Here is a 520,805-nt window from a genome sequence, read left to right on the forward strand (position 1 = left end):
CATAATTTACATACAATTATGGACGGCAGACGCATAAAATAACGACTGTAAGGGTTAATTAACCTATAGAAACATGGCCTGTCATTATATTTTTGATGACCAAAATATACATCATATATATAAAAAATAACAAAGAAATATACAGAGTGTTTCCTTGATTTGAAAATATATCATCTTTTTGTAACAAAACGAAACAAACAAATTGCAAAATTATCATGCTTCTATTTTTTTTTAACCAAAAATTATTCTGCGTCTTCTAATATTATATATTTTTTGTCTGCAGATTTGTTTTTTTTTTTCCGTAGAAATTAAAGGCGACTTAAGAGTTAAATAGTATATCTATACGACGGAGCCTTCGTAGATCGTTGAAAGTTTCAGCCTAAAGGATCGAACCGCCAACTTTGCTCGCTTAGACGTATATCTTCTCAAGTTACGTACCGAACCGGACCGGTTTAAACCACTCGAAGCCTTAAACGGAGCCGTTTTATTCATCGACAACCCTCCTTTCCGAACCGTCGACTCGCTTGCTTTCCCGTTAACAGCTTCAACGGAGTCGTTAGGCTGAGTCAGCATCATGACCGGCGAGATTCTCCCCTTTTTACGCCGGCGAGGTTCTTTCCCGAGTGAGTTTTGGATCGCGACGCTTGCTTTCACGGCGAGAGCCGCCATGTCAGACGCCGTTAGCCGGTTCTGACGCTTAGAGATCGGGAGGACGAAGTAGATCTGCTCCGCCTGAAGAGACGATCCCGATTCTATCGCCGGTATGAAATCGTCGTAGTAGAGAGAATCGGAATCGCAGATGAAATACGAGGAAGGTCTAGAGGAAGAGGAAGATGAAGCAGCCGCCGATTCTGCTTCTAGTACCTGAGATGCTAACACCGGGACATTGTATTCCCGGAGATCGCCGTTAACCGTCACGATCTTCACCGTTGGAGAAGAATTTGAGTCTCTCCGGTTAAACGACACACAGTTACCCATTTTCGAAAATTCCTGAAGAAATTTGAAATCGAGAGAGAGAGAGATAAGTAAAGCACAAAAACGAAGAAAATTGATACGACGCGTCGAAAAGAGTCGGTCATGGTGGGTTTATATATAGAGAAGAAGGATGATGTGAGTAGAGAATTCTAAACCGGGTAAATCGGTTACGGTTCAGCTGTTTCAAACCGGTAGCTGACACGTTGGTGCCGTCGCTTTGTCAGTTGTCTGTCCATTAGTAGATTCTTGTCACGCATAGTAAAAGGACATAAATTTTATTTTATTTTGTGCTAAATGGACAGATAATCTTTCCCTAATCTTAATTATATTCATGACCTACTTAATACTCCCGGTATTTCTTTCTCTTGTTGAGTTATTAGTTACTATAAATACTGAATATTTTATTTTCCGATAAGAATGCTACCAAAAATAAAATCTCTTAATAAGATTATATATATATATATATATATATATTTCGATGTATTTATAATGAAGGAAGATTCAGTTAAAGCAAATTTATACACACGCAACGCATACAAACTTTACCAGCATATATAGGTCATTAAATAAACATAGTTGTGTTGTGGTGCGTCTGCATGGCGATACTCTCTTATCATCAATCTCTATTTCAAATTGGATGAATGCTCTTTATGGTTTTTCTGTACCGTTCCAATTTAATTTGAAGAAAAAGGCTCAAAATCTGAAAGCAAAGTCAGAAATAACGTGGCATGCGCCACGCGACCCCTAGTCGCAAGTCATAAGAAGTGAGCTGATAATATATCATAATTTTACATTTTAATAGTTTCATGCACGTACGGAGTCAACACCACTATTACAATTTTTTTTTTCACTATTACAACCTTTTGACAGCAGTTTATTGTCTTCATACAATTAGCGAGTATTAAGTGGAGTATTAAGTAAATAAAATAATACAAATATGTACCACCAGTATTATTTGTAAAACAGCCATATCAATTTAACAGATGCACGTTAGTCCCTTAATTATATATATTAAACAACTTGCAGTGGAAAGACCAATGAAATTTGGTTTTAGGGTCGAATTCTCAGAGACTTCAAAACTGGCATGTTCTTTAATTTTAAATTCGACTTATGCTTTAAGATGAGACCAAATTTTCACCGATAAGAAAATACACGATTTTTGGTCTATAACTCCTCGATTAACTTTAAAACAATATATAAAATCTGCAGTGGAATCCATATATACTTAACGACTTAGCGTTGCAACATGGTTAACGTATTTCATATCTCCATTGAACCGAGTAATTAACCTCGAACGTGTCGGAGGACATGCAAAATATTAATCAGGCTTCACGTGATTACACGTTGACTTATTTAGTAGGCCGAGCTACGTTTATAAATACACACTCGTGATTCAAACTGAACAACTTTTTATATATATTTTGCAGCAGTTCAACTTCGACATTTAATATTGATCTACATTTCCTGAATATATATGACGACCGAGTATACCATCTCAAACTTTAAAGTTTGGAGTTGAACGTGCATATACGGTCAAACAAATTAAACAGTATTACACACCCTACGTACGCCCTACGCTAACATATTCTTATTTTCTTTTTGGTATATATAACGCGCAAATTTTAGTTAATATTTACCTCATACTACAAATCTACAATCAAGTAATTGCTTGGCATATATGATTATCGTTATTATGAAACCTTTAACCAAAAAATGTATTTTTATTGTTATTCCGTAGTAAGCGAGGATTTAGGGGTTTCTGTCTTTTTTTATTTTTGGATTTGAACCCGAGAGTTAGTTAGAGCAGCTCCATTAGTGTAACTCAATATGAATCTCTTAGGATTTTTTTATTAATTTTGTTGAATAGTTGATTTGGGTTAAAAGACTCCTGTTTTTTGTTCTCCATTAGTGAATTCTTTATTGGATCTCTTTAGAATTTTTTTTTTTTAAATTAATCTCACTTTGAAGACAAAAACATTTATCTTTTATCCCAGCTCATGTCTCTGCGATAATCCTCTTCTTTCCTAAAAGCTTGGCGAGAAGAGCTTGAGACACCGCGTTGTTGATCTTGTGAGCACCGGTGTGGTTCAGGTCTCAGGGACGTACTTCCCGCCAAACTTCCCGAACCGACCGAACGAATCGGGTCGTTGTCACAGGGTCGAATTAGATCCAGCGCCCTTTGTCTTCTCCGCCTCCACCATGCGAACAGTCGAGTCCTTTGCGATTGTGCAGGAGATAGAACGACGAAGACAACTGCGAGACGATGGCAGAGGCGTAAGTTGGGGGAGTTTGAAAGGCGATCTCAACATCATCGTTACAAAAGAGATAAAAAAAGAAAGAAGAGAGTCGAGATTTTTTCCTAATGAATTTCCAAAATAAAAAGTTTATTAAACAATTACAAAATTAAAATTGAAGGACCAATCACCTTCCTCCACGTTGCTAAAGAGACGGTCTCCTGCACCCCTTAGCTAAGGATCAGTCCATCAAATTTTTTGAACTTTTCATTTAAATTTAATCGATTTTGTCTAGGAAACTGGACCGAAAAATGGGTACGAGACCCTGATAGAGGTGGTCTTAGTTTGGTAATAGTAAACCTAGGGAAAATTTGAAATAACATATCTTTACATTATCCTTCACTATCTAGACATAAAACACCAAATTCAACAAAATTAAAAATATTGATGATTTCGTCCGGTTTGGTTGTAGCACAATATATTAAAACTATTTATATTTAATTAGTTTGATTCCGGTTTCCCGTTCAGTTGGGTTATAATGTTCATCCCAATCGAACTTATTTTTAGAAGAGTAAGAAAATACTCACTTGGTCACTTATAACTAATTGTATTTATTTATTTGTTTAGTTTCTTCTTTTTTCTCCATCTTAAATAGTGCCTTCTAATTATTGTTCATGATATTGATATGGATCGATCTTGTGGGACTTTCTTTGGTCTAGTCCAATGTATTGCACAATATTAGACTTTCCATAATGTTCAGAGAAATATTGATTGATGTTAAGTAAAACGTACTTATCGAATTCATTTGTCTTCAAACGCTGTTTAGTTTTCTTTTTTCTTTTCGGTGTTTAGTACATTTCTATAAGTAGCGAATTAGAACATATCAACACAGATGACAGATCTAAATTAAAAAAAATTAGATGCAACTGCGAATAATGACCAATCATCACATATATATTATAAATCGGACATGAAATCTCTAGTTACAAAAACAAAGTTAAAAGTCTCTCATATAACAAATAGCTAAACAATTAAAGATACAAATATATAAAAGCAGCGTGTGCGTAAGAGCAATAGACGTATATTTTAATTTCTTCGATGATTTGATTATTTTAAAATATTAATTGATTGCTTATACATGTAATATAATATGCACATGAATGCATAATTTGATTTTATTCGTTGTGTCAGAGCATCTGCAATGGTACTCTATTTCTGTCTCTAAACTCTATTTTTAGAGTAAAATCATCTACATTGGTACTCTATATTTTACTCTATAAATAGAGAAATGAACAATATATCTCTATATTTAGAGAAATACTGTTCATTTTTCTATTTATAGAGTAGAACTTTTTTATTTACAAAACAATCCTTAAACTTTCATATTTTTTTATTTAACACTTAAACAATAAGATACCACATAATATTATACTTAATTAAATTATTTTAATAATAATTAGTTATATAATCTTTTGAAAGTTTAAAATAAAACAACAAAATATAATAAATAAAAAATTTTAAAGTATAATTATGTTAAATTATTGTTAAAACTAAAATAAATAGAAACTTTTTAAAACATTTAAAAGTAAAAGAACTTATAAGCAATTAATAATAAGATTTACAGTCAAATATAGAGACAACCATTGTAGTAAACCCCTTCTTTATTTATAGAGAACTCTATTTTTAGAGTAAAATATAAAGGCAACCATTGCAGATGCTTTTAGTGTTTATATGCCAATACGGTCACACCTGGCCGATGACGAAACGATCGCGTTCTCACGTCGTTCCAGCAACTTCGTGTGCATAAAATAATCCACAAGAAATCCGCACGAGAAAAGATCTTCACAAGAATCAAATCAAGTATGTAATATTTAAAAATCATAATTACGGACCAGAAAAATTAATGTGGTTCGCGATATGTCGTTTGATTAAGTGACGATGTCACATGTTTACCCCCCAAAAAAACGAATTTATAAGATTAACATCTTATATATCATGCACTTAAAAAAAAACAATAAAAACGGCATAAGCCATTTTGTGTGGACAGAATCTTTGCGTCACACGTCTTGTTCTTTTACCAGAACTATTCCTAATTCTGCCTTATACAAATTCGTGTTGATAACTCACTCTTAATCATATGTTCCGATCTTTCTTCTGAACAAGTTCATATTGGAGACGTTATCAAAAAAAAGAAAAGTTCATATTGGAGGCAAGCAGAACTTGGGCTCATTAGGACCCATTAAAAAATTGGGCCAAATCAGCTCAGTTAATGGCCTGACATAAGTTGTCTTAAACGATGGTAACTTACTCTTCTTGCCCATATACCATTATCTCATTTTCCCGATCGTGGATGTTCTCATGGTTCTTATACTTTTTTTATTTAATAAATATAAATCACTTGTATCTCATACACGTGCGTGTTGAAGACTTGAAGCGTGCTCGTGCATTTTCTTTTCACCCGTTGTATAATGTCTTCTGTGTTTGTATATGTGTACAAAGCGTTCCGGGCAATACGATGCTTAATATGTTTAACTTCCTTACATACTTTTCCCCCAAAAAAAATTTACAAACTCTACATACGAAAATTATCTTACACAATCTTTATTACCCGGTTTAATTTTATAGCCGATTTTTTTAAAATTATATTATATTTATCAGAAACGTCTTTGTAACCCAAAAAGATGATCATAAACATGAAACTTATTTAGTCAAAAAAAAAAAAACATAAAACTTATTTACTTTAAACAATACTTGCAAACCCTCTCGGCCCACAAGCATCACTTTACAGATTTGATGTTCGCAGAACTATACCCAAGTACAAGTCATTCACTGTTGAAACTAGTTTACATATATAGATACGTATTAAACATCTATTATATAAAGAGTGAGTTGTGTCTCACAAATGTGACACATCAGCACCTCTTCTTTTGACACATCAGCTTTGAAAAATAAATAAAATATTTAGCAGGAGAAAAAATTGACGGTGGTGAGAGATTAATCAGAACTTCTCCTCCCAACAATCTCGAAATTTGAATAGGCGAAAGGAGCTGAAGGAGAAAAAGAAGAATAGAGGAGGAAGGAGGTTGAGGAAGAAAGACGAAAAGTATATATAACTAAAATGATTCAGACTCTTCATATGTCTTTAACTTGTTTCTAAGACGTTGTTTAGATTAACGAGTATGACTCTCATTCTCATATTCTCCCATGATTTTTACTTATGTTCTCTTACTACTCTGTTTCTTTCTATGGATAAGATTTTAAGATACTACTCTTACCCTGTAGATCTCCTACAAATACCAGATTCTAGGAATGCAATTGTTTAAATATAAGTTTAAAGGCTTATAAGAAAATAGACTATGATGAGAACAAGAACAACTCCTGTATCTTAAAATATTACTATTGAGCTCCTTAGAGACGTTTTATCATGAAATAGGGGAGCTGTGTATTGTTCCATCTCCACTGTTATAGTGGAGGGTGTTTGTTTTGTCGCTGAAACTTCACCATCATGTCACGGCCCGATTCCTCTTTGAACCAAACCGTGCGGCCTTAGCGCTTTACTGCTCCGCGCACACGCTAAGTCAGCCGTCTAAACTCGGACCCTGGTGCTTAGAGAGAGAAAGTGGCGTGTTTTAGAAAGAGAAAGGGGAAGAGAACTCTTATTAGAGAAAACTTGGATTCTGAGATCTACCTACAACTGAGGGAGCTCCTCTCAACTACCCTAATAAATGTATCTACCCAACTACTACAATTTATTCTACTTCCCAACTACTATCTACTCTCTCTAGACCCAACCAAAACGTTCCACAAGGTTCTAGAGAGTTTCGGAAATACATAAAGGAAAGAAAGCATAGAAATGACTAAGTGTTGGGTCATAACCCCCTGGTTTCGGCCCGTCTCGTCCCAGCATGGCCCATCACGGTCTAAGCAAAATATGGGCGTGACAATCAGCTCCCTTTCTTCCTCCTCCATATCATGAAAGACCAACTTAGTCTTGGGTTGATACCGAGCTTACTTCATCTTCCCTTCAAGCTTCTCTAGGTTCTCATATATTATTTTTTGCATGTGGATGTGACATGAAGTAAAGACATGAAACGTTTCAATGATTTTTATTCAAGTATGTTCAGAAGCTTTGACTAGAAGAAGATTTGAAAATATTTTTTATCCTTGCTGATAGGCTAACATGTTTAGAGAATATTTCTCTTTAAGGTTTCTTAGGAGGATAAAAGATAGAGGGCGTGAACCAGAGACATGATTCAAAATGGTATCCATGGATCCAAGCATAAGCAAAGCCCTCTTTGTCGCTTGAGAAGCAAAGCCCTCTTTGTCACTTGAGAAGCAAAGCGCTTGTCAAGGAGCTCTCTTTGCGGTTCTTAAACTCTGATGTCAAAGTTAAAAATGCAAGATGGGAACAAATTAAGAGTATTTAACCATGTTCTATGTTATATTATTTTATGTGCATGAAATGGAGCTTGTAGCTTGGTTTATCTTCATCAGGTCTTGGAGCTGGGAATATTAGTTCTCACAGCAGAAAGCCACGAGAGCAGCATAAGTCAAATCCAATGATGAAAAATGGAGAAAGACATATTTGGCTACACGTGATGCAAAATATAATCTCTAAGGTATAAAATACCAAAGGCCGCCATGCTATATTCATTTACTAACTTATCTAACTTCAGTGGAGATTATGAAGGTCTTTGTCAATAAGAATAAAAAAATTGCATAGAAGTTTATCCATTTATTTAAAGAATATGTCTATTAGGTTCGTAATCATAATATTTAGTATTTGCTAAATTATCATATCTAGATTTGTTATGATGTTCCACGATTAATTGAAGAAATTAATGGTTTTTAGTAGAGGAAGTGTTTGATAAAATTTCATGAAAACAAAAGAAAAAGTCAATTAAAAAAAACTAACCAAAACAAGATCACTTTAAGAAAACAAGTAAACAATTAATTAATCTCTCTCAACATGTATATGGTCATAAAAAAACCAAAAATCTAAACTAAACCTAAATTTGCTTTCAACATGTATATGGCCATAAAAAAAACCAAAAATCTAAGCAATAGACAATATATTAAAATAAAACCCACGCATGTGCGTAGATATTCATCTAGTTAGTGTAAAAACAAAGTATATATATATATATATATATCCTGTGACCTATATAAGTTGTCGTAATCCGTAGAAGTAGTTGATATAATTTGAAAAATTCGTAGAAGATAGAAATCCACGGACAATAAATGGTTATGGCCTTATATAGGCTATTGCATGTATGGACCCAGTGGAACAAACACTAGGAGGATTGGGATATAATACAACGGAAAATAGACCGCAGGGTTTATATATACTGCGTGTCTCTATGCTGAAAGCTATCCTTGCCTACATTTTGTAGTGTACCAATGTATAAATAGAGAGTGATTAACTAAATAATAATTTATCTGAGAGTAACCTGTTAGACAACAAGGGGAAATATAAGACAATTAGCAACAAGGTTTAACATAATAAATTACGCAATACGTTATTGATGATTCCACTAACCAGAGCCATACGAAAAACGGAACTTATCCATTCTAATTATTTTACCTTTATCTACAAGAGTTTGCGTTGTTTATCAGTCTACTTTCTTGTCTCTTTTTAGGTGTCTTATATATCCAATCAAATTTGAACTATACGTCGTGGCACAACTATATATTATTTATATTTACTGTGGTCTGTCGATATTTCAGCTATCATCATAGTTCACAAACCTTGTTTATTAATTTTTGGGGGGTGATTTATAGGAAGGTTTAAAAATACAGAACGGATTCGGTTTCGACACGACTGGTATTTCATTATGTTCGTGTAATAAACATTTGTAGTATAATATTCATATGAAGCTGTAAAAACAAAACAAAACAAAACCCTTAGCTCTCAGTTGACTGGCATGAAATTTTTTGGGTGGTGATTGTGTATGTGTTAATGAAACTGTTTGATTTTAAGTCCATTTTTTTATGTTTCTTAGTTGCGAGAAGTCCTATATTTTCATGTTTTGTTAACGCGGTTTACATAACTATTTCAGCTCATCAAGAATATAGATTCCGCATTAAGTAAAGTTAACAAAAACAAACAAAATATCACCGTTCTAATAACGACATCAAAAGTATAGAAATAGTTAAATCCAAAAAAGACATCACAAATCGTTATCTGACCACTTGTCGTGTCGCTAGCGATCATATTAATATTACTTAACGTCTTGGGAGACTGAACAAGATAACTCCACCACACAAGGTCTCACATGGTCCCCATTCACACCCTTCATACACACGTGTCATGCAGTAAATGGTATTATTGGACACGTGTCGAATACGTAGTGACGAGGACGGGCAACTAGTAAGCCCGACCTATTGAAAAGTCAGAAATACCACCATCGGTCGTTGCTTCAGCCGGCGGGGCCTGTCTGAAGGATTACGTGGCAGAGCCACCGTTCTTGGCCGCAATATTCTCTTGTATTTATTTTTATTTTTTTGCAACGATAGTTTAAAAATAGTAATAATATTATCCAAAAGAATGAGTTTAGAAGTAAATATTAGATGTTCATATATTTTCTCTGTTCATAGATTTAGACAGCGATCCAATCAACTATGCATATTGCATACATAATGTGGTCGCCTCCACAATTTACAAGTGAGACTCTCAATTCTTTTGAAAATAATTCAAAGACATCATTTTATTTAATTTTTCTTTAATAAATACGAACTAGATCATTAACCAGCAGATCTTACAGTTTTCCTTTTTCAAACTGTTTTTATTAATTTACCAATTATGGACACGGCTTCGATTGCTAAATTGTTGACGTGAATAAAAGTTATGAAAATTTAAAAACTTGATAAATCTATTAATGACAACAGTATATATTAATCAAAACTTAAATTCTTTATGATAACAAAAAGCTAAAAGTTTGTAATTCATGAAAATTGTAGCAAGTAATAAAATCTGCTAATTATTCGATTCCGTGGATAATTAGAGCTAATATGATGTTGAATAAGATACCATAAAAAGTAATGAACACCCGCCTCTTAACGGTGGCAGAGAATCGCAGCCTTTCAGATTCCACACGGCTCTATTTTTTCTCTCTATCCACTTGCTTACTTTTCTATATAAGCATATTGATGGCAAATAATAATAACTAAATTCTTCTTGATATTGTCAAACTATAACAAATCAATTGACATTTCCCTTTTTTTAAAAAAAATATAATATATATTTCAGTGACACTCTTACGGCGTCACCACTTTGGTTACATGTTATCACCAATTAGATAAGGATAAGTAGGTTATATGTATTAAAGTGATGAAGACATTAGTTGCACTGGATCAACTTAAAAGTACATATAATTTCACATAATATTAACACTGTATAAACAAAATTTTGATGTACACATTACCAAAACACAACAGAAAACAACACAGAGCCATGCCCTTTTAGTACAAGCTAAACATCAAACCCTTTACTATTATCCTAATTCTTCTATATTTATAAAAAATGTATTTATGTATGTGTCTAATTATTTTCGCCTTTATCTTTTCAGAAAACTATATTATAAAAAAAGAAAAGAAAAGAAAAAGAAAAAAAGACACTGGCACATTTACAACATTAGGACTACATCCTAAATTTCACCCCCAGAGTTATATGCATTATTATAATATGGATTACGTATTATCCCATCTTCTATTCATATTTGACTAATTATTATTATTATTATTATGGGGTTGAAATTCATCAACATTTTTGTATTTTTGGGTTTAGAACGGAGCACGATGTGGGACCCCTTTTCGCCTGCTTGAATTCCGGTGATTGTAGATCGGAGGTGTTCCCGGAGAGAAATTGAAACCACCTTCGTCGCCAGAGCTTGAAGACCGTTGATCGCCGCCTGGACCGTAGTCATCGAATCTAACGGTGGAGATCGAGAGACCACTCATCAGACGGTTGAAAGCATTCGTCTTACGCATCTTAGTCGGTGTGGTTGCCTCATCAGATTCCGAGCCACCTTGGTACTCTCTCCCGTGCTTCCCTTTGAAAGAGAAGGTTAGACTTTGATCTCCTCTCTTCATTCCTCCAAGCTGAAACAGAACCAAGGACAATATCGTTATTTCCACAAATCACATTCGAAGAACAGAGGACATCCACACAAATCAAAGAACAAAACTAAATTAATACTGAATAAAAATTTGATATATAATTCACTAAGAAGTGAAATGTGTGATCGGTTAAACGAATAATATTCGTTAAACCATCGGAATTTGCATTATTTCAGACAAGAAATGATGAAAACAGAGGGAGAAAACAGAGCACGAAAGTTTTGTTTTTGTTTTGGCTTACCTTGCAACCGAGAGAGCAGAAGCGGAAAGAGTCAAGGAGGCTTCTGCAACAGATTTCACAAGTGTTTGTAACACCTTTTCCGATTCTGGGCTGAGGTCTTTCATTGAGGAACACGATCTTTGCGCTGTTTATTATATATGTCTGAACACAAGAGATGTCTATATACTTCTGTATCTCATTCACTCTCACCACGTTATGGTAAGAAGATCTCCGTATCTGCAATTTTTAAAAAATTACATTTACATTTTCATTTACTAAAATAAAAAAAAACCAATATTTATTTTTCCGAGTGGAAAAAGAAAGAGAAATTGGACCTGAACAACACGATGGTCTTTATGTTTGACCAAACAGTAAGAGCAAAAGGCATTTCCAGCACAATCGAGACAGAAGAGATTGCATTCGTTTTTGTTTGAATCGGCGTGGATCGAACAGGGAACGAAGTAGCTGCCTCGTAGCATTGGCATTAGCCACGGTGGACTCATACAGTCTTCTTCCTCCTCTGTTCTTATCATCGGTCCCTGAAATTCCAAGACAAAATCAGAAGACTGGAGAGGTTTATAAGGCAGACAAACAAAAAGGGTAAAAGAAGATTCACCATGACTTTCTTGTGATTGGCCTTGAAGGCCCCGAAGTTAAGCTTGTGGTTATGGTTTTCGATAGCCAGATTTGCGAGCTTCACAGTGTAGAAAAACCTGCGAGGAGAGGAAGAGGGAGATGAAGAAGTAAGTGAAAGCGGCGGCTGAAGAGAGAAATAAAGGGTTTTTATTTTTATTTCATTTTCCTTAAGGCGGTCACGATAAGTTTATGCGGTTTATATTTCATAGGAAAATCATTTTTAAAAAAATTATATTTGAGTTATTTAATATTCTTGTTAATTGCTAAAGGTATCTTTTTTGTTTGTTCCTTAATAATATTTTTCTGACTCCTTTATTTGGGAAAAAACATTTTGTTTTGGTCTTTATTTAGTTTGGGGGAATCATTATCTCGCTTTTTTTTTTAAGTCCTCCAAAGACGCACGTATCTGTGAATATGCGTGTCTGTTCAGTATGCATCTAGAAGACCCAAAAGGAATTTAAAAAAAAAATTTAAATAATTATGGTTCACAAAAATAGTAAAGATAATTATGTTTTTGATACTTTTTCTGTTTCATAATAACTGTTATTCATGACACATTTCACATTGATTAAGAAATTAATAAAATATACAAAATATTTCTAATTAATATATTTTTATAACATTTAATTACAAAGAAAAGACTATTATTTTTAATGAGGAATAAAACAAAAAATAAAAATAAAAAATTATATTGAAAATATAGAATAACACTCTTTTTAAAACAAAAAATAAATTTAAAACAACATTTATTATGAAATTGAGGAAATATCAGACGTCTAGTATTCAATACATTTAATATCATGTTAATCTTACTGCTTATGAATTGTGTGCTATATATAAATAATAATGATAGATGTATGTATAATATAGCGGACAATTACATATGTGGATGTCAAGTCTAGTTAAGACTTGGGAGTGATACAACAAAAATAAAGGAACTAGGGTTGGGAAAAATATCCATCAAATTTGATTCAATAAGTTATCCATTTCAATCTATCAAAAAAATCTAGATGTCAATAACTTTATAAACAAAGCAAATATACTAAAAACCAAAATTAGTTAAAAACAGACCAAATCAAAAATACTAAAATTTTAAGAGACAGATATCCGATCTTCTTCTACACATATATATGTATATAAATATTCTTATATACTGTATAATTATGTCTATTGGTAAGTTTTATAATCCCATTTATATTCATTATATCAATTATTGAAATATTAACCAATTTAAAAAGAAAATATATTTTATAGTGAAATATTATCATTTTTAAGTTAAGATTTGAATTTTGATATTTGTTATTTTAATTTTATATAGAGTGATTAATCCAGAAAAAAACAGAGCAGATCACGGATATACTAAAATTTAGGATATCTGCTCTGCGTCTATCCCTAAAAAGAACTATCAAACACTTGAATTTGAAAAAGTCAAACAAAAAATTGAAATTAGTAATGGTTAGACAGACATATTATCCTAATTCTTTGTTATATCGACAATTCAAACTGTGACGACATAAAGAAAGCAGAGGTGGCGATAGATGAAAAGCCAGAAAGATCGACGGGTATGAGAAGGACAGAAGAGAGTGGCCTGGTGATATCTGGACCGTTCAATGAGAAGAGCCTTCTCGTATAATTCCTTTTTGGTGGAACGTGGCGGACGCTTTTGCCCTTCCGGTTCACACTCTTTATAGTCGTGGCTAATCCAGAGACGTCGAATTAAATAATTGAGTGGGACCCGTTACGAGTCCATATGTCAGTGTTAAGCTGCCACGTTACGTGCCGTGATCCAAGAAATAATAAAGAGAGTTGGTTTTTTTTGTTGGTCGACAAATAGACTTGGGTTTATCGTTGAAACAAATTAAGAAATTTTAAAAGTGGAAAAGGTAACAATTTTAGACTAGTAAGTTAATTGTAGCTTGTATGAACGGAGTGTCGTTTTAACCGGTTAGATTCTCTGGTAAAGAAGTCAATCCATGTAGGCTTACTGCTTACAGAATCTCTTTGTACTTAGACGTCATTATTGGCAATGATGCTCTTTTTCTTTTTTTAAGGTTGATAGAAAACTTCACTTCAAAAAAATGGTTAAGCGTAACTTATGGATCGAGGTTCAGACATTATTATTTTTTTAATTGGAGACGAAGTCTCTCTCAAACAAAATCCGAATCTATAATGCATTTTGTTACTATGTTGTAAACATAATGTAAGAGTTTTAATTAATTATACATTAAATTTGCATAAGAGAGTAACAAAATTATTTATATTTAGGAGAGATTTTCTATGGTTAAAACAAAACTGTAACCGGTGTTACGAGTTATAGCTATCATGTATTAAACCTATAATTTTTTTTTTTTTTTTGCAAATGCGATGATATTTTCCCTGTTTAAATTAATCAAAGTGCTTTTGATGCCGAGTGAAAATCGTATACCTCAAAAAGGTGATAGGCATGCAAAAGAAAAGTGTGATCCACGTCATAAAAATTAGATATCACCAAATGTGACCACGAATAGTTAAAAATGTAATTGGAAAATCCGACCAAAGAAAGTGAGTAGACACACATTGATGAGGAAAGTGTGTTTTTTGTATTCATATCTCTCCAAATTGGCAAAAGAAAAAGAGAATTTAAAGATATATAGCTGGCTTGAAACAGTAGCTCTTGACACACGTGACCTTTGTGTACCGTTTGACCACGTGAGCCGTTAGGAAAACGCGGGTTATCTTAATACGAGCCAAAAGAAAAAAAACTTGAGAGTCTAAAGAACTAAATCGTGCATGATTTTTGACCCCCCCAATAAAATCGTGCATGAACTCTCAAACCTATTTAAATAATAATAATAAAATAAAAACTCTCAAACTTTTTTTTTTATTCCTATAAAAAACGAACGAGAACTATAATGTATGTAACTTTATAAGAACACTATGCTCTTTTAAAGTTTGGCAAGGCAGACAGATGCAACCTGACCTTATCGGATTGTAAACATTAGCTATTAGCTCGCACTAGGTGTTGTGGGTCCACACTTGTCAAACTTTATATCATTACCCAAATCGTACATAATTGTTTAATGAGATTAATGTGCAATTTGGGCGACCAACAAAAAAGGTGCAATTTGCAGCACACATGAAAAGGATTCAAACCCATTCCCTTTAAGAATTTAAGTTATTTGGGTGCTTCACTCTCTTTTGCCACTTGCTTCTGGTGGTGAAGAAGAGCCAATGGGAAACATGTTTGGCCCATAATTATTTACACTCTTCCAAAAGTATATCCTCGAACTTATAAATTACAATATTCATATCTTTGTGCTTTGATATAAATTAGAGCTGAGCATACGTAATGATACTAGGTTAGATATAATTAGGCAACGCACTTTTACTAAAGAAATAATTTATAGAAATCAATCGATATGTCAGTAAGATCTTATTACATTTATAATTTGTTTTCGTATAGATATTAATTGTTGCACTGCAATTTGTTTTTCTAACTTGAATTTCACTTAATAACAGATTTTGTTTTTTAAACTGCAAAGATTATTCGGAGATTAATTGTGTTTCACTAATATACTAAGTGTTTTGGTATATATTACCAAATAATATGCAGAGTTGAAGTCTTGAAGATGTATATTGGAGTTTTTTTTATAAAAAAAATATATTCCTATGACGAAATTGATTTGGACTTATTGATAAAATCCTTCAAGTTTTGACTTAAAATAAAAGTTCAATAAAATTTTTAAAGGAAATCTAGAATTTTTCTCAAACGAATTAGTTCGAGTAAAATTAATAGTATATTTGAAAATGAAGTAGTATTTCAAATTGAATTCATCTAACGTTCAATTATTCATCTAACTCGGTTACTATTATCCCCCAAACGTAAAGAACTTTGAATAGGAATTAATAAGAAAAGAAAAATTGTCGAATGCAACAAAATTAAACATCCGTATATATATAGTAAACCATGGAGGCGAAGCCACTATAGTAGGAATTACCCTGAAAATGATGAGGAGTTGAGTATAAATGCAAAACTGTCATTCGGAAATTCATTTCATGAAAGGACTCTTGGAATTAGGGTATGGACAAGGAGGTGAATGAGAATGTTATAATCTCAGAGAAATAAAAATTAACTACTACGAGTAATAGGCATATGAAGATACAAAGACGGCATTTATCGCAGGTAGGTCCTCGATATGAAGAATTAGCTTTTCAGAGGAACCAAGTAACTACACGGACAAGGCTAAAAAAATGATAAATACTATACGCCACGTGGTATTATTTAGCCGACAAGAGTCACTATCCCTCTCCTCAACAGTACAAGGTTCATCTCCTCTTTCACGATAACGAACGTAAACTAGTTCGTTTTTACGAAACTGCCACATTCGTATGGGCCGAAAGCCGCCCCCGGTAGTCTAAGAGTTCATGTTCTTGGGCTTTAGAAGCCTAATTAATTGTAAACTTGTAAGCCTTCATCGACTTTGTAATATCAAAGGGCAATATGGCGAGTTAGATTGATCTGGTCTAACATGCACTTGAATAATTGAAGATACAACACGACTTAAAGGTTTATATGTAACAATCACTATTTTAGAAAAATATCGGGTATCAGAATCATTAACAAGAAAAAAAAACAAAAAATAACAATCACTATTTTAGATGAATGGTTAAAATCGATAGATAAATAAAGTCGTCTTGTTAACTATCTATCGATTTTAGCTATTCATCTAACTTAAGTTACCACATCCGGGTGAAAAAACGATATATATATAATTTCATATGGGTAAAATATAAAACACAACTAAACTAAATTCTTCCTATTCTAACCGAAACAAAAGTAATCATCGCAATTAGAGTTTCGTTATAGTTTTAATAAAACGAAGTAACTGAACTAGAAAAAAAACTAATCATAATCTAGAGAATTCCTATGTTCAGGAAAATTATTCATTATCAAGAACATTGTATGAGAATAAAGAAAAACTAATGTTATTACTTATTAGTATGGCTTATTATATTCTTTTATTCGCTTCTCTATCTTAACTTTTTTTTTGTTGGTCACGTCGCTTCTCTATCTTAAATATGTACGTTTTATCATTGTGTAATCGGGAAGCATGATTAACCACCTAAGAATGATTAATCCGGAGATGAGATGACAGTGTGGAATAACTTGTCGAATTGAACAAAGTGAAACAATTGGCTAAAATCAAGACTTATATTCAAGTTTTGATGTGTTTTATTATTGAGTGAGAATCTTAATAATGGTGTCAGTCCTCTGTTGTTCTTTGATGCTCTTCTCCTTCCCTTACAACGCATAAAAAGCAGAAAGTTGTTTGTTTCTTATAATATGTTTCCTCCTTTTTAATTAAAAACTGGTTGGAAATTTATAAATATCAAAATTCTTGAAAAAGGAATGGTGAATCTCTCTTAATTTTAATAGCATGTACTGAGAAGCTGCTCGTGGGGAAGAATATTAGTTATTTCCACGATAGGACCCATGATTTGGTGTGGTGATGAATGTTGCTCATGTTCACGTTTTGAGAATTTTGTTTGAAATATTTTCTTTATTCATGGAAAATGAAATGCTATATAAGTTTATATATTTATACTAAATTTTTATTACCAATGTATGATTCTGAACATTGTATATATTTTACTGTTGGATAACCGAATTATTTCATATCGAAGCCTATACTAATATCGTGATATGTAAAATATTATTTTTTTTCTTTCTATTTTTAACTTTTACAGTGGCCACTCAGATTATATCATAGGTGGCCATATCATGTGTTTTAGCAAAGTTTTAGCAAACACATTTTATCGTAAATCCACCAATACGTAAAAAACTTTGAACCAAAGTCTATGAACGAATGCTACTTTTTGAATTGGTTATTACTTATTAGGAGAGAATGAGAGATTGATTATATTATTTATCTTTTGTGTTTGCTTGGAACATATCTCTATAACTGTTTGCATGATCTCGCGAGGAATCGGAATTAAACCGGGTCCCAAATACATTTCTGCGATATATTCCATTGTTGGATTTGGGAGGGAAGTAAGCATTTCTCAATTCTCTTTAATGTAATTTTCACAAATTGGCCATCATACTTCAAACCTTTGTTTTCCTCTTCCACCTATGCGTATAGGGGTGAACAAACAGAGAATTCAAAGAATTATGTGGTTTTATGAGGATTTTTTTTTTGGATAGGTCGAAGATATGGGCGCGTGATCTTTAGTAAAGTGAACTTGTGTAATTTTGTTGTAAATGAAAAATTAACATCATTTTAGAACTGATTTTAATGGCGGATTGAGCTGGTTCTTTTTATTAAAAAAAAAAAACCCGGTTAAATACACAGGTGCTATCAAAAAGATATACATGTTATAACACATATCATATATGGACTCTTATACCGGCCCATTAGGCCCATCAGAGCATTGTACTTAACCTAGATTCCCTATGTACTCTATATATACATTCCAGTAATTAATAAAGTTTCTAAGTTTTCACAACACGTTATCAGCACGATAAGACTCTCTGAGCGAAAAACCCTAATAAATCCGGCCACCACCAAAACCCTAAAAGCAAGTCGAAACTTAAAAGACGCATATCTTCCAAACCGTGAGGAACCAGAAGACGATCTACATATCAAATCGAAGCCCTCGACGAGACGAATCTACTGGTGAAAACCGTTTGTCGATCCAACGTCGGACGCGCCCTCACGCACACTTACAGTACACGACGATCAACCGAAAAAAAAACCAGATCCGAGTTTTTCCTTCTTCAACCAGCAGCTTCTCCAGTTTTGGTGATCAATCCTTGGAATTTGTAGCGGCTAACTGAGGTCTATTAGCTCCCAGTTTCATTAGCCTGTCAGAAATCTAAAGGTGGAAAAGCTATCTTCTAAAACTGAGAGCCATAGAACCTGTTGTTTAAACACTTCAAAACCCTATAAAAAAAAAAATCGATCTCTAATTGATTGAAAGTGTTTGATACTCTGATGATTGATTGATAACTTGTTGATTGATTGTTTAAATTACAAGTTTATGCATGTTCAAAGGTTTTAAACTCGTTTTATAAAACCCTAATCTACAAAAACCTAACAACCGTTTTTGGCCATGTTCATGGCATAAACCTATTCGATTTTCTTCATGTTTAATAAGCTTGTTGCAGCTTATTTGATTGTTGATTCTCTTGCTTGAAACACTTGATTGAATAAACTAAGAAAATCAACCCTAAATCCTAAGCTTGATTCACGATTTTGTAATCTTCAAAATCGTAAGTCATAATGCTTAAACCCTAGTCCTTTTCACGTGATTTCTTTGTTGTCCTTGTGAAATTATTAAAACCATCGACCACAGATCCTATAGATCTCGAAATCACATCCAAAATATGTTTTCCAAACCGTTAAAACCCTAGATAAAACCCTAATCATATTCGGCTCCCCTAGGGTTCCTCCTAAACCGCCTAAAACCGGCTAAACCTGGTTCTCATTAACCGAAATTATATTCGGCTTTAACCGATTAAATCACAGCTATTAAACCGACATCATGTTCGGGGTAACTAAAACCATACCCTTTAAAATTTACTATTTCCGAGAAAGTTCCCTCTAATAGAAAGTTTCCTCATATAAAAACTTTCCTCATATAGAAATTTTCCCGACATAGAAACTTTCCTCATTTAGAAAATTACCCAAATTAGAAACTTTCCAAATTTAGAAACTTTCCTAAAATAGAAATATTCTCAAAATAGAAAGTTTCATCATCAGCATTCAAAATTTTCTAAAAAAAATCCCTAACAAAATCAATCTCATGTTTCAGATGTCAAACATTCAGAAATGTGAATTCGAGGCCCTTCACGTCTCCGGGGATAACTACCTCGAGTGGGCCCTAGACATGCGCTTGTTCCTTGCATCGAAAGAACTCGATGCGTGTATTACCGACGGTAACACCGCATCCCGTAAGGGACAGTCTCAGGCGATATGTCACATACGCCATCATCTGGCCCCGAGCCTTAAACAGCAATATCTCACTCTTGAGAATCCACTTGAATTGTGGCAAGCACTGAAAAAGCGATATGACCATCAGAAAATGGTCCAGTTGCCTCAGGCAGATTTCGACTGGAAGAACCTTCGGTTCCAGGACTACAAATCCGTAGATGATTACAACAACGAACTCTTTCGTATTGTTGCCATCCGGAAACTCTGTGGCGAGGATGTGACAGATAATGATCTCCTCGAGAAAACATTATCCACATTCAGCACAGAGAATGTTGTGCTCCAACAACAATACCGTGCAATGAAACACACATTGTACGAAGACTTGTTGTCCTGTCTTCTCCTCGCTGAGAAGAATAACCAGCTGCTTATGAGGAACAGCGCTATGAGGCCCCCGGGATCGGCTCCTGTCCCAGCTTCTCGTCAAGAGTCCTACCATGTTCAACCCGATAGATCCTCAGATCACCGCCGTGGACGTGGTAATGGACGTGGTAATGGCCGAGGACATGGACGTGGAAGACGTGGACGCGGACATGGTCGTGGCAACCGACCTAACCTCAGTTATGGTCCTGGTCGTGGTCACATTTTCTGAATTCCTCAATACTGAATTCTATCTTCTATTCATAATAAAGCACACCAGCAAATGGAAATCATAGTCGTAGATAGTGGATCCAGCCACACTATCTTAAGAAACAAAAGTTACTTCATAAACCTAACCTATCAAATCGCAAATATTAGCACCATCGCGGGTCCCTCAAACCTTATCGAAGGATATGGCCATGCCTATGTGTTGCTATCAAATGGCACACAACTTGAAATACCAGATGCTCTATATTCTCCTAGTTCGAAGAGAAATCTTCTGAGCTTCAAGGATATAAGACAGAATGGTTTCCACATAGAAACCCAAGGTCAAGGGAACAAAGAATCCCTCCTAGTCACTAAAACCGTAGACGGCCATAAACAAATCCTCGAAACCATACCCGCGCTCTCTACTGGACTTTACCATGCTAAAGTCAGTATGATTGAAGCTAATACCACTCTCAAAGCCCGGTTTACTGATTATACTATTTGGCACGACCGGCTCGGTCATCCCGGTGCAAATATGATGCGTAAACTAATTCAAAACTCTCAAGGGCATACCCTCAAAGAAAACCGAGCTTATCCTCAACACCTCATGTGCACAGCTTGTTCTCAAGGCAAATTGATCACTCGGCCTTCACCAGTTAAAATCTCTAAACAAACACTTCATTTCCTAGAAAAAATCCAGGGCGATATCTGTGGACCTATACATCCATCTTCCGGACCATTCCGGTACTTCATGGTCCTTATAGACGCATCGACCCGTTGGTCATATGTTTGTCTCTTGTCCTCTCGGAACCAAGCCTTCGCTAGGTTCTTGGCCCAAATCATAAAATTGCGGGCCCATTTCCCTAACTTCCCACTAAAGACTATCCGCCTTGACAATGCTGGTGAATTTACCTCACAAGCGTTTAATGACTACTGTATGGCCATGGGGGTAACCGTGGAACATCCTGTAGCACATGTCCATACTCAAAATGGATTGGCTGAATCATTCATTAAACGCATTCAATGGATAGCCCGACCATTACTCATGAGATCAAAGCTCCCGGCCTCAGCATGGGGACATGAAGTATTACATGCTGCTGAACTCATACGCATCCGGCCATCTAGTGAACACAAATATTCCCCATCCCAACTACTCTCGGGTCATGAGCCAGACATCTCCCATCTCAAAACATTTGGGTGTTCAGTATATGTACCCATTGCTCCACCACATCGAACCAAAATGGGACCTCAATGAAGGATGGGAATATATGTTGGTTTTGACTCTCCCACCATCATAAGATATCTCGAGCCAACCACTGGAAATCTCTTCAAGGCCAGATATGCGGATTGCCAATTCGATGAATCGGTATATCCCTCTTTAGGTGGTGAGACAAACAAGCTGGTCAAAGATCTTTCATGGAATCAAACATCATTAAATTGGCAAGATCCTCGGACTCTAGAATGTGATTCAGAGATCCAAAAGATTATTCATTATCAAAAGCTAGCTAATCAATTGCCAGATTCCTTTGCTGACCCGACCAAAGTAACCAAATCGTACATCCCAGCTTGTAATGCACCAGTACGAATAGCTGTCCCAACGGGACGGACTCAAGTTGCTACAGAGTCTGCACCACGTTTCAAACGGGGCAGACCTCTCGGTTCCAAAGATAAGAATCCCCGGAAATCAAAGAAAGGTGCAATAACCGAAACCGGGATTCCTGCAATATCAGACATAGCCGCGGCTGAGACTCAATCTAATGAACCCTCAATGGAAGTTCGGGACGCCGAATCTCCAGGTTCAGAAGATAACAATGAGATCTCCATCAATTACAATATGTCCGGAATACAATGGAATCGAAAAGAAGTCGACTTAAATGCACTCTTTGCATACAAAGTAGCACTTGATGTTGCGCTCACGCAAGAGGATCTAGAACCCACGTCAATAACACAGTGTACACATCGAACAGATTGGCTAAAATGGAAAGAAGCCATAAACGTGGAGTTAAAGAGTCTCAAACTCAGAAACGTGTTCGGTCCGATCATCCGGACCCCATCACACATCAAGCCAATGGGCCACAAATGGGTCTTTGTGCGCAAAAGGAACGAACTCGGTGAAGTCGTTCGATACAAAGCACGGCTTGTAGCACAAGGATTCTCACAGAGACCCGGAATCGATTATGAGGAGACTTATTCTCCAGTGGTGGATGCAACAACATTCCGATTCCTCATAAGTCTGGCCATAAGAGAAAATCTTGATCTGCGGTTAATGGATGTTGTAACCGCATATCTCTATGGGCCCCTGGACAACGAAATATATATGAGACTCCCAGATGGCATTGAACTAAAAGACAAAAATGCATCTCGAGATCAATACTGCATCAGGCTGAACAAATCCTTGTATGGACTGAAACAAAGTGGGCGTATGTGGTACAACCGCCTCAGCGATTACCTCATCAAAGAAGGCTACAAAAATGACCCCATCAGTCCATGCATCTTCATCAAGAAGTACTCAAACAAAGGATTTGTAATCATAGCAGTATACGTGGATGATCTAAACATCCTCGGAACATCTGGTGAGATCTCCCAAACAGTCGACTGCTTAAAAGCAGAATTCGAAATGAAAGACCTAGGCAAAACAAAGTACTGTTTGGGATTACAACTTGAGTACATCAAAGGAGGAATCCTTGTGCATCAATCGGCTTATATCGAAAAGGTACTCAAGCGATTTAATATGGACCAAGCTCACCCATTGACCAGCCCAATGGTAGTTAGAAGCTTAAGTGATGACCCTCTTGGTCCCAAAAAGGATGATGAAGAAATCCTTGGTCTTGAAAAGCCATACCTCAGTGCTGTAGGAGCGTTAATGTACCTGGCTAGTCACACTAGACCAGACATATGTTTCGCCGTGAACCTCCTCGCTCGATATAGTTCATCTCCAACTCAGAGGCACTGGAACGGTATAAAACATCTCCTAAGATACCTTCGAGGTACTCAAGACTTAGGACTCTTCTATACTAACCAAAATAAAGATGGGTTAGTCGGCTTCGCCGATGCAGGATATCTATCAGATCCGCACACTGCCAAGTCTCAAACTGGCTACGTTTTTACGCATGGAGGAACAGCCATCTCTTGGAGATCAATGAAGCAGACACTCACTGCCACTTCATCAAACCATGCTGAAATCCTAGCCATTCATGAGGCTAGTAGGGAATGCGTCTGGCTGCGCTCCATGACTCAGCACATCCGCAGAGATTGTGGTATGGACGAAGACACACAGCCCACGGTGATGTATGAAGACAACGCGACATGCATAGCTCAGCTCAAGGAAGGATATATCAAAGGAGATCGGACGAAGCACATTCTACCGAAGTTCTTCTCAACCTCAGACTGGCAGAAGGACGGCACTCTCAGCGTTCAGCAGGTCCGATCCAGTGAGAATTCAGCTGACCTCTTCACCAAATCATTGCCTACTTCAACACACCGGAAGCTCGTCAAACAGATATGAATGTATAGACTTAGAGATCTGCAGTGATGCTACAATCAGGGGGAGTAATGCGTGTTGTACTCTTTTTCCTTCACCATGGTTTTGTCCCACTGGGTTTTTCCTGGTAAGGTTTTAATGAGGCAACATTCCCCATCGCATTATCGAGATCCCGATTGAGTAGCTGACCCGGTTCACTCGTCCAAGGGGGAGTGTTATAACACATATCATATATAGACTCTTATACCGGCCCATTAGGCCCATCAGGGCATTGTACTTAACCTAGATTCCCTATGTACTCTATATATACATTCCAGTAATTAATAAAGTTTCTAAGTTTTCACAACAATACATGGATTTTTTTTTGGCGCTTCACAATGATATACATTATACCCTGAGCAATTAAGATAAAATTCAACTAAATCCTTTTTAGATTTTAGTTATAACGTAAACGCACAGGCAATTACCGACAAATAAGTCCACGAAGCATCTTATTTTCTTTCTAGAAACCCTAAAGCAAACTACACTACTTCCTTTCTCTCTCGAAAAACCTGTCTATGTAATTAAAACAGTTTCCAATATTTTTTCCACCATAAATAAACTCTCACCTCCACTTCCTAAATTCACCACCTCAACGTTTCACCTCTGTACCACAAAAGCAAAAACAAACCCTAACCAATCATAACTTCCACCAACAACGCAAAGCTTTCATATTTTCCAAAAGAAGAATGATCAGAAGCAAATCCATAGTCATCAATTCCAATTCCAAGAACAATGCTTCCACTGTGGCCGCAGCAGCGGTAGCAATGAGACGTTCCGCCTCAAACGCTACCGCCGCGGTACACTCTAATGATCTTAACAAAAAACCGACGAGACCACGGTCAGTACATTTTCCCGTATCACCTCAACTGAAACAAGGCGAAGAGATGGTCCATTTTGGACATCCTCAACACGTTCTTGTCAAAGTTGACTTGCCGGATATGTACAACTGTGCTGGGTGCAAAGAAGAAGGAGCAGGGATTAGGTACGTGTGCCAAGAATGCGATTATCAGCTCCATGAGTTTTGTGCTTTGGCTCCTCCTATACTCAAGTCACACCCTTTTCATTACCAGCATCAACTTCTCTTCTTTGCCAAACCTGGTACGCCTCTTTTACCTGTCTCCTCTTCATATAGATTCTATTTCTCTTAATGGTCGGATTTTTATGATAAAACGAGGTGTATTTTTGGTATACATTTCTTTCTAGTGTTGATGCTACCTATAGTGTTATAATTATATACGTTGTTTGTTTTTCAGACTAAGAACTAAACTCACAATATTATATTGAAACCTGAGTAGACTAGTGTCGGCTATAAAAATTGATTGCTTTTCTTATAAATAATATCGCTTTGCTTTAAACATAAAAATTTAGTGGGTATCAAAATACAGAATTAAATCTTTGTTAGGTTGAGAACAGAGAAGACGGCAACTAAAAATATTGTAAATTGATTTCCATATAACAGTTAAAAACAGAAATAAAATGGAGCCTTAATTAAAATACTTAACTTTATTATATACAAAGTACTGGAACGAGTTTCTTTTTTCCCTATCGCGGTAAAATTGTTTGCTCGACAACATGCGGATTTTACATCCGGTTACTATTCATCAATAGAATAATTAGGTGTCACGCTCTTTTTGTTTTTGTTTTTGTTTTTTGTAAACATGCCTTAGGTGTCACGTTAGTACTTCTACCCTAGATTGGATATCTTATCATGAATTATGCCATAATACCTTGGACGAAATATTGTTGATTGGGTTTCTTTTATTTTGACGATGAAACTCAGCAAAAGGAGGAATAATGAAATCGAAATGCGACGTGTGTGGAAGATCACCAAAAGGTTACAACTTTAGATGCAAAGCTTGCAGTTTCCAGATGCATCCTGGCTGCGCCATGTTATCTCCTTCCCTCTCCTCTTCCTCTCTCCACCACCACCCTCTCCAACTCCTCCCCTCCTCCTCCTCCGCCAACAATACCGGCGGAGACTATTCCGGAGGATTCCTCTGCGGACAGTGCAAGAGAGGCAAGCGAGTCGGAAGAGTTTACCGTTGCACTGTCTGCGATTACCACTTGCACGCCGTTTGCGCCAAGGATGCCGCCGTGAACGGCCTCCGGGCAAACGGACACAAAGGGAGGGATAGGTCTCCGGCGGTTTTGGGAACGGCGGCGAGGGTGGCGTCGCAGGTTGTAATTGATTTTCTTGGTGGTATAATAGATGGTCTCGGCGAAGGTGTTGGTGAAGCTATCTTGGACGGTGTTACTAGAGGCGGTGGCGGAGGAAATGGAGGCGTTACTAGGGTAATTCCACGTGTCAGAGGAGGGTAAGTATTGAATTTGGGGATTGTTTGAATAACTAATTAATGAGTGGTTTATGATTGCATTAGTATGTGTTAATGATGCATTTGATAAGTACATAGATTGGGGTATTAATGTGGCGAGGGGGTATATTATTTTGATTAATTTTGGGGACATAATAATAAGAAAATGTGTATTGTTTAATTAGTTTGGATATCTAAGTGATATTATTTCTATAAGGTTTGTATGTTTTGTTCATTAATTTATCTAAGAAGATGATCGTATGTTTCACGTGTAGATGCATAATTGAATACATTGTAACTAATCACCAAAATGCAGATAAACTTTTGGTTTGTTTTGAAATTATCAAAAGTGTACGTTTATAATGATCTGGCTTTTATTGATACGTAACGAGAAATAGAGGTGGAAAAGGCCAAAAAGCTTATACCTGATACTTGTAATAGCATCTTGGAAAAGAGAGGCATGCACATCAAAATTAACTTGGAAAATGAGACCCCACCACTCACATTTTATTTCAATTTTACTAATTGTAACATCCAGTTATCAACTTTTCATTGACTTGGAATGCCCTATATCAAAATTGAATACAGTTAAATAATTTAATTTAGATCAAGAGGTGCCCTGGAATAAACTTTTGAAATGTAATCTTATAATTACAAATTATTCACTTTCTTAGTTTCCTTCCCTCTTTTAAAAATTTCCTTTTGAAAAGTGGCATAATGTCTTCCCTTTTTTTAAAGCTTTTATAAGTCTATCGTTCAGTTTTTTTTTTTTTATATAATTGATAGGGAATTAAGAAATTATTGAAGATTTCAAAAATCACGCTAATTCAAGAATCTTATAGTTGTGACAAAAAAATGAATGAAAGATTTCGTGACTTATTATGTTTCGTAAGCTCGACAATCCATGTGCGAAAGGTAAACCTGTTTTGGCCTTTTGGGCTATATGTGACAAGATTCCTCGATCGTCATTTTCTCAATATCTTCTCTTGGTTTCCACCGACCTTGGTCTATATTTTATTCCCGTTCCAATTTAATCGAGTTTAACAGAACAAGCATTAATCAAATAATTGAAATTGTAATGTTACCCAAATTACAATTAAATTAAGGGGAAAAGGTGAAAGAGAGAGTCAGAAAGAAAAAATAAAGAAATAGTCAGTGAAAAATAAGTTTATCCTTCGATCTTGATAAATACATAACTGAAAAGAAATACTTAAGTAACAGAAAGAAAAAAAACATATATATATATTATATTAGAGTTACAACATGAGAATTTTTTTTTAAAGAACAACATGAGAACTATACTTGTACAATGTACAAAGTACAAATTTACAAAGACAGAACCAAGAAAACAAAACAGTAAAATAACTGCTTCTTATACGAAGCAGCATGTTATTATCTTAGTGAAAATAATAATCATCGAAACTCAAAAGTAAGGAGGAAAATACACAGAAATAGACAAAATAAATTAGCCAACCAAAATATATATAATTAAACTAAGAGAAATAAAAAAAAACTCCCGACGGTGAAACTCCCTTCTGTTTTTGATCCAAGCCATTTTCAAGGGGGGAAAAGGGGTGCCTTGAGGTATACTGTAGTCACAGTCAAAGTCTCTAAGCTTTTCCTTATCATCCGTAGTAAAATCTCTTTTCCTTTTTCATATTTCTCCTTTTTCTTTTATTTGTGAAACCAAAAGAATAAACTTTTTTTAGATGGAGCCATAATCCAAACCTCCCCAACTGAAGTGAGATCCTTGTCGGACGATTGGGAAAGCGTGCATGAAGACGCAGACGCAAACGCAGACCGTCGCAACCGCAAGCATCGAGTGGATGATAGGAGTTGGGAAGAAACGGTGCGAACCTGAGACTTTCCTCTGATACTTTAGAGCCACCGTTGCACACGTGGCACAAGATGACTTGTTCATCTCCGAGCTTAATCTCCTACTCACACCCGTTTGGTCAACAATCTCGTTCTCGATGTTTAGCGAGACTTGCTTGTTTCTTTTGTCTGCAAGTTTACGAGCCACCAAGGAGTTATACGTATGATTGTTCCTCATTGCAGCGTAGCTGAATGGAGTTTGTCCGCTTGCATCGCAAAGAGAGTTCCAGCTCGATAATGCGATCTGCATCAGAAGAAAGAAAGGATTTTTCAGTTTTATTGAATCGAAAAATCGGTTTTTTTTTTCTCTCGCATCAACAGAGAGAGAGACACACACAATACCTCTTGTGGATCATTGGTGAGAAGATCAACGATATCATCAGAACCGGATGTACAAGCAGCTAAATGCAAAGGTGTGATACCCCCAGGTCCGGTTATATTGGGTAAGAACACAAACTTTTTAGAGGAACCGAGCGGCGCAGGATCAACTGAGTAATGAATGAGTAGTTCGACCATCTTTGTGTTTTTCCTCTTAATAGCACGATTCAACAACTGAATCTCGGCGAGCATATCCAAGGCTTCTCTGTTCAGCTCATCATTCACCAAATTTCTCTCTACCAACATGTCGAGGAGTGCTCTTGTGAGAGCACAGTAGTCTCTTTCAACTGAACAGACGAGCAAAAACTTGAACCGGGAAAGGGAAAAGTCAGACTGTTCCCGAGGCTCAGAGGTCTGGTTCTTCTGGAAAAGCCAACCAAGCTCGTTCAAGAAGCACAAAATCTCTTCTCTTGATGTGGGACGGCGATCTGAGGTCTGCGCTTGTTCTCCTGTCATATCTTGAGTTTTGGGGTGAAACTCCTCTTCGAGGCGATTCAACTCCTTGCAGATGGATGCATTGGCAATTATCAATGGAAAACTGTCACCTCTAAATCCATTCTCCACCTGTACACAAACTAGGTGTTTAAATATCTCTGCATTGACTAAGAAAACTAAAACGTTCAGTTTTTATGAAGTCATATACCTCAATGAAACAGCGTCCAATGGAACCACGTTGTGCGTTTTTTACACTGAAACTATTTACATTCAACTCGTCGAATGTGCCTTGTTTACAGGCTGCCCCGGCTACCTCCATTGACATGTAGCTACCCATATGTGTGCAGCGAAAACTGGCAGCACAATGATAATAAAGGTGAGAAAAGGAAGAAGAAAAGATGAGATGAAAAAACTCTCTTTGAAACTTTGATTTTTAGAGTTTACCTGATCCCATTATTAGTCAAGCTTCTACCTCTTAGTACTAAACTTGTTTCTTCACCAGCTACCACCGCTACAGGTGACACTGAGATGAGCTCTGGTGAGTTCCAAGTTCTCCAAGATTTGCTACAACGAATTCTACCTGTAACCAATGCCATGTTATGATCATTCTTGACATAGAATTGCAAATATTAAAGGTGACATGATACAAGTACCAATTCACGAGCACTCACCATTTTTGTGTGATGCGAGCTGTCTGCCTGTGTTGACTAGAAACCTCGCGTTTTTCCAAAAATCTGAATGAGAATTTTGTAACAAAACACCAACCCGTTGCAGCAAGTTTTGCTCGAGCTGAAAAGAAAAACGCGAACCGCTCCTAAGGTGCACAAACCATAGTTTAATTCAATAAACAAACACTTGTATATATCCACTTACTTCTTCCCAGGCCGCAGGTGACATCGCCACATAGACAGATAGAACAACACAACCAGGCCTGATATAACTCTCCATTTCTGATGGAATGCTCGAAAGCCAGTTATAGATCTGTAACAAAAGGGAGAGAGAATCACTATGAGGATTCAACGGAAGCAACCAATAACTTTCTATTTCGTGAAGGCTAGCTAGATTATGCCCAGAAATTATCACCTCAGTTCGTAATGTTCCAGGGAGCTGACTTGGATCTTTATCAAGTAGTTTAAAGACTATCTTTCCAGTGCGGTCCTGTTTGAATGCCATCAAATTTTAAAGTCATAAGCGGCTTGTTTTACTCTACATACACAGAGATGCTAAAGAGGAGTTTACAAGCTGCAAACCTGAGCATCAGAGTTTAAGCTAGGAGGAGAGTAGTCAGAACCAGAAGACGCATAACCAGACTGTTGCCCGAATCCTTTAAAGTTAGGATTTGCAGCTCCTCTATTTGATGCACCAAAGAGCTCAAGAGGCAAGCAACCCCCAGTCCTTGGATTTGTGTTTTTGTGATTCTTGGACCTCATGGTTTCAGGAGACGTTTGCAATGGGAATAACTCCTGCATGACTGGAGATGAAGATGGCGATCTATCCTCGACAGGGTTACTGCTGGCAGAAGAATAATACTTTCTCGAGGATGCCACGGTCGGTCGGCTCTCATCCTCCGGTGAGGAGGTGAATAGTTGTAGAGACAAGCTAGACCTAGTGTCTTGAGCATGCGAATCTGAATCCTGAGAAGGAGATTGGTTACTGCTACTGCTCCTCTCTCCCCCAACAGTTTTCTTTTCCAAATTGGTTGTAGCACCGTGGTCATAAGAAGATAACTTAGTCATGTCACTGTCTTTATTACCAAACCCACCTTGAGACAATATCGCTAGCGCATCAGGTGAAGATGAGCCTAACGTTGCCGAGAGAACAGCAAGCAAATCCATGGTAGAAGGAGAAGCCCCATTCATATCATTTTGGGGGTTCACCATTGGGCGATCCAGATTTTTCCTGGCTAAACTTCCAATATTGTTCAACTTAGAGACGAGATCCATAGGCAAAGGCAACGCATTTATCTTGTTAAGTATCTGAAGAAGCTGCTCTCTGTTAGGCACAGCTGGAGACCCCATTGGCTTTACCTCATTCTTACCTGCAGATGGCAGACCACAAATCTGTTAATAAAACATCCAAAGCAGAATTCTCAGACCAAACAAGTTCTGCATAGTCGCAAACTTGTACCTTGTGCACAAGCTAATGTGGTTAACAAAGCCATAAGATCCATATTGGGGATAGAGGTATTATCGCTGTTCCCGGGAACTCCAACTCCAGATGCAATCTCCTCAGGCTGCGTTGTTTTCCTCCTCCGTCTGTTGTGGCCAGCCAATCTACGCCTACAACTTCTTTTCCCCTCATCAAACTCAGAAAGAAGATGAAACCTGCAAAAAGAAACTCATTTAATGCCACATTCAAACAACAAAGGACAACCATTTCCACAAAGATTAAATTGATTCATTTCTACCTGCTGCACTGTTGGCAGAACCTCTGCATCTGTTTCCCAACAAGAGCTTTAGTAGCTTTACTATGAAGTTCACACACTTTATGCCTTCTATGGTAGTCCTTAGCATGAGACAAATCTTGGGTACAATTGTCCACCTGACACACCGGATAGTTCCCTCCGCTTCCCGGAGATCCAGACCGAACCTTCTTGCTTGGTCTAGTTGCCTGCGTCATGTCTTCCACGGCGTTCAGACAACTTCCCAGATTCAAATCAAGCCCCCTTTCTTCTCCCTCCTTCCGCGAGTTCAAATCAAACTGTGTCTCGTTCCCAAGCCGGAGATGAACCTCCGCGTCCACCGGTTTAGCTTCGAATCTCCGGCTATCCCAATCCCACATCTTAGAGTTCCACTCGTCTCTACGTTGCGGCTGCGGCTGAGATGGAGCCACACGATTCGACATCTGGTAATAAAGATTGCGTTTTCTCCCCATCGGAGATAGCGATTGGTGAATGAAAATCGGAGCAGCCACCTGAGCGCCCACCTCATCCATATCTCCCTCTCTCTCTTTCTCTCTCTTTCTCTGAAAATCGCTCCTCTTTCAAGATTCGACCCTCCAAAAGTAAATTAGATCAGGTGGAAGAAGATTCAGTTGGAGAAGAACATCTTCAGTGAATCTAACGGGAGAACGAACCTATCATTTCTACTGATAGCTAAGAGGTCCAATCAGTGAACCCAGAAATCTGATGCAGAATCGTAGCTTAAAGCTTTCAACTTTTCCTCAACCCAAGAAGAATTCGGTAAAAAAAATCGAATGTAAAAACAACCAGAGAAGTTTCTTCAGATTCGAACTATTTTTCAAAAACGAATCTTCAGCTTGTAGATTTTCCCGATCCAATCCAGGAAGCAAGAAAAAAGATGGATTTTTTCTCCTCACAAGCTTCTCTCTCTCTTCGACCGACCTTATTCAGACAGATTCTCCTTCTTCGTCTTCCACTTCTCGTTAAGCTTTTCCTTGTTCTGCTCATGTCTTCAAGTCCTTACCTTGTACGATAACTTTATTTTCTTATTTGTTTTCTACGGTGTGGTGGCACATTGTGTAATTTCCAACGGTTAAGGAGGGTATTTGTATAATGTTATTCGAGCCGCCCATATGAGAGATAGTAGTTGAAGGATCCAAGACACTTCCTTTTTTTTTTTTCTTTCTTTTTTTTTTTTGCTTTTTATCCATTTGTTAAAAAAATTTCAACATTCTCACCCTTAATTAACGGTAAGGACGGCATTTCACATTTGTATAAGATTGTTTTGTATAGTTGAATTTTGAAATGTAAGTCGATGCAAAATACTAAACACATATCTTATATATGTATTTATGCATACGTTGATGAACGTAAAAACCTTTAATCAGTGTAAAGTTGATATCGTGGAAATTAAACGAGTTTTAGGTTTGTTATGCTTTTTTATATCAGTCGAAACAAAATTCGAACACGTTATAACACAACATGAAGCAGAAAAACTCGAACAAACCAAAACGATCAGCTCTAGTTACATGAATGAAGTTGACTCCAACATGTATAAACTAAAACTGTAAAAGCTATTTAGTTTTACTTAGGGAAAAGAATATATTGATACAAATAATTAAAAGTTTTGAATGGTGATCAACAGATAACAAAAAAACGATGGGAATATTGAATTCCTCTTTGTTCTTATAAAATTACACTATTTTGTAAAAATTTAATATACCTAGATAGAATATTTTTATAATATGGGTCCCACGAACCAACTGCTTAACTCATACAGTCATACCATGTTATATTGCTACGTTTATTTAATTTAAGCACTATAGTTGTAAACATGTAACATGCCTAAGTGATGAGTGATAATGATACTATCGTCGAATTTTCTTTGAGACATGGAGCTCCTAACAAAATTTGCCTAACAAATTGTCTACTTCTTTATGGAATTGAGATGTACATAGTCCTATCTAAGAGGAATAGTCAGTTATTTTTCTTTCATCTCTGATATTTTAATCGAAAATAATAGATCTAATATGAACAAACTAAAATATTAAAAGGTTAAAGATTGCTTATTTAGTATTATTAAGATTAATATACCAAGCTTAATGGAAACTAATTAAATAGATGCATAATGAGATAAATGTGGAGTAAGGCTGGAGAAAATTTTCCAATATGACACCAACAAAAATAATATCAAAATTCATAAAAAAAATTGATCGTATATTACCCATCTTATATTCATAACATTCTGTTCCCGTCCTATATAATCTCAATTCGAAACCTAAATCAAAAGAGACGTAATAAACTCAAATATGAACTTAGAGTATTTTTTCTTCATATTATTACAGTTTACTTACTAAGCTTAAGGCTTCGAATAAGAAGGAATACGTGGAAAATGAAATAGATGTTGAAGAAGATATAGATGTGAGACTAAGGAAAGTTTTGTTTGGATATTATATTATCCATCCTACACTATCAGATCATGCCATTCTGCTCCGTTTTACACTTGGGAAACCTATAAATCTGGAGATTGTGTTACGGGGAAGTCGTCGTCACCACGTAAGGCAAGGATAAAATTAAACAATCCCACCAAAAACCTGTCGATAAATGAAAAAGATCAAACTACCCATACGTTTTCTGAATATTTACAAAAGTATAGCCCTCTTGTAGACATTAGACAGATTGGACAAGACAAGAGATAGAGAGGCCACACCCCACACACACACACGTACGGTTTTATGTTGCAAGTGGCTCGTTGTCCTTCTTCTTCTCTTAATTCCAGAAAACGACGTTGTTATCAGTATCGTTATTAATGAACTTTAGCATTATTATAGTCTATCTCTGTTAATCGTGTCTCATCATACTCATCTCGTGTCACCTTTTTATTCGTTCATCGATTCCCTACCAATGTTAGTGTTAATCCATAGTACGCAAGAACTTCAATTGGTGACTGTTTAAAACGTAATACATATGAAAAAGAATTAAAGAAAATGATTCGTGAAAAAATCAAGAACAGTTGAATCAAGAGAAAGATCATATGTAGTTAGGTATCATTGAATCAAGAGAAAGATCATGTTTATGTAACACTGATTGTATTCTCATGTTTTACTTCTTAATTATGCATCAAATATAATCTTCGAAAACAAAGTTTGGAGAATAGTGTGGGATCATATTGTATATTTTCACTAATATACTGGAACTTTTTTTTTGGTCAACAATACTGTATAATGGAATCAAGCGCAGAAGCGATAAAAAAAATTCTATAAGAATTATTCATTTTTGTAAGCCAAATGTTAACTTTATATATACTGTACATATATTAAAAGTTCAAAAAGTATATGTGTGTGTTTTATGTATAATATAATGGGGAAAGGTGAAAGGGAAATAGCTGTGAAGTTGGTACGGAAAGACGAGTGCAATGGATTGGACCATTATCTCACTAATCAATTCAGTATGTTGTTCCCCATTGTTGATTGTACTATGATATATACTACAACTCTCACTATATTATTTTAATAGTTTTATAGTTTAAGAAACACTATTTATTGGGAAAACCTATAATTCGAGCAACCTAATTTATTTTCAATGTATAACTTTATGGATTCTTTTAGTTTGGAACTTGGAAGTATTAGCCCGAAACGATTACGGTAATCGATCAAGGAAGTAGCCACAGACACCAATACTGGACTGTCAATATTATTAGTAAACACCATTACAAAAATATGATTGACCTATTTCATAAATTTTTGTCGATAGATGCAACACTATTGGAACATGACAGGTTTTAATCATGCGTAAAGAAGCTAGTTCATTATAATAATTGTTGCGCATTTTGCCCAATTTTTTATTGATTACGTTCGACTTTAAACGAAATATGCACTCCGGATAATAGAATGTTATATATTTTTGTTTGCTAGCTGCTTGGTTAACCGCATACTATGAAGTTGTTAATTTGGTTTCAACATTAGGCTTCTATATAATCTTGAACACCCTGTTTAATAATTTTATTGTGGCATTATTTGTTGTACATAATTGATCTGAAACGACTATATTTAGTGTGTCGTCCGACAAATTCTCTTCCCAACATTTTCTGGAACAAAAGGGTTTTTTGTTCACAGATGCCATATATATGTAGCTATATGTCTGTATTATATAATACGATATATTGGGTTAGTTTTTGTATAAAAATATTGGACTCGATTAGGTGTCTTCTATAATTTATAATCTCCTTTCTTATTTATAAAATATTAATATAGTCAGATACTCAGATCTATTCTTGCAATATCATAAAATATCGGGTTTGACTTATATACCGATCTAAACCATTCAAAACTGAAACCAAATAACACTAATTTATAATCTGATATAGTGATATGGATAAATTTTAGTTGAAAACTAATGAACTGAAATGAACAAAACTGATTTCAATCCTACGAATGAATGAAAAATATTTAACAGTACACTATTAAACTTATTATTTGTTTTTATTTGCAGTTAATATTTATATATATAAAAATCAATAAAACAGAGTTTTCTAAGTGAACTGAAATATTCTTATTAATAATTTTTAAGCCAAACTAAAATATTCTGAATCGAAACAAAAAGAATTTAAAAGAATTTTGCCACCAATTCTAATCCTTGAAAAAAGAAGAAGAATTTGCCACCAATTCAGTAAAGAATATACCCATATGTCGTTGGAAAACTGAGAGAGAGAGAGATCTCAAACGTCACATGGTGGTCCAAAGTCCAATCACAGATCAAACGTGCAATGTATTGAGCCTAATCTCTCAACATCCTCATGCAACATGCTTCCTACCACGAACAACGGCGGATTTTTATTTTCCTTTGTCATGTAACAATACTAAATAATATGTTTATATTTGTTCCATCTCCATATATTCTATGTTAAAGATTCATGAAATCATTATTTTTTTTTTCGTGAGAGAAAGTAATATACTCTCGAATCTTTTCATGTTTTATAAAGTAGGAATGTATAATCGGATATAAACTAATGTGAATCATCAATATGTAAAGATTTTAAACCAATTCATTTGATTGGTGGTGATACAACTTTTCTGATGTTACATGTCATGGTCACTAAAATTATTTTGTTAGCTTGAACGAAACTGATCTCTAACTTTAAAACTACTAATATGTATTATTAAAAAAATCTTCGCCAGATACTTATAAGAATACTAAGTTTTGTTTTTTTTTTCCAATATATGGTAGATGAAAATATCGTTTTTCTTTGTTGTTTTACCCGTGGTCACGTTTAATTTTTGTGGAAAAAACATTTGAAATAAGTCAAACGGAACATTTGCGTTTAACAATACACATCCAATAATGCATAAGATGTACGTTAAAAGAAGAAATTCAATGAGTAACTCTTTCGTACAGATATAACCTATTTTGTTTGAACTTTGAGTGTATCACTGTATGGTACTAAGGTTCATTGGACGTGGTCGTGACTTGTATAAGAATAAACAGTATAAGTACAATTATTTTCCATTATTATCTTAACCACTTATTTCAACTCACTGTTTTGTGATGTGAAACTTAGGATATGTCAACTTTAATAAACATATAAATCAATTTTATAATAGAAAGCCCTCGAATTATTGAAAAATGTAATATTAAACCATTCATTTTAAAGATTTGAGAAAATAATTCTTCAAACGCATTTGAAAGCATTGGTGAGTAGCTTTAAGTCTTTGCATTTTAAAATATGTCTAACTTTAATAGAATTTATTTTGTCTTTCAACACTAATTATGATTCTTTACATAGATACTATTTGTTTTATGGTTGACAAAAGATATAAATATTTAGAGAATTGCCCAATATATTTTTTCCCATGTCAAATAATAGAGAGCCCTGAGAGAATGATATGAAAAGGGTAATGCGGCAGCTATATCCCACGTGTCTTGTGAATGTAAAAAAGATTCGGCTGTGTTTGAACGCAACTATTTTTCTATCTTAATTTCCACAAATCTGTCTTACATAGATTAATGGCGAGTCCACGAAGCAATACAAGAAAAACTAACTATTTTATGCGTAGTAATTAGTTTGTGGGTCATGGGAAGGAAATAAATTTAGATGTGGAGTCAAACATTCGGATAATATTGTTGATTTATCGCTTTTAAAAATCTGTATAATATTGAACGTGAAACTGTGAAAACAAAGAGTTTATGTCATTTTCTCAGAAAATGTATACTATTCATGTCTCTTTTCCAACTCGTAGTTCTATTTTTTTGATCATTTGCTTCTAACGACAACTTTCTAAAAGGCACTAGTATAACCACATTTTAAAAGTGATCGATGCTAAGATATACTCCTATGAAAGAGAGCTGGTGTTCTTGCAGGCAATTAAAACAAATGTAAGATATGATGGATTTATCTTTGTGAGATAGTATATGGCCATATCAGTCACTAATGTGAAAGATTTGATCTATAAAGAATGCTACAACGATATGATGACAGTGCCCAACAAAACCAAAAAAGATAACTATCAAAACCAATATAGAACATGAAACGGATTCACTAGCGTTGATGGTATATAAATAAACCCACCACCGGCATCATTGACACCGCGTAATAATTTAAAAAGGGTTTGTGAAATTGGATCATTAATTTGACGAGGTAAAAGGAAGATGTTTAGACGACCACTTGTGTTTCTCTGCATCCTCCAAAACCCACACATCATTTGGAACATCTTTAGATTTCGAACTAACAGAACTACATAATCTACCATCGATCGGGTCGTATTATCCAAAAACTTCCATTTCTTAGAGGACCAAAACCAACTCAAAGTGTGATCTTGGTCCTTATTTTGACTATAATGGGTAAACAATGCGAAATACAGTGGCGGTGCTAATACTTTCTACGACATAATTTTTATACTATCCGATTAAGGATATAGATGAAGTATTTTTTTCCTAAGCAAACCTTATCTGACTTTTGGACAGAGATTTTTGTTGAAGGTTATTTATTTATTTTTTTTAATAATGGTACATAAGTTAAAATTCAAATATAAAAGACGGGAAGATGTATTGCTTTAATAAATATATTATGGTTTTAAAAAAAAAAAGAAATCGTGTTTCTTACACATATACCCACCAAGCAAAACCAATCTAATGTCTGTCGTGTGAAATCAATGAATCAGAGCTTCCACTTTAAGAAAAGAAAAGAAGAGAAAAAAAAACACCAAACACAATCCAAACTAATTAAGATGAGGAGCCAAAAACTTACTATAAAAAGCACAATGGGAAAGTGAGTGTAAGTGTGCCACTCCATTTGTCTCATATAAACCAGAGATTTGCGGGAGAGAAGGAGAGATTGGCGTTACCCAGAAGGAACAATGCGAGAATGACCACAACTATGAGTCCGATCCACATCCATTGTCGCAATTTTCTCTTGCTTCCTCGGTTCCTTAAAGGCAGAGGAACGGATTTTGACTTGTTTTGTTTGAGAAACTGTGATGATGGTTTGTGGGATTTCTTGATTTTTTGACTCTCCTCCGCGGTTTGTTTCTTTGGGATTTCAATCTCCCTTGGAGTTTCGACTACAGTTTCTGATGTCTCAACTGGGTTTTCTGCAGTCTCTTCTGATGTAATAACCCCTTTTCTTCTCTCCTTCTTCCTTAATTTCTTTTCTCGTTCCTACACAATAGAGAATTGTCATCAGATCAATGGCATGCTTAGTGTATTTGAATTATACTTGGGTCATGGCATAAGAAATATGCTTTATTTTCCTGAAAAGTTACCTTCTCTCTTTCTTCAGCTTCCTTCTGAGCCTTAAGAGCGGCTCTTGCTTTTGCCTTTTCTTCTCTCTTCTTCTTCCTCTCCATTGCTTCTTTCGCTTTTGCTATCTCCTCCAACCGTTGCTGCTCCTTCATCTTAGCAGCTTCCTTTTGTTTTCTCTTCTCCTCTTCTTTCTTAATCAACTCCTCTTCCTCTTTGGTTAACTTAGGTGGCTCTTCTTCTTCTTCTTCTTCTTTCTTTGTTGCTGATTTCTCTATCTCCTCTTTTCCAGAAACCAATTCCTTGACAATTGGTGGAGGCTGGTCTGGCTTGACGGCCTTTTTAGATTTAGTAGTGGTCTGATTCTTCTGCTCTGCGGGTTTTGCATCATCCTTTCCACTGTTTTCAGCTTTTGAACCTTCATATTTAACGACCTTCTCTTGTTGTGCTGAAGCTGGTGGAGCTGTCTCATGTTTATCTGCTCTGTCACTTGAAGTTCTAAGTTTGTCTGTTCTTGTGGCATAAGTGATCCGGGGTGGTTCCTCATCAGGGCCAAGAGATCGTCCATCTAGGGTTCCTAGTCTTCTGAAGGTACTCCTTGTGTTGCTTTTTACATAGTAGTTACGGAACTCCTCGTTGTTGTTCCACATATTCATGAAATTCTCCACCTGTTTAAAAGACAATGATGAGTGCAAAACCGACATACATGTATTAAATTAAATAACCTTGCAGAAATTTGGCTTTTGCTTATACCTGGTCAGAACAAAGGCTTTGGAGGGCTGCTCTGTCTTTCTTCAAAGCCATTTCATTTGCTGCCCTTGAATCATCTCTGTACTTGAAGAAATATTTGTTCTGCAATATGAAAAAAAAAAAAGCAAAATTGGAAGATTAATCTAAAACATAGATGCAAGCGTTCGTAAGTTTATGTCCGGTTCCAGGTGCTCTTTGGATACCTTTTCTCGTTGTTGTTTCTTCAGATCCTGTAGGTGCACAAATGCTTCCTGGCGAACAGCATCTGCAGCTCTGAACTGTTCTTGCAGTTTACTCAGCACTTCCCATTCCTCTTCACACTTCTTTTTAGCAGCTTTTGCGACTGCTTCGGCTTTTGAGAGATCGCTTCTGAGCACGTCTAGTTCCTTCCTCAACACCTGTAATCACCAGACATGTCACATTATGCATTGTGTAAATGATATTCGCAAAAAAAGGATGAAGTACCTAAATCTCTCTTTCAAGCGACAATATAGGTTGAATCAATGTATATAGACAAGAACGGGTATCAACTAAAGAAATCCAGATAGGAAATTAAAGATCACTGCTAGACTGTGTAGACTGTAGTGTACCTTCAAACGCTCTTCTGTTTTGTCTTTCTCATCTAATGCTTGCTTAACTTCATCCTTGGTACCCATACTCGAAGATATCTGACCACGGAGTTGCTTCAACTGCTTTATTTCCCGAATGAATCCTTTTTCTTCACTCAGAGATAAAGTTTCGTGTTGTATCATGTGTTCCATATTATGCACCTGGTTGCAGGCAGAGAAGTGAGATAGATTAGCATAATCAAATTTGACAAGCAAAATACTCGAACAAAGACTTAGCCTACAGGGAGCCTCACCCTCAAATCAATATCGTCAACAGACGCAGCATTCTTAACCCGGCTAATCACAGACTGAAGAGCCTCAATTTCCTGCCGTTTTGAATGCATTGCCTTTCTTGCAGATCTTTCTTCTGCCATGGCGGCCTTGTAGCTAATATCATAGTCCTTACATGTTGCCTAGAGATAACCATGTAAAAAAAAAAATCAAGAGCCAAATTTAGAATAAAATACTTTGCCTTATGACAGATCTCAAAAGCATTTCTTACGCGTATCTTTTGGATGTCCGCTCTAAGAGCATCCCGACTCTGTGTTTTCTGATCAACCTGCGCATCAGCATGCTTGAGTAGCTCAGCTAACTTTTCGTCATCATATCTTGGAACTCTAGGCAGAAAGTAAAACGGTCTTTTCTCGATCTCTGCCGCTACAGTTTGTCCTTCAGAAGCATCAAGTGCAGAACCTTCTGCAGACGATGCTGATGCTAGGTCTTTCTGAGTTTCTCCAATCTCACATGTCGAGGCTACTTTATCATCTGTTCTAACAGCATCTCCTGAACACCACAAATTAGATATACAATCAACTCCAGCCTTCTCATCCTCAACAGGAGAAGTACGTAGTCTAATTTCATTTTCAATTAATTTATTACCTCCTTCGTTTTCCGCAGGTTGGCTGTCCACGCAGTCTTTAGCTCCTGTGTGTATGGTATCAGTAGATGTAACCACTTTAGATTCAGGACCATGTGCACCGGTCTTGGTTTCAGATGCAACTGAGGCAGTAGCGCCACTTGTCTCATTTTTTTCCTTTATAGAACCCTCTTCGCTTACCGTTACTATATCATTGTTGACGAGAGGAGATTTTGTGCTGCCAGAGCTCTTAGTATTGGAATCGACTTCTTCATCTGTATTTATCGCAGATCTTTCTTTGATATCCGATTCTTCCATCTCAGAAACTTCTTCAGATGGTGTATCCTCACACACATCAAATGGAGTGGTCTTCGTCACATTCACTTCTGAACCACAATTGACTTCTCTGTTTATTTCACTATCTTCAATAGCGCGTGCAACATGGGTTTCAGTGCTATCTTTAACTGATTGCGCATCTTCAGATGCTATGTGTTGCTTTCCATCTTGATCACAAGCAGGTTCACTGGCATCTTGAGATTCTTGATGGGTATTCATACTCTCATCAGACAAGGAGACATCAACTGCTTCAATTTCAGATTGCACCTTGCTGTTTTCAATAAAATCAAAGTCCTGAATCGCTTCAGATTCGACTTTGCTATCACCATTTTCAACAACACCATCTTTGCCAGAAGTTTGGGAATCCAGGCTGACGGAAGTAAGAGTTTGAGACTCAGCTGGGACATCACTACTTACCTCTGATACAGAAACTTCCACGGTTCCAGAGTCTGGCAACACATCATCATTGGAAGCATTGACCTTTTCTGCCTCTGAAGTGAATGGAACATCACCAATTTTCTCCAACTCTGATTCTAATAGAGGGTGACCGTTTTCAACAGGAACAGATTCCAAAACTGCTACAGATTCAGGTTCAGATCCAGTCAGATCATTGACCGATTCTGATCCAGTGGGATCATTCACAGATTCAGATCCCTTAATGGTATCATCTGGATCTGTTAGCGTAGGTTGTCCTAAACCCATGTCTACATCATTTGGGTCAATAGGAGAAACCTTGGCGCTTACCAACTCAGACTCCCTTCCCTCATCTGAATCAGCTGGGAGCTTGGCTACACCCTCGTTATGTTGTAGATCTTCGGAAGCAACCACGCCAAGATCAGATTTTTCTTGAGCTTCAATCCTGTACCCTTGATGTCCCTCCACATCTGTTTTACTACCAGATTCGATATTCCCTTCAAGCTTTTCCTGCAGATGCGCAGGATCCTCCACGTTATTCTTTGGCAGATCCCCGGGTCCAACTTCGGAATCTTGACCTTGTTCCACTTCCTCTGTAGATTCCAATTCACCATCATGCCCAGTTTCAAGATGCCCATTAACAGGATGCTGTTGTTCGACACCTTTTTCAGGAAGATCCTCAATTTCTGACTTTGGGATCCCAACGACTTCCTCTGGCCCATCAATTGCCCTTTCTTCTTCAGACTTTTCCAGGGTTTGACTATCTTGGGAGACTCCCAAAACATCATTGGGAGTAGCTCTAGCCTCCACCTTCAGATTCTCTCCCTCCTCTAGATCTTTCTCCACATTGGCATCAAATGGCTTAAGTGGATCAGACTCAGCAGAATCATCTCCTACGGTATCGTTTTCCGTTATGAAAACGTAGGAACCATCGGTATCCTCCTTGTCATTTCCGTTGCCATTACTGCCGCCGTGGCTGATCCCATTTCCTACGTGCTCTTTCGTGGTCGGAACTACTATCTCCGGTGTATTCTCAGTCGCATTCTCAATATCAACCTTCACCGACACCTCTCCTTGGTCTCTCTCCACCTCCACCGGCATTTTCACAGCTTCCACCGACGAAATCACGGACGAAAAACTAATCAAACCCGTACGAATAAATCAGATCAAACGAAATTGCAGACAAATCTAGCAAAAATTACCGGAAAAATACGCGACAAAAAAAATCGACTAGAGATCAAACCGACATGAAAGGAGATCAGAGAAAGTTCCGGGAGAGAAAAATCGATTCAACTAACCTCGAGATCAGGCTTGTCGCCGGAGATTTCGAATGCTGAGATAGTCGGATCGGCAGGTAAGACAATGCCGGCGATTGGTAGAGGATGATTTTGAGGAATTTTGGAGCAATAGAGTTCGACGAGGGAGAAGAAAGAGAGAGAGATGAAGAAGAAAACAGCTGGCTCAAGGAAGGAGAATAAAGACGAGAAGCCTCTTCGCTGAACAGAGGCCTTCTTTAATCACATTTGAATTGTTTTTTTAATTTTTTGCTTATATCTTAATTAATTAACACCAATGTCTTTGTGTTTTCATACGGTAAGTATTTGGATTAGCACAAAGTAAGGGACTAAATCAGTTTAATTAGTAGTCATAGTTTCATGATCTTTTAAAAACTAATTGGGTGGTATAAATACGTAACTTTTATTTAGATTTATCCAAATATTGGCTGTTAAGATTTCACTATTATGAAAATGTAGTTTTTACGTCATTAAATAGTAGTTTAGTTGATTATGAAGTTTATCCAAATATACTTATTAGCGAAAAGTAAGATATAATTTTAACCATCTTTTGATAGAAAAAATCTTTAAATATTTATGATCATTTAAAGTTTAGATGTTGTACAAACTTTAGATATTGTATGAGATCGTGGTGTGGTATCTAAAATTACAACTATCTATTCTTATAGGTTTCAGAAATTGTCTTATTTTGCACAATCGGATAATGCAATGATTTTATTATTTTTTAAAGTGAAGAGGGAATTGCTAAAAATAGGTCACAATTTGAATGCAAATGCAAAAATATACCACAAATTCAACCTATTGCAAAAATAGGTTAAAAAGGTAGATAAATTACTATTATCTCCTACATGAGTAAACAAAAAAACGGAGGACTCTATTACAATTTTAACCCTGCGAAGTCTGCAAATATTAATGAAGTCTGCAGAGCAGACTTATAAGAAGTCTGCTATATTATTAAATCTTATATTTAAAATTTAAAATTATATAAAAATAATTTAAACTGAAATTTGTTTCTATAAATCAAATGTCAACAAGTATGATCTATATAAATTATAATTTAATAAAAATAAATTATTTTAAACCATCTTAGATAAACATCAAAAGTGAATAATTTTAAAGTAGGATTGTAGACTTCTTTATAAGTCTGCTCAAACCGTAAACGAAATTAAAATAAAATATTGATTTAAACCGGAAATAATTAACCTAACCAGATATAACCGGATATTTTTGCCCTATTATATAAATGAGATTTTACCCTAAATCAGAAACTCTCCACTTTGATCCCTCTCTCCAAAAACGGCGCTGCATTTTCTTTGTTGCTGTAATCCTCTTTGTTGCTGCTCTCCATTTTTGCTATGTTCTTCGTTCAATTGAGTTCGGATCTGCAATCATCTACAACAAGGACCAAGCTTGGGACGACCACGTAAGAATCTGTCCCATTTAATTATTTTACAAATTTTTGTTGATTTCATCTTCTTCTAATGCTATTTTGGTCGTTTTCTTTGTTATTGCAGTGGATTTTCTGGGTGAGACTATTCGTTGGTGCAGCTCTTGTGGCTCTCTACCAACAGCTTGTCATCAGAGCAATTCCATTCATGACCACAAGCTGATTTCTTTCTTAGATTAGTCCCTTTCTTTTTTAAGTTTTTTGTTTTTTTTTTCACAGAGGCTTTTTCCAGTGTATTGTTCTCATCCTTTTCCTATTTTATTTTCTTTCTCTCGGATCCATTGTCTGTATCCCATGTTCTAAAAAGCGGCCGCCAAGACCAATTAGTCGTTTAAGACTTGAAATTAAATTCTTTGAAAATTCTTTTTTTCTTCGTTTAAGACTTGAAATCAATATATGTATGCCAGATCTATAAGATTTAGGTGTGAATAATAAGAATAATGCAAAAAACTGACTGATTATGTGAAAAAATTGGCTTGCGGCCGCGAAAAAGAGTAGCAGAACTCGAAAACCCTAGATAGAAGACGAAAACAAAATTACAATTATGCCCTTTTTTAAAACAAAAAGAATAACCAAAATAGGAAGCATAATGGTTCGAACCCACGTACTTTGGGCAACAAGTGGGTCTGTTTCCACCAGACCACAAAAGTTTGTTAACGTTGTACGCGTTAGTAAAGTAATTTATATACTATCAAGACCGTTAACAAAAGTGGCCAATAGTTAAAGTTGAGGACAAACCATGACAGATAAATGCAAGAATAACTGATTTTTCAAAATTATACAAATGCAAGAACAATAAAAAATAAAAATAATTGAAAGGAAGTAGACTTCTAAACTTCTTTAGAAGTCTGCAAAAATAGATAAATCAAACAAGAAAACTCATTACTTTGTAATTATAACACATAATAACGTCAAACTCATATAGATGCAACACAAAAAACAAATAAACATGTCAAAACAAGAAAATTATTTTTACAAGTAACAAATATTTCAAAAATGAATTTTTTTAAAAAATAATTAGGCAGACTTCGTATGCAGTCTGCTATGATATGCTAATACGTAACAGTAGACTTCATCTACAGACTTCTTTAGAAGTCTGCTTAGATGTGCTAATTACCTTTCAAACCAAAAAAAATTCATAACTTTATAATTATAACACATAAACACACCAAACTCATACAAGTGCAAGAATCATACATAAAATGCATTTACAATTTAAAATTAAAAAAAAACATTACAAATACTTTATAAAATGCATTTTAAAAATTTAAAAAAATACAGACATCCGTTCAAAATCCGCCGGGGAAATTTCACGTTGAAATCTTCTAAAAAAGGGTTATTTTTGCATTTGACCAAATATTTGACTTTTCGTAGTAGACTTCTTTTTGCAGTCTGCGAGAAGAAAATGTTATTTTTGTAATTGACCAAAAGTTTGACTTTTAGAGCAGACTTCTTTCTTCTTAAGAAGTCTGCTGACGAGTAAAAGAAGTCTGCTATAGTAAAGAAGTCTGCTTATGAAATCTACTCTACAAAAGAAGTTTACTCAAGGTTATTTTTGCAATTGACCAAAATGTTGGCTTTCGAAGCAGACTTCTAAAGTCTGCTATGCGCAGACTTCTTTAACAGTCTGCTTGTAGGTCAGATTTGCATTTGACCGAATCTTAATTAAATAAATAGCAGACTTCTAAAAAAAGTCTGCTATTTATTTTTTTGTAGCAGACTTCAATTGAAGTCTGCTACAAAGTCAAAAGTTGTCAAAATCTTGGTCAATTGCAAAAATAACCTCTCAAGTCAAATTACGAAATAGCTATAAAAGTCAAAGTTCTTCAATTTTTTTGGTCAAATGCAAAAATAACATTTTCTTCTTGCAGACTGCAAAAGAAGTCTACATGATTTTTTTTGTTTACAAAGGACAATTCGCAGACTTCTTTTGAAGTCTGCTTACACAAATATTAAAAAAAAGTCAATTGCAAATCTAACCTCTGCGTTGACTAGCAGACTGAAAAAGAAGTCTGCTTTCGCGAAACAGAGCTAAATGTTAAAGAAAATGAAGTAGATGTTTACCTACTTCCAATTTAAATTCAATTAACTTTGACAAACACCCATAATTTTGTATAGCACCGATAACAAACTAGCTAAGTCGTTGTTATGCAAGAATCTCCAAAAATAGATGATTTATGAAATTGGAATTTATAAAAATGAGCATGAAAGAGTTTTTTAGATGAAATTGGAGAGAAATTTGTAGGTAAAATGAAGTTATAAGCGACATAATAAGCATTTAGAGCTTCAAAATTGGTTGGACAAATATTTAGAGCTTCAAAACTGGTTGGTAATGGTGGTTGGCAAAATTGAAGAAGATGACATTTTCGTGAATAAATGATATATTTTAGGATGGTTGTGTCTTTTTAGTATTTTTAAGAAAAAAAAATTAAAAACATAATGGCATTTTTGTGAATATATATGGTTGTAAGGAGATAGTAGGGAAAAAGTGGCATTTATTAAAGAGGGAGAAAAAAGAGGTTACTTTTGCATTTGACTTCAAATTGTGAGTTATTTGTGCAAGTACCCCTAAAATGAAAAAGGGAATCCAATTAAGAAACGCAAAGAGGATTTTTATTTTCATTACTATAAATAAAAGTGCAATTATCTAACAAAATTCTCTTTAATGTATGAGATACAAACCTAAAATTCGAGTAAAATAGAATAAATAAATCTTCTTTGGCGTTTGCATTGTAGTTTTTAATACATTAGCTATAATTTTGGTTATGTGTTGTTTTAATAGAATAGATTGACTATTGATACTAATTATCTAGTGTATAAAAGCTATTTCGCGAAATTAAAAATTAACATGAGAACAGAACGATAAGAAAAAAAAGTCTTATCAAGTTACAAATTACATCATTATTAGTCATAGACGGGTCGGGTCGGGTCGGGTCGGGTCGGATAAAGTAGCGCGTGAGGAGGATGGGACCCGCTGTTACCAAAACGGATATGCGCTTTCTGTTCCACACGGAAAACGACGTTCTTCTTCTTCTTTGGAGTTTGGGACTCTCTCTCTCGCTCATGAATTATTTGATTGCTGAGGTTTCCTAAGACGAAAATGATTATGTAATATCTAAGCTCCTTTATCGGTGTTAAGCTGAACTATTATAATAAACAAATTATGAAAAAGATAAATCCAACATCGATGGATTAGCTGTGTAACTAAACAAGCTACAGTTTGTTAATGTTAGATTAAATCGAATTTATGATATTACCGACTATTTTTTAGAACAATAAATTTAAATTGTCAACAAATTTAATCATCACTCCTATTTAAATGTAGGTGCCAAACTATTTTTTATAACTTACCTATTGAAAATTAAGCAATTAATGGTCATAAAAATATCAATCATGGTCCATCCTATTTTCAAATAGGTTGAAGATGGGAATTCTTCTTTTTCAACCTCTCGACGGAAAATGACGTGCTTACTAAAATTATATTAAATATATCTCGGATTCGGTGGTAATATACATACAATACAACATATTTAACATAATATTTAACATGATATATATATATATATACAAGCCACATTAGATTATGACACTTTTTCTGCGCCAATATACATATTCATGACAGTAGCTTACTTAATTTTGGCCATATGATGCTCCTTCATAGTTGATGAACAAAAAATCTAATTCGTAAACAGAATTGAAATTTTTTAACAAAAACAAAAAAAAGCATGGAAAACACGTTAATACGGAGACGACTTCGTACTCGCTAGACAATAAAGTGCGTAGCCGGTAAAATTAAGCAATATACCAACTTTCGTTAATTGGTCCCATTGGTCAAAGAGACTGCTATACAAATAAATAATTGGGCATGTACCATAATATACATGATAATATAGGTCGCAACAAGAGCTATATTATAATTCCCTGGGAGATCTAGTGGAAGCTTTTTAATTGTACGATTTAAGTTCTTATATTTTAATAACCAATTGAGAAATCGATCGTATTGTCTCTTCACGTTGTTTAGTTTTCTGAAATTTATGATTTATATAGGTCAATGCGAGAAGTTGTGAGAATGAGTTTAAGGTTGGTAGCATGTCACGTTGGGATTCATCTTTTGACCTTATCAACTCTCTTAACCGTTCTCTATATATAACAACTAATAATTTTGACAAGAAAAATTATTAGAAATTCGGTTCATATATAGCATGGAACAGAAATTCAATTATCAAAAGTGTTCTTAAGATGTTGGCATCATATATGTTTGTATTTCATGCAGGAAACACAGCAAACAATTGTTTGCAGTTATGGACGAACGGTTCAAGTTTCAATTTGATTAGATTTGAATATTGCTAAGAACCTAGATCTACTCGCATAAGACAACTATATGTCGACAAAACTTAACGTAGCAATTACTAACGTAAAATTTCTCTCGCTATAGGGAAGTATATGTTGCTAAATTTATCTAACAAGGATTTTGTCATTACCTTTGATAAAATGATATATGGCAACTTACTAAAATTTTGTGGCAGATTAATGACAATTTTCTAATCGTTATAAAGCACAATCAACAATGACATCAATGGTTTTTTTTAATACTTCTTTTACGCCCATCAATCTTGTAGGGCTGTTGCTGGCAGTAAAAAAAAAACCCACCCATTATTACTATTGTGATAATAAAATCTTGGAATAAAACACAGCTAATTTGCCATAAATATCTCCGGCAAAACTTTAAAGATAGATAATGGAACCACACACCGTCACATGATTGATGCTATTGCGACGTGGATTTTCAACATTCGGCACTTTTTGGGACTTTTTAATTTTTCTACTACGCAATATGTATGTGATGCGTGATAAGTGATGTCTCTGTATTTTATTTTGTTCATCTTTTGTTTGTTTCTCATCATTCTCTGGATTTCGCTCTTATCTAGCTCGTATTTCTCAATCTTACTTTTTGTATACTATAGAATCACTAACCGAAAAATAAATATCGATCTCACTATCTGACAAAATATTGTTACATTTCCACACAAGAGTATATTGATGGAGTGAGCTTGAAAATCATCTCTTAGTATTTTGTTTTGGTTCCAACTTCAATTCACTTTTCAATTATCTTAAACTCTCTGTTTAATGAAAAGGTGAAAACAAAAAAATGAGAACTCAAATACACATGGCTGTTAATATATTTATTTTGATCACAATATAAATTATACGTGTTAATTACTTCTTATTGTTGTTGAAAAAAACATTGTTTAAAAAAATATTATCACTAAGATCTATTGATCTCCTTTGACAAAAACAAAATTAAAGATATTTTTAGATATTTTCTTGGTCCGCCCAGTTTTCACATGATCACACATGAACTTTCGTCTCATATGCATGTGCCACTTTTACTAATCTAAGATTGCATTCAAAGTAATCAGCCACCATGTCATTGTCACTATTGAAAGTCTTCCCATTACTTTTTCATTATTACACACACTCTATATTTGTCAGCGATTTTCACTGTGATGACATTAATATATAGTTTGAGAATTTTATATGATTGTAATGAAGTCTCTTGAGAGAGATACGTTCACGGCTCATTAGCAATGTCTGCACTGATGGTCTCTATGCAGAAAAGGTAATTGCCAATTCTTGCTGAACTTTCATGTTGTCTGAGATAGAAGTCGAGGTCGTAGAGGACGTGGTGGACAAGGACCTTTTAACTATAAATCTCTTTTCTTCTCTATATATTTCTTTACTTTCTCTTTAGTATTGTAAATGTACACTACTATGGTTTAGGTGTATGCTTATTCTTGTCGCTCACATCTTTTTTTTATTTATTAAACTGTATACCTTTGAAGTCATAGACTCATCTATATATTAAAACAGAAGCACATTTAGTATTTGCTTCCAAACACTCCTAATTTTTTTTAAGTGTTTAAAAATAATTTTAAAAATTACTTCTATTTAATTTCGAAAATTAGTTATTAATTTAAATATTTTTAGAGTTCCTTAAATATATGTAATTTAGATTTGATTTGATTTGATTAAAAATAATAAATCAGATATTAATTTAGATTTGATTTAAAGATTCTAATTTAAATAATTTCTATATTATTAAACATTTTTATCAAAAATGTGTAGAATTTTTGAAAAAAAAATAATTCACATATGAAAAATAATGGTCATATTTGGAATATAAAATATTTATAATGATGTAAATGATATGATATTTATGTTTTTTATATAATATATTTACAATTATGATTTATTTACAAATTAATAATAAAATAATGGGTAAAATTCAAATGTATAATTTAAATATTAAAAATATATTTTTTATAATTCATAACTAAAAATATATATAAAAATCTGGTTCAAAATATTTTGGTAACTCAAATCATTAATTTTGAATTATACATGTATATCGAAAATATATTTTTCATACAAAATAAAAACATAAAAAATTAAAAATTATTGCATACACTAAAATGTGGTTTGAAAAACCAGTTGTACACTTTCTTCGTTAATTAAATTTTAGAAAACTATAATGCTAAATAATACTGTTAATACATCTCAAATTTTATATTATACGGTAATATGAACGGAAAAGTTAGAATTATGTTTTTATAATAGTTCATTTTGAATTAATATTAGCAGACAGGTTAAAATTATATTTTTATAATCATAATTAATTTTAATACTATAAAAATATATTTAAACACAAAAATCAATATTTTCACTTATTAAAAAATATATTTATAAAAATAATTATATCTAAACTAAAACACAAATTATATTACAAAATTCGTTAAACAATAAAAAATATTCCCGTGCGGATGCACGGGGTTAGAATCTAGTAGTTTGTAATTTACATTATGCATTTCAGTAATAAATGTTTTATAGAAAAGATAATTAAATTTTAAGCTGCAGTCGATCACTACGCAACTGATCACAAGAGCTAGAAAAAAGTTAGACAAATTTGAATTTCAATGTGGGCAGCTGAAAACGCTAGCGATATAATATTCTAACTCGTTTTATGAAAAGATAACATGTATCTAAATCTAATGTTTACGGAGTTTTATCGCAAACTAATTCTAACGAGTTATAACGTGTCATGTTCCCATCATCCCATGTTGAAGATTTGTGAGTGTTGTCCAATTATGAGTTTCAGTGAAACTTTATAGAATTTAAATTTCAAATTTAATACATAGTTACTTCATTAGTAAAATTTTGAGATTAAAAATATTTATTATCATTAGATATTGTATATATTTTTTTGACATTTTGTTGAATGTAATAACTAAACAATTATTTTGTAATCTAAAGCAAGCTATTAATTTATAATATGTTGAATTTCCATGATGTCACCAAAGACAATTAAAATATTCAATTATATTTCAAAATAGATCAATATTTCATAGATTTTACATCTGCTAAAATTAGAAATTTTTTTTTTGTTTTGTTGTTATAATGCTGAGACTGAGATTGTCCTTCAATGCTAGATTGATTGTTACTTTTGATATAATGGGTAACGATAGGCATCCTGAAGGAAACGTTGTTCACACAGAGAGAGCAATGTGCGTTGGTTTTGCGGTGAATCGAAATCGAACCATCAAGAGATTCAAGACGTCTGCATACTCGAGATGGAAAAGGTGTACAGATTCCAGATCAGCGACAGAGATTCTTGGAAGTTATTGAGAAAGACCATCACTACCACATCGAGAAGTGATCTCACAACGCGAATGAAACCTGTTTACTTGCAAGACACGCTTCATTGGCTGAGAAATCATAGCTTTTAGGTTCAACCACATGTTGGGACAATGATGTCCGAGAATTCTATAAGTTTACGCCCTCTTTCTTCTCTATCGAAGAGTATGAGCAAGAGAGTTGGGGAGTTTTAGGGTCATCAGTCAGATGTTGCTCCAATAGGGTCCGAGACTTGTATAAGTTTATTGCGCTCTCTTTGTTCTATATCGACGTGGACGAGCAGAAGAAGAAGAAGGTGACTATATCTTCTAATGACCAACGCATATCTGATTTAACAGTTATGGGACTCACTGATACAACCAAGTAAAAATGATCTCATGCTCTATTTAGTACTTTTGGGTCAAGAAACTGTTCTGATTTGTAGGAGACCGAATGTTTGTTTCCCATATGCTTTTGTAATTAGCTATCTCGTGGTTTTTATATCATGAGTATCTTATATACATAGCAACATATATTATGAGAGGATCAATATGGAGACATCCTGTTTCTGCTCATCGTCTGATCGCCATATTGGATAAGACAGTGCAAAACCGACTAAGTTCATTGCGCATGGCCGGAGATTATAGCTACATGGACGGAATGAAAATTTTGTTTGGCTCGTGGGTCTAAGCGAATATCAAGAGTGATCTACATGCTCTGTTTACATCTACATGTTCTGTTTTCTGTTTAAGCTTGTAATCTTACCTCCTTCACTACTTTTCTTAAAACGAAAGTAATTGTAAAGAGAACAGCCTTTATTTATGGACATCATTTCTTGTTTTAGATCATTGCAATAACACAATTTATTGTATCATGAAATGCCATCACATGTGGCTCCATTCAGTTTTTATGAAACAATATACTTCTCAGTGAAGTTTTTTTCTTCTTATATTACAATAATAAACTTGCTTAACAAAGATAAACTAAAAATTGTTTACTATAGCACAGAGACAAAATTTGACTTAGTGTTGTATGCAACTTTTGATATGAATCAGTCATCATACAAATTTTAAGACTGTGTATTATTGTGCATAATGAAATATTGTGTTACAACATATTACATATTTTGGTGACATATTGATTTTCTACTAACATGATAAAGTGAAGATGTTAGGAATATTGATTTTCTAATAAAGTAGAGATTAAGATTCATGTCTTTTGCAGATTCATGTCTTTTGCAGATTCAATCAAGATCCTTTTTAGGTGACTAATGAAAACCTGGTTCAACTAAGAACGCGAGGGCTATATCAACTAAGAATGTGAGGGATATATCAACTAAGAATGCAAGGGCTATATCAACTAAGAACGTTAGGGCTATACATGGCTGATTCTGATGTGGTGAAAGATTATAATGAATGGTTGGCTAGAAAATGTGATGCTACACTAAGACATGGTGCATAAAGATTTTGTGTTAAATAAGGTGTACAAAGATGTTTCTAACTAGGAATGAGTGATATATAGTTATTAAACTAGCTATGAAAGATAATAATTTTTAACTTTATTATTATTTTAAATAAAAATTATATATAAAAAGAATGCAATTGATGAAAACAAATGATTTTTTTGACTAATTAATAAGTGATATATAGTATTTTATCTTCATGTTAATACTAATTAAGTATTATTTGATTAGTTTGTACATTTTAGGTTGATTTTGGCATATAAAATGTTAAGTATTCGATAAAATAATATGTTTTTAAAACGGTATATATATAGATTCAAACAAGATCGTTGAAACCTCAAAATTTAATATAAATTCTATGATTAAAACTGAATTATTTTTGATAAATTTTATAAAATCTAAATAAATATAAATATTTAATTATAATTTTTATCAATATGATAGTATTAAAAATTATCTACACTACGCTTAGATGCAAAATTTAGTTGATAAATAATAGTTGGGGTCTAAAATGAAACGACGACACGACGCCGGTTTTGTTATGTAAACTATTTCAAAGAGAAAGCATGAAGTTTTTGATCTTATTGAGCATGTATGCATAGGCCTAGCCCAATAATAAAACCCAATTGATATAGGTCAGGTTTAATTGTTACCGACGTCGTTAGTTATTGAAACCGACGTCGTTAGCAGTTGTCTCTAATCTCCGTAAGGCGGTAGCTCGATAATAGCAAGCATTCGCAGTCGAGTAGCGGAGAGTGTCATATATAGATCGATTTGTAGGAGAAAGAGGACAAGAGAACGGAGAAACTAAACCTAGACGAAGGTTTATCCTAGAAGATTCACTCGCTGCAGAGACTCAAACTACAAAAGAGATTTCGTAGCTGTTTCCGTAAGCTTCTTTCTCTTTGATTTCTCGATTTATTAGGGTTTATCATCAGCGTTTTCGAAGTTTGTTCGTTTCTCCTTTGATTACTTTTTGGTTAAAATCTTCGATTATTGTATATTTAGGGTGAAGATTTGTGGTTAACATTGTTTATCTGTGTGATGTGATTCTAGGTTTTGGTGATGGCGAACTTGGGAGGCGGTGCGGAAGCGCATGCCAGGTTCAAGCAGTATGAGTACAGAGCCAATTCTAGTCTGGTGCTAACCACTGACAATCGTCCTCGCGACACGCATGAACCCACAGGAGAGCCGGAAACTCTATGGGGTAAAATTGATCCCAATTCCTTTGGAGACCGCGTTGCCAAGGGAAGGCCTCAGGAGCTGGAGGATAGGCTTAAAAAGTCGAAGAAGAAGGAACGTGATGTTGTGGATGACACGGTTTCTAATCGGCAGAGCAAGAGGCGTCGCCTTAGAGAAGAGAGTGTGCTCACAGATACGGATGATGTGGTTTATCAGCCCAAGACTAAGGAGACAAGGGCTGCTTACGAGGCCATGCTCAGTCTTATTCAGCAGCAGTTGGGTGGGCAACCTCTGAATATTGTTAGTGGTGCGGCAGATGAGATCTTGGCTGTTCTCAAGAACGAAACAGTAAAAAACATTGAAAAGAAGATCGAGATCGAGAAGTTGCTGAACCCTATTTCTAATCAGGATTTTGATCAGCTTGTTTCCATTGGGAAATTGATCACTGACTTTCAAGAGGGTGGGGATTCTGGTGGTGGTAAAGCGAGTGAGGATGAAGGGCTTGATGATGACCTCGGTGTGGCTGTTGAATTTGAGGAGAATGAAGAAGACGATGAGGAGAGTGATCCCGATATGGTCCAGGAGGAAGACGACGAGGAGGATGAGGAACCTCAGAGAACTGGAAGTATGCAGGTGGGTGCAGGGATAAATGACGAGGATGCAGGAGATGCGAATGAGGGCACGAGTCTGAACGTTCAGGACATTGATGCCTATTGGCTCCAGAGAAAGATATCCCAAGCTTATGAACAGCAGATTGATCCACAACACTGCCAGGTGCTCGCAGAAGAGCTGCTTAAGATACTCGCTGAAGGGGATGATAGGGATGTGGAGAACAAGCTACTTGTGCACCTTCAGTTTGAAAAGTTTAGCCTTGTTAAATTTCTGCTGCGGAACCGCTTTAAAGTTGTGTGGTGCACCCGTTTGGCTAGGGCAGAAGACCAGGAAGAGAAGAATCGAATTGAAGACGAGATGAGGGGTTTGGGCCCAGAGTTGGCGGCAATTGTGGAGCAGTTGCATGCCACAAGAGCGACAGCCAAAGAGAGGGAGGAGAACCTTCAGAAAAGTATTAATGAAGAAGCCCGGCGTTTGAAGGACGAAACTGGTGGAGATGGAGGCAGAGGCAGGAGAGATGTTGCTGATAAAGATTTAGAGAGTGGTTGGTTGAAGGGTCAGCGTCAGATGCTGGACCTGGAGAGCTTGGCCTTTGACCAAGGTGGTCTCCTGATGGCGAATAAGAAGTGTGACCTTCCCCCGGGCTCTTACAGAAGTCATGCCAAGGGATATGATGAAGTTCATGTGCCATGGGTTTCTAAAAAGGTGGATATCAATGAGAAGCTTGTGAAGATCACCGAGATGCCAGTTTGGGCTCAACCGGCTTTTAAGGGAATGCAACAATTGAACAGGGTTCAGAGCAAAGTGTATGACACTGCGCTGTTTAAGGCAGAGAACATTCTTCTTTGTGCTCCAACTGGTGCTGGAAAAACCAATGTTGCTATGCTCACCATTCTGCAGCAACTTGAAATGAACAGGAACCCAGATGGAACATATAATCATGGAGATTACAAAATTGTCTATGTTGCACCCATGAAAGCGCTTGTTGCTGAGGTCGTCAGTAATTTGTCTAATCGTCTGAAGGATTATGGAGTTACTGTGAGGGAACTCAGTGGGGATCAGTCCCTTAGTGGGAAAGAAATTGAGGAGACTCAGATAATTGTTACAACTCCAGAAAAGTGGGATATCATTACTAGGAAGTCTGGGGATCGCACTTATACTCAGCTTGTGAGACTTCTTATAATCGATGAAATTCATCTTCTTCATGATAATCGAGGGCCTGTGCTTGAAAGCATTGTCGCTAGGACTCTTAGGCAGATTGAAACCACGAAGGAAAATATTCGTCTGGTGGGTTTATCGGCTACACTGCCAAATTACGAAGATGTGGCCTTATTTTTGCGGGTTGATCTTAAGAAAGGGTTGTTTAAATTTGACCGCAGCTACAGACCCGTACCTCTCCATCAGCAGTATATTGGAATCAGTGTGAAAAAACCGTTGCAAAGGTTCCAGTTGATGAATGATATATGTTATCAGAAAGTATTGGCTGGTGCTGGAAAGCACCAGGTCCTTATTTTTGTTCATTCGAGGAAGGAAACAGCAAAAACTGCAAACGCAATAAAGGACACCGCAATGGCGAACGATACCCTCAGCAGATTCTTGAAGGAAGATAGTGTAAGTCGTGAAGTACTTCAGAGTCAGATTGACATTATTAAGAACAGTGACCTGAAAAAGCTTCTGCCTTACGGTTTTGCTATTCATCATGCTGGGTTAACAAGGGGTGATCGTGAGATAGTTGAGTCGCTTTTTGCTGAAGGACATGTGCAAGTCTTGGTTTCCACAGCAACCCTTGCATGGGGTGTGAATTTGCCTGCACATACTGTCATTATCAAAGGAACCCAGGTCTATAATCCTGAGAAAGGGGCTTGGATGGAACTGAGTCCTCTGGATGTTATGCAGATGCTTGGTCGTGCTGGAAGACCTCAGTATGATCAAAGTGGGGAGGGTATAATTATCACTGGCTACAGCGAGCTGCAGTATTATCTTTCTTTGATGAATGAGCAACTACCCATTGAAAGCCAGTTTATTTCCAAACTTGCTGATCAGCTTAATGCTGAAATTGTGCTTGGAACCGTTCAGAATGCTAGAGAGGCTTGCCATTGGCTTGGCTATACATATTTATATATCCGTATGGTTCGTAATCCAACGCTCTATGGCTTAGCGCCTGATGCCCTTGCAAAAGACGTAGTATTGGAGGAGAGAAGAGCTGACCTGGTACGTACTTTCATCTGCATTAACCTGGGCTTTTGCTGTATACTATAAAATTTACTTGTTTATCGTTAAGCATTATGCGTATTATCTGGAGCTTTTCCACTGTCTACTATATGCATTCCACGATGAACTGTTGGTATCAACTGTGCGTGCCTTTTATCCTTCAAGTTGATCACGAATTTATTGTTTCAAATTCTCTTTGGGAAATTGAATAATAAGTTTGCATCTGATTATTTGATATCATTTTGGCCATAAATATCATTGCTCTACTGTTACCTTTTTAAAAAAAAAATATTCTTAGTGACGAGCTGTGTATAATATTTGCTTGAATCGTGGTTTTTGCAGATACATTCGGCTGCTACTATCTTGGACAAAAACAACTTGGTTAAGTATGACAGAAAAAGTGGATACTTCCAAGTTACTGATTTGGGACGCATTGCTAGCTACTACTACATAACCCATGGGACCATAGCTACATTCAATGAGCATTTGAAGCCAACGATGGGTGATATAGATCTTTATCGACTATTTTCACTGAGTGAGGAGTTCAAGTATGTGACTGTTCGGCAAGATGAGAAGATGGAACTGGCAAAACTTTTGGATCGTGTACCGATTCCGATCAAGGAAACTCTGGAGGAGCCCAGTGCAAAGATTAATGTTTTGCTACAGGCTTATATTTCACAGCTAAAGCTTGAGGGCCTTTCTTTGACATCAGACATGGTTTATATAACTCAGGTTTGTTCCTTGTTCTCTATGCTTTCTTCTCTCATATCTCCTAGTTTCAATGATAAATTGCTGTTTCTGTTTTCTGGTGCTTACGTCTCATTTATTTCTATCATGTTTAGAGTGCTGGACGTCTTGTACGAGCTCTCTATGAAATTGTATTGAAGCGGGGATGGGCTCAACTGGCTGAGAAAGCTCTGAACTTGTCTAAAATGGTTGGGAAGAGGATGTGGAGTGTCCAGACACCCCTTCGTCAGTTTCATGGAATTCCCAATGATATTCTGATGAAGTTGGAGAAGAAGGATTTGGTGTGGGAGAGGTACTATGATCTATCCTCACAGGAGCTAGGAGAGCTTATTCGTAGTCCTAAGATGGGCAGACCGCTTCACAAGTTCATCCACCAGTTCCCAAAAGTGAATCTTGCAGCACATGTTCAGCCTATCACTCGAACTGTTCTGAAGGTGGAGCTAACAATTACACCTGATTTTCAGTGGGACGAAAAAATTCATAAATATGTTGAGCCGTTTTGGATAATTGTGGAAGACAATGATGGTGAGAAGATCCTTTCATCACGAGTATTTTCTTTTGAAGAAGCAGTATATTAATGAGGATCACACTATAAGCTTCACTGTGTCAATCTTTGAACCGTTGCCACCTCAGTATTTTATCCGAGTGATTTCAGACAAGTGGCTTGGCTCGCAGACTGTGTTGCCTGTATCTTTCAGACATCTTATTCTTCCAGAGAAGTACCCACCACCAACCGAGTTACTTGACTTGCAGCCCCTCCCAGTCACGGCGTTAAGGAATCCAGATTATGAGAGACTCTATCAGGATTTCAAGCATTTCAATCCGGTGCAGACGCAGGTCTTTACTGTTTTGTATAACACGAACGACAATGTGTTGGTTGCTGCTCCAACGGGTAGTGGGAAGACTATATGTGCAGAGTTTGCTATACTGAAAAATCATCAAGAAGGATCTGATGCTACAATGCGTGTTGTCTATATTGCACCGCTTGAGGCTATTGCTAAGGAGCAGTTTCGTATCTGGGAGAGAAAGTTTGGGAAGGGTCTTGGTTTACGGGTTGTTGAGCTAACCGGGGAGACAACGTTGGATCTTAAACTGCTTGAGAAAGGTCAGATAATCATAAGTACTCCAGAGAAATGGGACGCGCTTTCCCGCAGATGGAAGCAGAGAAAATACATTCAACAGGTTAGTCTTTTCATTGTCGACGAGCTCCATCTAATTGGAGGTCACGGTGGTACAGTGTTAGAAGTAATCGTCTCTAGAATGAGATATATTTCAAGTCAGGGAGATAATAAGATCAGGATTGTTGCGCTTTCCACTTCCCTTGCAAATGCGAAAGATCTTGGTGAGTGGATTGGGGCCAGTTCCCACGGCCTTTTCAACTTTCCTCCTGGAGTCCGTCCTGTTCCACTGGAGATCCACATTCAAGGAGTGGATATATCCAGTTTTGAGGCCAGGATGCAGGCGATGACCAAGCCAACCTACACCGCCATAGTCCAGCATGCCAAGAACAATAAGCCGGCTATAGTATTTGTCCCAACCCGTAAACATGTCCGCTTGACTGCTGTGGATCTGATGGCTTACTCTCACATGGACAACTCGCAGAGCCCTGATTTCCTGTTAGGGAAATTGGAAGAGCTGGAGCCTTTTGTTAGCCAAATCCGCGAGGAAACACTGAAGGAGACACTGCGGCATGGTGTTGGGTACTTGCATGAGGGTTTATGCAGTATGGATCAGGAGATCGTGACCCAGCTCTTTGAAGCTGGACGGATTCAGGCTTGTGTGATGAGCAGTTCATTGTGTTGGGGCACTCCATTAACTGCGCATTTGGTGGTCGTAATGGGGACGCAGTATTACGATGGAAGGGAAAATTCACATTCTGATTATCCCGTCTCTGATCTGCTTCAGATGATGGGACGTGCTAGCCGACCTCTACTTGACAATGCCGGGAAGTGTGTGATATTCTGTCATGCACCGCGTAAAGAGTATTACAAGAAATTTTTGTATGAAGCGTTCCCTGTGGAAAGTCATCTCCAGCATTTCTTGCATGATAATTTCAACGCAGAAGTGGTTGCTGGGGTTATAGAGAACAAGCAAGATGCTGTGGATTATCTTACATGGACTTTCATGTACAGGAGGCTTCCCCAGAACCCTAACTACTACAATCTCCAAGGAGTTAGCCACAGGCATTTGTCTGATCACCTATCAGAACTGGTCGAGAACACCTTGTCTGATCTTGAAGCTAGTAAATGCATTGAGATAGAGGATGAGATGGACCTTTCTCCTCTCAACCTTGGTATGATTGCTTCCTATTATTACATCAGCTACACAACCATCGAGCGTTTCAGTTCTCTTCTGTCTTCTAAAACCAAGATGAAGGGACTTGTTGAGATCTTAACATCAGCTTCGGAGTATGACACGATCCCTATACGGCCTGGCGAGGAGGACGCAGTTAGGAGACTCATCAATCACCAGAGGTTCTCTTTTGAGAACCCAAAATGCACAGACCCTCATGTGAAGGCAAACGCGCTTCTTCAGGCGCATTTTTCGAGGCAAAGCATAAGCGGGAACTTGGCAATGGATCAGCGTGAGGTCCTTTTATCTGCAACCAGACTTCTTCAAGCGATCGTGGATGTGATATCGAGCAATGGGTGGCTGAATCTTGCTCTATTAGCTATGGAAGTAAGCCAGATGGTGACTCAAGGCATGTGGGAGCGGGACTCCATGCTTCTGCAGCTCCCTCACTTCACAAAGGACTTAGCCAAAAGATGCCAAGAGAATCCGGGGAAAAGCATTGAAACCGTGTTTGATCTTGTGGAGATGGAGGACGAAGAACGCCAAGAGCTTCTCAAGATGAAAGACTCAGAGCTACTAGACATTGCCAGATTCTGTAACCGCTTCCCAAACATCGACCTTACTTACGAGGTTGTGGGCAGTGAAGAGGTGACCCCGGGAAAAGAGGTGACATTGCAAGTGATGCTCGAGAGAGACATGGAGGGGAGGACAGAAGTGGGACCCGTGGATGCACCCAGGTATCCCAAGACCAAAGAAGAAGGGTGGTGGCTCGTTGTGGGGGACACTGAGACCAACCAGTTGCTGGCAATCAAGCGTGTTTCGTTGCAACGGAAATTGAAGGTGAAGCTGGATTTCGCAGTACCGAGTGAACCAGGAGAGAAGTCTTACACACTATACTTCATGTGCGACTCTTACTTGGGTTGTGACCAGGAGTATTCTTTCTCTGTTGATGTCAAAGAATCCGGCGCTGGAGATCACATGGAAGAGTGATTTTTTTGTTTGTTTGTTTCAGGTTAGTTTTCGCAGTTTCTGGTCAGAATATTTGGATTTAGCTTTTTTTTTTTTGGGTATGTGCATCATCACTGATATGAAAACTGCTATTTGAGTCATAAAACTAGATATTTCTCCGTTGATAGAATCGTGTATAGATTTTGTTTTTGTATTTGAAAAATCAAAGAATGACTTGTGATTTCTATTTTTTTTTTTTTTTTTGCAGGCGTGCTGGATTCTGGAGAAGTGAATCAAACTCGTTGTTCTACGTACCGTTTTCAATTCTGAACTATCTTGTTGTAGATTCTGAAGGTGACATCGTTGTTATGTTTTTTTGTTATCCCGGAGGTCAAACATGATTAGTCCAGTGCTCAAAAACAATTTGAGAAGAACAATTTTAGTGGATCTAACACCCAGTTTTTTTTATAATGTTTCAAAATTTGATAAAAAGAACGCAATTTATAACTTGCAATCGAAATATTTGTCTAGGTAACATGATCGAAGTTGCAATGTATTCATAAAAAGTCAACTCTCGAAATAGCGGGAAACAGGTGGGTATGTTGGTAATCTCGAGGTGAGAAGTAGAGATCCAGTGGCGCTCTCGTAAATAGTCGAGATACCGAAGGTCAATTGAGAGACGGGTAGATTTAGTGTCTAAATCTGAAAGACGAGACCAAGAAATTCAGTAAGATGTGTTTGGTTGGTGGTATATTCCCCGTCCTCCTCCCTTGGGAAATTACACATTTTATTCCTCAATTATTTGCAATTGACATAAATAATCCCTAATTATCATGATTGCAAAAAAATTCCTCAACTCAACGTTGATCATGCAAAATTAAGATTAATATAGTCAACCGTTAACTGAGAAAACAGAAGACGTTACATTAAATCTTGTTAACTTTTTATGAGTCTAATTTCGTAGAGTTAATATAAAGTTGAGGAATTAATTTGCCAAATTAAAAGTTGAGGAATTAATCTGTAAAATTATTAAACTTGAGGAATTAAATGAACTAATATTTAAAAATATACACATAACTGTTAAGAAAAATATTACATAGCACTAAAAACTATTGAATGTGCAAAAAATCAAATAAACTATATATAGCTCTGGTCTAATAAAAATAGTAGTTCAAATTGAGAAAAAAATGTAGCATTTTGCCAAAAAAAAATCATGTGGTAAAAAACAGGTAAATTCTATTTTTTGAAAACAGTTTAGTTCTGATCTATTTTCAAAATAATTAATACAAAAGAAAAGAACAAAATTTAGATAACATAAAAAAGATAAGAAGAATATTAGAAATTAATTTAACAAACGTATATATTTCTATTTTTTTTTTTTAGCTCTTAGATGGTTCTCATGTGCTACAAACCAGATTTTTATAATTATAAAACAATACTTTACAATATAATTTTATAGTCTAAAAACTACTAATCTAAAATAAAAATGTGGCTCACTAGAAATTAAAAAAAAAAAGTAGTTGATCTTAAAGTGAGGACCTATCTCACATTCTCTACAGCTCGAATCTGACTATATAAATCTATAAAAATACGATGGTAAGATCCAAGTAATTTAGGCTTTCATGCATGAACAATAGAGACTCAACTAAGATTACTTTATTAAAAACATCAAATACAAAAAAAAAGTTTCTGTAACTGTAAAAACTTATCGGTTAAGTTCTTATATAATTTTATATAATTGTTTTGATTTTTTCTCTTTTCAAATTTAATAGTTTTTAATGTTAAACGAAAATCATTAAAATTGTTATGAACAAACAATTTAATAGTTTTCTCACATTCAATAGTTCTTAGTGCTACGTAATAATTTTCACCGTTGTTATCAATAAGTTTTAACAATTATGTGTATATTTTTTAAATGTCAGTTCATTTAATTCCTAAGTTTTATAATTTTACAGATTAATTCTTCAACTTTCAATTGGCAAATTAATTCTTCAACTTTATATTAACTCTGCGAAATTAGATTCATAAAAAGTTAACGAGATTTAATGTAACGTCTTCCATTTTCTCAGTTAACGGTTGATTATATTAATCTTAATTTTGCGTGGTCAACGTTGAGTTGAGGAATTTTTTTGCAATCACGATAGTTGAGGATTATTTATGCCAATTGCAAATAGTTGAGGAATAAAATGAGCAATTTCCCCCTCCCTCCTCGCTATATATTTTGAAGTAAATAAGAAAACAAAACCAAAGTCACTCAAAGTCTCTCTCTCTCTCACATTCACCAAACACACTTGCACACAAAACCTGACGCCATGGATTCAGATTTTGGAATTCCCAGAGAACTCTCCCCTCTTCAGCAACTCCGATCTCAGTACCACCCCGAGCTCCCTCCTTGTCTCCAGGTCCTTCCCCATAGATCTTCTGCTTCCTTCCTTCCATTGTTTCTACTTGTTCCAGTCATTGGATCTGTTTTTAGAACTTTGCTTTCTTGCTTGATATAATTATCATGAATTTTTGCAATTATGCGAAGTTTCTGTTGTTTATTAGTAATGATTTCTTAATTCGAGGTAACTTGCAATGTTGGCGTTGCTTCAGCAGATCTGTATTCCATATTGTAATGATCTCCGATCTGTATTATTGGGATCCCTAAGTTTCGTCCGTTTTGGATTCCTTCTCTTTTATTTAGTCTTCAGATTCCATAGTTATTGCTGAGTTTTCACTGTGATTTCTCTTGTTCCGATTCGTGTTTATGGTAGTTTGTGGAATACTGTTCGAACTTGCTCATCTTCTTATCCTGCTTGATGTTCGTTTTCAGGGGACTACTGTCCGTGTGGAGCTGGGTGATGGAACTACTGTTGCAGAAGCTGCTGATTCACATATCATGGCTCGTGCCTTCCCACACACCTTAGGCCAGCCTCTGGCTCATTTCCTCAGGGAAGCTGCCAAAGTTTCTGATGCTCAGATCATTACCGAGCTTCCATCAATTAGGTGCGTATCCATTTCCTCTCTGTATTCCTGTTTCCAGGGTGGCTCTATGTTTTACTTTACCCATCAAAGAAAGTTATATTCAGCTTGAGCTATCTGTTATCTACTGTAGAGTTGGAATCGTGTTTTGTGGAAGGCAAGCTCCGGGTGGACATAATGTAATCTGGGGTCTTTATGAGGCTCTTAAGGTGCACAACGCAAAGAGCACTTTGCTTGGCTTTTTAGGTAAGTTTCTTTATCTCTGATACTCATAGTGGGCAGATTCTACATCATTTTCTTTCTTTTGTTTACAATTCATTAAAATTCATACTTTGTGATAACTAGTACTCCTTCATTTCTGCTAAAATGACCATAGGTGGTTCAGAAGGTCTGTTTGCGCAAAAGACTCTGGAGATCACAGATGATATACTCCAGACTTACAAAAACCAAGGTAGGTTGTTTGATGAAGGCCTTGTCATGATATTGAGAATCTTGTCCATTACCTCATTCTGATAAATTGGCGGTGAAACGTATGTCTTAAGGTGGCTATGATTTGCTCGGAAGAACCAAGGATCAGATCAGAACCACTGAGCAGGTTAACGCTGCTCTCAAAGCTTGCACAGATTTGAAGTTAGATGGCCTTGTTATTATTGGAGGTACCTAGCGTTTTTTTATTAAATCATTGGCACAGTTTATTGTAAATTCCTTCTAAACTCAAGAATTTATATTGGTGTTTTGAAGGTGTAACATCAAACACAGATGCGGCTCATCTTGCTGAATTTTTCTCTGAAGTAAAATGCTCAACAAAGGTCCTAATTTGTTCTTTATCAGCATTTTCTTTTTCAGTAGTTTTATTTTAAATCCCTTTATGAAGCACACTAGTCATTCAGAAAAACCTATTGATACTATAACTTACCCATAAAATTTCAGGTAGTTGGTGTTCCAGTTACTACAAATGGAGATCTCAAGAATCAGTTTGTGGAGGCAAACGTTGGTTTTGACACCATATGCAAGGTAAATCTGAACTTTAACCCTCTGGTTACTTTTTTCTTAGTTATTTTTGTTAGCTATTGCAGCCAGCATGATCCCTTTGTCCTTGTAAGTCTTTACAGAAAAATATTGTGTTTTTGGCTAATAATCTTTTGCTTCGTACAGGTGAATTCTCAGCTCATTAGCAATGCCTGCACTGATGCTCTGTCTGCAGAGAAGGTAAATGCTATTTCTTGCTCAACTTTCTTGTTGTAAGAGATTGCTAGGGCGTTGATAACCATGGAACTGTCTAGTCTAACTGCAGCTTATTGACTTCATATTCTGATGATAAGAAATATTTTGCTCAAGGATGTGGAATCTATTACAAAGTAAACAGTGAAAAGTTGTGCTCTTTATGATTCTGATATCAAATTTTACTTTTTTTTTTATTGGCAGTATTATTATTTCATCCGTCTCATGGGTCGGAAGCACTCTCATGTTGCCCTTGAGTGTACCCTCCAGTCTCATCCAAACATGGTTGGTATTTTTTCGGTTTTTAAACCTAGACACGTGATCTGTTTGCGTGCTTGTACCTCTAGACTCTCATTTGCATGTGATGCGTTGTCTCAGGTGATACTGGGCGAGGAGGTTGCAGCATCTAAGCTTACCATTTTTGACATTTCAAAACAGATCTGTGATGCTGTTCAAGCAAGAGCAGGACAAGGTCTCATAACGAAAACTATCTATGAAAGATTATGCAATCATGTATTTTACTAATCACTAACTCTAGTGTTGTTTGTTTGCAATAGACAAGAATCATGGAGTCATCCTCATTCCCGAAGGGATCATAGAGAGTATTCCTGAAGTCTACGCTCTGCTGAAGGTAATGATTTGATACTTGTAGACATATGTATATATCATTTGAAGCTATTTTCTTTGGTTCTCTAATACCGAGATGTACTTTTTAGTATATATCATGTGTAAGCTGACACTTTGTGATGCAGGAAATTCACGGTCTGCTTAGGCAGGGTGTAGCTGCTGATAAGATTTCTACTCAGCTCTCACCTTGGTCATCTGCTTTGTTTGAATTTCTTCCTCCATTCATTAAGAAACAGGTTCAAATTTTTTGTCTGAGACTTATCTTTGTTATCCCCCAAAGCAAATGAGTATGAGTGCTTACAAGATGGTCATCTTTGTTGCTGCAGCTACTTCTCCACCCCGAGTCTGATGATTCTGCTCAGCTATCCCAGGTAAGAAGAAGAAGAAAATCTTGTTGAGAGATTATGTTATATAAAAAAATTTGGAATCCTAAATGCTTGGTTTGCTTTCTTCACCAGATTGAGACAGAGAAACTTCTTGCCTATCTCGTGGAGACTGAGATGAACAAGCGCTTGGTATGGTCCTTATTTCACTTATCCTATAATTTTCCAATACTGTTTGCCGCATCCAAAAACACTCTTGCCTAAGAAAATTAATCTTTAAACTTGATAGAAAGAAGGCACATACAAGGGAAAGAAATTCAATGCCATATGTCACTTCTTTGGTTACCAAGCACGTGGATCACTTCCATCTAAATTCGATTGTGATTGCGCCTACGTAAGCACTGGCACTCTCACCACAATACCAATGCAACACAATAATTTGGATTGAATATTCACACGATTGAATGGAAAATCTGTCAGGTTCTTGGACATATATGTTACCACATCCTCGCAGCTGGTCTGAACGGTTACATGGCAACTGTCACCAACCTAAAGAGTCCTGTAAACAAGTGGAAATGTGGTGCTGCACCTATTACAGTTGAGTTTTGTCGCATTTCATTAAAAATAAAATTAGCGTTAATACAGTTTCTCACTCGTCTGTTCTCTGGTTTAACCTTTATAGGCAATGATGACGGTGAAGCATTGGTCCCAAAATGGTGGTTCGACTTCAACTTCAACTGGTAGACCTGCAATTCATCCAGCTATGGTGGATTTGAAAGGCAAAGCATACGAGTAAGCAGCAGCTTTTTTCACAGTAAAGAACATAAACCCACTTACTTTTCATAGTATATCTCAATTGTTGGTTTATTTGTTTGAAGCCTATTGAGACAGAACGCACAAAAATTCTTGATGGAAGATCTGTACAGAAACCCAGGACCGCTTCAGTATGATGGTCCTGGTGCTGATGCAAAAGCAGTGAGCCTCTGTGTTGAAGATCAAGATTACATGGGACGTATCAAGAAGCTGCAGGAATATCTAGACCAGGTAAAATCTTGTTGTTGCGTGTTTTTGCTAGTTTTTATAATTATCGAATATTGTCATATAAACATTTTCGGGGGCTCAGGTGAGGACGATAGTGAAGCCAGGGTGCTCTCAAGACGTATTGAAAGCAGCACTGAGTGTGATGGCTTCAGTGACTGATGTTCTCTCGACTATCTCTTTATCTTCAACTGGTGGTCAACAATTTGCTTAAACGCAAGTGTCAACTCTCTTATAAGCTTTCACGATCTTTGCATAAACTTCTTTAATCATCCCACACTTCGTGTTTACTGTTTTATTTTGCTATGTAACATTTGTTGTTGTTTTTATATGTTGTTGAGTTTTGAAAGAGAGAAAAAAAAAAGTTTTCGATTATAGAGGACAGACTTCATTTTCTTCGACTTTAGTCTTTTTGCTCTCTTTTTCCTTGAGGCTGAAACTACCCTCCTATTGGACACGAATATAAAATTTAGCCTAATATATTAGTAATGAAATCGTGAAAACTTTACAATATGGTGTGAATGGGATATAATGAAAAATCACACTCATACAATTCTAAATGATTGCGATTTATACCAAGTTATTCGAAATATTCGAAATGCAGGACTATATGGGTATTTTTGCGTTATTACAGCTAAAAAACAAAAACAAAAAAAAACCTAGTCGTGACGCTCCGGTTTGAATTTTGAAAAAACAAGAACCGTTGTGAAATGAGTCTATGGAAAGAGGGAAATAATAGGGGAATAAACCTTTACAGTCTCTCTATATAACCCGATCACACTTCTTTATTCGCCTCTTCTCTCTTCTTCCCCTTTAACAACAACATCTGAGAATCTGTGATTAGCAAAGAAAGAAGACTTTTCTTGATAGATATAGATTGAGAGGAGGAAAACAAAATAAAGACGATATGGACAATGGAGGCAAACCTGCTGTGTCCGCCATGGAAGCCTTCGAGAAGCTTGAGAAAGTCGGTGAAGGGACTTACGGGAAAGTTTACAGAGCAAGAGAGAAGGCTACTGGGATGATTGTCGCTTTGAAGAAGACGCGTCTCCATGAGGACGAAGAAGGCGTTCCTCCCACCACTCTTCGCGAGATCTCCATCTTACGCATGCTCGCTCGCGATCCCCACATCGTTAGGTTTGATTTCTGATTTGTTTTACGGAATTCACCGATTTTGCCTGTGGTTTTAGGGCTCCGATTATCATTTGTTCTTCCTTCGATTTTCGATTTTCTCTTTCTAGGGTTTAGTCCTCTTCCTGGAATTTCCTTTGATTGATCTCTCAATTGATTTGAGGGCTTCGATTCTTCCTACAAATTGTTATCTGTTGTGTGTTTGTTATCAATTTAGGAAAATCATGTTCATGAATACTAGAAAATGTCAGAGTAGTGGAACCTCTGTCTTCTGGTCTCAGTTTCATCTAGTTATGTAGTGATTGCATTTCTACATTTAACTTGTTGTCATAATGATCATCTTCTTCTCCAGGTTGATGGACGTTAAGCAAGGAGTGAACAAAGAAGGCAAAACCGTACTCTACCTGGTTTTCGAGTACGTTGACACTGATCTCAAGAAGTTCATCAGAAGCTTTAAGCAAGCTGGACAGAACATTCCTCAGAATACCGTCAAGGTTTTTTGAACATTTGGAGCTTTTTGTCCCTGTTTTTACTCTCACTCTATAACCCCCGTCAAGTTTAATGAAACATGTATTTTTAAAATCTTGATTGCAGTGCTTGATGTACCAACTATGCAAAGGCATGGCTTTCTGCCATGGCCATGGAGTGTTGCACAGGTATAAAAACTCGTTTCTGTTTCAAGAGAATAATGCTTTGAGATAACCCATTTTGACACTAGACGGATTGCTAATCTAGCTTCTCTCGGTTTTGTTACAGGGATCTCAAACCTCACAATCTCTTGATGGACCGGAAGACAATGACGCTCAAAATAGCAGATCTTGGATTAGCCAGAGCTTTCACTCTCCCAATGAAAAAGTACACACATGAGGTATAAGTCTATGTTGATGAGACAGTAGTCCTGTTTCATAGTCTTCTTTTAAAACTAAGGTATAAGTCTACCTTAGTTTGTCTGAAGTCTTGATTTCCATTGCAACAGATACTAACGCTGTGGTATAGAGCTCCAGAAGTCCTGCTTGGAGCAACCCATTACTCAACTGCAGTGGATATGTGGTCTGTTGGCTGCATTTTTGGTACAAATTCCTCTCTTTAAAGCGTCATTTGTTTCACTTCAATGTAACTATACCAAGAACTAACAGTTTTGTATCCTTTTGGTTTGTAGCCGAACTAGTGACCAAGCAAGCAATCTTTGCTGGAGACTCTGAGCTCCAACAGCTGCTCCGTATTTTCAGGTAAGTCTTTGTGTTCTTCTTCACCCTTTGTCAAACACACAAACAACTCACATTTGCTTACTCGCTTGCTCTGTTTCTTTCTGTTCTCTGAATTTCAGGTTGCTGGGAACACCAAACGAAGAAGTCTGGCCAGGAGTGAGCACACTCAAGGACTGGCACGAATACCCACAATGGAAACCGTTGAGTCTCTCAACAGCTGTTCCAAACCTCGACGAGGCCGGACTTGATCTCTTATCTGTAAGTACCCAATGTTCCAACACACCTCACACATAATGCTTGATTGGTTGAGATTCACGCAGCTGAAAGTAATTAGCGAGTTTTTCTTTGTGCGTTTTTTGTTCCTAAACAGAAAATGCTGGTGTACGAGCCAGCGAAAAGAATCTCTGCAAAGAAGGCCATGGAGCATCCTTACTTCGATGACCTACCTGACAAGTCCTCTCTCTGAGAAGCTCTCGATATGGCCACAATTATAAAATTGGTTCGTAGCATAGATGGTCAAGTATGAAAACTCTAGTTCGAATGTGTTTAATGCTCATTTTCTCTTGTTTTTCTTTTTTTAAAGACCTCAACATAGTAGAGGAGACTTATCATTTTCTCTTTGATGTAAGAAAAAAAAAAAAAATCTTCCCTTTAGGCATTAACCAAACATTTGTTTTTTGCCCACATAGATTTTAATCATTGATTCGCTCAGAACTTTATCTCTGGATTGTAAAACGTTACTTGTATAACCTCCAACTTAAGAAATTCATCAATTGCTCTAATCAAAACAGAGATTTGCACCCTTTGTGTATGTATGTGTGTGTGTGTGTGTGTTCAGGCTACAAGCCACATGAAAAATGTTGGCCAGACGGTGAGAGAAACCGAAGCCAAAGCATAAGTCCAGAAGAGAATCACAGAGCATTCGCTTTCTCCTGACCCGAATAGTTGAGTGATTGTACCTGCCAAAAAGGTAAAATGCGTCTATGATAAAGAAAGACCATGTAATGTTGTTTTTGTAGTATTGTCTGAGTCTGAAGAGCGAACCAAGATTCATTGCCGGTGGAACAACATACTGAAGTAGAAGAACAAACTGGTAGAGCGGTTCGGATGTAACCAAACCCAAGTGATGCGCTCCTTGCACTATTAAAACACCTGTTATTGGCAGCAACACGTAACGCGCAACCACCACTCCCAATATGACCGACCTTTGTATACCTGATCCCCTCAGACCTGTGGTTATTCAAATATATATATATATATATATATATATATATAGAGAGAGAGAGAGAGAGAGAGAGAGAGAGAGAGCACATGTTCAAGGTTTTGTCTCTTTGGAAAAATGTTTTTTGCAGCTCTTGTTATTTGTTTTATTTACCTCTGAGAAGGTTTCCTCCTACAATCAGAGTCAGAAGAGGAATGGCACCTTCCCTTCAAGAAGTGGATTAAGCTATACTATCAACTAAGCATTTGATAATCATTGACAAGCTATAGTGATACTTTTTTAAGTATATGTATATGTTGTAGAATACCCCAATAGAGATACCGATTCCCCAAGCACTCTTAGTGGAGCTGTGTTGCCGACTAGTAGCTTCCTTAGTGTAGGAACAAGCCCAATCGCAAGCGCAATTAGCTAAATAGAGGAAAAATTCTATCAGTATTATGAACATAGAGAAGCACTCTTTTGGTTCAAGGGAAAGATTGAAACAAACCGCTGCAATAGTCGAAGGAGCAAATATTGTTCGTAGATTGATTTTCTCTGCTGCAGAACATACTCTTTGCTTGATCTTGCTCCAAGTTCCAAACTGCCACATACGCAATCTCAGCAAAAACCCCTTTTTTTAAGCATAAATTGCTTGCAAGAGTATCAAAAGAAATGGTTGGTAACTAAGTGAGACCTGTTCCTCAACGTGTTTGGGAGGAATCAGAGGCATTGTAGAGGAGGTACCGAGTATTGGTGTTTCCCTGTCCGGATTTGCTAGCATTCTCATAAGATTGTATACATAAGTCCATATGTAAATGGCTCCAACCTAATAATACACATGACAAAAACGTTTTGGACTTCTATTAGCATTAGAAGGAGAAGAAGAAGAAGAAGCAATTAAGAAATGGCTGTGACATACCGCCATTGAGAGTGCAATATAACCTAAACCATATTTCTCACAAGTCTCAGGATCTCCAAAAGGACTTCCCTTCTCATTGCATATAGCTGGGATGATGATGAGTGGCATATTTCCCAAATTTCCTGTTGGGTTTTACAATTTGATGATGAATGAAAACAACATATGTATAGGATGATAAAAAGATTTACCAGCAGCACAGCAACCAACTATGATGCCATGGAGATGAGAAGGAGGTTTAGTGATTTTGATAACAATCCAACCTAGAAACGAGCCAATGATGAATGTGAGCAGAACGTTGATTGGCATGAACCACCTGAAAATTTCCCAAACATTCACATATACAACATATCATTTCAAGCAGAATCAGCTCTCCAAAAAAAAAAAAAAAAATAGAAGACTTTACATCTTCACCATGCTTTCATAAGTAATAGTCTCAGATAGACTGCTTCCAACGAGTGAAGGACTAAACACATAGAAAACTATCTGTTTAAAGAAGAAAAAAAACAAAACCAAAACAAGTTACGTAAGAAACACACAAGAACTAGGTCAGAAAATTAATAAAAAAAGAAGCTAGCTCGATTCTTGTGACGAAAAAACGGACGTTGTTGAGGTGTTTTCTAGCATCTTGATTGAGAATGTTAACTCGATCGAGAGCCAAGTAAAATCCGATTGCTGTGATCACCAGAATCTTCACAACTGGTATCGACGAGGTTATGAACAGATCCAAAAGCTTCATCTCACAAATCTGCTATCAATCCAAGCAAATAGATGGGAAGTTTGAGATTAGATTGGTTTATCAACCATCATCTGATCCATCGACGAGCTGGCTTCAGTTATAGATCAAATTACGGATATCATCAAAAATCACGAAACAGAGCACCCTTTCGCGAAAAGAATTCTCCCATGAAATCGGCAGATTATCAATTTTGAGAGATGGTTTCGTCGTGTTGGCTTACCTTATTGAGAATCTTGAGGAAATTAGAGATCAATCGTCTTTCTTGAGCTACGAAACAGAGTACGAGACGTAAAATCTATAAGATGCGAAGAAGATAATGAGAGAAGCTTTTCGAAGTGGCTCTCACTCTCTCCAAACCCAAATTGGTCTTATACTCTTTGCTTTGCATGGCCTCTCTCGGTTCTAGCTACTTTTAGTAGTTAGTAACAACTAACCAAACCAAAATATATATATATATATATATATATATATATATATATATATATTCTCGGAACAATAAATTACACCATATATTAATTTAACATATTATTTTGATTGTATAATATGCTTTAAATCAGTTTCAGTTTCATTTACATATTATTATTGTTGTTCTGTTCATATCGTTGTGGGCTGTGAAGTTGGATAATTGGAAGAATGGATATGAAATTTATCCATATTGGCCATCAAGCTGGCACTGATGGATCCTTGACGCTAAGGTAAGTGATTTGGTTTTCTCAAGTTACTAGAACTGAGGAATCATGTTTTTGATATATATTAGAGTGAAGCAGAATTTCATATTACTGCATTTATTTATCTGAGAGAGAACATAAAGTCAAGTTTATGAATCATTAGAATTTTAGGATCAACCATTGTTTAATCTTTCTTCGGATCCATTTACTTGAGTTCGGATGATATTTTTGATTAATTGTCAAAACTGTTAGGACAATCAATTTAGAGGAATTAATGATTGCGCTACTAGTTGTTTAAAAATGAAATTCGTAGTGCACAAATCTTGTTCTTACAATAACCAACTAATTAATTATATTACAAAGAAAATCACAAGATAATTTTTTTTTTTATTATCTCTCAGCTTTCTGGTTTAAATTTTCAATTTACTTGCTTTCTTTGACAGATATCAGCGATGCAAGCTTTTTGCAATCCATGTTTACTTGGAAATACAAGCATCCAGTCCTAATACAATATTTGTGATAACTGATTCCAACGAGTTTAGACTTCATTATCCTTCTTTTTCGAGTTGCAAAAAGGGCGGGAATGCAACTTTCTTTTGGCATATCTATTCCCTGTAAGCGAGTATTACGTTGAACTGTGCATTTAGCAACATTTCCACGGTCTCGAGAAAATCAGAGTCACCGGTGATTAGCAAGATGTTGGTCGGAGGGTTGTTTTGATTTGCCCATTCGTTTATTTGCGTAATGATCTCTTCATCTGCAACAATTTTTATTTTCGGTAATTGAAAAAAAAAAACTCAAATTAGAAAGATATATTTGTATGTTCTAGCAAACAACAACAAAAAAAAACTTACCATCTTGCAAGTCGTGGAATTGGATTCGGCTATTTGGCTGAGCTAAATTTTTAAATGTTTGCCGGCGAACACGAGGATGCTTAGAGTGAGTTGCGTTGGAAACAACAACAATGATATTCACGGGAATTATTATATTATTATAAGTTGTTTATTCTTTAATATTATTATATATCAAAGTTTTATATTCTCATCACTATACATTTCAAAATTGTGCTAAAAAACGCTATTGTGCATTATTTGTTGGGTTTTCTGCAAAAAAACCCTTCACATGATCTTTTTTTGTATAATAACCCATGACCTCATGCAAGTCAACCCATCACATTAGGGTCAAACCGCAAAATAACCCTCGACGTTGAGTTCCGTTATATCGATTACGGAAAATAAAACGTTGCTTACGGGAAATAAAACGCTGCATAATGAAAGTCGCAAATCATGTTGTTTTGCTAATTTAAAACACGTGCTTAACTGGGTTGTCTTCATAGAAATCGATTTGGGGATAAATCGAAATTAGGGTTTAGCGTCGAATTGGGTAAAAATCAGAGAGCTGAAGATCTGACAAATCTCTTTATGGGAAAATGCCGATAAGCTACAGTGAAAGTTCATCCTCCCGAACCAGTATAGACAGTGGATGTGCAGCAGTTGATGGTCAGTTTGGGCATATGAAACAGCCCGTCGTAACCCTTCATCATCGATGATATCTATCTTCTCTGCAGGAGCTTCGGGTGCAAACCATGCCATTTTCTTCATGTTGTCTTCGTATCCAAGCTCTTGTAGTAAGATTTTTACTGTCTTCATTGAGAATCCTTGAACCACTTCTCTACCCATTTGATGTGGCTCTCCACCCACATATCCATCTTCTTTCGACCAATATCCTCCAACGACAAGAAATAGATCAAAGCTTTCTGGTTGCTCACTGCAAAATAGACCGACAACTCATAAACCTATAATCTAAGATAATTACATAACGAAAACAACTCATTACATGAAGAGAACTCTAACCTCATCGTTGGAATCATCGACAGTCAAAAGGTGGAATCGCAAAGAAAGAAATAAAAACCAAAGAACCTGATTCGAACACACAATAGAACCCAGAATCGAACCCCGAATTAAACCTAAACAATATTCCCCAAAGCCCTCATCATTCCCCTATGAATTAAGAAGAAATCGAACCCAGAATTCCCAAATACAAATAACCCTAATTTTAATTTTTCCCCAAATCGATTTTAGAGAAGTTCAATTTCGTGTATTGTTTTTTGGAGTCTAAAATGGCAACTAAACTCTAAACTGCATACCGTTTTTACACAACAACGCAGTGTTTAATTTCTCGTCTGTTTTTTGGATGCCGTCGTGTTTTGCCACATCATCGATATATAAGAGGGTTGTTTTGCGGTTTGACCCTAATGTGATGGGTTGACTTGCATTAATTTGAGTTCATGGGTTATTATGCAAAAAAAGACCACGTGAAGGTTTTTTTTTGCAGAAAACTCTTATTTGTTCATTATAGTGTTTTTAAATCTGTTAGATTTAAAACATATGTGTTCTTACCAATTCAATACCAATTCAAGAAGAACTGTTAAATGGGAGCAAATGTTTAGAGCTGTTAAATTGGTAATAGATGATTTAGACTTAGAAATATCCTAAAATATCACATTTTAGAAATTATTAAACTTCGAATGAATAACCGATAATGTGATACATTATGATAATGGGAAAAAAACATCTCGTAGAGTACACTACCAAAAAAAATTCATAAAAGCGCATAAAAGGAAATGAGAGAATTATTTTGATTGTTATTTAAGAAAAGTAAAAAATGAGAGATACATTTAAGTTAAATTTGGAGAATTAAAGGATGAAACTTGAGAATGATCGGATGGGGTTGGAGTTGAAACAAAGGGAATTGAGTGTTGAGTTGTAAACGGAAATGACTTTACTTCCCTTGATTATCTATAGTTTCGCAAACTAAGACTCATTTTCTGCTCTTGTAAGCTTGCTTTGATTGAAATGATCTCGAGACTTTGTGGTTGCATCATTGATGAAGGTTGAGAATTTAGTGAGGAAAGAGCTTTGCTTTAACTTAACCTCTCGGTCACTTTCTTCATATCAACCTTTAGGCTTAATGTAATCAACTAGTGAAGGTTTTTTTTCATCATTCTCTCAGACATCTTAATCTATTTTTCGGAATATAACAAATGCTCATTTTCTATTTCAAAACCATGGATTGTTCCATTTAAATCTTTCCTTTTCTAAAATTTGAGAATAAATGTGTTTATTACTAGATACTTGGAACTTTTTTGAATCTTTTGAAAAAGGGACCTTAATTTATTTTGAACCGTCAATGAGAGAGACTCCTGAATTGTAAACAGAAACTTCGTAGTTCAGTAATAATTTATTCTGAAGAGGAAATTACTAAGAAACAAAGTAAATTTGGCTCGAAATATCAAGGGAAGAGGATAGGACAGTGAATGAAGTTGACGAAGAGGGAGTTCCAGTGGTTGACCAATGTCCACCACTCTTTCTTAATTGTGAAATGCATGGTTTACTATTTACCGACAATATCTTAAGCATATAGTCTGAATCTTACCATTTCTTTGAATTTGAATATTCTTTGCAACAACAAATAGTAGCACTCTTTGAATACTACCAAAAAAAAAGAGTAACTATTAAACCGAACAAAACGTAGACGTTGGGATATTTTATGGGTACAGGGAGTGCACTTGAACGTCTTCCTTGCGTTACATTGACATGGTCTTGTTTGTGTAGCTGTATTGGAATGAGAGAGTAAAAACAACATCTCAACACCTAGACTTAGTGATCATTCATCATTATTACCTATAAGTGAGTAAGATGGTTTTCTAACATAGTTTTAGGAAGTTACGTTCTATATGTGAGTTGGTGATTTTGTGTAATCAAAATTCTTTTTCAATTTTTTCTTTAATCTAGAGCAATAATAATAATTTGTGTTGAATTAAGAAATAATGAAAAATATTTTGGAAATTGTAATTTTATTTATAAATTTTTTAAAGAGGTGTTAAGTGGCCCAATAGGAAAAGAATTTAAGATCAACCATTTGGTATCACATTAAGATAATGAAATCATTTTATTTGATTACATGTAACGTATGGTTTCAACTCAACCTTTATTTGGATGTTAAGGGTCGAGCAATTATTTGATTTTAACATGATCGTAATTAAGCCTAGTCAATGTACAAATCAAATGCTAGTAAGTGAGTATGATGGTTTTCTAACATAGTTTAAGGAAGTTACGTTCAATATACGAGTTAGTGATCTTTCTTTTTCAAATTTTCCTTTAATCTAGAGCAATAATAATTTGTGTTGAATTTTGTAAGAATGATAAATATTTAGAAAATTTTAATTTTATTTTTAAATTTTTTAAAAAAGTGTCAAATGAACTAATAGGGAGAGAGTGAAACCTTTTTTTTTCTTTTGTCACCCTTATTTTATATATATGATTTACATTCAATCATTAAATAACAATGAATTGTGGATAAATTTAAACTTTATTAGAAACTATAACTAAATTATACCCCATATTGTTATGTATATGTGACTAAATCAAATATTTTTTTAAATCCAGTTATATAATATTATCAAATAATTATAAAAATAAATTGAATTAATGCATTATTGAGAGAAAATATGTTTTAAATGATTTTAGAATTTCATTTTTTTGTTTGAAATAAGTATTTTCTAATTAAATTTAGTTAAAGATGATTTTTCTGTATGGATAAATAAGTTGTTCTCTTTTAGGAAGAAGTTATATATATATCATAATCGACAAAAAAAATTATATAACATAAAAATTGTTTCTTATTTATCTTATCTATTTGAAAGTCAACAAAAATCATTTAAGGAGGTGCAATGCAAAAACTTAAACATGAATATTAAAAATGTAAAGGGTCTCCGCCTCTGTAAATCACCCTTCAATTCACCATTCGCAAGCCCCATATGAACTCGTTTAAGACACGATCATCTCTCCAAGAGCTTTATGTTTCAAAGATTTTTCCCTGCGGAAAAGGTGCCGAATGCTGTAAAAGGGAAGTTGATACATGAAACTAAAAAGTCTAGTGCTATACGATTTACGAGCAAAGCCAAGCAAATAAATGCATCAAACTTAGATATTACCGATCTTTTTACAGCCACCACGCGGTAATGCGCATTAGCAAATCCATCGATGCCATTGTATAAACATAACACACACAAAAAAAGCAAGGAACAAAATTAAAAGAGGAGAAAGTTGCTGGATGAGAAACAAAAGGCATTATTCAACACAGACCATCTCACTAATAGCACTTTACTATTTGTTGACCAGAAAGAAGTAAGAACTGTCACATCACGTTCAAGTCTATAAAAAAGATTCAGTAAAGCAGAGATTGTATTCCACAATATCAATCAATAATACTTGTTTAAAAAAAAAACGCAGAGTGGTTTTGAATCCTTTAGTCACACAGCTCATCATGCTTTCCTGTTAAAAGACAGAAACTAAGATCCATAAGTTTGAACTTTGAGATTAGAAGATTTATGTAAGAAACAAAATAGTCTGCAAGCAAGGGTAAAGCAAAGCATTTAGCTTAAATTTACCACCAAAGCTTGAAAATTCGATAAGAATTCTCAACTTACATTATAGGACAGAGTATCTGCTTGATTGTGCTCCTCCGGGAAGTGACAGAGCCTGAGTTGTAATGTCTTCAAGAACACGCTTGAGTTCGACTTTCGCCTGCTTAACAGATTTCTCGGTAGGCCCTTCAATGAACAGGTAGAGCTTACGTTCCCCAGGTCCCGGGATACGTCCTGGTGGATAAAACTGACCTCTAGTGGTAATGGCGGCTCCAGTCCAATCTGATATTGGACCCAAAGTTTCTTTGTGGGTCACCTTCCAACGAGCGTTTTGTGGGAAATCATTAATTTCCAGTTCTGCTTCATAGTGCTCAGGCATTGCATCAGCTTGAATCTTTGCCAGGTTATGCTGCAGGTTAATGGCAGCAACCATGGCTGCAGCACGGCCTGGCCCATCAGGAACGCCAGGAACAGTAACCGGAAGGACACCTGGCACAACGGCAAGCCCGCCACCATTTGGCAGCAATTGGTTAGCAGTCACAGGAGCACTCACTGGAGCATTAGCTTTAGCAGCAGCAGCAATGGCGGCTATCTGAGCAACAGCAAGAGTAGCCTGCTGTGAAATATCACCACCACCTGCCTTTCTTACCACATCATTCTCATCTTCTGAGTCAGACTTGTCTTCCTCAAACCCATACTCCTTCGCCTGTGCTTTCTTCGCTGCTTTCCTAACTTCTTCCTCCTCTTCATTGAATTTAAAGCCACTACCTCCGTAGCCAGTTCCATGAGCTTGCTCAATACCCTGTTTCACTTTTGCCATGAAACCATCAGCAATTGCTTTCAGATCATCGGGGACTGGCTGCTCAGAAAGTTCCAGTGCCTTGACTAAATCTGGTGCATATTTTGCATCATCTTCAGAGATAAATGTCACAGCACAGCCTTTCCGCCCTGCCCTTCCTGTCCTGCCAACGCGATGCACATAGTCTTCATAGTGGTTAGGAGCATCATAGTTTACAACCAACTCGAGATCTTTCACATCTAGACCCCTCGCTGCAATACTTGTGGCAATCAACAAACTGCAGACATTGCTCTTAAAATCAGATATAGTTGATTCACGATCGGTCTGATCCTTACCCCCGTGAAGAGATAGGCAAGGGTAACTCCTTTTAATCATATCCTTAAACAAGCTATCACATTTTTCCTGTGACTGAACAAAAATCAGAATTTTTCCTTTCTCATACCATTCCCCAAGAAGTTCCAGAAGTCTAAAGAACCTCTCACCCTCCGGTCTGACTTCAACTAACTGAGCTATATCCTTATTTACAACACTCCTTCCACCAACCTGTATTTCAATAGGCTTGTTCAAGACTTTACGTGCCAAAGTTTCAACTTGACGCGGGAAAGTGGCAGAAAAGAGCACAGTCTGTCGATCAGGTCGAATATTTTGGATAATTCGAGTAATTTGAGGCTCAAAACCCATGTCAAACATACGATCAGCTTCATCCATTACCAAAAATGTGACCCTCCGCAGATTGGTGATTTTTCCACTGCTTGTGCAAAGAATATCAATCATCCTCCCAGGAGTGCACACAACAATCTCAGTCCCTCTCTTTAGCTCACTAATTTGCTGCGCAACTCCTGATCCTCCATACACAGGAACACATCTTATACCCAATGCCTTTGAAAACTTTTTGATATCGCTGTGAATCTGCTGAACAAGCTCCCTAGTAGGCGCCATCACAAGCCCAATCGGCCCCTCACCAGCTTCAACGGGAGGCTGGTCTTTGATATGCCTCAACATTGGCAGAACAAAACCTAGCGTTTTACCTGAGCCGGTTTTAGCAACTCCAATACAATCTCGACCGCTCATGATGATTGGAAGTGCTTGTGTCTGGATAGGCATTGGCTTTTCATACTTGAGCTTATTCATGGTATCCAAAATTTTGCTAGTAAGTCCAGTCTGGTGCCAAGATCTTATGGGTCTTGGTACATCCTTCCCGTGAACTTTCAGCTCCAATTCCTTTCTGTAAGCGGTAACTTCTTCGTCTGTCATCCTCGAAATATCCTTCACTTCAATATAAAAGTTCTTCCGGAAAGATTCATACTCTATTTTTGAGTGGTCAACAAGAGACAATTTTTCTGCCTTCGTCTTCTTCACTCTCTTCATGAACTCCTCATCGTCTTCGTCTAAACTTGGATCATCATCATCCTTTGGTTCTGAATAATCAGAATCCGAGTCCTCACCTTGCATTATCCTACCAAGGGACTTGTTAAACCCTTTCTTTGGCTGGTCACCACGTTCCTTCCCATTCTTCTCAGAATCCAATATACCATCCTTAACTACTGGAGGAGCACTATTGCTAAGCTTCTCAACCTCAGGTAATACCATAGCATTCATAAAAGCATCTAACGGATCAATTTCCTCTTCATCTGCAGCTCCATCACCTCCTTTCTCAGAGACAGTAGTAGACATCGCATTCTCAACGTCTACCATCTTGGCATCTCCACCATTTTCGGGTTTAGTCTCTCCATCAACATCCATCTCTGTTTCTGTTTTTTCTTCCGGATGGCATTCTTCATCATCAGATTCTCCTTCAAGAGTCCAAGCCTTACCGGCCTTGGGCTCTTTATCATCCGCATCACCCTTACTTTCACTTTCAGCTTCCTCTTTTTTCCTCTTCAACTCTTGCCACTCCTGGACTCTTCTTCTCCGTTTTTCCATCTCCTCATCCAACTTCTTCTGCTCATCCTCTAGCTCTTCTTCCCGCGTTTTTTTCTCTTTCTTTTCACCATCCTCCTCGCCAGTCTTTCTCCTTGGACTATCTCCATTTTCATCTACATGCCTGGTAGATCTACCAACGCTCATCTCACGCTCTTTCTCCTTCCGTTCTTCGCCCTCTTTTCTTCTACGCTTCAAATCACGCTTGACATCATCATCACTCTCTCCATTTCCATCCTCTCGTGACCTCCCCCTTTCCCGGTTCCTCCTACCCCTTTCTTTTTCACGTTCTCTCCTATCCCTCTCTCCATCTTCCCTTTCCCGTTCTCGCCTTTCTCTTTCTTTTATTCTCTCCTTCTCCCTCTCCTCTCGCTCCCGTTCTCTCCTCTCCCTTTCTCTTTCTTTCTCCTTTCTCTCCTCCCTCTCTCTATCCCTATCCCTTTTCCGATCTTTGCCCCTATCTCTCTCATGTTCTCGGTGTCCTCTCTCCTTCTCCTTCGCTCTGCGTTTATCCCTCTCGTCGTATTCTTCATCGTCATCCTCAGAACCGCTACTCTTCTTCCTCTCAGACCGTCTCTTCGCCCTCTCTTTATCCCTCCGCCTCCTTTCCTTTTCTTTACGCTTCTCCGTCTCTTCATCATCTTCTCTATCGCAATCATCTTCAGAATCACTGCTCTTAACTCTCTCAGACCGTCTCTTGCGTCTGTCCTTCTCTCGGCGCTTCTCCGAGCTCTTTTCCTTCTTCCGCTCCTTACTCCGATCACGATCTCGCCGATGCTTCTTCGAATCATCTTCCTCCTCCATGTCCAAATCTTCGTTCCTCAACTTAGATTTATCTACCTCCATTCCTAACTTCAGCTCGAACACCCCAATTCCGGATTCAAAAATCCACCACAATTCAATGAAAATCAATCAATGAAATCTTCAGGGATTGCAGAGGATCAAACGAAACGACAATCCACTTACGCGTGAGCGACGGCGAACTGTCTGATTCAGAGCCAATGTACTAGAAAAAATCTCAGATTAATCGAAACAGTACACAAACAACGTTTGAAGCTTACACAAGGTAAATCTTCGGAGGAGAAGACGAAGCTAACAGAAGAATCGAGAGAGCCGGGAACGTCCAAACCCTAACAAATCGTTATTGTCCGAGTGTTTGCTAAAAAATCCGAGATGGCGGTTCTTGATTTTTTTACTTAACAGAAAATTTGCGGCTCCGTTGAAAAAAAAAAGGAAAGGAAAAAATCTGACTTGATTTCGCTCCATAATGAGCCCATCTTTCAGTTGACGGTTTTGGTTATCTGTTCCGACCCGGCCCAATGTCATAACATGGCATAGCGAGATGTCGAAATATTAACTATAGTTGGTAAATTGTTTTACGAAAAATTAGATTAAAGAAACAAATCTATAAAAAATATGTAAACAAATCTCCTAAGATGTAGAAATATTTTGACTATAAAAATATTTCCTCAGTATATGAACTATAGTTGGTAAAATATCTAAATATATTAACTATTAGTCAGCAACCAATGTGGCAATGTATCACCAAACCAATTATTGATATTTTTCAAATCAATTTTAAAACTCTTACAAATAGGGTTCAAAGTAATAAATATTTTTCTGTATTTTATAGATAAAAATGAAATTAAAAAAAAAATCTTACCTTTAATATTTTCGTAAAGGGTTCAATGTTTTATCGCTATTTCTGACCTGTTTTTAACTATTCTGGTATTGCTTACCATTTATTTCTCATTGAAAAACCTTTTTGTGAAATGTTGATTTTGAATAGTTGTCCAGCAACCATAGAAGGAACAAAATCATTGGCTCATTGTTTCCAAAATCTCCAAAAAGTTAACAAACTATAAAATACTATACTAAATAAAACCAAAAATTTGTTTAAACCAAAGTTGGGGAACTCTTGTTAAATGTTAAACTCTTAACTCGCTCAGCGTTTAAAACCCCATCCATCTAATACCTTCCGCCATTGACAAGATTTTTCTCCGCTTCAAATAGTCTCCTTCAGTCTTCTCTTTCTCACTGTATCTTCTTCGGCTTCTTTCAATTTCTCCGCCTGCAAACCCTAGCGCGCCACCGGAATTCCCGCGTTCTACTCCCTTGTTGTCCTCGCCGGCGCCGTCGCTGCAGAACAGGCAAGCATATCTTCTTCTTTTTTTGCTGCTGCTCTCCTTATTTTCTGGAAGCTTCTCGGTTTTCTAGGCTTGTTTTCTGTTTTAGGTTTTGATTAGTCTGAGGCTGTGAATCAGAGCAATAAAGCGAGGGAGTCCGTTCTAATTCTCAATTGCGTTTTCTTCTAAGTAGAGTTAGATAATCTACCATTTCTAGACGGAGAAACACCAAACAGTCGTTTAAATCTTCTTATAGATTTTGGGTTTATCCTAGTTATTCTTTTTTTTTTTTGGTTTTTCTCTTCATTTGCATGACGTTATCTTGCTGTGACTGTTTACTCCAGAACCGGAAAATGGCGGATACCGAAATGCAAGAGCAGTATCTGATTTGTGCTGATGATGGTGTCGTTAAGGAAGAAGAAAAAGATCAAAACCCTAGTGAAGTACCCCTTCTCCTCGGGGATGAGACTCTTACTCTAGACAGTGATGCTCAGTTAACTGACTTTGCCATTCCTAAGGGACCTGGTGCTAATGAAGATGTGGATGCTCAGGCCAATGGTCATGAGAAGAATGGTGATGTTGGAGTCGTTCTTCACTCTGAAAAGAAGACTCTTACTAAGGTGCAGCTTTCGAGTCCTAAGACTGGAGATGAAAATGCCAAAAAGCGGAAGACTTGGTTGCTGAGTGATTCTGAGGTAATCTATTGAATCTGGCTAAAATAAGCCTGTATTTTCAGTAGAAAAGGAGCTTCGTGATAAAGATAATTATGGTGATCTTTCTCTTACAAGTTCACCTTTTCTTTACAGGCACAGGGAACCGATGAAGCGGGGACACCAGAAGAACAAGAGGCGTTTCTAAGAGAATTAGAGACCTTTCACAGAGAGAATTTCCTGGATTACAAACCTCTCAAATTTTATGGGCAGCCTTTAAACACTCTCAAGTGAGTTTTTGGAAAGTATTGTCTTCTATTCTTAAATAAACCCTTGTATCTGGTTAATCAGCGCCTGACTTTTGCATGTTTTACTTTGCAATGTAGGCTATGGCGAGCAGTCATTAAGTTAGGTGGCTATGACGTGGTAAGTATCCACTTTTTTTAGTTTAGTCTTAAACTCCAACATCACCACTTCATGATAACCAAAACCATATCATTTTAGTTCACTCCTATGTTATCACCTACATTTTATTTGTTTGGGTGATGGATAACATATGAACTACATCACGTGGAATATTTAAATTGGTAAGCGAATTGATGAAAAGAATGTCTATAACCATGGGAAAGTCTTTCAGAGAGGAGATTTTTTACTTAACGTGGTTTCATTATGCGGATATATTAAATAGAGTTTGATATGTTGTCGGAAAAGTATTTTGGTTTACTCTTATTAGCTATATTTAAGAATTTATATTCAATGTTTTTCTAATCTTCTGCTGCAATTGAATGTCTATTGGTCTTCAAGATTACTTTTGTTTTTCAATGTGATGTAGGTCACTACCTCTAAGCTATGGCGGCAAGTTGGAGAATCCTTCCATCCTCCGAAGTATGGCTGATGTTGCCCTTATACTCTCCGTTAGTCTTTGCTGATTTTTCATGATTGTTACATATTTGGTCTAACTATCTTTTTTTCAGGACATGCACAACAGTCTCCTACACATTCCGTAATTTCTATGAGAAGGTGAGTTTCGTTGTTGTTGTGCATAAGTGTATTATATATTTATCTTGTCTTCAATTTTTCAATTCCACTTCAGAAATTTCTCCTCGTGCTTCTTTTCTTTGTCGTGCCTACGCAGTCTTATGGCAGACTAATTTGGACTGGTTCTTTTGGCACTTTGATTGACTGATATTTTATTCTTTCTATCTTATCATATAGATATAGGACATTATGATTTGAATCGTTGCTCAATTGCAGGCACTTTTGGAGTTTGAAAAGTATTTAAGGAGAAATGGAGAGCTTGATCTTCCTGGTTCAACACTCATTTTGTCTTCAAACGTCGAGAAACAGGTAATAACTTCCCCCATAAAATGTGGCTTTTGGACTCTGTCGAATTTATTGGAAAGACAGGTAGATATAGAAAGTTCGGATGAAGATATCAGCTAGATCTAGCACCGTGAAAAGAAAAGAAAACTATCTACAATTGGTAACCTCTTAACGTTGCTGTCCTGTACGAATAAAATGTTGTTTAGACTGAGGGAGTGACAGCGAAGAGTTCTTTTCATCATTTGTTTAATGCAGAAAGACAAGATAAATATATAATACGCGACATGGGTATTCCCGTTTTTCCCCTTGTCCATGTCTTTTTTCTTCCCTGATATAAGGACGTTGATGTAGGCAAGTAGCAGCCGTCAAGGCTCAGGATCAGGCAGGGCACGAAGAGATTCTGCAGCTCGTGCTATGCAAGGTTGGCATGCCCAGCGCCTTGTTGGATCTGGAGAAGCTACTGGGAGTCTTGTTAAGGTGTCACTGTTAATCTTACCGCATTTTTTTATTTCACCTGCAGAAATTTTGACTGTAACATGATAATGTTCTCTTTTTGTTTCAGGATAAGAGCTTAACTCCAAAGCATAAGAAGCTCAAAAGCATCGGTAAATTATCTCTCAAGGGTTTGCTGCTATATTTATCAACAAGGATTGCTTAATATTTTGTTTTAAACGGTTATCTCAGGGCTGCAGAAACACAACACACAAACTGGCATTGACCTTGTTGTTTCACATGAAGCAGAAAAACAGTTACGTAAAGCTAATCCTCTCCTGCTTATTTGCAACTCGTAGATAGTTATTTGAATTTTTTGTTTCTTTCTTTTAACCCCTCTTAGCAGTAATGGGATGAAAACAGATCATTCCCAGACCTCACCATGTTAAGGTTTCCTTTTTGTATCTTGTCCCTAAACAATGCAAGATATTAATTGTAATATGATTTTGGCGCCTTAGGTCGGTTGCTGAGGTTGTTGATGATGGACCCGTTGCTGACTGGGTGAAGATAACTGTGAAAGAAACTGTGAGTTACTTCTGCCATTTTTTCCCGTTGTAACTGGTGCACGAGAAAAAGTCTGATCAAACTAGATTGTTTGTTTCCAATCTGAAATCTTACCAAATCTGTTTTTTTCCCTTTTTGAATTCACAGAAGGATTCCTTTGAGATATATGCTTTGGTACCTGGCCTTCTTCGCAAAGAGGTGAGCTCTCCTTTGAAACCCATTTCTGAAAAGCTACTTGGCAAGTCTTTGAATTTTGTATAAATGCATATTACTGTGACAATACACAGCAAGTACAAAGAGATCTATCACCTACCAAAGCAGCTTCATTGACTATCTTTTCTACAATATAGATAGGAAGCAGCGTAGGTTTTTGAAAGCTTTGACCTTCAGTTACATAGAAACTGATTCTAGTCGCAATACACAGTTCTGATGGCGATACGTTATTTCTGGTGAAACCATAACAGAGTTCAAAGTTCTGAACATAATTTGTTTTTATTTTTTTGTCTCAGGTTCGAATTCAATCAGATCCAGCAGGCCGGCTGATTATAACAGGCGAACCTGAGCAGCTTGATAATCCTTGGGGCATTACACCATTCAAAAAGGTAAAGCTTTCTCATATATATCAGAGAGATTGCTATTTAAGCGATACAGAGACATGTTGTATTGTATCTAACCGAGAAACTTTCCTATCATTTTGATATGGTTTCATCAGATTGTTGGCTTCTCAGCAAGAATCGATCCGCTTCGCACATCTGCGGTCATGAGCATGCACGGTCGGGTGTTCATACGAGTTCCGTTTGAGCAGTGACTGATCTCATGAATGAACTCTTCAGTTTGTTTTTAGTTTCTTTTAGGAATCCTTTTTGTATTAGAACCACATTGTTAGGCTGCTGAAGCAGCTTTAACTCTAGAACTATTGGCCTACGGGCCCATTTTCTAATTAAAATTTGCCTTTGAAATTGTGATGGTGCGTTTATTATCAAAATAGTAACAAATACTTATTTGACATTTGCTATCTAAAATTTTCTTCGGGGACATGTGATAAAAAAGAATAAAGTTCAATATTTAAGGTTCAAAATCGTGAAAGTGCAGTCTAATTTTAGGTTTTAGGAAAATATTGCAGGGTATGGATGTATGAGAATGCCTTTCAAAATTGAAAGGATTTTCGACATGAAAATTTGTTTGCCATAATCAATGTTCATTTTACAGATAAAACAACATAATAAATCTCTTGACAAGATTAGAAGATATTGTATACAAAGAAGATTATAATTTCATATATGAATCTAAACTAGAATGTTTATATATATGTTGCGTGTGTGTGTGTCTTTTTATGTCATGCACAAAATTCCCAGAAGATAAATTTAAAATAAAAAAGAAAACCAAGTTGCTTATTCTCAACTTGGTGTAGCTCAATTGTTGCATGTAAGGCAAATGACATGACCACATGGGAATTTGATAATATATACAAACACAGTTACAACGCTTTTTCCCTTACCATGTTCCAAGCCCCAAAAAACCATACGAAATAAGAAAAGTAGATATTGAAATAGATAAGTTCATTCTTGAGATCATTCAAAATAGATATTTTAAACCATACAAAATAGATATTTAATTTATGTATTTTGGGTAAAAAACTTATCTTGGTGAGTGTATACAGTATACATTATCAGTTTATCACTATAGTTAAGTATGTGAAATAAGAACTCTATATTTTGGGATTTATTTGGAATTTTGTTCCATGGGACGTAACCAAAAAGTTTCGGGTTTTAAACTCACAATCGCTTTGATCGGAAACCAAAACTTATTGAATTAGTTTATATCGTCAGTATTTTAAACTCGTAATCTTGAAAACTTTTATCTTTTGGATAGCCATCTATTTACAACAATTGAGATGTCATATTAAAACAAAACTCGTGTGGAGATTTTTTTTTTATATATATAACAACACGTCGAGAATTATTTGGTTGGAGATTATTCTCATGTCACAATAGTTAGAACTAACCCAATCAGTACATATATTCATCAAATCTTAAGTAGCTATGAAAACCCAGTTCACTTTTGGAGTTTATGTTGGTTATCTGAAAGAATATAAGTATATACTCCCTCTGTTTCATAAAAAGTGTCGTTTTAAGATTTTATTTTTGTTTCATAAAGAGTGTCGTTTATATTTTTAATGCAGAATTTTAAACAATAATTTTGACTCTATTGATTTAATGTATTAATTAGAGAAAAAAATTTATTTAATGTATTAATAAAAGGTAAAATAGTATTTTAATAGTTTTTTTAATAAGTGTAAAAAATGTCAGAATAACACTTTTTGTGAAACGGAGGGAGTATGTTTTTTTATCTGTTTATTAGTGTATTGATATCATTTAAAAAAAAAACTCTGCAAAATATATATATTGGTATCATTAAAATAACATTTAAGCTTCCTCTTTTGTTCCTAGTCAATAAATTTGTCCCTAGGGAATTGGAACATTCCTCTTTTTCACATATCTTGGTAATCGAAACCCCATTTTTTGTTATCTTGCAGCAGAGACTAGCTCTTAACTGACACTACAAGTGATTCATTCTAAGTTAATCTTTCCATGTTAATGGTCTCTAATTCATATGTAACCGACGTGAAAATACCATTTAGTTCATGTTTCTAATGTTCGGTAACGGTTGTCTTTAGCCATTACATTGGTCCATGGCTATAATTCCAAAGCAATAATATTCATCATGATCTTATAACCAAAGTCATTATTTATCTGTTTTTTCCTTTTATCGATATATTTGATCGAAAAACCACGAAAGTATTAATGTATAAACCGATACAAAACCTGACTATATTTGAATTGTTGGTTCAGGCACATAGATTCTCCATACCAACCAAAATTAAAGGGTTTTAAATCTGATCACATCCAAACTACGATCACAAAAACTTGAAGCGCATATATGTGACCACAATTTGTTTAAAGCTACTTATCGCTAACCTATCTCTATGGTGTTGCATTTACAAGTCTCTTAGGAAGGATCGAACCGGCCGGTCTCATTAGAGCACTAATGCACATATTTTATGCATGCAAGTAACTCGAGTTATCAAATGAAAAAAAAAACCTCGAGTGTTCGAAGAAATTACACAATTACGTGGCCAGTCCAAACATACATAATGAAGAGTTTGTTGAAAAGCACAGTTTAGAGGGCCATTTAAACGACACCTCCTAAACGCTAAATCACTTTTTTATAGCCATGATCTTTCTCTTCAGTGATAAGACTAATTAGAGATCGCTTGGACAATTGTTTCCTAGGTACTTATAGATAACCAAATTAGACATCCATTGATATCTTAAACGGTATACGCGAGCAAATAGATGCTAAACAGTCAAATGTTAACAACATGATAGTAAAAGTAATTAAATTTTTTTAAAAACTACAAGATATGTAAGTGTTTAGTAAACGACTATCTAAGCGAGAAACGTCTTGATCTATATGTAAGCTAGTGTTTATCCTTAAGATATGATACATTGAATAGTTTATAAGAAGTTGAAATGAATGTGAATAATACTGCAAATAGTTCGGGAGTTATGAGAACTATATGGGGCTTATGCATCAACATAAACATCAAAAACTATATATACAGTACTATGATTGTAGAAAGGTATCGTAGAAAATAGTGCAAGTGTGCAACTCCTGAGATGGACTCCCATATGTATATTTCATTAAGAATATGTCGTGAAGCTCAAAAATTCTTAAAAGAATCGAACTCATTATTAATTAATAGACCTAAATATCTATCAAATCGAGCTAATTATAATAATAACTATAGGGTACAGCACGAAACCCTAGCAATGAATAAAAGAAAGACCTACATGGAGAAGGTTTTTCTAACAGCACGAGAGACAAATATGCATTCCTCTACCATCTAGCATCTATCAACGTTGAGAAGGCAAAAGAACACACGAAAAACTCAAATATGCATATATGTCAACTAAATAATATAAATACCAAAGATCCCAAATGAAAGACGACTCCACAAAATGATTATAAAAAAAAAACACATAAATTTCCGTTGACAAATATGTAAAAATTCAATTAAAAAGGTGGCCTCGAAGGTGTTCCAGCTCCCCAACCAAGCAAATGAGGATCACCGGGAAACCCATAACCACCCACATTACCTCCTAACTGTCCCTGACCGGTCACTCCCGACGGCGGAGATGCTGACGGAGCTTGCTGCATCTGCGGTGGTCCTCCTCCTCCTCTACTGCCACCACCACCGCCTTCTTCCTCCTCATCCTCAATAGGCAATCTCTCGAAAACCGCGTTTGAGAACGAAGCAGCCATTAGTATAACCGGAGCTGATGCTACAAGCGGAGCCACGACGCTTCCTCCAACCACCTGACCTTGCCCTCCGGCTAAAAATATTGACAAACCGCCTGCACCTGGCGGTGCAGGTGGTGGCAAAACAGTTCCCGTTAGCGAAAGAATCTCAAACCTTCCATGTAAAGTCACAACTCCTCCTCCTCCGACTCCTCCAGCCCCAACACCACCACCGCCGTTTCCGGGAGTGACGACTGGCTGACGGAGAGTGACGTTTGAAACGGTGCCGTTTCCTCCTAAAACTGAGACTCCTCTCCCTCTCCTCCTAGCGTAAGTTGAAACGCTCTCAACTATGTCAGCTCCAGGAGATACCTCAAGGACGTGAGATCTAAGCGCGTTGGGGCTATCGCGCGTGACTATGATCGGTGGCTTTGCCTTGTTCTTAGATCCTGGTGGACGTCCACGTGGACGTTTCCCGGGTGCTGAGCTTGATGTAGCCGGGTCTGAATCAGGTCGACCCGACTGATGATGATCCTTGTTTGAGTGGTGATCAGATTCTCTTGAATCATCCGATGGTGGTTGCTGTTGTTGTTGTTGTTGTTGCTGGTGGTGATGTTGATGCTGGTCGATAAGATTGATTCCGCCTTGTGGTTGAAGCTGTTGGTGGTGATGAATCTCCGGTCTGAAGAGGTTATGGAAGTATCTAGAAGCTCCACCGCCTTGCTCGTAGCCGCCTTCCATCGCCGCCGCATCTACTAATTCCCGCTCCCACCACTGCTTATTCGCCAGCTCAAATCAATTTTTATTCTTGATTCTTGATTCTTGATCTTTATCGTTCATGTATTTTGGGGGTGAGGAAGGGCGTGAAGAGAAGAAATAACTCAGATCGAGAAGTCAAGACGCAGGATTTTGAGGAACCAATAGCTCAAGAAATAAGATGTGATCAGTTACACAAGCCGACAAAATTTGAACAGAACTAAAGTAAAGACCAAGCAAAGAGAAAAAAAGGGTAGCTTAAATAAAATGATCTCTCTATACTCTGAGGTGGGGGAAAAGGTAAGAGGAAACCCTAGTTAGGTAGCTTAATTAGGGCAAGAGGACGAAGCAGCATCTTCTTGCATACGAGACGACGTCGTATTTTAGTGTGCTCTGGAAAATGGAGAGAGAAGCTTGAGATTCATGTGCGACTCTGCAATAATTTTTTGGTCCTCTCATTGAACGAGGAAAGTAAAAGCAAAGACATACACCGAGAATTTAGCGGAGAAAGAAACAGTTCCCTTTATTATTATTTTTATCTATCTTAATACTATTATACATATATAATTAATTACTATGAATAGATGTTTTTTTTCAAAAAAAATAGTAATATATATAGTTATGCACACAAGCCGACAACAACATATGTGTGTGTAAGTGGTTATCCTTACATGAGATCCCAAAGAATACTAGGGCTTCGTCGAGGTTTTTCTTTGGCTCCAACCGGATAAAATATAAGAATGAAATATTATTGAGAAGAAGTTTTGTAATTGAAAGTCTGAGATAAATTAGCATGCGATAAAAAAAATAAATAAGTACAAGGGCGATTTGCTTATCGGAAACTATGGACAAAATATTGAAAACGCATTTTTGTTTGCAACACAAAATGTCAAGTGGAAAGTTGGGTACAAAGATGATAAATGAATCCCACGCTCTCTCTAAGGCGCGTGGCAATTACGTTTAAACAAAATATCTAATCAGGTTTATCATGTTACTAATTGTTCTAACTTTTAACTTTCTACGTTTATGTTTTTAATAACATAAGTGTTTGTTCGTAAAATGAACAATCATTTGGTCGTCTTTTATATTTCAGACAAATATTAAAACTGGTAGTCTTGTTAATATTAAAACTGGTAGTCTTGTTAAAATTTTATATTGTTAAGGTTATCTTAATTTCAAAATTTAGTATAAACTTACCTTACTACAAGACATTTGTAAGCTAGTGATTGTCTTAGTGCTGATATTTTGCTCTCATTCATGTGCAAACCGGATTGTTGAATGCGGTATATATAGACAAAACGTATCTATATTATTATTTTATTGTCAATTCATAATTTAAAATGCATAATGGTAAATATAGTATATGTTTTTTTTTTGTTAAACTATAGTATATGGTTAGCAAATACAGTATTCTGAAAAGAACCCACGTTGCTTTAATAAACAGACGGATACGAACAATCTTTACTGAAAAAGAGAGAATTAGTTACTTTTAGGCGTTGCAGAACAATAATTGATTAACCATGCTTTATTGATTAATCAATAATTTCTCTTAAAATATACCCCTTATCTCTCTAAATATATATATATCGATGTGTGTGTGTTTGCAATTACTAAATAATCTTGTTGAACCTGAGCTAATTAGATATCAAAGAATCACGGTCTTACTAAAGTTTCCCACTTGTTACATTTGATATTTATTTATATCCACTTTTATTGACATGGGAGAGGGCATAAGCCGCATAACTAAGAACAATCAATCTAGATAATGGTCCTTTATTATTATGAGGATCTATATTCCTTTAAGTCTCATAAAACATAGTGGAGCTTTTTTAATGATAAGTTTGGAGAAAGTTAATGATCCATTAATGTGAGATAGTAATTAATAATCATCACAATGTCATGATAGTTGATAATTGATATACTTTTATTACCTTACGTCCTGACTGCTTACGTCGAATTTGGTGTAGTACTAATTTGATAAACATTTTCCCTAATAGGGATGTATTGGTAAAGTAATATTGAATTTGGTCTAATACTGATTAAATTGATATGTTAGTTATCATGTATTGTTTAATCCATCAGTTGCTCTATCGAGATAGTGTCACTTTTTAACTTTTAAGTATATTAAAAAGTTTGGTGAATACACTATTCGACAACTATATTGATTTAATAGATTATTCGAACATAAAAACCAAATAACTACTATTTTTCTTAAAAAAAAAAATTTAATTCAATTGTGTAGGTATGAATCTTCCAAAACAATGAAAATCATGTTTCGAGTGATGTTTTGATAGAAATTGCTTGTTTCTACCAAAGAAATACATATATTCTAATGTCAAACTTTTTGAAAAAAGTCAACAAAAAATCACTAAATTACAAAAACAAATTATGAAATAATTTTAAGTGTTTCTTTCCACCAATTAAAGAAAAACTACGTACTCTCCCAACAATAGTATTTGAGAAATACTTGAATGAAGTTTTTTTTGTCAACCGAATGAAAGTTCTTATAAAGTGACAAATTTGGAGTTTTGAAATTCTCAAAGAATTCTTTACGATAATTTGATATATTCCCATACAATAACAAAATGAAAATTCTAATTTTAGCATAAAAAAAGAAAGAACGTTCGCGAACTGCAAAAACACTTACCCATTGTATCAACCCATCCAAATAATTGCAAATTTATTGAAGAAGTGACTAAACTGGATCCGACCCATTAATGCTTGACCTCATCGGACCGTGACTGGTTGTCCTAATTTTTAACTGCACTGCACCCATATAGTAACACCTAAAGGCTAAAGCTCCTCAACGTGGACGCATGTGGGCTGAACCATGTGGGGCCCTCTTTGACAACGGATCAGAACCGTCCATCCTCTTGGCATGCGGGACCCACGAACCATCGTTTTCCATCGGCGCAACCTGGCGAGTCAGGGCTCGGTGCAATGTACTTGAACCGGACACGTTAGCTTGAACCACACGTGCACAGACAAAAGTCACGTGCGGTCAAAAGGTCAGAGCATGAAAGTGAAAGGCAAGCAGTGTGACCACGTGGAGGCGGTCGGAAACATCGGTACTTGGTCAATACCTTATCCAATCACACTCCTCTCGAATCTATCTAACTTTATCAATTACTCTTCCTTAACGTTCGTACTCAGGTTCACTTCTGCCGTTTTCTAAAATTTTCGAAAAAAAAATAATTGAAAATTGTTTCTTTTACCCTGTTTATAATACTGGGAGTGGATGACATTTGACAATGTCATATAATGGAATTTGAAAGAAATGAATGTGTGTTTTAAAAACCGTCCAAGTATCATCGAGAAACTTAGAAAAATGTGGAAGGTGTTTACCACCTAATCTGTTCTATAAAAGGAAGAATAAAGAACTGCTTCTACTTAACTCAGCCGATTCAAATGGGATGAAACTTGCTTTAAAAAACAAAAATTATTGACATTATACCCATAACAAGATAGGTACTTTTTAAGCCCTAGAGCTACGTGCCAAATCAAGTATAACATCTAAGACTATAAGCATGAGTCTATGAGACGGTCCCAAGTTTTTTTTTTTTTTTTTGACAAAAATGAGACGGTCCTAAGTTCTTATTCAGTTATATGATCCTACTGACTACTGCAGTGTTTTAAAACGTGTTATGAGTTCACTAATGACGGATGTATTAACGCTTAATCGTGTACTTAAGTGTCTAAACTTGATTTTGACGGTAGAGTTTTTAAGGTTTATTTATTAGCAAACATGGAATCTATCACTATATCAGTGCAAAATATTCCGACATTAACTAATGAAAAACATCACTAACATGATAAGGATGCAGTTTGGACTTTGGATAAATAATTCAAATATAAATTTGTGAGGTTCGGACAACATTAAAAAAATATCTTGCAACTTTAATAATAGTTAACACCCTACTCGATATGACATCATTTCAATTAAATATATGAAAAATGATAAGACGGCCAAAAACTTTGATTATTATTACGGGACACCCATTAATCAGTACGCTTATTTATATTTGACTTGCTTCTTTTTTATATCAATCAAAGGTACCACGCGCCAAATTATATGGTGTCGTGTAAGTCATCCCTATATATTTATCAATACAAAAATTTACATCTAAATTCACATCTCCATGGAACTTCATAAAGAAATTTCTATTTCTGGAATTTTAAAGCAAACAAGTTCGGTCATTTTTAACACAATATGCTATATATTTATTGGAATCTCAGTTCAGAATATTTCTTGTTAGTCTAAAAGTTCCAAATTTTCTGATGCGTGGTATCTTTGGACCAATAAAAAAAAAAAGAACAGAGACTATTGTGAGTCTCGCACTTAGAATAGACCATGCTTTCTCTACCAAAAAAATCTATATAGTTCAACCCATTATTTAAAAACAAATATTAGAAAAAATTATCTATAGTACTAGAATTGAATTCAGTAGTTTATATTTTAAAGATATTATTTAAATTTATTGACAATTGATTGTTGTGGATGTATAAAATTCTTACGTTCTTAAAACAAAAAGACCAACCAACAAGTCTAATCCAGCTCTTTATATCAAATTATCAAATATCAATCAAATCATACTTTATTTGGTTTGTCGCACGGAATCTAACATGCCCCGCTTCTTTGCAAGTAGAAATGATAAAAAAAATAGAAATGATGGCTTTTACAATATTATTTAGCGGAAAAAAAACTTAAAAAACCCTCAATTATTTAATATTTGCCAGTTTCTTACCTGAACTTTTTGTGTTGCCAAAAATCTACATGAACTAATTGTTTGGATCAAAAAACTATCTAAAATATTTTATAGTTCCAGTTTTCATCCCACGATTTCACGGCCGTTAACGGTCAAACGGAATTAGTAAACTCCGTTATTTTCCAAAACAAGAAAATACTAAAAAAAACCTTCAACTATTTAATCTTTGTCAAAAAAATACCTAAACTTTTAATGTTGCCAAAAACCCACACAACCTAATTTTTCAGTGTCAAAAAAATCTGAAATATTATACGGTTTCAACTTTTACCCCACTACTTCACATCCATTAATGGTTCTCTCCAGATTCATTCGCTGATGGTTATTTATTTGATATTGGTTTGTTTCTCATCATATACAACATTTATTTCGAAAGGCGATTTGAATATAAGTTCCTAACTAATCGACTCTTTCGAAGAATGATTTCAGTGGCTCATAATAGATTAATAAATATAAATTAGTAGGTAATCACCGGAGATAAAGTGTGATAGATATTTTTAATCATTTATGAAGATCATCTTAGTGGAGATTAAATCAGCCCAAAAATAAAATGAAGCACTCATCTACAGAATCTTTAGTCATAAATATATCTGAATTTCAAAAAAATATATCGTAATTTATTTCGAATTCTATTGGTGATAACTTTGTTTTTAGTTGTTGTAAACTCTTTGATATTTTGGTTTTTTAGTGTCATTTAACTCCAAAAACAAAAATAAAAATTAGCTAATGTGGGTTTTTGGCAACAATAAAAGTTCAGGTATTTTTTTGGCAAAGATTAAATAGTTGAGGGATTTTTCAGCTTTTTTTGTTTTAGAAAATAACGGAGTTTACTAATTCCGTTTGACCGTTAACGGCCGTGAAATCGTGGGGTGAAAACTAGAACTATAAAAGATTTTAGGTAGTTTTTTGATCCAAAAAATTAGTTCATGTAAGTTTCTGGCAACGCAAAAAGTTCAAGTAGGAAACTGACAAATATTAAATAGTTAAGGGTTTTTTAAGTTTTTTTCCCATTATTTAGCTATAAAATGAGGGTATAACTATATACATGGGAATAACCACTTGCTAGTTGCTACATACCTCTATATTGACAAATGAAATTGTTAACGATTATTTAACTCATATGACTTTGACTTGACATTTTATTCCATAAAAAACTAATTGGATGAAACTGTATTTTATTGCTCCTATCAATGTGGAGAACTTGGTGTTCTCCCCAAGTATACCTACGTTACTATAAAAATAATTCTACGTTACTATAAAAATAATTTCGTGTACACTATTTTTTTTACTAACGTAATGATGGTCACAACTTAAGATGAGCTAGTAAAATCAATTAAATTAGTGGCTTCCACTAGATTTTATAAATAAATTCAAAATCAGTTGTGATCAATCAGAAATTACGGGTCAACTTTTTCTGATAATGCCCAATCCCATTCTCACATTTTTGGCGACTTGTGATCTGCCACCACCCCATCCACCAAATTTTTAATTATAAAGCCGGAATAGAAAACAAAACCAAATGTCTTTTCATAATTGAATGTCTCTTTCATTATAATTCTTCTACTCATTTGAATTTGAGCAAGCCTTATACTTTATACATATATATATATATTTGCGAAGTGAACTACAAATTGTTTTGAAGGAAACATATTGAGCTATAGAAATGATAACATACATACATATATATATATATATATACGCTTTTTGTGTGATTCTTCAAGATTTACGATTTAAAAAAACAAAATTTTGTTTGGCTTATAGTGAACTTTAAAGGTGATTTATATGTCAAAGGAAAAAAGAAAAGAAAAAAAGAATTAACTATTTAGTATGGAGGAAGCAACATGGGCAAATTGCCAAATTGGTTTAATAACGGCCCCACATGTCTACCTGACCGTTTTGGACTTTCTGAGTTAGTGTCGAAGGCTTTGGGCCCAAAAGAAAGGACCCACACAAGACAGGACAATTTTTTTTTGAAATCGTCCACGTAGACATTACGACGTGGAGATCTAACCACGTGTAAGGACTCAGACCGGATGTTCGTCACACTGACGTGGACGGTCAGGATCAGTTGTTACTTCGTTTTGTCCACGCTTTTATATGGTAACTAAAAGTGGGCCTTAGTTTTGTCCAAATAAGCAATTAGCCCAATAATTACGTAGGCCCAATTTCGAAGCAATCTTACGTAAGCATTTCCATCTCTCGATCGCCGACGACGATTTTTTTGGTTGGTCGTCTTCGGGATCAACCGCCGAAGTCGCCGGGATCGTATCAAGGAGCACCTAGAATCTGTCACCTCCTGCGATAATCTTATTCCGGGTAAGTCGATTCGATTTCGCGCGTGTTCCATTTTCTGATTTGATGTAATCCTATTTTTCTGTTCCTTTGGGGAGAACACAAGTTGCAGAGATTGCTTCAGAAGACGAAGCTGTTACTTTTACTGTTTAATCAATTGATTCTTCGTTCTGGATTACTTCTTGTTATAGGAGGCATCGCTCTTAGGATGCTTGAGTCACGCGATAGAGAATGCTATTTGCTCTCCTGTGTCATCGTCTTCATATTTGCTGTGCCTTGTTACAGCCACGAGAGCCTGTTAGTGTTCCCAAAATCTTCAATTATTTATTGGTATAATAGAGAATGATGTTATCAAGTGATTTTTACTTAGGTTTGATGGAAAAACTTTATATGCTGGGAAGGAACTATTTAAGGAGACACTGCCATTGCAATCTGGATCTCGAGTTTACAAATTAGAGGGGCTTAAATCCAATTCTTGGTATGAAGTCAAGATATCGTACCCAGCTTCTGTATGTCTAAAATTGTTCTCTTTGTTCTTGCTTTTGGAAACTTTTGCTTCCAAGTTTTTTTTGTGCTTGTTGAAAATCTGATCTTTTGTTTCGATAACAGATTCCGGCTCTATTCTCGCTGCAATTGCTGAGGAACGGTGAAATGGGTTTGAAGCTAAACCAGATGAGGAGATTACTAAACACTGAGAAATTGATCTTCAAATCCGAAAGTCTTGAAGAAGTTAATAACAAGGTAGGTATTTGCAATCAGTTTCTACAACATAAGAAATAAGCTTCCTTGAGTCCTTTTTCTAAAAAAAAAACCTGATTTTAGGACGGATTGTATGTTATGGTGACGGTGGAACCTGAAGGAATTGTGGCGATACCAAATTTCAAAGAGAGGTCGTTTATCATTTACAACATAGGCAAGCTTTTTCTTACTTAGTATCTCATCAGTCTTCTTCGTTTCACAGCATAAAACTTGTTAGTGAGTAAAGTGCTTCCTTTAAAGTCTGAAACTCTCATGGTAACAGTTTGTGAAGAACAGCTCTTAGGGATCGCTTACTCATGCTGGTCAGTGGTGGTTTTAGTAGTATTGTGTCTCGTGGTCGCGCTGATTCTTCCTCGGTACTTTCTACCTTCTTATCTTCTAATGAAAGATGAAGATCGTGACCGTTAAAGGTCCCCTGCCAAGTTGATATCATGAGGAAGCATATGGTGAATACCCAGATGTTTTTTTTTCTTCTCTCTCTCTCACATCTCTGTTTTGTTACTCTGCTAGCTTCTTGATGTTTGTTCATCTAATTCGGTTTTGGATTCAGTTGTAGTAGAAAAGATTGGATATGAGTTAGGTATATTGGATACTGTATTTATGTTTCCTGGAAAATTTGACATTTTGGATAGTTAGGCCCTGTTTTCTGTATCTGGATGCTACATCTGGTTGCAAAATGTCCAAATGTTGTTCTTTTTTTCACAAAAAAATTTACGTTCAGATGCAGCATCTGGATCGATGCAAAGTAATTAACATTTCAAAAATCTGGATATTTTAGATGCTGAGAAATAGAGAGTTTACACTGCATCTAGTTTATGTTAAAAACATTAATGATTTTACTAAAATAAAAATCTTGATTTCTACAAACATCACAAATTTCGATTTCTACAAACATTACAAAATTTCGATTTTCCACTAAGACGAAAAATTTTGACTTTTTGCCAAAAAACGAAAAAAATTTGATTTCCCGCCAAAACGTTAATTCTCGGTTTCTCGCCAAAAACGCAAAATCTTGATTTTCCGCCAAAAACGAAAAACTTTCGATTTCCTGTTGAAACACAAAATCTCGATTTCCTGTCCAAAAACACAAAATCTCGATTTCCAGCCAAAAACGAAAAATTTAGGTTTCTCGCCAAAAACGCAAAACTTTGATTTTCCGCCAAAATAATAACTCTAGATTTCTCGCCAAAAACGCAAAATCTTGATTTCTTGCCAAAAAAAAAAATCTCGGTTTCCCGTCAAAAACGAAAAATCCCTGCTTCTCGCCAAAAACGCAAAATCTTGATTTCTCGCCAAAAACGGAAAAATCTCGGTTTCTCGCAAAAACGCAAAATCTCGATTTAAAATCTCGATTTAAAATCTCGATTTTCCACCAAAACAAAAAACTCTTGGTTTCCCGCCAAAAACGCAAAATCTCGATTTCCCGCCAAAAACACAAAATTTTGATTTTCCACCAAAAACAAAAAATCTAGGTTTCTCGCCAAAAACGCAGAATCTCGATTTCCCGCTAAAAACGAAAATTATCGGTTTTTCACCAAAAACGCAAAATTTCGATTTCTCGACAACAACAAAAAATCTCGGTTTCTCGCCGAAAACAAAAACTCTCGGTTTCTCGCCGAAAACGTAAAATCTCAATTTCACGCCAAAAACACAATATCTTGTTTTTCCATCAAAAACTCAAAATTTCAGTAAAAGTTTTTCCCGTCAAATATACAAAATTATGTTTTTCACAAAAAATGCAAAAAAAATTATGTATATCTAAAACTTAATTTGATAAATATATCATTTATTAAAAAATAATATTTAAAAATATGTCTTTTTTAATCATTTGATATATTTTGCATCCAACTATTTTTTTAAATTTAGAAACGAACAATTTAGTATCTAGACGTAGCATCTTGATGCAAAACCTAGTTTCCAAAACAAAAAATATCTAGATGTTGTATCGAGATGCTGCATCTAGATTAACATCTAGATAAAAAAACGAACAGGGATTAAACCTGTGGGTTTTTGAGTAATTTCTGATAATTCTGTTTCTAGAACTTGGCAAAAAATTACCAGAAACTTGATCTATTAGACAATATGTTTATATGTCTCACGAGACTCTTACGACAACTAGATGCCAACACAGCCATCAAAGGATTTAAATTTTTTCAAGGCTACACTATTAAGAATTTAAGATAACATCTATTAAAAATCAGGACATATGTAGAACATAGTAGAATCTTTGGCTGGCCTGGCATGTTATAGATTCGCATCGGATGCCATATTGCCATGACTTTAGGAACAGTTGGAATTCAAGTAATTAAGGGTAACTGGAATTTACTCTAACAAATGCATATGTGAATACGATGCTTATTTCTTGATTTACAATTTCTTGTCAAAAAATATTTCCGTAAAGTCTTGGTTTAGTTTGATTAAACCAGATTAAGTACCGTCATCATTGCGTTAGGATAGAAAAACAAAAAAATAGGCATGCGCCATGCCATTCAAATTTTGTTATATTTTTTCAGACAAGGGGTTGTGGGCCTACGTTATAACATGAGATCCATAAACCTTATGCAAACTGGTTTGGGGGGGTGAAGCTTGATCCACACCATTCAGAACTTATAAATTGGGGAGACGAAATTCATCCACCGTTGATTGCTTTGAGTATTTATCTTTTCACTTCATACGAAATTCTCTCGCATTTTCTTATAGAAAATTTTATATTTTCCTGCACTAAATTCTAATACAGAGAGCTTATTTTTCCGGCATATGATTATCTTATTATATATATATTATATGTAAATACAAACTCAAATCTATTTTTATTTTAAAGGCACATTTTTTTTTCTAGTAAAAGACACATTATTATTGCCCAGGAAATGTCCTTTTAACTTTTATGGTTTTATCGTATATATTTAGTAGGTTGATGCTCTCATAAAGCTTATCCATTTGAATTTCTATCCAACAGTCCCCAAAAATTCGAAAGTAAAACATGCTATTATCGGTGAAAAAATGAAAAAATCAGACCGATATATCCACTTTACACATACATTTCACAATTTGCTTTAACCGATAAATTCACGAGGTAGAAGACACATAATATAATAATTAAGCGTTAATTACATAAATTAGAAGATTTAAGCGGGACCCATTCTTATGAGAGCGAAGAAGAACACTCTCTCTCGAACAATTCATGAATCATAAAAACGCATCATCGTCGTCGTCATCACCAACTTCTTCATCATCATCAATGTAAATTCCCCAAAACAAACCTTTTTTTTTCCCTTTTCCTTTCTATCTAACCTAGTCACACTGATTCGTCCCTCTTTCCCTCTGCCCACTATTTCTTATTTTCATTTACCCCGACGCTTGATTCGAATTCGTCTGCGAATCGTCTCTCTCGTTTCTCTTTTTTTTTTGTTCTCTTCACCATTTTCTTCGCAATCTCGAATTTAGAGACCCTTAAGACCCATCCTTCTACCTAACGGCACCGACTGTCTGTTCTCCCTGGCCCATCCTTCAAAGTTTTAAACCCCTTTTCCCCTAACTTTTTTTCTGTTTTTTTTTTTCCCGGGAAAATTTTATCTCTTTTTTTTTTCTCTGTCATGATCATTTACTTGTTAGTATGATCCTTTATTAGGTTTCGTTGGGGCCGATCTCGCTTTTTCCTTTTTCTCTCCCTCTTCTCCTCGAAGACCCGAGTGAACCCTAGAATCTCCACTTTCAATTCGATTGGTTCTGTATCTTCATCTTTACTCTCCATGTCTAGGGTTTACTGGGTCAAGTTTTAGTATCACTTAGAATTGGTCTTTCTCTATGACTCTATACTTCCTCTTTCTTTCAATTTCTTCCTCGTGAAAAAAAAGTTCCCCGTCTCTGGCTCTAATCATGGCGTATCATTCGATTCCGGGCTCTGGGTTTCATTACTCCAATTCTCCTTTTGGTGATACGACCTTTACCAAGGTCTTTGTGGGTGGCCTTGCTTGGGAGACTCAAAGCGAGGCTCTTCATCGGCATTTCGAACCGTATGGTGAAATCCTTGAGGCGGTCGTTATTACCGATAAGAACACTGGTCGATCCAAAGGTTACGGCTTTGTGAGTTTCCTATCTTTTGCTGATGTTATTCATGCTTTTCTTTTCGCCTCTATATCTGAAGTTGGTTTATTGCTGCTTGTAAATGAACAATATCCTCTGCTTATATGGTATACTTAGAGATTATTGGGTTCTAAATTTCGCTTAAGAGTTGTACTTACAGTGTGACAGTTTTGGTGATACCATCTTAGGGGCTCGCAGATACATAATGATTCTTGTTAGGCTTAGGATCTTAGCTCCCTGGATAAACAAAACAACAAAATTGAAAATGCTGGTTTTGCTTAAACTTCTCTGGTTATCTTCGCCACTTGTGTATTCTAAGCAAATACGTCTCTTTCATTTGTTTTTACTTATTATATATCGGGTAGTTTATTTTCACGATTCTTGAATGACTCAGCGCTCTGTTATTGATTTTTATGGAGGATTCAGGTGACTTTCCGAGATCCAGAGGCTGCTAGGAGAGCCTGTGTCGACCCAACGCCTATAATAGATGGCAGACGTGCGAATTGTAATCTCGCTTCTCTTGGGAGACCTCGGCTTCCAATGCAATATGCAGTGATACCCAATATTCCTGGTCAGTCTTGCTTCAATATTCATCTATTCCTTTCTCTCGCATTACTTGATGAGACCTTCACATGTTGGTCAAATATTCAAATTTGGTGGATCACTACTGCGTAACCTTGTAATTTATTCCGTTTTTTATTTGGGTGGTTAGGACGGATAAGACCTGCTTCGCCATATGTTGGAAGTGTGCAGGGTCCTCGCGGTCCACTATTTGGAAGCCATCCGTATCAGCAACCACCTGCTTATGGCTACCAGCAAGGAGTGATGTACCCTTACGGGTGAGTGATGCAAATTGAAGTTTACATAATCGCGTTGCTATTGTAAATCATCTGTTTTGACATGCTGTGAAGAGCTAATCAGTTGAGAGGTCTACCTGCTAGTCCATTTTACAAAGGGGGAACGTTTTCTGTCACTTTGATCAAGTGGCATTTACCAATCACAGCATGGACAATCACTTAGAGACTCTAAAAAGCTAGGGGTTGATAGTTAGCTTCTGCCACGTAGGGTTCTTGAGTGTAGCACTGGGATGTGACATGTCGTGATTGGTAATGTTGCAGGGCTACAAAAATAATTGCAGAGGATATATGGCCGAGCTCAATTTGTTTTTGTCAGGCAAGGTCATGAAATGTTTTCGGACTTTGACAAGGCCAAAGTGGATCTAAATTTTAGGACTGGACTTTTTAGGCTCCTTTCTTCTAGTTTAATATCTTCTTTTTTTTATAAAAATGTATGTTAGCAATTTCTGTATAATTGCTGCTCTTGTTCTTTACATTCTCTTAGAAGTGTCTAATTTAAACTATACTCATATGTCTTTAATAATAGTTGTTCTTTTTGGTGATCTCTCAGGGTTACACCTTATGGACCTGAATATATGTACTCACAGTCTCAGGTAGGTGTCTCAGAATGTTGCAGTTCTTTTTTGGTTTCTTTGTACATTAAAAACTTTTGTGATTTTTGTTATAAATTTTTGTTCATGGTGTTGTAGGGATTATATGGTCCTTACATGGGTCAACAATACCTTCAGGTATATGGAGTACCTGGGGCACTTAACTCACCCGGCTATCAATTCGGGCAATTGAGTCAGACTATTCCCGGTGGTCACGGTTATACACCGGTTCAGGGTTATTCGGTTCCAGGAAGTCATGTTCTGCAGCTTGGTGGGCACAGTGCCACTTCACCTATGCCTGCTATTCAATCTCCATACCCTTCGGCTTCAGCTCCAATGCAGCCACGTATCATTGTGCAGACTCCTCAGTATATGCAGAGTAGCGGTTCTGATCAAACAACAGGGTGAAAATTTTATCAATGTAAGTAATTTCTTGGATCATTTGTTCTGGGGTTAATGTTAGATTGGAGATGACACACAGTTACATCACCTCAATGTTATTCATTGGGTTTTCAGGTAATAATCCTTGAGGACTGCAGAAAAGGGAAAGACGTTAAAGGACAGCGGAAATGCTACTCTGAGTAGTGGCAAGCTTCCTGTTTAAGCTTTGCGCATTATTTTTTTTTGCATTCTAGAGGTAAAGCTTGTTACTTATAAATGCCCTTTTAGTTTCATGACTTGCAAATATTTTCGATCTCATCAAATTGCCGCTGTTACAGGTCATAAGTAGTCTTGCTCACTGAAGAAGTAAAAAAGGGTTGTTCTTGGGAAAGCGGATTTTAAGGCAAAGGGCAATGGAAGTTACAGGGTTTGTGCTTCTGTTATCTTAGCGCCTCTCATCATGTGTATAGCCACTACAAGCTCGCTGGCTGAAACTATATATTCTTAATGGTTTTACCCGGAAACAGGGGTTTTTGCGGTAAATCGTTAGGAATAAGTTTGGTGTACAAAGAAAGTGCATGTATATAAAACAACACATACAGATGCATATAGAATGGTGGAATCAAAATATGATTCTTTTGGTAGTTTTAGTAGTCTTCTTACTAAACACTTTCTTAAGGCATAGGAGTGGTTGTAAGAAAATTGTTAGGTAGCTTTTTATGTCCTCTTGAGTCAAGTCTTCTGCATTGTAAGCAAAAAATAATCTCTATTGACACTTAGCTTCTTCTCTGTCCATATATCTTAGTTCCATGGTTCGTTTCCATGTCTGTACAGTTTCTAGACCGGTAAATTGTTCTTCAGAATCTTTCTTAGTTATTTCTTTCTATGACTCCCATCTTCTGCAGAAATTTCCTTTGTTTTCAACTCGATTGTTTTTATTAGAAGCCATTCGTCTACTACTTGTTTAGTTGATATGAATTAACATATCATCATCATATAAAGTTTTGTTATACTTGCTTTTTATTTTTTTCCATTTTTCATGAGAAGCCATTTGTTTGAGGCGATTTTTGTTGTGTCAACTGTCAAGGTTTTCACATTTCCTCCTTTCACCCATCAAATATTTTTTTTAGTCAAGATATAACACAAAATTGAATCGATCGTAACGGACGGGTTTAGACTATAGAACATTATGTCAATAAGGAAATACTATTTAATGGTCAAATATCGAGGTGATGGCAAAGTAATGATGTTTGGTTAATCTGCATAAAACAATGAATCAAAAATTTGTAGAACCATCGCGGTAATGTTTTTTGTTCCCATTATCATACCACTTCCACTTTTTTCTTTTTTTTTTTTTTCAACAACTTCTTTATTGCTTATTCCTTTTCCACCGGCAGATTTTAGGAAACATCAAAAATTGACCTTCGTTTACTAACAATTTTGGAATTTGGAGCAAAATTTCTGTTAGAAAAATCCCTAACATGGCTATAATTATCTCTATTATCTTAAATTAGAATTATTTAGTTTTGAAAAATATTATGTATGTATTCCTCAAAAATATTTAGTTGTATCATAGATTTCATGAAAATAAATTAGTTATTTAGTTTTTAAAATAGAGTAACTAAATTTATTCCTTTTTTTGTCGGCAAAATTTATTCCTATTTAAAATAGTATTTTCATATATATATTTTTTTTTTGTCGTCCAAAGTTTTAATTAAAAGAGATATTTACGCTTAAAAACACTTTTTACAACTAATATTTCACTCAAAGGCACTTCTTGCTATTATGTGACTTTTTTATTTTTCATTCCGAAATTGTCCTTCGTGTTCACGATAATGGTGGATATGAACTGGTGGATACCGAATTAAACCCAGATTTTAAAAACATTAATTATTTTTCCCTTTTTGTTTTGTTTCGTATTTTTCTGTATTGTGAAAGATTTAAAATACTTTTTTTTGTTAGAATAAATTCTAATTTTATTTTGTCATTGTTTTAAGATCCATTATGCTATACTTTATTTATCAAACAAGAAACTTTTCAAATAACCTTTATAAAAAATTTTTAAAAAATCAGAAATCTACTTAGATATCCATTCACAAAATACGATGTGGATGATGCATGATGAACATATAACATGGACACGGTTGCGTGGATATATTTTTATTGATATATTCGACGTGGATATACATTTTATATTGTCCATAACATGGACAGATTATGGATAGATTATGGATAATATAAAATATATATATATACCGAATATATCAATGAAAACATATCCATGTAATCATGTCCACATTGTGGACAATGTAAAATGTATATATCCACGTCGAATATTTGAATGAAAACATATCCACGCAATCATGTCCATGTTATATGTCCATAATGTATCATCCACATCGTATTTTGTGAATGAATATCTAAGTAGATTTCTGATTTTGTTTTTAATTTTTTATAAAGGTTAATTGAAAATTTTCTTGTTTGATAAATAAAGTATAGCATAATGGGTCTTAAAACAAAGACAAAATAAAATTAGAATTCACTAATAAAAAAAATTGTTTTATATATTTACAATACAGAAAAATACAATACAAAACAGAAAAGGAAAAATAATTACTGTTTTTAAAATCTGGGTTTAATTCGGTATCCACGAGTTTACATCCACCGTTTTCGTGAACACGGGGGGCAATTTCGGATTATTTTGGTGTGAACAGTGTTTAAAGTACAGAAAAAGTCATCTAATAGCTGAAAGTGTCTTTTTGTAAGAATAAGTTGTGAAAGTGCCTTTCAGTGTAAATCACTCTAATTAAAAACCATCAATGGGCTAAGTACAGTACAACATCGGGCCCAAAGAGCCCACTACAAGCATAAGCGATAAGATCAAACAAAGAAAGGCCACATGTTTTGCTACATGGGCATCGTAGAGAAGAAGTAGCGTTTCACCTTTTACGTCAAATATCGACGTTCTTCACCGCCGGTCACCGGAATATGCAGAAATTTCAATCGCCGCCATGAAAATCTTACTCCTACCAGCCTTCAGATGTACTGATTAAACTCCTTCCACAGAGACAGAGAAATGGTTTAAAATCTTCTCGCCTCCGATAAATTACCTCTGATCGGCTCTAACTCATGACCCATCACCCTTTGCCTCTATTAAGGCAATTCATTAGGGTATTTATGGAGATACAACTCCCAGCCAGGAGAGGTCGATACCGATTTGCGAAGTAGAGGATTCCACCATCATCACCACCACATATAAGAGGAGGAATAACCTGTGGAAGAAGAACAACTCCGAAAAACGAAAACATTAAGCTTTTTTAAATTAAAACCAATAATTCTTCAATATTAGAGAGCCTTCGCTAGCGAAGATTAATACTCTAAAAGAAGGAAGTTTCCTTCGAAATTTGAAGAATCAGTTAAAGATTGCCAAAGAAAATTCGAAAAACGGAGAGAAAAAATCCGGTCAAGCCGGAAAACTAAAATCCGTCAAGCGGAACTATTATTAATCCGACGATAATATAGAATAGGTCGGAATTATTAAAGATCCGATATTAATCGAAACAAAAGTGGAGAAAAAGCTCTCTCTTCGTGAAAGATAAAGATGAGAGAACGAAAAGAGAGAAAAAAACTCCGATGTAAACGTACTTTTTTATTTAATTTAATTCCATATATTTAATAATTTATTAAATTGCTTTCACTAATAAACTTTGTAATGAGATCCTAATTGTAAATAGGGTAATATGTGTAATCATTTTGAGAATGAGACAAGAACAATATTTTGGGTTTTAAAAAAAGGGAAAAAAGCTTAAAAAACCCTCAAGTATTTAATATTTGCCAGTTTACTACACGACCTTTTTGCGTTGCCATAAAAATACATGACTTAATTTCCTGGTCCTAATAAAAACACGACATGTTTGTTGATTCCATTTTACCTCCCCCGATTTAACAGACCTAAACGGGATTAACGTTGTCGTTAAACTGCGTTAATAATCCGTCACACGTGCTTATTAATTGACTGGAAATTACGTTTTTATCCTCACAGAAGTCTTCAAAATCGATTTGGGATATTTCCACTGTTGCCCTAACAAAATTCCCAAATCGATTTGGGAAAACAGCAAACCCTAAAAAAAAAAAATCCTCAGTCGATTTTGGCATCGAGCGTGTGGAAGATGCTTTTGGGTATCTGAATCAAAGTGAAAACAGTTCATCTCATGTTATAGAAGACAGTTCAGAGTAATTCGAGAAGATGAGGTTTGTTTTCTAAAATCCGAATTCGAATTTTGTTGGGGAGTTGATATTGGGGTCAAATTCGAATAGGAATTCGATATTTCCTGGGGAAATCGAGCTGGGGTTTGATAATAAGTTGTTACTACGATGAAATGGTGAAGATAGTTTCGATTTTTTCTGTGTTGAAATGGGTTTGACTGTTAACATTTTTTATCTTCGTGCAGCGACACTTTCAAAGTCGATATACATTATAGAGGACAAGTTTCTATCAAGGACGACCTGTTCAGCTACAATGGAGGTTTAGTGGAGAGAGGCATGGTCCTGGATCCTGATTACGTAACTTGGTCGATTTTTGATGAATTCTGCGAAGAAAATGGAGCTTCTGGGGTTGTTGAAAAAGTGTGGTACAAGCTAAGGCACGAAGATATAGGTGCAGCAAGAATGATTTATGCCGACAAGGATGCTCAGATTAGGCAGATGTGTAGTGAAGCTATGACTACAAGTGAGGTTGATGTGTACATTCTTCAAGGAGCAACTGAAGAAGCTAAAGAGAACGAGTCTGATAGTGAAGATTCTGATGGTGGTGATAAACCAGATGAACTCGCTGATAAGGGTGAAGATCCGATAGAAGAAAGAGCTGGTGATCCTAGAGTACAGTCTTTTTTTCAGGAAGTCCTCAATGTTGAAACTGGTTCAGGAACTGGTGCTGATAACGAAAGTGGAACAGACGTCAATCCTGCTGGTATTCAAAGCAATAATGGGGAAGCTGTGGAAGGTGATGAAGCATATGAGCTTGAATTTGAGAGGCAATGCGTGGATCCTGAGCATCCTAAACCTGCATTAGATAGTGATGAAGAATGGGAAGCTTTCCACCGTGAGGAGACGTTTATATCCAGGAAGACATATTCCAAAGATAAGCCTCCGTACCTGTGGTTAAAGCAAACATTTAAAAGCGGAGAAGAGTTCAAAGATCAGGTTTTGAGGTATGTGTTGAAAACCAACTATGATGTCATTTTGGATCGATGGGAGAATCATAAGCTTGCAGCTGTTTGCACGAGAGAGGATTGTGATTGGAGAATTTACTGCTCATATGAAAAGCGTACGCATAACTGGATGGTGAAGACTTATTTTGGTAAGCATAGTCACACAAAGAATTCAAAAGCAAGGATGCTGAAACAAGGTGTTGTAGGAAGATTATTCAAAGATGAAGCTCGAAGACGTCCTGGGTTGAAATGGAATGATATTAAGGATGAGATAATGATGCGGTATAGTCTTTCAGTATCGAAATGGATATGCCAGAAAGCTCGAAGAATTGCTTTGAATTTTGTGATAGAAACTCAGCAGGAACAGTTTGCAAAGCTTTAGGATTATGAGAAAGAACTCCAGCGGTCGAATGAGAGAATACATACAGAGATTGTTACCATTCCTCAGCATGATGGTAAACAAAGGTTTGATAAGTTCTATATCTGTTTTCAGCCACTTAAGGAGACCTGGAAAAAGTGTTGTCGGCCTATTATTGGTCTCGATGGAGCCTTTTTAAAATGGGAGTTGAAAGGTGAAATATTGGCAGCTGTTGGAAGGGATGCGGATAATAGAATTTATCCCATAGCATGGGCTATAGTTAGAGTGGAGGATACCGAAGCTTGGGGATGGTTTGTTGATAAGTTGAAGTTTGATCTGGATTTAGGATTAGGCAATAGGTTTACAATCATTTCTGACAAGCAAAAAGGGCTGATTAATGCTGTGGCAGATGTGCTACCTAATGCAGAGCATCGACACTGTGCAAGACATATATTTGCAAACTGGAAGAAGGTATACGGTCAGTACGAGTATGAAGCTTTTTTTTGGGCCATCGCTTTCAGTGGTTGTGAGGGAGATTACCGTTATAACATGAGTGCTTTGGAGAAGTATGATCCAATAGCACATGAGGACTTGAAGAAAACAGAACCAACAACTTGGTGTAGAGCTTTCTTCCGTAGTGATGCTGCTTGTGAGGATGTTTGCAACAACTTGTCTGAGTCCTTCAATAGGACAATAAAAGATTCAAGAAAGATGCCAGTCATTGACATGCTGGAGGACATTAGGAGGCAGGCCATGAAGCGTATAACACGGAGGTTGGAGAAGACAAAAAAGTGTAAGACTAAGTTCTCACCATATGCTATGGAGATTTTTGAGGCAAACCGAAAGCTAAGTACGCTATGCTCGGTGATAAAAAGCGGTGAGAAATTGTATGAGGTTGTTGAGGGCCGCGGGAGCTTCACCGTCAATCTGTTGTACCGGCATTGTGCTTGTAACCAGTGGAACATCACAGGCATACCTTGTCCTCATGCAATCTATGTGTTAACTGAAAATAACCGTGATCCAGAGGAGTAAGTATCTTTCAAGCTCGTTTTCCTTTTGTTGATTTCATTCCCTTTTTTTTAAACTAAATCTCTTCTATGGTGCTGCAGCTATGTGGATAAATATTTCTTGACAACAACATGGATAGCAAACTATGCAGACAACATTGCACCGGTAAATGGAGAGAGGTTGTGGGAGAAGACAGGCAAAGAAGCTATCCAGATACCAGAAAAAAGGAAATCAAGAGGGCGTCCAAAAAAGTATGCGAGGATTAAAGAACCACATGAATCATCATCTCAGCCAAATAAACTCACTAGAGATGGACGAACGGTGACATGTTCGAATTGTCAGAGAACTGGTCATAATAAAAGTACTTGTACCTCAGGAGGTGTCCAAATATGTCCTAAACGAAAGAGAGGGAGACCTAGAAAGGCTGAGGTAAATTTCTAATTAAGCTTGTTGCTTTAGTATGTTGCTTGATTGATTTCGATTGTTGGTTTGAGTTTATTGCTTGGTTGATTTTGACTGTTGGTTTGAGTTTGTTGCTTGTTTGATTATGTTTGTTGGTTTAAGTATGTTGCTTGGTTGATTTTGTTGCAGAATGATGATCCATGGAGCATACAAAATGCACCTAAAAGGTACATGGCAGCTCAAAGCCAGTCCACGCCACCTGTTTCTGCAAGCCAGTCGACCCCAAATGATCCACCTGCTTCTGCTCCACCTGAACGTCCAGCTGGTCGAGCTCGTGGTCGACCTCGTGGCAGTCGTGGCAGAGGTCGTGGCAGGGGTGCTGGCAGAGGTCGCGGATCCGAGCCTCCTGCTCCTAGACCACCTATATGTTTCATGTCTCCCTGGACTAACCAGGTCTTCGACGTTTGGCGACCTAAAAACCCCTAGGAGCATTCTGAATTCTTATGTCAACTTTGATGGATTGCTGGATTGCTGTTTTGGTTTAATATAACTTATCGGATGTCTTTTGGTTGACTTTATTTTCATGTAATCATCTTTAGGGATGTATTGTCAACTTTGATGGATTGTTGTTTTCTTCGGATATTTGTGTTGACTCTCTTTGGAATGTAACCCTATTTGAACTAGTTTTTGGTACTCTCCACCTTGTTTGTTTGTTATTTTGGTTAAACTTGCTAAACTTGGCTGATTAACAAAGAGAAAATTGATGATAATCAATACTCTGCCTCAAATCGATTTTGAAGACTTCTGTGAGGATAAAAACGTAATTTCCAGTCAATTAATAAGCATGTGTGACGAATTATTAACGCAGTTTAACGACAACGTTAATCCCGTTTAGGTCTATTAAATCGGGGGAGGTAAAATGGAATCAACAAACATGTCGTGATTTTATTAGGACCAGAAAATTAAGTCATGTATTTTTATGGCAACGCAAAAATATTATATAGTAAACTAGCAAATATTAAATACTTGAGGGTTTTTTAAGCTTTTTTGGTTTAATATAATTTATCGGATGTCTTTTGGTTAACTTTATTTTCATGTAATCATCTTTAGGGATGTATTGTCAACTTTGATGGATTGCTGTTTTCTTCGCATATTTGTGTTGACCAAAAAATATCACATAAGACACGTGGTGACAAGTGAAGCCTCCAGCTGCGGTTATTTCCGGGTCCCAGGTAGCCACGTGTAACGAGCAAAGAAGCCATCCTCTTTGCATTTTGCCCCTACCCAAATATTTATCGTCTCCTCTTGCAGAGCAGAATCTCTTCTTCTCCCTAAGTAACCCAATCACTGCAAAACAACAAGGTATAATCCATTACTGATAAAATTTTCTTTTCGGATTTCTTCTCGTTTTCTCCATGAATGTTGTGATGATTCAATTTCAATGCTGCTTAATTTCTGAAATCGATGGACTTGTAAGGTTTAAGTTGCAAAATCCCTAGTTATCTGTGAGTATTGTGGGCAAATGTGGGATCGATTCTTGCAATAGATAGTAGGTATAGTTTCTTCTTCAAGCGTAACGGCCTTTTGATCGAATATGTTTTCTCCTTAGCGATGATATTACAAAACATGATAGAGATTGTTGAAAAGAGGTAAAACATAGGGACCCAGATGGTGGAACATAGAATGCTAGAGAACTAAATTTGGCAACTTTGAGACTCTCAGTTTATACCCTGTAGCTACAGTTTTTGGTATGTCCTTATGCTTCCCATATGTGACATTGTGCCCACATTCATTTGTAATGCAGGTTCGTTTATAGTCATTTTTTGGAATCCAAGAAAGCAAAAGGTAACATGAGTCTGTGTAGCTACGGATTGTTATCGAACGATCAGTATTTCTTGCTTAATTTCGTCATGAGCAATTATTTGGGTCCTGATGTGTTTTCTGATGAGCCAAGATGTTCAGCATTTCAGAGATTAGCCAGAGGTCTGCCTCCTTACACATTGAAGCAGATGGGATCTTCCTCTCTAACTGTTGCGCAGCTACAGAACTTGTACTATTATGTACTGAGAAACGCCAAGTCCACTCTAGTTCTTCATCCAGACATGATTTATAAGTATCTGAAGGGATCTCTACCGTTGAAACCAATCGGAAAGTTTCATCAGTTCACATCTTTTTTCCCGACGAATCTTCACCCACAGAAAAGCTATTCCCCGAGCCACGAGGTTGTGAAGGGCATCGTTGTTATCGATGATCCTGCAGTGGAGTTCATTAGCAAGGAAGATTTCCAAAGATTCAGATGCTTGTCGAGTTTGAACGACCTGAAAATCGACAGGGTCGTGTCTTTATCTCATCGACCTGTGCAGCTGGATGAAAGCCGGGGAACCGAGCAGGACTGTTCAAGAAATGGGGAAGTGACACCCAATGGACTTGTCACTAAGCAAGACTTCAATTCATATGGAGAGATTCGAGAAACATTCAAAGGAAAGAAAGAGGATGAACCAGCTTGTGTAAGCTTGGGAAAGAAGCAGGAGTGTTCAAGAAACAAGGAAGCGACATCCAATGGTATTGTCTCTGACCAAAAGTGCAATTCACCTCGAGAAACATGCAAGCGAAAGAAAGATGAAGAAGAAGCAGTTGCTGTTCATGCTGCTTGTGAAATCAGTAAAACCCCAGAACGATTTCGGGAGGTGTACAGGAGAAAACGGCTCAAGAACTCATCAACGAAAGCAACAAACAAAATTGGAGCTCTTATGGAAAGAAACAAAACAGATAAACCCACCAAATGTGATGAAGAACCGGCGGTTGTAATCACGGGAACAGCCAGTAAAGGAGCTTCAGGACCATCTATTGGTGCTGTGGACATTGGTGTCAACGAAGTTGCTTACTTTTTTCAGGTTGCTTTGCCCGGTGTCAGCCAAGATAACGGTATTATATTCATGTTTTGCTACCCATCTAACTATTTCCAGATGCCTCCTCGGTTCTAAGTGATGAACACATGAATTGGTTTGGTCTTTTTTTGTTTGCAGGTGAATTCAGCTGTGAGATTGAATCAGATGGAAAGGTGATACTGGAGGGATCGACAACGACAGGAGTGAAAACAGTCAATAGGTTTTCTCGGGTTTTCGAGATGAAAGTCAAGAAGCTGTGTCCACCTGGACCATTCAAGCTATGCTTTAGCCTCCCAGGTCCTGTTGATCCACGGCTAGTCTCTCCCATCTTCCGATCAGACGGTATCTTCGAGGCTGTCATCATCAGGAAAAAAAACTCTTAACTAAACCAGAGGTCCCTTCAAGTAAACACTAGGATCTCTGTAAATCTTTTGATGTTAATGGATATAGAAGCTAGGCCCTAATCAAACCGCATGCACGGGCAGATCTCTCACTTTTTGGACATGACTCGGTCGTTTTTTGCGTATTATGCTAACTTGTTTGTAATGTTGATTCTCAGAACTAATGTTGTTACTAGTTACTTCTTCATCAGTGAACTAAACCGAAACTAAACGGATTAATAGAAAGCCCGGTTTAACCTGCTGGACATTTTCAAACAAAAGAATGTTGTGCCCATCGTGACAACATAAATAAATAGTGACCAAGTCTTCCTCGGAGTCAAATCATCATAAAAGCATATTCCATGCTCATAGAGATTTGTTGTTATAAATTTTACTTTTTATTGTGCCTACTAAAATCACAAAACTTGGATAAAACAAACCAAAAGGAAAAGTTGGAAAAAGAAAGAAAAAGCTCTGGATTCGGAGTCGCAGATCAAGAAAAAGACGATGCCAATAAAGGTATTGTCGTCGCTGGACGCAGCTCGGATACAATGGTACCATTTCAAAGCGATAATAGTCGCAGGAATGGGTTTATTCACCGACGCTTACGATCTCTTCTGCATCGCACCGGTCATGAAAATGATTAGCCATGTCTATTACCACGGAGACTCCATCAACACAGCCGTCCTCTCTACCTCTTTCGCCATAGCTCTGCTCGGCACAGCAACGGGTCAACTCGTCTTCGGTTATCTCGGTGACCGAGTCGGCCGTCGCCGAGTCTACGGTCTTTGCCTGATCATCATGATCCTAAGCTCCTTTGGCTGTGGCTTTTCTGTATGCACGACTCGTCGGTCTTGCGTTATGGTTAGCCTCGGTTTCTTTCGGTTTATTCTCGGTTTGGGTATCGGTGGTGATTACCCGCTCTCGGCTACCATTATGTCCGAGTTCGCGAACAAGAGGACACGTGGCGCGTTTATAGCGGCCGTGTTCTCGATGCAAGGGTTTGGGATTCTTGTGAGCTCCGCCGTGACGATGGCTGTTTGCGTGGCGTTTAAAAGAGGTGGCGGCGGCGGTTTGGAGGAGGAGGATGTTCCGGCGGAAGCTGACGTGGCGTGGAGGCTTATACTTATGATCGGTGCTCTTCCCGCTGCTTTGACGTTTTACTGGCGAATGTTGATGCCTGAAACCGCAAGGTCCGTCCAAAGACTTTCTCATCTTTTTTTAAAACTATCACTAATATATTTTCATAATGTATCCAATCACAAATCAGAGAGGACGTGATGCAAAACGTTCTTATCTCACTATTTAGTGGCTATACTTGTCCCACATATAATAAAATCTTGGAAGCTTAACTATTTGCTGATATCGTTCTGTAGACTTAGTATTACACTATTTTTTTTTTCCTTTATAAGTTTTATTGATGTTTTGATGAGTGAAGGAACGCATTTTTCAGTTGTCACCATACATACATGAAAGAACCCAATTTTTTTTTTTGTAAATGTGAACATTTCTCTACATAAGTACATTGTAAGTTATTAACTAATTTTCCTCTAGTAACTGACTATTCTTTTGATATCCAACTGTGCCGATCACACCCACACATATATCTAATATTAGCTAGATTCCTTAAACAAAATTAATATAATTTGTATATTTTAATAGCTAGGTTTTATAAGATATTTAGATATCAATTATTTAGAGCGTTACAAATTAGTGGTTCGTTTCATGAGAGTCAGTTGACTTTGTGAGAGATACTCCGGATAGATACCAAACACTGTGGTATATACCTTATCATCCAACTTATCCTTACGTATTCAACATTTAGCCATTACAAGTCTCCACCAATCATAACAAAAAAAAAGTCTTCACCAATCATACATTCACTTATTTGTTTATCTTTATTTTTATATTCTTTCTTCAAATATTTATATCTAGCTCAGGTATCAGCTCCAGCTAATCTACTCATATTTTTTTTCTTTCATTAGAACTAATTTAAATTATCCCCACACGTACTCTAGCTACTTCAATTCTTCCAACAGTCTATTGCATTCATTAGAGAAAAATTAGAAAAAGTCAATATAACATTTAATACTCCATTTTGTAAAATGGTATACAAAAACGGCACTTATATTAATTAAAAGTAGTACTGATGCATGCAGATACACAGCACTTGTGGAAAACAACATCGTCCAAGCAGCAAAAGACATGGAAAGAGTCATGTCGATATCTCATATCTCCGAAGAAACCACGACGGAGCCACCACCTCCTCCACTGCCACCTTCCTACAAACTCTTCTCCCGTCGCTTCCTCCGCCTCCACGGCCGCGACCTCTTTGCCGCCTCCGTTAATTGGTTCCTAGTAGACGTCGTCTTCTACACAAGCAACCTCCTCCTCTCCCAAATTTTCAGTCACTACTCCGATAAACCTTCTTCCTCCACCACCGAAAACGTCTACGACGCAGCCTTTGAGGTGGCGGAATTAGGAGCCATTATCGCCGCTTGCTCCACCATTCCAGGTTACTGGTTCACAGTTTACTTCATCGACAAGGTAGGTCGTGTCAAAATCCAAATTATGGGATTTTTCTTCATGGCCATTGTTTATTTAGTCGCTGGGATTCCGTACACTTGGTATTGGTCAAAGCATGAGCAGACTAATAAAGGCTTTATGGTTCTCTACGGTTTGGTTTTCTTCTTTTGTAACTTTGGTCCCAACACTACAACTTTTATCATTCCCGCGGAGCTTTTTCCGGCTAGGTTTAGGTCGACTTGCCATGGCATATCCGGCGCCGCCGGTAAGCTTGGAGCTATTGTGGGCACTGTTGGGTTCTTGTGGGCTACGAAGAAAGTGGACAGCAATGATACAGACCAGGTTTATCCCAAAGTGAACCGTATGAGAGTTGCTTTCTTGATTCTTGGTGGCGTTTGCATCGCCGGAATCTTTGTGACGTATTTCTTCACGAGGGAAACCATGGGAAGATCGTTGGAGGAAAATGAGCATGAACAAGATAACAATGATGAGAGTGAAGATGAGCCACAGATTGTTGACGGGTAATCCTCCCCGAGCACTTTGCTTCAGACACAATGATGATAAGTTCAAGTTCAAACAACGGAGACCACATTATTGCTTATTGATCTGTTAACTCTTTAATATTTTTGTCTTTGAGGTTCCTTTTTTTTTTTTTAACAATTGCTTCTTACCCAAGAAATTTCTTGATAGGTGCTTACTCTGTTTACTTTAATTCTAGCTGTTCAGTGTAGTTTTCATTTTTTTTCTTAAATCATCATTTTATACTCAGCTCCTTAAGCTCTGGCTTCATTCTTAGAAATTTCTTATTGCTCATAGTTGTTACATCAAGTTCTATTCAAATAATCAAAAGCGAAAACAATTGAGATTAGAAATTCATGATAACATTCATATCGATATGAAGATAATGATCAAATTTCAGATAAGAGAGAATGATCTCATCACTTAGTTTTGGTAGGGAAAGAAGCCATCTTGTTGATACCACAAAGACCCTCTGGTTTCCCAGTGTTCCTCTTCATCCTGATGTAACCTTTCTCTCCCCATGTTGGTCCCCAAGAATTCTTCACAATGATGTAATCTGAACCCTTGCTTGATCCGTAACCAACCGCAGCCACACCGTGGTCTAGCTCGTCTCCGCACCTCCCATCAAACACGCCCTTCATATACCAAAAACACAATGATTCAAACATCAAGAAGATTGATCAATCATTTTCTTGCTTCATAGGTTTAAATAATATATATGTACTTACGCCGCTGTAGAACTGGAACTCTCTACCAGAGGCATCAATGGCGACACTGAGAGGCTGATGGGCCAATGCCTTCAAGAGACTCTTCTCGTCGTTCTTAGGTACATCTTGGTGTCCATTGATAGTCACCATTTCAGATTCATCCTGTATAAAAAACAGAGAGTATTAGTGTGATTACTATTATGTTTTCTTTTATTCTTGTTTTTTTTTTTTCAGTTACGCATAAACCTTTTGCGTCTCGCAAGTTCCTTCTTCCATGGCGTAAGGATAATCCTCTTCCTTGCGAAGACCTCCATTCTTGACAATGTACTCAAAAGCATAGTCCATGAGACCACCGTTGCAGCCATTGTTGTAGGTTGTGTCACAGTCTATGAGTTCTTGTTCAGACAATGTTGTCATGTTTCCTGTCACAATCTTGTTTATACCTTCCACTGCAGCTACTGTGGAAAACGCCCAGCAACTTCCTGCGAACCAATTGAAGAACGAAAAATTTAATGAAAAAATCGAGACTTTAACACATCAGAGTCCAAGATTTGAGATTACCACAAGAGCCCTGGTTCTTGACATAGCTCACGGCTCCTTTCTTTCTCCAGTCAACAGATTTAGGCAAAGCTTCAACGTCCTTATAAGCGAATTCTTCGTAAGATCTTTCATCATTGCGTCTCGCTATATCAGTCTTGAGCCCCAAATACTTATTCTTGAATTCTTCGTGGCTCAAATCCGCGAACTCGTTGAGACCAAGCCAGTAGCTTTTCACTTTCTTGTTAGTTTCATCGATGTGCTTCAGATTGTCCTTGAAAACTTCGAATCTAAGCAACTTCTCTTCAACGGTTTCGTACGCTTTCTCGAAATTGGAGATCCAGTTCTCGAAGAGTTCGATGAGTTTGTCATGAGACTCCAAATCCTCGGGTGAATATCCGAAAATGGAGTAATCGTGGGAAGCAGCAAAAGAGAGGGAGAGAGATGCAGAGGATAAGACAAGAACAAAACAGAGGATTCTTGTAGGCGAAGAGACAGCCATTTGGGTAATTCTCAAATTGTACTTTTTTTTGTTAGTTGATAGAGTAATTGGAAGAGAAGGGTTTGTTTATATAAGCCGAAGATTTTGATAGACGTTGATCTTTTTTCTTTAGAGTAAAGTTGTCTGAATCTGAATCTTGTATAAAGTCTGTGTCTTTAAGCTTAGTTTTCTTTCTTCCCTGGGGTTACTTTGACGCCAAGTAATAAACATATGTTTGATGAGTAAGTTCTCTGCGGCATCAGAACCCTCTGTTTCAGCCAGAAGTCCAATCATCCAAGAGAGGCCCCCGGAATGATATATGTCATACTCATCATCAAGCCCATACTCATTTAGAGGAGGTGAATTTTGAAAATCAGCTTCCACAAGGTTATATGGATTGTACATTTGTACTAACTCAGTATCTCAGCATTAAAAAAATAAAAATAATGAAAAGAGGAAAGAAAAAGCCATTTCTTATTTAAGAAGTTTTAGATACTAAGTAGCATCGTCGTGTCATCACAGAGTTCAAGTCTATGTAATGTGTTGTTTACAAAACAAAACAAATAGATAATTCTTTCTCAATCTATTCACACCTATTAATAAATTAGATTATATAAAAACACAAACATGCAACTATCTTTTATACAATATCAAATGATAAAATGCAACCTTAATAATAAGGAAGCCCAAAAAGTCCCCCCAATAAGACAACTATGTAGTTTAACTGATGATATGTTTTGATCAACGCTAATGCAACTTTAGTCTAGAAATCACCAAATCCTAATCCATTAAAGGTTTTAGTAGCAATAGGTAAATTATGGATCTTGCGGCCCTTAAATTACTAACCCTCTTTCGTAATGCAAAATTATTCTGAAGCTATAGCTTTCCGGGTTTATTCATCAGCGTCTGGTTGCCGTTTATGCAAAAACGACCGTTTATGAGAGTGGTTCAAGTAGGAAAAAAATTTTAGTGCAATTTGTTTAGTAGGCTTCAATTTTTGTCAAACCATATATGTATAATGGTGGGAACGAGTATATGTTAAACTTTAATCGATGTTATAAACTTTCTAATTTGTTTTTACCATAATTCTTAAACAGGCTAATCTAAAAAAATTACGAAAACATGAGATTACAGTGTAAGTGTTTTTCTTTTGTCTTTTTATAATATATTGTTCTGTAAAGAACAAAGTTTGACCTGTCAATCCACCAAGATATCTGATAACAAAGTTAGGAGGATCAGATCTTCATACTTACAGCTTATTTATCTTTTGATGAGTGATGACCACCAACCACTATGAAGTAAAAGTTCAATGGAAAACTCACTGGTTCTATCTTTACAGGACATCTACTTGTGTTAATTAAATCAATAGTTGCCTAGTTGGTATTTCGTTTGTAGAGATAAAATCAACAAAATATATGAAAATGAAAAAGAAAAAAAAAACATATCATAAGATCCGTTTGAGGTGGAGACACGTGGTCGGAGATGCTCGAATGATTTGGGAGCACGAACTCTACCAAGAATTGAAGAAAAAGACCGTTGTCTAATTTTCTTAGGTCATGTATCTATTAGAGTATCTATAACTTCAGACTTAATAAATATAGAAAGTGGAACGTTGGATATTATTTCTCAAATTGCCTGGCGCAAAGAGAACAAAAAATTCATTAACTCGTAGCATAAATAAAAAAATATACATATATTCTTTCACTGTTGAATTTTGTTGAGATTTATCATGATGTATCTTGTTGTCGACTAAATATTTCATTTTTGATTATTCCTTATACATTAAATACAAGTAGAGGAGAAGTAATTGGTAGGGCATAAAAAGGTACGTGAGGAAGTGACAAAGCACTAATATTATAAAATCACATGCCCTCTCATTGACGCCATGTTCGTCTCCCAATGCACTTACCCTTTTTTTTTACTAGTAGTTTTATAGGAGTATGTGATTGTTTAGTAATCTTTGTCTTTTTTTTTTTTTCCAAAATTCCAACTCTTTTTTTTTTCTCCGCAAATTTGCCGTACGTCCAACGGTTGTGTGTGTGTGTGTGTTATATGTCTAAAGTATGAGCTATTACACTTAAGCCACATGATCACTTGTGAATTCCTGTAAACTGAATCATGATTTGCACGAATTGTAAGCTCCCCACCAATGTACGACTCAAAGTTGAAATATATATCTTTGATTTGGTGTTTTTATTACGTATTGATTTGTTATCTAGACTATGCTCGGTTTTCGTATATATATATATGATATATCTGGAAGTCTGGCCAGTTTGTAAGTCTACATATAGTTATAAACTATTTTGAAGATTTAAATGACTAATTTGACTAAAGAATATTAATGAATGAAAGATTATGGGAAAAAGACCAGTGAGCACGTTATTAACTTGCAACATCGGTTGGGATGTTGATTTATAACGTGGATCCTCTGTATTTGCATGTTCCATTTTGATCCGGTCCTGATTTATTCAAACGTTTTCACCTTCATTGCTGTTTCTTTTTGTCCTCTTCTGCTATTTGGATTTCATAAAATATTACTTAACTTCTTTAGATTTTAACTCGTGATATAGAAAGGAAAAAAAAGAGATTCCGATTACTGATTGTCAATCTTTAAAGTGCTCTAACTATTGTTTCTACTGGAATAAATAAAATAGCAATGAACTTATCGATTTATTCGTCACCAACATGTAAATATGAAATGTATGGATTTGGATTCATATAGCGGAAAACTGACGATAATAATTATAACAAACCGATATGCTACATGTGTTGGTAAATACTATAGTTAAAAGATAACAAATTAATATTGAGACAACAAAATTAATATTTATAACTTTTTGGGGGTTGTAATATGAAATATATTCAATAATATATTTTGTACCTTTGAAAAATATATTTACAAGCTATAATAAAATTTATATTTTTGTAATAAGTGATTGTGCTTAGTAAAATGTTGTTAGTAATGTGTATGAATTTAGAAATTAGTAAGCAAATAAAATGACCAAAATTTTAAGTTATTGGTTTTAGATTTTTAAAAAGAAAAATTGATTTATTAATAATGTTTGTTGAAATACACCATAAATAAGGAGTTAAGAAGAATATAAAACCAAAAGTAATTGGGTAATCAAGACTCAACAATTATGGTTTGTTACTTACTTATGAGAGGACACGTGAAGCTAGGATGAAAACATTTCTGTAAAACTAGCTTAGTCAATGAATCTCTAAAGTCAATAGAGTAAAGCCATGGACTTGCCAAGTTAGTAGAGTACAATTGTTGCAAAACTAAAAGAGCTAACGAGCATGTCAAGTTATAGTGTAACTTTTCAAAAAATAACGTAGTCAATAGATCTGCCAAACCAGAGGAATACAATCTCTATACAAAATATCAAAATTAATGGTATTTTGCAAGTAAGGAGAGACCATTTTTACGAATAAAACATACAAATTGACTAGAATTTATATTTTCCTTATTGACCACAGCTATTTCTAGTCAGGAAGATGCACAATAATAATTCATTCCAATCACATAAAAAAATATCATTTGAAACTTTTAAATTTGGATTTGGATAACTGGATTTGAAGATTATTGTTTTGAATATCTGTTACAAATATGTTCCAAAAGTGTTTGTAAAGAATTATTTGAATTGTCAATAAGATATTTTTTAATATTTATTAATTTATAATATTATTTTAATTATGTTTAGTTATTTTTGAAAAATCCAAATAATAATTTTTTCTATATCTGACTGATCTGGATCCGTATATTTTGAAAATTTTAAATATCTAATTCATTCCCGCTCTAATTGTAGTTTCAAAACTAATTGTACCGTTTTAAATTAATTATACTTTTAATATTGCTAATTTTTATCATTTTAACGGATAATATTTTTTTTTTTAGTGATATTATTTTTTAATCTTTTTTGGTTTTGAGTTTATAACTTTTGTTAATAATAACAAGTCATTAAATCTAATTTATGTTTTAACTTGTCCACATTCGAGTTTGATTTATTTATTTTTGTCGATATCTGATTTATTTATTTTGTCGACATACAGATCTGATCAAAACTAAATGTGCTTTACTAAGTTTTTATATATCCATTATGATTATATTTAAATCTAAATTTCAAAATTAATCTTTACAATATCATTAATAATAATCTTTTTGTCAACATAATTGATAGTACTCGTATACATATCACATCATTTAATACATTTCAAATATTTTGTACTAATTTAAAACAATTTAGTCAATTATAAAATCTAGCAATCTACTTTTTAGATATATAATTTTTAACAGTTTTTTCCATGCAAAATATAAATAATTTTTTCATTTCCCGTAATATTTGAAAAGAAAACGTCCACAAAAAAGTTCAGCCTTTACACGAAAGTGACAGACGACCGGACCACTCTAAAGATAGATTTGGGAATGTAACTTTCAATCATATAAAATAAACTTATCTTGACGAAAAACGAACGAACGGACCCCCTAAATCATATATTACCCATATCTACTCATAAATGAGTCATGACAATGATTTTTATTTGCATTCAGATATTGTTTTCCCCAGAAATTTGATGTTATAAAGATGTCTAGATCTTAAGATATGTCTTTAGTCAATTTTTTTATCCTTAATGACTTTCTATATAAAACATTACAACCCTCGAAAACATTAGAATCCTCGTAAATCGCTCTCCACCAAAGATTTTTAGCCGTCAGAAGAACTGATGTAAATGCAATTTTTTTTTCTTTTTTTTTCTACTTTCCCGAGAAAATAAGTTATCCCGGCGGTGAGAATTTTCTCGGCAGATTCTCGAGCATATTTCTCTCTTGGGAACTTGCTCCAAATCTCCTTAAAATAAAAAGACCAAAACATCTTTTGCAGCAATAATGTGTTTTCGACTTCATTTGTAGCAATAATTTTTAAAAAACCGTTTCTTGTCCTTATTGTAGATTCCATCACCGGAGCCTGTTTGTAATAAAATTTATATCTCTAAACTTGGCAAAGATCAAGCGAGTCCAAATCAATCATCCCTATTTCAACGCCTCCTTTTCTTTCTTGATTTATAAATCGGAGACGGAAAGGCAAATAATAAAAGAGCTCCATTTCTCGTAATTGCCGGAGAATTGTACTTTGAGAAGAAAAAGAAAAGGTGAGACCTTTTTTCCTAGAAAGTGAAGCAATCTTTTGGGTTTTATCTCTTTGCTTTCACATAAGCTTCCTTACTGAGGAATGTGGATACTAAAAAGCAATTCTTTTCCTTCTTAGGTTTCTGCATTTTTCACTTCTATTCATCAACTTTATGTTTAGGATTTTTTTTCTTTAATCTAATGGAGGAAATTTCTTCTGGGTTTATCAAAGTTATCATTTTGATTGGGATTTAGATCTGGATTGTTTTCAAAGGTCTAAAAGTTTTTTTTTTTTTTTGGAATGGTTGACTAAAACTTTGATGAAATGAAGAATCACTGAGTCGAGCTGATTTGAATTTTGGTGGTGTTTAGGGTTGGTTGAACAATGAAGGGAGCGACTCTCGTTGCTCTCGCCGCCACAATCGGTAATTTCTTGCAAGGATGGGACAATGCCACCATTGCTGGTTTGTATTTTCTTTCTCACTCTTTTGCTGGAATAGAACTTTGTTTTTTGGATCAGATCAGATCAATTTATCATTTTGAGATTTTGTAAAAAAAATGTTGCAATGTTGTTAAAAACTGAATTGATTGCAGGAGCTATGGTTTATATCAACAAAGACATGAATCTGCCAACCTCTGTTCAAGGTCTCGTGGTAGCCATGTCACTGATCGGTGCCACGGTCATCACCACTTGCTCAGGACCGATCTCTGATTGGCTCGGGAGACGCCCGATGCTGATTTTATCATCGATAATGTATTTCCTCAGCGGTTTGATAATGCTGTGGTCACCAAATGTCTATGTTCTGTGCTTAGCTAGGCTTCTTGATGGGTTTGGTGCTGGACTCGCTGTCACGCTTGTCCCTGTTTACATCTCTGAGACCGCTCCTCCTGAGATCAGAGGACAGCTCAACACTCTTCCTCAGTTTCTTGGTTCCGGTGGAATGTTTTTGTCTTACTGTATGGTTTTCGCTATGTCACTGAGCGATGCGCCTAGCTGGAGAGGGATGCTCGGTGTCCTCTCTATCCCTTCTCTCGTTTATTTGTTTTTCACGGTGTTTTATTTGCCTGAGTCTCCTCGTTGGCTGGTTAGTAAAGGAAGAATGGACGAGGCTAAGCGCGTTCTTCAACAGTTATGTGGCAGAGAAGATGTTACAGATGAGATGGCTTTGCTTGTTGAAGGTCTAGAAATCGGAGGAGAGAAAACATTAGAGGATCTCTTCGTAGCTTTGGAGGATCATGAAGCAGAAGATACGCTTGAAACCGTTGATGAGGACGGACAAATGCGGCTTTACGGTACACACGAGAACCAATCTTACATTGCTCGACCTGTCCCTGAACAACAGAGTTCACTAGCCCTACGCTCTCGCCACGGAAGCTTAGCAAACCAAAGTAGCATGATCCTCAAAGACCCGCTTGTGGATCTCTTCGGCAGTCTCCACGGGGAAATGCATGAACCAGCAGCAAACACGAGGAGTGGAGTTTTCCCTCATTTCGGAAGCATGTTCAGCACTAATGGTGATGCCCCACCACATGGTAAACCAGCTCATTGGGAAAAAGACGTTGAGAGCAACTACAACAAAGACCATGATGACTACGCTACTGATGATGGTGCAGCAGATGATGACTCGGATAACGATCTTCACAGCCCGTTGATGTCTCGCCAGACCACGAGCATGGACAAGGACATGATCCCGAATCCTACAAGAGGAAGCGCGCTTAGCATGAGACGGCACAGCACGCTTATGCAAGGCAACGGCGAGAGCAGCATGGGGATTGGTGGTGGTTGGCATATGGGATATAGATATGACAACGGTGAATACAAAAGGTATTACCTTAGAGAAGACGGTACAGAATCTCGACGTGGCTCGATCATTTCTCTTCCTGGTGGTCCTGATGGAGGAGGCAGCTACATTCACGCTTCTGCCCTTGTGAGCAAATCCGTTCTTGGTCCTAAATCGATCCATGGATCCGCCATGATTCCCTCGGAGAAAACCGCTCCGGCTGGACCACTCTGGTCTGCCCTTCTTGAACCTGGTGTCAAGCGTGCGTTGGTTGTTGGTGTAGGAATACAGATACTACAGCAGGTTAATGAATCTTTTTTGATTGTTTCACACACTAATATAGAGTTCTTGATCGTTTTTAACATTTGTTAAACCTTCTATGCAGTTTTCGGGTATCAATGGAGTTCTCTACTACACTCCTCAGATTCTTGAACGTGCTGGCGTAGACATTCTTCTTTCAAGCTTCGGATTAAGTACCATCTCTGCGTCATTCCTCATCAGCGGTTTAACAAGTTTACTCATGCTTCCAGCCATTGTTGTTGCCATGAGACTCATGGATGTCTCCGGAAGAAGGTCATTAATAAGCTCTTTTACTCAATTCCTTGGTTTTCTCATGATCTTCTTGTTTCTGAAACCATCTTTTTATCTTTTTCTTTTGCAGAGCATTACTTCTCTGGACAATCCCAGTTCTTATCATCTCACTCATCGTCCTCGTCTTTAGCGAGCTCGTCCACATCAGCAAAGTCATAAACGCAGCGCTCTCCACTGCCTGTGTTGTGCTCTACTTCTGTTTCTTCGTGATGGGTTACGGTCCGATTCCAAACATCCTCTGTTCTGAAATCTTCCCAACAAGAGTCCGTGGTCTCTGCATTGCCATTTGCGCTATGGTTTTCTGGATCGGAGACATTATTGTCACTTACTCACTTCCCGTGCTCCTCAGCTCCATCGGACTCGTTGGTGTTTTCAGCATTTACGCCGCCGTTTGCGTTATCTCGTGGATCTTTGTTTACTTGAAAGTCCCCGAGACGAAAGGCATGCCTTTGGAGGTTATCACAGACTACTTTGCCTTTGGAGCTCAAGCTTCTGCTCCTTCCAAGGATACATAAGTTGTATAACCTTGACTCTTCTTCATTTGCTCTGTGTACTTAAAGATTCTCTTCATCCCCTTTTTTTATTCTTGTTTTTTGTTTCTGAGATAACTTCATTTCGTTTTTGTTTCTTTATCTTTTTTTTTTTTTCCTTTGTTTGTTATCAAAATCAGTCTAATAATTACTCATTTTCTATCTTCTTCAACACTTTCCAGATATATTTGGTGGAAAGCATCTAACTAATACCGATACTTTCGAAGAATTGCGATTCAAGCTCTTTCGATGGAAAAGCAAATTAAAGAAAAAAACATAGAATTAGGGTTTTTGAAGGTTTAATACAAAAAATATCTCCAGTTACTTGGAACGCAAGTGTAATTCTCAAGGCTATATTTACAATTAACTTAGCGCGCCTCAGGACTTGTGCGTCTCCTCAGAGGATGAATTGCCAGTATGATTCTCCTGAGAATTCTTCTGGATATTCTCGTCTTCGAGCTTGGTTGAGAACTTGTATGGCCTCTGAAAATCTCTGGCATTTTGACTGTCAATTGCCAGATTATTTAATTTCTCCTCCTGTAAAGAAACAACCCAACAATCATTATTCCTCGGAACTTGTCGACTACCTACTAAAGACAAGAGAAAAAGAAGAGCTTACATTTTGTAAAGCTTCAAGCTTTTTCTGCATAGCTTCATGCTCAGCTCGAATCCGGAAAGGAACACCTTGCTTTTGGTAGACATTGTTCTGGGCAAGGTCTTGATCGATATCACTAACCGTGGTTGCAAACGGATGATTGGCCGGGATCCATCTGACTGTATCGGGATCAACATCAGGCGGTATTGAGTCTCCTTCTTTCAGGAAAACCGTTGGTCTCTTCCATTGGTAAGCTCTTGACCTTCTTCTCTGATGAATAGTTTGTTCTTTCTCTGTAAGTGTGACTGGAGCTAGCCTATAAACTTTCCCGCACATCTCTACCGTCGAGCTTCCTTTACCAACTTTGACAAACGGGTTGTTGAACGGGTCCTCGTAATTAAGAGCCTTTGAGCTGATACAAAAATAAAATAAAAATACGACGAAAAGTTAGACCAAAAGTAGCACACATCCACCTACACGAACCATATAAATGTTTGAGTAATGACACTAACTTGATAGTTTTGGCTTTTAGACTATGAATTATAAACAAAGATATAAGAGTGTTTTGAGTTTCATACATGCCTCTTATATGCATGAGATTTAAAGCTTTAGAGAAGTTAGACCAAAAGTAACACACATCGACCTACATGTCTCCACTTATGTGTTTAATTAATGACACCAATTTGTAAGTTTTGGTTACTCAGAATTAATAACAAAGATAAAAGAGTGAGTGAGTTTCATACATGCCTCTTCTATCACCAGATCTCAGCTGGCCACGTCTCACAAGATCAGCAACAGAGCCAGCAGGACGGTTATCGCTCGACTTTCTTATTACATAAGCCCGGATAGCAGCGACCAAAACAGTAGCTGCGATGCAGATCCCGATCCAAATGCTGTTCCCTGAGCACTTTTTCATCTGAAGAGAGAAGATTTCGAAACACCCAAATCAAAATCCAAATCCATGTGCAGTACCAATCAAATCAACAGAAGAATCACCACAAGGTTTATCTAAATCTGCCATTTCCCCTTGAAACCTCACAATCATAAACCAGTGCTTAAGGAAACTAGGAAAGAAACAGGATCTCGTAATACTGACTTATCATTGTTATCAGCAACCCACCCAGCAAAGTCAGGAAAAATTGAAAATTTAGGCAGCATCAACAAATTGAATATCATAAGTAAAGAGAAATCCAGCAAACTCAAGAAATGAGAGAGAATCATACCACGAAGATGACAGGAGGAAGTGTGGTAATCATACTCCGGAATCTCAAAACTGAATCCTCGGAATCACGGGCGACCTTGGTAACCATACTCCGGAATCTCGAAATTGAAGTTTCGGAGTCACAGGAAGTGTTACTCGGAGTCGTAGCAACAACATCATCATCCTGACTATTCTGAATTTCTTCATCTGGAGTCGAGGAATCACCAATCGACTTGCACACGAACCTTTTGCTGGTTTCCACTTGAACCCAGCTCAGATTTACGGCTCTCCTTTTAAACACAACCAAATTTGAAGGAATCCGGAGCTTGTCTCTTCCAATCGACGACTAGGGTACCAACGATAACGGCAACAACACAACAAAAAACGCGAGATTCAATATTTCAATCACCGGAAGAAAAAAGAGGATTAGAGGAGAACGCAGTATCAGTAAGTGTGATTGGACAAGAAATGGATCGATTTTACCTGGAGATTGCAAAGACAATGGAATTGGAGAGAATCAATGGTGGATGCCATTTCATGCTGAGGGAAGACCAACACACACACACACCAGGCACTCTTAACAATATATTCGACCTGTATATTATGATTTATATAGTTATAATGTACAAACCTTGACGTGGGGATCCGTGGCGCAATGGTAGCGCGTCTGACTCCAGATCAGAAGGTTGCGTGTTCGATTCACGTCGGGTTCAAACTCCCGAAAATTTCGGAAGTCCCCAACTTTTTTTTAATTAATCTTTTAGACGTAAACAGCACGAAGAAGAGTGCAAATACACAGAAACGGCAACATGTCGTGGCCGTTAAAAGAATTCGCCACTTCGAGGTTGGGCCGTTAAGAGAATCCAACAAAGACCCAAATATATTCCTTTGTCAAAATATGCTGACACTTCAAATTCTCAGTGATGCTTTTTTCTTCACCACTATCAATATTCCCAAAAAGTTTTTTTATGACCATTTAAGGGATCAATTAAACTGTATATTTAAAAGGCGAAATCATCGAACCACCCACTCAAAATGGAACTTTCTAGTTGTGCAGAAAGGTCGACAGTGAGTACACAAACTACAGAGTTAGTTGGATTCTTTACCTTTGCTATTTTGGAGTTATTTTTATTTTATTTGTCTGTTTATATTCATATATATATATATATACACACACACGTTTTCAAATTGCGTTTACATGCAAAAAAAAAAAAAGAATTCGATAAAGCAAAATAAATGTGTTGTTTTTGAACATACGCACTTAAACATGTTAACGTTAATATTGTGTTTGAAACAATTAACACTGTTTATGTTCAAACTGCGCATAGAAATCATATTGAGATCAAAATTTAGAGCATTTGAAGTATTTTTAAAGGGGTTCTCACAACAGAATATTAATATACAACTAGATTTTAACCCGTGCGTCCGCACGAGAATGTTTTATTTTTTATTTCTAATATAAATTGTATTATTTTTTTGTTTAGATATAATTTGTTTTTGTTATTTATTTTTTTAAATCAAAAAATTGTTATCATATTTTTATTTTAAACAGTAAAATTTGTATATTAGTAGAATAAGAGTATGCGTTAATTAAGTATACATTGATCTAATGTTAATTATAAACTTTTTTATTATGTGAATTTAGATTTACACATAAAAAATCTATATATCTATGAATTTGCTAATCCATCCGTTTAGTTGTCTTAAATCATTTTTAATATCTTACATGTTTTGACAAACTAACCCGTATAAGACTATAATTAATTGTATAACCCTATAAATATTTACTAATATAAAATATTTAGACCAATTGATTATGAAAAAATATAATAATATATTTATTTATTATTTGTGCTATTAAAAAAATGTATATATATATATATATAAACTGGCTAACCTGTTCGTTTAATTGTCTCAAATAATCTTAATATCTTACATGTTTTAATGAATTAACTCATGGACCTTATATATATATATATATAACTCTAATCAGCTCGATCATATTATTGTATAGTATAAATTTTTTTTTTGGTCGGATAATATAAATATTTATTAATCTCAAATATTTGATATTTTAACCCAATTGATTATGATAAAACACGATAAAATATTTATTTACTATGTATTTTTATAAAAATACTATTTAAATTTAAAATTTTAAATTAAATCTCTCTTGTATTTAAAAAATTTTAAAGTATTAAAATTATTATTTAAATTTTCGTAATGAAATTTAATTATAATTTTTTTTTGAATTTTTTGAATTTAAATTAAATTGAATGCAAATTTTTGTAACTAAATTTAATTAAATTTCTAATAATTTGAAATTTAAATTAAAGATGACATAAGGAAATCTAAAAATATTTAAATTAATAACTAATTTTCGGAAATTAAATATAAAAATAAAAAAAATTATAAAAAAAACTTTAAGAGTGTTTGGATGCAAGCACTAAATGTGCTTCTGTTTTAATAGAATAGATTAAAAATCACATATATTTATTTATTATTGGTTTATTTTTTCTATTTTAAAAGTAATTATATAATAAATGTTAATATTATATTAGTCAAGTATTTCACCAATGAAAATGGTCTTAGACCCTGCATAACTTTTTTTGCCAAATATCTAGACGTCTAAATCCATATATAAGCAATATGGTGTAAGAAACTAAGCATATAAGCTAGACATGAAATATTGTTTAATTAGCAGTATTTATTTCAGAACATCCATTTGAAAAAGAGGTATTAATTATTCACGTAACAAACAGAACAATCAGTAATGCACAAAATAGTGCAGAACATAAATATGGGAATCTCCAGCCTCATTGGTAAACTTCTTTACATCTCTCATCATTTTAGTCTGCGAATTTATAGTCGTTGAGCAAGACGTAAAGCATTATATTCCTCTTCGTTTTTTGGTTTCTAGTTCTCTTTGTTTGTCATACATATTATTTTTGCTGGGACTCTTTATCGCTGCAGCGGAGAGCTTGATCAAAACAATTAGAATACACTTAATCATGCCATTACTAACAAATAAATTATACTTTATAATGATATCTAATCCCCAACACCTCCACAAAAATTGCCTTATAAAAAAAAATTGTTTCTTTTACTGGGATGTATCTACTAGAGTTTTTGAGATAAATTATGATTTCAGTAAATATAGTTATTGCTAACCTGGTTTGCATAAATATTCAATATAATATATTTTCTCTAACAATCCACTATAAATTGAACTTTAGGTTAATAGTCGCAAGTTTTGGTGGTCTTCAGGTTGATGGTCATAGATTTTTGTTGAATTAAAAAGGAAATAAATTAAAATATAAATATGCATATAGTAATAATATGGTTAGCAGCACTAAGCACAAGGACGCACTTTCCATAGTGGGAATGCTTGTGATGGGACTATTATAATCCGATGACTTGGTGGACCATCCGCCGTATTTAAATCAACGGCTCCCCTAAGAAACGAATAAATAATACACATTCTAAATAACTAAATCACTCATTTGCTGACAAAAAACAAACTAAATATTATAAATCTAGAATTCCCATCTTAAAACATTAACTTAAACATTAAATTTATACGTGATATCGCCATCTATTTGTTAGGTCATAACTCAAAAGGTAGACAATACAAAAGGAAAGTCTTGCAGTCATCTTGACTCTTTCAGTTATATACTACTCACTATTTAATTTTAGTTATAAATATTTATTTTCGGATATTCCCACAGTCATTTTGACTAATTATAAATTATGATTACTATTTATACATATAATTAAGGAGAGGTGAAGTATCCGATGGTTGAGAATTTATGTAATGTATAATTTAAATTAATTTGATTTTTCTTTGGTTTGCATTTCCATTTTTAACGTTTTCTCTTTCAGAAGTCACTAACAATATTTAAAAATTCATTCGAATTTAGTGGATTATATATCTTGTGCTCCCAAAATTCTTCTATAAACCCGAAAACTGTAAAAAAAGGTTGAAGAAACACAATAATTATAAATGTTAAAAAAATTGGAAAGTGATAACTCAGCCAATACGTTTCATACCATTTGTAACACACACACTGGCCACATTTGCTTTCCCATTTATTAGGGAATATTCCATAGTTAGCTAGCAATTAAAAAATCAAGTAATCAACTGATCAAATAGTCTTTTGGTGCTTTTTTCTTAATAGAGAATTCAGTAGCATTCAAATCATTTAATAATGTTGCATTCAGAAATTATAAATTGAAAATCCATCACTCCAATTTTGTTTATATTAATGATTTTTGGTGAATATTTATATATTATCAACCAAGTTAAATAACAATAGTGGTTAAAGCGAGTGACAAATTGTTGGATAAAAGAATATCACTTGACTAGTTAACTTGAGTTTCCTAGAACAGGCTATCGATCGATAGTGTGACTAGTGAATGATAATTATCATTTTTGTGTGTAATATGAACTTATATTTCAAAATCTAGAATTTTAGAATTTCATTAGTTATGAATGATACTATGTTGTTTTATTTGGCAAATGTTTAAACCGTCTTATATCGCATAGGTCTCGATTAAGTGTATATATCATAAGTATCCGCTTAACGCCTAATAGTTTCTTGAAACTGAGTTTTCTTTTTCTTAACAATTGAAAATACTCGTCTCTTATCGTACGAATACTGATTACCAGTCAAATATTCAAACATATTATTTTTTTTAAAAAAAATATGAATCGAGTAGGTCCATTATTGTTCAGCAAATACACGAGTTTTTTTTTTCTGAACCTTTGCAAATACACGAGTTGATTTTGGTAAGGGTTCAATGCAAATCGTTAAATTTCCATTTCATACAACATTTACAAATTACAATAAATATGTACATTAAGAAGGATAAACATTATCCACTAAAAATGATCTGCATTAAAACATAGAGATATCTAAAAGGCGAAGGAAACAAATAATAATGGGAAAGTAAATTGAGGAAGAAAAAAAAGAAAAGAAATCAGGGCAAGAAGGAATTGGGATCATCTTCGCCTTGCTTGATTCGGATCTCGATTTCAGGTTCGGATTCAGGTCCGGAGCTAGAGCTACCGGGCAAACCGCCACACTTGTGACATCTGGCAACCACCAAGATCTGACGGCAAGAAGGGCAAGACGAGTGAGACCCGAGCCACGTGTCAATGCAAGACACGTGGAACCCGTGACCACACTGCGGTAAAACCCGAAGCTCATCGCCGGCGGAGAATTCCGTCAGACAGATCGCGCACTCGGAGAATTTCTCCGAAGACGGTGATTCCGGCGAGAAAGTCAGCTTCGGGAGAGACTGGAGTACTTTCTTCTTCAGCCCTTTGTTCGCCGCTGCGACCGTCGGTGGAGGAGATTGACCGGAAACGCCTTGAGAGCTCGGAGCAGTTCTGTTTCCGGCTGCGAGACGACGGAGCCAGACGCATCGAGAGACCGCGATAAGGCCGAGAACGCAAATCAAGGCGCAGAGGAGAGCAGCGAGGATGACAACGAGATCGGAATTCAAAGCGGCGGTGGAGGTATCAGTCGCCGGCAACGGAGAGTTGGATTCTCCGAGAAGACGGAAGAGAAGGCGAGCCATTTTCGAGCTTAGTAAAAGAGGAGTGAGAGAGAAAGAGAGAGTTATATTTGGTTTCGGTTGTTTGAGAAATTTGAAAAATGGAAGGATTGATTTGAGTCTGAGAGGTTTTTGGAGAGGCCAAGAGGAGCAGAGATTTATAGAGCAGAGTTCTCCTGGTCTCGCCTTAACAATATCCCTGTCGGTTAAGGATATTTTGGTAATTTTCCGACACGGTGTTTTATCTTTAAAATAATATTATTCTTTGATAGCTGATTATTACACTTGTTGCATTCTGTCAAAGACGAATAAGAAAAAAAAAGTTTATTTATTTATGCTTAACATTAATGTCTTTTTCACAATCTACTTATTACTATGGTCAATTGTTATCTTTTAAGATTTTTTGTTGAATTAAATTCAAAATTTATTAGTTTTAGAATTTATGATTGGTAAATTTTGTAGTGTTTGTGAAAATTGGTTTTAAGAATAAAAAAATGGGATTCTTTAGAAAGCAGAAAAACCAACCTAGACAACTTTTTTAAGAGATCGGAATAAATACTAAACAGTTTGACATATTATATCTTTAGATTGTGTTTTTTTTTTTTTTAAATCCCAAAAATGTTATATCTACGACTAAAATTATAGGTATGTGAGAAATGGTATGCGATGCGTGTGGTGTGACCATGTTTATTGTGTTGGCATTTCATATGTAAGTATGTAACAAATGTGGGCGTACGTGTTCTTGGAATATTGGAACAATAACCGAAAGATTCTTTGGTCAGTTTCGCAATAATTGCCTTTGACCCATAGACACACTCACATAATCACAGAAACGTAACAAACTTATTGTTGTTACGTTCGTAAAACAAATAAACATTAAACAATGGAATAACTTAGCTAATATCGCTATAAGAAAGAAAATTCAGCTAGTTTTTTCTTGTTATGACGGAATGTGGGATTTTTTTTTGGTTTCACATGGCCCATCCAAAGAGCAAAGGTAATTGTTCTCTTGACCAAGAAAAGGTAAAAAAATAATATTAAAGATCCATGGATGGTTGTAAATTGCAAAGGCTATGAAAAAATAAATAAACGAATAAGAAAGTTTAATAAAAAGGTAGAGTCTTAGTGAAGATCAAAGATGCCCTGGTAAAGAAAGAGCATTGCAATATGTTATTAGATGCTAATTTAACTCCAACCGTCCATAGTAAGATCCTACGATTTGCACTCAAAAAACTTTTGCATTTTTATTGGTTTATAATTTAATCAAGGTCTTAATATGTACTTTAAGTAGGTCAAACTACTTATTCGAGGTTTAAGTATTTGCCCAATTGATGATTTTGGCAGGAGAGAACTTAGTTAATGACGATTGCCCTTGTGAAGAAATAGTATGATTCTTAATTGTTGATGCTAGGTGATTTATATTCACAAACCACAAAAATATAGATATTTTGTTACTGAAACTACATCAGGTGCTTTTATAAAACAGCTTTTTATGTAGTTAATTTAGTTTATTGTAACCTGACGTTTTTTGTAAGCGATTTCTTACGCGTATCTACTAGCTTAGTATCCAGAGGAGAATAAAGTATGGAAGATTTTTTTTCGAGATACATTTCTTTGTAGGGCAAACACAGGAAAATGGGCCAAAACCAACCCAAACTAAATTTGATGTGCCAAAAAAAATCCGAACTAAAATACAGTATCAAAAACTATCTGAATTTCAAAATAATTTAAATTTCCTATTCGAATTTTAATATAAGTGTCAAAATCTACTTTGACTAACTTTGATGTTAGTCAACTGTTAAAAAACGCTGACGTGGCATGACAGAATATGACTTGGCATGACACGTTATTATCTTACCAAAACGACGTCGTTTTACTAAAACAAAAAATTTTAAAATTTTCCTCTTTCCTAGATTCGAACCCAAAACTCTCTATACCATATTCAAGTGCGCAGACCAGTTGAACCACGAGACATTATTACTACGTTTAACAAATACATTTATATATTATTAATACGCCTGTCTAAATTCGAAAAAAAATGATGTATTTAATTAGGAGTAAATTAAACTCCCAAAATCAAATAAGGGTTAGACAGTTTAAATTAGAAAAAAAACAAAACAACAACGTATTCAATTCCTATCTAAATTCGGAAAAAAAACAAAACAACGAAGTATTTAATTTCTTCTAAATTCGAAAAAAACAAAACAACGACGCATTTAATTCCTATCTAAATTCAAAAAAAAAACAAAACAACGATGTATTCAACTCGTCAAAGACGTGAAGCGAGCGGTTGGTGATGGCACGCGCTCGCATCAGTCATTTCATGGAGGCTCAGTTTTTTGGAATCTCTTGCCGTCGATTATTTGACGAGAGCGAGATCATCTCGGTCGCGGACGAAGACGAAGCAGATGGAAAGGGTTCCGGTGGTGCAGTTCGCATCAGGTGGAAACACGTTGTCGTTTTATTTATTTTTTTGGATTTAAACAGACGTATTAATAATATATAAATGTATCTGTAAAACATAACAATAATGTCTCGTGGTTCAACTGGTCTGCGCGTTTGGATATGGTATATAGTGTCTTGGGTTCGAATCTAGGAAAGAGGAAAATTTTTCAATTTTTTGTTTTAGTAAAACGTAAAGTTTGGATAGGAAATTTAAATTATTTTGGAATTCATATAATTTTTGGCACCATATTTTAGTTCGAATTTTTTTCGGCACATCAAATTTAGTTCGGGTTGGTTTTGGCCCTTTTCCTAGGCAAATACATTTCGCCACCAGAATGATACCACGTGCACACTAACTGGACGCACACTAACTGGGCGCACACTAACTGGACATGTGTCAGTCGAGCTAAGAAAATGAATTAGATCGTTTGCGCTTTGTGCAAACTGTAACTGCAATACAGCACTATTTTTACAATATTTCGACAATTCCGAATCCATCATCAGAATTAAACATTGATTCGTACAATCGAAGTTCAAACTCTAAATCCATATTGTACGATCAGAACTTCAAAAGTGTCAAGTATTTAACCACGAAAATCATTTATTTGTTACAAAAAAAAAAGAAAATAATTTCTATTAGTTTTACTTTTATGTATTACAATTTTTACTTTTTTTTTGTAACGGCATTTATCAATGATCACGGTGTATATCCGTATATTACAAATTATTGTGTGTTCATATATGGTTACTAGACCAGAAGCAAATAAAATAATGCCCAGGAGATCATTTTCATACTTAATATATGATAAAGAAAAATGTATATTATCTTTGTTGTCATCAAATAACCTAATTACGCATCTCATGGCCGTACAGACTACAGAGTCTCTAGTATCGGGATTTTAGTACATTATAAATGTGGGATGTTTTTCTCTAAATATGAATATGTATGTAGACATGTATAGTACGTTGTTCCAAGTTTTGTATAATTTGAGCTGACTTATGTTTTAGATAGACTATGAATAATAATAAATTATGTGGAGAATTGGTAACCAGACAGACTCGGCCGAATATATGGTCGTCCATGTTACTTGTCAATGGTCTTAAAAACTTTGTCCCAACGATGATGATACTTAACTAACTTCAAAACAACAGGTGTAAGACGCAACGGTTTGGTGAAGAAAGTGGAGAGACACTTGTCAGATGCTCTTTCAAAAAAAAGTTTTAATTTAGATATCATTTATATAGTTCTTAGTTGTTTTTCATTGTGTAAAACATTATGACTTTCTGTTTTTTTTTTATTTATTTTAATAATCTTGTTATAGAAGACAAACAAGGGAACAACCTTTCTTTCATTTACGCGAGGGTTATCTCAAAATCCATAGATTAAAAAACGAAGAGATGCTTTTGCGAAGTAATCGGTCGATACGTTTGCCGTTTTCAGAATAAAACAAAAGAAATTTATGAGAAATTAGGAGAGGGATTGGCGATGTCCTAATGAAAATCCACAGATCGCTGTCACTTGGAGACCCAAATTAATAGCTCCGGTTAGTTTATGTGAATTGGAGGCTGCGCAGATAATCTCAAACACAAAAGAAACATTTAAAATGCCCTAAAGTTTTCATTTTGTATAACAATACAATATACATTGAAACTTGAAAGTTACAACTTACAACTAATTATCTGATGACAAGTATTACTAATGAATAAGTATAAGGTTTAGTCTACAGAAACTAGCTAGTTACCGAAATATATAACTTTCCCATAAAAGACTTTTTCATTTTTGTTCTAATGTTAAGACCTTTTAAAAAGTTTTGAAAAAAGAAGGAATACTAATGCTTAAGATTATGCATGCTAAGGAGGTATAGGAGGAGGGAACGTGTGAAAATAGGACTTTCTAAATATAGTAAATCGATCATTTTTGTTAAAAATGAGTATTAATTTTCTGGTTGACTCTTTCTCTTCTCAGTGCACGCTCCACTTCCTGTTTTCTCACCGCCCACTTCTTCTTTCTCCACACATGGTCAATTTCTTTTTTACTCGTTAAATTTTAAAAGTTTGGATAATTAATAGGAAGATCACATCTAAACATGTCACTATACAAAAACCTTTTTTCAGACCATATATTAAATGATTATGGGCAAGTCTATAATCATCTCCCATTACTAGTGTATAGTCAAACCGAGGAGGAAACTTCATTCCTCCATTAATTAATCAATTGCGAGTTTGAAAATAATGCAGCTTCGAGGAAAACGCATTAAATTTGACCAAAATCAATCAATTGTGGGCACGAGATTCCTCTATGCCACATCTTCGGTTTAAGACAATGACTTTAGCATTTTCCCACGTTGTCTGAAGGCCAATCTAATACCTTCAACTTTTCAAAATGGCCTCGAGTATTTCATCAGAAAAGTCAAATTATTTATGTTAATGAATTATCTAAACATAAATTATAGTATAAACTATAAACAAGATACTTCCTCCGTTTCATGTAGAGTGTCATTTTGACATTTTTCATACAAATTAAGAAAATTTATAAAAATTCTATTCTATCCCTAATTAATATATTAAACAAAATTTTTCTCTCTAATTAATATTTTAAAACAATAAGGTTAAAATTGGATTAAAAAAAACTACATTGAAAACACAAAGTGATACTTTTTATCAAACAAAAATAAAATGTTAGAATGACATTTTTTATGAAACAAAGGGAGTAATAGACCATGTTGGGAGTTGGAAGTGGAACTTGGAACATAACCGTTGTTTAGGACTTAACATGCATAGATTTTTACGTGGTGTTTACTGTTTATTAAAAACCACCAAGAAAAACTAATCCAATAATATGTGAAATTTGTCAATGTTTATTCTATGTACTATTGATATTGGGAAACTATGGTTTTTGATTCTTTGGTCGTTGTGGTTGTTATGTTTTACACGATCTTTGATTGATGACCATCAGAAGCAAATCTTTAAAGATCGAAACCTTCTTTACCTTTGTGTGTGGGGACTCTGTTGTCGATTTGATACTGATGGTGATGTTCAAGGCTCATAATAGCCGCATCCCGATCTCGAAGTCAACCAAAACCGCGATGAAATTTCCGCATTATACCGATCTAGAGAACCGGATTTCTGATGTCGGTTTGTTAACTATAAAAGCGTCCTTAGATTTTTTGGTTAAGGTTGGATTCGGAGTGGTTTGGATTGGTCTTTGATTTGTACTTTCCGGTTAACTACAACTTTATCTCAAAGTAAAGATGATCGGTAAGTGAACCAAGTGGGTTTTAAGACCACACATAAAGTCAAACTCAAATAGATACGGATTCCATGTAAATAGCTATACGAGCAGAGGAGACGAGAGCTATATTTCCAGATGGTTGCAAGAGTGAAAAGTGATTGATAACAAACATAGATCTTTGGATTTGCTCTCAAATTAGTTGGTTGAATCAAAGTGAGTCTTTCTACAAGTAATACATTTCTCAAAAAGATCAAATACAAAATGTAATCTTACTTTTCTGAGGGTTCTATTCTTGTTTTCTCCTTACAGATCAAACCTCACATTCCATTTTCCTTTCAAGTTCGTGTTGAGAGTCCAATTGTTTTCTCTAATCTGCATATAAGGCACCTGTAAGAAAGGGAGAGAGAGAGAGGCAACACATTCTCTTCAGTAATATGATGAGAGCAATAGCATTGTGAGGCAAAAGCTCGGAACAGTGAGCTCAAGAGTAAAATTTTAGAAGTAACTACATATAATTCAGATTTCAGTACCTTCTCAAACATTTCGTAGCCAACTCTGAGGCGTAAATCTTGATCTTTCTGAAACTTCCATATGTTCCAATCAAATTCAGCAGCTCCTTTTGGGTTCCTCTGTCTCAAAAAATCATAAAATCCCGGTCCGTTTTAGTTTCAAAACCCATGAAGAAACATAAACTGATGAAGAAAGTTCCTGAAGCATGAAGAGATAACCTGAACGAAGTCCTGGTCAAAGTCACATCGTCCTTTAATATTGAAGGTTACAAGCTCATCAGTTATCACAGGAAACTTCTTTTTGCCACGTACAAGACACCGAAGCTTATCGCGTTTATTATAGTGCAAGCCTACTCCAACGCTAGTCGAAGCCTATATGCGGAATTCGTGGCATTAAAATGGTTGTAAAAAGGTTCAAAGAGCTCAAGCCAAGAAACACAAAATTTGAGATGTAAAACCTCATGAAAAAAGTGTCTTATCATCGCACAGAAGTAACTTGGCGCTCCAGCTCCTGTATCTAGCTCTCCATGAAGCTATTACAAATGAAAACCAACCAAGAAATATAAACAACCTTAGCCAAACTAACAAAGCCAAACATCACTCTTATTTGAGAATCAACTAATCGAAGTTTGAACCTTTCTTGTTGACATTAACCTTAACCATGAAAATGGTCAGTAATCCAAAACTTAACTAAGGATCTGGCCAAATTTTGAAAAAGCTAAATACAGGCTAAGAACAAATCTTCCTAAAAGAGACATCATCTATTCCTATTTCAGCCTAAACAGCTAACGACACTGAGGCAAATCAGATAAAGATTCTAAAGCCTATCTGTTTAGTTGTCCGCGTCTCATCTCCATATCTGAATAGAAAATAAGCCTTCTACATATATAAAACCCTTAGGTTGCAATTTCTACGACGCAGACCATAAACCCTCAAAATCTTAACTTATAAATATCAAGTAAGAGGGCTTTTGACCCGGAAAGAAATGAAGAAAGTAGTCAAAGAAGAAATTGCAGAGCGAAGCAATAAAGATTTGAAAAGAATGGAGCTGAATCCGAAGAACTAATTCGAAGGAGACAGAAAAAGCTGGAGCTACCTGCAAACGAATCTGGGAGTTCACCGGGAGCTTCTCCTTGGCATGGATTTTCAGAGACCTGGAATTTGTAGAATACCTCAGAGAAGTCTCCATTTTTTTCAGTTAATTTTTCTCGGGAAAAACACTTACCAAAAGCACAAGTAGAGCCAGCGACCAAATCCTAGTACATGTGGACATATCGGTTTATTATCAGGTTCAATTCGGTTTACAAAATCTTACCAAATTAACTACGCTTTACAACATTTGGTTTGGTTTTTTAAGGTGTGCTATTTGAGCATTTAAAAAAATTTAATTTAATTTGGTTTGGTTTCTATGCCCACACCCAATAACAAGTCGCCACGTAAGAGTCAGATATTTTTAAAAATTATAGACCAACAAATACGGGTTATTTAGTGTACCAGAACCGGTCCAAATGTTACATCTTTTTCTCTATCCTCCTTTGTACTGTAATATACTTTAGACAAATTATGGGACAACAATGCTTGAAGCTTCAAACTTTTCTTATCAGTGTTCTAAAAAAGTCTTCTTCACTTCTCTTCAGGGGGCGTCACCTTAAGCAGCTCTATGTTTAACTCAAACGTAGCTCCAGGCTGCAACAAAATATACATGGTTGTTTTCTCTTAAACCCGAAACACAAACTACATTTTGTAAACAGATTCTACAAAAGACGGAGCTTTCCTCATATACAATTTGTAGGTTCTCACCGGTATCTCGTTCATTCCTTTCTGACCATAACCAGCTTCAGGAGTAACAATCACAGTTCTCTGCAAGAGTAAAAAAGAGGTTAAGAAACTCCTGATATGCCTAAACTTGAAAGTAAAAGCTGTAAGTAGTAGGAAGCAAAAATGGGCGTGCTGGTTTTTTAACCTTGCCTCCAACTTTCATTCCTTCAGTTATGTAATACATTGCTGGAGGAGGTTTTGGTGAAGCCTGTGCAGAGAACAACCCATTTGGGTTGTCTACGAATTCACGTTTCCTTTCTTTCCCTGGCGTAGATCCGACCTTGAACTCGTAAGGCTGTTGCATAAGAAAATAGCAACCATCAATGGGAACTATGCACGATCTTAAAGATTAAAAGAAAGGGATATGGTTAAGTAACCTGAGAAATACTACGGTTTCCAGCCAAAAGCTTGGATTCTCGTGTAGAAATTGCAGTGATGCTTCTGTATCGGCAATCGAAATGCACCTAAATCATTACAATGTAAAGGCGAGAACTCGATTTCGATATAGAGTAATCAAAAGGGGGTTTTCTGCAGTTGAATCATTAGAGAGACCTGAGCAGTTGATCCTTTAGTGGCTACTGGACCTTTTCCTTCCTCAATGTCATAGAATTTCAATCCTTCAGCTGCCAAGAACAGAGCAACAGAAATTTGTAACAAGCTTCAGTATAGTTGCTCACACAAGTAAAGCAACTCCCTTTTACCAACTCACAATCTCAACTCTAGAAACCCAATTCACAAAGAGAATCATCATAGCGAAAACAAAGAACCCTAATTTCTCTGAAATTTTTGATTTTTAAGAATCAGAATCGAGAAGAACACATTACAAGCCCTAACAGCGAAAATTGTGCGGAATACGAACCGATAGTTAAGAAGAGAGCGAGGGACTTAACGGCTAGTGGAATACTCCTCGAGAGGGATAGCTTTTCTGCCTCGTCTCTCTCTGGCATCCGAAGAGCTCGGAGGTAGAACGAAGAAGCTCGTCAATGGAAGCGAGCCGAGAAGAATCATATTCGCGTCTCTTCTAGATATGGGAACCGAAAAGGTTACGGATTGAGTAAAGGGTCGAGATTGATCTGCCTCAGAAATCGACGAGATTCGAGGAAGACGAGAGTGATGATCAGATGCCCATCTGTGTAAGCTACTAATGGCAGCCATTGATGAAGAAGCAGAGAGAAAGAGTGAGAGTGAGAAAGCTGTCATAAAACCCAGCTTCAGAGCCCCATATCCATATCCCAATTTTCTTCCTGCTTAAAATGACCTTTGTACCCCCAACAGCTGGTTAGTGAAAACAAAACAATACGTTCGCAAAACGCAGTCAATAAATTGGAATCTTTCCTTTTTTAACGTGCAAACCAAGTTTCCTTATTGGAATGATTAAGTTACGTCTATATATACACAGTATATGAGATGCACAATAACATACTACAACCTAGAGAAAAAAATCACATCAAACGAAGTAAGCCAAAAAATAATCTTAACTTCTTCCTCTTTTTTCTTTTCTTTATATTTGATCATAAATAGCTTATCTTTTCATATCCTCGACGAGATTCTTTTCAAATTGGATCCCAAATCTCTGGTAATAATGCAATGCACAGAGAGATCTATCAGATCACACATATCCAACGATTCGTATTTCAAATCACTTGATTGGGAATTTTATCGGTTTAATCAGTCTTTGTTGCCCTCTCCGATGGAATTAAATGAGAAGGTGGACGTCATGACGATGGTTCATGATGATGAACGCTTCTCCTTTCCAAGTGTTACAATGGAAATGATTGATAAAATCTCACCATATGCTCAGAATCTGTTGAAGAAGAAAAATGAAACAGAACTTAGAAAAAGATTCTTAGTTGAAGAAGAAACAAAACTGGAGGTGCTTTCTTCTTCTAAGTTCCTGAACGTGGTGAGAATCAACAAAAGAAGAAGAGTGAAGTAGACAAATCCATATCATGTGACTAATTTTGATTAATTGAATACAAGTTTATTAGTTAAGCCAAGCGGATTGTTGTTCAAATGTTACATATTTTTTTTTTCTTTTTTTTTGTACACACCATATGTTTTCTTCTATTATCTACCAGAAGATGATATTATCAAAATTAAAGTGACGAAATGAACTATGACATTGGACATAGTTAATAGTTTTAAGTTATTAGACAGTTTGCGCTAAAATCTTCCAAACATATGAAGGTTATTTTAGTCAACGTTGTGCAAAGAGCAAATGCGACTTCACCTTAACAAATAACAAAAGAGAACAAAAAAAAAAAACTCCAACACAACGATAGCCAATAAAGCATACTGAACAATAAATGAAAAACTCACCAGTTAATCTTTTTTATATGTATCATCGTACACCAAAGTTTAATAGATTGACAAGAAAAAACAAGGTTTTTTCTTTATTTTCCACGTAAAGACTGAATTAGCAAGCAAAAGTCTAATAGTTTGTTTCAGAAAAAGGATTTTTTTTTTCAAAATGACCCTTTTTGGTATGTCATGCATGCTGTGAGACCAAACTAATCGACATTGTCTTGTGTATGTATGGTCTTCTTTCAGTAATGTTATGTATGTATGGTCTTCTTTTCAGTAATGTCTCAAACAAGCGATTGAGAGGTCATGGGTACAAACAGATTGGGATACGGATATGGTTTTGAATTTTGAACTATGTTGTAAAAGTTCTCTTCTTCTTCACTCTTGTTTTTCTCAACCTCTTCGATTTCCGATGCAGTTCAATCTTATATACAGTTTAACTAATCACATATGCACATATTTCATGACAAAACAGGAAAATATATCTTTATAAATGTACACCGAAGTTACGGGATCGAAACCCCAATGGCCAATATGTTAAACTTAAAATGTTAAACTTAAAATGTATACGTTGATATGTTTTGTCAAAACTAATGTTTGTCAAAACTTAAAATGTATACGTAGTCTAATAAATTAAAGTATATTATTTTCAGTGTAATTTTGATTGAATTTGTTGATATGTTTTGTCAAAACTAATGTTTGACCCCAATAGTTTTTTGTTCAAACTTTTAAATTATGGTAATATAAATCAAATTTGTTTATTACGACTAGATAAAAATTATTGCTAACTCCACCATTGATTTTAGTTCAACGATATTCACTTTTTTACCATTATTTTGCTGAGATTTCTTTAATTAATGACATATATAAACTTATTTATTTTCAAATTATGGTATTATATGTCAAATTTGTTTATTACGAGTCTGATGAAATTTATTGTTAGTTTCGCCGCTGGTTTTGAGTAATTTTTTTAGTGTTCAACGGTATCCACATTGACCCATTTTCTTTTCTTGTTTTGCATGAAATTTCCTTAATTAGTTTAATGCATTAAATTATTTACTTTGTTGATTCAATATGTTTAAAATCGTACTTTGACCCATACTATTATCGTATCAGATATTGAAACGTGTCACAATCGCACTTAGTTGTAATTTAATTATTGTACTACATCTGAACTTTTTTACGCTTTATATAATAGGCTAAGATACAATTACCAAACAACTAAAGTAAAAAATAATCATAGAAAAAAACTAAAAAAAAATTCTTAATGTCTCCGACTCCAACCATGAATAGTTTACCTTTACATATCCTTGACGAGATTTTCTTCAAAATGAATCCCAAATCTTTGGCGCTGATGCGGTGCACCAACAGATTTATGGAATCTCATATATCCAACGACATAAAATTCAAATCTGAATACCTGTCTCAGTTTGAATCCAGTCTGCTTCATATCTCCAGTGGTGGCTCCACATTGCTATGCTTCCACCCTTTGGGTGATTCTAGGCTATTTCTAAACGATAAAATCTTAGAGAAGCCGTGTCGTATCCTTGGTTACTGTTCTGGCCTTCTCTTACTCTTGATTGATGGATGTTTTTGCATCACCAATCCCCTCACAAAAAAGTTTCGATTCTTGAATTACTCCGAGTGGGAAAGACCAAAATGCATTGGGTTCACGGTTGATCAAATCAATCAAACTACTCAGGAATTCAAAATTGTCCGCATAATCGCACACCACACTTCAAATCCAAATGAAACAATGTATAAATTCGAGATCTACACTGTAGATTTTTGGAGATCGTCAAGAACAACAATTACGTGCCTCTCAAGCGACCTCATGACAAAAAAGAAACCCGTTTATCTGGACGGCACACTTCACTGGTTGAGAGAAGACAGAAGTATCGTAGCTTTCAATCCTGAAACCGAGCAAGCACGATTGATCATTCCAAGCCAACCCCACCTGGAATCGAGCATGAGAGTCTTGCTTGGTGCCAGTGATAATCACCTGACATTGATATCAGCGACCATGGAAATGATTTATGTTTTTACCCTCGAGAGTATCCTCACTGATCCTAAATGGATCCTCGCGAAACGGATCATGAACGAGGCAGTGCAGAAAAATATTACGTTGTCTTGGGACGTGGAGGCATACGACGGCAAATGTATAGTGGTAAGGACAATGACTAATCTTACAGATTACCAAATGGTTAATGGCTATGACTTGAGAGTGAACAAGTGGGACATCGTGGGTTCGTTGCCAAGCTGGTGCGATGGACTTCGAGACTTTTATCAGTATAAGCCATCATGGTCTTCTGTTATTGGACTAACTGATCAGGAGGATGAGCTTTATCATAATCTCTTCATAGTTAAATATGCCCGCGTCTTGGCCGTGGAGGGTATTATAAGATTCATTAATCATAATATATGCATCTAAATCCGTTTACTTTATAAAAATAAGAACTGTGTTTTTTTTTTCCTTTCAATTCTGAATTTGTTTGCTGGTGTTTTTAATCATATCTTTTTAATAAATAAAACTCCTTATTTTGTTGTCTAACAAAACATAATTCGGCAAGTTTATACATTGGACTTTCAAAAGATAATGTAATGTGACTGATGACATTGGAAGAAGCTCGCATTAATCATATATTCAGATCTTCAATTTCACGGTGACAAATATGATGTTCAATTCGACGATTATAGGAAAACAATATTCTGAAGAACAATGTGAAAATAGTTTAATAAAAATGAGAGTAAAAAATATGATTCTGATTGATCTCATGGCTTTGGGCTTTGAGGTCCTAAACACAATAATCAATTATACTAAGCCCAAAGAAGAACAAAGTAATTGGAAATTAGTACAGTAAAACCTCTATAAATTAATAATGTTGGACCATGATATTTTATTAATTTATTATGATATTAATTTATAGAGAAAATTTGCTTTCCGCATATAATTTTCTAAAAATTTGTTTAGAATAATGTTATATTTTAACAAATTTTATAATATAAATTATGATTAACAATTATAACTATCACAATAAAATAGTTTTTAAACATCATATTGGATTGTTCATGTAAAAATATACATGTTTATATGTTTAAAATTTATAAAAAAAAACATAGCTACTATCAGTATTATTGATGATAAAATTGAAAATAACACTACAATACATTTAAAAACATTTACAAGTAAGAAAATTAATTATCACATCAAAATATCATCATAAATTTTTGATGTATATAGTAAAACAGCATTAAGAGCTACTGATATAATAATTAGAGAGATGAGAACCAATAAATTTTTTAAGTAAAAACAAACACATTAGTCATCTTTTAGAATATTAGATTTACATATTTTACATAAATTGATATAATTATTAATTTATGTTTTTGTTAGGACCATATATTTACATAAAAATTTTTTTAAAAAATATTATCTTATTATCGGATTTTTACATTGATCCGACTTGAGACCAATAAAATTTATAATAATTATTAATTAATTGAGTATTAATTTATAGAGGTGCTACCATAATTGAATAGCATTCCTTTGATTCGTGAACCTACACCCTAATTTTCTCCCTTTCCAAAAGAAAAACGCTCACCGATCATGATCAATCGCTTACCTTCCCATCTATTAGACCAAATGCTCGGCAGATTGGAACCCAAATCTCTGGCACTACTTCGATGCACGAATAGAGATCTCCGATCGTATATCTCCGATCCGAATACTTCAACCGGGTCGTCGGATCCAGTTTGCTCCACACATCCGGCGCCTACAGTGCTCTCTCCAGCATCCCCTTCGGATCGAGTTTACCGGGAACCAAACATGAAGTCCCGAGCTCGTGTCGGATCCTCGGCTCCTGCTCCGGTTATGTCCTTTTCGCGATCTGTCATAAGCTCTGCGTCGCGAATCCCATCACCAAGAGGTTTCTGTTTTTGGATCCTCCCGATGTTGGCCTTGGAAGAATAATACGTAGCGAGCCAGGCCTGGTGGGAAGAAATCACATCGGATTCGCCGTAGAGAAAATCGATCGAACCACACAGAGATTCAGAATCGTTCTTGTAACTTATCTCAAAATGATATCCGCAACCAAAGAATCGATTTTTGAGTTGGTGGTTTACTCGGGAGATTCATGGAGAGCATCGAGAAGGACCGTTGCTAACAGTCAAGCAAACTTAAAAAGCGTACCAAGCCTGTTCTCTTGGATTGCAATCTTTACTGCCTGTTAGAAGACGGAAACATCATTGCTTTCAATCTCGAGATGGAGCATGCTCGGCTGATTCCTGGACGGGATCATCAGGGATCGAAGAAACTGTTTCTCGGAGCCGTGGAGAAACGCCTGACCTTAATCTCTCCTAGTGAGCAAGTAATATCCGTTTATACACTCGAGAAAATAATTATTCAAAGTTTTAGTTGCTACGTTTTAAGGTTAAAATTATTCAAAGTTCGATCTTTTTTTTCCCTTCAATCATGTGCAATCTTAGAAAATAATCAAAGATTTCCTCCACAAACATCTGCCTTTTATTCTGAGGCCGACCAAATGATTCCAATTTCCAGCGTACAATATAATAAACAAACAAATCAAATACCTTAAAGCACACGCGATCAAGAATCGAAATTTACACCATATATATATATACGGAAAAAAACTCTCTGGACAGATTACAAAAGATCACCCTATGCCATTGTTGGGAATATACCTGAGAAGTTTGGAATCTTATCAATGTGTTTCAACGCGTTCTCAGCGACCTGCCGCGTTCTAAAATCAGCGTTTTGGAAAGCGTCTACAAGCGCAGCGCTCACGTTCGGTTCTTCTGCGACTTCTCTTGCTATCTCTTCAATCCGCAAGATCCTTTCCACCATCCAAACCGCTCTCCTCGTCAGCTTCTCTGTTCGGTTCTTTGTCAGAACGTTTAGTATATGCCGTATCCCGTCCGCATCGTCAAGTATCTTGACCCCTTTCTCTACATCTAACCCGTCTCCTAACAAGCTCGAAAGAGCTGCAAGCGAGGCCTCGACCACTTTCTCATTCTCATGGTCCAAAGAGAGCCACTAGTTTCTCCACAGCTTCGCCTTCGACAAGGCAAAACGTTTCTCTCAAGGAACATATTCCCCGGTGGATCTTGCACAGCCCTGTCACAACGTGCGGTTTGCTCATACATGAGAAGATGGAGCCACAGTAGTTGGGAGGAGGCAGATCGGGCATCCGTGACAGGTTTATAGACTCTAGTGAAAGATTCTCTAAAGCCATGGCAGAGACCATCTGTATGTTATCTTGACCGTTGGACTGAAGCAGATGGATGAAGAGCGAGGCAACGTTGTACTCACGGCAAAAGTTAACGGCCCGAGGCTCGTTGTTGAACGCAAAAGTGATCCGAGCAAGTATACGCACAAGCCCTTCAAGAAAATTCCTCTCAAACCGCATCCCCTTGATCTCCCCTTGGCGGATTCCAATCACTTTGGAGATGATTTTCTCAAAAGCACCAACTCCTAACATTTCTCGAGTAAGACCCAAATCCCTCTCAGGCAATTCCGCTAAGAGACCAGCAGCTGCAGCCTGTTCTTCAGAGATTGGTGTCTTCTCTGAAATGATCGCAACAAGGCTACCTAGTTGTCCAGCAGTGCCACGCAAGGCGTTGGCTAGCTCTTCACTCATTAATGGAGAAAGGTTATGAAGAAGCTTTATGCAAGCCAAACGCAGATCATCATTCTCTCGTACCTCTACAAACTGAACCAAACTGATGATTGCACCGGAGGTTTTGATTGCAGACACCACATGTATAATTGTCTTCGGGCAACCGGTGAGTCCAACAAGAACCTCCAAGAGCTTGCACTGGATCGCTGGACCCGTGTTGCTGATTAGATACAGCAGGTTCTCCACTCTGTTCTCTGAAACAAGAGTGGCTTTGTCAAAGTCATATCCAATGTTCACTATGTTAGCGAGGATAGTGGCAGAGACTTCTTTCAACCGAATCGGAAGGTTGTTTGGCCCTATGTAAAACAGATCTTTGATAAGTGGCGAGAGAATTCCAATGCTGATCAAAACCTTTGCACTCCCTTCAAACGACGAGATTTTGTTGAGAGCTCTCAGGGCAGCTTCACGTTGGGGCATGTCACCACTTCTCATAAGATCGACAAGAGACGAACCCACAGTCTGAGCCACATGAACCTTCATATCATTATTCAAGGCTAGCTCCCCAAGAAAGGAAGCCATGGAGAGCTTCGTTTCAGGTGAACCTGAACATAATTGACAAGAAAATCAAGACTTGACCATATCTTAAGCAATTCTGTCAGAGCTAGTTCGATTAAAAAGAAAGTAGGGATTTATCATTCACCTTCAAGGAGTTTTTCTAGAAGAGGTTGGAGTCTACCATAGGAAGCCATCTGCTTAACAATTTCCTCTGACCTCTCCATGTTTTCCAATGTTTTATCAGCTTTCTCAACAACTGAGACGTTTACTGAGTTGCTGCTTGTCAGACCAACCAATAAAATAAGTGCTCCGTTAATCGAACCAATCTTCTCGCACAAAGCTTCTGATTTGGAGAGCTCACACAACAAGGAAACAGCTGCTTCTCTCCCCTTTGACGGCTCGTGTGACAAGAACTTAACTAGAGTACGCACAGTATCCCCTTCAGCTAGTATTAACTGCAAGATGCTGAAAAACTTTAATTAGAATCTACCATAACAAAATGCAATAGCAGAGATTATAAACAAGAAAACGAGAGACAACCTTGCTCTCCTCATCTTCTTCAACGACAACTTGAAGAGTCTGTAAAGCCTTATACCGCACTTTATGGCTGTTACTCTTCAACATGTCGATGATCATACGAATAAGCTGAGAGTTGCGTACACCCTGTCTATTCGATCGGATGCTCCTGCAGATTTGTCGCACGTGCATCAATGCTTGCAAGATATCTGTCTCGGCATTTCCAAGAAACAGCGACTGACGAGCAATGTCAAGCTTTGCGGCATCATTCCTGGATCTCCACTCTTGGATTGTGTTACGCAGAGCTATGCTGGGGCTCACGTCAAGGCTACTCAGCTCCTGAGAGGTTATAGGGCAAGATGGAGGTCTCCCACTGTCTCGGCATTCCATGAACCATTTTTCAATGGCTTCACGCTCGAATGTTCGGCCATTCTCTAAAGTGACAGGATCGTGCATAACCTGCTTTGTCAACGGACAGATGAATGCTTCATAGATATGGTCTACTCCTCGCTCGAAATGAGAGCTATCATCTGACTCGTTTCCATCCCAGCTTCCATCCATCTTATTAATGCACAACTCACTGCAAATTAGCAAAATAAACTCTTGATTATGAAACAGAATGCTTTGATCCTGAAGGAGAGTCCAACAAGAGTCAAGAAATTGAATTCTCAAATGCAGTAGTTTGGTAAGAAAGTGTCCAAATTTGATAGTTAATGAAGCCGAAAGTTTTGGAAATACAAAAGGGGATAATACCAGATTTGGCTAAGTTCTTTCACAGTTAGGTTCTCCCGGATTCTTTCATAGCAAAGGAAACAAAACTCAGTATTTCAACTATAACATTAAATTACGAAAAGCAAGAGTCTCCCACAATCATCATTCCCATCAACCTAAATATAGCATGATTACCAAATTTAGCAATACTCGTGGGAAAATAAAAGAGAGAGAGACAAACATTTCAGGTAAGCGTTTTCAAAAACACAAAAGAGAAACAGCATACCAAGCAGTTCCGATCTGAGAAGCGCCTCAAAGCTACAGAGAGGGGCTAATACAAAACCTTAGTTTCTTCTTCTAATTTGAAAATTCGAAAAATGACCACTTCTTAATCTCTTTGAGCAAAAAACGCGCCAGAAAGTGTGACTTCTTCTTCGTCCATGGATCCAACTGTAAGCAATTGAGCAGCTTGCTCCTACTCTCTTCTCGAGCTTCAATTCAACAGGGTTCTTTATTCGCCGTGCGAGGGCGAGAGAGACAGGGAAGGAAGAGACAAGAAGAAGATGGGTTCGAAGAAAATGGGAAGAAAAAAAAAAAGGCACCAAACGCTGACTAAAATCGAAAAGTCATGAGAGAGAGAGAGAGACGTGGAGCCACCAAACGCCAACTTGACAAACAGCCTGGCTGTTTACACACAATAGGCTCGATAACATTGGGTCGGGTTATTATTACCCACCCAGAATCATACCAGGGGTGACCCGGAAAGCTTTAGACTTGGGCTAATGGGCTTATTATAAACGATTATTACGAATGGAAAAGGGCCAAAATCAACCCGAACTAAATTTAATGTGCTAAAAAAAATCTAAACTAAAGTACGGTGTCAATTGCTATCTATACTATATAAAAATTCAAATTTACGATCTGAACTTTAATATATGGGTCAAAATCTATCTTGACGTTAGTCAACTGTTAAAAAATGCTGACGAGGCATGACGGAGTATGACATGGCAAGAGACACGTCAGCTTACTAAAAACGACATCGTTTTGGTTGGATGAAAAATTAAAAAAATTGTTGTTCCCTGGATTCGAACCTAAGAAGCAGAGCACCGTAGACAAGCACGTGAACCAACTGAACCATGAGAGATTTTTGTTATTTAGTATACACATATCTATATATACAGATATATTTCTCTTTTGTCGATGGAATATATATATAAAAGCCTTCACCAACTCGGATAACTTGTTTTTATTTATTTAATGACAATGTTGTTTTTGTTTATAAACGAAAAAAAAAATTGATTTTAGAGGAAAAACAGATTTTTACCGTCACCTTCAGATATTGATTTTCAGAAAGGAAAATATATTGTTTGCGTGATTTTAGAGAAAAAAAATAAATCAGAGAGTGAATGTCGAATATAGTTATGATATATCTATATTTTAATAGATATTAAGTTGCTACTAAGTACACATGTCATCATTTACAATATAAATGTTACACATTTCTTATATTTTAATATTATTTTTTACAAACTAATTTCTTATTTAAAATATATACTTTTATATTAAACATATAATAAATAGTCTTAAGATACACACGTGTTGATTTTGAAAATAATTAAAGGATAAAATTAAAAAAAATCAAGTTATCCAAGTCGGTGACGGCTTTTATATATATTTTTGCCATCGACAAAAGAGAAATACATCTGTATATATAGATATGCGTGTACTAAATAACAAAAATCTCTCATGGCTCAGTTGGTTCACGTGCTTGTTTATGGTGCTCTGCTTCTCAGGTTCGAATTCAGGGAACAACAATTTTTTTGATTTTTCATCCAACCAAAACGGTGTCGTTTTTAGTAAGCTGACGTGTTGACTAAGGTCAAGATAGATTTTGACCCATATATTAAAGTTCAGATCGTAAATTTTGAATTTTTATATAGTACAGATAGCAATTGGCACCGTATTTTAGTTTAGATTTTTTTTGACACATCAAATTTAGTTCGGGTTGATTTTGGCCGTTTTCCCTATAGCCTCGTTTAGTCGAGCATCGTTCTCTCGATCTCTGGGCAGAAAACTTCGGTTGAGCTCTGGATCACTTGTACCCGTTTCTGGTGTAACCTTTGATTTGTTCATTTTTGTGTTTGGAGCTAAATTTGCGATGTCGGGAGATGAAGGGATTGAGATTTACGAGGAAGGAGAGGAAATCATGGATGTGAGTAACGAGGCAGAAGCGAAAACCGAGTTTGAGAAAGGGAAAGGAGATGAGAACGTCTTGCAGTTCCTAGACTCGTTGGATGAGTATTTAACGCTTATGGATTCTGTGAATTCAAAGCTTCGAGAGGTAATGGGAATACTTTCTTTTTGGTTATGAAACTAAAATTGGATCTTATGGGTTCTTCTGACTTTCTGATCGATTTGATTCTACAGCATTTTGGTATATACCATGACTTTAGATGAGTTTGTTTTAAAATCGAAGCTGATTGTTTATTCTTGATGGAATAGTAGATGTTCTCTATCTAAACAAGATGTTACTTAGCCTGTGTTTGTAAAACTTAGTGGTTCAATTTGGTCTCTATATCATTTCAAAGTTAGATTATGTATGAGCTGGATACAGTTTCTGTTTTCAGATGATGTGATTTCTCGTTTTGACATCACGAAACTCTGTGTAGAATCGATCTGGGGTAAAAAGGTAGCAAATGGTCATGTGGAAGACGTTTTATGGATTAGCTAGCTAAGGAAGCCATGAGAAGAAATCCTTTTTTTTTTCTTCACTGATATGATGAGACTCTGCCTTAGTTAACTCACTGGGTATATAAACTTTCTGAAATATGTGTTCTTTTGCAGGGATGGTTTGATCTAGCTAGTGCTCGACACTCAATGGGAACTTTGCGTATCAACAGCACTCTCTTAGACCTAAAGTATCATCCCGCTGCTTCAACTTTGCAAGTGACAGAGCAAGAGGGTAAGATTGGCTTCAAATAATCTGAAAAATGTATGCTCCGAGCGTTTGATAGCTCAGTGGTTCACATTTATATGCTATGAATATTTGTAATCTTACCTCACTTATATAACTCTTGTAATTGAATCTTTGGGATCAGTACCTCGTTTTGCTTTATCCAAGTGGGCTTCCAAGGGCGGTAGCGGGAAAGAAAAACATTTCTCTACTGATGCAGATTCGGAGATGGGCTCACCTCGTAGCCCACAGCTACGGCATCGAGGCGTTTTTGGTAAAGGACTTATCTTTTGGTTATTCTGTGCCCTTTGGCTAGTTGTGTCTCATCTCTTGCATATATAATTTGATAGAAGAGAAATCATCAGCCAAGGATGAAACCGTGTTAGCAGCTGATGAAGAGGTGAGCAAACATTTTATCTTATGCACAAAGTCTATTGAAGTGTAGAACGCAGGCTTTACTAATTCGGTTGTGTTAATCTCCAGATTAAGAAAGAACGAGCGAAATCTCTGTCTGTATTTGGAGGTCTAGTCTCGCCTAAGCTGCGTGGCGCTCAACTATCATTTGAGACAGGTAACATTTATCAAGGCAAATATCTATTTCAGATAAAAATTGCAGCTTCCAGCTAAATTTATTTTGTTGTTCGTTTGCCTTGGAACAGCTCTTGAAACTCTAGTGGAAATAGCCAACATGCGATCATCAATGCTATCTGCCTTTGAGGGGATCACAAAGAAGTAAAGTTCATAGGTAACAACTGATCCTGAAATGTGCTCAATGGATTCAGCGGAAGCAGATTATAGCCAACCTCAAGTTTCCCAAAACTTTACCCAAAATGTTTCCCGAAAGAAAAAAACGAACAGAAAATTCAGTTAACGGGTAAATTCGGGTAGTTTAAAATCACAAATCACATTTTCAATCATAGGAGACTTGGAGTAATGGTCAACTTGAGGACTGGTTTTTTTCCTGTCATCGGTGAAATTTTTTTATGGATTCACCTCTGATTAGTTGTATGGAGCATCGGAGTAAAATAGGCAATACTTTGTTTTCATGTTAAACGCTTGCCTTTTTGATTATTTATCACTTTCTCTTCATTTTGTTGCTAAAAAATAGGCAATAATGTTTATCTTTATCACTAACATCCTTCGAACTTACACCAATCTGGTATATCAAGTGAACAGAAGTTAACATTCTTGATCAAGAATTTTTAATTTTGGTGGGGAGAAGAGAGTGTGAAGCTGGTGTTTAATTGTTCTTCGCTGTATGTACATGTCTACAACTATTGAAAAAAATCTACTAAAATATTCTCTAAAAAAAATTCTTTCTGTTCATACAGCTTTATACAAAAATTAAAGTTAGTGTAGTGGAAATTTTAAATAGTATTTTATCTGATTTACAAAAAGTTACAAAAATGTAAGAAGCTTAATTTTGTTAGAGAGTAAAACCATAAGAATCTAGACGTAAGAAAATAATAATTGAGCTTCGAGAGTTTTGTGTTGATAAATAAATGGGGCGGGTAGTTTCTCTTCATTATACGACCGTCAAGATAAAACCTTAAAACGACGTACATGTTCTGGTAGTTTCAAAGAAAACGGCAATACTTTCATATTGTTTGTTACAATGGACCTTAACTGGGCTAATAAAGAAGCCCATTTACTAGCCAAGCGAAAAAAAAAACAACGAATGACTTTCTTGAACATCGTGATTACGATTCGATCTTTTGCTGTGTCAGTCATTTTTACGGTTTTTTCTTCTTTTTTTTTTAAAACTTTTTATTAATGGCATTTCTTCTTAATTGTTGCATCTGTTCGAATCGGGCAATTTTCGTCTGGACAAGGAGAATTCTGGAGATAGGATTTTGATCGATTTCGTAGCTCTGATCTAAGTTCGGGTAGCTCCGGTGATCCCTCAAATGGCGGGGCAGAATCCTAACATGGATCAATTCGAGGCGTACTTCAAGAGAGCAGATTTGGACGGAGATGGTCGGATCAGTGGAGCTGAAGCTGTAGGATTTTTTCAAGGATCTGGTTTGCCTAAGCAAGTTCTCGCCCAGGTGAAAATTCTTCTTGGATCTCCGCTTTTCTGATTGTGCCTAGCGAGATTTCTGAGTTATACAGAGAAAGATCTGATTTGGTTTTCTACGCAGCTGATTTTGGTTTCTAGCCGTAGTTTTTGATTCTTCCATTTGAATTCTATGATATAGTCTGACATTCTGAATAGCCTATGAACTGATAAGAAGTCACGGGGGCAGATTTGTGGCGCTGTTGTTTTTTATTTCCTGGTTTAGGATCTTGCTTTTTAAGAGCAGCCTTTGGTAGGATCTTTAGTGAAGAGTTATAAGTGTATGAGAGTAGGATTTATAGGTTTTCCTTTGATATTTTACGTTGGACGTCGGAATGCTGAAATCTCATTGCAGTCACGGAGGAAACTTAGTGGCATTTAGGTCGGCTAGTGTTCTTTCCGTGACGCTATCCTTGGTAAAAGCTTTTTCCATTTGGTTTTAGAATAGTCACTGGTTTAGGAAGGCCATTGGTTTCGGTTTGCTCGAACTTGACAGCCTCTACATGAGATTTTTTATCGTTGCATAGCCTTAAGAAATTGGATAATCGATTTTTTGAGATATCAGTTACCTTGTGGCCATATTTCGTTAATCCTCTTGCTGGGAGAGTTCCTTTAGCATATTAAGAGTATCATAGTACATGTGTGTGGAGGTGTACCAGTAATTATGTATTTGAATCTGGATTCTTTCTGGTACATGATTTTCCTGAATGGGTTTTATTAAGCGACGTTTGCTATATAAAATTTTCTACTGATCAGCTGTGTTCTGCATTTGTAGATATGGTCGCTTTCTGATCGGTCACGCAGTGGTTTCCTTGGTCGGCAAGACTTTTATAATTCTCTGAGACTTGTAACAGTAGCACAGAGCAAGAGAGACCTGACTCCTGAGATTGTTAATGCAGCACTGAATACTCCTGCTGCAGCCAAAATACCAGCGCCCAAAATCAATCTGTCAGCTGTTCCTGCACCCCAACCTAATCCTGCTGCTACTACAGCCGGACCAGTTTCCTCAACAGTTACTCAAAATGTGGGTTTTAGAGGACCAGGGGCTCCAAATGCGAATGTCAATCAAAATTATTTTCCATCTCAACCAAACCAGTTAGTGAGACCAAATCAAGGAATATCTGGGCTGACCTCACCTAGACCAACTGCGGGTCCAGAACATAGACCAAGTGCCTTACCAGGTCAATTTCAATCAGTTCCTGCTGGTAGTGTCAGTCGTCCTCCTCAGGCTGTTCCCACTAGTGCATCTGGTCCTGGTAGCTCAACGTTCAATCTTAATAATTTGTACGCTGGAAACACCAGCGGATACTCGTCCGGCTTTGGAGGGGGCAGCTTGGCAGCACCTTCTCCTGGCTTAAAATCAGAGTCACAAATTGATCCAAAAGCGCTGGTTGTATCTGGAAATGGAGGTGACATGTTTTCCTCCTTCCAGCAAAAACAAGAACCAACTCTGAGTAATTCTTCTATCAGTTCAGCCATTGTTCCTGCGTCTGCGGGAACCCAACCGCCGCCAAAGCCTAATGCTCTCGACTCCCTACAGAGTACCCTCTCAATGCGACCTGCAGGAATTCAGCCTCAGCAGCCAAGGCCAGCACTGTCTTCACAAGGTCCATCCTCCGGTTTGCCACCTGGAAGTGCAGTTGGATCTGGCCATTCAACTCCTGCTGGAAATAATCAGCCTCCCTGGCCAAAAATGAAACCATCCGATGTCCAGAAATACACAAAGGTATTTATGGAAGTTGATAGTGACAAGGATGGGAAAATCACTGGTGAGCAGGCAAGAAATCTGTTTTTAAGCTGGAGGTTACCCAGGGGTAAGGATATTCGATCTTTCAGTCCACTTTACATATTGTTCTATGATTTCGTATATGAAATGAACTGTCGCCCCTGTTGAAATTAGAGGCTATACTGGATTTTCGAAACTTTTTTTCTCGTAATTTTTCTTCATGGGACAGACCATGTTTTGTTATGTTAAGTATATTTGCTACGCTCCTGAGACTTATGTTCCTTTTATAATATCTTCAAATGATTACGCTATGAAATGTTTATGCTAACATTTTCTTTTTGCTCTGTTCCAGAGGTATTGAAGCATGTGTGGGAATTATCTGATCAGGATAATGATACTATGCTTTCTCTGAGGGAGTTCTGCATTTCATTGTATTTGATGGAGCGGTATAGAGAAGGCCGTCCTCTCCCGACAGCACTTCCTAGCAGCATCATGTTTGATGAAACATTGTTATCTATCTCAGGTGCTCCTACACAGGGTTATGCAAATGCTGGATGGGGATCGGGTCAAGGTATTGCTCAGATTTTCATGCATTCTAGTGATCTTCTCCCTTTCCCTGATACTTTGCTCTAAGTCAAATTTCTCTACTGCAAGGTTTTGTACAGCAGCCAGTGATGGGTGCGCGGCCAATCACTCCACCGACTGGCATGAGACCTCCAGTTCCTGCACCAGTCCCTCACCCTGGAGCATCTAATCAGCAAAGGAATCAAGCGCCAGCTTTGGATGATCCTTTTGCCAGTCACCTAGGTAACGGATATTCTGCGAGCTCAAATCTTCAAGAAACAACAACTAATGAGGAAAAGGTAATCATTTACATTTTCAGTTTAATTTTAAAGAAAACAATTATCCTCAAGCTTATATAAGTTACAATTCCATGTGCATTTTCTTGGATGCTTGTAAAATATTTTTTTTGTAATCTCTGTAGGTTGATGAAAAGAAGAATGTCTATATGGACTCTAGGGAGAAACTTGAATACTACCGGACGAAGATGCAGGATATTGTGAGTACTCCATTATAAGTAACTCATGTTATTTGGTTAGAAGTAACGGTGATATCTCACGATGCCAATTTTTTTAGAGTAGGTTCCTGTAAGATCCAGTTCTTATGATGCCATTTTTTTCGTATTTTTCCTCTCGCTGTCAGGTCTTGTACAAAAGCAGGTGTGACAATAGATTAAATGAGATCTCCGAAAGGGCTTCCGCTGACAAGCGTGAGGTGTGTTTTTTAATTTTCTCATTTCTTAAGAGGCTATTTCTGTCTTATCCAGAATAATTTCCGCTGCAGGCTGAAACATTGGCAAAGAAGTACGAGGAGAAGTATAAGCAAGTTGCAGAAATAGGGTCAAAATTAACTATTGAAGAGGCCAGGTTCCGGGAGATTGAGGTATGACGAATTCCTTTGACTGGCACATAAAGTGGCAACACCTTACATATATTCCAGCAGTATATTCTTTCTTCATTTCTTCTGTGTGCTCTTCCGATACTAGGCTTCTCGTTTATTCCAAACTTCATCATTTGTTATTTCCTTTCTCTTTCTCTGGGTAATGTTGTGCGTCTTGTCCTGTCCCCTCATTTTATGGCCCAATTCTCACTTTTTCCACCTTTTCTGGTGAAGGGGCTTTGAAAAATTTAGTAACAGATCTTCACAGAAATTTGTTACTTATTGAAGTTTTGCTAACAAATTCCAGGGCCGGAAGATGGAGTTGAGTCAAGCAATCGTGAACATGGAGCAAGGTGGTAGTGCTGATGGTCTCCTTCAGGTACATGCTATTCTTTATGTATATGTGATGCCTAAACTATACAGTATCTGTTTCACACACCTGATTTGATGCTTTACTGGGCATGTTTAGGTCCGGGCTGACAGAATTCAATCAGATCTAGAGGAGCTGATGAAGGCTTTAACTGAACGTTGCAAGAAACATGGGTTGGAGGTTAAGTCGAAGGCCCTTGTAGACCTTCCAGCTGGTAATACATATAATTCTGTCGTCTTGTGAGTTCACTGTAGATAAATGCAAATTCCATGTATTTCGTAAACAAAACAATTCATTTGGAACTGGTTAATGTTTTGACTTAAAGGCTGGCAACCTGGAATTCAAGAAGGGGCAGCTCTTTGGGATGAAGAATGGGATAAGTTTGAAGATGAAGGTACAACGTTTTTTACTAGCTTTCTATTACTAATACATTTATATATCTATAGCAAGGACATTGACTGATAATCCTCCCATTATTAGGATTTGGCAATGAGATTACATTTGACAAATCAAAAGAGCAAAACTCGTCTGGCGAAAAGGGAAATGGTACGGTGGATGATGGTAGTGGACCACCTGATTCGCCGACTCATTTAGATGAGAATTATGGACCTTTTTCAGAAACCTCAGACCGCCACCATGAGAGTGAATATGGGCATACTCATAGTGAAGACGAATCAGGCAGAAGTCCTAGAGACAGTCCTGCTTCTCATGGAAAGAGTTCTGAATTCTTTGATGACTCGAATTGGGCAAGTGCGTTTGACACTAATGATGATGTGGATTCAGTCTGGGGATTTGATGCGTCAAAAAGCCAGGTTAATATAGAATCCATTGTTGTCTCTCGTTTTGACAAATCGAAATATTTAATCGAGCTTTCAGTTGTGATTATTTGATTGTCATTGATTTCAAAAACCGTTCCCTCTTGATTAAGTTCATGTTTTTCAGATTTGATATGGTACAACTGCCTTTGTGTATGCTAAATTGCTTAGTTACCTTTCCAGTCTTAACCAAGCTTAGCATTACACAGGATGGAGATTATTTTGGATCTGGTGGGGATTTTGGTGGAAACTCAGGAAGAGCAGATTCTCCAAGTTCAAGAAGCTTCGCGGGTCAGAGAAAGAGCCCATTTGCGTTTGATGATTCAGTCCCAAGCACTCCACTCTCGAGATTCGGGAACTCTCCACCTCGGTTCAGCGATGCGTCAACCAGAGATAATAATTTCGATAGCTTCTCCAGGTTCGACTCCTTCAACACCAGTGAAGCTGGCGCCGGTTTTTCCTCCTCTCAGCCCGAGAGACTGTCTCGTTTTGATTCGATCAACAGCTCCAAAGACTTTGGTGGAGCCGCCTTCTCCAGGTTCGACTCAATCAACAGTTCCAGAGACTTCGGGGGAGCTGAGAAACTGTCGAGGTTCGATTCCATCAACAGTAGCAGAGACTTTGGTGGTCCCTCGCTTTCAAGATTCGACTCCATGAATAGTACAAAGGATTTCAGTGGCAGCCATGGATACTCGTTTGATGATGCAGACCCGTTTGGTTCCACAGGTCCCTTCAAAGTCTCTTCTGATGATAAAAGCCCCAAGAAAGATAACTGGAATTCCTTCTAGTCTCGGTTGATTATCATTCCTTTTCTAAATCCTTGTTTTTTTTTTTTCCTCGCTTGATCAACTTGTGATTGTTTCATAAAAATCTTATAATTTTTTTCCCCAAATTCTGGTTTTGGATGAGACAATAGCTGTAGACTATTTGTAATTTGTAAAGTTTTTCGTTGTACTGTATCTCTGTTCCATTCTTGTGAGTTCATTTGCTTTATATGAAAGAAATATTTGTTGCTTTCTTCTTGGAGAACGAGTAACATGGACAAAATTTTAATTTTCTACACTTTTCTTAGTCTCTTCTCCAAAATGTTTTTGATTATTTTTATATTTCTTTAGCTCAATGTCTGTAAGACATTCGTGTAAAATTAACCAGATTGAAACTTATACTATGTTTACACGGAATGTGGTAGCTACAAATTGAAAGATCGAGCTAATGCATTGTCACATACTAATACTATCTCTCTGACTTGATGAAACGCATCACCAAGTTTTATTTATTAATTTATTCTTTTTCTTTGCGTTGTTAATAGATGCGCTTTTACAACGACCAAAAATAAAAAATGGGCTGCGATAAGCCCACTTATGGTCCATCGTCACATATCACCGTTCTCTATTAACCGACTAGAACTGCACGTCGTTTTAAAACCTTAACTTTGCCAGTAATAGCGACGAGCGCCAAAATAAGAAAGACTCGGGTGAAATTTTCCCGCCCATTTATTACCAACGCGACATTCACGAAACTCAGCTCTCAGTTTCTTCCGTCACCGGACTCCGAAAGATCTCAACGAAGATGGTTTCCACAACCAGCAAATCGGATTCGAAGCAAGACGTGAAACAAACCCTAAATTCCAAAACCCCTAAAAATGTCTACCAAATCGGAGGCCTTCAAGTGGAGTTCCCTTATCAACCGTACGGAACGCAGCTCGCGTTCATGAGCCGGGTCATATCTACGCTTGACCGTGCCCAGAGAGACGGTCACTGCCACGCGCTGCTTGAGTCGCCCACCGGTACGGGCAAATCTCTCTCCTTGCTCTGCTCGGTTCTCGCTTGGCAACAGAACTATAAATCGCGGCTTCTGAAAGGGAATTTGTCGCATTCGAAACCTGCGCCGGAGGCAGCCACCGATCCATTGAATCATGGAGGCGGATTCATACCTGAAACGCAGCCCTCAGGTTCGTGATTTCTCGCCAATCGCATCTATTGATTGGGTTTTAAAATTGGGAAGATTGATTTTCAATTTCTGGTTAATGCCTGAATAGATACTCCTTTACCTAGCAATGTGGAGCCAGCCGAAACTGCAATTAAGAAGAGAACCAAAATTCCTACCATATACTATGCTTCGTAAGCGTTACTGCATCAACAATTTTGGAAATGTTGCTGATAAAATTATGCTTTTCTTATTATTATTGATTGTTTGTTTTTTGTTTTCTAGACGAACTCATTCTCAGATTACTCAAGTCATTCGTGAGTACCGGAAAACTGGTTACAGGGTGCCCATGGCTGTATTGGTACATGTCAAAACTTGATTTTGCTCTCTTTGAGGATTTGTTTGTTTATGGTTAGTCAAGATTATTTGTGTTTTGTACACTCATAAAAGTGGTTTTTTTTGTTCTTTCCTGGATCCATCTTCATCATGTAAGGCTTCACGAAAGCATTACTGCACTAACCGTCATGTACATGGGAAAGAGAATGTTGATGAAGAATGGTAAATTTCATCCACATGCATATCGTATCACCATTCTTTTCAGTTACCTCTATGCTAACATGTGTTCTTTTTTTTTTTCAGTCGATTGCTCCTAAAAGATAAGGCTAACATACAATGTCCCGAGTTCAAGTGAGTTTCTCCTGATATTCTAAGTTCTTTGTTTTTCCTCGTCTGTTGTTAGCTCGTCAAATCATGTAACTGTTTTCCTTAACTTTCAGGAACGTTAGTAAAATCACAGCTCACCCATCACTTCAACAAAGAGGTCACAATGAGGTTCACGATATTGAAGATCTTGTGAAAGTTGGAAGAAATGTTAGAGGTTTGATTTGGTTTAATTTTTACCTCTAATTGATTGTATTTTCTATTTCTTAATCTTATATAGTTTCCTTGTAGGTTGTCCATATTATGCTGCCTGGTCAATGGCGGAGAACGCACAGCTGGTTTTTTGCCCTTATTCATATATAGTTAATCCTGTTATCCGAGCAGGAGTTGAAGTTGATCTGAAAGGAGCGATTATAATATTTGATGAAGCACAGTAAGCTTTAGAACCATTCTTAGGTTTAATAAAATTAGATTTGCTCTTAAAATTTGCTGGTATGAAACATTAGTTTGCAAAAAATTTGGCATGGTTGTGATGTTAGCAGTTAAGTCTATGCACTAAACACTTTCCCTGTCCACAGCAATATGGAAGACATTGCTCGAGAAGCAGGAAGCATTAACTTGGAAGAAGAAACTCTTTTCAGTATGTACTATTCAAACTATCTCTGCTGTTATTCACGGTTTTGTTCACTTACATTTACTTTACTCATGTGGCTTTGTCATATACAGAATTGCAGAATGAACTAGAACAGATGAGCGTGGCGCAGCCAATGATATATGAACCTCTGTGTGAAGTAGTAGAGGTAAGTTATTAGCTGCAAAATAATATTCAGAGATACCTTTGCTGACTACTTGTTAATACTGAGTGTTCTATTTACATAGGGATTGATAAGCTGGATTGGAAGAAAAAAGGATTCGCTAGAAAAACGTGATTTTCAGCACTATTTCTCTAGGTGGGTTGAAACTCTTCTTCCGATCATCTCTTTACTTTATAATTTAAAATGGGTTCCAACTGTGTTTATACTTTATACTCGTGTTTTTCTTATTTTTCCATGAGAACTGGTTTTGTTGCAAATGTAATTTGTTGGAGGCAGGCGGATTTATGTGCATCACTCTTCATAAAACTTTTTGCTATTTATTATGTGACAGCTGGACTGGAGACAAAGCTTTAAGAGAGCTTGAGGAATCTAATATTACTCGAGAATGCTTCCCAATATTATTGGAATGCTTTACAAAGGTCAGTCAATTATTCTCTGTTATTTGTCTAGGCACCACAGACCTCTATTACATACTGTAATGTGACATTGTGCTTACTGCTCAAGGCGATCAGAACATCAAAGGAGGCGGAAATGGAACCAGATATGCCTCATTTAAGTGGGATATCTGTCTTGACACTAGAAGGTATTTTGGGTCTCACTAACTTTGTTAGCATTGTTCTCTGTAATATCATTTTGAGAATGGGAGAGCTTATTGCCCAACTTTCATGCAGAATTGTTCGCTTCACTTACATACTTCTTTTCAAGAAATGGAAGTCACATCTTAGATTACCAACTGGGTTTACAACGCTCTGCTAAAAGAGGTAGAAGTGAATTTTGATAGACCCATTTAGCTGAATGTGTGAAATATTTGAACTATCTATAAAACCAAAAGGTGTTCATTCTTGCTCTACTGGGATGCAGGAGACTCTTCTGGAACCTGGACGCATACTTTCAGCTTGTGGTGCCTGAATCCGTCTGTTGTTTTCAAAGACTTAGCTGATGTTTCTTTATCCGTCATTCTAACATCTGGGTAAGCAGCATCCTGTTGATTACTCTTGCTTCTGCAAAGAGTCATCCTTTTTAACGTCACATACACATTTTCATCAGAGTTTTATTGAGTAAGGTCGTTTTAAAAACCACAACGTCATCAATGTACACTTATCATACTCATCTTTTTGAGTTACGTTTGACTACACATTTGGTTGCAGTCCTACTTGTATTGCAACATTATATCCGTGCATATCATTTTACTCTTATCCTTAACCCATTGGCTGATGGTTTGCTAACTTTTCAGTGTTTCTCTTTTAGTAATGATTAAGTTGAATTTTCTTGGTTATGAAATATAGGACTTTATCACCGATGAATTCTTTCTCGTCAGAACTTGGGATGCAGTTTGGTACTTGTTTACAGGCTCCACATGTGATTGATGTTAATATGCAGGTTCTGACTAAAGCCCTCCAAGTAGCATAAGTTTCCAGAACTGAATGTATGATTTAACAGCCTGTTTGTTCCAGGTGTGGGCTGGGGCAATCTCCAATGGTCCTGGTAATTATCCTTTAAATGGAAGTTATAAAACAGCTGATTCATACTCATTCCAGGTACTGAGCATTATATCATTAGTTGAAGCTATTTTCGTCAGTAATTAGTTCTTCTACTGAGATGCATTGATTTCGTGTATTGTAAAACACAATTTTCTACTTTTATTTGAAGGATGCTCTAGGGAAATCTTTGGAAGAAATTTGCACTATTGTACCAGGTGGCTCGCTTGTATTCTTTCCAAGCTATAAGTTGATGGAAAAACTTTGCACGCGTTGGCGTGAAACTGGGCAATGGTCACGGCTCTGCCTGAAAAAGGATGTTTTTGTTGGTGAGTAACATCTAATCTTCTATGATCCTGTAGAAGCTGCTGCAACAAATCATATAGTGATTCATTTTTTTTTCTTGTAAAAAACTGTCCTTGGTCCAGAGCCAAGAGGAGGAGCCCAGGATGAATTCGATTCTGTTCTGAAGGGTTATTATGATTCTATACGCGGAAAGCACAGAATGATTGGAAGAAATAGACGAGCTAAGAAAGCAGGGCTTGTTAAAACTGAGAGTCAAGATGATTTCAAGAAAGGAGCTGCATTTTTTGCAGTATGTAGAGGAAAGGTTTGTTCTTTAAGGGAGCTATCCAATCTATGAGCATGACATGGGTACCTTTTACCGTTCATAGAATATAACAAAACCTTGATGACTAGAGAGTTTAAAGTCTACATGTTTCTCACGAATCTCACAGGTTTCAGAAGGAATTGACTTTGCCGACGACAACGCCAGGGCAGTGGTATCCTTTTCACTTCATTGCCTGGGAATACTGTTTCGTCATTTACTGTAGTCTTTTGCTGCAATAGAAGCTGTAGGATAAATAAGATTTACACTGCTCAATTTGGCTAATGAATAGGCTGTTAAACCTTGATGATTACACAGATAATTGTTGGCATTCCATTTCCAAACTTGTAAGAATCTACTTCCCTTTAATTTTTGTTTTCAGCTTCGTTCCAAATCATCTTAGGGGGACCAGTTTTCTAACGAGTAACTTTATTGCCAGGCATGATATTCAAGTCGGACTGAAGAAAAAATATAATGATACATACAAATCATCTAAAAACCTTCTTGGAGGGAGTGACTGGTATTGCCAACAAGCCTATCGTGCTTTAAATCAAGCAGCAGGTTCGATGCGATAACTTGTAGTCTGTCACTTGGTGGTTCCAGTCAATTTTAATAGCGTAACAGGTTAGTCTTCATGGTGTTTTTCTTTACAGGGCGATGTATCCGGCATAGGTTTGATTATGGTGCCATCATATTTTTGGGTACTTATCAGATTTTAATATTTGTGGATAGTCAGTGCTCAACTCTATTATAACGTTGTGTTTTCAGTTCAGTTATGATTGCTCTGAGGTTGCCTTGTTTTGATGTCCAGATGAGCGATACAAAGAACAAAGGAACAGAACGTCTATTTCAAAGTGGCTAAGGCAGTCTATTAAACTGTATGATAACTTTGAAGAATCTATGGAAGGGTTAAGATCTTTTTTCAACAGTGCCAAGGTTCATTCCCTTCCATGAAACTTTATTACATGGTGGTCCCTGGAAAGTGTTAGTATAAGTAGAATCATCAAATTCTTTGAGAATTGCATGCAGGAACGTGTTGACAGTAAGATGTTAGGGTCCCAGGATTATATGGTTGAGCATAACTTTTCCTTGGAAAACCAAAGCAAGGAATGCAAAAAGAAGGAAAGACAGATTCAGAGGAAATCGAGTCATGTAGAACCAAAAGTAAATTCTAAAAGCAAATACGTTTCCTGTTTTTTGGTGTATTCCTGAATTCATTTTGTTATTGATCATGAATTTGTGTGCAGGATATCACAGGTAGGAAGGTGGTGGACGTGGAGGACTATACAAGTTTGAATCCAAAATATTCTTCAATGAACGAAAGCAAGGGATTTTTGGATCACAAAGACTGGAAACCAAAAATAACTGAAGGTTCGAGATCAATGTGGCATTCTGGTGTGAACTATGGAGCCTCCATTCCACAATTATCATCTGGTGTACTACCTGCTCAGACATTCATTCAAGTTAAAGAGGAAGCTGAATGCCACAAAGAAATCATTGACCTTGAGTGCGGTGTCCAACCTGAGCCTGGGTAAATAAAATATCAATCAAGTTTTGTTTAATACTTACCTATAGTGACATGTTTGCTAGAGGTAGTTTCAACTACAGGAACTATCATCTCATGTGAAAATTGAATTGAAATACTGAAGAGTGTAAGGTTTATATTATACAGATCTTTCCGGAAGCTTAAAAAACTTTCATGTGCAGGTATTGTGAAGTGTCGTCGGTGACCAACTGTGATGAAGATCCCGAAACATCTTTTGTTAAGGGAACCTCTGGTATGATCAATAGTATTACTGAAGCCAGTCCATGTTCTTGCTCGAAGAATGAAAGCACTAGCCCAGCAACAGGTCTGAGATCTCCGAGGTCTCCTGATCAATTCTTGAAGGAGCATACATCTACTGGAAGTTTCAGAAGATCTCCTCTTGAAGCAGAGTCACCGTTGAATATGAGTGTTAATTCCCATGCTTTGAAGAGAAGAAAGTTTACTAGCTCTCCAGTCATTGACCTTGAAGAAGAAAACAGTAATGCTCCTAGTACTAAACCCACTGATCACACGAATTTCACAAGAAGATTTGAATTTGCGAATGGGAGTACTGAACCAAGATCCCAAAACGACAATATAGATGCTTTTCCGGAAGTGAATCAGAGAGAATTGAGGATATCTTGTTCACTCTGCAGAAATTCTTTAGGTCAACCTGAGAACCACTCATATCTCAAATGCATGTTGACTTCGTCGTCCAAGACATATTTGCTGTCTCTTCTGAAAGATATATTAGGAACTGGTTCTGCAGAAATGCCAACAAGTGTCTCAGTTGTCATGACAGATTGCTCAATGGTTAATCAGAGACTCTGCAGAAGTTTTGAAAGCTCAAGAGGTCAGGGTATTTGGTGTGAGCAAGATGGATGTGTTTTCCATAAAATCTTATGCCCTTTTTGCAGTATCTCAAATACGTGTCTCGGCGTGCAAGTCATGGCTACTGATCCATCAAATGTCCAGTTTCTAAGCAAAGTAAGCTGACTTTGGTGGTGATTTTCCAGAGTGCGAAGTATCCCTCATTTATGATTTGGTTCTTTGTCATGAATCTTGCTAATATCAAGACGTATGTTTTTCCTTGTTGGTAGATTTTGTTCTTTGCTGATCAAGTAGATGTCACCGAAGATGCTGCAAGCAAGGAAACAGCGTTACAGCATAAGGTATAATTGCATACCATACCGTTATATAGGATAAGCTTTTTGATGTTTCAGTTGGGAATAAATAGAGATGCAAATTTTAAACTGAACTAAAATGATTTTAATGCTTTTAGGACAAAAGCTTGACAGGAAATTCCACAAACGTAGCATCTAAAATGATGTGTCTAAAGATAGTTTTAGATCAATTTCCTTGTAGGAATAAACAACAATCTTTCTATTGGTGTTGTAGGAATCTCTTGATGTCACTAATACAGCTTTGGTGTTGTAGGAATCTCTTGATGTCACTAATACAGCTTTGGTGTTGTAGGAATCTCTTGATGTCACTAATACAGCTGTGGACAAGAGTGATGTGTTAAAGTCAATAGAGAGATTTGCGTACTCCCCAAAGCAACAGCAAGACTCAGGAGGCTGGAGGACTACAAAATCGAAGGTCCGTATAGACAATAACACACATTCCGGTTTCGAACCTCAATCTTGATTATCTTCATTTGTGCAGTTGAGACTACCAAAACGGAGTTTGCCAACAAGCAAGAAGTCCTAGAAAAAGGGTGTTTTCATGCATCAACAAGCTGAACCGGGATCAAGTTGTCGTAAACCAATGTGAACCAAGGAACTTTGCTCCTGTGGCTGAAGAAATTTTGGCTTTTGGATCTGAAAAGATGGCCAGCTTTGTCCGGAACTTGAACTTGTGTTCATGTCATGGCGATCCCCTAGCTCATGGTGAATTGGTCATGATACATATGTATATGTAAGACCAAAAATTTCCGTCAATCGAATTTTTCTACCGAGTAACTAGTGAGTTATTGGTAGCAAAAATAAAAGAGAGAAAAAATTTCGAAAATGTTTTCACTAGCTAGTAGCTACCAATTGAAAAGGTTTAATTAACTAACTGATTGAAAATGTTTAATTAACTATAGATCAAGTGTATATATGTATACTCTCTTGTCCCTTTGAAAATGCATTCTGGGTTATTGCCATGGAAATCCAAATTGCACTGTTTGATCATATCGTTGCTCAAATGCTCACTTGCTCTTCTTAGTATATTTGGAGAGCTTGGTTTTAGAAGTAAAAACAAAAACAAAACAAAAAAAAACAAAGGGATTGCTTTGTGTAATTGTGTGAACTGGTATCAGACTAACAAAAGATCAAGTGTTTCCTCCTTGAAATCACACTGAATTATAGAGTAGAAAGGGTTTTTATAAATGGCGAATTTGCTTCCGAAATGGGTTTTGATTAGCCCACTTCTGTCCATCGTCAGGGATGTGAAAGTGTTGCCGTTCCTTTTTAACAGATCAGAACTGTACGTCGTTTTTGAGATCTAAGCTTGCCACTGAAGCTAGATTTTGATTTTTCCCGCCCCCTTTTTCACCCATGGCAAAATTCTCAAAGGAGATTCTCGTACTTCATCATTTTTACTTCGTCACCGACCCCTACGGATCTCGACGGCGAAGATATGGTTTCCACAACCATCAAATCGGATTCGAAGCACGAAGAGAAACAAACCCTAAATTCCAAAAACCCTAAAAATGTCTACCAGATCGGAGGCCTTCAAGTGGAATTCCCTTATCAGCCGTACGGGACACAGCTCGCGTTCATGAGCCGGGTCATCTCTACGCTTGAACGTGCCCAGAGAGACGGTCACTGCCACGCGCTGCTCGAGTCGCCCACCGGTACGGGCAAATCTCTTTCCTTGCTCTGCTCTGTTCTCGCCTGGCAACAGAACTATAAAAAGCGGTTTCCAAAAGGAAACTTGTCTCGTCGGAATCATGGAGGTGAAAGTGAAACGCAACCCTCAGGTTCGTGTAAGATCCTAATGAAAATGCATCTATTTATATATATAGAGATATAGTTTTAGGTTTAGACTGGGGAAATGTTTAATTTTTCAGTTTTGGTGGTTATTTTTTGTCTGAACAGATACTCCTTTCCCTAGCAACGAGAAGCCAGATGATGAACCGTGTAGTTCCTACCATATTCTATGCTTCGTAAGCATTATTAACTTGTGAATAAAGTTATGTTTTTTTTTTTTCTTCTTCTTCTTATTGTTCTTGATTGTTTTTTTTTTTTTTTTTGGTTTGTTAGACGAACTCATGCTCAGATCGCTCAAGTCATTCGTGAGTATCGGAAAACTGGTTACAGAGTTCCCATGGCTGTATTGGTATGTCAAAAACTTGATCTTGCTCTCTTTTGTTGGAACTTGTTTTGTTTGTGATTTAACCGAAGATATATAATATCTATGTTTTTTTCTTTTTCATTTGTGTGTCCACCTTCATTGCATGTGTTAGGGTTCACGGAAACGTTACTGCACCAATCCTCATGTACAGGGGAAAGAGAATGTTGACGAAAAATGGTAAATTTTGCATCCACATTCATATTCAATCTCATTATCCGTTCCAGCAACGTCATATATAGCCTCTATACTAATAACATCTATTATTTTTCTAGTCGGTTGCTCCTAAAAGATAAGAAAAACAAAAACATAAAATGTCCTGAGTATAGGTGAGTTTTTCTTGATTATCTATGTTTCTTTGTTTTTTCAAATCATGTAATTGTGTTCCTTAACTTCCAGAGGCGTCGTTGCTGTCTTAGCATCACTTCAACAAAAAAGTCACGATGGGGTTCATGATATTGAAGATCTTGTAAAAATTGGAAATGATGTTAGAGGTTAGTTTTGGTTTCATTTTTTTTTTTAAAACTTCTAATCGATTGTACTTTTTCAGTCTCTTAATCTCTTCTAATATATTTTTTAAGGCTGTCCATATTTTGCTTCCTGGAGAATGTTGGAGGTCGCGCAATTGGTTTTCTGCCCTTATTCTTATATAATTGATATTGTCATTCGAGGAGGAATAAAACTTCATGGAGCGTATCTTTGACGAAGCACAGTAAGCTTCAGAACCTTCTTACTTTTGATTTGTCATGTTGCTGGTTAAGGCCGTCTACTAAACAATTTCACTGTTAACAGCAATATGGAAGACATTGCTCGTGAAGCAGGAAGCATTAACTTGGAAGAAGGGACTCTTTTTAGTATGTATTACTCAAACTATCACTTCAGCTATCTAATTAATGGTTTTGTTCACTGACATTTACTTTACTAACGTGGCATGAGTGTTATGCAGAATTGCGGAATGAACTAGAACAGATGAGTGTGGATGATCCAGAGACATGTCAACCCTTGTGTGACTTAGTAGAGGTAAGTCACAATCACGTTATCTACAACATAATATTCAGAGGCATCTTTGCTGATTACTTTTTTTTTCATATTGAGTAATTAAATGTATCTAGGGATTGATAAGCTGGATTCGAAGAAGAAAGGATTCGCTAGCAAAACGTGATTCTGAGCACTTTTTCTCTAGGTAAATTGACACTTTTTATTCCGTTCCTCTTTTATTAAACAGTACGTAGTCAAGAATCTTTAAATTTAAAATCCACAATGAAATGGTAGAGGCTACATTCTTCTTGCTTTTTCATACTTTGACTGTGACAACAGCATAAAACTTATAGCTATTTACCATGTGATAGTTGGACTGGAGACGAGGCTTTATGAGAGCTCGAGGAATCTAATATCACTCGAGGATGCGTGGAATGCTTAAATAAGGTAAGTCATTTCTTATGTTATATGGTTTAGGCCCAGAGGCCTCTATACGAAGCTTGAATGTGACATTGTGCGTATTGGTCAAGGCGATCACAAAATTAGACGAAACAGAAATAGAACCAGATATGCCTTATTTGAGTGGAATATCTGTCTCGACACTAAAAGGTTTAATTTTTTCTGCGTCTCCCTATCTTTACTATGCATTGATCTATCTGTAACAAAACTTTGAGGATGAGAGCTAATTGCACAATTTTCATGCAGAGTTGTTCACTACATTCACATACTTCTTTTCGAGAAATGGAAGTCACATCATAGATTACGAACTGGGTTTACAACGCTCTATTAAAAGAGGTACAAGTGAATTTTGTTTTTTATATAGCCGAATGTGTCAAAGCTTTACAGTGTTCATCGTTGCTCTCTCTTGGGATGCAGGAGATCCTTCTTCTGGTAAATGGACGCATACATTCAGTTTGTGGTGCATGAATCCGTCTGCTGTTTTCAAAGACTTAGCTGATCTTTCTTTATCCATCATTTTAACATCTGGGTAAGCAATACTCTATTGCTTCTGCAAAGAATTATGTCATCCTTTTGTTACTTCACTATATAAGGTCTTGTTAAACACCACTATATCATATTGATGATTACTTATATTTTGTCAGTTAAGTTTGACCACACTTTTGCTTGCAGTCCTATTTGTACTTTAACATTAAAACTGTGCATATATAGCATTCTACTCTTAACCCTTTATGGCTAGTGGTTTGCTAAAATTAAGTTTATGTTTCTTGGTTTTGAATTATAGGACTTTGTCACCGATGAATTCTTTCTCATCTGAACTTGGGATGCAGTTCGGCACTTGTTTAGAGGCTACGCATGTGATTGATGCTAATCTTCAGGTTCTGACATAAAGCTCTCCACTTATCAACAGTTTCCAGAACTGAATGTATGAATTTAACAGCCTCTTTAATTTTTTTTTCCAGGTGTGGGCTGGTGCACTCTCTAAGGGTCCTGGTAGTTTTCCTCTAAACGCAAGTTATAAAACAGCTGATACATATTCATTTCAGGTACTGGTTCTTTTTTCCTGTAAACGTGTTAACTTCTTGTACTGTGTGATGCAATATCCCAATGCTCTACTGTTGCTATGAAGGATACTCTAGGGAAATCGTTGGAAGAAATTTGCACTATCGTACCAGACGGCTCTCTCATATTCTTTCCAAGCTATAAGCTGATGGAAAAACTCAGCACACGTTGGCGTGAAACTGGACAATGGTCTCGGCTCTGCCTTAGAAAGGAGCTTTTTATTGGTGAGTAACATCTATCTTCTGTGATCATGTACAAACTGTTGCTAATTTGCTTCTTGTTGATCAAATAATTGTCCTTGGTTGCAGAACCAAGAGGAGAAGCCAAGGATGACTTCGATTCTGTCCTGAAGGGATATTATGATTGTCTAAGCGGAAAGAATAGATTGGTTGGAAGAAATGGAATAGTTAATAAATCAGGGACTGTTATAACTGAGGATCAAGATGATTCCAAGAAAGGAGCTGCCTTTCTTGCAGTATGTAGAGAAAAGGTTTGTTTTTTTTCTTTTCTTTTTTCTTGGTTTCTATTGTTGACGTTCATTGAAGGGAGCAATCCGAAAAAAACTGACGTTTGAGTTTAAATTCTACCGGTTTCTCACAGGTTTCAGAAGGTCTTGATTTTTCTGATGACAATGCCAGGGCAGTGGTATCCTTTTCAACGTCAATTACTTTAGTCATTTGCTCCAATAGAATAGTATTATACTGCTTAAATTGGCTTATGAGTAGGCTGTTTAACCTTGATGATTACTAACAGATAATTGTTGGCATTCCATTTCCAAACTTGTAAGAATTTCAATTCCCTTTTAAAATATTTCAGCTTCGCTCCAAATCTTCTTGTGTGGGGGAACAGTTTTCTTACGAATCACGTTTTTGCCAGGCATGATGTTCTTGTTGAACTAAAGAGAAAATATAATGATACATACAAATCATCTAAAAACCTTCTTGGAGGGAGTGAGTGGTATTGCCAACAAGCCTACCGTGCTTTAAACCAAGCAGCAGGTGCGATGTGATGATAACTTGCATTCTGTCACTTTAGTTCATGTCAAATATTAATACTGTCATGGTGTTTTAATTTTACAGGGCGATGTATCCGGCATCGGTTTGATTATGGTGCCATCATATTTTTAGGTAATAAACTATATATGTGGACTGTCACTACTAAACTCTATTAACAATGTAATTGTTTTGTTCGATTCAGTTATGATATCTCTGAGGTCGCCTTGTTTTGATGTTCCAGATGAGCGATACAGACAACCAAGGAACAGAGTGTCTATTTCAAAGTGGCTAAGGCAGTCTATCAAACTGTATGATAACTTTGAAGAATCTATGCAAGGGTTAAGATCTTTTTTCAACAGTGTCAAGGTTCTAACCACATCTCAATCTCTTTAATGAAACTTTGTTATATATATATCATTAAGTTTCATTGAGAATTTCCTGCAGGAGCGAGTTGACAGTAAGATGTTAGAGTCCCAGGAAAACCAAATCAAAGAATGCAAAAGGAAGGAAAATCAGGTTCAGAACAAATTTAGTCATGTGGAACCAAATGTACATTCTAAAAGCAAACACTCTTTTTTTGGTGGTGTTTTCTCATGAATTCATTTTGTTATTGGTCATGACTTTGTATGCAGGAAATGGCAAGAAGGAAGGTGGTGAACTTGGAGGACTATACAAGTCCGAATCCAAAGTATTATTTTATGAACGAAAGCAAGCCCTTGTTGGATCACAAAGACAGGAAATCAAAAATAGCTGAAGGTTCGAGATCCATGCGGCTTTCTGGTGTGAACTATGGAACTTCCACTCCACAGTTATCATCTCCATTCATCCAAGTTAAAGAAGAAGATAAATGCTACAAAGAAGTCATTGACCTTGAGTGCAGTGTCAAAACTGAGCCTGGGTAAAAATACTTACCGGGAATATATAAGATTCAAACTCTGAATTAAAATACTGCAGAATCATAATATACAGATCTTTTAACAAACCTAAGATTTGTCATGTGCAGGTATTGTGAGGGGTCGTCGGTGACCAACTGTGATGAAGATCCAGAAACATCTTCTGTTAAGAAAACCTTTGGTATGATCAAAGGTACTTCTGCAGCCAGTCCATGTTCTTGCTCAAAGAATGAAAGCTCTAACCCAGCAAGAGGTCTGAGATCTCTGAGGTCTCCTGATAAGTTCTTGAAGCGGCATATATCTACTGAAAATTCAGAAGATCTCCTCTTGGATCTGAGTCGTCTGTAATAGTAACTCCAGAGAGATACTCCATTGGTTATAGCCGTAATTCAACTCTAGAAGCAGAGTCACCTTTGAACAAAAGTGTTAATTCCCATGCTTTGAAGAGAAGAAAGTTTACTAGCCCTCAAGTCATTGACCTTGAAGAAGAAGAAGACAGTAATGCTCCTAGTACTAGTTTCACAAGAAGAATCGAATTTGGGTTTGAGAGTTCCGAATCAAGATCCCAAAACGACAATGTATATGCTTTTCCAGAAGTGGATCAGAGAGTGATGAGGATATCTTGTTCACTCTGCAGAAGCCCTTTAGGTCACCCGGAGAGCCACTCATATCTTAGTTGCTCGTTGACTTCGTTGTCCAAAACGTATTTGCTGTCTCTTCTGACATCAGGAACTGGTTCTGCGCTAATCCCAACAAGTGTCTCAGTTGTCATGACATATTGCTCGTTAGTTAATCAGAGACTCTGCAGAAGTTCTCAAGGCTCAAAAGGTATTTGGTGCGAGCAAGATGGATGTGTTTTCAATACTATCTTTTGCCCGTTCTGCAGTGTACCAAACACGTGTCTTGGAGTGCAAGTCATGGCTACCGATTCATCGAATGTCCAGTTTCTGAGAAAAGTAAGCTGGCTTTAATGGTGATCTGATTCTCTAGAGTGCGAAGTGTCTCTCATTTATTTATGATTTGCTTCATTGTCTTGAGCTCTGCTAATATCAAGATATGTATGTATTTACTTGTTGACAGATTTTGTTCTTTGCTGATCAAGTAGATGTCACAGAGGATGCCTCAAGCAAAGAAACGGCGCCAGAGCAAAATGTATTAATTCGTGCACGTCACATATATACCGTTAAATATTAGAAGCAATTTGACGGTTTATAAAGAGAATAACACACATTCCGGTTACATTCTGTTTACTGGTAGTTTAGTTTCCTAACCTCAATCTTAATTATGTTCATCTGTGCAGTTGCGAGTACCAAAACGCCGTTTGACAACACACAAAAATGCCTAGTAAACGGATGATTCCAGGGATCAACAAGCTGAGCCGGTCTGATTTATAATGAGGGATGGGCAAGGCAGCCAAACCGGCATCAAGCTGTCCGTAAACCAATGTGAACAGAGGAACTTTGCTCCTGTGGTTGAAGAACAATTTTGGCTTTTGCATCTGAACATGGCCAGCTCATGGTGAATTAATTATATAGACATACATAATTTATTGGATTATATGTTTATTTTTTCTCATCACTATTGGATACAAGTTTTTCCATATAAACCTTAACCTAAGTAAAAATATGAGTAAATTTAGTATTTGAAAACTCTCTAACTATGAAATCCACAATTTAAACAGTGATTTCTTAATACTATGAAAGCGTAGAGTAGACAGTTGAACAAACTATTATCTCCAGTTATTCCCTGTCATTCTATGAAGCACATTTCTATGCATATGATGTCTCTTTATATATTCAGTTCATTTCCTTCTCCTTTTTTTTTTTTCTTTCTGGGATTTGAATCTCTCCACTACAAGAATAATTGAAATTCTACTACAAAAATCAAGAATTCCACATTAGGCTTTTACTCAATTTTTTTTTTTTTGGTTGCCACACGCACACCATAATATATCCTCATATTGAGACAACCAAATATTGGTTAAGGTTAGTGAAAACAGAGAGAAGAAGAGAACAGAGTTCTTCACCGTTCTTTCACGTACTAATTTGGCTCTCTAGATTCTTCCCCCACTCAACAAATCCTCAATCCCTGAAACCACGCAAAAACAATTCACCACAGATTTTCATCTCTGTATTATACAATCATGATAAATACGCCATCTAGGCTTAAAAAAACCAAACAGAACCAAATTAAGATTCAAACGTGAATCAAAACAAAAACTTTCAAAATTAGTGTATGAAGATATTACCCAAATCAGGAGTCGGGAAGAGTATATGGTCGTAAGACTCAAACCCTCCAGAAACTTCACAACTCCTCCTCTCCTCCTCATCCTCAGTCGCCACCGCCGCATCATCCGCCTGGCCAGCCATGGTCGTCGTCGTTTGAGGCTGCTTTCGTTTGGACCGAGCTCTTCGGTTTTGAAACCAATTGTACACATTTTTCTCCGTGATCTGTCCATGTTCAGACAGCTCTTTCGCAATCTCTCGAACTCTCCGTGGATCTGGTGTTCCCCTTCTTTCCTCGTAAATCCTCTCAAGAATCTTTAGCTGCGTCGATGTCGGATTCCATCGTTGCCGTGTCGACATTCTATGACCACTTGACGATGCCACCATCTGATCAAAGTTTCCGAGCCCGGTTTGATTCATTCCTGTTATGTTTTCTCAGATCATTATCAGAAAAAAAATCTACTTACGTGAGCCTTAGGTTTCTTCGTTGTATATATATATATGTATTACCCTAATCGCAACCGCCACTATCGTTTAACAATTGATCGAGGTCTAATTAGCGTGTAGCTAGACGAAGGTTTATTAACGCCTAAAGGACATGCATGTTGAACCTTGAGTCAAGATTATGCAGCGAACATCTAGAAAAACGTTCAAGTTCGTCTGGCATATTCCAACCGCAAACGCAGTTTTCTTTCACTTTCTTAAACAAAACTAGCATCTCAATAAGTTTGGTCACAAAGAATGCATCTCATTCTTCTTAAAGAGTAAAGACGTCTTTTTACTATTACTGTTTACCCGTCTTTCGCTAAAGACTAAAGTAATTGTTTGTACAATCAGAAGAAACACAACAAAATATGAAGAAAGAGAGAGAGAGAGAGAGAGAGAGTTGAGAGAGTTTGTAACCTGATGAGAGAGGATTGAAAGAAGAGAGAGAATGGTGGAGGAGACGGAGGTTGTTAGAGATAACGACGTAAATGGCGATCTGCTTACGTAGAATCTCCATTTGCTCCTCCGTCATGACGCTACCATCATACTCACCGTTTTGGCTCTCTCTCTCCATCTCTTCCAACACTATGTGTTTGCTTTCTCCTCTTGCTTAGCCAATATGAGAATGAATGTGAATGATCGTAAGAGACAAATCTTTTGATTTGTTTATGATCGTAAACAACTTTTTTTTGGAAAGATGTCTTGACTAAAGATCAATTTGTCCGATTTGATATTTCTCAGTTAAGTTACCAGCTTTTTATAGGTTATTGGGGGATATAATTGGATTATAATTGATAATATATTAAATACTAATTATGTGATCATATAACCATCCGATTCGATGTACACTTTATGTTAACTAGTAATCAGTATTGAAGAGTCCATGTGTAGTAATTAAAAACAATAAAAATGAAAAGCTTAATTAGAAGCAAATTTGAGGTTTCAGTTGGGAATAAGCGAAGATGCAGATTTCGAAATTGAGCTGAAATGGTTTTAATGCTTTCAGGACAAAGCTTGACAAGAAATTCAACAAGGTGACTAAATGGAATATTAGCTATTAAAGTGGGGAGAAGATAATTGACAAAGTAACCAGATGTTGTTTAAATGAAAACGGTGAAATCTTAAATTATGATAATCCGCACAAGTATGTCATCGATTCATGGATCCTACACAAAGGCGGCTCCAAAATTTTCACGCGGGATTTAGTCTTTGTTCAGATGCATGATTGTGGAACACGTATCGTGTATAATTTTTTTTTTTTTTTTGAATTGATATCGTGTATTCAAGCCAAGTCAACTAAATTGCCTGTGCGTGTGTGTTGTTCACATCATTTTCATTCTAATCCAGAAGATGATGTGGGCACATCAATTTTTGAAACACAAAATCTACAACAATTAAAAGACTTGTTAAAGTCACACACATACACAATAACGTCTTTTTAATCGAGTCAACTAAATATTGCTTAGTTTAAATGGAAAAAGAGAGCAGAGAAAATAAGAAATGAGATTAGAGATCTTCATAGTTTTTTATGCTAAAGATCATCATATATACGAATTTTGCTCTCCAGAAATCTCTCCTTTACTCAGCAAATGCTCAATCCCTGAAATCACAAAAACACAAAAAGCCCACCACATGTCTTTACCTCTTTTACTTAATCATTAGGGGGTAAACATCAGAATAAAACCAGAAAAAAACCGAAATTCATCAGCCCAAAATCCAACCACATTTCATCATATTATGTTAGAGTTTTTTTTAATATACCAACCATAGAAAACGAAATTTATTTAAAATCAACATTTTTAGTTTGAATAAATTATATTAAATACGCTAAGAGAATATAATATGTTTAATTTGTAATTATATATGTTTTTAACCAAATCCAAACCGAACACAAACCAGATTTGAATTCTAGAAAAAAAAAAAAAAAAAATCGAACCGACCGAACTTAAAAACCAAATGCATAGGAATAAAAATCATATGAAAAAATCGCTACAAAGTACAAAGGTAACAAAACTAATATCAAAATTTCAAAAAAAAGAAATAAACAATTTACCTAAATCAGGACTCGGGAAGAGTATATGCTTATAAGACTCAAATCCTCCAGAATCTCCACAAAGCGTCCTCTCCTCCGTCGTCACCGCCGCATCTTCGGCCACATCAGTCGTAGTCGTCGTCTGAGGTTGCTTTCGTTTGGACCGAGCCCGCCGATTCTGAAACCAATTGTAAACATTTGTCTCCGAGATCTGTCCGTGTTCAGACAAATCGGTAGCGATCTCTCTAATCCTCCGCCGATTGGGTGTTCCGCTTCCTTCCTCGTAAATGCTCTCAAGAATCTGAAGCTGCGTCGATGTCGGAGTCCATCGATGCCGACTTGATATCTTATGAGCGCTTGATGATGCCCTCATCGGATCAAAGTATCCACCGCTCATTGAATTTGTTCCTATACGTGAGCCATAAGTTTTCTTCCAAGCAAGCCAAAAAAAAAAAAAAAACTGATAGAATTGTTCCGTCAAAGAGATCATTAAATGTAATCGCAAAAGTTTTTATTAGCAATTATCCTATGTCAAACCCGTAGCTAAACTATCTTGTAAGAACATTTTTGAACCTTGATTAATTCATGCTCATGCAGCTAACATTGAGAAAAGCGTTTGTGTTCGTGTATTGTATACCAAACGCAAACGCACTGTACACTCTCTTGCACTAAAGTAGCAGCTCAATATTTCAGGTGTGTGATTGGACAAAACGTTTGCAGCTCAAAACGCTGCGTTTCAACCACTTGTTTTTACTGTTTACAAAGAAACTCATATGGTCTAATGGAAAAATCGAAGACATGTAAAGTAAAGTGGTTGTCACTTGTCAGTATATCTGAAGAACACACAACTATACACACATGTATATGTGTTTGTACAGAGGATGAGAAAACAGTACCTGATGAAAAAGAAGAGAGGGAATTGTGGAGGGAAACGAGCTGGTCACAAATAACGGCGTAAACGGCGATCTGTTTACGGAGAAGCTCCATTTGCTCCTCCGTCATAACTCTTACATCATACGCACCGTTTTGGCTTCCTCTCTCCATCTCTTTCACCACTTTGCTTTCTCCTCTTCCCTTTTAATGTAGAAGACAACATGAGAAAGTGAATGGTTTATATATCTTTTTTTTATTAATGAAATAAAGGATCTTTAGTTTATTTGTTACCGTTATATTAAACACTTTTTGGGAAAGATCTCTTGACCAAAGATCAACTGGCCTGATTTGTTTTCGTTTTTTTTTATAATTACCGGTTTATTAGGGTGTTTAGTGATATAAGTGACAAGTGACACCCATCCAATATAACATTTTCTTAGAATGGTTAGAAATTAAAAACATTAGAACATTGTGGTCATAACTACGAAGTACTAACTAGGATCGATTTTGGTCAACCGTGTTCACTATATAGTTGGAAAATTTCAACATTTCATTCGAGTTTTACGGGTCAATCCCCTATTTGAATAAGGAACAAAAAAAACGTTAATCCAAAAATATTCAAGTTGATCTTAATCCTATGTGTTGATGACATAATAACTCACCACGCTTATATATACTCCGGGTACTATTAAATCAGTAGTTTTGCTTGTATTCGTAGAGAAACGCAATTGTGTATTTTACTTTATATATAGTGGTTAGGTAAAGCCGGAAGCAAGGCTTAATCACAGCATAATATAGAATATTATCCTTGTGACTACGAATTATTAAAATTAATAAAAGAAAAGAGAGCATGCTTATGTTTTCTTTACTTTGTTGTGATTAAGAAGAAAATTTATGATTTTACCACCGAAAAGGTACTTTGATATAAATATCTTTTATTTTTGTCAAGAGTTTTGATATAAATATCTACTTTTAAAAATAGTGTGTTGTTGTTACGCGGATTCCGCTCTCAATCTTCACTTTTGTCAACAATGATCAAAATATAACATAGTTCTTATATAAAAAATAAGGCTTTGATATCTTTTCTTAGAAAAATGTGAGAAGAGAACAAAATCATCATGGCGTTGGTCATTCAAAAGAAGGCCCTGAAACAATTTAACTAAAGTCAATTTAACCAAACAAAAAGTATAGGCATGGATTACACTTTTTGGAACACCTTGATTAAGAGCGTTTCAATGGTCAACGCCAATACGATCACGATTCACGAAAGGAAAACTGTGTGTAGCATAGACACATACATGAATTGTATTGAGAATTCATTAAAGATTAATACTACTATTCTCTAGGTTATAAGCAACCATACCAACATTCAACTACAAAAATAGGCATAAACTAAAAAGAGCATTAACGATTATAACATACTTAGGGATAAAAAGTTATATAGAGCTGCAAGTCTCTCATTCTACATTCACTTTTCCATTACCCGTAGAACCAGTGGGAGAGAGTGGTAGTTTAATAAAAACATCAGAAAGGATAAAAGAAGAAAAAAAAAAGACACATTTTAACCAGCCTCGTTAACATTTTAAGATTAAAAAAAAAGAGAGATAAAACATCCGAGAGATCCCTGCAGCGTCCTCCTATATTATGCTACCAACTTCTTAGTCATCGTCTTCCTCCTACATATGAAACAGAGTTAATACAGAGCTTATATATGATAGTGTGCAGATAAACTAAAGAAACAACCATTTACAGAGCTACATGCAAAGGCAATATACAAACAATGATGTAAAAGCACTTTACCTCATCACTCCCATCCTCGGCGTCATCCTCATCATGAACCTCAGACACTGACTTGTCAGATTCCTCATCCTCCTTGGGACCTTCCTCCTGAAAAACACCAACACATCATTTGTTGGTCATTCTTGGATAAACCAGAACATGCTCTGCTGATTAATAGAACGAGTTATGTTGTATACTATTATTACTATTTACCTGTTTCTTATTGTAGGCGTTCATATTCTTCTCATACTCAACCTTGCGCTTGTCAGCCTTAGCTTGGTAGGGAGCCTTCTCCTATATTATCGAGAAAAAAAAAAAAAAACAAAGCTTTAGAAATACTCAAGCATTTAGCATTTGAGATAATACAAAACTATCATCTACAAGATTAAAGAACGTACAGAGTCTGACAAGGATTTCCATTTCTGTCCACCAGCTTTTCCAACCTATTAACCATTGAAGATCATCGTCAATATAGCTTTAAATAATCAAGCTTACAGTACAACACATCAAATAGATAGCAAGATATAACACTCACAGCAGCAACAGATTTGTTGTTTGGGTGTTCCTTCTTGTAAGTCTCACGGAACTCCTCCCTTCACATCATAAAATCAGCAAAAGTATTACCACAAAGAATCAAATTAATTTATGGTTTACTAACTGGAATTATACAGTCAACGCAAGTATAACATCTATAACAAGTTATGAACAATTACTAACATAAATTTGATCAAAGGTTCCGACTCAAAGCTAGCAAACTAAGGTTTCTACTAATCTCACTTTCAATGGATTCTTAGAACGCAGGAAAGTAATTCCATGGAAATCAGAGGCGGACGACTAAACCGGGAAAATAGAGGGATCAGAGACGATGATTACATGAAAACGAAGAAGGCACTGGCTGGCCTCTTTGGTTTGTTTGGATCCTTAGCAGCACCTTTGCCTCCCTTAGTAGGCTTCTTGTTCACAGAGAGCCTATCAACACCGCAAAATCAAGTAAGAAACGCTTCCAAAAAAAATTACGATGACGATATGAACAGGATCTGGAATATAGAGATCTAGGAACTAACTAGAAGACAAAGAAAAAGAGAATGAATCGATCTATCTACTTCATACTTACTTGGAGCTCCTGGTTTCAGTCTTTGATTTACCTCCTTTCATGAATGATTCTGCAGGCAAATCACAAAGATCAGCGAACACAGTACAAAATAGGAAACGAAATCAAACAGAGAAAACCTTAGCAGAGGAATAGAAAATGAAATAACCGAAGATAGTATCCTATTCGATTCTAATCGCAAAACAAAATATGGAGAAATTTTTTGACCTAGAGAGATCGATACGCAAACAATCGAAAGGAAATTGAGATATAAAATGGAAAATCAACAGGAGTATCGAAAGAAACAAAGGAGGAAATTACCTTGACGAAGATCGTAGGGTTTGAAAATGGGAGAGAGAGTGAGTAAAGGATTACTAAGTGTTCGTGATTTTACGCTTTGTGAACGATTCGAGTGAGAGGCTAAGAGAAGAGAGGGCTAGTGGGGGGTTGTAAATATCTTGTGAAAAAGAACTGAATTTCAATTTCGCACGAAATTAAAAAATCCGAGGGGTTTAGGCGGGATTTCAAATATATTTTGCCAGGTCATCGATCCGAGTGATTTGTATTCATTGGCTTTCTCACTTTCTCACGCTTATAGCCCTTAAACTCTGCCTGTGTGTTTTCTTGTGTGCTTGCTTGTATTTTTGTAAATAAACGCATATTATATCATTATTAATGGAAAACGGTATATATGAAAGCGATATAATAGATTTGTTAGGTCAAATTCGAAAGCGAGGCATAATGACAGAATAATATTCGAATCTTCACTTCCCCAAGCAGATTGATTAAATCAAATATCCACGTATCTTATGTTGTTTGATATCCTTTTGAGCATTATGAAAAGAACACTCTACATGAGGATTCTTGGAGAAAATTAACTCATCATGCCGTTGTTTCAATTTACAAAGTTGCTTAACTCAAAAGTCGATTCAACCAAACAAAACAAAATAGAGATAGATTACAGTATTACACTTTGCTAAACACCTTGATCAAGAGCGAGTTAATGGTTAACTCAGATCGACCAAACTAACCAATATTACTCAAGGAAAGCATTCTGTGAGAAAGATTGAACATGATTTATGGCGAGAGCATCTAAGAACCATTAACACCATACTAGAATGATAGATTTAACATCATACATAAAATTGGAAAAATGAGAAAAGGTATAAAAAGTGAATCGTTATATAGAGCATAAGAGTACAGAGCTGCAAGTCTCTCTTTCCACCATCTAAACATTCTACAATTCACTTTCTCCATACAGTGGGGAGGTTGTGTGGAAATACCAAAACGAAAAGAAAAGATTATAAAAACAAAGACCCATTATAATCAGCCTCATTAACATTTTAAGAAAAGATAAAAACCAGAGAGATCTTGCAGCCATCTATACTAATGCTACCAAACTTGAACTTCTTAGTCATCGTCCTCCTCCTACATTTGATTATACCTCCAAAGTAACAGAGTTAGAACAAAGATACTTATATATGCAATGATGTGAAATAACTAGAAAAGAATCAACTACTCACCTCATCACTACCATCCTCAGCATCATCCTCATCATTGACCTCTGACACTGACTTGTCAGATTCCTCATCTTCCTTTGGACCTTCCTCCTGAAAAATGAAACATATCATGATTGGTCAACAACGCAAATAACTATCAATCTCAAAAACTGACATTCAATTGACACTTAATTACCAGTTTCTTGTTGTATGCTTTCATGTTCTTCTCGTAATCAACCTTGCGCTTCTCAGCCTTAGCAACATAAGGAGCCTTCTCCTGAAATATTTATAAAAACCCAGGTATTAGACTTACTTAAGAATCGTGACATTTGTGATCATTAACACAATTTAACTAAGCTAATTTATAGAACGTACAGCGTCTGACAAGGATTTCCACTTGTCTCCAGCAGCTTTTCCAACCTGTTTGTTCATTCAAAACTCATCATCAGTACACATTTGACAATCAAGGTAAGGTGATGGAAGAATTTTTAAAGATGAAAATAAATTACTCACAGCAGCAACAGATTTGTTCTTGGGGTGTTCCTTCTTGAAAGTCTCACGGAAATCTTCCCTTCAGATCACAAAAGTCAACGCCAGTGTTAACACACAGAATTGAAGTAGAAACAATAACAGCAATAACAAACAAAAAGATAAACGATCATAACCAAATCAAATATCGGAATAATAACAGCAATAACAAGATGTTCGATGAACCATGATTGGATACTTTTGAATCGACCATATCAGACAAAGGACTCTACTAATCTCACCTTGAAAAGACTCGGGGTAGCCAGATGAAAAAACTTTTGTACGGCAAAAAAGTTTTTATCCATAGAAACTAGAGAACACAGAAAAGGGAAGAATCGATAGGCGATGATTACATGAAAACGAAGAAGGCACTGGCTGGCCTCTTTGGTTTGTTTGGATCCTTCGCAGCCGCTTTGCTACGGCCTGCTCCTTTAGCCGGCTTCTTGGTCACAGAGAGCCTAGATTACAGCAAAATACAAGTTAATAAGGCTTCAAAAAAAAAAAAAAAACGATCGCGATATGAAAACGGATCTACAAATTCCAGAGATCTAGCTGAAACTTACTTGGAGCTCCTGGTTTCAGTCTTTGATTTACCTCCTTTCATAATTGATTCTGCGAGCGTATCATAAGATCAGCGAAGAAACTAGTCAATAACTATAGAAACCACAAACATCCAGAACAAACAAAAAAAACAAAACTAGAGAATATTCGTTTTTATACACAAGCGCGATCATAGAAGCTTATCAATACGCATGATCGAGAGGACTTCTAGATGATAGAGAAAACTATACAAGTACTTCTAATATCGCAAACATACGAACACAGAGCTAGCAGGAAATTGAATTTATGAAACATCCGATTCAAAACACGAAAGCAGTATGTGTAAAATAATTGTAATCAGAACTGATCGCGGAATACACAATCGAGACGAATTCGATATAGAAACTGGGAAAAACGAAAATCAAAATACGAAACGAAGAAGATCGGAGGAGCTTTACCTTGACGAAGAACGTAGAGTTTGAAGAGAGAGAGAGCGAAGAGGAGAACAAAAGGAATTGTACGTGTTTGTGATTTGTACGCCTTGTGGAGAGATTCAAGTGAGAGGCCAAGAGATGAGAGGGAGGGGGTGCTAGTGGGGGCTTGTAAAATATCTTCGGTCAATAAAGGATATTGAAAAATTGAATTTCGCACGAAATGTAAAAAACTGAGGGGTTTAGGCGGGATTTCAAAGATATATTGCCACGTAATCGATCCTAGTGGTTTCTCCTCATTGGCTGTGATACATTCAAGGTTTAATCCCTGGCCTCGCTTATGTGTTTTCTCATGTGCTTCTCCTCTGCGTGAGTATTCAGCGGCAAGTGTTATGACTCATTGCCCTTTCCTTATTCCAGTCCTTATGTAATTAATTTTAAAATCATAGCAATATAATTTTACGATGTATATATTTATTCGCAATTAATATCTCCTTAAAGTATTCGGTTCGGTTTTCTGCGTCGGTCATCCGGTTAATTTAATAACAAACTCGGCTCGAATTGATTCGGTTCGGTTCGGGCCACCTTTTGATTTCTATTTTTCTAGGGCTTCTGTATGAAAGTGTGTATATAGGAGCTCCTTCGTCGCCGTCATAGTTATGGCGGACTTTGAGCCTTGAAATCTTCCATGGATTTCTTACCGCTTTTAGATATCATCTTCGAAATTAGGTTTTCATTAAGTTGCAGTTTCTAATTGTTCAATTAGGAAAGGCTTTTTTGGTGAATGGTGCAGTAAATAGCAAATGATTAGATTTTTTTTGGTGGCATTAAGATTTAGAACTTAATGGTGCAAGAGAAGAGAGCAAATGATGGGATACACTTGATCTCTGAATTTTACAGGTAAGTTCGCTTGTTGAAAACTATCGATCTGCTGATGCTCTCTCACTCTGCACCGGATTAAGTTTTTATCACTGAGATTGATGTCCGCCGTTGCTGCTGATGAAAACATGATATGAAAACCAGGACTAACATATCTTTCTCATCCACTATTTTACAGTTAAATTCAAAACGTTTTATGTTTTTGATATGTCTCAAAAGCATAACAACATCAAAACACTTTGCTTTAGTAAAATTCAATCTCTGTTTGGTTTCACGATTGATGATGCTTACATACACAAACTGGGAAAAGGGCTAAAATCAACCCGAAAAATCAACCCGAACTAAATTTGATGTGAAAAAAAAATCTAAACTAAAATACGGTGCTAATTGCTATCTGTACTATATAAAAATTCAAATTTACAATGGGTCAAAATCTATCTTGACTTTAGTCAACTGTTAAAAAATGCTGACAAGGTTTGACGGAGTATGACATGGCAAGAGATACGTCAGCTTACTAAAAACGACACCGTTTTGGTTGGATGAAAAATCAAAAAAATTGTTGTTCCATGAGAGATTTTTGTTATTTAATACACGCATATCTATATATACGGATGTATTTCTCTTTTGTCGATGGTAAAAATATATATAAAAGCCGTCACCGATTTGGATAATTTGATTTTTTTTTAATTTGTATCCTTTAGTTATTTTCAAAATCAATACGTGTGTATCTTAAGACTATTTATTATATGTTTAATATAAAAGTATATTTTAAATAAGAAATTAGTTTGTAAAAAATAATATTAAAATATAATAAATGTGTAACATTTATATTGTAAATGATGATATGTGTACTTAGTAGTAACTTAATATCTATTAAAATATAGACATATCATAACTATATTCGACATTCACTCTCTCTTTTTTTTTTTTTCTCTAAAATCACACAAACAATATATTTTTCTTTCTGAAAATCAATATCTGAAGTTGACAGTAAAAATCTGTTTTTCCTCTAAAATCAATTTTTTTTTTCGTTTATAAACAAAAATAACATTGTCATTAAATAAATAAAAACAAGTTATCCGAGTTGGTGAAAGCTTTTATATATATATATTCCATCGACAAAAGAGAAAATATCTGTATATATAGATATGTGTATACTAAATAACAAAAATCTCTCATGGCTCAGTTGGTTCACGTGCTTGTCTATGGTGCTCTGCTTTTCAGGTTCAAATCCAGTAAGCTGACGTGTCTCTTGCCATGTCATACTCCGTTATACCTCGTCCTAAATTTGAATTTTTATATAGTATAGATAGCAATTGACACTGTATTTTAGTTTAGATTTTTTTGGGCACATCAAATTTTAGTTCGGGTTGATTTTGGCCCTTTCAAATCTACACAAACTACCCAAAAAAAATAAAATAATAATAATAACCTATGAGTCTAAAGTGTTGGTGATGACAGAAGCAAAATAGTATTCTTCACTAAATACAGATGCAGTCAAGCATCAACGATGTAAATGACTCGGCTAAATGCAAAGCTTCCTTCACTTGAGAAGCATTCGTCCCCTGAAACCAGTTGAAGAACGATCAGACTAGACCAGAGACCAGATTTTTGTCAAACGAAGACTTAAAAGAAGAAAGAACAAGATCATGAACATACATACCGGTCCTGATGCGAGACCACCTTTCGCTATCCCGCATTTCCCTTTGAGAGGACCCGAGAGAACTGTACACCATTCAATCACATCTAATTTCTTGAACCGATCCGGAACTCCTGCACAGAACACCGCCTTGTTTGTGGTTTCATCTGTGCTAAACATCATTACCGGCATTTCCTACAACCAAAAGATACACAAACAAAACCTTACTTCAACAACAAGTTTCTTTTAGCTTCTCTGGAGCAAAACATGGATACATAATATTATTAATACCTTCTTTTCCATGATTTGTGAAACGGCCTCTTAGGGCTGCTGAATCAAGACCCACGTCAAGCTGGACAATGCAAAAGGTCTTCTCATCTGCTGCTGCTGCTGACTCGGCTGCCTCTGTTGCTTCTTTGACTGCTTTCCGGAGGTTTTGCTCTGCTCCCTCCTTGTGAGCTTTTCTCATTTTATCCTGAAGTAGAGCCATTTTGGCTATGAGATGTGCCATGTTTCCTGCTGGGATAACTTCGGTAACAACCCGTCTTTTCAAAGACGTAACTTTCTCATCCAATCCAGCCCCTTCCGCTTTGAATGCATGCATCCTCTACTTCTTTTTCGAGCAAGGACGCAAGATTGATCGCGTTTAAAGCAGGTTCACCAGTGAAAGCGGTTATGCTGTGAATACCTCCACTCCCTCCTCTGATACTATAGCAAACGCTTTGGCTTCGCGCGTGTTTCTTATGTGGGTTCCTGGAACATTGTTTAAAAATAGTCAATACTTCGAAGAATAAGAAAATATGATTTACTGGATCAAAAATAATCAAAAACTGACCTCCACAAAACTCAGAGGAAAGTGATGACCATTCATCATTTTCAGGATCAGCCAATAGATCTCCAACTTGTCTCCGAATTGCCACTACTCTGACAGGATCATAGGAGGCCTAAAAAAAAGTGGAAACAGAGAAGAAGAAGCAACAAAAAAAAAGCTTTAATATTTCGTAGAAACTAAACTGGAAAAAAAGAAGCTAGCAATAGAATTTGATTTTAACATCTTACTTCCCCTAATGCTTCTCTTAGACCCTTGATGCGTTTAGCTTCAGAAAGCGGTTCTTTCTTCGAAAATACATCAAGTTCTTCATCGATCTTTTTATTCACCATAGAGTCAATCTTTCTCAAATCTTCAGGATCAACAGGTTTACCGCTGGAAAAATCAAACCGCAGTTTTTCAGGAAGAACTATTGACCCCTTCTGTTAAATATGATCCCCAAGCACTTTCTGGATTCATGAGAAACACATACTTTTTACTACTATTTGAAAACTAATTTTTAAGATTTTTGATAACAGAAGCAAAAAGGCAAGCATACATACACACCTTCAGGGCGAAATTCAACATATGTGTACAAGTATGATTGTTAGCGATGAGTTTACGTCACTGGTAGTCAACCTGCACGCATTAGACAAGATTAAAAAAGAAAATAATTTAGATGAGAGTAACAACACGTAATAGTCAAATGAGACAAATTACCATATAAGGGAAAATGATTTACCTTGCAGGTCACTCTATCTCCCACCGATACTCTTCCAGTTTTACTAGAGAGATTACCACTATGAAGAAAAACCCCTTAACTGTTTTCACACTGCATACTTTGAATGTACCAAATGATCCTTCCATAAGCCCTATGTCAAAAATCTGACCACCACCCTGCTCAGCATGAAAAGTTGTAGATGCTAATACCAGACCTACTTCGCCGTCACCGGTAAAACTTTCCAGTAAAGCAGAGACATTGTAGATAGCTTTGACTTCAGTCTCGTGATCCTGCACCAAAATCCGGCAGGATGATTGCGCATTAGAAGAACTATATAACACTATATGTCCTAGCTTCGTTCTTTCAAATTAGATGTCTGGATAAATAAAACAAACCTGGAATCAATTGTATTTAAAAGAATCATCTGTTGCTGGGAGGCCAGCTTTTGAGCAACGTTGATGTAGAGTCAACATCCATAACAATGGCAACACCAGCTTGCTGCAAAAAAAAAATACATGAGACATTAGCAGATTCGAACCTTAGTAGTGACATTAACATGGGCTGAGACTCGGTTCAAATACGGCCCACAAAGGTTGTAAAGACATTTTTCTCAGCCCAATTACGAATCAGCCCAGCCAGGTCTACGTTACACTCTCCGCACGTGCGAGTTCACACATGTAGAGTTTTTTTTTTAATTGTTTTCTTTTAAAAAAAAAACGTAAGAAAACACAAAACCAAACGCCTGTCTAGGAGGAGAAAAGAAAGGGGGAAGAGAGAGAGAAAGAAAGAGAAAGAGAGAGGAGAGAGAGAAAATGGGTGAGGTAGCAGATACAATGACGAAGAAGAAGAAGAAAGGGAGGCCATCTCTTCTAGACCTTCAAAAGCGAGCTATCAAACAGCAGCAATTACAACAGCAGCACAGAAACCACGATGAACCCGTCGATGACCATAGATCCGGTTCCAAAAACCCTAATTCTCTCAATCAAGCTCCCAACTCCGGCAGCCGATCCAGGCGCCGGAACCCTAATCCTAACGGCGTTTCCTCCGATTCCCCCTGGATCAAGGACGATGATGACGGAGAAGAGGAAGACGATGACGAGCGCCGAGAGAAGAAACACCGGCTCTTACACGGATTAAACTCCCACTCCCGTCGACATTCTCCTAATTCCCAATCGGGAGGTTCCGATCTGAACCTCGACGACACTCCCGAGGCCTCCGTCAATAGACGGAAGATCGCCGGCGGCGCTCACGGATCTGGTTATACGGTAGGAGCTGAATTCCTTGTGCATCAATTTCGTTTCCTAATTCGAGCCAGATATTGATTTAATTCTTAAAAAAATGAAAAATTGAGTTTATCTGAGAAATTAGGGTTTATAAATATATAGTTGGGATTTCGCGCGTTTGTTTATTGTGTTCGTCTTCTGCTTGAATATAGAGATGAGTGTGAGTGGATGAGTTTGACTGAGTCGGGTTTTTTTCCCTCCTAATTATTATTGGTGGGAATTCATAATTCAGCTTTTCTGTAAATAATTTTCCCTTTTTTGTCTTCGTCAAGAAAATTCTTGGGTCTTTATTCTCTCGCTTTAATTTGCAGAATTTATGTGATTTTCCCTATGAATATTATATTTTATTCTTTGATCTCTGGTGCTTAACTCGTAGTTTACCTGAATTAATGATACCCTTGCACTGAAACCATCATGTCTGAGACAAGTTTCAATTTTGTCTTTTCCGTAATATCAATGTCTAAGTTTACTTTCAGTTTGTAATTCACAGACTTGTACTGTGTCTTCTTCGATTCTTGCGTAAACATGAACATGAACAGATCTACTTGTTTTCCTTTGATTTGCTGGAGAAAAAAAAAACCCCACCTTTTTTATGGATTCTTGGAGTTGATGATGATGATAATCTGATGATAATCCTCTGCAGGGAGAAAAGGCTTCGAAAGCGACAGACGTTCTTCAAGGTACATATAAAACCCTTTCTTTTTCAATTTCCTTTATTTAATTATCGAAAAGGCAATAAACCGAAATTCGTACGAGGATTAAAAAGCGAGATTTTTCCGCTGATTAAATTAAAAATTTGGTTGTCATTTACATGTGGACAGGTTCTCCCGTGGAGTCTGGCCCCACTACACCTTTGCCAGACAAAAAGTTGTTGGTGTTCATCCTCGATAGACTTCAAAAGTGTGTTCATTTCCTTGCTCTCTGGCATCGTCTCCTTTTTTTGTATCGTGGTTGAAGTGATTCCTACTGGGTAATGGTTTTTTTGATCCATGTGTTGTTTTGCAAACTCTTGTAGGAAGGATACTTATGGCGTTTACTCAGACCCAGTTGATCCTGAGGAGGTGACTGTCCTTTTTGTTGATTGTAAGCTCATTAATGTTACAACAATTCAGCTCGTCTTATCTGTGTTCGGTATGTGTTAACAGCTTCCTGATTATCATGAGATTATCACGAATCCAATGGATTTTAGCACTGTGCGGAAGAAATTAGACTCTGGAGCATATGCCAGTTTAGAACAATTTGAGGTAAGTCTTGTACTTTGACTCCATTGGACTCCTCGATGCTTTCCTTGACATTTTTGATTCGTTCGAGTTGGTTACACGTTTGCTTGGTCCTATGCTAAGTTTATCTGGTAGTTACAGAAAGGTTTGTTACTTGGCATCTTCATTTCTACACTTTCTTGCGGCTGTTTAAGGTTTATGGAAACAATACTTGATGTTGTTTGCGTGCATGCTATGTGTAGTTTAGGGTGCAGACCTAAGGCTGTTTCAAAATTTGTGTTTCGAAGTAACTATTGTCTGCTTAGACTCAAATTTGTCTCCCAGTTTGAATATATGTAAAATCGTGCGGACTTTGGTGTTGGAGCAGGTTTTTTTTCCTCTCTGATAAGTCTCGCTTGCTCATTTTGCAGGGAGATGTGTTTTTAATATGTACAAATGCAATGGAATATAATTCAGCAGACACTGTATATTATCGACAGGTATGTCCTTCAATTTTATTTCTTTTTTCTAGTCTCCTCTTCTTTCGATATTTGAGCAGGTCCTTGCTCGCTCCCTCCAAGTGCGAGATAGCTACAACACAGATAATATACAGATAATTGCAGTGAAGGGAGCGTTTCATGTTTCTGAAAATAGTGTGTCATTTTGGCTTGTAGGCACGGGCTATACAAGAGTTGGCGAAAAAGGATTTTGAGAATTTAAGGCAAGACAGTGATGATGAAGAACCACAAAACCAACTCCAGCAGCAGCAACAGCAGGACAAGCCAAAAGTTGCCAAAAGAGGCCGTCCGGCAAAGAAACAGCCTGAACCATCTTCGATAGACCGTACTGCTTCTGAAATTTCAGCTGATGCGCTCATTCCTGGAGGAGATAGCTCTAATAAGTTTTCTGGTGCTTACAATCTAAGAAAGACTCCTCCTTCATACAAATTTCGTCAAGCAGAAACATCGGTTTGGAACAATCATAACAGCGAAACCCAAAGTGGCTGGTCGATAGATTGGGAGAATGAGTTTCCACGTAAAAGAATCTCTACTTTTGCTGTACCTTCTTTCAGACTTTTTTTTTTTTGTTCCCTTGGCAAATATGAACCATCTTCTTGGTCTCTCTGCAGCTTCGGTTGTGAAGGCGGTTAACAAATATGGGATGAAACATTTCAATGTCGATGATAACAGACGCGATACCTACAACCACCTCTCGACTTCTACCCAAGAGCCGTCGGTTTTGACAACGCTTGAAGAAGAGTTAAAACAGCTGATTCCAGTACGTTATTGCCGATTCTAGTATATCCTTTTGTATGGAGAAACAAGAGTCTGATCATTAGTTTTCCTTATTCATCAGGTTGGGGTGAACACTGAGTATGGTTATGCGAGGAGCCTAGCACGATACGCTGCGAATCTTGGTCCTGTTGCCTGGAAAATTGCATCAAGGAGAATCGAAACCGTGTTGCCCTCTGGAGTCAAATTTGGTCTGGGTTGGGTTGCAGAGAACCCAGCAGGGCCTGGAGAGGACGATCCTCAAAAACAAATCGTATCAATGTCGTCGTTGGGAAAACAGAAGTGTTCTAATGACTTGGCGTCCGATGATCATTCAAACAGGATCCTGTCTCCAACCGCTTCAGTCTCGAGCGCTTTCATAGGAAATAGAAGAAGACATTCTTCTTCTCAAGGAGTCGAAGAAACAACACCTGCTCGTGTCTTGAATCCAGAAACCGAGTACCCATCAGCATCCTCCTCTCGCCAGTCAGGACCGCTGATCAAAACTGAGGTTAGCAACGGCCTTACCCGCGGTTTCAGTGGATTCAGCCATAGTCCAAGTCCGATGCTCGGAGTCACGAGACAGCAACAATCACACTTAACCAGCGAGGCCACACCGAGCTCGCAACAACAGGGGTTGTTGTTTCCTTACAGCAAACAGGAATTCCACCGGTTTCCACCGGACCTTAACGCTCGGCTTGTCTCGCCAAATTCTCCCGGCTCGAATCAGCAGACTGGTTCGTCCTCGTCGCAGCATCCAGATCTGTCATTACAGCTCTGACGATGAGTGGAAGGAGAAGAAGAAGAGGCATTTTCCATTGGCTATCTCAGCCATATATTTTCTGGTATGAAAGTCACTTGTGGAAAGTCATGGCTTATTTGTTGTGACATGAAAATATATGGGACAAGTCTCTCTCTATTGTACAGATTGTTGCAACATCCATATTTTTTTAGGGGTAAAAAGAGAAGAGGAAAGAAAAGAAAAAAACATAGTAGTGTCGCAAGCTGTAGAATATAGTTTACATGGTTAATTTTCCTAGAATTTTTCAAATGTATTTGCGTAATTTTTAAGTTTTTACCTTGGCCATAAGATAAGATGAAACAAAAGGTATTCGGCATTTGACTTTTGGAAGTGTTATCAGTTTCTGTCTTGGAAGACTGTTGCCGGCTCTGATTTTCAAATTCCTTGGTAATTGACTAATAGGCTCTGACCTTCTTTAAACTAAATATTGTTAAATGTTACGATATATCGGCAATTGATTAATGAATCACCTGATACAATTTAAATAACGGTTTATCAACTTTTTGAGTGTATCACTGCGTTACTGATCAGAGCATCAACATCACATATTCTGAATTACATTACAAATTTGAAAATATTTATTTATTTATATGGTGTATATATCATTTTCAAAATTAGTAATATACATAACTCATCAAAATGGTAATAAGTTTTCTATGAAGGTGTTGACTTGCTGTTAAAAAAAACTCAGCCCATGAATCGACTGAAAAGGAGATGAGAGGGTTTGTTCGTCTGCCTTCAAATTGAGTTTTCATTTTTGTGAAAGAGCTCAGCTCAAGGTTCACGAGACTTACATGAACGTGTTTGTTTGGTGGGTCTGGACGTCTCGTGATATTTAATTTCCTCTCAAACCATTGGTTTATTTAAAACTATTAATTATTGTTGTTTGTCTCAAAAAAAAAAATGTCTGAATTATAAACTCGATTATTGGTTGTAAAAATGAGAAGTGGTAGTTTTTACTTCTTACTAGAATGTTGAAAAATAAATGTTAGAAAGTTTGGCGATTTTTGTCGGAAATACTCTATATTTCTTTTTATTCCATTTTCTTAGTGTCGGAAATACTCTCTGTCTTTTTTATTTCATTTTCTTAGTTTGTCACAAATTGCATTTATCAATTACCCAACAAAATTTTGAATATTCGTACCGTACGTCACAGATTCTTCACGAACAGCTCTGCCGTGTTTAAATAGCATCTAGTATATCTGTACTGTATGTATATATACTTATGAGATTATACGATATAAGTACACATTACTCAAGTTTTTGATGAATATTGATGTAACAACAAATCCTAAGAGAATAACTTTATTAGGGTGAATCTATTTGGATCAACCAATGTATGGATGATGTATGCCTCGGAGTGGAGACACGCAATGAACCGATGGAGATCTAACAAGCTGGCCTTCGCTCTCTTTTGTTGAATCGGATCAGGGGAAGTGAGGGTGGATCGATGGCACCACAAAGAGGATGGATGGCTCTCTGATACAGCAACACTAACCTTTGGGTGGAATCACACACACACAAAGGTAAGCAACTCTTCTCAAGCAAAATCTTCAAAGAAAACGGCGTTATTTTATTGATAAGCAAAAAGGTGTCAAACTACAAAGCTGCAAGGGGACTTTATAAACAGTCCATCAGCCTGAACTTTCTAGGGTTCGACTCAAATGAAAAGAAAAGACTCAAAAACCAGAGGACTTGCAAAAGAAACAAAAGAAAACGGCAAAGAAAACAAGTAAACAGCGAGTTGTCTCATTTGGACACAAATAAGGAAAGTTCTACTTAAATGAAATAAAAAGAAAATAAACACTTAAGCCTTGGCCAAGACTTAGATCTCAGGTATCTCTGGATTCTCGTGGCTCTTAGTCACCACTGAGCTGGTCGTCTGTTCCTGCACAAAACTCATAAACAAGGTTTACATGTTGTGCACGCAAAAGAGGCCATGGAAGAAGTGAACTGTTCTTGACGTGTGCTGGGGCAATCTTCAGGTGGTCTTCTGCGGCCTTGGTAGTGTTGATGATGCTTGTTTCAAGTGCATGAATCCTTCCCTTGGCAGCCTCTTCCTCAGCTAGCGTCTCTTGTGCAAGCTCCAGTTGAGCGCTATCGGCTAAGTGGTTGATGTTGCTTGTCTTGGATTCTTGAGTGATGGTCTCCCTGGGCTTTGTGATGGGCTCGGCTCCTGGACCTATTAAGAAAGATTTCATACCTGTTTCCTCATAAGGCTGTGGCCGGTTCGGTTGAGTTTGGGCCGCGTCCTCTACTTGTTCCTCCTCGGACACTTGTATAAAACTTGATACGGCTAAGTTGATCTTTTCACGTAGGCTCCTGGTTCTAGATCGAGTCATGGGACCTAGAAGGAGTGTGGGGATACTGGGATCCTCATTAGAGTGCTCGATGACCTCATCAATGGATAACTTGTCAAGTTGCCATTGGTTATCAATTGTAGTTTTGTGTTTTCCTGCATCAATTTCGAGTAAATTGCTATTTTTCTACGCACAATTTGTTAGTTCTTCCTCCACTTACCATAGATAATGGAACACGTCAAACCCTTACTCATTTTTAAAAAAAAGAAATTGGGATATGTCTTCATAAAATCAAAACAATAATAAAAAGTAACTATCATTAGGAAGATTTTGTATTTTTATAAAAAGTATTTGGTATCTGGCGATTAGTCAAAGAGACGAATAAATTATTCGTTTTCTTCTTTAACATCCAACAATTTGTTAAAAAACAGAGAAATTTAATTATGGTGGTGGATTTCGTTTCGCATCAAACAAAAACCTAATTATTCTCATATCTAAACGGCGTTGAATGGTGGCATACTAAAATATACTAGTAGTTATAGAGTTAATAGTAGTAATGGAAATTGAAAGTAATAGTTAATTACCAATTGATAGAATTACTAGTTGTAATTATAGACGTAACAGTAGTAGGTATACAAAGTTAATAAGGCCATGCAAAAAAATGGAGAGAAAAGGTTTTTTTTTTTGGGTTAATGGATCAAAAATGAGTTTCGAGAGTAGAAGGAATAACGCTCATTAGAGATAATTTCTTGTTAATTTCATTTTTTTAACTAAAATTTAACGCCATTAACATGCGGTAGGTTTTATACGTACGAATGTAAACAAATAACAAACAGCTAGCTGATAAAAAGGCAAACAGATTATAAAAAAAAGGATTGGTAAAATTGCCAAACTTATCAGCTAAATAATTGATAATAAAGTGGCCATTATTACATGATAGAAACATGTATTTTCTGAAAAAACGGTAAGTAAAAGTCAATGCGGGACGAGAGTACAGTGTGACCACTAACTGAGTTAAAGAAAACTAGCGGGACCTACTGTGGATTGTAATAACACGAAAGGTCAATCTTGAAAATCTCGACCGTCCATTTGTTAAGATCTAAACCGCACATCCACTGTCGGCCTCGTGGGTTTCTCTCGCACACTGTACTGTTCATTTAAGTATCGGACAATCCGAGGGGTATGTTACGGAAATTTTCGATCAGCGAAGGGTTACTGTCCGAGAGGGTATAATGGTAAATTAGGGCACGACGGTGGACCTGACCATTTTAAATGTCAGAGAAGAGAGGTCGGAGAATTGAGAGATGATGATGAATGATGAAGAGATTATAATTTTTTTTGGGGGAAATTAATTTAAATTTTGAAACAGGATAAAATGAGAACCAAAAAAGAGTATTTATTTTCCTTTATAAAAAATGGGACCTACTTGGAAAAGAACAAAACGAAACTCGTCGTCTTCTACCACTTAAATAGTTAAATTTAGTAGCTCCCAACTCAAAAAAATTAAAAAAAATAAATAGAGTTTATACAGAAGGAAGAAGAACAACCAAAAGCAGTTGTAAAACTCCGTGATTTCTCTCCCGTTTCCTCGATTTTTTTGTTTCACTGCTGGTTTTCCTCTTTAGCCATTTTTCTTGTTTCAAGAACATTGTCATTTTTTGTCGTGATTAGATGGAATTTGTATAATTTTAGTAATTCTTCGGTTTTGTTTTTATAAAAATAAATATACATTTTAAAACTAAATTCTATCTCTTTCTCTCTCTCTTCCTGCAATCTATCGCCGATTCGGATCTTCTCTGGTTGGAGATTTCCTTTTACTTGGCCAAAAGTTTTGTTCTTTTGATTTCTGGAATTATCGAAATAGAAACAGAGAAGAAATCAAATCTCTTTAAGCCTTTCAGAGCTCCAAAAGTTTTGTTTTCCGTTTCCGTAAGTTATCAGGCGGCTTTGTGTCTGTCTGGTGTGGGATTTCTGGAGCTGGGTTTCTCAAACCAGCTCCATTTCTGAATCATCCCTTCTCCATCGCCACATTGATTTAAAAGAAAAAAAGAAGATGACTTGCTTCTCTTGTTTGAATCCTCGAACCAAGGACGTAAGAGTCGACATTGATACCGCTCGATGCAACTCTCGTTACACAGCCGATTCATCAGGTTCTGTTCATTTCCAATCGAAAACTTTCATTGTTTCACCTTAAAGTTTTCGTCTTTTTTTTTTTTGGTAATAATGTACAAATCTTATGACTTTATGATTTCAGTTCACGGAAGTGATACAACAGGAACAGAGTCGGTTTCGGGTATTTTAGGTGAGTGTGTTTCAAATTCCTTTTAATTGTGTCTTTTTCTTTTTTCATACATTTTGGGTTAATTTGTCGTTGGAATTGGAACAGTAAACGGAAAGGTGAATAGTCCAAAACCTGGTGGTGGAGCTCGGAGTTTCACGTTCAAGGAGTTAGCCGCAGCAACAAGAAACTTCCGTGAAGTGAATTTGATCGGAGAAGGAGGTTTCGGGAGAGTTTACAAGGGACGTCTAGATTCAGGACAAGTCAGATCTCTCTCACTCTCTCTCAATCTTCCTCAAACCCTTTTGAACTCTGTTTTTATTTGATGTCATTGGAATTTTTAATTGGTGAAAGCAGGTGGTGGCTATTAAGCAATTGAATCCAGATGGGCTTCAAGGAAATCGAGAATTCATAGTTGAAGTTCTTATGCTTAGCTTATTGCATCACCCAAACCTCGTTACACTGATCGGTTACTGTACTTCCGGTGATCAAAGACTTCTTGTCTATGAATACATGCCAATGGGAAGCTTAGAAGATCACCTTTTTGGTTAGTTACTTACTTAACTCTCCTTTTTTTCTTTCGTGTTTCAAATTTCAAATTTTTTTAACTCTTTTGTTTGAATTATCAGATCTTGAGGCAAATCAAGAGCCTTTAAGCTGGAACACACGAATGAAAATCGCGGTTGGTGCGGCTCGGGGAATAGAGTATCTTCACTGCACAGCAAACCCGCCGGTGATTTACCGCGACTTGAAATCAGCAAACATATTGTTAGACAAAGAATTCAATCCAAAGCTCTCTGATTTCGGATTGGCGAAACTCGGTCCAGTAGGAGACCGGACTCATGTATCGACCCGTGTCATGGGAACTTACGGTTATTGTGCTCCCGAATACGCAATGAGCGGAAAATTAACCATCAAATCGGATATCTACTGCTTCGGTGTAGTGTTGCTTGAGCTTATTACTGGAAGAAAAGCCATTGATTTCAGTCAAAAGCAAGGCGAGCAGAATCTTGTTGTTTGGGTAAGTAAGTAGTAAAACCGGATTAAACCGGATTCTAATTCCTCGTTTAGCTAACTAAAATTTTGGCTTTGTCTTTGCAGTCACGTCCATACCTCAAGGATCAGAAGAAGTTTGGACAATTAGTGGATCCGTCTCTGCGAGGAAAATACCCGAGACGGTGTTTAAACTATGCGATTGCGATCATCGCAATGTGCCTGAACGAAGAAGCTCATTATCGACCGTTTATAGGTGACATAGTGGTGGCACTTGAGTACTTATCCGCACAGAGTCGCTCACATGAATCTCGAAACGTCTCTTCCACATCGCCGGAGTTCGCCAGAACGCCGCGACGGGACTCGTAACACGAACACATCTTGAGCTCTTAAGAATGAAACAGTTTGGTGTTCTGTAAAAATGGTTTTGTTTTCTCTTTCCCATAAATAATAAGATTATACAATTTGGTAAATGTTTTTGTTTGTTAGTTTCTTATTACTTATTTTTTTTCCTATGATGTATATGAATATGAAAATTATGGAAACAATTAAGTTCTTTTTCATGTGTATACCTACCTTTGAAAACCGCAGTACAAAGGAAAATCAGAAATAATAAGAACAACATTCAATTTCTTAAAAAGAAAGGATCTTTACATGTTCTTCTCTCTGGTGCGTTTAAAAATACAAAACCCAAAGCACCTTCTAGTAATCTTTCCAAAAAAAAAAAAAAAAAAATTATGAACACTTGTTACAGAACACAATGTGGTATATAATCTTTTATGTCATGTCCTAGAAAACCTTTTTTTCATTTTGTTCTTTCCAACACTGATTTGAATTCAGTGCCATAAACTGTAACCTGTAGCTGAAGAGCGTTCAGGGAAATGATGAGAAGAAACATGAAGCAGAAGCTTAATGGTATGGCTCGGTGTGGTTCTGCAGACATCTACACACTCATCTACATCTTCATCACAAGTCAACAAAACCCATTCATTGTCTTCGTCTAAGTACTTTAGATCATACCTGCTCATATCCTCTATGCTAAACCGCTTCCCGATCTCCCACAATAGATCTGTTAACCTGTGTGAATTCCGCATCCGAAATCTGATATTCTCTTCTCCATAGCTAACTTTAATCCTCAGAAAGTCATCATCTTGAGATGATGACAACATGTGTGTGCCTTGAGGGATGTTCTCTAAAGTGGAGAGAGTCAATACTGTCTCGTCAAGACTCGAACTTTGAAGATCGATTTCGCTGCTCCTCTTCTTCATTGCACCTCCTACATCAGCTTGAGAAGGATCGGTGGTTGCACCGCTGTTTAGTTGCGTTTCACTGGAGCAACATTGGCTAGAGTTTGAACTGTGACTGTATGGAGAAACAGGGGACTTTGCAGGCTGCAATGGTGGTTGAGGAGGAGGCGATGTCTTGGCTTGTTGTGATGGTTCCTGTGACTGTGAGGCTAGATTGGGGAAATTTGCGTAGAATGAGCCTATTTGAAGAGGTCCTGAAACACCTTCAACCGAATCAATTACCCGTTGGATTTTCTGCAGAGAATGTCCGACTTTTTTGATCTTTCTTGATGGCCATCTCTGTATCCCATGTTGCCTGCATATTCTCTTCAAGGTCGTTGGACATACTGAAAATTAACAAGAAAGAGACAAAAATTGAGAAAGTGCTGCTTGCCACCGATATATAGAACAGAAAAAGATAGAAAAACGCTGCTTACCACCAATATTCTTGGCTGCATCTTTCAGACTCCCAGCAAAATACTGTCGAAGAACATCTAAAGTGATGGTTTTATCTGCTTTTGTACGCTTTTTCTCGGTCATCCTACTGAAACCGTCAGTAGAGAAAGTGCTGCTCTCATTGACATTAGAATCTCTGGTGTAGTCGAAACCTCTTTTCAAGCCAAATCCATCATTTGGCTTCTCTCCTCCATCAAACACCAATCCAAGATTCTGAGGATTATTACTATTATTACTCTGCTGGATTTCATCGAAAGAGGCGCTCCATGAAGAATTTCCGTGGAGATGATGTAGTTCCGATGTGTTCTCTATCTTTGGCGTTACTGTCTCTTCCCTTTCTATCACTTCACTCTCTTCTTCTAGTTCCTTATCTGTAACAGTCCTTAAGCTTCTAGGCACATGAGCCATGATAGTCGAAAGAGCATTCAGCATTTTCCTCTGTTCCTCCAGATCATCACAGTCTTTAGGCAAAAAGAACTCCAAGACGAAATCAGCAGAGCCCGTGTGGATGCAGCGCAGGCGAATCGCAACCGAGCCATGTAAACCGAACATATTGGCGTGGTGGGAGAGAGGGTACTCGGATTTCTTATAGTTGGAGATATCAGACGAAAAGCAAGGTCCATTAGTCAAGAAGGCTTGTCCTGCAACTCCTTGCCCTTTCAAGAGGTGATGCTCAGAGCAAGCTTCATGGAACTCGCGGACAGTTGGATCACCAACATAGCAAGCATCATCAATGGTTGACACGCAATGGGTATAGTTCTCATCGTTGTGACGACACCCACTTTTGCTTTGCTGGAGACAAGAGACCCATGTCTGAGCTAAAGGTAGTTTATGCGTCTCACAAGCACATCTCAAGAGGTTTCGGATTTCAGGTAATGCAGCTTTGTAGGATAAGTCACATCCCTGAAATGAACAAGAAACAATCTGAACGTTTATACCAAAACCAGAACTTAAAGAACTCGTATAGTTTCTTTGATTACCTTTAGAGAAGGCGGAATCGGAAGCTCAGTGCTCCTAAGATCAACTGCCTGTGTAAAAGAAACACATTCTTCCTTCTCAGAAAAAAAACCAATTCAAAAAGCAAAAGCTGAAAGCTTTTGAAAAGGAGACAAACCTGAAGTGCTCTGCAGATGCTTTCAAGCTCAGGTCTCAATTTAACCATCTCTGTGGTCATTACAACCTCAATAACACCCAAGCAAATCTTACTACCTTGTTCAAACACCGGAATCGCAAGAGTTCCACGGACATCGCAGTCCTGAGCGTGTTGAACTCTCGGATACTCTTCACTCCTAAAAAACCTAACATCAGGAGTCCATTCAGGAAGCTTCCCCAAGAAAACCCTTCCAGGCAAACCAGCTAAGGCCTTGGAATCATCTTGCTCAGCAGAGAAGTGATAATTCACAGAAATCTCTCTATAGTTTGCAAGTCTTTGACACATCGGATCATGGCTAAAAGGTTGTTCCTTTGTGGTCAAAACCCGCTTACCGCCTCTGTTGACCGGAACCCATAGCTGTATAAGTGAGCCTCTCTCTGTTGTGTAATCTTTAATGTGTTCAACTGCTTGAACCAATCTCTCAGTAACTGAAGAACCTCCACCTCCTGGTCCAATCCACCATCTTTTGTTCCATTGAAACTCATCGAGACTCGATCTCTCTGCAGAATCCCGACCGTAAACTATCCCTGATGTGCAGAGTGCTGACGTATCTTGAGTTGGAGACCACATGAGCGAAGATGGATCAAAGGGGCTATCGGAAGAAGTTGAAGGAGGTAAGTTAAGAAACTCAGATCCATCTGTTGTCTCTAACCAGCAACCATCTAGTAGCAATCCATCCATGAACTCAGTGTCCATAACTGCGTTCTCACTTTGAAGAAAACTATCTTCCATGGATGTGCAATTTGCTTTGTTGGTTTAGCTATCGATGAAGCACCATCTGAAAAAACAAAGCATCCATTTCTCAATAAGTTTCACAAACAAACAAAGAAGATGGAGATCGAGATTCTTTTCTACTTCTTATTGCTTACATTTTCAGAAACTGATAGAACTCATGAGTACCGAATTCACCAACCGATAAAGTAGGGAAATTAAAGGGCACACAACATTTTAGGAAACACGGATCAATCACAAATCTTGCATAATCTAATTCATGATGACAGAATAAAGAATCCAAAGTTAAAAATAAAAACCCAACTTTTTGTTTGATTCCTTCAAGCTGGTCAAACTAAACCCAAATTCTTTTATAGCTCAAGAGATACTAATTTCAACCCAATGAAAGTAAGAGAGAAAAAAAACGAACTTCATGCTAATCAGCTTCGTTCTTAACGAAAAATCAAACCTTTAAAGCGTCAGAAAAGAAATTAGAAGAAAGGAACAAAAAAAACTCACGAGATAGAGAGATTCTCGAAGATTCCTTCCTCAAGTGGGTTTTAATTTCCCTTTTATAAACTGAAGTTTCTTGCAATTTGTTGTCTGAGATAGAAGGAACAGATGAGAAGAAACCAAATCTCAAATCAAAAGAAAAGAAAGTTGTAAAGATGTCTGATGGGTGTTATGTCTCCGACTCTCTGGTGAAGATGAAAACAAAAATGAATATTTTAAAAAAAAAGTTAAAATGAAAAATATGAATATCTGTGGATCGTTATCTCCTCTATGCATTGGGACATGGCGAGACCTTATTAAGAAATTTGTTTTGTTTTTGTTTTGGTTACAGAACATCACTCTCTCTCTCTCTCTTCCAGGCTGCTTGGGTTTTATTTTTTACTGAAGGAGAGAGAGAAGATTCTCTCCACTTTCGAGACAGAGGGAATAAACAAAATAGCAATAAAATGAGTTGCGCTGTGAATTTCTTCTATTTATGTAAAAAAGTCAAACTTTTTTTTGGCAGACGTCACGTAGAGAGAATATCGCCACTCATCATTTATTTATGATATAAAAAGAGTAAAGCAAAAAGGATTTCATCTGAGTATCTGTATACTTCCACACCAACAAAAAAAAAATTAAAACTGTAACTACTAATGAAATACTATTCTTTAATGTTTTATATCCGCTGACTAAAGATAGAATATATTGTTTTATAATATGTTTAATTCATTTAGTTTTAGAATAAGATCCTACTAATTTTTGAAATAATCAAATATAATGGCTGTACATATCTTTAATATATACCATATCTGATTCGCCAATTTATTCAAAAGTTATATTTGGAGAATGATTCTTTAACATTTTATCGTGGTGATGACCAAAGCTATCAACTTCCATTTTTAGACCCCAAGTTACTAATTGAGCACTAGTCAACAATTATTAATGTTTTTCGTTTTCTATCGATATAGATCGTTTTGTTATGGGACATATTCCTAACTTGCTCTAACCTATACTTATTATTATAATTATAGAAAATTAAAGAAACTAAAATGCCTTTATTATTTGTATTGGTATAGGCTTATGAAAAGAATTATAATAATAAGGAAAATAAAAAGAAGAAACAAGTGGGGAGTAGGTTCCTCCCTCAACTGCGTTAAAAATATTATTTTTCTTATCAAATTGACAATAAAATATAGCTCAGTAAAACAAAAGTTTCTAATGTAGTGGAGAGTATTGTGTAGGTAAGGTAACCAATACCATTTTCGCCTCGTGAATAGATGCCACTGCTCAAATATAGTACTCCTAGAAAATTATTAACTTTTTGTCAGGCAAAACTGCAAAACCATCGACTAATATTAAATTAAGTGTGGTTTACATATTTTTTTCAACAATCTATATACTCAGAACGGTAACAAATTATTGCTTATTTCAAATTAAGTTAGGTCTCTTTTTGATTTTTCAACATAAATTTTAATAATACTCCATATATACCTAATTTAATTTCAGATATAATTAATTGGTCCAATAGTCAAATTGATTTTATATTGAAAAATATAGTTGATAGTTTTACGAGATAACTTTTAAACCGACGTTCGTTTTAATTTGTTGAGTTAAATCTACTAAGTCATTCATTAATTCCCAATGTGTTACTTTATAAATCGCATGGTGTTATGGGGAAGACTAGAAGTATAATTTTTTTAAAAAATGTGAAATTTATTACAAAAAAAGCATTTAAATATTGTAGAAATTTTTGAAAGTGTTGGAGTTTTATAGAAAAAAAAGACAATAGAGAGAGAGTGAAAAATAATTAACCATTTCTCCACTCGACCAATGTTGGAGAAGTCTTTGCAATGGAGGTGGGTCGTAGTAACGAAGAGAATTAGAGATGTGATATGGTTCTTGAATTTTTTGTTTTTTTGTAATTTTATAGTTATCAGTCATTCAATTCTACAAATATTTGTAATTTTGTAGTTCAACAGAAGACGTTACTATACGTCAAAAGGAAAACCCTGCGTAGATATACACCAATCATCAACAGAACGAAAGTACGTATATACACGCAAGTGTTTCTATCTAATACTCATCATATACGGTAAGCTAAAAAAGGGAAAACAAGTGGTGCATGACTGGCTTTCCTCCACTTGAGCTTTTTGTCTCACATACTCCCCAATTAGGTACAGTCCACATATATAAATTACTCACAATTTTAATTTCTGTAAAATTATTTTCTATACTTCTCGTCAATAGTAAATAAATGTTTCACACTTTACATATTTTTTTATGGGTATTCTACTAAAAAGACGTTGGATTTGAGCATGCATGCATGAAATTTTTAGAATTTGTTATTATTAAACACAATAGTTATTAAAGATATATTTATATATATATAATTACAGGTTACCAAAATATTAGCGACACTTGTTTCTCTATTTGTTTTTAATCCACGACTAGACTTTTATAATAATTCTAATCAATAGTACGTGACGTTTTAGATATTTTTTTTTATAAGTGAAAAAACGTATAGGTTATTCTATTATCTTTTGAAATTTCTGCTAACAACAGGATAAAGCTATAATGAGTCATCACAAACATATTGTCGAATTCAAATTAGAAACATATTGCAGATATGACAAATGGTTAAGATCTAAATATTATCTTTTAGTTTTAAATATAGTCAACTTAGTTCTCTAATTGACTGGATTATTTAGAGCTGTAATCAGAAAAGATATTTATTTGAGAGTGGATCGAACATGATAGGTCGTAAGCATAAAAAAGTTTTAGTTAGGTCGCTCATATGGGCGTTGTGAACTATTTATAATTATTTTAAATAAGAAAAAAAATGCAACACTCCTCCCGTACGTAATATATTCCTTCATTCAGAAGAAATCGGAGACAAAGACACAGTCGTAAAATTATGTTCCTCTCTGCTTCTTCTTCTTTTTCTGTATGGACGAACGCTCTTTAATCCGGTCTAGAATACAGAAATTCCAACCGCGAATATATTAGTAATATAGTTTGATTGGCTTTTATTTTATTTGCGGTTAGGAACTTCTATTATTTCCTTTTTTGTTTTGTTTTGGTTAACCAAATAGTTTCATGTTTTAGGTTCATAGTCATTAGCCATTTAGCATTAGAGAAGGTTTTAATGATACCCTACTCTATGGCGTCAATTCTCCCTCCCAAGTGGATTGAACTTGTGGGGAGACAGCTCATACCTCCCAAAGTTATGCAAAATCTAACTTCTTCTTTTTTGACATCATATTTATATATATATATATATATGCCTTTTAACTTTTATGTGGTTAGTTTGTTTTGTTGAACTTCATGGGATACCAAAACAAAAAAATTTTAAAATAACTATGGATTACAAGATATCGTATATATATATATAAAAATATAATATATATATATGTACATATCGTAATTCTATATTAAATTATGAATAAAAATAGATTCCTCATACCATGATTCATTGATACTTAAGCTTTAATAATTGAATGCATTGGCCGAAATCATATTATGACCACATCCACATGATTCCTTGATTACTTCGTTAGTTCGTTTAAGCTGTTGTGTGTGATTAGTCCCAACGGTTTAATTGGAATCTTGCACTACTTTAAATCGTATATAGTTTATTGCATAAACAGCCAATAATCAGTTTCGCCAGAAAAGAAAAAAAAACAAAAAAAGCAGTCAAATGATCAGAAGGAAAACAATTCTACACAATATAGAATGGGAAAACCAAACTTTTTTGAGGTAACCAATGAAAAGAAAACTTTCCAAATACAAAAGAAGATTCTGATTACACAGTTTTAAATTATTATCTGGGCGAATAGAATCTCTTTTCATAGGGTAATGAAACGTATAAAAAATATGAAAATTCGGGACACTAATTAATACAAAACGAACGAGGTCTGTGCACTGTGCACAAAGAAAAAAGAGGCAATAAGTGCAACAAGACAAATAGAGCGACGAATTATATTATAAGGTTGGCCAAGTCATTAACTCCCACGTCAAATAATTGTGATAATTTTTGCACGTCTTGGTTAGGTATAAAACCTTTATACTTCTTCAATTTTTTTAGTACGGAGATGATATTTTTATGTTGAGTACATTGGTTGGTAGACCGAAGTCCAAGGCCCACGAAAATTATACTTATTATATATTTACATAATTACATTTTATCGTTTTCTATAGGGTATATATAAGTTTCCGTTTACATAATTAAATTTAATACCACAATTTTATTAACTAGGTTCATATATATAGTTAATTAATGAGATAAATATTATTGGGTTTTTTTTTAGAGAGAAGTTCATATACTATTATTATTGTTATTAATATTATTATCATCAATAAAGAGATAAATAAAAAAGGAAATTTAACTAATTGAAACAAACAGAATTAAAAAAGTTATCCCACATTGATATTCTAAAAGAGGAGGTATATAATTTTTCTTCAATAAATAGCAACATCATTAAGAATTTTTTTAACTTAAAACCTACATTCAAAACAAAGTTTAGGTTTGATCGGAACTATCGATTTTAACCATAAATATTTGCAAAATTTTAATTAGTTTTTTTCTGATTTTACCTAGATTTTTAGAAATTCGGTTTTAATAGCTAATCTAGATTGGCTTGTCAATCGATTCTCAGTTACACTTCACAAAGTTGTGGGCTAAATTCATTGATATTTGACCAAAAACGATATTTTTATAGTTTCAATTATTATTATTATTGTGTATGTTTTAGACGATATTTTATACTAATCTTTTATAAGAGTCATATTTTTTTAGTTCGCTTAAAGCTACCATAGCACGCACTGCATGCAAATATGCAAATCAAAGCAAAGTCTTCTTGATTTCGTCATCAAAGAAATTGACTTTTCCTAACATGGATCCGAGATCTTGTTAACGACAACCAAAACACGTTAATTGTATTTTGTTTCTTCCTTTAAACTGCAAAGTTCTTAATTTTAAACATATTAATATTTTTGGACCACTAGCAAACACAGTTCACAATACCATTTCATTGGATGATTAAACAGTCTCTTAAGATGCGCAACTTCGATCTGAAAAATTGTGCACAGTATTACTTACCAAGTTATTTATCTTTCTTATTTTCTTTATTTTTCATGAAACAGAAAACTGTATTTTTTAAACACGAATAGTATTTATATCAATTTTAAGATGGATCACTATACAGTTTACCCGGTTATGGAGTAGTCCAAGCATAATATTACACTCGGACATAGATCTAGCAATACTAAAATAACATCACTAGGTCCCTCATGTTTTACTCAGGCATGGTAGGAAACAGATGTTTTACGCGCCAAATATATTAAAAATTTGATGAGCATGAATTTTGAGAAGTTAGTTATATGGTCATGTCACAGATGGTAGTTTAGTCCACTTTTAGTGTCTTCAAGTTCAAAAATCTAACTCGTTGTTTTCTTTTTGTCGAAAAAATGTTTGTTAATGGCCTAATTTCTTTCTCTTTTTTTGGGCAAACAAATACTACGGACCGAATCTGGTTATACTAGACTATTAGTTATTGGTTAAGCAAATGTGGTGAGTTCGAACATCGAAAGCAAAAGAACGAACAAATTAAATCTGTTAATGGTTTTAAACCCGAAAGTTATGGTTCTTTGTTACAAAAAGGCAAAAGCTATACTGTCGGAAAAAAGTCAGCGGCTAACCTCTATTAGCGACGTTAATCAAGACGATATAGCTTTTGGCCTTTTTTCAACGCAAAGCTGAGAAACTACAATTATACTCCTATGCTCAATACTTCAAAGCATATACACATGAAAATGATATTGGTGATTAAGGTTTTTGTGGCTCCATGTGCCTAATTTCTTATTTGAGCTGAGGTTCTCTTAATAGATTACTGGCCGAGACGTCAGATTAGTCAGACTGTATTAGCTAGTTAAAGTTTAGAGGAACGAGTATTACAAAAAAAAATTTTAATTTGTCAACTCGCATTATTCTTTTTTTTTTTTTTTCATTTCCACTAGCAGCGGACTAATCAAATACCCCACCCTCACTTAAAGTAAATTTATAAATTGTGTATGGAATCTTGCATCATAACAAGGCCTAATTAAAAAGATCTGACGTGACTATACCAATTTAACAATATGGACAAAAAACTTAGTGCGTCTTACATTAGACGACAATAATATTCCAACTATAAGCTCAGGTCATAGATGCAAATCTGCAAAAGGCACACTACAATCGAAAGCAAAAATATATAACAAATAAGACCACTTAGAGTAGAACCAATATAAGCTATATAACTCAGCTTTTTATTATAATTTCCCATAGAAAATATTAGTTAATTTTGTGAATACAAGATTACAAACAGGAACTAGTATTCGTCTTTAGGCGTTTCATTGCACTGTTTATTTTAATAATAATCTACTATTGCCAAAGCGCAAGAGGAGCATATTGGGCTTTTAATGGATTTACTTAGTCTTCAGAGATGGATATCATTCAGAAGTTTGGCTTCACGTTAAGACGAGTCGCTAGTTTCTGTCCCAGAGACTTGTCTGCCTGAGACCAGTAAGAGATCCAGATGCTGCGAATTTCGTGCGTCACACGAGGCTCGGCGAGCGCTTCAACAAAACGCTTCACGAACCGCTCTTGCCTTTTACCGGGAAAACAAAAAAAAAGACGATTAGAGGTTGGTTATGAATTGTGAAGTTGTGGATTTTGAAGTGAGGATTCTGAGTTTTTAGTGTTTACCTGTCTGAATCCCAGGACCGGTATCTTTCCCCTGGCTGCTGGAAGTTGTTCTCCTTCTTGATGATGCACTGTGATATAAAGAAGAAAGTAGAAAAACATTTGAATATCAGAATGTTGAAAGATTTGTGAGACAACTTCGTTATCTACATATGTTAAAGGCATGTAGAGGAATATGACCTTCTCACGGTTTCCAGAGCAGACAATAGGACTTGTAGGGTATTTTTCTGCATGGCGAACCGGATTCAACCTCGAAGGAAAGTAATTGACCTGGAAAGCAACTCAGCAGGTTTCATACCATACTAAAAAATGATTGTGAATAAATATTTTGAAAGAGCTGATTACCTCCTCTTCCCTATGCATGAAGTTCATAAAACCTTCATGGTGATTGTTGTGGTGAGCACATTTCGGGGCATTGACAGGTAGTTGCAGATAGTTTGGTCCAAGACGGTGTCTCTGACTATCGGCATAGGAGAAGATCCGGCTCTGGAGTAATTTATCGTCTGAATAATGGACGCCTGGAACCACAATAGCAGGACAGAAAGCAATCTGTTCATTCTCATTAAAGAAGTTGTCGATGTTTTTGTTCAAGACCAAGCGTCCAACAGGTTGCAGAGGCAAGATATCTTCAGGCCAGATCTTTGTGACATCAAGCGGATCGAAATCGTACTTGTCTTCGTGGGCAGGATCCATCACTTGAACGAACAGATTCCACTCTGGATAGTTCCCGGCTGCGATCGAGTCATAGAGATCCTTAGTGGCATGGCTGTGATTGGAGCCTCCAACTCTGATAGCTTCCTCATCCAACAGGCATTTAACCCCACAAGTCGGCTTCCAGTGGAACTTCACATAGTGAGCTTTTCCAGCTTTGTTGATTAGCATGTAAGTGTTGACCCCGGCGCCTTCCATGTGCCTGTAGTCCTGTGGGATACCAAGATCGTCAAAGAGGAATGAAAACATATGCAAACTCTCTGGGTGGTGAGAGAAGAAGTCAAGTATCCTCCAGTTCTCCTGAATGTGGGATTTGGGATTCGGTTTCAACGCATGGACCATGTCAGGGAATTTCATTCCATCTCGGACGAAGAAGACAGGGAAGTTGTTCCCAACAAGATCAAAGTTCCCCTGAGTTTGAAAACAGAGATATGAATCAGTAGAAGTACCATACTCATTACTTTCACATCTAATTAAAAAGGTGGTGAAATGAAATAGATAAAATAAACGTCCAAATATTAGGCAAACACATCGAGATTAATTCCTTAAAACAGAGAGACAATAGAAGGATCGGACAAAAGCTAACCTCTCGCGTGTAAAACTTCACAGCAAAACCACGAGGATCTCTCAGAGTCTCAGGGCTGCCACGCTCATGGATCACAGTTGAGAAACGAGCAATAACAGGAGTCTGAACACCAGGTCCTCGAAGAAAATCAGCACAAGTAAGGTGTGTAATGTCATGAGTGACTTCAAAGAAACCCTTTGCACTGGCACCTCTAGCATGAACTACCCTCTCAGGGATCCGCTCCCTGTCAAAGTTGGCGATTTTCTCAAGCAGATGGTAGTCCTCCAGAAGAATTGGACCTGACAATATATAAAAATTATACCTTTTTCTAAATTTCCAAACCAGCGCACATAATAAAACATGAAGACTTATATCAGATTTGGCTTATAACTGAAGGAAGAAAGCTGAGTGACTTCACACAAGTCCAAAAAACCACTGGCATTCTCATCTACACGTTTTTGACTTCCATTAATAGCTACAAGGACATTATTTCTGACAACCACTGGTTCACCTGTTCGCAATGATTGTTTATTTGCATTAAAGAGATACAAAATAGAAACGCACCTCTGGTGCCAACAGACAAAGAAGAGTTGTTGTTCCAGACTGGAGCACCCGAGTTTGTAGTGAAGAAGGGCGAATCATGAGCGCTTGAAGGACGATGCTGCACCAAAAAAAGTAAATTAAAAAAAAAAAATGTAACTGGATCAAGTATTTAACCAAATTCCCTTAGATTGGAGAATGTCTTTGAGAAGTGATGATACTTAATAAATAGCAGTAGTAGAAAGTATAAACAAATAACCAGATTCCACAAAAGCCAGATTAACTATAGAAATTTAGGAAGCAATGCTAACATTTTTCGTAGCTGTTATTTGAGCTGCAATGACATTCAAAAATCGAACACGGTGACTAAATAACGAACAAAGGAAGCCACAATCGTAGAGAAACCTTAGAACATGATGATCTCCAACGATATCGACAGATGAGACTTGTTAATTCGAGCATGTGCATATGGAAAAATAAACAATCAATAGACGTAAACATCTACACTCCTAAAAGTTTTAAGTAATCTTTTAATCTTAAACACATGCAAGTTTCTGGCAATTAAAAATCCCTCCACAGAATAAAGAAATCGATTTAAAGACCCCACAAAAAAAAACCTCAAATAATCGAACAATCACCGCAACGCTCCAACACATATTTTGGACCATTTTTTCCCTCGATCAAGTTACGAGAGAAAACGAACCGAGTATCAAATTTCTCACATGATCCGCAAAGAGAAATCGTCAAGGAACCAGAATCATACTCTCCGTATATCAAATCGAAACACCAAATTAACACGAAACGGACTCAGATCCAGAATCAAGCAAGACAAAAAATTAAAGTTTACGAAAGGAGCCTAAGAGAATCGATCCAAGTACCCTGTAAGGATCCATGATGCAGACAACTTTATCCGAATTCTCCTTGCGATTTTAGCTGTGTGAGACTGAATTTTTCCCTCTGTATCTACGCGAATTGGCGTGTGTTCCCCACTATTGCCCGCGTTTTATAGCGAGGTAGATAAATATCTTATTTTAGCTCCTTCCAAAAGCCCACCGCGAGAAAATGAAATCATCTCTGGCAACGTGTGCTTATTTGGGGATTACGTGATTATCCAAATAAATAATTATTCCCAAATTAATCCTCCAATTACGTGTGGATAATATCGTCTTTGTCGTCGCTAGATATATACTATACCATAAAAATAGACAAGTGTTGTTTTCAATCCAGGATTTATCTATCCCTTACAATAATTAAAATACTCGTAGAATTATTTTATACAATAAGATATTTACTGCTTCAAGAAACATTGATTTTATTATGAAGAGATTACAAAGCCAGTGACCAGTAAAACGAAGGAAACATCGGTGTAGAGGATTACAAGCATCAATATTATACAGAAACGAAACAACAACACAGGGATATATCTTTTGAGTTGTATTGATATATCTTTTGAGGGACTTAACGACCAAACGATGATGGATCGATTGAGAGTTTCACGATCATACCTTGCGTAGACAAGCAACTCTGGAGATTGGTCTCTAGATGCTTGGCCTCACGTTGAGACGGCTTGCTAGTTTCTGTCCCAGAGAACGATCAGCCTGAAAGAGGAGAGATTAAGAATGTTAGCCTTGCTGAAAATGTTGCACAACCAATAAAGGAAGCAGAAGATTTCACTTGATTTTTTTTTTTTTTTTCTGACCTGAGACCAGTAAGAGATCCAGATGCTGCGGATTTCGTGAGTGAGACGTGGCTCCGACAGAATCTCAACCCATCTCTTAACAAACCGGTCTTGCCTGTGAACAAAAGTGAAACATGAAAAGATTAGGAATTAAGCTTTGTCCAGTGAGATTTTGTGAGAGTTAAGTTAAGAGAAATGAAACTTCTTCTTTACCTGTCTGGTGCCCATGATCTGTATCTATCTCCAGGCTGTTTGAAGTTGTTCTCCTTCTTGATGATGCACTGCAACATAAGCAATAAAAAAGTTTTTTTTAGCAGACGATTCGAATAAATTGAGATAAAGTTTTAAGGATTTGAAAAAAAAGGCATGGAGTGAATCAAACCTTTGTTCGGATTCCAGTGTAGGATTTGTTAGGAATAGGAACTTTCTCGGCGCAGCGGACGGGATCAAACTTTGAGGGGTAGTAATTAATCTGTAAAAGCAAACACCAGATAAAGACTTTAATACCAAATCAAAAGACCAATAATTGTAGCATGTAACACAAGTTAATACTAATAGTTACCTCCTCATCTCTGTGCATGAAGTTCATAAAACCTTCATGGTGATTGTTGTGGTGAGCACACTTGGGAGCATTGACCGGTAGCTGAAGATAATTCGGTCCAAGACGATGTCTCTGAGTGTCACCATAGGCAAAGATCCTACACTGGAGCAGCTTGTCGTCCGAGTAGTAGATCCCAGGAACCACAAGACCAGGGTTGAATGCGAGCTGCTCAGTTTCATTGAAGAAGTTGTCAATGGTCCTGTTCAGAACCAAGCGACCAACTGGCTGCAGAGGCAAGATATCCTCAGGCCAGATCTTGGTCACATCAAGCGGGTCGAAATCAAACTTGTCCTCATCCGCAGGATCCATGGTCTGGATGAAAAGCTTCCACTCGGGGTAGTTACCAGATGCAATAGCGTCGTGGAGATCCTTGGTTGCGTGGCTGTGATTGGCTCCTCCAACTACCTTTGCCTCTTCATCAGTCAAGTTCTTGATCCCACAAGTGGGTTTCCAATGGAACTTGACGAAGAGAACTTTTCCAGATTTGGAAACAAGAGTGTAGGTGTGGACACCGAAACCTTCCATGTGCCTGTAATCTTGTGGAATACCAACATCATCAAACATCCAGCACCATGTGAGCAAACTCTCCGGTAAATGGGACATGTAGTCCAATATCCTCCAGTACTCCTGGATGTTGGTTTTGGGGTTCGGTTTCAACGCGTGGACCACATCTGGGAATTGAATCCCGTCGCGGATGAAGAACACCGGAGTGTTGTTACCAACAAGATCAAAGTTCCCCTGAGTTTATAACAAAGCAGCAGCAGCAAGACACACGTTCAGTATACTGATTCTCAAGAAGCCAGAGGAGATCAACAATGGAAAAAGGTAATCTTTTAGCACACTATACCTCTCTGGTGTAGAACTTAACGGCGAAACCACGAATATCCCTCATGGTTTCAGGGCTGGCACGCTCGTGAACGACGGTGGAGAAACGGACGATAACGGGAGTTTGAACACCAGGTGCTCGGAGAAAATCAGCACAGGTGAGGTTTGAAATGTCATGGGTGACCTCAAAGAAACCCTTGGCACTGATTCCTCTGGCATGAACCACTCTCTCAGGAATCCTTTCTCTGGTGAAATTCGCAACTTTCTCGATCAGATGGTAGTCTTCGAGAAGAACCGGACCTGCCCAGAACAAAGCAACAAATTTTTTTTAAAGAAGGAAAACAGAAAAAAAAAAAAAAACCCATCACGCTCCATTATCGACAGATTCTTCGAATTCAGATTAGAGTATCATCGATAAGAAGAAGAAGATAGTACCTCTTTCGCCGATGGTGAGGGAAGAGATGTTGTTGGAGACTGGAGCACCACCGTTTGTGGTGTAGAATGGAGCGTTGTACGCGCTCGAAGGACGATACTGCAAGCACCATAATTTGATCGATTTTCAGGAAAAACGCAGGAAAAATAGTTCAAATCTAGCAACAATCGAATGGATTCGACAAGAACACTCCACAGAATTTTACTAGACTAGATCCGTGAGAACCCTAATTTCAATTGGAAGATATCACTTCCACTACTAACCCGCGCCTTTTACTATATCCAATTTTATGACGCGACCCGACCAAAAACAAATCCCGGTTCACCGGGTCGGACCCGGTTAGGAACGGGGACTGATCCGGGTTGGTGGCAAAAATAGTAACATGTCGGAGATAAAGGATTTTTAGATGGATTTTAATTTATCCTAAACCAATAATTTATCTGATTATTGCTTTGCTTATGAGACAAAGAAGGCTTGATGGATCTTTAAACACTTTTTATTGTTCGAATAAAATAATTTACAGACTAATCCTCGTAGGTATGTTTAAAGAAGATATATGGTAAGAGTTACGTATTTTATACGAAAAAAATACTTTTTATTGACCGGTTCTGATTAACTGAATGTTTAAAAGCATGATTAATCATAAGTTTAGATCAAATTTAATTAGATTATTTATATTCTGATTAATCAGGTGTGTGTAAATCTGAGAAATGATTAATTTATCAGATTTGGATAAAATCACTCTACTAATATACGGTCGGACGACTAAACAATCGATTAAACACCCTTTCTTAGAAGACATATGTTTAATAAAAAAAACTCACAAACAACAAAATAACTTCTAATCTAAGGAGAAAAACAAACCACATGTGGCGTTTCTTTTGCATGCACTGGAGGTTTTAAAGATAGCCAGCCAAAAAAAAAATCAACTATCACCAACTTAGCTCAAGCAATCTAGCTCAAGCGCGATCATAGAGTTTAAGCAAATTTTTGAACTAAAAAGCATGTTATCACTAAGACTCAAGAGCATCAATCCAAATTATCTTTTCATTTCCTGGTTAGAAACAGTGAAAAAACGATCATAATTGAAAATGTCCGTTTAAAGATACACACTGACACACACAAAAAGGGTAAGAAGAACATGAAGATACCTTGTAAGGATCCATGGTGATGAAAAAGCGTTGATGATCCCAACAGTGATTTGAGGTTTTGGTTTAGTGAGTGTGTTGAGGATCCTCTGTGTAAATCTATATATAGTGAATCGCGTCTGCTACGCACAATAATGGCGGCCCCAAGTGGAGGGGTACTTTTGTCCTTTCGAGATCAATTTATCGGTACAGTAAAAATGGGCCATTGTGTTTACTTTTCCTTCGGGATAAACAATAATGCCCCCACTTTTTTTTTGTCTTCAATGCCCCCGCTTAGATATTTATTTTTCCTTTGTTAGCTCCAAGCCTCCAACCCCAAAAAAAAAAAAATCATTCGGTGATGAATAATAATAGATGACCCCTACAGGTCAGTATTGCTCGAGAGGAAAATAAAAAATATCTTTCGAAAACAATTATTATTGTGACAAAAACAAATCACCAAATCGTCCAAATCTCAAAACCAAAACTTTAAACAATAATATATCATGTTATAAAATTTATTAATATGTAAACCCGATGGCCGATAGACGACCTGTTTTTATTTTCCTCTTCTTTTTTTTTTTAATTTCGAAATACACAATCTTTCTATATTAGCTTGGTTTGAGACGTGATAAAAAGTGTGCTGTTCTTACGCTTTGGAAGCAGAATAAATAAGATCATAATTTAAAAATGCAAAATTTAACTAAAAGATAATGTATTAGAAATAATTTATCTGTCATAATTTCGTGTATTGTGAGGTAAATTGTTTACTCTATAAATTTGTTGTCCAAAACTTAAGCCATATCAAAGCATAAGTGCTTAATATGGCATGAACAAAAACTCATAGAAGAAATTTCATATAGGACCATGATCGTGTAGTAGTCTGAAACATGAACTAACTAAAACGGGGTAATCCGATTGATTTCCATTTTCCAAACATGTAATTATTTTTAATTTGGATTTTCGGATCTCAGAATATTTATGTACGTTATAGAAAAGTCGCGTGATACATTTCATTTCATCACATGTGTTTGATCTTATCGTATTGAAAGAGGAAGTTCGTGTCAGACACATACTGCATGGATAATGTTTTTTTCTCTTGGGTATAGTAGCCTGAGATTTCTACGTAATAATTTCTTTTCCAAGATTATACGATGTTTCGATCGGTCGACCAAAAGTAGGATTTATTTTGAAAATTTTGGCAACTTTATCTTGCAAAATATTTTATGAAATTCAAGTGGAATTAATGAGCTGAACCGGTTAAGATTGTTTTATTCTTATCCGATTAGATACGGTGTTTTATGTTTGCATAAATAAATCATATTGATGAAATCTAAATTTACGGGTTGAAAATTCAAAACATTTTATTAATAAAAAATGCTAAACTAACTAATGGCATTATTGAGTGGGTATGGTGGGGAGTCTATATGTTTGGGGTCATGTTGCGATTACCAACACGTTATGTCGATAATGAATCGATCGATGTTTTGATTGGGGAGCTTACACTTGGGCCCCTTTAAAGTGAACAAGTTGCTCTTGTTACTTAGTTCAATATTTTTACAACTACGTCAAACTGCTCCAATACTATTCTCGAAAAATTGCAATCATTAGAAGACAATCTACTTCTATCTCCGCCTAATATCAATATTACACATTATTTTGTTTTTGAGTAAAAGAGAATATTAGTTTATCCGGTTAATTCATGTAGGCTTTTTGTTATATAACTAGAAGTTCAGATTTACTAGACGCCTTTTCATATCTCTAAAGAACGATATATGCATGTGACATGTTGTGTTGAGTGCAGTGACTCAAATTAAAGAGTCAGATGTGTGATACTTTTGTATTTACATAAATACATAATCGAGGGTGTTCTCATCATGGGTTAAAACTTATTGTTTCATCGTTGTAGGATGCAAATTCAAATTCAATATTGTATTGAGTTTGATAAGATATACAGATCATAGATTTTATTTTTATAGATATAGTTCGTAAAGTGTTGATCTATTTACAAATCATAGAATATATATACATTATCAAATATTACTCCTGAGCCTAAAAAATCATGAACCCACACGTCCTACAAATTTGGAATTTACAAAAGGGAAAAAATATGAGTTATTATTAGATAAAGTTGTAGAAATCATCTTACCAAAGAAAAGTCTTCGTGTCGTCAAAAAAGCACGAGAAGACTTGGTTTAGTGACGACAAAAAGAGCCACAAACCTAAGCTAAATTGTACTATGTATATAAATTTATAATAAGTTTATAGTAAGTTTCGTCATATCATGCATGCAAACAGCATTACTTGTCAACTGTTTGTAGTGAAGAATTCTAAGTTACTCAGCCTTATATAACCAAATTTCTTTTATGAACTATTAAATATTTGGATTTTGATCCATAAATTTCCTGAGCTACAGAACAAGACTTTAATAACAGCTATTATGAACTAATAAGACGAAACTCGAAAGAAGATAACAATAGAAACGACTAACACGTTTTTACTTTATACAATCACTCTTCAAACCTAAATTTTGTTTTTAGTCGATGTATATATTCAAAGCAAATAAGAGTAGTTTTTGTTCACCATATGAAAAGAGAAATCACAGTTACAAAAAAATTGGTCATTTTTACTACAACAAAACATTTATATAGGAAAAAATCTAAATATCGTATTGGATCATAGACTCATAGTACTTTATCTTGGGTATAATTATGTATTTGCACGTCACTTTAAAACACAGAATATTTTAATTTTTCAGTTTTAAATTGAAAGTAAATAGAAAATTAATGTTGACAGTCATGCAAATTACCTAATCGACTAATACTAATTCTTGGATCATGTACGAGGGCAACTGGGATCCAGTTATAAGCTGCCACGTAACAATCTTACCCTCACTCAGTTACTTTTTTGATGTTACCCAACGAATGAAAATGCGTTTTGTGGATCAACACGACAAGAAACGGGATTACACCTTATCCCTTTTCTTTTTCCTTTTCTAGAAAGGAAATACTTAAAATTTGTCAATGGAATTGAAAAATCAATAAGAAAGTGGGAAAGAATTTTTGCAATCGAATCTTTTGGTACATCCGTTTCTACTCAGATTGGGACTTAACAAACCATTTCTGTATTATAATGATTGTTTCCTTTTCACTTTAGCTCTTTTGGTTATTTTACAGTGAATATTAAAAATGTATAGAACGATGTCACCAACTTCATTTATAAAACTCGTGATATTAAATTAAATATTTACATAAACAAAATTTAGAAGTTATTTTTTTCTTAGTAAAACAAAATTTTACTAGAATGATCCTTTTTATGTAGTTTTCGATAGTTTTTAAACATCTATCAAAATATGTATAACCAATTAAGGACTTTGTGATGTAGAGTTAAGAATTAATGATATTGAATTTTGTACATTACTTAGGGTTTGACGTTTATGAGAACATTTATTCATTGTAGTTTAAATCTATCAATAATATATTTAAATATACATAATGTAATTTATCATTTATGGGCCACATATCATTTACATCTAATACAATGGGCTCTAATGTCTACTCAGATGGTAAATTTTGGGCCGATCTGCAATTTTGATGACACCTTGATCAAGGGAAGACGTAGCCTTATAGTTCTTGGTGAAAATGAAGTAAAAACTGCTATGCTATCTAAATACTAAATACAGGCAACATGGAAGGTAAGACGTTGTAGAGTTTGCCAATCAGACAGATCTGATATGAGTGAAAGTGAAATCTGATGTGTTTTACAACTTATAATCTATTCCCCATGAAAATAATAAGGTGTATGTTTTTTTTTTTTTAAGTATGTTTTTCTTATAGAAATCATATTTCATAGAAATATTTGCTCAAAATCTAATGAACATATACAAAAAGTTTTTAGGAAAAAAAGTAGTTCAAATTAAATTGGGCGATATAGTTAGTTGTTGTGTCATAATGCGGTTAATATACTGTCCAAAAATTAATAGTTTGACAAAACGTGAAGAAAAACAATTCCATTCAATTTGTAATGGAAATTAATTACAAGAGGCTAAAAAGGTAAGAAAATAGAAAATCGAATAAAATCGTTGGCACTCCAGATAGGTTGCATGCAAAGTAAGACGGATGAAAAATGGGAAAGTCCAAAGATATCTGAAGATGACACAGTTCTTGGCGTGCTTCTCTCTCTATTTCTCTCTATTTAAACCCCATTTCTCTCCAACATAAAGCACTTATTAGCTTTTTGTGGTCGTTAATTATGATTCGTTTTCTCTCAATCGCTTAATGTTTTGAATGCCATCACTTTTCGTATTTGGACGACGTTAGAAGCATTTTCAATTCGTTCAAATGAGTAACCGAGTGCGAATCTTATTAGTATCCACCACAGAGAAGAAACACTCAGGAGAGGTTCAAGGGACAAAGCAGCATTGGTACAATGGTTTGTATCATCAAGCCTCTGTGTATGGTGTAGCCACAGGTTATTGCATCTCAGCTTCACTTCTCTCAATCATCAACAAATGGGCAATCATGAGATTCCCTTACCCTGGTGCGTTAACCGCTCTTCAGTACTTCACAAGCACACTTGGTGTCTTACTCTGTGGCCAGTTAAAGCTCATCGACCACGATCCTCTCAATATCTTGACCATGTGGAGGTTTCTTCCCGCAGCGATCATGTTCTACCTCTCACTCTTCACCAACAGTGAGCTTCTCCTTCACTCTAACGTCGACACTTTTATCGTTTTCCGCTCAGCCGTTCCCGTTTTTGTCGCCGTTGGAGAGACCCTTTTCTTGAAACAGCCTTGGCCATCTCTTAAGACATGGATCTCTCTTGCTACCATTCTTGGAGGAAGCTTGCTCTATGTGCTCACTGATTACCAGTTTACAGTCACTGCTTATAGCTGGGCCATTGCGTATCTTGTGAGCATGTCTATAGATCTTGTCTACATTAAGCACGTGGTTACGACCATCGGGTTAAACACTTGGGGTCTTGTGCTTTACAATAACTTCGAGGCTCTTCTCTTGTTCCCACTTGAGCTGCTCGTAATGGGAGAGCTGCAGAAACTGAGGCATGAGATCAGTGATAAGCCTGACTGGTGCAGTTTCTCGGTGGTTTTGCCGGTGGGTTTATCTTGTTTTTTCGGTTTGGCTATCTCTTTCTTCGGTTTTTCGTGTCGCCGGGGAATATCAGCTACCGGGTTTACGGTTCTTGGTGTTGTGAACAAACTGTTAACAGTTGTGATCAATCTGGTTATATGGGATAAACACTCAACTTTCATTGGAACTTTGGGACTCTTGATCTGTATGTTTGGTGGAGTCATGTATCAGCAGTCCACGAGCAAGAAACTGAAAGGTCTACAAGAAGATAATCCGCAAGAACAAGATGATGAACAAAAGAAACTACAATACAACGAGGAAGCTCATAATAAACTATGATCGTACACGAAGCGACGTAGAGACATATACATGCTTTGCAAAGATGCCAATAAACAACAAAATTAGGAAACAAGAAATCGTAGCACTATTTCAAACCTAAGACCAAAAGCATATCAAGTTATTTAATGTACATGCAAATAAAAGCAAGAAGTTATTGATGCGATTTTAGCTAGACACCCAATGATAGTCAGTGGTAGTAATGTAGTCACATAAGTATCTCCTTTTGAAATATACTCGAAGATGCAATTAATCAATGCCATTGTTATGTAAAAGTGTGTATATTCCCATAAAGAATTACTCCACTACTTAATGAACATTTCAAGTTTTTTTTATATAGTTTGGCTAAAAAAAAAGAATGTCATTAATTCATTATCTTGAGGTTAATATTAATTTGTCTTTTGGTCAAAGAAGACTAATTTCATTTCTTTCAAATAATCATTTTAAGGATACTTTTTCATACAAATAGAAGTATTTATATTTCTTTGTTTTTATAGAAATTATTACATAGTATAATTTTAAACTTTTTTCCGAATATAGAAAGAGAAAAACCGAAAATTTTGAAAAAGGTACACGCATGAAAAAGACAAATAACAAATGATAGTCGTTGCGTGAGATTCATTGAAGAAGGTAAGTTATTTTATGGTGGCCAAAAAAAAAGAAGAAGAAGAAGGCAAGTTATGATCTGGGGCATGATCCAACGGCTGAGAGTAACTAGCCGTTAAATCTAAATAAAATTCTCGTCTTCAAATCTGTAATATCACAACCTTTTTTCCTTATTTTTTAATCTCTTCTTCTTTCTTGGTATTGCCCTTATACTGCGAGAGAGAGAGAGAGAGAGAGTGAGTGAGTGAGAGTGAAAGGAATCTTCAAAACGTAGCGATTGGAGAGAAAGAGAGCGATATCGGTTCTGGGTTTTGCTAAAAGATCTCTCTTTCTCTCCGTTGTTTGATCAACTGAATCCAGGGGGAGACACTATAAAGGTTTAGGAGATTTCACTGAGTAGGAATCGTTCCTTGGTTTGATTTTGTGATCAGGCGTTGACTTAATTTCGCGGTGGTTCTTTGAATTGACGGCGGAAGGTGAATCCTTTTTTTGTGGGTTTTAGTCATCTGGGTATTGGGGATTAGGTCTTGTTCTTGATTGGGTCATTGGGTGTTTTGAGATTAGTAAACCGGATCTAAAGGGTTCGATTGTCAAGAGTCAAAGACAGTTTTTTTTTGTTGTTTTCAATTTTAAAAATCCTGCTTTTAAGTTGGGGATGTTTGGATTTTGAATTTGGTTTCGAGAGATTTAACACTCCAATTAAAAACCTCCGCAGATAACGAAGAAAATGGGTAAATCTGATGAGAATAGCCTTGGATTAGTTGGATCAATGAATCTCCAAGGTACCCAAAATCGATTATCTTCCTAATCATAATCAAATCCTCGTATTCATCGTTGTTAATTACTTTTTTTATTCTTTCTCTCTTAAATCCCAAATTGTTTACATGGTGCAGGCGGAGGAGGAAAGACCATGCCGGCGGCGAATACAGGGCCGACCAGGAGAGCTCTCAGTACCATTAACAAGAACATCATTGAAGCTCCGTCTTACCCTTATGCTGTCAACAATAAGAGGTCACTTTCCGAGTAAGTGTTTCCTGAGATGAATCCTCAGATTCGAGATTAGCTTTTTTTTTTCCCTCCCCTTTGAATTTGATTCTTAAGAATCCAACTTTTTTTATCTGATTTTGCAGAAGGAATGCCATCTGTAACAAACCACCTCTGCATCGGCCAATCACTAGGTACATTAGATAGATCTTCACTCTTGTCTACTTTCAATGTCCTCACATTGTCTGATTAATGAGTCCATTAACGACTTTTTACTACTCTCTGCCGGTTTAGGAAGTTTGCTGCTCAATTAGCGGATAATAAGCCACAAATCCAGGAGGAGGTACTCTATAGTGGCACTATTCAATACGTGTTTCAGTTAGAACAGTGACATAGACCAATGTTTTAATTTTCATCCTCTTTTAATTTTAGGAAACTAAGAAATCAGACTCGGTTCCAAGTGAAGAAGTAGAGAGAATTATCATCGATGTGGATGATAAGGAAGAAGTAGACGACTTTAATAAGCCAATGTTTGTGCAACACACTGAAGCAATGATGGAGGAAATTGACCAGATGGTATTTTTATTATTATCTTTTTTTTTTTTTTGAACGCAAAGAACTTTTATTGATGATGATCGGTTACAGCAGAGTATGACTTAGGGGCCATACAGATTTTAAAGAGATCACACAAAGTGTAACTCTTAGAGTTTAAGAACCTGTTATAGATAGCAATCGAATTTTCCGCTTCGAGTAAAAGAAGGATCCATAGAAATGGCAACTAGCCATGACCACCTCTATTACCACGACCACGATTCCCACGTCCACCCCGAACAATTTGCCATTATCTCTTTATTATTATCTTAAGTTCTTGATCCTTATGTTTTATGGAAGCTAACTCACATTGCTTGTTTCTTCCAAAGGAGGAGGAGATTGAAATGGAAGATGCATATGAAAAAGAAGAGCGAGTGATCAATATTGACGCTTGCGATGAGAAGAATCCGCTAGCCGAAGTTGAATATATCGGTGATATACACAACTTTTACAAGAAAGTTGAGGTAACTTGAAATTTTGCTGTTCTTTATCGTCTGTAACTTGGTCGAATAGCTCATACAATATGAGAAGTCCTATTGAAGTGTGTAATTAGGCATCAATCCAAAACTCGACATTAAAAGCATTGATGTTAAGAGTTTGTGTTCTATTCTCTTCTCAGTTTTAAAAATTCAGGATTTTTCAGTAAATAAGAAGGATTCTGTTTGTGTTTACATTTCATGGTTCAAGATCAGTCTAGTATATGATATTAGAGGTATCCTTAAGAATGAAAATGGTTCAACTTTTGAAACTCTAGACCCTTACCTGGAAACATCCCTTCCATGTATTTGTCGAAACTTTTATCATCATTGACATCTCTATCACTCTGTTAACTCCTTCCCAAAACTATAATATTCCGTAAACTTTTCTAAATGAACTGTGATAAATCTACATCTTAGTCTCCTAGCTGCAGTTTAACACATAAGTTGCTGTTCTTTGTCGTCAATGGGCTTCTAGTTTCGAGGTCCTGATTTAATGTTTGATAATTTCTTATGATTCTGTAGGAACATAGTTGCGTGCCTCCTAACTATATGGACAATCAGCAAGATCTTAATGAGAGGATGAGAGGAATCCTCATTGACTGGTTGATTGAGGTAGATAGGTCCAGACCAAAAAGGCGCTTTTATTTTATTGTTGTTGATCTTCAATGTGAGAAATTTAAGTGAAATTTTTGGAGCAGGTGCACTACAAGTTTGAACTGATGGAGGAAACTCTTTATCTCACAATCAATGTCATCGATAGATTCCTTGCCGTTCATCAAATCGTGAGGAAAAAGCTTCAGCTTGTTGGTGTCACTGCTTTGTTACTAGCTTGTAAATACGAAGAGGTCTCAGTTCCAGTGGTAGATGATCTCATCTTGATCTCTGACAAAGCTTATACTAGAAGAGAAGTACTAGATATGGTGAACATTATTTTCTTTTGATCATTAATCTAAATATGGTGAATTTCAGTTTCAGTTGACCTTCTTTTGGCTTCTATTGTAGGAGAAGCTCATTGCCAACACCTTGCAATTCAATTTCTCTTTGCCTACTCCGTACGTGTTCATGAGACGGTTTCTCAAAGCTGCCCAATCTGACAAAAAGGTTTATCTCCATTTTTTTTTTTGAAAAAGCTCTTTTATTCTAGGAACCATGAGGCCTTTATATCTGTATTATCTAAAACTGTGTGATATGCAATTTTGGTTTCAGCTTGAGGTTTTATCGTTTTTTATCATCGAGCTTTGCCTCGTGGAGTACGAGATATTGGAGTATCCTCCGTCCAAGCTAGCAGCCTCGGCAATCTACACTGCTCAGTGTACACTTAATGGATTTGAGCAATGGAGCAAGACCTGTGAGTTTCACACAGGGTACAAGGAAGAACAGCTACTGTAAGAATCACAAAGTCATGAACATATAATTTGAATTTCGTTTTATGATAAGAGATATTCTAATTCTGGAAATTGGCTTTTGTTTTTTTTCTTCTTTGTTTTTCCAGGGAATGCGCAAGAAAGATGGTTGCTTTCCATCACAAGGCAGGAACAGGGAAGCTGACAGGAGTTCACAGGAAGTACAACACATCAAAGTTCTCTTATGCTGCAAGGACTGAACCAGCTGGGTTTTTGCTTTAATGGAGGAAAAAACTGTAATAAGATCAGAAGTGCCGTCCATAAATATTTGGTGGCCTAGAGTTATATGAAAAAAAAGAGCCTTTGGATATTTTCAAAAACTTTAACTTTTGGTTTCATTTTTGCAACACTTTTTTTCTATGAATGTATCTTGTTTCATATAGAAAAAAAAAAAGAATTTGTTGATCAAAAATAAGTTTGTGTTACGTTTTTGAAAAACAAATCTATTTAATTTTGAAGTTGGTGCTGTAATTTTTTTAAGAAAAATGATTTTATAGAAGTGATAAATAGAATCAAGAAAAATTATTTTAAAAGAAGAAAATGGATTACTGTGTTTGACAATTATTTAGTTGATAATAATTGATACTTAAAAATGAAATAAACATGATATTACTCATGAAAAGTTGAAAACATATTAAAATTTTTTTAGAAGAAGAAACTAAGAAGGTATGAAGAAAATACTTCTAAAAAAACTTAGATTATATAAGTCACATGATGTATCAAATAAATACGATGTATATTGTAACTAATTATTTAAAGTTATCTTGACATTTGATGAAATATAGTATTACTTATATTCAATTCTTTAAATACGATGTATATTTATCTCAATCCTGTTATTTGTGTTCATGTTTATCTTCTAATTACGTGTATTTTAAGTGGGCCTCGTGGCCTTTTTATATCGAGACTTACCCATTGGGCCTTCAATGATAACCCAGTCGACAAAAAAAAAAAACATCTTAGTATTCCAAAATACAGAACTACAAGTGCATCTGGACATATCTCTTTGTTCTCTCTTGCTAGAGAAGAACATTGGTTTTACAGTGAACTCTAAAGCAGTAAATAACAGACGCAAGAGAGGCCGGCTTTGTCTCAGAATCGAAGCTTACATGCTGAGCCTAAATTCAATCATCTCCTCACAGGTGGTACCGCTCCCCTTCCTCCAGTTCCACGCCCAGTAGCCGGACGCCCAGTAGCCGGAACCTTTACAATAACATCACAGAGATTCAAGGATCCAACAATTAGTAGTGATAACGAAGAAACAAGCATTAAGGACAAACAAGGATTTCACCAAAACTTCCTAACATTGCTGTATTGAGAGAGAAAGAGCGAGAGATGAACTTACTTTTCCTCGCATTGCCGCCCTACCTCTGCCAACACCAAGGGATGAGCTCTTACCCTGCAACAATGAAGCAAGTAAGGTATTAAGTAAATTGAGGATGGATAGACATAGAGACTCTAATATCTTTCTGCATAAAGGGTTCAGAAATCATATACCTTGATTCTAGCATCTAAACGCTTGAACATAGGAGCATGCTTGAGAATGTCTGGTATGACCATAAACCTGTCAAGATCTCTCCAAAGGTCAATTACCAATACAGGAATAATCCCAACAATTATACATAAAAATAGTAAGTGTTTAATATAGCACCTGACTTTGCTGCCTCGAATAAAGACATGTTCAAGCTGTGATACTTTACCATCCTGTAACACAACATTGGAAAACCCACAACAAAAGGTCAGTGAAAAATTACAGGAGAACCCATTACGTTGTATTTGAAATACACATATGCGGAAAGATTAGTTATGAGAGTCAACACTTGAAGGGTGAATATAGATTCTGAAATTTGGAACTGGAAACTTAAAAAGAGTTCTTTCAAAAACAAAACCACAGGTTTCATTCAAACCTTGAGAATACTTAATATAATCTTAAGGAACCTAAAGCTTTCAGTCCTGCAAACTTTAGATAGTTCACCTTGACACACTATGATCCGAAAGAGCAACTCACGAACTTTCAATGTAACATTACAAGTACAAAAGTAGAACATTCCTTCCAGGACAGATTTTCACATGCCCCATCTGACTAGTACCATTCTCGTAAGATTTTAATTAGCCAGAACTCCAATGATTTTCAATCACCCAGGGAGAATAAACGAATTTTCTAAACTCATATAAGAAAAGCAAGCTAACGCCGTATGAAAAAAAAAATTCCAGGCTCGCCAAATCTAGGGTTTTCACAGCACTAAAATCAACAAATTGAAGAGAAACGAAACCTATCTATGGTTTACAAAACATACTCCAGTCTAATGAATCAATCAATTTTAGGAAGACTGTAGATTACCTTGGCGGTATATGTAATGTCCTCGAGCTGGCAGTTCCAGTTATCCTCACACTCGATCATGCTTCCTCTGTAAAGCTCGCCGCTCTTTAGCTCCACTGTCACGATATGACCAGACGCCTCGTGAAGAAGCTTCACTGGTATCCCCAAACTTCGGCTCATCTCTCTCTCTCTGCAAAACCCTAATTAAGACCTTCCGTTTTACTCTGCAGCCTAGAACAAAAAAAATGGCGGAAGGAAGGTGAGCGATTCAGTTGCTAAGGACGATTTTAGCTGTTTTAAAGCTCTCCTGATTTATTTCGGGCTTATATTGGGCCCTTAATAAACATAAGGCCCAAATTTAAGAAATTGCATTTTCCTTTCTCTATTTTTTAACATTAATGTATTTTATTCCCTGTTTTTTTTTTTTTGTTTTTACAGACGACGGCCGATTTCACAGAGCGGATCGGCTGGTTAAAACGAAGGAAGCCCCATTGCAAAACTCGCCGGGAGATTACTCAAATTTCTTAGCGTTTTGATCGGAGAATTCTCCGGCTGCTATGGCGGAAGAGAAGGAGACGAAAGGAGGGAAAAAGTACAAGTATAGCATAATCGTTCCTACATACAACGAGCGCCTCAATATCGCTCTTATAGTCTACCTCATCTTCAAGCATCTCCGGTAAAGGACATTTTTTTATTTGTTAAATCTCATACTTGCGATGAATATGCCGGTGTTTGATAATTTTTTTATAATCAAATTGGGTTTTCTATATCGAATTCTGGATCCCATTTGACTAAATTGTTAAATTCGAATCTGATCGCCGATTAGTGCTTCAGTATTTCTGATTTTTTTCCTTCCTAAAGGATCAGATGTAATGGATCTCCGCAAATTTCCGATCATGGTTTTACATTGTAACTTGAAGATCCAAATTCGTGATTGTTGTTTTTTTGCGCATGAGCTAGTAACCCAGTGTTATGATCCCTCAAACAGTGTAAAAGTAATTTCATGTTGTTTATAGAACCTCTGATTTAGTGATCGGAGAATGAGCTGAAGCTAGATGTTGTCCTCATCTCAGACTCTGGTTGTGGTTTCTGATAAGAAATTGTTCTGCACTTGTGAAGTAGACTCTTAGCAGTCAAAAGGTTATTAAGAAAATCTATCATTGCAACAACAAAGTAAAAATCGATGAAATGATTTGTTAGCCACTTCTTGTATGGTTTAGGGATGTTGATTTTGAGATAATAGTTGTGGATGATGGGAGCCCTGATGGCACACAAGAAATTGTCAAGCAACTGCAGCAATTGTATGGTGAAGACCGCATAGTGAGTAAAATACGATCTGAGTATGTGTAATTTATATGGGCATTTCTTCTCTTTAGTTGAACTCGTGTTTGTCTTTTCAATGATGCAGCTTTTAAGAGCTAGAGCCAAAAAGCTTGGCTTAGGTATGTAATTTCATACTTTATCATCTTCTAACTTTGCTTAACAAGAAGGGAATTTAATTTTCTTGGCATGATCGTTCTCAGGAACTGCATATATCCATGGTTTGAAGCATGCTACGGGTGATTTCGTTGTAATCATGGATGCTGATCTTTCACATCATGTAAGAGCCACCTACTGAATTTTTTTTTTTTTCTGGTTGTCTTATCTTTTTGTTGAGCTAACTCACTTTTCTCTTGTGCAGCCGAAGTATTTGCCAAGTTTCATCAAGTAAGTAGAGTTTCTTGATCTCTTACAAAATCCATAAGCTTATAATGGTTTTAAGTTGACTCTCTTTTGTTCTCTACATCATGAAGGAAACAGTTAGAGACAAATGCAAGTATAGTAACCGGTACACGGTATGTAAAAGGTGGTGGTGTACACGGGTGGAATCTTATGCGGAAACTCACAAGCAGGGGAGCAAATGTACTAGCTCAAACACTTTTATGGCCTGGTGTTTCTGATTTAACTGGATCATTCCGGTAAAATTCAACGAACTTGTGCATCTTTTTTTTTCTGAATCATTCGATAGTTTCATGACTAACTTCAACACGTCTTTATTGAAAAAAAAAGGCTATACAAGAAATCAGTGCTTGAAGATGTGATTAGCTCATGTGTGAGTAAAGGCTATGTCTTTCAGATGGAGATGATCGTTCGTGCTACCAGAAAAGGATACCATATTGAAGAGGTCTCTCTTCAGATCTCTACTTGTGATTTTGATTCCTTTAGAAACTATATTTCATTTTTTCTCTGATGCTCGTCTTTATCTGCAGGTACCGATCACTTTTGTGGATAGAGTATTTGGAACGTCGAAGCTGGGAGGATCTGAAATAGTGGAATATCTAAAAGGCCTCGTCTATCTTCTGCTCACGACTTAAGAGATAGACACCAACATGAGTCTCATCATACTCTTCTATAGAAACTTCACTTTAGCTTTGACTTTGAGAGAGTTGCATCTTCCAAAGACTGAAAGTTCACTTTATAGACGATGTTCGTTTTCAATGCCGAGTTGAGATATTTTACACTTGATAACAAAAAAAAACAAGAACAGGTTTTATTTTATGTTTTAGACTGTTCGTAATAAGTAAATCTAATCGAGGAGGGCTTATATCGAAAAGAGAATAACTGGGCTGATTTCACAAGAAATGAAGCCAAAAAAAGCCCAAGTGGAAGACGATCATCGTACTCTCCACGAAGCTCGAGCCAAGTGGCTGATGATATTCTGGCCAAACATGCACTTATCTTTTGTCGGACAATGATTGCTGTTAATTCCTTTTTGGTACAGATTCGTGTAGAGCCTTCAGACTCTTATGATCTAATATCATTTAATGAAACGCAGCAGCATCACCACTATTCAAGAGCGACAGAGCAAACAATACTTTCCGGCGAAAACAAAATGGAGGGAACTCTCAAGTCTCCGGCCAACTACGTTCCTCTCACTCCGATCAGTTTCCTGGATCGATCTGCCGTCGTCTACGCTGACAGAATCTCCGTCGTTTATGGCCCCGTCACCTACACGTGGCGCCAGACCCGTGACCGCTGCGTCAGAATCGCCTCCGCTCTCTCCCACCTCGGGATCTCTTCCGGCGATGTGGTTAGAACTTTCTCATCCATCGATTCCTCTTGATTTATTCCTTTTTAGCTTGATTTATAATTTGGTCGCATGCATCTGTCTCGCAGCTTGAAGATCATGTTTGTTCCCAAATCGTTAATAACTAGGATATTTTTTTTTCCCTTTCGCAAGCTTCAAAAATTCATCATTAAAATTATCAAGCTACTCGAATTTGACCATGACACGTTTATCAGGTTTCAGTGTTGGCACCAAACGTTCCAGCTATGGTTGAGTTGCATTTTGGTGTTCCCATGGCTGGAGCTTTGCTCTGTACACTCAACATTCGCCATGATTCCGCACTTGTAGCAGTTTTACTCAGACATTCAGGTACAAAAGTGCTTTTCGCTGATCATCAGTTTCTCCCAATTGCTCAAGGAGCTTGTGAAATCCTCTCAAAGAACCGTGAAAAGGCCCCGCTTTTGGTCTTGATCCAAGAGCCTCTTCTTCAACCTGTTTCGGGGAAGAAGAAGAGCTTGATGGAATACGAAGATGTTGTGGCCATGGGAAACTCGGATTTCAAAGTCAAAAGACCAAAAGATGAGTGTGATGCTATCTCTCTTAATTACACATCAGGCACCACTTCAAGCCCCAAGGGTGTTGTTTACAGTCACAGAGGTGCTTATTTGAATTCTCTGGCTGCGATTATACTCAACGAAATGCAATCCTCGCCTACTTATCTATGGACTAATCCAATGTTTCACTGCAATGGCTGGTGCTTACTTTGGGGTGTTACCGCAATTGGTGGCACTAATATATGCTTGAGGAATGTGACCGCAAAGGGTATATTCGATAACATTTCCAAGCACAAAGTGACTCACATGGGAGGTGCACCGACAATACTGAATATGATCGTCAACGCGTCTGAATCCGAGAAGAAACCGCTTCCCGGGAAGGTGTCGTTTATAACCGGTGCTGCACCACCACCGGCTCACGTGATTTTCAAAATGGAAGAGTTAGGGTTTTCTATGTTTCATTCCTATGGGTTAACCGAGACTTATGGACCAGGCACGATCTGTACATGGAAACCTGAGTGGGACTCTCTGCCTAGAGAAGAACAGGCGAAAATGAAAGCCCGGCAAGGCGTGAATCATTTGGGGATTGAGGAAATAGATGTTAAAGATAGTGTAACCATGAGAAGTTTGCCAGCTGATGGTGAATCTATGGGTGAAGTTGTCTTCAGGGGAAACACAGTGATGAATGGTTACTTAAAGAATCCTGAAGCAACCAAGGAAGCTTTTAAAGGAGGTTGGTTTTGGAGTGGCGACTTGGGCGTTAAACACCCTGATGGTTACATAGAGCTGAAAGATCGGTCCAAAGACATTATCATCTCTGGAGGAGAAAACATCAGCTCGATTGAAGTTGAATCTGTTCTGTTCACTCATCCTTGTGTTCTTGAAGCAGCTGTGGTTGGGAGGCCTGATGAGTATTGGGGTGAGACTGCTTGTGCGTTTGTGAAGCTTAAAGACGGGTCTAAGGCCAGTGCCGAGGAGATTATCAGCTATTGCAGGGACCGGCTTCCGCATTATATGGCTCCGAGGAGTATTGTCTTTGAGGATCTTCCTAAAACATCGACTGGGAAAGTCCAGAAATTTGTTCTGAGGACCAAGGCTAAGGCTATGGGAAGCTTAACAAAGAAAGGCAGAAGCAAGTTGTGAATTGGTAAGCTTTTGTTTACTTCTTTATCATGTTGGTTAAGCTAAACCGGCATTGTTGTATCATTCTGAAATATAAACCAAGTTGTATCATTCTGAAATAAATTATCACGTGGTTTAAGCTACACAGGATTTCTTGTCCTAAAATAGACCAAGTTGTATCTTTCTGGAATAAAACAAAAACGGTGGTGTGAAGTTGTACTTATGCAAAGTTAGATCTGTAGCATTCTGACTTTGAGAAATTATTGTAATTATCATGTTGGTTAAGCAAAACCGGAATTATTGTACTAATATATAAACCAAGTTGTATCATTGTAGAATAAATTATCATGTTGGTTAAGCTCGACAGGAATTGTTGGACTAAAATATACCAACTTGTATCTTTCTACAGTAAACAAAAACATTATGAAGGTATAAAATTAGATCTCTAGCATTCTGACTTGAGTAGTTGAATCTGATGGCAAGTAGGTAGATACTATATATTATCTTAGGGAATCAATCCTTAAACACTGTCTCGTTATAATCGTTTGTTTTTGTTCTTTAACTAAATTTCAATTCTTTTTAAATAACCTAAATAAAATATTACTGTAGTCGTAGGAAGTCGTGCTCAACTCATACAGATATATTTCATATCAATACATTATACAGTATTTTAATCGGTTTTATTCGGGGTCGGATTATGTTTTGTTTTTCTTCCCCAGATCGATGTTGATATCAATTTTTTTAAAATTTATTTTAGCTTTCATATAACCAGAAGATAATTGAAGACTTTTTCTTTTCTTTCTTCTGACTCAAAGATGTAGACCATATAAACGGTAAGACTTGTGTGATTGGAATTTGTTAACATGTATATATAACTAATTGATATTTATAGCGAAATTGAAAAAAAGTATATCTTATATTAAAAAGTTTCTAAGTGCCGCTACGCATGTGATAATGATACATATTCAACTTCTTTTTTAACTAAAGCAAAATTTATAATTGCAAACCAATGATCACTATATCAAAAACGTGTAACGATTAGAGATGAAATTCTTATCACCGTTATGGCGTGATCAAGCTTTTGTAATGGATTGCGACGTGTAACGAAATGACTGAACTTGTCTCAATTCTCCAAGACTCCAATCCCTTGTTGGAAATTCACATGGTGAAACTTGTAAGTTGCAACAAGAAAAAACCATATTATGTAATAATACCTTCAAGGCGTAAAGATAAACAAACGATTCAAACTTAATGATCTATTATATGCATGTGAATAATCTATTTTGCTCAATCAATACGAGCGCTTAACCAACGATACTACTCGGTTAGATTGTACGATCACAAACCGTTGCTAGTTTCCCGGTTTCGGTTTAAAATAAGCATCCATAAACTCTTAAACCGGCTCACACCAATTTTGTTAAGCGATGGTGACAACACCAAGCAAACGGAAACTGGCAGAAAGGCATACAAAAAGGGTAATACTTTCCTTCGTAGTTCACGCTATTGTTCACTTACACTCTTCTGCTAAAGTTAATAACTGAAATAGTAATTTCAAATATTCTTCTTTTTACTGATAAATAAGAAATAACAAAGATGATAAAGCAAAGAGTAATATTTACACTAATTTATATTTCAGAGACACTAATGGCTTTAAATTTCTAAAGTGATTTAAAGAAACAAAGCTTGTTTGGTGGAAAAGAAAAGAAGAAGAAATAAATCTTGTAACTGGCTCTACTGTCAAAAGATGATAAGAGTTTCCAAGAATGCTAACATTATCAATCTTGTAATTATTCGATAAATCAAGTATAATTAAGCAAAACAAGAAGATTAACAATCAAAACAAACTAGAGCAACAAATAGAATAACCTGCAAGACTTAAACAATCCAGCTCATGATATCATCAGTCATCATTATCAAAATCTGACACTAATTTTGTAATTAATTAATTAATTAATTAATATATACAGAGATCATATATGTGTGTATACACATATACACACATTATAAAAAGCTGTTAGAAGAAGTGCTGGAGGCGGTGCCTCATTTCTTTCAGAGCCCAGAAATCTATAAGAACTGTCCCAAACCAAAAACAAAAACCAAAAAAATGACATTTCTTAATTCTTTAATGGAACAAGAAAAAAATCAACCTTTCGCTCTCTCTCTCTCTCTCCATATATAAAAGATGAAGCGAGAGAGAATCTCGAATGATTGTTGTGGTGATGATGTCGTGAAAAGAAAGAGTAAATTGCAATAGACAAATGTGTTTTGATTTCGATTGTGAATCTTCTTAACCACTCTCTCTCTCTCAAAACCCAAAAGAGAAGGACTTTCGTTTGTTCCTCCATTGAAACGGAGTTTTTTTCTCGAATCACTCTCTGGCGTAGAGGCGAAGGTAAAAGCGCTGCACTTATAGCCTTTCCATGGCTTTCCAACGGCGGCGCTACAATTACTATAACCGTCTCCGCCGTCTCCTCCCTCTAATTTGCGCCGTCTCTGGAGCTCTCCTCATCCTCTTCGCTCTTCTCTCCATCTTTTCCCCTCCTCCGGATGATTCCGATCACCGCATCTCCGTACACTCTCTCTCTCTCTCTCTCTCTCTCTCTGTAGACTTATAAGTTTGTGTATGAAATTGTGATATCTCTGTCTTATAACGCCATTGTTAATGTGTAATTGCAGAAGCAGATTAACTATGGAGCCAGTGAAGAGAAGAACATAGCTGTCGTTTTCAGAGTTCCGGTTAGGGTTCTAATTCATTTCTTAGATTTTGCTATTTGATTATCATCTACCCAGATGATTGTTCTGACGTTCTTTTTTGCGAAGTCTAGATTTTTTTGTTGCATCTTCCGTAATTGGGCTCTTTTGGGGTTTGTGTTTGTTTTGAACGAAACAGAGAAGTGGAGGGAGATCAGATCGTGATATCTGGCGTTCATGGAATGCTGAGTTCTTTTACGGTTGCTGCAATGCAAGTATCCAGTTCCCAAGTGCGTAAAGTTGTTTACTTTTTCTGTTATTTTGGTGTTTAGAGATTATGTGAATTAGAGAGAGTGTTAAGCATAGATAGCTTGAATATGGAAGTTAGCTAGAATCAGCCAATACAAGTTTTCTGAATTTCAGGGGGGTTTATAATTTAGTCACATAATTTTTGATTTCTTACTGCAGATGCTAAAGCAATTACTAAAAGTGATCGGTACTTGGCAATCGCTACTAGTGGTGGTTTAAACCAACAGCGAACTGGGGTAAGTTCCTTTAGCTTTTCTCTGATCTTACTTTGTTTCTGAAATCTTGTTTGTTTTGAGTTTGACTATATGCAATGTTTCTTTCAGATTGTAGATGCTGTTGTTGCCGCACGAATTTTAAACGCTACGCTTGTTATTCCAAAGTTGGACCAGAAATCTTACTGGAAAGATGCCAGGTTCTTGCTTAAACTTTATTTCACAATTCGTAAAAATCAAAACTTTGTGCATCTTAGTAACATTTGATTATGTGCTTTTTATGCAGTGACTTCTCGCATATTTTCGATGTTGATTGGTTTATGTCATTTCTCTCAAAAGACGTCAAAATCATAGAGCAACTTCCTCAGAAAGGAGGTCGAACGTGGAGTCCCAGCAGAATGCGTGTACCGAGGAAATGCAATGAGAAATGTTATATTAATCGGGTATTACCTGTTCTTCAGAAAAGGCATGTAAGTTTTCCTGCTTTTCTCTCAATCTGTTTGCTTCTTAGCATTTAAAAAGCTGCATCTTTCTTTTTGATGCTTATGTATATGATTATGATCTTGTAAATGTTTGGTTTCAGGCAGTTCAATTAAACAAATTTGACTACAGACTTTCAAACAAGTTGAGAGATGATTTGCAGAAGCTGAGGTGTAGAGTAAACTACCATGCGCTAAAGTTCACTGATCCCATTCGTCAAATGGGTAACGAATTGGTCCGACGAATGCGGTTAAGGAGCAAACACTACATTGCTTTACACCTTAGGTTTGAACCTGATATGCTAGCCTTCTCGGGATGTTACTATGGCGGTGGTGAGAAGGAGAAAAAAGAGTTGGGGTCAATCAGAAGGAGATGGAAAACTTTACATGTATGGCTACAGATCTTCTTATATGTGCCCCTCTATTTTCTTCCTCTTTTTGTGTGGAATTAACGAGTTGAATATTTTATAATTGCAGGTAACTAACCCGGAAAAGCAGAGGCGGCAAGGAAGATGTCCACTTACACCAGAAGAAGTTGGATTAATGCTTCGAGCTTTGGGATATGGAAGCGATGTTCATATATATGTTGCATCAGGTGAAGTTTATGGAGGAGAGGAGTCTTTAGCTCCATTGAGAGCACTTTTCCCACATTTCTATTCAAAAGACACTATTGCTACAAAAATGGAGTTAGAACCATTTTCTTCTTATTCTTCACGAATGGCTGCACTCGATTTCCTTGTCTGCGATGAAAGCGATGTTTTTGTTACAAACAATAACGGAAACATGGCCAGAATATTAGCCGGTCGAAGGTAATTAATTTAACCAAAGCTTTTCTTTTTTTCTTTCTTCTTCATTATATGTTTGTAAGGTTGTTTAGCTTTTTGTGTTGAAAGGTGTTGTTGGTTGTATGCAGGAGATATTTTGGACATAAACCGACAATCAGACCGAATGCGAAAAAGCTGTACAAGTTGTTTTTAAGCAAAGAGAACACAACTTGGGAGGAGTTTGCTTCAAGAGTCAGAACATTTCAGAGAGGATTCATGGGAGAGCCAAAGGAAGTAAGAGCCGGTAGAGGAGAGTTTCATGAGAATCCATCCACTTGTATATGCGAAGATACCGATGCGCAGACGAAGGCGGGAAATGTGGATTCAAGAAAGCTCGGCAAGAAAAGCAAAAATGATGTTGTAGTAATAACCAATGATGATCAGAAGGAAGATGAAGATGCAGAGTGGTCTCCGGAGACAGATTATGGGGAAGACCAGGCTGATTTGCAGGACAGAGGATTGTATAATGGTACGAGGTTAGATTATGAGGATGTGTCATCGGTTTCTGATGAGCCTGAGCTAGAAGAAATGCTATCAGATTGATTCAGTTTTTTAAAAAGATTCAAAATTGTTTTTTTTTTTCTCAACCTTGTCATCATTTTCTTCTTTCTTTCTGTACATAGAAATCCAATCCATTTTGTTTTCCAATTCATTTTCTTACTTTTGCCGACAAGAATATTTGCTACTTGGAAGAGTTTGAGTGAATGATGGATAGATAGATACATCAAGATCCAAAACAAATTGTATCAAAAGTACATTGTTGTAAATACATTAGTGCCCAACTTTTTCCCGACGAGGATTTCGATGGGTCGTATCTGTGTCAGAACGAAAGAGATGATGAGCTTTTACTATATTCTTGGAAGAAAAGGCTTGACGGATTCGATGACGACCTAACACATATATCCAAGCAAGAAACATTAATCAGATGAATCCCCAAAGTTCTTTAGTGTAGGTATTTATGATTCTCTTGATCTTGTGATTCGATAGGGACATAGGGTAGAAGAAATTTACTTACCCTTCCGTCGTATGATAATGATGCAAAAACCCAAGGCTCACGTGAGCTCCAAGCAAGGCCTGTGTTGTGATTGAACAGTATTTTAAGTAAATGTCAGAGTGTAGTTTTTGTTTCATAAGATAGTGGTAATCACAAGGTCTGAGAGAATTTACCATAGACACTGTCTTCATAATCCGTGTATGAGTTGAGCAACAGGTTTACACGCTGACGGGGTGATTCGACAGAGCTGTGATAGATGGTAATATGGACTCAGAACAATGTTGGGGTAAAAAAAATTCAAATAATGGGTTTGAGGAGGCTAAGGAGATTTGTGATAACCTCTCTGAGGTTTTGTCATCACTGGATGATGCAGAAGCAAACCACAAGTTGACAGCTGAGTCTGTTCCAGCACTCTGTGTTTCAGTAACAACGTTTTTAAATTTAGCTAGCGAGTTGAAGCATAGGCCTCGTTTCCTAAATTAAGCTTTATCATTTACTAAAGAAACAAAAAGGGCGATGCTTTGGACATACAACAAAAGCATCATTCCATCATCGAGTTGTGTTAAGAAGAGCAAAGGAGAAAAGAGAGTACCAGAATCAGCCCATCATACTCAGGGTTACACTTGACAGCCCATGTCCTGCAAAATTGGACAGAAACATACACGACACAATGAAGACTCGAGCACAAAAAAAAATCAAAAATGAAAACGGAAGCAAACATACCAGTGTGTATGACCAGGAAGCTCTTGGACAGGAGCCTTAGCCTTCCGGAGATCCCATACATGTATGCCAGATTCATCCTCTGCAGTTATCTACATAATCCAATATTTAATCCATCACAACAAAGATATGATAAATTTACACAGGATCCAAAGGCTGAGTCCCACATTCCTTTCTACATAAACCATTCATTCCATTTAAAAGAGTATTGTATAGTGCTTCGGAGGTAGTTAAGAGGACAAGAGGAAAGTCTTACAAGTATATGTTCTCTCTTGGGATTGTAATCAACACCTCGTACATGAGCACGTTCAATTGAATTAACCTTCCTGTGTTGCGCAAACAACATGGGAAACCTCAACATATATATACATGGGTTCATAAAACCTCCTAAGTTAATGTTCACTGGAACAGAGGAGACCAACAGCGATACCATACTTCATAGTACGCAGGTCCCAGAACTGGACAGATGATTCACCAGTTGCTGCCACAGCATTTACATCATGTGGATTCCATGCTCCACCAGATAAAGAATGCAACATCCCAGCCGAATCCTTTGATAGAACCTATATAAAAGCTAAAACTGTTAAAACAAATGCCTTGCAAAAGATCTAAATACACAAGAGGCAAAAGCACCCAATATCCTCGTAGCTAAATCACCTCAGTAGACTTTTTCGAACAGTCCAAGCTCCACAAGAAAATATTTTGCTCATCTATGCTGACTAACTTGTCACATCTTCCAGAAGGCCACCAAAGAACACTGTTTGCACAAGAAAGATAGAGACGGAGAGTCAGCTTCGTAAGGTGTGGATAAAAGAAGAAATAAGTTCTAAAACTTCTGCACCACCATAGCAGCAAAAGACTCTGCTGAAACGATAAATTATCAACTCACCAGTTAATCTTATCAACATGTGCATCAAGAGATGCAATACGCTCCAATTGCGGAGAATTCAGTTGACCATATAATTCAGGAATTTGCCATATAGCTGCTCCAAATGATTCACCTTAACCGAAAAAAAAAGCATTATGAGTTTTTTTTTTGACACATTCAAGCTTTAAGCCAATACAACTCTCAATCCGAGAAGTTAAAATAAATAAAAAATCCAGAACTCCAATTTCTTGCAATTGATCAAGATATGCGAATATTTACCAGTGGAAAAGACAGTGGAGAAAATACGTTGATCGAAAGGGCAAGAAGCAAGGTCCCATATCTCATTAGGATGAGAGAACAAACCCTCGCATATCAGCTCAGATCCACCAGATGACAGACGAAGAAGATGAACCTTCAAAGTATCTCAAATGTTTGGGGGAAACAAACTTTCAGTATCTTCCTGAATAAATAGAAGACGGCAACGATCAATAGAAAAAAAAAAACATGGATTCACCTCATTTTCTTCCTTCAAACTTAAGGTTCCAGTGAGAAAGCTGGTGTAATCCGTATCGGCTTTCACATCCGATATACATCTAGCCTGAAAACACAACAAAATTTCGTCTTTTGAAGAAGCTAAGGAAGATTAACGAAGATCCGAGAACAGAGAAGATGATGAATCACCTGATACTTCAATCCGTATCCAATTCCTGACGATCCTCCTTGCATTGTCGCCTGAGCCGATGAACGGATTTAGCTAGACGACCAGTAGGAACCAGAAAGCCGACCAAATTGATTTTTTTTTTGGTTCGTGCTGCTGATGATACTAATGGGCCTTAACTTAAAATATTAAGGCCTAATTTATAATTAAGAGTGTATAGAAGCCCAATTTCTCATCGTTATGATTTTACAACTACTCCCAGTCACACTGTGACAGTGTCACAGTGTGACTCACACTAAACAGGAAAGGCAGTCTCAAGAAAAGAGAAAAAAAAAAGGAAAGTTTAGTCTTGAACGTTTAATATCTAGAATAATTACAAATAACGAATAATCATACTAGTTCATAACCAAATTTCTTTAAACAGATGAAGACAAAAAGTATCACTAGTGAGGTCACTTAGAGCCTTAAGAGGAGCTTTGAATGGAATCAGCCTGCTCGACAAAAGAAAAAAAAAAGGAATCGAATCAGCCCAGTTAGACTCCTATGAATTGTCTGTCTAGTACTCAGTCATAGTTAGACCGTTATAGCGTTGTTTGATCGACGGGAAAAAAAAGAGCATAAAATCATGAATCCATCATCAGAAAATGCTATCATTACGTTTGTTTTGTGTGTTTGTAAATGGTTTAAATCATTACGTTTGTTTTGTGTGCTTGTAAATGGTTAAAATTATCATTACGTTTGTTACAACGTCTTAGCAAAGCCACAGAGACAAGGCACGTGATGATGATTTCATGAGCTTATGACCGTTAATTAAATATGATTTTTATTTGTATGTGATTATTTTCGAAGCCTTAATTGGATAAAACATAGAAACTAGTAAGGTAGGGAGGAATGTTTGCCGACCCTAAAAACCATTGGTAGTTGATAAGTATTATCAAATGTTGTCCGATAATTGTCTTTTTCATTTAGTTTTGCCGAGATGGGTATTCCATAAATATGGATAAATGTATATTGTTTTTTTTTTTGGGTTAAATGATAAATGTATATTGTTGTATTCAATAGTTGAATATTTATACGCATGGGAATTTCCTGATAGGAAAATAAGAAAGTAGTGATAAGATGACAAAATTTGAGGAGGTGGATCTCCACCATCCCCAGAAAAGAAACATTCCTCTGTTTCACTCAAAAATATAAAGAAATTTTCCTTCTTTCGAGAGATGGGCTCGTTTAGGAAAAACTAAAGATCCCTCGTGTACGTTTTCGCTTTTTTGTTTTGTCCTATCTTCTCATCAAAAGCTTCAAACCCACGAAAAAGTTCCAAACTCTCACTCTAAGTCGAAGACGTGCGCACACGCTCGTTCATATCAAACTGATGATACACACACATATATAAATATTCGTTCTTGATCAGGTGGAGAAATAAACCGAGAGCGTTTATCCGAAATTAATTTTCTAGAATCATTTTCGTAAAGGTTTTTTTTCGTTTCTTGTTTGTGATGTGTATATATTAGATGAATGGATAAGGTTAAGAGTAATTGACAAGCATTTCATGGATGATTAGTATTTCATGATTTTGTAGGGTTATATACTTATATTTTAATGTTGCATCAATGTAATTAAGTGTAAAGAACATATCAAGCTGAACAAATTAATTAGGAAGATATTAGAGATTATGTCAAGGCAATCAGTGAGCCAGTGAGCTGTAAAGTACGTATACGTAGGGGTTAATATCTTGACAAAATCTTCATTTTATCTTTGTTAGAAGCCAAAGTCGTGAGTTTTGAGTTCGGACAAAAGAAAGAAATGGATTAAAATATGAGTTTGGCACCTACAACAGGTGCATGTTATTGTGAGGAAGTACTTTTAGAGCATGATTTCACAATAAAATTTTAATAATACTTTGCGTTACTTTGAATCTCTCGAACCTAGCTTGTTTATTTTAACTTTTCACCTTTTTTACGTTAATTTTCCTTATTTTATCTCAAACTTATCACTTTGAATCTCAAACCTTTTGTTTTTCTTTAGCCAAAAAAAAAAAATCACTTTTTTAGCTTTAACTTTTTTGAACCACGTCTTTTTCCACTTTCTATGCTTTAATGATTCTCATAGTTGTTGAATATTGCATGGTTCCATCGCAAAAATCGTTTTAACATTTTGGACCGTGAAAAGGAAAATAAGTAAATGCAATGTTTTATAATCATAGATAGCATAATTATTTTTACTACTTTCCAAATTGAAGTTTGGTTGCATTGCATGTCCCTTCTTCTACAAGGGAAAAACGGCTCTTATATATTAATCATTAATCTTCAATTTATATGTGAAAGTGTCACCCCTATATATATGAGTTTTCCTTTTGAAATTGTAATGCGGTTTAACTATTATAACCAAAATACTTAATTATTTACTGGAACTAGAGACGCCAATGTAGAACAAAAAAATAATTCTGGTGATCTATATTTGAACAATAAATTATAGGAGTTGGGAGAATATTCGAATGTACAATTATTCTTGGTTACTTACACTTACTGTAGTCTGTAGACGTCTTCAATGGTAAAAATATCTGGTTTTTTAGGCTTACTAAATTGATGTAGATTTCAGTTTGGATTTTCCGGTTAAAGAAAAAGACAGTTTGAATTGGTGTGTAGATAGATACTAAAAAAAAAACAATCAATTTTCTTAAAAAAAAAAATATCATAGTGAAATCTTAAAAAGCAACAGAAAGAAAAATGATTATGGTTAAAACCAATGAATTTTAAGGGGAAAAATAATTAAAACCAATAAAAAAATCAGAAAATATAAGTTATTTAGGGGATCCCGCCACAGCATATTGTTTGGCTTAAAACTCAATGCATGTGCTCTCTAATTTTGAAATTCAACTATGGTATTATTGTCTTTAATTATTTACCAGTAGTTAAGCCATTCACAATTGATTACACCTTAAGTACGTAACTGTTGTCGTGATTATATAATCTATGTCCAATCCTAGTTTTTGAAACACACACACTCAAACAACTTCTCCGACGACCGTTATGGGCTGCTCCTGCTCCAAGCTCGACGGTTTGCCGGCCGTCGCTCTATGTCGTGACCGCTGCAACTCACTGGAGGAGACGCTCCGCCGCAGCTACGCCTTAGCCGACGCTCACGCCGCTTATCTGCTCTCTCTTAACACCGTCGGCCCAGCTCTCCGTAGATTCTTCGACCAAGCCGTCGAGTCTCCGCCGGATATTGAATCCGAAGCCGAAGAATCGCCGGATACGTCTTCGCCGGAATCATATTCCTCGCCTCACTCCGTCGTCAGCAGCTCAGATTCCGATTTGCCTCCCAAATTCGACTCGGATTGCGAGGAAGATGGAAACAGAGGTACGGACTGTGCTAAGCTCGAAGCCTTAAATCGCAATCATGACCCGTTCTACTCCCGTAATCACGAATCCGTCACTGTATCTCCGCCGCCTCCGCCGCCGCCCCCGCCTCCGCCGAGCATTTACGCTTGGGATTTTATCAATTTCTTCGAGAGCTACGAGTATCCGTACAATTCGAATCCTAAGGATTTGAAAGATAGAGAGACCATTCGTTGTTTTGATGAAGATACGTTGATGAAGAAGAAGACTCAGAAAAATGCTACTATTCGCCGAAACGAAGGGAAGACTGGAACAGGGGAAGAGAAATGTATCCAAAAAATCTCCGAGAAGAAAAAACTTAAATCGGAGAAAAGCGGAAAGAGTGTTCCGAGGGAATCAAAGGATCAACAAGCTTCGTCCGATTTCTCACAAGTCACAAAGCAATTGGAGAAAATGTTCAAGAAAGCTTCAGGAGCAGGGAATGATGTTTCGAAGATGTTCGACACTTCGAGATTCAGATATTACCAGAAAAACTCAGTTTATCAAGGTAATGTTTGATTTCTTATTGACGTCACTCTCTGTTTGCTTCTGATCATTCTGCTATTTTCGATTTTCAGCTTCTTCAAATGTTCTCTACGTGAAGAAGATGACTCCTTTGCATCCCAAACCAGCGGAAGATTTTGGATCCAATTTAAGTAATCTTTCATCTACTCTGAAGAAACTTTTCATGTGGGAGAAGAAACTGTACCAAGAAGTAAAGGTAAATCAAAAACTATGAATGGTTTAAGACAAAACATTAGTGTTGATTATGTGTTCTTAGATTCTTGAACGTGTTTATAGGCAGAGGAGAAGCTCCGTACATCTCACACGAAGTACTTCAAACAATTGAGGAGATTGGAACAGAATAGTACAGATCCAAGCAAAATCGAAGCCATTCGTTCTTCGATTCAGTGTCTGTCTACGAGAATAAGAGTCTCTATCCATAAGATAGACAGCATATGTCTGATGATAAACAAGTTACGCGACGAAGAACTCTGGTCACAGATGAAAGAACTGATCCACAGGTACTAATTAAGGAACTACCATTACTATAAGTTTTAAGATTTTGTTTAAGAAATCTCTTGAGTTATCTTAGCTTGTTGTGTCGTAATTAATATAGGTTGTTTAAGATGTGGAGCTGTATGCTGGAGTGTCATAGTAGACAATCCCGAGTAATCGCAGAGGCTAAGAAGCTTGATAAGATGACACTAAAAGAAAATCTAGACATATCCCAGCTTGAGCTTGCCATAGAAATGAAACTGGAGTTGAGAAACTGGAGCCAAAGCCTTTCGAACTGGATAGATGCTAAGGCTCAGTACGTTAAGGCCTTGAACAGTTGGCTAATGAGATGTCTGAAGCAAGAACCTCAAGAACCAACGCCAGATCTCTCTGAAGAGCCACCAGTGTTTGGTGCTATCAACAGCTTGTCACAAACCCTTGATGGATCAGATGTAGAGGAGGAGTTTACAGATGCGGTTTACGCTGTCGTGATGCACGTAAACCATCAAGTTGAAAAACAGAGGATGGAATTGGAGGAGCAGAGGAATGTTAATGGCGGTGGTAAGGATAGAGAAAGGAAACTTGTGATGTTAGAGAAGGAAGAGCAGAAGATGCAGAGGAAGATGAAGACAGTGCCATCTGTTGACGTAATAGGGAGTTTTAATCTGAAGTCGAACATGGAACAGATTTTCAAATCTATGGAGAAATTAGCTACAAACTCGAAGCAGACTTATGAGGGACTTGACTTGATATGCACGTAATGTACCGTTTTGTTTTTTAGTTCTTATAATTACTTCTATCTATTTTTCTTTCGTGTTCTTTCAAGAATTTTATCAAGTTTGGGGAAATGTTACAATAAGATTTTTAGCATACAGGACGAAAAATATTTGCACGTACGTATGTATTTAATATTATAGGTGTCCCAGGTGATTTTTAATTTAAAACTTACTCTGCTGAATTTTTTCTCTCGTTCTACCAATAAAGCTGTGAACATCTCAGATATAAATTTCAATTAAAAAATGATATATATATATATAGATATATATATATATATTCTTTCTGGTTTTGATTCCTTACAATTCAGATGATTACAAATTAACACTGGCTGGCTTGGTTCATGTATGATTTCTGACAAAGCTGCTCGTTTATAATGTAAATCAGAAGTTGCAATTCTGTTTTGTTTTGTTGTGTAGACAACAGTATCTGAGCAAATCCACAATGTTGCCAAATACATACACGGAAGGTTCCTTAATACCTCTAACTTCAACTAGTTTGAAATTATAACCTAAATGACCTGTTTCCTCTACATATGTCTTCACGTCCGTACAAAAATAAACAAGAAAAAACACCTCAGGGTTGGTTCCTTCATCGTACTTTCCTCATCATTCTCAGATCTATCATTACTCTAATCTATACATTACCTATATATGGAGTCTCCCTATATACAAGTTCACTAAATCTTAATCACAAACCAATCTAAATTTCTCATTAAAAATCATTATTTTCCTTTGAATTTCTTCACTTTTTCTTCTGAATCAAGGAAAAACCCTTTCGAGGTCTCAATTGAATGGCACAAATGGACTTGGAAGGCTTGAGAGAACTACAAGACTGCGCAAACTATCTTCTCGATCACTGTCCAGAAGCAAGAGAGTCTCTGTGTCAACAAGGGAAAGAGAAATGGATTGAGCAAGTGTCTGAAGCTTCAGTAACAATGTTAGACGTTTGCAATGTGTCCAAGGATGTGATGGCACTGGTGAGACATAGCCTGCAAGAACTTCAACTAACACTACGCTGCAATGAATCAAACATCAATGAGAAGATCGCAGCGTATAATCGGTATAGGAAGAAGCTCAAGAAGGAAACACTCAAGTGCTTAAATAGTCTAAAGGGTATTAAAGGAGGAAGAGGGGCAACGGTGACGCCGAGTATAGAGCAGAACCTTTTGTTTGTCGCAGAGGTTTTGAAAGAAGTGAGAAGAGCCATTATGACTATGGTTGAGTCTCTGTTCTCGCTTGTGTGTATTCCTTGGCTGGAAAGAAGACCGAGCAAAGGTTCATTGTCCTCGATCTTTACTATGCGGTTTTGTTGCTTCGATGATGTGTGGGACGAAATGGCGGTGCAGAGCGCGAGTACAAGGTTGGAAGCAGCACAGATCGCTGTTGAAGAGCTTGAAATCGAATTGGGGTGTATTTTCCGGCGACTGATTCAGACAAGAGTTTCACTTCTTAATATTCTTACAGCTAAGATGTCTCCTGTTTGATACCGCTTTTGGCCGACATAAACTACGTGTACCTGTAAAAATTAGAATTGTGAACATAAATCAATTAAAAAAAGTCACACACACATATTACAAGTCATTTTTTCAAGTTCTATAAGTTGTCAAGTATAAAATGGCGCTAAGTATTTGTTTTGAGAAACCAACAGATAACATGGCGTTAAGTAAATTTCTTTCTTCCATGCAACAGTATTTCATTTTCAAGTGACCGAAATATTCAACTCCGCTCGGTGATAATCTTTTTTTTTTTACAGTCTTAAGTTTGAAAAGCTAAACTAAAACCTAACTTCAGAAAGATCAACCAAAACAGATGCTTAAATGTAAGAAAGAAAGATTAATCAAGTGAAGCTAGCTTATCTTCGTCAACATCAAAAGCTTTACGAACTTGTCTCAGCTTATCAAGCTTAGTCACATATCCAAAGTAGAAGAAATCACCCGGAATCTAGATACGGATTGCTTACAAGCTGATTAACGTAACACTATATGATAAAATCTATAGAGCCAAAGAAATCACCCGGAATCTAGATACGGATTGCTTACAATCTCATTAACGTAACACTATATGATAAGATCTATAGAGCCAATCTGAAATCGGAGAGAGGGAAAGAGATATTTACCGGACCCATACCTTCAATTTAATTTCAGACCAGAAAGCTTCGGCGATGCTTTTCCTCCGGTGACAATTTTATTCAATCGATTCGGATCTTTGTGCGTTTTGGATTCTTTGGGCGTTTTAGATTATTTGGGCTTATCGAAAAACTAAAGCCCAATATAGATTCCATGTAATAAAGTGCTCCACGTCATTGTTAAGCTTATTAAAAACATAATTTTCACGTGGCACCAACAACCGCATAAACAAAGACCAAAGCAATGGTGGTCGGGACGTCGTCGGACGGCAGCTTTACACTTGTTACAAAAGTCAAACTTCTTCTCAGCAACACTTTCTCTTTATAGTCAAACTTACCCGAGAAACAAATCAGTCACACAGAGAATCCAGATAGATTGTGATATATTAACATCGAGAGAGAGAGAGAGAGATAGAGAAATCAGAAATGGCTTCAGTGGATTCTCGAAGTGGTTTCTGCAACTCCAATTCCACATTCTACAGCAAACGGAGACCGATTCCGTTGCCGCCGAATCCGTCGCTCGACGTTACTACTTTCATCTCTTCTCAGGCTCATCGCGGCCGTATCGCCTTCATCGACGCCTCCACCGGTAAGAATCTCACCTTCTCCGAGCTATGGCGTGCCGTCGAATCCGTCGGCGATTGTCTCTCCGAGATGGGGATTCGCAAGGGCCATGTCGTCCTCCTCCTCTCCCCTAATTCCATTTTATTCCCCGTCGTTTGTCTCTCCGTGATGTCACTCGGCGCCGTTATCACCACCACAAACCCTCTCAACACTCCCGGCGAGATCGCCAAACAGATTAACGACTCCAATCCCGTGCTCGCCTTCACCACGTCGCAGCTCCTCCCCAAAATCGTCTCCGCCGCGTCGTCGGGCTCTAAGAAGCTCCCGATCGTGCTCATGGACGAGGAACGAGTTGACTCAGTGGGCGATGTGAGAAGATTGGTGGAGATGATGAAGAAGGTGCCGAGTGGAACCCGAGTTATGGAGCGAGTCGACCAGGATGACACGGCGACTTTGCTTTACTCTTCCGGAACCACCGGGATTAGCAAAGGAGTGATCTCCTCTCACCGTAACCTTATCGCGATGGTACAAACCATCGTGAACCGGTTTGGTTCTGACGACGGATCTCAGGGAGAGCAACGGTTCATCTGCACCGTCCCTATGTTTCACATCTACGGCTTAGCAGCGTTCGCCACTGGTCTACTCGCTTACGGATCGACGATCGTCGTTCTCTCCAAATTCGAGATGCACGAGATGATGTTTTCGATTGGGAAATACCAGGCGACGTATCTTCCTCTCGTGCCGCCGATTCTTGTGGCGATGATCAACGGCGCAGATCAGATCAAGGCCAAGTACGACCTGAGCTCTCTCCACACTGTTTTGTGCGGTGGAGCTCCGTTGAGCAAGGAGGTGACCGAGGGATTCATGGAGAAGTATCCGACGGTCAAGATTTTACAAGGTTATGGTTTGACCGAGTCAACGGGTATAGGAGCCTCCACGGATACTGTTGAGGAAAGCCGGAGATACGGCACCGCAGGGAAATTGTCGGCTAGCATGGAGGGGAGGATCGTGGATTCGGTGACTGGTCAGGTTCTTGGACCGAAACATACCGGTGAGCTCTGGCTCAAGGGTCCGTCCATAATGAAAGGTACTTTAAACTCTCAAGGATTCTGAATTCAGGATTTGAGAATCGTAGTTATGCAGGAACTGCAAGGTGTTTCGGGTGTGTTTTTGTTCTTGTCAGGTTATTTCAGCAATGAGGAAGCTACGAGCTCTACTCTTGATTCTGAAGGATGGTTAAGAACTGGAGATCTCTGCTATATCGATGAAGATGGATTCATATTTGTGGTTGATCGGTTAAAGGAACTGATCAAGTACAAAGGCTACCAGGTAACAAATACAGCACAAAGTCAACCACATTGATTCGATACCAGTGAATCATATCATCTTTTGTTTTAGTAAGGAGTTTCATTCGACTAAATTGCAAGAAACCTGACCTCGTTCCATTGAACCAATATGTTAATTTCTGAGCCTTAATGTTGTGATTGTGTGTGTGATTAGCTGTTTTCAACTCCGGGATGGAGATAGGAGTATACTCAAACATTACCCTTTTTATTTAACAGACCCTTGTGATTTTTCCAGACTATTGATAGAAAGGCATTGATTGAATCATTGGTTCGATCAATGAAATTGTGCTAAACTTCTTATGGTGATCATTGCTCAGGTCCCTCCAGCTGAGCTAGAGGCTTTGTTGCTCACTCATCCTGAAATTGCCGATGCTGCAGTAATACCGTAAGTCCCAAAAACAAGTGCTCATCGCTTCTTTTTTTTACCAAAAACAGTACTCTTTGAGTTTCTAATTTTTTTTGGCGATTAACAGGTTTCCGGACAAAGAAGTTGGGCAATTTCCAATGGCATACGTTGTAAGAAAAACAAAGAGCTTCTTATCAGAGAAGTCGATAATGGAGTTTGTAGCGAAACAAGTAGCACCGTACAAGAGGATACGAAAAGTGGCTTTCGTATCTTCCATACCAAAGAATCCTTCAGGCAAGATTCTGCGCAAGGATCTCATAAAGCTCGCAACTTCCAACTCCAAGCTTTGAATTTGTTACACTACTCTATAACGAGAGTCAATCTCCATGTATTATTAATGTTTGTACTTTGTACTGTAGCAAAAGAAAGCTACCTTCCTGGAAATATGACCCTGAGGCCTCCAACACACAGAAGATTACACATAAAATCATGTGGGCAGCAGTACTGTTCATTTAGATATCGTCAACTTTCAAAATATGTTTATGATCAAGTACTAGATATGGAGTCTACTTTCAAAACTTGATTATGGGATTCTTATACGGTTATACCTCTATAGTAGTATAAAGAATAAAAAACTATAATATACAAGGCTGATGATTTATTTCCAACTTTCATATATTTCATATCTACATAATGTTAAGCTTTTGTTCTAAACCTATTTACACATAAACTGAAAGTTCCAAACCTATGCAGAAATGGTGATATATGATAATGAGAAATATGTCATCAGCCCTGAAGATCTAGTAGAATCTAAGTGAGCATTCAATCTAAGTGTAGTTCTAGTTTATTTATTTTTCAATGTAAAAGAAGTTTCATTGCCGAAGTACATATGTCTAAACCAAAAACGTGAAACTGCCTGTACAAAGTGACAATTAATGAGGTAGATCTTCACATATATGTAGTATAGAACATTGGCTAAATAAACCTGTCTTACAATGTGGCCCTCGTCTAATATTTGAGATGACTCTTGGCGGTATATACGGTCGAGTTGCGAAGATTCGTGATCACCCAATTCACGCATATGGTTTCAACTCTGCGATTTGGCAAGATTTATTCGACTGGCTCGTTGCCCCGGTTAGTTCTTCCTCGGAAGTTTTGTTGATACACACAGGGCCGGATCTGAGAATTTAGGGGCTAAAAAATTCATAAATAACCAAAGAAAAATTTTGGGGGCTATAGGCGGATGTTTCATCAGGCTGTCCCCAGATCCAGCCCTGCATACCTATCAACCTCTCCATCGAAAACCGGTTTGGCAAATCCAGGTTTGCTAATTCAATGACTCTTCAGTTCGTTTTTTTTGTAATTGCATGGATTCCTAAATCAATGAAAATTCTCTAACCAATAAACTCGCTAGACTCCCTAATCAATAAAATCAATGAAAATGTTTTTAGGACGTTTTCAAATGCTTCAGTGATAAATGTATTTTAATTTGTATTATCATGTCTCAACAATCTCAGAGCTTCATTATCCATCAACGGCCGTTTCTGTAAGATCATCATCATCGCTCATCGATTCCCTGGACCTATATTCACATATTGAATTGAGAACCTAACCATTATAAGAAAAAATTATGGAGAATCCGGAAAATAAAGAATGATTTGCTATTTGAATGCGAAAATGGTTCATCGTGGACGTTATTAATAAGAGAAGGAAGCAAACATCCCCTAATGATGAAGTGGCCGAATATCCTCTAAACTTTTAATGATATGATGCCCTTTTGTTGTTTTGTAGACGGACAGTTTATGTGTATCCGTAGAACTAGAACTGCATAGTCCATACTAATAAGCTAGAACAACAAAAATTAAAATAAGACTTCAGTCTTCTGGTCAATTATTGTATTAAAACAAATTAAAAAAATGTGCAAACATACACCAACTCATCAACTACACCTACTAATAAAAAAATAAAATATAAAAGAAAGACTTTCAGTCTTCTGGATATTCCAGAAAATCGTTATTGCATTACATCTACGAATATACAAAGACTTAGAACTTTAGAAGGAATCAATGGAATCGATTCTACGAACATGCACCAACTACACATACTAATTAAATCGTTATTGAATTACGTCTAATAACACGTTATTGATATTTTAAAACCAAAAATTGTATAAAACTGATGTATCATGTGGAATTCATAATGTTATTAGCTTTAATGCACGTAAAAGGAATCTTTTCTACGAATATACACCAACTACAATAATTACTAATCGATACATTTTAAAATATATTTTTCTTGGCAAACAATTTAGAATAGGTTTGTTGTTTTCTTGGCTTCTTGGCTTATATCTATGATGATTTCGCTTGAAGCTTGAAACACATGTTTTTGTAACAAGAACCAACCAAAAACAAAAAATGGATCTGAAGGAGCTTTCGTCCGGCGTAAAAGACGACAAGATCAGCGAAGAAACCAAGAGTTTGATCTCTTCGCTTCCCTCACACACAGATTCCCATGGGCTGAAGATGTGCAAGTATCAAGGATGTTGGTATTACCACAACACTGTCCAAGGCGTTGTTAATTTCCAGAGAGGTTTTCAACCGCAAGACACCGATATAATCCTGGCTTCTAACCCCAAATCAGGTACCACTTGGCTCAAGGCCCTCACAGTGGCCATCCTCGAGAGATCAAGAAACCATTCTTCTTCTAATCATCCTCTACTGTCTGATAATCCTCATGGCATTGTACCATTCTTGGAGTTCGATCTCTATATCGAAAGCTCAAGTCCTGACCTGTCCAAGTACTCATCAGTTCCGAGGGTGTTCTCGACTCACATGCCACTGCACGCGATACACGAGACCCTCAAGGACTCTCCTTGCAAGATTGTGTACGTGGCCAGGAACGTGAAGGACACACTGATCTCGTGGTGGTATTTCAGGTGCGCTGTTCGTAAAATAGAACTAAATAGAAGCATTCTCGAGTCTATGTTCAAATCGTTCTGCGAAGGAACTTTCTTTTATGGACCTTATTGGGAACATCTCTTGAGCTACTGGAGAGGAAGCCTGGAAGACCCCAAGAAGATTCTTTTTATGAAGTATGAGGAGATGAAAGCGGAGCCACGTGCTCAGATCAAGAGACTCGCGGATTTCTTGGGTTATCCTTTTACTAAGGAAGAAGAGGAGAATGGATGTGTGGACGAGGTCTTGAACCTTTGCTCTCTGCGTAATTTGAGCGGTTTGGAGGTAAACAAAACCGGGAAAGTAAACAACATGGAGCACAAGGACTTTTACCGGAAAGGAGAAGTCGGTGACTGGAAGAATTATCTAACTCCTGAAATGGAGAACCAGATTGACATGATCATTCAAGAGAAGCTCCAAGGCTCTGGTTTGAAATTCTAGAGCTACGTACGTACGTGTATGGTTTATGTTTTTCTTTTATGTTGCAAAAATAAGAGTACCTTCCTTTGTTATATCCTTTTAAAAATTTCCTCTTCTTTTCCAAAATGTATTTCAGTTGTTGCTTGGATGTGTTCTAATTAAGGGTTTGTTTAATAAGAGCCAATTAGGTGTGTTATCCGCCCTCATGTGAAGATTAAAACTGGATCTCGATGATTCCTGTAATACATTTAATTGATGCTTTGAAAGTTGGTCTCGCGAAGTCAATATAATATAATCTCGTTAATTTTAAAATGCACTTTTAAATTATTTCAAATATCTAATCGACTACTAATTTTTTATCACAACAAACTAAGACCATCTCTAACAAGGGTCTTTGGCCCAGTTTTTTAGGAGGAAAAGAGTAAAAAAAAAATTAATTGTTTTTTTAAAGAATGACCCTTATATTAGAGATTTTAGGATAGCTCTCCTTATGCAAAGTGGAATATCATGGTTGGCTGAACTCTAAAGACAATCTCTCTCCTCTAATTAAAGTGTTAAATTTTCTTTTTTCACTTTTTTTTAATTTTTATCATATATAATATTCTTAAAGAATTTTTAGTAAACCTCTCTATTGGAGGTGCTCTAAGTAGTAAATTAGTAATGAATGCTGCATATGGTTTGGATTTAGTGTGAGTAATTGAATATTTGTATGTATTATATACGATTTCAAAATGTTAGATAGCTATTGATTATTTAGGACATCTCTAAAGGCAACTTAAGTTGGTGATGTTTGTTTCCAAAGAAAAATCCTCAAATCTATTCTTACAAAACTTAATATATTGCACTATAGTTTTTACTTTTAATCATTATTAATAAAAATTATATAACTTTATAAATAAAAAAATAATATACACTAAAAAATATCATTAACTAAAATTATGTTAGAAATTTTACAATAAAATAAAACATTACATTATAAGATAAAATTACATAAACATAATAATTAAATACACAAACTAAATTATAAATTATTACATTACACTAAATTATTCAACAAAATTATTTCCATAATTGTTCCCAAATATGATCAATTAATGCATATATATGTACTTATGTAGTATAGAACATTGGCTAAATAAACCTGTCTTACAATTTTGCCCTCGTCTAAAATTTGAGATGACTCTGGCGGTATATACGGTCGAGTTGCGAAGATTCGCGATCACCCAATTCACGCATATGGTTTCAACTCTGCGGTTTGGCAAGATTTATTCGACTGGCTCGTTGCCCCGGCTAGTTCTTCCTCGGAAGTTCTGTTCATACACATCAACCTCTCCATCGAAAACCGGTTTGGCAAATCCAGGTTTGCTAATTCAATGACTCTTCAGTTCGTTTTTTTTTTATTGCTTGGATTTCTAAAATCAATGAAAACTCTCTAACCAATAAACTCGCTAATCAATGAAAATGTTTTTAGGACGTTTTCAAATGCTTCAGTGATAAATGTATTTTAATTTGTATTATCATGTCTCAACAATCTCAGAGCTTCATTATCCATCAACGGCCGTTTCTGTAAGATCATCATCATCGCTCATCGATTCTAGAAACGGTTTCTGCAACGCAAATTCAACGTTCTACAGCAAACGAAACCCATTGCCACTTCCTGCGAACACGTCGCTCGACATCACCACTTTCATCTCCTCTCAACCTCACCATGGCACCACCGCCTTCATCGACGCCGCAACAGGCCACCGTATAAGCTTCTCCCATTTCTGGAGAGCCGTCGATCGCGTCGCCGACTGTCTCTATCACGACATCGGAATACGGAGAGGCGACGTCGTACTCATCCTCTCTCCCAACTCCATCTCCATCCCGGTCGTCTGTTTCGCCGTCATGTCACTCGGCGCCGTCGTCACCACCGCGAATCCTCTCAACACCGCCGGGGAAATCTCCAGACAGATCGCAGACAGCAATCCAAAGCTCGCCTTCACAACTCCAGATCTGGCTCCTAAACTCGCCGCCTCCGCCGCTCTCTCCGTTGTCCTCACGGAGGATCGCACGGGATCGTCAGATCTCGGAGTATGTGTCGTTGGGAAGTTGAACGAGATGATGGAAAAGGAACCGAGTCAGAAGCGAGTCAGAGACCGAGTTGATCAAGAAGAAACAGCGATGCTTCTCTACTCGTCGGGAACAACGGGACGAAGCAAAGGAGTGATATCGTCTCACAGGAACTTGATCGCGCACATGGCGAGATACATCGCGGAGCCATTGGAGCCGAATCAGACCTTCCTCTGCACAGTTCCGATGTTCCACACCTTCGGATTACTGAACTACGCCATGGCCACCGTAGCTTTGGGCTCAACGGTGGTGATTCTCCGGAAGTTCGATCTGCACGAGATGATGGCGGCGGTGGAGAAGTACAGAGCCACGACTCTGGTTTTGGTGCCGCCGATTTTGGTTGCTATGATCAACGGCTCAGATTTGATCAAGGCAAAGTACGATTTGACCTCACTCAAAGCGGTTAGATCCGGTGGGGCCCCATTGAGCAAGGAAGTTACGGAGAGTTTTTTAGAAAAATATCCAACGGTTGATATTTTTCAAGGGTACGCTTTGACGGAATCGAACAGCTCAGGAGCTTCGACAGATTCGGTGGAGGAAAGTCAGAGACACGGTACGGTGGGGTTGTTGTCGTCCGGTGTAGAAGCGCGGATAATGGATCCGGATACGGGTCGGGTCATGGGTGTGAACCATATGGGCGAGCTCTGGCTCAAAGGTCCCGCCATTACAAAAGGTAAAGATAGAACGCGGGTACGATACATTACCGTGGCAACCAAGTAATTCAAATCAGAGGTTTTTGATTAATCAGTTTTATACAATATCTTTTTTTTTTTAAAAGGTTATTTTAGTAACGAAGAAGCTACAAACGAAACAATTAATTCAGAAGGATGGTTTAAAACTGGAGATCTCTGCTACATCGACGATGATGGATTTCTTTTTATAGTGGATCGATTGAAAGAGCTAATCAAATACAAAGCTTACCAGGTTAGGAAATACTCTTTTTGTTTATTTCATTTGGATAAACTCGGTTACTGATTGTTTATTAGAACGTACATTACTCTCTTATCCAACATCCTCTTCAGATTTCTAGACCTAAAAGCAGTTAATCATTATTAATGGATAAAAATTTTTAATCTTATTTTTGAAGGTCCCTCCAGCTGAACTAGAAGCTTTGTTGTTCACTCATCCGGAAATCGTTGATGCTGCAGTAATCCCGTAAGTCACAACAACACTGAGATCGCTTTTGTACAAGAAACAGTCTTTGAGTTTTTTTGTTTTTTATATGTTTTGGCGATTTACAGATTTCCGGACAAAGAAGTAGGGGAATTTCCGATGGCGTACGTTGTAAGAAATACAGGAAGCTTCTTATCAGAGAAGTCAGTGATGGAGTTTGTAGCAACACAAGTAGCACCATACAAGAAGATACGAAAAGTGGCTTTCGTATCTTCCATACCAAAGAATCCTTCAGGCAAGATTCTGCGCAAGGATCTCATAAAGCTCGCAACTTCCAACTCCAAGCTTTAATATTGTTACAACTTAGAAGACTTCAATAAAAGCCGGTCTCATTGTCTAGTTATCAGATCTACCACCTTTGTTGGATAACGACAAAGTAAATAAATATTTTCCATTCATATGGAGGATATACCACAAAATTTTAGTTACTCACATCCAATCCTATAATTGTATTACCCAATCTATATGTTTATATGTATGTATTTTTGTGATGTTAGATATCGGAATAATCCATACTGAAGTTTTACATATGTTATAAAGCTGGCAACTTCCAACTCCAAGCTTTGAATTTGTTACACTACGTACTTTATAATCAGAGCCAATCTGATGAAGAAAAAAAAAAAAATTCAGAGCCAATCAATCCATGTACTGTATTATTAATATTTGTAATATAGCTAAAAGGTTACATTCGTGGAAATATGACCTTGAGGCCTCGAACATACAGTAGGTTACACATAAAATAACTTTGGCTCGTTGCCCCGGCTAGTTCTTCCTCGTGGTTATCACTTTATCGGGTTTTCAGCTAAATCCTCGGAAGTCTGTTCATACACATCAACCGCTCTATCGAAAACCGGTTTGGCAATTCCAGGTTTGCTAATTCAGTGACTTTATAATTCAGATCGTTTTTTATTGCTTGGATTCTAAATAAATTAAAACTCACTAACCAATAAACTCGCTAGAACTAAAAATGTTTATAGGTCGCTTTCAAATGCTTCAATGACTATATATACAAGTTAGATAGACTTATACCAAAAAAATAAAAAAATTGGTGATAACATGTCGTACGAACAGATAAAACTTGGAATGTAAACTTGTAAAACTTGTTTATGGCTAAATATTAAAATCATGGTCAAAATTAATTTATTCCTAAAGCTTGGATCCTGTACAACACCTTTTTTTTAGTTCGATACAACACCTAATTTGTTATACCATTTACAGATATCATAAACCTATGATTTAACATATACCTGATTGATTGTCGGGTAAATGGGTTGATATGTTCAAGCAGATTCACGTTTCTTAGCATGAAAACATGACTAAACTGGAACTACACTTAGATCAACTAGGTCTCTTTATATCTTCGTGTATAACACTATCTTCCCGTTTTTATTTAAACAGTCGATATTGTTAAGAGCCTTTTCAACAAGAGTATTTCAATGAGTATCTTATATTTTTTTTTTTTTAAATGCCAAAAATCACTAATGGAAACAAAAATTTGTGATGTATTCTCAAAATAAAATTTTCTTAAAATACTAATGAGATAGTCTATTTAGAAATACTCTATAGGATGTTTCAGAAATACTCTAAACAAGAGACGCTGAGCTGTAAAAGTTCATGGCACTTGTCAACTTTGTTTCCATAGTATAAATACTTTTAGCAAACCTCAGAGTTGTGCATCCATCTAAACTATAAAGATGATATATAATCCCACCTGAAAAAGAAAATGACGAATTCCCAAAAATTATCATCGCTCATCGATTCTAGAAACGGTTTCTGCAATGCAAACTCGACGTTTTACAGTAAACGAAACCCATTGCCACTACCGGCGAACACGTCACTCGACATCACCACTTTCATCTCCTCTCAACCTCACCGTGGCACCACCGCCTTCATCGACGCCGCCACGGGCCACCGCATAAGCTTCTCCGATCTCTGGAGAGCCGTAAATCGCGTCGCAGACTGTCTCCACCACGACGTCGGAATACGGAGAGGCGACGTCGTACTCATCCTCTCTCCCAACTCCATCTCCATCCCCGTCGTCTGCCTCGCCGTCATGTCACTCGGCGCCGTCGTCACAACCTCGAATCCTCTCAACACCGCCGGTGAGATCTCCAGACAGATTTCAGATAGCAACCCGAAGCTCGCCTTCACGACGCCTGAGCTGGCTCCGAAAGTACTCGCCGGAATCCCAATCGTCCTCCTCGAGCGAGTTGGAGCCACTCGCGGAGTCAGAGTCGTCGGAGTTTTGAGCGAGATGATGAAGAAGGAACCGAGTGGGGAACGAGTCAGAGACCGAGTTAGCCAAGACGACACGGCGATGCTTCTCTACTCGTCGGGGACGACAGGACGGAGCAAAGGGGTGAATTCGTCTCACGGGAACTTAATCGCACACGTGGCGAGATACATCGCCGAGCCAACAACGGAGACAAATGAGATCTTTCTCTGCACCGTTCCTATGTTCCATACCTTCGGATTGTTGAACTTCGTTATAGCTTCTGTAGCGTTGGGATCGACGGTTGTGATTCTCCGGAAGTTTGAGCTTGAAGAGATGATGGCGGCGGTGGAGAAATACAGAGCAACGGTTCTGATTTTGGTGCCGCCGGTTTTGGTGGCTATGATCAACGGCTCAGATTTGATCAAGAGGAAGTTTGATCTGAGCTCCCTGAGAACGGTTAGATGCGGTGGAGCGCCGTTGAGCAAGGAGGTTACGGAAGGGTTTTTAGAGAAATATCCAACGGTCGATATTTTTCAAGGATACGCTTTGACTGAATCGAACGGCGCAGGAGCTTCGATTGATTCGGTGGAGGAGAGCCGGAGATTCGGTGCGGTGGGGCTATTGTCGTCCGGTGTGGAAGCTAGGATAGTGGATCGGAATACGGGTCGGGTCATGGGTGTGAATCAAACTGGCGAGCTTTGGCTCAAAGGGCCTTCTATTGCCAAAGGTAAAATATATAGTTGGCGCCAACATATTCAAATATATAAATTATTAAAAGCAGTTGTTGTTTACGATGTATATAATTGTTTGAATAAAAAAGGTTATTATGGGAATGAAGAAGCTACAAAAGCAACATTTGATTCGGAAGGATGGCTTAAAACCGGAGATCTTTGCTATATCGACGATGATGGATTTGTTTTTATTGTGGATCGATTGAAAGAGCTCATTAAGTACAAAGGTTATCAGGTAATTAGCAAAATCTTACTTATGTGTCATTTAGATAAACTTGTTTATATTGATTGACCAAAAAAAAAAATGCATGCAAAATCTTAACGTACGGGCTTTTAATTGTAAAATAGGTACCTCCAGCTGAATTAGAGGCTCTTCTACTGAATCATCCAGATATTCTCGATGCAGCCGTTATTCCGTAAAATCGCTCCTATTTATTTTTAATTTATTTTCTGTTTAGTTCTTAGAACATCAAAATAACCATATCTACTTTGCTCTTCTTTTTTCTTATGTATTGTAAAGGTTTCCAGACAAAGAAGTAGGACAATGTCCAATGGCTTACGTGGCACGCAAGCCTGAGAGCGATCTGTCTGAGAAGCAAGTTATCGACTTCATCTCAAAACAGGTTCTTCTATAATCACAAACATAGCTCACTTTCATAACATAATTATTTTCATTTTATTATTTTGGATGACCAAAATTGATGTAATGAAACAGGTGGCACCGTATAAAAAAATAAGAAAGGTCGCATTTATAGACTCCATACCAAAGACTGCATCCGGCAAAACACTTCGCAAGGATCTAATCAACATGGCTACTTCTAAGCTTTAGAAAAATCGCTATATTTTCTCACTTTTAATTCGTATGCTTTTTTCGACAAGAGACAAGTTGTAATGAATAATTTTTGGATGTTGTATCTGGAATTTGATTACAAATTAACATTTGATACGAAACATGTAATATCGCTAGATACAACCCGCTAATAAACGATGGTATCGCTAGTTGATATCAAAATGTTAATGAGCTTTTCGGTAGAAATGATATATCGTCATAACTGGAACAGCTAGTACACTGAATGCATGAACTATTTTACTCCATACTGACATGTAATGATTTATTGAGTTGGCTTAGTCTCGGACTTATATCTGGTTTAATGTATGTGAATAATACATTTCTGTTTTAGTCTTTGGTTTAGGGAACTGTATATTGTATTACTCTTGTACCAAAGATCATATTTGATCAGTGAGAAAATAACAGAAAAATGTTTTGATTTGCTTCGAATTATTACTGATAATGTATAATGCATAATATATCCTATTTTGTTATCTACCGTCAAAGCTAATTACTTATCACCGGACATTTTTGGTTTTGCAAACCAAACTCAAACCCCATCGCTCTCCTACCAAACACGTTTTTCTATTGCTGGTCAAATAGCCAACACGAGAATCACATCTTTGATCCGCAGCAATCATTACGGGAAATAATAGCTATCAGGATGATAGTGGACTCGTTACCTGTAAAGTACTCCTCCGTTTGCTCTTTAGTAGTAGTAGAGATAGCGTTATCAGAATGGCACATAGAGAAATGGCGGGTCCTCCTCAGAGCTGTCTCGTCGATTCCAGAAGCGGTTTCTGCCGATCAAACTCCACATTCTACAGTAAACGCACTCCACTCACTCTCCCGGCGAATCCTTCCCTCGACGTCACGACTTTCATCTCCTCTCAGCCTCACCGCGGCACCACCGCCTTCATCGACGCCGCCACTGGCCACCGTTTAAGCTTCTCCGATCTCTGGAGAGCCGTCGATCGTGTCGCCGACTATCTCCACCATGAAATCGGAATTCGCAAAGGCGACGTCGTCCTCATCCTCTCTCCCAACTCAATCCACGTTCCCGTCGTCTGCCTCTCCGTCATGTCTCTCGGCGCCGTGCTCACCACCGCGAACACTCTCAACACCGTCGGCGAGATCTCCAAACAGATCTCCGATAGCAACCCGAAGCTCGCCTTCACGACTCCCGATCTGGCTCCCAAACTCGCCGATTCCGCAATCCCACTCGTCCTCGAGCGCGTCGGACCCACTCGCGGAGTCAAGGTCGTGGGGATTTTGAGCGAGATGATGAAGAAGGAACCGAGTGGGAAACGAGTGAGAGAACGAGTCAACCAGGACGACACGGCGGTGATGCTTTACTCGTCGGGGACCACAGGTCCAAGCAAAGGCGTGATCTCGTCTCACGGGAATTTAACGGCTCAGATGGCGAGATTCGTCTCGGATAAATGGAAAGAGGAGGAGATCTTCCTCTGCACCGTTCCCATGTTCCACACCTTTGGATTAATTTGCTTCGCGATGGGCACCGTAGCACTGGGCACGACGGTGGTGATCCTCCGGAGATTCGAGCTACACGACATGATGGCGGCGGTGGAGAAGTACAGAGCCACGATTCTGGCTTTGGCGCCGCCGGTTGTGGTAGCTATGATTAACGGAGCAGATCTGATCAAGGCAAAGTACGATCTGAGCTCCCTGAGAATGGTTAGGTGCGGTGGAGCGCCGTTGAGCAAGGAGGTGACGGAGGGGTTCTTAGAGAAATATCCGACGGTTGATATATTTGCAGGGTACGCGTTGACGGAATCGAACGGCGCAGGAGCTTCGATTGAGTCGGTGGAGGAGAGCCGGAGATACGGTGCGGCGGGGCTGTTGTCGTCCGGTGTGGAAGCGAGGATTGTGGATCCGGAGACGGGTCGGGTCATGGGTGCGAATCAAACGGGAGAGCTCTGGCTCAAAGGGCCTTCTATTGCCAAAGGTAAAACATTACACTAACTAACAAGATTCAACAAGATTTTGATTATTAACATGTACATTGTATTTAATTTATTGATTTTAGGTAGTAATGAATTTAGTACAGTATATGGGTTATGTGATTAGTTTAATGTTTTTTGTATCGCGTATGGTTTCAACATGTTAGGTAGTGGTAGTGGTAGTGTTAGCATATGGTTTTTGTATGTAAAATGTTATTATAAAATGTGGAACAATACACAAACAAAAGTTATTATTTGAGAGCTTATATATCTATTTATTATTTTGCTTATAAGGTTACTTTAGAAATAAAGAAGCTACAGATGAAACCATTAATTCGGAAGGATGGCTAAAAACTGGAGATCTATGTTATATCGACGACGATGGGTTTCTTTTTGTTGTGGATCGACTCAAAGAACTAATCAAATACAAAGGCTACCAGGTTAAATATACTTATCTTTTGTTATGGATCCAAATCCAATATCAGTGGTGTATTTTGAAAGCAAAGGATCTAATAAAATGGTTTGGATTTTGACAAACAGGTGCCTCCAGCTGAACTAGAGGCACTCTTGATGACTCATCCAGACATTCTCGATGCCGCCGTTATTCCGTAAACTCGAAATTATAACTTTTTCCCTTATACCCCTCAATTAAAACGCCATTAATGTATAAAAACATGAGAGCATATTGTAGTCTTCTTATATTCTTTCTCTGGTTTTGTGTATCGCAAAGGTTTCCAGATAAAGAAGCAGGACAATATCCGATGGCTTACGTGGCACGGAAGCTTGAGAGCAATCTCTCTGAGAAACAAGTTATTGACTTCATCTCTAAACAGGTGCTACTAACATCACAAAACAACACCAAATTCTTTTTCTTATTATCTCTACTATTTTTAGTTATTTCTTGGGTTGTAAATATCATTTTTACGTTAAAAATCTGTTAATTTTGATGAGCAGGTGGCACCGTATAAAAAGATAAGAAAAGTCGCTTTTATAAACTCCATACCAAAGTCTGTATCCGGAAAGACACTTCGTAAGGATCTAATCAAACTAGCCACTTCTAAACTCTGAGATGTTCTATTTGCTAGATTCTCACTTTCGCATATGGTATTGTTTTTTTTTTCTTTCAATAAGAGGAAGATGTAATAATACACATATGTATGTATATATAACTGTAATTGAAAATGAGACTTTCTCCAACTCTTTTATACTATCAAAACATTGCATCTTTTTATTGGGATGACAAAAGTCTAGCAAAGTACTCCCTGGACCTATATTCACATATTGAATTGAGAACCTAACCATTATAAGAAAAAATTATGGAGAATCCGGAAAATAAAGAATGATTTGCTATTTGAATGCGAAAATGGTTCATCGTGGATGTTCTTAATAAGAGAAGGAAGCAAACATCCCCTAATGATGAAGTGGCCGAATATCCTCTAAACTTTTAATGATATGATGCCCTTTTGTTGTTTTGTAGACGGACAGTTTATGTATATCCGTAGAACTAGAACTGCATAGTCCATACTAATAAGCTAGAACAACAAAAATTAAAATAAGACTTCAGTCTTCTGGTCAATTATTGTATTAAAACAAATTAAAAAAATGTGCAAACATACACCAACTCATCAACTACACCAACTAATAAAAAAATAAAATATAAAAGAAAGACTTTCAGTCTTCTGGATATTCCAGAAAATCGTTATTGCATTACATCTACGAATATACAAAGACTTAGAACTTTAGAAGGAATCAATGGAATCGATTCTACGAACATGCACCAACTACACATACTAATTAAATCGTTATTGAATTACGTCTAATAACACGTTATTGATATTTTAAAACCAAAAATTGTATAAAACTGATGTATCATGTGGAATTCATAATGTTATTAGCTTTAATGCACGTAAAAGGAATCTTTTCTACGAATATACACCAACTACACTTACTAATCGATACATTTTAAAATATATTTTTCTTGGCAAACAATTTAGAATAGGTTTGTTGTTTTCTTGGCTTCTTGGCTTATATCTATGATGATTTCGCTTGAAGCTTGAACACATCTTTCTGTAACAAGAACCAGCAAAAAAAAAAATGGATCTGAAGGAGCTTTCGTCCGGCGTAAAAGACGACAAGATCAGCGAAGAAACCAAGAGTTTGATCTCTTCGCTTCCCTCACACACAGATTCCCATGGGCTGAAGATGTGTAAGTATCAAGGATGTTGGTATTACCACAACACTGTCCAAGGCGTTGTTAATTTCCAGAGAGGTTTTCAACCGCAAGACACCGATATAATCCTGGCTTCTAACCCCAAATCAGGTACCACTTGGCTCAAGGCCCTCACAGTGGCCATCCTCGAGAGATCAAGAAACCATTCTTCTTCTAATCATCCTCTACTGTCTGATAATCCTCATGGCATTGTACCATTCTTGGAGTTCGATCTCTATATCGAAAGCTCAAGTCCTGACCTGTCCAAGTACTCATCAGTTCCGAGGGTGTTCTCGACTCACATGCCACTGCACGCGATACACGAGACCCTCAAGGACTCTCCTTGCAAGATTGTGTACGTGGCCAGGAACGTGAAGGACACACTGATCTCGTGGTGGTATTTCAGGTGCGCTGTTCGTAAAATAGAACTAAATAGAAGCATTCTCGAGTCTATGTTCAAATCGTTCTGCGAAGGAACTTTCTTTTATGGACCTTATTGGGAACATCTCTTGAGCTACTGGAGAGGAAGCCTGGAAGACCCCAAGAAGATTCTTTTTATGAAGTATGAGGAGATGAAAGCGGAGCCACGTGCTCAGATCAAGAGACTCGCGGATTTCTTGGGTTATCCTTTTACTAAGGAAGAAGAGGAGAATGGATGTGTGGACGAGGTCTTGAACCTTTGCTCTCTGCGTAATCTGAGCGGTTTGGAGGTCAACAAAACCGGGAAAGTAAACAACATGGAGCACAAGGACTTTTACCGGAAAGGAGAAGTCGGTGACTGGAAGAATTATCTAACTCCTGAAATGGAGAACCAGATTGACATGATCATCCAAGAGAAGCTCCAAGGCTCTGGTTTGAAATTCTAGAGTTACGTCCGTATATGATGGTTTCTGTTTTCTTTTATGTTGCAAAAAATAAGAGTACCTTCCTTTGTTATATCCTTTTAAAAATGTCCTTTCCAAAATGTATTTCAGTTGTTGCTTTCATGTGTTTTAATTAATTGTCAATTAATAACCAATAATTGTCCCTCTAAGGCTCTAACCCTAATACATTTAATTAATCCTCTAAAAGTTGGTCTCGCGTAGTCAAATATAACAATCTCGTTCATTTCGTTCATACAGCGCCTAAGGAAAAAAAATGGCGATGCCTCAGAGATATGTCACTGATCCGAGAAGCGGTTTCTGCAGAGCAAACTCCACATTCTTCACTAAACGCAACCCCTTGAATCTCCCGGCGAATCCTTCGCTCGACGTCACAACTTTCATCTCCTCTCAACCCCACCGTGGCACCACCGCCTTCATCGACGCCGCCACTGGCCACCGTTTAAGCTTCTCCGATCTCTGGAGAGCCGTCGATCGTGTCGCCGACTGTCTCCACCATGAAATCGGAATTCGTAGAGGAGACGTCGTACTCATCCTCTCTCCGAACTCCGTGTACATTCCCGTCGTCTACCTCTCCGTCTTGTCTCTCGGCGCCGTCGTCACCACCGCGAACACTCTCAACACCGCCGGTGAGATATCCAGACAGATCTCCGACAGCAACCCGACGCTCGCGTTCACGACGCGCCAGCTCGCACCCAAACTCCCCGCCGGTATCTCCGTCGTCCTCACCGACGACGTGGAGGAGCGCACTCGTGGAGTCGATGTCGTGGGGATTTTGAGCGAGATGATGAAGAAGGAACCGAGTGGGAAACGAGTCAGAGACCGAGTCAACCAGGAAGACACGGCGGCGATGCTTTACTCGTCGGGGACCACAGGACAAAGCAAAGGCGTGATCTCGTCTCACGGGAATTTGATTGCTTACGTGGCGAGAAAGATATCGGAGGTTTCGTTGCCGGACGAGATTTTGATCTGCACCGTCCCGATGTTTCACACCTTCGGGCTGTTGAATTTCGCTCTGGCCACCGTTGCAACTGGTTCGACGGCGGTGATCCTCCGGAGATTCGAGCTAGACGACATGATGGCCGCCGTCGAGAAGTACAAGGCGACGGCTCTGACTTTGGCGCCGCCGGTTTTGGTGGCTATGATCAACGGAGCAGAGAAGATCAAGAGGAAGTACGATCTGAGCTCGCTGAGAACGGTGAGGAGTGGTGGAGCGCCGTTGAGCAAGGAGGCAACGGAGGGGTTTCTGGAGAAATATCCGACGGTCGTTATACTTCAGGCGTATGCGTTGACGGAATCAAATGGTGGAGGAGCTTTCACGGAGACGGTGGAGGAGAGCCGGAGATACGGTGCGGCGGGGAAGTTGACGTGTGATGTGGAGGCCAGGATCATGGATCCGAATTCGGGTCGGGCTTTGGGAATTAACCAAACGGGCGAGCTCTGGCTCAAGGGCCCGACTATTGCTAAAGGTACACAACAATACACTTTAAAAATGCAGTTTTAGATAGTTTCAGATATGTTATATGTATATAAGTCGAATAGACATATTATTGATGTTGGGAAATTTAAAAGATTTAATTATGATCAAATTTCAACTCGTATTTGATTTCGAGCTTTTAAGTAGTAATGGGTGCTGCACATGGTTTGGATTAGTGTGAGTAATGGAATATTTGTATGGTCGTATATGATTTCTAAATGTTAGGTAGCAAACTAGCAATTGATCATTTAGTGTATGATTTTAAAATGTAATATGGATGTTTTATAGAGAAATTGGTAGCAATCAGTCTTAGTTGGAGAACGACAAAATTTGTATTAAAAAAGTTAACGGGGGTCTTAATTAATTGATTAATTTTGTATGTATCCCACTTAACGTATAAGTAGATGCTAAATTTGTTTTTTTTTTGTCGTCAAGTAGAGCTTAACTATTCATATATTAGAAAACAAATGAATGACAGGCTTATATAAACCTTTAAAAATCAAAATATATATATATATATATAATTCTATTTGAAAAAATAGTCAACAAAAAAATCGTAAAATCTTTCTTGGAACAACACAAAACAACTTTTGTTTTACAAGGTTATTTTAAAAACCAAGAAGCTACGAATGAAACCATCAATTCAGAAGGATGGCTAAAAACAGGAGATCTCTGCTATATTGATGAGGATGGGTTTGTTTTCGTCGTGGATCGATTGAAAGAACTAATCAAATACAAAGGCTATCAGGTTAAAGATCTATCTTTGTTATGGATCCAAATGGGTGTAAAAGTATCAAAAGCAACAAAAAAAATAAAAATTAACGGTTTGGACTTGATAAACAGGTGCCTCCAGCTGAGCTAGAAGCTCTCCTAATCATTCATCCAGACATTGTCGATGCCGCAGTTATTCCGTATGTAATAAATCTTTTACAATCACTGAAACGTCATGATTTTTTTTTTTGCCTTTAAAACATCCAAAACAACATGAAGTTCTCTTCTATAAGGTTTCCGGATAAAGAAGCAGGACAATATCCGATGGCTTACGTGGCACGGAAGCTTGAGAGCAATCTCTCTGAGAAACAAGTTATCGACTTCATCTCAAAACAGGTACTTATCTGATCACAAAACTACACCATCTACTTTATCTTATTTGATTTTTGAGAGGTTAATATTAGCTTCAGAGAGTTTTGTTGTTGTGTGGAAGCATCAGAGAGTTTGTAAAAAAATATAAATAACACTGACTTTATGAGCAGGTGGCACCGTATAAAAAGATAAGAAAAGTCGCTTTTATAAACTCCATACCAAAATCTGTATCCGGCAAGACACTTCGTAAGGATCTAATCAAACTAGCCACTTCTAAACTTTGAGTTGTTCTATTTGCTAGATTCTCACTTCCGCATATGCTACTGTTTTTTTCTTTTCAATAAGAGAGAGTTTATAATAATGTTGATTAATGTAAAAGGAGACACATAAAAATATTGAGGCAATTTGCTAATGGGTGTTTTTCTTCTGACTACCTTTTCATGATATATATAGTATATTTGAAATATTCACAGATATAAAGATGATTCAACAAACCCTCTGCACGTTTAGCCATTTTGGCACATTTTGCAACTTGTAACGATTAAGGATACGTTGTGACACATAAAATCAAATGTCTACAGACTACAGTATTATCCAGCCTACTTTTGTTGATTGTTAACCGGGTTTGTTAGGTTCTGAACCAAAAAAAAAGAGAGTAGATTTAGATACGTACTTTTGCTCTTTATAAGATCAAATGATCAATCTTGTCAGTTGTCATTGTTGTCAAGGTCGAGTCACCAGTCGAATACTCAAATGTCTTCATTTGATTTGGTAAATAGAGGCCAACTTTGGAATATTGGAATAGTTCGAAAGACTACTTGAGTCGGATATATACCAAACCACGATTGGACCATCCCATCACAACATCTTTAATCACAATACACTTGCCTAGATCTGATTAAACAAAAATAAAAATTAAGCAAGAAAAATAAACACAAAGCAATTCGTTCTTAAGAGAATAAACACATACCAACTCAATTATTCTCAAGCAATTATTTTGTGTTTATTCAAAATGAAGTACAAAATTAGCTTTTTGTATCCATAACACACAAAATTGACCTTACGAAATGAACAACGGGTGTTTTAGACAAAAACAAAAAAAAACAAGACCCTAATTTTAATCTAAAATCAGAAGACGACAAAATTGCCATTCTCATTTCTCCAACGAGGCAACGACCGACCAATCACTGAAGTGACTTTCGATACAACCAAGACCCCTTGACATGGCGGTTAAGCACGGCGGCGAAATCGGATCCAGAACAGCGACGATAGATCGGAAAAGCGGTTTCTGCGAATCAACATCAGTTTTCTACAGCAAGCGTGAGCCCACGGCTCTCCCGCCAAATCGTTTTCTCGACGTCACGACTTTCATTTCGTCGCAGCCTCATCGAAGCAAGACCGCTTTCGTCGACGCCGTCACCGGTCGTCGTCTCTGCTTCTCTGAGCTGTGGCTCGGCGTCGACAGAGTCACGGCTTGTCTTTCCGCATTAGGTGTGCGCAAGGGCAATGTCGTCATTATAGTTTCTCCAAACTCCATTCTCTTCCCGGTCGTCTCCCTCTCCGTTATGTCACTCGGCGCCATCATCACCACGGCCAATCCGATCAACACTTCCGGCGAAATCGCCAGGCAGATCGGCGATTCGCGCCCTGTTCTCGCCTTCACCACCTGCCAACTCGTCTCCAAACTCGCCACCGCGTCGAATTCGAATCTCCCGGTGGTTCTCATGGACGGAAACCGCGTGACGCCTAACGGAGAACAAACTCACGAGAATCCGGTGAAGATCGTCGGGAGTCTGGAGGTTATGATGGAGACGGAGCCGAGCGAGTCACGAGTGAATCAACGAATCGACCAGGACGACACGGCGGCTCTGCTTTACTCGTCAGGCACGACGGGGACGAGCAAGGGGGTAATGCTGACTCACCGAAACCTAATCGCTTTGGTACAAGCGTACCGAGCCCGGTACGGTTTAGAGCAGCGAACCGTCTGCACAATCCCAATGTGTCACATATTCGGCTTCGGGGGTTTCGCCACTGCCTTCATCGCTTTGGGATGGACGATAGTGGTTCTTCCCAAATTCGAGATGGCTCAGCTTCTCTCGGCGGTGGAGATACACCGATCTTGGTACCTTTCCGTTGTGCCGCCGATGTTGGTAGCCATGGTTAACGGTTCAAACGAGATCAAATCCAAGTACGACCTTAGCTCGTTGCGCACCATCGTAGTTGGAGGAGCTCCTCTGAGCAGAGAGTTAACGGAGAAGTTCGTCGAGATATTTCCGACGGTAGAAATCCGACAAGGCTATGGTTTGACTGAGATGGCTGTTGTTGCTTCTATGTTTACTAAAGAGGAGACGGAGAGGTACGGATCCTCTGGATTGCTGGCTCCAGATGTGGAGGCTAAGATTGTGGATCCGGATACGGATCGGGTCTTAGGGGTGAATCAAACCGGTGAATTCTGGCTCCGGAGTCCCATTGTGATGAAAGGTGTTTGATTCTCTTCTTTAGCTCATCTGCAAAGAAGGTGTTTTTATCCCCTGTTTGTCTGAATCTGCTTACTGTATGTTGTTTTTTCTAAACGTTATTTCAAGAACGAAGAAGCTACTGCGTCTACTATTGACTCAGAAGGATGGTTGAAAACTGGAGATTTGGGTTACATTGACAGTGAAGGTTTTGTCTTTGTTGTTGATAGATTAAAGGAGCTGATCAAATGCAATGGTTATCAGGTAAAAATAAACTACAGATTAACTAACGTCAGTTTAATCTTTCGTAATGCATTGATCATCTGAGATTGTAAATGGTTGTTGGTTTTGGTAATGGTTAAAATGATTGTAAGGTTGCCCCAGCCGAGCTAGAAGCATTGCTGCTTGCTCATCCAGAGATTGCTGATGCAGCAGTTATACCGTAAGAACTGCTTTTATCATGACCCATCACCAAATTCTTCTCCTTTCTTTTTTGATTCGTCTCTTTAAATGATCCTTTTTAAAGAGAAGCTTTTACGTTTCTTTCTTATGGTTTTTGAAGCATTCCTGACATGAAAGCTGGGCAGTATCCAATGGCTTATATCGTAAGAAAAGCTGGAAGTAACATATCCGAAAGTGAAATCATGGGCTTCATCGCAAAACAGGTTTTTCTCAACAGTGCAGATCATGTTTTGTCACTGATCTAACCATCGTTCCTTATAATTAATCTGAGTTTTGTTTGGATTACATAGGTATCACCGTACAAGAAGATTCGAAAAGTCGCATTTTTGGCTTCAATCCCTAAAAGTCCCTCTGGCAAGATTCTAAGAAGAGAACTTGTAAAGCTCACAACCTCAAAGCTCTAGTAGGAAGCTGTTTTCCTCCATCCTTTAGCTCAAAACACCTCATTGTTTGTTAAACTATAATTGATTCTTCTACAGAAATCGCTGTCAAAAACTGAATAATGATATACAAAGTGAAGGATTATATAGAATCTCTGTTTCTCTATTTATATACAAACAGAAAAGACTCTTGTATGTAAAAGCGCTCTCCACAACGCATAAACTGTTAAAAAACTAAAGACTGAAGCTTGTCCTGATCATGAGCTGCGTTGCAACGAAAGAGAGGGAAGAAATATGAAACCGATGAAGCTCCTTTGCACGACATGCTCATGAAGGACACATCATGGTTCTTCTTCTTTATATCAACATCATCATCATCATCATCACCATGGCCAGACAAACTCGGCCTTCTCAACAACATGAGGATGTGATCCATCAAACCTCCATCGCAAGGAACCTGTAAAGGGCCACAAATGGTGGAGCCAAACTCTTCCTCTGCCATCTCCAGTAAGACCTGAAAGATTGGATGTTTCAGATAATCCAACGGCAAAACAAACCTCCTGCCTTCTCTGGTGTACACAGCGAAGTGTCCCTTCTTCCACTTCCTCCACTTCTCCATCAAATCGGTGAGTCTGAGACTCTTACAAGATCCTCTCATCATATCTTTTGACTCTGAACTCTCTGCTCTTTGATCTGTTACCAATATAGTACCGTTGGGTATACTGTTAGTCTGTTGCTGTCTGAAACTATACCTTCCTCTCTCTCCATCTATATATACTAGAAAATGTGATTAGTGTTTGTGGTAGTTGTGATGCGGCCCAAAGAAGGATTAAGAATGTGTGGAAGGAGTAAGGTAGCCGTATGATTTTGTTATCATTTGGGTTAAAAATATTTTGATGAGAATTACAGAAGATCGAAATGTATTATGCGATGAAAATATTTTTTCTTTGTGTATGTATTATTATGGTCATGCATCTCTAGGCATAACCAACAAATTTATTGAATAAAAAATATATAAACGATAAATTTCTGTTTAAAACAAAGTAGTATACAAGTTCGTATTAAAAAAACCAAAGTTTAAGACGTCAAAAAAAAACCAAATTTTAAAATCTAAAAAAAAAAGTGTTACTTGAAAAGCTGTATCAGATACGTAGATAAAGTTATATACTGTATGAATATAAGAAAAAATACTTTTAAGAAATAAGTTTATTAATTGATAGTTGCAATAATACATATAATATGGATTTGGGATTATGTTTTAGAAGTAATAATAATTTAATTGCGAGTATTTAACAAAATAATAATAATTTAATTGCGAGTGGTAAACTACGCTTGCATATAATTTAGACCACATAGTATAGTTTGTGAGACGGTAAATGGAGATGTGGTGGTGACAATAGAGCATGTGAGATGTGACCGTTTAGAGCAAATTGGTGCTACTTTTTCTCTTGGTATTACATTCACGTCCTCAACTTCTCTATTTTGCACTTTCTTGTGTATCTATCTCCCTTGTTTTAATTTCTTCTTGTCTTTTTTCTCTCGTCACATGAAATCCTACAAGAGCTCTCACTTTTCAACTATGTAGTCCCGGGTAGTACACCGTTATAATTTCTATCATTTTTGAACCGTTCTAATTTCTATCAATTTTTCTCAAGTCACATGAAGTCGGTACACCGTTAACAAATTTGAACCGCAAATTGAACCAATAATTTAACCCAAATTTTATACAAAAATTTAGCTGTCTTGTTTCATGATCACTAAACCGAGTGAGTAAGAGCCGGAACCAGACAAACTACAAACTTTCAAACTAATACAAGAACAACTTTCTTTCTTCTTCTTCACTCAACTTCAAAATATCATTGCCTACGTGTTTTTGTGTGTTGTTTATTTCACAGATATATTCAACTTTGGAGTGTTTTCTTTTGGAGATGGTTATCTAAGGCCTGAAGATTCAGAAAGGATCTTGAGTATATAAAAGATTATTATTAGCGCCGGAATCTTGGGAGAGTGATTGACGAGAGGAAGAAGATGGAGGAAAAGAAAGTTCTAAGCAAGCGAGTACTCTTGGAATTATGTATACTAAATAAACCACCACCATTGAAGCAAATCAAGCTGGATCAGAATTATCTAGTTCATTGAGATAGTGTTTACGTTATAGGGTCACTGAAGAAAAAAGCCTTTCTGGTTTATTTTTGGTTTCAACAACAATAGTTAGATGGTATTGTAAGGAGTTTCAAGGACATATTTTCAATAAGTCCAAATTCAAGAATTTGAACAAATATTTTCTTTAATGAAAAAATAAAATTAGACAATGGATAAAATTAAATAATTCTCTATTAAGTCCAGACTCAAAATCTGAACAAATTGCCAGAATAACTGTCGTGTCCAAATCTAAAGCATCAAAATGCTTTCCAAATCCAATACATTTTACTTAATACTCTAATGCACCAAAATACCTGGTTAAAACAATATAATGCAACTAATTACTAGATCATTCAAGTTACTAAATGAATCATTACATGACACATCAAACTTGTGAGATAAACATATCACCGATTTTATGCAAATGCTTCAAGTATAGTTTATATATGTTTTGAAAATATAAGTGTAAAAAAATATTATGAAGTTTCTTACCAAATAGAAAAAAGCATGTCCATTAATTTTCTCAAATAGTGGACTGATATCAGTGAAAGTACTTTTCATTAATTTAACACAGTGTTTTCTTCATCGTATTTGATTTAGCATATAGAAAACTGTAGATTTCATTTACACAGATATTACTAATCCTTTTATATAAAGATAGCCTTACAAAGAAAATAAAAACGAGTACCGTGAGAGAAAAGCTTGTGCTAAGTGTATGATCACTTCAATTTACAACAATTAAAAGAAAAAAGAAATGCGATTCAAATCCGATATTCCGTATTATAAATACACTGGCGAATACAGTTCAAAAAAGTCGCAGTGAGTTTGTTTTAGAGAATCTTGAAGACCGTTACGTTACTCTGCGAAGAGGAAGAAGCTTCTTGCTCGCTCGGTAACTATTCGGGCATCTTCTTCTTCCTTCCGTTTTATCCTATCTCGTTCGTGTCTGACGATTAGGTTATGATTGATTCTTCTGATTCGTTGATCTCAATTCCTTTCTCGATTTCTCGTTTTGATTCTTTTCTTGTTTTCTTTCTATCGAGTTATACGTTCGTTCTCCAGAAAAAACGCGTTTTATGTTTTTTCTCATTGAGTATCGAATTCAGTTGTTTGTTCTTATTTGTTCTTTTGATTAGTTTTCGAATATGATCTTGATTTGTCATGTTCTTGTGGTCTATCGTTCAATGCAAATGTAGTTTCTAGTCTTTTTGTGGAGGAATAATGAGATTCTGTTTCTTCAAGGACTCAAAAAAGTCGAATGATGATGATTGATCTGTTTTAACGATAAACAACCTTCTTCTTTGGGTGAACGAAAGGGCTAGGGCAATTTCAAACCCATTAGTTGGAGGAAGAGTATCACCCAAGCTAACTATGGATAATCCACTTTCATACGTCGCTTCTGTCTACGAAGCATTTCACGATGAACCTGAAAAATTAGATGAGTTTTTCAAGCTCGCGGAGGATGCTACCGCTAATAGGTGTGAATCATCCTCCTCTCTCTGATTTGCTATCAGTTTACACAACAGAACTCAATATGTGAATTGATGATTCTCTTTTTTTGGTAGATTCGATGAAGCTAGTGCCATTGCAATGACTGAACTCATGAAAGGACATCAGAATTTGGTTCAGGGCTTAAGCGTCTTCTTTCCTAATGCCAATATGACCAGCCCTCGTGAGGCTGCGCAAGTTAGAATGCATGATGCAATTAATTTCTTAAAGAACCTTAAGGTATAGAATTGCTAACGGTAAAACTAGTCCTATATATGGAGACGCTATTTTTGATATTTCCTTCTTTGCTAACTTTGTGACTTATATAAACGAATTTGTGGATAAGCAGGAAAGATTCGAGAGCGTTAATAGTCATGTATATAACTCGGTTGTCAGGATACTGAAAAAGTATGAAAATGGGAAGATGTTGGAAAAGGAGATGCGCAAGGAGGTAGGTTCATAATGGGCTATTTTTTCATTTTTGTGTGGCACTGCTCTTATGTTTTTTTATTTTTTTTTTCCCTTGATTTAATTTGGTTACTATATATCTTGCAGGTCCTTGACCTTGTCTATTATCATGAAGATTTGACCGGGGAGTTTTGCAGGATGTTTCCGCCTAAACCTTGATATTGTCGCATCAACATCTCTACTAGCATAAATATACTGTGGCTTCTGTAGGATGTGTGAAACAGAGAATTCATTTTAGAAAGACCATTCTCAAAGGTTTCTTATGTAGAGGTTTAAGTTTAGTTTGATTCTTCTAACATGTACAAATGCTTTTGTTATATGTTTTCTGGTAACCAAAATTTTGTAAAAACGATTTAGATGTATTGATTTCATGAACACAAAACCGAGTGACTAAAAACCGGAACAAGACAAACTTTCAAATTAAAACAAGAACAAAACTGATCTTCTGAGGCCCACTGGAAATAATGCAAGCTTCGATAGTATTCGTCTGCATTTCACAACGACAACTACACACGAAACATAATAACTCTTTCGAACACATTCTTTTCTCTGAACAAAACCATATTGTCAGACTCTAAAAACCCTAAACCCTAAGATTGCCTGGCTTAGCTACCCTGACCCGACTCAATCCTCGAAAAAGCCTTTTTCGTGTGCATACCTGTCATCTTCATTCATTAAACGCGCAACTGGATCAGCGGGGTGGACCAGGAGGCGAGTTTTTGTGGCCTAAGTAAGAGAAAAAAAGCTCCAACTTCTCATATGGTTTGGGTCTTTACATAGATAGTGGAAGAAGCATCCTTCGCTTCTTCTTCCTGGCTAATCTCACTTGCTTTGTGACCTTCATGCACACAAGTAGTAGCAAAGTGACACACACCAAGATGAACGCGAGTTGCAATCGCTTGAAGTACAAGGAAACCGCTGAAAACACTAAAAACGCTAAGATGACTAGCTCCCAGATGACAAAGACTACAACATCCACCCTGTATCAAACCAAATAGCAGGTTATTAATAAAAAATATGTAACTCACTGCGCATGTTAGTGAACTTTAGTAAGTAGAGCTGACACAGCATATGACTCAATCATGATTGTAAGAGATAAGAACGAAAGTATCATCATTACAAAAATGGGATTGAATCCTGAAATAGATATGCATATCGATTTAACTAAAAATGGGATTGAATCCTGAAATAGATATGCAAATCGATTTAACTCTAGTGTGAGCTTGGTGCAGGTAATCTTATGACAGAAAACCGTGTGTTCGTTGATAGGCAAGAACCCCTACATGTCATGTAGATGCTATATTTTGCATCTCTATCTATCTATATATATCACAAACCCCTACAAGCACAGAGTGATCAGCATGAATTGCTGTTGAAATCCTACAACGAAAATAAAACAATAATAGCATAGTATCAAACATAATTATGTCAAGCATCATGACAAGAGCATGTCGATGGAGGCAGAGATTGTATTTTGAATCCAGTTACCCACAAACATAAATAGTAGTGAGGCAGAATACTCTAATAAACATCCTATACTCGAAGACCTATTGCAAGCAAAATCAACTTCATCTTGCCTGAATGACAATGTCAAAGGTCTCGTTAAGGTCACAGTGCAGCTAGCTTGACTTAAACACAAGAAGAAAAAAAATACTGATAGAGCCAGAAAACTCAAATCACAATCCTCTTTACTGTGAATAAGGAAATCCACATGAAATTTCTCGTAAATTTCGAGAATTCCCAACTCCGACTTAACGAATTGCAGGAGTTTATATTTCCCTGGTTAGAACATCACATTCAGATCTTCGAAACCCTAACTTCCAAAATGTAAAATTCACGTAACCGAATCCAATTCTCTAAACATTACGCAACTAGAGCTAATATCAAGCGAAGAACACGGGAAAATGGGAACTTGGGGCTACAGATACGGAAACAGGAAAACCAAAAATGCACAGATCTCGAATCACATTAAAGACGATAATGCTCACCTAGAAGAAGAAAAACTCGAGGTCGACGAGAAGAAAGAGACAGATGCCCAATCATGCTTTGATCGAATCTGGTATTCCCTCAGCTGCTCTGCTAGATTCGACCTTGTTATCATCGCTTCTTATGCAACGTCTCCGGATTTCTCCACCTACAATTTTCTCTCTTCTCAGTCCACTGATAGCAAGAGAATCGTCGAAGAAACACGAGATTTGCGGATCAATTCATGTGGGTAAGATTCGAAATTGATGAATCCAACAACGGAAATATAACTCTGGAGATTCAAATATCGGAGTCAAATCAATTTTCAGAGACGGAAACGATGTTCGATTCGTCTAAGTTCGTTAGCGTAGACAATCCTCCTTCTTTCCCCTCTCTCGGTGTCAAAACCCCGGGTCGGGTTATACCTTTCTGGATCCAAACAAGATGTGACCCGACCCGAATTTAGAAGCCCATGTTAGTGAAATGATGTTTTACGCAAACATACATACATTGGGCCGTTCGAGATCGTAAAACTAAAACAAAACATAGGAACTTGAGTTTTGTTGATGGCGCTAAGTTGCCGTTACGTGTACGGAAATCAGTGGAGTTAGCTCATCTGTGTTTTAGATCTATAAAATTGTTTTATCTTTGGGGTACAATTGTCTCTGTATACTCAAATGAGGATTTTGAAGGGATAATTGTGTGCGACGTTGTATAGTAGATTATGATTACTTTAATCTTTAGATAAAAAAATATGTATGGTGATTCAAGAATTTCACAAATAACTGAGGTTGTTTAATGCTCAGCCACAAAGTTTGGGGGTTCTACAATGTGTTCTACAGTGTGTGCACACATTTGTTTGTGGATTTTGTCGACCGAATTACATGCTAATTCAAATAAAATCTAATTATAAATTTGTATGGAGAATATTTAAAATATCTAAATTTCGTAGCAATAAATTGGTTCTTTATCAAATAATTATGTATTCATGAATAGACTTTCATCTGTTTAGCTTAGCTTTATAGGTGAATCATTGAAGGTGGTTTTTGAAGTGGTTTCAGTTTATTTGATTCGGTTATTTTGTTAGGATATGAAAAGTAAAGAAACTTTGGTGACAAATTATACGATTCAATTTTTGTCTTAATCAAATATATCTCTGATCTAGTTCGATTATGATCTGTTCTATTTGGTTCAGCTTTGTGTTTTCATTTTGGACTAAGGTTTCTGCTAACTAAACATTTCGACTTGAATTATTTGTTTGCGATCAAGAAGCTAGATAACATTTCTTTCCCATATAGCAACGAAAACGATTGCTTAGTTTGGTTTGTGTCGGTACAGTGACCGCCCCAATGCCTAAAATACAAAAAAAATCGGTATGTTACGGGTCGCGTGTTCAAGAACACGTCTCAATTTATTATGTCGCTCGTCGACTTGAATCTTTCAACCGAACACGATTCATCATAATTTAATTAATTTAAGGTAAATCCGAAAATGGTGCGTTATCAATGCCCCCATCTGTTCGATTTTATTTAAATAAAATGATAAAGTTTTTCGTCCGTAATGGATATAACCAGAGAAGCTGAAAATGACACCACAAACTTACAATTTCTTACACTTGGTTAGACGTTTGAAAAGAAAAAATAATTCACACCATCGCCAAAATCATTTTTATTACTCTTTGCTGCATCTGCATGTATTTGTAAGTTTGTAACGTCTTTAAATGGTAATTTATTACAGGAGTAATGTCATGTTAGTAATAATTCAACCAAAAAATATCTGCTTCTGCCGACGTGGCTTAGTAAGTCCAATGGCCCCCACATGACCGACATCCATGCAATAAGCCAATCAAAATCGACCAAAGGTTCCAGGCGTGGGGCCTTTTAACGTTCTTTAGTCACGTGTTTGCCTTGTATTGGCTTAATTCATACTTTCCGCATTATTATTTTTTCTACGTCCTTCTAATGTTCCCATTAGTCTTCCCACTTACTGACCGTCAGTTTTTGATCTCGTCAATACTGATCGACACGAGCCATGATGGTAATGGCTAATAAGAATCTGTTTACAGTTCGGTTATATTTACTCAATTATTTTAGAGGGTATTGTAATTTGAGCCTGTTAGCTAACCTGAAAAGGCCATAATGTACTTGGAAAACTAAGTAAACAACCTTTGAAGTTGATAAGATTCTGCTTAACGTTGGAAACCTGCATTTAATCTTGGTTGAATACATATATCGAATCTAGTATGGAAAATATTAAAAAGACAATAATTTTCAAATACGAACATAAAAAATAAAAGATTAACGATGAAATGTTCCAGTCAATTACTCTTTAGTTATATGTACCTAATTAATTTTAATAATTATGCAACAAAAGGATGTACTTCGACCACGTAACCAAATTGGATACAGCTCCTTGTAGATGATAAAAGTATAACATGACTATGCGATAATGCGATTTTTAAATACTTGTTTAACTCTTCATATAACTTATATTAAATTCATATAATCCAGAAAAATAGTGGTGATTTCACGATTCTCAGCTACCGACTTTTTGGGGTCATTCTACAATTTATTAAGAATAATCTCCATCCTCTGCTATATTATTTTTAATAATAAAAATCTATACAGCGTGGCCTCCGCGTTGGCCTGGACACTTCCCCTCACAGGGCTCACACTATAAAACCCCACTCTCGTCTCTCATCACAATACTCATCTCAGCTTTTTAAAATCACCTCAAAAAAGCAATTAAAATCTCAATTCGAATTTGAAATTTTCTCAGCTTTATTTAATATTCTCGCTAGTCGATCAAGAGTAACAATGGCGGAAGAGTACAAGAACGCTTCGGAGGAGTTCAAGAACGTTCCGGAACACGAGACCACCCCAAAGATCTCCACCACGGAGGAACCATCGGCAGAGGTTAAGGATCGAGGATTTTTCGATTTCTTGGGGAAGAAGAAAGAGGAAGTGAAACCTCAAGAGACGACGACGCCACTCGAGTCTGAGTTCGAGCACAAGGCTCAGATCTCGGAACCGCCGGCGTTTGTGGCGAAGCACGAAGAAGAGCAAGAGACGAAGGAGAATAAGCCTACTCTCGTCGAGCAGCTTCACCAGAAACACGTGGAGGAAGAAGAGAACAAACCCAGTCTCTTTGACAAGCTTCACCGATCCAGCAGCTCTTCTTCCTCTGTAAGTTATTAAAATTCGTCCGTACAGAAGTTTATGAAAAATTTCGATTAGTTCATATTTTTTTGGGTTAAATTTGGAAACCAAACCTATTGTGTATTGATCATGTGAAATTTGAATTTCTAACAGTCAAGCGATGAAGAAGGTGAGGACGGTGAGAAGAGGAAGAAGAAGAAGGAGAAGAAGAAGACTGTCGAAGGAGAGGATAAAACAGAGGAAGAGAATAAAGGAGTAATGGACAAGATCAAGGAGAAGTTTCCACACGCAAAGAAAACAGAGGATGATCATGCACCAGTCGTCACCGGCGTCCCAGAGACGGAGAAGATAGGAATGACCGAGAAGATAAAGGAGAAGCTTCCAGGCCACGGCAAGAAACCTGAGGATTCACCAGTCGTCGACACCGCGCCGGTGGTTGAGACAGCGACGCCAATTACGGCGGAGCATTCGGCAGAGCATCCTGCGGAAAAGAAGGGATTTTTGGAAAAGATCAAAGAAAAGCTTCCAGGTCATCACGCCAAGGGCACTGAAGAGATGGAGAAGAAAGAAAAAGAGTCTGATGCTTAAAGAATGATGAAAGAATATAATGATGATGTTGAAGTGGGACATCAATTTGCTGTGTTTCTGTGATGATATTATTACTTTTCTTTGTTTATCTTTGAAGCTGTTCTGTATGAATTGTGTCTTTCGTTGATTTGCATTTGCACCTTTATATTGTAATCTCATTTTCTCATTTATAAATTTGCCTTTGGTTTCTAAGTAATGTTTCGAGTTATGTTATTATGTGTGTAGATTTTCATTTTGTATTTCCATAAAACTCGTCGTTTACATTTGGTTATTACGGTGTTATGTCCACATGATCACCTCGTATTGACAAAAGTCTCAAATGATGACAAATACAAAAGGAAAAGAACGTGAAAAAGTACTAAATTCTTCCACTTTAGTAGTATTGTACACACGATTATTAAACTATGTCCCCATCGCTTCTAACATTTTGGAATTTGGATATACAAAGCCCACCCACAAAAAAAAAGAAAAGAAAAGAAAAGTAAACAGCTATTTTCTAATTGAATAATTGTCAAAACTCAAAACTGATTAACAAAGATAAACAGTGTAGCGATCGAACTTTAGTTTTTTTTTTCTGATTAATAATTCATGAAAATACTTTAAATTTTTGGTTGAAACATAATTTAGAATAACTGTTGCTTTCAGAAGTTAATATATTAGTTCTAACTATGATCACCCGCATATTTGTGAGAAAAATTGTCTAATATAATTATCAATAAAGGGCCAATTACATACAAGATCAATTTTGTGCATCAAGCGATGATTAAATCTATCGGCGTCTTTGCTTATGGACTCCCTAAGTTTTTGGCGACTGTAATAAAAAGTGATCGGAGTATTATTTTGATTTAAGTCAATGGGATTACTATTCTAGTTCACTCGTACGACGTTGTTGTAGTGCTTAAACACATGTATCCCCCTTATAATGGCTCTGTATTTGGCAGGGATTTTTCTCCTTATTCTCTATATTGGAAGGGTTTAGCTAATGAATGAGTTTAGGGTTTTGCAAGGTGCATGGGATGGGATTCAGACAAATTGGTTAATTACGGGTCGCGTGTTCATTGAAACGTCTCAATTAATTACGTGGCCCGACGTCGTCAGTCTTTCAACCGAACACGATTTGTATAATTTAAAAATAAAAGCAACATCCGAAGTGGTGCGTTCTCAATGCGCCCATCTGTTAAATCTGGTTTAAATATACGACCAAACTTTCGTCCCTAATTATCATGTACAAGCCGAATGACGACATCGGCTACCTATAATTTCAAAAAAAAAAATTTATTTCAATTCCGTTGTTTATCTTAAATAAAATTTTAGTTTGCTGCATGTTTTACCTTTTGTACCGTAATCTGTTGAAGGAGTAATATTTTGTTTTTGTAAACATATAATTTTTTGTTACGTATGAGCAATATCCTTTTTTGTTACGTAATGTCCTGATAATGAGAGTAATTCACTCCAAAAATATCTGCAATTTAGAAAGAAACGTAAAGAAAGAACTAAAAATATCTGTAATCTAGCTTCTGCCCACGTGGCTATACAAGTCTAATGGACCCACATGACCGACATCTCACTCTTGTATACGTGTCAATTATATATAGGCTTAATTCATGCCTTTCCATATTATTTTATTTTATTTTCTTCTACTTCGGTCTTTGTTCTGTCGTTTTTACATATCCATTAATTATTGCCACATGGCGTGATAACTATGGCTAGTTAAACCTGTTAATAGTTTGGGCATATGAGTGTCAGTAACTCCCTATTCATTTTAAATGATCATCTTTTTAAGAAGATATTGCAGTCATACCCCGTTAAGTTTATTTTCTTACAGATATAACCTGAAATCCTATGAGAGTTTGAAACATATGTTTGAAGTTAGAAGTTTCTCTGTAGTTTACAAACTACCATGTGCCTAAGAAACTAATTGATACATATAGAAAAGGTTAAAATTGATTTCACATACTAAATTACGTAATATTATTGACGTTTAAATATATGCAAGAGTTTTACTTCCAGTACAATTAATTTTTTTTCTTTTTCCTTATTCAACATCTAGTTCAAATCCTAAACCACTACATTATATATATTCCTAGTCACTTCACAGTCTTTTATTTAATTATTTTTATTAGATATTATAAGGTATTAGCAAAAAAAAAAAAAAAAATTAGAAGGATGTACTTGGACCACGTACCCAAAAGTTCGATACAGCTCCCGTAGATAACAGTACATGACTGATGACTATGCGATATCTAATATTAGTTAACTCTTCATCTATATAAATATCCTTAAAATTAAGAACAAAAAGGGTGATTTCATCATGATATTCATCTACCGACGTGAAGAAAAAGGGAGAACATTCTGCAATTTACGAAATAATATCTATCCTTTGTATTAATAAAAAATTAATTAAATATTTTACAGCGTGACCTACGCGTTGGCCTGGACCCTCCTCACACTATAAAACCACTCCATTTCTCTCATCACAAACAACACACAACACACAGCTCTTCAAAACAATCTCCAACCAAAGTCAAATTCTGATAATTTTTTCTCTTTACTAAACGTTCAATCTGTTCAGATTAATTATGGCTGAAGAGTACAAGAACAGCGTTCCCGAGCACGAGACCCCAGAGGTCAAGGATCGGGGAGTGTTCGATTTCTTGGGGCAGAAGAAAGAGGAAGTGAAACCTCAAGAAACGACGACAAAGGTCGATGATGAAGCGATGGAGAACAAGCATACTCTCCTCGAGGAGCTTCAAGAGAAAACCGAGGAGGATAAGCAAAACAAGCCCAGTGTAATCGAAAAACTTCACGGATCCAACAGCTCTTCTTCCTCTGTAAGTTTATTCATTTGAGTTTGATCGAAGATATCATGATACGGCTAAAACTAGTTTCCTCTGTTTAGGCTGTTAAATTTTTGTTGGATCTTGGAAACAAAAAAATCAGACAAAGAGTATTATTGTATTTAATATACTCATGGTTTTGAAACTTTGAATTTTGAACAGAGCGATGAAGAAGGTGAGAAGAAGAAGAAGACCTATGAAGGAGAGGAAGAGAAGAAAGGAGTAATGGAGAATATCAAGGAGAAGCTTCCAGGCCACGGCAACAAAGCAGAGGATCATGATGTACCGGTCGTCACCACCATGCCAGCAACTCATTCGTCGGACCATGTTGTGGAGCATCACCAAACCGAGGAAGAGAAGAAAGGAATGACCGAGAAGATCAAGGAGAAGCTTCCAGGCCACAGCAAGAAACCAGAGGATTCACAAGTCGTCAACACCACGCCGATGGTTGAAACAGCGACGCCAATTACGGCGGAGCATACGGCGGAAAAGAAGGGTATTTTGGAAAAGATCAAAGAAAAGCTTCCAGGTCAACAGGCCAAGACCAATGGAGAGGAAGAGATGAAAGAGAAAGAGGCTGTTTAAGCAAAAAAAGTTGAAAGAGTGAATAAAATGATGTGGGAGTGGGACATATTTGCTATGTTTTTGTCATCATTATCTATTTTTTTCTGTTCTGTTCTTTTCTTTAATGTGTTCTCAAGTTTGTGTCGTTGTTATGTAATTTCTGTTTTGTCTTTTGTATAAAATTTGGGTATGGTTTCTACTTTCTACGTAATGTTTTCGAGTTTTTATGTGATTTGTGTGTTGGTTTGCAGATGGTATTACGTAAAACTCCCCGTATATTTCTTTACATTTGTTTATAACTTTACATTTGTTTATTACGTTATTCACATAATCACTTCGAATTGACAAAAGTTTCAAATGTTGACATGTATAAAAGAGGAAAATGATGTGGACAGCTAAAATACTATAATTCTTACACCATTCACCAGATAATCTAACTCTAATAATACGAACATTGATCTAGCTCCAATATTTCGCCATCTGGCTTCTAAATATTTTGGATTTATATAGATCATCTCCAAAAATATGGTCTTCCAAGATGAACCATCATCAATTCATTATCAACATTGAACACTGATAAGGAACAAAGTAGAAATCATTTTAAATAATATAATAAAATAGAAAAGACAAAACAACACACACAGGAAAAAAAATCAATAGGGATGAAACTTAGAGAATTTTTTTTTTTAATTTTAAGTTTCATAACTATATTAGTATTGCTTTGTGAACTTGCAATATATTTCTGTGTCAATATGGTAATTCTATATAATTAATTATATGATTAGTATTGATGCTATATATAAAGACTCCATTTATGAGTTTCATTCATCTCATTATGGTTTGTTTTAATGGTCAACAATCAAAATCAAAGAAGTGATTGAAAATGAATTGTATTGATAGACAACTATTGAGATAAGAATTGTTGTTAATTAAAGCATATCAATTTCCTCCATTGTTACTGAAATGAGCTGCGTTCAACACATTTATCCAATCCATCTTTATTGAGTTTTACAATGTCACGGTTTGCACGTCAGTTTTAGCCTTTTCTACAACAAAAGCATAAAAAAATGATTGGGCTTCATCTAATGGCATAAAAAGCCCAAATCTTTCATAAACCCTTTCTCTCTTAGACGATAGTCTCCTTCCTCTTTTGTTCTCATTTGACACACACAATGGCTTCGTCTGCGCCACAGGGATCTGTTGATCCTCTCACCGGGAAAGATCCGGCGAGGGCGTTAACTGCCGTAGCGTCTGGTTTCATCGAGAATGTGAAGAAAAACAAGCAGAGCTTCTTCCAGTTCTTCGCGATGACTGGAATCTTGCTTCTGAGCTTCCGATCGGTGAGTCAGAAGTACAGAATTCACGATCTGGAAGAAGACACGGATGTTCTCAAGAAGGAGAGAGATAGTTTAACGGATCGTATGAGTAAAATCAAGAGCGATCTTCTGCATCAAGCGTCGATTGACTCTACCGGCGTCTTCGCTTCTCGACTCCGTCTACTTTTTGGCGACGATAAAAAGTGACCAGAGGTTACGAATTTTCTCACTCGTAAGATGTTATTGTTGTTCTAAACAGATGTCTCTTGCCTATATGGTGAATAAATGATTAGGATTTTATGGTTATGTGTGATTCAGAAAATGGTGTATCAGTTTGATTTATCCGAAACTCTACTTCGTGAAGTCAGCTTTTTTAATAAGTTCGGGTTGTTGAACGATTAGGAGCTGTAGGTTTCTTCTGCGGCATTTCGTCGAACACTTAAACTGCGTTTTGAAATTTTCACAATTTTGGCTTTTAAAGGAAGACATTTTACACTATTTGGAACTAGAAACTGGATGTCACGTGATTGCTTGGTGGTTCACCTCATGAACCAATCGATTAAAATTCAATGTGGTGAAAATTGGCGTTGGTGAGTAGTAAAACAGATCATCATTCGTTTTGTCGTTGAGTAGTAAAACAGATTTTTGAATCATCTAACTGGAGTGATGATGTTCTTATCTAGTTTAGTGACTATTATATATGCGATAGTTTGATATTTTTGTTTTCCTTGTGAACGAATTGAAGGGTCTTTAGGAATTTTGTTTTGTAGTATCAATAAACTAATTAAGGTTTGATGGTTACGTACTATTGGCAAACTTTTTTTGGGGGTCTGTAATTTCGGCATTCTACTCGTAAGCAAACAATTCAATGAAATCGATCTTGGATCAGCCGCCTGATGATTCATAATTCATCCAAAGGTGGATTTGGTGGTACTTTCTTAGTAATCGAATGTCCATATTAATCAGATAATCCATTTGATTCAATAAAGTTTTTTTTTTTTTTGGCTATCTATAAAGTAATTGATTACCATAACTGTACAATATATATCTTGACTAAACATACATCTACTTGGTAATAAACTAGGGAGTGGAGGCAAAAAAAAATCGTTTGGATTGGTAAATATAGGTATTTGAAAAGTACATAGGACATTAATCTTGTTGGGCTTGATGAGTAATTACAAGCTGATGGAGAAGACCAATCCTCAAGTCAGAGTTCAACCTATTGCCAAAAACAATCTTTGACCCTTTATTAAACGATTTCCACAAATATATATCCTTATTCCACACAAATATATATATACGTCTCATTTCTGACAAAAAAGGGATACATATATACGTCTCATTTTCTATATCACTTCACACTAAGGTTCGAATTGAAGAAACAGTTCTTCGAACATGAATATGGCGGCCAAAGGCGAATACGGCGGTGTTTTGGTTATTATGGGTTTACTATCGCATATAATTGCCATTGCGGCAGAAGATCCGTACAAATTCTTTGAATGGCACGTAACATATGGTACAATCTCTCCTATGGGCGTTCAACAACAGGTGCTTGCCTAATCTTTATATGGTTACACCAGTAAAATGTCGGACAAATTATTTCTCGTTCGTTTTATTTATGGATTATACATATGGTTTTGTTGACCGGATTATGATGATTCCTTGTTCCGTGTAGGGTATATTGATCAACAAGATGTTTCCGGGACCGGAAATTCGATCTGTTACCAATGATAATCTCATCATTAACGTATTCAACAAACTAGACGAGCCTTTTCTTATCTCATGGTATGTACGTTAACAAATGGTAACTGGTAAAATGTAAACATTAATTTTTGATAAAACCAAAACCATCCGGTCCAAGTCCAACTAATTAAGCATTACATCGATTTTTTTTTTTAACAAATATTTTGACTAACGAGAGCGAGTACGTCGATTCATTTTTTTTTTTTTAACAAAAGGGGCGGGATTCAAAATAGGAAAAACTCATATCAAGATGGAATGTACGCGACTACATGTCCGATCCCGCCGGGGAAGAACTACACTTACGCTCTCCAGGTTAAGGATCAGATCGGAAGCTTCTACTACTTCCCGTCGCTCGGATTTCACAAAGCCGCCGGCGGATTCGGTGGAATTCGTATCTCCACCCGTCCATTGACACCTGTCCCTTTCCCTCCTCCCGCCGATGATTACACTCTTCTTATCGGCGACTGGTTCAAGTCCAATCACAAGGTAACCCTAATTCTCCCCCTACGCTTCGAAATCGCGATCCTAAAACGCAATATATTCTGGTCGCGCTTTCGGCTGCGGTTTCGAATCGTCATCAGAATACTGTTGTAGATTTCTCTGTTATAATAATCGGACATACATGTGCAAATGTGCAATTGTTCATAAATGCTCATGTGTTTACACATTGGGAAAATGAATTGGGGGTAGCTGAAACATTTATTTTGATTCTTCACACAGAATGTTTGTCTTGGCAATGCAGCTTGATGTAGCCAAATGTTGTCACTTGCTTGGATTATTTGAATGATGTTTATTGAATTCTTTTGCGTAGGCCTTGAGAACACAGCTCGATAATGGCGGAAAGCTTCCTTTTCCAGATGGAATTCTCATTAACGGCCGCGGTAGCGGTGCTACACTCAATATTCAACCAGGTTTTTTGCCTTTCTTTGTCTCTGGTCTCGCTCTTATGTTACTTATAACGCCGTTTTCTCGACATTACTGATAAGGTTATGATGTGGATTTTTGACCTTTTACACAGGAAAGACATACAGGCTTAGAATATCAAACGTGGGATTACAAAACTCCCTCAACTTCCGCATCCAGAACCACGTGATGAAGTTGGTTGAAGTCGAAGGGACACACACTGTTCAGAACGTCTTCTCTTCGCTTGATGTTCACGTTGGTCAATCTTACTCGGTCCTCATAACGGCTAATCAGCCTGCAAAAGATTATTACATTGTGGTCTCTTGTAGGTTTACACCGAAGGTCCTCACCACCACCGGTGTTCTCCATTATAGTAACTCTGCTGGACCTGTTTCTGGACCTATTCCAGGTGCACCAACTATGTTGAGCTGGTCTTTTAACCAGGCTCGAGCTATAAGGTACTCTCTGCAGTTATTTGTTTGCCACAAGTTTGAAAGGCAACTTCTTCAGTATCATCTAGATTATAGGCTCCAAAGCGGCTGATTAGCGTAGAGGATATTCATGAAATATCCGCCTTATTTAGTGGTGCGCTCAAAGTCACCTTAAAGGCAAAAAGCTTTGGAGTTACTTGAATTTTACTTGTAGATTTTAGCTGGACTGTGTTGGTGGTGGAAGTAAGACTGATTCTTGGCTTGGTTTTTGAGCGGTTTTCTTTGTGTGTTGTAGGACCAACCTTACAGCGAGCGGACCAAGACCAAACCCCCAAGGTTCATACCACTATGGTATGGTAAAAGTCACGAGAACCATCAAGCTTGTTAACTCTGCTGGACAGATCAAAGGCAAGCAACGATACGGCGTAAACAGCGCATCATTTTACCCAGCAGACACCCCTTTGAAACTCGCAGACTACTTCAAGATTAACGGTGTATACAAGCTTGGAAGCATATCTGAGCAGCCCACAAATAAACCAATATTTCCTGCCACATCTGTCTTGCAGGCTGATTACAGAGACTTTGTGGAGATTGTTTTCGAGAACAGGGAAAGTATAGTCCAAAGCTGGCACTTTAATGGTTACTCGTTCTTCGTTGTTGGGTAAGTATCACTTCTTCTCTAAACTGTTTTCTCATCCCTTCTCTAATATCTCTTAACTATTCGTGTTTGCATTCACAATGACCACACGGTATGCTTAGTGGTAGCATTCTCTAAGACATGAGGAGTCCTTAAAAACGAAATGTCTGAGCATTTTGATCTCGCTATAAGTTATAAGTAATGATTTGTGGACTTGGCCGTCTAACTATCAGAATGGAGCTTGGGAAGTGGAGTCCTGCCAGTAGGAAAGTATATAATCTAAACGATGCAGTCTCACGTTGTACTGTTCAGGTGAGATTTCTCTAAATTTTTTAGATTTTGATCTCAAACAATTGGCTATAAATCGTGAGCCTGAGTTTGTGTCTAATGAGAACTGTTGGATGAATCCGTATAGGTATATCCAAGATCATGGACTGCAATATACGTAGCACTAGATAACGTAGGAATGTGGAACCTGAGATCAGAGTCGTGGGAGAGACAATACTTGGGACAACAGTTGTACATGCGTGTCTACACAACGTCGACGTCTCTTAGAGATGAATATCAAATCCCGACGAACGCTCTTCTCTGTGGTAGGGCCATAAAAGACTGACGTTTGAGACTTGAGAGTTAGATAGAGAGAACCTGAACTCGTTCTCTTCTTCGTTTGTTGCTTCCTTTTCTTCCTAAGGGAGAGTTTTCCATATAATAGTGTGGTTCATCATACATTTTTGAAACAAATCTAATTACAGAGATTTTCTCTTTATGAGTATATATATTTTCATCAGTTCTTTGGTACATGTTGAGCTTCTGGAACACATATACTTTTAACCTCGATAAATCTTTGGACGATAACTTTTGTAGTAAAAAAAATTACTAGAATCATTCAAGCTCCCACTACATTATAGTATAAAAGATTTGTAATCAAATTTGAGAAATTACAAGTTACATTGATGGCGGGTGACATAAGTGAATCTGAAAACTAAAGGAAGAAACAAAAAAAGAAGAAAGAGGGGCGTTCCGAGAATCGAACTCGGGACCTCTCGCACCCAAAGCGAGAATCATACCACTAGACCAAACGCCCTAGTTGCTATGCACCTCAAATAATTATTTATATATATAAATTTAAAACACACGTAAGCTTCCTTCGACACTGCGAGCTCGCAGCTTCGTTTCTAATTGACTCCGCCTTCTCCGATTTTTCGAAAAACAATGGCCGACGAAATGAAACCCGCGTCCGGCGACTCAGCCGGTTTATCCAACGGCCTCGTAAGCCATGGAGACTACAAAACAATGCGAGTGTACGAAACAGCTCGATCTCTGCATCCCGGTGCTGTAAAAGATCTGCTATCTCTTGGGGTCCGTACTCTTTTCTCTTGCTCTCAATGGCTCTTAGGGTTTCTCTTTCTTACCTCTTCTCCGTTCCGCGTCTAATCTGTTATTGAATTAGTTTTTTCTCCCGATTTTTGCTCAAGTCGTTTTATCTGTGCTCTTTTAGGTGTGCGAGAGATGTATTTTCCGATTGGTCGCCGTCGAGTCTTTTGATTCCGATTTTTCGTCAGTCTCGACGTCAACTCTCCGTATTTGGCTAGAATCAGGCGATGATGAAACTGGTTTGCCAGAGTCTAGCTGCTCCAGAATCTGCATTGTTTGTTTGGGTATATTGCAGTTCGTTTTTTCCGATGCCAAACAAACGCTGGTGAAATCTGATTGTAGTAGTGATTACGTCGCGAGGATAACGGACTTGGTGAAGCAGGACGGTCATGAGTTCGATAGCTTTGGTCTCGAAGTCTCTGTGCCGTCAACTATCACGGAGAATGAACGTGCAGTCCTGTAAGCTTCACTTGCATTTATGTTTGGCTTTTGGTACATGAAAACTTTGAATCTCCATATATGACTATTTTGTTTCTGCTCTAATGTTAGATGTTTCTACCTCTATAGGTCATACCTTAAAGGAAAGTATAGCAACGAAGCTTGGCTGCAGAGCGAAAAAAATTCTGTAAAGGATGCCTTAAAAGTTCTAGTCTTGGATCCACTTAAAACGTTGTTGGTGAGTCGGTTATCTGCTTAAATGTGGTTTCTGTTTTGAAAATTGTTGAGTTGCTTATGTTTTCACCTCTGCTTCTATTGTTTAGTATCTTATACAACATGATGTTTTAGCCTGCAAAATCTGCGGCAAGAGGACAGAACCTTAAAGATTGAACTTTTGCATGTCTCTTCCCTGATTTGTGTTTTGCAGGGCGCTAAATCAGATTCAAGCTCTTTTCACATCCGTTTGACATACTCTAAGACATTAGATGAGGCTCAAGGTGTGTCTGAAACAACTCATGAAAGAAAGAAGAGAAAAACAGGTAAGTCGATACTCTACAATTAGTTATTAGTTAGTTGAATTTTTGTTTGAATTCCTGATAAATCATCTATGAGAATTGACTGATCGTGCATACATTAGCACTTGAAATATCACACAGACTTGTGATGTTTAAGGAGTTTGTTGATGAAATAATAGTTGACCTTCATGAATGAAACTAGTCTATGGTGATGTCAGAAGACTCTTTGAGTTTTATGTTGACGTCTTTATCTGCGCTACTTTATTGTCTTCCCTAGATCATAGATGTCATATTTTATCTATATATGCATATATACTTTTTCTTTGATCTTGTCTAGCTTTAATGTTCCATGTCTTCTTATGACCGTGTATACACTTTTCAGACCTTGTAGATGTTCTTTATACACTTCTTATGACGGATTTTCCAAGTGCTATATTTTATGTGTAGATGTTGTTTATGCAGACGAAGAGAATGGATCAAACTCTACGCCCGAGAATTCATTCGAAAAGGTAATTGTTTGCATGTTTGACATTAAATTTATATTTGATTAGAACCCTTTTTCTGTCCACGCTGTCATTATTCGGCTTACATGAACTCATCGTCTCTACTTTTTTTTCTATTTTTTTCTTTTTTATATATTACCAGGTCTATGAACCCTGTATTTTGTCAGTTCATTGCAACAAGATGCCTATCTTTTTTAGTGGAAGATACTTTAAGGTAAGTCAATGTTTTCATGTTCTTAAGACATAGTATATTGTAACCTAGCCATTCATTTGTGTGCAAACAAATGGACTGAGAGATGACCAAGCAGACGCTAACCTCTTGTTGACGATTTATTTCAATTAATGGCTTGATCTTATCAATGCAGTACTCCAGAAATGTAAGTCAAACACGATGGATTATTGATGATGAAAGAATGGGCGAGGCATCTGTTGAGGTAGTCTCTTAGTGGTTATCTGGATTCTGGACATGTTCATATGATTCCAAAATATTATCGTGAATTGAAGAGAATTTTTTTTTTTTTTTCAGGAGATAATAGGTGGAAACATTCTTCCAGCATGCCTTGGGGATTCCTACAAGTTTCATGCTGCTGGCAGAGAAGATATTGATGTGATAAAATTTCCCTTTCTCCGATTTCATGTTTATATTCAACAAGTTTATATTGATGATAATATGAAAGAGCTCTATTCAGGTACGGATGTTGGGTTCAGGTAGACCTTTTTTGATCGAGGTTCAGAATTCTCGTCAATGCCCATCTCAGAAATCATTGACAGAAATTGAAGAAAAAATAAACAACTCAGAGAAAAAACTAGTAAGGCCTAATCAATTGAACGCATATGTTGTATCAGTTGATATGTACTAGTAATTGCAAGCTTACAAGCAGTATTTTGGCTGCAGGTCGGAGTTAAAGACCTTAGATTTATCGGAAGTCAGTGTTGGGCAATGATGCGTGAAGGAGAATCAGAGAAACAGGTCATTTTTTGTTACATCCTATCGAAATATTGTTACAACTTCAACTCAATTTATACTTTAGTTAGAAATGTAATGAAAACTAATCGAATTAACTACTCCAATGTTTTCTATATATTGCAGAAGCAATATGCTGCACTTGTATGGATTTCTCGTTCACTTGAAGAGAAAGACTTCAACTCAATTTCTTCTCTGAAAGAATTGGTAAGTCTCTCATTGCCCTTTATTTATCCTTTTATCGTTGTTTATCAAAGTATAAATCTTGGATCTAGAAGTCAACATAGGAAGAATCCGTTTTCTGTCCTCAGACACCGTTCTTTGTTCCTAATGCAAAGTGACTGTCTTCTTCTTTGTTATTATCGCTGCAGAAAATCTTGCAGAAGACACCAATAAGAGTGCTTCACCGACGAAGTCCATTGGAACGTGAAAGGACTATACATTGGTTAGTGATAATATATTAGTGAATTTAGGATTTTTCCTTACCTTGAAGTTTTCTTCTGTTTAGTAAGAGTTGGTCTTTGTGGTTCCATTACGCAGGATGAAAGTCGAAAAGATAAAAGGAAACTCTCACTACTTTCTATTGCATCTATGCACCCAGGTTGCAACATCTTCTAACTCAGCTTATTATAATGATCTTCATTTAAAAAGGTGGAAAAATTTAAGTTTTTCATTAATGCAGGCTGGAACATACATCAAAGAATTTGTTCATGGAGATCTTGGTCGTACCACTCCCAAGTATAAATAATTTAATTATCGATAATTAAATTATTTAAAGGCAACAACATATTATGAAGAATGCTAAGAAGAAAAAGCATTGAAGCATATTAATTAGAGAGTTTTTAATTTTATTTTTCGACACAATTAATTAAAGAGTTTGTTTCACTTTGATTGCAGCATGGGCTCAATTTTAGGATGCAGGGCAGAGATAATACAACTAGATGTGACTGATGTGAAAATGGGCGATTCTTGAAGTGCCAAGTTACACAATCCACAGGCTCTCTCACTAGGTCATTTTTGTTGTCTTGATTTTTATAAGAAACAAATCATTTTTTCCCCATAATTTATTAGTTTTATATTGTATTTTAATTTTTTACGATAGAAGATTACTTTGAAATAAAATTACAACGTGGATTCAGTCAGTGGTTGGGTAAAATTAGAATACTTGTACGTACTCAAAATCTTTTTCTTAGTGTATCTATATTGGATTGATGTATAAACAACACCAGATTTACCACCAAAAAAACCAGTTAAGATGCATAAACAGTTTTTAAATGTGCGAAAGAATTTTGAGACTTCAAAATTAGAATACTTGTACGTACTCAAAATCTTTTTCTTAGTGTATCTATATTGGATTGATGTATACTTCAGCTAATGGATGTTGTTTATACATCCATTAACGTGGTAGCATATCGTCCCAGCATTAGCTGAACACGGCATATGAAGTATATATATGATCTCTGTCGGTTAACAAAGTTAGACAGTAGCTCCCTCTTAAGACATAACAAGAAACTGATCTCTTCATGTCAACTTTAGTCGATCCATGAAGCATCCACCATCTTCGCCATGAACGCATATCTATCAGCCGCTTCGTCAATCTGTTACAACTCACAAACATTACACGCCACTTTCATCTTTTTATTCAATATATAAATGCTTGACAAAGTGTGACTAAACTTCGTCTAGTATATAATTTTGTATAAGAGCTCAAAGCAATCAAAATTTTATGTTATTTATATTACCATTTTTTGCGTTGGACGTCCTGCTCCATGCCCGGCTTTAACTTCAATTCGAGCAACTATAGGGTTCGTCTGTGGACTATTCTCTAAACTTAAACCTAATTCATATTGCATTGTCTGCAGAAAGCAAAACGGGTTTCAATGGAAGAGGAAGAAGAAAGAAGATGCACAAAGCAAACAAGAGAGAGACAGAGACAAACCGCAAGCAACTTGAATGTATGAAGTGGGACGACTCTATCGTCATGATCAGCAGTTAACAACATTGTTGATGGGTACTGAACAAACCGATCCGTCTTCTGTTCCCATGGCCTCTTCACATTATGCAGAGGCGAATACCTTTTTTATTTATCAAAGACTAAAACAATCAGATATCTCACCAAAAAAGGGAAGCTTTATGTTCGACCTGAACAAAGAAAATAACTTACTTAATCAGCCAATGAAACTCCTCTTCCTTGTCAGAACAACCAAATTCAGAGGTCCAAGCATGTCCTATGGTAAATTTGTGAAACCGGAGCATGTCCATGACCCCAACATGAGCCAAAGCACACCCAAAGAGATCCGGTCTCTGCATTACGGTTTAAGAAAATTTCATTATTTCACTATGTGTTTCTTATTTTCATGAGCTAAAATTTATATTCTGTACCTGATTAATGCAAGCCCCTATTAGAATCCCACCGTTACTACTACCTTCGATACAAAGTTTCCTCGGTTGCGTATAGCCAGCAGAAACCAGATACTCTGCCCCGGAAATGAAATCATCGAAGCATTTCTGCTTATTGGCAAGCGCGCCTGATTTATGCCATTCCTCACCATACTCTCCACCACCACGGATATTTGCAAAACAGAACACAGCACCAAGATGCCTACTAAGCACAATACGAGTTGCACTGAAAAACGGCGTCATGCTTGCACTAAACCCGCCATATGCATAGAGCAAACAAGGGTGTGATCCATCTAGCTCTATATCTTTTCTAGCCACTATAAACATTGGTATCTTTGTTCCGTCCTTACTCGGATAAAAGACCTGTAAAACATATTTATGGAGATATGGATTCAAAACAAAGTAAAGTCGGTTTTGCAGATTCAAAGCTTGTAATGGATAAATCATTTACATTTACCTGAGTGACTTGAAATGCTGTTCTATCGAATCCAGGTACAGCGATTTCACGGAATACCGTAACTTCTGGAGCTTCATTGGATAAGTCACATTTGTAGATCACGCCAGGAGTAAGGAAGCTTGTAAACCTAAAGAAAAAAGTGGTGTCTTTACGCCGAGCAAAAACTCCACCTACCGAACCAATATCTACAGGTAATCTGTGAAGCAATGAACCGGATTTCAAGTCTCTAATCTGCAGGATGTGTTTTACATCGCTCATGTAGCTCACAACAAGCTGATTTCCATTAACTACACAAGCTGTTGAGAGGACATCTTTCTCGTGTTCTGCAATAACATCAGTCCAATTGCTCGGTTCCTTGAGATCAACCCGAACTAACTTGTACTTTGGAGCATCTTTGTTGGTAAAGAAAGTAAACAATGTCTCGTCGTTTGCGATAGCAATGTACTGTGCGTCAAATGTGTCGATAAGCTTAACAAACGGAAGCAGGGCGTTGCTTCCTCGAAAACCTTCTAGACCATGAGGAAGTGATGAGAGATCACAGTGATAAACTTTGTTTACAGGGTCACAGCCTTCTTCAATTGTCATGATTAAGTACTGCATTAAGAAAAACATAACAGTGGGATTCAGAAAAAAACCCAAAAGTTAGACTACTAACTCAGAAATGGTTGGCTTTACCTTCCCATCATCAGTGACTTTAGATCCAAACATATGCTTGGGATTCTCTTGGTCTCTCCAGCATAACACATCTTCGGATTGATCCGTCCCAAGGAAATGGTAGTATAATTCATGGTAAAGGTTAGAATTAGTCTCTGTGCCAGCATCTATCTTCTCTCCCTCTCTGCAGCAACAAAACACAATCAGAAACAGTAATAAAGAACAAAAAAAACTCATCTTTTCAAACCATTTCCTCAAAAGTTTCCTAGTCAAAACACAAGACTCACTGTGGAGCTGGATAACGACTGTAGAAAAACCCTTTCCCATCATGTGTCCACGTAATTCCACTAAACTTAACCTGAATTCCACAAAAACAAAAACAGATTCATAGTCAAAGCTGAAAACTAATTAAAGAGTAATTCAATTTGAAGAAAGCTTACCCAAAATAAAGTATCAAGCTCCACTTTCTTATCTTCAACCTCCATCACTTTAATCGTTACCCAATCACTACCACTCGAGCTAAGCCCATAGGCCAAATACTTGGCATCCTCACTGATACTTAAAGAGCTTAAAGAAACTGTTCCATCATCACTAAGAGTATTGGGATCAAGCAAAATCTCTGCTTCAGAATCCAAATCATCCTGAAAACCCAATTTTAAAATCATGAAGTCGATCAACAAAATTGGAGATTCAAATAGAGTTTAATAAAAAAATATGATTGTATGCTTCAGATTACCTGAATATAAAGCACACTCTGAGCTTGAAGACCTGTATTATGGAAGTAAAAGTAACTGTTCCCTCGCTTAAAGGGCGTATCGTAGCGAGGATGATCAATAAGCTTTGTGATTTTCTCATGAAGCTTCTCCTTGGTTTCGCAAGTTTTCAACACTGAATCCGACAGTTTCACTTGCTTCTCTACAAATTCCTTCACTTCTTCAGCGTCAGGATCTTCCAGCCTAACAGAGAACCAACAAATTAATTTGTTAACCGAAAGTTAACCGAAGCAAATTACGATTGTCCCAAACCAGTACACGGTTGATGTAAAACAAACAACAATTATGAGCAAACAGACAAAAATTGGTCCATAAATGGGCCAACTTTTTAAAATAATTGGTCCAGTGGCCCAAAATATATATAAAGCTGGTCCAAAACAAAGCTCGGTAATCTTAAAAGTTAAAAATCCCATTTCATACAGAAAAAGAAAACAAAAAATAGCTTCGGGCAAAACAGCACAACATTCAAAACTCTCCGGTAAGACGAATATCCGTGAATTTTTTTTTTATTTTTCTTTCTCTGTGATATCAATAGGAGTAAACTCAATAACGTCATGAAGTAATGGAAATGCAAATGCAAACGCTTAATTTATACCAACGGTAAGGATCGGCGACTTTAACGCCGTGATAATCATCAACGATGGACTCATCCCGCCTCGCCGTCGGATACTGTAACCGCTCCACGAACGCCGAGAGAGATCCCATTATACAATTAACTTAAAACAAATCTCCGACGCAGAAATGGAAGAAGAAAAACAGAGTCACTTAATCAAGCCAAGTAGTAATTGGCTTTTAAGTTTCGTGGAGTTGAAGGAAGAAAATAAGAAATAGCGTCGATTAGGTATTTATAAGGAAAGCAGCGCGTGCGATTGAGATGAGATGTTTGGTTGAAGATGAAAGATGAGAATAAGGAAACGTGAGAAAATGGAAATAGCGCGCGCGTGAGAGATGATGCATCGAGTATCCCGTTATGTCGAAATTGTTTCGTGAATCTGTCGACATTTTTGGATGATGTCGCCATTTTTTTTCTAAAAAAAAGAAAATTGTAATTTACACAAACTTTTTGCTCCCTTTAATGCATAATCATGTGTAGAGATGGGTATTGCCAAAAGAAGAAAAATCCATTTGTACAGATTGTATTTACTGTTTTTTTGGGTTTTATTGTTTAGTTTGTTGTATTTTAATATATTATGTAGAAAAACATAAAATGGAAAACTATGTATAAATAAAATTCGATTCGTATAAAATTGATATTTTGAGTCTTACCACCTACAACATCTGTCAACACAGCGGAGTAGTCAATGCATGTGAGTAGAGTAACCAAACTAAATCCATATGATCGTACGTACATTATAATTTATATGTATAGTACACTATTCAATAATATTTTGGCATTTTACTATGTTCAGCCACCCAAATTCAATTATTATAAGAACATCTCCATTAGTGTTATTCTGAGTCTTTTAGAAATAGTTTAATATTTTTTTTGAGAGAGAAAAAAAATTAAAACATTAAAAGCAAAAAAAATATCCAACCAATCACAACCTTCCACCTGGCGTAAAAAACAGTCTCTTTATCTCTTATATAAAGAGTGATCCATCAAAATTTTGGAAAAACACCTAAGTTTTTGTGTCAAAATCTGGGTAAAAGACCTTAATGGAGATGCTCTAAACTTAGGTGTTAAATCTGGGTAAAAGACCCTAATGGAGATGCTCTAAACTTTTCCATTGTTATTCTATCTTAGACATATTCATGACTTATCAACGTCGCAGCCACAGATAAAGTATGACTGTATGAGAATTCAACTTAAAACAAATTGTGTTTTATTTATTTTATATTTTGTTTCCATTTATTTAATCGGTTGTTTTATTAAGATACATTTTATACTCCTATGTGATACATCTTTTTAATCGTTTCAATTTGAAATAATGTTAGATGAGTGCGTGATCGGTTAGCTTAAGTCATGTAAGCTACTTTGTTTGTTTTTTCCAACTTTTTCTTAAGAGTTTTACCAAATTCATCAGAAAAGACAAATATAGTGGCACGGGTAGTAGATTCGCATATCCTTTGAAATCTGCTTTATGTTAACATTTTACTTATTCTATACAAAAATCGAAGCCAAGTGTAGATGCATATCGAATCATGCTGTTATATACATGGCTTCCATTTACACATTAAGGTTGGGACCATTTTTTTAATTCAAAAGTAAGCCCAGCTAATTTTCTAAAAAAAGAAATTGTTATATCTAACCATTCTTTGTGTAAGTCATTTGGTCAAGATATTAAAGGTTTTAAAGGTTTCTATACCACTTCAAATTTGAGGTTCGATTCATGGAAAATACACTCTCTACGGATTCATGGAAAATACACTTTCTAATGATACAATATACAATAAAAAAAAATTAACTATTTTTACTGATAATTAAAAGCCTTTGATATTGATGTAAGTATGTAACACATACAATACAATAAAATCTAACAGTCATTAAAGTAAAGTTGTATTACAATAAGTCGTAACCGGAATGTGTAAGTCGGGTTTAAGGCCCATTTTATTAAAACCCAGTAAATTTTATTCCTGTAACGACGATGTTTGATTGATGGTACAAGTCGATCACCTTCTTCACCATACTTTCATTACTATATATCAACAATCAACTCATAATTATAATGAAAGATTCATTGGATTGTTTTTATTTATTCGATATACGCTGGTTGAGTTTATCGTTTATGCTCTTAAAAGACCTTATGTACGTGTTTGAATGTTTAAGACCCATTTTAAGTTCATATGTTTACAATGCGTTGTAAAAGTCTTTCAAAGCCCATTCTGAGTCGAAGTCACTAAATTTAATGTTCGTTCCAGCTGAAGTAATAATGTTCATATGATTAATTAATTAATTGATGATAACTAGTCCTTTTTTAAGGTAGAAATTCAGATTTCCTTTCGAGATAGATCATCTAGAGTACAAGGAAGTGCTAAAAGTAGGAGTTTTGACTTCGTTTTCATAACTTCACAAAACTTAAAAAAATCTCGAAAAAAGTCGGTTACTAAAATCTTTTACGTGAATCTTATGTATAAGTATAACCCCCCCGATACATATTAAATCCGCAAACTGGTTCTCCCTCACAGATCGAGCGATTGTTGATTACAATAATACCGAAACATTCTTAGAAAACTTTTAACAAAGAGAAAAATATTTATATGTAGGAGAGTGTCATGAATAACCAATGATTTGGAATTTTAAGCTTGATAAGTCGAATCTCTTTTATGATATCATCACCTCATTCTTCACCTCTTCCTTGATCAAGTATTAGAGCAATATCATTGTACAAATTTTTACAGATTTAAAAGATTCACCAACGACCACCGTGTCGTAATTAATGAAAAATTTGTAACCAATAGCCTCTCTCTTATTGGAGCTCCATGCAAACTTACAAAACTCATCGTCGCAAATTTTGTAGTGCTGCATTCACCTTCATTCACCTTGATTAAAAAATAAAACTTAGATATGAGTTTTGAAGCACTTTTTTTTTTCTTGAGAAACCAATATTTATTACTTAGAACATTATATTTCTGTGTTGCAGCTCATCGCTTATAACACTGAGACTCAAAGTGTGGAGGATTTTATGATCTGATAATAACAACCAAAAATACCAAACTAACTAGATCTCTACAAACTTGGTTTCTTTGACCAAATAACTATTTATCATGAGTTAATCAAGAGAAATTATCAAATATAATTTGGCTAACACCCCAAAGCTCGAACCCAAGTAAAAATACACAACCCTAGGAAAATTAAGGCACATAATCAAAATATATCCGTCTACTAACCAGCATTGCAAATATCATCAAAATATGATAGACACGAAACCCCTCATATATACACAAACACGCAAGTCATTTTAATTCGATGTACATTGGATCCCCTCATATGTCATATATACACCTAAAGATTTTAATAAACGTATGAGCTGCGTGTTTTGGCTATATAAGATCTTAAAGAACCATGATCAAGCAACAAATCTTAGCGGAAACGCAAGAAAATCAAGCAAGTTATGTATGATAAAAATAAAGCAAGCAAGTTATAAACTTGAACATATAGGTCAGGTCAAAAATGATACCAAATGAAGGAGTACACGTAATCTCTACTACTGTTTCTTCAACTTCAAATAAAATAAGGGAACATCATAATAACATCGTGGACTTCAAAACAAGATGCTTCTCTTTTCCCCCATTACTATGTTCTCAAAGTAAATCAAAACCTCTGTTACCTTTTTGGAGTTCTGGGTCCTTCTCTTTATCCCAGTGTTTAAACTTTTTTCTAGAAGACATTAAATTTCACTCATTAGTCAACCTTCCCACGATATTGTCCAAAGGTTTTATATCAGGAAAGAGGAAAAAAAACGAAGGTTACATATGGTTTTTGTAAAAGAAAAAAATCATATATACCATAATCAAGAAAGGTATACTATTGATCTAGATCAAAATAAAAGAACTCAGACAAGGATCAATATTAAAACCGACTTTACATATGAACTCAGATAAAAAAGGGAGCAAGAGAATCATAGATGAGAGAATCAATAGAATAGTTATATCTGAAAATTACCCCAGATCGAGCCCTGTCGTTGCCAAGTAACAGACTCACCCTATTCAGGACATTGATAAAGTTATGTATATATATCAAGAAGGTTTTACGAAGAAACCCTAACAGATGTCTATTGGCAGTATGCACACCTCCCTCTTTAAAACACAATACATACATATATACAGGTATACAGGATACACTTATTTACATAGAAGGAGGTGGACAGAATGCCAAAGAAATCTGTAAGAAACTCTTTGTCAAACCCTCATGACAGGAAAAGAATAAAAATTTAAAGATCCAAATGTTTTTTTCCCAGTGTTTCATTCAGGAACCCATATGATGAAATCGTATTCACCACATGGAGAGAGATACACAGATCTCTTTCTCTTGTAGTAGATGGTATAGTTATGTGAGAGAAGAAAGGTGTAGGCATATTTATTGAAGAGAAAATGAGGAAGAGAGAGAAAGGTAGAGGAAGAGGAGGACAGTCTCCGAGAGGCAGATGGGTTGTCTTTATGGTGCTTAGCTTGGCTTGAACTAAAAACCCTAGGTGGGTTGTAATGGAATAAGAAGATCGGTAGGAATTGAAATGACTACAGATCCACCAACATTAACAGAAAATCGTGGAAGAGAGATTAGAAAGAGAAAAAAACAAAATGAGGAAAATAAAATATATGTGGCTATTAACCATATATGTATTATTGGTTTATCTTGGTTAAGCTTCCATTTACTTAACCATATAACCATCTTGTATATATATGTATCAAACACATTTACAGAGAATTAATGAGAATGAGTTTCCCCTTCTCTCTCTAGTTAATAGTGGCTTTCTCGGAAAAATAAACTCATTTCTTTGTTGTAAAAGCGACTTTGAATAGTTTTCATCGTTGTTTCTTCACCAAACAAAAATAGTTAGCAACTTTTCAAACGGGGTTTACCTTTGCGCCTACCGTTTCCGTTTTCTTTTCTTTCTCTAATTTCTTTTTTCACCCTTTAATTTCTTGGATAAAAGAAATGTTGACGTCAGCAAAAGGGTGACCCAAAATTTTAAAATAACAACAGTCAACAGGTATAAAAATATGAGAATTTAAATTATTTATCATTACCGCTTCAACTTTTTACGAATTTTAATAACTTATTCGAGTATGTTTTTTTAAAAAAAAAAAAAAATAGTAATGGACTAATTAATGATGACTTTAAAGCTATCTCATTTTTGGCTGAAATATCAAAACAACTGGTTCAGCAATTTTGTTGTCTCGTTTTTCACCCAACTCATTGTCAAGACCGGAAGAGCATACAAATGAACAAATAGAATGTTGGAATCTAAATTGTATCGAATTTTATCGAATTTTAAAGTCTGATCGTAGTATTCACTACTTCGAGACTGAAAATGGATATTTTCAAATCATAACTAATTTTTTTGAACGTCACTGAAAAATATATACTACCTATACAAACGTTGCAAGACTAACAAAAAAATAATTAATTAGTATACAAACTAAACATGAATATATTGTGTGACTAATATAAATTATCATTCATTATTATATTATCAGATTTTGCGTGAGTACCATGCATGTGATGTCGTCACGTTGTCACGTTGATCAGTGATCACTACAACCGTTACTAACAAATTAATTACTATTAAAATGATCAATAGTAACGTAAATAAATCCGAAGTTACGGAATCGATATGTACCTGACCATGTACACGTTGCAGTTTATTTCAATGCAGAAGAAACGGAGAATAATGTTTTAATATTGTTTAGGGGTTAGCATAATATGGCGAATTATATTAATGTGAATTTCACAAAGTTCTGATCACTTCTGGTTTTTGCGACGGTACGAGACAACTTCCGATTGAGGGGGTCCATTTACAAGTCCACTAGAGGGGAGTGGATTACAGAATCCAAAGCTAAGGGTTAATTGACATAAATTAACTATGTCTAGGGCTCATTAAAGAAGGGTAAATCTTCTAGGATTAAAAAGGATCAATCTCTTCACTCTTTTTATCGAGATGGTCAGTCTCTATTATTATACTATTATAAGAAGAAACAATTGGAACGTCACAGATTAGTAATGGGAATTAAAACATCTTCCCTACCGTCGATTGATATGTCGCACTCATCACTACCACCACGACCTTCTTAATTATCCTTTATTCTTCTAGGGGTCTAGACAATTTTGCTTCGACGAATCCCTACATTTTTTGTTTATAAGTATTTTAACTATTTTCACACAAAACATTTATATGAATACACTCCCATAAAAAATTAATTATCCTTTATTCTTCTAGGGGTCTAGACAATTTTGCTTCGACGAATCCCTACATTTTTTGTTTATAAGTATTTTAACTATTTTCACACAAAACATTTATATGAACACACTCCCATAAAAATGGAGTTATAAATTCGTATGAACAATAATAGATCCATCTTTTAAAGTAATTAATAACAGCACCGACTAATAATACTACTCCCTCACTATTTAATGCCTCAAATCTATCCCCGCTACTATTTTATGCCATCAACCCTCCGATGCAATTTAAATTCACAGTTTTTTTCTTTGTTTTTTGAAAAATTTACTCAAAACATTTACTGTATACTTTTGTTTTCTTCCTGTACTATCAAATTACACCACAGAACCATTGCATTTTTATTTGTGACAGGTAGAAGTAGAACTATATATACGAATCTCCTTAACATAATAACATGTAATCACAGTATTGTAAGATCTAAAACCAACAAGTATGAGAGATATATGTGTAGTGGTTAAGTAGAAATGTATAGCAATGTTTTCTTTTAATAGACTCCTCTCACTGTTGCGTCTGTCTTTGATTTGATTTTTCTTATTATTGAAATAGGGTTTAAACGTTGAATCTGAGAACAACCTATCCCTATGGTGGAATGGGTTTGATATTTATTTGCATTCAATGATAATCAATGTAAATAACTGAAACCTCGGGTTTGTCGGGTTGTGAAGGTGTCAGTGTATGATTGAATCATTTAATAAATGTTTCAAATTTCTGCTTTCCAGACAATTACAGGCTATTGGGTTCGACATATGTATTGTAAGCTTTTAATTTTTACATTCAAGCTTATAAACAAATAGGTTTTTACATTTAAAAAAAAAAAGTAAAACCTATTTGTATCATCCTTTTTTCCCGAATATTTGTATCCCTTTTTAAAAGACTCTTTTCTGTGTGATATATATTCTATACAATAATCCCAATATGCATGGTTCTATCCTTAATTTCCAAGTAGTTTGCAAGGAAAAGTGAACATTGTAAACTCTTTTTCGTCATAGAAATGTGTAACGTTGTAATAAAATGTCAGTTGAGTTCTACAAAATAGTACATAACAAAGAAATATAGTACATCCTGAATGCTCAATCGGTTTGATTCCATGCCACAAACCGGGGAATGGTCGATACATATGCACCTAAAGGTTCAGTTCGTTCGATTCAATAAATATTTGGGTAAAAAGGTTGGTGAAAGTTGATTTAGTGGATCAAGATACTAATAATAAAAAAAACAACATTATAAGTCGCCCGGGCAAATCATAATTATGTTTTGGCGAATTTATTCTCTTCTTTTCACTTTTTCCATTATGCATGCGTAGACACTCTCTCATGCATACCATCATCATTATCGTAATTTACAAGAATTATCAGGTGTATTAATTCCAATCCATGAACCAAAGATTGATGATTACAATTTTATATACTATTTAATTATGTACACTGTATAAGACTTCGCTTATATGTCATACATTGCCTTGCTTAAAGTCCAGTTGGAAAAAAAAAAGTCCAGTTGGAAATTTTCGTACAAAAAGTGAAATCAGAAAATATTATACTCGATTCACATCCTTAAAAAAAGGAATATTTACCCACAAACTATCTGTTTTTGTATGGTTAGATGGATGTGGTTAATCTTATTTTAAAAAGATGAATAAGATGATTTTTTTTTTCAGTTGGAAAGATATTGTGAGATTCCATGATTAAAACTTGGCTTTGATTGGTAACTTTGCGGAATGGCGGAATTGCGGAAAAAATCTTGCGGAATAGATTAAGCGATTTATAAGTCGCTTTTATGCGGAATGACTTTTCCTTTGTATTTTTGTTAAGCAAAAACGTAGTCTGCGTTTTTGTGTGTATTTTTTCATTACGCGAATTTTTGTTGCACAATTCCACCATTCTGCAGGTTACCAATCAGAGCCCTTGTGAGGTTCAATTTCACCTGGTGGAGCCGTGGAGGGGGAGTTTACTGAATAATTTGATTTTGTTCTTACTGACCATTTTAAATCCAAATTAATATTTTTAAAAACAATTCAGAGAAAAACGAAGAAGATAAAGAATGGAAAAGACAGTGTTGGGTTGGGTCGAATGTCAAGTGATAAGATGTCACAAAAGATCGGCTTTTTTTGTTATAAAATTTCAAAATAGGAATCATGAAGTCCCATGACTCTATAGTATTCACATCACTCACTTTTGGGTATGCTTGACTAGTATATTATGTTTTCATTTTCTAAGATTTCAATTGCCCATGGTTTAACAAGAATATCCACCTAGGCCTAATTAGAATTGCTTTTATCTCCGTAACTATACGAAACAAAACAATTAGTAAGACTGAAATATTTACGGCTATTGTTTCAAAAGCATCAAGGATTTGAGGCCCAAATGGGTGGCAAATTAGTTGAAGGCCCAACAACATCAATCAGAATATGTCTGATTGCGAAACGTCGTCGTAAGGAAGGGACTCGTTCGTCTTCTAGTTATAGGGTTCTATGAGGGGACATGACTCAACTTCACTGTAACAAAGAATAGCTAATAGTGGTGAAAATGGAGAATCAGGAGCCCGAAATCGAGAAATTGCCCCAAGATGAGGTTCCTGATCAAGAACCAGAGCAGAAGAAGCTCAAGATTTCCACCTCTGGCGAGGAAACAGATTTGCCGGCTGCTGCAGCTTGCGGCGGAAGTGGCGGAGCTGAGCGTAGACCTCCGAAATACAGGCGCCGGAAAGTCGCAATCGTGTTTGCGTTTTGCGGGGTAGGGTATCAAGGAATGCAGAAGAATCCCGGCGCGAAAACCATTGAAGGAGAGCTCGAAGAGGCGCTGTTCCACGCCGGCGCTGTACCAGAGGCCGATCGGAACAAACCAAGACAATACGAATGGGCACGATCCGCTCGCACCGATAAGGGCGTGAGTGCGGTGGGACAGGTGGTTTCTGGTCGCTTCTACGTCGATCCGCCTGGATTTGTGGAGCGTCTCAACACGAATCTCCCTGATCAGATTCGAGTGTTTGGGTACAAGCGTGTGGCGCCGTCGTTTAGCTCCAAGAAATTCTGCGATCGGAGGAGGTATGTGTATCTAATCCCTGTTTTTGCTCTTGATCCATGCTCACATAGCGAAGCTGAGATGGCTAGATCAGATTCAGGGTACGAATATGTGAAATGTGTAGAGTGTTGTGAGAAAGGCTATAAGATTCCACTTGGTGTGATGGGGAAAGACACTAGTGATGATACAAAATCATTGGAGCTTCAGTCTGAGATTGCGTCGAGCAACTGTGATGCAGTAAAGTGTGAAACTTTGAGCTCTAATGTACCTAACGGAGAAGATATCCGAAACTCAAGATCGAATTTGGATTCTTCGAAAGAATCGGATACTTTGGCTAAGGGAAAGTCGAACGATGAGGAAGGAAAAGACATGGTTAAGACCGAGAGCAAGTTCTGCTATGGTGAGAAGGAGAAGGAGAGGTTTAACAGAATTCTAAGCTATTATGTTGGTTCGCATAACTTCCACAACTTCACCACAAGAACGAAAGCAGCAGACCCAGCTGCAAATCGCTACATTCTCTCCTTCAATGCAAACACAGTGATTAACCTCGACGGAAAGGAGTTTGTCAAGTGTGAAGTTGTTGGACAGAGCTTCATGCTTCATCAGATCCGGAAAATGATCGGACTTGCTGTTGCAGTCATGAGGAACTATGCACCTGAATCAGTGATCCAAGCCGCTTTCAAGAAGTAAGCTTTTTTTATTTATTTCCCGCTATATCCCTGAATATAGAATTGTTAAGAGGCAAGCTGATTTTGGAATTGGCAAACTCTTTACCAGGGATGTGAGAATAGTTGTACCGATGGCGCCAGAAGTTGGACTATACCTTGATGAATGCTTCTTCACGTCTTATAACAAAAGATTTAAAGGCAGTCACGAGGAGGTGTCAATGGAAGAATACATGGAAGTTGCTGAAGAATTCAAATGGAAGCATGTTTACTCTCATATTGGCTCAGCAGAAGAAAAAGATGGAATTGTGGCGATTTGGTTGCATTCATTGAACGAAAGAAACTATCCAGACCTACGTGTTGCTGAACACAAACCGGATGAAGTCATTGTCTATAAGAAGATTGGAGAAGCCTCTGAGGAAAAGATCCATGAGGAGAAAATTTCAGTGAAAGAGAAGACTAATGGCACTGCGGAACTATTTGTTGCTGATAAGGTAAATGATGAAACATCTGAAGAAAAGAGTATGGAAGAGAGTATTACAGTGGAAGAAAATGCAACTGGGTGAAGCTGCTTTTGCATACTGAGGATCACTGGATTCAGGTGGAAGCATCGAGCTTAAACCGCAGCGTTTATCTAATCTAAGAACAATATGCGGTATAAGAAATAAATAGTTTGGTTTTCTCCAACTTTCTCAAACTTTATATTTTCCAACTAATCAATTCAATTGATGGGGGTTTGAGGTCTTTTTTTCATAGTATCTCTCGACTTTACTTTTGCATTAATTCAAAGTATTTCTGTAACGAGAGACAAAAGGAGAAAAATAATAAAACAGAGCACAACTGAGTTTTACCAGTTTGGTAATGATCGGAGTGATCACTACCTACGTCTCGACTCTGTCATAGCCACAAGAATCGGATTACCAAAGCTAGACCAAAGAATAGCCGGGTTCGAGGATTAAACTTGTGTGCCACTTCTATAACTGAAACCACTTTTGTATATTTTTAGAAAAGTACATACATTTTCTAAAGCGTTCTCACATGAACATGACTCCTCGTTACTCAATCGAGGAGGATAATATTAGAGTATGACAATTACACGAAACACAAAAAAGCTGTTACCAAAATTGGATAAATCATCTCTTAAGCGCGTTGGGCAGTTGAAGACAGTAATGGAAAAAGCAGAGCACAAACTTCGACTATAAAACAGAGAGGCTCACAGAGATGAAGAATCACACTACAAAGAACATCAGAACAGAGACCAATAGCAGAAAGAGTATTCTTCATTCAGAAAATGGGGCTAGTCGTATTCAAATGGGGATACAACAAACTGACGCTGCTGCAGAACAGAGAGCAACGTGATACATGGCAAGTTTCAATTATTCAACCTCTTTTTTTAGGATTTAGTTATGTGCATCAATAAATCTATATATATGCATTGGTGAGTGTTTTGATATATGTTTTATGTTCCGAGTGATTAAAAAGGGAAATAGAACCGGCTGCTTGGGATGACGATAACCAGATATTGAGAGGTGTGCCTGAAGACAACTTTGGGACATGGTGTGGAATTTCGAAACGAGGCCGAGTTGCATTTGTTGTGAATTCATCTTGCAGTCTTAGCCCTTCCATGCATCGTCCTATTGATTTCTTGCGGGTTTGATATTATTATTATTATTTTTTGAAAAACTATTTGGATATGGATCACATTCTCACGGGGATTGATTTGATTACAGGGAGAGATGAGTCCAATGGAATTTGCAAGGGCTTGGTCTTCAGATAACGATCACCGTCTCGACAGGATAAGCAGTGGTCTGAACTGTTTCATGATTGTTGCAGATATAAATGCAAACTCAATGGTTTATGCCTCCAAAACATCTCCAAGGGTGTTAGAGGTTGCTTTTGGTGTCCATACCCTTGCTTCTGTCACCGGACTCGATTCCGATGGTGATTATTACCTGGTAATTTAACTTTGTACAACACTCTTGTAAAAGATCGTGTTGTTATGATAATCTTTTTAGAGAGAAATGTTTATGAAAAAGATTAAACACTCTTTCTGGTGGTACTTATGTAGGTGAAGCGTCAGAAAGAACTTTTCTCTGAGATGATTAGTAAATATAAGAAGAGAAAAGTTCCACCATTGAAGGATATGGCTGAGAATTTTATGTATAAAGGAGACAGAAGCGCGCCTCACAACTCATCTGTAAGAGAATTAAAACAATTTGGAGCCTACCCTCTTTTTTTTAATCCTGAGCAATACATATTAATATTCTTTATGTTTCTCTTTGTTTTCTTTCTTTTGTTGGATTTAGAATGAAACATTGAGTACAATAGCATTGGCCGTGAAACCCAACGAGGATGTGAACTTTTATCAGAGGTACTTGAAGAATGGCACATGGAAAGACCACAGCTTCACTTTCAAAATCACTGCCTAGTTACAAATCAACATCGTGCAGCATCCATCCATATCCGAATATCTTATAGTTAACTAAAATAATACTGTTGATGCTGTACTTAATTAAACCTTGTCGTCGATTCAGGGAAACCTATTTCCTTGGCCGCACTTTATCTACTCTAAGAACAATATTATATGCATGCTTAAAATAAATAAACAAATTATAGTTGTTGATGGATTTCCTATGGCGACTTCACTCTATATTTTCCATCTATTCAATTGAATTGATGGGATTAAAGTTATTTTTTCATAATTTCTCTTCTTAGTTTTACTTACGCCTTAATTCATGTATTTCCTGCCCTAAATTTAAATAATGAACAAGTTTAGTTCTCTGCACTAAAATTAAATAATGAACAAGTTTAAGTGTATTGAGAATATTAGCTACAACAAATGGTTAGATAAAAAAATTTTAACAACTACAAAAAAATGGTGTATAAGTGCACGAGTATACCAATTGTGCAGCTAAAGAAAATATACTAATGAATTGAAAAATTTAATCAGCTCTAAATTGGACTGAATATATTTCTGTCTTGTGTTTTGGTCAAAGGACTGAATTTCAAACCATAGCATACTATAAATGGATAAATAGAGATAAGAAACATTACAACACTAAATTAGCAACAAGAAAAGAAAAAAAGGATTTCAAATAATCGGAAGAGAGGAAAATTGGGACTGATGTAGAATCAAAGAAGCGATGGAGCTTAATCTAATCGAAAAATATTACAGAAATTAATAATCAAAGATAAGAGAGATAGAACGAAATGAGGGACAAACAAGAAGAACAAAAAAAAACAGAGTACTCCGGAGTTTTACGAGTTCGGTAATGATCGGAGTGATGCCTACTTGCGTCTCACCTAGCCGCCAGAATTGGATTGGCAAAGCTTAGACCAAAGAATCATCGGATTCGAGTAATAAACTTGTGTGCCACTAGAAACCACTTTTGTATATGTTTAGAATATTACAAATATTTCTAAAGTGTTTCCACATGCACATGACGCATCATTACTGAATCAAGGAGGGTACTCGTAAGAGTATGATAATGACACGAGAAACCAAAAGCTAGTCCAAAACTGGTAAAATCGTCTCTTAAGCGCGTGGGGTAGTTGGAGAAGCAAAGGGAAACAGAGCAGAAAATGCGACTATAAAACAGAGAGGCTCACAACTCCCAGAGAGATGAAGAATCACACTAAAAAAAGATCAGAACAGAGAATTAAACCATCTAAATACAAATATTCGTTCTTTCAGAAAATGGGGATTGTAGCATTCCAATGGGGAGACAAACAACTGACGCTGCTGCAGAACAGAGAGGATTGTGATTCATGGCAAGTTTTATTTATTCAACCTTTTAGGGTTTAATTATGTGTAGTATATGCATTGTTGGTTGATGAGTGTTTTGATTATGGTTTTTTTATATGCGAGTGATTAAAAGGAAAACAGAACCGGTGGCTTGGGACGAAGATAACAAGATATTGAGAGGTCTGCCTGAAAACAGCTTTGGGACGTGGTGTGGTGTTTCTAGACGAGGCCGAGTTGCATTTCTTGTGGATGCATTGCTCCATGACAATCTTAGCCCTTCCATGTTTCGTCCTGTTGATTTCTTGCGGGTTTGATTAATGTTCTTTCTTTCTTTCTTTTGTGTTTGTTTAAACTGTATTTGGATATGGATCTCCTCATGGGATTTGTTTGATTTGATTACAAGGGGGAAATGAGTCCAATGGACTTTGCAAAGGAATGGTCTGCAGATTCCAAATGTGCCTACATCATGAACAGGGGTCTGGCCTATCACATGATTGTGGCAGATGTGAATTCAAACTCAATGGTTTATATCTCCAAAACTTCTCCAGGCGACTCAATTGTCCGTACGGCAAAGGTTGATTTTGGTGTGCATTCCTTTTCTACTTCCGGACTCGATTCCCAATTTGACAAGGTAATATTTTCTTAACAATCTTGTTAACAAATCGATTTGGTAGGATTATTCATTTCACAGAGAAATATATATTCTACTATTGTTTAAAAAAATAATCAAACACTCTGTTTGGGTATTTATGCAGGATTTACACATGAAAACCGCTTTCTGTGAGATAATTGGTAATAAAAGAAACAAAGAAATGCCGCCGCTAAAGGAGATGGCTGAGAAGTTTGTATATGAACCAGTCGAAGCTGGCCAAACGAGCGCATCATCTTCTCTCGACTCTAACAAGAAAAAATCTGCTCTCCACATGTCTTTTGTAAGAGAATTAAAACAATACTGAAGCTACCCTTATTTAATGAGAAAAGGATATTGATAATTTCTTTATATTTTTGTTGGATTCAGCCGGACATAAAAGGGAAGCGCAGTGATGAAACAACGAGTACAACATCATTGGCCGTGAAACCCACCAAGGAAGTGAAACAAAAGGACTCTGAAACAATGAGTACAATAGCATTGGTCGTGAAACCGACCAAGCAGGTAAAGCTCTACGAGAGGTATTTGAAGAATGGCAAATGGAACGACCACGACTTCACGTTCAAGATCGCCCACTAGTTACATTCAACATTCCGCTAGCATCCATCCGAATATTATTATCTATATCCCTAATAAATAAGTAATCTTATCGGTGATGCTGTAATACATCTTATCAATCTTGTCGATTCAGGGAAACCTATTTCCTTGGTCGGTGATACAGTATATCCTAGTCGTCTAAGAACAATATGCTTAATATTAAAACCATATATTAAAATAAAGAAGTAGTTGCTTTTCTCAAACTTTCCTGTGTCGAGTCGACTTAAACCTTGTATGGACACAATAATGCGTCATTTTAATAACTTGTATGGATTAAAGATTGGTAGCAAGTAAAACTGAAAATCGGGAGTATTTAACTATTGATTTTCATGAACTCATCAAACACATTTCATATATTTTTCAATTTCATCCCTACAAATAACATGTTGATTTACAAGACTTATATGTGTTTTGCATATTTTAACCGATCAACATTCTCACAAGAATTTGGTCAAAATAAAAAAAGAGCATTATCACAAGAAGTTAAACCTCGCTAATTATGTTGTAACATTTGCTAATTTTACATATAACCAGACGGAAATTAGGCTCTAAACTTCGAAAGCTTAAAAAAAATGGTTATCAAGCGTTTGCAGAATATAATAATTCTAGAAATTAAGCTCTAGCTTGAAAATTAATAATAATAAATGGATCTAGACCTCGATTAAAAGTATCACTTAAAACTCGTAAGTGGGCACAGGAGGCGCATCAAAGCTCTCCAGAATCTGAGTCTTGCTCCCTGATTTATCCTCAGATTCCTTCTTCTTCCCATTACCAAATAAACCCCCAAACCAAGATCCCGAACCAGCCTCCGAAGTCTCCGGTACAACCTGACCAAAAACCTGACCCATGGGCACACCATACGGCGCCGAAGCTGAAGCAGCATCCTCCATGAAAAGCTGCTCTTTCTGCTGCTGCAAAGCACTAAATTTGTTAATCATGATCCCTGCTCCTTCTATGAGAGCCAAAAGAACGCCTCCGACTATAGCCGAGCGAGCCGTCGCGTTAATTCCTTGACGCATCGAGAGAAGGCCTCCAGTGGCGGCGCCAGATAAGATCGAGTTCCATGGATCTTCCTTCTGTCTTGCGTACACCAAAGCGCAATCGAATGTCGAGAATAGACCACCCCATACCGCGAAGCCTCCTCCGATTCTCGGCGCGTTCATTCGCACGGCCTGAGTGCCGCCGGAGAGATGAGCGCTGTTGGGAGAATTGTAGATTCCCTTTAGGAAGTGAAAGGCTGATCCTCCAACAGCACCCATGCCAAACGCACTTCCCACGTCATCGAGGATCCGATCCGGACATGGCTCTCTCGCACTTTCTGGAGTTCCCATCAATTTCACCTTTTTCGTCTCAGGAAGAAGAAGAAGAGGAAAAAATTAAAAGAGCCCTAAATCCTTAATGGAAATTATTTTTACTCACCTAACTTTTCGAGTTCTTCACGTTTTTTTTAAAATATTAAGGCCCAACTAGGCCCATTCGTAAATAAGCCCATCTTTTGGAGGGAAATAAAAAAAAACATTCCAAGTCGTGTACTCTAATAAGCTTATCTCATTTCTCCACCTCACAATGCCACGTCACGACAGACAAAATCTAAAATCAACCAATCACAACGCGTCTCTACAGATAAAACTTCATTTTAATGGAGTTTGCTTTCAGAGCCATCCATTGCTCTATCTCATTCTCTCTCTCTCTCTCACCACATAAAACGCATAAACCTCACAATATCTCAATCGACCAAAGATAGCAAAAAAAAAAAACCAAACTTTTTTGTTCCAATTCTAAAAGTTATCTTGATCATGGCTTCAGTAACCTCAGCCACCGTCGCAATCCCATCTTTCACCGGTCTCAAATCAACAATCTCCAAACCCTCCGCCGTCGTCAGAATCCCCACCGCGGCGGCAGCATCACCGAAGCTCACAGTGAAGTCATCTCTAAAAGACTTCGGAGTCGCGGCCGTAGCGGCTGCAGCTTCGATTGCTTTGGCCGGAAACGCCATGGCAATAGATATTCTCTTGGGATCAGGAGATGGGGCTTTAGCTTTTGTCCCCAACGATTTCAGTGTAGCGAAAGGAGAGAAGATTGTTTTCAAGAACAATGCTGGATTCCCACACAATGTTGTCTTCGATGAGGACGAGATCCCAAGTGGTGTTGACGCGAGCAAGATCTCCATGGACGAGCAAGATCTACTCAACGGTCCGGGAGAGACGTACGAGGTTGCTTTGACTGAGCCTGGCACCTACAGCTTCTACTGTGCGCCTCATCAGGGTGCTGGTATGGTCGGTAAAGTCACTGTTAACTAAGTAATAAATTGTGAGCGCAAGTGAGAGGCAGAGTCTCTTATTCAAGTAGAGGCTTTTCTTTCTGTGTCTTGCATAAGGTGTTTTGTATTTCTAAAGAGTGTTGAATCGAATGGACCGTGATTTGTTGTAATGTGACTGGTTCCATAAATTATTTTTCTTCGTTTATAATTATAATTATATAGTCATGTAGATATATGTCTCGCCTAAAGTTCTTTTAAGAATATGGTAATTTAACTAGGAACCAAATATGTTAGAATAAGCGTAGACAGATGACCAATCTATAATTAATCATTATGTCTCAAAGACTTAAACAAGATTTGAGTTCAGAACTTCAGATAGATAGTGTAGAAATCCATCTGTGCCCTGCATAAATCAGGAAAAAACAAATATGAAATCGTGAATATACTGTAGAAAGTTTACTGATATTCAGTGTATAAATTCAGTTATAAGTTTATAGCATGTAACATGTAAACCCATCTGCGACATGTATAAATCTAACAAAACATGTGTAAACTAAAACTAGCTACAATAAGTATAAATTCATCTACATTTATAGGTATAAATTCTTTTAGAACATTTTATAAACCAAATCACAATATTTACTATTTAGTATTTACAACTCCAATGACATATTACATAACATGTTATATAATGTAAAAATATCTTAAAATCCAGGATCTCAAGTCTCGTCTTTCGTTCGAATGTTTTTAGCTATTTGCATTTCAGCTCAGATAACTTCAAATTTCGGACTGCCCCAATTTAACCTGTTTGAGTGATTGGGCTGATAAGCCCATCACAACGTGCAAGAAGACATATCAATCCAGAATCGTATTCGGTAAACGTTATTCGATCCATAAAATGTAAACTTTATTAATCGGGCTTATCATTTCTTTTGATCGAAAGATACAAACGATTAACCTAAAGCACAATGATAATATAAACAGACTGATTACTATCCTTTCCACTTTTAGAAGCTCAAAATTAGCAACGCTGCTTTAAAAAAACACTCTTCAGTTTTTCTTTTGGATTTCCAGCTCTTGAGCCAATCCCACTAATACTTTCTACTGATATGAGAGTCATAGTGTTCGGAATAACAAAACATCAGGGTTCCAAAATTTTGTTGATTGTTTGTTCGTCTTGTGCAGGCTATTACTTCCCATTGGTCAGATTGGCTCGTAACAGGTTTATTTCTCGTAACTTTAGATACTGTATATCAGAACTTTCTATTTAAGTGAAAGAAAGAAAATTATTTGAGTGGGAAAATACAAAAAAGGAGACAGTGCAGACTTGAGAGAGATCCAAAGGTTATAGAAAGGGAAAAAGAGCATCTTTGAGGTAATGTGGTCTGATAAGAAGCCAAACAAGAAAGCGACAATAGAAAATAAGGCAGATCAATGAGTCGACTTTTGTAAACAACTCGAAAAAAGCCTCTTTATAAGATAAAAAAAGAAGCTTCCACGTGATTTCTCCTTCTCTGGTCGGTACTCCTCTCCCATGTCCATGTCCATCCATCACTTGTTCCCTTTTCTTTTTGTCAAAAGAAATAGATCTTAGATCGGCTTTACTTTTTTTTTTTTTTCAAAAATGTACTTCAATATTAATTTCCGAAAACTCATGATTTAGTTGGTTGAGCAGGTTTTTCAGAGTTTAGAATTCGAGTGTATTAGGAACCACCTTAAAAATACTACCGATCAAAGCCAAAAACTTCAACACAGCCATTGGATATATTTCCAAAACAAATAAACTATATCAACAAAATTTGATTTATTCAGCTGCATAATCCTTATTATTTGTAATTCTGGAGAAAGGCTACCACACGTGAATCCCTCAAAGACGGCCATTGTTCAAATTTGGCGTTACGCACCTCACGCTGGGGACCTTTCTTTTATTTTGATTATTATTTAATGAATGAAAGATGTATTTCACGGAATAATGTTTTTATTTACTTCGTAGATAAACATAGAAAATATTGCTCGGAGACTTTTCAATAAATTTCTTTTAATGAAATATCATAGTAAAGCGTTTTTTTTTTTCGTGATGTTGCTTGACACAAGAACGTGGATATACTTGTTCACAAGTCACAACACTAGGGAAAATAAAATATCTTAGATTTTTCAAGTCAAAGACCAAATCAGGTCTCTGGTCATTAATTATTTTGAATGTAAAATAAATAGAGACCATAAACTCATGCGCAGAAGAATATATTTTCTTACTGTATTTACTACTCCACCTTTTGGCTCATTACTAAACCAATAATGAAAAACGTAGTTTAGTTCAAAAATTTACATGGAATTTTAAACAAACACCAGCCAAAATTACCATTAGGAGTATATATTTTGTTGTTCCAGTTATCTCAATCGTCAAAACTATCAACGGAAGAAACAAGAACCAAAAAAATTTGGCAGACCCATCGCATTCTCTTTTTCTAATTTAGATTTTAATTAAATTTGTAGTAGTATTAGTTGTATATAATAAGATGATATCAATCTGGACATTTTTTTCCATATTTGTTTTGGCAAACACAGTTTAGATTTATTTTTGAAGACTCTAATATAGATATCAGTATATTTACAGATTAAATACTCTATTTTTAGTCATAAATCAGAGGCAACAAGTAAAACTCAACGCGTCTCTCTCTCTCTCTCCATCTCCTCTCTCTCTCAACCAAATGGACACTGTAGCACTCTTCTTCACCGGCGCTCTCGTCGCCGGCGGTATCTACTGGTTCCTCTGCGTCCTCGGTCCAGCGGAGCGAAAGGGAAAACGAGCCGTGGATCTATCCGGCGGCTCAATCTCCGCCGAGAAAGTCCAGGACAACTACAAACAGTACTGGTCTTTCTTCCGCCGTCCCAAAGAGATCGAAACCGCCGAGAAAGTCCCCGATTTCGTCGACACGTTCTACAACCTCGTCACCGACATCTACGAGTGGGGATGGGGACAATCCTTCCACTTCTCTCCATCGGTCCGAGGCAAATCACACCGCGACGCCACGCGCCTCCACGAGGAGTTAGCCGTAGATCTGATCCAAGTCAAACCGGGTCAAAAGATCCTGGACGTCGGATGCGGCGTGGGCGGTCCGATGCGCGCGATTGCATCTCACTCGCGAGCAAACGTGGTTGGGATCACGATCAACGAGTATCAGGTGAAGAGAGCGCGTGACCACAACAGAAAAGCCGGTCTCGACGCGCTTTGCGAGGTCGTGTGCGGCAACTTCCTCGAGATGCCGTTCGATGATAACAGCTTCGACGGCGCGTACGCGATCGAAGCGACGTGCCACGCGCCGAAGCTCGGAGAAGTGTACGCGGAGATCTACAGGGTGTTGAAACCAGGAGCCTTGTTCGTATCGTACGAGTGGGTCACGACGGATAAATTTAAGCCGGAGGATGATGAACACGTGGCGGTGATCCAAGGGATCGAGAGAGGAAACGCGCTTCCTGGGCTTAGGGCTTACTCGGACATAGCCGTGACGGCGAAGAAAACCGGGTTTGAGGTTGTGAAGGAGAAGGATCTGGCGGCTCCACCGGCTGAGCCGTGGTGGACCCGGCTTAAGATGGGTCGGATCGCGTATTGGAGGAACCACATTGTGGTTCAGATTTTGTCTGCGGTTGGAGTTGCGCCTAAAGGAACCGTTGATGTTCACGAGATGTTGTTTAAAACCGCTGATTTCTTGTCCAGAGGAGGCGAAACCGAGATTTTCTCTCCGATGCATATGATTCTCTGCCGGAAACCGGTTTCTTGAAAAAGAAGACGTAAAGGTCCGTTTGGATAGAATCGTCTTCTTCTGATCTCAATTTGTTTTTTTTTTTTTTTTGGATTTTTCATTCTGAGTTAATCAGCAGCGTGTACTCTTTTGGATTTTAAAACCATGTTTTAATTTTAATTTGGTTATCTGGTTTTAAGGATTTTACTGTTTGCCTAAATAAGAATCTTGGTCTCGAATTATCCGCCGGAAGCGTAGCGCCGACGAGTCACCGGGGGTTATTATCATATCACAATTTTAAGTGTTTTTAGTAAACTAATGTACTTAGGTGTCGACAGCCTGTGAGAGTAGTTGACTAGTGTGTGAGTGTCTGAAATTTGTTTGTGTAAATTCTCAAGTAATTTTGAGTTGATTATAATAAATTAAAGAAAAGCAGTGTGTGAGTGTGGCGACAAGAAATCAAAATGAGCTTTTTAGGTTTTACAGTTTGTCGCAAGGCGTTAGTGGTGGGAACTTGAGACGCGCGTGGTGGTCTCGCACGCTATGATATGTTGAATTATTGGTACGTACTAGAGTTGAAAGTTTATGTTTTATTATATGTTATTTTTTTTAAAATAATTCGTTGATAATTTTTTCTTTATTTTAATAATTTTATTTTTAAGTTTGCATTGTGTTAATAATACTTGTGTTCTATTAGTTATCCTTACGGGTGTGTCTATATAACAATTTATTTTTCTTAATTATGTTATTAACTTCGATAAATTTTATTTCATGTATTTTTAAATTTTATCTGTTACTATTGTGTGATTATAATTATTTAAATTATTTTTATTTTTTTTAATTTATACTCTCTGCAACTCTTTTATTTTTAATTAGTTATTATTATAAATTATTAAACAACTAATTCATCATATTTGTTTTTTCCTTTTTTTTTTCAATTTTTACTCTTTTTTCATCTTCATATTCTCATAATTTTTTAGTTTTATATTTTTTTTCTTTCCTTATCTTTAACATCTTTGTTTTCGTATTTTTTTTCATTAGCTTCGTGATCTTCAATTTTTTTTTTTATTTTTCTCAGATTTTTGACTTTTATTTTCTTTTCTTCTTTTATTTTCAGTTTTTCTTCATTTTCTTATTCTGATATTGTTCATCTGCATCTTTTTATATATTTTGATATTTCTTCTTCCTCCTATTTTTTTCATCATTTTTTTTTAATTATTGTCATTTTTTCTAACTTTTTCAGTTTAAATAATATATTATTTTTAATCTAGTTAGTATTATATTTTTTTCTTAAGTATTAATATCTAACTACCACTTATCTTTTTATTTACACTAAAATTTGTTTTAGTTTTTTTAATGTGTACCAAATATACTAATAATAAATAGAAATATATATGTATTAAATATTTAATTTAAATATGCTTTAATGTTAAAATTTGAGAGTTTGGTGATATGGATAACCTAGATGAAGAGAAAACTCTACTATTATATAATAGATTATATGAATTATCGATATATTATAAAATGTTAGACGTTTTGTTTTTTTTTTTTTTGGTCGAAGGTAGACGTTTTGTTTATTCCTAAAGATTCACGTGATTCTTTCTGAGTTCCGGTTAGATCTATGAAAACATAACAAGACATTACCCTTTTTGTTTTTGCCGAATTTTGGCCAACTCACTGCACTGATCTCGTGTGTCTGACTAAAATTTATACATATAAATATATAAACAGCTTTGTCACGATCGTATTCCAGATCGTGATGATTCACGTTGAAAATGACAGGAAGGATAATATACCATCCTGATATCACTGTCTTATCTACCGGGTCTTTGTGGCAATATGATTTTTTCTAAACAAATTATAAGTCCATAAATTTTTTGATGGAGAAAATAAATAAAAATTAAAAAGGAACAAATATGTCTTCCAAATTCCCAACTAAATACAAATATTTGAGTACCACATGTATAAGGCCGTAAAAAATAAATAAACATGTTATATTTTCTTACCTAGTTCTTTGGTTTTAAGTTTTAACTTAACTTCACCACTTGATTATTGTAACTGCCATTAAATTTGAGCCCATGTTTGGGTGACATTACCTTAATTATCCTTGTACATCTAGTAATATTGCAAGATTTTCTGGGTTAACTTTTTGTAAAATTTCATGGACTTTTTGTTAAAGAGAACGATCTCCCCCCTTAGCTTAACTTGAGGACCCACAGAATCAATTCAGGTCACTTCTCTGCTGTTGCAGATTGATTCCAAATCCAGATTAATAATCTGGTCAAGCTGTTTTCCATAGGTTATTTATGTTGGTGTAGGTACTGGGAACAAACATTCGTGTATTGGGCTAATGGGCCACTTGTAACTTTTTGGTTTTCTTTTTGCTTAGTTTTGTGTTGGAATTTAATACAAAGTCTAAGCCTTTAACAACCAAAATATAATCTTCATTATTACTAATGTAACATACGAAACCAATGATCTGATTATGACCTTGAAGCATAAAACCAAATCGATTGCTAAATTCATTTCTAAAGTCCGATTCAAACCTTAATTTTCACACTTTTCTATAATTTCAATATTTAGACACTATTCTATTATTTCAGTATTTTGACACTATAAGTTGGAAGGTTGATTACCTGTGGGATTGGATAGGCCCTAAGAATGAAAGAGGGACGTTAAAAGGTTTAGGACAAAAACCTACCCAATGTTACAATCTATAGTAGAGACGGAAGTAATATCCCTACTTTGGGCTCTGACTTTCTTAGCTTTGAAGATGTAATGTTTGTTAGTGATTCACATATTTATTGTCAAGGCAGTAATCAAACCGTTTGAGTGTGCAAGGCTTCAAGTGTATACGGCAGAAGTCAGCTAACTTGTTGGTAAACCTGATATCATACAATACTTCTGGATTTCAAATCCGACAAAAACTGCAATTTATCATTTTTCTATAGTCCAGACCGAAAATAAGAAAAACGTTTCGATCCATTCACAAGTCAATTTTTTTGTTGTCTTTTGGTGTATTCACAAAATTCAGACATAGTACGTAGAAACGAAATTCCGATATAAAAAACAAATATACATAGAAATAATTACGGAGAAAATTTCAATAAGTAGTTTTAACTTTAAGTGGTTTTGGTCGATCCATGGTTCTTCTCTTCCACAAATTAACTTCACTCTTCGGTTTAGGACTCAGACGCAGACCCTCTTGGTGAGTCAGAGGAATGCTTACAGAGCTTGGAATCATTATATTCTCTTCTTCTTCATCGGAGAAGTAACCTCGGCGATGATCCGACTGCGATTCGTCACGTTTCATCTCGACCGTCCAATCGAATCCACCAAGAGATTCTCTGCTTGTCGCGAATTTCTTCATTTTACCCAACGAGGGCGCCGCAACCGCTTCCACCGCCGCGACCGGATGTTCGCTCTCGACGGCGAAGTCGATGGAGTTGGATTTTCTCGACGGATTCCTTCCCGTTGAGAAGAAACGCTTTAGTTTCGAAAAGCTTCCTTTGCCTTCTTCTTTAATAAGAGAAGACGACGCCGTTTCGAGATTCTTGAGTGCTGCTCTGTTTTTCTTGTCCGGACATTTGGGCTTTGAGAGTTTGATCTGACCGATGCAAGAGACTTTAGGCGAAGTGGGTTCGGCGTAAACGACCTCGTTTTTGATTCTCCTCTTAACTCTAGCCGCCGTTGGAAGTAACGGTCTTATCGGACTGGAGAAGAATAATCCTCTGTTCGCCGTCGAAGTCGTACGGTAGTGACGGAGATCTCTTGACGGACTAAACGGCGCCGCACTGTGACCAATTGATAACGCTTTTTGAAGCATATTCGAGAGTTTCGTAGAGTTGTTTTTGGAAGCTTTTTCCATTTCGAAAGTATACAAATGCGAAAGATAGATTCTTGGTTTTATATGTTCTGTTGTGTCTGAAATTTCTCAGAAAGGGAGAATCAGAGGATACTAAGAGGACCACAATTGAAATTGTCAACGGTGATGATGTCACGGAGGGGTTTTGCCGCTTTGGTCAAAGCTGAGCTTAACCGGGGAAGACCTTCATGTAAGACAGACATTTATGGCCTAATAGACTTATACGGCCGACTTTGTTCCGGTTTAGAAAAATTAAATGCCCAAGACTATGTTTGGTTTACAGTTTTCCTTGTTGTTTAGGTTGTCTTTTTCTTTCTTCGCGGACTAGTTTAATGGGTTATTTGACTTTTATGGGGTTAATCCCACATGTGTCATTATATTTAGAGGATAACAAGCCACATGATTAATATGCTTGATAGTTAATATGAGTAGTTAATTGTTTGGGATTATTTAAAGCAAGTAATTAGGACACGAACAGCATGTTAACCGATAATTTAATAGATTGAAAGCGACGTACAAAGTGAACACTTGTCCTTTTGGCTTTTGGTCAATAAACGACTGGCAAATGATGTCAATACAATTCTATCTACCAATTTATTACATTTTGTAATTGAACGATGAGAACTACTTCCTAGAACTACTTCCTAGGACTACTTCCTCTCTTTAGTCTTCTCTTGTTAAATGCTGTTTTGCAAAAATTTCCATGAAAGTACTCCCTCTCGAGACTTCTCTTGTTATATGTTTACAATTGAATTAAATGCTGTTCTACATTTTTTTTTCTTATTTTATGAAAAAACTTCACGCATTAAAGCGAAGTATCCAAAATCCTTTTTGTCCTATATTCAAACTAACTTTTGCTGGCATAGCTTTTTATAAATCTAATTGATTTTTAGGGTTGGTGTTTTTTTGGCACGGAAAATAGTATGGGGGTTAAAAACGTTACTCAGGGGAATAGAATATGAAGCACATGAGAAAGTGAGAAAGGCAGAGGCAAATGCAGAGGAATATGATGAAAGGAAAGAGGTTACGAATCAAAAGATTAAAACAGCACCTGCAGGTCGTGACTAAAATGTAATGTTGATGGAGATTGGCCTAAAGAAATGATCCAATGTGGAAACTAATGTTATATCTCTTCTTTGTCCAGAACTGATTTTTAGGTTTGGAGTTGCTCGATTACCTTTCGTCCCTTAGAGCTTAATTTCCTTGGATTGAGTGTCAGTCAAAACTATAAACATAGGCAAATGATTTGGGATTTTATTATCATTGGTGCAAGAAAAAGTTGCATTTCAAGAGAAAACGAAGAGTACATGACTACATGGTACATTAATTATTCTTGATGCAAGTTAAACCAGTGTTGTGCCCAAAACGAAGTTACAAAATCTGATTAGCAATAAAACTGCTTTTAAAATATTCTTATAGTTTCTCGACAAAAAGAAAAAGAAAAAAAGAGTTCTCATTTAATGCTTAGGAAGGTTCCTACAATGGCCGAGCAACGAGTCCCTTGTGAATCATCTTCTCCACCAACTCTTCATGCTTCTTCAATTGCCCAGCTTTTCTCAACTGAGCAAGAACCATCTCATATAAAGACAAGCTCGGTATCAAACACTTCTCTTCAACCATCTCTCTAAAGAACTTATAAGCATTACTCCAATGCCCCATCCCACAATACATCGTAACCAAAAGCCTATAAGTATTCACATTCGGCTCAACTTCTTTCTCATCCATCTCTTTCTTCATCTTCAAAACCATATCAGTAGATTTCGACTCCACAAACATCCTCATCAGTATATTATAAGTCACAGTGTTAGCCTCACACTTTGCTTCCATCATCTTCGAATACATCCTATGCGCGCCATTCACGTCTCTCTTCTTCTCGATGTACCTAAATATCGTGTTGAAAGTCGAAGCATTCACCTCGCATCTCTTCTTGATCATCGAGTTCAAGACCTTAACGGCATTCTCCAAGTTCCCGTCTCTGCAATGAGTCTCAATCAGGAAGTTATAAGTTATCGTGTCGGCTTCGCATCCTAGCTTCTTCATCTGATTATAAACCTGCAAAACCTTCTCTGTTCTTCCTGCTTTCACATGAGCTCTCATCAGGTTATTGAAAGTAATGGCGTTTGGAGCACAACCACAATCTATCATATCCGCAAACACATCGTGCGCGCGGCTGATTTGCCCGCATCTACACAACGCATCGATCACAATGCTGTAAGTATACACGTTTGGTTCAATCCCAGCCACTTTCATCTCCTTGAACACTCTCTCTGCCTCGGAGATTTCACCAGCTCGGCACCAACCACGAACCAAGTTAGTGTAAACTATAACATCCGGTTCGAATTTATCCTTCAAGCTATCGAAAAAAGACTGAGCTTCGCTGGCTCTTCTCTTCCTAGAGAGGATGCTAATGACTATCGAAAACGCGATTTTGTCAGGAACGCATCCGTAATCTTCCATTCGATTAAAGCAATGTACAGCCTCTGAAGCTAACCCAGCTCTAACGTAACGCCTAATCAGAATCGTGAAGGTCTCGATCGAAATCTCTACGTTTCTCGATTTCATTAGGTCAATCAAGTGCCAAGCTAGGTCGAAATGTCTTACCTTTCCGGCGAGATCGATCATTTCGTTGTAAGGGTGAGGCGATTTCTGGTCGTACTCGTCTCGTGAGGTGGCCCAGTTGAAGAAAGCTAGAGACTGTAGGAGAGGGATTCCATGGCGGACGCCGCCGCACTTCTCTATCACGCATCGCACGACGGAGGGGGAGATTCGAGAGGCGTCGATTTGGGAGAAATCGAGGGAGAGAGAAGGGAGGGTGAAGCTAGGGTTTAAGACGGCGTCGTTGGGGTTAGTAGGGTTTTTGCGGTAGTGATCTTTGATGATGGAATGGAACTTTTCTATGGTCTGTGTATCTTCAGGAGTTAACACAGGTGAGACAGAGACGACGGCGGTGGCGGCGGCGGATTCGTCGTTTTCATGGTCATGGTCTAGAGAAGTTGCGGAGGTGGTGAAGGGTTTTGGTAAAAGGGGAGAGATGATGGAAATGGATGGAGAAAGACGGAGTTTTGATCGCATTAACGCCATTAACCGGGAGATTTGGCGACTCTCTATCTATTCTGGTCAGGCAGGACGCAGAGTGGAAATGATGAAGGAGGAAGTTCACTTGTGTAAACGAGTTATTCATAAGGTCAAATTTGCTTTGGGGTTTGCTAAAAAGTCAAAACGCTGATTACCGCGGCGTTTTAGTACAACCCTCTATTGTATATGTAACCTATGGTATATATACCTTACTTGTTAAATATAGCAAATCATAGGAGCCAAACAAAAATTCTTCAATACCATGAAATTTTAACTTTTTCATAAAGACCCTTGTTTTACTAATGTCATCATCGTCTCACTACTCGGATATAATCTATGATTTAAATCATATTTTCTCGAATGATATTCAACTGATTATGTAACCTATTGCCTGCAAACTATAAATATTCAAAGGATCTTAACATATATTCAACGACAAAATCTACTAATTTATTTGCATATAACGGAATCCGACTAATGGTTTGGATATACTCAAACATTAGAACTCATAGTTGTTACACACGTTATATGATGTCTGGCCAATTTTTGGAGTTAAGATCACAAGTGACTCATTTGGATGATGCTAGTTCTTAGCGTTTAGTCATCTGAGGTATGTAATATGCAGCTTGACCATGCCAAGTTTCTGACTCGCGCGCATTGTAAGGAGAGAAAAATATTCTCTTATTATAAAAAAATACGCATAAGAGAATTTCAATCCTAGCTTATTGGATATGACCTAGTATAAATCCTAGTGACATATGGTTTAGATTTTTAATTAGTACTAATTAAATATATAAGAACGACTCTTTCTAAAGCTGTAACTCGTCTCTAATCTCCAGTTCTAATCCGATCTAGCGAAAAATCCTAACAAGACACGCTTATGTTGTCTTCTCCATCTAATTCCTACTCGGACTAGAATTTAAGTCCTAATCCGACCTAGATTCTATATTTTGTCTGATTATAACGACATAACCTTTTTTTTTGTTTATCCTTCCCTAATTATTACTCCAAAACCTCAGAAAAAAGCAGAAAACAATCACTGGGTTCTTATCAAATATTACCATCGGCGCCGGTGCCGGAGAATGAGAGGAAAACGGAGGAGCTCGTGTCGTTAAAGAATCTGATTCCGTTTTATTGTCCAGCTCGGACACAGACGCCTCCGTTCGAGCATATGCCTAAGTCGTTACAACAGCGTTACATCAAGGTTAAAGAGCCTCTCTTTGATCCAGAGACTTCCAAACGTATTTATTGGCGGGAAGTGCCCATTAATGACGACGACGAAGAGCACGATCATGGCTGTTTATTCTTTTTGAAGAGAATCATTCAAAGAACGATCGATAAGTGGTTTGGTCCTCTTTTTGGATTACCCAAGTTTGACGAGTTTCATTATTGAAGTAATTTATAGACTGAAACACAAATGTGAGTTTCTTGTTTGGGATGAAATCGAATTGCGTGAGTACTATCCAATGTTTTTTTTCCTTATAAGAGTCTTTTGATTTTCTTATTTTAAGAGTCATGTATCTGTTACTTCGAAGCACGCACGTCTAATTGTCTAAAGATGATCTAGTGTTCTTGAATCTTGATGATCAACGTTTATCAGGTTTGTGATTCTGGCTTAGATAGGCCCATATATCAATACAAGTAAGCCCATATAATTAGGCTCAGTATGCCTAACCTGTGTTCAGCATTGATGAAAGTTTCCTTTTTGTTGACAAGATTGTGAAACTTAAAATAGTTTTGCTAAAACGCAGTAATGACGTTACATGCAAACGTTGCGTAGACGTATTACGTTTCACGTTCTGTAATCCGCAAAAAGATTTTGGATTAAGCACATTTTTACCATTTTTAAAAGTAAAATTACGAGGTATATTCTTGTTACATTAACATTACATAAGTTTAGTTGAACATTTATCAAACACGTATAATGTACGTTGATGATATTTGAAAAAACCTTGATGATATTTGATCCATCAAATTTTGTAATTAAAAAATATTCTATAATTTTCGAGAATTAAGTTTACAAATTATAGCTAAAATTTTAGAACATTAAGCTACAAATGGAACATATTTTATATTTTTTTTTGAAAATTAACAATTTTGTAAGGAAAATTTTATTTTGATTTATTTTTTTAAAACGAGGATTCCTCGTCGAGAAATGTCTTATGTTAGTCAAAGATGATACTTTATTTTGTAAGGAAATCTATCAATCAACAATAGCCCATTGGTTGATTTGAGGTGTAATAATAATCAGTAAAACATTGTGCTGCAAAACAAAACCAATTTCCCGATGAAATGACAACATCATCCATAATTATCAGCTATCAAAGAATGCGTTACGAAGGGTACAAATGTCATTTACGAAATTTGTAAACAGGTGTTAGAACAGAGAATAGAGAATTGAAGAAAGAGAGAGAAATCCTCCTCACAAAGGAAGAAAATTTATAAGTAGAAAACAAAATTTGATCTCTTTTCTTCTGCAGGGTTTTTGTGATTATCTTATTCGATCGATTTCTACCTCTCTCTTCGTTTACAAATCCTTTTTGTGTTATTATTTGTCGGTCTGGATCTTCTTCGATGGCGAAACTGAGACACTCGCGATTTCAAGGGAGGAAATGGTCGACATTGATGCTGGTTCTGTTCATGCTTTTCATGTTAACGGTGGTTCTCTTGATGCTTTTGGCATTTGGGGTTTTCTCTCTTCCAATTAATAACTACGATGAATCTTCTCCAGTAGATCTCTCTTATTTCAGACGAGCTGCAACTGAGAGGTGCATGAATTGTGTCGTAATTCTTGATCTGGCTGATTTTCTTGATCTGGATTTTTTTTTTTTTGATTCAAGCTTTTTCGTTTTTAAATCTCGAATTCAGAAGTGAGGGACTTGGGAAGAGAGGAGATCAGTGGACTGAAGTGCTTTCTTGGGAACCCAGGGCTTTCGTCTACCACAATTTCTTGGTTAGTGTTCTCATTCCAAAGATTTTATTTCTTTTGATTGATACTTCTTGCAGTGATTTTGTTTGCGGTTCTATTGGGTTCAAAGCTTTACTGTCTGTCAATTAGAAACTGATGCATGTTTGAACCAAAAAAAAATCGAATCTTGAATATTAGTTTATTGTTCATTTGACCAGTCGAAGGAAGAATGTGAATATTTAATCAGTCTTGCCAAACCACATATGGTGAAGTCAACTGTTGTAGATAGCCAAACCGGGAAAAGCAAAGATAGCAGGTTCGGTTTCCTTTCTCCATTGATGATGAGGCTTCATGTCTGTGAATATCATCTTTATTTTGAAAAGAGCTTTTTATTCGGCAAGCATTGTGTACTGTCTTGTTGATTTGTGAAATTACTCACATTCAGGGTGCGAACTAGCTCAGGAACTTTCCTTAGGAGAGGAAGGGACAAAATCATTAAGGCCATTGAGAAAAGAATTGCAGACTACACCTTTATCCCAGCAGGTATGAGAGACTTTAAAAATGATCAATAAGAGTCTGGACTTTTGTTTCTTAACATTTTGAGTCATCTGTAGATGAGAATAAGATAATCAGCTTTTCTTCTGCATGATGAATGATGTCACTTTTCGCCTTATTTCATTTAGTATTGTGCCTAAGATGATTCTTGAATGTGCAGATCATGGTGAAGGACTCCAAGTTCTTCACTACGAAGAAGGGCAAAAGTATGAACCACACTATGATTACTTTGTCGACGAGTTCAACACTAAGAATGGAGGTCAACGGATGGCGACAATGCTTATGTATCTGTAAGATTTTATAACTCTTTTAATCTAAAAGGTTGCAATGTTCTAGTATTTACCTTTGTTCTATACAGGTCGGATGTCGAAGAAGGCGGTGAAACTGTGTTTCCTGCTGCCAATATGAATTTTAGCTCTGTACCATGGTTTAATGAACTCTCCGAGTGTGCGAAGAAGGGACTTTCTGTAAAGCCGAGAATGGGCGATGCATTGCTCTTCTGGAGCATGAGACCCGATGCTACACTAGATCCTTCAAGCTTGCATGGTAAACTATACCGTCTGTTTTCAATAAGCATATAGAACAAACACTTTCGTGATTTTGTGTTTTTTTTTGGATACCATTGAGTGTGTAGTTGATGATATATGTCTGGTTGATTCTAGGTGGATGTCCTGTGATTAGAGGGAACAAGTGGTCATCTACCAAATGGATGCATGTTGGCGAGTACAAAATCTAACGTGTTTGATTGCTGGTAAACAAGAAAATTTATCCATTATGTTAATGTGTTATCTTTGCAATAGAGTGGCTAAGGGATTTGATGAATTACTTAAATCAGCACTGATAGAAATGTTCTCAACATTATCTAATCTCTCTAATTCAACACGTTTTCGTCTCTAGAGCACATGCATTAGCCACACACACACACACACACACACACACACACACAGATAAACACAAACTGTGGGTTGAATATACTTGTTATCGATGTCTACATAAAGTATGGCGTGTTTGTTCTTGGTTCTTACATTATCCGTTTTTATTGGGCAGGACAGTATACTGTTTCCTTGATGATGGATGAGTTGCAATGTCGTAACCAAAAATTGCAGAGAGAGTTGAAGATGTTTGTTCGTTTAACTGCGGCTCAGGGTATTGTTCAGAACCATTCTTTGTTTTGATGGGATTCAGAGGTTTATATATCATTAGAGAATACCAAAAGATAGAATCGTTAGACTGAATTAGGATGGCTTAGAGAGACCATTGGTATACGAGCCATAAAGTTTGTCATTGAACAGAAGAAGATGTGAATTACTTAATTTTGAATTTTGTCGTGTCCTCTATTTTGTGTGTGATTACTGATTAGAACATTATAGTCAAATAAGAAAACTGCCATCTTAATATGAAAGCTGAATTCTTCTGTTCGTATACCTAAATTATCAAAATTGACCGGACCATCGTGTAAGTTACTCATTTTTTTGTTTGTTTGTGATTTTCATCAGCAGATAGCAATATTATTATGGCCATTGTTGAAATTCTCTACTGTATACAACCAGGAAATCTAATTTATCTTATTTTATTATATCCAAAGAACTGTTATACCAAATATAAGAAATATTTAACAGATTGCTCAGACAATGGATCAAATATATCGAAATGTGATGGAAGAGATTATTACAACAACAAAAAGATATAATTCACCAGTTTGGAAGACAGAAACACAAGCTCATAAATAGCGTTTCTCTACACAAACCTTTATTATACAAAGGAAATAAATAAAATAAAAATCCCAAATTCACAAATCTCTGAGTTTTTTTTAAAGCAATCCTGTTTTTTCTTCTCTCGATACGATTCAACTTCCACATAAAATGAGAATGGAGCAATTTAGAGGTTGCTTTACAGGCTTAGCTTGTGGCGTCGCGACTGTAGAATTGATCAAGTGTTTTGGCGGGAATACGGTGAAGAAGCTCACGCGGGAAGATACGGAGCAGTGTCCATGCCAAGTCAAGAGACTGGAAGATGTTTCTTGTATCGTATGCGCCTTGCATCACAAACTTCCTCTCAAATTTATCCAGAAACTCTAGATACAGCTGCAAAACCACAACACATGAAGATATTGTTGTGAGTAATTGTTGTTGTGCGTATTGATATATAAACTTGAACATGATTGAGTAGAGAGAAAGGTACCAGATCCTCAGAAGAAAGAGCTTCTTCTCCAACTACAGCTTTCATGGCTTGAACATCCTTCCCAATTGCATAGTTTGCGTAAAGCTGAAAGTCTCAAGAGAAAATTTTTCAATTGGGTTTGATTATACTAAATGAACATGTGAGATACTTAAGTACAGTAAGATCGTATAAGTAGGGAACCTGGTTGGACACATCAGAATGGTCACGGCGAGTCATTCCCTCACCAATAGCACTCTGCAGAATTGAAGGATGGTCAAGTCAATAAGTCATTGTATGTTTCAATCCATGTGAATCTAAAAGGGAATATAATCGAATGTATTGGCTACCTTCATTAATCGAGAAAGTGATGGAAGCACATTTATGGGTGGATATATCTGTTTTAGAGAAGAATCAAGAAAAACCAGAGATTATTGTAGGTGAGAAACCTTCTCTATTTTATATTTTAGAGACAAAGTAATGTCAGATCTGCAAAGAGTCGAGCTTTACTGTACCTGTCGGTTGTGAAGTTGCCTATCAATATATATCTGACCCTCAGTAATGTAACCAGTAAGATCCGGAGTAGGATGAGTGATGTCTGAGTTTTAAAACAATAGATTTGCTCAATAAATAAAAAATAAAAAATAAAAAATAAAAGATAAAGGAGAAGAGAAGTGAAGTGATATGACTTTTTACCGTCATTGGGCATAGTCAGGATGGGGATTTGGGTAATGGAACCCTTTCTTCCTTCAATACGCCCTGCACGCTCATAAATAGTTGCAAGATCTGTATACATGTAACCTGGATATCCACGTCTTCCAGGAACTTCTTCTCGAGCAGCAGACACCTACAGTTTTTGGTTTTATTAAAACCTTAATCAAAGTTTTGAATCATGGGACAAAACATTTAGACCACTGAAAGACATTTTTACCTCACGAAGAGCATCAGCATAAGAACTCATGTCTGTCAATATAACAAGCACATGCTTCCCACATTCATAAGCTAAATATTCTGCGGTTGTGAGGGCAATTCGAGGAGTGATAATTCTCTCGATGGTAGGGTCATTTGCCTGTTGGAGTGTAATGCATAATAAGTTTCAATACATCATTGATACAATAGATTAGTACTATCAACGAGTAAAATAGAGCAAGAAGCATAAAAATCACAAGAAGTAATTACCAGGTTCAGGAAAAGTGTAACCCTTTCCATGGATCCATTTTCTTCAAAATCACGCTTGAAGAACTGAGCTGTCTCCATGTTTACACCCATAGCTGCAAAAACAATCGCAAAGTTGTCCTCCCCATGATCCTGGAATTATACAAGGGAAGAGATCAAAAGATTTTACTAGGCAAACAACATTACATAGGAATTCAGAGACTGAAATCATCACAAAGCAGGATACTCAATTGTCAAAGAAGTGAATTATCATGAAAAGTCAATAGTTTTATAAAGTATAACCCATTACATGTCCCACAGATTGTTAGAGATACTTAAATCCTTCTACATTAGTGAGAAAGTGAATGTGCGGACACACACACACACACACTTACACTACAGCATGATCTTCAGAATATAAAAAGTACTTTAATGGTTGTAATGGGGGCAAATGATTACCTCAATTAGGTTCTCAGTCTTTTCCAACCGCTTAACAAGACCAGCCTGACGACAAATTTGAGCAGCAATTTCGTTATGCGGTAAACCAGCAGCAGAGAAAAGAGGAATTTTCTGTCCACGAGCGATTGAGTTCATGACATCAATGGTAGAAATCCCTGTTTGTATCATCTCTTCAGGGTAGGTTCTTTCACTGGGGTTGATTGAGCTTCCTATAAATATTAGTTAACCGACACAATTAAAACAACACCAATTTTTTTGCTTCAGAAATCACACAATGATGCAATCAACACTCACCAGAAATATCAAGGTATGCCTCTGGCAAAATAGGAGGGCCATTATCAATTGGCTTTCCTGAGCCATTAAATATGCGCCCAAGCATGTCTTGTGATACAGGTGTTTTCAATACCTGAAACACATACCATGAACATAAAAGGTTAAACAAAAAGATTATACGCAATCCGTAGCTGCCAACCAAAAGTTTAACAAATTTGTGTAAGTAAGACTTAGGAGAAGAAGGCTTTATAGTAAATACCTCTCCTGTGAATTGCACAGTGGTAAATTTGTTGTCAATTCCCGATGTTCCTTCAAAAACCTGAAATCCGTAGATGAATAAGTTATTGTGGACAGAGAGCCTGTATAGCCTGTGCATAAATTGCATTGTACACCTAGATTCGTAAAGTTAGTGCAATGCAGAATTTAAGCTAGAATAACACAAGAAATTCACTAACCTGGACAACTGCTTTCTCCCCATCAACCTCCAGGACCTGACCACGTCTCATTGATCCATCTCCTAAGCGAATATTAACAATCTCCTGGTACTTTGGACCCTGTGGTATATATAAACAGTTGAATAAATTTTTCAAGAGAGAGTAAGTTTTCCTGAGAAAAGAAAAACCTTATATTTGGTGAAGAAGCTTCTAGTTATCAATGTTTTTACCTTCACTTTTTCAAGGATGACCAAGGGTCCCGCAACCCCAGAGACAGTTCTATACTCTACAATTCAAAAATTCTCAAATCAGTCTCTAACAAAGACAAACGTAGGAATAAAGCTAATATAATCAGCTACAGGAAAACTGATATTCATCAGAAAATAAACACATGTTTACACATAACTTCACAAAGTAAAAGGACTAAAAGCAACTCTACCTGGTTACTAAACTGAAAACAAAAACAATAAGCTGTTCGACATACCATTTCTAAACTCGAGAACCCCCCTAAATCAAACGAAATCAAACAACTATTCGATTATATTAGCCTACAGGCTAGGTCGCTCACTAAAGCTTGAACTGAAAGACAAAAAAAAAACCAGAAACGAGATTCATCTGTAACTACTTCTAAACTCCAAATTCGATCAAAAAAAAGGAAACGAGAAAGAATAAACCAAACGATCCCTTATCTATTAGTCAACCAACGTTTAAGAGATAAGAAGAAAACCAAAGATGATATGCGATCCATAATCGAGGACTTACCCATTCCGATCTCGAGAGCTCCTTCATCCATGTCGATGCTAGTCGCCCCCATTGTCACAGATCAAAATCAAATCGAATCGCTCCGACAATCCCTGGAAAAAAAAAATAGTCACAACGCGAGCAAAGCGATATCAAAATGAAACAAAATCAATTAAAATTCGATCCAATCATACGACAGGAGCCACGTGAAAGTGAAGAAGATGAGACGAGAAAGTCAAAAACGAATAATGAAGCAAGATCTGATGAACAAACCACGTACCTGGAACAAATCGATTCAAGCAGAGAGGGAGAGAGAAGAGAACGTGATTTCTGACTTTGTGTTACTATGATGCTGTGGCTCTCTGTGAAAACGTGGTTGGAGGATATCTAAAACATCTAATCATTCGAGTATTATTTTGTCCTAAAAATCTAAAATGAAATAATTTTTTTTCAACACATCTAAAATGATTATCTGTGGAGCGGTTGTTTTTTTTTTTCATTTTCCGGAAGATATTTTCGTTACTTAAAACTTTTATTTTCTTAAAGCAAAAGAAATAGCGCCCACCGTGGGGCTCGAACCCACGACCACAAGGTTAAGAGCCTTGCGCTCTACCAACTGAGCTAGACGGGCTTCCTGATGCTATAGTCTTTAATATTATTAATTACCTGATCTTAAGTTCCCAAAGATTCTTCAAAGCTTTTTTGTCATCTCTCTGAATTGACCTGCGATGTGTTTTTGCTAGGCATTTTTGCGGTTATGATGAGTTTTAACACGAGCCAATGTGCCTTATTTGTATAGACATTATGAACCAAATTTTTGCAAGTATCATGCACTATATATCTTCAGTCGATTTCCCATTCTGAAGGTCTTGATGAACTTATAATGAGTTGTATAGAAACAAATTACAGGATGTTCCAAAATCTTCGCGAAAAAAAAAATCCCCAAAAATGTCACCAGAAATCTCCACAAGAACAAATACCATCTTTAAAGTGATGAAACCTATTCGTATCTCTAACGAAAATCTCTCTACCTGCGTAACCAGATATGAATTTAATGACTGAATGGCAATCGCCGCATATCCTAAGGTTCTTTATGACCTGAAGAGGTGTACCGTCTGGTGTATTCAGAAGACCGAAAACTACTGCTAGTTTCTCGCTGTGTCCCAATAATATCTGCTCTTTCTCTTGCTCCTCCACATCTTGCAGAGCAAAATCCAAATTCGGACGATGGCCCGATTTTCTCATCTCTTTGCTAATCTCATCCATCTTCTCTGTTATTTGTTCAATCTGCGGATGCGACTTGTCACCAGCAAGAAGCGTGTACACTTTGTTCTTCACTTGAATCCAGCTGCATCCTGGGTTCTTCTTCAGTCCCAGACTCTCCATCTTGTTTCTAACACTGTCTACTTCTGCCCACATGCCTTTAGCGGCGTATATATTGGACAAGAGAACGTAAGTCCCTGGGTTCTCGGGTTCTAGATCGAAAAGCTTTTCTGCTGCGATCTCAGCTAAATCTACATTGTTTTGGAGTCTGCAAGAATTTAGCAAAGCTCCCCACACGCAGGAGTCTGGCTCAAAAGGTATCTCCTTTATCAAATCATATGCTTCTTGCAACTTGCCCGCGCGTCCAAGAAGGCTTACCATGCAAGAATAATGCTCCAACCTTGGTTTAATCCCATATTCCTCTGTCATCATGCCGAAATATTTCCATCCTTCATCTGTTAAGCCTACTTGGCTACATGCTGATAATAAACTTGTAAAGCTGATGAAATCGGGTTTTAACCTGGTTCTCACAAGAGAGTCAAATATGCTCATGACTTCCTTGGCCTTCCCATGCATCGAATATCCACTCATTAAAGAATTCCAGCAGACTAAGTTTCTCGTGGGCATCATATCAAAGACCATCTGAGACATGTTGATTCTTCCGCATTTGGCATACATGTCAATCAGAGCGCTCCCTACATGAACATCATCCAAAAGGTGGACTCGTACTGCAAAGCCATGAGCCGATCTCCCATGAACCAAAGCTGCTATATTTCCACATGCTGGGAGCATTGAAGGGATTGTTACACGGTTTGGCTTCACCCGAGCGACCTGCATTTCTCTAAACAGTTCCAAGGCTTCAATATCTTTCCCATTCTGTGCACACCCAGCTATGATTGAGGTCCATGACACGACATTTAGCTCTATATTTTGCTCCTTGAATAACTCAAACATTTCAAGTGCCTTGTCAATAAGACCGTTTCGTGATAACCCTGTAATGCATGCATTGCAAACCCCGGTCTCCATCAGCTCAACTTGTTCGAAAAGTTTTATAATTCCATAGACCTGACCGGATTTCCCGTACATATCGATCATTGCACTAGTGACACATTTATCCTTCAGCAGACCCTGTTTAATCACATATCCATGAATCTGCCTCCCCATATCCAGTTTCTCTGAGTCTCCAACAGAAGGAAGAACACTTGAAACTGCAACCTCATCAGGAAAAAACCCCAGATGATGCATCTTCTGGAACATTATCACTGCTTCCTCGTGATACCCGCTACGATTAAACCCACTTAGAATACCATTCCAAGACACGATATTCGGTTCAATACCTGATTTTTCCATCTCAGAAAGGATACGAACCACGTCTTCCAGGCAACCCTTTCTTGCATAGCCACAGAGCAAAGCACTGCAAGTCACAACATCTTTCTCAGACATTCTATCGAACACTTTTCGTGCATCCCCCATCCTACCGCACCTCATGTACATATGAAACAAAGACCCCTGAACAAAAGCATCCTCATCCAATCCCAAAGTACACGATACACAGTGAATCTGTTTACCTGCTTTAAAAGCCGATAATTCAGCACATACTTTGAACAAATTCGGAAGAACATGGGTATCTGGAATCAACCCATGAGAGAACATCCGAGAAAACACGCCAAGCGATTGCGAGAAAAGCTTAGCCTTAGTTAACGCGTATATAAGAGAAGAGAAAGAGTAAACAGAGGGATCCGGAATCGATTGCAAGATGAGATTTGCATCGTCGAAGCAACTATAGTTCGAGTAGGAAGCAATGAGTTTAGAGGAGATATAGCCATCGTTCTGTGCTCCGGATTTTAGTATACGAGCATGAGCTTGCGTTGTCTTCGTTAACGAAGAAGACCAACAAGATGGAGAAAATTCTAAGAATCCGAGTATCGATTGAGGAATTTTCTCTATCAGTGGAAGAACTTGTTTTGTCATCGCTTAACTAAAATAAAATTTCCCGCTTAACATCAATCACTTATATATCCTCCACGCCATTAGATTCTTCCACGTCATCACAATCCGAAATTAACTGGGTCTCACTTAGTTTCCGAGCAATCTTGGCCGTTGATTTCCATCTTCTCCGTGACTCCGTCTTGAGTTTTTTGTTTTGTTTTAAATCTCTCCTTTTAGGAATAATCGGTCCAGAGATAGAGAGAGAGAAAGCGAAAATGATTGGTAAGGCTTTATGGTTCCTTGTCTTCCTCGTCGGAACAAGCGTACATGCGCAGCTACTACCTCCGGCGAGGCGTGATGGATTCGTGTATCCACCGGGTCGGAAGATCGACCCGAATACGATACTTATCGAAGCGTATATTGACCCGGTTTGCTCCGATTGCAGAGACGCTTGGGAACCGCTAAAGCTAGCGATTGATCACTATGGATCTCGCGTTGCCCTTGTTCTTCATCTCATTCCTTTACCGTCAGTGTTTGATTTCTCCTCCTCCCATTTGATTTTCCTTTCAATTTCAGTTTTCAATTTCTTAGCTAGGTTTACAATTAAGTTCAGTGATTTCTTGATTCTTTTTCTCCTGACGCATGCCATGAATATTTGTCGTAACTTCAGTAGACAATTTGTTGTATGCATAATGTATCATTCTTGTTGTGTGATGAAGCTCTTCTGTTTTTTTCTTATGGATCTTGCAGCTTCCATGACAATGCCTTTGTAGTATCTCGGGCTTTACACATTGTGAATACCTTAAACGCCAATGCCACGTTCAATTTGCTGGAAGGAATCTTCAAGCATCAGGTCTAGTTAGTGTAATGATGAAAAGAAAATAACAAAACACAAAAGGATCGTTTTTTATCCCGTTAAAAACTAAACTTTTCTAAAAGCAAACAGGAAACAAAAATTTTATCAGGCGGTTCTGTTTTCTTGAAATGAAATGTTGATCTATGCATTCCATTTCGCTGTGATTCAATGAAGCTTTGTCTGACTTTTTATATTTGTTTTATGATCAATACATATGGTTTCAACAGGCATTGTTCTACAATTCGCAAACACAACTCATGACAAGACCTGCAGTTGTGGACAAACTAGTCAAGCTCGGAACAGTTACACTGGGAAGCTCATATCATTCTCCTCTGAAATCTGGCTTCAGCAACTCAAATTCTGATCTTGCCACTAGGGTTTCCTTCAAGGTGATCCCTTCAGCTTGACACAGTTTAGTATCTTTCAATCATTTATTCAAGGAATCAAAATGGCTTATTCGATGTGGTCCTATGCATCCTTGATCATATTAGATTGTCAACTAGAACATCAAATGGACAGATAAGGATCCTTCACAGCATAGCCACTAGTCATTTGTCTTGGTGTGCAGTAGTCAGTAGAAAGAATTTGGGATTCCATTGCTTGACTTTTCGTAGCGTACCTTGCCTTTTGTCATTTACTCATTAGAGCTTTGATAATAGATGTTGTCCACTCCATAATTCCTTTGCTTTTGTTCTGTTTGCAGTATAGCGTTTCCAGAGGAGTATCCGCGACACCAACCTTCTACGTGAATGGGTTCGAGCTTCCCGATGCTGGTTCTCCTATAGATTTTGAAGGATGGAGAAACACCATTGATCCTCTGGTTAAACCACAAGAAGTAAAGATACGAGACACCTTCCTCTCATTCCTCACGCAACCATCTTATTAGTATAGTTCTTAACATGCTGTGTCAAACTCGCACAATATACATATTCAATTCTCCACATTCTGTCTGTAAAATAATAAGCATTACTCTCATACATTTTCTTTTGTTACATGTTCAAATCTTCACAGATGTAAATATTTGACCAAAATTTCAGAAGTGCTAAGGAGTTTTCATAGTTTTTTGAACTATTAATTCTATTTAGAAATGTAGAACTAAGTAATATTAACAGTTTAAGTAATGACACGTGAATTGGCTTGAATGAAAACAGATTTTAATCCATGTTTTCTTTTCCTGAGCTCTTAACTTTAATCCTAACTTTGTAAAGAGTGACAGATCAACTACATAAAAGTATATAACATGTGATAATAATGTTCTAGTGAACAGAGAATTTCCATTAAAATTGACATCTGGATTTTCTTAAACACTTTATTCAAGATTTTAGGAAAAAGTCCAAGACCATTTAGACTTCTTTGCCCACGGAAAACCATTTGTGGACTTTTTCCTTCTACATTTTATGCAGTTGGATAATCTTCCAGGAGAGAGGCTGTACCACGAATATTGAGTTTGACCAGAATGGTCCACCTGTACCAAAGTTTTCGCAACTAAACCGAAAAAATTGTAGCAATACGATTTCGGTAATTTGTTTCTTAAATGGTTGTATGGTTGTTTCTTATATACCAAAAGAAAGTTCCTTTTAGTTCGAAAATTAAGATATGGACCAAGAATTTACTTGTAATCCACCCTTTATTTTGGTAACTCGATAAATTAGCGAATATATCATTGCGAACCATGAATTAGGAAAATATTATTCGGTTATGAACGGTTCGGTTAGAATTGGTTTGAAGTCAAAAGTGCTAACCGGAAATCGATTAGGGCAGTTCACTGGTGCATGTGTGTGTGGAAGAGAAGTTGTGCGGCTATTATATATGAGAGGCGCCTGCAACAAACCGCTCTAAGAAGAAACCGTATCAAAACAGTGCTCTCGTCCAAATTCTGGGCAAAAACAGCCATTCTCGCTTATCCAAATCTTCTAAGGTTTCGGAGGATCTAACCAGAACAGTCGCTCAAGGTAAGCATTCAAGCGATTTGTGAGGATTGTATAAGAAAACCTGATTCTAATTAGTAATATTTGTGGTCGTTTCGTTCATTGAACCTCGTGAATGAAAACCCCTAGTTTCGTCGCTGGTTTTTGAGAAGGGGCTCTTCTGATTTTGTGTTGTTTTCGGTGGGATTTTCCCTTTTTTTTGGCGGTCTATTCTTCAGATGGACAAGTATAAGCGAGTGGAGAAGGCGAAGGAGGGGACGCCGATTGCTGAGAACGAGATTCGTATCACCAGTATGGGTAGGCCGCGAAACTACATCACCTATGCAATGACTCTTCTTCAGGTATTGTGTTTCTTCGTTGAATCTGAAAACGTTTGTTGTTTATTTAGTTTCTTCTATGGTTTTGAACATTTCTGTGACTGTTTCCTGACAGCAGAATGATATTATTGAGCCTGTTATTAATTGGTGGAGGTAGAGATTTTGGTAATATATGGTCTAGAATTATCTAAACGTTTACTTGGAAGTTCAAATCTGCGGTTTCGAAGAATCTAGTTGCGCTTTTTCTCTTCTTAAAACTGGATGCATTTTTGGTGCTTAGATTGGTATCTTACGTTTGATAATATTTGGGTAGTGTCTTTGCTTTTGATTCTCTGCGTATAATAGAATTTTTTCTTTGATATAGGAGAAAGGGTCGAATGAAGTTATTTTCAAGGCAATGGGGAGAGCTATTAACAAGAGTGTGACCATCGTGGAGCTGATTAAGGTATGTTTTTGGTTTGTTTGTTCCAGATCATAAAGGAGTGTTCTATTGTATCTGATAATGTTCTTGTAATCTCTAATGCAGAGAAGGATTCCTGGTCTTCACCAGATCACATCTATTGGATCCACGGACATAACAGACACATGGGAACCTGAAGAAGAAGGCCTTCTTCCGTAAGTGGTCAATTGATGTTTTAATTATTTTGGGACTCATATTACCCTGTTGTCCTTACTTTTGTTACTTCGACCTGTTATTTATTACCTTGTTATTTTCTCCTGAAGAATCGAGACAACAAGGCATGTGTCAATGATAACTATAACACTCTCGAAGGAAGAGCTGAACACATCCTCAGTTGGGTGAGTTTCTAGTGCTTGTCGTTTAGTTATTTCCTGGCCCAGTTTCCAGATAAAGATATTGTTGTGTAATAACCAAGGCTGTGTGTCTCAATCAGTAGTCTGCTAGAGAGGTACATTGTCTCTAATACCTTATGAAATGATGTTGCAGGTACCAGTGTCCGATTCCTATTGAGATGGTGAAGCCATTAGCTGAGATTGATCACGAAGGACGAGGTACTTAGTGTCTCTCTTTTAATAACGTTTTCTTCAAGCTTACCTGGGTTGAAGTCTTTTAATAAATTCACAATCTATCTATCTGTTGTAGAGGGATCACCTAGAGGCAGAGGAAGAAGAGGCAGGGGAAGGGGAGGAAGGGGAAGAGGTGGCAGAGGTAAAAATTGCTTTAGCAATTTTGCTATTAAAAATCTTAGTTTCACCGGAGCTGGTTCCAAGTTTTTGATTTGATTGTGGTATTTCTTGTCGGGATATATCAGGAGATGGACATGTGAACGTTCAGTATGATGACGGAGGTATGGAGCCTGAGCGGCCATCTGGCAGAGGAAGAAGAGGGCGAGGAAGAGGAGGTGCACGTGGTGGTGATGGAAGAGGAGGTTACAATGGTCCTCCACCTTACTATGAAGCCCAACACGATGGAGGAGAATACGGATACAATGGTCCTCCTCCACATAATCATGAGTATGATGATGGAGGTATGGAGCGTGAGCGGCCATATGGTAGAGGAAGAGGGCGCGGGAGAGGAGGTGCACGTGGTGGTCGTGGAAGAGGAGGTTACAATGGTCCTCCACCTTACTATGAAGCCCAACAAGATGGAGGAGAGTATGGATACAATGGTCCTCCTCCACAAGATCATGGATATGATGCTCCTCCTCAGGGCCGTGGTACGTTGATGTTTTAAAACACTAATGTTTTCTCAATACATGATAGTTAAACCGATTTGCCATGAGTTTGAGTTTTTAAATGTTAAATTTTGTTTTTGTTGAAACAGGACGTGGCCGTGGAAGGGGAGGCCGTGGAAGAGGAGGCGGCCGTGGTGGATACAACAGATCAAATGGACCACAGATTCAGGCAGCTGGTTAAGTGACCGGGGTCGTTGAACGGACTTTGTTCTTTTCCTTAATTCTTCATTCTCTATGTTTTTCTCTCTCCATCGGAAACATGATGTTGCCGTAGCATTATTTTTTCTATCTTTCATGTTTGCCTTTAGGTTATAAATATGTTCATTTATTCTATGGATTTTTACCTTGAGATTTCTCCAGCTTTTTGTTCCTTCCAACAGTTTTCCAGTTTTGTCTCTGTTTTTGAGTTACAAGTTATGGTATTGACTTTACTCGCACGAAATATGTTGGGAGTCTGTAAATTCCCCACGTTTTATTGTTTATAACTTCACCTAGAAGTGATCCATTTCTTTCAACGCGTTATGTGATTGCATTATGACACGATTACCTTATCGTTTTTACTTTTTATTTTTAACAACGGAGGAAAAGATCGCAAGAAAAATCTAGTAAATTGAAAATCCGACACCCTGTGAGGACCAAAAATAAATAAAAAATCAGCCAAAGGTGCTTAAAAAAGTTTTCGCCGTTGCCGGGGATCGAACCCGGGTCACCCGCGTGACAGGCGGGAATACTTACCACTATACTACAACGACTTTATTGCTCGAGGTTTATATTATAATGAATTTAAAAAATATCATTTACAAAGCTGTCTTGAACAAAAAGAAAAATACTTGGGAAAGGAAAAGAGTCTTAGCAGCATCAGTTCATCTTCAAATCTGATCCATCATTGCCAGTTTCTCCTCGGCGAATTCCGTTCTGTCAACTTAGTAAGCTCTCTGTGGTCGTCTATCTCAGTCAATTAAACTGCTACAAACTTTAATCGATTCTTAGAGATCTCTACGGCTTAGTTGCGCTTCCGCAAAAAACCCTAACCTCCATTGTCTTTTTGTCTTCGTGAAGAGGAGCACCGAGATTTGGCCAGGATGACTCAGGACGTGGAAATGAAAGAGAACCAGACACCTTCTCAATCGATCATCTCTTCTACTACCTCCACGATGCAGCGTAAATCTCGATCCCTACTCTTCAACTCGCTAGAATTCCTAAATTTGCTAAGCTCAGTTTTGAAAATCTTGAAGTTTATACTCATCGATTTCAAACCTTTTTTGGTATTCTTAGATTTGAAGGAGATTGCAGCGTTGATCGATACTGGGTCGTATACAAAGGAGGTTCGCCGTATTGCTCGTGCTGTGCGTCTCACTATTGGGCTTAGGCGGAAAATCACTGGCTCCGTGCTATCTTCTTTCCTGGATTTCGCTTTGGTTCCAGGATCCGAAGCTCACTCTCGCCTTTCTTCATTTGTTCCCAAGGTACTTATGGGTTTTAGTTCTGGACTTTGATGTGGTAATATATGATTTTTTTTTCAGTTAGCTTCTCGCTTCAGGAAGTTTAGGCTCATGTTATGGTGATTATACTTTCTTTCGATGTTGTGAAACGTTTTCTGAATCGAGGTGGTGTAGATACTGAACATTGAACTTATACTGGTTTAGGGTGAAGAATACGACATGGAAGTTGATACCGCTTCATCGGCCACACAAGCAGCTCCTTCGAAGCATCTACCTGCAGAGCTTGAGATCTATTGCTACTTCATCGTTCTTCTTTTTCTGATTGATCAGAAAAAGTACAACGAGGTTACTGCTGCTGCCTCTTTGGGTTTTTTCATATGTTACTTTTCTGTTGTGGTTTTGATTTCATGAATTGCTTTTAATCATATCTTAGGCCAAAGCTTGTTCTTCAGCAAGCATTGCTCGCCTCAAGAACGTGAATAGAAGGACCATTGACGTGATAGCTTCACGACTGTTCTTCTACTATTCTTTGAGTTACGAACTAACCGGCGACCTTGCTGAAATTCGTGGGTTAGTATAGCTCACATACTGGTTGTTTTAGTTCTGTACTTGTTCTTACTTCCTACACATCATATTAATCAGTAGCTCAACAGTTAATTATCTGGTTAACTTGCAGAACTCTTCTTGCCTTGCATCATTCTGCAACACTACGCCATGATGAGTTGGGTCAGGTATGTGTCTGTTTAGAAAATGCAACCTACGTTCATTACTATGAAACTTTTGTTTGCCACTTACTGAAAAGTATCGTACTGAATGCAGGAAACACTTCTAAATCTGTTGCTTCGTAACTACCTACACTACAACCTGTATGACCAGGCAGAGAAGCTAAGATCAAAGGCACCTCGATTTGAGGCACATTCAAACCAACAGGTAGCTCTTTTTGTTGTTTATGTCTTTGTACTCTAATATATCGCGGTTCTCTAGATTATGTTTTCTAATGAGATCTCCAATGTTCTACATATGCTAACTGTTTAGAGAATAGTTCCTCCATTTGCTTAAGCATTTACACTTGGAGTCATATTACAAGTTATTGTCCAACTTAGTTGAGGTGTTCTGTTTTGCTATCTTGTTTATACCGTTGATACTGCCTCTTATCATTATATCTGATCTAGCGTATGTTCTTTTTCCTTGCTACATGCGAATCTTCTTATATTTGATTTCCTCCCATAGTAACAATTTAAAAAAATAAGAGGATTTGTTTTATGATAGATGGATTACCTCAAACTATATACTTTGCAGTTCTGTAGGTATCTCTTTTACCTTGGGAAAATCCGAACCATTCAGCTCGAGTATACAGATGCAAAAGAAAGCCTCCTTCAGGCAGCCAGGAAAGCCCCTATTGCAGCTCTTGGATTTAGAATCCAATGCAATAAATGGGCGATTTTGGTTCGCTTGCTGCTGGGTGAGATTCCAGAGAGGTCAATATTCACTCAAAAAGGAATGGAGAAGGCTCTGAGGCCTTACTTCGAGCTTACGAATGTGAGTCCACCTTCATAATTTTGCTCTTGTGGCATAATCTTAAGATATCACTAAACAACCATTAGCATAAGCTACCTCACCTTTGTGTTACACTTTGCAAATTACTCTCGTTGGCCTATACATTCACTGTTGTTTTCTGCTACCTCAAACTATTAAGAGGATGAATTTCTGGCTAAAAGATTTGTCTCACTATATACTGTTGCCTTTTGGAGACGTATGATGCAAAAAAATTACTGATTCTGATCTGAAAGGTACGGTTAATAATATGTTTCAATTTTTGCAGGCGGTGAGGATTGGGGACTTGGAGCTATTCAGGACAGTCCAAGAGAAGTTCTCAGACACATTTTCTCAAGACCGAACGCACAATCTCATCGTAAGACTCCGCCACAATGTCATCAGGACTGGACTTCGCAACATAAGCATCTCATACTCGAGAATCTCCCTTTCTGATGTCGCCCAAAAACTGAGGCTCAACTCTGAAAACCCTGTGGCTGATGCGGAAAGCATCGTGGCAAAGGCCATACGCGACGGAGCCATTGATGCTACCATCGATCACAAAAACGGGTGCATGGTCTCCAAAGAGACAGGGGACATCTACTCTACGAATGAGCCACAAACAGCGTTTAACTCAAGAATAGCTTTCTGCCTCAACATGCATAACGAGGCTGTCAGGGCTTTGAGGTTTCCTCCTAATACCCACAAGGAGAAAGAGAGCGATGAGAAGAGGAGAGAGAGGAAGCAGCAAGAGGAAGAGTTGGCCAAGCATATGGCTGAAGAAGACGACGATGATTTTTAAAGAAAGTTAATCTCCGGTAGAGTTTGTCTACACTCACTCTGTTTCTTGTTTCTGCTGAAACTCTACTTTTTATTTGACCCTTCATTTTAAGAGGATTTTTTTTATTCTCCGGATAATTTTTTACTGTACCTTTTTATTACTTTGGTTTCAACTTTAGGAAAAGAGATTCATATTATTGGTTTCCGAAGATTTGAATCTTTTCAACTTCGTTTAATGGTGTGTTTGGGAGATTTTTGCAATGAAGAATTGGATACTTTCAATCTTTTAGCTAACTGTATTAGGCGGGTCATTATTAGAACATTGGCATGTGAAATGTTATCATCTCCAGGCTATGCAAATTATAATATAATCAAGGCCGCAATAATCTTTTTACTCTTGGATTTGGATGGTAGAGACTCTAAATATCAGAAGAATGAAGACAAGACATGTGTATGACCGAGCATTAAATAGTTGATACATTAATCTACTCCTGCCAAACTAGGTTTCATTTTCTTAATAAAACAATCTCATGGTATGGTTTAAATTATAGGTGTGATTCATCAATTTCTCAATAATGATGAAAACCAGTAATAAATTCCCGGGCTCCTTGATGGCTACAACTGCCAACAATTTAACCACATATCAATGTCATATTAGGCTTAAAGTTTCTTACACTCTAATCAAGACTAAACAAGGTCCGCTTAACACTGCGAAATTTATGTAGTAGTTTAGTATTGTTGTGAAAACTTCTTAGAAACTTTATTAATCACTGGAATGTATATATAGAGTACATAGGGAATCTAGGTTAAGTACAATGCCCTGATGGGCCTAATGGGCCGGTATAAGAGTCCATATATGATATGTGTTATAACACTCCCCCTTGGACGAGTGAACCGGGTCATCTACTCAATCGGGATCTCGATAATGCGCTGGGGAATGTTGCCTCATTAAAACCTTACCAGGAAAAACCCAGTGGGACAAAACCATGGTGAAGGAAAAAGAGTACAACACGCATTACTCCCCCTGATTGTAGCATCACTGCAGATCTCTAAGTCTATACATTCCTATCTGTTTGACGAGCTTCCGGTGTGTTGAAGTAGGCAATGATTTGGTGAAGAGGTCAGCTGAATTCTCACTGGATCGGACCTGCTGAACGCTGAGAGTGCCGTCCTTCTGCCAGTCTGAGGTTGAGAAGAACTTCGGTAGAATGTGCTTCGTCCGATCTCCTTTGATATATCCTTCCTTGAGCTGAGCTATGCATGCCGCGTTGTCTTCATACATCACCGTGGGCTGTGTGTCTTCGTCCATACCACAATCTCTGCGGATGTGCTGAGTCATGGAGCGCAGCCAGACGCATTCCCTACTAGCCTCATGAATGGCTAGGATTTCAGCATGGTTTGATGAAGTGGCAGTGAGTGTCTGCTTCATTGATCTCCAAGAGATGGCTGTTCCTCCATGCGTAAAAACGTAGTCAGTTTGAGACTTGGCAGTGTGCGGATCTGATAGATATCCTGCATCGGCGAAGCCGACTAACCCATCTTTATTTTGGTTAGTATAGAAGAGTCCTAAGTCTTGAGTACCTCGAAGGTATCTTAGGAGATGTTTTATACCGTTCCAGTGCCTCTGAGTTGGAGATGAACTATATCGAGCGAGGAGGTTCACGGCGAAACATATGTCTGGTCTAGTGTGACTAGCCAGGTACATTAACGCTCCTACAGCACTGAGGTATGGCTTTTCAGGACCAATGATTTCTTCATCATCCTTTTTGGGACCAAGAGGGTCATCACTTAAGCTTCTAACTACCATTGGGCTGGTCAATGGATGAGCTTGGTCCATATTAAATCGCTTGAGTACCTTTTCGATATAAGCCGATTGATGCACAAGGATTCCTCCTTTGATGTACTCAAGTTGTAATCCCAAACAGTATTTTGTTTTGCCTAGGTCTTTCATTTCGAATTCTGCTTTTAAGCAGTCGACTGTTTGGGAGATCTCACCAGATGTTCCGAGGATGTTTAGATCATCCACGTATACTGCTATGATTACAAATCCTTTGTTTGAGTACTTCTTGATGAAGATGCATGGACTGATGGGGTCATTTTTGTAGCCTTCTTTGATGAGGTAATCGCTGAGGCGGTTGTACCACATACGCCCACTTTGTTTCAGTCCATACAAGGATTTGTTCAGCCTGATGCAGTATTGATCTCGAGATGCATTTTTGTCTTTTAGTTCAATGCCATCTGGGAGTCTCATATATATTTCGTTGTCCAGTGGCCCATAGAGATATGCGGTTACAACATCCATTAACCGCAGATCAAGATTTTCTCTTATGGCCAGACTTATGAGGAATCGGAATGTTGTTGCATCCACCACTGGAGAATAAGTCTCCTCATAATCGATTCCGGGTCTCTGTGAGAATCCTTGTGCTACAAGCCGTGCTTTGTATCGAACGACTTCACCGAGTTCGTTCCTTTTGCGCACAAAGACCCATTTGTGGCCCACTGGCTTGATGTGTGATGGGGTCCGGATGATCGGACCGAACACGTTTCTGAGTTTGAGACTCTTTAACTCCACGTTTATGGCTTCTTTCCATTTTAGCCAATCTGTTCGATGTGTACACTGTGTTATTGACGTGGGTTCTAGATCCTCTTGCGTGAGCGCAACATCAAGTGCTACTTTGTATGCAAAGAGTGCATTTAAGCCGACTTCTTTTCGATTCCATTGTATTCCGGACATATTGTAATTGATGGAGATCTCATTGTTATCTTCTGAACCTGGAGATTCGGCGTCCCGAACTTCCATTGAGGGTTCATTAGATTGAGTCTCAGCCGCGGCTATGTCTGATATTGCAGGAATCCCAGTTTCGGTTATTGCACCTTCCTTTGATTTCCGGGGATTCTTATCTTTGGAACCGAGAGGTCTGCCCCGTTTGAGACGTGGTGCAGACTCTGTAGCAACTTGGGTCTGTCCCGTTGGGACAGCTATTCGTACTGGTGCATTACAAGCTGGGATGTACGATTTGGTTACTTTGGTCGGGTCAGCAAAGGAATCTGGCAATTGATTAGCTAGCTTTTGATAATGAATAATCTTTTGGATCTCTGAATCACATTCTAGAGTCCGAGGATCTTGCCAATTTAATGATGTTTGATTCCATGAAAGTTCTTTGACCAGCTTGTTTGTCTCACCACCTAAAGAGGGATATACCGATTCATCGAATTGGCAATCCGCATATCTGGCCTTGAAGAGATCTCCAGTGGTTGGCTCGAGATATCTTATGATGGTGGAAGAGTCAAAACCAACATATATTCCCATCCTTCTTTGAGGTCCCATTTTGGTTCGATGTGGTGGAGCAATGGGTACATATACTGAACACCCAAATGTTTTGAGATGTGAGATGTCTGGCTCATGACCCGAGAGTAGTTGGGATGGGGAATATTTGTGTTCACTAGATGGCCGGATGCGTATGAGTTCAGCAGCATGTAATACTGCATGTCCCCATGCTGAGGCCGGGAGCTTTGATCTCATGAGTAATGGTCGGGCTATCCATTGAATGCGTTTAATGAATGATTCAGCCAATCCATTTTGAGTATGGACATGTGCTACAGGATGTTCCACGGTTATCCCCATGGCCATACAGTAGTCATTAAACGCTTGTGAGGTAAATTCACCAGCATTGTCAAGGCGGATAGTCTTTAGTGGGAAGTCAGGGAAATGGGCCCGCAATTTTATGATTTGGGCCAAGAACCTAGCGAAGGCTTGGTTCCGAGAGGACAAGAGACAAACATATGACCAACGGGTCGATGCGTCTATAAGGACCATGAAGTACCGGAATGGTCCGGAAGATGGATGTATAGGTCCACAGATATCGCCCTGGATTCTTTCTAGGAAATGAAGTGTTTGTTTAGAGATTTTAACTGGTGAAGGCCGAGTGATCAATTTGCCTTGAGAACAAGCTGTGCACATGAGGTGTTGAGGATAAGCTCGGTTTTCTTTGAGGGTATGCCCTTGAGAGTTTTGAATTAGTTTACGCATCATATTTGCACCGGGATGACCGAGCCGGTCGTGCCAAATAGTATAATCAGTAAACCGGGCTTTGAGAGTGGTATTAGCTTCAATCATACTGACTTTAGCATGGTAAAGTCCAGTAGAGAGCGCGGGTATGGTTTCGAGGATTTGTTTATGGCCGTCTACGGTTTTAGTGACTAGGAGGGATTCTTTGTTCCCTTGACCTTGGGTTTCTATGTGGAAACCATTCTGTCTTATATCCTTGAAGCTCAGAAGATTTCTCTTCGAACTAGGAGAATATAGAGCATCTGGTATTTCAAGTTGTGTGCCATTTGATAGCAACACATAGGCATGGCCATACCTTCGATAAGGTTTGAGGGACCCACGATGGTGCTAATATTTGCGGTTTGATAGGTTAGGTTTATGAAGTAACTTTTGTTTCTTAAGATAGTGTGGCTGGATCCACTATCTACGACTATGGTTTCCATTTGCTGGTGTGCTTTATTATGAATAGAAGATAGAATTCAGTATTGAGGAATTCAGAAAATGTGATAAATCATAAAGTAAAGTAGTGTCTGAGAATAAAGGCAAATGGAAAAAAAAAAAAATGAAACAAATCCCAAAATGAAAAAAAAATAAAGAACAAAATCAAATTGTATCAGAGTTTCAGATGATTGAATTAATCGAGGAGATCAGCTGTTTCATAGTCCATGGGGTCGGTCTGCTCGTTTGTGGTGTTCTCATCATCAAGGAGGTCGTCACCTTCCAGGTTAGCAGCATCGACTGGCTGAGTCATGTTGGCTTCAGCAGGAGCTTTTCCGTACTTCTGGTATAGATCGCAGTGGATCTTGGGGGTGCGACATTGCTTTGTTGGGTGGTTGAACATCCCACATCTGGTACAAGCAGAGTGATCGGGGTTGGTGTGGCGGGTCGGCTTGGTGATGCCTCGACCACGACCAGGACCATAACTGAGGTTAGGTCGGTTGCCACGACCATGTCCGCGTCCACGACTTCCACGTCCATGTCCTCGGCCATTACCACGTCCATTACCACGTCCACGGCGGTGATCTGAGGATCTATCGGGTTGAACATGGTAGGACTCTTGACGAGAAGCTGGGACAGGAGCCGATCCCGGGGGCCTCATAGCGCTGTTCCTCATAAGCAGCTGGTTATTCTTCTCAGCGAGGAGAAGACAGGACAACAAGTCTTCGTACAATGTGTGTTTCATTGCACGGTATTGTTGTTGGAGCACAACATTCTCTGTGCTGAATGTGGATAATGTTTTCTCGAGGAGATCATTATCTGTCACATCCTCGCCACAGAGTTTCCGGATGGCAACAATACGAAAGAGTTCGTTGTTGTAATCATCTACGGATTTGTAGTCCTGGAACCGAAGGTTCTTCCAGTCGAAATCTGCCTGAGGCAACTGGACCATTTTCTGATGGTCATATCGCTTTTTCAGCGCTTGCCACAATTCAAGTGGATTCTCAAGAGTGAGATATTGCTGCTTAAGGCTCGGGGCCAGATGATGGCGTATGTGACATATCGCCTGAGACTGTCCCTTACGGGATGCGGTGTTACCGTCGGTAATACACGCATCGAGTTCTTTCGATGCAAGGAACAAGCGCATGTCTAGGGCCCACTCGAGGTAGTTATCCCCGGAGACGTGAAGGGCCTCGAATTCACATTTCTGAATGTTTGACATCTGAAACATGAGATTGATTTTGTTAGGGATTGTTTTGAGAAAATTTTGAATGCTGATGATGAAACTTTCTATTTTGAGAATATTTCTATTTTAGGAAAGTTTCTAAATTTGGAAAGTTTCTAATTTGGGTAATTTTCTAAATGAGGAAAGTTTCTATGTCGGGAAAATTTCTATATGAGGAAAGTTTTTATATGAGGAAACTTTCGATTAGAGGGAACTTTCTCGGAAATAGTAAATTTTAAAGGGTATGGTTTTAGTTACCCCGAACATGATGTCGGTTTAATAGCTGTGATTTAATCGGTTAAAGCCGAATATAATTTCGGTTAATGAGAACCAGGTTTAGCCGGTTTTAGGCGGTTTAGGAGGAACCCTAGGGGAGCCGAATATGATTAGGGTTTTATCTAGGGTTTTAACGGTTTGGAAAACATATTTTGGATGTGATTTCGAGATCTATAGGATCTGTGGTCGATGGTTTTAATAATTTCACAAGGACATTAAAGAAATCACGTGAAAAGGACTAGGGTTTAAGCATTATGACTTACGATTTTACGATTTTGAAGATTACAAAATCGTGAATCAAGCTTAGGATTTAGGGTTGATTTTCTTAGTTTATTCAATCAAGTGTTTCAAGCAAGAGAATCAACAATCAAATAAGCTGCAACAAGCTTATTAAACATGAAGAAAATCGAATAGGTTTATGCCATAAACATGGCCAAAAACGGTTGTTAGGTTTTTGTAGATTAGGGTTTTATAAAACGAGTTTAAAACCTTTGAACATGCATAAACTTGTAATTTAAACAATCAATCAACAAGTTATCAATCAATCATCAGAGTATCAAACACTTTCAATCAATTAGAGATCGATTTTTTTTTTTTGTTTTTATAGGGTTTTGAAGTGTTTAAACAACAGGTTTTATGGCTCTCAGTTTTAGAAGATACCTTTTCCACCTTTGGATTTCTGACAGGCTAATGAAACTGGGAGCTAATAGACCTCAGTTAGCCGTTACAAATTCCAAGGATTGATCACCAAAACTGGAGAAGCTGCTGGTTGAAGAAGGAAAAACTCGGATCTGGTTTTTTTTTTTGGGTTGATCGTCGTGTACTGTAAGTGTGCGTGAGGGCGCGTCCGACGTTGGATCGACAAACGGTTTTCACCAGTAGATTCGTCTCGTCGAGGGCTTCGATTTGATATGTAGATCGTCTTCTGGTTCCTCACGGTTTGGAAGATATGCGTCTTTTAAGTTTCGACTTGCTTTTAGGGTTTTGGTGGTGGCCGGATTTATTAGGGTTTTTCGCTCAGAGAGTCTTATCGTGCTGATAACGTGTTGTGAAAACTTCTTAGAAACTTTATTAATCACTGGAATGTATATATAGAGTACATAGGGAATCTAGGTTAAATACAATGCCCTGATGGGCCTAATGGACCGGTATAAGAGTCCATATATGATATGTGTTATAACAAGTATGTATATTTGGATTGAAGTTTTTTTTTGGTAAGAAGTGGGAGGTTGTGTAAAGCGACAAACGACGTCGTGACGGTGATCTTCCTCAATGGAAATCAAGTTTTTGCGGGACGATTAACCCAAAATAATAACAATTTAAAAAATAATAGATCGATTTGGCATGTTGCTAATAATGTCGGAGAAGAGAGCATGTGAACTAGTGACGGATGAACCTGCACAGACCAACCTGCACATGATTGTATTTTGCATATCACAAACAAAAAAACTCCCTTTTGTTTTTCTCTCTTCTTTTTTTCGTTATTCATTTACGTTAAATATCCACCGCACTGCACATTATAGACAACAAACCATTTACGCCTGATTATTCTCTTTGCTATGATCATGTTATTAAGATATATTTATGATCGTTTGAAATAGGAGTTGGAGCTCTTAATCTGGTTTGAGTCTTCTGTTAGAACTAGTAACTTTTGTTTTGGTGACCAGAGTGACTAATAATTTGCAATCTTACAATAAAGCAAACATGTGTATCAAAAGTCCTGCTTCCACCAATAAAACAAAGCTAATAGATTATAAACATTTGGCTATGACTGAAAACTTCAAATTATCATGTGGTTCAAGCCTATTTTCTGAACTCCAAAAATTTGTACTAATATATGTATTAAAGGACGATATAGAGTTCAGCCAATATTACTGAAACTTACATCTGAATTTTGTTTGAACTTTTTAGGGCGAATATAAACCTATCTGCACATTACAAACAGAGTTTGCAGATCTACTGTCTTTTTGGAGTTATACTGTTAAAAAGAAATATAAAGAAATAAAGATACACACAGGCTAGATAAAGATAAGACCACATGTAAGGTTTTGTTGCTACTACATAGTTTACACACACTTCCCACCTTTATTTAAACAACTCTCTCTCCTTCACTCGATCATCATCAGCATCATCATCATCATAATCTCTTTCTTCTTGTACGACTTATAAGCATGGCAAAGTCTCTAGCTGGATTGGCGGTTTTGGCCGCTCTTTTTATGGCGGTTGATGCGTTTAGGCCTTCTGGTTTAACCAATGGTCACGCCACATTCTATGGAGGAAGTGACGCTTCTGGAACAATGGGTAAATTAAACATTTTTAGTTTCATATGAAATAATATGTACAGTATAACCATTTGGTTTTCTTCACTTTCAAATCTTATCCATTGAAGTAGAGTCAAACTATTGTTCCGGTCATCGTATTTTCAGACTTTTTAAACAAAAAGATATTCTAAAATCCCAAAACAGAGACAAGACTTTGACTCTAAACAGATTTTCTTTTCTTTTTGCTGAAATAAAAAAATGAAACTACGAAACTGATTGTTTTTTGTTTTTGCAGGGGGAGCTTGTGGGTACGGAGATCTCTACTCGGCCGGGTACGGGACAATGACGGCGGCGTTAAGCACGGCCTTGTTCAACGACGGAGCTTCTTGCGGCGAGTGCTACAGGATAACGTGCGATTACGCGGCGGACTCACGGTGGTGCAAGAGAGGAGCTTCGGTGGTTATCACTGCCACCAATTTCTGCCCACCAAACTTCGCTCTACCCAACAACGACGGTGGTTGGTGCAATCCGCCGCTCAAACATTTCGATATGGCTCAACCCGCTTGGGAAAAGATCGGAATTTACAGAGGCGGTATCGTTCCCGTCGTTTTCCAAAGGTTAGATTTTTCAAAACACTAAGGGTGTTATTCAATCATGGTTTTAAATAGAATTTAAATCCAACCATAATCCATTATTATTTGATTCTAAATAATATTTTAAAATCAAGTGTTATTGGTTTTTTGATTGTAAATCTGTTTTAAAGTTTGGTGTTATTCAATAAAGATTTTAGTGTTATTCAAAACTAAATAATTTTAAAAATTTTTATACATTAAGTCATTTCAAATCAATTATAATAGAGTTTTTATGAGTAAATTATTAGAATCAAAATCTAGTGTATATTGCATAGATTTTAGAATCTAAACAAATGAATTCATCAAATTGATATCAATTTTTAAATTTAGATGATTATAAAACATAGAAAATTTATTTTAAACTCATGATTGAATAACATCCCCTAAGGTAAAACAAGTCTGATAAAAAAATGACAAATGAACCCATTAACTTTTCATCTGATCTTTCTAGCCCTTAATTATTCTTCTAAAATTAAACCCTCAATTTTGTTCGGTGAATAGAATAACACTTTCAAAAATTTAATATCCTCCTAAAATGAGACAGATGATAGTTTAGGGGTATTTTTAAAAATTTTTGAAAAATTTCTAGAATGAAAAAGTCTCTGCTTTTTTTTTTTTGGCTTGGTGTGTGGGAAAAACAGAGTAAGCTGTTACAAGAAAGGAGGAGTGAGATTCAGGATAAACGGAAGGGATTACTTCGAGCTAGTAAACATATCGAACGTAGGAGGAGCAGGTTCGATCAGATCTGTGTCCATTAAAGGATCAAAGACAGGTTGGTTAGCCATGTCTCGCAACTGGGGAGCTAATTGGCAATCAAACGCTTATCTCGATGGCCAATCTCTCTCTTTCTCCATTACCACAACCGATGGTGCTACAAGAGTCTTCCTCAATGTTGTTCCTTCTTCTTGGTCCTTTGGACAGACTTATTCTTCCAAGATTCAGTTTTAAGGTTTTTCCTTCTTTTTTTTTTCCGTGTCTGAAAAATTATTGGCAGTGGTCGCGCTTTGAGTCTGTTTCTTTTCTCCCGGAGCGACCCGCCGGCTTTGTTTTTCTTTTTGTTTTTTTTTTTCTTCTTTCTGGTTTGATGGGTCTGTTAAAGGAGAAGACCCGATTTGATTTGAGGAAATGATTATACAATACATATATGTAATGTGAATTTGAGCGACTCAAACTCCAAAAGATTCTGTAGCAAAACGAGTTTACCAGGAACAATTCTAACTAAGAGTTTGAAGAAGTACTTAGTAAATTAATGGATTACCATTTGGTTATTCGGTTCGTGATAGAATTGAAATCAGTTTCTTTGTGAGCATTTTGGTTTTGGTTCAACTTCAAATTAGTAGTAAGTAATAGATGGTTTAGTAAAACCCTTAGCTATATAAATAAAAGAGAATTGCGTGTGATCATCGTTTTATAATCGTCTGAAACGCCGATTTGCATATGATCCCGATCTCACGGCTGAGAAAAAAATGGGAATCACGTCGTCTTCATCCACCGAGTCCAGTACCGGAAACAACCAAGTCCCGCCGGAGAAACTGGTGGGAGATCCGATGGCTGACTATCCAGAACCGTTGAAAGCTGCTGTATATAAGTACGAGAGGGATCTCCTCGCCTTGTTCCCGTCGAAACTGGGAGAGTCGGCAACTGAGGCAGAGAGGAAAAAGGATTCTGAAGCGCAGTTTTTCGAGTACATGAGAGGAGGTGCTTGTAAAGACGAATTTAACGCTCACGAAGATTGCGTGGTGGAATCTGGACACCGTAACAAAAAGTGTCATGAAATCTATGCGAAGATGAACAATTGTATGCGTACTCATCATCATTACTATCAACCTTTTCGCAGGAGAGGTCGTGAAGAATTTGCCAGCCTTGGTGGCTGCCAGGAATCTCAAGTGAGAGAGGCAAAAGTTATGGTTGCTCTGTCTTTTCTATCTCCAATAAAGGTCACTACTTAGTTTTTTTTCAGTGAATAAATGTGTCTTCTTCCTGGTTTGCCTTTAGCTATTTCCTCTCCTTGAATGTGATTTGTTGCTTCTGAAACATATATATGCTTTTATTGCATCTCCCTTATCTAATATTGGGTTTGGATACACATTGTTATTCAACATTCTTAGAACAATATCCCCAAATTGATGAATCTGATTTCAGGCCAACCAGAGAAGAATACATAAAAAAGAACAGAATCAAATAGTTTGCTTCCATGGCCTCAGTTTCACTTGAATCATAAACAAAAACATTGAAAGACATTTTACAGTTTTATTATTTTTATGAAAAGTAATATAAACCCTACAAAAGTATTTATTTTGATGAACCAAAAGAATCAAGAACTTGGTCCTGTGATTTGCGCTACCACTAGTCTTCTTGATCTGTTTATAGTGTGGAAACAGAGGAAGAGATGTTCTTCAAGCTCTTGCAATTGCTGTGAGAATCTTTCTTCATGTCCATTAAGCTCTCTCAATCCTTCCTTTAACACTTCTAGCTTCCCACTCTTTGCGCACATCGCAGCTACGGTTTTTCTATGCTCTATCTCATCGCATAATCTCCCGGCAAGTCTACTCAGCGTATCCAAATCATTTATCAAAATGAACATTCCTTTAGCTGCAATGTCCATTTGTGTCCCAAGCTTCTCTAGCGTCGTATGGGTCTTGCTCCTATTCTTCATGTTTCTTTTCACTTTCTTCTTCCTCCAAAGACCCAAAGAGCATAAACCGAGCAAAGCAGGAGCTGCTAAAACGCCGAGTATGCTGTGTAATGCTATGATCAGCAATGTAATAACAATCGCGCTATGAGAAATCACTAGACTATAACCTCCTAGCTTCTTGCAACATCTAATGAACCTGACTTTTCTTCTGATTTTTCTCTTTTTCGATGTCAATCTGGCGAGCAATTCCGAGTTTGCATCATGAACTTTGCGGAACTGAGATTCGTTGATGATACAACACAAAGGGTTTTTCAGCAAGGCGAATCTTGAAAGCTCTTGAAATATCAAAGCGCAGAGCTTTTCAGGGGAACATTCAGCGGTTTTAGCACCGTTACAAACCCTTTTCCCAATCTTGATAACCCTTTTGATTTTGTTGTGATTGATTTTGATTTGTTGGATGCATTGAAGAAGAGACTCACACACATCGCAAGCTTCGGAGCTAAAGTCGAAGAATTTAACGAGGAGATTGTGGAAACTCGAGTCTTGCATCAGAGCATCGAGAGTTTCTTGTGGAGGGTCGAGCAAGTAATCGGTGAAGTGTGAATGGAAGCTAAGATCTGAGGATGAAGGAGAAGTCGTCGAAGAAGAAGAAGAAGAAGGAGAAGAGAGTTTGCTACAAAATGTTATGCCTAATTGATCTTCTGCTTTAGTCCGAATCTCTAAGTAGGAGTTCGTCCTGAAAGCTTCCTTGTACTCCTCGTTAACACTTAGCTTGGACGTCAAGCTATCCTTCTCGGAATTTCCTGCGCCGTTGACAAAAAACAGGTTAGATTACTCGATAAGTTTTTTATTTCTCTAAAAATGAAGAAAAACCATCTCTGGTTGTAGAATAAATTAGCGGAAGTTAAAACATTTCAGCATTCTCTTAATAAAAATTTCAAGAACTGATTAAGAGAAGAAGAAGATAAACAAATCATTAGAATTTTCTTGAGCAAAAGTAGAGAACCAAAAAAAAAAGTTTCACCTTGTCTTGCAGAGGAAGACTTTAATCTAGAACCAAGAAAATTCTTCATTTTCATCATCGATCTTCGATGGAGCTCAAAAGCAGAGGCGATTTAAGTGAATAATAGACAAGCTTCTGGTTTCTTATATACATACGTCTAACTTATGTATGGCGGTTTGTGATTAATTATGTGATTAAATTATAAATATGTAAACGTATATATAAGAATGATTGGTTGGGCAAAGAGAGAGAGAGATGAAACAAGGGAGAAGAAAGAGAAGATTGAGAAGCGACAGCTAGAGAGATGGTGTACGTTAGCATCGCTAAATAGATTTCGCTTTTGAGCTTTGTTCGATATCTTTCGGCGCAAGTTAGAGGGCAAGACACGTCGCTTTTGGACACGTGTTGTGCTCTTGGGGTGGAAGATGACTTGTTAGTTTGGAGAAGAAGTTTCCTTTTACGGTTTTACCCGCGTTGTTTTTCCCTTTTTCTCTATGGATAAATAGTGAAATTCGCCTGGGAAATTAAATTAATTCAGAAAACATAATTCGTGTTGAGAAATTAGTATGGAGTTCCTCGTACGTTTTCCCAAAACGAGTAGCCGCCACGTACACCTCTCTCATAGTCTCATTTCGGATAGTATTATCTGTTTTAGGGCTGGACACAAATATTTGGTACTCGTCCCATACTCATTACTTAACCAGTACTTGTTCCATAAAACCAAGTACTTATTTTAATCAAGTCGAGTATCAAATATCTTAAGAAGATTACTTGCAAGTATAAGGCAAGTATCAAATATTAAAAAAAAAGTTACTACTTGGTTTTATTGACCCGTTACTCGTTTCAAATCTCTGATTTTTTTTTTAATTTTGTTCCACATCGATTACAACATAAAAAAGGAAAGAAAAGTCTGCTTATCAAAAGATAAATAAGTTGCCAGACTTCAATATCTAAAACTTTCCAAAAACCTAAAAGTCAAAATATTAAATATTATCATAGGTTTTAATTAAATATGGCCCAAAATTTTAGTTTTTTTAGTATTCTATTTGTATTTTTACAAGTAACGAGACAAGCCAAGTAACTTGCAAGTAATGAAAAATTTGGCAAGTACTTGAAATTGCAAGTACTTGATATTAACAAGTTAAGTACAAGTACAAATATCTTGATACTTGAACGAGGCAAATCAAGTATCAAGTATACCAAAAATGACAAGTACTCGTCCCGTGCCCAGACCTAATCTGTTTTAGAGAATTCTTAAAACTGGTTTATATATTTTTGTTAATCTTTTGAAAGTTTTTTAAACGAAATTATATTTTTTTACAATTGGGTCAATGTCCCAAGACTCCCAACGCTCGAGCAATACGAAGACGTCGAAGAGTACCCTCTTCTTTCAACTTCATGTAATTGAAATATTTGAATATGATATGAAAATAACTAATTATGGACTTGTTTGACATATTCTTGTTTGACATATTCTTTCTACTTTTCTAGCGTTTAGTAATGGAAGTACTACGTCAAGGTTAATACATTTAATATCATATGAGTTAACAATATTCCGATGTCGTCCAGCGGTTAGGATATCTGGCTTTCACCCAGGAGACCCGGGTTCGATCCCGGCATCGGAGTTTTTTTTTGTTTTTAAATTTTGATGAAACTTATTTGGGCTTCTAGAGACTTTCATGGGCTTTCCTTTCACTAGGCCTGAACCGGAACTAGCCGAATTCCAATTTCTCCTCCTTTTTTTTGCCCTCCTCTTAAATTAGAAAATATAAATCATCAAGATCATGCGATGGCATGCATATTGATGATAAATACATACTTTCCCAAAGTAGCACGAGCACGAGTGCACTCCACTGTGAACCACTAAAAAGGTCGGCGATAAAATCTTTTTTTTTTTTTTAAGATCATACTTCTGGAAGTTGCTGTATATAAAATTTTGTATGATCTCGACTACACATTACTTTTTAAGTACAAGCCTACAAGCTAATGCACTGAGGCCTGCACCACACTCTTCTTTTATTGGCTACTCAACCAATCTTTTGCGAGTTTTATTGATGGGAAGATCAAAGTTTGCTTTTGATTAAACATTTTCAAGGTGACATATAAGAAAAATCAATTTGGTTTTGCTGATTTAAAGTCATATTGACATTACCATTATGTGAACACATATGTATAACTTCATGCTTTGAAATTAATAAAGAAACTTTCAGATTCTTTTATCATGTTTCAAGAATCGTCCGATTCTCAGCACCTAAAAACCCAAAGGTTGTAATCTTATCTAGAGTTTTATTTGGAATTACGTAAAATATAAATATGGGATGAAGTAATCATATTGTTCAAAGTCTTTTGGAACCTCGGAAATAAAAAAAAATAAAAAAAAAATAAAGAAAAATAAACCATGTTGAAGTGATGTAATGACTCGAACAGAAGATAGTGGTCCGATCACTAGCCTGTTATATCTCTCTACTTTTTGCCCAATTCAGACACCCACCAATTCCTCAAAGTGGGATAAGGAATTCAAGCATTAAAGACGCGTGATTCTTTTGATCTATCTCTAGTTTCCAACGATCTCTCAATCATTATAAATACCCTTTTCTTGTGAATAGGTCCTTAAGTGACTAGGAAACTACAAAGAGTCATGAAAGGCCTTACCTTCTTCTTCACACCCTTCTCCTTAATGTTTCTCTATCTTTTATGCATCTCGTTAACGACAGAAACCGAAGCAGGGGTTTACATCGTGTACATGGGATCAGCTTCTTCTGCCGCAAACGCTTATAGAGCTCAGATACTCATAAACACCATGTTTAAGAGGTTATATACAACTACTGAAAATACATGTTTTTGTTATTTACATAAGAGTTTTGTTATGTAGATTCTGAGACCTTGTATGGTTTATTGATGTAGGAGAGGAAATGATATCGTCCATACATATAAACACGGCTTCACTGGTTTCGCAGCTCGTTTGACAGCGGAAGAGGCCACAGTCATAGCCAAGAAACCTGGAGTGGTTTCGGTTTTTCCTGACCCAAACTACCAGCTTCATACAACTCATTCATGGGACTTTCTCAAGTACCAAGAAGCAGTAAAGATCGATTCGGGTCCACCTTCATCAGCAGCTTCAGGTGGATCATATGATAGCATTATCGGCATTCTAGACACAGGTATATTATATATATAACCTTTCTTTTCCCCTGTTTGTGTGTTCACAAACAAAAATACAAAATGAGTTTGATACAATGAAAGAAAACAAACAAACAAACAGGGATATGGCCAGAAGCAGAGAGCTTCAATGACAAAGACATGGGTCCAATTCCGTCTCGGTGGAAAGGTACATGCATGGAAGCAAAGGACTTCAACTCTTCTAACTGTAACAGGTTACAATTGTTCACAACCTCCAATAAAACAATTGGCTGAATATTATTACCAACTTCTTTTTTTTTGAAGAGTACTAAACATTCCTGTTTCTTGATGCAGAAAGATAATTGGAGCAAGATTCTACAAAAATCCTGATGATGATTCAGAATACTTTACCACAAGGGATGTGATCGGTCACGGCTCTCATGTGTCCTCCACTGCAGCTGGATCAGCCGTGGAGAACGCTTCCTACTACGGTGTAGCTTCAGGGACAGCAAAAGGAGGTTCATCAAACGCTAGGATCGCTATGTACAAAGTATGCAACCCGGGAGGATGCACTGGATCCTCTATCTTAGCTGCTTTCGACGATGCAATCGCTGACGGAGTTGATGTATTATCTCTGTCTCTTGGAGCTCCATCATACGCTCGCATAGAGTTGAACACTGATCCTATCGCCATTGGAGCCTTTCATGCGATGGAGCAAGGGATTGTGGTGGTCTGCTCTGCAGGTAATGATGGGCCTGATGTAGGTACAGTTACCAATACTGCACCTTGGATAATGACTGTTGCAGCTAACACAATTGACAGAGACTTAGAGTCTGATGTTGTGCTCGGTGGCAACAAAGTGATTAAGGTAAATGATTACATATAAGACACATCAACACTAAAAATGTTCAGGTTTGCTGATAAGAAGAATCTTAATTGATTTTCAGGGCGAAGGTATACACTTTGGAAATGCTAGTAAATCTCCTGTCTATCCCCTGATTCATGCCAAGTCTGCCAAAAACGCTGATGCTTCAGAAAGAGCAGCCAGGTGAAAAAAAAACAAAACATTGGTGGATTCATATACATACGTTAAGGATAAAGAGGATGACCTTTTTTTCGTTTTGATTAAATACTTGGTTTTCAGGACATGTGAATCTGGTTCTCTAGATCAGGACAAGGTTAAAGGGAAGATTGTGTTATGCGAGAATGTGGATGGATCATATTATGCATCAAACGCTAAGGAGGAGGTGAAGAGCAAGGGAGGTATCGGTTGCATCTTTGTAGATGATATATCAAGAGCTGTTGCTAGCGTTTATGGCGCTTTTCCTACGACCGTAATTGACTCAAAGGAAGCAGCTGAGATCTTCTCCTATCTCAACTCCACAAAGTAGTTAAACTTTGCAATCTCTAAAGTTCTATCAACTGTAATAAGTCAGCAAAGATCTAATGAATGGAAACCTTTCATTGCAGAGATCCTGTTGCAACAATTCTTCCCACTGTTACAGTTGAGAAGTTCACACCCGCGCCTTCTGTTGCATATTTCTCTTCCAGAGGTCCTTCAAGCCTCACAAGAAGCATTCTCAAGGTAAAGTCTCCAAAAAAAACTTGTGATCTTCTTTAGCTTTTTTAAGGGTATCAATGAATTATAGCATGTATTTACTTACTCTATATTTACAGCCTGACATAACAGCACCAGGAGTCGCCATACTCGCTGCTTGGACTGGAAAGGACTCAAGTATTTCACTAGAAGGCAAGCCGCCTTCTCAGTTTAACGTCATATCAGGAACTTCCATGGCGGCTCCTCACGTTACAGCTGTTGCATCTCTGATCAAATCACAGCATCCCACATGGGGTCCATCTGCTATCAGATCAGCTATTATGACCACAGGTTAGAACCCTTGCATTTGTGATTATGGCATGCAAAAATAGCATCTTGTTTTTAACAGTGATTCTTTCACTTTGTCCCACTGGGCAGCGACTCAAACGAACAACGACAAAGGTCTTATAACAACAGAAACTGGCGCAGCAGCCACACCTTATGACGCTGGAGCAGGAGAGCTAAGCACAACAGCATCAATGCAACCAGGACTTGTCTACGAGACTACTGCTACTGACTACTTGACCTTCCTCTGTTACTATGGATACAACATAACCACAATCAAGACTATATCAAAAGCGGTTCCAGAGAATTTCACTTGCCCTGCAGATTCCAAACTAGACTTGATCTCAACCATCAATTACCCGTCAATTTCAATCTCTGGATTCAAGGGAAATGAGAACAAGACAGTGAGTAGGACAGTGACCAATGTTGGTGGAGACGGCGTGGCTGTTTACACAGTCAGCGTGGAAACACCACCAGGGTTTAATATTATAGTGACCCCAGAAAAACTCCAATTTACAAAAGATGGTGAGAAGTTGACATACCAGGTGATAGTCTCTTCTGCTGCTTCACTTAAGCAAGATGTTTTTGGAGCTCTTACTTGGTCTAATGCCAAATACAAGGTGAGAAGCCCAATTGTAATTAGTAGCGAGAGTAGCAGCAAAAACTGAGTAATGGTATGAGACTTCAATATGATGAATGTGGAATAATAAAACTTAATTTAGGGGAAAATAAACTCATGTAGATCAAACTATAAAGCAGGCAGCAGTGCCAAACAGGTTTCTATAAAATCAGAAGGCAGAGACCGTCACGTTTTTGTGACATTATATAACAATATTAATTATTTTTGTGTTATCTACAGCATATAAAGCAGAAGATCAACAATTTTGTCATCAAATTCCTTTAGTCCTACCAATTTTCGAGTGTTAAGTTGCAATTATCACACCCTTGTTAATAACCATGCAGAAAATATCTCCTTAAAGTCAGGCAATCTTTTTTTCACACAAAGGGAGTGTGTCTAGTGAAGTACTTGCACTTCTCCCATTAAAAGAGCCAGGGCTTAAACATCAATGTAACATTCTGATGAAATTATATGTTTGTGAGGCAAGAGTTAAAGGAAAACTGGAAGCATTCTTGTCTAGTTTCTTGAAGTTCAGTGATGACGAAATGCCCCATTGTCAACTTCATCTTCTTTTTGTTTCTTTTTCTGTCTGTGATCCAAAACTGTGAGTCTGAAACAAGAAATTCAGGAGATTATATAATATACATGGGAGCAGCATCCTCGGATGGCTCAACAGGCAATGACCATGTTGAGCTTCTGAGCTCATTGTTTAAGCGGTGATAACCAAAATCCAAAGCTCTTTGATTTTCTAACCATGATTCATGTTATGCAAATAATTAGACGACAGTATCTTACTTGCATCAGGAGCGGCAAATCACCAACGCACAGATACAAGCATGGGTTCTCTGGATTCGCAGCCCATTTATCAGAAGAGGAAGCACGCATCATGGCCAATCAACCAGGAGTGGTGTCTGTCTTTCCTGATCAGATATTACCGCTGCACACAACTCGTTCATGGGATTTCTTGGTGCAAGAAAGTTATCAAAGAGAGACTTACTTCACTGATATGAACTCTCAACCAGAATTAGATGTGGCAGTAGGAGACACCATTATCGGCTTCATTGATTCAGGTGAACGTATTGGAGCAGTGAAGTATATACATGCATGCATTTTCTGTCTACTTCCAGTAAATCAGATTTCAATGCAGAGCATTTTCTGATGGTGAAAACAGGAATCTGGCCCGAGTCGCAGAGCTTTGAGGACAGGCACATGCGTCCAGTCCCAGCGAAATGGAAGGGCACTTGCATGAGAGGGAAGAAGACACAACCTGATTCTTTCCGTTGCAATAAGTAAGCAGAGCCTAAAGGAAAACTAGACCAAAAACATGTTTGAATCCACCACATTGTACATAACGTTTTAGAGTTGCATAACCAGGAAATTAATAGGAGCAAGGTACTACAATTCGTCATTCCTCATAGACCCGGATTATGAGACACCACGAGACTTTTTGGGGCACGGGACACACGTGGCGTCAATAGCAGCAGGGAGAATAATCTCTGATGCATCCTACTATGGCCTGGCAGGAGGAATCATGAGAGGAGGATCACCAAGTTCAAGAATAGCAATGTACAGAGCGTGCTCACTCCTAGGCTGCCGTGGCTCTAGCATACTAGCTGCATTTGATGATGCGATCGCCGATGGAGTTGATGTCATATCGATATCGATGGGAGTATGGCCAGACAATCTACTTGAAAATCCGCTTTCCATCGGTTCATTTCATGCCGTGGAAAGAGGGATCACTGTTGTTTGCTCTGCAGGAAATGATGGCCCTTCGAGTCAGTCAGTGGTTAATGCTGCTCCTTGGATGATCACTGTTGCTGCCAGCACTATTGACCGTGGCTTTGAGTCCAACATTCTCCTCGGAGGAAATAAAAGCAGATTGGTCGAGGTACTAGGAAGAAAATCAGGAAAACCGACCATTCTATTTATACAGAAGCTAAAATCTTTCATTTATACTGCAGGGGGTTGGTATAAATATAGCCAACATTGGTAAATCTCAAGCTAACCAGCTTATACATGCACGATCAGCCAAGAAGATTGATGCTAATGAGGAAGCAGCTAGGTAACAGTTGTTGTCTGTTAACATTTTACAGTAACTTTGCTTTGGTGCTAACAAGACAAACATCAAATATGCAAACCCTTCAGAAACTGTGCGCCTGACACAATGAACAAAACCATCGTTGAGGGAAAGATTGTTGTGTGCGACAATGATGTTGGTAACCAGGTGATCCAATGGAAAAGCGAAGAGGTTAAGAGACTTGGAGGTACCGGTATGATAATCATAGACGACAAGTCACTGGATCTGTCTTACATTGATCCCTCGTTTCTAGTGACAATAGTAAAACCAGTGGACGGGCTACGAATCATGTCCTACATTAATTCAACAAGGTAAACAATAAGATTTCTCATTTCATAAAGATATTTTGCACTCAAAACAGAAAACTAATATATCAAAATCCACTTTGTAGAGAACCAATTGCAACGATCATGCCTACAAGATCACGAACAGGACATATGTTAGCACCGTCCATACCATCCTTCTCATCAAGAGGTCCTTACTTGCTTACCAGAAGCCTCCTCAAGGTATATAAAAAAAAGCACTCGGTGTCACTATAAACATGCTCATTTTGATGAATTAAACTCCATGAGAGACCTGTTACAGCCTGATATTGCAGCTCCCGGGGTCAACATACTGGGATCCTGGCCAATTGGTGACATAAATGCAGCACCAGAAGGCAAGCCACCTCCACTAGTCAACATCGAATCAGGGACTTCAATGTCATGTCCCCATGTCTCTGGGATCGCTGCTCGTCTCAAATCTGAAAACCCTTCCTGGAGTCCTGCAGCAATCAGATCTGCCATCATGACAACAGGTGAGAAATCAAAATCATAGCAAGTAGAGTTCAGTTACAGATCTTTATTCTTACACTCTCTATCTGCAGCTGTGCAAAAGACCAACACAGGATCCCATATAACTACAGAAACAGGTGCCAAGGCCACACCTTATGACTTTGGTGCAGGGCAGGTTACAATATTTGGGCCTTCGTCACCTGGACTGTTTTATGAAACCAATCAAACGGACTACCTGAATTTCCTCTGCTACTATGGGTTCAATTCTGATCAGGTCAGAAAGATCTCAAACCGCAAACCACAAGGTTTTACTTGTCCTGAACAAAGCAACAGGGGAGACATATCTAATATCAACTACCCATCAATCTCAATTTCCAACTTCAATGGAGAAGAAAGCAGAAGGGTAAGAAGAAGATTGACAAATGTAGCATCACGCCTCATTGGAGACGAAGATACTGTCTACACTGTGAGCATCGATGCACCCAAAGGGCTACGAGTCAGAGTTACACCAAGAAGGCTACATTTTAGGAAGATAGGAGATACACTAAGCTACCAAGCGATCTTTTCATCTTCTACATCCACACTCAAAGAAGACGCGTTTGGATCGATCACATGGTCTAACGGAATGTACAGCGTTAGGAGTCCGTTTGCTGTAACCAGCAAAGCTGATGATAGCGATCAATGATAAATCTAGAGAGGATGTGTATTCGATAAAGAATAGAACTAAAAGAGGAATAAGCAAGACCAATTCTTGAGATGGTTTCATTAAAACCAGACACAACTTTGTTAGTAGAACAACTGCATTAGGTAGGTTTCTAGACTAAATGACAAGAGCAAACCAAAAGAAGAGAAAGAAAGAAAAAAAGATAATCTGCAAATAGTAGAAAGACTAGACAAAAGACTTCAACTTTATCCTAAACACCGATCCAATCCAAATCACTCGAACGCCCATTGATTCTCCCTGCGAACCTCCTCTTCTTCCTCTTTTGTGTAGTCGTTCTTGATGTTGAAGATCTCACGCATCTGCTCCGGAGTTTTGCCTCTCATCATATCGGCCACAGTCTTGCACGTCAGGTCAAGAAGTCCGGTGATGTTCAGATAGTTAGCAGCCTAAAGATCAAAGACACAAATTTTTAATAAGCAAAATCAAGATTACGAATCTCTACACACAACCAAAACCCTAACACATCAAGACCAACTTTCCCAATTAGAAACCCTAGGAACATCAGAGAAAAGGGGAAGCAATTGGAAACAAAATACTAGCCAGGATGAGATCGAAGAGCGTGGCCTGGTCGACATTGACGAAAGCGGCGTCCCAGGTCTTGAGCTCATTGTCTTCATCGGTGGGAGCACAGATATCCTTTTCACCGGAGCTAGCGGCGGCGGCGGCGTCGACGTGCTTCTTGCAGTACTCGATAACCTTCGAGAGGATGGCACTGTTAACGTTAGGAAGCGGGATTCCGTTACCGGCGCAGTCGTCTTCGATCATGTGCTTAATCGTCTGGGACTCGACCGCTACGGCTTCGTCGACCTCGAACGATTCGCCGTCGGAGCTCCTGAGGACGATCTTCTTCGACATAATTGCAAGTGTATCGGAAAATAAATTAAGAGGAAAAAAATCAGGTGATTTCGAAATCGGCGTTTGCTTTGAAAGAGATGATGAAGACAATTGGTGCTTAATTTATAGCGAAACCTAGTCAAACCAAAATCTTAAGTCGGTTTGTTGCTTCTAAGTATTTTTCTCATCTCATTATGCTTTTAAGTATTTTTTACAAAGAGCGTTCGTTTTAAAGTTTTATTTTGGTTTCACATTTGTTTTATATTTTCAATGCAAATTTTAAATAATATTTCAGTTTTAACTCTAATAATTTAATGTATTTATTAAATAAAAACATATTATTTAATGTATTAATAAAGAACAAAATTATATTTTTAATAATTTTCTTAATATGTGTAAAAAATGTCAGAATGACACTCTTTATAAAACGAAAGGAATATTATCCTTTTATTTATGAATAAAAAAGGGTGTGACAATATTTACAAATCTGAATTTTAGGAAATATAGTGTATCCATATCTACTACGTGTACAAAAATTATCAACTTCGCACAATAAACTTTTATAAATTAATAAAATAAAATCATAATATTTTCTATAAAAAAATTTGAAATAATGTTATATTTTAAAATTTTAACAAATCTCGTACTGTAAATTATTATCAACCATAACTATTCTAATAAAATAGTTTGTAGTACCTTATTAAATTGTTTATATAAAAATATACATATTTATAAATTGAAAATTTATAAAAAAAATTATGTACTATTCGTAACATGGAGTTAACTCGTAAAAAAAAACTCATAACAACAAATATGTTTATATTATAGTAACATTGTTGGGTGGTTAATGCGCATTGGATAGCTACCGTACATTAGTTTGGATTCATTAATATGTTACAAAGATTTAGTGCTCCATCGTTCATTTTTATAATATTTTCATCTCGTGATAAACTTATAAATAGGTACGACATTATGTTTGGATTTTGTTTCATTCTAGTTTAGGGTTTAGTTTTTTCTTATGTGTTTTTTATTAATAGTTTGTTGTATATTAATCAGTTTGGATTGACTAATCTTTTATCAAAATTTAGTGTTCTATCGTTTAAAATATTATCATCTTGTTACTTAGTTACAACATTATTTTTTGGTTCTTTTAATTCCAATTAAGGTTTATATTTTCTTTCATGTATATGTTTTATGGATTGTCTACTAAAAAATAATTAATCGGGTTAGGTTCATGAATCCTATACAATGGTTTAGTGCTATATATATATATATATGTATATAGCTTTAAAAATATTATCATCTAGTTAGGTAGTTAAGATATTATGTTTGACTTTTTCTCATTCCAGATTAGTGTATAGATTTTCTATTATTTGTTACTAATTTTATATTTCTAGTATGTTTATTAATTAATTTAAATTGTATGTTTTGTATTTCTATTTAAATATAATATTAGATGTCACATTTAAATTGTAGAGGGTGAATAAAATGATTTATCCAATAACTTTTTTTAAGGTGTAGCCCCTATGATTTTAATATTTTTTATAATTTTATTAGAACAAAAGTATATACAGTATATCTATAAATTTTACTAGGTTTTTTGTATTGTACATATGTAACTACGAATGTATGATGTATATAAACCAAAGAAAGTAATTTGTAGGCTACGGGTGAACATATATATGTCAACTCATGGGTATTTTCGTCGATAAATATTAATAAAAGTACATATATATATGTCAACTACTCATGTGAACATATATATGTCAACTCATGAAAGTACTACCTATGCTGCTATGCATACTAGGTTGGTCAAAGATGTTACATCTTCAAATCGCGCTATTATTTTTCTTCACAGCATGTAAAATACAGGCCGGGAATAACTAGTGAGCGTCCACTGGTCACACTTCTGTGTTCTCCACCAAATCAAGGTTTCGATTATGGCTGTTGTCTTCAAGAGTTAGATGGTCACTGAAGACAACAAATTAAAACATATGCAATACGAGCTTTGATTAAGATAAGTTCAAGATAATCTTTATTTTGACGTACAAAAATCGATCGATAATCAATAGAGTGACTAAAAGAAGGGCACATAATATTTGAATTGCGTACGTGAACTAAAAGAAAGGCACATAATGTTAAGCAAATAGTTACTACTCAAGATAAATGGTGGCTGTATCTATCGACGAGTAATTTCGTTAAGATTTTATAAAATCTTTGGGTAGGATGGAAACTATCCCAAAACACGTAAGCAGATATATTGGAGCACACAAATGTTGTGAATCGATTGCAGAGTGGACCAGCTTCCACAAGTCCAGTTCCACAACACCCTTTCTTTATTTCCTCAAACCCTGCCATAATTTCCTAAAGTTGTTATATATATATATATATATATATCTCTAGACGATATATACTACTACTTAAAAAGAAATTGCGTGCGTTCTAGAATTACCATAATCTTGTGGATTCTCTATGATTTGACTGAAAGCAGAGTAGAGGTCGATGTAAAAAAAATTAGAATGTGGTAGGTTTTTTGCTAATTGATCCAAAGTGATGGAGAGTTTTGCGTTGAAAAGCTGAGAAGCATAGTTTAGATCTTGAGCACAATCTCTACGATGACCACCTTTTAGAGTTCTTTGTGATGGTACGCATCCAATTGGTGGTGTTCCTACTACTGCTATTTGTCTTGCTCCATATCCATGTAACTGCTGCTCAATTATATCCATATTATTATTAGCTCAGTAAGTTAATATTTGCATAAACACCTCCCATAAAATTAACGTGAAGTTTTTGTTTTAAAATTATTGTTGTTTCAGACTAATTTTAAATAGAGTTTGATACAACAAAACGAATCATGTGGCAGAATTGAACTTTAAAAAGAAAAAAAGGATGGATGAATTAAACGTGAATACCAGTATGAAACTTGCGGCAGAATTAGCCATCTTTGAAGTGAAGTAGTGAATATCGTCTTTGAGCCATTGAGCACCTTGACCATAGTATGTAATGGCTAGATCGTTGCTGCCTGCTACTACAATGGCTAAGCCCTTGGCTAATAGGTGATCTGTCTTCTCTTGCCCTACTAAGCTCTTTACTCTCGCTACGTATTGTTGGAAATATGTCAATTGGTCCAACAATGAGATTACTCTCTGATTAAATTTTGACAAATGATCATTAGGATAAATTAAAAGTTTATATATATAATCTAGAGGGGATTATTTTTATCTTACATATATTTTGGATGTCAAATGGTAGTAGCCACTACCACCCGAAGCAAATGATACACCGTTGAGAAGTTCTTCTGGTTGTACGTTTGGGTCGAAATATGCCGGTACAATCGGGTTTAGTCCTAAATATTCGGCTATGGAGGAATTCAGAAAAGAAAGAAATTATCATACATAAAAATCGACCGGAACTCTACTCGATATTTTGTCATAGTATTTAAAAAACAACACTATACAATATTTTTCCTCTGGTAAAGCCACTAAGTGTTATCCACTTGACAAATTAACAAATATGAAATTTTAACCCAGTTTAAAAATAGTCATGGAAGAAACATCATATATTGGGCGAAGTAAAGAGAAAGAGAGAGAGAAGGAGAGAACGAACATATGTAATCAGAAGCGACCTTTCCATTGCTGAATCGACCGGTGGCAACTCCGAGAGGAAAATCCATGCCATAGGGACGAAAATTACATTTCATTTCTGTTGTTAGATTATTATTATTTCCTGTGTCTATGATCGAATCCCCAAAGTAAAACACCGCCGGGGTTGTCCGGTTCCGTGGTGATGGGGACGGGCCAGGTGGTGGGCCTGGGCCAGATTCTTGTGGTGGCCCTGGCCATACTCGTTGGTGGTCGATCACTTGGGAATGGGTCGTCGTCACGAAGAAGATACAAAATGATGATAAGAGAATGAAAACACATGCAATTAATCTCGAATTAATCATCCTATATTGTTTCATGGTCCTATAACTAGCAATCTCTGGCCAAAAAAAAGGAAGTTCACCAAGGATACTATTTGCATGTGTGTTTATACTTTATACCAGTTATAATGATGTCATTACGTATGTGTGTCTACTTTTTACCATACTTGGACATGCGATTTATGTGCCGTGTTAAACTTGCGTGTAAATCAAGGCTTCTTTTATTATACGTTTCGAGACTTTCCTCATATTAAGCTTCAAATTTCCTTATTAATTAAGGTCCAAAGTAGTGTTCCTACGGAAGCGTAAACCAGTTGCAAATCGTTCTGCCAAGAAGTGGTTTAAAAAAGAAATGAAAAGTAAAAAAAAAAAGCAACTACCCGATCAAAATAAAAGAGGGATGTATTTTTTAACAAGTATTTTCGTTAAGATTTCATAGAATCTATGCGACGGATGCAGACTATCCCAAAACAGATAAGCAGATATATTGCTACACACAGATGATGTTTCTTGGTTGCAAAGTGGACCTGTTTCCACTAGTCCGGTTCCACAACAACCTTGTTTTATCACTTCAAACCCTACAATAATTTCCAAATATAAGTTATATATTTAATTAATATGAACCTTATATAGTTACAAAAAAAGAAAAAGACTGCGATCCAAAATTACCGTAATCTGCGTGGTTTTCTAGAATTTGGCTGAAAGGAGAATAGATGTCGATGAAAATCAGTTTAGAACCCGGTAGATTTTTTGCCAATTGACCTAAAGCAATGGAGAGTTTGGAATTGAAAAGCTGAGCAACATCGTTAACATCTTGAGCACAGTTTCTATGATGACCTCCTTTCAATGTTCTTTGTGCCGGTATACATCCCAGTGGTGTTATTCCCGCCACTCCTATATGTCTTGCTCCATATCCATATAATTGCTGTTCAGAAATATTATTTCTGATCACTATCAACTTGGGAAGTTATTTTGTGAAGTAAGTCCGTATTTCATGAGGTAAAACTATGAAAGATACAAAAATATTCAAAGGGATGGAAAGAAGCAAGCATACCATGGCGAAACTGGCGGCAGAATCAACCAATTTAGAGGTAAAAGAGTAAATATCGTCTTTGACCCATTGAGCACCTGGACCAAAATACGTAATGCCCACATCGTTGCTACCTGCGATTACAATGGCTAAGCCATTGGCTATTATCTGATCGCCCTTCTCTTGTCCTACTAGCTTCTTCACTCTCGCTATGTATTGTTGGAAATATGTCAACTGGTCCGACATTGGTATCACGTTCTGGTTTTAATTATTTTCATTAATATATAAGATCAAATGATTAGTGGGATAAGTTTAAAGATGGAGAGCTAATCAGTAATTAGTTATTGGTGGTTAGAGGAGATCAATTCGAGTTTACCAAATATTTGGGTGTCAAAGGCATGTAACCACTGCCACCCGAAGCAAAGCACACACCGGTGATTAAATCATCTGGTTGCAGTCTTGGGTCCAAATATGCTGGTACGACCGGTTTTATTCCCAAAAATTCCGCTGTAAAAGATCAAAATCAATATGGTATTTGAAAAAGGAAATTAAATTGACCTATTTTTCCATATTATATATATATATATGTCAAATTAATTAACCTATCTTAATCCATTAACCTATCAAAATCTTAGTATCTTACTACTCCACCAATTGTTTGTTTGCGTTTTACATATGCATTTTCGTGTTAAATACCTTATCATGGAAATGCAAACACCAACGTAAAGGCATAAAAAGAAGCGGGGTCTAAATAGAACGAGAATTACCATGCTGACTATAATGTAAAAGAAGGCGAAATTTATGGAAATAATAACCTAAAAAATCAGAAGGAACTTTGCCATCGCAATATCTACCAGTGGGAACGCCCTTTACGAAATTAATACCATATGGTCGAAAATTACACCTTAGAGGTGTGCTTATGTTATTATTATTTCCTGTGTCGACAAGCGAATCCCCAAATACAAACACTGCCGGTACGGTTACGTTCTTTGGTGGCTGAGGTGGTGGAGATGGGCTCAGTAGGCCTGTTGATGGGCCTATATTTGGATATGGATCAGGTGGTGGTGGTGGCATCGGTAGAGGCTTACGTGGTGTTGGTGGGCATGGTGAATTGGTTGTGGCGAACAAGATACAAAAGGATACGAGAAAGGTAGCAAACCGAATTAGTCTATATTGCTTCATCAATATCTCAAATTTTTACCTTTCTGCTAATGAGGTCACTTTACCACAGTCAGGTCACTATATATAAACATAAAGATTCGAACATGAGATGTATGTGACCGTGTGTGGAGTTATTTGTGTGTCTCTCCGATCACACATTTTGAAGCTTCCTAATATTTAGCTTCTACTGCGGTTGCCCGTTGCCGATCAAATTTACGTTTATTACTCAAGACTCAAGAAGCTCATGAGAAAGAGAGTTATTTGAAGACATCAATTAATGTCTGTCATTTCTAGATGTCCACATAGTTTTCTAGATTATACAATGGAGTTTTAGAGGTGACAATAATTAAGAACCCATGTGAAACCACATACAAAGTTATACAAATTAACGTTATCGTCTCTAATTAGTGAGGCACCGAACTACACAAATATGTTATTGCTTTATGCGACTTGGTTTGAATCAGTTGGATATCTCTACCGGCCACTTAATTTACATTTTAATATTTTATATCATTTTTCACTTTCTCTAATAATGAGAAATACCGGAGTAAATGACACTGGTTAGAGAATAATGTGGTTACACCAGCTTGGTTATATGCCAGTTGGGATAATATAAAATTCTCTGTCGCAATAATTTAATTTAATCTAACATAAAGTGTTCTTCTATATAATTATCTTCGACATTCTCTGTCGATTCTTTTGAACTCTACATCTAATAATGAACGCCAAGTGCTTTATCTACATACGGGAATTCAATTGTTAGAATGCTAAAATGTACCGTGTTGGCTTTTTAGGAGCCTAAAAAATATAAATGTCAAGAACAAATACTAACTGCATTTCGTGGTTTCTGTTTTTGCATTTTCCAATTTATAGGGTTTAGATTTCTCCAAATTAAATAAGATTTCTGAGTCATTTTAATATTAAATTTGTGCTATTATTAAAAATAAAAAAAACTAGTATTGCTAAGTTTAAAACATAAACTGAAAATATGTTATTTTAAAGAATTTCCCTCAAATGTATTTAAATACCACACCACAATCATGCTCATAAACTAATATAAACATGACTCGATGAGGATTCGTTTGAGACAGAAGAACAAATCTTACGTAACTATCTCAAATGTCGTTTGATTAACTACATTATTAGTCACAGAAACGGCCCATATATGTCTACATCATTAATACATTGCAAAAGTTTCTTTTCGTAAGATAAAAAGATAAATAATGTAATAACAATAGTAATTAATCAGATAAAACGTAGGTATTCTTTTACAAGTATTTTGTTTAAGGTTTCATAAGCTCTTTGAGTGGGATGGGCACCGTCCCAAAACACATAAGACGATGTATTGGGACATATTTTTGATGTTGACTTTTTGCAAAATACACCTCCTCCCAATGATCTGACTTTGCAACATGGTTTCTTTATCTCCTCAAACCCTGCATGTAAATATTTTTCCAATTCATATATGATCAGATATTATAAACAACTTATATACATATATATATATGATTTGTCTCATCAGTAAAAAAAATTACCATAATCCGCTGGGCTTTCTAGGATCTGACTGAAGATAGAGTAGATGTCCATATAAACCAGTGTGGAATTTGGTAGAGTTCTTGACAGTTGACCCATAATAATGAGGAGTTTAGAATTGAAAAGCTGAGCAGCATAATTTAGTTCTTCATTACATTTTTTTTCCTTTTTAACTCTTTGTGATGGTGTACATCCAAGTGGTGGTGTTCCGATAACTCCTATACGTCTTGCTCCATATCCATACAATTGCTGCCCAAATATTTGCATTTACATTATCTTTCATTTTTATGATGAAAACTTACATTGTTCTTAATTACTTTACGAAAATGTAATTTACGATGATAATAATACTTACCAGAACGAAACTGGCGGCAGAATCAGCCATGATAGTGGTGTATGAGTCGACGTCATTTTTGAGGCGTTGAGCACCACTTCCAAAATATGTATTAATTAGATCATTGCCTCCTGCGACCACAATGGCTACTCCTTTGGCTACTATTTGATCGGTCTTCTTTTGTCCTACTAACTTCTTCAGTCTCTCTTTGTAGTCTTGGAAATATGTCAATTGATCCAACATTGGTATTACCTCCTGATTTAAATAAATCAGAGTAAATGATCAGTACATAGATTAATGACAATTAACGTTGCAGATAATAATAATAATGACCTAAGGGGGTTGATTCGATCTTTAATTACCAGTTCTTCAGATGTTTCAGGATTGTAGCCAGCACCACCCGAAGCAAAAGACACGCCAGTTAGAAGATCGCTTTGTTGTAGCTCGTTTTGTTGTAGTTTCTTGTCTAAATATGCCGGTACAATTTCTTTTACTCCCAAATATTTGGCTAGTGGAATCAGGAAACAAAGAGAAAAGTAATTAGAGGAATTGTTAAGGCAATTTCAATGGAAAGAACACATAGTTTGGCCCAAAAGAAAAGGAGGGTGAGAGAGAGAGAGGGTGAGAGAGAGAGAGAGAGAGAGAGAGAGAGAGAGAGAGAGAGAGAGAGAGAGAGAGAGAGAGAGTACGGACATATATAATCGGAAGCGACCTTTCCGTTGCTGAATCTACCGGTGGCAACTCCCATAGGAAAATCCATACCATAGGGACGATAATTACTCTTTACCTTTGTATCTAGATTGTTGTTATTTCCTGTGTCAAAGATCGAATCCCCAAAGAAAAACACGGCCGATATGGTTTTGTTTTCTGGCTTAGGTGGTGATGGGCCAGGTGGCTTAGGTGGTGATGGTTTTGGCGATGGGGCAGGTGGTTTAGGAGCTGGCCCAGGTGGCTTAGGTGTGATGGTTTTGGGTCTGGCTTTGGAGATGGAGCAGGGGCTGGTGTGGTTTGGTTGAAGGCTTTTGGTGGTTGCGGTGGGCATGGAGACGGACCAGGGGCTGGTGGTGGCTTTGGTTGAGGCTTAGGTGGTGTTGGTGGGCATGGAGATGGACCAGGGGGTGGTGGAGGCTTTGGCTGAGGCTTAGGTGGTGTTGGTGGGCATGGAGATGGGGCAGGTGGTGGACCAGGCTTTGGTGATGGGCCTGGTGGTGGGCGAGGTTGTGGTGGGTCCAACGGCCACGGTTGTGGCTGGAACCCTGGAAATGGCCAAGGCCTTGATGGCCACGGCCAGAGCCGTCGGTGGACTACTTGGGCATGCGTCGTCGTCACGAAGAAGATACAAAAGGATATGAGAAAGAAAACAAAACGAAATATTCTCGAATTTGAACAAGAATTGACCATGGAAGGTTGCTTCATGCTTTTACTACAAGTAGTACGACAATTTTCATTCAAGTGTTGGCTACTGTCATGTCAATATTTCAATATGTATGGGCGTATGATGAATATATATGCATTACGTAAATTTTGACACGCGATATATGTGGCCGTGTTGAAGTTGCTTTTGTCTCAAGGCTTCTCTCATCACACATTTTGAGATACTTTCCTTACATTCAGTTTCCAGTCGGAACTTTACTCTCTCTCAAGCATATTCCGTGACTTCTTAGAACTTAACTCACTCTCACGAACCTTCAATATGTAGATTTTTACCCCAAAAAAAAATATCATATTGAAGTTAGGAATTATGGCTACGTAAAATAGCTTCCCACACAAGACACAACTTGAGTGATGATAGCTTTAGGATTGTACATGTCTGAAGGCGCAAAGTTCCTAGTGGATTGGCCTTTCTGTAGACTCTCGTTATCGTTAATGGCCTTGTTATGGATTTCTCTCTGTTGGAATGAGATTGTTTCGATTAAGTGAAACAAGAAGAAGAATGGATTTTTTTTATTATTTTGGTTGAATTCATCAAACAAAAATTTAACCCCATTTTCACACCTTTTGTAGTTTTGTTTACTTAGCAGCGTCTATTTTCAAAGAGGAGCAAATTTGAAATTATATTGTTCAAATGGTAAAAGTTGATCGATCAATCCCTCATCATTTCTGGGTCCGATTATCGTCAAAAATACAGAATATGAATGTTTTAGAAAATAGTTGAATTTCTTGTTCCATGTCAATATATGTACCAGACAATTTTCATGGATTAAGACATATATATATATATATAATGGATTAAGACATTAAACCAAATGAGGAACAGCTTTTATTTTTAGCCAAATTACATCATCAAAGGTGTCATCTTAAAACTACAGTTATTTGTCATAGAAAGGGCTCAGGTCATCCTCTACAAACTTTTTGGTTAAAATCCTATAAGCTCGTTCTGTTGGATGGTAACTGTCCCAAAACATATAAGAAGACACGTTGTTACAAAGAAGTGATGTAAATTGGTTGCAAAGCGGACCTAATTCGATCAGCCCTGTCCCACAACATCCTTTATCAATCTCATCAAATCCTGCAAAAATTCCCAAAATGTAAAAAAAAAAAGAAAGAAAGATATAATCTCAAACTCATTCACATATATATGCATAATACAACGTGTGGCTGAACATTACCATATTCCTCTGGATTTTGGATCATATGAGTGAAGAGAGAGTAGATGTCAATATACACCAAAGTGGCGTTCTTCAAGGTTTCAGCCATTGAATGCAAACTTGTAGAGAGTTTGGAATTAAAAAGCTGAGCTGCAACGTTTACTTCATCAGCACACTTTCTATGAAGTCCTCCTCTTGCGGTTCTCTGAATTGGTATACACCCGATTGGCGAAACACCAATGAATCCTATTTTTCTTGCTCCAGATTCATATAGTTGCTGCCAAAATTTAAATTTTATTCATTAGGTTTTTTCTAAGCAATTGGATCAGAGATTAGCTAGTTATTTACAACGTACCATAGCGAAACTTGCAGCAGAGGTAGCCATAAAAGAGGTATATGAATCGATGTCATATAAGAATTCTTCTGTATGTGTACCATAGTATGTATTGGCTAGATCATCGCTGCCCGCAATCACAATAGCTAGGCTTTTGGATATTATGTGTTCAGCTTTCTCTTTTCCCGCAAAGCCTTTCACTTTCTCGATGTATTCTTGAAAATATGTCAATTGGTCCGACATCGGTATCGCCCTCTTTGGGAAAACATTGATAACACAAGAAACCATAATGAAAAAAGGTTTTAAAATAAAAGAGAGAGCTAGTTAGAAAGGTAAGGAATTTGATGTTCTTACTACTTCTATAGGTGTCAAAGGATCATAGCCAGAACCACCCGAAGCAAAGGAGACACCAGTGAGGAGATCTTCTCGGGTCAGTCCCGGTCTCAAGTATGGTGGTAAAACTGGTTTTATTCCTAAGAATTCCGCTGTGATTTTCAGAAGAAGAAGAAAGAAAAGGCCATCAAGATCAATTTTCAGAGAAATGTTTCCATTGGGTAATGTATCTGATGCAATAGCATGTGAGCTTACGTAGTTATTATAATTTTCATAAATTAATAGTTTATATGTTTGATATAAAGACATGATAAAAGAAAAGGCAAAGTCACCTATAAAATCAGAAGAATGATTCCATTGAGTTATGCATGAATATATTTTACGTATAATTTTTATAATTTAATAGTTTCTATGTTTGATCTAAAGACATGATCAAATGAAAGGCAAAGTCACCTATAAAATCAGAAGGGATTTTTCCATTGCAAAATCTGCCGGTGGGAACTCCGTGTGGGAAATTCATACCGTAAGGCAGAAAATTAGCTCTGACCAACGTTAAAATGTAATTGTTATTTCCTGTGTCTACGATTGAATCCCCAAATGCAAATATGGCAGGAAACGTCGTGTTGCGTGCACCAGGTGGCGTTGGGGTAGGTGCTGGCCTTGGACTTGGACCTGGCTTTGGCTCTGGACTTGGACATGGATTTGGCCCTGGAGTTGGACCTGGCTTTCGAACTTGTTGTAAGCGGTTTGCTGAAGCATACATTTGCACGAAGAAAATATAAGAGAGTGAGAGAAACAAAACACATCGAGATAATTTTGAACTAGACAAAGAATAAGAACGTGAAACCACACGATCATGCAACATCTTGGGCTATATGATCTAATATGTCTGATAAGGAAAAAAAAAGAACTTTGTTATATATGAAACTCAAAAATATAAAGGAGTGTGTCACAAAAGAATCTTTACTCAGATAGACAAAAAAGTATGGACACAAGCATGCGGTTTAAATGGTTATAAGAGGACGATGCTTATCTCTTATTGCTTCTTATATTCACACACTTCAAACTTTCCTTATATTCCGGCGGAATAATTCCGCAAACCATCCATGATCACTACTCTCACTCTCGTATATTCATAATTTCGCATTACTATCTACATTACTAATAACTCTGTTTTTATCAAAAGAAAGAAAATACGAGATGATTCCATGGTTCGAACAACTGATCGATCACGGAGACGAGCTCTAGTAGGAACAACTGAACAAGTATTGACAATAATATCGAGTTTTATAATACTTAAACTAATCGAAATCAAACTTATGTCTGATGAAAAAAAAAAAAAAGAACGTTGCGTTTATCTTTAACCCACAAACTCAAAACTGCATTGGAACCAATCAAACATATAATTATCACAACAACATAGGGACTGATTTTTCAAGAAGTTTCGAGATTAAAATTCTATTAGCTCTTTCGCTAGGATGATAAGCATCCCAAAACAAATATGCAGATATATTTGGACATATCGATGACGTATATCTGTTGCACAACAAAAGGGTTTCTATCAGTCCTGTTCCACAACAACCTCTATCCACCACTTCAAATCCTGTCGAACAAAAAAGAAAATCATTTATCATCATATAAAACGATATGTCATAAATAATCAAATGATGATGAATGGTTATCTAATTACACACCGTATCTTTGTGGGCTTTGGATGAGCTCAAGGAGAGAGTTGTAGTAGTCAAAATACACCAACTTGGTATCTTGTAAGGTTGGTGATAGTGAATCCAACATGGAAGAGAGCTTTGAATTGAAAAGCTTTGATGCATTGTTGTAATCTTGATCACAATCTCTTTGAAGACCTCCTCCTAATGTTCTTTGTGATGGTAAACATCCAAATGGTGGTACACCTACTACCAGTATTCTTCTTGCTCCGTATCTATATAGTTTCTATATCATAGTAGATATAAATGAAAACTTGTTATTATCCAATGGAAACTATTTCAGTAAATGATATTCCTACAATTAAACACACGTAAATGAGACTTGAGCGTTGAATGGTTTTAATAACATTTTATTTTTTAATGTAACCATATACCCGAAGGATGAGAAAAAATATCATGCAAGAAATGAAACATACTTTCATGAAATCGGAGGCAAATTTAATGACGGAAGAGGTGTACGATTCGACGTCGTACTGGAGGTTTCCAGCCGCAGCGCTGGGCACGTCGTTGCTGCCGGAGACAACGAGGAATAAGCTTTTCGATATAATATCGTCCGTTGTTTCTTCCCCTCCAATTTTCTTCAGTTTTTCAATATACTCTTCTAATTTTTTTAACTGGCCCTCCATTGACAATGCTGACTATTTTTAGCCATATCATAAGGAAAATGGAAAAAAAAAAAGAAAAAAAATTGGTCAACGTTATATTAACTACTTTGTTCAACTGTAAACATAACATTTTAATTAGATAGTAAACGCAAATACATAAGAGTACTTAACAGAAGATATGTAGAGATAGAAAAAACTAAGTACAAATAAAATTATGTGCAAGGTACGTTATGCGGTTATGGTAATAGTATTACCCTGCTTTGGGATATCCAGGGATTAAAACCAGAACCACCAGAAGCGAAGCTAACACCGGTGAGAAGATCTTTAGATGTTAAAGTCGGATCTAAAGAGGCTGGTATTGTTCGTTTAATTCCCAAACCTTCCGCTGCAAAACGAGACTACTATATATCTTTCAAAAGAATTGTGTTGTGGTAATAATGAGTCTGTGCAACTATTACTTATTAGGCGCTAGAGAAATAATATATGAATGTGGTTTTTTGTTGTAACATAACAACGACCCTATTAAATCGGGAAAAACTTCACCGTCTCCGAATCTTCCGGTGGGAATACCACCTTCGAAATTGATACCGTAAGGTGGAAAGTTACATTTTGCGATCGTATTGAGGTAATTATTGTTTCCGGTATCGGCATACGAATCCCCGAACACTATCAACGCCGGAAATATGGCGCTTGACGGTAGACTTGCCGGTGCAGCGCCGGTGATCTTGAAGAAGACGTTAATGGATGAGAGAAACAAAATCAAGAACCTACTATTTTGTTTCATTTTTGTGAAAGGAGTAGAGTTCATGTTGCCCTTTTGAGCTTTGTTGGTCCCTCGTTGTCTTGTCTGTGTAGAGCTGTCGAAAGTTTGACCATGTTAATAAAAGTTGCGAAGATTAAGGAAAGCATTTGATAGCTCATGTAAGGTCAACTTTTGTGGTTTTGCCATGTACTCCACGTTCTGCATATTTTATTTCTGATTTGATTCGTTTCTTCTTTAACGTCACAACAGAAACTAGAACTGGAATTATTTGCTAAATCTTGAGGTAACTTTACAAATCGATCCAAGAACACATTATCTTTATTAAGTCAGATCATACTGAGAGTTGCGGACTCCCTCTTCTTTTCCTTTTTTTTTTTTTGGTCGTCAACAAAATAGGGCATATATAAAAACATAAAAAAAAAGTGTATATATAACTCACGGTGCATGTGAATGATAAGTGACATTTAAGGTTTGATAAGTAAATTAGCCATTGAGCCATCAAGGAACCAGACTGGATAAAATAAGACTGTTTATCACTCAAAAGACTTTCCATATACACACACACAAAGGGGAACCAACACCCACATGAGACAGGACCAAGAACTTATTTTTAATGTGATCAAACCCAATTCAATAACCAAATCTCATAACTTTTAATTGATGATATATGTCAAGCAAAAAAAGCAGGTAGGACGATCAATGCGCGCTAACGAGGAAAGGGTTTTGGCAAACTCCACACTCGATGGTCTCTGATCCTGAGACTGGAACCTGGACCTGCACAATTCAATGGAAATGATTTCATATTCGCATACATGGTACCAAGAGACGGTACATAAAGCCAACTTCACATTTCCAATCCGTCACCAGTCTCCTATCCAAGTCCTCCGATTATTATGTCAAATGGTGAAATCTCATAGATGCAAGATAAGATATCCACATTCGTCACTGCATTTGCAAGATGATCATACACACCAACACATATGACTATCCCTACGTGGACCACCCTGTTTTTGTTGTTCTCGAAAATATAGGGTCCGCAAATCATACAAAGAAAGACGGTTTATCAAAGGATCTAACCTGCAAGTGCACTGTGCATGTTGGACAAGCTACTTCCTTCATCCGCCTCCCAAATCCTTCCCTCGAACCTGTTAAAACAATACCTATCATTATCAGTGACCATAGAAGACCAGAAACAATAAATTAAAAGCATGAAGTATGTATATCAAAACATAAAGAATTACCAGATGAAGACTTGCGGTTTTTCTCCATTTCCTCCTGTGTTAAACATATCCGCAATTAGAAAACAATCATATGGTTTCTCCCGGAAATCAACTCAACTTCTAAATTATTAAACATAATAAAGAGCACTGATAAGACTCACTTGTAATTTCCTAGCGAGGTCTTCATGGCTCTGCACACTCATGTTCCTGCTAGCGGATTCCTTGGCATTACTCAACCTTTGCGACACTTCTGCCTGCAAATCAAGAATTCGATTTATAGGTAGCCACACTTTGTTTTTTTACTTAAGAGGCGTTCTCCGTCAGGACAAGATACTACAAATGTACTTTTAGCTAGAACAGCCGACCAAGGTTCTCCATGTTAAAGCTATTAATATACATTCTCAGGAATCCATGGATAATCATTCCTCAACTTAAGGAAATAGGAGTAGATAGGTAGAGCATACCATGCACCGGTCGCAAACACGGACTTGGGGAGCATTCTCCTCAGCAGTGAGAGCAATCCTACCTTGAGTGCACTTGTCACAGAAGACGTCACCACAGTTCCTGCAGTGATGCTGAGATAAAAACAACAATCCATAAGGTTTGTCAGTCCCGACATGGCTGAGAACTTAATTCCAGATTAGAAAATCAGGGGGGGAAACAATACCCTTCGCATAAATGCACCGAAATCTGATCCACACGATGTGCACTTAGAAACAGCTTCATCAGGGACCTGAAGCCAAAGATAAATGGAGTAAGAACAATAAAACCACAGCTAAACCACGAACGATAAGAATGAACGATGTTTTATCCCCAGCGATACTACCCTAGCCTATCGATTTGACAACAAGAGAGTTATGTTAATTTTCCAAAAAAACGGAAAATCCTACCCAGTGATCTTTCTCCTCATTTACAGGCTTTATAATGTTCATCCAATCACCCAATCCTTTCTTCTTCTCAGCAGATTGTTCAATCAGTTTTGCAGAAGCAGGAGGCCTGCTACTTCCTCCAATCTCCTTGGCCTAAAACCAATCATCAAAAAAAAAAACATCGAATTAGTAAAACGAAAACATGATGGAATTGGAATTTAGGCATAAACGATATAAACACGCAGGTTTAGGAAACCTGAAACATAGCAGCCGTCACTGTATCCAGAAGGGTGTTGGTGGTGTAACTATTTGATTGCAGTCTGATACGTTTAGCTTCAATGTCTACCGGAGTCTTAGACCAAAAGGCCATAATAGAAGAATCTAGTTTCTGACAGAGAGAGAATTACAATAGATATAAGACTTTCATTCGTGCAAATAAAACAAAGGAAAATCTTGGGAAGAATGTAGCTAAGCTCTTACTTCGCATCTTGTGATGTTTTCAAGAGGATATATTCTCAAAGTGCGGTTACTACTTGGGTCAAGCATACGGAGGCCATCCAAACCAATCTGCTATGACCAAAAAAAAACCGATTAACTAAAAACAGTTTTATGTAATGATCAGCTTTAGCTTAAGTATACATAAATCTCACAAAATGATCATACCATTATCATTGAGATTAGCTTAACACGAATAAGCAGATATACAACTCGAATTGACAAAAATTTACGCATTACCTGGCAAAGAACATCCGTGGTGGTCTGTCCGTAGGTCTCAGCCAACAATTTGACGCGGAATTTCTGCACACCACCCGTGGAATCTTCTTGCACATCAGCCTTGGGGACAGCTCTCACGATCTTGGCAGATTTCGAGCTAGCAGAGGAATCTTTACCCGAAGAAAAGCTAATGGAACGTCCATAATCGTCGAACAAGGTCGAATTGGAAGATTTCGGAGCTGTTCCACGAGACCCGTAGGGCTCCACTTTGCCTCCTTGATAAGCATAGACGCCATCACCATAGGAATCTTCATAAGCAGGGTACCCTCCGCTCTCAGTTCGTTTCCCGTACGGATCTGAGCCTAAATCCGATCTGCTCCGGCTGTAATCGCCATAAGCAGGTTGGTCGTACTTCACCGGCTTTTCGTATGGTTTCTCATACGAAGGAGGAATGGAAGATCCTCCGCCACTGTAAGGAGGTGCCGAGTACATGGAGGATGAGTAAGGCGGAGCATGAGAATGAGCAGGATTAGGATTCGGCGCAGAGACAGATGGAGGCGGAGGATGAGGTGCAGGAGAATAGCTAGAGGTCTGATGCTGATCATATGGTGGATAATACGTCGGGTGCGTGGTAGATGATGGCTGATACGGGGCAGTGGAATCAAACGATCCATAAGATGATGCAGGTGGATGAATCGCGGGCGGTTGGTTGAAGGTGGAATAAGAATTAGGGTTTAGAGACGTCGCCGGAGGAGAAGGAGGAGGCGGTTGTGCAGCGGAAGCGAAGGAAGGAGCTGAAGGAGGGGCATGATCAGTGTTTTGCCCGTAAGGAGGGTAATTCTGGGAATAATTAGAGTAATCGGCGGAGCCGTAACCTCCGGTGAAAGGTGGCGCCGACGCATACGTGTTTTGGGAAAGATCGGTCGGACCAGCAACGGCGGGCGCCGGCGGAGATGGGTTGGGAATAGGATTCGGGGTGGGATTTTGAAATTGAGTGTACTGGTGGTGGTAGTACGAATTGTAATCTCCCTGTTGCATCGCTGATCGGTGATTGGGGTTTGATTTGCTTTCTCGTCGGCGATTATTCGATCAGATTAATCGGTGAAGAAACGATGACGACAAAGCGTGGGAGAAGATGAGAGATGGATCGGGTCAAGGGAATATTTGGCGAGGGGAGTATTGTATGTGTCGCGAACTACGTTAAGCTTTTCCAAAGAGTACACGTGGCGTTATAAGCTACCGTTTATTTATTAGAAGTCGGAGATGATTTTAACGCGTGATGGATACGCCCACAGATGACTATATGCTGTTTTTCTGTGCAAGTGCGAGGAACCCAGTCGGACAAAAGATTAATTATACTCCACGTATGTTTTAACAATGGGATTTCGGTTTGGAAAACGCAATTGGGCTTTAAACGATACTAAGCCCAATAATTAAGGTTAGGTTAAGAGTCTAAAAGTAAGAAAGACCCAAGGGGTAAAAAGGGTGTTTCAGATGACGTAGCAATCTCGGACCGAGTTTCACGGCGATGATTAAATGACGGAAATAGCCCTTAAGAAAAATCTGACGATTAGGGTTTTCCTGTTCTCATTATTCCCCAAAAAACGTAAGTATAGGACGAGTCGGCGGATCTCAGTGTTTCACGCGTCTTTAAATACAGGCCTTACCCTCACCTTTATTTTCTCAACCGCAATTGGTCTTCCTTTTTTTTATTCTTCTCTCTCTGTGTTTTCGATTAGCAGCAATACGAATCGTGAAAAAACGAAATCAGGGCTCACTTCTTCGTCCCTCGCTTCGATTTTTTTGTTTGATTTCGCGCCACAAAAGGTTCCTTAGGCAGATTCTGAAACCTAGGTTCGATTAGTTCCTGTCCGTGTCCGTGTCCGTGTCCGTGTCCGTTTTTCTGTTTGACCGATTCGATCTGAGAAAAGGAATAATCAAAGCGATGCCGCGATTTTACACATCTCCACCGCCTGTGTATGCGAGGAACTGGGCGAACGGTCAGAACTTGGTCGAATCGACTAAGGTTCGTCGAGCACTCAGTTCTTGTGATTGATTCGCACGATGTTCTCTCTCTCCCGAACATGAGTTTTCATGTTCTGGATCTAATTCTGATGTTTAAAATTCCTTGATAATATCACTTGGGAGTTATTGCTAGGTTGCATATAAGATTCTAATCGTTGAAATTGAAGGAAAATAGATACCTTATTGTTTCTTGTTGAATTGTTACACTACATATGCCTGTAGATCTGTAAAATTAAGCTAACCCTTTTCATGATTTTGCATATCGATTTTGTTCCAGATTTCATTTCTAACGATGTCGTGCAAACATATATCTTGTTTGGTTTGGTCTACAATTATAGTCAACCATAGATAAGATAATATATGACTCTATTGTGTCCATTTGAGTGATGTACCCACGTATATGGGATCTGGTTGTTACCCGAAAATCTCCTCTAGTCTAAATCCTTTATTCTGATGGATTATAAAGATCGAAAGGCAAATAGCACCTTCTATAAAGGTGCACCGGAAAGAGAAGAAGGAGAAAAAGAGAGAAAAGAAACTTAAGAATGAGAAATCCAAACAGCAATATTTCCCGAGTACTAAGCAAGTCTCAGACGAATCTGAACAACATGAGAAGAGTTGTTTGACAGAAGAACATCACCTTGTTGGGTATTTGTCTGATGGTAGTCAGAACAGTAAGAAGAGAAGAAGGGAAGCTTCTCCTGTTGTTGACAGTAATATCAAAGGTTTGTGTTTTTTCTTGTTGGTCAAGATTTTTTTGTTTCTTGTACTATGCTTAATTTACTGAAACCTAGACATTTACATTTGCAGCTACGCCTGTAGCTGGTAATCCACTACGGATACGTTTTGTCTTCAAGAAACCAAAAGAAGCTGAGGTTGCTGTGCCTCAAGAGGATCGTGTTTGCTCCACTTCAGGCACTGATCGACCCAGTGAAATAACAAGTTCTGTCCCAGTTCTTGATGAGAATCTGCTTTCAGCTCCACTTGAGAATGGAAAGACTGCAATTCCTTCTGAATCAAATAAGAGAAAGAAACGTAGGACAAGCAAAGAATCCCGGTACAATTCATTGTTTGATGAATGTGTACTTCCCTCCATTTCGATGGAGGAAGAAAATGGCCACAACGATGATTGGCTTTTCTGTGCCAGAGCGCAAGAGAATGCTCCTACCAAGTCTAGTGAAGACATGGTCACGAATTTGCAGAAGTCGGGAGAATCCTCCTTGCCTAGAGCTCAATTTTTGCCTGAAGCGGGAATTTTTTCATTACCATATGCAGTCCTGTTTTAGGTCCCCATATTGTTTTGTTCTTTCTCAGCTTAGCCATAGGCCTTAGTTTTGTACAGTAACACTGATTGTAACAATCACAAAGATCAATAATACTTGAATGATCTCTGTATTTTTTACACCAATCTTCAATTAACAATTATTTTATACATTTTGCAAAGAGCCATTACAATAAGCCTATTATGGTCCCTGTCATCTTTGAGTTTATGATGTTCTCCACTTCTTTTCTCTTGAATGTGCTGGAAAGCAATATAATTGTATGAAGTCTTTTTGGATTCAAAGTTGACTTTGCTTAGTAGAGTTTGATCAGGCAGCCGGAGAAAACTAGCTGCATACCATGATTCTCAATCAGACCACAAGCATATAGAATTGGGAGGCAGAAGCACAATACAATAGCTTAAAAACAGAAATTAAAAATGCAATATTAATTAGATTCATATGTCAATACAAATGATCCCCATCAAGAACAAAAGAGAAGAGAGAGATTAGTCTACATAGCAAGAGTAGTACACACTGTGAACCCAAAAGATTCACCAGCAAAGAGTAAAAGACACAACAACACAGCTTGTTTTAGCAACTATACAAAAAGCTACTCGAAATGTCTCCTTCACGTCGGAATTATCATATTAAAATGGGGACGAATCAAATAGTCCAAATCATCTTCTTTCTTTTAGTTGTTTACCTAGTCTTAAGAGATATTTTCATCACAAGAACGCGCAACGATTCTTGTTCTTTTTCTTCTTCTTCTGCTTCGGTGGCTGAAGCACCACTTTTATGGCTGCATCAAACACTGCCTTCACATTCTGCAGAAACCCCAATAGAAGACACCAACAACTTCAGCCTCTTAACAAGAGTCTAAGCAAACAGTAAGAACCAGGACAAGCGTTTTTTTATTGTCTACCTGCTGTGTCTTCGAACTACATTCAATGTAGACCGCAGATCCAATCAGTTTCTTCAATTCCTCTCCCTGCATAATTCATAACAACATTAGACCATATTTCATCAAGAACTCGCAATAATGGCTAGCCTAACCGTAAGAGAATTAAGTACCTGATTTGTAGTAATCGGTACTGCACCCGGATGATCTATGAAGAATTGTTTGTCATCTCGAAGGTCTGCAAATACCGAAAATTTCACAACCTCACATAACCATACAAAACTTTGTAAGAAAAGTTAAGAACATGAACTAAGACCTTCCAGTCAAAAACAATAGTAGGAAAGAGTATGATTACCAAGTTTTGTTCCAACGAGGATAATGGGAACACCGGGAGCATAATGCCTGAGCTCAGGAATCCACTGAGAGTGGAGCATATAAAGAACAAAAACAAATTAAACCTATGTTTACACTCATCACAATTTATAATGGAGATTATTAACAAAAGAGCCAAACCTTCTTGGCAATATTCTCATAGCTAGCCTTGCTGATCAGAGAGAAAGCAAGGATGAAAACATCTGCACCACGGTAACTCAGAGGTCGTAGCCTGTTGTAGTCTTCTTGACCTATTTCAGACCCCAAAAGCAAACCAAGTCAAACCTGAAACAAGAAAAAATTACAACGGCGAACCGGTTTTTTCGAAAGATTTACCGGCTGTGTCCCACAATCCAAGATTGACTGTGTTGCCGTCTACAACCACATTAGCACTGAAGTTGTCGAAAACAGTTGGAACATAATCCTGAAAAACCAATATCAATCCACAGATTTACATTAAATCATCCTGTATATAAAAAAAAAAACATCACACTAGCTTCAAGATCAATGCTTTGAGCTAGATTCTCGAATGTGAAAACAGATGAAAAAAAAAAGGCTAAGTCCTCGGAATCACGAAATTTAAACGAGGCTGATCACTTTATAGTACAAAGCTCATAATAGAAGCCATGATTCTCCGATCCAAACCTTCGATTTTGTATGAGATGAACTAAATTGCAGTCTACACCAAATTTGAATATGAACTATGTCAGATGAAATTACTCATGAGCTTGGAAACAAAACATCGTCAATTGTAGATGTGTATCATTTCCCCCAAAAGTTACTAGCACATTAAAGATTGTATCTCCTAAATCCATTCCCCAGGAAGCTTCCAGATCAATAATATACTCTTGCGAGTTGCGACGAGCTTAGAAATTAGAAACAGAAGAAAGAAACGAAAAGTAAAGAGAAGAAGATTGGCGACGAAAATTACTGTGGGAAAAGTGTTGCTCGTGTAAGAAATCAGCATGCAAGTTTTTCCGACGGCACCATCTCCGACGGTCACACACTTTATGAACCTTGACGCGCTCATCTCCGCCGCTAAAAAGGAAAACAAACTCCGCCGGATCGAAAACGCTCAAAAAAATCCCCTTTCAGCTTCTTCCTCAAACCATCGACATTCCTAAAGAACCAAATCTAATTCTCTCGTTCACTAAACCGAAAATCGAACTCGCAAGCTTGTGAATCTGAGAAACCCCAAAATGTAGAGAAGAAGGGAGCAAAGATTTCAAAAATGGCAAAGCGTAAATCGATGAGAGAAAGAGAGAGAGAAGAAGAAGATGCTTTTTTTTGGCGGTTGATTGATAAGACTTTGAGATGAGTCTATAGACTAAACTCTAAATACAAATACAACTATGCGCCAGCTAATGGCTACACACCAAACACCTCCTTATCATATACACTCACCCACCTTATTGTATACTATTTTGAATTTATTACTTTATATATATATATATATTCACCACGTATTTCGTGTTTTTCTTCTTTTTTTTTTCAAATTTTTGAAATCTCTTTTTGCTTTCTTTTATGTTACGGATTTGAATTTTGAAAGAGGATCTATGCGTTTTTTAAAAACAAGAAGAATACAGAATGTCATGAATGTTTTGCGTTGGAGTATTATTTTCGGGATATTTATATTTACTACACGGTGTATTTATTGAATTTCCAACTTCTTTTAAGTTTTAAAACTAAAATATGCAGAATGTCATGAATGTTTGCACTATTACCTTCAGAGTGTCATGAATGTTTGCTCTACTATCTATGCTGTATTCAAATTTTTAATGTTAAGTTATTTTTGCTATATATTAGGGACTTGACTAAAATTTTCAATTATTATCTCTTCAACATTTTGGACTAATCATTTAACATTCATGTATGTAACTCAGAAGCTTACAACAGCTAGTTTAGTTTAGATGAACCGTATGATTCGTACTATTACACCAAACATTTTTTTTTTACACCAAACATTTATCATAAGGTATTCGGATCCAATTCCAAAGAACTGATGAAATAAGGTAACATTTTGTGCTCCTCGAACACCATAGCCATGTGATCACGTTGCCCGATATGAAAATATTCGCTGACGAGTGGTCATATGTCGAACTTGCCTCAATTTATCCACTTTTTGATTAGTATTTAGACCATGCAATAACGGACATGACATCCCCGACATTAACTTATTTATAATATTCATACTAACTAGGAACGTATAATATCAGCTCATTAAAGCCTGTGATAGTTGGTAAACATTCTAACGTCTCAAAACTAAAAATCTTTCTGGAACAACTTGTTGTTTTTAGTCATGGAATTTGAATTCATGTATTGGGTAATGAAGGCTCCTATTTATATTTGGATTATTTAGAGTGAAACATAGAGATAATCATTGTAATAAACTTTTTTCTCTATTTTTAGAGTGAAATATAAAAAAAAACAATTAGAGATTTCCTAGCAAAAAAAAGAAAGAAAACAATTAGAGATGCTTTACAGTCATCTAAACCAATATCTAAAAGATACTATATGATTAAAACGGGTAAGTCTCTTATGTGTTTTTTAATTTCGCCGTTGGTAAGTTCAAATGATCTACGAGAGACTTGTAGGGGAAAAAAACAAATAAAGTGATATAAGAGAGACTTTACAGTATAGCAAAATATAAGGAGGTAAGAATGAAATCTGTAATCATTGGATTTGGCAACTCTCATTAAGGACGTGCCACTTAGTGTTACGGCACATATCCTAAATATGATCGCATTCTTCTTATTTTTTTCTTTTTTTAAGAAAAAACTTATCTTGTTCTTTTCATTTCCCTTCGCCTTCGGAAATATAGGCGACGAGTCCAAGGGGACGTGCCCGACTCTACCTAAACTAACCAATAACGATCCGCCACGTCACTGAATGTCCCATCACCGAATCATAATCACACTAGACGGTAGCTTCGTTGTTAAATTTGATGAATCATAATTAGTATAGCTAATTGACATCATGTGTTGTTTTTAACTTTTTCAATCCACATCTTTTATTTTTTTTCTTCCAACAAGTTTGATGGTGTTTATAGACCAAAAGCGATAGCGTATATTTTGTTGACAAAATTTTGTATTATGAGTAATCTGCGGAATGATGGGAAAAAAATAATTCTGTAAGTATTTATCGATAAAAACACACTGTGGAATACTAAGTAATAAAACATAAAACGCAATATTAATGTTAGAAGTAAAAATTCCTTACAAAATGAGCAATGGTAGTAGTACATTTGTACAAAAATGATATTTTAGAATATATTTCCAAACCACTCATTTTGAATCTGATTGTATGATTGTATGCAATCTGATTGTATGCAGTACGTGTGTGGAATGTACAACTACTAAAACAAAAACTGAAAAACATACGGTATTATGGTAATCAGAACGAAAACGAGACAGAGAGGTTAGAGGAAGTATTTGCGGAATTAGATTAAGAAATAGATTAGAAGAGAAAGTGGGGAAGGTAATGAGTTAACCAAATCATTATATCGGAGAAGTTAATCTTACTACATCTTTTCCTCCTCTTCCCTACCAACGATTCACCAACCATCAACGATCCCACTTTTCTTTATCAACTAACTCCAGCAGTCCAGCTCATTTTTATTCAAGATAATAAAATAAAATAAAAATTTAATATAATCGTTAAACTGATAACCAGAATCCTGTAAATACCAACAGCAAAATAGGAAGTGCAAAACTTAGGATAAATATGCGGAATGGGGAAAATAACGTAGAAACGCAAAAATTACATTAGTTTTGGCTACAAAAATTATAAGCAAAAAAAAAAACTAAAGTATTTCCAAAAGTAGTAGTAGTACATTTGTATAAAAGGCATGACATTTTAGAATATTTATTTCGTTGATTTTGATACTTCAGACAAGCCAAACATACTCTACTCATTCAAGCTTTAACCTACTCATAGCTTTGTATTCTGAATACGAAACTCCGAATAAAAATGTTCCCACGGTCCTTCCGAGTTCCGAAAACCCGGATGACACCGGAGCTTTGTGTATTTTTTTTTTCATACATTTAGCCAAAACAAAATAAATAAAAGAATTGGCCCAATAATTGCCAAAAAAATCCATTTGAATTAAGGAAGAGGCCCATTATACTCAAAACCAAGTCATAGCAACAGGTAGCAAATAACAAAATATAAGGAATCTAGAGATTTTACGTACAGTGCAAGAATTTCGAAACCAAAAAGTGTTTCTTCGTAAACACTTAGAAAGATAACACGAACCTTTTGAGTTTTGACTCAAGAAGAAGTTCTCCACTGAAGCTCAATCTGAATCCGGCCATTCTTTGAATCAATCAGATGATACTTATCGTTGATTCTTCGATTACTCACAACATCACCAAGATTTATCACCACGTACCCAAGAGTTTCCTGATCAAAGGAAGCCAACTCAAATATATCAATTTTTTTGTTCTTGTTTGCTCAAAGATCTGATTTTGATGCAATCTTTAAAGGGATTCAAACAAAAAGATATATTTTTTTCTATACCTTAGGATGAATTAAACCCATTCGTGAAGAAGTACTTATGACCTCAACGTGAAGCTTATCGTTTATGGGAGGCTCATCTAGTGGAAACTGAAAATCTTCATCCCATCTTGGCTCTCTGTTTTTCTTCACACGCTGCAAATTCAAGCCAAATGTGTTTCAAAACCCAAATGTTGATGTCTTTTTCACATGTAAAGATGCATTTTTTTTATTTATTTTGAGGTTTAAGATAATTTTTTGACCTTTGTTTTACGTTCTTCTCCTTTGAACAGCAAACGAACAGAAGGATTTGTGTGATATTTGCCTTCTAAATCTTCAGCTTCGTGAACAATAACCACAAGCAATCCACCACCAGAAGGTGTTCCTTCTGGTGCTTTCTCAACTGCATTTGGATCATCTACGTTGTTTGGAATGTCATCTTCTTTAAAGGGTTTATATTCGACTTCCACAACGAGCTGTCCACGCGATTTCTCGCTAACCGGCTCGTTTGGTTCCATTGATTTCAAGAGCTCAAGTGTCATGAGTTTTGGCTCCTCTGGTGTAAGGTCTTTGATAGGAATCACATTCATTCCAATCTTATCATGTTTACCAACCTGAAATATTGTTCAAGAACGGGACATGAAAATGTTCTTCAAAGATTTACCGAAAAAGATTTACAGGCTTAATTAATTCACAAAAAATTGTTGTTACCTGTTCCCAGTCATAAACAATGAGCTGCAGTTCTTGGCTCTCTGGTTCTTTGACAACTAAATCGAATTCTTCATTCCATTCAGGATTTAGATTGCTGTGTTTAACAACTGTCTTCTTACCAGGAACTTTGTCTCCAGAGAGTGTTAGTTTCACATAAGGGTCTGATCCGCCGAGAAGATCTTTCTTCTTTAGCTTTATTGCCTTTATGACCTTCACGTTAAGCAACCCAACAGGTTTCTTCATTGCTCTGCAGATCAAAAATATCAAAATTAAGCAAGGTTATCAAATATTAAATAGTAATTGAAGTGAGAAATTTTACTCCAAAAAAAAAAAAAACTTACTTAGAAGGATCCATTATCTGTACATTCAAAGTCTTTGGCCAGAGGTACATATTTGCAACCTGATCTTTAATGAGTTCCTACAATAAGAGGGAAAGCCAAGAAACGGTTCTCCTAGAGTTTCAGGCTCGAACAAGAATGTTTATTTAGACTTAAAGGTAAAGAAACAGCTTCCAAAACGTCATACCTGGACAAACCGGTACAATCCAGGAATCGCCATTAAATCTGCACCTAGTAACTTCAGTCCAAAATCTACTTGAGGCTGCAGAAGAAACCACATTTTATACTTTATGTGTGAGTTTAAGGTGTTACACAGGAAAACTTTTCTCCGTTTCTGATTATACCTTATCCATAAGGGAGACAAATATGTTGGCAAAACAGGGGAAAGATGGGACCAATGGCTTCAGAGTAATCCTTGGAGTGGCATAAACTTGCAAATCAACCACCTGATGATACAATCTTGCAAGTAATCAGAAAATATTACTTAAATTCTTGGCGATACGGCGATCAAAAACTTACCTGGACAGTGGCTTTTAACCCAAATGCTTTGGCTGCAACAATGATATTTGGGTTCCCTGCCCACTTCACTGATAACTCCATGATCAGCTCTTTGTCATCAGTTGCATAAAATTTCATTCCTGCAAATGATAGCGAGAATCAAAATCAAACAATTTTTTTTTCCTTAAAGGAAGAAGAATCTGAAGAACAAGAATGTGTATCTATGAGTGTTAAACACAAGGAGAAAACCTTGGAAAGTTGGTGGTAATGATCCCAAAGTGAGCATTTCAAATTCAACTGAATCGATTTTGTAATTTGGAATTTGCTCAGCAATAATGGGTTTTGCAATTGACTTGGCCATCTTACAAATAGCCTGCAAAACGTGACAAGAAATATTGTGTCAAAGTTATTTGAAGGCCGAAGACAAATAAAAAAGAAAGATGGAAACTGAAAAGAAGACTTTACCTTGTCCAGATAAGGCCACATATGCCCAATGAGCTTGTTAAGCCAGTCAATCTTCGAGCAGAACAGAGAGAATTTGTTACAAATAATTAGACCATAGTATATATAATATTATCATCTATTTGAGACGAAGTAGAGAAACATACACGATCAAAATCAGGATTTTTCACCCACAAAGGTATTTCAGGGAACATTTTTGCTATAGTCTCTGAATCTAACTCCACCAATGGCTTTATCTCAGGATCCTGAACAAAGATTGAACGATTTAATAATTACTTTGTGAAGAAAAACAAAATGAACAAACAATGGAAACGAATTAACCAATAAACTTTTGCCAATCGTATGATTTCATGCATGCAAATATTATCAGACTTATTGAGACTACTATTAAAGGAATTTACGAAAATATACAACTCCACCAGAGACTTGATTTTATTATATATCACACGAATATTGTCGCATTCTAACGGGAGAAACATCGTAAGGATCAATCAAATGTATTTAACAAACAAAAACTGGATTGATTAAATAAAAGATTTGAGAAGAAGATTCGAAAATGCCTGGACATCAGTAGACTGGAAATAGAAGAACAAGTAGTAACCAATTATGATTCCGACCGTCGTTCCGAATCCGAAACCAATCGAACCCAATATTGTGCTGATTATTCCCATTTCTCATCAAATCCAAATCTCCTTGAAAGAAAAAGAAAAATAAAATAAAATAACTCTTCGGATTTCTCCTTACTTAGGAACCACGAAAGTTACACCGAGAAAGAGGAAATCGATCACATTGATGTGGGGAAATTAAATACTCAATGAATATATTGATTTGCCCATGTATTTACGTTACAGAAATTGAAATCCCAAAAGCATAGTCACGACTCAGATTACTAGCTATTTTCCTTCACATGAGAGACACTGATTAGAGACTTAAAAAAAAACGGTTTGGAATAGGAAACTTTCAAGAGCGTTATGTACGGAGTCTCTATATAACGTCCATTTGTTTGGCTGGATTTTGTAGTTTCAATGGGTATCGGCAAATAAGGACTTTATTATGAAGGATCAGATTGTCCATTTCATCAAACCTTTGCTTCAATTTCTCGCTCCCCTTATTTTTTGGGTTGCATATATACTCGTTAATCTTCTCTTTCGATGTGTAAAAAAATTAACGTTACATTTTTTTTTTTCTTCTAGCCCACCTCTATCCAATTGTTTTAGTAGTGTTAAGATGTTAAGATACATTCTTATCGCTCCCCTCTTGTAAGTTTTTTTTTTTATGCTTGGCTCAAAATAAAAGCTTTCTGGCGAATCAATAATCCAGTGCTCTTCTGATACTTTTGAATCTCCCAAACCATCTATAAATAAACCATGATAACTACAATCGAAATGCGAAAAAAAAAAAAAAACTAAACCTAAACGAACCTAGCTGATGAGAGTGACGATTCCCGGCCTGTAATGGCTGTGAAGCATCTTGTTCTTCGCTAAATACCTATTTATCTGAAATTTCTTGTGAATACATATTTAAAGTTCAATAGATATGTGTCATATTTAGAACTTATAAAATAATTTAGTTTAAATTATTTTTGTTATACGTCAGAAATTTAAGCAAATGTTAATTATTACATTATGTAACTTATGTCCACAGAGGTTTGATGCAAAGAATCGAAATTTAAGGGAAAACATTACTTACCTTGCTGCTGAAAACTGTCATGCATAGTTGCATGCACCATTTTAATGCCATTATCATAGCTGAAAATAATGAATGATCTTATAGGTTACATCCATATACGTTCTTTTATTGCAGAACGATCATTATTCTTTATCAGTAAAATCCCATAAAGAATATCTTATGGGACTTAGGAATTTGACATTCAAACAACAACAAATATATCTATACATACACTACATAATATACCATATACGTAGTAGTGTATTATACTAAATATTTCTTAATGCGAATGAATAATGATCATAAAGAAAAGCAGATCTAAAAACAAAACTGTGGTATTGGAGTAGACAAAGTGAAGTACGTGGCCTTAGATATGGTCGGTGCAGAAAGTAATAATAATCATAGTGGACCTCATCATCCGTTAAAGTCTGACTCCAAAAGTAGCAATGCACCCTCGTGGTAACTCCGCATAGTTAAACCCTAGCTAGAAGCTATGAAAATGTGGGGAAATTTCTGATATTTTTGTTGTTTTTTTTTTGTGAAGAATGGGATAAAAGGAAAATAATTTATCGAATACGATCTTTTTTTTTCGAGGTTGGACTAGTGGTTACAAGACCTTTCTTTCTTTATTTGAGAGCGAAAATTTTGCCCCTATTTAATTCGATTCTTACTTGGAGGATAGTTCATTTTACTATCCAAACGGAGAGGTGTGCGGAGCGATCAAAATGAATACCGAATAAGGGAAAAACCAAAATGATAAAAAGTCGAGTTAAATCTCATAAATAACAGAATCCTGTCAGTATTATATTTAGTAGCACGGTAAAACTGTTGCTGAAAAATATATTTTAGTATACAGAGTTCAAAAATACTACAAACTCCGATTTTGATTTTGTTATTTTTAACAAGGATATTCTGAGTTTTCTCTATCCATAAAGTTATTCTATTTGGGATCAATAATGTGAGGTGTCAATTATTTTCTAGAAAAATCCGAACTTGGGACAATTAATGGTTCAACCTCTCCGCAAAAGAACCATTGATAACATAAGTTACGTTGGGTCGGGGTCTTGATCTTCGATTATAAATAACATATGATATGTAATATATGTATACATCAATACAAGTAATTTATATCGTCATTAGTCATTTAGTTGGACTTATGTGCAACTTGTGTTAAATTTCGATTTCTTTCGTTCAGAAAATGAAAAGTCAACAAATCAAACAAAAATTCTAACAAACACGCTGTAATATATTATATATATTATATTAATATATGAGACGAAAGGATGAAAAGAAAAGAGTAACCATACCTAACCATGATCATCCCAAAACAAGTAAAAAAGAAAACTATTCAATGAAAACCCTTTGACAAAAAAGAAAAGAAAAGAAAACCTGTCATCATCCAAGTTATATATAGAATAATCCTATAGACAATCGAGATTCGAGCAACTATAATTCGTATATTCCATGTATATATACAAATAAATATGATATTGGGCTATATCTTGGGCTTGTATTGTGATGGGTTAGGTTTAATATCATACACCGTCATAGAACGTATATATATATCGTGTAATGTACATTCTTGAACAGGAAGAAAGCATATTCTCTAATTCTACATGGTATCAGAGCAAAATCCTGAACCCTAACCCTAATTTTCTTTGCTTTCAATACTTTCTTTTTCTGTTATCGTGTCTCTCTCTTGAGCACGTTTTTCATCTTCTTCGACAATCATGGCCGACGAATCTGCTGTTATGAAAGTCGTTGATGGTGCTTTAGGAGCTAAAGGCAAAGGCGTGGATGATTCCACAGTTATAACGCCGTATGCTCTGTTTTCATCGGACAATCCAGGTGCGATGATCACTTCTGTTCTTCTTACCGGAGAAAACTACAACGAGTGGTGTTCCGAGATGTTGAATGCTCTCCGTGCTAAGAAGAAGACGGGTTTTGTTGATGGCTCGATGCCAAAACCACCGGCTGATAGTCCGGAGTTGGAGTCATGGGTTTCCATGAACTCCATGGTTGTTGGGTGGTTACGAACTTCGATCATGCCTCGGGTTCGCTCCACTGTTTCGTTTCTTACGATTGCGCAGGATTTGTGGAACAATCTTAAGGAACGATTTTGTGTTGGCAACAAGGTCCGAGTTCATCATCTTCGGACGAATTTGTGGGCGTGCAGGCAAAACGGTCAGTCCGTGTTTGATTACTACGGAAGACTTACAGCGATGTGGGATGAGCTGTATACGTACAAGCCGATTCCGACGTGTTCTTGTGCTGCTGGAGTGAATTTTTTCAAAGAAAGGGAGGAGGAGAAAGTGTCGCAATTTGTCATGGGGCTTGATGCCTCACGGTTTGGAAATCTCATTAACTCCATCATCGACGCTGATCCGTCTCCTGATTTGGCACAAGCATACGCTAAAGCTGTTCGTGAAGAGCAACGGTTGAACTCAGCGAAAGATCATGAGCATCAACAAGAAGCCGTTGGTTTTGTTGCTCGTCGTGAGACTTCTGATGGAGGTGGTGGAAGTGGTGACTCCACAGCTATGGTCTTGGCCAAGCGTAACCTTCTGTGTTCACATTATGGAAAGTCGGGCCACGAGAAGGCATTCTGTTGGCAATTGAATGGCCACCCCGATTGGTGGATCGAACGTAATGCACGCGGCCGAGGTCGTGGTGGTCGTGGTGGACAAGCAGCTGTTGGACGTGGTCGTGGACAAGCAACGGCGGCTCATGCAACGACTTCCAATTCTTCTGTTTTCCGGAGCTCATGGCTGAACAGTGGAAGGCAATCAGCTTGATGGCACAAGAGAAGACAAGTGGTGGTAATCAAGCAAAGTTGTCTGGACCGTTTTACGAGGACCCTGATTGGAGCCGGTGAGGAACGGGACAGAGTGTATTATCTAACGGATGTTGCATCAGTTCGAGTTAACAAGGCAGTTGCGGGTTGTGATCAAGCCTTGTGGCATCGGAGATTAGGGCATCCGTCTTTTTCGGTGTTTTCTTCTTTACCTTTTGTTGGTGTTTTGAATTCTGTTAGCCCTAGTCCTTGTGATGTTTGTTTTCGGGCCAAGCAAACAAGAGAAATTTTTTCAGATAGTTTTAATAAAACTAAGCAGTGTTTTGAATTGATTCACGTTGACGTATGAGGCCCTTACCGAGTTCCTTCCAGTTGTGGTGCAAATTATTTTCTGACAATAGTTGATGACTATTCTCGTTCAGTATGGCTTCATCTTTTAGTTGCGAAATCCGAAGTTCGTCAAGTACTTCAAAATTTTTGTGCGTACTCTGAGAGACAATTTGGCAAAGCTGTTCAAATTATTCGAAGCGACAACGGTACGGAGTTTACTTGTTTGGCGTCTTACTTTAAAGAAAAAGGCATAGTCCATCAGACTTCTTGTGTTGGCACCCCGCAGCAAAATGGACGCGTAGAAAGGAAGCATCGTCACATATTAAACGTTGCTCGCTCCTTACTCTTTCAATCACATTTACCGATCAGATTTTGGGGAGAAGCTGTTTTAACAGCTGCACATCTTATCAATCGGACGCCTACCTCGATTCACAAGGGTCGTTCTCCGTATGAATTGTTGTTTGGGGAGAAGCCTAACTATGAGCAGCTTCGTGTATTTGGTTCGTCTTGTTATGCGCACGTTCGATTACGTGATAAAGACAAGTTTGGTCCAAGGAGCAGGCATTGCGTGTTTGTTGGATATCCATTTGGCAAGAAGGGATGGCGTCTCTTCGATCTTGAGACGGAAAAGTTTTTTGTTTCTCGAGATGTTCTTTTTCAAGAAGATATCTTTCCCTTCCAATCTTCACAGGGAAAGCAGAGCACACCGGACGAAGAGCTTCCCTCTTTACCGGTTATTCACTATGCTGATGATTGGTTCTTTGCACCTCCGTTGGAGGACAGGGGGAGCTCGACACTGGTTCTCCTTTAGTTACAGAGGTTATCGTTTCTGACACTAATGCTTCTTCCTCGATGGAAGCGGTTACCGATGTCGTCGAAGTCTCAGCAGAACTATCGACCGACATTGTTTCTTCTCCAGTCGCAGATGTCTTACCGAATGAGAATACTTCTGCAGACTGGTTAGTTGTTTCTCCTACAGCTCCTGTTTTGGGTCGTGGCAAACGCGAGATTGTACGCCCTAAGAAGCTTGCTGATTTCATGCTTTATAATGCTGGTTGCTTCGATAATACACTTCCGGTCCTCACCGCTCTCAACTCAGAGTTTTTTTTCACGGTTCCAGGTAACACACCATATCCTCTTACACATTACATCTCTGATGATTTATTCTCTTCAGGACATCAGGCTTTTCTCGCCGCTATCACTGCTGGTGTCGAACCGAAAAATTTCAAAGAAGCTTTGAAAGATAAAGTTTGGTGCGATGCTATGGAACAAGAGGTTCATGCGTGTGAGTTAACAAAAACGTGGAGTGTTGTTGACTTGCCAGAAGGGAAAGAGGCTCTTGGTAATCAGTGGGTTTTCAAAATCAAATATAACGCTGACGGTTCTATCGAGCGTTATAAGGCGCGACTAGTTATTCTTGGTAATCATCAAGTCGAAGGAGTTGATTTTGACGAGACTTTCGCACCGGTTGTCAAGATGACGACTATATGCGGTTTACTCAAGATCGTTGCTGCTGAGAAATGGGAAGTGCACCAGATGGATGTGCATAACGCATTCTTACATGGCGATCTTGACGAAGAGGTGTATATGCGACTTCCTTTGGGTTTTCGACATCTGATCCTAACAAGGTGTGTCGTCTACACAAATCTCTTTACGGCCTCAAGCAGGCTCCGCGTTGTTGGTTTGCAAAACTTACAACGGTTTTAAAAGAGTTTGGCTTCATTCAGTCCTATGCTGATTACTCCCTTTTCACTTATACTCACGATGATATCGAGTTTCGGGTATTGGTGTATGTTGATGATTTGCTTGTTTGTGGTAATAACTCTGTGGCTTTGGGGAAACTAAAAGAACATTTGGGCAACTGTTTTAGGATGAAAGATCTGGGTAAGATGAAGTATTTTCTTGGTCTTGAGGTGGCTAGGAATGACGAGGGGATTTTTCTATCACAGCGCAAGTACACGCTTGAGATTATCGCTGAATGTGGACTTCTTGGGGCCAAACCGACGTTGTTTCCGATGGAACAGAATCACAAGTTAGCGTTGGATACTAGCCCGCTTCTCGCTGATCCTCACCCTTATCGACGCCTGGTTGGTCGCCTCATTTATCTGCTGATCACACGACCAGAGTTGTCGTACTCTGTTCACATTCTCTCACAGTTTATGCAAGCACCTCGCGAGGGACACTGGGAAGCAGCCTTGCGTGTGGTTCGGTATCTCAAGTCCTCTGTTGGTCAAGGTATTTTGTTTCGCTCTGACTCTGATCTCAGTCTCACCGCTTACTGCGACTCCGATTGGAATGCTTGTCCAACTACACGACGGTCTTTGAGCTCTTATATTATGTTTCTTGGAGGTTCTCCGATATCATGGAAAACTAAAAAGCAGAGCATTGTCTCGCGTTCTTCCACAGAAGCCGAATATCGGTCCATGCGTAATGCTCTTGATGAGATATTGTGGCTGCGACAGCTCTTGACAGACCTTGGTTTCCCGCATCATGGACCTGTTCGCTTGTTTTGTGACAATGAATCGGCGATTAGTCTTTCTGCCAATCCAGTTTTCCACGAGCGGACTAAACACATTGAGAGTGATTGTCATGCTGTTCGCGATGCCGTTCTTGATGGAACGATCTCCACAGTTCATGTTCGAACAGAGGATCAACTCGCAGACTTACTAACAAAGGCACTTGGTCGACAACAGTTTTCTCACTTAGTGTCCAAGTTGAGTATTACCAATCTTCATGCTCCAACTTGAGGGGGAGTATTGGGCTATATCTTGGGCTTGTATTGTGATGGGCTAGGTTTAATATCATACACCGTCATAGAACGTATATATATATCGTGTAATGTACATTCTTGAACAGGAAGAAAGCATATTCTCTAATTCTACATATGACGTTCAATTTATATCTATTGTTCTCATATACAGATTTTTTAAAAATATATAGTTTTAATATCCACCTACAGTTCATTGAATTATGTTCTTTTAGTATTACTAGATTTGAGTGCTTCAGTTAAATTATTATGTTTTACTAGGTGAATACCCACACGTTACGTGTATGTTTTTCTTTTTAATTATTTAAAACTTTTTTATGTATATTTATAAAAATTAATATAATCATCATTTGTTACTTACTTACTTATTAATATTATATTTTAAAAATATTAAAATATTAATTTAAAATATACATTAAATATTATTTAATAATTAATAATTATATTAAAATTAATAAATATTCTTCAATATTTTTAATTAGTTATAACATAAATTTTTGTTTATATTTATACAAATATTAATTAATAGTTAATTAATAAAAAAACTAAAATTTTTAAAATCATCATTTCATTTGTTACTTAATAGTATTTTATTATAAATAATCTTAAATTTTAATTTAAAATACATATTAAATATTATTAAGTAATCTACTGTTATATAGAAATTAAATACATATATATATTTTTAAATTAATTATAACATAAATTTTTGTTTAATATTAATATAAATGTTAGTTAAGAATCAATTAATAAAATGAATTTTTCATTTTTTTAATGTTTTAAAATTTAATATTAAAATTTTTTAATTAAAATTTAAGCGACAGGTGTCAACCTCTCTAATACTGATGTGTCAAGCATATGAAGAAAGTTGAGCAACTTTAATATATAAAATTACGTTAAAAGTATAATGATTTTGTCTGATAATCATAAGAATATGGGCCAAGATTCATATCAATTTCTGAAGTTTGGGGGAAAATATTGTTTTTTGTTATTTTCGACGTCTGTATATCAACCCTTATAATTGCAGCGAGATACTATAGACAAAATGTCATCTATTTTTGTTATGTTAGCTCAGCATCAGCTGTGCCTGTGATCGAGTTTTCTCTTTTCAACCCCAAAAAAAATATTTTTTTTTTAAAAAAAGAAAAGAAAATCCCCCATTAAAGACTCGGTATTGGTTTTGCCTATTGGCTATAAATCCTTCAGAGGGTAACATCAAGCAAATGACAAATGTTTGATTCGCAGGATGCAATCTTACAAAGAGATCCCTTTAACTAAATAGTTTATTCAATTTTCATGCGTGCTTCTAGCTAGGCTCAGTGATTCTAAACTTCAAATGGTAACATTATACAATCAGGACTAAAAATTGATCTTTACGCAATAGACAATATCGAAGTGATATCCCTCGATGCTTTATATTATAATGTCCACCATATAAAATAACTATTCGATATCTTCTTCCTTTGATATTATTTTTATGGCAGGCACATGCAGACGATGCATGAAGACCGACCAATCCTATTCGGGAAAGACCTCACGACAACAATGATTGGCTGGTATGATGCCACGTAATCAAAATCTACGGTGACAGAGTTGAGTGGGACCCATGCTTTCCCTCCACGTGAGGTCATCAAGGAAGAAAGCCACCGATGATAACGACGTGTATGGTCAAGATCTACCTAAAAACAGATCCCTTGTTAGACGGCTCAGATTCTCTAAACGGCTATTGTAATACTTATTTCATGATCCAACGGTTCATATTGATTCGGCGGTGACCGTCCTACAGTGTTTCCCGGGACTTGTGCTGTGTTGCGCAAATGGAATGTAAACTTGAAGCTATAACATTAAAATACCACAACATTTTAGTCTAAAACAAATAAATATTTTGAAAAAGGAAATTATATGTTAAAAAGCACGCATTATTATTGGTGGTTCCCTTTATAAAAGGAAACAACCGTGCTAGTGCCTGGCAACATCTGCCCTCTCGAGGTTAGGGTTCTTCAGAGAGAGTCTATATTTTATCAGACGATCCGTCGGATCTAGTAACGGAAGTTACGTATAAAAATTAACATGTTTTAGAAACTCTTGTTTTTCTCTTCTTTTATAAACATCGATTTCTTTTTTCAACGTATAGGGCTTTCGATCGTATTATTTGGTAGATCGTTGCCATTAAATTAAAATTACACGCTTATACAGATCTTTCTCTGTTTTCCCAATTTTTGTTGTTCGATATCTTCTTAATAACACCCACTTTTTTCTTGAAACTATATTAAATAATTTTCATTCTTTAACCAATGGAAACAATATCAGTGCAACGTTCACCGGGAAAACAGGTTTCGGATTTGAGACCATTCAAGAACCCAAAAAGAAGGGGTTCTCGTGGTTCGCTTTCGAGATCCGGAGGAAGTTTGGCTCTTCCGATGAATCCAACGTCGTCTTGGGGATCTTCCCCGGCGGCGTATCCTCCTCCGCCGCCTAATCACTCGCAGCCTCCTCTTCTTCCTCTTCCACGTGTCAACAGCTCTACTCTCCCTCTGCAACGCGTCAACAGTTCTCGGCCACGTGTCAACAGATCTACTCTTTCTTGTGCTCAGGCAAGAGCAACGTCTGAAACGCAGAATAAGAAGAACGTAGAGTACGTTGAATCCGCACCAAGGTTGACTCGAACCGGTTCGGTTCCGGTCTGGTCTAACCACCTGAATGATTTTCCTAAAGGATTTGATGGTTATCCCGGTCCAGCGATCATGTTACTATCTCCTCCGCCGAGTAGTTTGCCTATGCCTAGGTTTTCGATCAAACCGAAGCTTCGTTGCAACGCAGAAGCTGCCGGCAAAACTAATGACGTAGCCTCCGGTAACACCCGGCGAGTTTTACAGCTCCGGTGAAAAAGCAAGCGATGCTAAGTCATTACAAATAAAATAACCCCGCCCCCATGGGTTTGGGTCTGTCTTGTTTTTCAAAATGATAGAACTCTCTCCTTTTGTGTGATTTGCTATTGAAAAAAAGTTTCTTATAATGACATCTAGTTTGTAACATTAATGTAAGAAACAATACAAAAAGGTTTCTATGATGACATTGAATATTGACTTTCTAATATCGATTGTAAGAAACAAAACTGGCATTCTCTGAGAATGGAGTCACAAGAAGCATACTGGAGATGATACTAGTAATCTCAACCTTCTGTGAATCTGTGGCCACAATTGGGGCAAGTATAATATGTTGTCTGTCCTTCATCCGCTGATCTTGTCTGAAAAATAAGAAAACTCAAGATGAATACATTCATTTGACATGAAAGAGAAGACAAGAACTTGAAACACAGACTTCAAAACCTTGGAGTTACCTGTCTGGTTGTGTATACAAGCTCAGGGTGCTGGCATTTCTCGCACGCTTTTTTGATCTGCAAAGAGAATCATCAAAAACTCAAGTCAGAGATTGAGAAAAAAACGTACGAAGTTTTTGCTTTTTGTTTTGTCATAAACCTTTGGTAGCTCAGCGTCTTCCTGCGTTTTTTCACCAAACAGAGATATTCCTAGTTCTCTTCTGATATCCTACAGAAAAAGCAATGATCATGAGTTGTATACTAACTCCGCATTCGGATAGTGTCTGTAACACTCCAAATGAGAACGGAAACACCCCAAGATATGGGTTTAGACTGCTCATTACATAGCTAACAAGGGCCTGTGTGCGTTCACAGCCTAGTTGTAGTTAGTAATAACAATAGACGAAAAGAAATCAAGAGCGACGTCTTTGCTACTCCATGGAACAGAAACATATCTTGTGGTCACATGTAAGATTATATGATGCAGCAAAACTAGCCAACAAAAATCAACTGCGAATGATTTACACACATCTTGTGATTAACATATAAGATTTATATAATGCTGCAAAACTAGCCAGACAAGAATCCACACAGCTGAGTAAGGGAAAAACCATACCTCAGCAGAAACTGTGTAAGCTATATCCTTGCCAATGATTTCTGAAAACAATGACGTTTAAATCACAATAAGATTAATGGATACCATATATAACATATTAATCCAAAACGAAATTCATGGATACCTTTTGCATTTCGTGTTGTTTGGCATAGTGGACATTCTGCAGACGTAGCTGATTTCAAGATGAGCATTGTCCCACACAAGTTACAGAACAAGAAACCACTTTCCCGAGATTTCTCCATTAGAGAACCTTTAACAGAAAAACGCAAACGAAGCAAACATAACTCATCTCTACATGTTTCAATTGCTTACAGAAATCAAAATAGTGGGAATAGAACTCAAGGGGGTAACAATGGATTCTCCAGGAGAACGATTAGGATAATAATTTAAGCAAGACATAGAGACAAACCAACCTAAAAATAAATCCTGAATTAGAGATAATTGTTTAGAAACGCAATCAAACCCTAAAAGAAAATCCTGAATAGAATAGAACTGACCAGCACAAGTTGTATACAGTTAACCCACATACATAAAATCAAAATTATCAGAAAAGATAAAAAGACAAATTGATCAAAAAAAAAAAAAAACCAAAACTAATACTGAGATGCAGAGTTTATAAGCAGAGAACAGAGATTTTCGAGAGATTAAACGGGTTTCGAATGAGATGTGCTTACGGTTAGTAAGAGACGGAGGCGGCGGCGGCGACGAGGCGGAGGCGGAGGCGGAGATAGAAGAACGCAGAAAGAAAAATTGATGAAAGAGTTGTTGTATGACTTGTATCAAATATAATGGGCTTGATGCAAAATTCTAATATGGGCTTAAAATGTTTTTTTTTTAGTAAAGATATTTCGTACCAAAAAAATCAAATGAGTGAGAGAGAGCCAAGAGGATTTCAATTGAAAATTGAAACGCTCCATTTTCCGCCATTGAGACAAAAGAGAGGATGGAAGAATTCCAGAGAAGTTTTAGTCCTCCGCCGTGTCCTTCCACTGTAACAGTGCGACGGAATCCACCGAGGAAAGCTAGAGCAACACCGTATACCACTGCAGCTAAGCCTCCTGCTGCCTCCTTGGCCTCCGCGAATACCCACGAAGTTCCGTCGTTTCCGATAGACGAGATTCTCTCCATCCAAATCCCGCAATCCGAACCGAAACCTTCTATTTCGGAGAGCTTGAAGATTTTCCTGAGAATCAAACCCTTGAAAATCTTCACCAAGGCTGCTACAACCACGAAGAGCAGACCTAGAAATGTCTGGCCCCAGAATCCTTCGAAGAAGAACAACGCGAAGGAGAGCAGGAATCATGAGAATGCGAAGAAGAATAAGAAGAGCGAAGAGGCTTGTATTGCTCTCAACGATCCTTATTCGGTCACACTAACTCCGCCTCAAGCGTTGCAAGAGCTGAAACGAAGCAAGACTGAGGTATACGAAGGGTTTTCTCACGTTTTCCCCGCCGATTGTTCCCAGGTTCCGATCAAATCTCGTATCAATTACACTTCATTTTGGTCGAATTTCTAGATGGTTCTTACCAATTGACGAGTTTTCCCTCTCTGTAGAACGATGTGTATGATAAAATGGTTCAACCTTTGTTGGAGGATTTCATGAAAGGGAAAAGCGGAATGTTGGCAGCATTGGGACCTAGCGGCTCGGGGAAGACTCACACAGTCTTTGGAACTCCCAAGGATCCTGGAATTGTTCCACTTACACTGCGTCAAATTTTCAAGAAGAGCGATGAGAGCTCCCCTGGATCTTTGAGGTACTTTTTATTTAGCTTAATTTCTGATACTTCCATCTGAGTCGATTATGTATTTAACAATGAATTTTTTTTGGTAAAAAACTGTATTAAACAATGAATTTGTTTGGGCTAGACACAGTAGATATCTTGTTCCATAACATCTCTTTTCTTTTCTTCAGGCCATTTTACTTGTCCATATTTGAAATATGCTCGGAACGAGGGAAAGGGGAGAAAGCTTATGATTTACTTGGAGATGGAAGCTCCGAATTGTCTGTGCAGCAATCAACCATCAGGGGTTTGAGAGAGGTTTGTGCTTTATCGTCTTTCTTGGTTTTTAGTTTTCATATGATTATTGTAACTCTGATTGTTTTGTCTACCATGTGTGTTAAGTAGGTCCCAATCCAGAATTTGGAGGAAGCAGAGTCCTTAATTGGACAGGCAATGCTGAAACGTGCAACGGCTACAACAAATTCAAACAGCCAATCAAGGTACTTGGCAACAAAATTCTTGCTTTAACTCTTAAGGAATAAAGCATTTCTCAATAATGTTTTAACTAATTTTGGGAATGTTTTCAGTCGCTCACAATGCATCATTAACATAAGAGCAGCATCCGATGGCGTTTCTAACGAACCAAAAACGCAGTCTAGTGAGGCTATGCTGACGATAGTGGACTTAGCGGGAGCAGAAAGAGAGAAGAGAACTGGAAATCAGGTTATAATGTATTTTTTTGAACTCTTTAATATATGGACTCGCTTACAGATTTGATATGATATGCAATGTTACAAATATATATCATGCCTGAAAGTATTTGCATTATTATAAATACAGATGCAGCGTAATTGTTAGGAGAAAAGATTCCTAGCTTGACTTAAGATGTTGTCCAGTCTTGTTCTTAGCATCGCAGTTAGAATTGTTTAAAAAGTGAATTGTCTTGATCAGTAACATAAGACTTGTTCCCTGTATGCCTGTTTGATTTGTTTTGCAGGGAGAAAGGTTAGTTGAGAGTAATTTCATCAACAATACATCCATGGTTTTCGGTCAATGTTTGCGGGTAAGGGCATTGATTTTAAGACCCCCTTGAGATGACCTTTTTCTATCTTTTTTTCTTTTGTTTGTTTTACGCTTGCAATTCCACTAACCATGAGCATGATGTATATGTTGGCAGTCGCTGTTGGAGTACCAGAAGAACCGAAGGAAGGGATTGCAGAAACATCATCAAAATTCTTTGGTAGCATCTTCCTTAAAAACCCCTTTGTTCCATATTATTTGATGAGAAATTAAATTGATCAACCAGTTATTTAGTTTCCCTTCATATGCTAATGTGATTTTGGCTTTATGTAGTTAACAAGGTACTTGCGAGATTATCTAGAAGGAAAAAAGCGGATGGCTTTGGTATGCGTATTTCTGGAACTTTTTCTTGAGTTCTTGTTCAAGAGCTAATTTTGGAGACCCTGATATATACTGAAAAATTATTGTCTCCTCTATATCTATTTTACAGATTTTAACAGTCAAAGCAGGAGAAGAGGATTATCTTGATACCTCCTATCTATTGAAACAAGCATCACCGTATATGAAAATCAAGTAATGTTCGTTATCATGAACTAAAAGATGAATTCCACAGTTCTCCTAATTGCTAATGTCTTTCACTTTGGTGTGTTATTTAGATTTGATAACACTGAGGAACTTTGCAACAAGAGGCAGCTCAAGACATTTCCAAGAGTTGAGAAAAACAAGAAAATTAAACTCAGTGCTCCCAAGACTCACCAAGTAAATTTGGCTTCCTATACGCATTTATAATGTGTCTTCCGTAAAACTGGAAAGTTATTCATTTACTAAAAAAAGATGATATTGCCATCTGTAGATCGAAGAAATTGTTGCTGGAGAGAGAAACCAAATTTCTCAGGAAGGTAGGTTTTTGCTGTGAAAATTCTTTCAAATATTTTGACTGCACGGATTTAGTCTCTTGCTTATTTTTGTTTTGCTTCCTTGGTATCTATTACGATTGTTCACCAGTGAATTTGAGGGGAAAGAAAGCTGATCTAACAGACAGATCATCTCCGAGGCTGGAACATGTTGCCCCGGATAAAAACGATAGAGAGCACATCATCATGCGAAATTTTGCTAGAGTCTTATGGAACGTCCTGAAGCAGTACAACGAGAAATTAAAAGTAATGTCGTTCCATTGCCTTTTATTTACAACCAGTAGTTTGTGATGAAGCTTCTTTCCTTGATGTTATGATATATCACTGTTGAAGTAAGTTCAATGTCTATTATTCTATTTTTTTTATTAGGTTGCAGAAGGTGACATTTGCAGTCTAAAGGAAAACCTTATAAATGAACAACTCAAATCACGTGGATTGGAGACAGAGTTGATCAAACTCAAGTCTTCTTGCCTTGACTCCAAGTCAAACCTGGCAGAACCATGCATACCCGAGGTAGAAGCGCTCGTCCATGCAAAAGAACAACTCGAAGTTGACACAAGTTTGGCTAATGCGGTGAATGCGATTTGATTTTGGGTTTTATTGTTGATCCTTCACTTTCTTATATGCTTACCAAAGATATCTATTGCTAATTTCAGAGTAATATCGATGATGATCCTTGCAATTTTATCGAGTCAAGAAGAGAAATCAGCACAGAAGAATGCAATGAGTCTCCTGTGCCAAACAAAAGCATAGAATCTTGCTTAGAAAACGAGGAGATCTCTTGTGCTGAGCAAAAATGTACCGAGCAAAGTGATCCAACACTTTCACCAGAACAAGGTGAAGTTAGTCGCATCAACAACCGGCTGTCTAACATTCAAACTAAATCTGCAATATCCCGCAGATTCCCAGATTCAGAGAAACAAGAAAGGTCAAGAGTGATTTCTATTCTACACATTGGTTTAAATAGGTTTATGTATCCTCTTGCGGAGCTGTAGGAGCGGTCTCTCTCTTTCTCTCAGTCCCAATTATCTTTGGTTTTGTTCCAGAAATAGAAGACTGTTACCAGCTTCATCCAGATCACTAGCTGAGGAAATGGTTGACTTGGACATAAAAGATAACCAGATTGAGAATCTACAGGTTTAGCCATTCTGTAGCTCCACAAATCTTTGATGACTTCTCCTCAAATGTCATAATGCTCCAAAACTAGCTAACCTTCTTTCTCATCTCTAGGCTGAATTCGCCGAGACTTGTGTTCAAGAAAAATCTGAATCAACTGAGGGTCGTGAAACTGAAATCCCTGCCCGTGAAATAGAACCTGCATCAACTAAAAAACAGAGGAACAGACAGAAACCAAGAAGGTAATACATTTGGCAATCTTTCTTTGTCTCTTCTTCTCAGGCTTGCTTAATTAGGAAAACATTTGTTCTCGTAACAGGAGACTCCAACCTGCTTCATCCGTGCTATTAACAAGAGAAATAAACACGTTAGAGATCGAGGATGATGTCGCTGAGCCAAAGGTAATATACATGACCTAACAAGACACGAAGAACCTAACTTAGACAATGCTAGTAAAAAGGTTATTATATCAAAAAAATCATGTGTTTAAGTTCGCAAATTCACTTGCAGGGGACCAGAGGCGGAAAGAAGACAACAGTGGCACAACCGAGAAGCCAAGGGAGTATCACTCTCCTCCGTCTCCTCACAAACAATCTCCATCTCTAACCTTTATCAAACAAACTCTCGCATCCACATATTATTGTGCCTTCTATCGTCTTTCTGATATATGTTGTATATATAGCAGAAACTTTCTAAAATATGTTAAAAGTAAAAAATATATATTGTAATTGGTCCAAGCTTCTTTGAGCCGCAAGATGAAAATGTCCTTTTATTTACTTCCCAACTATTACAGTCTAGTTTATATTATAGTTTATTCACTGACGATTGGAACTATTTTTCCCAAAAAGATGTCCATTTTTATGGACTCAGTACGGTAAATGTTGTGGGAGCCTAAACCGAATCTGTCCTAGGCTTCACAATATTCAATGTGCCTATCGATTTCAATGAGAATCAAACAGGAAGTGTTGTATTCAATGAAGCACATTGAAATGCCTATACAAGCAATACCATAAGCTCTTATGATGACATTGAATGATTCTGTGAAGCACATTGAAATCGTGGACCAAACCGTACGCCTTGTATTCAATGTGCCTATCGATTTCATCATACATACATATCTCTGACAAAGAGATAAGAAGATACTTTAATAAAAATACAATACTCAAACTCTAACACGTTGGTTGATAAAAAAAAAAGGAAAAGAATCAAACTTGATTATCCGCGAGAAGACAAAAAAACAAAAAGTTATGATTTCAAGGAGTGGGAGACGACGACTCGGAGTCTCAGATCTAGTTTCCACAATTTCACGTTTTAAGTCGTTGAGCAGAAAGACAAGTTCCTGTTTTCTTCCTCTCCCCAAGAGAAAAGACAGAGAGAAAGAGAGATGGAGGAAGCCTCGCATCCTTACGTTCCCAGAGATCTGAAACTGCCCGGATACGTACCCATCTCCATGTCCATGTCCTCCATTCTCACTGTCTACCTCGGTGCTTCCCTCTTCGTCGTCACTCTTGTCTGGTTTCTCTTCGGTAATTCGATTCCCTTCTCGAAACAAGATGTTCGATTTTAAGTTCAATTGAGCAGATCGGAGTGAAACCTTATTAGTTCGACCTGTTTAGTCTGAGAAATTGATCCAAATCGAATCACCAACCAAAGAGAATTGTATCTTCGTCTAACGTTCTGTTGATGGGTGTGACAGGGAGGAAGAAACCGCAGCTTGACAAATTGCTCATGTGTTGGTGGGCCTTCACTGGCCTCACTCACCTGATTCTGGAGGGCTACTTCGTTTTCTCCCCTGAGTTTTTCAAGGACAACACTTCCTGTTACCTCGCTGAAGTCTGTAAGTAAATCTTCTTCCTTTTTGTTTATTTTTTTATTTTTCGATTACACAATTCTTACTTAGACTCTTTTCCTTTCCAGGGAAAGAATACAGCAAAGGTGATTCGAGATACGCAGGCAGAGATTCTGCAGTTATAGCTGTTGAAGGCATCACCGCTGTTATAGAAGGCCCTGCTTCTCTTCTTGCTGTGTAAGTCAAGTGAAACATCTTTTGCACTCGGTTTTTAATGAACATTTCTTGTCAAACTAACTGGTTTTTGTTGGAAATGAACAGATACGCCATTGCCAAGGGGAAGTCGTACAGTTACGTGCTTCAGCTTGCGATTTCGCTTGGCCAGCTCTATGGATGCCTTGTGTATTTCATTACTGCTTTCCTGGAAGGAGACAACTTTGCAACCAACTCCTTCTACTATTACTCCTACTATATCGGGGCTAATGGTTGGTGGGTCTTGATTCCTTTACTCATTTCTTTCCGTTGCTGGAATAAGATTTGCGCAGCTGCCAACAACGTCGAGACGAAGACCAAGAAGAAAATCCGTTGAAAGCAATCTTCCAAGGATTCTAGTCTATCATCTCTTTTGTGGTCTTGATCTTTGCTCGTTTCAAGGTTGTTCCTTCATATTTGGGTTCCTCTTAGCCTTGTTTTATTGTCATGGAAAGCATTTTTTGCCATGGAGTTTCCTCATTTACTTCAAATATCATTCAACTTTTTTCAGCTTTTTTGCTCATGAATTTGGTTTCTTTATCTCTTCGTGCTTGTTGATGTTAGCAATGAACAAACAAAGGGTAGAAATATGTCTTCTTTCGAGGGAAATTTTCATGTATTAAGCTTTACTCCCCTCTTCGCAAGTTGATTTTCATAAATAAAGCTTCAATTGGCCACCAAAAATAATAAATTTCCAATATGTAGTACTTTCATCCACCGAGTAATTCATATGATACTACGGCTCGTAAATGCAAACAATATTTTTATATTAACTTATTATAAATTCATTGGTTTTACAAACAAAAAACGTCAGGATGGCCGAGTGGTCTAAGGCGCCAGACTCAAGTTCTGGTCTTCGAAAGAGGGCGTGGGTTCAAATCCCACTTCTGACATTATTTCCCTTTTGGTTAGTTATTTTTTTGTAAGACTAACATAATTTTGTTGGCCTTTTGAAATGGAAATTATCAAACTAATGTAGGACATAGGCCCATCAGTTCTTAACTACAATTTCTGATATCATTTATGTTTCACACTTTCATTTCATTTAAACTTCAATCAAACACTCTAAAGAGCTAATTATCAATTTTTTGTGTTATTTTTGTAACACTTTACTTTTATATGCATTTAAACATTTGTTAGACTAGACGCCTTTAATCTCTGTTGCACCGTTCATACAACGTTGCCAATCAAAACTAAACTGATATCTGTCTGGCTTTAACTCTATGAATATAGAATAACTGAAATATCTAATCATCTACTTACATATTAGATAAAGGGATAAATCAACTATATCATCTATTTCTACAAACTCAATCGGTCAATCGGAAAACAGTTCTACTAATGACGAGAAAACGGCCTTCTAAGACCCATAAATCATTGTTTCTTCCCATACGTGGCAGATAGAGCCTGGTCAGAAGAAACGCCACATCCGACAAAAACCAAGCGAGAAAGCGACTGAGATTACATGTGAGCCGAAATTACACGTGGATGGTGAGCCACTGCTTTCGTCCAGAGCACCTTCGTAAACCATCGGTGATGTCGCCGTACTGCCGGAGGTCGGAGTTGTCATCGTCGTCGTCTCTGTGCTCTGTTCCTCAGATGATTTTAGGCTGCAAATGAGAAGGATTTAGTGAATGATGTTTCCATGTGTCTTTCTGCTATAAACGTGACAAACCATATCTATCGCTTAAAACACAAAAAAAACCATATCTATCACTAATAATAAAAAAAGGTAGTCATAATTTTCGAAAATTAATAGAAACCAAAATACTTCAAAAACAATGGAATTTGAGTAGCTCGTGACTTTGATTATACAACAAGAAAACAATTCTACTAATGGATCATCATACAAATAAGGTCATCACTATAAAAAAATTTATTTCTCACCAAACTTGAGCAAAATTAGCTGTTTATGAAATAGCTGACAAAAATAAAAAGATCACCTTGTGTTGGGAGAAGGACAGAAAGTGATGACGTAGTTAGGAGATTTGGCGCACGTGAAAGTACTTGTCTTATCATCATACGCGTAGCTATAAGCGCGTGGGCACGCGCTCTTAAAAATCCTCGAGTATGAAGACGGCTTACACGTGTCAGGCGACCCAAACGCGCCGCTGCAGCAATACTCCGGCTGCCGAAACGCCTCGCACGCACTTTTACACCCCATCGCAACCGCCTGCTTCCCGCCGCCGACGCTATTCACCCTTAGCTCCGACGGACATTTACCGTTCAAGTCGACGACGCAGCCGGTGCTGCTGCAATTCTGGCCGGAGCCGCCTTGAGGGACGACCAGCATCTGGACATTGTAGCCGTCGACGAGACTCACGTCGTAGAAATCGAGTCCGCCGGATCCGTCGAGAGTGAATTCGGCTAGAGTCGCCGGAGGAGCAGCGCCGGTGCCGGAACATTCGAGTTTACCGGAGCCGCAATCTCCGGTTGCGCAGGTGAATTTTCCATCGGAATCGGTTGAGCAGAGTGTCCTTCCCCAGAAACGACCTCCCCAAGAAGACGGCGCGTCGATTGTACGCGTCTCGCCTTTCTGGAGTACGAAGCCGGTGGTCGGTAATGGAGGAACTCCGGCGTTAGATAAAATTCCCGGCCAGACTGTGTAGTCGCATTTGTTCGCGATTATGAAGCTCCGCGACATAACTCCTGAAATAGAAAAAAAAATTTAAGAAATTTAAAAATAATTATACAGCCGTTAAATCTGTGAGATTCAGGAAAATAAGAGGAGATACTTACCGGATAAGAAACAACTCGATAAGAAGAAGAAGAAGATCAATGCCATGATTGGGTAGTGGAAAAATTGTGAATGCTCTGTTTCTTCTGCTTCTTCTTTTGAGAGCGAAACAGAGATGGGAAAAAAACAGAGGACTGATTTAAAGAGGAAGGAGAATCTGTTGACGATATTTTTAATCAGCTGTAATCAAGTGTTGATGTATGTTGGTGGCTTACGGTGAGCCTGATGACGTGGTTGATTTTAAGTGGATATATATAGGACTTAGCCGTTCTGATTCTCTGACAAAAAGATAAAAGAGAGAAGAAACATTTAGCCTGCTAGATTTCTCTTTTCTGTTGGTCAGCTTCAAGAAAAAATCTAAACCATACTCATGTTATGTATATTCAAAATATCTTGAATCTAAAATTTGTGGTTTGAATGTAAACTTATAAGGTGTAACGTAAATGTTTTTCAGATGAATTTGTCTAACCCAAAATCAACTACTCGACTATACAAGTGTCCTAAGAAACCTCAAACCATTGCTTGTTTAAATAGATGCATGAATTTTTATAGTAGACTTTCATTTGATAATGTTTTTTCGATAAGATTGGATATTACTCATCTCTTTGTCAGAGGATTGCTTATCTACCTTTCATTTTAAATATCAGTGTCAATTGAAGGCAATTCTCTAACCAATTAATTTGTTTTTATCAGAGTTTAGATAAAATTGACATTTTTGACATTTTTTGGATGGGTATACCAATGATTCACCTATCTTAGAGAAAATAATGGCAACTAGATGATAAGAAAGAAAAACCCCTTTTTAGTATAATATATCTAAATAAACTTACTCCAAATTACAGAAATTTGAATGGGAAAATTACACTTTTGTTCCACTATACTTGCCATTAAATGTTAACAGCTCTTAATCAGTAGACTTCAACGTTCCATTGCTCTGCCTTCTTCAACTGCTTCTTATAATCAAACCAGTCAATACCTAAACCATCACCAAAAAAAAAAAAAAAGTCTTTCATTACCTTTAATTATGCAACGGATGTTTCAAGATTTAGAGTGTTATTAATCTGAAAGTTTTACCGTCTTTAGCAGCCAGTGAGACCATAATGTCATCGATTCCTTTCTCCATGCCCTTAAGACCACACATGTAGACAAAAGTGTTGTCTTTCTTCAATAACTCCCATAACTCAGCTGCGTATTGCGCCATTCTGGTCTGGATATACATCTTCTCTCCTTTCTCGTTCGCTTGTTCTCTGCTTATCGCATAATCAACCCTGAAATTCTCGGGGGCCTTTGCCTTCATCTTAGCAAACTCCTGAGTTTCAATCAAACGACAGAAATGAGGATTAACTTAACTGTAAGTGTTTGAGAAATTAGAAGAAACCAGAAGAAGAGTTTGGGTGTGTGTGCCTCTTGGTAAAGCAATGAGCTAGTGGTTGGCACTCCCAAGAACAGCCAAGCTAAGCCATTAAACTGCATCACGACGATTGCAAAGATGTTAGATTTCGTATACATTCGGTCAAAATCAAAAAGATTATCGACTGAAGCATGCACTCACCTTGTAGTCATCGTGTTTCTCGAAGAACATCTTCCACAAGAAAGACCGGAAAGGAGCGATTCCTGTCCCTGTGGCAAGCTGTAGTTGTCATTAAGAAGAAAACGGTTCTATTAGTGATTAGTGTTGTTTCAAGAATTAGGATTTATAGAGAATCATAAGTATGTGAAGATATTTGAGGTGAAGGATAGAGACCATAATAACAGTGGCGTTTGGATCCTTTGGCATAAGCATTTCTTTTCCTACAGGACCAGTGAGTTTAACTTCACTTCCTGGTTTCAAGTCACCTAAAAAATAGAAAAGAAAATTTGAAAGCGAATAGGTAAAAGAAGTTTGAGGAAAAAGCAAGTATGTATCACTGGTACTTACACAAGAAATTTGAGCAAACTCCTTTAACAGTCTCTCCTGCGTCATTAGTATAGACGAGCCTTTTCACGCACAAAGAAACCTGCAATAAGTTGTTCATTTACTTAACCAGGCGACGACACAAAATGTATTCTTACGTAGAATTTTAAAGGAAATGGTCAATTACGGTTTCAGAATTGCCGAGATCTCCAAGAGCGCTGCTTGCAATCGAGTAAAGCCTGACTTTGTGAGGCTTTCCATTCTTGTCAATTCCATCAGCAATCACACCAACAGATTGCCCCTCTCTGTACGGGATTTCTCCTATCGAAGACACATAAATGCTACATCAAGAGATGAATCATACGTAGAACTGTAAAGTACGAAGCTTTTGTTTTTGGGTGAGACTCAAGTAATGGAATCCAAACCTTCATGGCTGAAAAGCATGTGCCAGGTCTCTCCAGGAGCATCATCTGCTGTGATTTTGGTGTTGAGAAGGACTTTTCCGGTGTAAGGCTCCTTTGGTCTGTACTTGTTAGTAACCACACCTTCCTCGTTCTTCTTAGACACTTTCTCTACTTTCTTCACAGGAGTATCTGTTGTGGCTTCAGCTCTGACGGAAACCAATCTTTTACCTGTCACTGCATTGTTGCTTTTGTATTGAAAAGCACCCTTTAGAACACAACAACAAACAAACAAAACCAGAGAGACCTAATCAAGATCCAATCAGATGCCAGATGAAACTCAGTACATTGATCTTCCAAAAGTTGAGATCTTTTGGGGAAAATTTGAGAGATTAGATATTAAGGTGAAAACCCAGAAGCTGTAAACTTAACTAAACAACAAACCAGAGACCTAATCTAGTACACTGATCTAGGAACCATCTTCTCAGGATAATCGAGAAATCATCAATCAATTTTCCAAATGTTCTTCATTCTCTAGATCTTATAGTAAAATAACAGAAGCACATTTATCCAAGTTGCAAACTTCACTGAACAAGTTAATAAGACCCAGAAGATCAAGCAAGACCCTTAAAAGCAGAGTATATCTAGAACTCGACTACACTTGTTTGATCTTCTTTCATGTCTTCATATCTAGAACTCGACTACACTTGTTTGATCTTCTTTCATGTCTTCGTCATAATCCTGTTGAGAAAAGCTAAAACAATACCTTACCAAACCTGATCCATTCAGGAGCAATGGCGCAACTTGTAGCTGGAAGAGAAGAAGATTTTGAAGATGTGAGAGAAACAGCAGCATTCAAAGTAGTCGCCATTGCCGAGGAAATGAAATGAAATGAAATTGGGAGAAAATTTCAAGGGAGTATTAAAAGGAATCAGAAGGAGAGAGATAAGAGAAGGATTGGAAGACATTTTGTGTTTGGGTGGATGAGGTTTGAAGAAGAGAGTATCTTCGTTGATCAAAGTTGTGGTCATCGTTATTTGACTAGAAGCTATATGTATCTCTTTTGTTTTGTTTTTTCTTTAAAAAATATCTTGTATGTAACGCATTATACGGTATCGACAGAATATAAAATCAGTAAGCCATATTAAAACAGGGGTCGTACCAATATGGTTAGACCGGAAATTAGTTAAAACCGGATCAAATACAGTATGCCGTAAGAACCGAACCGGATTAACACACTTTACTCCAGCACGTGCAAAACACAAGTATGCCACGCAGATGATTGTGTCGAGAGAGAATTCTGTTGTTAAGAGTGTGTGCCTTAACACTCAGATTACAAGATTGCTCATCAGTTTCCATCAAGCTAGGGACTACAGAATCAATGAAAGATTCAATAAAACTCGAAACACAAAGCTTGATTTTCAGCAATGAGATCCTCAGATCAGCTACTTTGTTTCTCTCTTAGGCTGTAAAGTGACTCTAGCTGCTCAAAATTTAAAAGCTTGTTTACGTCGATGTCATGGAGAATATATTTTTGTTAGCTTCTTGCATCGCTGAGATCACGACCGCTGCATCAACTTCAAAAGTAACCTCACTAAAACCAAATGCTTAAAACACTCGAGCCGCTAGATATAGAGTCAAGTCTCGGTACTGATCTCAAACCAAACCAAAGCACTTCCATCTCTTAAAACCGATCCCAATCCACTTTGTGATGTTTTTTGAATCAATTTTCATGAGTTATTATTTTTTCTCTTCTTTTTTACATGCTGATATTACGGTCTTGATATTACAATTTCAGTAAGAGATTTTTATAATTCCTCAACAATTAATCGAATTCTGATTTAACGATTTCCTGTACAACATTATATTCACAATCTTATTGTAGTTTAATTAAGAGATATTCAGGATTTACGGACAAGGAAAGACATGGCGGTTAAGAGAGATGAATTTTCTGTGTAAAATATAGAGCCTCAATTCATCAATTGTTGTCCTTTGTTGTTCTTAAATGATTCTAACATCTCCTTAAAGTCATTTAACTCATCTCTGGTATTCATCAAGAGAAAACGCGAAAAAAGATATACAAAACAAAGGCGATGAATCTCTTTTGCCCTAAGAAACTTTAAAATAAAACATAGAATGAAAAATCAACGAGTTTTTGGTTGAAAACAAAACGAGATTGGGAATGGAAAAAGTTTTTTCATCAGAGAAGAGCGATCGGTACATCAATCGACACATAGTCTCAGACGACCGTCGTGAGAATTTTAGATCAAATCTCATCATTTGAAATTTAACTTCTTTCACATTAAAAACACAAAAAAAATTCAGCTTTCTTTTGCAAAATAAAACAAAGACCATCAAAGATGAAAGCTATAGAGAGAAGAAGAAAAAAGAAAAGAGATACGAGTTTTGACCGGCGATACAGCTAACGAAGAAAACTAGATGGCCTTTTAAAGGATGATGGAGCAAGTCTAGGGTTATCTAAACTGGTACGATATCGTTTTTAAATAATGGGCTCGTTGAGTTATCTACATGGCCCATTTCTGATTTAACTGGATCGAGTTCTGAAATTGAAAAGGTTGATATTCGCATTCGTTTCTTCTTACTTGTCATTTAAAAATATAAAAAATATAATTGACAATATATAATTATTAATGAAAATAAATCTCTTTTTTCTTTAAATAACATCTTTTTTCCCTTACGTTCCTCTACAACTTGAGAAAAATGATTAAATTTGTTTTTGTATAGACATTTTCATATGCAGACATGCATGCTCTCATTGCTATTTGATAAACACATTTAATTCATCTAATATGTCGTGACTGAATCATGCACCACCAATACATCGAATCCTTATCCTCCAGTCCAAAAGGTGTTTGAAACTAATTAAATATTGGTGCATGATTCAACTTGGAGGATCTTGGACCATTATTTGATCTCTGCAACAACGAGTGGTGTGACTTGCTCCTTAAGGTTCCCGGGACAGCTGAATTCAGCAAGAGTGGGACTACAATAACTAAATGAGGAAATCCTCAACGTATTGAACAAGAACTCGTCTTATTTCGTGAAGTGGATCGCAAGCAACGTGAAATCTAGCTTTTGTTATTCAATCTAAGTCTTTTTTATAACACTTTGTCTAATTGATTTATTGGAATTCTCAAGCTACTGTGTCTAGTAATAACTACAAACGTGTTCTTTTCTGCACGCATTTCCTTTCAAACATCGATCAGTCACACTCACATCTTCATTAAGTTGCCAATTTTTTATTTAGACAAAAAATCAAATTTTACCATTTTTTGACGCAAATTTTGGTTTAAAACATACATTTCTGATACATGTATACAGTATAAGCCACTCTTCATTTATTAAGGACTAAATAAGATGATCGTTGTTATTAATTTATCTTTTGAGATATGTAAACTATGAGAGACAGAGGAGACGTTGTGGGTCAAAAATAGACACAACGCAATAAACTTTCCCAGTCAAAATTAAAATTTAGAGTTTCTACTTAAAACTATATATATAGAAAATGAAAAAGAAAACGAAAACGTAAAGAATATCACCGTGATATGAGAAGTATGATCAGTTATGACATGAGCTTAGGTAATGAAGCAATAAGCAAAATTACGTGGGAGAAGTTTGAGCCTCTTGGATCTACATATGGCAATTCTTTTCTGTCTCACTTCTTTAAACAATCTCTCATATTCCTAAATTGATGCACCACATGAATGGAGAAACCTTCGCTATAAATAAGTTTGTACGAAATTAGAACAATAATGTTTTTGATTTTGTATAAATTGACGTCTTTTTTTTAATACCGCCTATGAGTTCTATATCATTAGACATGAATCTGAATATAAAACACAAAAACTACTTTTTCAAGACCTGCTGCGATTTGGAACAAGAAAATATGATGTGAATCTAACTTACAACTATATCACATGACACAATATTTACTAAACAATTCACAACTACTTAGTTAACCTCATAATATATTAAAAAAACAAATTGATTGACTAGTTATCTCGATTAAAAAAATATACCCACAACTACTTTGCATAGTTATTTTCATAGTATATTTTTAAAAATTTGTACGGATTTATCTTAAGATGGATCTAAATTGAACAAAATTCAAATACATTGTTTGGAGCTAGTGCACAAGACAAAGATTATTCTTTGTATCCGCTTGCGTTTGGGATAGTTGACTCTGAAAACAAACATGCGTGTACCTGGTTTTTAAGAGGACTTAAGATCGTGATACCTGATGCGTCTGATTTAATCTTTCTTTCAGATATAACTCATTTTATTGCAAAAGCATTTTCAGTGGTTTATCTGCTTACACATCATGATATTTGTAGAATTCATCCGTTGAAAAATATAACATCAAAGTAAGGAAGAATTGGGTTGTAATAAACCAAATAATTCACACTACTTATTTATTTATCTAAATTCTACCAAGTCAATAATATATGTTCAGCTTAATACAGTTATTCAATAAAACCATTTAAAGTTTTTATTAATAGCTTTGGGAAAAAAATTAAGATGTATTACCAACAAAAATAATGTGGTATCATTTTATTAGATTATATATAGATTATACTTATCATAAAAAATGATGTAAGTTAATACTCTTGTAAACTTTGAGGATACTTTGTTTGGTTTTAAAATTGCCTGTGATGAGCAAATTACCCGCTCAATCTTTAAGGTGTGAGAGACTCATAATAAAAGCCGATGATCTCAGTGGACAATCCTCCAATATTACGAGGGTCCTGCCGTATCTAGGAAACGAAAACAAGGTCAAATACTAAAGACAAAAGGAAGTAGTGAGACTTTGAAAGTCAAAACTCATGGTTATGTCCCACTTCTGTGCACACATGTATCAGAAACAATAAACCAGCTCTGCCATTGATCTCACAGAATTCGACTTTGAGGAATTCTACAAATTAAGTCCCTAAATAACAATTAAATAGTTTCAAATCACATTTCAACTACTTGGCTCTGGACTTCTTAGAGACTCTGCTAGCCAGGAAATCATCATCATCATCAGAATCCATCTTCCGCTTCTTCGCAGTTGGTTTCGAATCGTTTACTTTCTTTTTGCCTGACAAAGCTTCAGATGATGTTTTTATTTCCTTCTTCGCGGACACTGGTTTGGAGCTGGCTCTTGGAGTAGAAGCTGCAGATTTTGCTGGAGAACTGAACTTTCCACTCTTTTGAAGTTTCCTCTCAAGAACTTTTTTCGCTTCTGCAGCTGGAAGCAACCCAGACTCCATCAACCTGTGATCAAAAACTCACAAAGCGTTTTCAAATAAACAGAGCAATCCGGCAAGTGATGAACAGAACCCACACAATAACCATCACAGATATAATACAGTGTGGTTGGTTTTAAAGGACTCGCCTTTCTTACGAACAATGTGAGTCTCTTTCAAAATTCATGTGAGCTTTAATGACAGTGTCACAACACAGAAGAGAGTCAGAGACAGTATAATAACTAACACAAGTAGGCATGAAGTCTCAGAGGAAAACCGAAAAGAGAAGATGAGAGAATAAACGGAATATTTCAACTTGGTGTAACACAAAGTTCTACACACAGAGAGATCAAAAAGAATAATCAGGTTCACAACAATGTAGGCACACAAAGGAATAGAAATGCTCACCAAATCTGAGCCATTTCGCTAGTGGGAACTTGCTTGTGAAGTGACTCGTAGAAAATCCTAAGTGGGTCTCTCTGCAGAATTACAAAATCAAAAAGGCAAGTTTTTTTTTCAATCGAATTCGCCACAAATCTAAAATCAGAGAAAAAGACAGTGAATAATTACCTCCTCAGGTGTGTCTCTCTTCTGACCAGGTAAATCATAGACTTTCTTTTCCCTCTTCTTCTTTGCTTCTTCTTCTTTCCCTGTCTTCTTCTTCTTTTTTGCTTCTTCTTCTTTCCCTTTACTCTTCGTCTTTACTTCTTCTTCTTCTTTCTCTGTCTTCTTCTTCAACTCTTTCTCCTAAAAAACAGAGAGAGACACCAACACAAGGCTTCATCAAATTAACGATTATATTAATCTCCCTATATTCGCCACTTATTACTCAATTTTCCGGGATTTCCTAATTTCTGAAACACTAATCTCATCTCTAAGAATTTACACACAGAGAGTGGCAGAGAGGGAGAGAGTGAGAGAAAAATAAACCTTTGAGGCTCCAGCAGAGGAATTTCTCTTGGAAATGGGTTTCTCATCGTCGTCTTCATCAATCTCCTTCTTCTTTACGGGCTTTGGGCGAGACCCAGATAAAGATGATTTGATGGGTTTGTCATCATCATCGTCTTCGTTCTCTTCTTTCTTCAGTTTCCTCGCAGCTGTCGAAGACGAACCAGCATTGTTTGCATTCATGGCCTTCTTCCTCACAAAGGAATTCAAGCTCTTGTTGTCTTCCTCAGCCTCCTCTTTCCTCACAGCTTTCGCATCCTCCGATGGCATCTTCTTTTTCTATCAACAAAAGATCGAAACCTTGACAGAAAATTTGGGGGAGATTTGAGAAGGAAACCGCTGTGTTTTTCCCTTCCATCAATTGTGCCCTAATCCAAAAATAATGGGAACTTTACACGGCGTCGTTTCATCCTCTAAACCGAAAAGCAAAATCAATTAGTTGAACCGGAATCAAAAATCTGATGGTTTAAAGAAGAATCCGGTAAATTAGTAAAAACTTTTCTGTTTGTTGAAGTATTTAAAAATGTTTTAAAGAAATAGTGATAATAGAAAGATCCAACGATTATCAGTTTTAATGTACAAAAGTTGTCATCTTTCTTTGTAAATTCTTTATTTAGTATATTAAAGGGGTTAAATCAATTTCGGACCATGGTTCTTGGAAAAACACTTACGTCTCATTATTTTATTATGAACAATCTTTAGCATATTTTGAATTTGAAATATAATTTACAAAATATTATTAATTCTAAGCCAATGTTATCTCGTTTGTTTCATTGAACGTATTAACCTCTATGATATTCACATAAGGAGGATGACCAATTCGTGCACGCATATGTGGCAAAGAAGAATAACCCTTGTCGCTGCTACTAAACTAGCTTGACCAAGGGTATTTTCTATTTTATCTCAATGTTTTAAGAAATTTTTTAAGAAACACAAAATTCATAGTTTTTCTCTTGTTCGAAAAATTCGAAAAAATTGATTCTCTTACTCTTAAAATGGTTTGTATGAAACTAATCTCAAGATGCGGCGGTCATGAGGTATGTTGTTCGATCATCATAATCTATATACATTTGGTGTGATTCAATCGAGTATGATTGAGATTATTATTGAAATCAGCTGGTGAACGAGGGAGTAAGAGGAGATTCTTTGGGTCGTATGGATCAACTCATCTTTCAAGATAATCCAGATGTTTCTAGAGAATCCACAGATTGATCGTATTGATCAAGTCGTGGTTGTTCAAGCACTTGAAGTTATAGAAAATGAAGTCGTGAATGGAGATAATCTTTAAGAACATGGATCTTTAAGATTAGTTTCTACATTGTATTTTATTTTCATGTTTAATAGTTATTGATATTGTCTTATTAATTGGATTTAGAGAGAATGAAGTCGTGAATGGAAAAAATAAATTCGTGAATGGACAAAATTAGAGCTGGACTGTGATAGAAACTAATGAAGCATAGATTTCAGGGTTTGAAAGGGTTATTAACTTTAGGGACCAAATTTTAGAGGAAAATCCTTTTAGTTTAGTTGGTAGTGTCAGAATCTGTAATATCCAACGTGTTAGGTTTGAATTTTATGGCTAAAATTTATATTTTTTATATGTTTATTTTTTTGAATTAATATTTAATGGCCAAAAAAATTGTTTGCTTATGGGCCTGTCTGGACATGGACCTTTGAGGTTACTTTTTAAGTGGTATTTCATTTTCATGTTTAATAGTGATTGATATTGTCTTATTGATTGGATTTAGAGAGATTCGAAAATACCAAAGGAGATGCCGTATGACAATTTTTCAATTGCTTGTGCGTGAGATTGCTCAAGATCTCAAGGTTTGTGAAAACATGATCTGAAATGTGGGACTAATCTTTATAAATGATTACTAACAATATGGTTTCCATGCAGCCTGATATGAAGTTTCACTCCCATGCCCTGCTTGCTCTCCAAGAAGCAGCTTAAGCATATCTGTGCAGGATGTTTAAAGACGTCAATCTCTGTGCCATACACAGCAAGAGAGTGACCGTGATGCCTAAAGATTTCCAGCTTTCCCGCAGGTTCCATGGAGACCGGTAAGAGGAGATATTATCCACGATTTGAATCAATACACTAGCCTCTGATCAACTCATGATATGGCAGTATTAAAAAAGCAACACATTATCAACGATTTGTAACTAAACTGGATTTGGTTTGTTGTGACAGATTCATAGTGCTTCCTTTTGTTTTCATCTGCAACCATAATCTCTTTATTTCTCCATTTTGTGGTACGAACTGAAGGTGTACCAACCCAATTTCCTGCAGTTTCTTGTTTTTCCATTAGTGCCATATTATTGTTACATATAGTGATGCATACTCCTGACCACAATGTAAACCACTTCCTGTTTTGTCCAAACCTTGACAGTGGTAATGTGAACAATTCCTTGATATAGCCATTGTGTTCTGACAACACAGTTCCTTAGTAGCCACCAGCACAATAGCCTTTTCTCCTTTGATTATGACCACACCCAGTTTCACCTCTCTTTGGAGTTGTACTACATCTCTTCCCTCCAAAACTGTTTCTAACTCCACTCTTGTGAAATCAACTGCATAACAATGCATTCTTTCTTGAAATATCTCTTAATGTGGAGCCTTCTTCCGTCTATATAGTCTCTTCTCTGTTGTGTGAGCTGAAACATAAGAAACGTGGCAATACTTGGCACTTTTCTCAATAGGGACAGAATGTAGAACCACTTTGTTGCAACAACTCATTTCATCTATTTGCTTTGCAGCCAAAATCCCTGGTATTTCAACTTTAACCCAAACGAGAATAAACTCTTCTGCAAACAATCTCTCGTTGCATTGTTAAAATCTTTGGAAAGTTTGACAAATGATACAGAAAAATGACAGCTGCTAGATGCAATACAAGGTTCCTACCTAAATAAATGTAAGGGTTACGGGGAAAATTCTCAAGAACTATATAAGCAAATATACATCAGGGGAATGATCCCAAATACAGAGATAGATTACATGCAGATTTCTATAACTCTAAATCCAACAGAAGCAGACACAAACAATGAAAAGATAATCTATATGGCTCCAGCAGATGGAGGCTTTAACTTGGGAACTCTAAATGTTGAAGTGAACAGCTTTGGGATTTCTGAAACTGAGACTGGTGTCTTGTTCACTCTTTTCCTCTTCGAGCTTTTAATTTCCTAAATCAAAGATTCAAAAAGCATAAAATAAGCTTATATGCTGCTTCAGTAAACCAAGATGTAAAAACACAAACACAAACATGCATATTCAAATTCACAAGTACCTTTTCATTTGGTGTTGATGCAGCAGACTTTTCTTTCTTAGTAGATATATGAGATCCTACAGTATTACCACTGCTACCTTTATCACGTGCTGTGCATCGAGTTAAAACTGGTGTAAAGCTACGAGACTTCTTTAAAGACTCTACATCACGTGAGAGTTTTGAGATTTCCTCATCCTTCTTATTAGAATTAGTCTCCATTTCAGCAACTTTAGACTTTAACCTTGAGATAATCTCATCCTTCTCTTGATTAGATGACTGAAGCTCCTCTTGATAAGATATAAGGCTTGAGATTTTCGTATTTGCTTGAACAATCTCATCATCTTTCCTCTTTAACTTATCAGTGAATCCACTCTCGATACATTTGAACTGCCTCCAAGCAAACCCGTTTTCTCGTAAAAGATCAGATACCTCGCATTTCTTTTCAGAAGCAAGCTTCTCATACTCAAGCTTCAGTTTTCTGATTTCTGCTTCCAATGATTTACTATCCGCAGCTTCCGAGTTACCATTTTCCTTCTGCGTCTGCACATTTAAATATAAAAGAAGAAGCATTTGTACAGAGTTCCTAGAACAAAAACCCAAAAGAGCTTAAAAAAATTCGAACTTTACTTACGTTTGTATTCAGAGTGAGGAAATCAAACCAAGCCTTGAAGTCATTTAACTCGTCCACCGTCGGTTCTGAAATTTGCACAATGGTTTTTCATGAAACAAAGAAGGAAAAAGGATGAAACTTTGTTCTCATATAGGAAAAGACAGGAGCGAACTTTGAATTTGTTTTTAGAAATATTCACTTACCTAATTTCAAATTGCAAAGAGAAAGATCCCTTTCCTTTAATCCAGACAAGAGATTACACTTAGAGGTCTCAACGAGTAGCATCATCTTCACCGTTTCAATCTCTCTATTCATCTGAAAAGCAAAAATCAGGGAGTTCAATACATTTAAGTTCAAAATTCTTAAGAAATCAAAACAAATTTCCCTGACAATGACATTGAGAGAACCAGCGACTTCGCGAAGCGTGAAACCCTAAAAAACCCTAACTTTCTCCGAAACAAGGAATCGAAAAGGGGGAAAATCTTACCAGAGACAGTCGTTCCTCGTAATTCCGAGCATCAGAGATCCATTTATCGTGTTTGGTCTTAAGCGTATCTTCAATAATCTTCCTGTCTTTTAGAAGCGATTCGATCTGGTCTTGTTTCGTCTGTAGAATCTTGACCAAAGTCTTGAAAATATTACCCCAGCTTTCCCGATCCGAAGAATCTCCAGTAACCGATTTCACACCCATCTCGCAATACCAAGTTCCAGTTCCAATAGAAGAAGCAAACGTCGCACAAGAGTGGTAAGAGAAAACAAAAATTGACCAGAGAGAGAGAGAGAGAGATTTTAGACCGTTAGAAGTTACAAGACGAAAAAAAAAAAGTGTTCTTCTCAAAGTTCTCGGTGTATTTAAAGTTTTAGCCTTTTACAGCACACGCGCCCTTGATGGGCCTCGATTAAACATGCGTCTTTAAAGTTGAATAAACCGGAGCATGGTATGGATATTGATTTGTGAATTCGTGTTTAAAACCAAACCGGTTTTTTGGTATTAAAAGATAGAGATGCAAAAGAAAAGTTAAGTCCTTTGCAATAAAACCACTCACTAACTATCAGTCTCTCACCTAACAGCAACTCTAGCTTCCCACACGTGTCCTCTTCGCGAAAGAAATGGCGTTGTTGTATGGTTGCGTTAAGAAAATATACAGATTCGTTCTTAATTGCAAATGAAAATGAAGTTAGTTGTGTGATAATCATCATTAATCACACACTGATCGGAGAAAACTCAAACCACGAGAAAGAGAGAGAGATCTGACTAATTTGGCGAATTTGTGGAGGGAATCTAAACGATGAAGGCGGAGAAGAGTCCGATTCAGTCCGTGATGTCGTGGATTCGCCGGCAGCCGCCGAAGGTAAAGGCATTTCTTTGTGTGGTTTCGGCAATGACGGTGCTCGTTTTCCTCAGGGTGATTGTCCATGAGCACGACAACCTTTTCATCGCTTCCGAGGCTGTCCATGCCCTCGGAATCTCTGTTCTCATCTATAAGCTCACCAAAGAGAAGACTTGCGCTGGTAATTGAATTCCCTGAGAGTTTTATGTTTAGGGGTTCTTCTGAATTGGATTTGATTTTCTGATCCACTGTGAAATTTGGGATTTTGTCAATTTGTGGCTTCTAATTATTTGATCCTTGTGATCGAAATGTCTAATAATTTTGAAATTTGATGATTCAACCAGGGATATCTCTCAAGACACAGGAGCTAACGGCTCTGTTTCTGGCTGTCCGATTGTATTGTAGTTTTGTAATGGAATTTGATCTTCACACATTGCTCGATTCAGCTACTTTGGTTACGACTCTTTGGGTCATCTATATGATCCGTTTCAAGCTTAGACCTACTTATATGGAAGATAAAGACAATTTTGCTATATACTACGTTGTAAGTTTTTTTACTTTGTGCTTTTTCTTTTTTTGTAATCCTGTGTATTAGAAGAATGCTTTTATGTGCAAAATGCTAGGTTTCTTCGAAAATGGCAACTCAGAAGCTGCGGATAGGAAATCTTGATACCTTTGTAGCACTTCATTGATTGTACTTAACATTTTCGTAAGCAGTAGAGATCAATAAGAGAATTTTGTGACCTTGTTTACTGATTGGAAGAGTAGTGATCATTGAGAATCTTGATATTAATGTAATATTTGTTCTGAGAACTTCTTCTTCTTCTTGCTTCAGGTGATCCCATGTGCTGTTGTAGCTTTCCTCATTCACCCATCAACACGTCACCACATCATAAACAGGCTCTTTTGGGCATTCTGTGTTTATCTTGAAGCTGTTTCAGTTCTTCCTCAATTAAGAGTCATGCAGAACACTAAGGTTTATTATTCAATTCTGTGCTCTATTAAATAAAACAAAAAAACATCTTCTGTCTGAATCTTACTTGAATGCTTATGTCTTCTTCGCAGATCGTGGAACCTTTCACAGCACATTACGTATTTGCTTTGGGAATCGCTAGGTTCTTGAGTTGTGCACACTGGATCCTTCAGGTTCTTTTTGAGTTACACATGTTATAAACTCTTGTTGAGGGTTTCGTTGTACAGCTTCTGAAAGCTTATTTAAACGTGTGTAGGTGTTGGATTCGAGAGGGCGGTTACTGACTGCATTAGGGTATGGACTATGGCCTTTAATGGTTCTTCTCTCTGAAATCATCCAAACCTTCATTCTTGCAGATTTCTGCTATTACTATGTTCAAAGGTAAAACCTTTTTTTGTAAAATTTCCATGTATATAGACTACTTTTGAAATGGTTTGAATGGCTAAAGATTTGGAACCTTTTCTGTTTTCGGGAACAGTTTAATGGGTGGACAGCTCGTTCTTCGTCTCCCGTCTGGTGTGGTGTAAGAAGCTTTGCCTAATGGGTTGCTTTGAGCTTATGGAGGTTTTAATGATTAGAGATTTTGATATACTATAGTTTAAATATATTTTTTAGCAAAGAAGCATTAATCAGAATTAGTTTTCCATAGTAATGTTTAGTTCGGATTTCGTTGTGATGACGTTTTGACTCCACGATCAGACACAACGCTTTATAGTTCCAACTTTTGACGCTTAAAAAATATAACCAGCTGTTTTATGGATTGGACTTAAACGTATCATCAAACACGAGATGAAAAACGTACGGGGCATTCTCCTCGCCATCATCAAACACGTTATAACATTTTTTATGAATAGATACACTTAGATAATCTAGTTCACCGATCATCTAGAAGCCTTAGTATCACATACACACGAACTAAAGCATTCGTGCGTACGTACGTGTATATATTATGCCAAAGGAATATAACCAGCAAGTATAATACTAGATTCAATAGTTTAAAAACTTTATGAAAATGTTCAGAACGTAAAATGAGTGATACCCGAGCACAATAAGAAAACACACACATAAAAGGGAAAAAAGAACATGATTACATTCACATCGGTTCTTTTACGTTTGAAAATACGTAAAAACAGTCCTGATCATGAACAATTTGGTCTTTAGGTTCTTGGTGAGACATTTTATTAATCGATGACTTATTGAAAAAGTCAATGCAATCTGAGATAGCTTCACTGTAGTGAGAATGAGAGGAGTAGTACGAATTACTGCACGATATCTTCGGCGTCTCTAGCCTCTCACCGCCATTGATTGAGTTGGCGGTTTTGTGACGGCGCACGGTGGCAGAGGAAGATGAGGAAGGAAGGGTGAAGATGATCTTCATGAGAATCTTGCGGAATTTGGTGAAGAACTTCATGGAAGACGAGAACCCTAGCTATGAAGATCTTGTTGTTGTTGATGATGATGATGATGATTAAATGGTTCGTTTATATGAATGGTGATCAGGAGTATGAATGTGTATCAGGAGGAGTTCTCTGAGATGGCTTTTGCATAGTTTGGTGTATACTATATAAAGCTTCTTATGGTCTGTCTTACATATCTTTTGTTTGATATTGAATTTGTTGTGCTCTCATATATATAGGAGTAAGGGATTGGTAGGCCTTTTCATAATTAATCTATCTTTTAAAAAAAAAACAAAATATTGATTTTTATATATACAAAAAGGGGTTATATTGAAATTTAAAGGATTGATATAAACGTAATTTAACAAATTAGTTGAGAAATTAAGTGTATGATGTTGCATGTGAACAAATCATTTGTATGGGCTTCCTTTGTCTTTGGCAAAGTGAACTTCGATGCATTAATCAGCTAACATCTTCAGGATGCATTTAATTATTTCTATGATCACTTTGAAACCAACCCAACAAAGTCTTGGGCACAAGTATACAGTATATTGACAAAATACATGAAATATATATAGTACTATTTTCAGAAATCAAATAAGATGTCTGATGAGAATTATGAAACTGAACCTTAAATCACTTTTGACTGAATTGTAGAATTTTGAAAGTACTCCTTCTGTCCCATTATATAAGATTTTCTAGCTAAAAGTAGAGATGTCAAACGGGCTAACTCGCGTCCAAATAATACGACCCGTTGCGGGTTTAAATTTTTTTCGGGTCTGGCGGCCTGACCCATCATAAGCTGCGGTCCCAAATTGATGTGTCCAAGCCCGACCCGCTTATATTCTGCGGTTTTGCGGACTGATCCGCGGGTTCATACTTTCTTTTTCATCTTAAAGTTTTTATGACATTTAGATTTATAGTACCAGAAAATCTACAAGAGGAAAATAAAATTTTACTCGTAACTGAATCACAATATGCATAAGAAACAAAACTAAAGAAAATTCTTGTGTAAGCAAATTCGATGAACAAACAAATGAATTCGATAAACTTCTTATACAAAACTCCTAACCCTATGATACCATAAGATTTGAAAAATCAATTTAACAGTAAAAATAGACACTTAGTTTTGAAATGCAAATAAATGAATTACAAATAATGATACACATAAAAACTGGTAATTTAAGCTAAATAACCATCAAGATACAAGCAACAAGACATTTACATATATATAAAAAAAAAAAAGATGAAGACAACTTATTTGTTAGTCTAGCGTACAAACAAATGTGATTTTCAAGGAAAACTATTTATTGTCAATTCAAGATTTAAGCGATTTTAAATTACCTTTGTATCGCTGCGGACAAAAGAAATACCACGTCCGTGATATAGTCGATGAGCAAAACCAACAAAAAAACAAACTTATGACATTAAACTGAAATTAAAACTTTTAAAAAAATACTAGTTTTTAGCTGGGAAGACAATGACCAGATTTTCTTCTAAATTCAAAAATCCAATAACAGAATTTGAATCGAATATAATATAAAACACATACTAGTTTGATGATTCCTTGATCTCATTGAAATGAAGCTACCACAAAGCCCAATAGTTGAATTGTATGACTCCACTAGGCTTTGATTCATTCCATAAAACTACTACATCGAAATCCACCAATAAAAATGACAAAATACTTCACTTTTCGAAGTTTACAAGAAAACATCAAATTTTGCGGGTTGGCCCGCAAACCCGCGGATCCGCTTTGACCCGACCCGCAAAAACCCAACTTCTACGCAGGTTTGGACCGCAAAACCCGCATTTTATTTGGACAAATTTTATGGAGCCCAAGTCCGCACCGCTGCGGTTTTACTTGGGCCGAACCCGCGGATCAGAGCCCAATTTGACACCTCTAGCTAAAAGCATGGAGAGTAAGAAAAATAAAAACAAAATATCATTTAATTATTAATTAAAAACATAGTTCAACCAATCATTAAAAGACTGCAGAATTCAAAGAGTCAAAAATATCAAATAACATTAAAATCTGTATAAAGTTTAGTAAAACATCTTATATTATGGAACAAAGGGAGTAGCTTATATTATCACATGGAATTATGTTGAATTTAATTTCCTGAGACCGCGACTTTCGTTGAGATTGAAGAAACATGATGCCGAGAGTTGATCAATGGTTAATCATGAGTTGATTATATATGTAATTAAGGTAAAGTTAAAAGGTGTAGTACTACTATACTAGTAAGTAATAATCAGGTGTTGAAATCAGTTGTGGTCCTGATGCATCATGTACACTTGGCTTTTACCTAGTTTTTGTTTAGTAAAGGACATTTGGGACCAGTCAGTAACGTTAACTTCAAAAATAATAATAAAACTTTAAAGATCATTGTTCAGAGAACAAAACAAGAGTTTGATTTTAAAATGAGTATGTTTTTGCAAAGAAGTGCAAAGGCTTTCGGTGAAATGATTAATGGATGAGGGATTCTAACTTAATTATACTTGCTGACATAGTTAACTTAAAGACAGTTATGATTATGTCTTCTACTTTAAGATTAAACAACACCTGGACTGGATAATCATAATAAGCCTAACTCTATTTATACTGTATATCCTTTCTCTCAATTTGTTACGACTAATCTTTAAATAAGATGAATTCGATTGGTTTAATAGTGTATATACAATACATTAATCTATTTGGATAAGTGGTTGTGAATTAGAGACCTTCTGGGTCTGTATGGTTTGCTCAAAGATTATTTAAATGACAGCCCAATATGTGTTTCTACTTTCTTGTAAGCTAATAGAGTTATAAAATATTCGAGGTTGGTCTATTCAAGTCCATATGGTGACACTAAATGACATGTATCTGTTTAGTGTATGGTAAATTTGCTTTATTTTGCCTAAAAAAAAATATCATATATCAAACTAATTAAAATCTTATAAACCAGAAAACCTAAACCCGTGGGATACTTATTGAAGGTTTTCTAAAATTCATTGTTGACGTACATCATCTATCAAACTTATTGTTTCTAGACACAATAGTATTGAATCACTTTTTGAGGATTTTCTAAAATTCATTGCAGAAGAAGTTGAAGGCAAGAATATATAATTAAAAATCTCATTACAATGAAGACGGTGGTCTAATGACCTCGCTAGATTGTTATTAAGACACAGTTAACTAAGAAGAACGATGATCAAGCATAGTAATCACCGCCCACCATTTTTTTCACTTGGACTTGTTTTTTAAAGTAATAAAGGAAATTTATGAGAAAATATTATTTGTTGGTGGAGATGGAAGAGATGCCAAGAACTCCAGCCCACACTTGCTTCCTCACCTTTGCTCTCTGCGGCTGAGCAAACGTGCCACTGCTTCCACCACCGTTTCCACCGCCGCTATTACCGCCGCCGTTGTCTCCACCGACAGTAGTTGTTGAAGTCTGGCCGCCGCTTGGGTCGCTCATATTTTTGATCTTGTGTTTTGTCTTCTTGGACTCGTGGGTGCTAAAGAATGCTCACACAAAAAGTGGATAATTATAGTCGGGGTTGAGAGGGACGCATAGAAGGATATTTTCTACCTCTACCTCAATAGTGTTTTTATTTGTAAAATAACGCTTTGGCATTTGGTTAATTGTAATAAATAAGACACTAGTCATGTTGGAATATATCTTTCGTAACAATAATTGGGTACTAGTATGAATAATATAGTTTTGGGGTGATCTTATCTTCGAGATGGAATCTAACGGTGAAGAAGGGAAAGCCATTGGTAAGACGATATACATATCTTTTTGCAACAAAAATTATTTATTTATTATGTTGCCGCCACACAACTCAACCTCCATTATTGAGAGACCTTCACTCTCAGCCATGACGCATGCATTGTGACGTCATTAATATGTTATGATGTAGAAATATTGAAACATGTTCATTTTTGTAAATATCGGTAGCAGTATACTGTCTTGTTGGTGATTACCTATTAACTTAGGAAACATATGTCGATCTGTCTAACAAAAAAAAAAAAAGAACATGTGACCATAGAAATAATATAAAAAGTAGACATTATAAAGTAGTTAACAGGAAACAATATCATCAGATCCGCTGTAGCACAAAGGTTAATTCAATCGATGAAATCCGGGATCGACGCCCGGCAGCGGAATTACCCTTGTTTTTAATTGATTAGGCTGATTTCGTAAACAGAAACCATTTAAGAAAGGAGTACTTTTTTGTGTATGTGTGTGTATTGCTCAGGTAAGGACAGATCCAAATCTTAGTCTCAAGTCTGAACAATTTACATCTGACTAAAATGACAAATGACACCATTAAAAACAAATAAAAAAAAATCGATTATTCCTGTTTAAGCTGACTTCGTAAGAAGAAAGAAAACCATTAAAGAGCAGAGTTTTGAACTTGTGTGTTTCCTCTTCTATTACCTAGTTACCGTGTTCCCGTTGAACGAGCTTTTCTCAGACTCCCACGAGTGACCCTTAGTGTTTCCTCCATTATTGTCTCTTTGGACGACGACGCTCGTTGAATCGCAGTCGCTGGCAACGCTGCAACAATCTGTGACGTTTTCTCTGCTTCAGTTGATGATGGCTGTGCCGAATCAGCGTTTGGTTTAGTGGCGGTTGAGGGTGATGATGGTGGAGGAAGAGGAGTGAGTTTGGTTTGTGCCAAGCTTGCTTTTGCTTCCTTGGTCTCCGTTGTTTGTTGTTGTTGTTGTTGTTGCTGCTGCTGCTTACGTGGAGATGAAATAGGCTTTACCACTATAGGTTCTTTGGTTTGAAGCAGCGGTTTCTTGGACTGTGGACGAGTTTGAGGACTAGAAGCTGCTTGGTTCGCCGCCTTAAGATCCGGTTGCTTCTGTTCCTCTTCTTCTGGTGGCGACTGCTTCTTTTCCTAATGTCAGATGTGAAAATTAGAATCAAGAGAAGAAACCCATATACATTATCACCATTGTACAACAGAAACCTATTGTGGTTTCATAAGCCTTTGGAAGTAGATGATGCAAGCTTATTGTACTTGGTATTTGGTAGGTGCATATATTACCTTTGGTTGAGGCTTTGGTGTTGACTGTAGAGCTACAAACTGCAGGATCTCTGCGAATCTTGTTTGTCCATAGCAAACTGCTTTTCTGCAATATATCACTGCCATATCTCCAGCTTTGGTCCTTAGCTCAACCAAGTTGCGGTCGATTTCATTTTCATGCTTGGCAACATATGGTCTAAAGAAAGAATCATAAACGTATGTAGTTCCCTGTAGAAAGAAAGGTATATAAACACAGAGAGAAAAATGCAATGAGACAGAACTCTAGTGGATCACATAATAGTCTCTATACTTACTCTGGTCTTGGGGAACCAAAGATATATGAAAAATGCCAGTTTCGCCTCGCTATACAGTGGAACCCTTCATGAAAACAGGACAGAAACAAAATCTAAGTATTATAATATCTCTATTCGTTTGAAAGTACTTCGATATCAATAACACTAACCACGAAGCAACAGCATCGCCAACTCTTTCGAAAACCGTCAAAGCAGCCACCAAAATCCTGCAGGTAGTTTTAAGAGGAAGCTAGACTTTACAAATGGAAAACTAAAGGTAGAAGCTCAAGATAAGAAAATATGAGAAATCCATCATCACAATTCACAAACCAATATTGGCACCAGAATCGAAGCTGGTGCATCTCAGGCTTATTCTTTTCAACCGCTTTGTAGCATTCATAAGCAGGATACGCATATCCAAATACCATCCTGCCAACATTCGGAAAGTCAAAACAAATTCATAAAAAAAAATTGGTCAAGTAAACCTCTGGAACCATAATGAAGAGATGAGAGTCATACACAAGTCCTCTTGTTAGAAACGATCCAATCATTGTGCACACCTGATAAAGAGGAATAAGAATTATGTTTAAGAAGTATCATCAAACCACGTTATAGACAAGCAAATCCCAACTATGAGCTGAAGAATGGACAACAAAGATGTGAGTATCCAATTTCAACTAACAAGAAGCAATATTCATAACAAGCAGAATGATAAACCCTATAACATATAGCCGGATCATCGTATGGTCTCAACGATCTACACATACTGAAGCACGAGAAATCACTTGAAACCGAGAAATTAGTGTACGAATCTACTGTTCATCAATCTAACTGGTAAAATGAGATTAGTGTCGGCGACGAGATGACTAGAGGAAATTCAAACGTGACACATAAGAAGCAGAACAAAAGGATTCAGGTAAATATGATTTGGCTTCAATTAGTTGGAGTAGTCTTAGAGTTCTCGGCCTTTGAATTCGAATTTGAAATCAGTGTTACGAATCTAGAGAAGATGAACAAAATTGAAATCGATTATACACAACCGACTAAAATCGAGAAAGCACAACAGTGCATCTGATACAGAAATTCAAACAATAAGCTAAGGTTAGTGACGAGCTCAGATCGATCGCTTTATATAGAAACAAACAGAATCTAAAACCATATGAGGATGAGGAATCGATTTCTGCTTAAACCACCGAATGAACATTACCTCCTTTAGGAAAGTGAATGAGAATGCAATCGAATCGGAATACTGAAAGTAGACTTCGGCAGCGGAACTGATTTCGAGACGGCGGCGAACGGAACTAATTGATCGGAGTAATGCGGCCGGCGACCGTTACGCAGTCGGCGGCGAGAGCGAGAGAGCGCGGAAAGAGACAAATAAAAATGAGGAAAAAGTAAAATAAATTATAAATTGAAATTTGTGGCTTTACTAAAATACCAGCGGTTGTTTTAAATTCAACTCACTGTTTTGTTGGGTTTCGTTACGAGTCCTTTTCAAAATATTTACTTCTCTTTAGAAGGGGAGGATAATCGTCTGCTTCTTAACCTAGCGTACACTACGATTTCTATAAGTTAATCCCCTACAAATTGAAATGGACGGTTAGGATATGATTTCTGGGACATTAAGAATGAGTCTACTCTACTCACACCTTACCTTATCGCTGCTACTCCTAAAATCCAACTTACGATCCAAGCTTTTCTTGTGAATCCTGTGATGGAATTTTTCTTCTTTTACTAATTTGATCATATTTTTTCAATGGATTCTATTGATGTTCTGAATGTGATTGGATTACACCAATTACCAAAATAATTAATAAGCATGGCTATATTGTTCATAAGAGTATGACAAACATGGTTTGGAATTTGTAAGTTTTTCTTTTGAATCTTTTGGTATTTGATTTCTTTTACTAATTTGATCTTAATTTTTCCTCCTGGTTTAAATCAATTTCTAAACTAATAATAATCATGGCTATATCTGTTCGTCCTAGTAAATTCTTCTTCTAGGGAATTTTGGAAAGAAAAAAAATCTATATAATTACTTTGGTATGAAAATAATAAAAATTTTATTTCATGTTCCATAAAGTGTATTATATGATGAGTAGAAAGAAACATAACGTTAGCATGCTGACATACTTTATGCTTATGGTGCTTTCTAATTATGAAAAATAAATAGCTTTCACGCCCACATCAAATTAAATGTCTCAAGCAAGACACTGGTAAACCCTAACCAAACGGTATTCAACAGTTTAATTGCGGTTACATCCAGATAAATCCGGTTGTGGTTAACATAACTAATCACACTATTAGAGTTTTGGTAATCGTTAGATTATACACCAAGAAAGCCGAACCGGGGAAAAAGGTTTGTCGACAAAAAGAGGATGAGGGGTATTGTTTTGAATTATTAAAGCAAAGAAAGTAGCATCTATCTTGGTGATCGGTAGATATTCACATCAACATTACAATGCCAACTCAACTGTAAAAAAAGAAATGGGGCCAAAAAGCCATCAAATGGCTTGTAAAGAATTATATGTCACTTGATGTCAAAAAAAAAAAAAAGAATTATATGTCACATGATGTTTACGTATATCTGAATGATGTAAAACTAGGTAACCCACATTCTTTTATATTTGAGATTAAATTTATTATCATTTTGTAAACTCAAGCCATCATCATCTAAAAATACGCTTTTAATCTCAATTAGCACATATCATCTATTTTCTTCTAGCAAAACAAGAAAACTAAGATACTCTTCTAGAAGACCAAACACTCTCTAATCAAACCAAAACAGAGCTTCATAGTCCTTTTAGCACCACCAAAAAAAAAGCCAACAATCAAAACATTACAAATGAAATAATGTCTTTACAGTAAACTAAAAACATGAGAGACAATAAAAGGATGTAACACCCACATAAATCACACTAAAGGTTCACCACATTTAAGTGTACGTCTCTTAATTATGCGATTCATCATCAAACGTTGACAGCACCGACAAACTCAAATACATATTCCACAGGAATTGGATGTGGAAGCACTGCATCAAACCACTCAACATTCCCCCAAATCTCTTCACTATTGCGATCTTTTTATTCTGATAACCACCACCACCACCAGAAGCCACAGACGTGTCCCAAAAAAGTCCCATTTTCCCACCATAATCTGCCATCCTAACATTGGCATAACGAGCAAACTTGGGCAGTTTTTTCATACCATTCAAAGTTTTCCAGGATCTTGCATTAGTGTCATACCATTTGAACTCGTCTTCATAATGATAATAGTAAAGCACGTTCTCTATCACACACGAAGAAAACCATTTCGAACCCAATTCCATCTCCGATCCTACACTATTCCATGAACCATCCTTGGGGTTGTAAGTCACACCCCTATCCCCAATAATGTATAGCTTTTCATCAACCACAAAGTTATGAGTTCGATCATGACGGCTATAAAAATCCAACCTACCTGCACGGCTCAACACAGGCTCCCAAGTTCCTGTTTTTAGATCGAAAACTTCCATCCATTTTGATGGGTCGTAGTGTTTATAAAGGCCCCCTGTTACGTATATCTTTCCATCAAGGGAATTGGCTGATGGGTAATCACGCTCCACTTGCATGCTTGGAGCTTCGAGCCACGTGTGCGACCAGCAGTCCAGTTTTGAGACACTAGATGAGGGTGAATCGTATATGGATCCGCCAATGTTGTAGATATTAGAACCAACAGCCACGAGACCCGACCCGTGCGCAGGAGGAGAATGTGGAATTGGGAGTGTTGCCAAAACATAACCACTTGACTTATTCTTCTTCTTCCTAGTATCATTGGTTAGGATTCCATTGGGTCTCTGACAAAGCATGAACCATCTAGGGATAGGGTCACTACGCGAGAACCGTAAGCACACGTAGAGACAAATATCAGTGCGACCTAAAAGTGACCGGGTCTGGTAAAGCTCCGGTGAAGTAAGGAGCGAGCGGAAGCGCTTGGAGACTAAGGAGAGAGTTGGATAATACAATCTCGAGACACGGGCTACGATGCTCACTAGCAAATCATCTGGAAGTGAAAGATTCAATGTTGGTTCTATTGGCAGCTTAATCTTCTTCTTCTTCAGTAGTGGCTCTTCATCGTTCATGGCTCAAACTTTAGGGTTTTGAGTTGAAAAACAAAAAGAACTTGCCCAAGCTGGCACGTTTCTTCTTGTATAGATATGGAAGTTGGACTGCATATTTATGGGCCAAAATTAATGATCTGGCCCAGTAATCAAGCCCGTACGCAGTTCCACATACATTTGTTAATTTTTTTTCGCATCACAATCAAAGTTTACAAATGTCAGGTAGCTGTTTTTGGTTTATTTAAATGACAATCTGAATATAGTTTAACTTTTTTTTTTTTTGGTCAAAATATAGTTTAACTTTTAGCTGCTACAAAAATCTTTGTTTCTCTTTTTGTTTTTTGTTTTGGACAACCGAATCTTTGTTTCTCATAGCCATTTTTAAAACAAGAAAAAGAAACAGGCGACGTGCTTTTGAAGTTGACTCGTAATGAATTTTACAGGTAAGTGATATTTAAAGTAATCACCAAAAAATTGATAAAATGTCAAAGATCATCGCAACCGCCAATTGGGACAAGCGAGTCATCTTCATTATTTCCATTCGAGTAAAGGATATTTCGGTAATTATGACTAAGTTTTGGAAATTAAATTCGCAAGGAAAAGGTAAACGGATCTCGTCCCGCGTGGTTACAGGTTTGTTCTGTGTCGGTCGGTGTCTCTGTTTCTCTCTTAATCAATTTCTCTTAACCAACATTTCCTTATTTTTAGCCAAAATCTGTTACTTTCCTCTCTCGAATCTTTCTTCGTGATTTTAGATTTTTCAAAAAAGTCCCTAGATCTAGCAAAACTTCTACCATCCCTAAATGCATTCCCATTGACATCGGACCAATCTAGCTCTGGCGAAATTTTCCTCTGTTTTTGTGTAACACATTTTGACGATGGCGAAATCGAGCTCGAGATGTTGTTGTTGTAGTTGGTTCATCGGGATTCTCGTGTTGATCGCTGTTGTGCTCGCCGTCGTTATCACGATCAGAAATAAAGCAAACCGTTCCGATGACGGAGACGACATCGTTCCAGGACCGCCTGGATCCATTGATAAGAAGTACGCCGATGCTCTCAAGATCGCTATGCAGTTCTTCGATATCCAAAAATGTAAAAATAAATCCTAATCATAATCTCCCCTTTTCTCGTTTATAAATCGTATACATTGCCCTGCAAAACACATATTATGTAAAATTATTCTGAAAGTTTGAATCTTGTTAATATTCTCTGAAGCTGGTAAGCTGGAAAACAACAAGATACCATGGAGAGGAGATTCAGGTCTCAAGGATGGAAACGAAGCAAGTCTCGACCTTTCCAAAGGCTTATACGATGCTGGAGATCACATGAAGTTTGGCTTCCCAATGGCTTTCACTGCCACAGTTCTCTCATGGTCGATTCTTGAGTACGCCGATCAAATGGACTCTCTCAACCAATTGGATCCTGCTAAACACACTCTCAAATGGACCACTGACTTCCTCATCAACGCTCATCCTTCTGCAAACGTGCTCTATATCCAGGTGGGAGATCCAGAGGTTGATCACAAATGTTGGGACAGACCAGAAACAATGTCGAGGAAGAGAAGTCTCACTAAAATCGACACAGAGACTCCAGGGACTGAGGTCGCTGCGGAAACAGCAGCGGCCATGGCTGCAGCGTCTCTAGTCTTTAAAGAAAGTGATCCCAAGTATTCAAGCTCGCTTTTGAAGCACGCGAAGCAGCTTTTCGATTTTGCAGACAGTAACAGAGGATCTTACAGTGTCAACATTCCTGCGGTTCAAAAGTATTACAACTCCACGGGCTATGGCGATGAGCTCCTTTGGGCGGCTTCTTGGCTCTACCACGCGACAGAGGACAAAACGTACCTTGATTTTGTTTCTAAAAATGGAGACGAGTTTGCAAATTTTGGAAGCCCTTCGTGGTTTAGTTGGGACAACAAGCTTCCAGGAACACAGGTAATAAAGACAAGGCACTTGCTTACAAATCATATTGTCCTTGCTTGCTTTTAGTTGTACCATTTCATGGTATATATATAGAGAGAGACAAGGCACTTGCTTAAAAATCATGGATCATTGTTGTGCTTGGTTTTGCTTAATTAGTTATACCATTTGCAGATACTATTATCAAGATTGACCTTCTTCAAGAAAGGGTTATCAGGAAGCAAAGGGCTTCAAGGTTATAAAGAAACAGCAGAAGCTGTCATGTGTGGGCTTATACCAAACTCCCCAACAGCTACATCTAGTAGAACTGATGGTAGAGTTTCTTATTTCTTACATAAACCATACATTTCTCTGATGATAGAATATATATATATATATACATAGAAATCTTGGTTGAATTAAGTTTTTTTTTTTTTTCTCGATTGATTTTTGATATATAGGTGGTCTTATATGGGTTGCTGAATGGAATGCAATGCAACATCCTGTGTCCTCAGCTTTTTTAGCCACACTCTATAGTGACTACATGCTCACCTCTGGTATTGAGCAATTCTCTTGTGGTGACACATCCTTCAAACCTTCTGATCTCAGAAAATTCGCCAGATCCCAGGTTCTTTGATGACCTTATTAGACATAAGCATATATATACATATTGTTAGCCGCACGCGTTACAATTCGATATCACAAATTTTGGCAGGCTGATTACATGCTAGGGAAAAATCCAGAGAAAATGAGCTACTTGGTGGGATATGGTGAGAAATATCCAGAATTTGTGCACCATAGAGGAGCTTCGATACCAGCAGATGCAAACACAGGATGCAAAGATGGATTCAAGTGGCTTCAGTCAGAGGAACCAAACCCGAACGTGGCTTATGGTGCACTTGTTGGTGGACCGTTTCTGAATGAGACGTTTATAGACGCAAGGAACAATTCTATGCAAAACGAGCCAAGCACTTACAACAGTGCTCTTGTGGTTGGTCTTTTGTCTAGTTTGGTTACTACGTCTTCCTCACTAGAATCTTTCATGTGAGATTTTCTTATAGAGGTCCATTTTTTTTTAATTAGAATCACTCATTCCACGCCTTTATTTGTTTCATTCCGTAAACGTATGTATATGCATGAACGTTCTTTAGTTTAGTGTTGTATATGGTTTTGTATTGCATTATGGTAAGTGTACAAGCAATTAAAAAAAATTCCATCCACAAACCAAAATTCCGGCAACTAAAAACTGTTTTAGTAAAAATCCAAAGTGGCAACTAAAAACGTGTGGATCTCTTTTAACACTCTGCCCATCACTGTTCGTCGTCTTCTTCATCTTCCTCCAAACATGTTCCCCCAAATCTCAGCCTCACTGTTCACTCTATGCTCTCCACTTCTCTCGCTTCACTTAATTCACCAAGATCCATGTCTCTTCTGATCAGATCCTCCTACGTTTCTCAATCTCACCTCAATCTCTTCCAACCTAGAAACTCAAAATTAATCTCTTTCACCGATCGAATCCCGTCCAAATTAGTGTTCGTTTCTTCTTTCAATCACAACCCGTTCGTCGATTTGGTGTATAAACGCAACCCAACAATGCAATCTGTCTCATCTTCTTCGATGACTGTTAAGAGCTCCTTGATTGACCCAGACGGTGGGGAATTAGTGGAATTGGTGGTACCCGAATCGGAGGTTGGGCCGAAGATGGCGGAATCAGAGGCGATGCCGAAAGTGAAGCTGACGAAGATCGATCTGGCGTGGGTACATGTGATCAGCGAAGGCTGGGCTAGTCCATTGAAAGGGTTCATGAGAGAAGACGAGTATCTGCAGAGTTTGCATTTCAATTCTCTTAGGTTAAAAGATGGGACTCATGTGAACATGTCGCTTCCTATTGTTCTTGCCATTGATGATAATACCAAAGAACAGATCGGATCATCCAAGTGTGTTGCTCTTGTTAGCCCTCAAGGAGATATTATCGGTTCTCTCCGAAGGTAAAATGTATACCAAAATGGCATTTTTTTCTTCTAATCGTAGTATATAGTAATCGTTTGGTGGTGAGAGTGCTGAGATTCTTCTAATATGAGATCAAAATCACAACTTCGGTGGTGGCTTTCTTCAAGAAGATAACAATGCAATTTCGCATCTAATTGTGTCTTAAATGTGTAAAAAGAGCTTCTTTGATAGCTATGGAGACATTCAATTAAACAAATTTGCCAAGAGGTTGTCTTGTATATGAAATTCGATGGCTTTGTTGATTTGTAAATTGCAGTGTAGAGATATACAAACACAACAAGGAAGAAAGAATTGCTCGAACTTGGGGAACTACTTCTCCAGGATTGCCATATGTGGAAGAACACATCACTCCATCTGGGAACTGGCTGATCGGTGGCGATTTAGAAGTTTTCCAGCCGATCAAGTATAACGATGGGCTTGATCATTACAGGCTCTCTCCTAAACAGCTTAGGAAAGAATTCGACAATCGTCAGGCAGATGCTGTTTTTGCCTTCCAGTTAAGGAACCCTGTGCACAATGGCCATGCTCTGTTGATGAATGATACCAGAAAAAGGCTTTTGGAAATGGGCTACAAGAATCCTGTCCTCTTGCTTCACCCTTTAGGAGGTTTCACAAAAGCTGACGATGTTCCTCTTGATGTTCGAATGGAACAACATAGCAAGGTGAAAATGCTCCTCCTTATGAATCATTTTTCATATGCCGATAGATTAATGAATTATTTGGTCTATGATGTATAGGTTCTTGAAGATGGAGTTCTTGACCCGGAGACCACTATTGTCTCGATATTTCCTTCACCGATGCACTATGCTGGTCCAACCGAAGTTCAATGGCACGCCAAGGCTAGGATTAATGCTGGTGCTAATTTCTATATTGTAGGTCGTGACCCTGCGGGAATGGGCCATCCTACTGAGAAGAGAGATCTATATGATCCTGATCATGGAAAGAAAGTCTTAAGCATGGCTCCTGGGCTTGAGAAACTAAACATTCTTCCGTTTAGGGTACAGCAAAAAAATCATTTCTGTCTCTATTAAGCAAAGTTTGTTGATTATTGGTGCTTCAAATCTTGGTCATGTGTCCTCTGTCTGTGATTTGTATCCTTTCAGGTTGCAGCTTACGATACAATTGAGAAGAAAATGGCGTTTTTTGATCCCTCTCGTGCGAAAGAGTTTCTTTTCATTTCTGGAACAAAGGCAAGAGACAGTTTTGAGTCTTAAGATTCTTATTGAAGGCTCCGATTCTCAAGATTTTTGCTTAATTGCGATTAGTATAACTTGAGTTTTCCCGGTTTTCTTGTTTTGCGTACAGATGCGAACGTATGCAAGAACAGGGGAGAATCCTCCAGATGGGTTTATGTGTCCCAGTGGATGGAATGTTCTTGTCAAATACTATGCTAGCTTGCAAGAAAGCGATGAATCATCAAAACAAAAGGCCGTTGTTTGAAGGCTTTTGTTTCACTTTTAAGTCTTGTAATAAACTCTTATAAAAGAACTGTCGTTGCAAAGCAAACGAACAACGAGAGTCACAGTTTCAGATTCCTCCTGCTTCCTTACATTGATTGACACTACTGCATCCAGGATATGCGAAAGTCTTTGGACAACACTTTCTTCGTCTTTTTACATGAACCCTTCTTCGTCTTTCTACATGAACTTTTTACATGATACGACAAAGCTATTGTTTTTCTACAAGAATACGGACGCAAAAAAGATCTCCGTTGCCGGGACTCGAACCCGGGTCTCTCGGGTGAGAGCCGAGTATCCTGACCAGCTAGACTACAACGGATTTATGATTACTAGGCGCCTTTACATTTATAACACATATTTCGCTTCTTATCTCATCCTCAACTATCGTTTCATACACCAAAATCATCGTTTTTTACTTTTAGGAGCTACAAAGACTTCAAAATCATTGGATCATCATACATTTTATTGCTTTACTGATGTGTTCCATAAGTGTGCAAATAAACAGAAAAAAAATATATATGGTTTAGAACCAGAGTCGAATGATTTTCACCCATGTTCATTGTTTTCATGAGAAAATCGAAAACTCACAATACCACAAAAGAAAAAACTGAAAATATATCAAAAACATTACAAGGACGTGCGCCCATATGAGAAAAGACTTGAATGATTTCACTCGGCTCTAGACTGGCCAGCTCGAGAAGAGAGGATGATACCAACAATAAGTCCGTAAAGCGCAAGAGCTTCAGCGAAGATGAGAATCAGAATCATTCCCACAAACAGCTTTGGTTGTTGCGCATTCGCTCTGCAAACACACAAATACACACCAGATTACAAAGACAAAAAATCTCTCTTTAAGTCGACTGATATATAAACACATCGCATCAATATCATGAGCAGAATTACCATCTCATATATCCTTAAGTCTCACATTCAGCATTAAGTTAAACAAATCAATCATTCTATCTTTAAAACAACAACTCACACCAATTTCTAACAGTAAGTTAAGACTTTGACATAGCATATCAATAAAGAACCTTTGATGAGCAGTGACACTTAGTAGCAAACTCTCATGATATAGAATCAATAAAAAAAAACTACATTTCTGTTCAAATTCATCACAGGATCATAAAATTATGGATATTAGTAACTAAATACGGACAAAGAATCGAGATTTGACAGAGAATTAAAGCAAGCCTAGAATACATTTCTGAAAAGTCAAACATCGTCGAAAAATCGAAATAGCCTATATATATATCAAATCGTGCAAGCAAATAAAGAGTTAAGAGGATATAGTTTTGAAAAATCACCTAACACCGGCATCGCCGACGATTCCAATAGCCATACCGGCGGAGAGACCGGCGAGACCACAAGCCAGACCAGAAGAGAGATGAGCATAGCCATCGAAGAGATAGTAAGACTTGGCCTTTGGGTTGATTCCAGTACTGATGATAACAGCAATGATCAGACCATAAATACCTAAAACACCAGCCATGACCACCGGAACAATCGATTTCATCACAAGCTCTGGTCTCATCACACCCATCGACGCCACACCAACCCCGCTCTTCGCTGTCCCGTACGCTGCTCCCATACCTGAAAAACGGATATTCCGATTGGATCGGATCGGATCGGATCAGAACCAAATCGTGGAATCAATTTGGGGAAAAAAAAAACAATGAATTGGAGATCTGCGAATGGGGAAAGCTGATGTTACAGGAGAAAACGAGAGCGGCGGCAGCGCCAAGGAACCCGAAGAAAGGAGCAGTTTCATCGCCGCTGAAACCTGAAGCCATGGCTCGTCGTGGATTGTGCGTCTCCGATGAGATCTGATCGCAAAGAGGCGAAAACAGTTGAGATTTTCGAGAGAAAGAGAGAAGGAAAACAATTTTGTGTCAACAATGATTTGATTGATTAGTAATTGCCGGCCGTGAGTCGGCGTCTAATAATTAAACCGGACTTAAATTAGCTAACCCACCTAAACCGAAACGTACCAAATTGATTATTTAGTATGAAGTTTTGTTTGCTACTGTATATATGAATTCAGTGAGTAGGGATTCAGAATATAATCAGTCTTTGTGCATTCATAATCCTTTGAACAAGTATAGTTTCTTTCTGTAACAGTATATATATGAAGAGTTTAATTCTAGTTTAAGTTAGCTCAAATTAGTATTATCGTATGGACATTTTCAAGTAATCATGGTGTTTTTAGAGTTTTCCATCGTGCTCCACAGATATAGACTTTTATAGGGAACTTTTATACCACAACATCTATAGTTTTGAACCGTGGCGCGTTCTTGCAAATAACAACAATTTCTTATGTTGCAAATTAAGACGACTTGGGAAAGAAGAAGAGGACGATGGAAAACTCTATTGTTTGTCTCTTTCACACAAAAAAAAAAACCTCTATTATTTGTACCGACTACCTGTTATTAATCTCAATACTTGTAAGAACAAAATTTGCGAGATAAGTCAGTGTTTACTACTGTTTAATTAGGCAACTTTTAATGTTTTGGATTGTAGCAAGTATTAGCTATTGTGTACTTTATAGATGTTCTAACATGTAACGGGTATGTTTTTCTAATTTGTCTAATGATCTATATTATTGCTTAAGCCGTCCTGCTAACCATTCCGCCTTCGGCACATATAACGTAGACAGTGGATTGTGACTTATTCTCTAAATCATGTTTCAATACTAAATTAACATTCAAACCTATAATTTTGGATATGTGTAATAATGATAAGGTCATAAGGCAGCGAAAAGTATACGTTCCGGTGGAAAATAAATTATCAAATGAACTACTTCGGAAACAAAATATTTTGTTTTTGTTACTTCTTAGAATAAAATCTAATAATTACAGAATAAAAATATGTATATGTGTGTGTATATAAATAATGTGATAACGCAAAAATAGGAAGCATACTACTAACAACATAAATAAAATAAAGAGTCAACTATCGGCATTCATGAATGGAATGTCATCGGTCAATCATTAGATTTGGTGATACGGAAATACATATTAAATATTAATAAATGTAAATATATATGTGGAGTCTATATATATATGCAAGGAAGAAAATGAAAAGCATGGCCAATAATTAATACTGCAAATAAATTAACTCAACATGCTAAATATATATATGTACGTACATGGTAGGTTAGAATGAAAAAGATATGTATTAATGTGTGCATTATTATAAAATGGGTGGACACTTTTAAATAAGAAAAAGTTAAATCATACATATAGTTGAAATTAACTGACTTATAACAAACAAAATAGGAAAATGTAAGTTTACTTATTATAACTGCTATTAAATCTATAAATTTCATTTTGAATTTTAACCCTTTTTGTTCTATGTTAATTTTATACTCAAGACCAACAAAACAAATGTTAAGCCCCCAAAAAGACCAGTTGAGTAGAGGCTGTAAACAAAAAAAAGACCAATTGAGTTTCCTTGATGGAGTAAGGCAAATTAAAGAACAAGAGTTCCAATAGAGTTGTCGGAGCTGAGCTTGAGCCCGAGCCATGATTGCCTCGTAGCTAGGCTCGTAATCGGATCTGGGGAGATGGAGACCAACCGATCCTTATTCCCTAAGAGTTCGATTCACCTTTCTTCGAAGAGTAGTGCCAATGCACGTGGTTGACGTGTATGTGAAATTTAATTATCCAACGTTTTTTTGTTGTTAAAGAAAACAAATAACTGTGAACGGCAGGATATAGTATCCACTATCCAACGTTGGGAATTCAAATATATTATATATGTATTTGACTTTACACCGCTGGACCAAAATACTATTAATTTATATATATGCATGAATGTTGTGCGATCCTTAAAAATATATGTTCGTTTTGTTGTTTATTACTACTTGGCCGGACGACCAAAATAATTAACGTGCAACGAACCAGAATAGATAGCCCCTGAGGGGACTAAAACGACGTAACGGATTTGACTTGTATAATATATAGTTGCATGTTTGAGGTTAGCACAGCATCGCATCATTAATTCGTGCTTGCAGCCTACCAAACTAAATAACCACAAATGATCGTAATTAAAAAATTATGTCAATCAATGATAATGTGAAATCAAATTATATAAAATGGTCATCATTCGACGATATATTTTCTATATATCGTGTGATTTATAATTATTTGAATTTGTAAACGAATCATACCCTGGGAACTAGAAAGATACATGCCATCTAAGCAAAATACTAAAAAGTATTATATTAATTAACATATACTGGCCCTTTAAAAAACACATCGAATTTGACGCTGATCTCAAATGGAACTATATTGACAAGAGTGAGTTCTGAGAATAGAAATAAGAAGTAGAGAATCCTAAATGTGGAAGGAGATGCATCACTTACATGTTTTCTTATTCCTTTGGATACACCTAATCTCTCTCATAAAAAACAAAATACTGAGACTCTCTTTAGGAAAAATCATACTCTGATCTCAAATGGAACTATATTGACAAAGGGGAGTTCTGATAATAGAAATAAGAAGTAGAGAATCCTAAATGTGAAAGGATATACATCACTTACATGTTTTCTTATTCCTTTGGATATAAGTTTGTCATAAAATTTCGTTTTGCTAAAAAGGTTGTTATAAAATTCAGCCAAGAAATTATCAAAAATATATATTTTTTGCAAATATAAAAACGGGAATTACACCGTTGGAACAAATAGAATGATTTTGATATATGTATGCATATATCAGTGCATGAATCTTTTGCTAAAAATTGACATGCGTTTGTTTATTATTTTAGTATATGTTCTGTTATTTATAACAAGAAAAATAGCGACGACCAGAATTTTAAACATAATAACATGCAACGAATGAACGAACCACAAGTAATAGTCCCTGGGGGAAGTAATTTAAACGTAACGGACTTTTTCTTTTTGAACTTAAAACGTAACGGACTATTGTTTGATGTTGACACAACATCTCCATCATTAATTTGTCCTTGAAGTCTCTCAAACTAATTAATCTCAAATAATCGATAATTCTGTATCAAGTCCCTCGGACAGTACTAGAGGATAATGTAATTCCAATAATCTAAATGACGTGTTCCTTGCACGACATATCATATTCTGTGTATCTGTACTAGCTAGCGATTCTCAATAATCATATGAATGCAATCATTCTCAGATAAATAGTTGATGTCTCTAATCGAAAAGAAAAGAAAAAAGTTCGGAGAGTTAACCAAATGGATCACATATTTATTTCCATATTTCTATCTCAGCTAGCTAAGTTAATAAACAAAATCAGGATAATCATTAGGATAAAACTAATTGTGATCATTAAAATGGAACTAAAATCAGGACAATACAAGTACTTCAATAAAAAAGACAACAAAAAGATCACGACATCTCTCACTTAATAATACACTGGACTTTTACAAATTTTGGAACTAATGTATTATTATTTTTTTAATGACTACATAGGATGATTAACGTTTAACAATGACCCATCGACCATTATATAAACCATCAAGCTACTATACATTTTCATCACAAACATACAAAACACAAAAAAGCACAAAAAAGATCAAACAAGAACAAGAAATGGCAGCACGGGCCACAATATTCTATGCTCTCTTCCTGACCTCACTCGAACTCCTCCTAACACGCCACGTGTCGTTCGCAGCCGGAGGAAAATGGAATCTCCTCCTCCCCAACGTAGGAATCTCCGCGATGCACATGCAGCTCCTCCGCAACGACCGTGTAGTAATGTTCGACCGAACCAATTTCGGCCCATCGAACATCTCTCTCCCTAACGGGAACTGCCGCAACAACCCAAACGACGCAGTTTCCAAAATCGACTGCACAGCTCACTCCATAGAATACGACGTCGCATCAAACACCGTCCGTCCCTTAACCGTACAATCCAACACATGGTGCTCCTCCGGTTCGGTTAGACCGGATGGTGTTCTCGTCCAAACCGGTGGAGACCGGGACGGAGAGTTAAAAGCGAGAACATTCACTCCTTGTAACAACGATCGATGCGATTGGGCCGAGATTAACAACGGTTTAGCCAGGAGGAGATGGTACTCTTCTAACCATATTCTTCCCGACGGTAAACAAATCATCGTCGGAGGTACAAGACAGTTTAACTACGAGTTTTACCCCAAAACGACATCTCCTAACGTTATCGCTTTGCCGTTTTTGGCCGAGACTAATGATCGAGGACAAGAGAACAATCTTTATCCTTACGTGTTTCTAAACACCGATGGTAATTTATTTATATTCGCTAACAACCGAGCGATATTACTAGACTATACCAAAAACACGGTGGTGAAAACTTTTCCGGCGATCCCCGGCGGCGATCCGAGGAGTTACCCGAGCACTGGCTCGGCCGTGTTATTACCGTTGAAGAATCTTGAAGCGGTCAAAATCGACGCGGAGGTTCTGGTGTGCGGAGGTGCACCGAAAGGATCGTTTATCCTCGCGAGGAGGAACACGTTCGTAAGAGCGCTTGACACGTGTGCGAGGATCAAGATCAACGACGAGAATCCTCAATGGACGGTGGAGAAGATGCCACGTGCTAGAGTCATGGGAGATATGACGCTTTTGCCTAACGGAGATGTCTTGCTTATCAACGGTGGTTCTTCTGGCTCAGCTGCTTGGGAGCTTGGTCGTGAGCCGGTTTTCGTACCGGATCTATACCATCCCGAGAATCCGGTTAACTCGAGGTTTGAGTCGTTAAACCCGAGTAAGATCCCGAGAATGTATCACTCGGCGGCGGTTCTTCTACGTGACGGGAGGGTTCTCGTCGGAGGAAGCAATCCTCACGCGTTTTATAACTTCACCGGAGTGCTTTTCCCGACGGAGTTAAGCTTGGAGGCCTTCTCTCCGGTTTATCTTGAACCGGAGTTTGCAAATCTTCGACCCAAGATTATGGCTCCTAAATCGCAGTCGAGTATTAAGTATAGGATGAATTTGAAGCTGAAGTTTAAGGTCGCAGGAGAAGTTAAGGGTCCGGTGAAAGTGACTATGGTGTTTCCATCGTTCACTACGCATTCCTTCTCCATGAACCAGAGGCTCTTGGTTTTGGATAATGTTAAGTTTACGAGGAATGGTAAATCGACGAACTATGAGGTTCTAGTGAGAACGCCGAGATCGGCGATTATCGCACCGCCTGGTTACTATATGATGTTTGTGGTGAATCAAAACATACCAAGCGAAGGTATTTGGGTAAGGTTACAATGATTTCACATATACCTTCATTTGCTTTTTTCTTTTTTCTTTACATGTGTACCTTTTTTTTTTATCAGCAAAAAAGACTATTTGTGACGTCTTCTTAATTATTTGGAGACTTGTAAAATTTATTGGATCAATTTCATTTGTAATAAGAATGTGTGTTCTCGATTTGGTGATGATAACTTAATTGGATACTCTTGTTTCATGTCGGTATATCGTTGACGTACGTATAAGAAATTCAAGACTAGTGCATGGAAGATCGAAGTACATAAAGAGATATAGTCATATAGAAAAGGAAAAAGTTGTTTATATCAATATAATGAAAGCACGTTCTTAATCAATTATATACAACAACTCAGTACTGCATTAGATAAGAAAACGATTTGGCAATGAATGATTAATTAAAGAGGTTGGCTGATTGGCGCATTTAATTAATAAACACACAATTTAAACTCAAATCCAAAACGCCAAAGTTATGTTATTTCTTACAAACACCATAAGGTTTAAGTGGGGGATTATATTTTTTGAATTTTGGTTTTTGAGTTTTAGGGGTTATACTGTTATTTACAAAAACTAACAATATATAAAATGGAAAAAGTAATTCATGATTTTTCAAACACTCAAAAACTAGTATACGAAAGAAAAAAAAGTCCAAATTAAACTGAAACTAAAAACCAGACCAAGACTTGGATTCAAAACCCAAATTTTTAACTTAATGACCAAATCCAAATTAAACAAAAAAATTTAGGAATATCCAAAAAGATTATTGTAAACTACCAATGTTTCAAAAACAACTCATAAACTTTTTTTTTGTTCAACTCTAAAATTTAATAAATCCCGTATTCATGAGCTGAGATAAATAAGCATTTGTTGTAGGAGAAAACGCCACTGAATGAAAAAGAGATTTCCGAAGAGTACCTCACTAACTTGGATACTAGCACATTAACAAATTAACTTCAGTCATTTGTGGAGGGAGTACTTAAGCCATGAGTCTTTATGAAGATATAAAAGCATTTGCTCTCTTTTTTCTTCGCTCTCTTGGTATAATTGGTATGCACCAGAAGTAGAATCTACGTCACAATCCCGCCGCTACAACTTCGGTTAAGTACAAGAGTGGCTTTTTGATTTCCGCCGAGACCGAGATGCCATAGCGAGGAAGAGTTCTCGAACGTTGGAAATTGAGTATTTTATCGTTCCGTCAGCTGATCAATCTTATAGTTTTAAAGTTCTTTTTTTTTATAATAAAAGTACTGTTAAAGCTATTATTACCAATCTCATCTCATGTTGGGGTTTTTGAGTTTAAGCGTTCACGTTTTTAGTTATTTTGTATCGTATTTTGTCTATTTCAACGATTTTTCTCTTTTGGGCATTTAGTTTTGGATGATGAGATCTTTTTTCTTTTTTTGTAAACAAGGATAATGAGATCATACCAATAGCTTCCGTAAGGTTTTCGAAATAAGCTTCTGGTTTATCCGACCTCGTAACATATTTATGAAAGAGCCGTGGAAAAAAAAGAGAAAAATGTCTATGTCTATACAAGGAAAAGAGAAATATGACCCGGGGATCAATGTATTCAAATTGGTTGACTAACCCGTCGTACGTATAGATGACGTGCTACTTAATTATGTGTTTTTTTTCGTCTAGGTTTTATGAGTTTATCCAATTTCTTAGGTTCCAAAAAGTACTTAAACTATACTAATACTACGTACACAGTATAAAACTTTTTTTCCGTAAGACATCAAATATAAATCATATAACATTGTTGTCAACAATAGGAAGAGTAACCTTTGCTAATCGAAAGGAAAGAATCATCTGTCCTTTTTAACTTTTTATTTCCATCAGCGTAATACAAATTATTATACTATTTCAAATTAGTAATCGTAAAAGCTATTTACACACACACACACCCACATATATAGCATTTCTATAATTTCACTAAAAGATTTTGCATTTTAGTTTTTAATTTGATTTAAGTTTTAAAAAAAAACCGATGGTATTGAGCCGCTTAACTCAAAATAATTAGCTAACAAAACCTTTCATTTTAACACACCATTGACCTTTACAAAATATAGTACAGAAATATTGTTGTTATTCCTTTCTTAGGGAATAAACTTTGTATTCTGATAACGAGAAGAAAAAAGAAGATTTAGTACTTAAAGTTTCCACGAGAGTGGATACAAGCAAAGATAGTAGTGACAAGAAAAAGAAAAAGTAGGAGACAAACGTTACACAAAAGCAAAGCCGAAGAAGAGGAAGAAAATATAACAAATTAAATAATGATTTATGTATATTCTTGGTAATTGGAAATCCCGCAATTAATCTCCCTTTTTTTTTCCTATTTTCTCCACTTTATCTTCCCCTTTTGCTTCTTTCGTAGTTTTCTTCTGTACTTTTTATTTTGTTGTGTTTAGGGTTTCTGAATTTGTCGTCCCCAATTTTTTTCCCATTACACTCAATCCTTTGTCGTCGCTTCCGATCTGCTCCCATTACACTAGCCGTTGTTTTCCCGCCACTTTCAAAGCTTCAGCCCGATTCGCCGCGTACCCAATTTCAATTCCTCTCGTCTTTGGATCCATTTTCAATTTGAAAAAAGAGTTAGCCTTTTCGATTTTCGATTTGTACCCAAAACGCGAAGGTGAAACCGGAGAAGCTATGGCAGGGATGAATTCGTCGGAGAAGAAGGATGAGAGCTCGGAGGAGAAGGGAGGTGAGTTGTTGTTCTGTGGCGCTACGTCTTGGGATATCATTGGTCGACGCAAAGGTGGGCTCGAAGGTAACTTGGTCTCTCCCACTCGCTTAAGGCCACTCGTCGGCATCAATATTCGATTCGTCGCCTCTGGTTGCGGTAACTTTCAATTTCTCTTCTCGTCCTGAAAGTTTTTGTTTTCCTGATCTGTGATTGTGGTCAATGAGGAATCGACACCTTTTTACTGTATCTTTCTACGAAGCTGAATTGTTTGTATCTCTGTATATATCTTTATAGCTTCGTGTCATTGTGTGGCATTGGACGTTGAAGGTCGTTGTTACACCTGGGGACGCAATGAGGTGTGTTCTGATTTCATTTCTTATGCTTTGTTTGCACTTTCTTATTTATATAAGTCTTCTCTGAAATGAAACTTGGCTGTGTGTTTTTCAGAAAGGTCAATTGGGTCATGGAGACATGATTCAACGTGACAGGCCTACTGTTGTCTCAGGACTCTCAAAGTGAGTTTCTGTTTCCTTAAGCGTTTTTGAGGATTTGGATTCTACTCTTTTTTTTTTTTTTTGTTGTTGAACATTTTGAATTTGTTTTAGTGCGTCATTTAGCTGTTTTTTTTTCATCGTTCTGTTTCTCTATTGAAGGTACAAGATTGTGAAAGCAGGAGCAGGTAGGAACCACACGGTAGTGGTTAGCGATGATGGCAAGTCCCTTGCTTTTGGCTGGAATAAGCATGGGCAGTTGGGTTTGGGCTCTGTCAAAAACGGTAAGTAAAAATTAAACTATTTCTGCTTCAATCTTTCCGTTCTAATGGTATGAGATCAGTATCTCACAGGCTTTGTTTCTGTAGAAGTTGAATCGTCGCCTCTTCCCTGTCTTGTGTCGGATGAGGTCACGAGCATTGCCTGTGGGTCTGACTTTACGGTGTGGTTATCTTCTACTGAAGGAGCCTCTATACTGTATGGTTTCTTACTCCTTGGTCTAGTTCTGTTGTTTCGCCTTTAATGCTTGCTCAGTTTCAGACTGTTTGTTTCTTTGTATATAGGACTGCCGGCCTCCCACAGTATGGTCAACTTGGTCATGGAACTGATAATGAGGTAACTTATTCATATCTAGTTATCGCTCATGTTTAGATTTTGCAATCAATGCTTTTTTCGACTATTTTCACTTAATCGTAGCCTATATACATGATTGGATGTGTTCGGTGCATGATTTGTTTGTGATTGTTCTGAAATCGCCAAAATGATTTTTGAGCTATTGTGTCTTCTTATATATACTTACTTTAGGCTTTTTTTGAATTTTACTTGATGAATAGTTTACGTAGGATGTTTCCATAATTTACTTTAAACCAGGCTACATTGTTTTTGTTCCTTTTCAGTTCAATATGAAGGATAGCTCTGTTAGACTCGCCTACGAAGCTCAGCCACGTCCTAAATCCATAGCCTCTCTTGCGGGGGAAACAATTGTCAAAGTTGCATGTGGAACAAATCATACTGGTAAGAAACCAGAAACGAAAATTATTTCTCTCTCTCTCTCTCTCTCCCCTCCACCTTTGCCTTTAGAAAAAGCTAATTACTCATTCTTATATGTTAATTTTCTCTTAATCAGTGGCAGTAGATAAGAATGGGTTTGTTTACACGTAAGTAGTTTCTCTGTTCAACATTTCAATCACTTTTAACATCTGCTCTTTCAATACATATGTCTGATACCTCGATTTTTAATCTTGAACATGTCGCAGATGGGGCTTTGGTGGATATGGAAGGTTGGTACTAGCCCATTTCTGATTTTCACTTTGTAACATTTCGAAGACTGGCATTAGATATTGGTTGTCAATTGCAGGCTTGGACATAGGGAGCAGAAAGATGAATGGGCTCCTCGCCGTGTTGATGTGTTTCAGAGGAATAATGTTCTGCCTCCTAATGCCATTGTTTCTGCTGGTTCTGCAAACTCCGCTTGTACTGCTGGCAAGTCACTTTAATCTCAACTGTTTTCACCTCTTGTATTAGTCTTCTGCTCCGATATTTGAAACTAAATTCAACTTGTCGGTTTTTTCAGGTGGAGGACAGTTGTATATGTGGGGAAAGATTAAGAACAATGGGGATGATTGGATGTACCCTAAACCTATGATGGATTTAAGGTTTGTCTAAGTCAAGATTCCACCGATTGTTATTTTGCTTTTGATGATTAAAGTTAACATTATAACCCCTTACGCAGTGGTTGGAACTTGCGTTGGATGGATTCAGGAAGCATGCATCATTTTGTTGGTGCAGATAGTTCTTGCATAAGTTGGGGTCATGCTCAGTATGGAGAACTTGGTTATGGCCCCAACGGTCAAAAGTATGCCTCCCACGCCATAAGTAATTTTTAGTTAAAAAATCACATAGACTCTCATTAAAAAAAAACCCTGCTTCTTTCTCTCAGATCCTCTGCAGCACCTAAAAAGGTGGATATACTCGAGGGAATGCATGTAATGGGGTGAGTGAGTTCTCAAGTGTTTACCGCAGTGGAAAATTGGAACTTATTCTAAATCCATTGTGTATGTTTTCTGCAGTGTGGCATGCGGTTTTTGCCATTCTATGGTCATAGTTGACAGAACAGATATTGCTGATCGGCTTGAGCAGGTAACAACAGAAAGAAAGCTAATTCTTATTTAAGCAATGCTCAAGATGATATTTTTCTTGATTTTTTTTTTTTTTTATTTACTCGTCTGGTTCCATACGTGATTTATCCTGTCTGCAGCTCGAGGTCTATGACGGTAAAGGATCATTAGAAGGTATAATCACATCAAAACTTATCTGCCTACAGAGTTTAAACATTTGTTGATGTGTTTCTTTGTCTTGAACAGAGACTGTAGAACCCGAAGAAGAAACTGTGCCAATAACAAAGCAACAACCTCCGAAAAGAGGTGCTTCTAGAAAGAGGAAAGCATCGAAAGCTTCATCTGAATCTGAACAAGACAGTGATGAAGAAAACAGCGACAAGGAGAAGGAAGCTCGAGGCAGTGACGGGGACAGCGACTACAGTGACGATGGAGAAGAAGCGAATGGCAAGAAACAAAGCACTCGTGGCAGAGGACGTGGACGTGGCCGTGGAGGACGTGGCCGCGGCGGCCGCACCAGTAATGGAAAAGCTTCGCCGGTGAAGACCGGTGGAAGAAGAGGAAGGCCACGTAAGTCTTAGAAAACTACCTTTGACTCAGAATTTTCGATGTGGTTTTTGTTTAACAATTTTTGTTGCTCTCTTCATACTTAAAAATCACCTTTTTAATCTCTATTTTTTATTAAGCTTTTGTTTAAGTTTAAGCCCCTAGAGAACTTTCATCGGCTTTTGTATTCTGATGTAAACCACATCGAATGATTTATTTCTAGAGAAAACATTTTCGACTTTAACAATTTTCTGAACTAAGGAGAAGAAGAAAATGGTACGGTTTTGTCCTCGACTGATTTCTGATTGCATGCAGCATGCGTATTTCGGTAATTATTAGATTTATGTTGATCATAATCCGCTCCTTAAATCGTTGTTATCTGTATTTTAATGACTAAAATAGAGTTTTGATATTGTTAAAATGGTAAATTCTGTCGGCGAGTGCGACAAAACAGGAAATGAATCCGCATGATTGAGATATTTGACTTAAGATGAAAGCAATTAGATGCTTCTTCTGTGTTTAGAATATTCAATACTATCATACTTTAGGTTTTGGTCTTAAGATTAATCATATTGGTCAAGGTCGTGGAAGGTTTGTTCCATCTTCACACGCAATCCCTGAGTTTATTATCACTCAAACTTTTTTTGCTTTTGGTTACCGACTACGGCTTCGTTTGTTTGCGTCTTCATTTAGTATTATCGTTATAAAATAAAAAGTAATATTGGTCCATAACTATCACTGTATTAATGTAAAAGCAAACGTAAAGACAAAAAGTTTTTGTTTAAAACAGTGGAGACTTAATACGTAGTGTCAGTGTATTTGTACACATTTATTAATATTACTTAAAACCAGGGGCGGATGCACTATATGAGTAGTGGGATTAAGTGCCTCATACTCTTTTTTTTTTTTTAAATGTTTAAGCAAATTCAGTTAAATATATTTAGTTTAATGGTAAATAAAATTTTTGTCCCCAACTATTTTTTTTTTCTATTTATAAGCTTATGCTTCCAACTTAATTTTTGTCTAGCTCCGCTATTGCTTAAAACAGTGTTTAGTAGAAGTACGTAGACCATACGTGAATCAATTACATAACAAAAAGAAAAAGAAAACGAAAAAAAATCTAAGAACGGATCGGGCAGTGGCTGTATATGATCCCATCACAACGTTAGAATAATTATTTTCATATGGTTTCATTTTCAATTAGCCCCACACTTTCCCTTTGTTATTTTTGTCGTAATGGCAACAAACAAAAAGAAGTTACATATGCTGCCTAGCTGGCAGTACTGTGGATATGAAACGTGGCATAATTTGTACAAAAGGCATGTCGTCAATACAATGAGTAGTGGTTAGGACTTGATCTGTTGGGTAGGAGAGAGATACCCCACACCTTCCATTTCCTCTTACAAGCTTCTTTTTGGGCTGGCCCACTATGGGCTCACCAAGCCCATCTAATTTAATTTTCATCTTTTTCTTCTTTTCATTTCGAATCTATACCAATTATTTATTTTCTTTTCTAACTATGGAATTTGTAAGTTTTTTTGAACAACAAATGGAGGAATTTGAAAGTTGTCACAGATAAAGTTGATTACCTGCTAAAGAGAGGCATACTAAAAAAGACAATGAAAAAGCTTTAAGAACCAATTTCATTCAGTCTTATACTTTCTGTTAATACATCATTGTCACTTTTGCTTACACTGCAAAAACACTCGAAAACAATTTTTATGAACCTATTTAAGACTTCAACCAAATAGACTATTAATATTCTAGTAAATAAATAAAGTTGATAAACCCCAAAGCGATCAGAGAGAAATAAAGAAAAAAGGTACAAAAAAAAGACATAGTGCACATGACAGTCACATGCGTCTTATATTATTTTAGGTGAGCCAACATTATCGACTTGCCATAATTGAATAATCCCCCACTAATTCATTATTCTTTTGTTTCAATCAATCCAACATTGTTTATAGTAAACCGGTCAGAAACAGAAAATACAACACAGCTTTTTAGATTTCTCTTCGACCCTAGAAATTTGAATCCAAAAGCATCTATCTGTTTTCTTCCTCTTCTCAGCATCAAAATATATGCATTTTAATTTACTTATACTAGGTGAAATGTAATTATGGGCTTAGAATTATCCGTATTATATATATTTTTTTTTTGGTTATAAAAAGTATTAAGAAAATGTCACGAGAGAAATCTGACAGTGACAGCGTTTTTTCGCTTTTATTGGCACCTCAACGGACAGAAGAGAAAGACTGGCGGATTCCAAATCCGAGACTAAACCGTATTTTAATGCTTCCTTTGAGTTCCGTTGCTTTTGCTCCAATTTCCAACGACACTACAAACACTTTTTTTTTTCCCTGTGTGTTTATTTACTGATCCAACACCAGAAGAAGATAAAACGGTCGTCTTCGAAGTAGAAGAAGAAGAATCACAACTATGGGAAGATCTCCAGCTTCTTCTTGTCTCCGGATCATCGCTTGCGCCGGCGGAGACGATGCTGCCGAACCTACGACGAATGCCCTAGAGGTTCTTACATTTTCTCCTAATTTCGTTTCTCGTGCTCGCGATCTTCAATTGCTGTGTCTGCACTTAGTGGTTTACTTAAGAAGATGCTTGAAGTTTCTAATTTAAGATCTGAGTTGTTATACTCATAGTATTTTCTTAAATCCTTAAATTACCCAATTTCGTAGATTTTTTTTTGTTTGCTTCCGTCAGAATTTGGTCTGATTTTTTTTTTTGGCATTACTGAGTTTTAACTTTGTCTATTTTGGTTTTTATATTGTTTGGTCGTTAATTAGTAATATTATGGAATCACTGAGATCTTTACCCGTTTTTTGATCTGTTAGGTTTTAATGGTTTTTGTGTCTTTTAGCTTTCTATGGAAATGTGGATTAAGCAACTAAGATTGCTTAGATCAATTTTGTTTTTTGATATGTAGAACAAGAGCTCTGGTGACAAGCGTGGATGGAGTTTCAGGAAGAAATCTGGGAAACAGCGAGGGTTGATCAGTAGTGTAGTCTCTGAAACAACTCCTGCTTCTAGGACAAGAGAGACTCTTGAATCTGCTCTCCTCAAATCTCCATCTCCTGACAATAACATTGTTTCCGAAAAGCAGACATTCTCTGCTGATGAGAAGAAGAGCCAGTTGCCTGTTACCTATGTGGCTGAGCCTGTGGATGAGAAGAAAACACAATCCGCTGAGGACAGAACAACGGAGTTGTCAGAACAGATTGACCACAAAACCGAGCTGCCTGTTGTGGTGGAATCTAAAGGGACTGAAACTGAAGAGGATGGCTTGATTGGAACTGAATTGCAAGCTAAGTTGGAAGGACCAGTTGCTGCTGATGCATCCTTGATGGAGAAAGACATTGTTTCTGGTGCTGAGCTTGCTGGTAAAGTTGAACCGGAAGCATCTGAACCCGATGATGTGATCATAATCGGAAAAGGAAGTGATGAAGAAGTTAATGAGAAACTTGATGATTCTGTTATCATTATCATCCAAGCTGCCATACGCGGATTTTTGGTATGGTCTTGTTTCCTTGTTCCCCTGTCTCATTCTTGTATACTAATATGATTAAGGATGTGAAGAAGCATTCCTTAACTCGATGAACATTGTGAAGATGTAAAAAAAAAAAAAAATCCAAACCTGAGATTCGTTTTAAAAGCTATTCTTACTGGAGTGTTGTGAAACTCCAGGCGCGAAGAGAACTTTTGAGGCGCAAGAAAGTTGTTAAACTTCAAGCTGCAGTACGTGGCCACCTGGTTAGGAATCAGGCCATGGGATCACTGCGTTGTGTCCAAGCTATTGTCAAAATGCAGACGCTGGTCCGTGCTCGTCATTCCACGAAAGATGGTAGCCGTGTTTCAGCAATCTCGGTATGGTTTTGAGATGGCTGAATTATGTTTCAGTATCATTCTGTTTTCCCTGTAAGATCTGTGGACCAATACTGTTTATTGTTTCAGGATAAGGTGGAAACAAATGCAGCAGCACAGAAACTTCTCGAAAACAAGTTTGCGAAGCATGTATGTTTTTAAACTTGGTTCTAGTGCATTACACAGCTGGCTATTCGAGGTATTTCTTGTATAATCATTCTCGCATATTTTGACTATAGCTAATGGAGTCAACGCCGAAGACGAAGCCTATCAGCATTAAGTGTGATCCAACAAAACCTAGTTCTGCGTGGAACTGGTTGGAAAGGTGGATGTCTGTTTCAAAGCCTGAGAAGACGTCAAAAGCAGATTTGGCAACGGAAGAGCAACAGTTGGAAAAAACCGAGGATGTCAAAGTATCATCTCAAGTTGACTTGGTGAACTCGAACTCAACCTTAGAGACGGTAACTGAAACTGGTGTCTCAAGGTATGAAGCAAGTAAGGTAGTAGCTCAGCATGTGGAGCGATCTGAGACGGAGAAAATGAGCCAATATGATTCACCAGAAGCATCTGCGGAGGTTGATCATGACTTGATCCAGACTCATCTACTTGCTGCTCGGGATTCAGATTCTTTGCTCGAAGAGGCTGAATATGTGGATGAACAGCCTAAACATTCTTTGAAGCGTAAGGCAAGCAATCCATCTTTCATTGCTGCACAGTCGAAGTTTGAGGAGCTAACTTCATCTGCTGGTTCAAACAAAGCAATGACGCTTTCTTCTAAAGATGGTGTTTTAGGTGAAGAAGGCAAAACAGATATGGATTCATCAGAGGCTAACACTACAAACACTAAAAAGGATCAGTCTCTGGAAGATGTTGCTCCAGCTGAGCTCAGTGGATCTGAGTGTGGCACCGAACTGTCTGTAACTTCTTCTCTTGATTCACTTGACAAGAAGTCAGACGCTGAGGGTGCAGAGCCCAAGGTTGAAGCTAAGCTTTTAGAGAACATCACTCTCAAAACAGACCAAGCAGAGTTGATAGAAATTGATGTCAAAGATGAAACACCACTGGGTACTGTAGAGGACCCTAAGGAGAAAGTTGAGAATGCTAAGGATGAAGTTGAAATTTCAGCGACACAGCACGAATCGGTTATTAGTACACCAGATTCCAAAAAGAGGCAGGCAGGGGATGAATCAGGGCCACAAGCTTACTCGTTATCTGAGGAAGCATTAACTCCGATGACAATCACTGAATCTCAGGCAACTCCGGCAAGTCAAGCATCTTCTTCAGATAAAGCGAGAAAGGGAAAATCCGAAAAGAGTGGTTCAAGCCAAAAGCGGAAAGTTAGCAAGAAAATAACATCAAGCCCGAACCAGGAAACTGGTACCGGTGAGGCTAATACTCCAGAACGAGAAGAAGGTAAAGAACAGAAAAGCGGGAGGAGAAATTCTTTCGGGTATGATCAAGAAGCAAGAGAAAGCAGCGGAGGCAAGAACTCTCTACCTCGGTTCATGCAGCCAACACAGTCGGCGAAAGCTAAGCTTCAGGAACATAACTCACCAAGATCAAGCCCTGATCTTCAGGAAAGAGACGTTTCCAGCAAGAAGAGACATTCATTGCCTGTTGGTACCAATGGGAAACAAGGATCTTCTCCTAGAATCCAAAGGTCTGCGTCTCAAGCACAACCGGGAACAAAGGGTAAACAAATCTCCTCCAATGGTTTCTCTGTAATCACTCTTCGTATTTTGATAGTTTGAACATTACTGAGAAAATGTTTGATTGTGCCTTTGCGTCTTACAGATAGAAAATGGCAGAGATGAAGCTGACCGGAGTGAAATCGGAAAACAAAAATCTTAGGGAAGTTCGGTTAGTTTGCAATATTTGGTGATTGGCAGTCGCCGGACCTAACGTGTGATGGGTTTTGGGAGTTGGATTTATATAAACTTTTGTTGATTTGTCAAATTTGCATAGAGTTTTATTGAATTTGTAAAAGTTTTTTAAATTTGGAGAGAGTTTTGTGTATTGAAACAATTTATAAAAGAATCCTATTATTAACAAACTTTTAGAATACAGGGGATATATAAGTATTTTGAAAAGCATAAACAAGATAAATTGTTTAAAACTCATCAATAACACTAGCTTATAACATATCACATTATCATAAAAATCCACATGTTTTGAATAACAGTTGATTTTGATTTAAATCAATAACAATGGATTTATTAGAATGTTATAATCTATAAACAAATAAAAGTGCAATCTATTTTAATAATGATGTTAACATCCACAATTTTTTTTTGTTTTTTTATACCTCATGTTTTCTAAATTTTGAAAGAACAGAAAAATGTGTAGAATGGTTCTAAGTTCTTTAATTTGTTACTAGCTTTGTCAAAGTGGTGGAATGTAGATCACCATTCAATCATGATTTGCAAGAAATATGTTTATATGATCATAAATATTTGGTTTATCAGCTGCAAGTCTTACATGTCATTAAAAACATGTCTAAATTTCAATCAATATACCATTCAAAAGATAAGAGAAAGAATAATGGTTTGTGGGATTGTCGGATCACAACTATGAGTCAATGAAAACTGGCTGCTATTGACTTCGTTTAGCAAAACAGAAATCAAAATCTTGCACAGAACGTATCTTAAATATAGGGGCCGTTATGGAAAAATACTGAAACAAGTGGATTATATGGAGAAATGAAAAATTGCGAGAGGGTACGGTTGTGAAGACACGTGTATATAGGCGGAGGAAAGAAAAATCCTTGAGGGACAGATAAAATGACGATGGTGACCAGATGAACCCAGAGGATCTAGGGCTTCACATCGCTTCGATCTCTCTCTCTCTCGTCATCTCTTCGACGGATTTAACACGCACAAGTTTCCTCTCTCTGGATTTTGATAACTTCATCATCTTCTCCTCTTCAATTCTACACCTCCGATATTCAAAAGTTTTTCTGAGAAATTAGGGTAGAACGATGATTGATTCAATCTAAAAGAATAATTATTGGGATTTTAAAGGGTAATTGGACCTTCCCGAATCAATTTTCCTTTGAAAAAAAGAAAGAATATTAGATTGAAAAGAAGTGAGCTTCTGTAACTATGCGGGCATTGCACAAATCGAAAAGGGTATCGTGGCCACCAGATTTTAAACTTTGTCAGGTAAAGACATTGCAATTCTTTCGATCGAAGCTTCGATGGAATCTGGCTGATATTTGTTTAGTTTTCCTTCTGTAATTAGCTTGATTGCAAATGACACGGTCACTGGAACTGCAGGAGAAATGTATTAGTGATGCTGATTTTTGTTCTGTTCTGCTCTTGCTCTTGATGAAGTTTGATCCTGTGATGTCACTCGCCTGGTTTTTCTATTCCTTAATGTCCCGTTAGCTGTTTTAATTTGATAACTTGATTTATCTTTTGCTTAGTAATGTTTTGAGGAGCAAAGAGACTTTGATTGCTTGTGGTGTATGTTTGCGCTCTGTCATACTATCTTTGTTTGTTTTCAATTTCATCACAATGGATATGTATGGAATCATGGATACAATTCAGTTATCTTCAGCTTTTGGAGTTTACATATAAGTTTGCTCTTGTTTTTTTGTTAATGTTTTGTTTCTTGCATTTTAGTCTAAAATTGTTTGCCCATTTTTGCTTCTTTGGATAAGGGGCTAATCCTGAGATACATCCAGTTCTATCATGGGATGGTCAGCTTTAACCCACTTACTCATGAGATCAGTGTTGTCAAGTAGTCTGTGGTGAGGTATGCAAGAGAACGAACCAAGAGGAATGGTGATGTCCAAAGAGTTTTGGCTCTCTTCAACACGTATTCGGCTTTTACACACTTTCGAATGCTGTCATTTGCAACCTTTTTGCTAAGATAGCTTGGAGATGATTCATCATCCCGCTAAGTTGCATATTGGTAGGGAGGTGGAGGATGAGGAATCTTCAGGGAGGAATGTCACAATTTTCCATGTATACATTAGTTAGGCTGTCCTAGATTATGAGGCCCCTTATCTTATACATTACCACATTGATTTTTTTTCAAACAACCAAGAATCTTGTAATTTGTTAATGGTGACAAGCCCTTGTTGACTTTCTCTGGATTATATGTTTGAGATAACTGGTCCAATGGTAATATTCATGTTGATATATTATATATATATATATATATATATTTTTTTTTGTGAGTGTAGTGATTCCTGTTTGAGGTCTACATGAGATTATAGCTAGCATGATATGATCAAGATTCTCTATGGTTCTTGCGTACGTGTCAATTAACAATCTCTTTTTCATGTTGAGCAGGTACGGCTGTTCATATCAGAAGATTCACCTTCGCAAGTTGGATCAGAATCTCAAGATCACCTACAAGCAAAGTCATCATGCGCTTCACATCCAAGTGATGATAATCTGCCACCTGGTTTCGGTGGAAGTCTTTCTCCAAATGAGTCACAGATTAAGTTATCAGACATCCCAGTAATAAAGTGGAAATGCTCTGTCCGGGTGAGCTTCCTGATCGCACTCTTTAAGCCTTAGTTTTTTAGCTATAATAATTATATCTCTGAAAGTACTAGTTGCAGTTCCCCCTGATTGCCAAGATATATACCCTTATAGTTTACATCTTTATTTCCTCTATTCCTCGGAAATTTTAAGTAAATTTCTAACAAAATCTCAGCTAAGCTGATTAGCTTAAGAATCATGTGTAAATATGGTGATAAGGTGCTCTTAGTTGGGTTACCCTTGGAGGTTGAGGATGTCCTATGTTCAGCTCGTAGGATACTGACAATAGAATGCTGTATATGGTGGTGAGGTATGTTCAACTGGAATAACATGTGTTCTTGCAGATTCTGTTTGATGAGGAATTGAGAGTGGCTGCAGGGGACGAAAGCAAAGAAGTAGAGGCGCAAAATCAGAGGGAATTGAGAGTGCTTGAAGCATTTTATCCGGGGGCATCAGCTATTCCCACAAAGTCCGGATCTATTCCTTACGTATTCTTCCAACACATACATTTGCATAATCCTTTAACCTTTTTTTTTTTTAACTCGAGTCTTTTCTTAAACTCAAATCTGCAGCCCTGCGGTTCCAGCTGATGTTGAGAACTCGGATCGTGATGACCAGCAAACCATTGTCATACCCATTCTACCTGTAGAAGATGATGACACAACGACGGATTCAGCATCTGATTTCTCAACCCAATCTGGCGTGGATGTGGGAACAGCGCCATCAATAACAGATGAGAATCAATCATCCGCTTCAACCTTCCCTGCAGGGTCAGAAATAATGGCTGCATTATCTGCAATCTCAAACAGCAAAGAACAAGGCTGCAGCATGATCGACCAAGATTTGCTCATCAAAATCTTAAGCAACCCTAAGTTGGTCGAGAATCTTGTTGCAAATTGTGGCGGTGCAGGTTCAGTGTCCTCCAACGCAAGTAGCCTCTACCCATCTTCAACGCCTGAAGCCAATGGAGTAGTAACCACAACACCTGCGTGTTCAAACGGACAATATTACCCTCAGCCAACGGTAACTCATATTCCTCCCATGGTGTATCACCCTCCAGCTCCTTCAGATCAACCCAACTATGGAGCACCACCAGCAAGAGATGCTAGTTATTACAAGAGCCTGATTCAGCAACATGGCGGGGAAAGACAAGAGACTCCGCAAGCTCAACAACATCTTGGTTATCGTTATAATCTCCAACCTGGAGGAGGACCAAACCCTGAGATGGTAAATAGCAATAATAATAACCAGAGGCCCAGGGATTCAAAACCCAAGATTATGAAGCCTTGCTTGTACTTCAACACCACCAGGGGTTGTCGCCATGGAGCAAACTGTTCATACCAGCACGATGCTACAGCTTACCAGCCAAGGAATATCAACAATTCTGAGATGCCAAGTGCAAAAAGAATGAGATTTGACAGGGACTGAAGCATAATTAGCGTATCCCACCAGAGTTGTGCTCACGTTAAAATTCTAAGAAATATGGGCCTAGGGTCTCAAATTTTTGAGAAAAACTTGAGAACCTTTTCTTTGCAATATTTACACATACATATTTGTCTTTAGTTTTTTAATTTGTTTTTAGTAGGTTCAATATTATTTGGTTAGCAGTTCTACAAATGAAAATAAGAATAAAGAGAAAAATAAAGAAAATAATTTAAAAGAAAAAGTAAATAAAACAAAATATAAGCTTCTGTGAAAAGAAACTTTGACCCTTGATCTAGTGATTTCTTGTCAGATTTTGATCTTAAGACAACAAAGATTATAATGATTGTTTGTGGATAACTTCAGTCTGTCTCAATTCATTAACCACTCTACTACATTAAATTAGAACAGTAGGTTCGGGTTTCAAATCGGAACAACACATCAAATGAACTCCTCTACCAGTTCGAGAAAAGAACAGTTCTTCCTCTCTCTTTTCTTTCTTACAAATCTGCAGGAGATAATTGTTTATAATGATACATTTATGAAACAGAAGTCTTGAGATCGTTTATTCCTGCGCTGTTCAAAAGCTTCATTCCTTCTTCACTCATCTGCTGGACCTCTGTCGGCGACAGTATCCTAATGCACCTTACACATCCCACAAACTCTCTGCACCAGTTTATGTAACTATGTAAGGAAAAACATTGTAATACAGAAAGTTAATGGATTCATAAGACAAATGAAAAAAAATACTTACTCCCATGGATCATCTCCTACAAGCAGAACATCACTCTCATAATCAACATAGACTAGCTTCCATCCCGAGCTTTGTGGTTGAGTGAGCAGTCCTTCCAATCCAAACATGCACTCAATTGCAGACTTAAGCTCCTCGTAGTCTCTGAAGCTTGTGACATCGATTGACCTCCCCACTGATCCGGTTTTCTGAACCTGCCAAACCAAAACATCCGACAAAAACCAAAGTTCATGTTAGATCGTATGATGAAAATGTATTATCCGTGGAAGGTACGTGAGACTTTGATTTACCTTGGTGTAGGTTCGGACACGGGGTGTTGCAAGTTTCTGCCATGAGCCTTTGCTATTCTGCAGCAGACTAGTATCATCAAAATCAACATTGCTTGAAGATGTACCGGTTCCTCCAGAGTTATCTGGAAAATCTTGGCGAGAGAAGGCCTGTGAGTCTGCAAAGCTAGCGGATGTGATCTGCGACTGGACATCTTGAGCAAAGCTACTGTTGTTGTTCCCGACCAAGCAATCAGAAGGTTGGTTCTGGAAATCAGTTTCTTTGATGGCACAGAAGTCATCAAGAACTGTGTTTGAGAGTGGAGGATCAAGGATGTTGCTGTGTGTGCTATTACTCATACACATATTCTGACAAGCGTAGAGGTCCTGCTGCATCAAGGGACTAAACTGGTCGAACTTGAGACCGTTTAACTGAGTGTCCCACAAATCGTGAAACAGCGATGAGTTTGTTGAATCCGGTAAAACGACAGCTGAAGAATCCTGGGAAGATAGCATTGGTGGTTGCTTGTATGATCCGGAAAGTGATTGGAAGGTAGAGACCTGTGATGTCAGCTCATCGGTTTCCAGGAAAGAGAATCCGTTTATTGGATTTGGATCAGACAGTGGTGGGTACATCTGTTGAGTTATGTCAGGACATGAATCAGCTTGTGGAGGAGACAAAGCACTCGGTTTCTGGATTAGCTGATTAACCTTTTCCTCATTAGACACTGTGACTGTTTTCACCTGGCTAGCCTGTTCCATTGACTGCTGCTCACTTCCATGATTGACTCTCCCGGAGCTGCAACCAGAAAGTGTCGATTTTTCAGGTTCAGCAGGAGCATTCATACTCTGTGACAGATTCTGTTCTTGGCCACTTATATTAGAAGCAGACGGGTTCACAGTTAGCTTGCTTTCTGGCTGCACCATCTCAGATTTCTGGTTCCTTACCATCGGCTGCTGCATCTTCATATCTCCTAGTAAACCTCCATGACCCATCAAAACGTTCTGCTGCATCTCAGACATGAAAGATGTTGCGTTTTGGTTGTTGTGAGGTCTCATCATCATTTTCATAAGCTGCTCCGAGGCCATATTTGGAAATGATGCGTAAGGCAGAATCCCGTTAGCAGAGTCAGAAACTCGGATAAGAGGCCGCTTGATCAAGCTACCCCATTCTGTTTCACCAGCTGCAAATCACATAGCAATTAGTTTGAAGCTGCAAATTACATGAAAATATCACAAATAAGGCAACACTTTTTTTACTTACCAAAGTAAGATGGATGGAGCTGACGTTTGAGTCCTGAGGTCAGCGAAGGAAAAATGAAGAGACTTTCAGGTGTTTCAATATCCCATGGACTGACCCTAGTCGGCTTATCGTTACATCCAGGCTCATCCCATTCAACCTGAAGGTTACGCCACTTAGAACCAGGCCACCTCAACGGGTCCAGATCACTGATTCCAACAATTGTTCCCATGTATCTACATACACAATTACGAGTTGAAAAAAGTTACAACAAATTTTGATCCTTGAGAAAAGAAAGATTGAAGGTTACGGAATGGATCACTTGCCTACGCTTCCCGGAATCCTCAGTTTCAAACATCATTCCAAACCTCATACCAACTGAGAGCTGAGAGCCACATATTGCCTTGCGGTATTTAGCAAGAGGGATCACAAATTCTGCTGGACATGCTCTGAGAACAAACACAGTGAGTTGTCTGAGAGGAACTAAGAAGATATATCTATATGTTGAGATAAGAGAAGCTTTTTTTAGCTTACCTTGGATTATAGAATATCAAGAAAGGAGTGCGGTTTGCAGTTGCGTGAGCCGCAGCAGCAAGAACACCGATGTGCATACTATCCGCTGAGAGAACTGATGAAGGAAGAGCTGTTTGTTGCCTATTAGCACGCCTCACACCAACCATCAGTTGCGACTTCTCATCCCTTTTTCACACGTTTTTAATTCAAATGGTTGGATAAGAAATCAGAAGTTATGAAAAACCAAAATGACTCAGTAGCCAGTTGCAGATTCATAAAAATAAAGATTTTTACCTGATGAACAAAACAGAATCCCCAGCTCTTAATCTTTTCGACCCAACAAACAAACTCCATCCTGTTGTTAGGAGATGTCTCTTTGGTTGCCCTGAGAATGCAAGCAAGAACTGAGCTCAATTATCAACTGAATATCTACAGAGACAGAGAGACAGAGAGAGGTATCTAGATTTATTTGTTTTACCGCGATATATATGGCGAAATGTCCAAGTATTCTCATGCAAATCTCGAACTACAAGCTCTTGTGTTGGAGGCTGCGCTGTGTAATCCTGTAATGTTTTAATACATAACATTAGTGGGAATTGAAGCAAAAGGACCAAATGTCTTTCCTGAGGAAAAGAGAGACAAACCAAAGGTGGAAATAGCTTCTCTGCAGCTCTACGTGGCACGGAGAAACCTCCATGTGTACTCGTATCACTTGCAGTAAGTGTCTTGCAGAAAAACTCAGTCGGGTGCTTGCTTCCTCTCAATAGCCCAAAGTCTGGTACAGGAAACACATCTCTCTCCTAATGCACAAACCAGTTAAGACTCATTAGACTTTTCAAAGTGGGTTATTAAAGGAGAAAACAAAGGAAGTTACAAGAATAGAAACTTACGGAGTGAACAGGCTGAAGACTCATCTGAGCATAGATTTCGTCACTGTCTTTGTCTGCCTATCCAAATGAAAACAAATGCTTTGTTAAGAGAAACTAAAACTGGTTTCAATAAGTTTGCGTATAAAGCAGATTGAAAAGGCATACATGTAGAGTAACATTATGGACTTGGCACATCAACTGAGATGGAAGGTTTGGGTAATTAGGAACTTGGGTTGTTGCTGATCTTCTGGTTGAAACAGCAACCTGACTCCAAAAGTGAACAGACAGTCAAACCTTTGAAAATGAGGTTGCAAGATCTAGAGAGCTACAAATTTTTTTGTTGCCCCTTAAGACACACAAAAGTTACCTGTTCGCTATGACCTTGTGAGAAGTAATACACTAAGCTCCCAACTTGAGGGAGACAAACCAAAGGGCCTGCACAAGCATGCCATAGCTCCGAGTTTATTACCGGCTTTCTCGTTCCTGAAAATGTACGAAATCAAAAAAAAAAATTACGTTTTAGGGAAAGCTAACAAGATTTCAATGTCAAATTGTAAAACTTTTTTCTCAGTTGATGTGGGTTTTTATTTTTACAGAGAGAGTGTTGCGAGCGAATTTCTGAGAAAGAAAATTCCAGTCAATATCTGTAGGAAGAAAGCAGAAGAAAACCTGACTGATCCTTCAACAGCTTCATCTCTTCAAGAAGAGTAGATTGAGAAGTTGTTGTTGTTCCTCCACTAACCAAACCATTTGTTTTCATCTTGTCTTCAACACAAGCCATTGAAGCCATCATAAAGAGATTTTGTAAGCTCGGTCAGTGTCTACGACACTCAGCACTAGGCTTTAAGCGAGACTTCGAAGGTATTTTTCTTTTACGAAATCTTCATAATTTACTTTATTTATTTTACCCAAGAAGAGACAAAGAGCCCTATTGAGCAAACAGGCTACAAGATAAATCGAGAAACCAGAAGAATTAAGGACAAACCCATTTCATGGAATCTGGTTTTTTTGGTTAAAGAAAACTCCAAATTCGAAGGACAAAACCCTTACACATGACAAAAACAGAACGAAGGAGAGTGGGAGAGATTAAAGAACATACAAAAAGGGACTACACACAGACAAGCATGTCTCTCTTGTGGGGCTTCTGTCTCTTTCTCTCTCTCTCTCTCTCTTCTTTCCTCAGACCAAATTCGACCCTTCAATGAAGAAGAGAAACCAAAGGTGCCATCATGAAACAACAGTTTCTTTCTATTGTTTCCGAATGCAAACAAGAACAAGATGGAATTGAGAGAGAGACAAAAGCTTTAAACAAGAAAAGAAAAAAATTCCTTTTTTATTTCTCTGAAAAAGCCCACATTTTTCTTCTCTCTATCTCTCTCTCTAGATGTATATAAGCGTATAAGTATGAGTTTGTATGTATAGGTTTTTTTTGCTTGGAAATGGGAAAGAGTGTGCATGCTCTTATCCTGCGCTTAAACTTTCTGTATATGGCGATGTCGTTGCAGCTTTAGACTCTCAAAACGAATAATATTATATTTTATTGTTTTCACATTAATTAAGATTATTTGTGCATTGAAATTGAAATATAGTATATATGAATTACTTAATGTTTCTACAGTTTACGTCAAAATTTAATAAAGTAGAGTAGTAAGCACACGTAATCTCTGATACGCACAGAAACGTAGTTGATTGTACAAGTACTTTCAATGCTGATGTTATAAGGCAGATAGTAAAAAGCTTAATAATATAAGTATCATAAATAACAATATATAATACAGTTGTAATAAAAATGCATAGATATTTACAAAATGGAATAGTATTTTCTTCCAAAAGTGCCTTGCTTTTTCAACAACTTTCGTTGATTTTGTAACCTGAAAATAAATATATGTTTATGATTATGCAAAAACAATTAAGCTAAACTTTTAAATTGATTAGCTTTATGACAAAGGTTGTATCTTTTTTCGTTACAATAATATAAACTTTTCCAAAATGTTTTTCTTTTTCTGCTGATATTTGGTAAAGGGGACGTGAGTGGTGCGTGACTTTGGAAGATTAAGAGAAGATGCATATGATAGAAGAGAATGTCAAACTGGCGTATATTAGCATTAAGCCTAAGAGGTAAGACTTAAGAGAGGAAGTGTATCTTGCTACCTTTTGGGCCGGTGCTCTTTTTCATTTCGAAGTTACTTGCAAACAAAAAAATGTCTTCCTTTTTGTTAGAAGAACTTAATATTTGGCATAGCTGTAAGTAATAATGTTATAGCAAAGACGAACATCTTGATCAACCTCCAAGACTCTAAATAGATCGAAAGGACTCTAGTGTATAATTCTCGCATTATCATTGAAATGGACCTTTTCAAACAAAAAATAATTTAATTCTAGCTACAAAAATTAATATTGAAAATATCTTGGTTGTGTACATGTGTCCGCATACTTTGTATGTCTCATTAACATCTAATATTCCCAAAACACATGTTGAATTGTGTGTATAGTGTGTACAATAATCTTTAGACTTTTAAGTCACTTAGATATCTTTTGTTTGACTTTTCTTTTAATTTTTTTTGACGACGAAATAATTGACATTAGTCATTGTATTATATTGTGAGATATGAAAACGATATCACTTCCCATATCACTAATTCTATCAGAGCATAGTTCCTTTTGGACTCTAAATACAGGCGAGAATATTAAAGAAAGCGATAAACTTATTGACACATTATAAGCGAATATTATCCATCCTAACATATAACATAGGTGCTTACTGCTTATCATAAGTCCCCTTCGCCACAAAACATCATAAAATGAATGATGATCTTATCCAACGGCGCTGCGCTACAAAGCTTGAGTTAAATTTCCATAACATATGGAATTATAAACCGTGTAATGCTTTTTACTGGTTTTCGATAAGATATTTCCGCTATTTGCAACGTGCCATAGGTTTTGTAAGCTCTCTAGTTACCTAACATTCCTCAAAATAATTAGGGATCAAATAATTATTCAAGCATTTTTTGAAGGTTTTGTCCCTTTTCCCACAACTTTCATTTTCCAAAATCCATCTAAGAGCGTGCATTTCTGTTCTTCTGCGATCTATGATCTTTGAAGACTCATCCGAAAGTGATCGTCTCCATCCCCGAGATATGGATCATAATGCCATTGAGGTCTTTAGCATACACTCTCGACCATCTGAAGATCGTGTAACGACTAGCAAATCCCACAAGCTACTAAAATATTTTAGTAAAAGCTATGTTTACATTTGTCTTATATATAATGAAAACATGTTTGGAAAAATATTAACAAAAGAAAACATGTAAAAAATATTAAAAATTCAGAAATAAGAAAGAACAAAAAAAAAAGAAGGAAAAGTGAAGAGCATGATTTGGTGCTTTTGCGTCTGAAAAATTTGACCGCTCGGCACGCGTGAAGTGGACGGCAAATCAATTGGTTGAGTAAGAGGGAAAGAGCGGGCGTACGTTAGCGCAATGTAGTAGACACGTGTCTTTTATGTTTAAAATGATTTTTGGACCGACACGGCGCCGTTTCTACGCTTCACAGTTCACATCCTTACCCGAGTCCCATGAAAACAGTTTCACACATTTACTATTTTTTCTTTTTTATGCAAAATTTACTTACTATCTATTTTCATAAATTTACTTTCTATCATCATTACTCATTAGAATCACTTTATCCTATCATTAAATATTATGCGTCCATATTGGTGTAATACGTAGTGGTTTCAAATCTTATAAATGTGGTACTGGAACAACTAATATAAGATCTTTTACCCAAAAAAAAAACTAATGCAAAATGGGGTATAACGATTTGGAATAATTGGGAAGAAACCAATTGAGGTGGAATTGATTATGGAGCAAAAAAAAAGAATTATAATGAAATTTTGTCGACTACTTTGAATAACTAAGAATAGTAGTATACATCTGTGTTGAAGACAAAATTAATTTAACCCGTCTGAAAACATCAAGGATACACTTGGTTTCGTACATCTCTCAAAGTTTGTTGTTGAAAAGTGAGTTCACTCCGTATATGTTCATAAACATGGGCAAATAATAATTGATATGCCAAATATAGTGTTCTTACTTGTAATTAGACGTAAGATTCTTATTCAGATTATCGTCAAGTAGCGTTTGGGTTCTTTGCAGACGAAACTACTTAAAAGATAGTATTATTATATGTTTTCGAATGGTGAACGAGTTATTTCAATTCTCAAATCAGATGAATATAATTTTGAGCATACGGGGGATACGCACGAATATGCAAGGTTGCAATAATAATACAAAAATGTGGTAATGCTTGCAGAAATAAGGCCACGTCACATTCCAAATTTATGAAAATTCTATTTGATTCTTTCGCCAAGTAACCCACTCCAACTATAATATCATGCCATCTTCGTGATAATCATACTCCTAACCGTTCGAATTCTATTCTCTATTCTCTACTTTCTCATTTCATTTTCTCATTTTTTTATGTGTTTGCGAGTCTTGCTATTAATATCGACGAGGATAAAAATAAAAAGATCGGATTTCGATAAATTTTGAGTAAAGGTCCCAAAATAACTGTTTTGGGTTTATTAGGATTTGTGTCCTTTAAATTAATAGCTTTGAGTTTGGACTCTCTAATTAAGTGTTACCACTAAAAGCACCATTAATAAGCTCGGTTATAAACATAATAAAATGTTTTTTTACTACCAAATTAGATAAAAAAGGTTAAATTGTCTTTTTGCCTTTCATATAACATCACAAACGGAGTTTGCATATAGTAGCCAATCCCAAGAGGACACGTGAAGGTCATCGAGAACGCTTCATAACGGCATGTGCCTTCGCGCACGCATCTATGTGGATCGATGATTTTAATCGAACGGTTCCTATTCAACGACGTAAGAATCGAGTCGCACGCGCTTTTGCACGCCGTTCAACTGCTTCGTAATTCACACACGTCCTTTCTTAAGTTCCCTAGGATCTCGCTTGACCGTCGATTCTGCAAACGTGTCACTCATGCCAACGATTACTTATAATTTCAATACGACGTCGTTGAGGACGCGACCACGAGTCGCCACAAATCCACCTAATGGTCAGATTTCTTTATTGGTCCGATTTTCATAAATCTTTTGACGTAATTTTTTCATTAATCTTATATCCGCTGTAAATGTATATTCAATAAACGCTAGTGAAACAGAAATTAACAGTGTGATCGTCGGGAAAAAAGAAAAGAAAAATATTTTAACAGTAGGAATGTAGGATCATACAACTGCAGAGAGAAAACTGTAGGCTGTAGAATAAAAAATTTACAAGGGATAGGAGTAATTATGCCGCATGTTTTCTGGCACTTGAGATGTAAACTTAAAGCTGCAATTTTTTTATAGTATAGAAATAGTAATTCTGCATTGCTTTTATAACAGTGAAAATAAATGTTCATATTTTTATAACATTATTATTTTATGTTTTAGCATCACTACTATTGAAACCATTAAATCACTACAAATCATATTATACCCAATCCTTACTTGTATTTTTTTTACTAATAATCATATACTTCTTTCCGTTTCACAAAGAGTGTCGTTTTGACATTCTTTACATAAATTAAGAAATAAAATAAAATGTCTTCTATACCTTTATTAATTTGTAGCAAAAGTATTTATAACTAATTTTCTGAATATATTTTTGAAATTAAAAATAGTATTTTTTATATTGAAATTCTAAAATAACATTTTTTAAAAAACATAAAAAAGTGTCATACCGACACTTTTTGTGAAACGGATGGAGTATATCTAATTTAAATTGTACGGGGTATTTATTTATAACCATTCAAAACTAAGTTGATCAGTTTAGAGAAAAAGGTAGTATTATATTCATAAACAAAAAGATCGATCTTACTTTCAATCCGATCCATATATCACAAAAAAAGCTCAGTATATTTTTAATTCTATTGTATTTTTCATTTTGAAAATTGTCATATTGTAGAATTTACACTTGCGAGTATATGTATAAATAAATAATACCTAAAATATTTATCGTAGAAAAAGAAGGAATAAAATTGGAATATAGATGGACCCCATAATCATAAAAGTAAAGCCAAAATAATGGGAGTGACGGGACGTCTCTTGTGAGCTCTTGGTACGTAGAGAGTAGAGCATACAGTCATGGACCAGTGGGTCTTACTACAGAATCTATTAACATTTTAGATTCAGGTTTAGTCAATCTATGGATATTGACCCACCCCAATCCTTTTTAATACTATTACAATCTTCTCTTTTAATTCTTTTTACTACTTTCTATCCAAAGTATAACAAAACATAGAGGGGCATATTGAAAAAGAAAAACCGCGGATGTTCAAAATAAAAGAAATTTGTGAAATAGAACGATAGCATTAGTAAGCTCTACAAGTTTATTCCATTTTAATTTGTTATTCAGATTACAAAATGAAAGGAAAAAATAATATAAATCACGATAGAATGCATCAAAATCAATGGTAACCATAGGTTTATTAAGTTAATAACGATCACAAACCGAAACTTGTAGCATGTGTATATACATATAGTATATAGTTCTATATGATTAAAAGTTCTGAAAAAGCGTTGAAGATTTTGAAAAGGAATAAAAGGGACCAAGAAAGAAATATTATTACATTGAGAATGCGTAATAATGCGAACAGGAGAAAAGGCAAACAAATAAATTATAATAATCAGCAGGAGAGAATAGGTACAATCATAACTTATAATGCACATTCCATTTACACATAATCACTTAACTCATCGATACACAATCATAATATATAGTTATATACACGATCATTTATACTATAAAATTACCTACGATTGCCTTCTTTTGCATTGCATTGCAAAAAAAAAGAAAAAAATCTTCATTTGCATTGCATTACCGATTGCATTGCATTGCCTTAAAATTGTCATATTATTCTATCATTTCTGTTTCTTTTTAAAATATTGTCATTTTTTGCATAATCAGTCGCAGCGAATTCCACCCCCATTAAAATCTGTTGGATAGAGTTTCAATCGAGTTGGAGGCAGCAAAACGAATTATGATCGTATTTTAGTTGACACATGAGTTAGTATCCAAAGATGTGAATGTATAGATAATACGAATGCATTTATCCGTACACAAGTATAAAATACTAACGTATACGATCATCTATACAGTACGTATAAAAGAATGAGACAAGAGAGAGAGAGAGAGAGGCGTGGTGTGAGGGAAACATGGAAGCTGTGGGAGTTTTGTAGGGTTTGAAGCCGACATTTTTTTCTGCATTTTTTTTTTGAATCGAGATATGTAAAAACTAAAAAGGAGAGTCCATTTTTTTGTTGTCTCTTCTGTTACTTTTATTCCATCTTCTTCTTCATAATTGTTTTTTCTTTAAAGCAACAATATTCCTTATCATCATAGATATTATATGGATATTGTCGATGAGAATAATGAGACTCCAAGTTGAAATATTCTACATATGAATAATCTTAGGATTGAATATGAAGATTTCACTCATACTTATATCAGTTTGAAATTACCGTAAACTAAATACCAAATCTTAAATATTCGTGGAAGTGCTTTTTGTCTAATAGTTGGCCAAATGATCAAAAAGTTATTATCCGAGTCGAATAATTAAAGTTTAGGAGTATACAATATACGTGTGTGTGACTGCAATTTGTGAACAATATATTATTATCTGCAATCAGATCCATGTTATATTGTTTTTAATAAATACTGCCTAATGTAATAGCTATTTCCTAAGACTATGATAGCTGATGTTTAGTTGTTATTTCACAATATTAAGGAATGATAAATGAATTAGAGTGAGATATAATGCATTCTTTATTTTCTTATGAACAGTAAAAATGGATATAACTGTATGTTTTCATCTATGACCATCATAAAACTCAGATTCACTGTGTTTACATACAGTAAAATCTGATAGACGTTTAAATTTTACGGTAAGGTTCATAATTAGACGCTATAACTTTAAACAGACAGAAAAAACATGGAAAGAAAATATAATAATTGTAATAAGTGTAGGAGATGCGATTTTTGTCTGTTGTTTAATTAAAGTAAGCAGCTAGTGGTTGGAGGGGTGAATTAGTTGCAAGAAATAGGCATTTTGGTATGAATTATTGCTATGCTAATTTATGTTTCTTGACCACATTATTGTTTATTTTAGTCAAAATAATCCAAGATTTGCCTTGGCTCTGTTTATTCCCATGCTTACTAATTACAAAACCTATATATCCTATATCCACTAGTTATTATCTTTTCAGATTCTAGATTAAGCAATTACGTAGAGTCGTAAGCTTCCAAACACTAAACCTATATTTGGAAGTAATAAACAAAACTATAGGACGCGATTCAATGATTTTGTTTGTACCAATTTTTAATTTTTATTCTAAATCTTATATTGGTTAAAGACTTGATCGTATTTTGTTAATCCCTCTTAATATCTAGCTTGACTGATAAACAGAGGAAGTAAAAGGACTGGGCCCAAAAGTAAGCTTTTCAGTTAATGGGCCTAATACACTATTGGACTCGTCGAAAGTCCATAGGACTTATTATCTTTGCCTCCCTCTCATCTTCCAATTCGTTATTTTTTTCTCTAGTTTTCATATTTTTTTCGAGAAAATCGCATTTTAAATATCTATTCTATTAAAACAGAAGCACATTTAATACTTGCTTCTAAACACTCTTAATTTTTTTTTAAGTGTTTAAAAATAATTTTAATAATTATTTATATTTAATTTCAAAAATTAGTTATTAATTTAAATATTTTTAGAGTTCCTTAAATATATATAATTTAGATTTGATTTGATTTGATTAAAAATAATAAATCAGATATTAATTTAGATTTGATTTAAAGATTCTAATTTAAATAATTTTTATACTATTAAACATTTTTATCAAAAATATCTAGAATTTTTGAAAAAAAAATTCACATATGAAAAATAATGGTCATATTTGAAATATAAAATATTTATAATGATATAAATGATATGATATTTATGTTGTTTATATAATATATTTACGATTATGATTTATTTACAAATTACTAATAAAATAATAGGTAAAATTCAAATGTATAATTTAAATATTAAAAATATATTTTTTAAAATTTATAGAACTAAAAATATATATAAAAAACCGAGTTAAAAATATTTTGGTAACTAATATCACTAATTTTGAATTATACATATATATCGAAAATATATTTTTCATACAAAATCAAAACATAAAAAATTAAAAATTATTACATACACTATAATGTGGTTTGAAAAACCAGTTATACACTCTCTTCGTTGATTAAATTTTAGAAAACTATAATGCTAAATAATACTGTTAATACATCTCAAACTTTTAACAAATATTTATATTATACGGTAATATGAACGGAAAAATTAGAATTATGTTTTTATAATAGTTCATTTTGAATTAATATTAGCGGACATGTTAAAATTATATTTTTATAATCATAATTAGTTTTAATACTATAAAATCAAATCTAAACACAAAAATCAATATTTTCGCTTATTAAAAAATATATTTATAAAAATAATTATATCTAAACTCAAAAACACAAATTATATTATAAAATTCGTTAAACAATAAAAAATATTCCCGTGAATATTCGTTAAAAAGTAGCACTTTAAACCTTGAAGGATTTTCACTAGTACAATAAACTTCCCATCTAATTTCACTAGCACAATAAACCTCCAAACTTGAATATTTTTTTGCACCGCCAAAAAACCTGACGGAACAGTAACATATTGTGACGGAACAGTTAACTCCGGTAACGTTTTAAAACATTCATAATTTTAATTAGTTTTTTAATCAATCTCAAAATTCATTAATCAAATTAAATGAATAAAAAAAACTTCAAAAACCTCCAAATCAATTTTGAGATCTAGGGTTCATGAAAGTAAAACCCAGAAACCAAAAATTACCAGAATTTGTAAATGAAACCCAAATTTTGATTATCAAACCCAAAAACCAAACATAGATATCGAAAATCAAAAATCCAAAAATCACAAATCTAACTATCACACATAGAGAGAAAGAGAAATCAAACTATCAAAAATCTCAAACCCAAAAATCGAAATTGAACTATCATGCGAAATCTTTACCCCATTTTGACTTGATTGCATCGGATTCTTCCTTCGATTTCCTTCTATTTCTCTCTTTTAGTTTTCTGGGTTTACAATGTTTGAACCCTAATTTTAAAATGGGAATTTTGACTTTAGCAATTTGAAATGGGGATTTTGACTTCATTTTTGTCGTGATTTATTTTTCTTTGATAATTCATTTTTTTTTTAATTACTAAAAACATTTTTTGATTAAAAAATTAATTAAAATTATGCACGTTTTAAAACAAGTTTTCCATCACGGCCTGTTACTTTCAGTCAGGTTTTTCGGCGTCGTGAAAAAATATTCAAGTTTGGAGTTTTATTATGCTAGTGAAATTAGATTGGAGGTTTATTGTGGTAATGAAAATACTTCAAGGTTTTAAGTGCTACGTTTTTGATCCCTCGAAGTTTAAAATGCCATTTTTTCTTTTTTTGATTAATCAAATTGCTAGAGTATTTTCCCTTAAGGAACCTAAAATTAAGCCCTTAGTGGAAAGTTAAACGTTTGTTTTCTGGGCTGTAGTTTGGAGTGTCCAATCCACTATTGTTTCGGATCTTTTATGTACCAATCTTTGCATTTTTTTTTGTGAAAGAATGAATAGTTTAATTGCGCATTGGACCCTCGAGAAGAATGTAACAACAATAGTATTTTATTTATTTTTTCATTTTATATTGATGTTTATTTCGAAGGTATAACTGAAACCTTTGAAGGTTTTCTTTTATTGGCTTATATGTAATACCGAACTCATAACTCATAATAAAAATGAGAAAAAGGCAGCGAACTTAATAATCTGTAAGTTCAAGAAAAATATTAAGCCGATTTTAAGCGTAGTTCCGTTTTATTTTCGTCTGAAATAATTTGGGTAGTATCAAATATCAATGATATCATGCGAATTCTTATTAAAAAGTTGAGAAACTTTTTGGTAGAGAGAATCTGTGTAATAGTTTATAAGCAAGTTTTGTCTCGTGTGTTTAACAATTCTGACATCTAACGTGTCTCTATCTCTTTATGCATGTTATGGCGCCGGATTTAGAAGATCTTTTACGCAGACATATTTGATATGATATGATATTAAAAATATGAGGAGGGTAAAGACCTTCGAAATCTTTTAATATGATCTCATGATTAATCTGGACGATCTGAAACATTTTTAAATATTTTTTGAATTTGCATATTACGGTATGGAATAGGAATATATGGTTAGTGAGAAGTCGGTGTTCCCTTATTTTCTTTGCCTTAAATGATTTCTCTTCTCTTCACTTTCTCAGAGAAGATTCAGTTGACAGTGACAAAGTCATCATTATACGATGTTCTATCTCTCGTTTTCATTTGAGATTCAGTAAATTTGGTTCCAAAACCCTAACTTGAGTATTCTACAAGCAAACAAACATTTTTTTTTTCAATTCTGAAATCAATTGTGTACTACCCCCGATTTCTTGACACAGTTGATAATACTTGCGACTGTACAAAAATGTAAGTTATCTTATGTTGTAGCGTAATATTTGATATCAGTGCGACTGTACAAAAATGTAAGTTATCTTATGTTCTAGCGCAATATTTGATATCAGGAGTAATAGGACTGACAATCCGAAACAATCATCCTATAAAAGAGTCGCTGACTAACTTTTATTCATATATTTACTTTATGTTCTATATTCAATCATACTAAAAATTCAGGGAGAATATAAAGAAAGTAGGGAGGGAATAAGGACTAGTTAATATAATTGGTGCCAAATGCCAAAAGAAGGTTTCAACATTCAATCATTTCTAATCATTACAATACAATGATTGGGTTAAGACTCAAAAGCAAATGACATGAATAACAAGATTCTAATCACCCCCTCGTATACATATTCAAGTTTGACTTTTCATGCACATTGCACAGCATACAAACACAAAATACCTACCAAAAAGGTTTGAAAACATATCTGTAAATTTGATTTGGTTACGAGATTAGATTCTTATGATTAAGTCGCCCATAGTATTTTCCATCACTCAACCTTTTCATTTGCGAAATAAGAAATCAAATGGTTTAGATCACACTCATATTCATGCCAAATAATCAATGTGATATCTTCATGTTAGTTGAACTTTTCTTATTATATGACTACAATCTTGAATCTTTGGTTAAAATATCGTCTGATATAATGAAAGGACCTTTCGTACAAATACTAAGCTGACGTACTTTATTTGTAAACTATGATTGATCCCTTGAAGATAATAATTTTTAAAATGATCTGAATACTCACAGTGCAGTTTAATGTCAAATTCATAGCCATAGCAAAAGTTGAATTTCTTACTGGCATAACATTTCTATCTTTAGGATATATAGTTCACTTAAAATGCTACGTGACATAAATATGTCAAGAAGGCATGACATTTTTTCTTAAAACAAATACGAATTAAACCCCAAAAATCCACAAAAGCGCTCTGCAACTCAAATAATTTACTTTAGTATGCATTTTTGGAGAAGAAAAGAATATCAAGACTCTGAACTTAAAAAGAAAACATTAATTGGTACCGGTAAACCCTACAATGTGGGTACAACTATATAACTGCTTGTGATTTCATGAAATATCGGTGTCATTCAATTCCGCAATTCCAATCATATAAGATCCAATTATATTCGTCCACTGACGATTTTCTATTTTTTTTTCAAGACTGACGATTTTCTAGCTTACTAAAGGAAACAAATAACTGCTTTCAAAGTATTAAGCAAATGCTACGTTATTATTGTTATTATTTAAAAATATGAAAAGTGCATAATTGAAGGGAGCAGAGTTTGCTACTAGATAAAGATGGAAAGAGGTCCTAATACTATGCTTCTTATGGGTACTCAGATTCTTTTTTTCTCTTTTCTTGGAACTCTTCACTTCTTTTTCCCTCCTCTTCGCTATTAGCATATGATGGCTTGCAACTTGCAAGTACATTTTTATCAACTAAAAATTTATCATTAAAGTGATTTGAAACCCCTAATTCATACTTAGTCCAATACCTTATTCTAAAGGGATCCGTCTTTAGATTATCACAATGTGGATTTTAATTGAATCTGAATCTGTTTAATATTTATATGGATTGATTCACACGGACATAACAAACAAATTTCATATATCTGGTTCATTATATAATATGAGTATATGATATTCATACAAGTGACACGAGGTACAACAGCTTAAGACGAATACATTGTAATTTAGAAACATTTTCTTGAAAAAACATACACAAATGTCATATAGCCAGAACAAGGAAAAAAAAAAATAGACGTTTCTTTTGTGTATGTGTCTGGTATGATATTTTTCAACGGGTCAGGATGATACAATTATTTTCATAATTATGGAATTTGAAATTAGTCTCACCTTATTTTCTTTTTTTGCCAAATTCTTATTAGCATAGAATTAAGCGTATATATAAACTGAATAAGCATTTGCACACAAAAAAACTGTATAAGAAAATCTTAATCGATGAATTGAATGTCCCGCCGGCTATGCACCCAGAACCTGCAGGCCACGTACGGCATTTTTTTAATATCTGTAAAGTCAAGAGTCATACACATAACACACGTATCGCTCATTGTTGTTTAGAGTGATGTTGGTTGTAGATGTAATTGTATTGCATAATACGGTAATTCCTTAATTTTTTTCATGTATGAAAGACATTCTATTCAATCGGCATCATTTCTTGTAAAATTCGATTCTTATAAAAGAAATTGACCAGGTGATTACAAATCATTTAATATATTTTCTTCAATCATTTAATATATTCAAAGTTAAGGGATAATGGAAAGCGTAATTATTAAGAATTATTGAAATCAGATTGAAATGAAGTCTTCTGCATTTTATATTCGTTTTTCATAGACTAAATTTTGATGAGCTGGTCTATGAACTGGCTTGCCCATTGACGTACTTCACTTCACGACTCAAACAAAACCACTAATCATTCGCCCAAAAAATTTTGGATTATAATATTTTTCACATTATTTATATTTCCGTAATTCGTCGATTATGTACATATTCTTTTTCAGTGTACTTTTCTTTACCTGTATTTATATTATATATTTTGTTATCTTATAAGAATAAAGAATAAGTTAAAGAGAAAAACTCAGAAAAATATCATAACACATTTTGCTTACTTGTTTTACGTCGATAATCATAAGTTATTATATATTTTTATCTGACTGTTGAAATATACTCTTATATTCCTTTTTATAAGATTTTTTATTAAAGCTACAAAATTAATTACATACAATATTTTCATTTCTTAGCAAAATAGAGTAAGCTAGGACACAGTAAAAAGAAACAAAAAGTTATCCACTCCTACCTAAATGTAAAGAAAATGTAGTTGATTAATTATGAAAATCACATACGTCAGTGCCTACTTTATTCCTCCATTCCTATAGTCAATTCTTTAAATCTTTATTTGTATAATTGCAATGCAAGGCTGTTATCCTCTGCTTTTCTTGTTTCCTTTTCGTTATTATAAACTAGGGATGTTTAAACTTTTGGCCTATTCTCTTTCCATTCTTCAGAGGTTCAACCCGTGATAAAATATAGTGGTACACAAATAAATAATTATAAGAAAAAAAAATTCTACGGAGACAGACTATAATATCGGAAAATAGGTTATTCTATATCAAATATGTTCGACAGTAGTGTAACAATGGTATAAATGATCGTTAAGTAAATCATGTAATTTCCTTGCATTCGGAGGATCAACTTTACTTCCCTATATCAAAAAGTTCAGTTTATCTTACTAAACTTGTTAACTAAAGTTTTCTTCATCAATCAATAATTAAGATTCTCGATCATTTCCTATCATTGTTACGACTTACGAGTGCATCTTAACATATATTCTTTTGCTCGTGTTAGTGTATAACATAAGAAATGTTACAATAATTACATTATATTTTAAATGACTGATTCCCTCAAATTATGACTAAACATTGGTGGGCAAATTATGGGACAAAATTTATAATTTCCTGGTTACAACTTACAAATGTATATATTAGGAAAACTCTTTCGTCAGATTGCTATATTTCTCCACTCTGAAAATAATAATACGTAAAAATTGACTTATATACGAAAAAGGATAATCGCTCCAACTATACAAAACTTTGAGTTCTGTTTCTTTTATCTCCTTTTTTATTTTTTTACCTTCTTTTTACTTTTCGGAAAACAGAAGAAGATAAAAGGAACTGTAGTTAAGTGTTTTAGCAATGTGTTGTCAGTTTTGCTCGATGGCAACGGTGTTAGCCATGCAAGCTGTATTTAACCATAAGTTGATCTTGAATTTCTCGAAGTTTGATTTCAAATATGATTTTCTCAATGTGTAGAGTTATCTTTTTAGGTGCGAGTTTCTCTGAACGGATAATACTTTAAATATTTACCTTTAGATGTAGGTAATTCTTTAGTTTAGAATTGTATGGATTTTACTCATTTTAGTTTTTATTATAAGCTAGAAAAAAAAAATCGCCTTTTTTGTTTCTATTCTACATCGTATGATGTAATCAAATCTAGTGTTACACAAACTAATTAAAAAAATATATGTTTCTTATATTTTAAACAAATAATTAGGAGAAGAGATGAAGACGTGGCGAAACCTTAGAAGCTGTCAGAAAGCGCCGAAAAGATATTTGCCTAAATACAAAGCATAATCCTGATTAGTGTCCTAGTGATTACTGATTAGTATCTCTCTTAATGCCATTTACTTAACCCAAACATGGCATGTGCCAGCTATGACTACACACACGACCACTTAATTAGTACTAATTAATGATTTCTCCTTTATTCAAGCTTTTTTTGTTTTTGTCGACTCCTTTATTCAAGCTTTTAACATTAAGGTTTTACGAAGTACACAGCTGGAAGCTGTTATAACTACTGAAAGTCATTTTTTTTTTAAAGGTTATATTTTTTCTGACGTAGTTGAACTTATTAGTTCTAATGTCTTAACTTTTATTCTTATAAACGTTTTTTATTTATGTTTTATGTTTCACAGGGTAAGATAGCGAACTCAAATTTATTTCTAACTGATACTAATCAATGCCTAATGATCCGTGAAAGCTATGATTAGTTATGTCCTAGCATGGAAGATAGAGCAAGACTAGAACTTTTAATTAGGTTCATCCCCTCTGCTTATTATAGCTAATCACCGGCTCATAATGGAAACAAATTAGAATACTTAAATTGTTTATAGGGAAATTAAAAAATAAAAAAAACTTTAATTTAAATAAAAACAAAAACAAAACAGAGTGACGGGGACGGAGACGTACGTGGGGTCCGTAAAGCAGAGTATAATTTTGTTCGTGCCTAAACCCTCGGAGGGAGTTAGAGAATCCTTTTTCTATTGACTATTCTTTGACCAGAAGGCTAACACATCATCTTCTATTTTCCACTTGTCATCTCCAAACGCCATAAGTGATCATTCTTTTGGTTCACGACTTCACGTCGTCAAATCGTCGCGAACATTAAATTGGATGTCACGGTTGAGCAATTTGAGTCTGGAATATATACAGTGATCTTCGATAGAAATTAATTACCCAACTAGAAGTTGATCGAAACAGCTATGGTTTACTCGAATTGATTGATTAGATGGTATGTTAGGAAGTTTTACTTTTCACTGTTATAACAATATTTTGGTCCTCAATTTCTAAATGTTTTTCCCCTAGATACTACGGGACTTAACATAATACTTTCTTCACGAAATACATAAATGTAACACTAATCTTTTTGATCGAATACATTAAAATATAGTAATTTGTGTTGAATATATCAAGATTTTGGACTCGTGTTTACAAAGCCTACTAGTAATTTGTTTTGAATACATTTTCAAATGGTGACTTAATGTTTAGCCAACATATATCGGTATGTATCACACAGTTAAGATTATAATATTTCTATAAGGTAAGATAAGTTAGCAAGAATATTTTCGGGAGAGCTTAATTGAGAGATCGAATTTCATCTACAGACTCTAGTATTGGTCAGTTTTTTGGCAAAGATACGTGAACTTGTAATCGAAAATATATATACAAAGATTTATCTAGACTTCTGCATAAGTTTTACCTTTTTGTTCCTTTTTTAAAGAAATATAAGTTTTAACTTGTTGTAATAAACAATGGCTTAACTGACTTATATATCAACATGGTGGATTAGCTCGAAATATTCGTTTGGTAGAAATCAAATAAGCGATTAGCTTTTATTGCGCATTTATATATATCATATCCGCAATATATATAGGTGAATGTGAGGGCAGAAAAAGACACTACAATGCCGATGCATAGCATTTCGATGGATGGTCATGCAATTATTGATATAGTAAGCAATAATGAAATATGCAGAGGCAAATAAGATTTGGTTATAAGAAGGAAAAATTGAAAAGAGATTGGAAGATCCTTAAATCCAACAAGTGGGGTATGTACGTACCGCATGAGGGGGATGCACCCTACCCTCCATTTCATGCACTTGATTGACCCACCTCCAGTATTTTAACATTTTTTATAGATTTATATCCTTCTATTTACATTAGTCGCCAATAGTTAGCATCTATATATACTTGTTGAATACAGTTCCTATAATATATATGAACGAACATGTTTACTCAAGTAAATCGATTAGACTGGTGTGTGTGAGTATGTACATTTTTTTTGGTAGTGAATATAATGAGTATAGCGAATAATATGGAGAGCTATGCAGATCATATTAGACCAAGAGTAACAAATTGCATATGGAGTTCATTGTTTTATGATTCACAATACAGATTAAGATATAATGATTAGTTCTTTTGCATATTTGTTTTGGCTGCTTGTTGTTGTGAGAATATTTTTCAAAAGCAAGATAGCAAAAAAAATTAGATGGGGCATCGCCGCACATGGGGGCATGGACAAATTTCCAAACTACAAAAAATAAGTGCTTTGGTACGTTCTCTTATATTAATTTCATTTCCTTACAAAAAATATATATTTCTGGAAAATAAAATTAAATGTCGTTTGGGACACAAAAGCATCTTCGGTTAACATTTTAACTGCTAGTACTTAAGAGTCAAGCTTATACAATTTGGTAATATGCTTTGTTTATTGTTTATCATAAAGTAATAATTCCAGCTACACATGTGGTGGGTCTTATTTCTTTCAAACTTTCATCTGAAACCAATCTTTGAAAACTTTATACTTAAAACTTAAAAAATAATGTTGGTTTTATCTTGGCAAATGGTTATTCAAAATCAACTACAAATTTAATGTTTTTGTTTTTGGCAAACAAATTTAAATGTCATTTCAGTGTTACTGTTTTAAATTTGTACATATATAGTCAATAAAGCGATAGATACATCAAAATACGAATCTTATATATAATCTAAGGGCTAATACGAACCATAAGAGCATCTCCAATGGTAGAATATTCATTTTGGGTATGTAAACAAATAAATATTAATATTTTAATATAATATAGTTATATAATGAAATTTTAATTTTAAAATTAAAAATTAACCAATATGAATGAGACACATGTAGATACTCTACACAATGGGGTTCTGAAATAAGGATTTTTAGAACCCTCTCTCTTATTTTATTAATTTTATTCTTTATTTTAATTGGTAAGAATCTTTGTAAAACCTACTACTGGAGATGGTCTAATGTAAAACCCACCATTGATGGTTTAAGAACTAACAAAGAGAAAATAAATAATAATTCAATCACTAATTCGAAAGGACAGAGAAGACAGTTTCGTAATTATCTCAAAAAGTTAAGGGCATTGTTGTATTCCCTTCACTATTTAAACTTCGTCTCTCCCAAATGCTCAAATCCCTCCACCTGACATTTTTTCTTTCACTTTCTCTCTCGCTTTCTCGTGAACAAAAATAAAGAAAAATCAGGACTCGAAGATTCCGCCTTTTCTACTTCAAAATATTGACTAAACTGAAGAAGATAAAAAAAAATAATGGCCGGAGGACTCGGAAAATGCAGCAAGATCCGCCACATTGTGAGACTCAGGCAAATGCTCCGGCGATGGCGCAACAAAGCACGGTTATCTTCAGTGAGCCGTTGTGTGCCGTCGGATGTTCCATCTGGACACGTGGCAGTCTGCGTGGGTAGCGATTGCAGGAGATTCGTGGTGCGCGCGTCGTACCTGAACCATCCGATCCTGAGTAACCTCCTCGTCCAAGCAGAGGAAGAGTACGGTTTCGCGAACCAGGGACCGTTGGTTATCCCTTGTGAAGAATCGGTTTTCGAGGAAGCGATTCGGTTCATTTCCCGGTCCGATTCGTCACGGTCGAGCCGGTTTACTTGTCCCGACGATCTCCAGAAATGCCACCACGGAGTAGGAATCAAAAGCAAGATAGATCTGTTGATCGAATCTCGGCCGTTGCTTCACGGCGTCGCCGAGAAAGCAATCTGGTGATTCTTTTTGAGATCGACGGAGAAGAGCGTCGGTTTTGTACGATTTCTGACACGGTTTGACTCGGAACGGGTTTAATCGACATTTGAGGGAATCAGAAGAAGTACAGAAGGCGAATTTTGAATGTAATAAATCATTGTCATTGACTCGGCTAAGTTACCACCGAGTCGGGTGGTGCTAATTTTAATCGGGTGGCGAGTTACTCACTGAGTCGAGTCAGGCGAGGTTGCGGGTAGAGAGAAGGAGATGGCGGTTAAAAGGTGGGTGGAGTCGTTCACCGAGTCATCCCGAGTCCGATTCCGAGTTCAAGACTGTAAAATGTAAATAAGACAAATGAACATTTGGGTTTCATGAGAAAGAGAGAACGTGAGTATGATTCAAAGGGCTTTTGATTTTAATATTGATCTATCACCTTTCTCTGTAAATTCCTTGACTTTTATAATCAAAATTTATATTTCTTTAAGAATTAAAACATCAAACACAAAGTACAAATCTTTGTTGTTTGTTACATAATATACAAGTTTAGTTAAATTATGCCTCCTCCGGATAAAATCACCAATAGTAATATAACTACTGGTTTAATTTCAGGAATCACGTTTTATTTTATCTAACTCATCCGCATCATTATTTTTCTAGCTAGTTGATCCTTACAATTGCACTACATAAATAATGCGGGAATATTTAGTACATAATCTTAGCAGGAAACTCTTACAACGAATAAGCTTAAACCATAAAATGTTGGAGGAAAATTTTAGAGTCCTGAAATAAATTTTGTGAAATACTTAAAATATTGAATCCGACCAAGGCCATGTGAGGGAAAGACTATTAGCCCATTTTATCTGTTTCGCCTGACTCTGCTCAACTTATTTTTTTTTGTTTGTCTTCACTTTCTCCATACAGTAAAAAGTACAGTCTACGGTACACATAATCATTTCATTTTGTTTTATTTAATCAGTGTTATATGTTTTACTACGGAAACTGTGTACTTTAACATTGCGAAGCTGATAACTCTAAACAGCCGAAAAAAAAAAAAAGCTGATAACTCTAAACTAATGCTATTACTTAAAAGTAGTTAAAGATTATTGCCTCCCTTTTCTCGCGATCTCCAGAATCTTTTTATAATATGAATGTCTTTTTTTCTTCTCGAAAATATGTATTTTTTTTTTCTAAAAACAATAGATATGTCTATTACTTTTTGTTCCTACTCAGATGTGTCTATATCTTTTTTCTTAAAAAAAAAATTGATGTGTCTATGTCTTTTTTTTTTTAACATAGATGTGTCTATGTTTTTCTTAACATCTTTCATTAAACCGTGGAAGTATAAAGTAGTCATCAGGCATGGAGGCGTATAGAAGATGAGTAATTTTAACTTCAATTTTAAATATGGTTTAGTACAATAAGGACAATTATATCTTATACAATAAATACAGCTATAAATTCGAATAGTTGCGGCGGCATAAGTAATTTGGTAGTTGTGGAACAACCATATGGAAATTGCTTAATAAGGTCTAGACGAGTAAATGTGGTCAAACTGATAAATAGTGAGTTACAAAATTTAATTTTATAACTGGATTTATTTATTCATATGCAGTGGAATCGCGTTGACAAGGAAAAACGTGGTAAGCGCAATCACTATTCACTAGTGTCTATCGATTTTGGATTCAAAGTTCATTTATATACTTGTCAATTAATTTTGGGTTGATTATTTTGTTGTCAAATAATCGGTAGATATGGAATTATCAGCTACCTGTTTTCAGTTACACATAAAATTGTGTAGATTTGAAAAGGAAATGCACTTAGAGAGAAAGAAAAAAATGTCACAATACTTTCTAAAAGTTACAATAATGTTATATATGTATTTATGAAAATGACCTTGCCTCCATCCTAAACCCCACAAAAATACAGATATCTGGCATATGTTCTAACATTTTCCTACTTTAAACATCACCCCACATAAAAAAGAAGAAGGGAGAATACTTTACAAAACTACACATTCATCAGTATATACATAAATATAAAATATCTATAGGTCCTTTTCTATATGTACGAACAATGTACTGCCACTTGGAATGACATTAACATATATGTGTATATAATTTATAAAATTGGAATTATATGAGATACGTTTTTAGTGGATTCGTATAAATACTTACAAAAAAATATTATTAGACAGAGAAACCTAATTAATTAGTAACAGAAAAATGATGAGAAGATTCTTTGAAATGACAGCGAAGAGAAGCTCCCAATTGGGAGCCATCGATCCAATCACGGAGCTCATAACTTTCCTTTTGTGCCCTTAGCTTCCGGTCGTTTTACACACCTCTACCCTTCCCGGGCTTCCTCAAGCTCATTGTTTTTGTTTTCTTTCTTGCTGACTCTATTCAATTGTTGACAAAAACATAAAAATAAATTTATCAATTTGGGGGAAAACTAAGGAATTGGGTGTTCAGGGAAAAATTAAGAATTGTCGTGGTTGTATATATCGATGCTATTACCGTTTACTCGGGATTCTTAATTCACACATGCATGGTTCCCCTTAAAACTCCTTTGTTTCGATTTTATATACACTCTCTTTATTTATTTTATATCTATCTTTTAGTTTATGATAATGTATAAATGTATAGTATACCAAGGATACTTGCACCTTTATTTATGTCAACTAGAGCAATAGGCAGAGAAGTTCACGTTTTCATGCATTATAGAGATTGATTTGAAATTTAGAAAATGAAAGAAAAGATAACGAAAATAAAGTATTACGATTAGGGCTGATTCCGGTGGGTACGTATGTGTACAGAAAACTGAAACCAGCGGCCCTTTTGTCTCTTACCTCGAGCATAGTTTTTTTTTACATAAATTGGCAATAACAATTTTGTTTTTCTCTTAAAAAAAAAGAAACTCTTCTATCTATATTTTCTAGACTAAGACCAGCATCTAACGTTAATAATAGAATTATGGCATGATTCAACGAATCTTCCTTCCATCTAGTTGAATTAACTAGATGAATTCAATATATTGTTTTTTCTCACAATATATATGATAGAGAGACTGATTTAAAACTCGAAACGTTAGAAGCATCACAACTTTTTACTTTGGTGTAAAAAGGAAAGTGTTTGGATGAAAGAAAAAACCGCCCAAAACTGTGAACATAATACAGAAATAGGTCTGCTTAACTGATTGCATGTCTTTATCCCAACTTTTTATAAAGGTCAGAAACTTTTGAGGGGGGAAATCAATAACTGATGGAACTGAGGAAGGTAAGATATGTCACTTTGGTTGGCAATTAAGAGAATGGTTGTCAATTTGTGTATTCATTTTATATAGATATTATATATATATATATATATTCATATACATATTATGCATGTATCCATTTATATCTCAATATAAATTTTTGGATTTCTTGCATGTCTTGTCGATTGAAAACCATTGTTTAGGTTTTTAAAGAATGGATCTAGATCGATATCGTCGGGAGTAGTATTGTTGCCATTAGGGGTGGGCAATATATTGGTTCTAGATCGATATCGTCGGGAGTAGTATTGTGGCAATTAGGGGTGGGCAATATATTGGTTCTAGACTTAATTAGGACTTGGTATAGCTGTTATATTCATGAAAATAATGACCAATCCAAATTAAAATATAATCAAAATTGAATATATGTGGTTCGATTGTATATGTTTTTGGAATTTTTGGTAATATCACAGGTTATAAATCTGTTTACTATAAAAGAATTTAGGTAAATTCGAATGCCAATAACACGTAGCTCAAATTATTTTTTACTTTGCGGAGTCCTTCACGTAGATTCGATCTAAGTTTTTTAATATTAATATAATGTTATGATTTGTGGTATCTATAAACAAAAAGTAAAATTGAACTTTTAGGTCAGCTGACTTTGATTCGATTGACGTTTTCCGACAAAAAAAAAAAAAACGATTCTGCTTCTCTCTTTTTATGCATGAAATGGTTTTTGACTTTTTGTTTTTAACTGTAATCTTTCCTTTCACATCAATAAACGAGATATAAGCTAATTTGGGCTACGCTCAATATAGGCACACCAAAGAAGAGTCTAGCGGAGAAGTTTATCGAGATATATAGTTATTAAGTTATTATATACTAACTTTGGTTAAGGCCTAAGACAGGCCCAAACAACAAGGCCTATTATCTACATATCTTGAGAATATTAAGTCACTCAGTGGGCTTGGCTTAATCTCATTCACTCGGATTTATTGCAAAGTCTGGAAAGCCCAACTCTCCGCTGGAAAAAAACCGGGTCGGTTAGGTTCGGCTGGGTTGAATGGAGACAAGATGTTGTCACGTAATTCAGTTACAAAACATAAACCGTTGGTTAATCACGTGATTACCGATTTATAAGGCTTGGTTAGGTTGAAACGGAGTTTGGTGATTGGTGAAGGACAGCGACACCACACAAACGTACACTTCAAAAGTGTGTGCAGTTTACAGTACAAATCTCTCCATACCTTCTCATCATTCTCTTAACATTTTTCTCTTTTTCACACACTTATTTGTATGATTGTATCTTATTATTATCATTACATATAAGAAAAGATATATTAACGAGGACCCACTTGAGCTCATCTCTTAGATGGTTTTTTTTTTTTTTTTTTTATAGTATCATTATTCAAGAATGAACCATATGTGAATAGACCTCTTCCTCTTATAAAATAGTTAAAATGTTACAAAATGTTTTCTTCTTTGATCTGGAGAGAATTGTGTAGTTCAAAGTTGAATACTAAGAAAATATAGTAAATTTATTAGTGTTTCATATAGTAATTTATTCTTGTGGTTTCTAAGGTTGAAGCTAGAAGGCGTTGCAAAGCACAATCAAAGACGTACCTCGCTAACAAGTAACAAATAGTTTTTTTCTTACCACTGCAATGTAAAACTATTGGCAAACAAGAAGCATATTCGTCTAGAATCCGACGCGACACAAAAAGTCGTCTTTACTCTAGAATTCAGTATAGAAACTACTTAAGCAAAACAAAAGTAGAGAAAAAATTAACGGAGCCTTTATGAAATACTTACATTACCAAGAGCTAATATTATATTGGTATAGAAAAATATGATATTGGTGTCTGTGTCATTCTTTGGACTGGGAGTAGAATTTATATATGATTTTTTTTCTAGAATAAGTTTCGGGTTTGTGACTCATAATATTTTCAAATTTGGAGGCTAGTACATATTAAATAGCGATTTCTTCGTCATCTGTATTCGAATTCTTGATCCTAAAAATCCTCCCTGTAATAAAATTTTTAAGAAATCTCTATAGCATATATTAAAAGTAGCGTGTAAACAAATCACACGACAAATTCATTAATTTGTATCCATAAATAATATTAGTGTTAAAAAAGAGCAACAAGTAAAAAAAAAAAAGAATGGTCGTGGGAAAAATATTGATAGTAAGAGAGGGGGCCATGAATGGGATGATAAAGGCACAAACCACTGGAGAATAGTGCCAATTCATACAAAACAAAATCAGATTTATATAAATGATGAATTTGTGGGTCTTTCTCTTCATTATTTGTTCTCCGCAGAGTTTCAATGTACATATATGGTTCACTCTGAAAATTGGACCACCTAAGTTTCTTTGGCAATATTTGGTGTGCATGAAGATGAAGAACATGAAAAAATTTCCAAAAACCAAAGATACTAACTTTTTTCTTTAATCACGTAAAATTGTTTGTTGTCTAAATTGGTTCATATATATACTTCTAACTTCTCTCTTTTAAAAAAATATATAAATAGATTTGTGAATTATAAAATACACAGTCTACACTAAGAAGTAGTGTTCGGACATGAAGACATGGACTATGAGTGGTTGTAGTGGAACGTACATATATATATGTGTGTGTATGTATAGTCTTTGTTTCGGTTTCAGTTACTAAAAATGTGCAATACAATTAACTTCTCCTCTCTGTTTCTCTTTGTTCTTTGTCTTAAGAGGAATTGCAACGTACGAATGGACGAGGTCAGACGCACATGTTCGTTACCCAAAGTTTCAGATTCCCCGCATATATTTATTCTAAATTTGTTTATTTACCTATCTTGTGAAATCATTCACGGTGTTACTTAGACAGTACACAGTAAAGTAAGTTCGCCTGAAAATAAATTATTTCTACATTTCTGTGTACAGATAGAGCTGGATTTAAGCCTAAGATAATATATCTTACTGTAGATCCAACGTCCGAAATTTCTTAATTTATATTTTTTAAAAAGGTTATGCGATCAACCCGATTTGTTTTTATCATTCATATAGTGCTTCTTTGCCTTGAGGGTTCAAGGATGATGCAACTGATTCGAACCGGTCACATGGTAACTTCGATTTTGAATCTTTGATTAATTGTGTGTTTAACATGTTTTTGAATTTGTCACTAATCTAAGTTGTGGATACCAATTAACATTTTTACAAATGCGTTTAAGTTAACTACCATGATTAGAATTTAGAACATGAGAAAATAATTTACTCTTTCTTTCTTTCCCTCTCTCACTCATTATTTTTCAAAGACAAGGGCTGATTAAAGGGAAATTGAATATGTAATTACCATTATAGCTAAGTAATAATCAAAGTAAGTACGTTGAATTTAGGCGTCCTGCCACATCCAAGAAACGACACATTGTGTTTCACTTTTTTGGATATACTGTTTTACTTCTAATATATCCTCTATATTCCAATTTAATTTCATTATGAAGAATAATTCTATTGAGATATTTCCCAAAAAATCGAATAATTTTTTTTTAATGAATAGCCATGGACATGCAAATAACATGAATTTTTATATTGTTTGTTCTTCTTTTGGTTTTGTGGCGAAAGAAGAAAGTTCCACCAAAATGGTTAATACTTAATAGAATTATTTAGGAAAAATAAAAAAGAAAACTAAATATTAGATATGTAATTAATTTACAAGAGTGGTTTTAGAGAAACATAATGACAAGAGAATGGCCCAACTCCATCACTTCAGGTTTATAACGACGGGCCCTATTCCTCTACTTTTATTTTCTCGTCATCTACCTAAACTTAAAAATACAAAAATTTAGTTTAAAAGTGTAAAATTAGATGGAACAAACTGAAAGAAATAACAGAACATATAAATAATGGTATCGGGAATGTAAACGTGTCATAAATTATAGAAGGAAGGAATAATTTTTACACACACTCTTTTCTGCGTGTCCACTGTAATATTGTGAGCGTGTTTGTAAAACAAATGAAAAAAAAATCGCGATGATAATGATTGCCAACAGAGGAAGCAAAAGATTAAAATGAAAGTTGGATCATGTGACTTTTACAGAACAGAATCCTAAGGAATGTGATAGAATAAAAGTAATAAACATAAAATACTATTCGATGATGATGTTGGTAATAATATAAGATAATGCGTACATCATTTTCTCAAGTAGTTTTTTTTTTCTACAAAAACAAGAAGTGGAGTAAAGCTGTCTCGTGTGCTGGTGTTGATTAGGGACCCATTTCGTTGAGAGAAAAGAAAAACAAATTAATTGCTCCAAATGTCTATATTGATTATTAGTATAAATTAAAATTTATATTTATCGCCCATAAAAATCATAACGTACGAACAAAGCAAAGGCTGGAAATTAAAAAGAACTGGGCTATTTCAAGGTAGAAAATCATTCTCTTGTAATCATCGCTCGTCCACCACCGCCAGATCTCTTCACTCTTTATATTTGCTTAGTGTCTTGTGTTACTAATTAGAGTATAGTTGTTAGACAATCTTTTGAAATTATATTTATTCATCTTAATTCTTAGCAAACATTCTCTTTCGTGGTAAAAATTTGTAGTTTTTTTTTCTGAAATTAATAACCAAAACTCAAACTGATCCCTAAATCATGTGGACTATAAAATACGTCTTGCTATTCAATACTTCTACAATGGACAATATCAGCATATCAAATTATATTTAGATTTTTTTTTAATAAAGATTAGTGTTTTCTATACAAATAGATGTTTTATTTTGCTATATGTAAAATTAGCAAGAAAATGAAAATTAATTTATCCAAACAAATTGTAGTTATATTCTTCTATCATTTTTTCCACCAACAAAATTATTATTATGTATTTATTTATTTTACAAGTCTACCAAGTGCATGAGTATTCGATTTCTTATGAATTTAACGTTGTTATTTAACTCAACGTGCAGGAAAATTCCACATGGCACACACTGTAAATATCTACGTGGCTTGCATGTGCACTGCACTTCCAAGGAGCGAACACTCTTAAATCGAAATTCTCCCTTTTGTGCTTAATTTCGTTCACATGAATATTTTCATATATATATAAATAAAAATAAAACGGGCATGTTAATCTAATGTATATCAATGCTATCCACACGGACATGTAGAAATAAGTTCGAGGATAGCTTTTTTTTGGGAACATTAATTTGGATGACAGTTATTACATATATATATATATATGCATATATAAACATATTTTCTAAATAAAATTGAGATAGAAAGTTGTATTGCTTGATATATCTATAGATGTTAATTATGTAATATGTATTCCGATTTAAAATATGTATTATGTGAGTAGTTGATGCTTTGGCTGGTAAAGAGGAATTTATTTGTATTTTATTGTAGTTGGTAACAGTTAAGAGTATTAGGTCAGTATCTAAGTTTAATCGGGTGAATTAATAAATAACAATTAAACAGCCACCTAAAATTATAGCCCATATGTACTACAGTACTAGTATATTCTTAATACGAAAATAAGTAGATAGTCCAGCTTTTTAGTGGCAGATTTTTTTTTTTTTAATAGAATGCTTTTAGTGGCAGTTGTAATAAAGACTGACGATTAGTAGAACTAGATCATAATATTTATTAATATAGTTTGATGCATGGGCTGTTAATAAAACCCTTTGTTACGAGAGAATATTAGAGGAGACTAATGGCGATATAAATTATAAATTTGTAGAATGTTTATAACTAAACATGTACCAAACCTTATATGGATCGATGTTTGTCGGTAATTATTATTTAAGGTATTAAGTTATGCGTGTTTAGGTTAACGGTCAACATCTAGAAATTTGAATGAGTCAGTACTAATCTCCTATTTGGTAATATTCCCATCTGTGTCTAAAACTATTATTATTCACAAAATGTTCAGCAAACATTAAAGAAGTTAGAAACTCTTTCATTCATGTGTATATAATGGAGAAGTGACATAGAGAAATACGAAAAATTTCTCATTTCATTCTAAGGATCAAGATGGTAATTTTGTGTGTCTCTTCAAGTATAATAATAAGTTTTTGTTTCTTTGCATATACTTATTTGTTTTGTGTGTAAATTTGTCGTTTAGTCGAAGATAGCAATTCACTTAAGGCATTAGGTGAGGTGATAATACGAATTTTTGTGTGTGAATACGATGTCGTTTTCATGTTTACACGTATCCAGGCTTTATTTATATGAATGGACCCAGCCACAGTCTCCCTCAATCAAATAAGACTAGAGGGTTAAAAAGGTTATTTTATTACGATTATACGAAATTGGACCACATGGGTCCCACCTGATTATATATCCGACATCGTTTCGTTTGTCTGCGCACAATCAGACGGGTCAATGGCCTGACCCGGTAGGCCGTTACTCATTCCAGACAAGCGGGTCATGACCGGACTCTGGACTGTTAGGTCTGTTACAATGTGTTTTCTTTTTCCGAGTCCCGTCCTTAACCACGTAAGTTTAGTCCAGATTTAATTAGTACATATAAGAGTACCTTAAGATTAATGTTAATACCAATAAAAATGACAAATATATTAAGGGTTGTATATCGTATTTTATTTTCTGTAATATTTTTGTTCGCATAGGGATTACCGTAAAACTCTTACCATTAAAGAGTATAGTTTATACTTTATGCTAATGACCTTAGCTAATGTAGACATATCACGTGACGAAAAGCGCGTTACGTGGTCTTTTTAAATTTGGACCCACCTCTAATTCCTTTATAACTATTCAATTTATCATTCGTCAGTAGTCACTATGAAAATTACCCGATTCAACACAGCTCATCATATTCCAAACTTGCTTAGTATCCATAACTTTTTCTTACGCTTTTTATTTTCTATTTATCTATTTTATTCATCTTGATTGTAATACTTTACCTTTTTCAAAAAAATATTTCTTTCTCATTCGTCTTCGTGAATTTATAATTTTTCAATATTTTAATACTGTAAAGAATCAGATTCAACAATATCGAATTCTATCCACTATTGATTGATGGTGAAATAATCTATCTACAGTAGCATCTATTCATCTATTGTTACGGGTAAGTGAAGCTAAGAATAAATAGCTCAAGCAGATCGCAGCCGTCGGATTTATTCTGAGATGGAATACTGTACAGCGCATACTACAGTAAGACCGAACCGGTAAGGGTGTGAAACAAAGCCACGTGTTTTTCTTGCTGTCAGCTGCTGTTTTGATTTCGACAATAGTTGGATGTTGACTTTCCTTTTTCCTTTTTTTTTCCCTCAACGCTCCTTTCTTAAAGATTTTAATTTCAAAAGCTAAATTATACGTTAACAAATTTTCCGCAGACAAAAACCTTATTTTAAAATACTTGACTAGAGGAAAAAAAAAATACTTGACTGGACAATTTTATATTAATATATATATATATATGAATACATACAAAAAATAGATCGTTCCTGGATTTAATTTGTGTGGTGAGCATCTTATTTCAATTAATTACATTTTGTTTATTCAATTTAAAATGGATGAAATGTGTAGGTAGACAGTAGACATATTAGATGATATACCTAATGGTCTAAATTATGATGATTATGTAAAGTCTAAGCTATTTAATCCTATTTTATTAGAGAAAACAACCTCAATAATCATATCCGTTTGTATTTTATTCTTCAGGTTTCGTTTTTTATGAGCGAGAAATAATGTTTCCTTTTATTTATGAAAATAAGTCGTTAAATCAGTTTTCACTTTTCATTTTCAATTAGTTAGCGAAAAATAATGTTTCCTTTTATTTATGAAAATAAGTCGTTAAATCAGTTTTCACTTTTTATTTTCAATTAGTTTCCCACTTTTGATAAAATTGAAAATTATTGTTTTATATATTCTTAACTCTCGAATCGTGGAATTGCTATTTACAGACTGTGGTGTACAAACTTTCTTCGCTGGCTTGTCTCTAAACTATATGAATGCAATTGTATGTAAGGACCATCTCGCTGAATGAATTTAATCATATTAAATAACATTTTCATGTATTTTTGGTTGTTCATAGCATATGTAAAAAAAACACATACTTGTATTTGTTCTCTATTTTTGGGAGGAAACAAGAAGAATTGATAGTCATTTTTTTAATTAATCAAAGTGTGAGAAAAGCATAATTAAGCGGTGGAAACAAACGCTTCAAATTAATATCTCCAGTCTATTTATTATTTTGTCGCCACTCTACGGTAGTTCCGTTTCCCATATATTACCATTTAGTAAGCACTTACCATAATCAAATTTATTTAATTGTCTTTAAAACAGGTATTATACAACTAATCATTCTCGATGTAATCAGTCAACATAATTAAAATAAAAACCAGCCAAATTTATAGACCAAAATAAAAAGAAAAAGTTGTAAATTTGTAAGGAACACATATTTAATGAGCATTTATGTATATATCTTTAGTAAAATCTTAAATTAATAAAGTGCTTAATCTACATTAGTCGTCTGGTGCTAAATCATTTTCATTTGTCACGTTTATTAATTTTATATAAAAAGAAATTAGTAGTAGTACATTACTTCATGTTTTAAGTATATACGTAGTGGTCTAAACAGAATGCTCATGTAAGATAAAAATAACACGTATCGCCGTGATATTGACGAAATAAATATCTATATCATACCTACATATAAGTACAATGTTTAGTTAGCTGTGCTAAACCAAATTGCACGCACTATTGTTATAAGTGTCACTAACAAAATAGGTCTAGTAAAGACTATAGATAATGATAATGGTAACTAATCGTTATACATACATATATACACACGAAATACAACAAACGCTTTCACCATTCAAGTCTAAGTTTCGAAAAGGGAGTTTCCAAAACGTCAAAGCTTAGGTTTATTTGCTTCTGTCTTCTTCTATTAATGGGATTGCAGAGCAAGGAACCACATGTGATACATGTCATTGTTTGGCTATCATGGTGATACGAAATCTGAAAAGCCTATTAAGCAAACAGGCTATAGTGCATACGGATTTAGTATTTTATTTGTTTCGACTTACACAGGTTTAGTATCTAATAAGTAAAATATCTAAATTAATAAAATTCGATTAAATTGAATTATTGGTAAAGAAATAAGAGAAAAAAAAGAGAGCCAAGGAATTAAAATAAAAAGGAAATATGAGAAAGCGAAGGTATTGATTTGTTTAAAGGAGAGCCTCTGCTACGTTTTAGGCTTTGAAGTGATACAGAAGGCATAGATTATTTTCACCATCACCATCACCATCACCGCCACTATCACCATAACCCACCACTCTTCTCTCTCTCTCTCTAGAAACAGAGTTGATTCTGTGTCTTCAATCTGTTTGCTGATATTGATGATTCACTAGCTCCTGGTTTTTGAGATTCTGTTTCACTGCTGCATTTTGGAATTTTCCGGTGAGTTTTTTTTTTCTTTTCATACACTTCTCTACTGGCTTCGGTGCTGGGATTGGATTCGATTTCGACATTCTCGTTCTGTGATTTCCTTGGATTCCCGTTTTTAGTTTCGAAATCGGAACTATATTATGCTTCTGGATTATCGAGCTCTATTTTAAAAAAAAAAATTCGCCGTCGGTGACTTTTCGTTTTCAGATTGATTTGAAACGTCGGTGAGATGGTCTCTTACTAATTTCGAGGTTTTTTGTTGCTGTTGTGCGACTTTCTCTTCTGCCATTATTTGGCTTTTAATCCTCAAGTTACTGAATTCTAGTAATGGCCTTTTTGTCGCGATTCCACCTTGAAATCGGTTTTTGGAGGTATTCGATTATTAGTTTTTTTCTACTTCTTCTTCTTCTTCTTCAAGTTTCTGTTTCATTTACAAGTGTTCAAGCTCATCGAACTTTATATTCGTTTCTGGGAAGAATACAGTTTCCCCTCCGGCTTCGTTTACGCAAGTAACCTTTTCGATTTGAAATTTGCGATCGTCCATTGCCGTTGCTCTGGATCTCTGATTTTTTCGATTTACTCGACTTCACTACTTGCTCGGAAAGTTCAAGATTATTTTCTGAAATCCGAAATTTTATATTGCAATCGTAAACTGTTTTTTTTTTTTTATTGGTTGAGAATTTGTGCCAATTTTTTTTTTCTGAAAAATGTTGAATTGTTTGTGTAGATGGATCGTAAAAGTTGGCCATGGAAGAAGAAATCGTCGGAGAAAGCAGCTACAGTGACGGAGGTTATTGACCAGGTAACTTAATTTCAACACACTTTATTTCTCATTCTTCCTTCATTAAATTCTAAGATTTGAGTTTTGATTCCGAGTTTCTTTCCCGATTATTTATTTTAAAAAAAAATTATAGGAGAATGGGAAGAAGCCGAGCTACATCCAGATATCCTCTGATCAATACTCGCATCTAAATGGTTTGAAAGAAGAAGTCAAGAAATATGAGGAACAAGTTTTGAAGCTGGAAGATCAGATAAAGGATTTGGATTCGAAGCTATCTACAGCAAATGCAGATATTACAGCCAAGGAGATTCTGGTGAAACAGCACTCCAAAGTTGCTGAAGAAGCTGTCACAGGTATGAAACAAAGTCTGATCAGAGACGAAACCGCATGCAATTTCTGTGTTTTGTTTCTTGTCTCACGTCTTTAGTTGATATATGGTTGTTTCAGGCTGGGAAAAAGCTGAAGCAGAAGCATCGGCTCTGAAAACGCATCTCGAAACTGTTACGCTCGCGAAGCTCACTGTTGAAGATCGGGCTGCGCATTTAGACGGAGCACTTAAGGAGTGTATGAGGCAGATAAGGAGTCTAAAGGAAGAAAATGAACAGAAGCTGCATGATGTTATTGTAACTAGAACCAACCAAATGGATAAGCTCAAGGCTGAATTTGAGTCCAAGATTGGAGAATTCGAGCAAGAACTACTTCGTTCTGCAGCTGAAAATGATGCCCTCTCGAGGTCACTGCAAGAGCGCTCAAACATGCTTATCAGGATAAGTGAAGAGAAATCCCAAGCAGAGTCTGAGATTGAGCATCTTAAGAACAATATAGAGTCCTGTGAAAGGGAGATTAATACTCTCAAGTATGAGACCCATGTGATTACCAAAGAGTTGGAAATCCGCAACGAGGAAAAGAATATGAGCATGAGATCTGCAGAAGCAGCAAACAAGCAGCACTTGGAAGGTGTCAAGAAAATTGCAAAGCTGGAAGCTGAATGCCAAAGATTACGGACTCTCGTGAGAAAGAAACTCCCGGGTCCTGCAGCACTTGCGCAGATGAAAATGGAGGTTGAGAGTTTAGGCAGAGACTACGGAGATCAACGACATAGGAGGTCACCGGCTAGGCCGTCTAGTCCTCTCATGTCTCCAATGTCACACATGTCTCACATGTCCGAGTTCTCGCTTGACAATATGCAAAAGTTCCATAAAGAAAACGATTTGATGACAGAGCGGTTATTGGCAATGGAAGAAGAAACTAAGATGCTGAAAGAAGCATTGGCAAAGCGGAATAGCGAGCTTCAAGTGTCGAGGAACCTCTGTGCTAAGACAGCAAACAGGCTTCAAACGTTGGAAGCTCAAATGATGAGTAAAAGTCCACCCAAGAGTGGGTTTGAAATGCCTGCTGAAATATTCTCTCGTCAAAATGCTAGCAATCCTCCTAGTATGGCTTCAATGTCTGAGGACGGGAACGAAGATGCTAGAAGCATCGCTGGGTCTTTGATGTCCGAACTCTCTCAAACCAACAAGGATAGAAACGGTGCAAAGATGAAGAAGACCGAGAGTGCTAACCAGTTGGAGCTTATGGACGATTTTCTAGAAATGGAAAAGCTAGCTTGTCAACCAAATGACTCAAACGCAAATGGTCCGACCAATCACTCAAGTGCTGATTCTGATGCTGAGATTCTACCAGCGACGAAACTGAAGAAGAGAATCTCCACTTTGCTTCAGTCTCTCCCCAAAGATGCTACCTTTGAGAAGATTTTGGCAGAGGTACAATGTGCCATTGAAGATGCAGGTGGTGTTAAGCTGCCTTCTGTTCCTCATGTTACTAATGGAAACGGTCTTACAGAAGAAAAGGAGATAACCATGTCAAATGAGACCACAGAGGAAAAAGTTAATATCGGCGAGGTAATAACCCAAGAATTGGCTCATGCTCTTTCTCAGATATACCACTTTGTTTCCTACCTTTCGAAAGAAGCAACGCCGTGTCAGGACACATTCTCCCAAAAAGTTCAGGAGTTCTCTGTCACATTCGACAGAGTATTGGGCAAGGAGAAAACTTTGGTCGACTTTCTGTTTGATCTCTCCCGAGTTTTAGTCGAAGCTAGTGAACTGAAAATAAATGTGTTGGGATTCAACACATCCGAAGTGGAGATTCACAGCCCAGATTGCATCGACAAAGTGGCTCTACCGGAAAACAAAACACTTCTTCGGAAAGATTCATCAGGTGAACATTACCAGAATGGTTGTTCTCAGAGCTCTGATTCCGAGATTCCAGATGATTGCATCGGAACATCTGGCTATGAACCCAAGCTCACGGCAGCAGCTAGTAAATTTACATCAGAAGAGTTTGAAGGATTGAGACTTGAGAAAGAAAAAGCAGAGACCAACCTTGCAAGCTGTGAAGCAGATCTTGAAGCCACCAAGTCCAAACTACAAGAAACAGAGCAACTTCTTGCTGAAGTCAAATCAGATTTGGAATCTGCTCAGAAGTCTAATGGCATGGCCGAGACACAGCTCAAATGCATGGTGGAATCATACAGATCTCTTGAAACTAGATCATCGGAGTTGGAAATCGAGCTGAGTTCTCTTAAAGGCAAAATCGAAAACTTAGAAGATGAGCTTCATGACGAGAAGGAAAATCACCGCGAGGCTTTAACCAAATGCCAAGAACTCGAGGAGCAATTACAAAGGTATATTAAACTAAATGTTACTCTCTTTTTCACCATTTAAGTCTCTGAAAATCTCTACCTTCACTTCTCTACAAAACTTCAGGAACAACCAAAGTTGCCAGACTTGTTCAGTAACTGAAGCTGATCCTAAGAGCAAACAGGTAACTTTCGATATAAATCCATATATTATCTAACGGAGACTGTGATTTTAAATCTAATGTTTTTATCTCATGTTTACAGGACAATGAACTAGCAGCTGCAGCAGAGAAGCTACAAGAGTGTCAAGAGACTATATTGCTTCTTGGGAAGCAGCTCAAATCCATGTGTCCGCAAACAGAACAGGTTGCTTCCTCTCCAAGCCAAGAACAGGACCTAAACCCTGAAGAAGACAACGAATACGCAACTTCCACAAATCCTCAAGACAGCAAATTGAGTTCGCCTTCAGAAAAGGAAACACCAACTACAATGAGATCTCCGGTAGGGACAAAACATAGACACACCAAGTCAAACTCATCATCGTCCTCGTCGGGACTTACTCCCGAGAAACACTCTAGAGGATTCAGCAGGTTCTTCTCATCTAAAGCAAAGTAAACAAAAGAACAAAAAAACGTATAAATCTAACTATGTTGTATATCGTATCTATTGCTATATATGGTTTTTTACTATGTGAGAATGTTTTTTTTTAACTTTAGTTTTTTATTCTTCTTTCTGTACTGACAACAGTTTGGTGTTGAATTCTACGGCGTGTAAATGTCATCAATCTACCCATCTCTTTTTCTCATTTATTTGTATTTTTTTTTTCTTATCTAAGGTTTCTAAAATACATACACTGATTATATACACAAAAACCCAATCTTTGAAGTTTGAAATCACACCGTTCTCCTCTTCCGTAATTGGTTAATCATGGGCCAATGCAATCTCAGTTTTAGACTTAGCCCAGCCCATTGAATTCGTCTCCAGGGCAATTTTTTTAGTGAGGCTGATGCTTATCAATCGCAACATTACTCCTATTTTCAGTCGAATCACGGTTGACATAAAGAAATCAGCATCTCTTCGAATAGCTTGTACGTGAAAGTGTGTTTTGACTCATGTATTTACTATCGACTACTAGCAACAATTTACTTGAAGTCATAAAGAAACCCAAAGTTTGAAGGCCGGGAGTTTTTTTTTTGTAAGAAAAAATCCATGGGTTTATGTGGTTGCCTATACAATCATTAAATTATTGTAAGCCCAACAATCCTAATTTGGAACATTACGGTACATTGATTAGGGTTAGGTGCAACAATCCTAATTCGGAACTGTTTTTTTCAGCAATTAAGTAGAGACAATTTAAATCATAATAAAAACTGTGTAGCTAAATCTATGCACATATAAATGTGTATGTAAATATAATTCATACAAAACATATTCCATCTGAAAATACACAATTTTGATGAGTCGGTCCGGCTCAAATAGTAGTATTTAACTATAGTTGGTAGAATATTTTCAAGAGCTGTCTTCATACCTAAATAGTAAATACAATACATACAGTCCTAATTACATGTGTTGGATGATACTCGCGTCCATAATGATTTGAAAGAAATTACAAACCATTCGGACCAATTAAACTGACAAATTAAAAGCCGCCAACGCGCGTATCTAATTTTAATTAGTTAGATTTAGAGCAACCTCAATGAACTCTTCATGGAGTTCATATCTTTTTTTATTTATTTAATTTTGAGGAATGAAAAATTTAGAACTCCATCAAATTTTTTTTTTCAAAGTTCTTTCCGGGAGTTCATTATTTTGGGGGGAAGAGAGAAATTGTTGCAGAAAAAAAACATTGCCAATAGAAAATTGCCACGTCGCTGATAAACCCTTCAAAATTAGGTTCTAAAAATCATTCCCTAAAAAAAAATTCATCAAGAAAATAAGTTTTTTGATTTTTTTTAAAATCCAAATAATAGATAAACCCAGTCTATAAACCTCTCATGATACACTATTAGAGGTGCTCTTATTTCTGAAATCGGAAAAAGTGTTTCTAATTGTCATGATACACCTCTAATTGTCATTGAAGATATTAAGATTGGTTTTGTCTTACCATTAGCCCTGCATATAATTAGTTTGCGCTGTTAATTAAGACTTGTTCAACCATAAATAGTAAAGATTCTGATTATGATGATATATTACTGTATTATATAAATCATGTTGCTTTGATGAATGTCTTTGTCGATTTTCTCTGTTTTGTTAACCATTTTTTTTCTCCATTTTGTTTTTTTTTACATCCATTAAAAATATTATGGGTTACCAGCGTACTACTTACCAACTTACCACCATATCGGCTTTTTTTTTGGGGGGGGGGGGGGGTAACAACCATATCGTATTTTTTAATAAACATTTTACGGTCACGAAGAAAAACGGCCAAGTCGATGAAAACAATTCCAATAAATTTTTATATTGACTTTTTTTTAATATATAATATTGACTTACATACGTATATTAACATACTTTCGCAGGCATCATGTACTCGTATTTGTCCACATAAACAAAGCCGTATAGAATTATTTTTTTTCCATTAAAAATTGTCGTTTTGGGAGGAGGTATAGGAAAATTGCTTTCAATAATTAGGCTACTTTTTTGAAGAATGGTTGACCTGATTACAAATCAAATGATGTTTTAGCTAATGCACATTCAGTGGCTCTCTAGTTTTCTAATCACTACGTATATATGGTCAATACACATTCATTCCCAATCAATATAGACCGTCCCATTTTTGGAGTTGAGAATCCATTGTTCATAGTATTAATACGTCGGTTTCATTTTTTTTTTTTTTAAACCATTACAAACGAGGAAGACTAATTTCATCTTTTGCAAAAAAAGGTACAATTTCAGCATTTGAAATGATTAAGGAAACAATTATGACATGTAGAATAGGATCTAGTCCTAGACTACTCCTAGTGCGTTGCTAAATTGCTATATATCACTCAAATCCCTATAATGTATGTTGCTCACAACAAAAGTTGTTGTTTACATCACCTAATTTTTATAATGCATGTGAAGGCTCTCCTATTTTTGTCAAATACTTTGAAGGCTCGCTTAGAATCTCGAGTTTTAAACTTTCAATCAGTAAATATTTTCGTGGAAATATGTTGGAAGAAAAGAAAATAAAATAAAATGAGACTTCTTATTGTAAGGTTTTAAGGAAACTCGACCGTCTGTTAAGTACGGTACGGTCGGAGAGAAGGGCATTTTCTATTTAGGTGAAAATAAATGAAAGTGCATGCGATATATTCAAAGTTTACGTTAAATCTGAGCCGTCCAAAACGTTAAAAACGTGGGCCATTACATACTATTATTGATAGTATAGGATCATAACTCCAAGACATATTGTAGGGATCTAATTTTTTCAGATTTCTAAAGTGTGGGTACCACTCGCATGTGCTCTCTCTCAGACATTGATATGACATCTCCAATATATTTTTTTAAAAGGGTAAACATTTGATCAACATACCATTTTTTTTTGGTGTCCCTTATGATACAACCGGTTACCGGTCACTTGTAAATGTTTTTACAGAATATATATATATATATACATTTCATAAGCATAGTTTTCTTTTTGTAATAAAATCTTATTTTTTTAATATTAGGTTTATCATTTTTTTTTTAAAATTAGGTTTTGTCGGTTGACTAAATTTACAGTTTATACTCGCTGAAATAATTGTGTAATCATATTAGTAATTAGGTGTTACAGAAGTTCGACGCATAAGGCCAGAGTAAAGCGCATGAGTTTTGCTGAATAATAAAATTTTATATTCTGCTACTACAAACGTGTGCTACGGACCGTGCATATATTATCCTTGTGAAAAATTCCGGAATACACATTTCAATACATTCTTAAATTTTTATATTAGGTTTCGACAGTTTTAACGGCTTACAAAACTGCCGATCCTAAAAGAAGGTATCCTTGGGACTACTTTCTTGGACGAGCTCGCATAGTAACGTTTTATTGTCTTTTCTTGAGAAACTTTTATAAAGTAAACCAATTTTACGACGAACCAAAATTCCATATTATATTATATGCAATTATCTTTATCAAAAACATATCATATGCAATTAGTCCACTTGTGGGAATGAGATGGTTTTTTTTTTTCTTCAACTGAAACAAAATGTAGACTATTATGAATAAGATATTGTAGAATATAAAATATAGATTTTTATATGCAGATTTTAACCGTTAGAAAAAAGGAGAATACATAGATAGAATGGAAAA

The 520,805-nt window shown here is 36.7% G+C and overlaps 118 protein-coding genes, 1 long non-coding RNA gene, 9 other non-coding genes and 1 pseudogene across 154 annotated transcripts in view; 70 read left to right on the forward strand and 59 right to left on the reverse strand.

The window, feature by feature from the left end:
- Nucleotides 1-50: 50 nt before the first annotated feature.
- LOC18992833 lies at nt 51-1,055 on the reverse strand. Its single transcript, XM_006416275.2, has one exon. The coding sequence runs from the start codon at nt 976-978 to the stop codon at nt 340-342; it is 639 nt and encodes a 212-aa protein (XP_006416338.1). The 5' UTR covers nt 979-1,055; the 3' UTR covers nt 51-339.
- A 9,503-nt stretch (nt 1,056-10,558) lies between these two features.
- Nucleotides 10,559-12,371, reverse strand: LOC18992834. The gene is made up of 4 exons (XM_006416277.2): nt 12,164-12,371; nt 11,883-12,086; nt 11,569-11,784; nt 10,559-11,309 (listed from the first exon to the last, which is right to left on the reverse strand). The coding sequence occupies exons 1-4, from the start codon at nt 12,164-12,166 to the stop codon at nt 10,992-10,994; spliced, it is 741 nt and encodes a 246-aa protein (XP_006416340.1). The 5' UTR covers nt 12,167-12,371; the 3' UTR covers nt 10,559-10,991.
- Nucleotides 12,372-24,872: 12,501 nt separating this feature from the next.
- LOC18992835 lies at nt 24,873-26,655 on the forward strand. The gene is made up of 2 exons (XM_024153217.1): nt 24,873-25,341; nt 26,024-26,655. Exons 1-2 carry the CDS (start codon nt 24,930-24,932, stop codon nt 26,560-26,562), a joined length of 951 nt encoding a protein of 316 aa, XP_024008985.1. The 5' UTR covers nt 24,873-24,929; the 3' UTR covers nt 26,563-26,655.
- A 1,166-nt stretch (nt 26,656-27,821) lies between these two features.
- LOC18992836 (squamosa promoter-binding-like protein 14) lies at nt 27,822-32,667 on the reverse strand. The gene is made up of 10 exons (XM_006416279.2): nt 31,651-32,667; nt 31,371-31,567; nt 30,494-31,281; nt 30,327-30,401; nt 30,117-30,224; nt 29,915-30,032; nt 29,688-29,823; nt 29,452-29,596; nt 28,773-29,372; nt 27,822-28,674 (listed from the first exon to the last, which is right to left on the reverse strand). Exons 1-10 carry the CDS (start codon nt 32,175-32,177, stop codon nt 28,261-28,263), a joined length of 3,108 nt encoding a protein of 1,035 aa, XP_006416342.1. The 5' UTR covers nt 32,178-32,667; the 3' UTR covers nt 27,822-28,260.
- Nucleotides 32,668-38,686: 6,019 nt separating this feature from the next.
- On the reverse strand, nt 38,687-43,827 carry LOC18992837 (titin homolog). Its single transcript, XM_024152125.1, has 9 exons — nt 43,641-43,827; nt 41,616-43,480; nt 41,239-41,519; nt 40,991-41,149; nt 40,719-40,898; nt 40,332-40,526; nt 40,132-40,230; nt 39,402-40,046; nt 38,687-39,297 (listed from the first exon to the last, which is right to left on the reverse strand). Exons 2-9 carry the CDS (start codon nt 43,441-43,443, stop codon nt 38,938-38,940), a joined length of 3,747 nt encoding a protein of 1,248 aa, XP_024007893.1. The 5' UTR covers nt 43,444-43,480; nt 43,641-43,827; the 3' UTR covers nt 38,687-38,937.
- Nucleotides 43,828-54,912: 11,085 nt separating this feature from the next.
- LOC18992838 (DExH-box ATP-dependent RNA helicase DExH12) lies at nt 54,913-62,709 on the forward strand. Its single transcript, XM_024152357.1, is given in 6 exon segments — nt 54,913-55,106; nt 55,274-58,222; nt 58,565-58,954; nt 59,065-59,508; nt 59,510-62,273; nt 62,478-62,709. Coding segments are annotated over 4 exon segments (6,516 nt in total). The 5' UTR covers nt 54,913-55,106; nt 55,274-55,282; the 3' UTR covers nt 62,252-62,273; nt 62,478-62,709.
- Nucleotides 62,710-64,467: 1,758 nt separating this feature from the next.
- LOC18992839 (pyrophosphate--fructose 6-phosphate 1-phosphotransferase subunit alpha 1) lies at nt 64,468-68,783 on the forward strand. The gene is made up of 19 exons (XM_006416282.2): nt 64,468-64,611; nt 65,025-65,197; nt 65,307-65,419; nt 65,550-65,624; nt 65,716-65,829; nt 65,915-65,982; nt 66,104-66,187; nt 66,329-66,382; nt 66,599-66,679; nt 66,773-66,866; nt 66,952-67,025; nt 67,147-67,257; nt 67,348-67,392; nt 67,480-67,536; nt 67,634-67,738; nt 67,825-67,941; nt 68,027-68,136; nt 68,223-68,388; nt 68,468-68,783. The coding sequence occupies exons 1-19, from the start codon at nt 64,522-64,524 to the stop codon at nt 68,594-68,596; spliced, it is 1,860 nt and encodes a 619-aa protein (XP_006416345.1). The 5' UTR covers nt 64,468-64,521; the 3' UTR covers nt 68,597-68,783.
- Nucleotides 68,784-69,168: 385 nt separating this feature from the next.
- On the forward strand, nt 69,169-71,503 carry LOC18992840 (cyclin-dependent kinase B2-2). The gene is made up of 8 exons (XM_006416283.2): nt 69,169-69,519; nt 69,866-70,007; nt 70,108-70,169; nt 70,270-70,381; nt 70,490-70,583; nt 70,673-70,742; nt 70,841-70,979; nt 71,092-71,503. The coding sequence occupies exons 1-8, from the start codon at nt 69,290-69,292 to the stop codon at nt 71,185-71,187; spliced, it is 945 nt and encodes a 314-aa protein (XP_006416346.1). The 5' UTR covers nt 69,169-69,289; the 3' UTR covers nt 71,188-71,503.
- LOC18992841 (protein PIN-LIKES 1) lies at nt 71,494-73,958 on the reverse strand. The gene is made up of 11 exons (XM_006416284.2): nt 73,798-73,958; nt 73,443-73,586; nt 73,245-73,324; nt 73,030-73,154; nt 72,842-72,963; nt 72,617-72,748; nt 72,431-72,523; nt 72,251-72,351; nt 72,097-72,149; nt 71,766-71,951; nt 71,494-71,680 (listed from the first exon to the last, which is right to left on the reverse strand). The coding sequence occupies exons 2-11, from the start codon at nt 73,575-73,577 to the stop codon at nt 71,556-71,558; spliced, it is 1,152 nt and encodes a 383-aa protein (XP_006416347.2). The 5' UTR covers nt 73,578-73,586; nt 73,798-73,958; the 3' UTR covers nt 71,494-71,555.
- Nucleotides 73,959-78,914: 4,956 nt separating this feature from the next.
- Nucleotides 78,915-83,606, reverse strand: LOC18992842 (DEAD-box ATP-dependent RNA helicase 42). Of its 5 annotated transcripts, none has more exons than XR_002898065.1 (3): nt 79,737-83,578; nt 79,242-79,581; nt 78,915-79,123 (listed from the first exon to the last, which is right to left on the reverse strand). XR_002898065.1 is itself a non-coding variant. In XM_024152975.1 (3 exons), the coding sequence occupies exon 2, from the start codon at nt 83,236-83,238 to the stop codon at nt 79,738-79,740; it is 3,501 nt and encodes a 1,166-aa protein (XP_024008743.1). In that variant the 5' UTR covers nt 83,239-83,379; nt 83,454-83,606; the 3' UTR covers nt 78,935-79,581; nt 79,737. The 5 variants fall into 5 exon arrangements, 4 of the variants coding, with proteins under 4 accessions (XP_006416348.1, XP_024008743.1, XP_024008744.1 ...); XM_024152975.1 differs by having other exon boundaries at nt 78,935-79,581; nt 79,737-83,379; nt 83,454-83,606; XM_024152976.1 differs by having other exon boundaries at nt 78,935-79,581; nt 79,737-83,375; nt 83,454-83,576.
- Nucleotides 83,607-84,356: 750 nt separating this feature from the next.
- Nucleotides 84,357-88,446, forward strand: LOC18992843 (AT-rich interactive domain-containing protein 6). The gene is made up of 14 exons (XM_006416287.2): nt 84,357-84,542; nt 84,863-85,213; nt 85,325-85,458; nt 85,555-85,594; nt 86,001-86,053; nt 86,143-86,188; nt 86,423-86,515; nt 86,843-86,968; nt 87,054-87,096; nt 87,176-87,239; nt 87,442-87,508; nt 87,635-87,685; nt 87,997-88,089; nt 88,200-88,446. Exons 2-14 carry the CDS (start codon nt 84,872-84,874, stop codon nt 88,293-88,295), a joined length of 1,248 nt encoding a protein of 415 aa, XP_006416350.1. The 5' UTR covers nt 84,357-84,542; nt 84,863-84,871; the 3' UTR covers nt 88,296-88,446.
- A 3,004-nt stretch (nt 88,447-91,450) lies between these two features.
- Nucleotides 91,451-92,954, reverse strand: LOC18992844 (AT-hook motif nuclear-localized protein 27). Its single transcript, XM_006416288.2, has one exon. It carries the CDS (start codon nt 92,528-92,530, stop codon nt 91,565-91,567), a length of 966 nt encoding a protein of 321 aa, XP_006416351.1. The 5' UTR covers nt 92,531-92,954; the 3' UTR covers nt 91,451-91,564.
- Nucleotides 92,955-99,433: 6,479 nt separating this feature from the next.
- LOC18992845 lies at nt 99,434-100,993 on the forward strand. The gene is made up of 6 exons (XM_006416289.2): nt 99,434-99,624; nt 99,792-99,897; nt 99,971-100,109; nt 100,210-100,341; nt 100,423-100,513; nt 100,622-100,993. Exons 2-6 carry the CDS (start codon nt 99,809-99,811, stop codon nt 100,765-100,767), a joined length of 597 nt encoding a protein of 198 aa, XP_006416352.1. The 5' UTR covers nt 99,434-99,624; nt 99,792-99,808; the 3' UTR covers nt 100,768-100,993.
- Nucleotides 100,994-103,565: 2,572 nt separating this feature from the next.
- Nucleotides 103,566-106,958, forward strand: LOC18992846 (RNA-binding protein 24). Of its 2 annotated transcripts, none has more exons than XM_024153205.1 (7): nt 103,566-104,442; nt 104,862-105,013; nt 105,155-105,281; nt 105,850-105,892; nt 105,989-106,310; nt 106,406-106,526; nt 106,609-106,958. In XM_024153205.1, exons 1-5 carry the CDS (start codon nt 104,375-104,377, stop codon nt 106,295-106,297), a joined length of 699 nt encoding a protein of 232 aa, XP_024008973.1. In that variant the 5' UTR covers nt 103,566-104,374; the 3' UTR covers nt 106,298-106,310; nt 106,406-106,526; nt 106,609-106,958. The 2 variants fall into 2 exon arrangements, with proteins under 2 accessions (XP_024008973.1, XP_006416353.1); XM_006416290.2 differs by having other exon boundaries at nt 104,869-105,013.
- A 7,598-nt stretch (nt 106,959-114,556) lies between these two features.
- On the forward strand, nt 114,557-116,751 carry LOC18992847 (increased DNA methylation 3). Of its 3 annotated transcripts, none has more exons than XM_024152661.1 (4): nt 114,557-114,610; nt 115,053-115,093; nt 115,211-116,173; nt 116,275-116,751. In XM_024152661.1, exons 3-4 carry the CDS (start codon nt 115,258-115,260, stop codon nt 116,517-116,519), a joined length of 1,161 nt encoding a protein of 386 aa, XP_024008429.1. In that variant the 5' UTR covers nt 114,557-114,610; nt 115,053-115,093; nt 115,211-115,257; the 3' UTR covers nt 116,520-116,751. The 3 variants fall into 3 exon arrangements, with proteins under 3 accessions (XP_024008429.1, XP_006416354.1, XP_024008430.1); XM_024152662.1 differs by lacking the exon at nt 114,557-114,610 and adding an exon at nt 114,726-114,801; XM_006416291.2 differs by having other exon boundaries at nt 114,566-114,610; nt 115,053-116,173.
- Nucleotides 116,752-116,928: 177 nt separating this feature from the next.
- On the forward strand, nt 116,929-119,567 carry LOC18992848 (probable inorganic phosphate transporter 1-8). Its single transcript, XM_006416292.2, has 2 exons — nt 116,929-117,709; nt 118,676-119,567. The coding sequence occupies exons 1-2, from the start codon at nt 117,024-117,026 to the stop codon at nt 119,565-119,567; spliced, it is 1,578 nt and encodes a 525-aa protein (XP_006416355.1). The 5' UTR covers nt 116,929-117,023.
- Nucleotides 119,568-119,809: 242 nt separating this feature from the next.
- LOC18992849 (cysteine protease XCP2) lies at nt 119,810-121,341 on the reverse strand. Its single transcript, XM_006416293.2, has 4 exons — nt 120,830-121,341; nt 120,515-120,750; nt 120,290-120,430; nt 119,810-120,196 (listed from the first exon to the last, which is right to left on the reverse strand). Exons 1-4 carry the CDS (start codon nt 121,305-121,307, stop codon nt 119,981-119,983), a joined length of 1,071 nt encoding a protein of 356 aa, XP_006416356.1. The 5' UTR covers nt 121,308-121,341; the 3' UTR covers nt 119,810-119,980.
- Nucleotides 121,342-125,912: 4,571 nt separating this feature from the next.
- On the forward strand, nt 125,913-129,483 carry LOC18992850 (monosaccharide-sensing protein 1). Of its 3 annotated transcripts, XM_006416294.2 has the most exons (6): nt 125,913-126,013; nt 126,238-126,437; nt 126,787-126,878; nt 127,009-128,498; nt 128,581-128,768; nt 128,857-129,483. In XM_006416294.2, exons 3-6 carry the CDS (start codon nt 126,800-126,802, stop codon nt 129,299-129,301), a joined length of 2,202 nt encoding a protein of 733 aa, XP_006416357.1. In that variant the 5' UTR covers nt 125,913-126,013; nt 126,238-126,437; nt 126,787-126,799; the 3' UTR covers nt 129,302-129,483. The 3 variants fall into 3 exon arrangements, with proteins under 3 accessions (XP_006416357.1, XP_006416358.1, XP_024008186.1); XM_006416295.2 differs by having other exon boundaries at nt 125,996-126,437; XM_024152418.1 differs by lacking the exons at nt 125,913-126,013; nt 126,238-126,437 and adding an exon at nt 126,522-126,553.
- A 135-nt stretch (nt 129,484-129,618) lies between these two features.
- Nucleotides 129,619-131,671, reverse strand: LOC18992851 (protein MULTIPLE CHLOROPLAST DIVISION SITE 1). Its single transcript, XM_006416296.2, has 5 exons — nt 131,596-131,671; nt 131,135-131,458; nt 130,655-130,827; nt 129,936-130,323; nt 129,619-129,853 (listed from the first exon to the last, which is right to left on the reverse strand). The coding sequence occupies exons 1-5, from the start codon at nt 131,644-131,646 to the stop codon at nt 129,695-129,697; spliced, it is 1,095 nt and encodes a 364-aa protein (XP_006416359.1). The 5' UTR covers nt 131,647-131,671; the 3' UTR covers nt 129,619-129,694.
- Nucleotides 131,672-131,753: 82 nt separating this feature from the next.
- On the forward strand, nt 131,754-131,825 carry TRNAW-CCA. Its single transcript has one exon. It is a non-coding gene; the product is annotated as a tRNA-Trp (tRNA).
- Nucleotides 131,826-135,902: 4,077 nt separating this feature from the next.
- Nucleotides 135,903-136,804, reverse strand: LOC18992852 (RING-H2 finger protein ATL80). The gene has a single exon (XM_006416297.2). The coding sequence runs from the start codon at nt 136,693-136,695 to the stop codon at nt 136,093-136,095; it is 603 nt and encodes a 200-aa protein (XP_006416360.1). The 5' UTR covers nt 136,696-136,804; the 3' UTR covers nt 135,903-136,092.
- A 5,702-nt stretch (nt 136,805-142,506) lies between these two features.
- Nucleotides 142,507-144,106, reverse strand: LOC18992853 (outer envelope pore protein 21A, chloroplastic). The gene is made up of 5 exons (XM_006416298.2): nt 143,954-144,106; nt 143,316-143,390; nt 143,077-143,229; nt 142,879-142,977; nt 142,507-142,735 (listed from the first exon to the last, which is right to left on the reverse strand). Exons 1-5 carry the CDS (start codon nt 144,044-144,046, stop codon nt 142,652-142,654), a joined length of 504 nt encoding a protein of 167 aa, XP_006416361.1. The 5' UTR covers nt 144,047-144,106; the 3' UTR covers nt 142,507-142,651.
- A 194-nt stretch (nt 144,107-144,300) lies between these two features.
- On the reverse strand, nt 144,301-145,890 carry LOC18992854 (peptidyl-prolyl cis-trans isomerase FKBP18, chloroplastic). Of its 2 annotated transcripts, none has more exons than XM_006416299.2 (6): nt 145,566-145,890; nt 145,228-145,298; nt 145,053-145,139; nt 144,821-144,970; nt 144,658-144,717; nt 144,301-144,543 (listed from the first exon to the last, which is right to left on the reverse strand). In XM_006416299.2, exons 1-6 carry the CDS (start codon nt 145,873-145,875, stop codon nt 144,481-144,483), a joined length of 741 nt encoding a protein of 246 aa, XP_006416362.1. In that variant the 5' UTR covers nt 145,876-145,890; the 3' UTR covers nt 144,301-144,480. The 2 variants fall into 2 exon arrangements, with proteins under 2 accessions (XP_006416362.1, XP_024008338.1); XM_024152570.1 differs by having other exon boundaries at nt 144,313-144,543; nt 144,632-144,717.
- Nucleotides 145,891-146,077: 187 nt separating this feature from the next.
- Nucleotides 146,078-146,611, forward strand: LOC112084027. Its single transcript, XM_024152282.1, has one exon. The coding sequence runs from the start codon at nt 146,078-146,080 to the stop codon at nt 146,609-146,611; it is 534 nt and encodes a 177-aa protein (XP_024008050.1).
- A 2,337-nt stretch (nt 146,612-148,948) lies between these two features.
- On the forward strand, nt 148,949-149,410 carry LOC18992855 (putative F-box protein At1g57580). Its single transcript, XM_006416300.2, has one exon. It carries the CDS (start codon nt 148,949-148,951, stop codon nt 149,408-149,410), a length of 462 nt encoding a protein of 153 aa, XP_006416363.2.
- A 1,116-nt stretch (nt 149,411-150,526) lies between these two features.
- Nucleotides 150,527-151,596, forward strand: LOC112083903 (putative F-box/kelch-repeat protein At1g20790). The gene is given in 3 exon segments (XM_024152090.1): nt 150,527-150,695; nt 150,698-151,208; nt 151,211-151,596. Coding segments are annotated over 3 exon segments (984 nt in total). The 5' UTR covers nt 150,527-150,586; the 3' UTR covers nt 151,575-151,596.
- On the reverse strand, nt 151,479-155,070 carry LOC18992856 (U-box domain-containing protein 44). The gene is given in 5 exon segments (XM_024152089.1): nt 151,479-152,023; nt 152,025-153,217; nt 153,316-153,625; nt 153,711-154,266; nt 154,684-155,070. Coding segments are annotated over 4 exon segments (2,406 nt in total). The 5' UTR covers nt 154,248-154,266; nt 154,684-155,070; the 3' UTR covers nt 151,479-151,657.
- A 1,346-nt stretch (nt 155,071-156,416) lies between these two features.
- Nucleotides 156,417-158,447, forward strand: LOC18992857 (coiled-coil domain-containing protein 115). 3 transcript variants are annotated; one of them, XM_024152834.1, is made up of 6 exons: nt 156,417-156,738; nt 157,242-157,359; nt 157,478-157,624; nt 157,704-157,750; nt 157,834-157,921; nt 158,010-158,447. In XM_024152834.1, the coding sequence occupies exons 1-6, from the start codon at nt 156,556-156,558 to the stop codon at nt 158,084-158,086; spliced, it is 660 nt and encodes a 219-aa protein (XP_024008602.1). In that variant the 5' UTR covers nt 156,417-156,555; the 3' UTR covers nt 158,087-158,447. The 3 variants fall into 3 exon arrangements, with proteins under 3 accessions (XP_024008602.1, XP_024008601.1, XP_006416366.1); XM_024152833.1 differs by having other exon boundaries at nt 157,701-157,750; nt 158,010-158,444; XM_006416303.2 differs by having other exon boundaries at nt 157,496-157,624; nt 157,701-157,750; nt 158,010-158,442.
- Nucleotides 158,448-159,257: 810 nt separating this feature from the next.
- LOC18992858 (epidermal growth factor receptor substrate 15-like 1) lies at nt 159,258-164,773 on the forward strand. Its single transcript, XM_006416304.2, has 12 exons — nt 159,258-159,398; nt 160,182-161,220; nt 161,485-161,703; nt 161,787-161,995; nt 162,118-162,192; nt 162,336-162,407; nt 162,477-162,575; nt 162,880-162,951; nt 163,042-163,156; nt 163,268-163,336; nt 163,423-163,754; nt 163,967-164,773. Exons 1-12 carry the CDS (start codon nt 159,258-159,260, stop codon nt 164,543-164,545), a joined length of 3,021 nt encoding a protein of 1,006 aa, XP_006416367.1. The 3' UTR covers nt 164,546-164,773.
- A 553-nt stretch (nt 164,774-165,326) lies between these two features.
- LOC18992859 (Fanconi anemia group J protein homolog) lies at nt 165,327-172,800 on the forward strand. Its single transcript, XM_024152051.1, has 29 exons — nt 165,327-165,708; nt 165,796-165,877; nt 165,969-166,044; nt 166,177-166,241; nt 166,323-166,370; nt 166,460-166,560; nt 166,635-166,776; nt 166,922-166,983; nt 167,070-167,143; nt 167,223-167,293; nt 167,490-167,577; nt 167,663-167,741; nt 167,830-167,919; nt 168,020-168,128; nt 168,445-168,538; nt 168,613-168,696; nt 168,809-168,965; nt 169,065-169,246; nt 169,374-169,418; nt 169,562-169,590; nt 169,683-169,804; nt 169,897-169,944; nt 170,055-170,179; nt 170,273-170,407; nt 170,491-170,774; nt 170,951-171,755; nt 171,869-171,940; nt 172,245-172,367; nt 172,434-172,800. Exons 1-29 carry the CDS (start codon nt 165,327-165,329, stop codon nt 172,476-172,478), a joined length of 3,819 nt encoding a protein of 1,272 aa, XP_024007819.1. The 3' UTR covers nt 172,479-172,800.
- A 590-nt stretch (nt 172,801-173,390) lies between these two features.
- Nucleotides 173,391-179,836, forward strand: LOC18992860 (Fanconi anemia group J protein homolog). Its single transcript, XM_024152284.1, is given in 31 exon segments — nt 173,391-173,733; nt 173,852-173,882; nt 173,884-173,919; nt 174,017-174,092; nt 174,220-174,284; nt 174,380-174,433; nt 174,504-174,598; nt 174,686-174,797; nt 174,799-174,816; nt 174,897-174,958; nt 175,051-175,124; nt 175,217-175,287; nt 175,454-175,529; nt 175,613-175,691; nt 175,788-175,877; nt 175,959-176,070; nt 176,326-176,419; nt 176,504-176,587; nt 176,671-176,827; nt 176,912-177,093; nt 177,204-177,248; nt 177,357-177,385; nt 177,480-177,601; nt 177,683-177,730; nt 177,840-177,964; nt 178,043-178,147; nt 178,249-178,496; nt 178,602-178,795; nt 178,798-179,447; nt 179,572-179,643; nt 179,792-179,836. Coding segments are annotated over 31 exon segments (3,594 nt in total).
- Nucleotides 179,837-180,544: 708 nt separating this feature from the next.
- On the reverse strand, nt 180,545-181,797 carry LOC18992861 (WUSCHEL-related homeobox 14). Its single transcript, XM_006416307.2, has 3 exons — nt 181,620-181,797; nt 180,740-181,138; nt 180,545-180,579 (listed from the first exon to the last, which is right to left on the reverse strand). Exons 1-3 carry the CDS (start codon nt 181,774-181,776, stop codon nt 180,545-180,547), a joined length of 591 nt encoding a protein of 196 aa, XP_006416370.2. The 5' UTR covers nt 181,777-181,797.
- Nucleotides 181,798-182,593: 796 nt separating this feature from the next.
- Nucleotides 182,594-184,318, reverse strand: LOC18992862 (WUSCHEL-related homeobox 14). Its single transcript, XM_006416308.2, has 3 exons — nt 184,131-184,318; nt 183,256-183,642; nt 182,594-182,802 (listed from the first exon to the last, which is right to left on the reverse strand). The coding sequence occupies exons 1-3, from the start codon at nt 184,276-184,278 to the stop codon at nt 182,744-182,746; spliced, it is 594 nt and encodes a 197-aa protein (XP_006416371.1). The 5' UTR covers nt 184,279-184,318; the 3' UTR covers nt 182,594-182,743.
- Nucleotides 184,319-185,500: 1,182 nt separating this feature from the next.
- On the reverse strand, nt 185,501-187,472 carry LOC18992863 (high mobility group B protein 3). Its single transcript, XM_024152092.1, has 8 exons — nt 187,298-187,472; nt 187,001-187,049; nt 186,760-186,855; nt 186,422-186,479; nt 186,285-186,329; nt 186,100-186,180; nt 185,908-185,994; nt 185,501-185,783 (listed from the first exon to the last, which is right to left on the reverse strand). Exons 2-8 carry the CDS (start codon nt 187,039-187,041, stop codon nt 185,766-185,768), a joined length of 426 nt encoding a protein of 141 aa, XP_024007860.1. The 5' UTR covers nt 187,042-187,049; nt 187,298-187,472; the 3' UTR covers nt 185,501-185,765.
- Nucleotides 187,473-188,095: 623 nt separating this feature from the next.
- LOC18992864 (high mobility group B protein 2) lies at nt 188,096-190,200 on the reverse strand. Of its 2 annotated transcripts, none has more exons than XM_006416310.2 (8): nt 190,002-190,200; nt 189,567-189,615; nt 189,357-189,461; nt 188,989-189,046; nt 188,851-188,895; nt 188,672-188,752; nt 188,500-188,586; nt 188,096-188,404 (listed from the first exon to the last, which is right to left on the reverse strand). In XM_006416310.2, the coding sequence occupies exons 2-8, from the start codon at nt 189,605-189,607 to the stop codon at nt 188,387-188,389; spliced, it is 435 nt and encodes a 144-aa protein (XP_006416373.2). In that variant the 5' UTR covers nt 189,608-189,615; nt 190,002-190,200; the 3' UTR covers nt 188,096-188,386. The 2 variants fall into 2 exon arrangements, with proteins under 2 accessions (XP_006416373.2, XP_024007859.1); XM_024152091.1 differs by having other exon boundaries at nt 188,096-188,420.
- Nucleotides 190,201-190,845: 645 nt separating this feature from the next.
- LOC112084260 lies at nt 190,846-190,913 on the forward strand. The gene has a single exon (XR_002898217.1). It is a non-coding gene; the product is annotated as a small nucleolar RNA snoR101 (small nucleolar RNA).
- Nucleotides 190,914-192,334: 1,421 nt separating this feature from the next.
- Nucleotides 192,335-194,698, reverse strand: LOC112084028 (annotated as a pseudogene).
- A 68-nt stretch (nt 194,699-194,766) lies between these two features.
- Nucleotides 194,767-198,864, forward strand: LOC18992865 (bromodomain-containing protein 9). The gene is made up of 9 exons (XM_006416311.2): nt 194,767-195,286; nt 195,948-195,984; nt 196,126-196,204; nt 196,320-196,365; nt 196,450-196,548; nt 196,935-197,003; nt 197,178-197,538; nt 197,633-197,781; nt 197,860-198,864. The coding sequence occupies exons 1-9, from the start codon at nt 194,834-194,836 to the stop codon at nt 198,553-198,555; spliced, it is 1,989 nt and encodes a 662-aa protein (XP_006416374.1). The 5' UTR covers nt 194,767-194,833; the 3' UTR covers nt 198,556-198,864.
- Nucleotides 198,865-202,388: 3,524 nt separating this feature from the next.
- LOC18992866 (probable serine/threonine-protein kinase PBL21) lies at nt 202,389-204,716 on the forward strand. The gene is made up of 6 exons (XM_006416312.2): nt 202,389-203,026; nt 203,131-203,178; nt 203,263-203,417; nt 203,512-203,701; nt 203,784-204,175; nt 204,256-204,716. Exons 1-6 carry the CDS (start codon nt 202,930-202,932, stop codon nt 204,514-204,516), a joined length of 1,143 nt encoding a protein of 380 aa, XP_006416375.1. The 5' UTR covers nt 202,389-202,929; the 3' UTR covers nt 204,517-204,716.
- Nucleotides 204,717-204,798: 82 nt separating this feature from the next.
- LOC18992867 (protein NLP4) lies at nt 204,799-208,677 on the reverse strand. 2 transcript variants are annotated; one of them, XM_006416314.2, is made up of 5 exons: nt 208,273-208,677; nt 207,004-207,820; nt 206,870-206,917; nt 205,871-206,792; nt 204,799-205,780 (listed from the first exon to the last, which is right to left on the reverse strand). In XM_006416314.2, the coding sequence occupies exons 2-5, from the start codon at nt 207,772-207,774 to the stop codon at nt 204,984-204,986; spliced, it is 2,538 nt and encodes an 845-aa protein (XP_006416377.1). In that variant the 5' UTR covers nt 207,775-207,820; nt 208,273-208,677; the 3' UTR covers nt 204,799-204,983. The 2 variants fall into 2 exon arrangements, with proteins under 2 accessions (XP_006416377.1, XP_024008321.1); XM_024152553.1 differs by lacking the exon at nt 208,273-208,677 and adding an exon at nt 207,912-208,006.
- A 5,840-nt stretch (nt 208,678-214,517) lies between these two features.
- Nucleotides 214,518-217,990, reverse strand: LOC18992868 (catalase-1). Its single transcript, XM_006416315.2, has 7 exons — nt 217,682-217,990; nt 216,828-216,924; nt 216,285-216,562; nt 215,333-216,109; nt 215,168-215,257; nt 214,991-215,058; nt 214,518-214,892 (listed from the first exon to the last, which is right to left on the reverse strand). Exons 1-7 carry the CDS (start codon nt 217,694-217,696, stop codon nt 214,739-214,741), a joined length of 1,479 nt encoding a protein of 492 aa, XP_006416378.1. The 5' UTR covers nt 217,697-217,990; the 3' UTR covers nt 214,518-214,738.
- Nucleotides 217,991-218,059: 69 nt separating this feature from the next.
- LOC18992869 (catalase-3) lies at nt 218,060-221,641 on the reverse strand. Its single transcript, XM_006416316.2, has 8 exons — nt 221,492-221,641; nt 220,343-220,439; nt 219,930-220,207; nt 219,044-219,820; nt 218,864-218,953; nt 218,695-218,762; nt 218,503-218,596; nt 218,060-218,401 (listed from the first exon to the last, which is right to left on the reverse strand). Exons 1-8 carry the CDS (start codon nt 221,504-221,506, stop codon nt 218,342-218,344), a joined length of 1,479 nt encoding a protein of 492 aa, XP_006416379.2. The 5' UTR covers nt 221,507-221,641; the 3' UTR covers nt 218,060-218,341.
- A 4,071-nt stretch (nt 221,642-225,712) lies between these two features.
- Nucleotides 225,713-227,165, forward strand: LOC18992870 (GDP-mannose transporter GONST3). The gene has a single exon (XM_006416317.2). It carries the CDS (start codon nt 225,808-225,810, stop codon nt 226,891-226,893), a length of 1,086 nt encoding a protein of 361 aa, XP_006416380.1. The 5' UTR covers nt 225,713-225,807; the 3' UTR covers nt 226,894-227,165.
- Nucleotides 227,166-227,690: 525 nt separating this feature from the next.
- On the forward strand, nt 227,691-231,359 carry LOC18992871 (cyclin-B2-3). The gene is made up of 12 exons (XM_006416318.2): nt 227,691-227,972; nt 228,212-228,278; nt 228,390-228,519; nt 228,627-228,674; nt 228,775-228,823; nt 228,913-229,056; nt 229,401-229,535; nt 230,073-230,162; nt 230,249-230,470; nt 230,553-230,651; nt 230,757-230,935; nt 231,043-231,359. Exons 2-12 carry the CDS (start codon nt 228,224-228,226, stop codon nt 231,173-231,175), a joined length of 1,284 nt encoding a protein of 427 aa, XP_006416381.1. The 5' UTR covers nt 227,691-227,972; nt 228,212-228,223; the 3' UTR covers nt 231,176-231,359.
- A 534-nt stretch (nt 231,360-231,893) lies between these two features.
- Nucleotides 231,894-233,543, reverse strand: LOC18992872 (small nuclear ribonucleoprotein SmD3b). 2 transcript variants are annotated; one of them, XM_006416319.2, is made up of 5 exons: nt 233,295-233,543; nt 232,605-232,657; nt 232,451-232,517; nt 232,299-232,352; nt 231,894-232,156 (listed from the first exon to the last, which is right to left on the reverse strand). In XM_006416319.2, exons 1-5 carry the CDS (start codon nt 233,451-233,453, stop codon nt 232,082-232,084), a joined length of 408 nt encoding a protein of 135 aa, XP_006416382.1. In that variant the 5' UTR covers nt 233,454-233,543; the 3' UTR covers nt 231,894-232,081. The 2 variants fall into 2 exon arrangements, with proteins under 2 accessions (XP_006416382.1, XP_024008520.1); XM_024152752.1 differs by having other exon boundaries at nt 231,894-232,139; nt 232,297-232,352.
- A 164-nt stretch (nt 233,544-233,707) lies between these two features.
- On the forward strand, nt 233,708-235,857 carry LOC18992873 (dolichol-phosphate mannosyltransferase subunit 1). Its single transcript, XM_006416320.2, has 8 exons — nt 233,708-233,949; nt 234,494-234,593; nt 234,682-234,715; nt 234,797-234,873; nt 234,955-234,980; nt 235,067-235,231; nt 235,323-235,437; nt 235,523-235,857. Exons 1-8 carry the CDS (start codon nt 233,831-233,833, stop codon nt 235,625-235,627), a joined length of 741 nt encoding a protein of 246 aa, XP_006416383.1. The 5' UTR covers nt 233,708-233,830; the 3' UTR covers nt 235,628-235,857.
- A 122-nt stretch (nt 235,858-235,979) lies between these two features.
- LOC18992874 (probable acyl-activating enzyme 1, peroxisomal) lies at nt 235,980-238,208 on the forward strand. Its single transcript, XM_006416321.2, has 2 exons — nt 235,980-236,343; nt 236,556-238,208. Exons 1-2 carry the CDS (start codon nt 236,005-236,007, stop codon nt 238,014-238,016), a joined length of 1,800 nt encoding a protein of 599 aa, XP_006416384.1. The 5' UTR covers nt 235,980-236,004; the 3' UTR covers nt 238,017-238,208.
- A 2,207-nt stretch (nt 238,209-240,415) lies between these two features.
- Nucleotides 240,416-243,187, forward strand: LOC18992875 (O-fucosyltransferase 6). Its single transcript, XM_006416322.2, has 9 exons — nt 240,416-240,565; nt 240,672-240,731; nt 240,886-240,976; nt 241,155-241,231; nt 241,319-241,407; nt 241,494-241,677; nt 241,791-242,075; nt 242,164-242,495; nt 242,600-243,187. Exons 1-9 carry the CDS (start codon nt 240,416-240,418, stop codon nt 243,051-243,053), a joined length of 1,722 nt encoding a protein of 573 aa, XP_006416385.1. The 3' UTR covers nt 243,054-243,187.
- Nucleotides 243,188-243,205: 18 nt separating this feature from the next.
- LOC18992876 (WD repeat-containing protein DWA2) lies at nt 243,206-245,909 on the reverse strand. The gene is made up of 13 exons (XM_006416324.2): nt 245,774-245,909; nt 245,607-245,690; nt 245,372-245,504; nt 245,114-245,225; nt 244,882-244,981; nt 244,660-244,787; nt 244,481-244,550; nt 244,228-244,316; nt 244,097-244,142; nt 243,844-243,917; nt 243,678-243,751; nt 243,526-243,584; nt 243,206-243,400 (listed from the first exon to the last, which is right to left on the reverse strand). The coding sequence occupies exons 1-13, from the start codon at nt 245,816-245,818 to the stop codon at nt 243,359-243,361; spliced, it is 1,056 nt and encodes a 351-aa protein (XP_006416387.1). The 5' UTR covers nt 245,819-245,909; the 3' UTR covers nt 243,206-243,358.
- A 2,870-nt stretch (nt 245,910-248,779) lies between these two features.
- LOC18992877 (nitrate regulatory gene2 protein) lies at nt 248,780-250,996 on the forward strand. The gene is made up of 4 exons (XM_006416325.2): nt 248,780-249,635; nt 249,706-249,848; nt 249,929-250,152; nt 250,248-250,996. Exons 1-4 carry the CDS (start codon nt 248,780-248,782, stop codon nt 250,885-250,887), a joined length of 1,863 nt encoding a protein of 620 aa, XP_006416388.1. The 3' UTR covers nt 250,888-250,996.
- Nucleotides 250,997-251,295: 299 nt separating this feature from the next.
- Nucleotides 251,296-252,415, forward strand: LOC18992878. The gene has a single exon (XM_006416326.2). The coding sequence runs from the start codon at nt 251,694-251,696 to the stop codon at nt 252,384-252,386; it is 693 nt and encodes a 230-aa protein (XP_006416389.1). The 5' UTR covers nt 251,296-251,693; the 3' UTR covers nt 252,387-252,415.
- Nucleotides 252,416-253,281: 866 nt separating this feature from the next.
- On the forward strand, nt 253,282-255,963 carry LOC18992879 (4-coumarate--CoA ligase-like 5). Its single transcript, XM_006416327.2, has 4 exons — nt 253,282-254,678; nt 254,775-254,920; nt 255,255-255,322; nt 255,411-255,963. The coding sequence occupies exons 1-4, from the start codon at nt 253,454-253,456 to the stop codon at nt 255,631-255,633; spliced, it is 1,662 nt and encodes a 553-aa protein (XP_006416390.1). The 5' UTR covers nt 253,282-253,453; the 3' UTR covers nt 255,634-255,963.
- Nucleotides 255,964-257,697: 1,734 nt separating this feature from the next.
- LOC18992880 (cytosolic sulfotransferase 1) lies at nt 257,698-258,811 on the forward strand. Its single transcript, XM_006416328.2, has one exon. The coding sequence runs from the start codon at nt 257,698-257,700 to the stop codon at nt 258,676-258,678; it is 981 nt and encodes a 326-aa protein (XP_006416391.1). The 3' UTR covers nt 258,679-258,811.
- A 1,082-nt stretch (nt 258,812-259,893) lies between these two features.
- On the forward strand, nt 259,894-262,291 carry LOC18992881 (4-coumarate--CoA ligase-like 4). Its single transcript, XM_006416329.2, has 5 exons — nt 259,894-260,017; nt 260,195-261,442; nt 261,548-261,693; nt 261,857-261,924; nt 262,011-262,291. Exons 1-5 carry the CDS (start codon nt 259,894-259,896, stop codon nt 262,231-262,233), a joined length of 1,809 nt encoding a protein of 602 aa, XP_006416392.2. The 3' UTR covers nt 262,234-262,291.
- Nucleotides 262,292-263,665: 1,374 nt separating this feature from the next.
- On the forward strand, nt 263,666-265,717 carry LOC18992882 (4-coumarate--CoA ligase-like 8). Its single transcript, XM_006416330.2, has 5 exons — nt 263,666-264,884; nt 264,978-265,123; nt 265,237-265,304; nt 265,409-265,511; nt 265,604-265,717. The coding sequence occupies exons 1-5, from the start codon at nt 263,666-263,668 to the stop codon at nt 265,715-265,717; spliced, it is 1,650 nt and encodes a 549-aa protein (XP_006416393.1).
- A 423-nt stretch (nt 265,718-266,140) lies between these two features.
- LOC18992883 (4-coumarate--CoA ligase-like 4) lies at nt 266,141-268,878 on the forward strand. The gene is made up of 5 exons (XM_006416331.2): nt 266,141-267,683; nt 267,973-268,118; nt 268,219-268,286; nt 268,409-268,511; nt 268,633-268,878. Exons 1-5 carry the CDS (start codon nt 266,456-266,458, stop codon nt 268,744-268,746), a joined length of 1,659 nt encoding a protein of 552 aa, XP_006416394.1. The 5' UTR covers nt 266,141-266,455; the 3' UTR covers nt 268,747-268,878.
- Nucleotides 268,879-269,741: 863 nt separating this feature from the next.
- LOC18992884 (cytosolic sulfotransferase 1) lies at nt 269,742-270,753 on the forward strand. Its single transcript, XM_006416332.2, has one exon. It carries the CDS (start codon nt 269,773-269,775, stop codon nt 270,751-270,753), a length of 981 nt encoding a protein of 326 aa, XP_006416395.1. The 5' UTR covers nt 269,742-269,772.
- A 271-nt stretch (nt 270,754-271,024) lies between these two features.
- LOC18992885 (4-coumarate--CoA ligase-like 4) lies at nt 271,025-273,612 on the forward strand. Its single transcript, XM_006416333.1, has 5 exons — nt 271,025-272,237; nt 272,848-272,993; nt 273,089-273,156; nt 273,250-273,352; nt 273,499-273,612. The coding sequence occupies exons 1-5, from the start codon at nt 271,025-271,027 to the stop codon at nt 273,610-273,612; spliced, it is 1,644 nt and encodes a 547-aa protein (XP_006416396.1).
- Nucleotides 273,613-274,479: 867 nt separating this feature from the next.
- On the forward strand, nt 274,480-276,760 carry LOC18992886 (4-coumarate--CoA ligase-like 2). Of its 2 annotated transcripts, none has more exons than XM_024153380.1 (5): nt 274,480-275,809; nt 275,903-276,048; nt 276,159-276,226; nt 276,347-276,449; nt 276,537-276,760. In XM_024153380.1, the coding sequence occupies exons 1-5, from the start codon at nt 274,552-274,554 to the stop codon at nt 276,648-276,650; spliced, it is 1,689 nt and encodes a 562-aa protein (XP_024009148.1). In that variant the 5' UTR covers nt 274,480-274,551; the 3' UTR covers nt 276,651-276,760. The 2 variants fall into 2 exon arrangements, with proteins under 2 accessions (XP_024009148.1, XP_024009149.1); XM_024153381.1 differs by having other exon boundaries at nt 275,921-276,048.
- Nucleotides 276,750-277,362, reverse strand: LOC18992887 (auxin-responsive protein SAUR61). The gene has a single exon (XM_006416335.2). The coding sequence runs from the start codon at nt 277,285-277,287 to the stop codon at nt 276,853-276,855; it is 435 nt and encodes a 144-aa protein (XP_006416398.1). The 5' UTR covers nt 277,288-277,362; the 3' UTR covers nt 276,750-276,852.
- A 2,777-nt stretch (nt 277,363-280,139) lies between these two features.
- LOC18992888 lies at nt 280,140-280,883 on the forward strand. The gene is made up of 4 exons (XM_024152285.1): nt 280,140-280,246; nt 280,334-280,496; nt 280,606-280,707; nt 280,812-280,883. Exons 1-4 carry the CDS (start codon nt 280,140-280,142, stop codon nt 280,881-280,883), a joined length of 444 nt encoding a protein of 147 aa, XP_024008053.1.
- A 572-nt stretch (nt 280,884-281,455) lies between these two features.
- Nucleotides 281,456-283,052, reverse strand: LOC18992889. Its single transcript, XM_006416337.2, has 2 exons — nt 282,713-283,052; nt 281,456-281,704 (listed from the first exon to the last, which is right to left on the reverse strand). The coding sequence occupies exons 1-2, from the start codon at nt 282,823-282,825 to the stop codon at nt 281,497-281,499; spliced, it is 321 nt and encodes a 106-aa protein (XP_006416400.1). The 5' UTR covers nt 282,826-283,052; the 3' UTR covers nt 281,456-281,496.
- A 2,324-nt stretch (nt 283,053-285,376) lies between these two features.
- LOC18992890 (dehydrin ERD10) lies at nt 285,377-286,631 on the forward strand. The gene is made up of 2 exons (XM_024152378.1): nt 285,377-285,874; nt 286,001-286,631. Exons 1-2 carry the CDS (start codon nt 285,506-285,508, stop codon nt 286,433-286,435), a joined length of 804 nt encoding a protein of 267 aa, XP_024008146.1. The 5' UTR covers nt 285,377-285,505; the 3' UTR covers nt 286,436-286,631.
- A 2,261-nt stretch (nt 286,632-288,892) lies between these two features.
- LOC18992891 (dehydrin COR47) lies at nt 288,893-290,084 on the forward strand. Its single transcript, XM_006416339.2, has 2 exons — nt 288,893-289,266; nt 289,435-290,084. The coding sequence occupies exons 1-2, from the start codon at nt 289,015-289,017 to the stop codon at nt 289,855-289,857; spliced, it is 675 nt and encodes a 224-aa protein (XP_006416402.1). The 5' UTR covers nt 288,893-289,014; the 3' UTR covers nt 289,858-290,084.
- Nucleotides 290,085-290,977: 893 nt separating this feature from the next.
- On the forward strand, nt 290,978-291,517 carry LOC18992892. Its single transcript, XM_006416340.2, has one exon. The coding sequence runs from the start codon at nt 291,009-291,011 to the stop codon at nt 291,357-291,359; it is 351 nt and encodes a 116-aa protein (XP_006416403.1). The 5' UTR covers nt 290,978-291,008; the 3' UTR covers nt 291,360-291,517.
- Nucleotides 291,518-293,123: 1,606 nt separating this feature from the next.
- On the forward strand, nt 293,124-295,644 carry LOC18992893 (L-ascorbate oxidase homolog). Of its 2 annotated transcripts, none has more exons than XM_024152577.1 (6): nt 293,124-293,381; nt 293,707-293,806; nt 293,914-294,256; nt 294,525-294,890; nt 295,100-295,178; nt 295,282-295,644. In XM_024152577.1, the coding sequence occupies exons 1-6, from the start codon at nt 293,151-293,153 to the stop codon at nt 295,477-295,479; spliced, it is 1,317 nt and encodes a 438-aa protein (XP_024008345.1). In that variant the 5' UTR covers nt 293,124-293,150; the 3' UTR covers nt 295,480-295,644. The 2 variants fall into 2 exon arrangements, with proteins under 2 accessions (XP_024008345.1, XP_024008346.1); XM_024152578.1 differs by having other exon boundaries at nt 293,256-293,381; nt 293,919-294,256.
- A 234-nt stretch (nt 295,645-295,878) lies between these two features.
- Nucleotides 295,879-295,950, reverse strand: TRNAP-UGG. The gene has a single exon. It is a non-coding gene; the product is annotated as a tRNA-Pro (tRNA).
- Nucleotides 295,951-296,051: 101 nt separating this feature from the next.
- LOC18992894 (putative tRNA pseudouridine synthase Pus10) lies at nt 296,052-299,828 on the forward strand. 2 transcript variants are annotated; one of them, XM_024152602.1, is made up of 15 exons: nt 296,052-296,225; nt 296,365-296,699; nt 296,808-296,916; nt 297,106-297,217; nt 297,641-297,702; nt 297,839-297,910; nt 298,062-298,130; nt 298,223-298,303; nt 298,386-298,505; nt 298,592-298,666; nt 298,787-298,867; nt 299,032-299,105; nt 299,201-299,261; nt 299,343-299,398; nt 299,558-299,828. In XM_024152602.1, exons 1-15 carry the CDS (start codon nt 296,079-296,081, stop codon nt 299,631-299,633), a joined length of 1,530 nt encoding a protein of 509 aa, XP_024008370.1. In that variant the 5' UTR covers nt 296,052-296,078; the 3' UTR covers nt 299,634-299,828. The 2 variants fall into 2 exon arrangements, with proteins under 2 accessions (XP_024008370.1, XP_006416405.1); XM_006416342.2 differs by having other exon boundaries at nt 297,656-297,702; nt 299,558-299,827.
- A 114-nt stretch (nt 299,829-299,942) lies between these two features.
- LOC18992895 (prolyl endopeptidase) lies at nt 299,943-303,736 on the reverse strand. The gene is made up of 11 exons (XM_006416343.2): nt 303,540-303,736; nt 302,908-303,127; nt 302,612-302,812; nt 302,459-302,529; nt 302,193-302,355; nt 301,518-302,111; nt 301,043-301,423; nt 300,825-300,964; nt 300,600-300,735; nt 300,403-300,516; nt 299,943-300,258 (listed from the first exon to the last, which is right to left on the reverse strand). Exons 1-11 carry the CDS (start codon nt 303,647-303,649, stop codon nt 300,193-300,195), a joined length of 2,196 nt encoding a protein of 731 aa, XP_006416406.1. The 5' UTR covers nt 303,650-303,736; the 3' UTR covers nt 299,943-300,192.
- A 2,414-nt stretch (nt 303,737-306,150) lies between these two features.
- Nucleotides 306,151-308,117, reverse strand: LOC112084118. Its single transcript, XR_002898097.1, has 3 exons — nt 307,548-308,117; nt 307,213-307,262; nt 306,151-306,424 (listed from the first exon to the last, which is right to left on the reverse strand). It is a non-coding gene; the product is annotated as an uncharacterized LOC112084118 (long non-coding RNA).
- A 4,205-nt stretch (nt 308,118-312,322) lies between these two features.
- On the forward strand, nt 312,323-314,329 carry LOC18992896 (tRNA pseudouridine synthase A). Its single transcript, XM_006416344.2, has 2 exons — nt 312,323-313,546; nt 313,638-314,329. The coding sequence occupies exons 1-2, from the start codon at nt 312,366-312,368 to the stop codon at nt 314,089-314,091; spliced, it is 1,635 nt and encodes a 544-aa protein (XP_006416407.1). The 5' UTR covers nt 312,323-312,365; the 3' UTR covers nt 314,092-314,329.
- Nucleotides 314,330-314,768: 439 nt separating this feature from the next.
- Nucleotides 314,769-316,111, forward strand: LOC18992897. Its single transcript, XM_024153165.1, has 5 exons — nt 314,769-314,890; nt 315,008-315,176; nt 315,256-315,480; nt 315,594-315,722; nt 315,832-316,111. Exons 1-5 carry the CDS (start codon nt 314,817-314,819, stop codon nt 315,952-315,954), a joined length of 720 nt encoding a protein of 239 aa, XP_024008933.1. The 5' UTR covers nt 314,769-314,816; the 3' UTR covers nt 315,955-316,111.
- Nucleotides 316,112-317,163: 1,052 nt separating this feature from the next.
- Nucleotides 317,164-318,653, forward strand: LOC18992898. The gene is made up of 5 exons (XM_024153164.1): nt 317,164-317,296; nt 317,404-317,578; nt 317,674-317,901; nt 318,026-318,202; nt 318,289-318,653. Exons 1-5 carry the CDS (start codon nt 317,223-317,225, stop codon nt 318,496-318,498), a joined length of 864 nt encoding a protein of 287 aa, XP_024008932.1. The 5' UTR covers nt 317,164-317,222; the 3' UTR covers nt 318,499-318,653.
- Nucleotides 318,654-318,986: 333 nt separating this feature from the next.
- Nucleotides 318,987-319,918, reverse strand: LOC18992899 (mitochondrial import inner membrane translocase subunit TIM17-1). The gene has a single exon (XM_006416347.2). It carries the CDS (start codon nt 319,845-319,847, stop codon nt 319,191-319,193), a length of 657 nt encoding a protein of 218 aa, XP_006416410.1. The 5' UTR covers nt 319,848-319,918; the 3' UTR covers nt 318,987-319,190.
- Nucleotides 319,919-320,217: 299 nt separating this feature from the next.
- Nucleotides 320,218-321,005, forward strand: LOC18992900 (plastocyanin major isoform, chloroplastic). The gene has a single exon (XM_024153341.1). The coding sequence runs from the start codon at nt 320,313-320,315 to the stop codon at nt 320,814-320,816; it is 504 nt and encodes a 167-aa protein (XP_024009109.1). The 5' UTR covers nt 320,218-320,312; the 3' UTR covers nt 320,817-321,005.
- Nucleotides 321,006-323,418: 2,413 nt separating this feature from the next.
- LOC18992901 (24-methylenesterol C-methyltransferase 2) lies at nt 323,419-325,222 on the forward strand. Its single transcript, XM_006416349.2, has 2 exons — nt 323,419-324,571; nt 325,003-325,222. Exon 1 carries the CDS (start codon nt 323,485-323,487, stop codon nt 324,553-324,555), a length of 1,071 nt encoding a protein of 356 aa, XP_006416412.1. The 5' UTR covers nt 323,419-323,484; the 3' UTR covers nt 324,556-324,571; nt 325,003-325,222.
- Nucleotides 325,223-327,555: 2,333 nt separating this feature from the next.
- On the reverse strand, nt 327,556-328,574 carry LOC18992902 (uncharacterized protein At1g76070). The gene has a single exon (XM_024153070.1). The coding sequence runs from the start codon at nt 328,382-328,384 to the stop codon at nt 327,620-327,622; it is 765 nt and encodes a 254-aa protein (XP_024008838.1). The 5' UTR covers nt 328,385-328,574; the 3' UTR covers nt 327,556-327,619.
- A 1,078-nt stretch (nt 328,575-329,652) lies between these two features.
- On the reverse strand, nt 329,653-331,513 carry LOC18992903 (pentatricopeptide repeat-containing protein At1g20300, mitochondrial). The gene has a single exon (XM_006416351.2). The coding sequence runs from the start codon at nt 331,460-331,462 to the stop codon at nt 329,858-329,860; it is 1,605 nt and encodes a 534-aa protein (XP_006416414.1). The 5' UTR covers nt 331,463-331,513; the 3' UTR covers nt 329,653-329,857.
- A 2,357-nt stretch (nt 331,514-333,870) lies between these two features.
- Nucleotides 333,871-336,321, forward strand: LOC18992904 (probable prolyl 4-hydroxylase 3). 2 transcript variants are annotated; one of them, XM_006416352.2, is made up of 8 exons: nt 333,871-334,224; nt 334,325-334,409; nt 334,583-334,680; nt 334,810-334,907; nt 335,080-335,209; nt 335,278-335,465; nt 335,582-335,670; nt 335,967-336,321. In XM_006416352.2, exons 1-7 carry the CDS (start codon nt 334,031-334,033, stop codon nt 335,653-335,655), a joined length of 867 nt encoding a protein of 288 aa, XP_006416415.2. In that variant the 5' UTR covers nt 333,871-334,030; the 3' UTR covers nt 335,656-335,670; nt 335,967-336,321. The 2 variants fall into 2 exon arrangements, with proteins under 2 accessions (XP_006416415.2, XP_006416416.2); XM_006416353.2 differs by having other exon boundaries at nt 335,972-336,321.
- Nucleotides 336,322-336,546: 225 nt separating this feature from the next.
- LOC18992905 (V-type proton ATPase subunit B3) lies at nt 336,547-340,560 on the reverse strand. The gene is made up of 15 exons (XM_006416354.2): nt 340,419-340,560; nt 340,160-340,251; nt 339,628-339,683; nt 339,419-339,517; nt 339,223-339,282; nt 338,985-339,096; nt 338,691-338,899; nt 338,256-338,384; nt 338,008-338,145; nt 337,773-337,923; nt 337,592-337,674; nt 337,427-337,474; nt 337,281-337,334; nt 337,101-337,184; nt 336,547-337,003 (listed from the first exon to the last, which is right to left on the reverse strand). Exons 2-15 carry the CDS (start codon nt 340,209-340,211, stop codon nt 336,818-336,820), a joined length of 1,461 nt encoding a protein of 486 aa, XP_006416417.1. The 5' UTR covers nt 340,212-340,251; nt 340,419-340,560; the 3' UTR covers nt 336,547-336,817.
- Nucleotides 340,561-340,696: 136 nt separating this feature from the next.
- On the reverse strand, nt 340,697-340,769 carry TRNAK-CUU. Its single transcript has one exon. It is a non-coding gene; the product is annotated as a tRNA-Lys (tRNA).
- A 313-nt stretch (nt 340,770-341,082) lies between these two features.
- LOC18992906 (pentatricopeptide repeat-containing protein At1g20230) lies at nt 341,083-343,372 on the reverse strand. Its single transcript, XM_006416355.2, has one exon. The coding sequence runs from the start codon at nt 343,370-343,372 to the stop codon at nt 341,090-341,092; it is 2,283 nt and encodes a 760-aa protein (XP_006416418.1). The 3' UTR covers nt 341,083-341,089.
- A 180-nt stretch (nt 343,373-343,552) lies between these two features.
- LOC18992907 lies at nt 343,553-345,240 on the forward strand. Its single transcript, XM_006416357.2, has 4 exons — nt 343,553-343,856; nt 344,081-344,183; nt 344,414-344,575; nt 344,890-345,240. The coding sequence occupies exons 1-4, from the start codon at nt 343,606-343,608 to the stop codon at nt 345,070-345,072; spliced, it is 699 nt and encodes a 232-aa protein (XP_006416420.1). The 5' UTR covers nt 343,553-343,605; the 3' UTR covers nt 345,073-345,240.
- A 749-nt stretch (nt 345,241-345,989) lies between these two features.
- LOC18992908 (protein argonaute 18) lies at nt 345,990-348,481 on the forward strand. Its single transcript, XM_006416358.2, has 9 exons — nt 345,990-346,138; nt 346,333-346,455; nt 346,796-346,876; nt 346,958-347,046; nt 347,155-347,229; nt 347,378-347,442; nt 347,534-347,599; nt 347,703-348,107; nt 348,215-348,481. The coding sequence occupies exons 2-9, from the start codon at nt 346,333-346,335 to the stop codon at nt 348,304-348,306; spliced, it is 996 nt and encodes a 331-aa protein (XP_006416421.1). The 5' UTR covers nt 345,990-346,138; the 3' UTR covers nt 348,307-348,481.
- Nucleotides 348,482-348,805: 324 nt separating this feature from the next.
- TRNAD-GUC lies at nt 348,806-348,877 on the reverse strand. Its single transcript has one exon. It is a non-coding gene; the product is annotated as a tRNA-Asp (tRNA).
- An 82-nt stretch (nt 348,878-348,959) lies between these two features.
- On the forward strand, nt 348,960-352,116 carry LOC18992909 (26S proteasome non-ATPase regulatory subunit 3 homolog A). Its single transcript, XM_006416359.2, has 9 exons — nt 348,960-349,051; nt 349,185-349,286; nt 349,401-349,591; nt 349,772-349,912; nt 350,001-350,137; nt 350,244-350,298; nt 350,387-350,497; nt 350,867-351,106; nt 351,390-352,116. The coding sequence occupies exons 2-9, from the start codon at nt 349,208-349,210 to the stop codon at nt 351,900-351,902; spliced, it is 1,467 nt and encodes a 488-aa protein (XP_006416422.1). The 5' UTR covers nt 348,960-349,051; nt 349,185-349,207; the 3' UTR covers nt 351,903-352,116.
- A 7,822-nt stretch (nt 352,117-359,938) lies between these two features.
- LOC18992910 (expansin-A11) lies at nt 359,939-361,925 on the forward strand. Its single transcript, XM_006416360.2, has 3 exons — nt 359,939-360,168; nt 360,424-360,745; nt 361,402-361,925. The coding sequence occupies exons 1-3, from the start codon at nt 360,039-360,041 to the stop codon at nt 361,706-361,708; spliced, it is 759 nt and encodes a 252-aa protein (XP_006416423.1). The 5' UTR covers nt 359,939-360,038; the 3' UTR covers nt 361,709-361,925.
- Nucleotides 361,926-362,226: 301 nt separating this feature from the next.
- LOC112084029 lies at nt 362,227-362,709 on the forward strand. Its single transcript, XM_024152286.1, has one exon. The coding sequence runs from the start codon at nt 362,227-362,229 to the stop codon at nt 362,707-362,709; it is 483 nt and encodes a 160-aa protein (XP_024008054.1).
- Nucleotides 362,710-363,074: 365 nt separating this feature from the next.
- Nucleotides 363,075-364,477, reverse strand: LOC18992911 (UPF0496 protein At1g20180). Of its 2 annotated transcripts, XM_024153061.1 has the most exons (3): nt 364,420-364,477; nt 363,592-364,198; nt 363,075-363,498 (listed from the first exon to the last, which is right to left on the reverse strand). In XM_024153061.1, the coding sequence occupies exons 1-3, from the start codon at nt 364,475-364,477 to the stop codon at nt 363,075-363,077; spliced, it is 1,089 nt and encodes a 362-aa protein (XP_024008829.1). The 2 variants fall into 2 exon arrangements, with proteins under 2 accessions (XP_024008829.1, XP_006416424.1); XM_006416361.1 differs by having other exon boundaries at nt 363,075-364,198.
- Nucleotides 364,478-365,952: 1,475 nt separating this feature from the next.
- TRNAE-UUC lies at nt 365,953-366,023 on the forward strand. The gene has a single exon. It is a non-coding gene; the product is annotated as a tRNA-Glu (tRNA).
- A 993-nt stretch (nt 366,024-367,016) lies between these two features.
- LOC18992912 (CO(2)-response secreted protease) lies at nt 367,017-370,183 on the forward strand. Its single transcript, XM_006416362.2, has 9 exons — nt 367,017-367,209; nt 367,303-367,559; nt 367,661-367,772; nt 367,873-368,386; nt 368,466-368,566; nt 368,663-368,905; nt 368,989-369,103; nt 369,196-369,406; nt 369,494-370,183. The coding sequence occupies exons 1-9, from the start codon at nt 367,037-367,039 to the stop codon at nt 370,066-370,068; spliced, it is 2,301 nt and encodes a 766-aa protein (XP_006416425.1). The 5' UTR covers nt 367,017-367,036; the 3' UTR covers nt 370,069-370,183.
- A 373-nt stretch (nt 370,184-370,556) lies between these two features.
- On the forward strand, nt 370,557-373,554 carry LOC18992913 (subtilisin-like protease SBT5.1). The gene is made up of 9 exons (XM_006416364.2): nt 370,557-370,735; nt 370,824-371,089; nt 371,191-371,308; nt 371,394-371,907; nt 371,981-372,081; nt 372,165-372,407; nt 372,488-372,602; nt 372,682-372,892; nt 372,962-373,554. Exons 1-9 carry the CDS (start codon nt 370,557-370,559, stop codon nt 373,552-373,554), a joined length of 2,340 nt encoding a protein of 779 aa, XP_006416427.1.
- Nucleotides 373,555-373,604: 50 nt separating this feature from the next.
- LOC18992915 (SKP1-like protein 1) lies at nt 373,605-374,601 on the reverse strand. Its single transcript, XM_006416363.2, has 2 exons — nt 374,134-374,601; nt 373,605-373,979 (listed from the first exon to the last, which is right to left on the reverse strand). The coding sequence occupies exons 1-2, from the start codon at nt 374,446-374,448 to the stop codon at nt 373,806-373,808; spliced, it is 489 nt and encodes a 162-aa protein (XP_006416426.1). The 5' UTR covers nt 374,449-374,601; the 3' UTR covers nt 373,605-373,805.
- A 1,983-nt stretch (nt 374,602-376,584) lies between these two features.
- On the reverse strand, nt 376,585-378,388 carry LOC18992914 (anther-specific proline-rich protein APG). The gene is made up of 5 exons (XM_006416365.2): nt 378,034-378,388; nt 377,655-377,785; nt 377,340-377,573; nt 376,880-377,135; nt 376,585-376,778 (listed from the first exon to the last, which is right to left on the reverse strand). Exons 1-5 carry the CDS (start codon nt 378,386-378,388, stop codon nt 376,585-376,587), a joined length of 1,170 nt encoding a protein of 389 aa, XP_006416428.1.
- Nucleotides 378,389-378,733: 345 nt separating this feature from the next.
- On the reverse strand, nt 378,734-380,561 carry LOC18992916 (GDSL esterase/lipase EXL3). The gene is made up of 5 exons (XM_006416366.2): nt 380,195-380,561; nt 379,756-379,886; nt 379,404-379,637; nt 379,019-379,274; nt 378,734-378,927 (listed from the first exon to the last, which is right to left on the reverse strand). The coding sequence occupies exons 1-5, from the start codon at nt 380,559-380,561 to the stop codon at nt 378,734-378,736; spliced, it is 1,182 nt and encodes a 393-aa protein (XP_006416429.1).
- A 1,224-nt stretch (nt 380,562-381,785) lies between these two features.
- Nucleotides 381,786-383,823, reverse strand: LOC18992917 (anther-specific proline-rich protein APG). The gene is given in 6 exon segments (XM_006416367.2): nt 381,786-381,976; nt 382,076-382,322; nt 382,429-382,662; nt 382,770-382,915; nt 383,101-383,367; nt 383,370-383,823. Coding segments are annotated over 6 exon segments (1,539 nt in total).
- Nucleotides 383,824-384,716: 893 nt separating this feature from the next.
- LOC18992918 (GDSL esterase/lipase At1g20120) lies at nt 384,717-386,527 on the reverse strand. Its single transcript, XM_006416368.2, has 5 exons — nt 386,116-386,527; nt 385,684-385,814; nt 385,351-385,584; nt 385,017-385,272; nt 384,717-384,916 (listed from the first exon to the last, which is right to left on the reverse strand). Exons 1-5 carry the CDS (start codon nt 386,525-386,527, stop codon nt 384,717-384,719), a joined length of 1,233 nt encoding a protein of 410 aa, XP_006416431.1.
- A 544-nt stretch (nt 386,528-387,071) lies between these two features.
- LOC18992919 (GDSL esterase/lipase EXL3) lies at nt 387,072-388,775 on the reverse strand. The gene is made up of 5 exons (XM_006416369.1): nt 388,499-388,775; nt 388,246-388,376; nt 387,803-388,024; nt 387,357-387,612; nt 387,072-387,265 (listed from the first exon to the last, which is right to left on the reverse strand). The coding sequence occupies exons 1-5, from the start codon at nt 388,773-388,775 to the stop codon at nt 387,072-387,074; spliced, it is 1,080 nt and encodes a 359-aa protein (XP_006416432.1).
- A 453-nt stretch (nt 388,776-389,228) lies between these two features.
- On the reverse strand, nt 389,229-392,713 carry LOC18992920 (protein FREE1). Its single transcript, XM_006416370.2, has 10 exons — nt 391,579-392,713; nt 391,324-391,410; nt 391,100-391,231; nt 390,865-390,996; nt 390,642-390,707; nt 390,439-390,549; nt 390,136-390,228; nt 389,996-390,029; nt 389,832-389,899; nt 389,229-389,528 (listed from the first exon to the last, which is right to left on the reverse strand). The coding sequence occupies exons 1-10, from the start codon at nt 392,593-392,595 to the stop codon at nt 389,451-389,453; spliced, it is 1,818 nt and encodes a 605-aa protein (XP_006416433.1). The 5' UTR covers nt 392,596-392,713; the 3' UTR covers nt 389,229-389,450.
- A 480-nt stretch (nt 392,714-393,193) lies between these two features.
- On the forward strand, nt 393,194-394,986 carry LOC18992921. Its single transcript, XM_006416372.2, has 3 exons — nt 393,194-393,583; nt 394,049-394,307; nt 394,393-394,986. Exons 1-3 carry the CDS (start codon nt 393,503-393,505, stop codon nt 394,866-394,868), a joined length of 816 nt encoding a protein of 271 aa, XP_006416435.1. The 5' UTR covers nt 393,194-393,502; the 3' UTR covers nt 394,869-394,986.
- A 299-nt stretch (nt 394,987-395,285) lies between these two features.
- LOC18992922 (rac-like GTP-binding protein ARAC4) lies at nt 395,286-397,449 on the reverse strand. The gene is made up of 7 exons (XM_006416373.2): nt 397,046-397,449; nt 396,451-396,538; nt 396,256-396,365; nt 396,098-396,161; nt 395,916-395,980; nt 395,767-395,832; nt 395,286-395,668 (listed from the first exon to the last, which is right to left on the reverse strand). Exons 1-7 carry the CDS (start codon nt 397,142-397,144, stop codon nt 395,570-395,572), a joined length of 591 nt encoding a protein of 196 aa, XP_006416436.1. The 5' UTR covers nt 397,145-397,449; the 3' UTR covers nt 395,286-395,569.
- Nucleotides 397,450-400,383: 2,934 nt separating this feature from the next.
- LOC18992923 (synaptotagmin-2) lies at nt 400,384-403,288 on the reverse strand. 2 transcript variants are annotated; one of them, XM_006416374.1, is made up of 12 exons: nt 403,178-403,288; nt 402,764-402,862; nt 402,621-402,671; nt 402,405-402,528; nt 402,177-402,295; nt 402,002-402,103; nt 401,845-401,919; nt 401,661-401,737; nt 401,320-401,566; nt 400,872-401,222; nt 400,633-400,764; nt 400,384-400,515 (listed from the first exon to the last, which is right to left on the reverse strand). In XM_006416374.1, the coding sequence occupies exons 1-12, from the start codon at nt 403,286-403,288 to the stop codon at nt 400,384-400,386; spliced, it is 1,620 nt and encodes a 539-aa protein (XP_006416437.1). The 2 variants fall into 2 exon arrangements, with proteins under 2 accessions (XP_006416437.1, XP_024008893.1); XM_024153125.1 differs by having other exon boundaries at nt 400,872-401,232; nt 401,300-401,566.
- An 8,843-nt stretch (nt 403,289-412,131) lies between these two features.
- On the forward strand, nt 412,132-413,246 carry LOC18992924. 2 transcript variants are annotated; one of them, XM_024153344.1, is made up of 2 exons: nt 412,132-412,227; nt 412,487-413,246. In XM_024153344.1, coding segments are annotated over exons 1-2 (576 nt in total). In that variant the 5' UTR covers nt 412,132-412,226; the 3' UTR covers nt 413,062-413,246. The 2 variants fall into 2 exon arrangements, with proteins under 2 accessions (XP_024009112.1, XP_024009111.1); XM_024153343.1 differs by having other exon boundaries at nt 412,154-413,246.
- Nucleotides 413,170-414,890, reverse strand: LOC18992925 (DNA-directed RNA polymerase I subunit RPA12). Its single transcript, XM_006416376.2, has 6 exons — nt 414,786-414,890; nt 414,236-414,361; nt 414,112-414,152; nt 413,656-413,724; nt 413,517-413,573; nt 413,170-413,423 (listed from the first exon to the last, which is right to left on the reverse strand). Exons 2-6 carry the CDS (start codon nt 414,351-414,353, stop codon nt 413,349-413,351), a joined length of 360 nt encoding a protein of 119 aa, XP_006416439.1. The 5' UTR covers nt 414,354-414,361; nt 414,786-414,890; the 3' UTR covers nt 413,170-413,348.
- Nucleotides 414,891-415,044: 154 nt separating this feature from the next.
- Nucleotides 415,045-419,626, forward strand: LOC18992926 (kinesin-like protein KIN-6). Of its 2 annotated transcripts, none has more exons than XM_024153429.1 (18): nt 415,045-415,576; nt 415,666-415,865; nt 416,024-416,150; nt 416,238-416,332; nt 416,420-416,555; nt 416,830-416,895; nt 417,010-417,072; nt 417,186-417,236; nt 417,343-417,425; nt 417,509-417,611; nt 417,706-417,751; nt 417,858-418,012; nt 418,136-418,339; nt 418,423-418,694; nt 418,813-418,903; nt 418,997-419,124; nt 419,202-419,283; nt 419,393-419,626. In XM_024153429.1, the coding sequence occupies exons 1-18, from the start codon at nt 415,055-415,057 to the stop codon at nt 419,486-419,488; spliced, it is 2,520 nt and encodes an 839-aa protein (XP_024009197.1). In that variant the 5' UTR covers nt 415,045-415,054; the 3' UTR covers nt 419,489-419,626. The 2 variants fall into 2 exon arrangements, with proteins under 2 accessions (XP_024009197.1, XP_024009198.1); XM_024153430.1 differs by having other exon boundaries at nt 415,055-415,576; nt 418,136-418,279.
- A 466-nt stretch (nt 419,627-420,092) lies between these two features.
- Nucleotides 420,093-421,550, forward strand: LOC18992927 (probable 3-beta-hydroxysteroid-Delta(8),Delta(7)-isomerase). The gene is made up of 4 exons (XM_006416378.2): nt 420,093-420,408; nt 420,579-420,719; nt 420,800-420,908; nt 420,993-421,550. Exons 1-4 carry the CDS (start codon nt 420,267-420,269, stop codon nt 421,258-421,260), a joined length of 660 nt encoding a protein of 219 aa, XP_006416441.1. The 5' UTR covers nt 420,093-420,266; the 3' UTR covers nt 421,261-421,550.
- Nucleotides 421,551-421,732: 182 nt separating this feature from the next.
- TRNAL-CAA lies at nt 421,733-421,816 on the forward strand. The gene has a single exon. It is a non-coding gene; the product is annotated as a tRNA-Leu (tRNA).
- A 427-nt stretch (nt 421,817-422,243) lies between these two features.
- On the reverse strand, nt 422,244-424,085 carry LOC18992928 (thaumatin-like protein 1b). The gene is made up of 3 exons (XM_006416379.2): nt 423,663-424,085; nt 422,867-423,572; nt 422,244-422,533 (listed from the first exon to the last, which is right to left on the reverse strand). Exons 1-3 carry the CDS (start codon nt 423,706-423,708, stop codon nt 422,335-422,337), a joined length of 951 nt encoding a protein of 316 aa, XP_006416442.1. The 5' UTR covers nt 423,709-424,085; the 3' UTR covers nt 422,244-422,334.
- A 354-nt stretch (nt 424,086-424,439) lies between these two features.
- LOC18992929 (ferredoxin--NADP reductase, leaf isozyme 2, chloroplastic) lies at nt 424,440-426,952 on the reverse strand. Its single transcript, XM_006416380.2, has 9 exons — nt 426,722-426,952; nt 425,980-426,223; nt 425,742-425,875; nt 425,579-425,657; nt 425,405-425,496; nt 425,213-425,290; nt 425,065-425,127; nt 424,735-424,969; nt 424,440-424,636 (listed from the first exon to the last, which is right to left on the reverse strand). The coding sequence occupies exons 1-9, from the start codon at nt 426,824-426,826 to the stop codon at nt 424,569-424,571; spliced, it is 1,098 nt and encodes a 365-aa protein (XP_006416443.1). The 5' UTR covers nt 426,827-426,952; the 3' UTR covers nt 424,440-424,568.
- Nucleotides 426,953-428,150: 1,198 nt separating this feature from the next.
- On the reverse strand, nt 428,151-428,242 carry LOC112084253. Its single transcript, XR_002898209.1, has one exon. It is a non-coding gene; the product is annotated as a small nucleolar RNA Z161/Z228 (small nucleolar RNA).
- A 2,594-nt stretch (nt 428,243-430,836) lies between these two features.
- LOC18992930 (transcriptional regulator ATRX homolog) lies at nt 430,837-432,524 on the reverse strand. The gene is made up of 4 exons (XM_006416381.2): nt 432,132-432,524; nt 431,772-431,948; nt 431,610-431,680; nt 430,837-431,229 (listed from the first exon to the last, which is right to left on the reverse strand). Exons 1-4 carry the CDS (start codon nt 432,417-432,419, stop codon nt 430,941-430,943), a joined length of 825 nt encoding a protein of 274 aa, XP_006416444.1. The 5' UTR covers nt 432,420-432,524; the 3' UTR covers nt 430,837-430,940.
- A 2,476-nt stretch (nt 432,525-435,000) lies between these two features.
- Nucleotides 435,001-436,819, reverse strand: LOC18992931. Its single transcript, XM_006416382.2, has 5 exons — nt 436,513-436,819; nt 436,229-436,340; nt 436,047-436,111; nt 435,437-435,955; nt 435,001-435,332 (listed from the first exon to the last, which is right to left on the reverse strand). Exons 1-5 carry the CDS (start codon nt 436,714-436,716, stop codon nt 435,207-435,209), a joined length of 1,026 nt encoding a protein of 341 aa, XP_006416445.1. The 5' UTR covers nt 436,717-436,819; the 3' UTR covers nt 435,001-435,206.
- Nucleotides 436,820-437,093: 274 nt separating this feature from the next.
- Nucleotides 437,094-439,088, forward strand: LOC18992932 (putative ER lumen protein-retaining receptor C28H8.4). The gene is made up of 6 exons (XM_006416383.2): nt 437,094-437,537; nt 437,701-437,900; nt 438,192-438,332; nt 438,422-438,502; nt 438,586-438,710; nt 438,808-439,088. Exons 1-6 carry the CDS (start codon nt 437,315-437,317, stop codon nt 438,854-438,856), a joined length of 819 nt encoding a protein of 272 aa, XP_006416446.1. The 5' UTR covers nt 437,094-437,314; the 3' UTR covers nt 438,857-439,088.
- A 273-nt stretch (nt 439,089-439,361) lies between these two features.
- On the reverse strand, nt 439,362-439,969 carry LOC18992933. Its single transcript, XM_006416384.2, has one exon. The coding sequence runs from the start codon at nt 439,738-439,740 to the stop codon at nt 439,423-439,425; it is 318 nt and encodes a 105-aa protein (XP_006416447.1). The 5' UTR covers nt 439,741-439,969; the 3' UTR covers nt 439,362-439,422.
- Nucleotides 439,970-442,810: 2,841 nt separating this feature from the next.
- On the reverse strand, nt 442,811-443,319 carry LOC112084088. Its single transcript, XM_024152828.1, has one exon. The coding sequence runs from the start codon at nt 443,185-443,187 to the stop codon at nt 443,002-443,004; it is 186 nt and encodes a 61-aa protein (XP_024008596.1). The 5' UTR covers nt 443,188-443,319; the 3' UTR covers nt 442,811-443,001.
- Nucleotides 443,320-443,976: 657 nt separating this feature from the next.
- On the reverse strand, nt 443,977-446,444 carry LOC18992934 (HVA22-like protein h). The gene is made up of 7 exons (XM_006416385.2): nt 446,249-446,444; nt 445,561-445,601; nt 445,372-445,470; nt 445,212-445,268; nt 445,063-445,126; nt 444,770-444,976; nt 443,977-444,619 (listed from the first exon to the last, which is right to left on the reverse strand). Exons 2-7 carry the CDS (start codon nt 445,590-445,592, stop codon nt 444,158-444,160), a joined length of 921 nt encoding a protein of 306 aa, XP_006416448.1. The 5' UTR covers nt 445,593-445,601; nt 446,249-446,444; the 3' UTR covers nt 443,977-444,157.
- A 1,566-nt stretch (nt 446,445-448,010) lies between these two features.
- Nucleotides 448,011-449,161, reverse strand: LOC18992935 (putative F-box/kelch-repeat protein At1g19930). The gene is given in 2 exon segments (XM_006416386.2): nt 448,011-448,117; nt 448,120-449,161. Coding segments are annotated over 2 exon segments (1,149 nt in total).
- Nucleotides 449,162-449,763: 602 nt separating this feature from the next.
- On the forward strand, nt 449,764-452,171 carry LOC18992936 (endoglucanase 2). The gene is made up of 5 exons (XM_006416387.2): nt 449,764-450,232; nt 450,356-451,074; nt 451,234-451,372; nt 451,500-451,666; nt 451,754-452,171. The coding sequence occupies exons 1-5, from the start codon at nt 450,019-450,021 to the stop codon at nt 452,084-452,086; spliced, it is 1,572 nt and encodes a 523-aa protein (XP_006416450.1). The 5' UTR covers nt 449,764-450,018; the 3' UTR covers nt 452,087-452,171.
- Nucleotides 452,172-452,363: 192 nt separating this feature from the next.
- Nucleotides 452,364-454,647, forward strand: LOC18992937 (ATP sulfurylase 2). Its single transcript, XM_006416389.2, has 5 exons — nt 452,364-453,026; nt 453,305-453,710; nt 453,786-454,046; nt 454,152-454,238; nt 454,354-454,647. Exons 1-5 carry the CDS (start codon nt 452,419-452,421, stop codon nt 454,486-454,488), a joined length of 1,497 nt encoding a protein of 498 aa, XP_006416452.1. The 5' UTR covers nt 452,364-452,418; the 3' UTR covers nt 454,489-454,647.
- Nucleotides 454,648-454,754: 107 nt separating this feature from the next.
- Nucleotides 454,755-454,827, reverse strand: TRNAE-CUC. Its single transcript has one exon. It is a non-coding gene; the product is annotated as a tRNA-Glu (tRNA).
- A 123-nt stretch (nt 454,828-454,950) lies between these two features.
- LOC18992938 (V-type proton ATPase subunit c2) lies at nt 454,951-456,455 on the reverse strand. The gene is made up of 3 exons (XM_006416390.2): nt 456,223-456,455; nt 455,816-456,101; nt 454,951-455,310 (listed from the first exon to the last, which is right to left on the reverse strand). The coding sequence occupies exons 1-3, from the start codon at nt 456,299-456,301 to the stop codon at nt 455,178-455,180; spliced, it is 498 nt and encodes a 165-aa protein (XP_006416453.1). The 5' UTR covers nt 456,302-456,455; the 3' UTR covers nt 454,951-455,177.
- A 3,581-nt stretch (nt 456,456-460,036) lies between these two features.
- On the forward strand, nt 460,037-461,758 carry LOC18992939 (aldehyde oxidase GLOX). Its single transcript, XM_006416391.2, has one exon. The coding sequence runs from the start codon at nt 460,075-460,077 to the stop codon at nt 461,716-461,718; it is 1,644 nt and encodes a 547-aa protein (XP_006416454.1). The 5' UTR covers nt 460,037-460,074; the 3' UTR covers nt 461,719-461,758.
- A 2,294-nt stretch (nt 461,759-464,052) lies between these two features.
- On the forward strand, nt 464,053-467,799 carry LOC18992940 (protein RCC2). Its single transcript, XM_006416392.2, has 16 exons — nt 464,053-464,554; nt 464,693-464,754; nt 464,846-464,913; nt 465,052-465,173; nt 465,258-465,366; nt 465,453-465,504; nt 465,786-465,903; nt 466,016-466,046; nt 466,146-466,169; nt 466,247-466,371; nt 466,463-466,544; nt 466,622-466,744; nt 466,829-466,882; nt 466,959-467,028; nt 467,147-467,180; nt 467,253-467,799. The coding sequence occupies exons 1-16, from the start codon at nt 464,362-464,364 to the stop codon at nt 467,585-467,587; spliced, it is 1,602 nt and encodes a 533-aa protein (XP_006416455.1). The 5' UTR covers nt 464,053-464,361; the 3' UTR covers nt 467,588-467,799.
- A 2,020-nt stretch (nt 467,800-469,819) lies between these two features.
- Nucleotides 469,820-473,490, forward strand: LOC18992941 (protein IQ-DOMAIN 32). The gene is made up of 6 exons (XM_006416393.2): nt 469,820-470,081; nt 470,494-471,078; nt 471,252-471,431; nt 471,519-471,578; nt 471,668-473,120; nt 473,223-473,490. The coding sequence occupies exons 1-6, from the start codon at nt 469,992-469,994 to the stop codon at nt 473,240-473,242; spliced, it is 2,388 nt and encodes a 795-aa protein (XP_006416456.1). The 5' UTR covers nt 469,820-469,991; the 3' UTR covers nt 473,243-473,490.
- A 714-nt stretch (nt 473,491-474,204) lies between these two features.
- Nucleotides 474,205-477,534, forward strand: LOC18992942 (zinc finger CCCH domain-containing protein 6). 4 transcript variants are annotated; one of them, XM_024153024.1, is made up of 5 exons: nt 474,205-474,589; nt 475,090-475,555; nt 475,727-475,924; nt 476,266-476,390; nt 476,494-477,534. In XM_024153024.1, exons 2-5 carry the CDS (start codon nt 475,532-475,534, stop codon nt 477,347-477,349), a joined length of 1,203 nt encoding a protein of 400 aa, XP_024008792.1. In that variant the 5' UTR covers nt 474,205-474,589; nt 475,090-475,531; the 3' UTR covers nt 477,350-477,534. The 4 variants fall into 4 exon arrangements, with proteins under 4 accessions (XP_024008792.1, XP_024008790.1, XP_006416457.1 ...); XM_024153022.1 differs by having other exon boundaries at nt 475,090-475,396; XM_024153023.1 differs by having other exon boundaries at nt 474,532-474,589; nt 475,114-475,396.
- Nucleotides 477,535-477,816: 282 nt separating this feature from the next.
- Nucleotides 477,817-482,395, reverse strand: LOC18992943 (auxin response factor 5). Its single transcript, XM_006416395.2, has 13 exons — nt 481,652-482,395; nt 481,350-481,465; nt 481,148-481,246; nt 481,004-481,060; nt 480,758-480,913; nt 480,592-480,676; nt 480,408-480,498; nt 480,135-480,299; nt 479,927-480,049; nt 479,625-479,836; nt 478,385-479,544; nt 478,098-478,288; nt 477,817-478,009 (listed from the first exon to the last, which is right to left on the reverse strand). The coding sequence occupies exons 1-13, from the start codon at nt 481,773-481,775 to the stop codon at nt 477,883-477,885; spliced, it is 2,706 nt and encodes a 901-aa protein (XP_006416458.1). The 5' UTR covers nt 481,776-482,395; the 3' UTR covers nt 477,817-477,882.
- Nucleotides 482,396-499,909: 17,514 nt separating this feature from the next.
- On the forward strand, nt 499,910-500,920 carry LOC18992944 (auxin-responsive protein SAUR50). The gene has a single exon (XM_006416396.2). The coding sequence runs from the start codon at nt 500,037-500,039 to the stop codon at nt 500,496-500,498; it is 462 nt and encodes a 153-aa protein (XP_006416459.1). The 5' UTR covers nt 499,910-500,036; the 3' UTR covers nt 500,499-500,920.
- Nucleotides 500,921-512,911: 11,991 nt separating this feature from the next.
- On the forward strand, nt 512,912-517,323 carry LOC18992945 (filament-like plant protein 4). The gene is made up of 6 exons (XM_006416397.2): nt 512,912-513,122; nt 513,838-513,912; nt 514,025-514,244; nt 514,339-516,577; nt 516,660-516,717; nt 516,797-517,323. The coding sequence occupies exons 2-6, from the start codon at nt 513,838-513,840 to the stop codon at nt 517,145-517,147; spliced, it is 2,943 nt and encodes a 980-aa protein (XP_006416460.1). The 5' UTR covers nt 512,912-513,122; the 3' UTR covers nt 517,148-517,323.
- A 3,455-nt stretch (nt 517,324-520,778) lies between these two features.
- Nucleotides 520,779-520,805, reverse strand: part of LOC18992946 (auxin-responsive protein SAUR50) — a 794-nt gene continuing 767 nt past the window's right edge. The window contains exon 1 of the mRNA XM_006416398.2: nt 520,779-520,805. This exon is cut by the window's right edge and continues 767 nt beyond it. The gene's annotated coding sequence lies outside the window, so the exon portion shown is untranslated.

Source organism: Eutrema salsugineum, unplaced genomic scaffold (assembly GCF_000478725.1).
Source record: "Eutrema salsugineum unplaced genomic scaffold, Eutsalg1_0 scaffold_5, whole genome shotgun sequence".
Lineage (NCBI taxonomy): Eukaryota > Viridiplantae > Streptophyta > Magnoliopsida > Brassicales > Brassicaceae > Eutrema > Eutrema salsugineum.

What these genes read in the sequence shown, in the direction of transcription:
- LOC18992833 (XM_006416275.2), bottom strand. Translation starts at nt 978, where the DNA reads ATGGGTAACTGTGTGTCGTTTAACCGGAGAGACTCAAATTCTTCTCCA.
- LOC18992834 (XM_006416277.2), bottom strand. An exon ending in AAGACCATCGTGTTGTTCAG is followed by an intron (nt 11,785 to 11,882) that starts GTCCAATTTCTC and finishes TAAAAATTGCAG; the next exon opens with ATACGGAGATCTTCTTACCA. An exon ending in TCTGCTCTCTCGGTTGCAAG is followed by an intron (nt 11,310 to 11,568) that starts GTAAGCCAAAAC and finishes GTTCTGTTTCAG; the next exon opens with CTTGGAGGAATGAAGAGAGG.
- LOC18992835 (XM_024153217.1), top strand. Translation starts at nt 24,930, where the DNA reads ATGATCAGAAGCAAATCCATAGTCATCAATTCCAATTCCAAGAACAAT. An exon ending in TCTCTTCTTTGCCAAACCTG is followed by an intron (nt 25,342 to 26,023) that starts GTACGCCTCTTT and finishes GATGAAACTCAG; the next exon opens with CAAAAGGAGGAATAATGAAA.
- LOC18992836 (XM_006416279.2), bottom strand. Translation starts at nt 32,177, where the DNA reads ATGGATGAGGTGGGCGCTCAGGTGGCTGCTCCGATTTTCATTCACCAA. An exon ending in CACATTAGCTTGTGCACAAG is followed by an intron (nt 31,282 to 31,370) that starts GTACAAGTTTGC and finishes TGCCATCTGCAG; the next exon opens with GTAAGAATGAGGTAAAGCCA. An exon ending in TCACCAATGATCCACAAGAG is followed by an intron (nt 28,675 to 28,772) that starts GTATTGTGTGTG and finishes CTTCTGATGCAG; the next exon opens with ATCGCATTATCGAGCTGGAA.
- LOC18992837 (XM_024152125.1), bottom strand. Translation starts at nt 43,443, where the DNA reads ATGCCGGTGGAGGTGGAGAGAGACCAAGGAGAGGTGTCGGTGAAGGTT. An exon ending in ACCTGCGGAAAACGAAGGAG is followed by an intron (nt 41,520 to 41,615) that starts GTAATAAATTAA and finishes TGTGGTGTTCAG; the next exon opens with GAGATGCTGTTAGAACAGAT. An exon ending in CGGACATCCAAAAGATACGC is followed by an intron (nt 41,150 to 41,238) that starts GTAAGAAATGCT and finishes GGTTATCTCTAG; the next exon opens with GCAACATGTAAGGACTATGA.
- LOC18992839 (XM_006416282.2), top strand. Translation starts at nt 64,522, where the DNA reads ATGGATTCAGATTTTGGAATTCCCAGAGAACTCTCCCCTCTTCAGCAA. An exon ending in ATGCTCTGTCTGCAGAGAAG is followed by an intron (nt 66,383 to 66,598) that starts GTAAATGCTATT and finishes TTTTATTGGCAG; the next exon opens with TATTATTATTTCATCCGTCT. An exon ending in TCGATTGTGATTGCGCCTAC is followed by an intron (nt 67,739 to 67,824) that starts GTAAGCACTGGC and finishes AAAATCTGTCAG; the next exon opens with GTTCTTGGACATATATGTTA.
- LOC18992840 (XM_006416283.2), top strand. Translation starts at nt 69,290, where the DNA reads ATGGACAATGGAGGCAAACCTGCTGTGTCCGCCATGGAAGCCTTCGAG. An exon ending in TGAAAAAGTACACACATGAG is followed by an intron (nt 70,382 to 70,489) that starts GTATAAGTCTAT and finishes CCATTGCAACAG; the next exon opens with ATACTAACGCTGTGGTATAG. An exon ending in CCGGACTTGATCTCTTATCT is followed by an intron (nt 70,980 to 71,091) that starts GTAAGTACCCAA and finishes GTTCCTAAACAG; the next exon opens with AAAATGCTGGTGTACGAGCC.
- LOC18992841 (XM_006416284.2), bottom strand. Translation starts at nt 73,577, where the DNA reads ATGAAGCTTTTGGATCTGTTCATAACCTCGTCGATACCAGTTGTGAAG. An exon ending in TATGAAAGCATGGTGAAGAT is followed by an intron (nt 73,155 to 73,244) that starts GTAAAGTCTTCT and finishes GGAAATTTTCAG; the next exon opens with GTGGTTCATGCCAATCAACG. An exon ending in CTCCTTCGACTATTGCAGCG is followed by an intron (nt 72,352 to 72,430) that starts GTTTGTTTCAAT and finishes TCCTCTATTTAG; the next exon opens with CTAATTGCGCTTGCGATTGG.
- LOC18992842 (XM_006416285.2), bottom strand. Translation starts at nt 83,238, where the DNA reads ATGGAGGTAGATAAATCTAAGTTGAGGAACGAAGATTTGGACATGGAG.
- LOC18992843 (XM_006416287.2), top strand. Translation starts at nt 84,872, where the DNA reads ATGGCGGATACCGAAATGCAAGAGCAGTATCTGATTTGTGCTGATGAT. An exon ending in AGTTAGGTGGCTATGACGTG is followed by an intron (nt 85,595 to 86,000) that starts GTAAGTATCCAC and finishes AATGTGATGTAG; the next exon opens with GTCACTACCTCTAAGCTATG. An exon ending in TCCGTAATTTCTATGAGAAG is followed by an intron (nt 86,189 to 86,422) that starts GTGAGTTTCGTT and finishes GCTCAATTGCAG; the next exon opens with GCACTTTTGGAGTTTGAAAA.
- LOC18992844 (XM_006416288.2), bottom strand. Translation starts at nt 92,530, where the DNA reads ATGGAAGGCGGCTACGAGCAAGGCGGTGGAGCTTCTAGATACTTCCAT.
- LOC18992845 (XM_006416289.2), top strand. Translation starts at nt 99,809, where the DNA reads ATGCTTGAGTCACGCGATAGAGAATGCTATTTGCTCTCCTGTGTCATC. An exon ending in TGTTACAGCCACGAGAGCCT is followed by an intron (nt 99,898 to 99,970) that starts GTTAGTGTTCCC and finishes ATTTTTACTTAG; the next exon opens with GTTTGATGGAAAAACTTTAT. An exon ending in TTGAAGAAGTTAATAACAAG is followed by an intron (nt 100,342 to 100,422) that starts GTAGGTATTTGC and finishes ACCTGATTTTAG; the next exon opens with GACGGATTGTATGTTATGGT.
- LOC18992846 (XM_006416290.2), top strand. Translation starts at nt 104,236, where the DNA reads ATGGCGTATCATTCGATTCCGGGCTCTGGGTTTCATTACTCCAATTCT. An exon ending in GATCCAAAGGTTACGGCTTT is followed by an intron (nt 104,443 to 104,868) that starts GTGAGTTTCCTA and finishes TGGAGGATTCAG; the next exon opens with GTGACTTTCCGAGATCCAGA. An exon ending in GGAGTGATGTACCCTTACGG is followed by an intron (nt 105,282 to 105,849) that starts GTGAGTGATGCA and finishes GTGATCTCTCAG; the next exon opens with GGTTACACCTTATGGACCTG.
- LOC18992847 (XM_006416291.2), top strand. Translation starts at nt 115,099, where the DNA reads ATGAGTCTGTGTAGCTACGGATTGTTATCGAACGATCAGTATTTCTTG. An exon ending in CGGTGTCAGCCAAGATAACG is followed by an intron (nt 116,174 to 116,274) that starts GTATTATATTCA and finishes TTTTGTTTGCAG; the next exon opens with GTGAATTCAGCTGTGAGATT.
- LOC18992848 (XM_006416292.2), top strand. Translation starts at nt 117,024, where the DNA reads ATGCCAATAAAGGTATTGTCGTCGCTGGACGCAGCTCGGATACAATGG. An exon ending in TTGATGCCTGAAACCGCAAG is followed by an intron (nt 117,710 to 118,675) that starts GTCCGTCCAAAG and finishes TGATGCATGCAG; the next exon opens with ATACACAGCACTTGTGGAAA.
- LOC18992849 (XM_006416293.2), bottom strand. Translation starts at nt 121,307, where the DNA reads ATGGCTGTCTCTTCGCCTACAAGAATCCTCTGTTTTGTTCTTGTCTTA. An exon ending in CAAGAACCAGGGCTCTTGTG is followed by an intron (nt 120,751 to 120,829) that starts GTAATCTCAAAT and finishes ATTGGTTCGCAG; the next exon opens with GAAGTTGCTGGGCGTTTTCC. An exon ending in GAACTTGCGAGACGCAAAAG is followed by an intron (nt 120,431 to 120,514) that starts GTTTATGCGTAA and finishes TTTTTTATACAG; the next exon opens with GATGAATCTGAAATGGTGAC.
- LOC18992850 (XM_006416294.2), top strand. Translation starts at nt 126,800, where the DNA reads ATGAAGGGAGCGACTCTCGTTGCTCTCGCCGCCACAATCGGTAATTTC. An exon ending in GGACAATGCCACCATTGCTG is followed by an intron (nt 126,879 to 127,008) that starts GTTTGTATTTTC and finishes AATTGATTGCAG; the next exon opens with GAGCTATGGTTTATATCAAC. An exon ending in ATGGATGTCTCCGGAAGAAG is followed by an intron (nt 128,769 to 128,856) that starts GTCATTAATAAG and finishes TTTCTTTTGCAG; the next exon opens with AGCATTACTTCTCTGGACAA.
- LOC18992851 (XM_006416296.2), bottom strand. Translation starts at nt 131,646, where the DNA reads ATGGCATCCACCATTGATTCTCTCCAATTCCATTGTCTTTGCAATCTC. An exon ending in TCTGGTGATAGAAGAGGCAT is followed by an intron (nt 130,324 to 130,654) that starts GTATGAAACTCA and finishes TTTTTGTATCAG; the next exon opens with CTCAAAGGCTCTTAATTACG. An exon ending in AGCTTGAAGCTTTACAAAAT is followed by an intron (nt 129,854 to 129,935) that starts GTAAGCTCTTCT and finishes GTTTCTTTACAG; the next exon opens with GAGGAGAAATTAAATAATCT.
- LOC18992852 (XM_006416297.2), bottom strand. Translation starts at nt 136,695, where the DNA reads ATGGCTCGCCTTCTCTTCCGTCTTCTCGGAGAATCCAACTCTCCGTTG.
- LOC18992853 (XM_006416298.2), bottom strand. Translation starts at nt 144,046, where the DNA reads ATGGAGACTTCTCTGAGGTATTCTACAAATTCCAGGTCTCTGAAAATC. An exon ending in TAAGACACTTTTTTCATGAG is followed by an intron (nt 143,230 to 143,315) that starts GTTTTACATCTC and finishes TTCCGCATATAG; the next exon opens with GCTTCGACTAGCGTTGGAGT. An exon ending in GCTACGAAATGTTTGAGAAG is followed by an intron (nt 142,736 to 142,878) that starts GTACTGAAATCT and finishes CCTTTCTTACAG; the next exon opens with GTGCCTTATATGCAGATTAG.
- LOC18992854 (XM_006416299.2), bottom strand. Translation starts at nt 145,875, where the DNA reads ATGACAGCTTTCTCACTCTCACTCTTTCTCTCTGCTTCTTCATCAATG. An exon ending in CTAAAGGATCAACTGCTCAG is followed by an intron (nt 145,140 to 145,227) that starts GTCTCTCTAATG and finishes GTAATGATTTAG; the next exon opens with GTGCATTTCGATTGCCGATA. An exon ending in AAGGAATGAACGAGATACCG is followed by an intron (nt 144,544 to 144,657) that starts GTGAGAACCTAC and finishes ATTTTGTTGCAG; the next exon opens with CCTGGAGCTACGTTTGAGTT.
- LOC112084027 (XM_024152282.1), top strand. Translation starts at nt 146,078, where the DNA reads ATGAGATGCACAATAACATACTACAACCTAGAGAAAAAAATCACATCA.
- LOC18992855 (XM_006416300.2), top strand. Translation starts at nt 148,949, where the DNA reads ATGAGAGTCTTGCTTGGTGCCAGTGATAATCACCTGACATTGATATCA.
- LOC18992857 (XM_024152833.1), top strand. Translation starts at nt 156,556, where the DNA reads ATGTCGGGAGATGAAGGGATTGAGATTTACGAGGAAGGAGAGGAAATC. An exon ending in ACGGCATCGAGGCGTTTTTG is followed by an intron (nt 157,625 to 157,700) that starts GTAAAGGACTTA and finishes ATAATTTGATAG; the next exon opens with AAGAGAAATCATCAGCCAAG. An exon ending in TGTTAGCAGCTGATGAAGAG is followed by an intron (nt 157,751 to 157,833) that starts GTGAGCAAACAT and finishes GTTAATCTCCAG; the next exon opens with ATTAAGAAAGAACGAGCGAA.
- LOC18992858 (XM_006416304.2), top strand. Translation starts at nt 159,258, where the DNA reads ATGGCGGGGCAGAATCCTAACATGGATCAATTCGAGGCGTACTTCAAG. An exon ending in CTAAGCAAGTTCTCGCCCAG is followed by an intron (nt 159,399 to 160,181) that starts GTGAAAATTCTT and finishes CTGCATTTGTAG; the next exon opens with ATATGGTCGCTTTCTGATCG. An exon ending in GTGCTGATGGTCTCCTTCAG is followed by an intron (nt 162,952 to 163,041) that starts GTACATGCTATT and finishes GGGCATGTTTAG; the next exon opens with GTCCGGGCTGACAGAATTCA.
- LOC18992859 (XM_024152051.1), top strand. Translation starts at nt 165,327, where the DNA reads ATGGTTTCCACAACCAGCAAATCGGATTCGAAGCAAGACGTGAAACAA. An exon ending in ATACAATGTCCCGAGTTCAA is followed by an intron (nt 166,371 to 166,459) that starts GTGAGTTTCTCC and finishes CTTAACTTTCAG; the next exon opens with GAACGTTAGTAAAATCACAG. An exon ending in TGGTGCCATCATATTTTTGG is followed by an intron (nt 169,945 to 170,054) that starts GTACTTATCAGA and finishes TTTGATGTCCAG; the next exon opens with ATGAGCGATACAAAGAACAA.
- LOC18992861 (XM_006416307.2), bottom strand. Translation starts at nt 181,776, where the DNA reads ATGGAGAGAGAGAGCCAAAACGGTGAGTATGATGGTAGCGTCATGACG. An exon ending in TTTCAATCCTCTCTCATCAG is followed by an intron (nt 181,139 to 181,619) that starts GTTACAAACTCT and finishes AAAACATAACAG; the next exon opens with GAATGAATCAAACCGGGCTC. An exon ending in CTTCCCGACTCCTGATTTGG is followed by an intron (nt 180,580 to 180,739) that starts GTAATATCTTCA and finishes GCGTGGTTTCAG; the next exon opens with GGATTGAGGATTTGTTGAGT.
- LOC18992862 (XM_006416308.2), bottom strand. Translation starts at nt 184,278, where the DNA reads ATGGAGAGAGGAAGCCAAAACGGTGCGTATGATGTAAGAGTTATGACG. An exon ending in CCTCTCTTCTTTTTCATCAG is followed by an intron (nt 183,643 to 184,130) that starts GTACTGTTTTCT and finishes GCTCACGTATAG; the next exon opens with GAACAAATTCAATGAGCGGT. An exon ending in CTTCCCGAGTCCTGATTTAG is followed by an intron (nt 182,803 to 183,255) that starts GTAAATTGTTTA and finishes TTGTGATTTCAG; the next exon opens with GGATTGAGCATTTGCTGAGT.
- LOC18992863 (XM_024152092.1), bottom strand. Translation starts at nt 187,041, where the DNA reads ATGAAAGGAGGTAAATCAAAGACTGAAACCAGGAGCTCCAA. An exon ending in AGTGCCTTCTTCGTTTTCAT is followed by an intron (nt 186,480 to 186,759) that starts GTAATCATCGTC and finishes TATGATGTGAAG; the next exon opens with GGAGGAGTTCCGTGAGACTT. An exon ending in ACGCCTACAATAAGAAACAG is followed by an intron (nt 185,995 to 186,099) that starts GTAAATAGTAAT and finishes GGTGTTTTTCAG; the next exon opens with GAGGAAGGTCCCAAGGAGGA.
- LOC18992864 (XM_006416310.2), bottom strand. Translation starts at nt 189,607, where the DNA reads ATGAAAGGAGGTAAATCAAAGACTGAAACCAGGAGCTCCAA. An exon ending in ACTGAAACCAGGAGCTCCAA is followed by an intron (nt 189,462 to 189,566) that starts GTAAGTTTCAGC and finishes GCTGTAATCTAG; the next exon opens with GCTCTCTGTGACCAAGAAGC. An exon ending in AAGCATACAACAAGAAACTG is followed by an intron (nt 188,587 to 188,671) that starts GTAATTAAGTGT and finishes TTCATTTTTCAG; the next exon opens with GAGGAAGGTCCAAAGGAAGA.
- LOC18992865 (XM_006416311.2), top strand. Translation starts at nt 194,834, where the DNA reads ATGGGTGAGGTAGCAGATACAATGACGAAGAAGAAGAAGAAAGGGAGG. An exon ending in ATCCTCGATAGACTTCAAAA is followed by an intron (nt 196,205 to 196,319) that starts GTGTGTTCATTT and finishes AAACTCTTGTAG; the next exon opens with GAAGGATACTTATGGCGTTT. An exon ending in TTGGGAGAATGAGTTTCCAC is followed by an intron (nt 197,539 to 197,632) that starts GTAAAAGAATCT and finishes GTCTCTCTGCAG; the next exon opens with CTTCGGTTGTGAAGGCGGTT.
- LOC18992866 (XM_006416312.2), top strand. Translation starts at nt 202,930, where the DNA reads ATGACTTGCTTCTCTTGTTTGAATCCTCGAACCAAGGACGTAAGAGTC. An exon ending in GTCGGTTTCGGGTATTTTAG is followed by an intron (nt 203,179 to 203,262) that starts GTGAGTGTGTTT and finishes GAATTGGAACAG; the next exon opens with TAAACGGAAAGGTGAATAGT. An exon ending in GACGTCTAGATTCAGGACAA is followed by an intron (nt 203,418 to 203,511) that starts GTCAGATCTCTC and finishes TGGTGAAAGCAG; the next exon opens with GTGGTGGCTATTAAGCAATT.
- LOC18992867 (XM_006416314.2), bottom strand. Translation starts at nt 207,774, where the DNA reads ATGGAAGATAGTTTTCTTCAAAGTGAGAACGCAGTTATGGACACTGAG. An exon ending in GCATCTGCAGAGCACTTCAG is followed by an intron (nt 206,918 to 207,003) that starts GTTTGTCTCCTT and finishes TCTTTTACACAG; the next exon opens with GCAGTTGATCTTAGGAGCAC. An exon ending in CGATTCCGCCTTCTCTAAAG is followed by an intron (nt 206,793 to 206,869) that starts GTAATCAAAGAA and finishes TGTTCATTTCAG; the next exon opens with GGATGTGACTTATCCTACAA.
- LOC18992868 (XM_006416315.2), bottom strand. An exon ending in TTTGTCTGTTGGCACCAGAG is followed by an intron (nt 216,563 to 216,827) that starts GTGCGTTTCTAT and finishes ATATATTGTCAG; the next exon opens with GTCCAATTCTTCTGGAGGAC. An exon ending in CGGTCCTGGGATTCAGACAG is followed by an intron (nt 214,893 to 214,990) that starts GTAAACACTAAA and finishes TCCCGGTAAAAG; the next exon opens with GCAAGAGCGGTTCGTGAAGC.
- LOC18992869 (XM_006416316.2), bottom strand. An exon ending in TCATGCACAGAGATGAGGAG is followed by an intron (nt 218,954 to 219,043) that starts GTAACTATTAGT and finishes TTGCTTTTACAG; the next exon opens with ATTAATTACTACCCCTCAAA. An exon ending in ACACTGGAATCCGAACAAAG is followed by an intron (nt 218,763 to 218,863) that starts GTTTGATTCACT and finishes CTTATGTTGCAG; the next exon opens with TGCATCATCAAGAAGGAGAA.
- LOC18992870 (XM_006416317.2), top strand. Translation starts at nt 225,808, where the DNA reads ATGAGTAACCGAGTGCGAATCTTATTAGTATCCACCACAGAGAAGAAA.
- LOC18992871 (XM_006416318.2), top strand. Translation starts at nt 228,224, where the DNA reads ATGGGTAAATCTGATGAGAATAGCCTTGGATTAGTTGGATCAATGAAT. An exon ending in GAAGAGAAGTACTAGATATG is followed by an intron (nt 230,471 to 230,552) that starts GTGAACATTATT and finishes CTTCTATTGTAG; the next exon opens with GAGAAGCTCATTGCCAACAC. An exon ending in TACAAGGAAGAACAGCTACT is followed by an intron (nt 230,936 to 231,042) that starts GTAAGAATCACA and finishes TTGTTTTTCCAG; the next exon opens with GGAATGCGCAAGAAAGATGG.
- LOC18992872 (XM_006416319.2), bottom strand. Translation starts at nt 233,453, where the DNA reads ATGAGCCGAAGTTTGGGGATACCAGTGAAGCTTCTTCACGAGGCGTCT. An exon ending in ATTCGAGGCAGCAAAGTCAG is followed by an intron (nt 232,518 to 232,604) that starts GTGCTATATTAA and finishes AGATCTTGACAG; the next exon opens with GTTTATGGTCATACCAGACA. An exon ending in GTTTAGATGCTAGAATCAAG is followed by an intron (nt 232,353 to 232,450) that starts GTATATGATTTC and finishes TCATTGTTGCAG; the next exon opens with GGTAAGAGCTCATCCCTTGG.
- LOC18992873 (XM_006416320.2), top strand. Translation starts at nt 233,831, where the DNA reads ATGGCGGAAGAGAAGGAGACGAAAGGAGGGAAAAAGTACAAGTATAGC. An exon ending in ATGCTGATCTTTCACATCAT is followed by an intron (nt 234,874 to 234,954) that starts GTAAGAGCCACC and finishes TCTCTTGTGCAG; the next exon opens with CCGAAGTATTTGCCAAGTTT. An exon ending in TATTTGCCAAGTTTCATCAA is followed by an intron (nt 234,981 to 235,066) that starts GTAAGTAGAGTT and finishes TACATCATGAAG; the next exon opens with GAAACAGTTAGAGACAAATG.
- LOC18992874 (XM_006416321.2), top strand. Translation starts at nt 236,005, where the DNA reads ATGATTGCTGTTAATTCCTTTTTGGTACAGATTCGTGTAGAGCCTTCA. An exon ending in GGATCTCTTCCGGCGATGTG is followed by an intron (nt 236,344 to 236,555) that starts GTTAGAACTTTC and finishes CACGTTTATCAG; the next exon opens with GTTTCAGTGTTGGCACCAAA.
- LOC18992875 (XM_006416322.2), top strand. Translation starts at nt 240,416, where the DNA reads ATGGCTTTCCAACGGCGGCGCTACAATTACTATAACCGTCTCCGCCGT. An exon ending in ATTCCGATCACCGCATCTCC is followed by an intron (nt 240,566 to 240,671) that starts GTACACTCTCTC and finishes GTGTAATTGCAG; the next exon opens with AAGCAGATTAACTATGGAGC. An exon ending in TCTTACTGGAAAGATGCCAG is followed by an intron (nt 241,408 to 241,493) that starts GTTCTTGCTTAA and finishes CTTTTTATGCAG; the next exon opens with TGACTTCTCGCATATTTTCG.
- LOC18992876 (XM_006416324.2), bottom strand. Translation starts at nt 245,818, where the DNA reads ATGCAAGGAGGATCGTCAGGAATTGGATACGGATTGAAGTATCAG. An exon ending in CCAAGAGAGAACATATACTT is followed by an intron (nt 244,317 to 244,480) that starts GTAAGACTTTCC and finishes TGGATTATGTAG; the next exon opens with ATAACTGCAGAGGATGAATC. An exon ending in CATTATCATACGACGGAAGG is followed by an intron (nt 243,401 to 243,525) that starts GTAAGTAAATTT and finishes TATATGTGTTAG; the next exon opens with GTCGTCATCGAATCCGTCAA.
- LOC18992877 (XM_006416325.2), top strand. Translation starts at nt 248,780, where the DNA reads ATGGGCTGCTCCTGCTCCAAGCTCGACGGTTTGCCGGCCGTCGCTCTA. An exon ending in GAAAAACTCAGTTTATCAAG is followed by an intron (nt 249,636 to 249,705) that starts GTAATGTTTGAT and finishes TTCGATTTTCAG; the next exon opens with CTTCTTCAAATGTTCTCTAC. An exon ending in AACTGTACCAAGAAGTAAAG is followed by an intron (nt 249,849 to 249,928) that starts GTAAATCAAAAA and finishes ACGTGTTTATAG; the next exon opens with GCAGAGGAGAAGCTCCGTAC.
- LOC18992878 (XM_006416326.2), top strand. Translation starts at nt 251,694, where the DNA reads ATGGCACAAATGGACTTGGAAGGCTTGAGAGAACTACAAGACTGCGCA.
- LOC18992879 (XM_006416327.2), top strand. Translation starts at nt 253,454, where the DNA reads ATGGCTTCAGTGGATTCTCGAAGTGGTTTCTGCAACTCCAATTCCACA. An exon ending in TCAAGTACAAAGGCTACCAG is followed by an intron (nt 254,921 to 255,254) that starts GTAACAAATACA and finishes ATCATTGCTCAG; the next exon opens with GTCCCTCCAGCTGAGCTAGA. An exon ending in GCCGATGCTGCAGTAATACC is followed by an intron (nt 255,323 to 255,410) that starts GTAAGTCCCAAA and finishes GGCGATTAACAG; the next exon opens with GTTTCCGGACAAAGAAGTTG.
- LOC18992880 (XM_006416328.2), top strand. Translation starts at nt 257,698, where the DNA reads ATGGATCTGAAGGAGCTTTCGTCCGGCGTAAAAGACGACAAGATCAGC.
- LOC18992881 (XM_006416329.2), top strand. Translation starts at nt 259,894, where the DNA reads ATGGTTTCAACTCTGCGGTTTGGCAAGATTTATTCGACTGGCTCGTTG. An exon ending in TCAAATACAAAGCTTACCAG is followed by an intron (nt 261,694 to 261,856) that starts GTTAGGAAATAC and finishes TTATTTTTGAAG; the next exon opens with GTCCCTCCAGCTGAACTAGA. An exon ending in GTTGATGCTGCAGTAATCCC is followed by an intron (nt 261,925 to 262,010) that starts GTAAGTCACAAC and finishes GGCGATTTACAG; the next exon opens with ATTTCCGGACAAAGAAGTAG.
- LOC18992882 (XM_006416330.2), top strand. Translation starts at nt 263,666, where the DNA reads ATGACGAATTCCCAAAAATTATCATCGCTCATCGATTCTAGAAACGGT. An exon ending in AGGGCCTTCTATTGCCAAAG is followed by an intron (nt 264,885 to 264,977) that starts GTAAAATATATA and finishes TGAATAAAAAAG; the next exon opens with GTTATTATGGGAATGAAGAA. An exon ending in TCGACTTCATCTCAAAACAG is followed by an intron (nt 265,512 to 265,603) that starts GTTCTTCTATAA and finishes GTAATGAAACAG; the next exon opens with GTGGCACCGTATAAAAAAAT.
- LOC18992883 (XM_006416331.2), top strand. Translation starts at nt 266,456, where the DNA reads ATGGCACATAGAGAAATGGCGGGTCCTCCTCAGAGCTGTCTCGTCGAT. An exon ending in AGGGCCTTCTATTGCCAAAG is followed by an intron (nt 267,684 to 267,972) that starts GTAAAACATTAC and finishes TTTGCTTATAAG; the next exon opens with GTTACTTTAGAAATAAAGAA. An exon ending in CTCGATGCCGCCGTTATTCC is followed by an intron (nt 268,287 to 268,408) that starts GTAAACTCGAAA and finishes TGTATCGCAAAG; the next exon opens with GTTTCCAGATAAAGAAGCAG.
- LOC18992884 (XM_006416332.2), top strand. Translation starts at nt 269,773, where the DNA reads ATGGATCTGAAGGAGCTTTCGTCCGGCGTAAAAGACGACAAGATCAGC.
- LOC18992885 (XM_006416333.1), top strand. Translation starts at nt 271,025, where the DNA reads ATGGCGATGCCTCAGAGATATGTCACTGATCCGAGAAGCGGTTTCTGC. An exon ending in GGGCCCGACTATTGCTAAAG is followed by an intron (nt 272,238 to 272,847) that starts GTACACAACAAT and finishes TTGTTTTACAAG; the next exon opens with GTTATTTTAAAAACCAAGAA. An exon ending in GTCGATGCCGCAGTTATTCC is followed by an intron (nt 273,157 to 273,249) that starts GTATGTAATAAA and finishes CTCTTCTATAAG; the next exon opens with GTTTCCGGATAAAGAAGCAG.
- LOC18992886 (XM_024153380.1), top strand. Translation starts at nt 274,552, where the DNA reads ATGGCGGTTAAGCACGGCGGCGAAATCGGATCCAGAACAGCGACGATA. An exon ending in TCAAATGCAATGGTTATCAG is followed by an intron (nt 276,049 to 276,158) that starts GTAAAAATAAAC and finishes AATGATTGTAAG; the next exon opens with GTTGCCCCAGCCGAGCTAGA. An exon ending in GCTGATGCAGCAGTTATACC is followed by an intron (nt 276,227 to 276,346) that starts GTAAGAACTGCT and finishes TGGTTTTTGAAG; the next exon opens with CATTCCTGACATGAAAGCTG.
- LOC18992887 (XM_006416335.2), bottom strand. Translation starts at nt 277,287, where the DNA reads ATGATGAGAGGATCTTGTAAGAGTCTCAGACTCACCGATTTGATGGAG.
- LOC18992888 (XM_024152285.1), top strand. Translation starts at nt 280,140, where the DNA reads ATGGATAATCCACTTTCATACGTCGCTTCTGTCTACGAAGCATTTCAC. An exon ending in ATTTCTTAAAGAACCTTAAG is followed by an intron (nt 280,497 to 280,605) that starts GTATAGAATTGC and finishes GTGGATAAGCAG; the next exon opens with GAAAGATTCGAGAGCGTTAA. An exon ending in AAAAGGAGATGCGCAAGGAG is followed by an intron (nt 280,708 to 280,811) that starts GTAGGTTCATAA and finishes TATATCTTGCAG; the next exon opens with GTCCTTGACCTTGTCTATTA.
- LOC18992889 (XM_006416337.2), bottom strand. Translation starts at nt 282,825, where the DNA reads ATGATAACAAGGTCGAATCTAGCAGAGCAGCTGAGGGAATACCAGATT. An exon ending in TCGAGTTTTTCTTCTTCTAG is followed by an intron (nt 281,705 to 282,712) that starts GTGAGCATTATC and finishes GGTTTGATACAG; the next exon opens with GGTGGATGTTGTAGTCTTTG.
- LOC18992890 (XM_024152378.1), top strand. Translation starts at nt 285,506, where the DNA reads ATGGCGGAAGAGTACAAGAACGCTTCGGAGGAGTTCAAGAACGTTCCG. An exon ending in CCAGCAGCTCTTCTTCCTCT is followed by an intron (nt 285,875 to 286,000) that starts GTAAGTTATTAA and finishes AATTTCTAACAG; the next exon opens with TCAAGCGATGAAGAAGGTGA.
- LOC18992891 (XM_006416339.2), top strand. Translation starts at nt 289,015, where the DNA reads ATGGCTGAAGAGTACAAGAACAGCGTTCCCGAGCACGAGACCCCAGAG. An exon ending in CCAACAGCTCTTCTTCCTCT is followed by an intron (nt 289,267 to 289,434) that starts GTAAGTTTATTC and finishes AATTTTGAACAG; the next exon opens with AGCGATGAAGAAGGTGAGAA.
- LOC18992892 (XM_006416340.2), top strand. Translation starts at nt 291,009, where the DNA reads ATGGCTTCGTCTGCGCCACAGGGATCTGTTGATCCTCTCACCGGGAAA.
- LOC18992893 (XM_024152577.1), top strand. Translation starts at nt 293,151, where the DNA reads ATGTACGCGACTACATGTCCGATCCCGCCGGGGAAGAACTACACTTAC. An exon ending in GGTTCAAGTCCAATCACAAG is followed by an intron (nt 293,382 to 293,706) that starts GTAACCCTAATT and finishes TCTTTTGCGTAG; the next exon opens with GCCTTGAGAACACAGCTCGA. An exon ending in TCTCACGTTGTACTGTTCAG is followed by an intron (nt 295,179 to 295,281) that starts GTGAGATTTCTC and finishes GAATCCGTATAG; the next exon opens with GTATATCCAAGATCATGGAC.
- LOC18992894 (XM_024152602.1), top strand. Translation starts at nt 296,079, where the DNA reads ATGGCCGACGAAATGAAACCCGCGTCCGGCGACTCAGCCGGTTTATCC. An exon ending in AAGAAAGAAGAGAAAAACAG is followed by an intron (nt 297,218 to 297,640) that starts GTAAGTCGATAC and finishes TTTTATGTGTAG; the next exon opens with ATGTTGTTTATGCAGACGAA. An exon ending in ACAACTCAGAGAAAAAACTA is followed by an intron (nt 298,506 to 298,591) that starts GTAAGGCCTAAT and finishes TTTTGGCTGCAG; the next exon opens with GTCGGAGTTAAAGACCTTAG.
- LOC18992895 (XM_006416343.2), bottom strand. Translation starts at nt 303,649, where the DNA reads ATGGGATCTCTCTCGGCGTTCGTGGAGCGGTTACAGTATCCGACGGCG. An exon ending in AGAGTGTGCTTTATATTCAG is followed by an intron (nt 302,813 to 302,907) that starts GTAATCTGAAGC and finishes TTGGGTTTTCAG; the next exon opens with GATGATTTGGATTCTGAAGC. An exon ending in TAGGGGCTTGCATTAATCAG is followed by an intron (nt 300,965 to 301,042) that starts GTACAGAATATA and finishes ACCGTAATGCAG; the next exon opens with AGACCGGATCTCTTTGGGTG.
- LOC18992896 (XM_006416344.2), top strand. Translation starts at nt 312,366, where the DNA reads ATGGAGAATCAGGAGCCCGAAATCGAGAAATTGCCCCAAGATGAGGTT. An exon ending in ATCCAAGCCGCTTTCAAGAA is followed by an intron (nt 313,547 to 313,637) that starts GTAAGCTTTTTT and finishes ACTCTTTACCAG; the next exon opens with GGATGTGAGAATAGTTGTAC.
- LOC18992897 (XM_024153165.1), top strand. Translation starts at nt 314,817, where the DNA reads ATGGGGCTAGTCGTATTCAAATGGGGATACAACAAACTGACGCTGCTG. An exon ending in AGAGAGCAACGTGATACATG is followed by an intron (nt 314,891 to 315,007) that starts GCAAGTTTCAAT and finishes GTGATTAAAAAG; the next exon opens with GGAAATAGAACCGGCTGCTT. An exon ending in GTCCTATTGATTTCTTGCGG is followed by an intron (nt 315,177 to 315,255) that starts GTTTGATATTAT and finishes ATTTGATTACAG; the next exon opens with GGAGAGATGAGTCCAATGGA.
- LOC18992898 (XM_024153164.1), top strand. Translation starts at nt 317,223, where the DNA reads ATGGGGATTGTAGCATTCCAATGGGGAGACAAACAACTGACGCTGCTG. An exon ending in GTCCTGTTGATTTCTTGCGG is followed by an intron (nt 317,579 to 317,673) that starts GTTTGATTAATG and finishes TTTGATTACAAG; the next exon opens with GGGGAAATGAGTCCAATGGA. An exon ending in TCGATTCCCAATTTGACAAG is followed by an intron (nt 317,902 to 318,025) that starts GTAATATTTTCT and finishes GTATTTATGCAG; the next exon opens with GATTTACACATGAAAACCGC.
- LOC18992899 (XM_006416347.2), bottom strand. Translation starts at nt 319,847, where the DNA reads ATGGGAACTCCAGAAAGTGCGAGAGAGCCATGTCCGGATCGGATCCTC.
- LOC18992900 (XM_024153341.1), top strand. Translation starts at nt 320,313, where the DNA reads ATGGCTTCAGTAACCTCAGCCACCGTCGCAATCCCATCTTTCACCGGT.
- LOC18992901 (XM_006416349.2), top strand. Translation starts at nt 323,485, where the DNA reads ATGGACACTGTAGCACTCTTCTTCACCGGCGCTCTCGTCGCCGGCGGT.
- LOC18992902 (XM_024153070.1), bottom strand. Translation starts at nt 328,384, where the DNA reads ATGGAAAAAGCTTCCAAAAACAACTCTACGAAACTCTCGAATATGCTT.
- LOC18992903 (XM_006416351.2), bottom strand. Translation starts at nt 331,462, where the DNA reads ATGGCGTTAATGCGATCAAAACTCCGTCTTTCTCCATCCATTTCCATC.
- LOC18992904 (XM_006416352.2), top strand. Translation starts at nt 334,031, where the DNA reads ATGGCGAAACTGAGACACTCGCGATTTCAAGGGAGGAAATGGTCGACA. An exon ending in GGGAAAAGCAAAGATAGCAG is followed by an intron (nt 334,681 to 334,809) that starts GTTCGGTTTCCT and finishes ACTCACATTCAG; the next exon opens with GGTGCGAACTAGCTCAGGAA. An exon ending in GCGACAATGCTTATGTATCT is followed by an intron (nt 335,210 to 335,277) that starts GTAAGATTTTAT and finishes TGTTCTATACAG; the next exon opens with GTCGGATGTCGAAGAAGGCG.
- LOC18992905 (XM_006416354.2), bottom strand. Translation starts at nt 340,211, where the DNA reads ATGGGGGCGACTAGCATCGACATGGATGAAGGAGCTCTCGAGATCGGA. An exon ending in GGGAGAAAGCAGTTGTCCAG is followed by an intron (nt 339,283 to 339,418) that starts GTTAGTGAATTT and finishes TACGGATTTCAG; the next exon opens with GTTTTTGAAGGAACATCGGG. An exon ending in ATGCTGATGCTCTTCGTGAG is followed by an intron (nt 337,924 to 338,007) that starts GTAAAAATGTCT and finishes CAAAAACTGTAG; the next exon opens with GTGTCTGCTGCTCGAGAAGA.
- LOC18992906 (XM_006416355.2), bottom strand. Translation starts at nt 343,372, where the DNA reads ATGACAAAACAAGTTCTTCCACTGATAGAGAAAATTCCTCAATCGATA.
- LOC18992907 (XM_006416357.2), top strand. Translation starts at nt 343,606, where the DNA reads ATGATTGGTAAGGCTTTATGGTTCCTTGTCTTCCTCGTCGGAACAAGC. An exon ending in CTTCATCTCATTCCTTTACC is followed by an intron (nt 343,857 to 344,080) that starts GTCAGTGTTTGA and finishes TGGATCTTGCAG; the next exon opens with CTTCCATGACAATGCCTTTG. An exon ending in CCACTAGGGTTTCCTTCAAG is followed by an intron (nt 344,576 to 344,889) that starts GTGATCCCTTCA and finishes TTCTGTTTGCAG; the next exon opens with TATAGCGTTTCCAGAGGAGT.
- LOC18992908 (XM_006416358.2), top strand. Translation starts at nt 346,333, where the DNA reads ATGGACAAGTATAAGCGAGTGGAGAAGGCGAAGGAGGGGACGCCGATT. An exon ending in AAGGGGAAGAGGTGGCAGAG is followed by an intron (nt 347,600 to 347,702) that starts GTAAAAATTGCT and finishes GGGATATATCAG; the next exon opens with GAGATGGACATGTGAACGTT. An exon ending in TGCTCCTCCTCAGGGCCGTG is followed by an intron (nt 348,108 to 348,214) that starts GTACGTTGATGT and finishes TTGTTGAAACAG; the next exon opens with GACGTGGCCGTGGAAGGGGA.
- LOC18992909 (XM_006416359.2), top strand. Translation starts at nt 349,208, where the DNA reads ATGACTCAGGACGTGGAAATGAAAGAGAACCAGACACCTTCTCAATCG. An exon ending in TTTCTTCATTTGTTCCCAAG is followed by an intron (nt 349,592 to 349,771) that starts GTACTTATGGGT and finishes ATACTGGTTTAG; the next exon opens with GGTGAAGAATACGACATGGA. An exon ending in CTTACTTCGAGCTTACGAAT is followed by an intron (nt 351,107 to 351,389) that starts GTGAGTCCACCT and finishes CAATTTTTGCAG; the next exon opens with GCGGTGAGGATTGGGGACTT.
- LOC18992910 (XM_006416360.2), top strand. Translation starts at nt 360,039, where the DNA reads ATGGCAAAGTCTCTAGCTGGATTGGCGGTTTTGGCCGCTCTTTTTATG. An exon ending in TGACGCTTCTGGAACAATGG is followed by an intron (nt 360,169 to 360,423) that starts GTAAATTAAACA and finishes TTGTTTTTGCAG; the next exon opens with GGGGAGCTTGTGGGTACGGA. An exon ending in GTTCCCGTCGTTTTCCAAAG is followed by an intron (nt 360,746 to 361,401) that starts GTTAGATTTTTC and finishes TGGGAAAAACAG; the next exon opens with AGTAAGCTGTTACAAGAAAG.
- LOC112084029 (XM_024152286.1), top strand. Translation starts at nt 362,227, where the DNA reads ATGGGAATCACGTCGTCTTCATCCACCGAGTCCAGTACCGGAAACAAC.
- LOC18992911 (XM_006416361.1), bottom strand. Translation starts at nt 364,477, where the DNA reads ATGATGAAAATGAAGAATTTTCTTGGTTCTAGATTAAAGTCTTCCTCT. An exon ending in GTCTTCCTCTGCAAGACAAG is followed by an intron (nt 364,199 to 364,419) that starts GTGAAACTTTTT and finishes TCAACGGCGCAG; the next exon opens with GAAATTCCGAGAAGGATAGC.
- LOC18992912 (XM_006416362.2), top strand. Translation starts at nt 367,037, where the DNA reads ATGAAAGGCCTTACCTTCTTCTTCACACCCTTCTCCTTAATGTTTCTC. An exon ending in AACTCTTCTAACTGTAACAG is followed by an intron (nt 367,773 to 367,872) that starts GTTACAATTGTT and finishes TTCTTGATGCAG; the next exon opens with AAAGATAATTGGAGCAAGAT. An exon ending in TCCTATCTCAACTCCACAAA is followed by an intron (nt 368,906 to 368,988) that starts GTAGTTAAACTT and finishes CTTTCATTGCAG; the next exon opens with AGATCCTGTTGCAACAATTC.
- LOC18992913 (XM_006416364.2), top strand. Translation starts at nt 370,557, where the DNA reads ATGACGAAATGCCCCATTGTCAACTTCATCTTCTTTTTGTTTCTTTTT. An exon ending in TATCGGCTTCATTGATTCAG is followed by an intron (nt 371,090 to 371,190) that starts GTGAACGTATTG and finishes TGGTGAAAACAG; the next exon opens with GAATCTGGCCCGAGTCGCAG. An exon ending in TCCTACATTAATTCAACAAG is followed by an intron (nt 372,408 to 372,487) that starts GTAAACAATAAG and finishes TCCACTTTGTAG; the next exon opens with AGAACCAATTGCAACGATCA.
- LOC18992915 (XM_006416363.2), bottom strand. Translation starts at nt 374,448, where the DNA reads ATGTCGAAGAAGATCGTCCTCAGGAGCTCCGACGGCGAATCGTTCGAG. An exon ending in CGCTCTTCGATCTCATCCTG is followed by an intron (nt 373,980 to 374,133) that starts GCTAGTATTTTG and finishes TTTGATCTTTAG; the next exon opens with GCTGCTAACTATCTGAACAT.
- LOC18992914 (XM_006416365.2), bottom strand. Translation starts at nt 378,388, where the DNA reads ATGAAACAATATAGGATGATTAATTCGAGATTAATTGCATGTGTTTTC. An exon ending in GGTCGCTTCTGATTACATAT is followed by an intron (nt 377,786 to 378,033) that starts GTTCGTTCTCTC and finishes ATTCCTCCATAG; the next exon opens with CCGAATATTTAGGACTAAAC. An exon ending in AGAGAATCCACAAGATTATG is followed by an intron (nt 376,779 to 376,879) that starts GTAATTCTAGAA and finishes AAATTATGGCAG; the next exon opens with GGTTTGAGGAAATAAAGAAA.
- LOC18992916 (XM_006416366.2), bottom strand. Translation starts at nt 380,561, where the DNA reads ATGAAGCAATATAGACTAATTCGGTTTGCTACCTTTCTCGTATCCTTT. An exon ending in AGTTCCTTCTGATTTTTTAG is followed by an intron (nt 379,887 to 380,194) that starts GTTATTATTTCC and finishes GATCTTTTACAG; the next exon opens with CGGAATTTTTGGGAATAAAA. An exon ending in AGAAAACCACGCAGATTACG is followed by an intron (nt 378,928 to 379,018) that starts GTAATTTTGGAT and finishes AAATTATTGTAG; the next exon opens with GGTTTGAAGTGATAAAACAA.
- LOC18992918 (XM_006416368.2), bottom strand. Translation starts at nt 386,527, where the DNA reads ATGTTGCATGATCGTGTGGTTTCACGTTCTTATTCTTTGTCTAGTTCA. An exon ending in AATCCCTTCTGATTTTATAG is followed by an intron (nt 385,815 to 386,115) that starts GTGACTTTGCCT and finishes TGAAAATCACAG; the next exon opens with CGGAATTCTTAGGAATAAAA. An exon ending in CCAAAATCCAGAGGAATATG is followed by an intron (nt 384,917 to 385,016) that starts GTAATGTTCAGC and finishes GAATTTTTGCAG; the next exon opens with GATTTGATGAGATTGATAAA.
- LOC18992919 (XM_006416369.1), bottom strand. Translation starts at nt 388,775, where the DNA reads ATGAAACAAAATAGTAGGTTCTTGATTTTGTTTCTCTCATCCATTAAC. An exon ending in TTTAATAGGGTCGTTGTTAT is followed by an intron (nt 388,377 to 388,498) that starts GTTACAACAAAA and finishes CTCGTTTTGCAG; the next exon opens with CGGAAGGTTTGGGAATTAAA. An exon ending in CCTGGATATCCCAAAGCAGG is followed by an intron (nt 388,025 to 388,245) that starts GTAATACTATTA and finishes GGCTAAAAATAG; the next exon opens with TCAGCATTGTCAATGGAGGG.
- LOC18992920 (XM_006416370.2), bottom strand. Translation starts at nt 392,595, where the DNA reads ATGCAACAGGGAGATTACAATTCGTACTACCACCACCAGTACACTCAA. An exon ending in AAAACATCACAAGATGCGAA is followed by an intron (nt 391,232 to 391,323) that starts GTAAGAGCTTAG and finishes TCTCTCTGTCAG; the next exon opens with AAACTAGATTCTTCTATTAT. An exon ending in CATGCACAGTGCACTTGCAG is followed by an intron (nt 389,529 to 389,831) that starts GTTAGATCCTTT and finishes TGAATTGTGCAG; the next exon opens with GTCCAGGTTCCAGTCTCAGG.
- LOC18992921 (XM_006416372.2), top strand. Translation starts at nt 393,503, where the DNA reads ATGCCGCGATTTTACACATCTCCACCGCCTGTGTATGCGAGGAACTGG. An exon ending in ACTTGGTCGAATCGACTAAG is followed by an intron (nt 393,584 to 394,048) that starts GTTCGTCGAGCA and finishes TGGATTATAAAG; the next exon opens with ATCGAAAGGCAAATAGCACC. An exon ending in TGTTGACAGTAATATCAAAG is followed by an intron (nt 394,308 to 394,392) that starts GTTTGTGTTTTT and finishes TTACATTTGCAG; the next exon opens with CTACGCCTGTAGCTGGTAAT.
- LOC18992922 (XM_006416373.2), bottom strand. Translation starts at nt 397,144, where the DNA reads ATGAGCGCGTCAAGGTTCATAAAGTGTGTGACCGTCGGAGATGGTGCC. An exon ending in ATGAGAATATTGCCAAGAAG is followed by an intron (nt 396,162 to 396,255) that starts GTTTGGCTCTTT and finishes CTCCACTCTCAG; the next exon opens with TGGATTCCTGAGCTCAGGCA. An exon ending in GTAGTTCGAAGACACAGCAG is followed by an intron (nt 395,669 to 395,766) that starts GTAGACAATAAA and finishes GGGTTTCTGCAG; the next exon opens with AATGTGAAGGCAGTGTTTGA.
- LOC18992923 (XM_024153125.1), bottom strand. Translation starts at nt 403,288, where the DNA reads ATGGGAATAATCAGCACAATATTGGGTTCGATTGGTTTCGGATTCGGA. An exon ending in ATTACCACCAACTTTCCAAG is followed by an intron (nt 402,296 to 402,404) that starts GTTTTCTCCTTG and finishes TATCATTTGCAG; the next exon opens with GAATGAAATTTTATGCAACT. An exon ending in GATTGTACCGGTTTGTCCAG is followed by an intron (nt 401,738 to 401,844) that starts GTATGACGTTTT and finishes CTCTTATTGTAG; the next exon opens with GAACTCATTAAAGATCAGGT.
- LOC18992924 (XM_024153343.1), top strand. Translation starts at nt 412,471, where the DNA reads ATGGAAACAATATCAGTGCAACGTTCACCGGGAAAACAGGTTTCGGAT.
- LOC18992925 (XM_006416376.2), bottom strand. Translation starts at nt 414,353, where the DNA reads ATGGAGAAATCTCGGGAAAGTGGTTTCTTGTTCTGTAACTTGTGTGGG. An exon ending in CTTACACAGTTTCTGCTGAG is followed by an intron (nt 413,725 to 414,111) that starts GTATGGTTTTTC and finishes CTTTTTCTGTAG; the next exon opens with GATATCAGAAGAGAACTAGG. An exon ending in TTGTATACACAACCAGACAG is followed by an intron (nt 413,424 to 413,516) that starts GTAACTCCAAGG and finishes CTTATTTTTCAG; the next exon opens with ACAAGATCAGCGGATGAAGG.
- LOC18992926 (XM_024153429.1), top strand. Translation starts at nt 415,055, where the DNA reads ATGGAAGAATTCCAGAGAAGTTTTAGTCCTCCGCCGTGTCCTTCCACT. An exon ending in AATTCAAACAGCCAATCAAG is followed by an intron (nt 416,333 to 416,419) that starts GTACTTGGCAAC and finishes GAATGTTTTCAG; the next exon opens with TCGCTCACAATGCATCATTA. An exon ending in GTGCTCCCAAGACTCACCAA is followed by an intron (nt 417,612 to 417,705) that starts GTAAATTTGGCT and finishes TGCCATCTGTAG; the next exon opens with ATCGAAGAAATTGTTGCTGG.
- LOC18992927 (XM_006416378.2), top strand. Translation starts at nt 420,267, where the DNA reads ATGGAGGAAGCCTCGCATCCTTACGTTCCCAGAGATCTGAAACTGCCC. An exon ending in CTGTTACCTCGCTGAAGTCT is followed by an intron (nt 420,720 to 420,799) that starts GTAAGTAAATCT and finishes TTTCCTTTCCAG; the next exon opens with GGAAAGAATACAGCAAAGGT. An exon ending in CCTGCTTCTCTTCTTGCTGT is followed by an intron (nt 420,909 to 420,992) that starts GTAAGTCAAGTG and finishes GGAAATGAACAG; the next exon opens with ATACGCCATTGCCAAGGGGA.
- LOC18992928 (XM_006416379.2), bottom strand. Translation starts at nt 423,708, where the DNA reads ATGGCATTGATCTTCTTCTTCTTCTTATCGAGTTGTTTCTTATCCG. An exon ending in ATCGAGTTGTTTCTTATCCG is followed by an intron (nt 423,573 to 423,662) that starts GTAAGTATCTCC and finishes TTTCTATTTCAG; the next exon opens with GAGTTATGTCGCGGAGCTTC. An exon ending in TGTCCTTCTCCCAACACAAG is followed by an intron (nt 422,534 to 422,866) that starts GTGATCTTTTTA and finishes TCTCATTTGCAG; the next exon opens with CCTAAAATCATCTGAGGAAC.
- LOC18992929 (XM_006416380.2), bottom strand. Translation starts at nt 426,826, where the DNA reads ATGGCGACTACTTTGAATGCTGCTGTTTCTCTCACATCTTCAAAATCT. An exon ending in CAAACGCCACTGTTATTATG is followed by an intron (nt 425,291 to 425,404) that starts GTCTCTATCCTT and finishes TGACAACTACAG; the next exon opens with CTTGCCACAGGGACAGGAAT. An exon ending in CTCACTGGCTGCTAAAGACG is followed by an intron (nt 424,637 to 424,734) that starts GTAAAACTTTCA and finishes GTGATGGTTTAG; the next exon opens with GTATTGACTGGTTTGATTAT.
- LOC18992930 (XM_006416381.2), bottom strand. Translation starts at nt 432,419, where the DNA reads ATGCCATCGGAGGATGCGAAAGCTGTGAGGAAAGAGGAGGCTGAGGAA. An exon ending in AGAGAGACACACCTGAGGAG is followed by an intron (nt 431,681 to 431,771) that starts GTAATTATTCAC and finishes GTAATTCTGCAG; the next exon opens with AGAGACCCACTTAGGATTTT. An exon ending in AGCGAAATGGCTCAGATTTG is followed by an intron (nt 431,230 to 431,609) that starts GTGAGCATTTCT and finishes TTTTGATCACAG; the next exon opens with GTTGATGGAGTCTGGGTTGC.
- LOC18992931 (XM_006416382.2), bottom strand. Translation starts at nt 436,716, where the DNA reads ATGGGTGTGAAATCGGTTACTGGAGATTCTTCGGATCGGGAAAGCTGG. An exon ending in ACGAGGAACGACTGTCTCTG is followed by an intron (nt 436,341 to 436,512) that starts GTAAGATTTTCC and finishes TTTGCTTTTCAG; the next exon opens with ATGAATAGAGAGATTGAAAC. An exon ending in TCTTTGCAATTTGAAATTAG is followed by an intron (nt 436,112 to 436,228) that starts GTAAGTGAATAT and finishes TGCAAATTTCAG; the next exon opens with AACCGACGGTGGACGAGTTA.
- LOC18992932 (XM_006416383.2), top strand. Translation starts at nt 437,315, where the DNA reads ATGAAGGCGGAGAAGAGTCCGATTCAGTCCGTGATGTCGTGGATTCGC. An exon ending in ATTTTGCTATATACTACGTT is followed by an intron (nt 437,901 to 438,191) that starts GTAAGTTTTTTT and finishes TTCTTGCTTCAG; the next exon opens with GTGATCCCATGTGCTGTTGT. An exon ending in TGCTATTACTATGTTCAAAG is followed by an intron (nt 438,711 to 438,807) that starts GTAAAACCTTTT and finishes TTTCGGGAACAG; the next exon opens with TTTAATGGGTGGACAGCTCG.
- LOC18992933 (XM_006416384.2), bottom strand. Translation starts at nt 439,740, where the DNA reads ATGAAGTTCTTCACCAAATTCCGCAAGATTCTCATGAAGATCATCTTC.
- LOC112084088 (XM_024152828.1), bottom strand. Translation starts at nt 443,187, where the DNA reads ATGAGCGACCCAAGCGGCGGCCAGACTTCAACAACTACTGTCGGTGGA.
- LOC18992934 (XM_006416385.2), bottom strand. Translation starts at nt 445,592, where the DNA reads ATGATTGGATCGTTTCTAACAAGAGGACTTGT. An exon ending in TTTCTAACAAGAGGACTTGT is followed by an intron (nt 445,471 to 445,560) that starts GTATGACTCTCA and finishes GAATGTTGGCAG; the next exon opens with GATGGTATTTGGATATGCGT. An exon ending in CGATTCTGGTGCCAATATTG is followed by an intron (nt 445,269 to 445,371) that starts GTTTGTGAATTG and finishes AACTACCTGCAG; the next exon opens with GATTTTGGTGGCTGCTTTGA.
- LOC18992936 (XM_006416387.2), top strand. Translation starts at nt 450,019, where the DNA reads ATGGCGAAATCGAGCTCGAGATGTTGTTGTTGTAGTTGGTTCATCGGG. An exon ending in TACATCTAGTAGAACTGATG is followed by an intron (nt 451,373 to 451,499) that starts GTAGAGTTTCTT and finishes TTTGATATATAG; the next exon opens with GTGGTCTTATATGGGTTGCT. An exon ending in GAAAATTCGCCAGATCCCAG is followed by an intron (nt 451,667 to 451,753) that starts GTTCTTTGATGA and finishes AAATTTTGGCAG; the next exon opens with GCTGATTACATGCTAGGGAA.
- LOC18992937 (XM_006416389.2), top strand. Translation starts at nt 452,419, where the DNA reads ATGCTCTCCACTTCTCTCGCTTCACTTAATTCACCAAGATCCATGTCT. An exon ending in GAATGGAACAACATAGCAAG is followed by an intron (nt 453,711 to 453,785) that starts GTGAAAATGCTC and finishes TATGATGTATAG; the next exon opens with GTTCTTGAAGATGGAGTTCT. An exon ending in TAAACATTCTTCCGTTTAGG is followed by an intron (nt 454,047 to 454,151) that starts GTACAGCAAAAA and finishes GTATCCTTTCAG; the next exon opens with GTTGCAGCTTACGATACAAT.
- LOC18992938 (XM_006416390.2), bottom strand. Translation starts at nt 456,301, where the DNA reads ATGGCTTCAGGTTTCAGCGGCGATGAAACTGCTCCTTTCTTCGGGTTC. An exon ending in CGCCGCTCTCGTTTTCTCCT is followed by an intron (nt 456,102 to 456,222) that starts GTAACATCAGCT and finishes TCCGTTTTTCAG; the next exon opens with GTATGGGAGCAGCGTACGGG. An exon ending in GTCGGCGATGCCGGTGTTAG is followed by an intron (nt 455,311 to 455,815) that starts GTGATTTTTCAA and finishes GTGTGTTTGCAG; the next exon opens with AGCGAATGCGCAACAACCAA.
- LOC18992939 (XM_006416391.2), top strand. Translation starts at nt 460,075, where the DNA reads ATGGCAGCACGGGCCACAATATTCTATGCTCTCTTCCTGACCTCACTC.
- LOC18992940 (XM_006416392.2), top strand. Translation starts at nt 464,362, where the DNA reads ATGGCAGGGATGAATTCGTCGGAGAAGAAGGATGAGAGCTCGGAGGAG. An exon ending in ATGTGGAACAAATCATACTG is followed by an intron (nt 465,904 to 466,015) that starts GTAAGAAACCAG and finishes TCTCTTAATCAG; the next exon opens with TGGCAGTAGATAAGAATGGG. An exon ending in TTGCTGATCGGCTTGAGCAG is followed by an intron (nt 467,029 to 467,146) that starts GTAACAACAGAA and finishes TCCTGTCTGCAG; the next exon opens with CTCGAGGTCTATGACGGTAA.
- LOC18992941 (XM_006416393.2), top strand. Translation starts at nt 469,992, where the DNA reads ATGGGAAGATCTCCAGCTTCTTCTTGTCTCCGGATCATCGCTTGCGCC. An exon ending in GCCGTGTTTCAGCAATCTCG is followed by an intron (nt 471,432 to 471,518) that starts GTATGGTTTTGA and finishes TTATTGTTTCAG; the next exon opens with GATAAGGTGGAAACAAATGC. An exon ending in AAAACAAGTTTGCGAAGCAT is followed by an intron (nt 471,579 to 471,667) that starts GTATGTTTTTAA and finishes TTTTGACTATAG; the next exon opens with CTAATGGAGTCAACGCCGAA.
- LOC18992942 (XM_024153022.1), top strand. Translation starts at nt 475,313, where the DNA reads ATGATTCATCATCCCGCTAAGTTGCATATTGGTAGGGAGGTGGAGGAT. An exon ending in GGAATGTCACAATTTTCCAT is followed by an intron (nt 475,397 to 475,726) that starts GTATACATTAGT and finishes CATGTTGAGCAG; the next exon opens with GTACGGCTGTTCATATCAGA. An exon ending in GCATCAGCTATTCCCACAAA is followed by an intron (nt 476,391 to 476,493) that starts GTCCGGATCTAT and finishes TCAAATCTGCAG; the next exon opens with CCCTGCGGTTCCAGCTGATG.
- LOC18992943 (XM_006416395.2), bottom strand. Translation starts at nt 481,775, where the DNA reads ATGATGGCTTCAATGGCTTGTGTTGAAGACAAGATGAAAACAAATGGT. An exon ending in GCTGTTGAAGGATCAGTCAG is followed by an intron (nt 481,466 to 481,651) that starts GTTTTCTTCTGC and finishes GTACATTTTCAG; the next exon opens with GAACGAGAAAGCCGGTAATA. An exon ending in CACAAGGTCATAGCGAACAG is followed by an intron (nt 481,247 to 481,349) that starts GTAACTTTTGTG and finishes TTTTGGAGTCAG; the next exon opens with GTTGCTGTTTCAACCAGAAG.
- LOC18992944 (XM_006416396.2), top strand. Translation starts at nt 500,037, where the DNA reads ATGGCCGGAGGACTCGGAAAATGCAGCAAGATCCGCCACATTGTGAGA.
- LOC18992945 (XM_006416397.2), top strand. Translation starts at nt 513,838, where the DNA reads ATGGATCGTAAAAGTTGGCCATGGAAGAAGAAATCGTCGGAGAAAGCA. An exon ending in CTCGAGGAGCAATTACAAAG is followed by an intron (nt 516,578 to 516,659) that starts GTATATTAAACT and finishes ACAAAACTTCAG; the next exon opens with GAACAACCAAAGTTGCCAGA. An exon ending in CTGATCCTAAGAGCAAACAG is followed by an intron (nt 516,718 to 516,796) that starts GTAACTTTCGAT and finishes TCATGTTTACAG; the next exon opens with GACAATGAACTAGCAGCTGC.